Source organism: Lemur catta, chromosome 4 (genome assembly GCF_020740605.2).
Source record: "Lemur catta isolate mLemCat1 chromosome 4, mLemCat1.pri, whole genome shotgun sequence".
Taxonomy (NCBI): Eukaryota; Metazoa; Chordata; class Mammalia; order Primates; family Lemuridae; genus Lemur; species Lemur catta.
This window is the reverse complement of record NC_059131.1, coordinates 46,902,411-47,479,126: the sequence shown is the minus strand read 5'-3', so window position 1 is coordinate 47,479,126 and position 576,716 is coordinate 46,902,411. Positions and strand designations below refer to the sequence as shown.

The window sequence follows — 576,716 nt, the reverse complement described above, 5'->3', positions numbered from 1 at the left end:
CCTAACTTATACTGACTAATGCCCATTCCTCCCATTTCCAAATCATTGGGAAAGGGGAGGATCATCTATGGTGATGGGGATGGAGTCAGCTTCTCCCAAGGTATGGGGCAGGGTGGATACCTGAGCAAGGTTGGGAAGGAGGAAGGTGGGAGTGGATCCTGGGTAGCTGTTTTCTTGTTTGTTTGGTTTTGGTTTTGGTTTTAGAGACAGGGGCTTGCCCTGTCACCCAGGCTCTGGAATGATCATTGCTCACTCAAACCTCAAACTAACTCCTGGGCTCAAACCATCCTTCTGCCTCAGCCTCCCACATACCTGCTGGGACTACAGGTATACACTACTACCAGCTAGTTTTTATACATTTTTTGTAGAGACAAGGCCTCACTATGTTGCTCAGACTGGTGTCAAACTCCTGGCCTCAAGTGATCCTCCTGCCTTGGCCTCCCAAAGTGCTAGGATTACAGGCGTGAGCCACTGCACCTGGCCCTGGGCAAGTATTGTGTCCCCTACAGTCATCATCTATTAATAATAACTGGAAGAACTGGCACTCAAGCCTAGCTCTCCTGAAATCAAATGTAGTGCTTCTGTTGTAAGGGAATGTGCTGTAACAAACAGTTTATTTTAAAGTTTTTAGAGATTAATAAATTTTCCTCAGAGAATAGATCAGCAGTTTTATTCTGGTTGAGAGTTAATTTGTATGTCTTATGTGTTTTGATCCAGTGTAATACATTTCACAAATGAAAAGTTGTGAAAAAAAAATGAAAAGTTGTGGAAGAATGCAAATTATAGAAGTTTGGGTTTGTTTTGTTTTTTAATTTGAAGTTATATTGAATTCCTAGAGTCCTTCTGATAGCATTATTAAAAGTCCCTTTTTAACATTATTCAAGAGACGTAGAACACTATTCTGCAGATGTATCCCAGTGATTTTTGAAGTGGTCTTTAAGATTTCTCTATAGAGGCAAATTGTTTCCCATGAGCTTCTGCCCTACATCCTCCTAAGAAATTCCCAAGGTCAGTAAATATCGGATTTATAATTAGCATGCTGTAGAAACACATTGTGCCAGTGTGGCAGACATTGCAGGTTGCCTGCCTAATAGCAATTCTCCCCATTGTCTTTGCTCACAGAGTTGCATTTGAACTCCCAGCCTCTCTCATGGTCAAGGGTATCCTATAACACGGTTCTGGCCAACTCTCAACTCTAGCAACAATGGCTTGGTGGGGCTTCTGGGAATGTGCCCACTGTCCTTCCTCTCTTCCTCCTACCTGATGCATGGACACTATGCTTGACCACGGAGGAGCCATCTTGTCACCATGAAGATGAAAGCAACAACCTAAGGCTGGTGGAGGGAGCTAGGAAGAACCTGGGTCCCGTACACAGTTGCAGCAGCCTGGCCTGCTCACCTTTGAACTCTTACCATGTGAAAAAAAAAAAGCCTTATTTTGTAAAGATGTTGTAGTTTACATGCATAGACACAATGCTGACTGATACATTCAGTATTTCCATTTGTGTGCATTCCTTAAAGCTCCAGTAGGAAGAGCAAGTAACAGAACCAGTGCTACAAAGAATCCTGCCCTGACTAACTTACTGAACACAGTTCTTTCTTCTATGACGTGTGTTTCCATAACAATAGTCATCTCACACGCAGTTAGTAAATAGGGGAATGAGGACAGCATAACATGGAAACTGTAGTGGTTTCTATGCTATTGTTCATAGCACATTAATATTTTGAATCAAGGTATGAAGATCTTAAGGGGAAAAAAAACAGAATCCTGCAGAAATGCCTTCCATTAGTGCAAGTAGTGGCAATTTAGTGTCTTCAAGAACCACCAATTTTTCCCCAATGTTAAGCTATCTGGCAAAGGCTACTGCAGTGCAGCTGAAGAAGCTGAGTGTGCCTATGATTCATTTAACTCCAAAAGACTTTTTTCTCCCAGCAAAGATGATTACTAATTCCCTCACGTATCTACTATACATCTCAGAGGAGGCAGTGTGAGCCCTGGGATTTGACGCTGCAAAGACTGCCTGACTATGAAGGTGGGTGCAGATGCAAGTGCAGATTGAACATTTTTATCAGAATCATTATTGTTTTTGTTAGTGCTCTGGTTACAACATTGCATAGAATTTGAGCAGTTTGCTCCAAAGTCCAGTTGATTTTAGAGCATGATTTTACAAAATTCAATTTTTTAAAAAAGGCATGCATATATCCATCGAAGTAGAAATGCCTGATTCTTAGAAACAGATATTAACCCTTATCAGGACTGCCATTAATAGCTCAGGCAGATCAAAAAATCATCTAATTGGAACTTTTAAAAAACACACCAAGTTAATGAAAATAATATTATGACATGAATAGCCTATCCACAGAGAAAAATCTTGTGCATATTAGTGTTCTTTATATAAAGAAAATCACTTTTATACTTTCTCAAGTAACCATATGTTTTATTTACAGTGAATTTTGGAAACATTATCCCACAGAGCAAGTATTTTCTAGTTGCTGTCTACATAACAGTCTCTACACAAGTGACCACACCGTGGGCTGAGAAAAGTCATGCACCTTTAATGTGTCATCATCAACAACAATACTGCTTCTTTAAAGGCAATACCACTAATAAGCTTTATAAATCTAATCCCCATTCCCACAAAAAAGACAACCTAAACTCACCATTTATCCATAAAACCAAATAACACTAAAAAAAATTAGAGTCTGGAAGAGGAAGAGCATGAAGAGAAAGGTAGAAATGCGAAACCTTCCTTTTTCTTTTGACTAGACAGAGTTCAGAAAATTTGTGATCACTTATAAATTCTTTGTAGAGAAACTATATGTAATTGTCCCCCTTCTATTTTGGCCAAGTCCTAACTGGAAAGGTCCCTATGATCTAGCCTGGCTCTGCCCACCTCTCTGATCTAATTTCCCATAGTTCAACCACCACATATTCCACTCCCAAGCACACTGGCCCTTTTGCTGTTCCTCTTGTTCCTCCAATACACTAAGCACTTTTCCACCTCAGGACCTTTGCACATGCCTTTCCCAGATAGTCACCAGACTCACTCTCTCACCTCATTTCAATCTCCATTTAAATTTTACCTCCATAGAGATGCTTTTCCTAACTTCCATATCCAAAATGGCACCAACCTGCATTCTGAGTCTCTCCACCACTTACTCTGCTTTTCCTAACTAGTATTTGTCATTATTAGACATGAAATATACTTATTTGCTTATTTGTTGTCTCTCCTGCACTAGAATGTAAGCTCCATAAGTGCAGAGACTTCATCTATTTTGTTCACTACTGTATCCTAGGGCTTAGAACAATGGCTATAACACATCATTCAAAAATACTTACTGAGCATCTGCTATATGCCAGGCATTGTTCTAGGTGCTGAGTATTTAGTAGGTAATAGAACAGAAAAATCTCTGCCCAATGGGGCTTATATTCTAATGGCACATAGTTGGTGTTTGAAAAATATTTTTTGAATGAATTCTCAGCATTATAACTAAAATCCACTAAAACATTTTGCCCCATAAGCTTATTATAGTGGGTGTTGATGTAATCCTAGGTATATTTTAGGTTGGTACAAAAGTAATTGTGGTTTTAGACCATGAACTTTAAATCATTGTAACTAGGCTCAAACACATCTTTATTAATCAAAATATGAACCATTACAATCAACACATTTTTGCCAATGAGAAATAAGTTTATTTATTCCTGTAGTGAAAAAATCTGTGCTTTGAGATTCAACGAACTCTTGGAAAGCATTTTCTGCATCCTGCTGGTTGTGGAAGCATTTTCTCTGCAAAAAGTTGTCTAGATGCTTGAAGAAGTGGTAGTCAGTTAGTGAGAGGTCAGGTGAACATGGCAGATGAGGCAAAACTTCATAGCCCAATTCGTTCAACTTTTGAAGCATTGGTTGTGCGATGTGCAGTCAGGCGTTGTCATAGAGAAGAATTGGGCACTTTCTGTTGACCAATGGAAGCTGCAGGCGCTGCAGTTTTTGGTGCGTCTCCTCGATTTGCTGAGCATACTTCTCAGGTGTAATGGTTTCGCCAGGATTCAGAAAGCTATAGTGGATCGGACCGGCAGCAGATCACCAAAGAGTGACCATGATCTTTTTCGGGGGCAAGTTTGGCTTTGGGAAGTGCTTTGGAGCTTCTTCTCGGTCCAACCACTGAGCTGGTCATTACTGGTTGTTGTATAAAATCCCCTTTTTATCGCGTGTCACAATCCAGTGGTTTGTTGTTGTGTACGAGAAGGGAAGACGACACTTCAAAACGATGATTTTTTTGATTTTCGGTCAGCTCGTGAGGCATCCACTTATCCAGCTTTTTCACATTTCTAATTTGCTTCAAACCTGAACGACTGTAGAATGGCCAATGTTGACTTCTTCAGCAACTTCTCGTGTAGTTGTAAGAGGATCGGCTTTGATGACTGCTCTCAATTGGTCGTTGTCAACTTCCGATGGCCAGCCACTGCGCTCCTCATCTTCAAGGCTCTCGTCTCCTTTGCAAAACTTCTTGGACCACCACTGCACTGCACATACATTAGCAGTTCCTGGGCTAAATGCATTGTTGATGTTGCAAGTTGTCTCTTAGGACCCATTTTGAACTCTAACAAGAAAATCACTTGAATTTGCTTTTTGTCTAACATCATTTCCATAGTCTAAAATAAATATAAAATGAACAGCAAGTAATAAAATCATTAGCAAAAAAACATAAAGTGAGAAATGTGCATTAAAATATGATGTATAATATAACCACATTTATTTAAGAATGTATTCAAATATCAAGTGGCAAATTTCAACAATACTAAAACCACAATTACCTCTGTGCCAACCTAAATATTAGTTTCCTATGGCTGTGTAATAAAACCACAAACTATGTGGCTTAAAACAACAGAGGTTTATTCCCTCACAGTTTTGGAGGCCAGAAGTACAAATTCAGAATCATTAGGCAAAATTAAGGTGTTCACAGGGCTGTACTTCCTCTGGAGGCTCTAGGGGAGAATTCATTCCTTGCCTCTTCCAGCTTCTGATGGCTGCCAGCATTCCTTGGCTTGTGGCAACATCATTCCAGTTTTTGCCTCTGTTTTCACATCACCTTCTCTTATATGTCTTTGTCACGTCTTCCTCTGCCTCTCTCTTATAAGGATGTACTTGATGGCATTTAGGGCTTACATCAATAATCCAGGATAATCTCCTTATCTAAAAGGAAATCTGAAAAAAATTGCATCTTCAAAGAGCCTTTTCCCAAATAAGCTAACAGTTACAGCTTCCAGGGATTAAGACCTGATGTCTTTGGGGATCATCACTAATGTTCTTGTGGCTGGAGGACAGTTCCTACCAGGAGAACACCAGGAAGTATCTTTTGCTTTCTGCGTTTGTCCTTTCCTGTCCTTGGAAAACATGTCTATTTCTGGAAAACTAAGAAAGGTGATGTCTTAGTTCGCTCAGACTGATATAACAAAAATACCATAGACTACGTGGCTTAAAAAACACATTTACTTCTCACAGTTCTGGAGCCTGGGAATTCCAAGATCAAGGCAGAAATGACAAAGACAAATTCAGTGTCTGGAGGGCCCACTTCCCGGTTCATATACAACCATCTTCTTGCTGTGTTTTCACATGGGGAAAGAGGGCAGAGAGCTCTCTGGGACCCCTTTTATAAGGACACTAATCCCAGGCATAAGAGCTCCACCCTCACGACCTAATTTCCTCCCAAAGGTCCCACCTCCTAATTCCATCACACTGGGGTTAGGATTTCAACATTTGAACATATAAATTAGGGTGGGGGGGGACACAAACATCCAGGCTATTGCAGGTGATGGCTGTTTATTTTCTTATATAACAATAAGAATTATATTTTCCAAAGAATCAGTGTAGTAGTATTTGTGACTCATTCATAAAAATGTTTGATTGTCTTCCATCAAGAAACTCCTACCAAGTTAAGTTAATTAGCAGTGGAGGTGGCAAAGTAATACTTGAGAACTCTTACATCTTGTGCCATTAGATCCCATCATGATTTGCAGAAAGAATATAAAATCATTAGCCTTCACTACTTAGAGTCATTATCACCACATCACAAAACCAGGCTGTGACCGCAGGGCCCTTGCCAAATGCCCATGCACACAGTGGTGTCTAGCTTTACAGGGAGAGCTGGAGCCCCAGCAGCCTTCTGTGTGTTTGAGAGCCCCTAGAATGAAGGGACAAATAAGCCTCATTAACAATAAGGTCATTTTGGCACTATTAAGCCTTTCTGGAATCTGGCTTAGAGCCTCAGAATTTAAACTTGCCTTGCTTTTTATTTAGCCCTCTTAAAAAGAAAAAAGTATTCTACAACTTTATTCAAATAAAGTATTTTCACACCTTCTTTAGTGGGAAAGAATATTATGGGTTATTTAAATATGACCAAATGTGATCAGTGTAATTTTTCAGTTCAGTACTTTAGTCTTGTAAAAAATCTCATTCTTAAGTCATACATATTCTATTGAGAAAGTCAAGTCTAAGAAAGGAAAGAGTTGAAACATTCTCATGAGGCTTATGTCAATTATAACAGATTTGGGGGAACTTTTTAAAAGAATTCCCACATTAGTATTTTTTAAAAAATCAAATTGTGAGAGTAAATTGTAAATTTCTCCTTTATCAAAAAAACCAGTTTTACAGAAAGACTTTGATTCTGATTTGGTCTATAAAATTGATGGCATACATATTTTTTCTTGGGAATTAAAAATGCTTCATATATGCTGTGTTATTTCACTTATGCATGCAACATTTATTCTTTGAACACCTCTTACATACCAAGCACACTAGGCACTGCAGATACAGAAGCAAACAAGACCCTGTCCTGCCCTCAGGGAGTCTGCAGTGTACAGGGATGGAGAGAGGACACAGGTTCTCACAGGCTGTGTGACTGTGAGGGTGGAGCACAGCCCCACCAACCTCAGGGAGACCAGGAACCTGGTCTGAAGGGAAGCTGAGGCCTAAAGGATGAGTAAAATCCAGTTCCTACAACAGAGACTGCAGTGTGTGTGTGTGTGTGTGTGTGTGTGTGTGTGTGTGTGTGTGTGACAGCCCAGAAGTGACAGTGCTTTACAAATGGTGTCCAATTAACATGACAAATACCCAGAGTGATAGGGAAGGGTTAAAAGAAGAGGCTGGGCCAGCCCCTAAGTGGCCCCATGAGTTTGGTCTCCAAAAACCATTGAAGGATTTTCAAGTTGGGCAATGTCATGCTCAGATCTGCATTTTATAATCGTTCCAGTGGCCGGATGAGAATAGATCAGAGGTTGGCAAGACCGGAGGCAGAAACTGGCCAGGATGGGGTGAGAGTGTGGTTACCTGAATTAGATCTCAGTAGAGAAGAAAAGAAGGTGACAGATTTGAAAAATAATTTCTCCCAGTAATATTCTTGAAACAAACAATACAGTTCAATACTTTCTTGGAGCCACAAAAAATTTTAGTGGTCTGTGTTGAACAAGTTTTCAAATCGCCTGCTATTTATAAGCCTAATTTTATGCCTACAAGAATAGGCTTGAAAATAGCTTTCTCTAATTTTTATTCCTAAGGCCATATGACATTAGCCTACATCAGCCAACCTAACCTGTCCACACGGTATAGAAACACGTCCAAGCTGCTCCGACCCAAGCAGCCGGTTTGGAGGCCGCCACTATTCCCAGCCGGGCACCTCTCCCCAGCAGGTGACTTCGCCCGCTGTTGCTCCAGCCCCCAGGCTGCCGCCCCCACACCGCCCATCCCCCGGCGTAAAGGCACGGATGCCGGTCGCACGACACACCACAGGAAGGGGAGGGTCGGAGAAGCTCCTGCTCCCGAGGCCACACCACACACCATTCATTCCTGTGTCTTCACCTGGGGCCATAGCGGCGACGCCTCGGAGACCGGGGAGGGTTTCGACGGCCGCGGAGAAGGCGGAACCGGTTTCGCACAGCGGCCGGGGGTGTTCAGCTGCGCCTTTTTCCTTCTCCAGTAGGTGGCAATGAGTAAGTGACAAAACTTCCAAGAGAACTATTCATAGCCAAGACCAGAAGGTCACGAATATTTAAAATTCTTAATTAAATGCCAACTTTAAAAATATTTATCTATTTTTATTTCAGAGTATTAGGGGGATACAAACGCTTTGGTTACATAAATTGGCCTTGCACCGCCCGACTTAAAATATTTAAATTTTGTTTAAACTGGCAAAAAGTGGAAGACCTACAAAAGGTCCCAGGAACTGCAAACAATTACGGCAGAAGCAGACATCTTAAAATTTTAATAAAAATAGGATCCTAAATTTTATGGCTTTTTAAAATATTTTATGTTAAAAGATGATGCCACTGACCAGTGCCAGTGATAAAATAGACAGGACAATCTGCAGATGACCCCAGGAGATAACTCTGGCTTCCAGGACAATAAACCAGCTGTAATCAAGGACCTTCCCATTTCTCCCAAATTCAGCTTCCCAGGATTTCCCCCCTCCCAGCAGGAGGGGCTGCAATTTCCCTTGGACATCCAAGGAGTTCAGATACCAGGGGCTGGCTGGCTTTCTCAGATAACTCCTGACAGTTGGCATCTCAACCCAGACAACTTGATACCAAGTATTCTGCGTGGCCTCCACTGACAAGGACGTTCAAGCTTTACTCTTGAAGAAGAACAAAAGGGAAGTAGATGGCCTTTCACTGGAATGCTCACTTATGTCCACAGAACACCCTGGTCCCAGCACCTGTCTGTGCCTTCTCTTGCAGACCCTTGGCTTGCATGTTTCCCAGTAAAGCCCGCTCCTTTATCTACGATGTTGTGGATTTTCCTGAGCCCTGTTGCACAGCAAGTGTGCTTTGAGTTGTTTTCCAGCTGATCAGTATTCCTTATGTCTTCCATGGGCTCACCACTGTAATGTCTCCGGGAATCAGCAATATATAGAAGGAGACAGCAATCTTTCTAATTGGAAGAAGGCAAATAATACCATGACCTGTTTTCCAGTGGAATGGCTTTAAAGCACTTAAAAAGCATCATTTAGATCTGGTATGAGAAATGAGAAATCTATAATTTTCATTTCTCTCTTCTTAATTTTCTCACTGTCAGTTTAGTTGACATGTAAAATTTACCCTGACAATTTCTACCCCTATCTATGTCTATGGAAACATCAGGTTTGCTGAACACTCTTCTTTTCTACAGATTTGGTGGAGGCCATGAAGAAAGTCCTCCATTGTGACATCCACTTAAAGTCTTCTGTGTTTCAAAATAAAGGAGTAAAGACCTTATCAATCATACAACAATAACAACAAATCATTGTGATTTCACAACTCCTGGTAATATGTTTGTATAAGCAAAATCTTTTGTCTTTGGGCTACTCAACTAATGACTGAAAAATGAAGAGAGAACAGCTCTTTAAATTATGGAAACTTTATTGTACCGACAAGCAAAAATGATTATTCTCTTGAATATGATTAAAATATTGTATTTCTGAGTAAACTTGATGACTCAACTTATTTTTTAGTGACACATGTATGACTGAATTTTATAAGTTGCCACTGATAATTTTCCTAAAATGTAAAATTACACAAAATCTTTATGTGTTATTTTTTTCACTTCTTAAATCCCATCATACTATTAATATAAGTTTAATTAATCACTTTTTCAGAATAAGAAATTAGACTTTCAGACAGAGCAATTATGGAAAGCCCTATATTATTTCTAAAGAAACTCTTGTACTTAAAAAAAGATAAATATAATATTTTATTTTACAAAATCATGTCATCTAATATATAAATTAAAACAACTAAACCTATGAATTTTAGTAACAATTTTAAGAAGCAACATCTATCTACTTGCACATATTTACTTTTATTTATTAACTTATTATTTGACTTAGAAATGGAATCATACTGTTTTGTAACCTGCTTTTCCACTTAACTATCTAGCTTGGACATCTTTCCATCCCATTCTTTTTAAATACCGTGTACTATCCCAATACATGAATATCATTATGCTAACCAATTCCATACTTATGGATATTTGCATTGTTTCAATATTTTGCCACTATGACCAATGCTGCAATAAATATTCTGTACATATATCTTTGTGCTCTTGAATGTTTATTTATATGGGATCAATTGCTAGAGGTAAAATTGGTGAGTAAAACAGTATGAATGTTTAGATTTTTACAGATATTGCCAAATAGTACTCCCAAAAGGCTGATCCATTGTAAAGATCCACTATAAATTGTGGCTGAATTCTGTTCCTTTTGGGTAGTCAAATGATCCCCATCTTTATCTTAATTGTACTAAGTGTATGAGACCTAAACTTGCTATCACTGGTATCAGCACTTCCATTTTTGCTTTCCTTCATTTTAATAAAATAGTGAGAAAACACAACAGAATATTCAAGTAATTGCACAAAGAAGCTCATCAACAAATATAGCAACTGCCAAAACTGAACTGAAATTCTTGGCTGTATCACCCTACTATAGTTCAAAATATCAATTCATTAACTGATATATAAAAGCCTGAACTGAATGAAAGGTCGTTGAAGTGTATAATATATAGTGAATATAATACAATATATTATATATATAATATATACATTATATATAATTATATATATTATATAATATATTATATAATAATATAATATATAATATTACATTGTATTCACTATATCATATAATATATAGTGAATATAATATTGGGTGAATGTATAATATATAGAAGAGCGAGTGGTAAAAATTTGAAGGACTACCTACGTATCATTGCAGTCAGTGACTCTAATAGTTTAAAAGTCTATTTTCAATTTTTTCCTAATAGTTTTATCAGACCTTAATAGGTCTGTTTTTTCCAGGAAAGCAGAAAAAGAAGAGTGCGCCAGGTAAAGAATGCATAAATGTCCACTTAGGCTAGGGAGCCATTTGTACTAGTAATCTTCAAAAACTGGGTGGACCTCTTAGAAACCCTCACTCCAGATCTAAGCTTCTGTGAGAGTCCTCTAAATAGAGGCTTCCACTTCCTTGATTTTCCAGGAGAATTCTAGTCCATTTTTTTGTCTAAACCTTTTCACTTTTATTCTGGTTTTTGTCAGATTGAAATCACCCAAGGTTTATTTCAAGGTTGCTTCACATAGGCATAATTAGGCTTATTATTTTTAGCCAATCAGGTATTGTCCCTCTTTTAATAATTGTTTAGTGCTTCTTAAAAGCATACAGACACCTTGGCTCTTAGAGACAAAAATTGAACACATTTGGCTATCTAAAAGGAGCAGATCTTTAGCCTCAATCAGATGCTTATTGTGAAGGAAGAAGAAAAACACAGTAGGAGAACACACACAAAATGTTAGAATGGTTTTATTCATTGATTCAACAAATATATGAGTCCCTATGAAGCAATGTGATAGCTGCTAAGGGGGTATAAAATGTATAAACCATGGTTACTACCCTGAATTTATGATCTAACTGGAGCAACTAGGCATACACACCAAAAAAATGACATGATACTATGAGGCATCTTATGAATAAATGTGAGATGTATTATACATATTATAGTAGCTGTAGAATTTCCACCCTTTCATATTCTCAGTTCATTACCCGCCTTATAGTTTCATGTACCCTTGTACTCAGCCTAGACTTCATGCTCAACTGCTCTAATTACATCAGCATCTCAGAATCCTCTGCCCACTTGATCTGTCATATCTGCCTTATCAATCCCCAATCCTGAGTAAACTCCACTGTCTGCTTTCTCAGCTTACTCTCCCATGATGCAAAGCACAGCTGGAGAGAATTTTCTTTGCTTTACCCGATTCTTTATGAGATATCTTACAGTAGCTCCTTCAATTTTTCCTGCTTTCTCAGAGCTCCTGATCCCAGAGGCTCTTTCATCTGAGCAGATGACTTGATCTCCTTTGCCAAAGGAATGGAGAACATCTGGCTTGATTTCACCTTTAATTCTTCCAATCTGAAATTTTTTTTATTTCAGTAGATTTAGGGGGTACAGATGTTTTTTGTTACATGGATGAATTATTATATATTAATATACTGCTGAAGTCAGGGCTTTTAGTGTACCCATTACCAGAATAGTGTACATTGTACCTGATGGGTAGATTTTTATCCCTCACTCCCCTCCAGCCCTCCTGCCTTCTTAGTTTTCAATGTGCATTACACCACTTTAGAATAGTATATACCTCTCATTTAGCTCCCACTTATAACTGAGAACATGTGGTATCTGTTTTTCCATTCCTGAGATACTTCACTTAGGATACTGGTCTCCAGTTCCATCCAAGTTGTTGCAAAAGACATCATTTCATTCCTTTTCATGGCTGAGTAGTACTCCGTGGTATATATCTCACATTTTCTTTATCCACTTATCAGCTGATGGGCACTGATGTTGATTCCATATTTTTTCAATTGTGAACTGTGAATTGTGAATCTCCATACTGTTTTCCATAGAGGTTGTACTTATTTACATTCCCACCAACAGAGGATAAGAGTGTTCCCTTTTCACCACATCCATGCTAACATCTATTGTTTTTTGATTTTTTAATAACGGCCATTCTGACAGTGATAAGGTGGTATCTCATTGTGGTTTTGATTTGCATTTCTCTGATGCCAATCTGAAAACTTTTCTGATCCTCACTCTTCTTTTCCAAAAATAACCTCTCCACCCTTTCCTGATGATCCTATCCTCTAGAAACTTCCTCCAGAATTGGACTTAACTGTGATTTCCCCTGTCCTTATAGGATTTTCACTCTGTCTCCATTGGCTCCTTCTCAACACACAAACATGTTTAAGACTCTCTTAGTCCAAACTTCATGCATTAGTTATCTGTAACTGCATTAACAAATTACCACAACATTTAGTAGATCTAACAATAAACACCATTGCACAGTTTCTGTAGGTCAGGAATATATAATCAGCTTAGCAGACGGCTCTGGGTCTCTCATGGGTAGCGGGGGGGGGGGGGTTGCGGGGGGCGGGTGCAGTCAAGATGTCAGCCAGGGCTGTAGCCATCAGAAGGCCTGACTGGGGCTGGAGAATCCACTCCAGGCTGAGTGTCCTTACAACCAGTGGCAGCTGGCTTCCCCCACAGCAAGTGATCCGAGAAAGCAAGCAAGCAAGAAGGAAGCCCCAGTGCCTTTTGTGACCTAGTCTCAGAAGTGGCACGCTGTCACTTCAGCCTTATTCTATTTACTAGAAGTGAGTGGCTACATCTAGCCCACACTCAAAAGAACAGAATTTGTCTCCATCTCTTAAGAAAGTAATTTCAAAAAATTTGTGGAGGTATTTTAAGACCACCATATCTCTCAAACCATTTTTCAAAGCTGCTAGTACTTCAAGCTACTTCTCTGCTTTCTTCCTTCTTTCAGGGCTACTCATGTCAAAATAGTGATCTATTTCCTTGTCTTCTTACCTTCTCATTACTCAACATTCAACTGTTGACAGTCCAGATTATTAGCCCTTAACTGAACACTACTGCTATTGAGCATAATATCTAAATTGGTATGATGCAAGGCCCTGCAAAACCTAGCCACAGCCTACCTTTCCATCTTATCTCCCACAATTTCCTTTACACATCAGCCAATTAATTGGACTTCTTGCTATTCCTTAAACATGCCCTTGGCTTTCCCACCTCTGTGCCTTTGCTCAGACGTTGTCTTTCACCAGGAAAGGCCTGCTCCTCACGTTCTCATTTTCAAGACCCAGTTCAAGTGCCATGTCCTCCTAGATTTCCTTGATCACCCTTCCCTGCTCCACATCACAGAGCACATCGACTGTCAGCTTTACTGCAGTCACCCCATTTTACACAGTTATAGTATTGGTACACAGCTTTGTGTTCCTTCCAGCACCCCAACAATACCTTCTACCTTGCTCAGACTAAGTCTTTAATCTTTTTTGAATGAATAAATTTATTTAAATCATTAAGATTTAATTTTACTCTCATCAAAAGGCAAGTTAAGGTCCCTATAATCTCCGACTCTATTAGATTAATATACTGAGCTAAGGGAAATTACAGAATGGTCTCTGCTAAAGAATACAGTTTTCTTTTCTATTATTTAAACAATTTTAATGGAGTGACTCAAATTAAACCACGATTATTCTCCAAAAAGGTTTGCTTCTGAGATATGTTTCCATATAGTATTTTTACAATTCCTGGTCAACATGAAATTTCCATGGAAACAGATCACACACACTGGAGAATAAAGGAATTGAATTGTGTTTGAGTCACATTTTGTCATCTCCATGGAGCTATTTGTGCTAAATATTTGAGTATTCGGGGAAACAATAATTTAAAATCACCTAAGACATAATATTTAACACTTTTAAAAGTGGCAATATCTGCTATTAATTTTAAAGATTCTTATTAATATGTAGAGATAATATGAAAAGAAGTCTGAATATTTCCTGAATCATACTCTAATATCAGCAAATAACATGCCCTTTTTACCTTATTGCTTGTGCAGAAAAGGGAGAGAAATTAAAAACAGCCTGGAAAGGGTGGTGTTGCTGTTTTTGTTCCATAGATAAAATAATTTGTTCTGGATGTCATTCAACTGTTTGTACAAAAAAAGCCTCTAGTCTACATTCGTTGTCTAGCAATGAGCTATCTAAATTTTGGTTCCAAATATGACTAATCAAATAAGGACAGTTTGTTTAAAATACATGTACAGAAGCTATAAGATGAAAATGTTTTTTACTCACTAAATAGTGCTGTAAACCTTTACAATATGAGTAATCTATTCTTTTCTTAAGCACTATAAAAACTTACCCAGGAACTTAAAATCACTAGAAATACTGTATTTTGAAAATTATCTTTCTCTAATCTTTGTAAATCAAACTTCATAGACTTCTATTCAAACAGCTCAAAATGTTCTAGAGGCATTGGAAACACCACTGGATTTTCTTTAGATTCTCATGTATTGCATCAACTGTTGACTGTTTTTATACATTTTATTTTTATATTTATTGATATATTTTTATTTTTTATATTTATATTTCAATAAATATAATTAGAATAAACATAACATAGAAAAAAGGAAAATAATTACAAAAGTCATACATATTTTTCATTAAAAATGTGCATGCAAGCTATTATTATAAAGAAGTTATATCTCATTTGTATTGCTTGTTCCACAATCGTTTTGGTTTTTTTGTTGTTGTTGTTTTAATTATTTTTCTTCTTTTGCCTTCCCACCCTTCTTGTGGAAATAATTGTTGGTTTTTATTTATTAAATAAATTAATTTAATTAAATAAATTTCTTTTCAGAGACAAGGTCTGGCTCTGTCACCCAGGCTGGAGTGCAGTGGCATGATCATAGCTCACTGTAACCTCAAACTCCTGGACTATCCTCCTGCCTCAGCCTCCCGAGTACCTGAGACTACAGGTGTGCACCACCATGCTTGGCAATTTTTTTTTTTTTGGAGATAGGGTCTTGCTATGTTGCCCAGGCTGGTGTCCAACTCCTCAGCTTAAGCAATTCTTCTGCCTCAGCATCCCGAAGTACTGGAATTACAGGCATGAGCCACTGTACCTGGCCTGTTGGTTTTTAATGTTAAAAAAAGAATGGATTGATTGAAGGCAATTTAAGTATAACATACTTAGCTTGTTCTTTATAGACCAACTCTCTACACCAAAATTTATCTTGCAAAAAAGAAGCACATCTCTTACTCTGCCAGTGGCAAAAACTGTTAAAAAGCAAAAAGGCTAAAGTTAGACAAGCAGCAGAAATCTGCCAATGTAGTATTCCTTTCATTTGGCCCATTTTAATTACTTTCTAGTAGTTATGCTCCAGTGGAAATGGGAATGAAGCCTTTATTTAGCTGGGCAGAGGAAGGCCAGTGATAGTAACCCCCTCAGGTAGGTTTGCCTGGAGCTCGGCCACTCTCTCCAGTTGGGGAGGGCGCAATTGTTTCCTTATAGCACATGGTAGGCCGCCTACACCTTCAACTGAGTAACTGGCAGCTGTACTTAAAGGAATAAGAGCTCCAGTTAGGGGCTTTGTCGCAGTTATTCTTTCTTGTTCCAGCTTTTTTTCCTGTCCTTTTCTGGCTGTGACTGGAATAAACAGCAACTCAGAGGCTCAGAGATGATTAAGCTTTGACCTTCCCAAGGGGTGTGTGAATTTAGTGGACAGACGGCCATAGGCTCAAAAGACAGGTAGGTAAGCCTAAAATCCAAGATGTGATGAGAGAGGCAAAAACAGATGAAAAAGCCAAGCCAAAACACTCAGGCCTGGACATCCTCTTTGATAGAAGTCAGTAAGAATCTACACACCATACATACTCTTCCATTTCTCCCTTCAGATTCACTCTCCAGCATTTTTTTTTTTTTTTTTTTTTTGATATAGGGTCTTGCTCTGTTGCCCCAGCTAGAGTGCAGTGACATCAACATAGCTCACTGCAACCTCAAAATCCTGGGCTCAAGTGCTCTTCCTGCCTCAGCCTCCCAAGTAGCTGGGACTACAGGTGTGTGTCATCATGCCCAGCTAGGCTAATTTTTCCTTTTTTTTTGTGGAGATGGGGTCTTGCTCTTGCTCAGGTTGGTCTCGAACTCCTGGCCTCAAGCAATCCTACCACCTCGGCCTCGGAAAGTGCTGGGGTTACAGGCGTGAGCCACCACACCTGGCCCATTCAGCTGACCCACATACACTGCATCATGGGGCTCCCTTGCCTTCTGGCTTCTAATTGGGTTCAGCAAATGTGGAGGGGCACTGGTACGGGTAGGAAATTGAGCAAGAGAGTAAGGAAGCGGAGTTTACTCCCCTGGCTCCCTCCCTGCCACACGACTGTTTCCCTCTGCCAAAAGCTACGGCTCCTGTCAGGTGGCCCTCACAACATAGTTCTCTCTCAAGGGTTTAGCAACCACCCCTTACCCCTACCCCTTCAAGCATAAGGGTGGGGATAGCTCCCTGCTGCTACTAGCTCTGGGGTACTACAGCATCCCTCTTTATTTTGTCTAAAACTTGCCTTTATAGATAGCCCCTTTATTAAATTCTCCTTACTTACCCAGTTTGAAGATGCCATCTGTTTCTTGGATCCTGATTGATATGGATGGTATTGATTTTCCACAAGGACTCTCAGAAACATGATATTCTACATTATAATTTGGCTATACAATAACATTCATACTATGGAGGCATTTCTTTGTTCATGGCATATTTTACAACTAAAACCTTCCCAATCCCCCCCATTCCTCACCCCCAAGCCAATCCTAGAGGTATAATGCGTTCTCTGTAATAGTGAGAGGTTTTTGGGCTGCACTGACTTCAGACTAAGGATATCGGAGTGAAAAAAATGGTAAGCTCTGCAGCCTCAGTGGTACCTCAAATTCATGTCTTCTTCCCCAACCCTCCTACTTTTATTTACTTTCAGAGTCCTCAAATAACTGAGCCATGCATTCTTTCCAGGTTTTTACATGTAGTGGGAGAAACAGGGTGGGATGTGCTTCCTCCAACTTATTTGGAACTAGAAACTTCCTAAAGTAGTGATGTATGAGAAGATAATTTGAATTATAATTTTTTGGTTTTACAATGTTTTAAAGCTGACTGAATATAAATAATTTTTAAAAGATATTTCCAGGCACAAATATTAATATTATCATTTGAACAACTGGCTCCATAATTGATTCTTATAAAAATTGGAGGGCTTAAGACTCCAATATTCAATGTATTAAAAGAAAAATATATTCATGCTTCTCCCTCCACTTTTTGTGTTTCTGGGCTGTAATGTAACACATTTGCTTTTTTTAATTTTAAATTTTTAATTATTATGGGCACATAATAGTTGTATGTCTTTATAGGGTACATGTGATGTTTTGATACAGGCATACAATGTTAATTAATCAAATCAAGGTAACTGGGGTATCTATTACCTCAGGTATTTATCATTTCTTTGTGTTAGGAACATTCCAATTTCACTCTTTTAGTTATTTTCACATTTGCTATTAACATTCATTTACCCCCTTCAAAAATGTCACATAAAAATTCAAGTAATTCAGAACTTCGGAGTGGGAATAATTTACGATTTATGAGTTACATGGAAGAGTTTTTTTTTTTTTTTTTTTGAGACAGAGTATCACTCTGTTGCCCTGAGTAAAGTGCTGTGGCATCAGTCTAGTTCACAGCAACTTCAAACTCCTGGGCTCAAGCGATCCTCCTGCCTCAGCCTCCAGAGCAGCTGGAACTACAGACGCATGTCACAATGCCTGGCTAATTTTTCTATTTTTAGTAGAGACGGGGTCTCGCTCTTGCTCAGGCTGTTCTCAAACTCCTGAGCTCAAGGTATCCTCCTGCCTCAGCCTTCCAAAGTGCTAGGATTACAGGCATGAGCCACGGCACCTGGCCATATGGTAGAGATTGATTCATTAGGAAGTACACTGTGAAACATATATAAGGTTTAGTGTTAGGATTTGGTTCAGCTATGAATGACCAAAAAAAAAAAAATGAAAGAAAGAAAAACCCCACACAACAGTAGCTTATCTAATATGTGTCTATTTTTCTCACACATAAAGCAGCAAGTAAAAGATCCAACGTTGATTTGGTGCTCCATTGTCTCAGGCACCCAGGCTCCTTCTTTCTTGATGCTTTGTCATGCATGACCTTGATTCCCTCATGATTATCTCATGATCCAAAATGGTTGCAATAGCTCCAGCCATCACAGGAAGAAGGAAAGGTAAAGGAGAGGGCACACATTTCCTCTCTTTTAAGGCCACTTCCTGAAAGTTGCACATAGCACTTCTGCTTACATCTTTTTGGCCATAACATAGTCATAAGGCCAAACCTGGCACAAGAAAGGTTGGGAAATGTCGTTACAGCTTGGGCAGTTATACCCACCTAAAAATTTAAGATTCTGTTACAACTGAAAGGAGAAGAATGATTATTGAGGGTCAACTAGTATTCTCTTCCACAAGACTATATCTTTAAGAAATCTTTATTCTGTAAAGTAACAGAAACTAAATTCAAATTAGCACAAATAATAAGAGAAATACACTGGCTTATTTAGTTGGAAAAACCAGAGGTAGAGGGAGCTTTAGTTTGACTCCGGACATTTTTAATGTCATGACGGACCTTCCCATTTTCCTGGTAGCCTACTGCTCTGTCAACTTCACTGTAAGGCTAGCTTCCTTGTTTATGACAATATGTCTTCAGAAGGCACAAGCTTCACATCCTCACATCACACTGCTCGGAAAGAAAGAAAGGATTGACTTCTGGTGGTTATGGTGACTAGCTATCACAGTTTGCCCAGGGCTGTCCTGGGTTTAGCACTGGAATTTCTATGTCCAGGGAAATCCCATAGTCCCAGGCAAACCAAGATGGGTGGTCAGCCACCTGGTAGCTCTCTCAGAAGGATTCAGGACCTTTTTCAGAGTTCCCCAGCTAATCTCTCATAGGTCATTGACTCAAACTGGGGCATATTCCCCTTTAGCCAGGAGAATACTAGACACTGATTTGCTTAGACCTGGCAATTATTGAGACAAAAAGGATAGAATTGCCTGATTGGGCAAGCAAATCAGAGCTTGCCTCTGAAAATAAATAGAACTCAGTATCCCCTACCCAAAATCACATGGCTGCTACACAGCTGGGAGACGCACCCACAAGGTCCACAACAAGATTCAACTTACATAACACAAGAGACACAGCATTTTTAAAGCTGAAGACTCAGATGAAACCAGATGGCTTTGTATTCCAAAAGTAAAATATAGATGTTCTATTAAGGGAAATTGCTCTAGCTATAGAAAAGTATGTCAATAGATATGATTGTTGAGATAACAGATATTTTCACTGATTTGTCTAAGCAAATCAGCACCTGGTATTTCCCTTGCCAAAGGAGAATAGGCCCCAATTTGAGCAAATGAGATATGAGAGGATATCTCAAGGATAGGTTGGCACAAAACTATACTCTTGTATTCACAGAACAATAGCAGTAATAGCACTTGATACTTTATTTTCTTTAGTCACATGCTGAAGCTGGGGACAGCAAATAATTTGGTCAAAGTAGCTGCGCTGAAATATGGTTAAACGTAATTGAAAATAATCCTGTCTAAGACTGTGTCTTTCTGTAGGTGGTACACTGTTCACTATTGACTCATATTTGCTACCCTTTCTATGAGGCCTCTCCTACATGAGGATTATATATCCCCATCCTGCTAAAATCAGACCGTCATGTGATTTGCTTTGACCAGTGATATGTGAGTGAACAGGACATATGTCTACTTCCTGGCAGAAGTTTTGAGAGCTAAAAGGTCACTATGTTATCTTTTCCCTCTGCCGTGATTACCAGTTGTTCCAATGTAGCATGAGTGAGAAAGAAATCTCTGTTGTTTTAAGTCCCTGCAATTCTGGGGGCATTTCTTACTACAAAATAATTAGCCTACCCTGATATTTCGTGTATATGTTTTGTTTCCTCCACACATTCCTTTCTAGCCTCTTCACCTGCTTCCCTTTTTTTGTGCCTAGTTTCTCCCTTCCTGCACCTTTATATTTCACCACAGTCCTGCCCTTGAGAATTTGAGTCAATGAAGAGCACAGACAGTTAACTAGCTGGAGCCTTGAAGGATTTTCTTGCTGTCCTACAAAGGCCAGATACCCTCTAAAAGAATCTAGAGCACACTACCTCCTAGACAGAAAACTAGAAACCTGAGCATTAAACCAATGCTTACACTTAACTAGCTTTTAATTATTGACTTAGTAGCAAACACTTCATATAAATTTATAAATTTAATTTAAAAAATACATTTATAAATTTAAAACAATTAAAATTTATATAACTCCAGGAATTATATCCCATTCTCTATAACAATAATGCTAATATAAAATTTGAAATGAAGGATTTAAAAATGTTTAACACTCTGCTCACTTTAAGAAAAATAATGTCGGCCAGGTGCGGTGGCTCACGCCTGTAATCCTAGCACTCTGGGAGGCCGAGGCGGGTGGATCGCTCGAGGTCAGGAGTTCGAGACCAGCCTGAGCAAGAGCAAGACCCCGTCTCTACTAAAAATACAAAGAAATTATCTGGACAACTAAAAATATATATAGAAAAAATTAGCCAGGCATGGTGGCGCATGCCTGTAGTCCCAGCTACTCGGGAGGCTGAGGCAGTAGGATCGCTTAAGCCCAGGAGTTTGAGGTTGCTGTGAGCTAGGCTGATGCCATGGCACTCACTCTAGCCCGGGCAACACAGCAAGACTCTGTCTCAAAAAAAAAAAAAAAAAAAAGAAAGAAAGAAAGGAAAATAATGTCAACAAAAAAACCCAACTTCAATTCTCTTCCAAGCTCACACAGAAAGTAAGTCCATCACTTTGTTAGTTTAATTAAAGTAAAAATTTCTAGATACCTGCCCTAGAGATTCTGATTCAGTAGGTATTTTGGAAAACACTATGCTAAATGACTGAATCATTAGTATAACTGGCACAAAGACAGTCATTCCTCAACCCTTAAGCTGTATTTTTCTCTTTCAAGTACTAGTCAGGAAATCTGGGGATGCCTGCCATACCCACAACTGCTCTGGCCACCTTCCAGCCAAGGAAAGTGGGTAGGCTATTCCTTCAGTACCCAAGTTATATTCCATATTACCTTGCAGGAAAGTTTGTGTTTGTTCCTAAATCTGTGTATATCATTCATACTTGTTATTATAAATATGCAATTTTATTCATATCAGAAACATAACTAAAGTGAAAAAGAATTTTCTCTGAAAACAAAAATGAAAGTGAATCACCAAAAATAACCGCTGTGAACTGAATGTTTGTGTCCCCTCCATCCCCACCAAAATTCATATGTTAAATCTTCAACCCTCAATGTGACTATATTTGAAGATATAGCCCTTATAGAGGTAAGTAAGGATAAATGAGGTCATAAGGGTAGTGCCATGACCCAATAGGATTACTGCCTTTATTAAAAGAGACAACAGAAAGCTCAATCCCTCTCTCTGCCCTGTGAGAAAACAAAGACAAGGCAGTGGTTTGCCAGGCAAAAAAGAGCCCTCACCAGAAATTGACCATGCTGGCACTATGATTTGAACTTTCAGCCTCCAGAACTGTGAGAAAATAAACATCTGTTGTTTAAGTCACCCATTCTGTAGTATTGTGTTATGACAGCCTGAACAGATTAATAAAGATGTTGGTACCAAGAAGGGGGGTGCTGCTGTAACAAATACCTAAAAATGTGGAAGTGGCTTTGGAACTGGGTAGAGGCTAAAAGAGTTTGGAGGTACATGCTAGAAAAAGCCTGGACTGCCATGAAGGGGCTATTGGTAGAAATATGGACATCAAAGGCAGCTCTGGTGAGAACTTAAAAAGAAAAAAGGAGAGCTACAGAGAGTGTATACTTTTTCTTAGAGAATACATAAATAATCATGAACAGAATGTTGGTAGAAATATGGACATTAAAGACCATTCTGGTGAGGACTTGGACAGAAATGAGGAGTAAGTTATTGGAAAATGGAGAAAAAATGATCCCTGTTACAAAGTGGCAAAGAATTTGGCTGAACTGTGCTCTAGTATGGTGTGGAAGACAGAACATGTGAATGATGAAATTGGATATTTAGCTAAGATTTCCAAGCAAAATGCTGAAAGTGCAGCCTGGGGCCTTCTGACTGCTTACAGTAAAATCCAAGAGGAGAGAGATGAATTGAAGAAAAAATTATTAAGCAAAAAGGAACAGAACTTAAAGATTTAGAAAATTCTCAGCCTATCCATACTGCAAAAAGTGAGAAAGCTTGTTCTGAAGAGAAGATCAAGAGTGTGTCTTAGTAATCATTTAATAAGGAGATTATTGTGGGTGTGAACCATGAATTTAATCAGCCACAAAAGCAGAAGGCAGGAACAGAGATGGGATTATATGAGCAGAGACTCTGACAGTTTGAACTAAGGGGAGTAAACTGTAAGAGATGGAGGAAGGCTGTCAGACTTCTTAGATTCTACTGATAGAGCTATTTGGCTGTGAACATGCTTTATCCTTCAAGAAAAGGGAAGACTGACCCTAAAGGCTACTCAGCTATCAGTCCTTCCACAGGCCCAGAGGCAAAGTCGCCTCCTACTGGGTTTCAGCGGTTGAGCTCTCACAGAGTGCTATGGAGGTGGCAGAGCATAGATGATGTGGACAGAGTTTACAGACAAAAGATTTTACTGTAAAATGGGGCGGGGTACAGGACTTTGTTGGGGGAACTCCAAAATGTCACCTTGAGGTGTATCATCTGGGGCGTTTTATCTAGAGAAGAATCTCCTGCCTGGGGTATAAACACATGACTCTCAGTGTTCTGAGAGCAAACAGTGGAAGAGGGCAGGGGTTAGTTTTACTATTTAATATACAGACTTTTCATTTAATCTATTTTTTGCTTGGCCTGGTATCCCTGAATATGGGGCCCCTCTGCCTCAAATTCCCTGTCAATTAAACCTTCTTTCTCACAAAATTTAGGGTTAGCTAGTCACCTGGCTACTTGACCCAGGGATAGTGACTTGGACCTGGATGTCACACTGCTTCATACAGATAATCAATCCCCTGGTCTTTCCTTCTGCACTCTTCCACTAATGTGGTATCTCCAATTTATGAGTTTTCTGAGGATCTGAAGTATAAATTGCTTTACTTCTAAGTGACATTCCCCTCTGCATTCAGCTTTCTTAGATCCCCTTTTGTCTTCCAATAAGAACATGCCAATATCTCCCATTTACTATTGTCTTTCTCACTGTCTTAGTCCTTGTGGGTTTTCACATTTCCTTGTTTCTCTGGGCTTTCACAGGGAAACAAGATAAACAAGTTTAATTTCTCATGTTAAATCAAAAGCTACTTTGTAGAATATTCATTTCTAAAATTATGAATTATTTTAAAGTCAATGCTATTATACAATACTTAATGACATAAAATTCATGATATATTCCTTTCTTTTCAATATCTTTGGTTTCTATGATTAGAAAAATAATGTATGTTCATTTCATAATAATCCAAATGATACAGAAATATCTAACAAAGTTAAGTCTCTCATAGTCCTACCCCCCAGATAAAGCCACAGGTTGGTTTGTGTTCCTCTATCAAATATACTGTTTAGTGATTTTATATTTATAAGATACATGATAACAAAAACAACAGATAACACTAAAATGTTAACAGCAGTTCATTCTCTCTGGATTGTGTGATTAGTGAAGATTTTTTCCCCTTCTTTTTGTTTATCTGTATTTTCTAATGTGCCTAAATAATTACTATCTAATTATTTTTGAAGATTTTTTATTTAAAAACTTGTACATTTTAAATTTAAGTGTCTCTTCTTTAAAATATAATATGTAACGATTCAAAGTTGACTTCTTTTGCAATTTTTCATTTCATTTAAAACAAAATTCCCTCGAAGAATAAAGTAGTAAAAGGCTCTCTGATATCTACAATTAAGAAAATTTTTAAACTGTAACAAATAGTGGCCAATAGGTCAATATAGCCTACCATAACATTTCCATCACTTAGTTATGTATTAAGCCAAACAGGTACATAATTCTGAAGAATTTCACAGATGCACATACACTTGATTTTTCCTTTGAACAATATTCACCAGGTGGTCTGGAAATCTTCGACCTAGAAACCTTATCTGGTTTTCAGACCTCCAGTGAAGGTGTTACTCTCCCAAAACTTTGTGATTCTTGTCCACTATCTGGGACTTAATATGTTACACTTTTACAGCAGAGTTACTAATTAATCAGCATAAAGTTAGATAACTAGCAAAAGGGTACAGAATTGTACCATGTTTACCAATTGTTTTTAGTATCCTAAAGTGACAAATCAAGGATCCATTTTCAACAGGTAATTGACAAAGACTGCCTTAAAAGATCTTACATCAATACTTCTATACAAATGGAGCAGGTGCGCTGGCTCACGCCTGTAAGCCTAGCACTCTGGGAGGCTGAGGCAGGAGGATTGCTTGAGGTCGGGATTTCCAGGCTGCAATGAACTATGATGCCACGGCACTCCAGCCCGGGCAAAAGAATGAGACCATCTCTCAAAACAAACACAAACCACAGAAATTCTCTGCAAATGTTCTATTGATACTGCAAACCCAGCAACCATTCATTCTACATGATAATCATTCAAAAACTGGTTATCAACCTCCACTCCAAACACAGCTGTCGGGTCTATCCGGTTTCCAATTAACCAGGGCGGTGACCCTCAAAAAAAAGAGAAGGTGTGGGTCTGTTCATCTCCAAGTCCTCTCCACCTCCTAACAGTCTTCTAGCGGTTTCGGTGTTCTGCTAGGTCTCTACCGCTAAATTCGGGGCAGTCCATCCCTCCCCGCCCTTCGCTACACCGAGCGCGGCCCGCAGCTGACCTGGACTTTCTGCCTGAGCCTCGAAACAAACCCTCGCTTGACACCTGCGGCCCGTTACTTATGAGTACGAGGAAGACCTGCGCGCTCCCTTCCGGAGGCCGTACCTCACTTCCCTTGCTCCGCCCAGTTTAGAAACCCGCGCACCCGCAGGGGCGTATGGGGGACGCGCCGGCGCGCGGCGACGCCTCTACGCACCCGCGCCAGCCCCGCCCCGCTGTCGCGCGGACTGAGGAGCTGGGGCCAATCAGAGAGCGCCTCACCTTTGCGCTCCCGGCTCCGCCGCGTTTCCGGCCTCCGTTTAGGGCGACGTTGGGAACACAATAGACCCCTAGCCGACGTTGCCTTAGCCGCGTTCCCACGAATCGTCACACATAGAAACGGTTTTCCGGAGGCGGCCTCCAAGCCCCGCCTGTGTGGGCGGGAAGCGAGGAGGAGCGGGAAAGGCTGTTTTTCATTTTCAAGGGAAAACCTTCATCCCCATCTCCGACCTCCCCGCCCTTCCCCCCACCTTAGGCTAGAATCGTCCCTAGACCGCGCTCAGAGGAATGGGAGGCGCTCTGTTAAAGGAGAGAGAAATTCGTTCTTGTGAGAGAAGGTGACAGTTTTCCTCCTTGTGAGGTCACGAGGCGTCCGGCGTGTGGTGCTTCCGGTCGCTCCCCGAGGGCGTCAACGACCCCTTAACCTTGCCACCGCCCGATGGAGTCTCCACTCGGGGCCGTTTTCCCTCCACGAGTTAATAGTGCCCTTGTGTTTTCCGATTCTAAGAATACTGCTTTAAAAAATGCCTGCTGCCTGTAATAGGAGCAGTACTTCAACAGTACGTAAACGTACAGAAAAGAAACTTAAACTCACCCACGATCTTCCCACCCAGGGATAACACTACTAACATTTTGGGTTTTTTTGTTTTTCTGTTTTGAAACAGAGTCTCGCTCTTTTGCCCTGGCTAGAGTGCGGTGGCATCAGCCTAGCTCACAGCAACCTCAAACTCCTGGGCTTAAGCGATCCTCCTGCCTCAACCTCCCAAGTAGCTGGGACTATAGGCATGTGCCACTGCACCTGACTAATTTTTTTCTATATATATTTTTAGCTGTCCAAATCATTTCTTTCTATTTTTAGTAGAGATGGGGTCTCGCTCTTGCTCAGGCTGGTCTTGAACTCCTGACCTCGAGCGATCCTCCCGCCTCGGCCTCCCAGAGTGCTAGGATTACAGGCGTGAGCAAGGGCGCCTGGCCCATTTTGTTAAATTTAGGATTTTCATGTATACTCTTAAAAGGTTTTGTTTTGTTTTGCTTTTAATGGAAAACTGTGAGTGTGTGATGATCTCCCCATATGTCTGATATCTTTCCAGGAAAATTGAAATAGGTTACATAATTATTATTATATATTTTTTGCCTATATTTTATTTTATTTTTCATTTTTTTAAATTCTTATTTCAGCATATTGTGGGGGTGCAAAAGTTTAGGTTACGTATAGTGCCCTTGCCCCCCCAACCCAGTCAGAGTTTCAAACGTGTCCATCCCCTAGACAGTGCACATCGCACTCATTATGTATGTATACACCCATCCCCTCTCCCACCCACATCTGCCCGATACCTGATCAGTGTTATTCCTGAATGTGCTCTTAGGTGATGATCAATGAAACCAGTTTGATGGTGAGTACATGTGGTGCTTATTTTTCCATTCTTGGGATGCTTCACTTAGTAGAATGGGTTCCAACTCTATCCAGGAAAATACAAGAGGTGCTATATCACCATTGTTTCTTATAGCTGAGTAGTACTCCATGGTATACATATACCACATTTAATTAATCCACTCGTGTTGATGGGCACTTGGGTTGTTTCCACATCTTTGCAGTTACGATTTGTGCTGCTATAAACATTCGGGTGCAGGTATCTTTGTCATAGAATGTCTTTTGTTCTTTTGGGTAGATGCCCAATAATGGGATTGCTGGATCAAATGGTATGTCTACTTGTATCTGTTTAAGGTATCTCCATATTGCTTTCCACAGAGGTTGCACTAGTTTGCAGTCCCACCAGCAGTGTATGAGTGTTCCTGTCTCTCCACATCCACACAAACATTTATTGTTATGGGACTTTTTGATAAAGGCCATTCTCACTGGAGTTAAGTGATATCTCATTGTGGTTTTGATTTGCATTTCCCTGATGATTAGAGATGTTGAGTATTTTTTCATATGTTTGTTGGCCATTCTTCTGTCTTCTTTTGAAAAATTTCTGTTCATGTCCTTTGCCCACTTTTTTTTTTTTTTTTTTTTTTTTTGAGACAGAGTCTCACTTTGTTGCCCGGGCTAGAGTGAGTGCCGTGGCATCAGCCTAGCTCACAGCAACCTCAGACTCCTGGGCTTAAGCGATCCTACTGCCTCAGCCTCCCGAGTAGCTGGGACTACAGGCATGAGCCACCATGCCCAGCTAATTTTTTTGTATATATATTTTTAGTTGGCCAGATAATTTCTTTCTATTTTTAGTAGAGACGGGGTCTCACTCTTGCTCAGGCTGGTCTCGAACTCCTGACCTCGAGCGATCCACCCGCCTCGGCCTCCCAGAGCTAGGATTACAGGCGTGAGCCACTGCGCCCGGCCTTTTGCCCACTTTTTGATAGGGTTGTTTGATTTTTTCTTGCTGATTTTCCTGAGTTCTAAATAGATTCTAGTTATCAGTCCTTTATCGGATGTGTAGCATGCAAAAATTTTTTCCCATTCTGTAGGTTGTCTGTTTACTCTCATGACAGTTTCTTTGGCTGTGCAGAAGCTTTTTAATTTAATCAGGTTCCATTTATTTATTTTTGTTGTTGCTGTGATTGCCTTTGGGGTCTTCTTCATAAATTCTTTGTGTAGGCCAATGTCTATAAGAGTCTTTCCCACATTTTCTTCTAGAATTCTAATAGTTTCACTCCTAAGGTTTAAGTCTGTTATCCACTGTGACTTGATTTTTGTGAGAGGTGAAATGTATGGGTCCTGTTTCAGTCTTCTAGATGTAGCTATCCAGTTTTCCCAGCACCATTTATTGAATAAGGATTCTTTTCCCCGGAGTATGTTTTTGTTGCTTTGTCAAAGATTAGATGGCTATATGAGGATGGTTTTATATCTGGATTCTCAATTCTGTTCCACTGGTCTGTGTCCCTGTTCTTGTGCCAATACCAAGCTGTTTTAATAACCACAGCCTTATAGTATAATTCGAAGTCTGGTTAATTAATACCTCCTATTTTGTTCTTATTACTTAAAATTGCTTTTGCTAAACGGGGTCTTCTCTGGTTCCATACAAAGTGTAAAATTTTTTTTCCTATATCTGTGAAAAATGATGTTGGTAATTTAATAGGGATTGCATTGAATCTGTAGATCACTTTGGGTAGTATAGACATCTTAACAATGTTGATTTTTCCAATCCAGGTTACATAATTATTTTTAATAGCTGCATGGGTATCATAATTTGTTCAACCAGTCCCTAAATTGTTGGACTTCTCAGGTTTTTCTTGCTTTTCACGTCTACAAGCAATACTAGATGAATATTCTTATACATAAATGTATACATGTCCCTGATTATGTCATTACAGTAAATTAATAGAAATAAAATTACTGGCTCAAAGAGTACACAATGTTTCTAAGATTCTTAATGATGTTACCAGACTCTCCCATAGAAACGTATTTATTTACTGCTTTTCCACCGAAGTATGAGAATGTTTGCATTTCCTTGCTAATCTTGAGTATCGTCACTCTTCATGATCTTAATTATCTCTTTTTAAAAGACTCTTGTTTTAATTTGTGTTTCATTACCTAAGTGTAAAACTGTACATCTTTCATGTATTTATTGGCTCTATTTTTGTGAATTGCTGCTTCATGACTACTGCCTATTTTAAAACTGAAATATTCACATTTTTAAAAGTATAGGTGCTTGTTATATATCATAAATATTAACATTTATCTGATATTTACAAATATTTTTTTAAGTTCATCTTTTAATATAGCCTATGGTTTTTATTTACTGAAGGAAATTTTAAATTTTTATGTAGGCCTATCTAATCAGTCTTTTCCAGGTTTGATGTCATGCTTACCTGTGTGTATTTGTTTCTAGTATTTTTAGGGTGTTTTTTTTTTACTTCAATATTTACTCCATCTGAAGTTTATAAGGAGCAAGGGAAGAATCCAGCTTAAATTTTTTTTTTCTAAATGACTTGCTGGTTGCCCCATACCAATTATTGAATACTCAGTTTTCCCTACTGATTTAAAATGGTGCCTGTATAAAATGCAGTTGGTTCTCCGTGTCTGTGGGGTCCATATCCGTGGATTCAGTCAACCTCGGATTGAAAATATTCAGGAAAAAAAAACAATGATTGCCTCTGTATTATACATATACAGACCTTTTTTTTGTCATTATTGCTTAAATGATACAGTTTCACAACTATTACATCGCATTTACATTGTATTAGGTATTATAAATAATCTAGAGATGATTTAAAGTATGCAGGAGGATGTGTGTAGGCCATATGCAAATGCTATGCCATTTTATGTAAGGGACTTGACCATCCTCAGATTTTAGTATCCAATGGGAGTCCTGGAACCAATACTGCGTGGATATTGAGAGATGACTGTACTGAATTTCCATAGGTATTTTCTTTACTGTTCCATTGACTTACCTATTACTGGGCAGTAGTATAGTTTTAATATGCGTTTAAATTGTTTTTAAATTTGTGGTGGGGTAAATCTATGTTTAATAGTCTTTAAGAATTGTCTTTTTAAAATACATTTGATACATATAAAAGACAATGTTGTAATATATGTGAATTTAAAAGCATAGTATGAAACTGACCCCCACCAATAACTTGCATCAATCTATGTGTTCTTTCCGTTACATCCCAGTGTTTTGTTTTGTTTTGTTTTTTTCTGAGACAGAGTCTCACTCTGTCTGTTGCTCGGGCTAGAGTGCCGTGGCATCAGCCTAGCTCACAGCAACCGCAAACTCTTGGGCTCAAGCAATCCTCCTGCCTCAGTCTCCCGAGTAGCTGGGACTACAGGCATTTGCCACCATGCCCGGCTAATTTTTTCTGTATATATATTTTTAGCTGTCCATATAATTTCTTTCTATTTTTAGTAGAGATGGGGTCTCGCTCTTGCTTAGGCTGGTCTTGAACTCCTGAGCTCAAACAATCCGCCCGCCTCGGCCTCCCAGAGTGCTAGGATTATAGGCGTGAGCCACTGCGCCCGGCCCATTATATCCCTGTTGTCCTCCCCAGAGATGTATTATTTCCTCCACAGTAACGTTAAACTTTTAAAATTAAAAAAGAGTAATTTTGATTGGAATTGCAGTACTTTTATAGATTAATTTAGGGAAACAGACATCTTTATAAAAGTAATAAATACGTAGTTTTTACAAAGTGCTTTATTTGTGTTAATTCATTTAATCCACACAACAACTCTATTATCACCCTCATTTTACAGATGAGGAAACTGAAGCATAAAAAAACTAAATAATTTGTCTAAAGCTAGTAAGTGGCAAAGTCAAAAGTCAAACCCAGGCCCCAGGCCCTGTAGTAGTGTTGTATTGCCTCCACGCAATATGGAATCTGCTCATCTGTAGTGGACATGACAGTCAGTTTGCCCGCCCTACTCCCCAGTGTCTCAGGTGGCATCCTTTGTTAGTGAGCAGATACCTACTTGACCCTCTCCCCGGCTGCTATAGCTGATTAGACTAGGGGTGGGTAGAAAACGGATTCAGGCTGTTCCAATCAGATTCTCTCTGAGATATTTGCAATTATGTAATCTTAGCAGGTCTCTTGACCTAGAAAGTGATGATACAAGGGCAAAGCAGGAAGAGATATTTAATGCACATTCAGGTAATACAGAGAAAGCAAACCTGCAGAGGAAGCAGATGCACAGAGAGAAGCAGAGTGGCTCCAGAGGGAGATGCTGGGTGAGGTGCCAGGGGTTCTGGGACTTCCAGGTTCTGGCTTGCCCCTGCTAAGGCTCTACTGCCCTATCTGCTCTTGGGGATCTCCACAAGGTACCTCTCTTCAAACAGACCACTCTCTCAGTTTAACCTCACCTGGATGACTTTCTTTTTGCTTTGAAACCCAATATGCCATGTGGCCCTCTATTTACCCGTTTTCTTTTAAAGTTTCCCAGTATCATTTTCTTCACATAGATCCTATACCTATACATTTCTTGTTCAGTTCATTCTTAAATATATTTTAGGTGTTATTTTGCTCTTTAAATTATAATATCTGTTTATCATTGTCCCCTTCCCATCTTAATCTACCAAAATTCTACTTTCATCATTTGAGACTGCCAAATGTCAACGGCTTATAAATGTGGCATTAGTATTTCAAACACATTCCAAAATAATGTTATCCACTCGATTTATTTTTTACTTCTGTACTTGGAATTGTCCTGGTGATGATTCATGTGAGGATGACGGTGATTCATCTGATGGAAATGAGCCATGAGGATCCCAAAGAAGTATGGAATTTCCTATAACCTGATCTAAAAAGAAAGTCTCATATATGAATAGTAACATTACATTTCCACCACATTTAACTAATATTAATACAGATAAAATGAAGAAAATGACTTTTAATAAGATCAAATTTCACATATAAAATAATAAAACAATCAAGGGCATAATTTAGATAAATATTTGGAATATAGTAGATGAAAAAACAGAGATTAAGAGAAAATGATAGCTCATACTTAACATAGGCATATAATCTTTTATCCAAATTCTTTCTCACCAGATGTGTTTCAAAACTCAGAATTGTCAGGATTTTAGACAGGAATATAATGCATATACCATGTATTCTCAGCGGGTCTGGAACAGCATCTTGTAGTCAAACATACTCATATTCATGTAAAAATGCATTAGTCTTAACCTAACTAGGATAAATAAAGGCTAGAAATAGTCACACATTTGTTCAGGTCAGATTTTGCTGCCAAATGTGTTTGCTACAAACTTATGAAAAACTTTTTAGATTTCTAGAACTTTTCTTGGTTTTTGAATTTTAGATAATGGTTTGTAGACCTGTGCAAGCAGATATGCTCAGATTTCAACATCTGGTCAGCTCTGGGGGTCAATTAGAGAGTTTTTTGAAGTGCTAGCTGTGTTAGATGGTCCTGTGGTCTGGGGTGTTTAGTCTGAACGCAAAGAGTACACTTTTAGAAGAACAAAATACAGACTTTAAAGTAACTGTTGAAAAAGTAACTGGTAAAGTTCCTTATCAATTTTCATTCCTGACCTTTGTCCTCAGTCATTATTTCAGTGTGATGTTTTGGTTGAAAAGAATTGCAGTAAACACTAAAACTTCCTAGTAAATCTAACATAAAAAAACTTGGCTATATTTTTCCTTAAATCTGTCAATAGAGAGATCCTTGCCTTGATATTTTCATTATTTCTGGCACACAAAAGTACTTCCTTCTAAATATCCCATGACTATACAGTGTTTCAGTTGAGTCTATTCAAGTGTCAAAATTAAGGAGCTTATTCAGTTATCATATAAATTGAGTGCCTACTCTGTGTCAGACTCCGTGCTAGGTGTTGAAGATACAGTCTGGTGAGCAAGAAACATTACAGATAAGACATTACAATACAATGTGAAGGTGATGTGATAAGTAAGTACAGTGAGCCTTGGAACGTGTACTAGGGTGAGAGAAGGACTGAAGGTTAAGTAAGAAATCAGGCAGGTAAAGGGGGGAAGGAAATTAGAAATTGTTCTAAGACAGAGTGATTATCAAAGTGTGATCCAAGGACTAGCAGCATCAACATCACCAGGGAATTAGAAATGCAGATTCTTGGACCCTACACCAGAACTACTGAATCAAAAACTCTAGGGGTGGAGCGCAGCAATCTGTATTTTAATAAGCCCAACCATCCAGGTGATTCTGATGCATACTAAACTTTAAGAACTATGGCTCTAAACAGCAGATGCGTAAAAATCGGAGAGTAGGCAATCTTTCCAAAAATAAGATTTTTATTTGTATCTGAATGACAGAGTACAGGAATGGGAGTACAGAATGGGGTGCCATGAAATTGAAATATGAGTTTGGAAAGGTAAGCATGCTTCATTTAGGGTCTTATAGGTCATGTTAAAGAGTTTGAACTTAATTCATTCAGCAAATATTCATTGCATGTTCACATCATAAGTACAACATACAAAAATAGATTCCCTGCTCCCATGGAACTTAGCCTAATAAGAAAATGAATATATATGCAAGATGGCAAAAAATGCTATGATGCAACAACTTGGATAACAACAAAAGGGAATTGTGCTGAGTGGGGGGAAAAAAGACAACACCAAAAGGTTAATTCTGTGTGATTCCATTTGTATAATATTCTTAAAATAACAAAACTAGAGAAATGGAGAACAGATTAGTGGTTGCCAGGGGTTGAGGGGGTGAGGATTGGAGGGAAGTGGGCATGGCTGTAAAAGCAGCATGAAAGATCCTGTGGTGATGGAACTGTGGAAATGTTCTGTATCTTAACTGTATCAATGTCAATATCTTAGTTGTGATAGTTTACTGTAGTTTTGTAAATGTGACCATTAGGGGAAACTGAGTAAAGAATACATAGGATCACTGTATTATTTCTTATAACTACATGTGAATCTACAATTATTTCAAAATAAAAAGTTTTTAAATAATGCTATGAAGAATAATAAATCAGGATAAGGGGAGAGAGAGAGATGAGGGGATTTGTTTTATATGGAGTAGTTAGGAAAGTTTGGTCATTACCTATGAACAGCTGGAGAATATTAGAAGCACCAAGACCATGAGATGGGGTGTGCTTGGTGTGTCTGAGGAATGGCAAGGACATCATTGTGCATAAAGTAGGCTGAGCAACGGGGAGGACAGTAGGAAATGACATCAGTGCTGGTACAGGTGGTGGTGGTACAGACACATCATAGAGGGGCTTATCGGTCATACTGAAGCACTTTTTATTTCATTCTGGGTAAAAGGGGAAACCATAGGAGAGTTTTAAGCAAACAGCTGACATGATTTTACTTACATTTTAAAAGTATCACTTCAGTGGGTAAAAATTCAAGTGAAGGGGGCATGGGTAGAAGTGGAGTGGCCAATTATGAGGCTATTGCAATAATTCCGGCAAGTGATGACGGTGGTTTGGACTAAGGTGGCAGGGGAGGAGCTAATGAGAAATAGCTTGATTATACGTAAGTTTTGTAGATACAGCTAACTGGATGTTCTAATGGATTACATGTGGGATGTGAGAGAGGGAGTAAGAGTCAGGAGTGATGCCAAGGTTTGAGCCTGAGCACGTGGGCGAATGGAGTGACTACATTTATGAACCAGAGGGATGATGGAACAGCCATATGGAGCAGGTGAGTTTAGTTTTCAGCTTGTTTAGATGCCAGCATATATCCAAATGGAAATGTCAAATAGCCTATTGAATATATAGAGTTTGAGTGAGTTGGGCTAGAGCTATGGTTAGAATATATGTTTCCCTCCAAAATTCATATGTTAGAACTTAAACCCCAAGTTTAAGAAGTGGGGTCTTTGAGAAGTGATTAAACCATGAGTGTTCTGTCCTTGTGAATGGGATTCATGCCCTTATAAAAGAAGCTTCAGAAAGCTGCCTGGCCCTTTTTGTCTTTTCTGCCATGTGTGGACACAGCATCTGTCTCCTCTGGAGGACTCAGCAACAAGGCAGCTTCTTGGAACCAGACACCAGATCTGCTGGTGCCTTGATCTTGTCAAACTTCCCAGTCTCCGGAAATGTGAGAAACAAATTTCTATTATTTAGAAATTACCCAGTCTGTGGTATTTTGTTACAGCAGTAGAAACAGAGTAAGACAGCTATGTCTATAAATCTAGGAGGCAATAGCACATAGATGGTATTTCAAGGTATGAACTGGTTGAGAACACTATGGAGTGAGTATATGTAAATAGAGAAGAGAAACGGACACATGAAATGAGACCCGGGTACACCAATTTTTAAGGGTTGAAAAGATTAAGAGGAACTCAACAAAGAATGCAGAAGAAGAATGACCATTGAGGTAGGAGAAGAAACAAGGAGTTGGGGTGTCTTGGAGACCAAGTGAGGAAAGTACTTCAGGAAGAAGAGACCAGCCAACGGAGTCAAATGATACTGATAGGCAGAACAAGGTAAGAACTGAGGTTTGTCCTTTAGATTAGACTTTGTGGAAATCATTGATGATTTCGCTAAGTGCGCTTTCAGTGAAACAGTGGGAGGAAGACCTTATTGGAGTGGATTCAAGAAAGAGAAAGGCGAGACAATAGAAATTAAGTATAGACAATTCTTTGGAAGAATTTTGATGGGGAGTGGAAGTACAAAGAGAAGAGGCAGTAGCTTTACCCTAAGAACAATGAGAATTCAGTGAAGAACTCTTGGTGTTTTCTCTTTTGAGGTCAGTTTAAAATTCTTGATATGACTATTTTGTTAATGTGTCCTTATCATCTATTATATGCCAATGTGATTATACTAAATAACACATTAATTTTCTGTGCAATGAAACAATGTCATTGAAAGCGAATAACTCACTATTTAAAGAATATTGGATATCAGATTTTGATTGGCTCCTTTAAGTAATAAGAGATTTGTTCTATACCTGTGTGTGTGTGTGTGTGTGTGTGTGTGTGTGTGTTTGCCCCCTCCAAAATCCTAAAAAACTAAATTTGATATGGATTAACATTAAAATACACCTTGGTTCCAGAAAGAAATGCAGAGGTGAAACCAGTTTTAGTAATTGTTTTCCAAATTAGACCACTATATTATTGGCTAGAATTATGCTTTTAATAGACTAGTCTCTTAAAAGGTACAGATATAAAACCTAGAGAAGGGGGGAGGAGAGATCCTGTGAAGCCTGAGTTTTGACCATTTCTGCCACATGGGCTGAATGGTAGACAGAGCCAGTCTGCAGAGAAAACAGTTGCTATGGTCTGAATATTGATGTCCCTCTAAAATTCATATGTTAAAATCTATCACCCAATGTGATAATATTAAGAGGTGGGGCCTTTGCGGAAATTAAGTCATGAGAGATCTGCCCTCATGAATAGGGTTAATGTCCTTATAAAAGAGGTTGGAGGGAGTTGCCTTGCTCCTTTTGCCATTTGAGGATGCAGCGAGAAGACACTGTCTTTGAAGCAAGCAAGCCCTCACCAGACACGGAATCTGCTGGTGCCTTGATTTTGGAATTTCCAGCCTCCAGAACTATGAGCAATAAGTTGTCTATAAATTATCCAGTCTAAAGCATTTTGTTATAGTAGCTGAAAGGGCTAAGACAATAGTAATACATAACATTTGTCAAAAATTTGCTAACAAAACTACTAGGCCCTGTGCAAAGGGGTAAATTGCCTGAAGCCCTTCAATTTATAAGTGGTAGAGTTTGGATTTGAACCCAGGCAATCTGGCTTAGGAACCCAGGAGCTTCACCACCACCCTAAACAGATAAACAGAAAGACACTACAATCAGAAACAGCAACAGTACTGCTTAAAGTTGCTTAAGCAGAAAGGAAAGTTACTATAAGACACAGCAAACCTGGGTGGGTCTCAGAGCCCAGGAGCAGAAGGGCAAGATCTCTGGAAGGACTGGAAATTGATGATCCATTAGGAAGCAGGCTGAATATTCCCATTCAAAAAGGCATGGAGCTTCCATGCCCTCTCTGAAAGCACTGCTCTCCAGACACCTCCACATGTTCAGCAACCTGGAAGTTCTCTGACCCTTGTCCTTTTGGGTTTTTATGGAGACTTCATTACATAGGCATGATTGATTACATCATTGGCTACTGGTGATCCACTCAACCTTCAGTCCCTCTCCCATCCCCTTAGGTTGGGGGTGGGGCTGAAAGTTCCAAACTTCTAATCACGTGGTTGGTTCTCCTGGCAACCAACCCCCAAGTGGAGGCTATCCAGGAGCCCACCAAGAGTCACCTCATTAGAACAAAAGATGCTCTTGTCACCAAAGAAGTTCAAAGGGATTTAGGAACTCTGTGTCAGATGCTCCTGTCACTCAGGAAATTACAAAGATCTTAGGAACTATGTGTCAGAAACCTGAGTCAAAGAGCAAATATTAGAACAAAAGATTCTCCTAGTGCCCTACAGAGAGGCTTAAGGACCTGTATGTGAGCAACGAGGAGAGAGACTAATATACATATTTCTTATTATTTCACAGTCATTTATTTATGCCTTGATAAAACTATTTAAGAAGTTTATGGAGTAACCACAGTGTTGCTAGCACTAGACTGGGTTTCCAGGTCATAAATAGGACATAGGCAGGACCCCGCCCCTCAGAGCTTCTAGTCCAGTGTGGGGACCAGACGCAGAAGCGCACAGCTTACAGCAAAAGAGAGGTCCCTCAGCATAGAGACAACGTGCTGTGGAAACCCAGCTCAGTCGTATCCTGAGGTAGTCCCTGCCCCAGCCCCACTCAGTACCTCAATTTCCTTTTCTGTAATATCTGTGTGCCTACCTCAGGGGATGTGGTAAAGATTCAATGAAAACACTTTGGGACAAATGCTATGCAATATAAAGGGGCTGTTTTCAAAACAAGAAGGTTGCTGTTGAACATCCTATTTAGAGTCCTTGCTGAGCTGTCTAATTTCAAATAATGCTGGTGTAAAGTAATTATTGATGATATATCTATATACAAAGTGATGAAAATTGTCTGACTGGAGTCATTACTATCATAGTGATGTCATTTGTGTGACTTTGGGTAAGTAACTAACCTCTCTAAGATTTCTCTATAAAATGGAAATGTTGGCTGGGCATGGTGGCTCACACCTGTAATCCTGACACTCTGGGAGGCCGAGGCAGGAGGATGGCTTGAGGTCAGGAGTTTGAGACCAGTCTGAGGAAGCGCAAGACCCTATCTCTACAAAAAATGGAAAAAATTAGCTGGGCATCAGGTGGGCGCCTGTAGTCCCAGCTACTCGGGAGGCTGAGGCAGAAGGATTGCTTGAGCCCAGGAGTTTGAGGTTGCTGTAAGCTAGGCTGACACCACGGCACTCTAGCCCAGGAGACAGAGAGAGACTCTGTCTCAAAAAAAAGAAAATAAAGTGTAAATTATTAAATATGTTTATCGAAGATTAAACATAGAAAATGAGTAATCTCTAGCAAAGTGTCTAGCTCATAATAGGTGCTCATCAAAATAGTTTTGAATGTATAAAGAAATTAATAAATTTGAATTTATTTCCATAGGTCCCACATGGGAGATTTATAATGACTGTTGTATCAACCAGTATCCTATCTGATTCTGTCTCATGTAAGGTTAAAAGTCCTGGCCAAGGATCTAGCAAATAATTTCCTTTAAAATACTCAAATTTATCTTCTCTGTATTTTCTTAAAGAATTTCTGTCACATATACTAACAGCTGATCTTATAAGCTCTGCAAAACTACATTGTTATAGAACACTTAAATAAATGTATCCTCCTTTATTTAAATAATATTGAAAAATATTTATATAACTATAAACTTTAGCATTGGGAGGAAATCTATGTTGACTACATATCTACTACATTCCAGACACTTCCCTAAATCATTATCTTTTTTAATCCTCACAGTAATTGAGAGAGGTATTATTATTCTCATTTTACTGCTGCTGTAGGAAGTTATTAATAAGTAAATGGCACCAGGAAAAATAGTACATAGTGAATTGAAAATCCAACCTAAGTCTTCGGATCCCGTGAACAATGTTCTTCTTTCTGTCTCTTTGGGCCTACCTGTGGCCTTCTGATCGTTCTTTTTAAGCAACAAAGGAGGCAAGAAAAGTTTCATCTTTCGCTGCTGCACCCTTTTTAATGAAAAGATTTGTTATGTGAAATTTAGATTCAGTCAAAAAGCTCACTTAAGGACCAGGAAGGCTATGAGTTTCCTGAAGGCTGCAGGTTCCCCATCCCTGGATGCCCTCTAGAAGTTTAGAATCCAGCCAGTCAGTTATAAATGTAAGCAGATAATTGAAGTAAGTTCTAAACTTCTTTGTGTAGTGGAGAGGTAGCCAGTCTCCCTGGAGTAGCTGCTGCTTGAGGTGGACACCACATTCCATATCTCTTCCTCAGTTTAGTATGTTTATTTTATTTTTTCAAATACTTATATAATACTTATTATGTTTTAGATTCCTTGTAAGTATTAGCTCATATAATTCTCATTTAACAACCCTATGAGGTAGTTATTATTATGTCCTCATTTTACAGATGAGAAAATAAGGTACAATAGATTAAGTAGCCTGCCCCAAATCACACAGCTGGTAAGTAGCAGAGCCGGGACTCCAATCCAATCCAAGCAGTTTGGCTCTAGAAGCTATATTTCAAGCACTAGATTAAGTCTTCCTAGGCTCAGAAAAGTCAGTGTTGGCATCCACCAAAATGATCTGATTCTAGGGCATTGACAACTTATTGCTTAACAATGAATAATACAACTACTGAATGACTGGATATTCTTGTTCATTGGTTACTCTGGTTCTTTCAGCCTATGGATACTAGGGGATGGCTAGTCTGTTTCTAGGCAATTCTACCTAGGAAGGCAGTTTATAATCAGAGGCTTCTTGGTGCACTGGGGATTAGATCAAGGGAAATTAGCTGGTTGATCTTAAGGATTCTATTTCCACTATCAGGTTGTGTCTGTGACAACCGTTTCCCTAGACAATACTGAAGGCACACTACTTTTCAGACTCTCTTTTCTAAGCTGACAATGCTGACCAGTCCTCCTCAAGGTTGAAGTACTGTTTCTTTAGACATTGTATTGGTCAAGACTCTTCTGGTTATAAGTGCTAGAGTCCCAACTCAAATAAGCTTAAGCATGAAAGGGAAATGTTTGACCCATGTCCCTAGAAAGTTAAAAAGTAGACTTGACTTCCCATATCTAGTGGCTCAAATGAAATCCTCCTCCAGATTTTTCTTTGTTTAACCAATGTCCCTCACCCTCCACAACTCTTGGCTTGGCTTATCTCTGTGTGTTAGACCTCATGCATTCATTCCTAGAAAAAGATACCTAATGGACCATGCTGGGTTACCTGTTTTGGATCAATAAATGTGTTCAAGATAATAAGATAGTCTTCTTTGGTTGGGCTTGGGGCACCTGTCCATGTATGTGGTCTTGGGGCTTGGTTTTATTTGATAACCTCACCAGAAGTACATGTTGCAGGGAAGCAGGATACATTCTTCAAAGGAGGTAGGAATGATGTGCAGACAAGAACAACAGGAACACACACAACACACATATACATCCATTCTTTGTGAATTCAAAATATACAGTATTTATTGAATACCTACAACATCCCAGGACTGTTTGATATTTCTACATGCTACACACACACACCCCAATTTATAACAGCTTAAAAAACAAGAAAGAGCATTATCAGAAATGTTGAGAAGTTCCTGAGAGAGAGATATCTAACAGGATCAGAGATATAGAGGAACAGAAGTGAAAGAAACCACAGTTCAAAACACTTTCAGAAGAGGGCAATAAAGGTGGAAGCTCAGAGTCATCCCAACTCCAGAATCAATGGGTAAAACCAGCAAGAGACACAGGCACTGGACATTCAATATGGTGCTTCATTGAGAGGCTATATAAGAAGCGAATAGACTGGTTGACCACTAACCTGCCTCTCACTCCTCCACTAAACAGCAATCCACAGTAATGCTTGTGCATAGACTAAAGAAGGAAATATGGGCACTGAAGCCAGAGACAGGGCCATGCTAGCCCAGCTAGCTACTGAACACTAGGAGGGATAGGAAACCCCACTGCAGAAAAAAGTCACTAAACACACTCTTCCCAGTACCATTTCACTTCCCTCTAGTGAAATGCTGTAGTAACACATATGGAGTTTATTGAGCAGGCAACTAAGGATTAGCAGATACAAAGGATCATCAAAATTTTGTGAAAAACCAGCCCATGTAAGGAAAGCACTGAACTCAACAAACAGAAGAACTAAATACTCAAGAGAGTTAATATAGCAAAAAGAAGGACACTTTGGAATAAGCAAAATTGATGTTTTCAGTGTGATGGAAAAGGATACTGCAACCACTTTAAAGAGTTAACTTGAGGTTTTGAAGGTTAAAATTTTGATTTTTGAAATAAAATCAATAGATGATATGTTAGTAGAAGAGAGGTAGCTAAAGAATAAGTTAGTGAGTGGAAGGTAGAGGCTGAATAATTCTCCCTTGATGCATTTCAAAAGACAAAGAAAAATTAAGAAGAACAGAAGATCATCCAGAAGTTTCGATCTCCATGTAATAGAGGCACTGGAAAGAGAGAAAGGAAAAAATGAGGAGAAAATAATTGGAGCAATGATAGAAGTAAATTTCTCTGAGTTTAAGAAAGATACAAGTCTTCGCATTGTAAATGTTAACCAAGATGACTCAAACAGAACAAATAACTAGACGTGTCACAGTGAAATTTTAGAACACTAGGGATAAAGATAAAGTCCTAAAAGCTTCCAAAGAGATAGACAGGTTAAGCTCAAAGGAGTGAGAATCAGTGAGGCATCAGATTTCTCACTGGCAACATTGCTGGAGGAGAGTAATCAGAGGGAGAATGAGACTCAGAAAAACTAGCTTTCAAGTGGGAGTGCAAAATACAGTTATTTTTGTACATTCAAAGATTTAGAAATTTTACCATCCACAGATCTTTATTGAAATAATTATTTGAGGATGAACTCTAGCAATACAAACAATGGATCCAAGAAAAAGGAAGACATGGGATTTAGGAACTAATGTGGGAAATGAGATAGGCTTGTGGTCTTGTATTCTGGGGTACTTCTAATCACCCGGTATCCAGGACTTCCAAGGCCATATCAGACAGGATCCGTTTCAATCCCAGGTGGTACTTAGGATTTTCATCACCAACAAGCTTCTCTTCAGTAAAGATAATCAGAAGTTTTGTTGGCTACAAAGGACTCTTCAACTCAGAACTAAACTCTGGAATACAGCTTTATTGTATTGTTTCTTACAGGATTAAAATTAAGCAGGTCAAGTTTCCTACAAAAATAACTACGTGATATTTTGCTCGTCACTGAATTTTGCCAGTTACAAAACAATTTGAATTAAAAGCTTGTTCTTTTTTATGGAGGCACGTAAAGATTGGAACTGGTATAACAAAGTGGCCTGTGAAGTCAGACCAATGTGGGTTTGAATGATTACTCTGTGATTTGATTTTGAGTAAAACATTTAACCTCTATGAACCTCAGTTTCCCCATATACTGTATATGGATAATAAGGCCTACTTTACAGGTTTATATAAGGATTTAAGACGTTATCATATGTAAAGTAGCATAGTGTGCTAAGCGTTTCAACTCTGGTTGCACATTTGAATCATCTAGGGGGCTCTTAAAAACTACAGATACTCAAGCCCTACCCCTAGAGATTGGTTTCACTTGGGCCCAGTTTGGTGTATTTTATAAGCTTCCCAAGTGATTCTATTGTATTGACAAGGTTGAGAAAAACTGACAAATATATATATGTGACTGGCACAAAGCAAGTACCTAATAAATTATAATTTTTAAACACTGGAAGAAATTATAATAGAAAGAGGCAGATTAACTTGAAACCAATGAGGCATAAGCTTCAGGACCCCTCGCTGGCACAGGCCCCTTCCAAGGCTCAGTGAGTTCTCCTCGGGCATGACAAGAGGACATCAGCTGCTCCCCCACCTGGGGTCACCTGCCTATGGTATCTAATTCTCTCTCGCTTCACTATTTCTCCTTCTTCCAATTGCAAAAGGAACTTTAGATAATGGAAGAGATCAGCCGGATTTCAGAACAAGAAGTAAAATTATTTCCATGAGAAATAGTTACCCACAAAGAGGTAATTCTTGTTATCATTTTACTAGTGTTGAAACCAACACCCAGAGATTATATGATCTGCCTCAAGTCACAAATCAGCAAATAGTAGCAGCAGCACAGTAATAGAATCCGTGTGTCTTGTCTTACGCCCCTGGCCTAAGCACACGAATCCATCTCCTGAGCCATCAGGCAGGTCTGTGTTGGTGATCGTGCATAAACTGCAGAGGATGGTGCCGCTGACCTTTCAAAACTTTCCCCATTCCCTGTGTAATTGATACGGCCTCAGCCCTTACTAGCTTGTGACCTCGGAACAAGGCCACACAGCTTAATGTCCAAACGACAGCTCTGGGCCCCCAGAGGCAGGAAGTCCATACTGCTGCTGGGTCCACACCCTCCTCCGCACACCCTCCAAACCCAAGAAATGGTTAGGAGTTGCTTGTCATCCCCGTCAGTCCCTCACGTGCACAGGCCTCCTCCAAGGCCCTGGGAGAAGCCCCAGCTGTGTATTCAAATTAGCATGTGTGTTGGTAAAATTTGTAAATATTTCAGTCCCAGTCAGTTAAGACTTCAGCTACTTCTACTCCTTTCACTCTCCCCGTCTAGGCTGGTATTAGAGTGACTGTGTGTGGGCCTTTGTATAAGCATCTGGTTAAGAGGAAAGTGAATACTGTATATGTTAGACCTCAAAAAAATTTTAACAAGGAAGTTAAATTGGAAATATGCTATTTTTAATAGTTTTACTCACGTATGAGTGATATATAACAAACAACACATTTAAAGTGTACAATTTGGTATGTTTTGACTTATGTATAGTCTGAGAAACCATCACCAAATCAAGATAATAAACACATTCATCACCTTCAAAAGTTTCCTCATTGGCCAGGCGCGGTGGTTCCCTCCTGTAATCTTAGCACTCTGGGAGGCTGAAGCAGGAGAATAGCTTGAGGTCAGGAGTTCAAGACCTGCCTGAGCAAAAGTGAGACCCCTGTCTCTAGAGCTATGATGCACTGCACTCTAGCCGAGTGACAGAGCAAGACTCTGTCTAAAAAAAAAAAAAAAAAAAGTTTCCTGATACTTCTTTGTAATTCCTCCTCCCTCCTGCCCTCACCCCCATCCCCCAGGCAACCACTGATCTGCTCTCTGTCAATATAGATTAGTTTGTGTTTTCCATAATTTTTTGTAAATGGAATCTCATAGTATGTACTCCTTTTTGTCAGCTTTTTTCATTCAACTTAGTTGTACTGAGATTCATTCATGTTGCTGTGTCTATCAATAGTTTATTCTTTTTCATTGTAATATATAATATTATTCCACTTTATGGATATGCCATGATTTGCTTATCCATTCAACTGTTGAGAGATATTTGGATTGTTTCCAGTTTGGGGCTATTACAAACAAAAGTGCTGTGAACATTCATGTATACCTCTTTATTCAAATGGTTGTGTGCTTTCATTTCTCTTGGGTAAACACCTTGAAGTAGGATAGCTAGGTCATATGGTAGATGTATATTTAATTTTTACAAAATTGTCCAGTTTTCCAAAGCAGTTGTATCATTTTACATTCCCACTAGCAATGTATAAAAGTACCAGTTGATCCACATCCTTGTCAATACTTAGTATGATCAGTTTTTTATTTTAGATATTCTAATAAGTGTAGTAGAATCTTCTTGTAATTTTAATTTACATTTCCCTAATGGCTAATGATGTAAAGTATCTTTTCATGTGTTTATTTGCCATCTCTACATCTTCTTTATGAAATGTTTCTTCAAATCTTTTGCCCATTTTTAGAAAATTTGGGTTGTGTTTTCTTATTATCAGGATTTGAGAGTTCTTTATATATTTAGGATACTCTAAAACATGATCTAGTTCCATGTGGCCAGGATGATATTTCCAAAGCCGATTACTCAGTCTCGAATAATGCCACGTGTGGGACACCCCCACCCCACCATGCAGTGCACTCCATGCAGCACGAGGCCAAATCAGTTTATGTCCTTTTCACAGCTTTTCTTCTAGCGTGGAAGAGTATTTCAGACCTGCACATAATCCTGCCTGCGGTCTAGTCTTACAATCTCCCATGAGCAAATGCTTTAACAAAATATGCTTGTATCTTCTAAGAGCCATCACTTTCAGAGTACACTCCAGCCCACACTGACAATTAGAAAAGCAAAAAAAATTTAAATAATCTCTCTTATTCTAAAAGCTCATAGTCCTGCTAATGATACACCTAATTTATATCCTTGAATCGAAGGCTTAACAGTTTAAACCTTCAGATGCTTTGCAACTGCCTGCAGTTGTCTTCATAGTTGTCTTCAAGAACAATTGATGGATTCCTGCTTGTCGTTTGTATTTTGCAGGTTTTATCTGGCAAATTTTCCCCAAAGCAGAGATGCAAATCTCTGCTTCTAGAAACAGAACATTAATAGTAAATGTCACTTCTTCAGCTTCTCAAAACACTGACTAAAAATTTACTTATCCACTGGACACTGAAATACGAATATTATATGCATTACATATTATAATTAACTAAATAATTAACAAACATAATATATATTTATAATTATGTTAATATATGTACCAATAAGGATCATCTACAACTCTCCCTTTTAAAAAACTTCTAGTCAGAGAGAGCTGTTGGGCCTCATATGTGGACCAATGAGCAAGCATTTGGAGGCCCTAACGCTCCTAGATGTGTAAGTCTAGCATCTGGCCATTTAAAAACACTGGCGAAACTAGAGAAGTGAGGAGGCCGCTCTCCACAGAGACAAGAAGTGGGTGGCAGAATGTTTTTCCCATCCTAAAACTTTCCCTGCTGCTATAACCTTTAGCTATGCAAAAACAAAGAAAGGTTTTACACAAGGACAGTGAATAGGAAAACTCATGGAAATTAGAGCTAACATTATGCAAAGGACTCTAGTTGACACAAGATGGACAGGAAGCCCACAGAGCAGAGAGGGAGCTTAGGGAAGTCACAGCTCTTGGAGTTAATTGTCAGTAGCATGAAAATTAGTTACATCTCTGAGTCCTGGGATATGAAAATGTTTCTTGAAGTTTTGTCATTTTTTTCTGCCTTGACCCCTGTTTAGTTGTGCTACTTCGCTGCACAAATTAGAAAAAAAAAATTTTTTTTTGTTTTAGGTAGAGATAGGGTCTCACTCTGTTGCCCAGACTGGAGTGCAGTGGCATGATCATAGCTCACTGCAGCCTTGAACTCCTGGCCTCAGGTGATTCTCCTGTCTCAGCCTCCCTAGTAGCTGGGACTACAGGCATGCATCATCACACCCAGCCAATTTTTAAATTTTTGCAGAGACAGGGTTTTTCTATGTTGCCCAGGCTGGTCTCAAACTGCTGGCCTCAAGTGATCCTCCCACTTCAGCCTCCCAAAGTGCTTGGATTATAGGCATGAGCCACCACATCGGGCCTACATTAGAAAATTCTTTACGTCATTTTTCAACAGATTTTATTACAGAATCTTGAAAAATTTCGGAAACTAAAACCAAGTCAAAGAAATTCAAAAACATTTGTTTGGGAACACTAATTAGGATCAAAGAGCATTATACCCTTCAATAACCCCTGAGTACTTATATTTAACACAGCACAGTCATCATCATTCTCATCTTCCTCCTCTTCATCTTCTTCACTTAACATAAAGTATTGTTCTTATTTTTATTTTTTTGGGACAGGGTCTCACTGGAGTGCAGTGGAATGATCAGAATTCACTGGAGCCTTAAACTCCTGGGCCCAAGTGATCCTCCCACCTCAGCCTCCCAAGCACTACGGGTGCACACCACCGTGTCCCGATAATTTTTTCTTATTTTTTGGAGAGACAGGGTCTTGCTATGTTGCCCAGCCTGGTCTCAAACTCCTGGCCTCAAGTAATCCTTCCACCTCAGCATCCCAAAGCATTAGGATTACAGGCATGAGCCACCATGCCCAGCCTAAGTATTGCTCATATATTTGACATCAACCATGTGCTAGGCACCAGACTACGTACTTTATACATTATCTCCTTTAGTAACTCAGAACAGCCCTATGTGTTAGATATTATTATCTCCTTTTCCCAGATTAAAAAACTGAGGCACAGAGAAATTAAGCCATTTGCTCACAGCCACAAACTAGTAAATGGTGAAGTTAAAAGCCAAAGATTCTTTTTGAACTCCTGGGCTCAAGCAATTCCTCCCCTCACCCCCACACGCCCCCACTCCAGCCTTGGCCTCCCAAAGTGCTGGGATCACAGGTGTGAGCCACTGTGCCTGGCCTAAAACAGAGATTTGTTTTACCCCAGAGTCATGCTCATAACTGCCTTACCATATTCACTCTTTCATTTAATAATTGAAATTTGTAGGAGCAGATTTACCAGGAAGCCCATAAAACTTAAGCCCCTGGACTTGTCCAAGCCTTTGCCAAAGCTTGGGAGTGGGCTCCCGAATGATGGTTTCCGTGGCTGTGTGTCTCTGCAAAACCCACAGTAGGTTAAGCTGCGCCCTCTGCACCCTGGCTCCTCCTCCCTCACGCATCCCCTCCTGGCGAGTGGCACTGGAGTGGCTGTGGACATTTTTGGGATCATGCTGAATTGAGGATTTGGGAATATATTTAATCTGGGTTTTGTGTGATAATTTATGTAGCTCATAATCATTTTTGTGTAAAGCTAAGCCATTGCCACTTATGTTGGTATAGGAATGGCTTTTAGTAATACTCTTACCACTCACTGTGCCAGCTCATCCGGTGGTGTTACAGTTAAACTGAAAGAGTTAAAAGGTGGTGGGGAAGAAAAGAAAATAGAAGCAATTAGAGCAAAAATTACATTCCAGACATTTTAAATTAAACTTGTATAAGAATTCTTAAAATTTAAATAAAATTAGGCTCCTTACTATTAGAGTTAATTAATTAAACCACTAATGAAATTAGGTATAGTGTAGTCTCTAAACATCTCAGACAGATTTTTGTTAAATGGTTTATATAAATGAATGTAATTTTTCTGGGTAATGTGCTTATATGAAGCAGCTCATTCCCCTATGGTGCCTGATGGATGAATCATGAATTTGGTGGAGAAAGAACTCTGGCATATGGTCACATATAATATGTGATAAATTTATAACATTGCCCCTCCCAGCTTGAACTGTCAGATGAACAGTGAGAACCAGGTCTCTCCCTGGCTGAAGCATTTGTCAAATGAATGAGTGAATGAGTCATCAGATTCATATATCATTCTCTGGATCCAGACTCCTTGGTTCAGAGGGGCTGAGCAATCTACCTCCCCGTGATCAGTGGCAGAATGAGACAAGGACTCAGGTTGCTGACTTCTAATCCTGTGCTCTTTAGTAAGATTTCAAATTGTGACTATTTTCTAGAAGGCTTTAAGCAAATCTCTACCATTTCCGATAGCAATAGTACTGAAAGCACATTTTTCACATCCTAGGGACTGTGGTCGTTTTGTGGGAAAGGATGCTTTCTTAGGAAATCCAGGAAGCAAAGCAGTGCTTCTTTTAGATATGCCTTCATATGTAATGTTATCTGACCTGGTTCTGATAAACAAGATGCCAAAGAGTCTTGGAGAGAGGGAAGGGGTTCTCTAGATCAAGGGTTTTCAAACTGAGGGTCTTTACCCCTTAATGGTTAGTGAAATCAATTTAGTGGCTGAGTCTTCAGAAGTAGAATAAAAAAGAAAATATCAGATTGCATCACCAAATGGTAAGGGACTGAGTATTGTTTAGGGAAAACTTTATATGTACTTTGCCTCGATGTAAAATGTTTTTTTTTTTTTCCACTGTGGATAGTGGTCAAACTTTTTTTTTTCTTTAAAAAGAGGGTTGGTGATCAGTGCAGAATAAGAGCATAACATTCAGTGTAGTATGTATTCAGGAGGAGTAAACCCTGGGGTATACATGCGATTGTTTGGGGTGGAGGGAAACGGAGGAAGGAGGACTACCACAGTGGATGAGCCTTAACTGGGGCACAGATGAGGAAAAACTCAGAGCCCACGTGCTAAGGCTGGAGGTTGAGGCCTGGAGGTCTCCACAGGCGGCGCTGGAGACCCAGGATCCTGAGAAGCCTCTCTAGATGGAGATTCAGCCTGAGCTTGGGCCCGTGATGGAATCCAGCTGGAATTGGTAGGAATGGGCTTGCAAGGGGCCAAGTCAGAGCAGAGATATCACTGGGCATGGGGGAATATTAAGGTGTTGACTCTAAGGTTTATTGAGCCCCAGTTCGAGGTGTAGTTGGTTTTATTCAGTGCTAAATTTTGAAGAAGAGACTTGAGGGGATGTGTCTAGAGTCCCTTGAAAGTGGATATATAAATACTGGGGAAACCGCACTGGGAATGTATTGAGCTGTGGGTGGTCCTATAGGCAATGGGGTGGGGGTAGGCATGGATAATACAGTGAGCTTAGTAAATCATGTCTACTACCTGTTTTTTTTTCCTGATAAGAGTACTTAATCCATAAAACAGCTATGTATGGATAATACTGCAATACTGCTATACTGAAGAATATCCAGGTGGAATAATGAATATAAAACTGCTATATCTGCCCTTTTGTTAGCATTTCTATACTAAATCATTTTATATCCCTTTATTTTTAATTTTTTCCTTGACATTTTGTTTTATGTGTCTCTTTTAAATAGGACAAAAGTATTTTTATTTAATTAAAATATATCAAAATGTTAAAAGTTTTTTATTAGGAAGATGAATAATTGTCAAGGTTCAAATATCTTGAAGAAGCAATCATGGATGGATGCAGTATAATCCCAGCACTTTGGGAGGCTGAGGCAGGACAATCACTTGAGGCCGAGAGTTCAAGACCAGCCTGAGCAACAGAGCAAGACCCCATGTCTAAAAAGAAAAAAAAAAAATTAGCCAGGCATGGTGCCGCAGGCTTATAGCCCCAGCTACTCAGGAGGTTGAGGCAGGAGGATCACTTGAGCCCAGGAGATTGAGGTTGCAGTGAGCTATGATCACACCACTGCACTCTAGCCCCAGTGACAGATCGAGCTCCTTCTCGAAAAAGAAAAAAATGAAAAAGATTGAAAGATGATAGACATGGACCAATCCAAGAGGCCAACAGATACCAACCAAACAGATTCATTTTCAAACACAAGCTAAATCAAAACTTAAAACTCAACAGATATAGTCACCTGTAGTTCCAGCTACTGGGGAGGCTGAAGCAAGAGGCTCACTTGAGCCCAGGAATTCAAGTCCAGCCTGGGTAGCATAGCAAGATCATTCCTGGCTGAAAGAAAGAAAAGAAAAGAAAGGAGAAAGAACCCTTAAAACTCAAAATAGTCATATTCCCAGTTAAAACAGAAATATGTTGTGGGTTATGGTGAGGTAAATTCAACAACAGCATTTAATAGTATATTGAATGTCCCTTACATCAGCCCTGATTAATTAGTGTAAGGCAGTAATTATACCAATGATGTGGAAACATCAAGATATTATCTGAATGAAGTAGTAATTAGATCAGAAAGATTTAAGAAATAGCTCTACCAGAAATCATGTCATCAAACTTACTGGAAAAATGATCATTGTTGAAGGTGGGTGATCTTAGAGGCTCATTATTCTATTCTCTCTACTTTTATGCATGTTTGAAATTTTCCATTAAAAGAAGTGATAAACGAACAAATAAATAAAAGGATGGAAAAAACCTAAGTCACTTTTTTACTTCTCTAGAAGAAAAATTACATTTTTAAAAGACAGATTATAGAAAAATTGAATAATCCAGCAATGAGTGTAACCGGCCTTTACACAAATCGAATTCATATTCAAGAAGATTTTTCATTAATTTTTATGTGTGGGCTAAAGTGCCTATAATATATACGGGAAGTTTGGGTAAAATGTTTGTGGAAGTGTTTATAGCACTATAAATGCAGATAGATACTCTTACTCATTCTGAAAATGCCCAGTGGCCAATGTCACTGACGCTGGTAGAGGGCAGCATGGTCTTGTCATTCTAGCAACAGATCCTGAGAAATGGGCTGGGATCCCAGTTTTGCTAGCTAAAGATCAATTCAGCCACTCTTTAAGTGACGCTCATTAAGAGCTCAACACCTTACTGGGACAGTGGTGTAAGGGCTAGAATCCTGTCTGTGCCATTCATCAGCCATGTGATCTTGGGCAAATTAAGCTTACTGGCTCAGTCTCAGTTTCCTCTTCTGTAAATGGGAATAATAGTACTTAACTCCAAGGGTGGCTGTAAGGATGAAATGAGATACAGTTCATTAGGTATCTAGAACAGCGTTTGGCATGTGGTATGTGAAATTAATGGTAGTGTTACTATTGCTGTCTGCCCCAGTGAGTATGATAATACTCTCTCCAAAATGATAAGTAGAATATAGAAACAGAAATATTTTTCTCTTACACTAGGCATTCTAACATAGATGTAGGCAAGATAACCTAGCTTTTAACATGGGCAGCATTATTTGGACACAATGTCCTTGGGCAGCCTGTCAGATTCCTTTACTTTGGGGGATCTAGCACCTAAGATTCCTTCAGCCTCTTGGGATGGCATTTCGAGGAAACAGCAAAGTAGAAACCCGGCCTGCTGAAACCTGTACCGTCCTCTCAGTTTGAGCCCGCCATCTCCACTGCTAGGTTACTCTTCCAGGCGCCTTTACTTCCAATTAATCTGGCTCCAGGCTCTGGCACCATGACAATTGCCCAGAGCTCCCAAAGTCAGACAGCACTACTCACTTCTTTTTTTCTTTTTTTTTTTTTCTTTTTTGAGACAAGATCTTGCTCTTTTGCCCTGGCTAAAGTGCCATGGCATCATCATGGCTCACTGCAACTTCAAACTCCTGGACTCAAGCGATCTTTCTGCCTCAGCCTTCCCAGTAGCTGGGGCTACAGGTACGTGCCCCCATGCCTGGCTAACTTTTCTATTTTTTGTAGAGATGGGGTCTTTCTCTTGCTCAAACTGGTCTCGAGCTCCTGGCCTCAAGCCTAGGCCTCCCAAAGTGCTAGGATTATAGACATGAGCCACCACGCCTGGCCGCACTTCTTAGCCCTCAGATCAGACCGTCCCTTGCATGCCATTGCCTGAATGGAGTTTAGCCACTCTCCCTAGGACTGGATGTTGAGACTTCTAGTCTTCCCAGCTAAGAAGGGTCCAACTTTTCTAATGATTGCTTTCCCACTGTTGCCTTCTCCCAGGCTCTGTGTCTCAACCACCCCCAACCTATCTAGCATGCTGCATGACTTATTTATTTATTTATTTATTTATTTATTTTGGGAGACAGAGTCTTGCTCTTCTGCCCTGGCTAGAGTGCCATGGCATCAGCCTAGCTCACAGCAACCTCAAACTCCTGGGCTCAAGCAATCCTTCTGCCTCAGCCTCCCAAGTAGCTGAGACTACAGGTATGCCCCACCATGCCCAGCTAATTTTTTCTATATATTTTTAGTTGTCCAGATAATTTCTTTCTATTTTTTTAGTAGAGGTGGGGTCTCGCTCTTGCTCAGGCTGGTCTCGAACTCCTGACCTCAAGTGATCCTCCTGCCTCGGCCTCCCAGAGTGCTAGGATTACAGGCGTGAGCCACCGTGCCCGGCCTCAATACATTTTCTTCAATAAATGATGTTTACGTTAATGATGGGGGTGGGAGGGTATTCAGCTGGAAGGGGCATGGCTGCAGGTATGGAAACCAACTAATCAGAATGCACACTCACCATAATGGGAATGGAGAAGTGTCCTGAAGGCCCCTACAGTGCCAGGTATTAGTGCTTTAGTGTATGTTTCTTGGGGATCCCCAGAGAGGGGCTGGGCAGCTGCAGGGTCCTTAGGAGATCAGGGCAGAAGCTATTTACCAGCCGGTATGAGAAATGGTATTCCAAGACAGTATCTAGGTACTAGGGATGCTCACTGCGTCTAGGATGATCATTGTTTCTAGGCCTTTTCAGTAGAGAGATCTTGAGAATGTATATCTAGTTTTTGTTTTGTTTTGTTTTGTTTTGTTTTTTCACTTGTCAAGCATCTAGGATCTAGTTTTCAATGACAAATTAACGCTGACGCTGCCAACTCAAATTCAGGATTCAGCATTTTTACTTAACCTCTTCTATGTCACATTTGTATCTTCTTTCTTCTACACCAAGAATCCTAGTTCTCAAGGGCACAGGGAATGATAGAATCAGAATAATTCAGAGTTACAGCACTAATGTCAACACTGACAGTACCACCACCAATATGGTTACTGAAAACAGCTGATATTTTTTGCCTATGTTGTATTCATTTCTCCCCATTTAAAAATATCTGTTCTATAACTTCACTGTTAGAGTACATAGCCCTTGCAGGCTATATTCTCTCTCTCCCTCTCTCTCAACTCTCGTTTATCTTAGTTCTATAAGTAATTGTATATTTAATGTTCACCACCAGTCCCTATGTTGATGTCTTTCTAGTATTTTGATTGCCTGAAGCTCATTCTCTAATATATTCTCGGAGAAAGGCACAGGAGAACATTACCTGATAGCAGTTTATTTGTGCCTTTTGTAGTTGAGTCAGTTTTCCAAGATATAAAATCCTTGGAAAAAGAAAAATAAACTAAAAAATAATAATAATAAAATAAATTTTTAAAAAAGCTGAGCATGGTGACTCACACCTATAATCTCAGCTACTTGGGAGGCTGAGGCAGAAGTTTTGCTTGAGCCCAGGAGTTGGAGGCTGCAGTGAGCTATGATGGTGCCACTGCACTCTAGCCTGGGAGACAGAGTGAGACTCTCTCTCATAAAATAAAATAGAATAGAATAGAATAGAATAGAATAGAATAGAATAGAATAGAATAGAATAGAATAGAATAGAATAAAATAAAATAAAATAAAATAAAATAAAATAAAATAAAATAAAATAAAATAAAATAAAATAAAATAAAATAAAATAAAATAAAATAAAATAATAAAATAAAATATAAAAAAATAAAATCCTTGTATTCACTCTCAGGCAGTCTCTCTATAGTTAGAAACAAGGCGTCTATCAGTGGCTCCAGAATTATACCCTTCGTGGCCAGGCGCAGTGGCTTGCACCTGTAATCCTAGCACTTTGGGAGGCCGAGGCAGCAAGATCACTTGAGGCCAGGAGTTCCAAAATTATACCCTTTCGGCTTAATAACCTCAGAAGATAGAGAGTTTTTCTTTCTAAATAATTCCAGCAAGTCTTGGAATTAGCTCTGATTGGACTCTCTTGAGTCCTGTTCTCACGTCTGAGCCAATGGCGGTTGCCAGGTAGATGGAGTGTGGAGAGGGGCCAGTTATGAACTGCACACCTGTCCTGGATCTAAACAGTGAGACAACCCCACCAAAGCCAAATGGACCGAGAGTGGGAAGGGATGGATTCCTGAAGGACTGGGAGCACACTGTCAGAGGCAGCAATCAAGGTTAGAAGGGCAAAAGCAACAGGTAGATGTCAACTATAGTTTCACATGGATGGACAGATTTTCCTCAAATTATTCTCCACTTGTTTCAGGAATATATCCTTCATCTGTCCAGCTAGGAATGGCACTGCCTTAAAGACCTACTTTTGTTACTCTAACAGCACCCAAAAAGAGGCTAGGTATTTACTCAGTGGGGCAAAACTATCACAGCACCCTACTACTTAGATGAAGCTGATCTAATTTGTAATAGTGTGAGTACTGTGGCCAGATTTATGGTCATGATCAGTTGTTAGGATAAAAACTTAACTGAAAAGACATTCAGACTTTTCATTTGACAACCAATGTGTGAAATAAAGAGACTAACAAATAGTAACATTTACTAAGAGAAGCCTCTGCCCTGTTGAAATATAACAGAACTAGAATTTTCTTTTAATGCTGCAAATGAAACCCTCCAATGCTAGAACTGGTTAAAATCGCAAATTAAATCTAGATAAAATTCCATTTCTAGGAGCAGCAGAAGAGAATGTTATATGTCAACATCAAATGCAACAAATAATTTTGGTGAAAGAAGCTTTTGAAGTCAGAGGCTTTAAAAGTCAAGTTTCTTGGACTGGATTCCAACTGGTACTAATATTTTAGGTGGTAGAAATGAAGTAGCAATTGGTGGGGAGTGGCAAGACTTTTGTAGATAAAGCATTTAGAGAACAGAATAAAAATTCATTTAAAAAAATTCTAATGTTTGCAACAAGCATTTTCCCTTCCAATTTTCCATGTTATTAAATACGTGGGCTTGATCAATGTGATGACTGAAACTTACCTTTTTCCAGTGATTTCCTACTTCATCTTCCTTATCAGCAATGGGGAACAGTTACATCAATATTTTAAAATTTTTTTAAAAACTATCTCCCAAATACAATTTAACTATATTGCTATCTACTTTTCTAACTGTTTTGGGTACAAAGAAGTGGACTTATAAAATAATTAATGTAGCACATGAACAAGTGACCTAAGATTACGTTTGAAAAAATAATTAACTAAATAAAACAAGTTTATTACCTTTTATATTCTGTCAGTAAAAGCTAAATACTGATTTGGTTTTTCTCTTTACCCATTTTTATATTCATGCTACTCATTTAAAACAATAAGGTGACTAGATTTCTCAATTTATGAAGCACAGTAGACTTTGTCAAGGGGACATGATAACAGTCCACAAACTCAAATGATGTATCCCCCCATGACTCACTTGAATATTCCTATATTTTTAATTTTAAGGTACTTTCAGGCGTTTCATTTCAAGTTCAGGTCGAATTAGAATTGTTGGAATGTAAGAAGATGCAGTAATTTATATACATGCATACCAATTTAGAAATTCCAGATCTATTCTTGATGGACCCAAAAAAAAAAAACTGACATGATAATTATGGCTTTTTAAAAGTGTTGCAGAATTTATAAGTATTATGATTTTTCTGTATTCCAATTTGTCCTTATATTTGTGTCCTTCTCACACAAATACATACTTCTTGAAGTTTTTTCTCCATTTCTCAGAAATCCAAGGATTCTGTGTGTGTGGTACAGCTAGCTTGCCCTTGGATTGTCTGACTTTTCATTTTTGCATAATACTTTAGTTCCTATGAATACATTCCTCTAGCAATTGAGGGTTACTAAACTTTTCTTCCGTGGTCAGTTTAGAAGAACTCTTTCACTTAACAGGAACATGGAAAATTAGGCTTTCATTAGGCAGAGCATGGAAAATTCATTACATTCAGTAAGTGCTTGATTCCATCAATTAGCTACTTTAAAGATGATTGCCTTTCATGGTAGTCACTGGTCCACTTGGGAAATATGACAATTCATATTATAATATTAGCATCGTAGAAATGTCTCCTGTGAAATTTCTCAGATCACATGACTAATTCCACAACAGCTATTTCAAACTTTAACTTCTCAAATCTCTAACTACCCCCACTTACCTTCTCATTGGCAATAGCTAACCTCACCTCCTACATTATAGAGGAAATAGAAGCCCCATCTCCTCAATATAAAACATATAAGCCTAGCTTTCCTCCTACCTGGTGTTAAAATAGAGAGCTTATCCTGATTGCTCTTTAACGTTAATCCTCCTTTTCTGATTTAGATTCCATTCCCTCCCTCCTTCTAAGGAACATTATGTTATCAATTATCCTTTTTTGCTCTTGTATATTCAATCTCCTCTCACTTGATTCAATCCTTCTCATCAAGCTCTAAATACATTCGAGTCATTTCCAATTTTTAAAAAAGTCACTCAATCATACATCCCCCTCCAACTATCATCTCAATCTCTCTCCTCCCCTTTATGGACACACTTTGTGAATGTGTGATTTGTACTTGCTGTGTGGCTGTTGTAGTTGCCTTCCCCATATCCATCTTCCCTGCTTTCTAACAGAAACTGGTTTGGGGAGGTGGGCTAAGCAACGAGGACAGCTAAAAAAAGCTACATTTCCCAACCTCCCTTGTAGCCATGAGTGGCCATGGTACACAGTTCTGGCCAATGACGTATAAGCTGAAGTCAGCTAGGAATTTACAGCAAATTTTTGCTTTTCCGATGTAGGCACCAGGCATTTCTCCTTGATGTTCTTCCTTCTTCCCTCTTCCTCTCTGAAACACTGATTTGAGAGTGGGTAGCCTTCTTGTATTCACAATGGAAAGCTGCACGGTGAAGATGACAGAGCAGAAAGACAGAAGGATTCTAAGGCATTGATGCCATCATGGAGCCATAGCACCAGCCTGAACTGTCATTCTCATTATGTGAAAAAAATAACTCTATATAGTTAAGCTACTGTCTCCAGATTCCATTACGTGTGGCCAAATGCAACTCCTAATCAATGCTCTTGCTCCCTCTGTTTCTTCACCTTCCACTCACTCTCAAACCATTCCATTCTGGCTTCTGGCCCATCATTCCACTGAGCTCACCAATGACCTACATGTTGTGAAATCCAGGGGACATTTTTCAGTTCTCGTATTACTTAACCTCTCAGCAGCATTTGACTCTGTTGTCCATGTCCTCCTTTCGGAAACCCTATTTCCCCACAGCCTCCACGACCAGTACTCCCTGGGTTTGCTCCTTCACCTTCTGCCACTCCCTCTCTGTCTCCCCCATGGGTTCATCTTCCTCTTCCAGACACACTAACCATCTTGCAGTCTCTAGGACACGCCATGGCCTTTGCCACATGCTGTTCCCTCTGTCTGGAACACTCTCTTCTCCCTCCCTTTGCCTACCTGACTCATCCTCATCCTACAGTTCTCCAGCCATTCTTAACTACCTTAGAGAAGATTCCCTTGACCTTCTTGTGAAATCACATTTCCTTATTATATATTCCTTCATAGCTCTTAGCACAGTTACAACTTTACCTTCTTTAGTGTCACTCTAGAAGTAAGTTGTCTCTCCCTTCAGACAGTAAACTCCATGGAGAGAGGGACTGGGCTGTTTTTGCTCTTCATCGTATTCCCAAACCCAATATACTTCCCAACACTCAATTATTTCTGAAATGAGCAAACGGATGATTGTGTAATTATACAGTAGTTTATTTGTTTACTTGTTTATTACTGTCTTCCTCTAGCTCCATGAGAGTAGGAAATGTTATCTGTTTTGTTCACTACTGTATATGCAGTTCCTAACACATAGTGCATGACACCCAGTAGGAAAAATAATAAATTAGTTTTTAAATGAATAAAATAATAAATGAATGAGTATGGTTCCAAGGGACACATTCCAGTAGTTCTACCCCTAGTTTGTCAATGTTTAGGATTTTTGTTTTACTATCTTTTAATATAGTTTCTGGCTATAACAGAGCACCAAATAACTTTATTGTCTTTAAAGAAGAGTCTTTTGGAAAATGTTACCCACTAGCTTGTTCTCCTCACAATAAGTCATGTCTAAAATAGGCTGTCTATGAGGATCTTGAATCTATACACTTCTCCCTCTTTTCATTGCCACCACCCTAGTTGAAATCACTATCATATTTCTCCTATCCTAAATTAGATCACATACTTTTCCTTAAGGATGATTTATTAAGCTATATATAAACTTGGATGGTTCAGAGTTTTCATGGAATCTTAAGGCCAAGGATCATATTTGTTTATGTTATCCCCAAAGAAAACTAGGCACATATAGGTACGTAAGTAGTTTTTTATTTGGTTATGGCAGATTATTTCTGTTCTGCATTTAACAAAGTATTTAGTTAAAGAAAACAAGTATTTTTAAACTAGCAACAAATTTTTATTTTCAAATGACCAAACTGAAAATATTCAGTGATGGAAAAAAATCAGTCAATGGCTTTTTTTTTTTTTTTTTGAGACAGAGTCTCCCTCTGTTGCCCCAGGTAGAGTGCAGTGGCATCATCATAGCTCACTGTAACCTCAAACTCCTGGGCTCAAGCGATCCAACTGTCTCAGCCTCCTGAGTAGGTGTTACAGCAAGTGTTACAGCGGGTGGTCCCAAGGACAAACCGAGCGGCACACGGAGAGTCGGAGAATCAAGGTTTATTCGTCAGCGGGCTCAGAGGGGTCTCACCACCCAATTCTGAGCCCTGTCTACCCGATTTTTCCCACTTTTATTAAGTTGAGGTGGTCTGAGGGGGGTGGTCTCAGGTGGCTGACGCCCGCCAGGTAGTAGGTTAGTTGATGTGTCAGGTGATAGGTTAGTATTATGTTGATGCGCCAGGTAATAGGTTAGTTGGTGGGCCAGGTAATAGGTTAGTATTATGCTGATGCGGGTCTTCTGTGAGGGGTGGGGGTCTCAGGTGGCTGATGTGCCAAGTAATAGATGGGAGTTTTCCTTATCACAGGGACTACACAGGCTCGAGCCACCACACCTGGCTTAAAGACAGGGTCTTGCTCTTGCTCAAGCTGATCTCGAACTCCTGAGCTCAAGGGATCCTCCCCCTTCGGCCTCCCAGAGTGCTAGGATTACAGGTGTGAGCCACCACACCTGGCCCAGTCAATAGCTTTTTATGTTCATCCCCACCTCCGTGTCCCATAAATTCTTAGCCATTGAGATACCTGAGACATTCAATGAGCTTGACAAGAAGAGTCATTTATGCAGCTATGACAGCCCTGAGAATGCTCTCTGCCTTGTGTTCAGCTTATCTGGCTCCTCCAGGCCAACCTCTTTTCTTTAATCCTTGACAAATCTTCCTTGACTCCTCATTCACTTATACATGTGCCACCTCAACTTATTTTATATATGTCTACCTAAACATGTGTGGCTATATCCTTTCACCTAACCAGCCCCGGAAGGGTGGAACGAGTATCTTATACACTGTTGTATCCTCAAGGCCCACTATAAAATGCTGTAGGCCTAAAGTTCTCCTGCTGCTGCTACTTGTTTTCTTTTTAGCTAATAAGATTTGCCAAGCATTTGTTATGTGCCAGGCACTGTGTTGCACTTAGTAGGTGCTATTATTGTTCTCTTTCCACAGATGAGAGTCTAAGTAACTTGCATAAATCTCCCAATCAGTGAGCAGTGGAGCCTGGACTCAAAACCCAGCTTACCAGATTCCAGAGCTGAGGCTCTTAACCACCACGCTATCCTGCCCCTCATCAATGTTCCAAGGTACCAGACTCCAACTAGGCTGCATTTGCTCCTGACTAACTTTGAAGGCACCAGGTGACAGCTTTGCTCACATCTAGTTGGGGGCATTTTACATTGTTCTCAAATGAAATCCTTAAGTTTGCAAATAATTAAGAAAGAAATCATTTTGGAAACAGCAGGAAGGGGTGATGTGTAGAAACCGACTTTGACGTTGGGATGTGCATTTAAACACACAGCTCAGGGCTATAAAAAGCCACTACACTAAGATTGCAGAAGCATTAAAAATCAAATTGCTTTATAAATTTTTCAGAGAACTGTAATTGACACCCTATCATCTCTGGGGAAATCTTTCCCGAAAACTCAAACCTCTTGCACACCAGGGTGAATAAATTGGCCTCCTTCCTTTCCATCTCTCCATGCTCTGCCCTAGAGGGTCAAAAAGAAAGCATCTCATTTTAAAAGTTAAGCTTTGTTTCCTCAAGTTTCTACCTGGTTAAACTGAAAGCAAGAAAAATCACTTCATGTTGGTATGATAGTAGAAAGCATTTAGCCACAGTTCAGTTTAATGACGGAAGAGTATTATTAAGTAGCCTCCTCATTTAACTAATAAACCCGATTAATATCCTTCCTATCAAAAAAAATGCTTTACAAAGTCTTGACTATTGATATTTTAACCAGCTTATCCTTTTGTGTTTTGAATGAAAGGCACGGATATGAACCACTGAGTTTCCTCGAGAGACTCTAACAGTTGGGGAAAAGTCCAGGGGTAAGATAACTCAGAGACAGGAACCTGCAGCAAAATGGAAATTCTTCAAATTAGGCATCAGGAGAAGCAACAGATAAAAGCAACTGGCAACTGGAGATATCCTTTTTATCCTCTGGGCTAGAAACATACTGGCAGAAGCTTTAACTAACTAAATGTACTTGCAAGTTCTCCGAAGGGAGCGATCATATTGCATCAGGGTCACTTTTCATAACACATTACTTTGCAAACAAGTTCCTAGGACCTCGTAAAATATTGAATTCTGAACTCTCAATATAAGCATATAAATGCCAGCACATCCATTGCATATCCCAACTACAAAAAAAATGAATTTAACTATTCACTGAAATGGAAACTCCAATACTATTTATGATTTATGAGAGCATACAATCTTCATTTTGAAAGACTTAAAGCCTCAAGGAGGTATTTATCCAAAATTAGCATCCAGTAACAGCACGTTGGGATATCCCTGTTTTGGCAGCATCTGTAGCCAGATCTTGTTACAGTTAATAAATCTAATGCTGGAGCCACTGACCTCAGGAAGACAGGTGTCCTCTCCAACGGCAGGTCCACATTCTGAGCAATGAGAAATGTGCTTGATTAAATTGCCTCGAGGCCTAGTCTGTTTGCTCAGGTATCTGGCCAGCATAGTGACCCCTTCACAGAGAATGGAGTTTTCATCTCTTCTCTAAATAAATTACTCTGTAATTAATTGAGCATTACATTTTCCAAAAGAAATGTTTGCTTGGCCAAATACAATATAATACCATTTGTTGACTTGCTTATTAATTAATCCAAAGTTTACTGAATGCCTACTTGGTAGGCCATGGAGATACAAATATTAATTCCCCAAGGAATCTCTTTCATCAATAAGCTAACACAATCACCCAATAATCGTTTGAAAGACCCAGAATAGATCTTCTATCTATATTTTATCCTTCCAGCTCAATCTTCAAAGCCTATTTCAGGTCTCATCAACTCGTTCATTCATTTAGAAAACCTTTATTGGGTTCCCAAAATTGTGCTAGGCACCAGAACTTCAAAGATGTAGACAATACAGTCACCATCACCAGGAGCTTCTAGCATTGTAGGGAGGAGGTAAGCGAGGCAGACAGGACCAGATCATGGAAGACGCTATAAATCAGGCTAACCAAGAAGTATGGGTTTTATCTCACAGCAGGGATGAGCCATTAGACAATCTAAGGAATAGAGAAGAATGATTAAATTTTCATTTTGGGAAGATTAGATGGGAGCTGAAACATGATTATGAATGACATTGCCAATTCTGTAGCCATCCCACACTACTCCCTGGTCCCAAATCATCCAGCATTCATTTTTTATTAATTTAGTATTCATTAATTCATTCCTTCTTTGACCGACTAACACATACAGAACTCATATCATATTCTAGGTAATGTGAAAGGTTCTGGGTGTACATCAATGAATAAGCTTTGATTCCTTACCCTAAAAGCTCTCGTAACCTGGTTGTTTATTACAAACTGACTAATTGTCTAATTCTTTGTGTCAAAGTCTTATGTCCATAAGAAGAGGATAGACTCCCCAAAGTAAAGGACAGTATCTTAAGCTCCTTTTTAAAAATCCCAATAAAGACCTAGCATAAAGTTCTGCTTTTTACAGATGTTCAAGGTAAATCTTGAGTGATAGACTACTTATTTAAAAACAGACCTATTTATTTATTTTAAAATAGTTTTGGGGGAAAGATTCTGACTAGAACAAACAGTCCCTGACTTATGATGATTCTACTTATGATTTTTTCCTTGAAGGGTGTGAAAAAAATCTGCATTCAGTAGCAACCACACTTTGAATGTTGAATTTTGATCTTTCCCCAGGCTAGCAACATGCCTTGCAGTAGTCTCTCATGATGCTGGGCAGTGGCAATCAGTCACAGCCCCCAGTCACCCACGCGATCACGAGGGTAAACGACCAGCATGCTACAGTGTACCGTGTTGCAGATGATTCTGCCTAACTGTAAGTGTTCTGAGCCAGAGGCTAAGCTATGATGTTCAGTAGGTTAGATGTCTTAAATGCATTTTTTACTTATTTTCAACTTAAGATGAGTTTCTTGGGACATAACTCCATTGTAAGTCAAGGAACATCTGTATTAAATTTTCATCACAAAAAGTTTAGTTTGAGAGGCCGAGGTTGAAGGATTGCTTGAGGCCAGAAGTTTGAGACAAGCCTGGGCAATGTAGAGGGACCCCGCCTGTACAAAAAATTTAAAAATGAGCGGGGCATGGTGGCACATGCTTGTAGTCCCAGCTACTCAGGAGGCTGAGGTGGGAGGCTCACTTGAGCCCAGGAGTTCAAGGTTACAGTGAGCTATGATCACACTACTGCACTCCGGCCTGGCAACAGAGCGAGACACTGTCTCTTAAAAAAAAAAATTAGAAACAATATTAAAAAGATAAAACAACAGTCATTTTCTATATACTATCCACTATTCATATTTTATATAAAATATTCAATCTTTTTTCTAACTCTAAAAACATGCTTTCATTACATTTTTTGTAAAATGGGTAATATTAAACATGTTTTCATGCCATTTTCTTTTTATTTATTAATGCTATCTCATGAACATACTCCTATGACATTAAATATAGATTTTCATCATTATTTTTAAACTGTTTCATTGTATTCCATTGTATGGCATAATTTATTCAGCAAGTTCTGTACTAATGGAAACTTAAGATGTTTTCAAATGTTCACTACTATACAAAGTGTAATGATGAACATCTTTGTACTTAAGGCTTTGTAAATTGTGTGATCTTTTCCATATAATAAATTCCTAGAAATTGGTTTCTGTTTCTAAGACTTCCTGGGTATGTTACCAAATTGCTCTTCGAGTATGAGACTGTTTCCACCTAGGGTTTGAGTTTCAAAATCCTAATTAAGTTTCTTTATGAAGGCTATTTAGGAGCCAAAGGCAGAGACCTGTGACTTTTTAAAAATTGAAATAATAGCATACATACATAAAAGGTCACAAATCAAAAGTGACAAATCAAAAATTTTTTGATAAAAATTTATAAAATGAACACACACAAAACCCAGATTAGGGAACAGAATATTACCGATCCCCAGAAGCCCTCTCCTGCCTCCTCCCAGTCACTACACACCATTGCCATTTTCTTCCTACGAAGCTCCCAGCTCCGGTGGCTGAGCACAGCATAGGTTCTAGGGCACGGCCTGCACATTTCTGCCCAACATGGGCCCCTCTAGGATTTTGTCAGAGATACACCTCAGTCTGAGGCTACTCCTACTGTATCCTCCTTCCTTGTCCTCTCTTTTTTTTTTTTTTTTTTGAGACAGAGTCTCGCTCTGTTGCTTGAGCTAGAGTGCCGTATGTGGTGTCAGCCTAGCTCACAGCAACCTCAAACTCCTGGGCTCAAGCGATCCTCCTGCCTCAGCCTCCCAAGTAGCTGGGACTACAGGCATGCGCCACCATGCGCGGCTAATTTTTTCTATACATTTTTAGTTGTCTGGCTAATTTCTTCCTATTTTTAGTAGAGACAGGGTCTCACTCTTGCTCAGGCTGGTCTTGCACTCCTGAGCTTGAGCAATCCTCCTGCCTCGGCCTCCCAGAGTGTTAGGATTACAGGTGTGAGCCACCGCGCCTGGCCCTTGCCCTCTCATTTTATAGGTGTCAGACCTGCACCACGGCCTAAAGACTTTCCCTGACTACTCCTGCTCTTTTTCCCTTTTGTCCATAAACAGGTATAACCTACGACAAATCTCTTGCATTTCTAACGGTGCCTTGATGTCTGCTTTCCAAAGGAGCCAATCAGCACAGTCGGTACTGAAAGTGGTCTGAAACAACAAGCTCAGCTTGGAGACTGGGCCACAAGCCTCTCAGCTGCCAAGGAAAACCCCCACCCAGGTGGTATGCGGGCAGGGACAGTCCCAGTCACAAGGGCTAGCCCAGTTGCTAAAAATATCACCAGTAGTGACTTGACAGTGACATCCTAGTGGAGAATGCACTGGCTTGCGAGATGATTCAAGCCTTTGGAAAGCATGAGGCCCAGGGGATGGGGAGACAACACATACAAAGACAGTGGAATTAGCTGATTGTTAAAAAGTGGCATTGACATCCTACAGAGGAATAATTGAAAACAGAGGGCAGTTAACAAGCAGTTATGGCTAAGTGTGAGAACCAGAGGTGGCTTATAGAGTGGAAGAGCTAGCACAACTGAGGGACAAACTCCTGACAGTTAGGGTCAAAGAGCCCCCAAATGGTTGAATGTTCAGTCAAGGAAGGTCTGTTATGCCCTGGTTGAGAAAACCTGGGGCCCTGAAATGTGGAATGGGAAAATCTGGTTGGATACCTTCAAAGACGACATCACTGCAGATTTCCCTGTACCCCCAGAATCTGCATAGGTGGCCCACCCCTCCCTGTGCAGGAAGACACTGCAGAGGCCTCTCCCTGTCCAGGCAATAGGTGCCCTGCTCAGGAGCTGTGCCCACCTCCTCTCCTGGCTGCCAGGTCAATAATTCAGGTTAAATCCCAGCATAACTTGACTGGTGACCTGACAAGGGCTCTAAAGATCCTCTCTACCTCATACTAGGCCCTAGGGAACATCAATATGACCAGCTGAAAAAGGAAGAAAAAACCCATGCTTACTTTACAGATGGGGCAGCTTGATGTAGGGGTGCCAACTTGTCACTGGAACTAGCTCAATGGGCACATGAATGGAGTGGCCACAGCAGTAGAGACAGAGGCTACATAGGGACCCAAAAGCGTGGACTCCCACTTATCAAACCTGACCTTGCTGTTGCTGCCTTCGAATAGCCAGCCTGTCAGCAACAGAGATCAACACTCAGCCCCTGATACAGCTCTATTCTTTGAGGAGAGCCACTAATAATAAGCTGACCACTGGGCCGCTTCTGTCCTGGAGAAGGCAGAGTTTGATTCCCAAATAAACAGACACTTAGAACCGCAGTCATTACCACTATGCAGGGGTATACAGAGAGTTGGATCTGCAGGCCTGGAATCTCACACAGCATAGCATCTGACCAGGGGACCCAGATGCTGTGGTCTGAATGTTTGTGTTTCCCCAAAATTCATATGTTGAAATCCTAACCCCCAAGGTGATGGTATAGGAGATGGGGCCATGGGAGGTGATTAGGTCATAGGGCAGAGCCCTCATGAGTGGGATTAGTGCCCTTAGAAAAGAGGCCTGAGGGAGATTGTTTTTTTTTTCTGCTTTGTGAAGACATAGCTAGAAGGCACCATCTATGAGGAAACAGGCCCTCACCAGACACTGAGCCTGGTGGAACTCAAGCGCCCCACTTGGGATTTTTTTTTTTAACTATAACTGAGAGGAGAGTCCCTCCCAGGGGAGGAACTGTGACTGGTAATAGACAAGTGCAGCAATCCCAGCCCAAGAAGGATATGGACACCAAAAGCTCACGTCCCTCAGAATGGAGGAACATGGAGGAGCTGCTCCCTGAACCTGTGCAGAGAAGTAGATCTGAGAAGCAAAGGGTGGATCATGGCAACCACTGATAGGTGCACTGTTCAAATTTCCCTTCAAGAAAGAACTTAATTATCAGCTGCAAGGAAAGCAATTAGCTGACAGTCTCCAGTTGCAGCACCTTTGAGACCTGCTGCAATATTTGAGCTGAGGCTATGATTTTTCTCAGCAGTCCCCAGCCAATGACTTGAGTAGGGCAAGGGTCTGGCCAGCACCCTCCCTTATGTTTGGGAACTTGCTACCCAAACCCCCCCACCCCAACCATAGGGTTCCAACAGGATCAATCATGATCTTATATGTCCTGGGTCACGTGGCCAAAGGTGAATTAGTGGAAGGATGGATGCCCGAGCTGGGCGAGGTGGCATGTGCCTATAGTCCCAGCTACTCAGGAGGATCACTTGAGCCCAGGAGTTCAAGGCTGCAGTGAGCTATGATGATGCCACTGCACTCCAGCCTAGGCAACACAGTGAGGCCCTGTCTCTAAAAAAATTAAATTAAATTTAAATTAAAGAATAAAGTAAAATAAATAAAATGAAAAGGATGGATGTCCACTCATATTCCTTCCCCTGGATTTTTTTTTTTTTTAACTGTAACTGAGACTCCCTCCCAGTGGAAGAAGTTGCAAGAGATAGACTTGGGAGTGGCTGGTTTCTGGCCATGTGAGGAAACCTATCTTCAGTGAGCAAGAATGAAGTCACCATACACCGAAGCACAGAGATGGGAGAAGGGAGTGCCTGCCGCGTTCGAGTTCTGAGGTCCAGCTGCACCAGCTCTTCCGGGGTTTGACTGTTCCAGCCTTTCCTTCTATTGGGCAAGACAGTCTGATCTGCTTCCAATAAACATTCTAATTGGAATCAGCAATCTAGCATATGTGACCAAATGAATTCTGACACACATTTAGAAATATCCTTCTTGCCTGATGTCTGTTATTACAATAATAAAAGAAATAGAAATATCCTGCACCTATTTTATATTAATAGTTAACATAGAGTGAGAGAATGGTTTATCGTGGGCTAAGCACTTTACATATATTAGTTCTTTCATTCCTCCCAGCAACAGTGGGTCCACCCTCTCGCTATTATTTTCCCCAATTTACATGTAAAGAGACCAAGGCTACTTTATTTTAGAATCAAGAATAAATAAGATGTTTTGTCACATGACCTTGTATTTATAGGGGCTCCAGAGAGCAGAAACTTTGGAGATGTGCAATCCTTAGTGTTCGAGTCTCAGCCTAGCTCATAGCAACCTTGAACTCCTGGGCTCAAGCGATCCTCCTGCTTCAGCCTCCCAAGTAGCCAGAACTAAGGCACCTGCCACCACATCCAGTTAATTTTTTCTAATTTTAGTAGAGACGAGGTCTCACTCAAGCTGGTCTTGAACTGCTGAGCTCAAGCAATCCTCCCACCTTGGCCTCCCAGAGTGCTAGGATTATAAGCATGAGCCTCTGCACCTACTTTTTTTCATATGTCTTTGAATGCTAGTGCATTTTACACTTACAGCAAATCTCAATTCAGATACTAAATTCTCATCAGAAATACTTGAGCTATATCCAGATTTCATGAAATTGGAAATTGAAAAAGTTGTTCAAAATATACTTAAAAATTTCTAATAATTGAATCAAGTATCCATTTTTAAATTTAAGCTAATTAAAATTAATGAAATTAAAAACTCAGTTCCTTGGTCACAGTAGCCACGTTTCAAGTGCTCAGTGGCCACGCGTGGTACTTGCGTGGGACAGCACTGACAGAGAACATTCCGTCCGTGCAGAAAGTGCTCTGGGACTATGCCATTCTAGATGGTTCCAGCTGTGGCCCCGCAGAGTTGGAAGTGAGTTATGTACACAAAACAGGTTCCCCAGCTTCCTGGAGGCCTTTGGCTGCCTCTCCCCAGACTCCCCCTGCCGGGTCCTCACCCCACGCCCAGCAGGGCGGTTAAGAGCGAGCGCTCTGCAATCTCTGGAGTCTCAGAGATCCCGGTTTTAATCTCAGCTCATCACTTACCAGTCATTTGACTTCCAACAGGTTAATTAACTTCTCTCAGCCTTACTTTTTTCATTAATAAATCAATGATGATATTGTAAGGACAGTGTGAGGAGTACATGAGGTAATGTGCACAAGGCATTTATTTACACGATGCCTGACACACAGAAACTAGTGAATAGTAGTTATTATCAGACAAAAAACCCAAACTCTTCTGTATTTGCTTTTGTATACGCTTCCCCAGCATGCCTCTGCCGCCCCTGCCCGGCTTCTCCCCGCCGTCCGCAGGTGGGAACCGGGGAGGCCCGCGCTCGCCCAGCCGGGCTTGGTCCGTTTGCGGCGCCTTCTCGAATTCTCGCCGGTGCTGACTGCAGCCCTTCCTTCCCCGCTTACCAATTCATACGGCTTTGGCTCGGAACTCCAAGTCCCACACAGCCCCCACCTTTCTTCTCGGACCTAGAACAAATGATTAACCACACAAAACAGCCATCAGCACTCTTTCCAAGGACCTCAGTGACCTCATTGAGTCTGAACCCAGGACACTTTCTCCCCACCCCGACAGCATGTGACGCTGTCCTTCTCCCCCTCCTCAGCCTGGCCTGCCTGTGACACCCCACAGACCGTTCCTGCCCCGCCCTGCTTTTTCACAGGCGAATCTTCCTTTTACTGCCCCCTAGGCCTGAGCCTTCTCCAAGCTGCAGCCTCACCTGGGCGATTTCATTTACCCCCTAGGCCTCACCTTGGCGGCCCTAAACTCACGACTCCCAAACCTGTGCCTCCTGCACAGCCCATCCCTGAGTTCATCCTTGTTCCCCTCAAACCCCACGGGTTCCCCCTTCCTGTGGGGGTGAAGGGAACACACAGCAACTACAAGCTCCCCCGTGTGCTCCTCCTGTGCCAGGGACCTCGTTGAACCTTCACAACGACTCTGGGAGGAAGGAATTTCGATCTCCATTTTACAGCTAGAAAAAACAAGACTCAGAAAGAAACCCAAATCCATGCTCTTTTCAATCCATAGGTCTGCCTCCCATGATTCACTGAACAGACGGCAGCTCTCTGCAGGGATGGATTGCATACGACCTGTCCTTTCAAGGTTTGCAGTTCGGTGACAGACAGAGAAGACACAGGTAAATACAGTAGTGTGGAAAGTGCTGTGATAGGGTCTTGGGGTCAGGAAAAGCTCCGCCAAAGAGAAGACATCTACGCTGAATCAAGGACTAGTAGGAATTACACAGGAAGAGAATGGGGTGGGGAAGGTGACCTCAGGCAGAGGGAGGAGAGAGCAGTGAGTGCAAATGCCTGAAAATAGGGGAGAGAGAGTTGGGAGGCTGCAAGCAGTTCAGTGTGGCAGGAGCCAGAGCAGGAGCCCGAGAAAGAGGTAAGCAGAGGCCAGCTGGAATCCAGGTTGAGGTGCAGGAAACCATTCAATGCTTTCAAGCACAGGAGGGGCAGGTCACAGTTGCATATGAGAAAGAATCACTGTGGCTGTAGTGCAGATAATGGACTCTGGAGGGGCTCAGTTGCGGGCGGGGAGACAATTAGCAAGCCACTGCCTTAGTCCAGATGAGAGACGGTGATGGTGCAGATTAGGGTAGTGGCCCTCTCGATGAAGAGGAGTAGAGAGCTATCCAGGATGCAGACTGCACAGGACTTGGTGGTGGAGTAGATGTACAGGGCAGCTAAGAACTCACATTTGGTGGCTGGGCAACTGTGTGGATAGTGGTAGTCACTGAGAGGGACACAGGAGGAAGGGCAAGTGTGGGGGATGAGGATGCATTTCACTGGGGATGTGTTGAGTTGAGGTGCCAGTGGGCCACCCAGGTCACGATGTCAGGCAGACGGTGGTTAATGGGTGGTGAGGGTAGAGATGTCTGGTTGCAATAAGTTCACTATGAAGATTAAATGAGATGATGAATATGAAGTAATCAGCACAATGCACGGCATATAACAATAATTCAATAAGTGGTAGCTATTACTACTATTATTATATTAAGGAACATATTTCAAGGAAGGAGAGAGATAATGGTAGCCATAAGGAGATGGAAATTTAGAGAGGACTTTTTTAAGGCTTCTCTCCCCATTGTACTAAAAAAGAGAGATAAAAGCTTTAAAAACTCATCAAAGAAATACATGCAAATGGTTCAAAAAAGCAACAATCCTCTGGGTCACCCTTTCCCAGCCAAGAGGCAACCACTTTGAACTGTTTCTGTGTTGTAACCTCCATACTACTAATTAACCTCCTAATATAACTCTCTTGATTTATCAGCCTTAGACACTATCTATATTAGTTTCCTGATATGCTGAATGAGAATTTAGTTCATTTTTTTTTTTTAAATTTTTTTTAGAGACAGCATCTTGCTATGTTGACCAGGCTGGTCATGAACTCCTAGGCTCAAGGGATCCTCTGGCCTCCGCCCCTTAAAGTGCTGGGATTACAGGTGTGAGCCACCTTGCCCAGCCAAGAATTTAGTTTACTTATACCCCTTTTTTACTCTCTCTCCTCCAAAGTAGTTCTATCACCATCCCCAGCTTCTCCACTGGCCACCTTCACAACCTACTTAGGCTCCATGTTTCATTCCATTAATCATAGATAACATCTGTTGACTACCAGCTTTTTTTTTTTTTTTTTTGGAGACAGAGTCTCACTCTGTTGCCCTGGATAGAGTGCTGTGGCGTCAGCCTAGCTCACAGCAACCTCAAACTCCTGGGCTCAAGCGATCCTCCTGCCTCAGCCTCCCGAGTAGCTGGGAGTACAGGCATGTGCCACCAAGCCCAGCTAATTTTTTCTGTATATATTTTTAGTTGTCCAGATAATTTCTTTCTATTTTTTTAGTAGAGATGGGGTCTCGCTCTTGCTCAGGCTGGTCTCGAACTCCTGATCTCGAGCAATCCTCCTGCCTTAGCCTCCCAGAGTGCTAAGATTACAGACGTGAACCACCCCACCCAGACGACCTCGAGCGATCCACCCGCCTCGGCCTCCCAGAGGGCTAGGATTACAGGCATGAGCCACCGCGCCCGGCCAATTTCTTTCTATTTTTTAGTAGAGACGGGGTGTCGCTCTTGGTCAGGCTGGTGTTAACTCCTGAGCTCAGAAGATCCACCCACCTCGGCCTCCCAGAGTACGACTACCTGCTTTTAAGATAAGGACCTTAGTAGTCTACTCTTCTCATCACCTCTCAAGGGAGAAGTTTTGTTTTAGTTTTGTTTTGTTTTTAGAATGTGAAAGATTCCTGAATAGGCCTAAATGGAAAAGAATCAATGGAAGTGAACAGTTGAAGATAGATGACCAAACAGTAGTTGGTGTGAGGTCCCTGGACAGGCAAAGGAGGATGAGTTTAGAGCCCAGTGTGGGACATCTTCTCCATAATGCCACCACCAATTTCCTAGCATAAGTCCTGGAATCTTTTGGGACCTATGAAACACCTTTGCACCCTGGATACAATCAGTTATAAAATTCTGAGCCAGGCACAGTAGCTCAAGCCTCTAATCTAAGTACTTTGGGAGGTCGAGGTGAGAGGATGGCTTAATTAAGACCAAGAGTTCAAGATCAGTCTGAGCAAGAGTGAGACCCCATCTCTATTAAAAAAATAGAAAAATTAGCCAGGCATGGTAGTGTGTGCCTATAGTCCCAGCTACTTAGGTGGCTGAGGCAAGAGGATCCCCTGGGCCCAAGAGTTTAAAGTTGCAGTGAGCTATGAAGATGCTGCTACACTCTAACCTGGGCAATAGAACAAGAACCTGTCTCAATTATCTAAAAAAAAAATTTCATAGATTCACTTCGTCAATTTCCATCTTTCTGTTCTTTTCTCTCTTGCTCATGGCTTTAGTTGAGGTTTTCATCATTTCTGACTTGGACAGTAAACTTCTAGCTGATCTCGCTCTCTCCTCACTTTTCCCACTCAAGTCCATCTTACACCGATGCCGGGTTAATCTTTTTGAAGCAGAGTTCTCGTCATCCTACTCCCTTGCTCCAACTTTGCAGCCTGGCTTTCAAGGCCTTCCACAATGTGGTCCCAGCCCGGCATTATGAAAGGTCCAATCAGGAAATAGTGGGGACAGAGGTCAAGGGTAAGTGGAACATATTTCTCAAGTACAAGTGTAGTTCCTCAGGCCCACCCTTCAACAAGAGCTTTAGGGCCCTTTCAAAGGAAGTAGAGGCTGGTTGGGCACCCCAAATGTGTCCCCCCAAAGTCAAATGACCAAAGCATGGGCTCTGGTTCAGAAATTCTTTTAAGATTTCCTTCGGAAATTCACAAAACAAATACAAACAGCCAATAAAAGTATTTGAAAGTTCAACATCACTAGTCTAGAATGGCAGGTATGAGAAAGATGTGTTCCAGTTTTTAAAGGGCTTCATCTGTATCCATTATTAAATGAAATCAGTAGTCGGACAGTTTAGCTGGCAGCTGCTTTCCCCTCCTTCTCTGATCTGAGTCATTTGGGCAACTGGATATGCCTGGCTCAGGGCACTAACAGCGGAGAGAATGTGAGGTATGTACCTCTGTGTCACAGAAGCTCTGACACTGAGCAAGATTATTTTTAGAGGTGACCTTCTAGGTTCCACGGAAAAGTAAACAGACAGATGCACATGATTTCCTCTGAGAGACCCGTGGTAAACTAATCGGCACACATGCACTCACTGTTATCCTGTGTCAGGTGAAAAGCTTTATCGAAAGCTCGAAACCAGCCAGGATAAAGACAGAGGTAACCAAGTGAAAGTTCACGCCATCTACTCACTCAGAAAACTGCAGGCGGAACAACTCACTCATTCCAAATTCTTGGAAAACATGTTGTTTTCAGTAAAATTTCAATACTTCCCCGTGAAAATACTTCCAAAACTTATTATTTAATTCTTTGTCTTTCATTTTGTATTATTATTTTTATTAACTTTGTTATTTTCCCTGTATACTATATGTTTATTATTTTAAGTGAACATGATAAGAAAAAAAAACATAGAAAGAAAAATCTCCATAATCCTACCCCCCACATATTATATGCGTATCTTTATATCTATATGTCAACAAAAGAAAAACATATGATCTTATAACTTTCTATTATCATCTAGCACTATATCTTGGGCACTTTTCATGTTGGTGTATGTAGGTCTCATTCTATTGATGGATATTCAGGTCATTTCAGGTGTTTTACTTCTACAAGCAATGCAGAAGTAAGCATCTCTGGGCACACGCATGAAAAGGTTCTATTGGACAGCTTCTGAGAAGAAAAATTTCTGGATCAAAACATTTACATATTTAAAAGGTTTAAATGTAGTTATTGCCAAACTGCTCTTCACTTGTCTCCTGCAACATATGAAAATAATTGGAGTCCACTTGCTCAAGGCCTCTTGGGCGTGGCTCCGGGTAAAAAAAAATTTTTTTTAAAAGAAAATAATTTTTTTTTGAGACAGAGTCTCACTCTGGCGCCCAGGCTAGAGTGCTGTGGTGTCAGCCTAACTCACAGCAACCTCAAACTCCTGGGCTCAAGCAATCCTCCTGCCTCAGCCTCCCGAGTAGCTGGGACTGCAGGCACTCACCACCACACCCGGCTACTTTTTTTGTATTTTTAGTAGTGACGGGGTCTCATTCTTGCTTGGACTGGTCTCAAACTCCTAAGCTCAAGAGATCTTCCTGCCTCAGCCTCCCAGAGTGCTAGGATTACAGGCCTGAGCCATAATGCCTGGCCAAAAATAATTTCTCATGAAGACTTAGCATCTAACACAGTACTTGGCACATAGACGTTACTTATTCATTGCTAGTTAGATTAAATCATCATAAATATTAGTTACTGCTCTGATTATGAAAAAGTGATGCCTCTAACACTATTAAAGTGCATTGACCTGTCTGCCTCACTCTTAATTGTCCCAGACACCTGAGGTATTTAAGTGCTGGTAAAGCATTAGATTCATAGCAGTAGTCATAGTGTCAGCAAATATAATATAAAAGGCTAGTATGTACCACAATACACAGAACTTTTGATTGACTCCTTGCCAGCAAGCTATTTGCTGTCACCTGAAATCACAGAATTCTAGAGTACAGAGGAGCCTAGACATCAAATAATCTAAGTGTCTCATTTTTTTGTATGAAGAAGTGAAAGCCCAGAGAGGAAATGATTGGCCAAAGGTTTAAGAATTATTCTTAAAGCACCTCTTCTTATCCATCCTTTTTTGACTTGTATGCACAGATTTAGTACAATTTTATTTCATTTGACTATATCACTTAAATGAAGCACATTATTGACTGAGATATGTTTCCTCAAGTCTTCTTAGTTCTGTCAATTTATCTGCCTAGAGCTTTCCTTCTTGTCTTTCTAATTTTTTATTTCAAGTCAACCAAAGATCAGAAACAAGATACCCAAGCTTATTAGAACTGCATGTCAAGAGTGAAACTATTAGAACTACATGTCAAGTGGTAGGATCTGACTTGAGTCTAAGGTTTTCCTATGAGTTAAACACAAGAGTTTTAATACCTTTTTGTCAGCTATTTTGGCTACTCAGGACAGCTTAGGTGTGTGTGCATGTGCATGTGCTTATGCACTTCCTAAGCTTTAGCAGTATTGCCATGTTCTGGATAGATGAGATTATACATACATATATATATATAAATATTGTTATATATAGTGCACGTATATATATATAGACAGTGAAATCTTAGAAGGTATTCAGAACCCTTTAGACTTAAAAACTTCTCAAATTATGGAAACAAGCAGCCAAAAGGTTTGTTTCAAATGTTGTTAACATTTGGCCAAGGTCTATTTACAGGATGGTGAAATAATTCTTTCTGCATCCCTTTGCTAAGATACAATGCCAACTTTGGTTTCATCATCAGAAATTTTAGGAATAGTGTCTATGAGAGGCAGAATAATGACTGTCCAAAGATGTCCACATCCTAATTTCTGAAATCCATGAATATGTTACCTCATGTGGCAGAAGGGAGTTTGCAGATGGGATTAGGTTAAGGGTCTTGAGATAGGGAGATTAACCTGGATCATCCAGGTGGGCCCAGTGTAATTACAAGGGTCCTTACAAGTGAAAGAGGGAAGCAGGAGAGTCAGAGTCAGAGGAGATATGACAACAGAAGCAGAGGTCAGAGTGATACAATTGTCAGCGGAAGAGACCATGGGCCAAAGAATGCAGACAGCCTCTAGAAGCTAGAGGAGGCAAGGAAATGGATTCACCATTTCCAGAAAAGAATGCACCCCACTACTGACAGCTTAATCTTAGCCCAGTGAGACCATTTTAGATTTCTGACTCCAAAACCATAAAATAATAAATTTGTATTATTTTAAGTCACTAAGTTTATGGCAATTTGTTATAGCAGCAACAGAAAACTAATACAGTGTTTTACCATAAGGCAGTGCAAATCTAAGTTTTGACTGAAGGAGAATTGTCCTCTTGTGTTTTAATCAGGGAAAACAAAGCCAAGTGCAGCGGCTTGCACCTTTAGTTGAGCCCCAGCAACTTGGGAGGCTGACGTAGGAGGATGGCTTGAGGCCAGGAGTTCAAGATCAACCTGAGCCATATAGTGAGACCGCCCCCCTCTACAAACTAAGTAAATAAAAAATAAAATAAATAAATAACAGGGAAAACATCTGTTCAATATAAGTGGTAATTTAGGCTATGATATCTAAACAGTATCCAGTGAGAACTTACTAGAATTCTCTGGTTTTGTTTCCTTTTCAAAGAATTGCTGCTGTCATATCTGATAAGTGCAAATTATGTGTAGAAATACAAGGCAGTGCTTATTATTTTGGAGGACATGATCATGATTAATCAGTATCAATATCTGCTCCCTGAAAGTGATAATAAAGGAATAAAATTTATAATCATACAACTTCTTTTTACCATACAATGCTTCATATTTTAACATACATACATTATGCCAAAAAATATTATTATATATTATTACCATTTCACTGATGAGCTTGATGACAAACCATTTCAAAAGAGCATAACGGGAGAATATTAAGCAATTACCAAAATCACTAAATCTGTGCCATAGTTGAAGCTAGATACAATTTGATAAACTATGTTTTTCAGGATACTCTGCAAAACTGATCTGAACTGAACATAGCAGAGGCCTCATAATGTGCATGGACGTGGGGACAAAGCATTCTGGGGCCCAGATAGGACAGGGATTAGGGTAAGGTGAATGAAGCACTCATTGTGGGCACAAAATCTAAGGGGGCACCAAAAATTTTGTAATCAAGATCAATGTTAATGTTACATTTTCAAAAATCAAATCAGCAAACTATGGCATATGGGCCAGCTGCCTGGCTTTTTTTGTAAATTAAGTTTTACCAACAACCATGGTAAGTGGAGCAGGAGAGAAATAAGGGCTAAGGAAACCAAACCTACAGTGTCGCCTAAAAGACAACCAGGAAAACAAATGCACATGCTGAAAATACACGATAATATTCCAAAAAGAGGCATAAAAAGATAAAGAATGAACAAAATAAACTGGGAAAAATATCTGTCACAAATATATCAAAAGGGTAATATCCTTAATGTGCACATAGTTAACACAATCAATATGAAAAATACTAACATAACTGAGCTAGGAACATAAATGGTTAATTCAGAAAAAAGGAAAAGCAAATTGGCAATAAAAGCACTAAAAATGTTCAACCTCATTAGTAATACTTGCAAATAAAATTAAGATGACATTTTCAACTATCATATTAATTTGCTTTTAAAAGATAGTGCCGGCAGACAATCTCAAGGAAGGTACAAATTGGTATAACTTTTCTTGGAAGGAAATTTGGCACTATATATTAAGAGCCCAAAATATTTTGTACTTTTAGACACAGTAATCTCACCTCTAGGAATCCATTCTGAGATAATATTGTACAATGTTGTAAAAGAGTTTCAAGCAAAGTTGTTCTCCAAAGCATTAAACCTTCATTTATTCATTCAACAAATATTTATTGATTGCTTATTGGTCAATAATAAAAGTAAAAGTAAGTAAGGTCTATTTATTTTGATCAGAAACCAAAGTGGACTTACTTATAGAAACATCTATCTCTGACAAGCAGCAAGTCAAGACACAATTTTCCCTATTGTTAGTGGCCTTGGATGGAGGTTTTTTCAGGTTCTTGGTGATCACTGGGAGAAAAGAATATCAGACACATCACGTAAGCCAAGCAAACAACAGCTCTTTTTTAATTGAAAGCAAAAGTACACTCTCAGGAGAGAGAGTGAGTAGGCTCAAAAAAAGCAGCTGCACTGGGAGGAAGTGGTTTTGGGTTTTTTTGAAGTCTTACTAATTGAGAGGAGGAATATTCAAGACTAAGGGGTTGGCTTTTACTAAGAATTTGGGTAGTAATTCCTAGAACTGGGTTCCCTCCCATTTTCTTGCTTTATATGGTTGTCTCAGAACTGTCATGGTGATTTCAAGGGTGGAGAAATTTTAAAACTGCAATGTAAATGACATTGTAATTAGCCAAAGTTCATGTAAGGTAGCAGAGATAGCTGACAAGCCATTTGAAGCTAGTTCTTGCCTGCGGTTATCAGCCCCTCTAGTTAGCTTCTGCTTGAGGATTGTTTACTTTAACACCTGCACCCAATCTTCCAGTCCCTGCATCTGGTCTCAGCCCTGTCTCCTAGTCTCCTACTCCAACACTGTGGGTCTTTTATCATGCAGTTTTCTTTTAGCAGTCATAATGATTGCTTTTGAATGTGTGATCAAAAGATAGTAAATATATCATACTCATTTGTTGAAAGTCCTACCATTTTTGAAAGAAATGGAATTTGGCATGTTTCCAATTGAGTATAGCTTAATTTCAAACCCACATCAAGGGGAAATATGTACTCTGAGACACTGTAGGCACAAATGTGCGTTGGTAAAACTTTATTAGAAGGATTTTTAATAATATCTACTGAAATTTTTAACATTCTTTCTCTTTAACCTAGCAATTCTTCTAGGAATGCATTCTATAAAAACACAGAAGTATGAAAAAAATATATGCACAAAGATGTTCATTGAAATATGGTTTGTAATAATAATTAAAAAATCAGACATAACTCAATTTTCCAATATAGGGCATTGGATAAATAAATCATGTTACATCCATTCGACAGAATAGTAGTGAGGTGCTGTTAAACTGACTCTCCAAAAACAAACAAAACTTTGATTTGTACTGTTTGCCAATTTTTGTGGGGTATGTTCTCTCATCACGGCACATTTTGAGCTACAAAGGCGAAGTTACCGAACTTGAAGTTGGAAAGAGATGTGCGTATTTGGCTCTCTCAAGCCTGCACAAGCAGGTTCCAGCATACCACTGATTCAGTGGAAGGAAAGGAAGAAGGGAGGAAAGGAGCAGAGGGGAAAGGAAAGGAAAGAAAGAAGGAAGAAGAAAAAGAAAAAAAATGAGATAAATCTAATTATACTGATACAGAAAGATATCCAAGATTTTTTTTCTTTTTTTTTTTTTTTGAGACAGAGTCTCACTCTGTCACCCTAGGTAGAATGCAGTGGCGTCATCATAGCTCACTGCAACCTCAAACTCTTGGGCTCAAGTGATCCTCCTGCCTCAGCCTTCAGAGTAGCTGGGACTACAGGTGTACACCACCATGCCCAGCTAGGCTAATTTTTCTATTTTTTGTAGAGATGGGGTCTTGCTTTTACTCAGACTAGTCTCGAATTCCTGACCTTAAGTGATCCTCCCACCTCAGCCTCCCAGAATGCTATGTGCCACTGTGCCTGGCCTAAGATGTATAGCTAATTGAAAAAAAATTGCAAAGTATTAATGTATAGTTTTGTAAAATAATATGCATAGGCCAGGCACAGTGGATGATGCCTGTAATCCTAGTACGTTAGAGGCTGAGGTGGGAGCATCACTTGAGGCCAGGAGTTCAAGATCAGAGTGGGCAACTTAGCAAGACCCCTTTCTACAAAAAATAAGAAAAATTAGGCAGACATGGTGGTGTGCTTCTGTAGTCCCAGCTATTCAGAGGCTGAAGCAGGAGGGTTGCTTTAGCCCAGAAGTTGGAGGCTGCAATGAGCTGTGATGATGCCCCTGTACTCCAACCTGGGCAACAGAGCAAGACCCTGTCTCAAAACAAACAAACAACAAAATTTAAAAATAATAATAAAAAATAAAAACAGCAAAACCAAAAATTAAAAACTTAATTAAAATAATATGCATAGAGTACGTGTTAGTAAATTTATAGGAAAAAGCTAAAACCCAATATACCTGATAATCAATGTTTATAGGTAAATATTGTTATCTCTGGGGAATTTGGGAACATTCACTTTCTATGTTATATATTTCTTAACATTTGAATTCTTATAATCCATATATGTTATTATAATCAGAAAAAATACAGTGTAAATATTTTATTTAAAAATAAAACCTACAACTAGAGGTCTTAACAAACTGTTAACAGGAGGACCATTTTTAAAGCAATAGCACACTGTGTTTTCAAAGGTGCTTCCTCACATTCCGCTGCTGGGAATATAAGTTGGAGTAATCTTTCTCAAGGGCAATTTGTAATACAAACCAAAGCTCTAAAAATGTGTATATCTGTTGACCTACTGATTCTACTTCTGGGAATTTATCCTAGTAAAATGATTAAGGATGCAAGCAAAGATTTAGCTACGAGGATATTCTTTGTATTGTTGTTTCTGTCAAATAACCTAAATGTTCAATAATAAAGAACAGGTTACATAAATTGTTGTAGACTCATATAATAAAGTATTCTGCAGGCATTAACAATGTAGAAGTCTATTGATGTAAAAAATATGCTTACAACTTGTTTGAAAGTGTAAAAAATAAAAGCAGATCACAAAGCCATATTACAGTGTGATCTTTTATAATTCTAAAGCTACAGATCCTATGACTTCACTAAGTCCCTGGCCCACATTCAGTTACCTGATTTGTAGAGGGGAATAAGGCTAAATGTAAACTGTGATTTTCCCAAAGCAGTTCAGTAACTTGGGCTGTGTGATTCCCACTGCCTGGAGTGGCCTTCTCTGCCTTGTGTGAGGAATTCTATTGAGGAGCCTAATTACCTCTTTATGACACTGTTGATGCTAGTGTAAATTGCTAAATTGGAGTGTTATTTGGCAATATTTATCACTTTTTAAATGTGCATGGCTTTTGACCTGAGTCTGCTTTTAGAAATTTATACTTGTACAAATGCCCAAAGATATATGTACTAGAATGTTTGTTATAATATTGTACTATATTAACATGTATAGCAAAAAAAAAAGAAAAGAAAATTGAAAACATATATGCCAATGAAGAGGGTTTAGGTTAAGTAAATTATGGTACATCCAATAAAATTCTACATGGCCACTAAAATAAAAAAGCTCGTCCTGCTGCAGGTCCTTTTGTGGAGTGACATGCAGTCAGCCATCCAGGGCGAGGGACTTTCTATCCCAGCATCATGCCTCAATTTGTCTGTAACCTGGTGGAGAAGGCCCTGGCATTGGTGAATGCTGCTATGACTTATTCGAAGCCTTGATTGGCCACACTTTGGTACTAAGCCAAGGTCGAGCTTTTCCTCCAACCCCTGCTGAGATTCCCTAGAGCTTTTCAGAGGCTGAAAACAATAGTCCATAGTGCTCAAACTGGTAGCTTTAAACATCTCAGACTTAAGGAAGCCGTGCTGAATGGTTTGGTGGCCACTGAGATGTGGATGTTGTTTTATAGCAGAGAGATCATAAGCAAGCGTGGTGTCTTTGGCTATAATGTTTGAAGATCAATCTTTAACATCTGATTATATTTGACTTATTATTTGAGTGTTTTTGGACCACATGTGATCAGACTGCTATCTGAATAAGATGTGTCAGGAAAAAAAACCTCTATACTATAGTGACATGAAAACCAACCCAAAATGTTTAAAGAAAAAAAAGCTGAACAAAGTGACCATATGATAATAAGAGTAGTACTATTAATAGTTAACATTCATTGAGCATTTATTATATACCAGACATGATTTACAAAATTTCATTTAAGGCTTACCACAATCCTATCTCATTAATCTGTTTATTAGATGGATGAGAAAGTAAAATATAAAGTAGGTGAAGAATTTAATTAACTTTAATAAGCAAAGAGATTAGCTGAACTCTCTAGTGAGAAAGTGTAGAATTCCATCCTCTCAAATCAAACAGGGAAAAACTGAAACCAGTTACCCTAAAAATTAGGTAAAGGTAAAACTTGCAGGATTCCTAAGGCATAGGCAATGCCCCAGGTTGTGAAAATAAATCCCAGTTGAAATGCATGGGCTTTGAGTGCCCACTAAATGGCACACAGATCCCAGCTATTACAAGGGCTCAGCTTGTTAACAGCTGCCCAAGTGAAACTCCCTGGAGGTATGTCCCTCTCCTCTCCCCTCCCTAACCACATCTGGAATCTTTGACCAATAACCCTAAATCCAGAACCCCAATCTCAAATCTTTGATTGACAACCCTAAATGTATAACATTAGATTAACAGATACAAAATAAATCTATTCTCATCCACTAGATAAGGATTGCAACCCCAAATAACCATGATAAAGAAATTAATATAGTTTGGGTTTTTTTTAAGAAATGGGGTCTTGGTCTGTCACCCAGGCTGGAGTGCAGAGGCATGATCATAGCTCACTGCAGCCTCAAACTCCTGGGTTCAGGTAATCCTCCTGCCTCAGCCTCCCAAAGTGCTAGGATAGGCGTGAGCCACCATGCCCCACCAATATAGTTTTAATGATACCTTGTATATGTTATATTTACCAAGGTGTAATTACAATTTTTTACCTCACTGTGCTGCTTGTGTATGCATTTTCTGCATTTAAAATATTCTAGGTGTTTTAAAGAATCTCACAGGTTTGGGAAAAATCTGATGTTTTAGACTAATTTTAAGTTGAAATACTTAGGATTTGACAATTAGAGGTACAGTGAATATTTAATCACTCCCATGAATTTGATTTAAGGTATACATTTGGTTTTTATGGGGCACAGATACCTAAGAGAATTTGATTTACTAAATTTTCACTAACATGTAACATTTACTGAATGTTTACTACCTGCCAGGCATTTTTTAAATATTTTGTATGCACTAATTCAGGTAAGTCTCACAATATCTCTATGAGGTGCATACTATTGGTATTTCCATTTCCAGATGATAAAACAAAGGCACAAACCGTTACTTTCCCCAAGTCACACAGCAGAGCCAGAATTTAAACCTCAGCAGGCTGGCTGGGAGGCCATGCTCCTAACCAATGCCCTTACAATGCTCAGGAAGACTCCTACAGGAATACTCTGTAAGTGCATATGACTGGGCTGAGAATGGGCCAAGGTGATTACCGAGTACAAATCTCTCTTGGTAGGGGCATGAAGTACCTGAGACAATTAGATACTGCAATATGTGAATCTGACATACTTAAGGGAATTTAATAAACAATGTTAAATATATAAGAGAATTTGATTTGTTAGATCTGTATGCTTTTGTGACTTTAATATACAATGCTTAATTATTAATAAGCTCACTGAGTATTAATCAAAGAACAAGTGAAAGTGTTGTAAGATAAAACTGATAGATTTATAAATTTGAGAAATGTTAAATTCTTAATAACAACTAGGCTTAATATTTATAGCTATAACAAGTTAAATATCAATTAAGATGCAAGCAGCATTATGAGTCTCTTCCCATGCACAAAAAGTCCTCAAAGACATTTAAAATCTCAATTGATGATTGGTACAGTTGTAGCACCATTTTACAGAGGGGGAAATTGAGGTCATTCCAGCCCAGGTGACACCAGATGACCCAAACCAGCACACTTGAGTACTTTCCTATACCATCTCCAGTATATGGAGATTACATTTCTATAGAGAATAATGCCAGTTACAAACATATAACCTGGAGGAATATATACTAATATGACAACACTGGTCTTCCCTGGAGTGGGAATTATGGAGGGCTGTTTTTATTTCTGTAATGTTTATGACTGGAATAAAAGGAATTCTCTACCTCTTCACCCCATTTTTCAGTTAATCTCGTTGCTGACAATTTAAAATAAAGAAAATTCTACACCTCTTTATATTTTACTTTTTTTCCTTGTGTTGTCAATTAGCATTCTGTAGTCATTTATTAATATCTACATCATGGGTTTTCTTTTGCTTACACTCATGTTTGTGTTTCAAACACCCTCGCAGATGGGCCTCACTCCTGGAGGCAAGATTTTCTTAGGCTCCATCGCCCACACCTCAGTAGAATTAGTCAGTCCACCTATGTTACCTTTGTGTCTAGTATATGCTTTTATTATCAAACTCATAATATTGAATTATGGTTGTTTTTCTATTCATCCATCTTCCCTAAGAGAGTGCGTCATATTTGTCTGCGTTTTCCCAGGGTCTAGCACAGAAGTTGGCTGGTTAAACCAAACATATTTTACAGTTATGGAAGCTGAAGTACACTCCCACAGGCAATTATATGACATTTTCTTTCCTTGAAAGGCTTACTCTCTGGGGGTCCTTTCACTCTGGTCTAGCCTTGAGGTAGATAACACAATCAAGACTTATTAAGTTGAACTAAAAGTGGAGGGATTCTGTTAAGAAGGTGTCACAAAATTAGAAAATTGGCCTGCGTGGTGGCTCAAGCCTGTAATCCTAGCTCTTCGGGAGGCCAAAGTGGGAGGATCGCTTGAGCCCAGGAGTTCGAGGTTGCAGTGAGCTATGATAGCCCCACTGCACTCCAGCCTAGGCAACAGAGCGAGACCCTGTCTCTGGGAAAAACAAGAACAAAAACGAAAACCAAAATCAGAAAAATTGGATAGCGTCTCTGAAAAAACATTTGCAAGGAGTTGAGAGTGTTGTTTTGTTACAATGTCACATATTAACAATGGGGAGGAAAGAAGAATCCTACGTTGCATCCCAAGGTGTTCCATGTGCTGTTGCGCACAGACCAGCCTAGCCAGCACATCCGGTATGCATTTCTCAGAATCCAGTTTTCTATTTAAAAGAAAGAAGAAAAAAATACAAAAACGGGCAATTAACCTGTTAACCAGAATATTTTTATTACAGATAGTTGGGGCCCATTTACATTTTGGCCTGGACTGCTTCAGTAGTGGAAACTTCGGGTTAGGGTGCCATTGTGGAGGGTGCAGCCCTACAGACCACCTGCCTGCCCCGCCGCCGCGGTGGGGGAGCTGGCCTGAGGGCGGGGGCGGTGGAAACCAGGGTTGGGCCCCAGCACTTTCTCCCCTCTGTCTCGGCGGCCAGGACGGGAAAGTGAGGATGAAAGCAGGACCAACTCTGATGGCCCCTCTCAGGCTGGCGAGCCACGCTGGCCACTTAGGCTGTGCGAGAGGCAGTAGAACAGCTGGAGGCCGGCGGACCTGAAACCCTCTTAAGGGTTCCCCTTTCCCGCTTGGGAGGAAGTTTCCTTTCGTGTGGCCCCGCCCCACCTCCTTTGGGCCCCGCCCCCAGGAGGGTCTTCCCCCCGCAGGCCCCGCCCGGTTCGTGCGCCTCCGCTGCTCTTGCTCACCACTTCCGCCCTCAGGCCCCGCCCCCCGAGCCTGGCCCCACCCCCACCTCCTCCCCTGCGGACCCGCGGGGCTCCGGCCTGCGCGAGGCGGAAACTGCGCCAGGGCACTTCCGCTTCCTTTTCCACCTCCTCCTGTATTTTCGGTCCCTCCTCCTTCTTGGTGGTCGGCGTCGTACAGTGCGGCGGGTCCTCGGAACCCAAGAACGCGGCGGAGAATCGGCCGGGGCAAACCCAGCGTTCCTTCCTATAAGGCCCCGGCCCTGCCCGGGTGTCAGGCGGCGGCGGGTGGCCTGAGGGTTGAGTCACCCTTCAGGTGCATCTCTGCAGTGAGACCTGTTGGGGAGGGTGGACCCCGAAGATCCGTTTCTTCCTCCTGGTTCACCAGCCCGACCCAAGTGATAGGAGGGGGATTAGGGAGATAAATTGTTAAAAGGAAAAGAATGCAGCTGAATTAGGGGAGTGCTTAACCGAAAAAAAAAATGAGGAAGCAAGGACTAGAGTGAATACTAAAATTTTTTGAGGCGAATTCATTGTTAGAAAGTACAAATGACTGGAACCACCATCTAAGTGTCACTAATTTCAAACTGCCTTTTCATTACAATCCACAGGATGCCTGGCAATTACAGTAGATACCTGACCTAATACTTGCAGACCAACTTCAGATGAAAATAGAGAAAGGTAGGCACAAAGCAGGAAAATGGGGTATTGCTGTTTTCAGAATTCTCTTCAGGTATCTCAAAGATATTGGGGAAAAAAAACTTCAACGAGTATGTAACTCAGACATAATAAAAAATGACATGAAGCCTCTGTCACCTGATTTTCTTCATGTCTGACATCAGATTGTACTCACAGCAAGTATTAATCGTCTGGTGTAAGCCCTTGTGATCAAAATGAAGACAGATGGTTTAGCATGTACGCTTGTTTGCCTGTGTTCTCCCAAACTGAAGAACGTTGCCTTCACCCTTGTAGGGAGTTTAAAGGAAAAAAACAAAACAAACCACACCTGCTTCAAGTGCTTAGGGTTGTGCTAGAATAATCATAGAAGCTATCCTTCAGCTTCTGCGAATTTTTGCCTAAGGAAATGTGTAGTGAGACAGATTAAGTTGTGAGACTTACTTTGTAACTACCTATTACTACTAAAACTTTGCCCTTCAGAAATAATTTCAGCAGTACGGCTAGCGGCATAGCCAGTGCCTGTATTCCCAGCTACTTGGGAGACTGAGGCAGGAAGATTCCTCGAGCCCGGGAGTTAGAGTCCAGCCTGAGCAACATAGTGAGACACCGTTTCTAAAAAAATTGTCAAAAGACAAAGAAGAAATAATTTAGCAGTAGTTGGTTAGAGTGAAAAGTGCAAATAACCATGTATGCCTGTCACACTGACAAAGATGTAGTAAAAATTCTGAGTTGTGGGCAAACAAGATATATGTGATCGTACTGTTTCTCCAGTGATCCTTCTGGCTCTGATGTAAAGAATGAGTGAATATGGTTAACAGAATTGAGGAAGAAATGATGAGTAAAGGAAAGAGTTCATAGATTTCTATTTGAAAGACCCCCAGGTGGAAATTTAGAAATATGAAGTTTATTTTTATCTCACTTGGTAATGAAAGGTGAATTGAAAACAGGCTGTTTGCTGGATACTTGCTGTTCATTATTTCATTGAACCTTCACAACTTGTATGAGATTTCTATTATCCTCATTTTACTGAGAGAAAAACCAGGGCTTTGAGAAGTTAAGGTAATTTGCCCAAGGTCACAGGACTAGTAAATTACCAGTTTAGGATTGAACTCAGGTCACCCATCTCTCCAAATTAAAAATCTTTTAGAATGCAGGTGTATATATTTATCTAAGTGCATCAAGCTGTAAAGTTAAAATGGGTACATTTATGTAAATTATACCCCAGTAAAGTTGATTTTTTAAAAATCATGCAGAATGAATGTGATTTTTTTATGAAAAAACTCATCAGAGAAGCAGCATTATGATGATTTCACACATGAAAGCTTGTGAGGAAAAAGAAGTGATATATGTATATCATATACTTTTATATATAACATATAATTAATGATATTATGATACATAATAAAGATATGCCTTTATATATATGTAATTAACATACACAGTGAAAGGTTGGTGACACCACTGACAAGGCTTATTAAGGTAACCTTCCCTAACTTCAGATACAGATGTATAGAAATATCATACAGGAAGCTGCCAGGGATTGGGGGCATGTAAGTCTCGTGGAAATCAACCAAGGAACATAGATTGACAAAGACGTTGGAAGTACGTGATATCATACCTATCTAACAAAAATATCTTCAAAGTATAGGGCATTAAAAGGATCAGACACTTTTGCTATTGGGAATGCATTAAAGTTACATTTTCTTTTTGTCTTTTTTCTAGCAAGTAACTTAAGGATAAAGTTATTTTTTCTATGGATAGTATACCATGTATTATACTAAAGATTGTGGTTATAAGCTGTGCAGCAGAATTTATAGATTTTTATTTTTAATTAAAATTTATTTGGCCAGTGTGTCAGAAACAAGTGATTGAAGGCTGTGTTTGGCTGTTAAAAGACAATGTTTGACAACTGTTTCATTTTATGATGTTCCATTTTGAAGTTTCACCACTTTAGAAGTATTTTGAATTTAAAGCTTTAATGAAAATTCATGAATCCAGTATTTTGTAAACTGGGTATTCTAAACAATCATGTAGAAACAGGACACAAAATAACTCAGTTTTTCCCACAACTGGCAAAACTGGCTTTCTGAGGATGCTTAAACCGATGATAGTTGCTACCGTAACCCAATACAGATGTGTCTGTATTGATCAATTTAACAGCCCCCCAGTAATGACAAACTCTGCAAGGCCTCAGAATAGGATATGACTGATTGGATTTCACTGTTAGGAATTCTGCACAACCTTATGTTTTAAAAAAAAATTTTTCTCCTTCAGCAGTCATGAAGACAGTAACATGTCTTGAATGAAAAAGAAAATAGTTGTGAAGGAAAGTGTTAGTCTTAGGGCAATTTGATCAGAATGCATACTCAGCACCCTGCGTGAGGTCAGGAGACTGACCAGTGCTCTCCATCAGCAGAGTTCTTTTCCAAGATTGAGCTTAGCAACAGAAAGTCACTACTCTTGGCAATTAGATATAACCAGGATAGTTGGGGAACAGCACAGTGCCTGCAATGAGACCTCTGTGTGAACACCTAAACTTCCTGCTGGTGGTTACTGTCTTCACTATTTTACTTCTAACATTTGTTAAATATTAGTGCAACTTACTTGGCAATAAAAGCAGCTGTGTCTCCTCAGACATGCATAAGACTATAATTGAGGGAGTAATATAAATGTTTCCACTCCAACTAATTTCTAGCACAGTTTTTCCTAATTTATTAATAGAATTTATAATGATTCATTCCAGAAATGTACTCATTTACTAGAAACCATTCTGAACAGGTGGAAACAATTTTAATACATGAGTGTGTTATCCAAATAAATGCACATTCTTCTCCTGTCCAGTAGCATATCACCTTGAATTCCTCTATCTGCATGTTAAAAGTTGAGATACAGGCCGGGCATGGTGGCTCACGCCTGTAATCCTAGCACTCTGGGAGACCGAGGCAGGTGGATCCCTCGAGGTCAAGAGTTTGAGACCAGCCTGAGCAAGAGTGAGACCCCGTCTCTACTAAAAATAGAAAGAAATTATCTGGCCAACTAAAATATACATAGAAAAAATTAGCCGGGCATGGTGGCGCATGCCTGTAGTCCCAGCTACTCGGGAGGCTGAGGCAGGAGGATTGCTTGAGCCCAGGAGTTTGAGGTTGCCGTGAGCTAGGCTGACGCCACGGCACTCACTCTAGCCCGGGCAACAAAGCGACACTATGTCTCAAAAAAAAGTTGAGATACAAAAAAAAAGGAAAAAAATTGAGATACTATTTCAAAACTATACATCAGAGTCTTAAGAAACTTTCTAGCAAGATATATTAAGAAGCTTTCTCTTTTTTATTTAATACATTTTTTTGTTTTTATTTTAGAGACAGAGTCTTGCTCTCTTGCCCAGGCTGGAGTACAGTGGCATGATCCCCAAGTAGGTGGGCACCTTGGTAGTTTGTAGAGACAGAGTCTTGCTGTGTTGTCCAAGCTGATCTCAAACTCCTGGCCTCAAGTGATCGTTCCGCTTCAGCCTCTGAAAGTGCTGGGATGATAGGCACAAGCCAAGAAATTTAAAAGAGTTTATGACCTCCTAGAAATCTATCCAGGAAATAGAAATTTGACCAAGATTTCTATATATATAAAAGATGTTCACCTCAGTGGCCTGAGCAAGAGTGAGACCCCTGTCTCTACATGAAAAAATAGAAAAATTAGCTGGCCGTGGTTGTACACACCTCTAGTACCAGTTGCTTGGGAGGCTGAGGCAGAAGGATTGCTTGAGCCCAGGAGTTTGAGGTTCCTGTGAGGTAGGCTAACTGTAGCCAGGGCAACAGAGTGAGACTCTGTCTCAAAAAAAAAAAAAAAAAATTATGGTACTAAATATTCTTCCCCAACTTTCAGCATGTGGAGGAAAAGTTTCAGTTTGAGTACACATCTAATAAAATGAAATAAAGCCATCTGATTGAGGCAACACAATGTATTAAAAAGAGCTTTGAACACAGGAATCTCCTCCTAACATTGTGGTTAACTATCCTGTGACATTGGGCTTCATTTCCTTCCACTGTAAACTAAGGTGATTAAACCGATCATCTCCAACATTTCTTGAGGCTTTAAAAGGCTATGATCTGAAAACAAACAGGAAGATTCTGAAAGACAGATAGAAAGCAGATTGACTGGGGACCACAGGACCCAAGGAAGGGTGGCGAGTCCTCTGGGTTGTCTTTCTGCCTCACATATCCTAGACTGCAGCTGAAGAAGCCGCAGCTGGCATAGATAAACAACAAAATCCTGTTCTCTTTAGCCAAAGGACCCCAAAAAGAACAGCCTAGCAGGAGAGAAGACCTTTAGACTATAACTTCTATACTCAAGCCAAACATGACAGAAAAAATCTGTAGCCCCAACCTACCCTCACGAGTGGAGGCCAAGTGGGGAGCTTAGACTTCCACCTTTGCTCCCACTCTCCCTGCTGCCACCACCAGTGGGTGTTAGAGGAAGCCCAGTGGAGGGTCAGGACTTTGGTGACCACCTAGACGTAATGAGGCCATAGGCCATACACCCCTCCCCTGTGATATCAGTGGAGTCCACATTGGGAGCATGTTGAGGCCCTACCGTCCTTCCCTGCCAGGGAGGGATCAGTGAAGGCCTAGTGAAGACCCAGAACCCCCATCTCCAGCCAGAAGTAATGAAGAGCACCTCCAGCTTGGTTGCCAACAGAGGCCAACTAGAGCCTGAGAGAGTCCATCTGGACTTCCACCCCCAACTGGCAGCAGTGTAGCACCAGCCCTCATCCCCATCCCTCCATGCTGGAGCATTATCAGAAGAAACCAACAAAGACAGAATGTTTAAATAAGATCCATGGGTGTCCTTTGAAGCACAAAAGTTATTTTATTTTGATGTTCGATTTATCTATTTTTTTGTTGCTCATGCTTTTGGTGTTGTATCTAAGAATCCTTTGCCAAATCCAGTATCATGAAGATTTTACCTGCTATGTTTTCTTGTTTTCTTTGAAGAGTTTTATAGTTTTAGCTCTTACATTTAGGTGTTTGGTCCATTTTGAGCTAATTTTTGTATTTGGTGTGAGATAAATGTCCAACTTTACTCTTTTGCCTGTGGCCATCCAGTTGTCCCAGCACCTTTTTTTTTTTTTTTTTAGACAGAGTATCACTCTGTTGCCTGGGCTACAGTGCCATGGCATCAGCCTAGCTCACAGCAACCTCAAACTCCTGGGCTCAAGTGATCCTACTCCCTCAGCCTGCCAAGTAGCTGGGACTACAGGCATGCGCCACCATGCCCAGCTAATTTTTTCTAAATATTTTTAGCTGTCCATATAATTTCTTTCTATTTTTAGTAGAGACAGGGTCTCACTCTTACTCAGGCTGGTCACAAACTCCTGACCTCGAGTGATCCTCCTGCCTCGGCCTCCCAGACTGCTGAGATTATAGGAGTGAGCCACTGTGCCCGGCCTGTGCCATTTATTGAAAAGAATATTCTTTCCCCATTGAATGGTCACAATATCCTTGTCAAAAATCAACTGACGGCCAGGCGCGGTGGCTCACGCCTGTAATCCTAGCACTCTGGGAGGCCAAGGGCGGGCGGATTGTTTGAGCTCAGGAGTTCAATACCAGCCTGAGCAAGAGCAAGACCCCATCTCTACTAAAAATAGAAAGAAATTATATAGACAGCTAAAATATATATATATATAGAAAAAATTAGCCGGGCATAGTGGCACATGCCTGTAGTCCCAGCTACTTGGGAGGCTGAGGCAGGAGGATTGCTCAAGTCCAGGAGTTTGAGGTTGCTGTGAGCTAGGCTGATGCCACAACACTCTAGCCCAGGCAACAGAGTGAGACTCTGTCTCAAAAAAAAAAAAAAATCAATTGACCATAGGTATATGGGTTTATTTTTGGACTGTCAATTCTATTCCTATTAATCTATATGTCTATCCTTGGGCCAGTACCACACTGTCTTGATTACTGTTGTTTTGTAGTAAATTTTGAAATCAGAAAGTGTGAGTTTCCAACTTTGTTCTCCTTTTTCAACATTGATTTGGTTATTCTGGGTCCCTTGAAATTCCACAGGAATTTTAGAATCAGCTTGTCAATTTCCACAAAGAAGTGAGTGGGGATTCCCAAGTAGCGGGAACTACAGGTACTTGGGAGGCTGAGGTGGGAGGATCACTTTTGCCCGGGAGTTTGAATCTAGTACAGGCAAACACAGCTGAGACCCTGTATCTTTAAAAAAAAAAAAAACAAACACGCATACAGATTGGAAGGAAATAAAACTGTCCCTATTTGCAGATGACATGATTATCTACAGAGAAAATCCCAACCACTCTACCTTGGAGATTGCCAAGCAGAAAGATAGAAGTGAGAAGAACATGGAAGAAAAGTCATACGGATATTTGTTGAATGCCTCAGGCTGAGTATTAGAGGTTGTGTTCCTGTTTTGCTGAAGATCAGGTGTTAACATGATATCAGTCGGATGATTTCTTTGCTTATTTTTTGTTTTAAAACTTTTTTTAGAGACAGAGTCTTACTCTGTTTCCCCAGCTGGAGTGCAGTGGTTCACGATCATAGCTCACTGAGGCCTCAAACCCCTGGCCTCAAATGATGCTCCTGCCCCAGCCTCCCAAAGTCCTGGGATTACAGGAGCACACCACCACAACTGGCTAATTTTTAAATTTTTTTGTAGCACAGGATCTCCCCAGGTTGCCCAGGCTGGTCTTGAACTCCCACCCTCAGGCAATCCTCCCAAAGTGCTAGGGCATGCCTGGCCCTGGCTGATGATATCTTTAATAGAAGTAAGACAGTGTACAGAAGTTAGCTAATTTTGTGAAACAATGACAAGTACCAGTGTTCATGTTTTAGTAAGTATTTCTATGGAATTAAAAATGGAGAAGTATGGGGAGAAAGCTCATTTGGGGATTTTGTAATATTTAAGACCATTTGGGTGATGGTTATGGCTATGGTTTTGAGATGAACTTTGGTCACATTTTTCTGAGTAGCTTTGATTCCTTACTAAAGATTATGAAAGCAAGCTTGGCCTGATGTAGCAAAAGTGACGTCAATTTCCTGAGGCGACAGTAAGCTTACCTGCTTCATATAATACCAGCATAATCTACTTTCAGACTAATTTCTAGACAGGTGGATGGTATTCAGGCCCTGTTGCTGGTGATTCTTGGATTTAGGATATTTATGACTGTTTCTGATATGACCTTCTTGCTCAGAACTATTAGACTACCTCCTGGCCTTAAATTCAATGTCTGATCAAACAGTAAATGTCATAGAACCTATGCCCAGCAGATCCAGAGCCAGCCAGTTTAGGAGTGTAGTGATCTAGCTGGTTCAGCAGCATCTCTCTTTGGAAAGAGGATTTTGACCCCCTCTGATTCTGTCATTCTCCTCTTTTAACCTTCAGCAGCCCATTACAGGTAGGGTAAGGTATGAATTCCTGCATCACCAGGCTTGATGGTAACTGTTGGACTTGTATTTGTTAGAATTCAGTGGTGATGCCATCTGGGCCTGGGCCTTTCTTTGTGAGTAGTTTTTTTGATTATTAATTAAATATATTCACTTGTTATAGATCTATTCAAATTGTCTATTTCTTCTTGGGTTTGTCTTTCTTAGTTTGTATCTTCCTAGGAATAAGTTATGTAATTTGTTGGTGTACAGTTGTTCATAGTATTCCTCCTCATCACTATTGCCCAACTGAATTAAACATTCCTAAACATGAACCCGTGCTTTCCTCCCCTTTCACTTTTGTACCTGGAATGCTTTCCATTTAATCCCTACCTACTGAAATGTATTGAATACCTACTGGGACCAAAATATTCTTCAGAGTTCTCTAGGGAGTACATGAACAACTAGATAAGGTCTTGCTTCTCAAAGAGCTTACTGTCTGGTATAATGGTTCCTAGAGTGGCTGGGCGCAGTGGCTACACCTGTACTTCCACCACTTTCGGAGGCTGAAGCAGGAAGATCGCTTCAGGCCAGGAGTTCCAGACTAGTCTGGGCAACATAACAAGACCATTATATTATCTATTTGTTTTTTGTTTGTTTGTTTGTTGAGACAGGGTCTTGCTCTGTTGTCCAACCCAGAGTGCAATGGTGTCATCATAGCTCACTGCAACCTCAAACTTCTGGGCTCAAGCGATCTTCCTGCCTCAGTCTCCCAAGTAGCTGGGACTAGAGGTGTGCACCATCACACCTAGCTAACTTTTCTATTTTTTGTAGAGGTGGGGTCTCATTCTTGCTCAGGCTGGTCTTTTTTTTATTATTCAGGATTTTATGGGGGTACAAACATTTTGGCTACATGTAATATGTTTGCCCCACCCAAGCCAGGGCTACAAGCATGTCCTTCCACCACACAGTGAGTTCCACTTCCCCAGTTGTGGGTTTACCCCCCCGCACCTGACTGGCACCCAGTGAGTGTTACTACCATGTGAACACCTTAATGTTGGTCAGTTAGTACCAATTTGATGGCGAGTACATGTGGTGCATGTTTTTCCATCCTTGTGATACCTCATTTCAAAGGATGGGCTCAATCTCTATCCGGGATAATATAAGAGGTGCTCGATCACCATTGTTTTTTGTAGTTGAGTAGTATTCCACGGTACACATATACCACATTTTATTAATCCACTCATTTATTGATGGGCACTTGGGTTGTTTCCACATCTTTGCAATTACGAATTGTGCTGCTATCAACGTTCGAGTGCAGATGTCTTTATTATAGAATGTATTTTTTTGCTTTGGATAGATGCCTAGTAGTGGGATTGCTGGATCAAACGGTATTTCTATTTTTAGCTCTTTGAGGTATCTCCAAATTACTTTCCACAGGGGTTGTACTAATTTGCAGTCCCAACCAGCAGTGTAAGACTGTTCCAATCTCTCCACATCCATGCCAGCATTTGTTGTTTTGGGACTTGTTTTTTTTGTTTTTTTTTTTTTGAGACAGAGTCTCACTCTGTTGGCCAGGCTAGAATGAGTGCCGTGGCATCATCCTCGCTCACAGCAACCTCAAACTCCTGGGCTCAAGCGATCCTTCTGCCTCAGCCTCCCGAGTAGCTGGGACTACAGGCATGCGCCACCATGCCCGGCTAATTTTTTCTATATATATTTTTAGCTGTCCATATAATTTCTTTCTATTTTTAGTAGAGACGGGGTCTCGCTCTTGCTCAGGCTGGTCTCGAACTCCTGAGCTCCAACAATCCGCCCGCCTCGGCCTCCCAGAGTGCTAGGATTACAGGCGTGAGCCACCGCGTCCGGCCTATTTTGGGACTTTTTGATAAGGGCCATTCTCACTGGAGTTAGGTGATATCTCATTGTAGTTTTGATTTACATTTCCCTAATGATTAGAGATGTTGAGCACTTTTTTATATGTTTGCTGGCCATTAGTCTGTCTTCTTTTCAGGCTGATTTTAAACTCCTCGCCTCAAGCGATCCTCCGGCCTCAACCTCCCAAAGTCCTGAGATTACAAGCATGGGCCATCATGCGTGGCCCATACATTCTCTATTTGTGTGTGTGTGTGTGTATAAAAAGATGAAAAAAGGGGAAAATGTTGGAACATTATCCTAATTGACGCAAGAGGAAATAAGAACAAGGTCACAAACAATAGGATAAGAGGAAGCGGATCTTGTTATGGGTTCCATATTCCTATTAACTATACCAAAATTCACTCAACTGCCCAAACTAGTGTCAAATAAAAATTATAGGAGGCCATTGTTTTGGGCTAAACTTCTGCACTAGGCCCCAACAGACCAGACAAAAAATAAAGAGGGAGTCACCCCTGCTAAAGTGCCGGTTACCAAACCCAAACTAACTTGTTATCTGACCTTCTGGGAAATCAGGAGACAGAGATAATGCCAGTTTTCGCAATAGGCCAGTTTCGTCTCAATCTTAATTGGCATGGTAATAAAGTTCCCTCTGCTTTAATCCTTACACAAAAAAGGCAGCCTGATGTAACCTGATGTCAACTAATCCATTATTTTACTATTTTTTTTTTTGTCTTCCTGTCTTCACCTTAGAAGAAAAGTAGCTTTGAAAGGTTTGTTTTTTACTGCTTCTTTCTTCAGCCCTTCTCTGTCTAGTAAAGCCAGCCTTCAGCTCAGCTCATCAGAACTCCTATTCTATTTTAGGAGATGAAGCGTTGCCCAATTCGAAAATCACAAACAAAGCCAATTGAGATCTTTAAACTAAATTTATTGTAATTTTGTCCATTTCTTGCCTGGGATATTTTAATGACTTTCTGACTATTGTTAAATTCGGTTTAGCCTAAAGCTGCCTCCATACATATTTTCAATTTGGCCTAAAGGTTTCTCTATACAGAGTGAACTGTAACCTAACTGCACGTGTAAACAAACTGTAACCTACTCTCGTAACAAGTAGGAATCAGCCAATCACAGCAGTCACACTTCAACCACTCACAGACGGCCAACTGTTCAGTGTTCACATAAGGCAAACACTGAGCTGTAACCAATCCGGCTCTTTCTGTACCTCCTTTCCATTTTCTGCACATCTCTTTCATTTTTCTGTCCATAAAGTCTTTCTGACCATGGGGCAGTGCTGGAGTTGCTCTGAACCTATTCTAGTAGGGACCGGTAGAGCGGGAACTGACCGATCTGCCAATTGTCCTTAGCTCAATTAAACTCTGTTCAATTTTGTTCGTCTAAAGTTTTTTCTTTTAACACTATACTATGAGTTCAGTGGCTTTCTGCTCTCGGCCCTTTCTCTATACAGTACTGTCATCAGAACTATGGTCCTGAAACAGATGTGACCATTACCTCTTTTCTCTTCAAAACAGCAGCAATAGACCATTTCTATCACATTCTTTCATTAATTAAGTGCCTCATATGCGCTAGCTGTTGGGGATGCACTGGTGAGTTATGTAAAGGGGACATTTCAAATTAGGGGTGAAGAAATCAAATGGTCATAACACAATGAAAAGATGCTCAATGTTATTTTTCTCCTATAAGACTGGCAAAGATTAAAAAGAGTGAAAATATCAGGCTGGGCGAGGTAGTTCACACCTGTAATCCTAGCACTTTCTGAAGCCAAGGTAGGAGGAGGCTTGAGGTTAGGAGTTCGAACCCAGCCTGAACAAGAGCAAGACCCCAGCTCTACAAAAAATAGAAAAATTAGCCCGGTGTGGTTGTGCACACCTGTAGTTCCAGCTGCTCAGGAGGCTGAGGCAGGAGGATGGCTCGAGACCAGAAGTTTGAGGTTTCTGGGAGTTATGATGACACCACTGCACTCTAACCTGGCAACAGAGTAAGACTCTGTGTCAAAAAAGAAAAAAAAATATATCGAAGAGGGAAAGGATAAGTTAAAAAAGAAAGAAAGGCTCGGCACAGTAGCTCAAGCCTGTAATCCTAGCACTCTGGGAGGCCGAGGCGGGAGGATCTCTTGAGGTCAGGAGTTCAAGACCAGCCTGAGCAAGAGTGAGACCCCCGTCTCTACTAAAAATAGAAAGAAATTAGCTGGACAGCTAAAAATACATAGAAAAAATTAGTCGGGCATGGTGGCACATGCTTGTAGTCCCAGCTACTTGGGAGGCTGAGGCAGGAGGATTGCTTGAGCCCAGGAGTTTGAGGTTGCTGTGAGCTAGGCTAACACCATGCCATGGCACTCCAGCCCAGATGACAGAGTGAGACTCTGTCTCAAAGAAAAATATTAATAATAGAAAAAAAAATCTTTCTTTGATGGATTCACACTTTGTAGGTCAACATTCAAGACTCTTCAAAATGAGCCCCTGCCCCAAATTCCACCACCTCCACCATTCTGTCTGCATTTCCCTCACCCAAAACTATCTCAGGTAGTGCTTTTCATTCTCGCAGCCTTTGCTGCCTCTGCTGTTCCTCCAACTGGAATGCCTTCCCCCTCCTCTATTAACCAAAACAATACCCATCCTCCCAGGGACACACAGCAGTCACTTGCCTTTTTCTTTTTTTTTTTATTTCATATTATGGGGGTACAAAAGTTTACATTACATATATTGCCCTTGCCCCCCACCACCCCCTTCCCTTTTTCTATGAAGCTTGTCCTCCCATCTGGATTAAATTGCCCCTCCTTAGTGCTGAGGAGGTAGTTTGCTAAACACCTAGCAGAGCACAGTTTGGCTTGCTTTGTTGTTACTTATGTCTGGTGTCTCCCTTGCCAGTATTTATTCTTTATCTTACTTGCCTTTTCTGTGAAGTAAATGTTCATTTCAAAATATTTATTCAGAGTATTGTATGTTCCATACATAAATCCACACTTAAATTATACCGTTTGTGGAGGTACACAGCTCAGCCATGTGGGCAATTACCTCAAGTCACAAAATGCTATTTTGTATTAATTTGTATTTGAGGAGAGTGCAGGAATTCATTAAACATGTCTATAGCTGCCTGGTGTTTATTCACTGACAATGAGCCGGGATTATTACCTCACTTTAAGCCTTTCTCTGGTGATTTGTTTACAGGGAGTTGTGCTAAATAGCTGAATTGTTGTCATGACCCTTTGCCTAGATCTTTTCAAAACAGTCATTAGATTTGCGTTTTACATAACAAAAACACACAAAATCTCATAACCAGGAGCAAAACTGAGAACAATTTAGAATTTTAAACTTGCACATGAGTTGGAGATTAGGTTTACAGTAATGGGCATAGCCCATGATTTTGTAACTCAACAATAATTACATTTTATCACTTGTAAGTACTGAAGTATCTGTGTGGTTGCCAAAAGTAAACTGCGATAGTGTGTAGAATGAACTAATAACATTACATGAACTTGATCAATAGAGCTCCTTCCAGTAAATCAAAGAATTAACCACTTTTCCCTGTTTTGGTGACTACACAGTTTCAGGTCTCCAAGTGGGAGTAGCTCTTAAAGCAAAAGTGGCAGCCTATTATCATTTGTAAATTTCCACTAACCAGCCCGCCTGGCCGTGCCTGTTGGCAGTGGGGACTGTGACCTTTCTAACAGCCTAGTATTCGTCATTTTTTTTGTTTCTCACCATCTATATAAGCCTTGGAAGTTCTGAGAAGACAGATTCAGAAAAAGAAAACTGAAACTAGAAGGAAATCAAAAATAAAAAGCCAGAAACTACTTATTTAGTCTTTTCTTTATGATCTCAGGACTTCAGGGACCTTGAAAGATTGATTTCCTCTCACTCAAGTTTCTTATAAAATTAGCTTTGGCTCATACATCTGTTACACAGTAGTTAATTTTACAAGATAAGCAGTACGGGGGAAATGTATCTGAGGGGAAAATCGAGTGCTGGAAGCTCAAGAGACACTTAGAAGGTCACAGAACAAAGCTGGTAAGTGAAGTGGTCCTACTATAGACCTGCAAATAGCAAAGGGTCTGCTTCAGGTTAATTTCAGTGTATCTTTCATCACATTTCACTTTTCTTCTCAGCCAGCATTAAACATAAGTGAGCTTTACTCAATCTGTTCTGTGAGAGCCTTTTGAATTGCTCAGCCAAAGAGCAATCATGATTTAAGTTCATGAAACCTGAATTTTGTATTTTAGCATCCACTTGCCTGTAATAGTCTCCGAGTCTGGACTAGCCCCAGCAATGAATGTATTAACCAGTTCTTCATGTTCACAGCTACTTATGCCATTCCTAGACACTAAATATATCCCTATCGGAAGGAATATTAACAGCCTTTTTAATTCAGTCCTCTCACTTAATAGAGTCCCTGAGGCTCAGAAAGTCTCCTAAAGATCAAGCAGGTTGTTTGGGAGCAGAGCTGGAATTAGAACCGGGTGTCTCAACTAATCTAGAGCTTTTTTTTTTTTTTTTTTGAGACAGAGTCTCACTCTGTTGCCTGGGCTAGAATGAGTGCCGTGGCATCAGCCTAGCTCACAGCAACCTAAAACTCCTGAGCTCAAGCGATCCTCCTGCCTCAGCCTCCCAAGTAGCTAGGACTACAGGCATGTGCCACCATGCCTGGCTAATTAATATATATACACATATATATATATATATATATTTTTTTTTTAGTTGGCCAGATAATTTCTTTCTATTTTTAGTAGAGACGGGGGTCTCACTCTTGATCAGGCTGGTCTCGAACTCCTGACCTCGACTGATCCACCTGCCTCGGCTTCCCAGAGTGCTAGGATTACAGGCGTGAGCCACCGTGCCCGGCCTAGAGCTTTTTATACACAGGCTGACTAAATGCCAGAATAATTTCTCACTTATACAGTCAGAGAAAGTCTCTGTGAATTAATTAATCTTTTTATTTGGATATGTTAATCTTTTAAAGTATGCGAAAGACTCATTTAACTTCAATATATGTCAGCATTGGGGAAATGCTCACAGATGAACTTCCCTAAGAAACATTTAGAGTTGTCCTCTAAAACAATTTGATGGGACTGGCCTGTAAAACTGCTCAATAATCTACAAGTCACCAGTTTTCAAGAGAACATTAATGAGGATTATTAAATTTCCACCAAATTATCAAAGTGCTGTGTTGATCAATTTGCTTCAACAAAATTCCCTTCAGGTCAGTCAAATCACTGCAGTTCCTCTCCACTGTGCTCCACTGTTCCTCTCCGCTGTGCTGCACAGTGGGTGCAGCAGCTCAGTGGGCACTTTTTTTTTTAATAGACATGCTGTGTTGCCCAGGTTGGTCTCCACTCCTAGGCTCAAGCGATCCTCCCACCTCAGCCTCCCAGGGAGCAGGGACTCTAGGCGTGCACCACCACTTGTGGCTCTCAAGAGGCAAATTCTGAGGGGTATCCAGTGGGGAACACAGACTGCTAATCCACGCCTTCTCTTGATACTTTTCCATCACGTGTGGACTTTGTGGCTCGTAGAATGTTAACTTGGATTTGAAAAAACAGTTCCATCATCAAGTAAATTTAAGAAACATAGTTAACCTTGTTTATTTTATTATGCTAATTCATTTATGTACTCATTCAAATAAATATTTGTTCAGTGCCTACTATATGTCAGCTACTGTTTTAGGGGCCTAGGACATAGAGTTGAACCCAAAGGACACAAATCTCTGCTCTCCCAGAGCTTATAGACAATATAATGTGCATATAGCTTTTTCTTTCTGTTGAATTAATTGGTAAGTTAATGCCCTCTTAAGAATTAATTCTTAAGTTAAATACCAGAAATGAGACAATGGATTGTGTAATTAATAATTTGCAATAATAATAAGTGCTATGAAGGAAAAATCTAAGGTGCTATGGGAAGATATAATAAGAGGATTTATTCAAAGACCCGTCACCAGAATCTCTTGTGGAGGGGTTACTCACCTTAATGAGATTCTGAATCTGGCAGTGGGTAGGAAGAACTTGGTATTTTGAAACCCCCTCCTGGTGCTGCTGGCCCCCTTCCCAGCCTCTCTTTCCTTTATGAGAACCCTACACCACATCCTGGAGCTCCATTCCTGGGCAGAGCAAAACCCCAGCACAGCCAGCTGCTGTGGCCCCAGGCACTTCTTCCCACTCCCGTGTGTTCTGGATGAGCAACAGCAGGAGTGACTCCAGGACCGAAAGCAGGGCAGGAGGGAGTGACTCAAGGCTCTCAGCTTTAAAGTCTCTGATGGTTCCTCCAAACTTGACATCTAAACAAACTTTTTCCAAAATGTAAAAAATATCCACTTCTTTGTCAAAAAGTTTCATACCCTTTAACTCCAAAATCCTACTTCTGGGAATTTAACTTCAGAATTAATTAGAAGAATAAATCTATGTACACCCAGTTGGTCATTATAGTGTTAAGAATAACAAGGAGAGGAAAAAAGGAAACAGCCTAAATATTCTATGGTTGGGAAGTAGTTAAGTAGGTTATGGTATAGTAACTTGTGGCCACTGTGTTAACTGTGGAAGAATATGAATGAAGTAATAGCAAGTGAGAAAGCAGAATACAAAAGTGTGTGGTAATGAATGCAAGCTATATAAAAATGGATATGCAAAATACAGATGATAAGGCAAAATGGAAAACTGCAATCAATTAGCTAGGGTGGCAGGACAACAGGATAGAAACCCAGGTTGAAGTGAGTTAAGCAAAAAGGAAAGTTCATAGGCTCCAATAACCAAGCCTTCGGTAGGCCCGGGGTGGCACTGGCCTTAGGGATGTCTCAAAAGAGGAACAAAAACTGCTATCAGGACTTCCTATTCCTCCCTCTTGTCACCTCCCTCAGCAGGGAAACTTCTTTCTGTCAACCCAGCTTCTTCCCGAGATGACTACGCTCTAAATGCACATTCTTGTATCTTCCTACCAGGATGAAAGTACCTGCTTACATCTCAGCTCCAGTTTAAGAATAATTCTGGGGAAAGGTTGTGATGACCTGGTTTAGGTAATGTGCCCATCTCTGGACCACTAGTGGCCATGCTCCTAGAATTGGTACCCCCCTCTCAACCAACCCTTGTGGTCAAGGGATCTGGGCCATTTAAGAAAAGAGTAACTTCCACAGATCCTGTGTCTAGAGAAGGAGGGAAGTATTTCCATAAAAGGAGAGAGGTGCTGCTCCTGGGGGAATTAATAAGTCTAACACCCAATTTAACATTTTAGAAAAATATCTTTTTTTTTTAATAGGGAAGGGAGAAAGGGGTAGAAGTCAAGAAGGGAGAGGGAGAGAGCAGTGTTTCTTAGAAAGATACCTTATTCCCTTAATACTACTTCCAACAGCAGATTGAGATCTCCTGATGCAATGTGCTTTATTACAAAGCCACATGGCACAGTGGGAAGAGCACCGCACTGAAAGCCACAAAAGTGGATTCCAGTCCTGACTGTACCGTGAATGAGCTGTGTGACCTTGGGCTAGTCCTTAAACTTCTCTAGGTTTCAGTGTCTTCATCCCAGCCAGAATACTATAACCTCCATGACAGTGGCAGTCAGGTCTGTCTGAAATGGAGATTTGCATTTGGGAACAACTGTAGGGGTTTGGGTTGGGCAAAGGGACAAGTTGAATTGTGATATGATTGCAACAAAAGCCTCAGCTGGTCCAGTGGGGAGCTCTGGGCCCAGGACGGCCTTTCAGAGTTGTCACTAATTTCAGCAAGTAGGTCTGGCCTTTATATCCCTGTTATGTTTTGGATGTTTGTCCCCTCCAAACTTCCTATTGAAATTTGATCCCCAATGTTGGAGGTGGGGCCTAATGGGAGGTGTTTGGGTCAATATACCAGGCTGCTGGGAGAATGAGAATCTTGGTCCTGAAGGAAAATACCTGGGCAGCTCACCACAGCATCCACTACTGTCCATAGATACAGTGCCTGACAAGGTAGGTGCTTGTTAAATATTTGTTAAATTAATAGAATACATAAAATGAAAAGTGTGGATTACATAGTCCTTTTTAGCAACATTACATACATCGGTCTCCTAGAGGATATATGAGAAAGGAAAAATCAAAATCTTCATAGTTTTTGTTTTTTGGGGTTTTGAGTTTTTTAAAATAAAGGAGTGGGAACAGGAATAGGAGAAGAATGTCTACTAAAATGAATGTTGACTGACCTGTTCAGCTAGAAAGAATAAAGCATTCTTTGTCATTAACAGTAGAAAGTATTAAGGAAGCAATTTCTATACATATTACATAGAATCAAACTGTGCTGTCCAAAACAGTAACCGCTAGGCACAGGAGACTATTTAATTTAAAATAATTAAAATTAAATAAAATTAAAAATTCATTTCCCTAATCACACTAGTCACATTTCAAGTCCTCAGTAGCCATATGTAATAAAACTTTTCCATCATCGCAAAATGTTCTGAATAGCACTGGTCTATACTGAACAGTTGTGTTCTTAACTCCATTCAATGAAAATCTAATTTACTCTCATGAATTCTGTTGTTCATTATTGTAAGAGTGCTGGAACCAGAGCCAAAAATTAAAAAGGATTGGGCAAAAAAGATTGCCCTGAATCCAAGTTTCTTCTTGGAAATCCAAGTAGTACAGGACAATAGTAAAATGGAGTAAGTCTTTGTTGTCATTTCATCCTGTTCCTGCTATCTGGATCATCTGGATGCAGCCAGGACAAAAGGCCCTGGGCTTCTGCAGTGTGTGCCGCTCCAGGCTCCCTGCAGTCAGTGAGGAATAACTGCTCCTTCAAGATTCAAACTGTCAAGATTTAGGCATTCAACACCAGATTTGTGTTCTTTTTTAAATACTGCCTAAAAGTTAGGCATTAGTTCTGAGTCTGATATATTAGAGGCCAGAAGAAATGTTGTCCTTTTTTTTTTCTTTTCTGTTAATTTTTAAAATTTTAACATGCTGTATTATTGAAAATTTTGAACATATATAAAAGAAGCAGATTCACATAATGAATTCCCAAGAACCCAACAAGCAGTCTTAACAATCATCGGATCACAAGCTATCTTGTTTCATGTATATCCCCTACCCACACTCTCCACCCAGGATTAACTTGAAGCAAATTCCAGACATCATATCATTTCATTTGTAAATAAATATGTCCTATGTATCTCTAAGAGAGATGCTTTTAAATAATAACATTAAGCACAATACCATTATAATACCGAAAAAATAATAATAATTCCGTAACATCTTCAGATATCCCAGTCATCCAAACAAGGTCCATACAATGCAAATGGTTGATACATTTTAAAGTCTTTAAATCTTTAAATTCTCCTCTTTCTTTTTTTTTAATGTCCCAGAGAGAGGAATGGGTCAGTCTCCACGAAAAGACCTAAATCTTTAAATTTTCTTCGATCTTTCTCTTTATTCCCCACAACATTTTGTAGAAGACATCAGAGCTTTTGTCTTGGAAAGTTTTCCCGAGGCTGCACCTTGTTCATTGCATCCCCGTGTTCCTCTGCCTCATTTATTTCCTGTAAATGGGGAGTTACACCGAGAGTCTTGATCAGATTCAGGTTGGACTTTTCCTTTACTTACTAGACATTTTATACATTGTGTTGTATACTTCTATTCAGTTGAAGTAAGTACCAGATAATGCTGTGATTAGTCACTGATAATCATTGCGTAGATCTGTTAATTTAATTTAGGCTGCAAAACTGTGATATTTTAATTCTATCAGCTTTCTTCATTTATTACCTGGAGTATATTCACAAAAAAGTTACTTTCCCTCATTCACTATTCAGTTACCCACAGGTAAAGTTAATGTAGGAAAGACTGAATAAACACTTGTTTTTTTTTTTCTCTTAAAAGAACAAGCTGATTCTCTACCACCCTGCAAAAGGTTAACTATGAATTTTTATTTGCTTGGTATCATTATAAGAGGTAAACATACTGGATGTGTTTCAATCTATTGTAGTGATTTTTCTCACACACAGATTGTTCCATCTTTGGCCATTGGGAGAATCTTGAGGTTAGCTTTGGAGTCCTTTTGACATGACCTCAGTAGTCTTTGATATTTCCTTACTATCTGGTATCACAATAGGTACCCATTTTCTAATCTGTTTGCTTTGATATCAGCCCATATTTCCCCTGCAAAGACACCTGTGACTCATGATTGTGCAGTCTCAGAACTTGAGATGTTTCTTATATAACACAGCAACACAGTCTCATGTCTTCAGTACATTATGAATAATTTACATTCACTTATATATTTAACAAATAGTTACTGAGAATTGACAGTGTATCAGGCACTAGTACAATTCACAATCCAGCAAGGCAGACGATAAAAATGATATAAATAGTTACGCATAAGTGTGCTATGGTGAAAAAGACTGCGAAAGAAAAGGAGAGGGTACAGTGAGAATATATAGCACCTTGTCTAAGGTGTTAGGGAAGATTTTCCTGAGGAAGTGAGTGAGAAGCTGAAATGTAAAGGGTAAGTAGGATGAGGTTAGCTAAGCAAAAGGGTAAAGACAGAACCTTTGCATGTGCAAAGTCTGGAGGTGGCAGATACTTGTCACATTCAAGGACCTGAAATGCCTTTGTGAGCTAGACTGTGGGAAGCGAGGAAGAGAGGGTTCATGATGAAGCTGGAAATGCTCTTGGGGGTCAAATCAGGCAGGGCCTTGGAATCACATTAAGGATTTTACAGGTTCTCCTAAAAGGAGTGGAAAACCACTGGAATGTTTTAAGAGAGAAACAACATGATCAGATTTTCACTTTTATGAGGCTACTCCAGTTGTTATGTAGAGAATGAATTGGAAGGGGCAAGAATGAAAAGGAAAAGTAGGGAGCCAGTATATTGGTCCAGGTGAAAGATCATGGTGTCTTGAACTAAGGTGACAGCAGTGAAGATAGACATGGACAGATTCGAGAGATTTATGGACAGTCAAAAACCCAGTGTCATGCTTGAGGGGGAAGCAAGAGAAGCATTCTCACTAAACTCCGGAACAAGACAAGGATTCCCACTATCACCACTGTTATTTAACATCATTCTAGCTGTATTAGTCAATGCAGTCATTTCCCATCAAGGGAATTCATGGTCTCAAAACTGGAAAGAATAAGTTATAAAGTATCACTATTTATAAAATATATGATTATAAAGCCTGACAACTCAAGACAACTAAATGGAACATTCGCTATAAACAAAACAAGAATTCAATTAATGTGTATATACCAGTTAACTGTTTGAGCATACAAATAGCAACCAATTAGGTATAGTAGGGGAAAGACACTATTTATAATGGCAACACAAAAGATAAATTCTTTCTGATGCTGAATGAGCTGAAAACAAAAAAAGGAATAAAAAGATAAATTCCCAGGAATAAACTTTCAGAGAAATATATAAGATTTATATGATGAAAACTTTTGAGACGGGAAAATTGCTTGAGGTCAGGAGTTCGAGACCAGCCTGAGCAAGAGCGAGATCCTCATCTCTACTAAAAAAAAAAAATAGAAAGAAATTATCAGCCGGGTGCGGTGGCTCATGCCTGTAATCCTAGCACTCTGAGAGGCCGAGATGGGCGGATCATTTGAGCTCAGGAGTTCGAGACCAGCCTGAGCAAGAGTGAGACCCCATCTCTACTAAAAATAGAAAGAAACTAGCTGGACAACTGAAAATGTACAGAAAAAGAAAAAAATTAGCCAGGCATGGTGGCGCATGCCTGTAGTCCCAGCTACTCGAGAGGCTGAGGCAGGAGGATTGCTTGAACCCAGGAGTTTGAGGTTGCTGTGAGCTAGGCTGATGCCACAGCACTCCAGCCTGGGCAACAGAGTGAGACTCTGTCTCAAGAAAAAAAGAAAAAAAAAAGACATGAAGAAAGAAATTATCTGGACAACTGAAAATATATAGAAAAAGTTAAGTTAGCCAGGCATGGGGGCGCATGCCTGTAGTCTCAGCTACTCAGGAGGCTGACGCAGAAGGATTGCTTTAGCTCAGGAGTTTGAGTTGCTGTGAGCTAGGCTGATGCCACAGCACTCTAGTCTGGGCAGCAGAGTGAGACTCTGTCTCCAAAAAAAAAAAAAATCTATATGATAAAAACTTTAAAATGTTCCTCCTCAGGAGCACAAAGAAAGACTTAAACAAATGGAAAGGTCTACCATATTCTTGAATAGGATAACAATCACAAAGCATCAATTCTTCCTACATTAAGCTACACATTTAGAAACGCATACACCTTTGATTATATTGGCAAATGTAAGTTGGGTTATTTAATAGGTTAAAACAGAAGCCCAGAGGCAGTAGGATAATGTTAGTTGAAAGGAAGTGTCTTTTTTGTGGGGTTAGAGACAAAACAGCACATGCAAACATCTGGGGTTGGAAATACTTGTCACATCCAAGGAACTGAAGGGTAGACTCAGGTAAGTAAGGAAGAGAGGGTATGTCATGAGTTCTGAAAGGTACTGAGTTCAGGGGTAGGGAACAGAAAGTGGGTCAGTGGAGGCTGGGGGTGCAGGCCACGTTTGTCTGGAAGGCTGACTGCTCAGGAGGTGGGGGAAGTTCCTTAGCAAGGGGGGTATTCAGCCCCACCCTGTCTTCCTCCAAGAAGGCAGCACAGAGATTCTTCATTGCTGTGCTCAGGAAGGTGCTGTATACAAATTAGACTTTCGTGCATGTCTCCCAAAGTCACTGGGCTGAGGGACCGTGCTCCTTCCTAGCTCTCAGGGCTCTCACTGGAAGTTGGTGACTCAGCAGTATGTTTTCAAGCCCTTCACAAGGTATATATGGTTCTTTTCACAAACCATCCCCACCCTTACTACTAACAGGAGACGAACTTGGCACTTGGCATTGTCTATCCAGAAGTGGGGAGGGATGAGTGAGGGAAGCTCCACTCTCCCTGGGCCGCCCGCCCTCCCTCCTGCAGTGATCTGCTGCATACAAGTGAGACAGCCAGCTTCTCACAAGGGTGCAGTTTGTGGTTAGGAACGGAAGAGAGCTAACCTGATATTGGAACACGACCATGACCTCATTACCCAGTATCCCACCCAACAGAGCCAACAAATGATATAGTGGTATAGACTTAGGAATCCCCAACTTGATGCACCTGATTAGTGCCTGATTTTCCTGTCCCCAAGAAGCTTGGGCCATGGGAAGGTGACTTAAGGTCCATTTCCTGGAACAAAGGCACACAGCAGTCCAGCTTCATGAGCTGCCAAGTAAAACTGTCAGAATCTATTTAAGAAGATCAGGCCAGTCTGGCTGTGTTTACTGAGAATGGCCATTTGAGACAAAGAGGAAAAGAGTTTTCACTCAATTCATTCACAGATATTTATTGAGTGCCTACCATGTGCCAAATCTTGTTCTAGGTGGTAGGGATACAGAAATGAGCCACATAGACACAACACCTGTCCTCACGAAGCTTACATTCTAGTGGAGGGGGGTAGACAAGTACATATATAGACAAAACAGTAAATATTAATAGTATCAGAAGGTGGAAAGTGTTTAAGTTCCAGTTAGCATAGAAAAATGTCTATAGGGGCCGGGCGCGGTGGCTCACGCCTGTAATCCTAGCACTCTGGGAGGCCGAGGCAGGTGGATCACTTGAGGTCAGGAGTTCGAGACCAGCCTGAGCAACAGCGAGACCCCGTCTGTACTAAAAATAGAAAGAAATTATCTGGCCAACTAAAATATATATCGAAAAAATTAGCTGGGCATGGTGGCACATGCCTGTAGTCCCAGCTACTCGGGAGGCTGAGGCAGGAGGATCGCTTAAGCCCAGGAGTTTGAGGTTGCTGTGAGCTGGGCTGATGCCATGGCACTCACTCTAGCCCGGGCAACAAAGTGAGACTCTGTCTCAAAAAAAAAAAAAAGAAAGAAAGAAAAATGTCTATAGGACATTTTAGGACACAAACAAGGTGTTGGTAGAGAGAATAGATAAGGCGGAGGACCCCATGTTAGGTAGAAGTCTCAGTGAGCTTTCTGAGAAGGTGACATCTAAGCTGAATCCTTGAAGATGAGGAGCCAGTCATGTGAACAGTGAAGGAGAGGGAGAAACACTACAAAGGCCTGAGTTGAGCAAGAACTTGGAGTGTTCAAAAAACAGAAAGAAGGTTGATTTCTGCAGTGTACTGAGTTAGGGGAGAGATCCTAAACACTGGCTGGGCAGGCAGGCATGCTGTGATAAGAATGTGGATCTTTCCTAACTCACTGTGCTCATTATAGCACAATTATCTATTCTACTGTAACACTGCCCACTCGGAACTCACAGGCTAACTCAGCTGCCTGGCCTCAGCTCAGAGAGAGGACATCTTAAGAAAGTTCCAAGAATGGCCAAAACAGAAGTAAAGTTTATGCTCAAAGGCTCATATCCAGCACTCCTCAGGGTCATTTCCCTTCATGTGAAATAGGCTTTCAATACATTTCCTCATCTGGTTTCCAAGCCCACCGAAGATTATAAGCAGATGATTAGAAGGGGAGGGAAAGGCAGGCACTCTGTTCAGTTGACATTTTAATTCAATGAGTCATTTTGCTTGGAAATCACCTTCCTCCATGACTGACGTCATCTGATACTGCAAGGACTCCAGGAATCACCCAAACACCCTTATGACATTTATATTTACTGTACCATGGTATAGGGGGAAGAGCACTGATCCTACATTTGTAGCCCTGGGTGCAAGTCCTGATTCCATCATTCATAATTTTGTGTCCCCATTAGATTGTGAATGATTTAAGGACATGAGTCTTACTCATCCTTCAATTCACCCATAACCCATGCCCCTACTCCAAGCCTAGGATAATGCCAGTCATATAGTAGTGCTTGATGAATGGATCTCAAATGAATAAATGAAAATATGATCTTAGATAATTTACCCTCTCTGCTCTTCAATTGCCTCAACTGTAGAAGGAAATAATATCATCACCGTAAGAGCTTGCATGGAATGTAAAATAACATAAGTAGAAAGCATAATGTTAAGTATAACGTACAATATAAATGCAAGGTATTTTGCTACTTGGGGCTAAATCAGACAGAGGTGTCCTTCAAAGGGTCAAGGGATCCTTTAGGTCTTTGTATCTACCACTTGAGTAGTTGCCACTAGATGGCAATATTTTCTTAAGGCATGTTTAGTCATTTTTGAGTCTACCTTAGTGCCCTAGTGGTCTTCACTCCAGGGGTTCTCATACCTTGGAAGGAGTAGAAAATGCCTTCCAAAAGGTGCTTAATTATGGATAGCTTTGAGGAATCAATTTTCCCATCCTCAACGTCTGTGCATTCTCTTTCCTAAAACTGACCTGCTTGGGAAAGCACCCATGTTCACAATAGCTCTTTTCTCCAACTTTACAAAAAGAAAAGACATACCCATTATTCGTTCTAAATCTCATTTTATGGCAACATCAGGTGATAATATCCACCAAGGCATCAAACAAGCGGGAAATCTCCTTCAACAATTAACAAGAAACCAGTCTTTCCCAATCTTTTACAAGAAATTTGGCTTTAAGTATGGGGTATTTTGGCTGATGTTGTCATGGCCCGAATAAAATACATGGTACAGTGGGGTGACAGCAATAAGCTTTTTCCATCCTCTAAGAATTATCAAAGAATATATTGATCTTAGGAAAGCAAAGCCCAGAGAGCATCTGTTTAAAAAATGCTAGAAAATAGTTTTTTTCACGTTTGTAAATAAAATTATTTTCAGCTATTCTCAATACTCATCTCAAACTCATGTCATTAGCAGGAAAGAAATATGTTGGAATGACCAAAGTAGTTGATTATTTTAAATGTAACTAAAATATTTCCTAGGATCACTAAATTATTATGACACACTAGCTAAAACAAAGCAATAAAGCTTTGACATGATTTCTTGAAAATTTGGTGTGTTTTATTCAATAAGGTAGTTATAAAATATTTGTATCAAACCATATAAAATTTTTATTCTAATATTAGTCAATTCTTATCTTTATTTTATTAATATCTATCTTGTTCTATTTAATATTGTCTATTTCCCACTAACAAAAAACATAATTATATATTACATGCCATATCAATTAATTTTTGCTGTCTATATCTTTCCGTTTAGTTAAATTGTTACAGCAAGGGTTACGGCGGGTGGTCCTGAGGACAAACTGAGTGGCACACGGAGAGTCGGAGAATCAAGGTTTATTCACTGGTGGGCTCACAGGGATCTTGCCACCAAATTCTGAGCCCCGCTACCCAATTTTTCCCACTTTTATTAAGTTGAGATGGTCCAAGGGGTGGGGTCTCAGGTGGCTAAGGTAACAGGTCAGTTGATGTGCCAGGTAATAGATTAGTTGATGGGCCAGGTGATAGGTTAGTATTATGCTGATGCAGGTCTTCCGTGAGGGGAGGAGGTCTCAGGTGGCTGATGCGCCACCAAGTAATAGACGGGGTTTTCCTTATCAAAATCCATGGGAAAACTTTTATTATGATGTCTAATGAAATTAATCCTTCTATTTTTGACTTTTATACCTGAGATGTATTTATTTGTTATTAAAAGGTAAACCTCAGGCTGTGCATGGTGGCTCACACCTGTAATCCTAGCCCTCTGGGAGGCTGAGGCGGGCGGATCGTTTGAGCTCAGGAGTTCGAGACCAGCCTGAGCAAGAGCGAGACTCCCCCCAACCCCGGTCTCTACTAAAAAAAAAAAAAAAGAAGAAAGAAAGAAATTAGCTGGACAACTAAAAATATATTTATGTATAAAAATTAGCCAGGCACGGTGGTGCATGCCTGTAGTCCCAGCCACTTGGGAGGCTGAGGCAGGAGGATTGCTTGAGCCCAGGAGTTTGAGGTTGCTGTGAGCTAGGCTGACGCTACAGCACTCTAGCCCAGGCAACAGAGTGAGACTCTGTCTCAAAATAAATAAATTAAGTAATTAAATAAAATAAAAAATCTGAACTTCAGTGTTTGATTTTTGCACATAGATACATTTTACTTAAGGAATATCATTATTTATATTATATTCTTTGCCCTATAAATAGTTTATAATTTGACTACTCATGACATAGTATTACTATAAATTAGGTAATAAAGAATAGTGTATTGATTTATTAGTTTTCATATAACTTTAAAAATTGATAAATTAAAAAAATAGATAACTGAATTATATTAAATCTACCTCAACTTAATCTTGCCCACTTTAAATCCTTACAACAATCCTTAAAATAGGTACTATTATTTCCCCACAGAGAGTTAGGTAATTTATCCATAGTCACAAAAGAAAAAAAAAAGCCATTGAGTACGTCAATAGAGATGTCACAAAAATCATGTATTAAAACTTATTATAGGCCGGGCGCGGTGGCTCACGCCTGTAATCCTAGCAGTCTAGGAGGCTGAGGTGGGAGGATTGCTTGGTTTGAGACCAACCTGAGCAACAGCAAGACCCTGTTTCTACAAAAAATAGAAAAATTAGCTGGGCGTGGTGGCATGCACCTATAGTTCTAACTACTCAGGAGGCTGAGGCAGGAGGATCACTTGAGCCCAGGAATTTGAGGTTGCAGTGAGCTATGATGATACCATTGTGCTCTAGCCAGGGTAACAGAGTAAGACTGTTTAAAAAAAAAAAGTGTCTTTTGAAGAGCTCAAGTTGTAAATTTTTGATAAATCCACGTAGTAATTTGAATAGTGTCCCCCCAAATTCATGTCCACCAAGAACCTCAGAAAGTGACCTTGTTTGGAAGTAGGGTCTTTGTAGATATAATTAAGGTAAGAATTGAAATGAGATCACACTGGATTAGCCCTAAATCTAATGATACTTTTCTTATAAGAGTCAGCAAAGGACACACAGAGACACAGAGAATAGGGCCATGTGTAAATGGAGATTGCAGTTATGCTGCCACAGCTAAGGAACACCAGGAGCCACCAGAAGCTGGAGGAAGCAAGGACAGACTCTCCCCTAGAGCCTCCAAGGGGAACGTGGCCCTGCCCACACTTTGATTTCAGACCTCTGGCCTCTGGAATCAATGTATCTGTTGTTTTAAGATTACTCCCTGTTTGGAGTAATCTGTTACAGCAGCCCTAGGAAACTAATACAGTCCAGTCTATCTTTTTTTTTTTTCTTTTATAGTTCTTGCTCTTTGCATTTTATTTAAGAACTTTTTGCCTTATACAAGATCACTAAGATTATCCTTTTCTCTAGCAGTTTTATAGTTTTAGCTCTTACATTTAGGTCTATGATCCATTTCACATTAATACTTTATATGCTATAAAGTAAGAATTGGGTTTTTGTTTACATGTGGGTAATTTTTTATTTTTTGAGACAGGGTCTTGCTCTGTCACCCTGGCTAGATTGCAGTGGTATCATCATAGCTCACTGCAATGTCAAATTCTTGTGCCCAAGCAATCCTCCTGCCTCACTCTTCCAAAGTAGCTAGGACTACAGCCATGCCCCACCATACCCGACTGATTTTTCTGTTTTTTGTAGAGATGAGGTGTCACTCTTGCTCAGGCTGGTCTTGAACTCCTGACCTCAAGCAATCCTCCCGCCTCTGGCCTCCTAGAGTTCAAGGATTACAAATGTGAGCCACCACGCCTGACCTGGAAGTTCAATTATTTCAGTGTCATTTGTTGAAAAAAAATTATCCACTCCTCCTTGAATTACTTAGGAAACTTGGTCAAAAAAATTAATTAGCTATAATTCTGTGGACCTATTTCTTTCATTTTATGGGTTGTTTCTTCACTCTTTTGATAGGGTCTTTTTTTTTTTTTTAACACCAAGCCATAGTTATGGATTAATAGTGCCCTTTGATGCATAAAAGTTTTAAATTTTGATGAAGTCCAATTTATTTATTTATTCTTTTATTGCTTGTGGTTTGGTGTCTAAGAAAAACCACTATCGAATCCAGGGTCATGAAGATTTATTCCTATTTTTTTATAAGAGTTTTATGGTTTTAGCTCTTATATTTAGGACTTTGATCCATTTTGAGTTAATTTTTATCTATGGTGTGAAGTAAGGGTCCAACTTCATTCTTTTGCACGTGACTACACAGTTGTTCCAGCACCATGTATCGAAGATACTGTTCTTCCCTCATTGAATGGTATTGATGCCTTCGTTGAAAATCAATTGACCATGAATGTATGAGTTTATTTCTTGACTCTCAATTCTGTTCCGTTGGTCTATGCTTATGCCACTATCACACTGTTCTGATTTCTGTAGCTTTGTAATAAGTTTTGAAATTTTTTTATTTTTCAGAATTATTTTTGCTTTTTGGAGTCCCTTGCAAGTTCATATGAATTTTAGAATTAGCTTTCCATTTTTGCAAGAAAGGCCATTGGGATTTTAATAGGAATTGCATTGAAGCTGTAGATTTCTCTGGGTACGGTTGCCATCTTAACAATCAATATTAAGTCTTCTAGTCCATGAATACAAGATGTTTTTCTAAGTGTGTCTTCTTTACTTTCTCTCAGCAATATATTGTAATTTTCAGTGTACAAGTCTTGAACATTGTATGTTAAATTTATTAGTTAAGGGGTTCAGGTTTTTGACACTATTGTAAATAATTTTTAAATTTAAAATTTTTGAGTTTGTTGCTATAATAGTATGTAGAAATACAATAACTTTTTGTATATTGGCCTTATATCCTATGAACTTGCTAAACTCATTTATTCTAGTACCTTTTTTTCTAGATTCTTCAAGATTTTCTACATAGACAATGATGTCATATGTGAGTAAAAAGAATTTTATTCTTCTCTTTCACTCTATTTTTCTTTAATTTTTTTTTTTTTTTCTGAGACAGAATCTCATTCTGTTGCCCAGGGTAGAGTGCTGTGGCATCAGCCTAGCTCACAGCAACCTTAAATTCCTGGACTCAAGCAATCCTACTGCCCCAGCCTCCCGAGTAGCTGGGACTGCAGGCATGTGCCACCATGCCTGGCTAATCTTATATATATATATATTTTTTTTTTTTTTTTAGTTGTCCAGTTAATTTCTTTCTATATTTTTTTAGTAGAGATGGGATCTCCCTCTTGCTCAGGCTGGTCTCGAACTCCTGAGCTCAATGGTCCTCCTGCCTTGGCCTCCCAGAGTGCTAGGATTACAGGCGTGAGCCACCGTGCCCCACCGGGTAAATGCTCTTTATTAGGTTGGGGAAGCTCCTTTCTATTCCTAGCTTAAATTCATTAGCAAAAATTTGTTTATAATACTACCTTATGATCCTTTTAATGTCTGTAGATCTGTAGTGATGTCTTCTCTCTCATTCCTGATATTGATAACTTGTGTCTTCTTTCTCTCTCTCACCTTATAAATTTGGCTGGAAGTTTATCAGTTTTATTGATTCTGTCAAAGAGCCAGTTTTTGGTTGTATGATTTTCTCTATTGTTTTTCTGTTTTATATTTAATTCATCTCTGCTCTTTATAATTTTTTTCTTCTATGTACTTTAGTTTTTATTTGCTCTTTTCTGATTTCTGAAGGTGGAAGCTAAGGTCATTGGTTTTGAGACCTTTCTTTTTCTCTAATGTAGGTGTTTCATGTTATAAATGTCCCTTTAAATACTGCCTTAGTTGCATACACAAATACTGATTTTTTTTCCCTTTTCATTAAGTTCAAAACATTTTCAAATTTTCCTTTTGCTTTCTTCTTTGACCCACAAGTTATATAAAGTATGTTATTTAGTTTCTAAGTATTTGGGGATTTTCCAAAGATCTTTCTGTTATTTATTTCTAATTTACTTATATTTTGATCAGAGAAAACACTTTGTATGACTTGCTTCTTTTTAAATGTATTGAGACTTGTCTTATGGCCCAGAAGATGGTAAGAAATATAGTCCACCTACTGAGAGAAAATGCAGTCATTATTATGTTAATGCTAGGACTCAGGTCTGAGCAACAATGTGTTTCTCATCATAGATCAGTACATTGGAGTTTGAATTTTGTACATCAGTCTGATGACCTTAGTTAATGTGAGTTCCCTCCTGAGAGAACAAGCTGTCTCTTAATGTTCTCTATGCACAATGGCAAAGATCTTAATTGAAAACTGAACATTCTACTCTTCCAGGTATTTTCAGGTATCCATATGTTTCTATCCATGTATTTGTTTTAGCTTTAGAACATGAGTGAAGACCTTAGGTCTCCGAATAAATTGTCCTTTCTTAGGTTACTTTGCTTCCTTTCTCAGAATTAAAAATTAACTCAAGTACATTTAACTTACTATATCTATACAAGAATGTATTTTGAGGGGACAGGTAGTCCATATTGCTCGGTATCACTGAATTTAACAGTTTAAGTGGCCCCTAACGTGTAGAATTTGAGCCTCCTTGGAATCAGTTCCACAGATGCTGTTGATGAACAAATTTAAATTAAGTATTTTTAGAGCCATAAGATGGTATGAACATACACTGTTGACTCAGAATATTTTTAAATATGCTACTAGGATCATAATTGTAATATGTGAATAAAAATTATTGGCCTATTAGAAATTGTTGCCAGTGTCTAAAAGCAAAACAAAACAAATAAAAAGGTGAGCTCTGCCTCCTCATAAAGCAGAGGGGAGTAGGTGGAGGAAGAAAAGCCCTGTCCTCCCTGTGCTCTCCCCACAGCCAATATTAGTCTCTTTATTGTGCCTAAATCCCTCTGTCCTTACTTGACTGGGGGATGGTAATTATTAACTGTGATAAGGTGGGCACAGTGACAATAGCTTAAGTCATCAGGCCCTTGTGAAAACTGTTTTCTCCCACAAGGCTATCTGGGAATTTCAAGCCCTAATTTTCAATACTGTCTTAATGTATGCGTGCAGGGCAAACATGCCCCAAACTAGGCAAGCGACCTTTCAATTACAAACTCTAAAGGTTGATATAAAACTGAGTGTGGCCAGGCAGCAGTGGGTCCCGCCTATTATCCTGGCACTCTGGGAGGCTGAGGCAGGAGGATCCCTTGAGCTCAGGAGTCCAAGACCAGCCTGAGCAAGAGCAAGACCCTGTCTCTACAAAAAATAGAAAAATAAGCCGGATGTGGTGGCACATGCCTGTAGTCCCAGCTACTCAGGAGACTGAGGCAGGAGGATCACTTGAGCCCAGGAGTTTGAGGTTGCTGTGAGCTAGGTTGATGCCACAGCACTCTAGCCCAGGCAACAGAGTGAGACTCTGTCTCAAAAAAAAAAAAAAGAAGAAGAAGAAGAAAAAAATATATAGAAAACTTAGCCAGGTGTGGTGGAGCATGCCTGTAGTCCCAAGTACTGAAGAAGCTGAAGCAGGAGGATTGCTTGAGCACAGTAGTTTGATGTTGCAGTGAGCTACGATGATGCCACTGCACCCTAGCCTGGGCGACAGAGCAAGGACTGTCTCAAAAACAAACAAAGTGTTACTGCACCAGATCTCAGGAACTAATTCCACTACCAATCACCAATTATTTTTCAGGGAACTTTTTAAAATTTTTGAGACAGAGAGTCACACTGTCGCCTTGGATAGAGTGCAGGTAGCAGTCATCGTAGCTCACTACAACCTCTAACTTCTGGGCTCAAGCAATCCTCCTGCCTCAGCCTCCCCAGTAGCTGGGACTACAGGCATGTACAACCACACCTAGCTAATTTTTTCTATTTTTGGTAGAGACCGGGGTCTCGCTCTTGCTCAGGCTGGTCTCAAACTCATGAGCTCAAGCAATTCTCCCAACTCGGCCTCCCAGAGTGCTAGGATTATAGGCATGAGCCACCTCACCCAGCCAGTTCAGGGAACTTTTGTTCTAAAATAACCACAAGTCTGGAGGCACAAGACTGAATTAACTGTTCCAATTTATAACATCTCAATGATAACTCAACCCTGCTCATCTGGTGTTTTTCAACTAAACATTCTTGGCATACCATAAGTTTTATAAAAAAGAGAAAAGCATTACTAAGTTCAGGCTTATATTTAAAGCAGGGAAATGAAAGAAACATCCCTTGCTTCTGCCACAAATCTATGACAAGGTAGGCAGCCAATCTATTCAAGAGAAAAATTCTTTGTGAAGTTCCTCAAAGGCTCTAAAAAAAAAAAAAATCTATAGATTTGTTAGTAACTCCCTTCTTATTCAAGAATGCCACTTTGTAGACATTATTCTAAGTGCAAGGAAGAACTAATGTAATAATATATTAAATGCAAGAATTTCCTTCCTTCCTTCCTTCCTTTCGGCAGGGTCTTGCTTTGTGCCGTGGCATCATCATAGCTCACTGCAACCTCAAACTCCTGGGCTCAAGCGATCCTCTTGCCTCAGGCTCCCCATTAGCTGGGACTACAGGCACACGCCACCATGCCCAGCTAATTTTTCTATTTTTTTGTAGAGTTGGGGTCTCACTCTTTCTCAGACTGGTCTCTTTTTTTTTTTCTCCAGGTTTTATTTATATATGTGTTATATATGTTATATATTATAGTATTCATATATGTGTATTTATATGTTTGTGCATATCTGTGTATGTACATATAAGTCTGAGAACCATGGATGTACTACTGATTAGGTGCCTTAATTAAGAACTCTACATATGCTATTTTATTTCATTCAAACACAATCCTTTTTTTTTTTTTTTTCATTCAAACACAATCCTTTTTTTTTTTTTTTGGTCTCAAACTCTTGACCTCAAGCGATCCTCGTGGCTGGGCCTCCCAGAGTGCTAGGATTACAGGTATGAGCCACCATGCCTGGCTAAATTCAAGAATTTTTTGTGAGAGGTGATGAAGTTAGAAACCAAACCCCCACAAACAGAACTCTGCAGAGTCTCTCTAATTTCACTTTTCCCTGATCCAAGGGAAATAAGAAAGAGCTCACCTACACACAATGCAAGGGAGAAACAGAGTTAAGAACATTGGTTGAGGAATCAGAAAACCTGAATGCCGGTCTGGGCTTTGTTACAAACTGTTAGGCAAATTTAAATTAAGCCCCTTAGTCTTTCTGCACTGGAGTTTCTCATCTTTAAAGTTAGGAGGTTGGGCTAATGAACTGCAAGCTTCCTGTGGACGCCTCCCACCTGCTTCCTTGGGTCCCGTAGTTCTCTGTTTTCCTTGTCCTCCTATCTCTCTCTGACGTCTCCTTTTCTGACAATTCTTCTTCCTGTTGTCACATAAATGTAGGAGTCTCTCCTGTGAACTGTCCTTGATCCCTTGTTTCTGTAATCCTCTCTTGCAGTTTCAGTTATAATCTCCGAGGTGGATACTGGTGTATCATCCCCCAGAGCCCCCCCTTCGGTACTGCGGCTCTCCTCTCCCCCGCTGAACGCTGGAGGATGACAGTTCTAAGCTGAGTTCTCTCTGGGAATTGCCCCCGTACAAGCAGAGCCACCTCACCCAAGGTCACATCCCCTCCTGGGGACAGCCACATCCCATGCCAGCCCCCTTGCCTCAGGGTGGTACAGGGGCAAAGGGAATTTCTTCCTCCATTTCTGAAAGTTTGAGTCCTCCAGTCTGCTGGGGAAACTGGCAACAGACAGATTGGCAGGAGAGAGGCATACAAATTTATCACGTGCACAGGAGCCACACAAAGTATGAGTGCAAAGAAGGGCCAGATGACTGAAGTTTTTACCCAGTACAGAAAGGAATAAAGGCCTGGAGCACCTGGGGGCAGGTGGCCACAGGTTATAGGGAACTGAGGGGAGGTAACTGTTGGGAGAGCAAAAGCTGTCCTGTTATGCAGATGCATCTTCTCAGGGCACAGCCCTCAGGAAGAATAGGTGGTGACCTGTGGTAAAAGTTTCTCTGTCAGACCCTTAAAAGTGTCAGAGATGTAGTCTTCTTTTTCTGTGAGTTAATCTTTCCTAGATCTGGACAAGAGGACCTCAGAGAAAGCCTCTGTTTGCATCCCCGGTTGACTCTACTGACACTGATTTCCTCTACAGATGCAAATCCCTCCTGCCAAAGGGCAGCTTTTCAGAGCTATTCCTGGGTCTGCAGCCCCTCTGAATAGCCATGTTGACATATGCCAAAGAGATATTTTGCGTTGGCAATGTTTGATTTCAGTGGAATAACTCTGAAGGGTCGTACCTGCTCCAGAATTACCCTGGTTTTTGTTGTGATTACATTACCTCCTGCTGCCCAGTTCTGCTGGTGTTGATCCTGAGAACATCCCTCAACAAACCGCCTGCACAGAAATCTTTCTTCTCAGAATTGTTTCCCAGATAACCCAACCTAAGATCGTTGGTGCCAGGAGTGGTTTGAGGAAGCAGAGTACACAACAGAATTTGGGAATGGGATCACCCATCTGCCCACTGGCAATGAACACCCCCATCCCTGGTGGCAGGAGGAGCTCCACAAGCTCCCAGCATACAGTTCCACTGTGACACTTTCACTGGTGGCGAACTCGGATGGAACACTGCCCGAAGGCAATGCACTAGCCAGTGCAAACCTAAGGTTTTGAGAGATTGGGGAACGTATTCACCATAAAGGACAATGGAATCAAGTGGCTCTTTCTGAGTGTCACTGATACATTGCAGAAAGACATCAAAAGACTGAGAGTGATTAATCGCCAATAGGAGACCAAGTGTGAAAGCAAGAGGGGCTCCTTGGTAGCTTGTACAGAGACTCTCATCTCCTAAAGCCAGAGGCAGGAGAAGCTTGAGATGGGGCCCTGTAACTTACTTCTAAAAGTAGCAGGACTCCAAAGTAATTTGAATTCTTAGCGTTGGCAAGTCTGCTACGTCGAGATCAAGGAAGAAGTGAAATCCTGACATGGGATGAACACGTTTGGATCGATGTACTCAAAAGCCTCGGAACTGTAGATCTCTCTAAACCCTCTGGGCCTGCAGAAATGGCCCACTGTTTCTGCTAAGTGCCAGTGCCCCCCAGTTGCCTTAAAATAACACAGAGGCCTCTCAATCTAAACAGCATATGAATGGTCAGGACCAGCCCTGCCACTGGGCAACATGAACCAGCAAACAGTATGGTGTTACAAGTATCAGTGGTGGGAAAAGATGCCACGTGGAACTTATGGCAAGTTCCAATAGGAGAATCACAGTGGAGACCCCCAGGGTGCTGGAGCAAGGCTAGGCTGCCTTCAGTGAAGAAGTTTCCACCATTTGAAAAAATAGCTCCAGGCTGGGCCGAAGGTAGGGAGTTATCTCACTTGATTGTTCATAGTCAGTTACAGATTGAACTCTTTGTTCTACTATTAATAATTTCCCCCCTTCTCACTACTGCACTTGACTAGTCAAAAAATACAAATAAAAATAAAAAATGAAAAAATAGCTCCAGACATGCTACTGCACTCTGAGAGAGACAGAAGAACTGACTATGAGAAATCAAGTGACCATGTGGCCAAGGCTGCCTGCCATGAGATGGTCCCTGCTAAGCCCTGCAGCCACCCAAGACACAATGGAAGGGGCACGTCTGGGATCCGGCAAGAGCAGGGTCAGAAGGCACAACTAGGTGACCCAGGCCCCATGTCCCCCGTCATTGTTGTGCTGATCTCTTCCCTCGGTGCACACCTGTGCAGGAACCCTTGGTAGTCCTTTGCTGGAGTTTGCAGGTAAGTGGACAAGTGCAGCAGCCACAGTCTGAGAAGGTTCTGGTGACCAGAGACTCAGCCTTCAGGCTGTTATTACACACTTGCGGTGGAAAAAGAAGTGGCCTGAGGTAAGAATACATGGGCAGCCCCTGAATAGCTTGGCAGGTTTTTCAAGGGTCTGAAAGAAGAAAGATTGAAAGACAGGGATGAGGGTCTGGGTTACCCCAGCAAGTAAGCCCCCTGGACCCATAGTGGTGCTGGCCAAGGGTCAGGGGACTCCTGGACAGGTGGTGGAAGCAGGAGACCGGAGAGATCAGCTGCCACCTGGAGACCAGCTTCAGGGGCCTGAGGGCTGAGTCTCTCCCACTATCCTTCTCTTATAAGTTTCCCCCAGGAAGAGACCAGCCAGATCTTTGGAGAAGCTGATCCCAGAAGTTTTATTGTATAAAACAAGAGGTCTGAGTGGCATAAGAGGCAGGTTGTTGTGGATGCTGTGGTACACTACCGGGCTCTCCATTCTGGACTGAAGCCCTCCTTCTGCCAGGTGCTAGAGTGTTAGCCGCCAAAGCCTCTCAGCTGAGTCCTTCTCCGGGAACTGCCTTCAGCTGATGTTCACAGATGGCGGCCATACGGCATTTCCTCTCTTCCTGGGTATAAAGCCCAGGCCCCCCTACCTCAAGATGGGACGCCTCTGAAAGTCCATCTCTGCTCCAGTGCTGCCACCGGGTAGCTGCGGCCTCTGTTGTGACTGCGCCTGCTGCTGCTCAGCTCACCTTCACTCCCACCTATGCAGGTACGGGGGCATGGGAGTTACTGTTTCACGGATACAGATTTTCAGTTTGGGAAGATGAAAAAGTTCCAAAGATGGATGGTAGTGATGGTTGCAAAACAACTTAAAGGCATGTAATTCCAGTGAACTGTACACTTAAAAATCTCCCTCAGAGTTCTTTTTTTTTTTTTTTTTTTTTTTGAGACAGAGTCTCGCTCTGTTGCCTGGCTAGAGGGAGTGCCGTGGCATCAGCCTAGCTCACAGCAACCTCAGACTCCTGGGCTCGAGCAATCCTCCTCCTGCCTCAGCCTCCCGAGTAGCTGGGACTACAGGCATGCGCCACCATGCCCGTTTTTTCTATATATATTTTAGTTGGCCAGATAATTTATTTCTATTTTTAGTAGAGACGGGGTCTTGCTCTTGCTCAGGCTGGTCTCGAACTCCTGAGCTCCAACGATCCACCCGCCTCGGCCTCCCAAGAGTGCTAGGATTACAGCCGTGAGCCACCGCACCCGGCCCAGAGTTCTTTTTTCTAGGGAACTTAACAACCTCCATGAATATGGCAAAGATGGCTAGTTCCCACCAATACTCATCCTGTCTTTCTCTTTTCGTATTGGAATTCAGCCAGAGAGGGCAAGGTCTTTTGCAGCTGGTCATGTGATGTGAGACATGTGACTAAGTTCTGGCCAATGAACATGAGAAGTAATATGGGCCACTCCCCAGTCATGCTCTTAAAGTAATAGGCATGTCCTCTGCCTTCGTTCGTGTTGGCTGCAATGCAAATGCAATGGCAGGAGCTGGAGCCAGAGATGGAAGCCACAGGTAGAGGATGATACAGATCCCCACAGTGGTTCAGAGTCAAAGGATTCTACCTGACAAATCCCACAGTCTTGCTCTCTGGGGGAGCACCCACTAAATCCTTATCTAGTGGTTGGTGCCTTGCCCCAGACAGCCTCTGGAGGTCTCTAGACGCACTGATTGTCTTTAAAACAGTTCTAGCAGATTTCATGATGACAGAACCCTAAACAGTCACACAGTGAATGCTATTCAGGTGTTAAAAAGAAGGAGGAGGGCTGGGCTTGGTGGCTCACGCCTGTAATCCTAGTACTCTGGGAGGCTGAGGCAGGTGGATCGTCTGAGCTCAGGAGTTCAAGACCAGCCTGAGCAAGAACAAGACCACATCTCTACTAAAAATGGAAAGAAATTATATGGACAACTAAAAATATATACAGAAAAAATTAGCCGGGCATGGTGGCACATGCCTGTAGTCCCAGCTACTCGGGAGGCTGAAGCATTTGGATTGCTTGAGCCCAGGAGTTGGAGGTTGCTGTGAGCTAGGCTGACGCCACGGCACTCTAGCCTGGGCAACAGAGTGAGACTCTGTCTCAAAAAAAAAAAGGAGGAGGTAGCCCAAGATATATTGATATGAAAAAACCAAGGGGCAGTTCAGTGTCTATAATACACTACTATTTGTATAATAGTATAGGCTAGTGGTAATTTTAGGAAAAAAATTACTAAAAAAAACCTGTATACATATGTAAATATTTATATGTGCACAGAATATCTTGAGAGGGATACCCAAGACTAATGAGGTGCTGCCCTAGGTGGGACATTAAGGGATAAGGTGGCAAAGAAACTAATTTCTTAATGTATGCTGGTTTGAACCTTTGATTTGTGTACTATCTGCAAAGGGCTGCCACATTGTACAACCCAAGGGTGCATTATTCATATTCTAATCTGTGCAAATGACATCCATGGAGTTGTGCTGTATTCGGCCTGTAGAGAAGTATATATCAGTCCTGGTGTGCATGTTTTACGTACTCAAAAGAAAAAAAGTTTAGGAAACTGTATTTACTGTTTGTTCTGTAGTTTGGACAGAACAGCTATTCTCTGAAACCCTCTCAGTTTCATCTCAGTTAAAATATCCTAGGATTTCACAAATATGTCTGGATTGTTATTTACACCTCTGTTACCAGCCATCAATTTAAAATGAGTTTTATTATCATTTTAAAAGATTGCCCACATTTTTCAGGAAATTCCATCAGTGCTGAAATGACCAGGCAGCCATCCCCACCCCCGACAAAAACCACAGTGAGATTAGGGGAGGAGCAACACTAAAACCAGTCCAAGGGTTTAACCCCCACAGTTGAACTTCCCTGGAAGCTGTCAATTATCAATTACTTCACATGGATCAAGAAGCTGAAAATGTTCTTAACTGTTGACCCTCCAAATTCCGCTGCTGTGAATTCTCCATATTATCCTAAGGGAAACATCAGAGATACACCCCAATATGTATGTGTCAGAATGCTCACTGCGGCTTATTTCTCTCCTCTGAAAACAATGGTCTCAAACTAAAGAGCTATAAATATAGGGCTAGTTAAATCTATACGGTCATCTAGGTAATGGAATTCTGTGCAGCCAGATGTTAGAAAAATAATGAAATGGGGAAATGACTATATTATGCTAATAAATGAAAAAATCGAGTTACGAAACAGCAGGTAAGGCATCATCCCAGTTTGGTGTTTTAAAAACGTGTGTAACTGAATGTGGAAAAGATAGTCATCTAAATGTTAATACTGCTTATGTTTGGGAATTGAGCTTGTTATAGATTATTTTTTATTTTCTTCTTTGCGCTTGCCTGCATTTTCCCAAATTACTACAATTAACATGTTTTCTTTTATACTTAAAAAAATGTTACCATCATCACCCAAAATTCAATTTGGAGGATTCTATGAGCACCTCAGTTTGTTCCTCAATAGTCTTCTGTAGTACTCTGAGGCATATTTATTTATTTATTTTTGAGACAGAGTCTCTGTTGCCCGGACTAGAATGCCATGGCATCAGGCTAGCTCCTAGCTCACAGCAACCTCAAACTCCTGGGCTTAAGGGATTCTCCTGCCTCAGCCTCCCCAGCAGCTGGGACTACAGGAATGTACCACCACACCTGGCTAATTTTTTCTATTTTTAGTAGCGACGAGGGTCTCGCTCTTGCTCAGGCTGGTCTAGAACTCCTGACCTCAAGAGATCCTCCCACTGTGGCCTCCCAGAATGCTAAGATTACAGGTATGAGACACTGCACCTGGCCTCATATTTATGAATTAAAGGTGAAACATCAATCCCAGGTTACTAAAGAATTATTCCAACCTGATTATATACTACAAGGAGGCAGGTAGGGGTACAGGGTGGCATATGGTAAAGGAGGCAAGAAACAGTGGAAATGACATTGTTACCTCTGTCACAGGTTTTCCTACCAGAAAGAGTCATCTAACAATTTTCTAGCTAAATGAGGTATTTTACATTTATAGAGATGACAAACTTCACTATTCATTAGGACCACATGCTTTTTTTGATATTCCTAAGAGGCTTTGAAATCCAAAATATATGCTGTTTAGCAACCTTAGTCTAGACTAAAGAATAATAGCTCTCCCTTAAATTATATATAAATATCTTTTAAAATTAGCGTTAGACAAGGGGAATTTTTAAAAATAGAAACTATGGGTCAGAATCAACTTCTTTAACTCACTACAGTCCTTATAAAACATTTATGGATCTGATTGAAGGATTATTTTAGACACATTTGTGTATAACATAAATATAAGCTAACTGTAAAAAATGTAATAATAAAACAGTGAGTACTAAGAAGCCCAGCAGATAGCATAAATAATTTATTCAATCAAAACTGCCAAGATATATATTGTAAAAGGTAACTTCCCTGACCTTTCCCCCATGAAGAAAAATCTCTTGAATATTTACTTTTTCTTTTTTTAATTTAATTTTTATGTTTTTTATTTTTTATTTCAGCATATTACAGGGATAAAAATGTTTAGGTTACATATATTGCCTTCACCCCACCTAAGTCAGACCTTCAAGCGTGTCTATCCCCCAGATGGTACGCACCACACCCATAAGGCGTGAATATACCCATCCCCTCCTCCCCCCTCCACCTGCCCAACACCCGATGAATGCCACTACTATATGTGCACTCAAGTGTTGATCAGTTAATACCAATTTGATGGTGAGTACATGTGGTGCTTGTTTTTTCATTCTTGTGATATTTCACTTAGTAGAATGGGCTTCAGCTCTATCCAGGATAATACAAGAGGTGTTAGATCACCATTGTTTTTTGTGGCCAAGTAGAACTCCATGGTATACATATAACCACATTTTATTAATCCACTCATGTGTTGATGGGCACTTGGGTTGTTTCCACATCTTTGCAATTGTGAATTGTGCCGCTATAAACATTCTAGTGCAGATGTCTTTTTTATAGAATGTCTTTTGTTCTTTTGGGTAGATGCCCAGTAATGGGATTGCTGGATCAAATGGTAGCTCTACTTGTAACTCTTTGAGGTATCTCCATATTGCTTTCCACAGAGGTTGTACTAGTTTGCAGTTGCAATGTCTTGAATATTTAAGTCAAAATTCACAATTAAAGCATCACTAGCAAAGACTTAACTTAGTAATAATTACAAAAATTAAAATTGCTGGAGAGATTGATGTCATACACATTAACCGGAAGCTAGATTGTAAACTGTGTGTCCACGCATGTCATTAAACTGAAGCAAAAAAGATAAGTAAGGTGTAGTGAGAGGCACCTAATCTCGACACTCCACCCAGCACACTTCTGCAAGCATCTCTGACATGGGAGGAGTGTGCTGACATCAGAGGCTTACGGAAAACAAGGCCTTCAAAGCTATGTGGGTGTGTACCTCCTCCAGTAATTCTCTCTGTAAGAGCAACATGAAACCTCCCCTCCCTCCAAATACAGCTGGAATGTTGGTCTCAACATTCAATCTTCGCTGGGTACTAAGGCTCCAAGACACTAACTGATCAAATACCTGTTGGCTGCCTTGGATCCGAAATAGTATATTTTCCCCCTTCACCAACATCAGATGAAAAGGACAGCAGGAAATGTTTGTCTTCGCTTGCCTTTGTCCCTGCTCCTGTGAAAATGGCTCCCGTCAGGAAGAGGTGTTTGCGCCAGAGAAGTTGACTCTGTAGTCATATTGGCCTTGAATTCAATCAGAATAGACTTTTGTCAAGTGTGGTGCTAAAGGTTCTTGACTATCGGTAGCATGTAGTGCAGAGGCAGAAGTCTGTGAAGCCAAACTTTTCATCGAAGACCTCTAAGGCAGTGGTTCCTGACTTAGGGCCCGTAGTGGGAGGGCCTGCGGCCAGACTTACCACCATGAGTTAGAATCCAGACATGTGCGAAGTCCAGAACAAACTGCACCAGACTATCATTAATGCGTTCTCTGGAAGGTGAGTTTATAGGAGATTATCTGTTTTATGCTCACTGTTATAGCTCTAGTACAGGGTCTTACACAAAGTTAGCGCTTCACAAATAGTTGTTGAATGAATAAATACTCCTCTGTGATGTTTAATTTTTTTAAAAACATGAGCCTGTTATCTTTGAAATCATAAAGAAAAAGATTTGGCTGAACACAGTGACCTGTAATCCTAGCACTCTGGGAGGCCAAGGGGGAAGGATTGCTTGAGGCTAGGAGTTCAAGACCGGCCTGAGCAAGTGTGAGACCCTATCTCTACAAAAAATAGAAAAACTAGCCAGGGCCTGGTTGGCGCACACCTGTAGTCCTAGCACTGAAGCAGGAGGATCGCTTGAGCCCAGGAGTTGGAGGTTGCAGTAAACTATGATGACGCCACTGCACTCTAGCCTGGGCAACAGAGTGAGACTCTGTCTCAAAAAAAATAAATAAATAAAACAAACAAAAAAAACTTTCTAGAGAATTTTCCCTAGATGAAAACCTAATTATTTTTTCTTCCACAGTCTTTATTTAAAAGAATGTAATTTTTGAGTGCAAATATTACTCAATATATACAAGTTTGACAAAACTCACCCAACTTAAAGTGTCTAAATCAGATAACTGATTCACCAACAACCTATTTCAGAGACTTTCCAGGTATCTCCACTACCTGTTTCAGTAAACACACTCCACTATTCCTGCACTGTTTGCTTTCCTGTGTACCTTACACACAGATGCATTTGTCTCTCACACCCTTGGTCCCTTCCCCATCCTGTCCAGAAAGCAATAATGAAACTCAGCAGCTTTTTCTCAAGTGAAATGTACTGTGTTCCTTGCAAGCAATCCTCAGCTTGCACACCAGCTAGGCCAAATGTTAGTTAGAAGGCAATTGGGGTGGAAGGATGCAAAACAAAGTTGTCTTAAAAACCATACTACAAATGATAGTTGGAGTCTAAGCCCACCCCACAAAGTTGGATTCACATATATTTAAAACCATACAAATTTTGGTATATAGATATAGTAGGCACTCTGTGTGTACTTGTTGAATGAATGAATATTACGAGTGCTTCTTAGCCAGAGGAATTTGTAGACTGAGACTCAGTGTCACTCTACCTGTCCAGGAAGGCAGCTTCTCCACTGCTAGCATCTGGCAGCTCTTGGTACCTGAAGGCCTCACAGATGGGTGTTGGTAACTCAGAAGATGCCTGTATTGGTGTCTTAGACAAAGATGTTCTGGTTGTGGCCAGGTGCAGTGGCTCACACCTGTAATCCTCGAAGTGTAGGAAGCAGAGGCAGGAGGATCGCTTGAGATCATGAGTTTGAAACCAGCCTGAGCAAGAAAAGACTCCATCTCTACAAGAAATAGAAAAATTAGCTGGTGCAGTGGTGCGGGCCTGTAGTCCCAGCTGCTTGGGAGGCTGAGGCAGGAGGATTGCTTGAGCCCAGTAGTTTGAGGTTGCAGTGAGCTATCATGATGTCACTGCACTCCAGGCAGAGCAACAAAGTAAGACTCTGTCTCATTAAAAAAAGAAAAAAAGGTTCCCATGTTTCTGAAATGAATAACCAAATGATTGAAGGTAAAGGCTTCCATTTCCAGTAACATAGCAAGTAGTATATCCAACACTGACCCTTTTGGAAACAACTAAGATTGCTGGTTTAAATACCAAAAACATCTTTTAAAGAAACAGCTTGCAATATATAGTAAGGAAAATATTGTGCTAAAATCTAAGAGAAGAATGCCAAAGAGATAAGTAGAGCATTAAAGCTACTTTTTAAAAAATATTTTAATTTTTTTTTTTTTTTGAGACAGAGTCTCACTCTGTTGCCCAAGTTAGAGTGCCGTGGTGTCAGCCTAGCTCACAGCAACCTCAAACTCCTGGGCTCAAGCAATCCTCCTGCCTCAGCCTCAGTCCCGAGTAGCTGGGACTACAGGCATTCGCCACCATGCCCGGCTAATTTTTCTATATATATTTTTAGTTGTCCATATAATTCCTTTCTATTTTTAGTAGAGATGGGGTCTCACTCTTGCTCAGGTTGGTCTCAAACTCCTGAGCTCAAATGATCCTCCCGCCTTGGCCTCCCAGAATGCTAGGATTACAGGTGTGAGCCACCATGCCCTTGAAGCTACTTTTGAGGAAATTTGCCAAACTCAGCCAATTTGAACTTCAGTTTTCATGGAAAACAGGCCAGGACCCATCCAAGATGGGCAAATAGGAGACCCTGGTCTCATAAAATTTGGACTAGAAGTGGACCCATTCCCACTCTACCCCCAGTGGACAGCAGGGAAAGTTACTGAGCAGCGTGGTAGAAGGAACTGTCCCCAAAAGTTGTAACCACAGACCATCCCTAGTATAGATTCCCAGACCACATTTATATTACCTGGGTAGTCCTATAAACCTCAGGCTATGAATTCAGTTTAAATCCATGCAGTACTGACAGAAAGTGGCGAAGTGATGCTGCGTGGCTTCTGATGCTAGGTCAGAAAAGACCATGGAACTTCCACCTGGTTCTTGTGGAATGTTCACTTTCAGGAGACTCTGTCTCAGAACCCAGCTCCCTTGAAGCCCAAACCATATGTGGGCGCACCAGTTATAGACCCAGCTGAGTTCAGCCTTTGAGACCTTCTGGTCCAGGCACCAGATACGTAAATGGAGAAGCCTGTGGATGACTTTACCCCTCAGCCAAATGAGTCACTGTCTGGGTTGAAGTCTTTGCCTTTGAGGACCCAAACATTGTAGAGCAGTGACAAGCCTTCCCTGTTGTACTCTATGCATATAATAAGCAAAATAAAATGGTTATTACTTTATACCACTAAGTTTGAGATGGTTTTTGATGTGCCAGTTGTAATCAGAACAGATTTTATTACCTGGAAATAGGATGCTGCCATAAGAAATGCCTAAAACATGTGGCATTAGCTTTGGGACTGGGTGGCAGACAGAAGCAGAGAGAGCCTTTGAGAAGTTTGCTAACAGAACCCTGAAAGGACTCCAGAAGACTGTCAGTGAGGGCTTAAAGGAAAATAAGAAAATTATTGGAAGCTGGAAGAAAAGAGGGAGGCTTTCTACATAGCAGTGGAAAGTTTAGTAACACTGTTGCCTGCCGCAACGTGGAATTTAGAGTATGTACCTAATGAACTCAATGATGTAGCTAAGGAGGTTTCTGGGAAGAGTGTTGAAAGTTCCAGCTGGTTTCTTTTAGCTAAGATGGTAAGATTGAGAGAGAGAGAGGTGAGCTAAAAAAAAGGAACTATTTTTAGCAGAACTATAAAGGACTTGCTGAGTTTGAAAAATAAAAATGTTCCCAGCTGTCCCAGAGGGCAAAAAATTTTCAAATTTAAAAATGATTTCAGAGCAAAGGTGAAAGCTAGGGTGGGCCTGCAAGATATAATATCTTGATAAGTCCCAGCAAAGATTTAAGATGAGTCTTCATAGAAACTTTCAGCTAGGCAAAAACTTTCTAAGGATCTTAAAGATGTGCCTCATACATGCTCCCTATTAAAAATAGGGCTTCTAGCAATATTATGGGCATTGTCCCTCAGCAGCCTCACAGAGGGTTCAAGAGTTCCCCTTCTGCAGTATAACTCTGCTACCACTCCATCAAGAGGTGGAGTCAAATTCCCCTTCCCTTGAATCTGGAATAGCCTATGTCTCTCTTACAAGCAATAGAATGTGGCAGAAGTGATGTTGCCTGAGTTCAGAGTCTGGGTTAGAAAAAAGCCATGCAGCTTCTATTTAGTTCTCTTGGAATGCTTACTCTCAGATGCTGCCTTTTGGAAGCCAGCCACCGTACTATGAGAAGCCCAAGCACATGGAGAAGCCATAAGTATGTGTCCCGGTCAACAGTCCAGCCGAGGCCAGCCTTTGTGCATATGAGTCATGAAACATTCAGATTATCACAGCTCTCAACCGTTCAAGTCACCCCCAGCATTTGAGTCTTCCCAGCTGTGGCCCCAGACAGCACACCATGAACCACAGGTAAATCATCTCCATCATCCCCTACACAAACTCCTAACCCACAGAGTTTGAGCATAATAAGATAGTTATTTTTTTTTTACACCACTAAATTTGGAGTAGTTTCATATACAGCAGTAGAAACCAGAATAGGAATCATGACACATTCAAAGAACCAAAAGAAGGTAGTATGACAGATAAAAGTTTGATACTCAAAGTAACAACCATCTTTGTTTTCTATCATCAGAAATCAAAATCAAGATGAAGAAAAAAGCAAGATCGTCTGAGACAGGTATGGTTGGGAAAATCATGAATATGCAGCTTATACCTCATATAACCCCTAAACCAAGCAGAGCACATAACTCATTTTCTGTATTTCATATGCATTGCAGAGATAGAGTCTCTAGCCCTACTCGGGTTTGCGTTACATCAGGCTTCCTTACAAAGCAGGGCCTGATGAAGGCAGCTGGCACTTCACCCTGAGCAACAATCCAACAGATGTAGAAACTGGCCCTCCACATGTTCCTGTTCTGCTCCTTGTGAAAGCCAGGCAACTGCTGCAAACCCTGGGACTGAGACTGTTCCATCTCACCTACAGCAAAACAGTCTCTCTTCTAGTGGCCCTAGTTGTTTGATCATTGGAAATGAAGAAGTAGGAAATTTTATACAATTTCTTTTGGCCCAAATGTGATTCCCCTGTCCCCTGAGCCATTCTCCCATGTGGGTATCAATTTCAAGGACAGGCTGCCATGGCCCATTCTACCCAATATTAATTATGTAATTACGAATTCTAAATCAGGAGGCATTAGATCTTTAGGTCATTTATACATGGTTTTCATTTTGGAATGTGCTCAGGGTGCAGGACAAATGCCTGCTGACCCTATGTTTATTTTTTCAGCTGCTGATTGAAGTTCTGGTCCAGTTATAATAGATGGGAATGCCAATGTCTTGTCCATTTTCAGCTTTATTGCAAATCTTGCATTGCATAGAGGTCATATTTCTACTCTCAGCATGTAAAATAAAAGTAATGTTTAAGTCTGTGTTTCCAAAGTAAATATCATTGTGTTTACCCCCCACCTCCACCCCATAGAACTATTTAAAAATAAAAAGACATAAATATGGAAAAATAATATTCCAAGCTTCTTGGGGAATATTAATATGAGACTTTTTAAAAATTATAAAGGCTTTTTAAAAAATATTCAATTCTATTATCTGTGGCCACTATTCTTCCTATAGTATCTTACACCTCCCTAACTAAATAACAGTACTCCTTTTTCTATGTATTTATTCAATCATTTAATAAATATTGATTGAGTGTCTACTGTGAGCCAGATATCAGGGACACAAGAGTGCTCAAGACAGACAAAAGGAGGTTCTTGCCTTCATGGCACCTACACTCGGTTTCAGGGACACAGATAGCAAACAAGTAAATAAAAAGATAAGAAAATGTCACACTGGGAAAAATGTTTTAAAGAAAATAAGCAGAGTAATGAGCAACTAGGAGAGGTCACTTTAGGCAGGGTGTTTGATTTGTGCCTGGGTTTTTTTTTTTGGCAGCATTAGGATTTATTAGAATGCTCGTTGATACAGGCACTGGGCTTGCCCATGGTGCTCTTGATGTATAAAGCCCAGATGTTCTGCCGATTCTTCTTGAGCAATGACACCAAAAAGTTAACAGCCAGGTGAATGCTGTACACCAGCTCACCATCTGTCATCTTCACATGCCCAATGGCCACAGGCAGACATAGAACCTTCTTCATCTGGAACTTCACCTTGTGGACTTCACCTCATCAACTTTGGCTACCCATGTTTTCATTGTATGTCAGCAGGGAAGCCCAGGTCTTAATTTATAAAGGTGACTGAGTGGCAACCCTGGGGGGGAGACTAATGCCACTGAAAGAATTTATTACTCACAGTTCCTGAGAGAAGGGGGCACGCCGCACAGTGCAGGGCCATACCAGGAAGCCCCAGGTTTGTTCGGGAGGGAGAAACAGGAGCGAGGGGAAAGGATGGTCCAGAGCCTTTACTGTGTTTTCCAAAGGCAAGGCAGGCAGGGCAGGGTAAATAGCTGAGCATTGTTTGGGTTGAATAATGCCAGCGAGCTCTGGATTATAGGGATGGTCTTTAGTTGTCCAGTACCTGGCCCTGGGCTGGTTTAGGGGATGGGAAATATTGGCCTGGTATGTGAGAGTTAGATAAAGGAGGAGGTAGGGATATGGATTGGTTGGAGGGTGTGTAATATGATTTTTTGTGCATCTGTGATAGTGGATTACAGAGAGATATAAACAACTTTGGTCCTTAATTTGGCCCTGTGATTGGTGGATGCCGGGTAGACAAATACACAATCTAAGAAAACACAGAACAACATTCAGGGAAGGCCTTTCTGAGGAGCAAGATTTAAGCTGAGACCTAGAATATGTGAAGGAGCCAGCCATGCAAAGAGCCTGAGGAGAGAGCTACAGGTGGAGGGAACAGCAGTTGCAGAAGCCCTAGGGCAGAAAGGGCTGGGAAGAAGCCAGAACGGAGCTAGAGAGGTAGGCAGAGGCCAGGTCATGAAAGGCCTATGGGCTTTCCCACTGCAGAGATTTTTACCAAGGGAGTGAAATGATCAGGTTTATTTCATTTTATTTTTACTTTTTTAGAGACAGGCTCTCACTCTGTCACCCAGGCTGAAGTGCAGTGGCACGATCATAGCTTACTATACCCTTGAACTCCTGGGCTCAGGTGATCCTCCTGCCTCAGTCTCCCAAGTAGCTAGGACACAGGTGCACCCCACAACGCCTAGCTAATATTTCACTTTTTGCAGAGATGGAGTCTGGCTATGTTGCCCGACCTGGTCACGAACTCCTGGCCTCAAGTGATCCTCTGGACTTGGCCTCCCAAATGCTTGGATTACAGGCATGAGCTACTGTGCCTGGCCAGGTTAGTTTTCAATACACTTTGGCCGATGTGAGAAATGGATGGAGGTGGGCTTAGGGAATAAGACAGTAAGCTGAAGACTGATTAGAAGACTACTACAGTTCATGAGAAGAGGTTGCTTCTCTCATGCCATAAACAAAATGCATGTTTTGAATGTTTTTTTCAGGTAATGGTTACAGATTTGCATTGATTAATTCACATCCATTGTAACATAGCTGGCTAATAGGTATTCAACAAATGTTATATCCTTCTCTTAACGTCTTTGTCTCATCAGCTGAATGAATCGCCATGTTCAAACTTTGAAAATTCGTTAAGTGCATCAATTTAATGCAACAAATGTTTGTGAGCACCTGATATGTGTAAGGCACTGTGTTAAAATTTGGATATTCAAAAATAAGTGACATTTGCTTCCAGCTCTTCAAGAAACCCAGAACAAGCAGGTAGCCTCCCAGAGGTGAGCAAATCAGTAACAAGATGTTGCTTTGCCTTGCTTTCCTTGTGCAAGTGGAATGACCCTTCGGAGGCCTGGGAGTAGAATGGTTCTATAGACCTCTGGGGGGGTTGGGGAGAGGAGAAAAATCAGAAAGACTCAAATAATGTCAGATATAGAAAGAGAATTTTTATCTTTAACCTCATTTAATCTATGCAGCCCTCCCTTGGGAGGTGGAGCTCTGGCAACTGGCGAGTGGGACTTTGCCTTTACTTCCTGATACTTGGAATGGTAGAAGCTAGTGAACAAAAGAGGTCCTCTGACTTCAAGGAAGGTTTAGAGTCAGCTCTTTCATGAATAAGTGACTTCTTCAATCAAACAAAGTATTTTCCACAATGCAATACCACATAACCTTCCCTTGCCAAATAAAAACAACTTCCACAAATTATGACATTACTTTAAATGTGGTCACGTCTCAATTATGACCACACGCTGGGATCACCTGGGAAGCTTAAAAAAATACTGATGTCTGTATCTCAGCCTAGAGATTTTTTTTTTTTTTTAGCTTTTTTTTAAGCAGGGGAGAGGGGGGCATTCAATTTCCTTTTTTTTTTTTTTTTTGGAGACAGAGAGTCTCGGAGCTCCCTGCAACCTCAAACTCCTGGGCTCAAGGGATCCTCCTGCCTCAGCCTCCCGAGTAGCTGGGACAACAGGTGCACACCACGACACCCAGCTAATTTTCCTATTTTTAGTAGAGACAGGGTCTCACTCTTGCTCAGGCTGGTTTTGAACTCCTGAGCTCAAGCAATCCTCCCTCCTGAGCCTCTCAGAGTGCTAGGATTACAGGCATGAGCCACTGCACCCTGGGCAGCCCTAGAGATTCTTACTGAATGGGTCTGAGGTATATCCTGGGCATTGGTATTTTTCAAAGTTGCTTTCCAGATGATTTTAATGAGCAGTCAGGTTAGAAACTACTGGTCTGCTATCCCCTTAAAGAGTTGTTCTTGGGGCCAGGGAATAAATTATAGGTTCAAAATATAGCAACCTGTGTCCACAGATTAGATCTGGTTTTCTAACCGTGCACTGCCATAGTTGCCTATACTTTTCCTTCATAAGATTTAAATGGGTTGTAATTGTGTGTGTGAGAGAGAGAGAGAGAAAGAGAGAGGTTGTTTTTCTGTCAGTCTTCCCAGTGGAGTGTGAGCTTCATGAGGGTGAGGCATCTGTGCACCAAGGCAGTCAGTCTGCACTGGGATCCCAGTTCCATCACTTGCTAGCTGGGGGACCTTAGATAAATTCTTTAACAATCTGTATCTCAGTTTCCTCAACTACAAAATGGGATTGTTGCAAAATTAGGGTGGTTCTGAGAATCATATGAGATGTGTGGTAGTTTAAAAATATGTGTGCATATTCTTCTGCACTCTTCCCTCCAAAATATGGACCTGAATTTCTCTTCACCTGAGTATAAGTGGACTTAGCAACTAACAAATAGAATATTACCGAAGTGATAGCATCTTTGAGATTAGGACATAAAAGGCAGAGGTCCAGGTGGCAAGGAACTGAGGCCTCCTGCCAACAGCCCTGTGAGGGAGCCTTCTTGGAATTGGAGCCTCCAGCCCCAGCCAAGCCTTCCGATGACTGCAGTCTTGGATGGCAACCTCCTGAGAGGCCCTGAACCAGAACCAATCGGTTAAACCATTCCAGAATCCCTTACCCGCAGAAGCTGAGATAATAAATGCTTATTATTAAGCCATTACGTTTTAGGGTAATTTGTTACCCAGAAATAGATAACCAATGCAAGATGAAAATGTAAAAGCACTCAAAACATACATAGAAAGCACACAGTAAGTGTTGATCATTGTTGTTACTGCTGTTCTGCTTTGTATCCTTAGCACCTAACACTTGCTACCTAGTAGGAGCTCAATACACGGCATGCAAGCGAAAGAATAAATGAATGTACACACAAAGGAAAAATGAAGGATGGAGGCAATCATCCATGCCAGTTGTTTCTGAAGTTACTTGAGCAAGGTCATTTTCGAACAAAAGCTTACTCCATGTTATCAGTCAGGGTTGAGTCAAGAAAATAGAAATGCAGTATTTCAAACAGAAGGAAGTTGATACTAGGAATTGATTGCGTAGGCAATGGAAGACCTGAGAAACCAAACAGGGAAGAGTAAGGCCCCCTAGAGATTCACTATTGTCTCTAGAGCTGGAGGGACAATGAGAAGAAGTTGAATGATCAGGTTCCAGAAGTTGGGGCCATCCATAGAGGGACCACAGGAGGAGGGTTGTTGGAGCAGAGCCAAGAAAAAGAAGCCATCTGAGACAGAGACAGAGAGACAGAAACATGGTGGCTTCTTCCTTTCTCTTACCCATTTGTTTCCATGGGTGCATCGCATTGGCCAAATCACCCTAGAAGACAGCTAGCAAGAGAGCCTGGGAAATGAATGTAGTTCCCTGTGGAACTGAGCAGAGCAGAAGGGTGAGGAATGGATCTGAGAGGAAAATATATGTCCATAATTAATATATATAATTAATGTATGTGTTTGGGTATATGAATATATAAATATATAGATGCATAGTGAGACAATGATAAAATGCAAATGGAAAAAATGACCAGCACACACCAGTAACAAATAAAAATAAAAGCACTATTTTATTTATTTTATAAGTGTAAATGCAAAGCATGGGCCGGGCATGGTGGCTCACACCTGTAATCCTAGCACTCTGGGAGGCAGGAGGCAGGAGGATTGCGTGAGCTCAGGAGCTCGAGACCAGCCTGAGCAAGAGCCAGACCCTGTCTCTACTAAAAATAGAAACAATTAACCAGGCAACTAAAAATAGAAACAAAAAATTAGCTGGGCATGGTGGCGAGCACCTGTAGTCCCAGCTGCTTGGGTGGCTAAGGCAGGAGGGTCGCTTGAGCTCAGGAGTTTGAGGTTGCTGTGAGCTAGGCTGACGCCAGGGCACTCTAGCCCAGGCAACAGAGCGAGAAAAAAAAAATTATGTTGCTGAAATCTGACTATTCATATTCTTAACCAAGAGATCATACATAAGAAAAAATATCAAAAGATTTTTTAAAAAGATTTGAGTAAAACCAGACTTCAAGTAGCACCTATTTATGGAGACTTCTAAAGGACAGAGGAAAACAACACAGTTCATTTGGGGTCAAAAAACTTCCCTGGACCATTCATTCTCTGCCTGGGTCTCTGAGAGACGCTAACCCCTTAAACCCCAAACGCTTTCCAGAAGTTAGCCCTTCCCAAGGTTCTCAAAGGTAGGACACTGGAGGGCAGAGCCCATCCTAGACACCTTCAGAACTGTAGCCTTAGCACAACACAAACCTCTACCGAGAAAGTGGATTGGTAGAGAAATTTGCATTCCAACATTGATAGAAAAATCTCCATTCATACTGAACTGTAATCAGAAACCAAGGACATTCATACATCTTGGAAGAGACATTTTGGATTTCCCAATGAAATGCTAGAAGGAATTCCTCAAAACTGAAATTGTTACCCTCAAATCTAGGAAATTTAACTTTATGTTTGCAAATGGATATTATGGGCATTGCTTTGTTATGCAGGGCATACATCGCTCTAATTATATGGAAATGGGTCACCAAAGAACCACATGGTAACCATCATGCAATCTGAGAGTAATTATCAGCTACTTTCGGCTAAACCACAGCCACACAATAAAATATTAAAATTGTAAACAATATACTGATTAATCTGTTACCTCTTTAAGCAGTGTTTTACTAGGTGCATATGCCTTGGGAGAAGGAAATGTTTCATCAAAAAATTTTCAATTTCCCCAAACAAAAGGACTTCAAAACAAAAGAAAGAAATGCTGAGAGACCCTAAATAGCATCTAGCCAAAAAAGCTGAACTGCCTGTTTTTGCCTAAAGGAAATTGTAAAATATTAGATAGCCAGCTTTGGGGACAATGGAGCCAGAATGTTAGTCAACCCTGTTAATATTGCTAATTCATTCAAAATAAAAAGAACCCTGCTGGTGGGACTGCAAACTAGTACAACCTCTGTGGAAAGTAATATGGAGATACCTCAAAGAGCTACAAGTAGAATTACCATTTGATCCAGCAATCCCATTACTGGGCATCTACCCAAAGGAACAAAAGACATTCTATAAAAGAGATATCTGCACTAGAATGCTTATAGCGGCACAATTCACAATTGCAAAGATGTGGAAACAACCCAAGTGCCCATCAATATATGAGTGGATTAATAAAATGCAGTCTATGTATACCATGGAGTTCTACTCAGCCACAAAAAACAATGGTGATCTAATACCTCTTGTACTATTACGTACAGAGCTGGAGCCCATTCTACTAAGTGAAATATCTCAAGAATGGAAAAACAAGCACCACATGGACCCACCATTGAATTGGTACTAACTGATCAACACTTGAGTGCACATATAGTAGTAACATTCATTGGGTGTTGGGCAGGTGGAGGGGGGAGGAGGGTCTGGCTATATTCACACCTAATGGATGCAGTGCACACCGTCTGGGGGATGGACATGGTTGAAGCTCTGACTCAGGTAGGCAAAGGCAATATATGTAACCTAAACATTTGTATCCCCATAATTTGCTGAAATAAAAAAAAAAAGAAGCAGCAAAAAAACAAACATTAAAACCAGAAAAACTTCTAAGGTTCAGAGGATCACATCTTTGGGGAATACTTCCTATGAAATGGCACACCTTCAAATTACACATTTGTGGAAGGCAGTTTTATAGTTATCCATTTACCGTTCTTTGTGGCATTTACAAACAAGGCGCCCAGGAAGAAAACATACGTATGCAGCAGAGCTACTATATGAAACACTCATATTTCCTTCTTCAATATTAAAAAGAAAAATTTTCTGGCTGGGTGATTTACAGAAATGTTTTCTCTAAGTAAATCTTCTCTGCCTACTAAACCCCAGTGACACTTTGCTTGTGAGAGCACATCTGATCAGCTAGAGATGCTTCTCTCTCTGAGATGCAGCCAAAAGAAAAAAAAAAAAAGAAAATGGAAAGAAATTCTAACAAAAAACGTTAGTACTCATCCTCAAAATATCATCAGTTGTCAGTAACTAATGGCTGTTGTATTGATTAATAGCTTTAAGTAAATAGTGGGCAGTTAATGCTATAACAAACCACGGGGGTTTGCTGCACCAATAATTCTGTGAAACTACCAACTTTCAAGTACCTATTGCTGAAATAAACCATATCCTTTAGCACCAACAAAAAATTATTTTTATTAAAAGGGTGCAAAAACGAAATAAAAAGAACCCCAACCAATGAAATGGGATCAGTCAAAACTGATTTGACAATTAGTGATTACTGTTTAAGCCTGCCTCAGGAGATTTCTCCCCAAACTACTTTCACATTTTTCCCAACCCTTTAGTATTTGTTAATCAACAAATATTTGTATTAAGGGCTTGCTATGTGTCAGGTAAGTAGATTCCTAGAAAATTTCTTTATCCCTCCAATTGTCTGGTGCAGTGCTGAGCTCAAAATCCACCAGAGTCCCAAAATGGGTCATGACAGAATATTCTAGGATTGCTGCCATAAGTTTCATGCCAGCTGTCTCAACCACTGATTAGATTAAGCGATCAGTTTATATTCTTGTGTGCCTACCTTGGCCAAGCACTGTGGATCAACTGAGTCCAATGAGTTGGCGTTAAGCTGTTTAGAATGTGGAGCTAGGAGAACTTTTTCTCTGACTTGTCTGTGAAAGGCAGCCCCTGATTTGGGGCTGTATGCATTTACAGAGCACCAAAAATTGCAGAAAGTGCCGGGTGCAATGGCTCATGCCTGTAATCCTAGCAGTCTGGGAGGCCGAGGCGGGAGGATCACCTGAGGTCAGGAGCTCGAGACCAACCTGAGCAAGAGCGAGACCCCATCTCTGCTAAAAATAGAAAAAATTAGCTGGGCATGGTGGCACTCGGGAGGCTAAGGCAGGAGGATTGCTTGAGCCCAAGAGTTTGAGGTTGCTGTGAGCTAGGCTGATGCCATGGCACTCTAGCCCGGGCAACAGAGCAAGACTGTGTCTCAGGGGGAAAAAAAAATTGCATGCATTTGCAGTAGAGTCAGGGATTGAAAATCATAATTCCAATGTTTTGGGAGTTTACAGTCAATCTAGAGATTAAAAATTTTGGTACTGGAAAGGGCTTTAGGGAAGAAGAGGTCAAAGTATAGGATTTTGAAGCCTCATACTCTTAGGGCAGTCAGTTGCTATACATATAGAGGGTCTGCCAATCATAGAGGGTCTGTTTACAACAGAAAGACTACATGTTTGTTTGAGGTTTAAATTAATTAGTCCGTGTTTTTACATGTTCTAATTTCAAATGGCACAAAAAGACATAAAGGAAAATATTTCCCTACCACTCCTGGTTCCCAGCTGTCCAGTTCTCCCCTTCAGAAGTAACCCATGTTACAACTGCCTTACATGTAATCATAGAGATGGTGTGTGCATCTATGAGCACGTGTGTGTGTAGAGAGATGGACACAGATATGCATTCACAAAACCTGTTCGTTGATGTTTTTCACTTAATTTGGAGATTATAATTTTGAAGATTATTTCATAAGGCATACATATACCTTCCTTATTTTTTAAATCTAATTTTCTTATAAGAAATTAGTCACATGGTTCAAAATTAATTTAAAAATAAATTAAAAGTTTCTCTCTCACCCCCGTCTCCAAACACTAATTTCTTACTCAAGAATTAATCTTTATTATTTGTACTTATGTAAACTTCTAGCATTTCTTTATGCCTATGCTTATGAGCAAATACATATTCTTTTATTTCCCATATTTTTACACAAAAGGCAGAAATATTACACACACTCTTCTGCTCCCTCCTTTTTTCATTTAACAATATACCTTGCAGAAACTTTACACTTTAGGTTGGTGGGCAGCCTACACAACTCAACTTGCTCTTGCCTAAGTCATCATGTTCGTCCAGGAGTCCCTTCAAGTTCATGGATAAGAGAGTAAAACCAGACTGGGACTTCTTAGTTTGAGGTTCAAAGACCTGTGAAATTATATGTATAATTTTCTGAGCAGGTGCCATAGCAGTCATCAACTTCTCAATGGGATCAGTGTTTCAGAAAAGTTTATTAGCCAGTCAGGGCTCTGCAAGGCCTCCAGGTAACTAGGTTTAGGTTTCTATTTCTATCTGTTAATAACAATAATAGCTAGAATTTATTTGGGAGCTTTCAAAATGCCAGGCACTATCTAAAAACTTTGTGTTTATGATGCCATTTAGTCCCCACCATTATTCTCTGAAGTAGACACTACTATTATCCCCATTTTATAGATGAGTAAACTGAAGCAGAGGCATGAAGGATCTATCTCAGGGTTACACAGCTGGTAAATAGCAATACCAGGAATCAACCCAGGCAATCTGGCATTAGAGTCTATATGCTTAACTACTACACCACACTACCTTTCAAAATGCCTTGATCATTTTAATAGCTAGTAGTATTCCAGTGAGTTCACATTTGGGTAACCGGTCTCCTATTATTTAAATCCCCTTATTTTACACATGAGAAAATTAGCTTTGAGTTATGTTAAATAATTTGTACTTGTAGACTCAGTGGTGAAAGACCCAGCTCATGGTAATAATAGCTAATGGCTATCATGAATTCAGTGCCTACTCTATGTCTGGCCCTTATTCTAGGGTCTAGAATCTAGGCCCTTTGGATCCTTACAACTCTATGAGATTAGGTACTAGATATGAGGAAACTAAACCCAGGGGAAGTAAGTGATGCCCAAGAACACATAACTGGTGATCATCAGATCTAAGATTAGCTTCCAGAAACTGTGCCTGTTCCTTTCTGCTGTCCCACCTCCCAGTTAATCACAGGCACTCAACTTATCAGTACATGAAGGGCCCTCTCTCTTACAATGTTTGTAAAAGTATAAACAGGTGCAATCGCCCTGGAGGGCAATTTGGCAATATTTGTCAAAAGGACATATGTACATTCACAACAATATAAATATACTTAAAAATACTGAACTATACACTTAAAAATAATTAAGATGGTAAATTTTATGATATGTTTTTTACTACAATTTTTTAAAAAGACAATAAAAAAGACTTATATACATACTTTTTGACCCAATAATGTAACTAGAAAACTATCCTAATTTACGCATATGTGGAAAATGATGAAAATGTGTCTTCAAGAATATTCATTGCAATATTATTTGCATTAAGAAAAGATTAGAAAGGCCAGGCGCGGTGGCTCACGCCTCTGTAATCCTAGCACTCTGGGAGGCCGAGGTGGGTGGATCGCTCGAGGTCAGGAGTTCAAGACCAGCCTGAGCAAGAGTGAGACCCCATCTCTACTAAAAATAGAAAGAGATGATCTGGCCAACTAAAAATACATACAGAAAAAATTAGCCGGGCATGGTGGCGCATACCTGTCGTCGCAGCTACACGGAAGGCTGAGGCAGGAGGATCGCTTAAGCCCAGGAGTTTGGGGTTGCTGTGAGCTAGGCTGACACCACGGCACTCACTCTAGCCCGGGCAACAGAGCGAGACTGTCTCAAAAAAAAAAAGAAAAGATTAGGCTGGGCGCGATGGCTCCCGCCTGTAATCCTAGCACTCTGGGAGGCCGAGGTGGGAGGATCATTTGAGCTCAGGAGTTCGAGACCAGCCTGAGCCAGAGCGAGACCCCGTTTCTACTAAAAATAGAAAGAAATTAGCTAGACAACGAAAACTATTTAGAAAAAATTAACCAGGCATGGTGGCACATGCCTGTAGTCCCAGCTACTCAGGAAGCTGAGGCAGGAGGATCATTTGAGCCCAGGAGTTTGAGGTTGCTGTGAGCTAGTCTGATGCCACAGCACTGTAGCCTGGGCAACAGAGCAAGACTCTGTCTCAAAAAAACAAAAAAACAAAAGATTAGATGCAAACGTCTAGCAGGAGACAATGAAATTTTGGTTCACTATACAATGGAATACTATGTAGACTTTTAAAAGGAATGGGGAGATGTTCATACTGATAGGGAAGATCATTGTGATACATTGTAAAGTGAAAAGAACAAGCAATTGTGTAAAAATTGTGTATATTGATAGACATTCTCTGAAAAGACAGGCAAAGATGAAGTACTATCTTGGGTAGATTTAAAAAAAGAAAGAAACACAAGAAACTGGTAACATTGGTTGCCTCTGAGATGGGAGAACTGGTGGCTGGGGGCAGAGGAGGGAGACTTTTATACTTTTTGTATTTTGAACTTTTGTGAACTCAGGAAACTAAATAAAATTTAAAATTTTGCCTTCTATTCTGTAGTCAGAGAATTGATAGGGAACTCAAGAACTCTTCTAACACCGGAAATAGCATCTAAAGCATTTGCTAAGCTCATAAGAATAGGGATTGTATGTGTCTTACTTATTTACTGCTCTATGCCCAAAGATGACAGTTCTGGAACCCTCAATGGTACACATAAAGCACTGTAAGAATGTTTGTTAAGTGAGTAAAGAAATGAGTCAATAGATGGTATTAATTAATTTTTATACCCCTTCATAATGTAGGCTTTATACTCTTACAAGGTCAGAGAGTTTCAGAAGCAATAACATCATTCTTATGTCTAACAAAGGCCCATTTCAATCTTGTTGTATTCTTAGTAGAAATGGTCAACAATTAGTTAGCTGTAGTTCCAGCTCTTGGGAGGCTGAGACAGGAGGATCACTTGAAGCCAAGAGTTTGAGGCCAGCCTGGGCAACAAAACAAGACTCCATCTCTACAAAAAATTTAAAAATTAGCAGGGCATGTTGTCATGGGCCTGTAGTCTCAGCTACTCAGAGGATGAGGCAGGAGGATCAGTTAAGCATAGGAATGCAAAGTTGCAGTGAGCTACGATCGTGCCATGGGACTCCAGCCTGGGCAATAGAGTGAGAGCCTGTCTCTAAAAAATAAAGAAATAAATATTTGTTAGGCACTAAGGATAGAGTAGTGAGCAAAACAAATGAGAGTCCCTACTCTTGTAGAATTTACATGCTAGTGGGAAGGGACCACCAATTAAAGAAATGAATAACTAAAATACATGTCATCTTTAATGGTGATAAGTGCTGTGGAGAAAAGCAAAGAAACAAAGGAGGATAGGGAGTGTCGGGGACAGGGTTTACAACTTTCAATAGCTCCACTAACATCTTTCTTGGCAAGTCCATACTGAGAGGGTGATAATTGAGTGAAAATCCTAAAGATGTGAGGCAGTTAGTCATGTGGATTTCTGGGGTTAGAGAGAACAGCAAGTGCAAAGGCCCTGCGGTGGTAAGTAGGCTTCATGAGAAACAGCAAGAAGCTAGAACTGGAGGAGAGCAGAGGAGTTCAAAAAAGGGAGGGGTTCAGTCAGAGAGGAAGCTGTGAGGTGCTGGACAGTGACCTGCAACTCCATCAGTTCATTTCTGGCTGGGCACAGTGGCTCATGCCTATAATCTCAGCACTTTGGGAGGCCAGTGTGGGAGGATCGCTTGAGGCCAGGAGTTCGAAGCCAGCCTGGGCAACATAGTGAGATCCTGTTTCTACAAAAAATTTAAAAATTAGCTGGGTGTGGTGGTGTGCACCTGTAGTCTCAGCTACTTGGGAGGCTGAGGAAGGAGGATCACTTGAGTCCAGAGTTGGAGGTTGCAGTGAGCTATGGCCACACTACTGCACTCCAGCCTTACAACAGAGTGACACTCTGTCTCAAAAAAAAGAAAAAAATTCATTTCTGACAATTATAACAATACCCTCTTCTTAGGATTGTTGTAAGTTTAAATAAAGTAATATACACAAAATGTGCCTGGCAAAAAGTAGAACCTCAGAAAACAGAAATGAGTTTAATTGTCTGCAAGTCATTGCAGCTATTTTTCAGGTTGGGGAATTGTTTTTACCTAATGATTGGCTCCCTGTGGTTAGAGCGATGTCTCTGTTCTGAACCATCTTCATAGGAAAAAAAAAAATGTGGCTGATGTCAATTAAGGTGTGGCCCACATCTCAGAGTTGATTTTTTTTTAATCTAAGAGAGATCCACAGGTTACAAACCTACCCATCTGTGGCACAGAGAATACTGCCAGGATACCCTCCTTTAACACAAACCAAAGGTGCAGAGGTAAGAGAGGCAGCCCCAGATCACTGGGGAACGACACAGGCCAATATAGTCAATTTAGCAGCATATTCAATCAATGCATATATCTGATAGACTAATTATCTGCAATGCATGTGTCTAAGACCAGAGTTTTCAAACTATGATATTACCTAACCAAAAAGGCTTTTTCTCTGTCAGGCTATTTATTTACTGAGAGCTCACGATTTTAGTTAAAGATAGGGGATAGAGGCAACCTGACCCACCAGCAGCCAATCAAGAGACATTTGTCTGAGAACAAAGGTGAAAGAAAACCAGTGGAGGAGCCTATCCTCAGTTCTAGAGTCTGGAGGTCACAACTGCTTTCAGTTCTTTCTTCCCAGAAGCCCTTGCTTTCTGGCCTCTAGAACAGACTTGCTGTTCTATCAACAGATAGAAACGCAGGTGGATTGACTTAATTTTGCTATCATCAATCCATCAATCACAGACCTGTAAAATATTAATGCATCAGGCCAAGATGACCTCAGGTTCTCCAGGAGGTATCCAGGTAACACAGTTCAACCACATTAGCAACTAGAACTAACCTAAACACACATACACACACACAGAGCTATATTTACCGAGGATTAGTTGCATTAGAGTGGTAAGATTATTTTATTTGTCCTATTTTTCAAAACACTGCTTTTGAAATAAAAAATATATATGAGATTTTAGTAAATATAGATTACCTGTAAGTATTGTGTGATTAATTTGCATCTTAAAAATCCAGGAAGAAGAAACAACCTATTCTATAAAAGGGATTAATTTTTTTAAAAACTCAGTGGATCAATATAATATGTAGCCATTAAGAAATGTCATAGGCCAGGTGCGGTAGCTCATGCCTATAATCCTAGCACTCTGGGAGACCAAGGCAGGAGAATCACTTGAGATTAGGAGTTCAAGATAAGGCTGAGCAAAAGTGAGACCCCATCTCTATCTATTAAAATACACACACACACACACACACACGCATATATATATATATATAATTCAGCTGCCTAATATTTCTAAAAGTACTTCATCTGATCTGCACAGTGACCCCAGGAAGAAGGTCCTGTGAGGGAGCTCATTTTAGAGAGGAGGACACTCAGGAGCAGAGAGGGTAGGTCAATTGCCCGAGACCACAAAGTAAGCAAGAGGCACACACCCGGACAATGGTCACCACTGTTGGATGCCTCACCGCCAGCCACAGGGGCCACAGCATCCCAGCAGCCCTGGTGACCTCCAGGTGACCTCCCAGCTGCTGCCCTCAACAGCTGGGGCAAGCTCCAGCCCTCTCCACACAAGCCCTGCTTCCCACCTCCCTTCTCACTCTTAGCAGCTGATCTGATTTCACAGAAAAAGAGACTCCCTTCAGCTCCCACGTCCTTCACTGACTTCATCTCTTCTCTCCCAAAGGGAGGTAGTCCTGTTCAAGGTTACGTCCTCAGAGACCTAAGTCCCTTCCTTAATCTCTCTCAGCCCCGTGGCCACAACATGTCTTTTTTCCTGAGTCTTTACTGTCGGCATATAAATAAGGATGCCAGATTTAGCAACCCTGTGTCAATATTTGAGACATACGTATACTAAAAAAATCATTATTTATCTGAAATTCAAATATAACTGAGTGTCCTGTATTTTAGGCAGCCCTACATATGTAGATGCTCAGCTGTCTTTCATCCTAAGAAAACACACCAAAACAATCTTAATTCTTCAACCCCCTCCAACTACCAGTCACCCAGCCGGGAGATACCTATCATGCCTGCCACACCCACGCCTCCTCCCCAGGAAATCTGTATGACAACAAAACCACATCGCCTGTTGCCCTTGACAGCCCTGTTTGGGCCTGGCATGAGTGGCCTCCTTTTGTCCCCCGCCTCCACAGCTGCCTGGAGGCTGGCCTAGGGGCTTACGCAAACCCCGCCTCAGAGCTCAGGGCCTAGCCACCCGTCTAGCCGGATTCCGCTGCCCGCCAGGTGCAGCAGTGTCAGTGCACTAGGAGACCCCTGGTCACAGGGGACCCAGCGCCCATCACCCTGGGTTGCCCCCAGAAATGTCAAACACAGCCTCTTCCTGACAGTGTCAGCGCATCTCCCCCCTAACTCCAGGGAGAAGGAGCCTTGTCCTGGGCTTGCTGCCATTGCCAGGGCGTGGGGAATGCTCCCTCAGGAAGAACGGGACGTGGCAGACATTCCTGGAATATTGGGGTTCATCCTGAGTATATATCTGTGCTACACTTGTTTTCCACATCTATCTCTCCTAAAATATATATTCCTGAGAGCAAGCGCTATAACTTATGTCCACGTGCTAAGAATGAGCACAAGGCCTGGGTAGTTTTACCAGGAGTGAATGAACGAATGCGCGAACCAACAGAAAAACAGCCTACGGGAAGGGATACCTAAGCAAACTGTGGTGCCTCAGCTACGTGGGATACTACATATCTACTTAAACTAAACATATTTTATTTTACAAACATATGTGCTACCTATAGAAATGTGTATATGAAACCAATTAAATTCAGAAGATGGAACATCAAATCATTTGTATTCTGACTAAAACTGTGCTAAAATCTACGTACACGCCCCAATCAAGACTGGCAGAAAATTCAGAGTTGTAAATAATTTAGATATTAGTACTCAGTGGAGAATTTTTCTATAAATTTGCTCAATTTCAAAAAATTTTTGTATAGCTGAGGATCCAGAGGGACCCCAGCCTCTGAAGCACTGGAACAAATAAATCTGTGGGCCTCAGAATTTGAGCTCCTATTAAAACTGGCTCAAGTGAAAAGATTTTCCTTTACAGAGGGCACTATTTGCTCTCATGCTCCTCATACTCTAATGTGGCCAAACAAAGTATCTATTCAACACACATTGAAAGGAACATCGAGCTATGCCTTGGTTTGTTTGACCTGTAAAGACCAAAAGTATAGGTTTTCATTCCACCTGATAATCCTTGTTGTCTTTTTGCATTTTATGTTTGAATTCAGATTATATTTGTTAGCCTAGTTCACAGAACCTCTATGTGAATCTCTCCCAAAACTATGTTTTCATCACGATCCTTCCCTAAAACCTTTGGTAGCTCCTGGTTGCCCTATTCAAATTCCTCAACTCAGCAGATTCCCATAGCATCTCATTCAAATCTGCTCTTCCAACCTTATCTTTCGTTAATCTCTTCTGGTTTAACTGTATTTGCCTCTGGTATTTTACTTATATAAACGCCTAATTCAAGCCCCACTTCCCTTGTAAATTCCTCTGGTCTTCCCTATCAGAAGAGAATTTTGGATCTGTCCTTCAAATTTATCTGGAGAGCATTTACTCTTTGCCCGTTACCATTTTTCTGGCTTATGTTGTTAATATCCTTTATGTGTGTTCATTTGGTATTCCCAAGTAGAAAATGTCATCACTGAAGGTGGAACCAACTGGCAAGCTGATCTTTCTTTATACGATGGGTCAACGTACCACCAGGCAGGTTCAGAAATTTAATTACGGACATTCCCATTACCAGAGTTGCAGCTTACAATTTCCAGAAATTACACCACGCTCAGGCTCTAAGGGACTGAATCACGTTAACCAAAAGCTCCCAAGCATGATTTATAAACCAAAATGTGTTCTTATTTTGCAGTGGGAATGGTCATTTGTATAAGATACTGTCATTCTGGTGAAAACCAAATTACAGATAAAGACATTCCTAGTGAGGGGGAAAAAGGCATAGGCTCCATAACCAGCTGTTAGTTTGCTATTGCTGCTATACCAAATTACTACAACTTTAATGGCTAACAACAAATTTGCTATCGTACAGTTGTGTAGGTTAGAAATCTGATTTAGTCTAACTGGGCTAAAAGCAAGACGTTGGCAGGGCCTTGTTCCTTCCTGGAAGCTCCAGGCTTCTTTCTTTTCCCAGGTTCTTCAGGGCCTCTCGTTCCTTCACTCGGGCCAGTCCTCCAACCTCAAAGCTGGCAACGGAGGTTGAGTCCTTCTTATGTCACGTCACTCTGATCTCCTCTTCCACCTCCTCCTCCTACTTTGAAAAAGCCTTGTCATTTAATTGTACTCACTGCAATAATCCCGGATAATCTCTTCCCCACCACAGGATTCTTTTTTAAATACATACATATTTGTTTTATTTATTTATTTTTATTGTATATATTTAAGGTGTACAAGATGTTTTGATATACATATACGTAGTGAAATGATTACTATAGTCAAGCTGATTAACATGGTTATCATCTCTCATACTTAACCTTTTTTTTTTTTGCAGTAAGGGTACTTAATATCTACTCTCATAGCAAATTTTCAGTATACGGTGTTGTTAACTACAATCCTTATGCTGTATATTAAGGATCTAGATTTGTTTATCCCACACAACTGCAACTTTGTACCCTTTGACTCATATCTCCCCATTAAGACCATCAAGGTTCTTAATCACATCTGCAAAGTCTCTTTGCCATGGAAAGTAACATATCTGCAGATTCTAGGGACATCTTTGGGAGGCCGTTATTCTGCCTACCACAATCAAATTTCCAAAAAGATATTCATGTGAAACTAATATATTAGGTATGAATTTTAACACATATGCAAAATATGGAAATATTACTTTTATTCCCAAATTTGGGCTCCCAACAGACTAAGGTGATGGGAAATTATCAATTATTGTTGAGGGCACAGTATACGGGTACTAGGAGAAGAGCTTGAATTTCTAGCATATAATGCCATAAAAATCTTGTCCTCAGGCCACGTAGTCCCCTAAAGTGCAATGACACTCTGCTATGAGAGGTACGGGCATTTTGGCCCAAGCAGAACACCTTGTGGTCCAGTCATCCTAGATGCCCCAATCCACTCTGAAGTCTTTGCCCCTCGCTGGGCCCCCATATAGTAATGAAGTTCCTGTCTTCCCCACCCCCACTCCATTACTTTCCCAGGCAGGTGCCTCTCTCTTTCTTCCCTCCCCTCTTCACTGGGTTTACACTTTTACAAAAGACAGGAAGAGCACTTGGCTTTAAGCCGCTTTTGGCTTTCCCTCTTGCAAAATTCCTAGGAAGGGAATTTCAAAAGACCTTCACACAAAGGACGTGTGTAGAGTGGGGTGGGTGGGGTTGTGTGAAGGCTGAGAAACAATGTTGTGAGCAAAACATATTGCTACAATTAATAAATTAACATCACAAAAAAATCCTGTTGCATAAATATAGCCTACTATTTTATCTTTTTCTACCAGGATCTGTTTCTGTTTAGATGACTTTCATCTTCTTTGCAAATAGTTCTGCAGAGGCACTGGTGAATTCTGACTCTTTTTTGGTCTTTTTTTCTATTTTTATTTTTTATGGTCTTTTATAGGATCTTTATAAACCATGAAACTTCTGTTTATATTTGTTATTTACCTGTGAATGTTTCTGAGTTTTATCTTATATTTGCTGATTTAACTTACCTGCTCCCTTAAGAGATCTGAGGACATACCCTGATATTGAGATATTTATAAAACAATAAGTTAGGTTAGGATGGGTTGCTTCTGTCTGAAGATAACAAACCTTCCTGTGTATGTGTGAATGTACGTGTTTTTCAAATTTATTTTAGAGGTTTTTTCCTATTATGGCAAAATATACGTAACATAGAATTTTTCATTTTAACCATGTTAAAGTGTACAATTCAATGGGTTTAAGTACAATGTTGTACAACCAACATCACTATGTAATTCCAAAACATTTTCACCTCCCCAAATGGAAACTTGGTACTCATTTTTAATAAGTCATTTCTCAATCCCCCCAACCCTTTTTTTTTTTTTTTTTTTTGAGACAGAGTCTGGCTCTGTTGCCACGGCTAGAGTGCAGTGGCGTCAGCCTAGCTCACAGCAACCTCGAACTCCTGGGCTCAAGCAATCCTCCTGCCTCAGCCTCCCAAGTAGCTGGGACTACAGGCATGCGCCACCATGCCCAGCTAATTCTTTCTATATAGATTTTTAGTTGTCCGGCTAATTTCTTTCTATTTTTAATAGAGACGAGGTCCCGCTCTTGCTCAAGTCGGTCTCGAATTCATGACCTCGAGCCATCTTCCTGCCTTCCAGAGGGCTAGGATTACAGGCATGAGCCATCGCACCCGGCTCCCCCAACCCTTTATTTATAGTTTCTATATTAATTTTTTCACCCAAAATAATACTTTTACAATCTAAAATACATAACCAATACAAAAAACGGGTATAGATAAAAATCTCTTTCCCACTCTGCCTTGTTTCTCTGGAGTATGCTTCTACAGTTTCTTTATGCATATATAAGCAAAATTGCCCTCATTTTTGCACAGAATGTACCATCCTAAAAACAGTTCCATATCTTCCTTCTCTCTTCCACATAAAAATATAAATATATCCTCGTAATGTTGTTATAGCGGCTTACATATAGGGAACTATAAATCATCTTTTGCTTGGGATAGACTATTATTCCTGTTTTTTTAAATATTTGGATGACAAATTACATGATCACCCTATTTATATGGAGTTTGTAGCCTACTTTTTATTGAATACAAACTATAAAAAGTTTTGGAGCTGGGCGAGGTGGCTCACAGCTGTAATTCTAGCTCCCAGGGAGGCTGAGGTGGGAGGATTACTTGAGCTCAGGAGTTTGAGACCAGCCTGAGCAAGAGGGAGACTCCGTCTCTACTAAAAATAGAAAAATTAGCCAGGCATTCTGGCATGTGCCTGTAGTTGGGAGGCTGAGGCAAGAAGATCCCTTGAGCCCAGGAGTCTGAGGTTGCTGTGAGCTAGGCTGACGCCACGGCACTGTAGCCCAGGCAACAGAGTGAGACTCTGTCTCAAAACAAAAAAACAAAAAACAAAAAACATTGCTGGTGGGAATGCAAAATAGTATAGCCTCTTTAGAAGACAGTTTGGCAGTTTCTTACAAAACAAACATATTCTAACCATATGATCTAGCAATCATGCTCCTTGGTATTTACTCCAATTAATTGAAAACCTATGTCCACACAAAAACCTGTTTATGTTTAATTGTATTCATAATTGCCAGAACTTGAAAGCAATCAAGATGCCCTGAAGTAGGTGAATGGACAAATAAATTGTGGTACATTAGACAATGGAATGTTATTAAGCACTAAAAAGAAATGAGCTATCAGGCGATGAAGAGCCATGGAGGACTTTAAATGCATTTTACTATATGAAAGATGCAAATTTGAAAAGGCTACATACTGTATGATTCCACCCATATGACATTCTGGAAATGGCAAAACTGTGGAGACAGTAAAAAGATTAGTGGTTGCCAGGGGTTGAGTGAAGGGAGGGATGAATAGGTGGTGCATAGAGGACTTTTAGGGCAGTGAAACTATTCTGTGTGACTCTTCAATGGTGGGCACATATATCATTATACATTTGTCCAAACCCATAGAATATACAACACTGAGAGTGAACCCTAATGTAAAGTATGGATTTGGGGTGATTATGTGTGTCAATGTGGGTTCATCAATTGTAACAAAGGTACCACTGGTAGGGGATATTGATAGTTGGGGAGGCTGTGCATGTTAGGGGAAAAAGGTATAAGGGAACGCTCTGTACTTTCTGTTCAGTTTGTTATGAACCTAAAATTGCTCTAAAAAATAGAGTTTATTTAAAAAAACAAAAAGAATGTGGCACATTGGTAAAAGCCATCCCACCTGAGATATAGCATTGGGTGAATAGAGGAAGTTCAAAACCATGCTTTATATATAATTCCATTTTGTAGAGAGAGAAAGATGGGTGTGGTTATGTGCCTAGAACATTAATGGAAGGACACAAAAGAACTTGCTAACAGGGATTCTTCTGGCAGATGGGTTAAGGAATCAGGAATGGGCAACTTTTACTTCCTTCGCTATATGTATTAAAATGTTAATATGACCTATAGTTCTTCTGGTTTTTCCATCATTATTTAATTTAATTATTTAAGTAATAAGTTGATATGCTTTCTTTGCAAAGTATTCTGACAATTCAGGTAAAATAAAAGTGCCCTTGACCTCCCTCCACACAGTCCCACCCCCTCCCAGGAGACAACCGCTGCTGGAAGTTGATTTGTATCTTTCTTTCAGCATTTAAAAAAAGTATCTGTAAACCCCTTTGAGTGGCTGGAATTGCCGTGTTTATTATTAGTTGTAAAAGTCTTCAGTGACCACGGAAATGCTCCTTATGGGGAAAAGGAAGTTTTAAAATACGGGAGCAACAGTATTTGTCATAAACTAGCCCAGGGGGCAGGGAAAACCCCAGGTCTTTTTTAGATCTCAGAGAGCAGGAGCAGCAGGGCTTAAGATGACTGCCCAGAGGCTGGGAGTGGACAAAGAAAGGAAGCCCAGAACAATAGGGTCGCTCCACTCCTGCCCTTCTGGGGGTGGAGCTGCTGCAGTAAGTGTGGAATTGGCTTCAATCAATATACTTTAGGGATTAAGTTAAATTTAAATCTTTGCTTTAAATTCTAGAATAGGATATATTGAGAAGTCTGAGTGTCAGAGGCTTCTTTATTTAGGTCAAAACCTGACTGCGCTGGAGTTAGAAAGGGGCACTGAAGATGGGGGTACCTAAGTTATTTTGCTGCTTAACAATTGCTATAGGGTGGATGCTATGGAATCTTTTCATTAAGGAAATTGGCTTTCACTCTTGCTCTCTCTGGGCTTCACCTTCTGCCATGGGAATGCAGCAAGGAGGCTCTCCCCAGATGCCAGACCTTGATATTGGACTTCCCAGCCTCCAGAACTGTGAGAAATAAATTTCTTTATAAATTTAGGAAAAAAAAGGAAGAAGGAAAGAAAGAAAATTGGCTTTCTGGCCAGGCACAGTGGCTCGTGCCTATAATCCCAGCACTTTGGGAGGCTGTGGCAGGAGGATTGCTTGAGACCATGAATTGGAGACCAGCCTGGGCAACATAGAGATCCCATCTCTACCAAAAAAAAAAAAAATTAGCCGGGCATGGTGGCGTGTGCCTGTAGTACTAGCTACTCAGGACACTGAGGCTGGAGGATGGCTTGAGCCCAGGAGGTCGAGGTTGCTATGAGCTAGGCTGACGCATGGCACTCCACTCAGGGCAACAGAGTGAGACTCTGTCTCAAAAAAACAAAAAAGAAAGAAAGTTGCTTTCTATGGTGTTTTTGGATTTCTGGGCTATTTTCCCAAAATATTAATTTATCTGCCTAATCATCAAAATTAAAAAGACTGAGTTTTATCTAGATCAGGTCAGAAGATGTAACTGGAGAGCTGGGAAACTCCTAATCTGGGCCTGTGACTTAATGAGAAAAGTCCAAGATTGAGACTCCTGTTCCACCACGAACCACTGTGTGATCGCTCCCTTAATTGCACGATGCTTCCTTTGTCTCATCTATAAAATGAGAGTGTTGGTACAAACGATTTCTATGGTCCTAGGGTTCAAACGTCTATTAGTTGAATTCATCCAGTTAATGTAAGACTGTAGGCCGGGCGCGGTGGCTCACGCCTGTAATCCTAGCACTCTGGGAGGCCGAGGCCGGTGGATCGCTCGAGCTCAGGAGTTCGAGACCAGCCTGAGCAAGAGCAAGACCTCGTCTCTACTAAAAATAGAAAGAAATTATATGGCCAACTAAAATATATATATAGAAAAAATTAGCTGGGCATGGTGGCGCATGCCTGTAGTCCCAGCTACTCGGGAGGCTGAGGCAGAAGGATCGCTTAAGCCAAGGAGTCTGAGGTTGCTGTGAGCTAGGCTGACGCCACGGCACTTTCTCTAGCCCGGGCAACAAAGTGAGACTCTGTCTCAAAAAAAAAAAACAAAACTAAGACTGTTGAAGTGGAGAGTTGTATCAATTGTATATAGGTGATTCTGAAAATAAATAAATGAATAAATAGGACCTCAATTAGATATATTTCAGGCTAAATTGTTTAGGGACCGTCAGAGATTCATGCATTTATACCTAACAGCAACAAATAAAGATGTTCTTTCAACCTCAGTGTTGACCAGATCCTACAGGTGGTGTCTACCACCATTTAGCTAACCAGCCCTTCTCAAATTTTAAAGTGTCAAGCAGCCACCTGGGGACATTTTAAAATGTATGTTCTGATTCAGTAGATCAGGGGTGAGGCAAGAGTCCACATTTCTTTTTTCTTTGAGACAGAGTCTTGCTCTGTTGCCCGGACTAGAGTGCCATGGCATCAGCCTAGCTCACAGCAACCTCAAACTCTTGGGCTCAAGTGATCGTTCTGCCTCAGGCTCCCAAGTAGCCGGGACTACAGGCATGTGCCACCATGCCCAGCTAATTTTTGTATATATATTTTTAGCTGTCCATATAATTTCTTTCTATTTTTAGTAGAGATGGGGTCTCGCTCTTGCTCAGGCTGGTCTCAAACTCCTGAGCTCTCAAACAATCCACCTGCCCTCAGCCTGTCAGAGTACTAGGATTATAGGCATGAGCCACCGACCCGGCCAAGAATCTACATTTCTAACAAGCTCCCAGTCAATGCTGCTGCTCCTGGCCTGTGTTCTACATTTAATGTGGCAAGGGGCTACACTTGCTAGCACCTCACTTTGTAATCTTTCTTTTCAAATGCTAATTTTGATTTACAAACAACTCTTTAACTGATAAAACTAAGGCTGCTTTCAGATAGTATTTGTGAAATAAAGCCAGAATTAAGGTCATTCCTGAAATAATTGTGTTGGCTGTGGATGCATAACACTTTGCTAAAGGTTAGGAAACTTAGAAGTGTGTTTCTTTTCCTTTAACTCTACAGATAGGTATCTTACACAGTAACAAAGATTCATAAACATATATAAATCTCTTGCTCCAAAAAAGGATTCAAGGCAGTAGATTGTGAGGATTCATGAGCAAAACCCTTGCCTAAGTACTTATAAAATGCTTAGCCAAAAGATATGCAACTAAGCAAGGAAAAGATATAAAGAGGCATTTCATAGAAGGGAAACCTCAAGTGGTCAATAAACGTATGAAAAGGTGCAGACAACCTCATTAGTAATCAGAGAACTGAAAATTAAAACCACAATGAGATACCACTTTATAACCTTCCTATGGGGAAAAAGGAAAAACATCACATAATAACACATGCCGGCAAGGATATGTTATACACTGCTGGTGGGATTTAAGTTGGTGCAATTACCTTGGAAAACAATTAAGTATTAGTTGAAAAAGTTGAAGAATGTGAGTATTCCACTACCACTGATAGCTGGATATCCTAGACAAACTCTGGCATAGTGTACCAATAGACATGTATAAGGAAGCTCCACTGTTCATAACAGGAAAAAATGGAAACAACCCAAATGCTCATTAATAGTAGGATGGATAATGTTAAAAAGTATATATGAATTGGGAGTCCATTAGGCTAAGACGGCCCCAGCACCTACTTAAGGAAACTGAAACCCAACTCAATGTAAACAGTAAAATTAAACTTAAATTTATTTTTATTTATTTATTTTTTTTGAGACAGAGTCTCGCTCTGTTGCCCGGGCTAGAGTGCCATGGCATCAGCCTAGCTCACAGCAACCTCAAACTCCTGGGCTAAAGCAATCCTCCTGCCTCAGCCTCCCAAGTAGCTGGGACTACAGGCATGCGCCACCATGCCCGGCTCATTTTTCTCTCTATATATTTAGCTGTACATATAATTTCTTTCTATTTTTTTTTGTTTTAGTAGAGATGGGGCCTCGCTCTTGCTCAGGCTGGTCTCTAACTCCTGAGCTCAAACGATCCGCCCGCCTCGGCCTCCCAGAGTGCTAGGATTACAGGCCTGAGCCACCGCACCCGGCCTAAACTTAAATTTAACCAGTCAGAAACTACCGACTAACCTGTAACGAGAGACTTTCTACTTTAACCAATCAGTATTTTCTTTGTCTTGCTTCTGCAAACACCTTATGAAAGTTTTCTCCTTGCCAGGTGGTCAAATGCCTATAATCCTAACCACTTGGGAGGCTGAGGCCAGAGGATCACTTGAGCCCAAGAGTTTGAGTCCCACTTGGGCAACATGGTAAGACCTGATCCCAAAAAGAAGAAAAGAAAGAAAAGAAAAGTTTCCTCCTTGAACCCTCTTTGGTGGAGCCTTGAACCGCTTACAGTGTGCTACTGCCCAATTCGTGAATTGCTGAATGCTCAAATAAACTTATTGAAAGGCTAATGTGCCTAAGTTTATCTTTTAACAATAGTGGTTTTATATTCACATGATAGAATATTATATAAAAGTGAAAATAAATGTTCCACAGACACACACACATCATAAATGAATCTCAGAAACATGATGGGGGTGGGGAAGGAAACCCAGAGAAGAATACAATATGAAAAACACAATGAAAACATGAATTGTTTAAGAACACATATATGTATTGTAAAATTGGAGGAAATAAGAGAATGATAAGTACAAAATTCATGGTGGTGATTATACTGGGTTAAGGCGGGGACATGACTGAGATTGGGCACCATGAGGAATTTCAAATGTATTGACAAGGATCTACGTTTTAAATGTTGGGTGCTAAGTATATGCATTTTCCTTTTTATTTATTTATTTATTTATTTTGAGACAGTCTTGTTCTGTTGCCCGGGCTAGAGTGCAGTGGCATCATCACAGCTCACAGCAACCTCAAACTCCTGACTCAAGTGATCCTCCTGCCTTGGCCTCCCAGAGTGCTAGGATTACAGGTGTGCCACCACGCCTGAGCACACATTTTCCTTTTATAATTCTTTAAAATATAGGTACTGGCCTCAAACTCCTGGGCTCAAGCAATCTTCCTGCCTCAGCCTCCCGAGTAGCTGGGACTACAGGTTCAAGCCACTGTGCCTGGCTCGTAACACAACTTTTAACATATGTTAAAAGAAATATACGTATAGCTGTATTATAAAAAAAATATGGAAGAAAAAAAGAAAAAATTTAAAAATTGAAACCGCCACAAACTTTGGTATTATTTTAGAATATTTTTATTCATTTGTTTTTTCAAAGCTTTTCCTTCCATTCCTTTTTCATGTGTGTATGTGTGGTCTGTGTGTATGTCTAAATAATTTGTAATCATAGTCTGTGTACACTTTAGTATTTTGCTTTTTTCTCTTAATATTGTATCAAGACCATATTGCCATGGTCTTCATAACCATATTTTAATAGTTACATAATAATCTAGTATATCATATCAGGTAAGTAATATACTTAGCTGTCTTTATGTTATTGACAATGAGATTGTTTCCTTTTTTTATTATTCTGCTTTTCCAGTTTTCTCCTCTTTTGCATAATTTCCATATGAAAAATTCTAACAGAAGAATTATAAGGTCAAAGGGTTTGAACACTCATACTAGTCTTCAGACATGTATATAATAAAATTTCTGCAGCCAAAAATATATCACTATTCAGATGGATTTCCATCACTTCAAATTCAGACTTTCTAAAATAGAATTTATTATCATCCTTTCTAAACTGTCTCCCTTCTCCCATTTCCTATACTACAGGCAATAGAAATATTAAGAAACCAACCTGGCAAAACTCCTATTCCTAATTCCTAGAAATATGTTCCTGGAAGACAAACTGCTCTAGAGGAGATGGGATCTTCATCAAGGGCCTAGAGGTTCTGTGAGGTACTTTTGGAAACTCTACTAATATTTTCAAGAATTTGTACAGCTGTGATGATTGTGCTAAAAGTATATATAATATCATACTGCCTCCCTTAATCAACATCATCATCATTATTATTATTTGGGGGCTATGGTGAGTTTATTTATAAAATATATATTTTTAAAATTATAAAATCAATATACATTCATTATATAGAAAGTCATAAACAAATCCCTCCAAACAAACAAATAAAAAATTTCACAGCCTTATGTCGGGCATGGTGGCGCATGCCTGTAGTCCCAGGTACTCTGAGGATGAGGCAGGAGGATTGCTGGAGCCTAGGAGATTGATGCTGCAGTGAGCTATGATTGCACCACTGTACTCCAGGCTGGGTGACTGGGTGACAGAGCGAGACCCTGTTTCTTTTCTTTTTTTTTTGAGACCAAAAAAAAGTGTCTGTATGCAATTTTTGTCTGCACCTACCCAGGTCTCACTCTTTTCCCATGGGTAGAGTGCAGTGGCGTCATCACAGCTCACCAACCTCAAACTCCTGTGCTCAAGTGATCCTCCTGCCCCAGCATTCCGAGTAGCTGGGATTGATAAGGAAAACCCTATTACTTGGTGGCGCATCAGCCATCTGAGACACCCACCCCCCACGGAAGACCCGCATCAGCATAATACTAACCTATTACCTGGCCCATCAACTAATCTATTACCAGGTGTATCAACATAATACTAACCTATTACCTGACACATCAACTAACTTATTACCTTAGCCATTTGAGACCCCACCCGTCGGGCCACCCCATCGGGTAGACAAGCTCAGACAGAGACCCCTGTGAGCCCGCTGGCAAATAAACCTTGATTCTCCAACTCTCCATGTACCGCTCGGTTTGTCCTCAGGACCACCCGCTGTAATACTTGCTGTACTAGGACTACAGGCGTGTACCACCACACCTGGCTGTTTTTTTCTATTTTTGGTGGAGATGGGGTCTCGCTTTTGCTTAGGCTGGTCTTGAACTCCTGACCTCAAGCAATCCTCCTGCTTTGGCCTCCCAGAGTGCTCGGATTACTGGCGTAAGCCACCATGCCCGGCCGGAGACCCTGGAAAAAAGAAAAAATCCACAGCCTTAAAAATTCTGTGCCCCAGAGAAAACTACTGTAAACACTGGCCCTATAGCCTCTGAACCCTCATCTGTGAATATATGTGTAACTCATTTTAATTTGCTTTTACTAAAATGGGATCATACTATAGAGACTGTTTTATAATTGCTATTCTTACTTGAAAATCTACCCCATCGGTTAATACTTATTAACACTTACACAGCACTCTCGGACTGCCAGGCCCTGTTCTAAAACTTTATGTATATCAGCTCATATAACCCTTTTCACAGCTACCCTACTAGGTGGGTATAATTGTTATCTCCATTTTACAGAGGAGGAGATGAGGCACAGAGAGGATTAATAACTCACCCAGGGCCACATGGCTACCAAAAAGCAGAGCTAGGGTTTGAGCCAGGTAGTTCACCTCCAGTGGCTGGGCTTCTAAGCAACCACTGAACCTGGCCTCTCTGTAGAGCTAAATGATTGACAGCTCCCTCCTTGAAATTCTTCTCCTTTAGCTTCCATACCACCTTCTCCTGGCCCTCTTCCTCCTCTTATTGCTCCTTTTAAGTCTCCTTTCCTTGCCTCTGTTTCTCAGCCCACCCCCGGAAACATTAGTGTTCCTCAAGCCTGTCTTGGCAGATCTCATTCGCCCCATGATTCACATGAGTATATGCCACAATGCCTCCCACATCTCCCACACTAAGCCCCCCTCTCTGTTGAAGTCCAGTCTTGTGTTTGTGTTTTGTTTTGCTTTTTACCTCTCCCTATCTATTTTCACGTTGAAGGCAACATGTACCATATTAAAGACATTAGCCTCACCTACCAATCTACCCAATCTACCTCTCTTTCCTATGTCATGCGCTGGACAATTTGTCATCACTTTTTACTCTAACCTCTGCCCACCTCGTATCTGTTCTTTCATTATCTGTCTCCACTTATGGTACCATTAATGCTATCTCCTGAGCCAGAAACGTGAATGTTTTCTTTGATTCCTCATCGCCACCTCCACCACCGTATCAATTATTAAGTTCTCTCATCTAAACATTTCTCCAATCTCTGCCTTTCATCTCCAGCCCCATCACCACTAACACATATATACATATACATATGTATTATGTTAGGCCCTCAATCTCTAACCATTGGAATCACCTTCTAATTGGTCTTCCCATCTTCAATCTCTCACTCTCTCTACTCTTCCATAGCCAATAATCTTTCTAAAATGAAGTTCAATCTTGTTCCTTCCCTAGAAATCTTAAACGGCTTCCTGCTGTTTTCACAATAAACAGCATATCCTTTCTCATAGAGGAAGGCATTTTAACATTTTAACATTTGACTAAACTAAGATTTAGCACTTACCGTGGCTCAGACAGTATTCAAGATGCTTTACATTTATTCATTTGTCCTCCCAATAACCCTATACAGTGGCATTATAATCATTATGCTTGGCCCCATCTACTATGGTAGGTGCTCAATGAATACCCTTGATTGAGTGCATTCTTCTATTACAGATGGGGAAATGGGAGTTTAGGACATTCAGTTACCCAAGATTTCACACCTAGTGAGTTGTAAAGAAGCTACACAGGACAGTCTGACTTCAAGGCCTACAAATGTTATCCATAGTATCTCAAGACACTTTAAACTCTACTTTTCCAGCCTCATCTCTGGATACTTCTTAATGTCCACTTTCTATCCTTGTGACTGTTCTCTGAATTTACCAGGCTAGCTCACCGTTGTTCATCTTTTTATTCAGGCTTTCGGGCCTATAATTCCTTCCTTTTCTCCCTCCTGGTCAGGTGACCTCTTCTCAATCTTCATTATCCAACTTTCTTATGACACCTCTGGGAAGCCCTTCTTCACCCTGAGGCAGAATTAGTCATTCCCTGTCATTTTGTTCCCATAGCACTTTATTCATGCCTCTAATTACAGACACTCTAACACTATATTATGATTTATTTATGTGTCTGCATCTCGCCAGGTTGTGTTCCCCTTCAGGGCAGAGGCTGAGTTTCATTCATGTTTGTATCCCCACCCTGACATGCAATCAGGATTCAATAAATATTTGTTAGAAGAATGAATAAATGGATGTCTTTGATTTGACATTGCAAAAGATATAGGAAATATTTCTTTGAAAGGACATTTCTTATAATCACCTTTCTATAGAAGCTAAGGGCGTAAGATTAAATCTTAACTTAGCAAAGGCCTTTAGCAGGAAACTAGTTCGATATCAACAAGGTATCTTGCTTTCTGACATTACTTATTACAAAAATGTCAAGAAACAGTTACAAAGACAAATCTTAAGTGCACTTAAATGGAGGAGACAACAAATGAATACGAGTGGTTTGCTGATACTAGCAATCTAGGGAATGAAACCTAGGGAACTGAAAGGCCAAAAAAGCCTTAAATATTTTCATTTGTCTTTTAAATTTTACTCAAAGGAGTTGGGAATAGAGGGAAAAAAATTACCAGGCACCTGTGCTAAGTCTATTTTTATGACTTCTAGTTTGAATGCCTTTTCAAAAACATTAAGGACATCAAGTCTCTTATTGCAGATGATGTGTCATCTCTTCTTTGTCCATGAGATTGTTGATAACAGTTCAGTTTCTGAGACCACTCATTTGGTAGGTTATTAGGATCCTTGGGTCTCAGGAAATTATTAATTCCTGCCAACTTGTCTCACTAACTACTAGCTTTGAGAGAGTTGCATGTGACTCAGCAACAAATCCAGAAAGTTAAGCCATCCTCTTCATTGTTATCCTGGCATAATACTTTACAATTATTCCAATGTTGTTTTCAGTGACTTGGTTAAGTCTCGCCACTTTTCCCCTGCACAACTTTCTTTGCGTAACCAAAAACATCAGTTGAAAAACTTCCAAGAATCTTTTCTTAATTCCTTTCCACAAATATGGCCCAAAGGATCAACTCCATGGTGATTAAAAAAAGCTTGAAAAGAACTATATGCCTAAGGGTTTCTTCTAGCTATTTCTTACCCTTATTCAGCAAACTTAATCTGCTGGCCAAAAAGGAACCAGGATAACAAGAACAGTTGGGTCATGGGTGCAGGAGTGTCACAAAAGTGCCTCCATAGAGGCAGATGGGAGCCTTCATTCTGACCTGATCAGATTGTTGAGGTGTAACTGATTGTTTACGGACTAGCGAGCCAGAGACATTCAAGATTCTGAGAGAAAGGATGATTAATAGTGCAAAGCCCAAGACAATGGGGGGTGAGGAGTGTGATCCACAGCATAGGTGGAAAAAAATAGCCTTAATAGGTGAAAGGAAGGGTGTTATTTGGGAGGCAGGAAGTCGGGGGAGTTCCTTTTAAAAGACTTCTGTTTTCTCTGAAGTTGGGGTGATGTCATTCTTGGAAGGAGGTGGGTGGGTCAGAGGTTTGTGGAGGTTAGAAATGGCTGCTGTGGATAATGGGAGACACTAGCTTAGCCTGGCAGCCCTGAGCGCCCCTTGAAGGTGGAAAGGCAGAGAAACAAGCAAAGTGATGGAACAAGAGCTACAGGCTAGAGAAGACAGAAATGAAGGCAGAAGGAACTTGGTCCAAAGGGGGAAAGGAGAAGGGGTCAAAGAAGCGGAGTATGAGTATGAGGAGCAACTGAGGAAGGGACAGGGGAGGAGAAAAATTTGGTCAGAGAGTGGCACATCCAAATTATTCTTGCCATTTTTAAGTTCAATAAACAGTATCAGCTTGAAACAATATTAAATATACTGCAATTTTGTAACCCTGCATTTGAACATTGGTTCTATTTATAGATTATACTTTTCAAACTTTTTTGTTTTTTGTTTTTTTTTGTTAAAAAAAGAAGTATGCCTTTTATTTTTTATTTTATTTTATTGTAAATTGATGAATTATAATTGTATATGTTTATGGAGTAGAAAGTGATGTGATGATACATGTATATAATTCTGGAGTGATTAAATCAAGCTAATTAATGTATCCATCACTTCAAATACTTTTTTTTTTTTCCAAATACCTACTGTTTGTGGTGAGAATATTTGAAATTTACTTTCCTAGGGATTTTGAAATATATGGTACATTAACATTAATTATAGTCATCTTTTTTAAAAATAAAATTTTATGCAGACCCACATGGTTGAATCCAGTGTAGGTGATCTGGAGCCCCATCTACCCTCAGCCTGCTTTATACCCCACCTCTAGGACCCCCTGGGGCCCTTCCATTGTACCCCAGGACTCCTCAGAGCACAGTTTAAATCTCACTGCCATCCACATTTTGAGAATAAAAAAAAATTTTTTTTAATTATTCTTTTCTTTCTTATTACAGACAGGGTCTCACTATGTTGCCCAGGCTGGTCTCCAACTCGTGGCCTCAAGCAGTCCTCCCATTTCAGCCTCCCAAAATGCTGAATCACTGTGCCCAGCCTGAAAAAGACTTTTATGTCAAATGAACAAAAATGTGTAGTCATGTTCTTGGTAAGATGCTGGGTCACAGATTTACTGTCAAAGTCATATTATCATTTTAAGAGCACATTTCTGTATTTTCCACAGTAGATTTGTATTACATTTATAACACATTCTAACTGGAGCCAGAAATGCAGTTGATTCTGGAGTCCATTCAGTTATGAATAAAGACCCACCAAAAGAGCCAGCACTTGGGAAATCCCATGAATAGGTCTCTACAGGTGTGGGAAAGAAACGAGTTCATTTTTTTGTGTCGTGAGAGCTAAAGTAAAGATTCTGTCTTGTCTGCTTATTTAACATTTAGAAAATAAGACTAGACTCTACCTCCTATATTCCAAATGCTAAAACATGTTCTAGGTAAAGATTTTTTTTAAAGTTACAATATATAATTAGAAGAAAATGTAAACAAAAAAATTATATAAATGTATCATCAGAGAGACCTAAGCAACTGGGGAAACTCAGAAGCCCAAAAAGATTTTCAGGCTCAGTAGCTTGAGTCTGTAGTGCCCGTTACTCAGGAAGCTGAGGCAAGAGGATCCCATAAGTCCAAGAGTTCAAGTCCAGCCTGGGCAACATAGTGAGATCACCACCTCTAAAATAAAGTATACTTGAAAAAAAAAAAAGACAAGAAAAAGACAGATAAATCTGATGACACAGAGGGACAATGACAACAATGAAAAAGGCATAAAAACTGTAATCAAAATCAAAAGACTGGTGAAAATATTTGCAATTCATATGACAGGCAGAGTTAATAATAATATAATACAAATTTATTGCAGCACAATTCACAGTCACAAAGATGTGGAATCAACCTGAGTGCCCATCAGTTCTTGAGTAGATTAACAAAATGTGGTATATATATATATGTCATGCCATAAAAAGAAATGAATTAATGTCTTTTGCAGCAATTTACATGGAACTGGAGACCATTATCCTAAGGGAAGTATCTCAGGAATGGAAAAACAAACACCACATGTACTCTCTAGTAATTTGGAACTAATCAATGCACACATGGGCACAGAGAGAAGTAAAAGTCATTGAAAATCTAGAAGAGAGGAGGTAGAAGGAGGGGAGGGGTAAAAACCTACCGAATAGGTACAATGAACACTATTTGGGTGATGGGTACACTAATAGCCCTGACTTAAGCATTATAAAAGCTATCCATGCAACAAAAATATTTGTACCCCCTTAATATTTTGAAAGACAAAAAAGACAAAAAAAGACATGGGAAAAAAAGAAATTTATTTGACTTTTTTTTCTTTTGGCATTAAAAAATATTATTCCGTTGTCAAAAAAAAAAAAGAGATTACCCATGTTACAACAACAACAAAGACACAGCAGTGGGGCAGGGGAGCAGAGAAGTAAATAGTTAAGATACTCTAATTAATAGATGGTATCATGGACACACAGAGCAGGAGAAACTAAACCAGAAAAGGCTACACAAGAGTAGTGATATTTAAGTCACCCTTTAAGGACTAGCAGGAATTAGGCAGGTGGAACGGCATTTAATCAGAAGAAGCAGCATTCTCTCATTCTGACAGTTACGGTGCTTACTGGGTACCCAGTCAGTGTTCTGGGCTCTGGGGATGTAGCAGGGAACAAGACAGAAAAGTTGGTGCCCTGCTAGGGGGACAGATAATGAATAAGTAAACAGTGAAGCAGGATAAGGAGTGAGAGGGGATCTGGGGCAGTGTGTGACATTTTAGATAAGATGGTCAAGGGAAGGAGTCTGAGGAGATGACAGTTGAGCAGAGTTGAGTGAAGTAAGGGAGGAACTGTGGAAAGAGGAACAGCAAGTGCCAAGGCACTGAGGTGGGCAGTGGGTCTAGAACTGAGTGAGTGAGTGGGGAGCAAGTCAGGAGGTTAAATGGAGAGCTACTCAGAAAGAGGACACGGAAAGCCTGGGACTCACCAGCATGGGACTTGGATGAGATCACCAAGGAAGTGATTGTAGAGCTGGAAGAGGAGTCTCAGAGCTGATATTTAGAGGTCTGGAAAAAGAGAAACATCTAGAAAAAGGAAACCAAAGTAGGAGGAAACTAGGCATGAATGAGGTTCTAGAAGGCTAGTGAGCTATTTGTTTTAAGATAGAGAATGTTATTTACTATGTCAAAATGCAAGGGGTGAGAAAGCCTAGAATGTTCAGGGAGCAGAGTCTGGGTGGGGCAATGAATGGCAGGAGAGAATGTTTGCAAGGCAACTTTTCAGTCACATATCAACAAAAAGGCCTTAAATGTAACATGAGGCAAATGTAGAGGACTTGATCATTTTAAAATTACTTTCGCGGACACTAACTCAGTTGTCCCTCAAGCAATTCTGAGCTTTGAAGAATTTGAGGTTGGGCTGAGGTGGGCAGGGGGAGGGACCCAGATATGACCCTCTGGGCACTGGTGGCTCATGCCTGTAATCCTAGCACTCCCAGCCACTCTGGGAGGCTGAGGCAGAAGGATCATTGAGCTCAGGAGTTCAAGACCAGCCTGAGCAAGAGCAAGACCCTGTCTCTACTAAAAACAGAAAGAAATTAGCCGGACAACTAAAAATCTAGAAAAAATTAGCCAGGCATTGTGGCGTATGCCTGTAGTTCCAGCTTCTCGGGAGGCTGAGGCGAAAGGATTGCTTGAGCCCAGGAGTTTGAGGTTGCTGTGAGCTGGGCTGATGCCACAGCACTCTAGCCCGGGCAACAGAGTGACACTCTGTCTCAAAAAATAAAAAATAAAAAAATAAAGTATTCTAGCTATATAACCATGTTCAAATAAATGATATATTGCTTTCTACTTTTGAATATTTTTTACATCATATCCAATACATGTTTTGTTGCATTGGTCAGAACTCCTAAAACAACATTATAGGGAAGTAGCTGTACCCTACATCACAGGCAAAAGCTAATCTCCCTTACATAGAAAAAGCTCCTACCAAACCCAGAGAAAAAGCCAGACCAACAAGAGAAGAATGTACAAAGGATATGGACAGACAGTTCAGAAAGAAAGAAATATGAAAACATAAGGGAAAAAAATGCTCAACCTCACTTACAGTGAGAAAAATGCCGTGGTGCCATTTCTCACTCATCAGATTGGCAAATAACCAGAAATTTGTTAACACTGTATATTGAGAGGCTGTGGGAAAACAGGTGCTCTCATTCACTGTTGGTAGGAATGTAAATTGACTTAATCCCTATGGAAGGCAATTTGGCAATATCTGTCAAAATTACAAATGCTTATACCCTTTGACCCAGCAATACCACTCCTAGGAATTTATCCCGTGGATATACTTGCACACGTGCTAATTGACCTATGTACAAGGTTATTCACTGCAGCATTGTTTGTAATAGCAAAAAATTGTAAACAATCCAAATGTTCCTCAATAAGGACTTGACTAAATAAATTATAGTATATCCACTAAGTGGAGTACTATGTCACCAAGAAAGAATGATGTGCTGATGAAGAAGGATCTTCAAGATATATTACTAAGTAAAAAAAAAAAAAAAAACCAAAGTGTAGAACATGATATATGCTATGCTACCTCTTGTAGGGAAAAAATGGCGCGAAATAAGAATATATATTTTTACTGTATATTCATAAAGAAATTCTGGAATAATGCATCAGTTACTTATCACAGGGAATACCTTTGGTAATATGGTGTGAACCAATGAGAGAGTAGGGAAATGTTTAACTGAACCTGCTTATTTTTTAAAAATTTTTTGAACTATGAGAATGCGTTGTCTATTAAAAAAAAAAGTGGGGAAAACCATGTTTACATTGGCCATTATGGACCCCTTTGAAATTGTTAACAGGGCATGGTGAAGGGGCCGACACAGAGACTCACGGTGTCAGCTGTATGTGTATATGTGTAGCTTCCTGCTTTGGAGCCAGAAGACCTGGATAAGCTGGATTCAAATACTGACTATGGCCTTGGGCTCCTTCCTTTACCATCTCTAAAAGAATACTAGCCACCAGTGGTGGTCATGAGTATTGAGTAAGGGAGATAATGTTATATAGGTTTTAGTTCAGGGACTGGCATGGAGTAAGTGGAAAGGCTTGTTTGCATGTTTTCTGAGAGTTGGCGCTTGCTCCTCCCTCTTTCCAGGGCACCTGGTACCTACTTCCCTCCCAAGCCCTTGTGCTCTGTGCTAGCAGTTTGCTGGCAACTCTGATCCCTGTGAAGGCAAACACCCTGTCTTACTCCTCTCAGCTCCCTGCCCCCAGTGCCCAGCACAGATGCCTGGCATGCAGTAGGCTGTAGTGTGTTCATTCATTCATAGAGATCTATTGAGCACCTACTATTTGGCCAGGTACTCTGCTTGCTGCTGAGCATTAAAGAGATGTGTGGCCCTTGTTGACAGTCTAGCAGAAGTCACAGACATTGAAGAGATACTTCATTGCAGTGGGACGAGTGAGAAGAATAAATAGTATATCAAGTACAACGAGACGCTGCAGAGGGGCTCATCTGAGAGAGTCTCCCTTAGGAGGTGGCTTTTAAAATGAAAATTAAAAATAAACTGAATTACTGTAGCCAAGATTATGAAGAAAGTGTTGCAGGCAGAGGCAACAGCCTCCCCAAAGAAAGGGGTTTGATGCCTTTGAGGAGCCAAAAGGCCAGCATGGCTGACCCTTAGGGAATGAGGAGGAGAGAAAACTTGTTAACACTGACGGGCTTGATAAAAACAATGGATCTCCACTGGAGGGTTTTAGCAGGAGAAAGTATTGATTAGATTTGGATTCCTTAAAATCCTTCTGGCTGCCCCAGAAAGGTTAGGAGGCTTTTGTAACAGTTGTGGGTATTTTGGTGAATAAGTGTTAAATGATCAAATAAACTATAATACAAATTTACTTGGTTGGCACATTCTTTTATATTTCCCTGAGGCTGTATCTTCTTTACTTTAGCTCTAGGACTTCACAGATCTCTTCAGCTACAGATTATCAACCAATTTTAGGGTAATTACCTCTATGGATAGATCCCATTACCTGCTGATATAAGTTGACTACAGAGGACAGTCAAATCTTGGAACTCTGGGGAGAACTCTCCATCAGCCCACACGTGGGTGGACCACCCAGTCTTCCTTCCACTCCACCCCAACTGCCAAAACACCACTCGCTGCTCAAACATCACATAGTTACTCTACTTAGGTGAGGCCTCAGAGAACTGTACTATCAAAATATGCAAGTGTGTAGCTCTCGCAGAGGAGCAAAAGCAAATACAGAAACTGAGGAATATAGAACAAAGCCAGTGTTTATCTTAATTACTGTGATTCCTACAGTAACTCCTTGGCTGCTTTAAGTATCTAGAAATCAATTTGGGTAATAGTTCAGAAAGTGGTACTCTTGGAATTGTAGTATCATTAAGGAGTTTCCATTCCACTGACAGCTATCTAATATACTTTGTCAAAGTTAATAGAATTAAAATGATAAAACAACAGATTCTGTTTTGCCAAAATAAAACCAACAACAATAAAATTTAATACACAACTTAAAACTCTGGAGTTACTTTTATTCTGTTCTTCATCTTGTAAAGAATTTGACATTATTGCTGTATAGGTGCTGAGTAATAAAGTTTTGAATCTCTGTCTAGAAGATTATGACTTTAGGGGGAAAATACTTATTTTTTCTTCCTGTGACATTCTGAAAAAAGGGAAAGAAACCATTGTTTTATAATATAATTAGTGCTGTAGATATCAAGTGTGGGGCTTTGAGCTGTGTAAATTTGAATGAATAAGAATTCTAATGACAAGGATCAAGATTTTAAATGTCTTCTTAAAACACATTTCCTCACATTTCTCACCAGAGGGAGAAACTGTAAACACCATCTGAAAATGAATCTCAAATTCTGGGATCTCCTTTCAGGGTGACTTGATGCAGCTGATAAGCACCCTCTGTGATAAAATTATTCTTTGACCCTGAGGCATAGCTATTTGGTAATTATATAGAACTTCACTTTTTTGTATTTTAAACCAAAGGAAATACTGTATATTGGTGAAGTGACAAGCATAATATCTCTGTCAAAATCACACTTTCCTCGAAAAGAAAAAAAAATAAAAAAAATAAAAAGCATATCTCACCAAGTGAAAACACTTTGTCATGGTTACTGTTTATCAGTGAACTAAAAGATGAATCGTGAGAGCAGTGTGTCTTTGGAATGCCTGAGAGTGCCTGGTACCATGGACTGTACACAGACATTAGGAAATCACCTGGTGACTAGTAAATAATAAGAAGTATTGGGTGCTTACCAATTAGTAGGCACTTTGATTTAGCTGTATAAGTACTACATGTGTTAACTAGCAATCCTCACAATGACCCTATGAAATAGGTCCTGTTGTTATCCTGATTTTACAGATGGGGAGTCTGGGCCACAAAAAGAGTGGGTAATTTTCACAAGATCTTAGAGTTAGGAGGTAGGGGAGCTGGGATTCAAAATCAGATATTTACCTCCCTAGTTTTTAATCACTATACTGTTTCTTAAATGGGGAATGACTAAAGCTGAGTTTTTCAAGCAGCAAGCCATAGCCCATCACTTTAGTGGGTCTTCTGAAAATAGAACAGAAAATTTCAGAATGCGTTATAGTCAAGGTAAGTAGTGTTTCATAGAACTACTGTCCTGTTTCAGTCATTTATGTGTAGACAAGTACATGTGGATTGAATCACAATGTATAACGAATTTTTTTACTTCTGGTTGAGATAAAAAATCTTTGCAAGCCCACTAACCTCCAGTATGGTTGATGTTATTATTTAATTTTCAAAAGTAATAATATTGAATTGACTAGTCTCTTGTCTTTACTAAATAATTAAATTGTAAAAATTTTGAGAAAGATAAATTCTATCTACTGTTTAAAAAATTGGCCAATTAAGTTTTTCCAAAAAACCCTAGAATGAGAAGTAAACAAAAATTTGAGACCACAAAATTAATAACTTGAGATCTCATATGGTAAAATGTTTATCTTTCAATTAAAATAAAAATTTAGGCCCAGCAATCCCACTACTGGGTATATATTCAAAGGAAAGAAAATCAGTATGTCAAAGAGATATCTGTACTCCCATGTTTATTGCAGCACTTCACAATAGCCAAGATATAGAATCAACCTAAATGTCCATCAGTGAATGGATGGGTAAAGCAATGTGGCATATATACACAATGGAATACTATTCAGCCACGAAAAGAATGAAATCTTGGCTGGGTGTGGTGGCTTATGCCTGTAATCCTAGCACTCTGGGAGGCCGAGGCGGGTGGATCGTTTGAGCTCAGGAGTTCGAGACCAGTCTGAGCAAGAGCGAGACCCCCCCCCCCCCCCCCCGTCTCTACTAAAAATAGACAGAAATTATATGGACAGCTAAAAATATATATAGAAAAATTAGCCAGGCTTGGTGGTGCACCCCTGTAGTCCCAGCTACTTGGGAGGCTGAGGCAGGAGGATTGCTTGAGCCCAGGAGTTTGAGGTTGCTGTGAGCTAAGCTAATGCCACAGCACTCTAGCCCGGGCAACAGACCAAGACTCTGTCTCAAAAAAAAAAAAAAAAAAAAGAATGAAATCTTGTCATTTTTGATAACATGAATGACCTGGAGGAAATTATGTTAGATGAAATAAACTGGACACAGAAAGACAAATACCACATGATCTCACTTATACATGGAATCTGAAAAAATTGATCTCATAGAAGTTGAGAGTAGAATAGTGGTCACCAGAGGCTGGGGAGGGGTGAGGGAGAAGGATTGGGGAGAGGTTGGTTAATCAGTACAAATTACAGTTAGGACGACTAAGTTCTGGTGTTCTATTGCACAGGAGGGTGGTCATGGTTAACAAAGGTGTTTTGAATATTTCAAAATAGCTAGAAGAGAGGATTTTGAATGTTTTCACCACAAAGAAACAATAAATATTTGAGGTGTTAGATGTGCTAATTACTCTGATTTGATCATTATATGATATATATTATACATGTATCGAAACATCACATTGTACCTCATAAGTATGTACAATTATGTGTCAATTAAAATAATATAAAACTTTAAAATAAAATAAAATATGAACATTATAGTTTAAACCATACCCATCTTTGATCATTTTTGTGCTTTTCAATGTTTTCAAGAAAGTAGAATTGGATTGATGCATTTTTAGGCTTAATTTTACAGAAAAATAGATACATGTGATAACTTCCCTTTTTGGAAAACTGATTCTGGTTAAGTTCATATCTGTAACAATTAGGTTTTGTAATATACTTTTTATTTGTTACTCTGTGGTAGATTGTTCTTTTTTTTTTTTTTTGAGACAGGGTCTCACTTTGTCACGTGGGCTGGAGTGCAGTGGCATGATCATAGCTTACTACAACCTCAAACTCCTGGGCTCAAGTGATCTTCTCACCTAAGCCTCCTGAATAGCTAGGACTACAGGTGCTCACCACTATACTGGGCTAATTTTTGAATTTTTTGTCTCACTATGTTGCCCAGGCTCATCTCGAACTCCTGGCCTCAAGCTATCTTCCTGCCTTCACTTCCCAAAGTGCAGGGATTATAGGCATGAGCCACCATGTCCAGCCAGCTTTCATGTTTTTGTTTTTGTTTTTTTGAGACAGAGTCTTGCTCTGTCACCCAGGCTAGAGTGCAGTGGCATCATCATAGCTTACTGCAACTCCTGGGCTCCAGTGATCCTCCTGCCTCAGCCTCCTGAGTAGCTGGGACTACGGGTGAGTACCCCCACACCTATCTTTTGTATGCAGACTTCTTATATTTTGATGTGGTCAAATTTAGCAGGTTTTGATGGCTTTTGCTTTTTATTATTATTATTATTATTTTTTTTTTTTTTGAGACAGAGTCTCACTTTGTTGCCCAGGCTAGAGTGAGTGCTGTGGCATCAGTCTAGCTCACAGCAACCTCAAACTCCTGGGCTCAAGCGATCCTACCGCCTCAGCCTCCCAGGTAGCTGGGACTACAGGCATGTGCCACTATGCCCAGCTAATTTTTTCTATATATGTTTTAGTTGGCCAGATAATTTCTTTCTATTTTTAGTAGAGACTGGGGTCTCGCTCTTGCTCAGGCTGGTCTCGAACTCCTGACCTTGAGCGATCCACCTGCCTCGGCCTCCCAGAGTGCTAGGATTACAGGCGTGAGCCACAGAACCTGGCTTGCTTTTTATTATTATTTTTTACTTTTTAATTTTTTTTGAGACAGAGTCTCACTGTCACCCAGGCTAGAGTGCTGTTTTGTCAGCCTAGCTCACAGCAACCTTAAACTCCTGGACTCAAGTGATCCTCCTGCCTCAGCCTCCCAAGCAGCTGGGACTACAGGTGTGAGCCATGACACCTGGCCAATTTTTCTATTTTTAGTAGAGACAGGGGTCTTGCTCTTGCTCAGGGTGGTCTTGAACTCCTGCCTTGGCCTCCCAGAGTGCTAAGATTACAGGTGTCAGCCACTGCACCCAGCCCAGCCCAGTTTTCATGTTTTAAAAAATAATTTATGCTCCTTTCCCAGTTTACCACTAGGATTTATGCAAATGGAAGACGAATTAGCCTTCATTACTTTGTTTCTTTTTTGTGTGTATGGTTAATTATGACCTTGTTTGAAAATATTTTTGATGGCATATTGAACTTTGAAATTTAAGCTGTTGTCATCACTTCTTTGTGGAAATAATTAAGGTTGAATAATGAATCAAAGCATTCATTATGTAGGATAAATGTGTTTATTATGCTAACTGTTAAGATTATTGCTGATTTCCGAAATGGGTTATTGATTAACTGTAATGACCTCCTCCTCCATACCTGGCACATCGCACATCTTTTTGTGGGGTGGTTTGTCCTATAACTTCAGGAATCATAGTTCAATATTTTATGAGTTTCAAGATTTCCAGAGGGAATCTGAGAGTCTACACGATTTTTCTGTTCAGGAAACATAGAACACTGTTTCTGACATTTCTGACATATCTAAGTGACAAGATTTCTGAAAACATGAGGCACATAATAGCATGCAATATACTTTTACACTGCATTGGACAGGGACCTCTATGTAATGTGATTCTAAGTGGCTGGTTACACAGTCTTTTATCTTTGTACAAATTGTATAAAATAAGATCCTTTTAAGCATTTGCTTTAGAATAAGAGTTTCCTTCCAAAGAGTAATAGGAATTTTAGAAATTGATTTTATTTGCCTTTTTTGACAAGAGGAACACCCCGTAGACTAGCCTTCTATCTTCTTTCAGGGCTAATGTGGCTACTTTAATAAACAATGCTTTTAGTCTTCAATAAATTTAAGTTGCGTGAGTTTTCTGTTTGTGTTGTTTTGTTTTTAAGAGCAAGGATTTGTCAGCTCTGTCTTATGTGTAGATATAAAGTCTCATTCATTTATTTAGTAATTCAACAAACATTTATTGAACACCTTATCTATAGGTAGGCACCATAGGTAACTTCATGAATACAAAGTCATGTACTGCAGTTCTTGCTCTTTAGGAGTTTATCACTCAGCCAGGGAGGGAAGAACTACAGCCAATGAACCACCAACTTCTAACAATTTTGATTCCTTAAAATTTCTTGAATTTTTTTTTCTGTATTTCCTCTTTTTTTTAATTTTTTTTTTTTGACTCTTGAATTTTTTTTTTTTTATTAAAAAAAAAAAAGACAGCATCTCACTTTTGCTCAGGCTAGTGTCAAACTCCTGACCTCAAGTGATCCTCCCACCTCGGCCTCCCAGAGTGCTACAATTGCAGGTGTGAGCCATGGCGCCTGCCCAACATTTCTTGAATCTTTCTACTTCCTGCTATTCTCACTAGTTCAAGCCATCACCAGCTCTCCCTTGGTTTTCCACAAGTCACTGTAACATATCTCCTTGTTCCCAGTCTTGCTTCAAATCTATTCTTCACAATGTTCTTTCTAAAATGCTAATCTAATTCCTCACTTTCCTAAAACTCTTTAATGAATCACCATTGTCCTCAGGATAAAATCCAAATAATCTAATTGGCTGGAAACGTCCTTGTTTCTCTCTTTTGTCATCTCTGTCTTCCAGCAACCCCAGCCATTCTGAATTCCTTTCAGAGTCCCTAATTCACCTTGCTTGTCTTCCCTCATGCTGTTCTCCCTGCTTGGAACGTTATCTGAACATGTATGCTCATTAATTCATTCCCTCAAAATATCTTTTATTAAGGGAGTCTACACATCCAGCCCTGTGTACCGTCCTGGATTTCTTCTTGTGGTCAGGAGATGTGAGTGTCAGTGGGCCATTACCCCACAGTACACAAGTTCCAGGACAGATGTAGGCCTAGGAACTGTAGGAGTCACAGATGAGCCCAAGTCCAGGGAATCAGCAGAGGCTGTGGCGGGAGGAAGGGGGTGAAGAACATGCTGGACTGAGGGAGCAGCATGCATAAAGGCCCAGAGCTGAGAGTATGTTACTCTGGGAAATGGCAGTCAATGTGGCCTGAGTCGACAGTGCACAAGCCTCAGAACGTGAGCAGGACTGGGGAGCCAGTGCCCAGTCACCAAAGGCCTTGCCTGATATACTATGTGTGATTACTTAAAAACTATTATAGATCAAATTACGGGAAAACCATTTTTATCATTTGGTCTCGTTCTGTCTAAAGAAGTAAAAAGTTTTTCTCATCATTGTATCCCTAGTCTTAGCTCAGCACATGATACCTGGCGGGTTTCAAAATATTAGTTAAGTGAATGAATGACTCAATTAATATAGAGAATGCTTCCTTAAGTCTCCATTCACAAAATCCATAATGAAAAAAAAAATTGCTGCACTTCTCTTTGTCTGCTCTAATCTTCAATAAGAAAGGAATACACAGAAGTTAAGGATTGTCATTGAGCCAGAAAGGACTTCAGGAACCTTCTAGTAATTTGATCACTTCACAAATGGCAAAGAGCTCTGTCTATTAAGGGCAGACCTGGGAGGAGAATCCAGATCTCCTGATTCCAAACATTTTTCTCTGTCCTATTTTGCAGCTCCAATTTTTTAAAAAAATGTGGCAACCTTTACAAAAATATTATTTTGTCCTGTGAATTTCACTTGTTTTGGTACAGCTCAAATCTGTCCCTCCACACTGTGGAGTTACTGCAGTGTCATATGTCTCCTGTAGGAGCAGAATTTGAAATATAGATGTGGAATTCATAAATAAAGGTGCTCTTGTCCCTGAGTAAATCTTGTGTGTTTTCTGTATGCCAGTTCTTTCCACAGTATAAGTTGTTTGGTTGCAGCCTTCAACAATGAATGAAGTTATTTTGTGCACAAGACCTTAGGGATTTCATGTTTGCTGGGGCCAATAAAAGCAAATTCTCTCATGCTCTCCTACTAAGAACCTCATTATGACCTGCTGCCAGTTGCCTTCTTAGATCTGAATGGCTTCTACTTCTTCCTCTAGAGTCCAGGACAGGCAGAGTTTGTTTTTGAAGCTCCATTTACTCTGTGCCCCTCACTGGCCCTCTTTCTGTCCCTTTAGGGCTGTTTAGTGGTCCTCTTTGCTTCTCGCAACCATCCTTCCCCAACCCCTACCCTCACCTCGCAAGAAACATGCTTGCAAATCTTTCACTCCCACTAAAGCTTAAGTGCCTGAAAGCAGTCTCCCCACCCCACACCATTTGACTATGAGAAAAACTAGAAGAAAGAAATAACACTGGCCCCATCCTCAGGTCTGCTTCCCTAAAGACAGAGACCAGAAGACAATTCTAAGACCTATCCCTGAGTCCTTTGGGTCCTTCTGGAGAGAACTGTAGTTTGGAGTATAAAAAGACCTTGGTGGAGAGGAAGGAGAAAGCTTGTTTTCTCTTCTTAGTTCTAGTCTGTGGATGTCCACTCACATCTCCCATCTTGGAGATTCAGCCAGAAGGTCCAGGTGGCCCTGCTGAGCTCCTCCACAAGGATAATAGGAGGCTGGGAGCCCAAACAGGCCACACTCTACTTTCTCAATGAGGTATTATTGTTAGAGTAGGAGACTAGGAGACAGGGCTGAGACTGGATACAGGTGTTAAATGACCCTTAAACAAAAGGGGCTAATAACTAACTGCAGGCAAGAACCAGCTTCAACCAGCTTGTCAGCTATCTCTGCCACCTTACATGAACTTTGGCTAATTACAATATCATTTACACTTTGGTTTTAAAATTTCTCTGCCTTTGAAATCACCATGACAGTTCCAAGACAACCATATAAAGTATGAAAATCGGAGGAAAGCCAATTCTAGGAATTACTACTCAACTTCTTAGTAAAAGCCAACTCCTTGGCCTTGAGTATTCCTCCCTCCAATTAGTAAGACTGCAAAAGATCTAAACCACTTCCTCTTAGGGCAGCTGCTCCTTTCAAGCCTGTCTGCTCTCCTCCCCGAGAGTGTACTTTTGCTTCCGGGAAAGCTTTTGCTTGCTTGGCTTCCGTGGTGCATCCTGAAATTCTTTTCTGCAACGGACACCAAGAACTTGGAAAACCCTCCGCTTGGAGGCCGGTAACATTAGGGATAAGTGAACTCTTCTGATGGAAAGATGATGAGGAACTGTTTAAACTTCCAACTGCCTCTTGCTGGTCTATCATAGGCTTACCTACTCCAAGGACTAGGTTTTTTATCTTTGTGTCTTTCTGTAGCATCAGAGCTGATGCTCATGTAAGACTGGACAAATTCTCATGACACAGCTGAGTAAAGAACTTGATTGACCTGTCTCTAGTCTTTTCTAGCCATGGCAGTGGAAACTTTAACTCCTCAGAAAACTGAGGTTGCTGTGGACCACCCTGGATTTTGAAAATGCTAGAATAGGTCGGGGGGGGCTCTCTAAACCCCTGAACTAATCTGTGTATAACATGGGTTTCTTGGCCTCCTGACTCACTCTCGGTTCAACCAGAGAACTGAAACCTTTGCATGTGATAAGGAAGTTAGTATGCTGGTAAGGTAGGAAGAATCTGCAACTTTTCACACCAGTGTCATTCATCAGATTCCCTTCTTTCTTCTCCTTGACTTCTGTGAGTTGAACCCATTGGTCTATCACAAAGATGATGCTTCTGCCTGGAAGAATGCAAATGCCACCTGGGTAATTAAGTCTGTGATCTTCATTGTCTCCCACCTGATTGTCTCTGAAGGCCAACCCAGCACTGTTTTCTATTTCCTCAGTCTGGCGTGTCTGTAGGCTTGTGTTGACTCAGCCTTCTGGATAGCATATGGCTCCTACTGAGCCCGTGCCACCCAGCTGGTGACTGCACATCCCTGCCAGCCGCAGGGGTGGCCCAGTTGTTTCAGTGTTGCCACTCTCCTTCAGCTTCTGCTTCACGCACGCTTGCCCATTTTATTTTCCCAGCCCGTGCTCTCCTCTTCCCAAATTCATTGCCAAACCCTTGTTATGGAATTCTATTATTAATCATGCTTCTCATGGCGTAAACACAATCTGGAAAGAAAAGGTTGTGTAGTGTACTAGTGATGAGCACAGAAATTATATTTAGGTTGTACAGAAAACCTATAGTTGAATTATTAGGCAAATTACTTTCAATGTGTTTTGGTATAATTTATGTAGGAAAGATTTAAGAAATATTTTCAAATAATTCAGCTTTCATTGATTTCAGAGTAGATTAAAAAAATAATTTAAGGTGGGTGTGGTGGCATGTTCCTGTAGTCCCAGCTACTAGGGAGGCTGAGGCAGGAGGATCAGTCCAGCAGTTCGAGGCCAGCCTGGGCAACATAGCCAGAGCCAATTTCTTAATAACAACAATAATAAAAATATATTAAAATATTTTTTTACAGTGTCTAATAGACTATATATCTGCAGGTAAAGAAAAATGTCTTGAAATACTTATCTGGATAAATTAGGAAAACATCATTTTAGTTTGAATTTATAATGTTATACCTTCTCTGTATTCATGATGTTGTGGCACAAGCAAAATTTCATTGTACATAAGGATTTTTTAAATCTTGCATTTTATTTTATTAAACATTTAGAAATTTAAATTTACTTTTTGGCCATATTTTTGACTTATTTATGACTGTCTATATGTACAAAGCAACTGGCAAGTAAAAGATGCTGATGAATGGTAAATTCAGGCAATTTTCTTTTTCTTTTTTTTTTGAGACAGAATCTCACTCTGTCACCCGGGCTACAGTGCCATGCCGTCATCCTAGCTCACAGCAACCTCAAACTCCTGGGCTCCAGTGATCCTCCTACCTCAGCCTTCCAAGTAGCTGGGACTACAGACACGCACTACCACACCCCGATGTTTTTCTATTTTTGGTAAAGGCTAATTTTCTCTATTTTTGGTAGAGATGGGGTCTCGCTCTTGCTCAGGCTGGTCTCCAACTCTTGAGCTAAAGCGATCCTCCTGCCTCGGCCTCTCAGAGTGCTAAGATTACAGGCATGAGCCACTGAGCCTGGCCCAGGCAATTTTCTTATAAACAACTACTACTTGGCCGGCCAGCCAAGTAGTGAGCTAGGCTGACACCAGGGCACTCTAGCCCAGATGACAGAGTCAGACTCTGTCTCAAAAAAAAAAAAAACAAACCCCAAAACAAAAAAGAAACTACTGCTACTTGATTTCCAGGAGATTACTTTATCCATCTAGAGAATGGGTAAGTGTCCAAGATTCAGAGCTTTGTGAAAAAGCCCCTTTGACAACCTTCAAAATGTTTTTTTGGAAAGCACTGAGTGAGAAGAGAATTTTCATTGATTTCTTCATTTTCAAGAGCCCTCCTTTTATTCCCCCCAATTTCCCAAAGTGAGAAGAAAGAAGAAGAATGAATGTATGTGTGTACAAACAAAAAATGTTTACATACTCATGGAATTGAATAATTATTATAAAAGGAGCCTGTAGAGAAACATATTATTAATATAAACTCATGCTTATACAGATGTTCCTGGATTTATGATGGGGTTATGTGTGGATAAACCCATTTCAGCTTAGGAGTTGAAAATATCCTAACTTGAAAATGTATTTTGTACACATAACCTACTGAACATTATAGCTTAGCCTAGCCTACCATAAACGTGCCCAGAACACTTACTGTAGCCTACAGTTTGGCAAAATCATCTAACACAAAGCCTATTTTATAACAAAGTGTTCAATGTGTCATATAATTTATTGAATACTGCACTGAAAGTGAAAAACAGAATGGTTATATGGATACTTGAAGTACGGTTTCTACTGAGTGTGTATCACTTTCCCATCATCCTAGAGGCAAAAAATCGTAAATCCATGGTAAGTCTGGGATTGTACATATATATTGTCTTTCACATTTTTTATTTTATTTTATTTTTTTGTTTTTGTTTTTCACATTTTTTAGATAAATGGCATACACCCTGTCTATAGGGGATTAGAATTGCTGAAATTATGACTATAATGGCCCATACATTTATGTAGTAGTTTTCACTTCACTTTTCATGCTAAAAGTGCTTAAATATTTTTCATTTGAAAATCTTCAGATTTCAGTTACATTACAAATAAAGAGTTGTACTGGTAAATCATGCTATACCTTTCTTAAGAAAATATTCCATGAACTGTGGCGATTTTCAAAAAATGCCTGAGCAAATGTGGTACCTGTTATTAAAATAAATTTCTTGTAGGAGGAGGGGGGTGAATGAGAAATCACTTAATAGGTTCAATGTACTTTATTTAGGTGATGGATACCCTAAAAGCCCAGATTTGACTACTACACAATCTATGCATGTAACAAAAGTGCACATGTACCCCATAAATTTGTATGAATTTTAAAAAAAGAGGAAATCAAGGGCAGAAGCAAGAATTAAGCAGTGGGTAAAAAGTGTAAAGAATCAGAAGCTGGGCTAGGCACGGGGGCTCATGCCTGTAATCCTAGCACTCTGGGAGGCCGAGGCGGGTGGATCATTTGAGCTCAGGAGTTCAAGACCAGCCTGAGCAAGAGCAAGACCCCGTCTCTACTAAAAATAGAAAGAAATTAAATGGACAACTAAAAATATATATAGAAAAAAATAGCTGGGCATGGTGGTGCATGCCTGTAGTCCCAGCTACTCGGGAGGCTGAGGCAGGAGGATTGCTTTAGCCCAGGAGTTTGAGGTTGCTGTGAGCTAGGCTGATGCCATGGCACTCTAGCCTGGGTGACAGAGTCAGACTCTGTCTCAAAAAAAAAAAAGAAAAAAGAAAAACAAAATAAGTTGCTAACTTTTTATTTTTTTAAAGGGATGGGGAGTTGTGACTAGGGGTGCTCAGTTAGTTGCCTTGTTTGTTTTTGCTGAGACAGTTTCATTCCACGCCCTGGGTAGTGCAGTGGCGCTATTGTCACTCACTCCTGGGCCCTGATCCTTCTGTCTCAGCCACCGGGGTAACTGGGACTACAAGTGCATGCTGCAACGCCCGGCTGGTTTTTTTTTTTTTTTTTTTCTCTTCCTTGTCTTTTTGGTAGAGAGGGGTCTCACTCTTGCAATCCTCCCTCCTTGGCCTCCCAGAGTGCAAGGATTATCAGGCAGGAGCCACCTCTCCTGGCCCATAGCTAACTTCCTATGCTAACTCTTTTTCTTTGGAATTTTGACCATAGCTCTGAAATACATTTGAAAAGAACTCAAAAGTTTCCAACTGAGTCAGGCTAGAAAAAACTTTAAAAAAAAAAAACAAAACACCCCATTATATCTACATGTTCCAGTCCTTCTAGGGGAGAGTAGTTCTTTCTTGTCTTTCCCCCAATATTCTGAAATTTATATCCAAATGGAAAGGAAAAAGAATTGAAAGAGTTTATTCTTTTTAGGAAACTACTTCATACTTCATTCATTCATTCAATTAATTAATTATTGTCAGGATATCCTCGTATTCTTTTCGCTTTATTTTCAAATACATTAACTTTTTTGTTCTTTTCCTCATCTTAAAATGGGCAGTAATAACAATTACTACTCATTGGTTTGTTGTGAAAATTAAATTAATAGATATCATAAAATGTTTAGAAAAGTTCCTGGCACATAGTAAGTTCTCAATAAATGTTAGCCATTATTATACTTGCTATTTTTATTATTACCTTCACCTTTTGATCTGTCTGGGCTTATGGTCTATCTGGTGTTTGATTTGACATTCTCAATAAGCACGCAGAAATCAGCTTGAAGTGGTTTAAACATAATACCACCTGAAAGGAAGGTGAAGTTACTGAGATTTTTCTACTAATGCACTTAAGATGCTAATTTGATCTTGTCAGAGGGGAATTTCTTCTGCTCTAGAAATACATTTTAAAACTTCTCCCAGGAGGAAAGAATTACAAAATACAGAGTACCCAAAAATAATGTATTTTTTATGAGCCCAGTATAAACTTGCACATACCATGCCCCAAACATTATTTTTTGGATCTTCTTGGGATAAATTCTTTTTTTTTTTTTTTTACCCCGCCCCCTGGGACAAATTCTTAAGCAATCTCTGTCCCCATCCCACCCCAGCAGACATCACAGTGGCATAATCTAGTTCCTCCCTACTCAAAGAGTGGTCCATGGACCATCAACATCAGCGTCACCTAGGAGTTTTATAGCAATGCAGAATTTCAGGTCCCTCCCCAGCCTGCTGAATCAGATTCTGTATTTCCAGAGGCTCTCCAGGTGATTTGTATTTACAGTAAAGTTTTAGAAGCACTGATCTTGTTGAGGTTCAGCTCTCGTTCTCTCTCTCTCTCTCTCTCTCTCTCTCTCTCTCTCTCTCTCTCTTCTTCCCTCTATGGGGCCAGGATAATTTCAACCATTTTATAAATAGATCAGGGTTTCTCAACCTCAGCACTATTGACATTTTGGGCTGATAATTCTTTGGTGTAGGAGACTGTCCTGTGCATTGCAGGGTGTCCATTCCTGGCCTCTATCTACTAGATGCCTGTAGCATACCCCGTCACCACCACCAGTTGTGACAACCAAAAATGTTTCCATGTTAGCCATTATTATACTTGTTTTCATTATTACTTTCACCTTCTGACCTACCAATAAAATTGCCCTCTGTTGAGAACTACTGAAACAGATTCACTAACTTTGCTAGGTTCTTAATTTTTTTCTAGTCATAGTACCTGATAGAACAGTTTTTATTGTTGTTGTTATTCATAGAATCTATTTTGTTATATGACAATAAAGTTTTGAAACATAATTTTGATGAAGTATCATCAAAATGTGATTATATATTATTATTCTTGTCTGCCTTTTAAGCTTGGTGATAATACTTGCATTTTTCTTGTGATCAGACAACTAGAGCACTCGGCAGACTGTATCATGTAGGGCAGAGAGACAGATAGACCTACTAAGTGGTGAGAATTAAAGAAAGTGTAATGATGGGCCTAGTTTAGAGTGGTATCTAATAGCTTTTCTCTTTTTGTTCAGTCACAGTATTTCACATCTGGTAGCATCTTTCTCATTAACATTAATTTCTAGGACTTCATATGATTGTAAAAGCTAAAAAAGATTAATTCATTAATTCAACAAATATTTATTTATTTTATTTTTGTTTATTATTTATTTTTGTCACCTAGGCTAGAGTGCTGTGGTGTCAGCCTAGCTCACAGCAACCTCAAACTCCTGGGCTCAAGTGCTCCTCCTGCCTCAGCCTCCCAAGTAACTGGGCCTATAGGCACAGGCCACCATGCCCAGCTAATTTTTCTATTTTTAGTAGAGATGGGGTCTCGCTCTTGCTCAGCCTGGTCGCAAACTACTGAGCTCAAGCAATCCTCCAGCCTCAGCCTCCCAGAGTGCTAGGATTACAGGCGTGAGCCACCATGCCCAATCAATTCAACAAATATTTATTAAACACAACTAAGAAGTTGTCACAAAGCCCCCGTCTTTAAGAAAATTGTGGGCTTCTGCAGTAGAGACTGAAATAAAATAAAACTAAAAATAAATAGAAAATAATTAAAAAGAAACAAAGAAATTTGTGGGTGATGGGGAATTGAGATCCTAATTCTAACCCATTCCCCACAATCTGTTCCTCCTGCAGATTTGCCCATCTCAGAATATGGTAACTCCACCTTCCAGTCACTGAGGCCAAAATCCATGGAGTCATCCTTGAGTCCTCTCTTTTTCACACATTCCAACTCAATCCTGTAGGAAGTCCTTTTGACTGTACTTTCAAAAGATATTCAGAATCTGAATACTTCCATGGCTACCTCCCTGGAATCAATCCCTGGATTATTGTAAAGTTTCCTAACAGGTCCCCCTGTTTCTACCCTTACTTCGCAGGCTATCACAGAAGCCAGCACGCTCCTATTAACATTCAAAGTTTGGTCAAGTCATCATGTCTCTGTTCAAACACTGGGATGGCTCCCAATCTCACCGAGACAAAAAAATCAAAGCATTAGGCCGAGACAGGAAGATTGCTTGAGGTCAGAAGTTCGAGACCCTGGGAGGCCAAAGTGGGTGGATTGCTCGAGGTCAGGAGTTTGAGACCAGCCTCGGCAAGAGCGAGACCCCGTCTCTACTAAAAAAAAAAAAGAAAGAAATTATCTGGCCAACTAAAATATATATATAGAAAAAATTAGCCGGGCATGGTGGCACATGCCTGTAGTCCCAGCTACTGGGGAGGCTGAGGCAGTAGGATCGCTTAAGCCCAGGAGTTTGAGGTTGCTGTGAGCTAGGCTGACGCCACAGCACTCACTCTAGCCCGGGCAACAGAGCGAGACTCTGTCTCAAAAAAAAAAGAAAAAAGAAGTTCGAGACCAGCCTCAGCAAGAGCGAGACCCCCGTCTCTACTAAAAATAGAAAAAATTAGCCTGGCAACTAAAAATAGAAACAAAAATTTAGCTGGGTGTGGTGGTGTAAGCCTGTAGTCCCAGCTACTTGGGAGGCTGAGGCAGGAGGATTGGTTGAGCCCAGGAGTCTGAGGTTGCTGTGAGCTAGGATGATGCCACGGCACTCTAGCCCGGGCAACAGAACGAGACTCTGTCAAAAAAAAAAAAAAAAAAAGCCAAAGCATTTATTATGACCTGCAGAAAGGCCTTACATTATCTGATGCCTGACCCAGCCCTCTTACTGCTTTGGCCTCATCTCCCTCCTGTTTAGTCAATTCTGACCACAACTGGCCTCCTTGATAGTCCTTAATGCACAGTGGTGTGATGGTAAATGTTTAACAGCAGGCTCTCAGAAGAAAAAGTCCTGATTTTTAGCTGATGTCCATGGTATAAATACTCCCACCATGGCCACTTTTAGGCTAGCACAACTGTGATGTCACAAACTGTGGAGTTGTGAAGAGATGAACAATAGCACCATTATATAGTATTTCCGTCATACAGATACCAGTGATGTAAATAACCTCAAGAACATAGTAAAGTGCAATAACATAATTAGGAAGGGATAAGTTATGAGTGTTTATTACCTTTGTTTTTAATATAATTTATTTACTAGTAAATTCATATAATTTAATTTTTAATAATGGCTGTGTTTGACAACCAGCTTTCAAAACTTCTGAAAACTTAACAGTTGGTTCCAGACTAGTGGGCTCTAGCACAGCACTTTAAATAACACACCAAACATGCTACTGCCTCAGGACCTTTGTTTCTCCATCTACCTAGAAAGTTCTTCTCCCAAAAACTTTTTTTTTTTTTAATTATTTTTTTCCTTCCTGATACAGATGCTGCAGTCTTCTCCCAAATACTTGCAAGAACTTCCTCCTTCACCTCCTTCAGGTCTATATTTCAACGTTACTCTCTAGGTGGTGCCTTCCCCAGCCACCCTATCTAAAATCACATCCCCTCTACACTCCTATTCTGCTATCATGATTCTTTTTTTTTTTTTTTTGAGACAGAGACTCACTTTGTTGCCCCAGCTGGAGTGTAGTAGCATCATCATAGATCACTGCAACCTTGAACTCCTGGGATCAGGCAATCCTCCTGCCTCAGCCTCCTGAGTAGGTGGGACTACAGGTGCGTACCACCACACCCAGCTAATTTTTTTTTTTAGAGATGGGGGTCTCACTATGTTGACAGGTCTGGTTTCAAACTCCTGGCCTTAAGTGATCTTCCTGCCTTGGCCTCCCAAAGCGCTGGGATTACAGATGTGAGCCACTGCACCTGGCCTGTGATTTATTTTTAATCGTAGCTCTTACCATCATGCAACACACTATTTCTCTGACTTATTTGTGTTCTTTTCGGTGTCCTCCATTAGACTCAAAAGTTCGTTGAAAGCCAGGATTTTTGTTGGATTTGTTCTCCTCAAATCCTGAGCAATTACAACAGTGGCCCGGAAATAGTGGGCCCTCAATACAATATTTATTAGACAAATGAATTAGTCACCTCCTCGTTTCCCTTATTTTATTCCTTTTCTGTTTCTCATTGTCTAACACATAATGAACACTTTTTTTTGATTCTGTAACATGTTTCCTTTTTATTTTTTTAATCATTATTTACTCTAATTCACAACTATCTAGAAATCATCATTTTTTACATTGACTATCATAACATACACTTATTAATGCTATGTAGAAAAAAAGCCAGATAGATAAAACAATTTATTTTAAAAAGGATCATGTTACATATGCTCATAATGAACACTTTTTAAAAATTCAGACAGGGTCTCGCTCTGTTTCCCAGATTAGAGTGCAGTGGCATCATCATAGCTCATTGCAACCTCAGACTCCTGGGCTCAAGTGGTCGTCCTGCCTCAGCCTCCTGAGAAGCTGGGACTATAGGTGCAGGCCACCACACCTGGCTAGTATTTTTAAAATTTTTTGTAGAGATGGGGGTCTCACTATATTGCCCAGGCTGGTCTCAGACTCCTGGCCTCAAGTGATCCTCCTGCCTTGGCCTCCCAAAGTGCTAGGATTACAGCCATGGGGCACTATGCCCAGTCCTATAATGAAATATTTTTATGTGAAAAAGAAATGGCATATCTTTCCAACCTACAGTTACCAACTTTGCCTTCCCTACTTAATTTTGCTTCTTATATATTGCAATGGACTGAATATTTGTGTCCTTGCAGCAAATTCACAGGTTGAAACCCTAACCCTCAATGCGATGGTATTAGGAGGTGAGGCCTTTGAGAGGTGATTAGGTCATGAGGGTGGAGTCCTCATGAATGAGATTAGTGCTTTTATAAAACTGACCCTAGAAAGCTTTCTAGCCCTTTATCCTCCTTTACATGAGAGTATAGGGAGAAGTCAGCAGTCTGCAACCCTGAAGAGAGCCCTCACAAGAAACTCATCATGCTGGCACCCTGACCTCAGACTTCCAGCCTCCAGAACTGTGAGAAATAAATGTTTGTTGTTTAAGCCATCCAGACCATGGCACTTTGTTACAGCAGCCCAAACTGACTGTTATAGCAAACCTACAACCCCAGCTCATTACTTTTATTTTTGGCTTAGAAATACTTCAGCAAAAACAGCTGTAGCTTCCTCTGTTCTGTCTGAGAATGGTCCAAGTTAAATTATACTTCATCTCTCATTTCTCCATGAGTAAGAGAATCTGGGACCATTGTTGAATGTCACCTCAGAGAACTGTATAAATTTCCCAGACTGTCAAACTGTAACTCCCAGATTTAGCAGCCTTGTCAGATGCTTTTTCACTATGTTCTCAAAAAGACAGCAACTCACTTTTGGACAGTTGCTGATTTTGCTCCTGATAAGATTTGAAGTTTCATAGACTTCATGTAGATTATTCATTGAGATCTTGGTGATACATGGAGTTTAACACAACAGACAGAATATTCATTATTTTTCATAAACATTCTCCACATTAAATTGAGCTTGATAGAAACAGGATTGCAACCTGGACTATCCCTTTCCAGGGTAAATTTTTCTGGAAAAGAATATCCCTTCTCTCATGCCCTGCTTCAGCATCATACACAATTATACTTTTGTCTGAGTTAGATTGGTAATGTTTTTGAAATCTAAGGATGTGATATGATATACTGTTTTATGAATTTTTTTTTAATTTTTAGAAAACAGCTATCTATGAAAATTTTTAAAAGCAAGAAGAAAAACAATTCCTTTGTAAGATATTCACAGAGAAATATTTCTCCCAGTGCTTGTTCAGGGCCTTGAAAAGTCACAAAAATGCCTTAGAAATTCATTGGAAGAAAATGCCCATAAGACTGAATTTGTGCTCAATATATGAATACACAGTGAGTCAGACTCCTGATATGTTCAGTCCAAGTACCTGTTTTTTATGGCTGGTAGGAAGAAATGCATGTTGCAAGGTCACTTCTGTATTCCTGAGAGCAAAGTGCTTTTAATTTTCTCAAAAATAGTAAAATGATAAATTCCATTATTAAAATAGATTTATTGCATAACTTTACTTTAAAAATTTTAAACTACATCATGTGCATCTAATCTTATTATTTGTGTATTCCTTGAAGAGGTCACAATCAGTGGAGATCGTCTTCGGAGGCAAAAGGTCAAATTAAAATGCAAAGATTGATCATTTGAATCATCAGACTCAGGTGTGACCTTTAAGAACTTTCTTACAGGTATGTGTTAATGATTTTATCATCTACAGATGAAAATAGCAAATATCTATGGCTTTGATAGGGAATCACCAGGCACTGTTAATTTATTGTGGTGTGTAAGTTGATACAATCTTTTTAGGGGACACTTTGGCAGTACCTATCAAAACAAATATACATGGCTTTTGACACAATAATTATACTATTAGGACTTTAACCTAGATGTATATTTACATGTGTGTTCAAAGATAAATGTATACAAATATTCACTGCAACATTATTTGTAAGAGGGAAAATTGGAAATAGTTTAATTGTCCTTAGTAGGGAAATGGTTGAATCATTTATGATACTGAGAAGATGGGGAAGGCTATGGGGCTGTTAACAAGGATGTAGTGGATTTATATATTCTGATCTGTTAGGTAAAAAGCCAGTCACTGAACAATATGTGTATTATGATATCCTATAATGCTGAACAAAACACAAAGCAAATATGTTTGTAAATGCATAGAAAATATCGCAAAGTATACATACCACACCCTGAATGAAGATTCCCTCTGGGCAGGAAGAAGGTTTGGAGGTGCACATGAAAGGAACTTTCACTTTTTACTGTAGATGCTTCTTCCTTTATTATTTGAATTGTTTACCATGATCATGTATTACTTTTTAAATTAAAAATAACTTAAAAAATAGTAAAGGTGACAAGTATTAAAAAGTAATTTATGGGCTTCTGTTTCTCATATTTTTGATGAATGTTATTGTTTTATGAGACAACATGAACTAGGAGAAAGGACACAGACATGGGTTCTAATATTGATTCAAGAACTGTAGGGGGTTATACCTCTGTGTGTGTTTGTATGTGGGTATACATGAGAAACAGAGAGAAAGAGAAAGAGATATCTGCAAAATAACTCTCATTGGGTTGCTGTGAGAATTCAATGAAATATTGTGCTAAAAGGTCTTGCATACTCTGCTGGACAGCAGGCAGGCACTCAATACTGTTTACTGACATTTCCATATCCATATCTTACTCCAAGGTTTGAAATCTGTTTAATTCCAACAAATGAAGGTAATGAAAAAGTATTAGACACATAATATGTCAGATCTGTGTTCTGAGGTTTTTTTTTTTTTTTTGAGACAAAGTCTCACTCTGTTGCCCTGGGTAGAGTGCAGTGGCATCATCGTAGCTCACTGCAACCTCAAACTCCTGAGCTCAAGCAATCCTCCCATCTTAGTCTCTCAGAGTGCTAGGATTACAGGTGTGAGCACTGTGCCTGGCCCTGTGTTCTGAATTTGATCCTGACAATACAGTGATCAAACGTAATTATCTGCCCCTGTTGCTTCTTTTTGCAGTTGTTAGTAACACATGTATACCGAATACTTTGTTTTGGCTAACTCTAGGCAAAATGGACGCATCAGATATTTGCATATGATTTGCTATAGTCAGACAGATATGACCTCTTGGGGGATATGATTTAAAAATGGCCTGAAAGGAGCCAAAGAAGGGGACAGCAAACTGGGACTATTTGAACTTTACTATCCACATAGTGCTTTGTGGGTTATACCTTCCTTCATATTCATTTGATCTTTAACCTCAGTCTTGTAAAATAGGCATGGATATCAGCCTCATTCAATGGTGAGAAGGAAACTGAGGCCCCAGAGGTGGAGTGACTTACCCAAGGTCACACTCCAAGCAAAGCCAGGTGTTACTCTGAGTTGGTTCTCTGAGTTGGTTTTTATTCCTACTATTCTGCCAAAAAATCAGTGTGGTCTGATTTAAGACCTAAAAGTATGGAGTGAAAAAAATCTTTAAACAAGACAGGTGCAGTTTTTCTGGTAATACCATGTAAGTATTCCAAATGATCAGCATGCAGTCTTCCCTTGGTATCTGCAGGGGATTGGTTCTCAGACATCCTCTCCAACCCCCGCAGATACCAAGTTTCAAGGATGCTCCAGTTCCTTATATAAAATGGCAGTAGTTCAGCACATCCTTGAATAAAGTTGTTTCAACGTCATTTCATTAAACATTGTTTAAAATTGATTCCCAGCTGGGGGCAATTGTCTGTGTGGAGTTTGCACGCTCTCCGCTTGTCTGTGTGGGTTTTCTCTGGGTACTCCAGACACAGGAAAGTGACTCCCAATGCCAGGACCCACTTGCAGTCCAAGTGGGTCCTTGGCTTCACGCAAGAAAGAATTCAGGAGCAAGCTGACAGTATAAAGGGAAATCGAGATTTATTCAGAAAGTATAGAAAATCTACTCCACAGACAGAGCGGAGGATAATTCTACCTCCAGAAGAGAACCAGCCCCATGGCTCCTGTTGTCCCTATATATAAGCAATGGCTTAATTATAGGCTAAACAAGGGGACGAATATTCATGGCAGGGGCTGGTGTTTTCCAGGAATTAGGGTGACATCCTCCTTTTGACTAAATATGGTCAAATAGGAAGTGTCATGGTGTCGGGTGCATGATGGCAGTGGGAGGTTTTCTTAGAAACTTTTATGGTAATGAACTGTATAATGAAGCTGTAAGGTCAAGAGGTGGTCAATTTCTCCACCATCTTGGTTCTAACTGGTTGGAACTTGACCAGCCTCCATCCTGTTTTGATGAAGTAGTTTGAAACTTTGTTTTCAGCCTTCCTGACTCAGTTAGGCAAAGCTGCAGCAATGTCCAAGGCAATACTCAAACAGTGCCCAAAGTAATACCTGCCAGTTCCCTGTCTCATTCCCCCCTCAGAGAGAATACTCCCCTTAATTTTAAGGGGTTGTAGAGGGATGAAGGTCCATCTTCTGTAGCTTCTTCCTGCTGATCTTATGGGTGTAGGCCCTGCCTTTCAAGGGAGGAGTAAAAATCTCTAGAAACCTTCTAGGGGGCCCAGGAGCAGGATGCCTTCATGTTTTGGAACAGCTGGTGAGATGAGTTGGAAGCCTTGCATTAGCATCAACTTGAATTTCAATTACTGTAACCTGGAAGATACAAATTTTACTAGAGGGTTAAACAAACATGGTCCAAAGATTGAGGGAAGAAAGCTAGCTAGTAAGGGCCCTAAGAAGGGAAGGAACCGAATGATACTGGGCATATTTCCCTTAATAGAGTCTCAGATGGTCTGGGCAGTGGGGTTATTGACGTTATGCAGCCATGTAGGCTGTTGAAGGAAAATATTTGCCCTTTGCTCTACCTCCCCTGAAACAGTAATGTAGATGCAATAAGATGTGTTTGCAACATCACTTACCACTCTCTGTTCAGCCAAAATGCAACATAGTCTCGTATATCCCAGGTGGACAGAAAAGATCTTTTCCAGGGGGAGGAGGGAGTACAATGTAAATATGGTGAACAACTAAGGCAAAATACAAGTTTGTTTGATAACTATGCAAGCGACTTGATTCTAGCCACTAGGAAGCAAGCAAAGTAAGGATAACCAGTAGATTATTAGAAAAATACTAACAAAGATTTAGAAGAGGAAAGTAAGCACACTCATTTTAGTCATTTGAATGAGAGTGTTACTTAGCCTTTAAAGATGTGCATGTTAGGTGAACTGGAGTGTCTCCGTGGTCCCAGCCTAAGTGAATGTGGGTATTCATGAGTGTGCCCTGTTCTGCCGCGAAGGCTTCGCCACCCTTGACCTTGAACAGGAATAAGTGGGAAAATCATTATTTTATTTGTTTTTATTCATGTTTTTTAAGTGTATGTATAGCTCACATTTATTTTAATGTTTAATGTTAGAAGTGTTTTGGGTCTTTAGTTGTAAGTTTGGTGATGTTTTTGTGACCAGAAATATGCTGTAGGAACATAACTCTTGTTTAGCCTATGGTAAAACTGGTTTCATTATACATCTTTTCCCTTAAAGTCAGTTTTCAAGCACCTGTCGACGATGTCATGTGAGGACTTACTGTGTTTGCATATAACCTACATATATCCTCCCATATACTTTAAGTCATCTCTAGATTACTTATAAAACCTAGTACATGCTGTGTTGTTATACTATATTGTTTTTTAATTTGTATTTTTTTTTGTTGCATCCCCCCCATATTCTTCATCTGAGGTTGGTTGAAACCAACAATGCAGAACCCGGTGGATACAGAGGGCTGACTGTATACCATACACAGTACATTATATATATTATGGTTTGATATTATTTAGGCAATGGATAAAAATTTAGGCCTGAAAGTCATACAATACCATTTTGGTACATTTTAAGTGAGCATTTATTTTTATCTCATTTTTTTAATGGAGGAAGAGGGAGTTATTCTTAAATAGTGCTTTGGTGTTAGCCATTATGCATTGTGAGTGAAGATTTGCCAAATTGTGTTTATTTAATAAACCATTTATCCACCTCTTGGTGGCACAATGGGCCTAGCAAATTTTGGTGGGCTGTTTACTTTCTTAAGCAAAGAACAATCTGTAAAGCTGATTCAGAGAAAAACTTAGGAACAAACAAGAGAGGCATCTATGTGAAGGGCCACGTGCGTATGACTTTCACAGAAAATACTGTTCGGTGAAGATGGGGTATGTGAAGGGCAGCCAGGGTGAAAGGAAAAACTGAGCGTGTGGCAGACCCAGGGCACCAGGTGGGACACAGTTGGCACGCACGCTTATCCACAAAAATACGTTTTGTTAAACCAATTACAGGAATTATCACAGGGTTTTAGTTTTTAGGAAGGGTTGGTTGTTGAAGCAGCCAAATACCAGCCCGGGAGACACACTTAAAATTTTAAGACTTTCCCAAAAACTATTTAGACATCTTTTTTAGTACTCTGAGGTCACGAGGTGCCATGAATGCACGCTGGCACCTCACCCAAACCTGTTCCCCGTTACTCTCATCTTCAACTCCCTGCTCCAAACCCAGGCCTCTAAAATGGATTAGAAAGATCCGGGGCCTAAACTGGTCTCCGAAGTGTTCTCTTCGCTCCTTTTCCCACCCCTCCCCTATTTAAAAACAACTGGTTGTGCCGTCCCTTTTCCGAGCGCAGCCCCCATCCGAGGGGCGGATACTGATGCCGGCGGGCTCAGGCCCCCGCGTGTTGGCGGGAGCCGGCGGGAACGGGCCGGCCGGGTCCAGGGGAAGCCGAGCGAACGATGCCGCGCGCCCAGCTCAAACTCGCGCCGCCACCAGCTCACTAGCAGCGCCCCACCTTCTCCGTCACCAAAGGCGCCCAGCCAATGAGCGCGGCAGAAAGGCCGGGCCTGCGAACTAAGCACCGGGAGGGGGAGCGGCGGGAGGGGGAAGGGCAGTGGAGGGCGGGAGGCACTTGATTGACAGCTCACTCGAACCAATCCTCCACGCACCTTCTCTTCGCTCTCTTCTCCGCACGGCTTTGCTTTTCGTCCCACCTCCTCCTCCTCCACCCCCCTCCTCTGGCCTTTTCGATCCGCCCCACTTCCCTTCCCCCACTCTGCGGGCAAATCGGGCTGAAAAGAGGCGGGGGCCGAAGCGGCGGGCTCGTGTGGAGCCTTGAGGTGGGATTGACAGGCGCCCGGGCCAATAACAGATAGGCTGATGGCGCGGCTATGGCTGAAACCGACCTATGGGCGGACGGGCTGGGGGCGGAGGCCCAGGTTCCAAACGCTCCGCGGCGCCATGGGCTGAAAACTCAACCGAGATGGAATCTCCCAGTCTGAACCGGTTTCAACCGGTTCCGAGTTTGAGGCACTAGGAGGAGGGGGAGAAGCGGCTGCAGCGGCCGCGGCAGGAGCAGCGGGAGCTACAGCATCAGCAAGAGCAACAGTAGCTACAGCCCCGGCGGCGGTGCCTGTTCCAGTCTTTGCTGCTGCAGTCCGTGCAACCACCCAGAGGGGGAGGGGGGAACCACCAGTCGCTGAGGAGCAAGAGAAGGGGGGAAAGTTTAGGCGAGCCTGGGTGGGGGGGCCCAGCGCCGGAGCCGCGTGAGAGAGGGAGCCGTATTTTGGTAGGGGGGAGTCGGACTGCAACTGGCAGCAGAGCGTTCCCCCGACCGTGTGGACTCTACACCCCTTACTCCTGCTTCTGCTGCTGCCTGTGGCTGGAGGGTCTCCCTGGGGCTGAATCTTTGGGACTTGACCCTATTCCCCTCCCCCTTCCCTCACTCCCCAGACGGGCGGGAGCATTTATTCCACAGATTAAATTCCCCTTTTTTTAGGGGGGGCGGGTGGGTGTGTGTTGGGGGGAGGTGTTTCCTGAAATAGTAAATATTATTGAGCTTTTTTTTGCCCTTTTCGTTTTTTTAATTTCCTTTTTTAAGGTGGGAAAACTGTGAAACCCACCTTGATTCCTCCCCTCTCCCCCTCCCCACCTTCCCTCGTCCTAATCCCCCGACAAGGAAGGAAGGAGCAGTTGTTTCGATCTCTGGGTAAGTCGACTGTGTCTTCCGGGCCGAGGGTCGGGCGGCGGCGCGGCGGGGCGGGAGGAGGCCGGCGTGGGGCGCGGCGGCGGCCGCGGGAAGCGAGCCTGGGACGCGGCGGCGGCGGCGGCGGCGGGCGGGCCGGGGGCGCGCCGTGCCCACAGCGGAGCCTGCGATTGAATGGAGCTGCTTTTGCCGCTGGGGGATGCAGGCGGGGAGGCGGCCGCGGGAGGGGAGCGCTTGCTGGGTCATTCGTGTGTGCGGGTGGCGGTGGAAGAAGGCGAGGAGCGTGATAGTGAAGCGGGGCTCTGCGCAGGGGTGGAAGGGTTTCCCCAGCCCTTTAAGATGGGGAGGAGTTGGGGTGCTTTTAGGAATATCTCTGTAAATTATTAGGAGTGGAAGTTTCCAGAAATATTTAGTGCAGCAGCATTGAAACGTCCGCCTGCATCACGTGGCCCCCTCAGTGGAGAGCTTGGGATGGGGGAGGGAGGGGCTGCTGACTCCCTCCTCCTCCGGCAGGGAAACTCGAAAGCTTTCTGGTTTTTTGCAGAGTGAGATACAAAGTAGGAGAGATTAATTTTTCAGTGGTCTGCAAGTGGGATTCTGTGTTGTAATTTCTTTGCGGTGGCTTGAGTGTGTTAAGTTGGTCGACTCTTTTGCTGCTAGCATTGTACAGTGGATGATGCCCCGATTCTCCTTTATTCCGATGTCTCCGAGTTTGGGGTGGGTGGGAGGAAGTGGTGTAGTAGAGGAAACACTAAATACTTGCCCAGCCCGGACCTCCTCTGATCACGCCGAGGCCATGCTGCATAGAGAATGGGGCGGTGAACTTAAGGCGCCTGGTCTAAATGCCTCCTCCGAGTATGGGCGGGGTGAGTGCGTGCTCCTGTGTGCTATAGTTAGAAGTGCTGCAAATCGGTTCGGGTGGGAAGCGAAGCGAGGGGAGGGCGGGCGCTGTTGAGGTGTGTTTCTCGTGAATGAAGCAGGCGATTGCCCACACACCTAAGTAGCAGTCTTTAGCCTTGTACTGACTTGTTTTTTTTTCACCTACTGTGAAGTTACATTAAGCAGCGGTTATGATTTTCGGGGTTTTGGATAAGTACTGCCAGTGTTTATATTTTGGAAGTCACTTGTAGAGTCACATTATCTATTAAGCTGGATAATCCTTAGTATATGCTATCCAGTGAGTGGATTTTAGGATTGAGGGGCCCAACAGGAAAAGAGCGCTTGTGGTTAACACCTCTCCCACTGTGGCTGTTAGCTGTCTGCCTGATTGTGTATCTTAAGCGTGTGGGACATTGCTGTTAGTGGAAGGAATGTTTTGGAAGCTCTTTGATTTGGGGGGACTAAATGTGCTTGGCATTGACTACAAAGTCGCCATTTCTGTACTACGTGCAGTTCAAGAATAGGTAGGTCATTTCGAAGATAGCCGTTAGTTCTAAGGATGGCAAACTACTGTATTTAAATGCTTCTATTCTGAATCTTGTTTTTCACATGAATCTAGCTCGGAGAACTCTGTGAGGACAATGTACTTAAAAGTGAAACTTTTTACAGTCACTTAACTTAATCTTTTTTGTTTTGGCAATAAATTATGACTGATAGGAGTGAATAGGAGAAAAGTTGGTTCATTTTTAACTCCCCCCCCCAAATCGAAAACTTTTGCTACATAGATCTTGGTACTTTGTGGACATTTCTTTTAAGGCTCAATTTTTAAGATTGTTCTGATCTCTTAAAACTTTATGGTACTTGAAGGTGGGAGAAAGTTTACACATTTATTGATGGAATGTATGTTTCCTCTCATGTTAGTATTTAGGTCTCAGGTTTTTTTGTGGCGTGTGGCAAGTGTTCTGCGGTTTAAAAAGCATTTGTTTAATACCTGCTACAAAATTTTGAAGTCTCATCAGTTTTAATTGTCAGTAATGGATCAAAAGACTTGAGGAATAAAAATTCTTGAATTCTTAATTTCTTGATTTTTTTTTTTTTTTACATTATTTGTTTTTACATTTTACCTAACGTAAGTGACTCATCTTTTGGACTTCTAATTTGTTGTAACAGACATTATCTTTAAATAAGGCATTTGCATTAAAATTGAAATTGCTGCCATTATTAGGTGTATTTTTGAACTTCTATAAAATGGACAGGAATGCCTTTTTTCCCCCAACCAAGCTAGTTTGTCGAAACACAATGTAATTAAATTAGCCACTCATTTTTCTGATCCTGGAAGGGGAGAGGGGAGAAGTGGAGATGACCATCTGACCTTGTTAGTTCTAAATACACTAAACCAGGGGTTTCATGAATAGCCCTCAGGATGTCCTGAATCCTCTGTAATAGTATACAGAATTGTGAGTTTTAAAAATTAGGTTAGAACTATTGTGTTCCTCGTATATTAAGGCATTTTGACCCCCCAAAAGGTTAAGGACTACTGATTTAACCAGTCAGACTGGAGTGGCATTGGCATTGGAAAAAAAAGCAGAGGAAAGATTTTTATAATTCTGGGCAACAAAAACGTGGATGTATGCCAGCATCTTAGAGTAGAATCCTCTTAAAAGGATAGCGTTGCATGTATATGAACCAGTAGGTTTTAGCCAGTACATATTTGAGATGAAATAGCTCATTTTTCTGTTAGAATTTGTTTTTGTTTGGGAGTGGGCATGTGTTTACAGCTTTTACCTTAACAGTGAATATTTGGAAATTTAAAAAAATCTTGTTTGGCATAGTGCCATGAAATTTTTTTTCTGAACCATCTATTCAATCAGTGTGTGTCCTTGTAAATGTAATTTTAATCCCCAAATTCATTGAGAATTGAAAGAAACAAATGGTTTAATTCTGTGCTAAACTAAGTTCTGTAGAGGTTTAGGAAATTGATACCAAGATTTGTGAGACTTGTGATTCCTATTTATCATTGATGTATATAATAGGAAATCTTGTATGTCTACATTTAATTTTTAATATTGTCTTTATGGCATATCTTAAAAAGTAAGATTATGTATGTAAAGAGTAAGATTATGTATGTAAAAAGTAAGATTAAGCTATACAGAAGATCCTGCTAAGGAAAAAAAAATCACATTCACTTGAACTTAATCCATGCTTAAAGTTTTGAGATTGAAGACTTTGAATTGTATCACTTTTTAGGACTGTCAAATCCTCATGGATTCATTTTAGAAATAGGTTAGCATGCTCTGTAAATGTTAATAGAATAGTAAAATTCGTCTGGGGTCTAAAACAGAAAAGTTGAATGGACTCTAATAACTAATGTAGTTATTGTAACTAACTTCAGCTTCAGTATTTTGCTATCTCAGTTTTTTTAATAATTAGGTAAAGTCTCATTAGAATATTTGTAAGAACATAATTGAAGTAAAATAACTTGGGTAGAAAGTTTTTGACTAATATCAAAACTTCATAGACAGCTTCAATTTTTTTCCCTTTATTTTCAGTAATCTATGCCAGCAATTATGACAATGTTAGCAGACCATGCAGCTCGACAGCTGCTCGATTTCAGCCAAAAACTGGATATCAACTTATTAGACAATGTGGTGAATTGCTTATACCATGGAGAAGGAGCCCAGGTAAAGTAGCCAACTAAAACCTTATAACATTACAGTATAACAAAGTTGTTGAGTTTGGAATAAAATTTTAATTTATCACCCTGTAAAAAAGGGTATTCTGTATTTTGCATTAATTTGGAATTATATATTAATGAGATTTTGGAGAAAGAAATTGCATTATGTTTGACATGGTTAGAGTGGGATGTTTTGGATTATTATTCTTAAACTTGTTCTTTTCTTAACTTCACAAACCTTTTTTTCTCCCTCCCTGCCCCATAAACCTTTTTTAATGGAAGATAAGAGCCCAATGTTATTAAATGCTTTGTAGATATTAAAGGTTGTATGTACCTTTATATATACTTGATATATTTGGAGTTGCTGTGATTCTTCTATTTTTGAAACATCTAAATTACAGAAGTACTCTACAGATAATGTTTATTATAAAAGTCCAGTAATAAGTATTTTTATGTTATTTGAATTTTGGGTACTTGTCAAAGTGGTACTGTTAACATAGAGAATTATTTTAAACAGAAGCTGTATTTTGATCAGTTTTTTTTTAATACCCAATTAAAAGATTAAGTGAGACAGGAATGTGTAAAAATATAAATTCTATGTGTCACAAGAAACTAGATATTCTTGGACCCTCGCCCAGTGGGGCTAAACACCTTAGGAATAAGTAAAAATGTCTGCAATTTGGACAAAAATCTTTTAAGGTGACAAACATCTATCAGTACAGTTTTGTTACCAAAACAGTAGTTTCCTGGTTAGGTAATGTTCAGCTAGTAGATACAAAATTAGTTACATTGTCCAGATACTTGTGTTTGTATAGTTAGCCCTGAGTGCCATCACACTTTTTAGAAGCCTGAAGGGTAGATATGATGGTGTCTTTTATAGATAGTGCCAAAAGCATGATGTGTAAGTATGAAGCATGCATAATAAATATTTGCATTCCCTTGTAAAATTCAACGATAGTGCTTTCACTATTACAATGAGAAACTTCAAAAGGTAAAAGGGCCACAGAAGTTCTAAGACTAGAAAAAATTACTCTGCAGTAATTCTGTAAGCTTGTTAGTCCAGGTTTATACTCTTAGGGGCTTTTGATCAGTATATTCTTATCTATCTCTAAACGCATTCTTGCAAAAGTTATCTATTGGTATTTATTAGGTGTGTGATGTAGTAGTTTTCCCATGCTGTACGTTCAACATGGAGCTTTAAGCTTCATTTCTTCTAACATGAATGTGTGAAAAGCAGCTGCCTTTGGAGGAAAGTATGAAGTAAGATTGGATTCAACTTTGAATATATCATTGGAAGCACAGGTCTATATCCATTAGGAAGAAGGGCATTTAATTTTTCATGTAGATTTCAGCTACTAATACTGTTTAATTTTTGCCCTAATAACTTAGTTCACAATATCTAAAGGTATGAATAAACCAACATAGACCAGTGTTGTTCTAAGGCTTGTAACTGGAAACTAGTGATAATTTTTATCAAGAATATATTAAATACTGCTTTTAATAATGTTTCACAGTATTAAGAGACTTAATGGTTTGTTTTAACGTTGACTTGTTAATAAAAAATAGATGTAGAAAAGTATTTCTGAATATTTTTTATTTGTAAGAGCAATAGGTTAACTTTCCCAAAAGTAAAAGGATTTTATGTCTGTAGTACTTACATCTCATGTGATAAATCAGGTACATAAAAGTAACTGGCAAACTTATATTTGTTGTATTATAAATGAGGAAAGTGAGGTTTAGAGCTTAAAGCCAGGTAACAACTCTATTTGTTCTCTAAAAGTCATGTCTTCAGACTTCTAGTTCAGTCTATTACTGTTCATATACCATCTCCATGGGGGTCTTACATCAAAGGAAAAGGTGTAGTGAAAAGCATGTTTTTAGTGTTAAGATGTCTTAGTTTGATTCTAGGAAGTTCTCTAGTCATTGCTCTAGCTACCCTGCAAGAGATTGGAAGGTTAGTAATGAGGTTTGTAAAGCACCTATTACAGTGCCAGATAGATAGAAGCCATTCTGGATACATTTGGAAGTATGACAAAGACTTAACACCATATATGATATAAACCCATTGTTTCAAAATATGTATGTTTTCTTAAATTTTTTTTTTTTTTGCTCTTCACATAAAATACCATGGACTAATAATGGGAATTAAAATTTAATATGCTAATTCAACTTTTAAAGTCAACTGTAGGTAGCCTAACTTTTTTAAAGGACTACATAACTTTGGAGGGGAAGAAATTAGAAGAGTGGCTTTTATTCTGTAGGCAGAACTTTTGCACACTGTAACATCAGGATTGCCTTCTGTTATAAGCATTTTTCTATTTTTAGGCAAGTAGACAGCCAGAAAAAAAGATATGGGGAAGAGTTGGATGTTCTCTCCAATATTGTGTTCTGCTAAGTATCTTGAACTCTTTAATCTATTGCTTAGCAACTAAAATGCTTTCACCATTCATTCAGTAGCACAGGGAGATGCTAGGTTTTCTCTCTTTAGTTTCCTTTTGTGTCTTTGTTCTTTTTTTTTTTTTTAAACCCCTGCTGGAGTTTTAAGTTAATAAGGAATATTATGTAAGGATGGTGGGATTAGAAGATATTAGAATGCAAATAGTAGAAGTAAGAGTAAAATTATAACTAGCAAGAAAGAACATGATTTATGCAGAGATTGAAATGAATGGTGATAGTGTGAGAAGTATTCGATTGTGTGTAGAATGCTCATCACTTCAAAGGATCTGACAAAATAGCAACTTGACCATGTTAACTTTTACTATGCATGGATCTTTGATACACATCACCTCTAGATATTTGTTACTATTTTATGTGTAAGTTCACATCTCTAATTGGATATGGGTATCTACTTAGATATTCTCAGGGGGGAGATCAAAATACTGCTAAAATGTGCTTTGGCCCTAGATAACTCATAGAATAAAATTGTATCTTGAGAGTTTACACTTAATCCCCTAATTTCTAACCCCAGACCCTCATGGAGGAAGCAGGCAACTGATTTTTCTTTCAAGTTCCACAGTGGTTCTGGTGGTTTTTCTGGGTAGAGAACTACCATATAAATTAAGTGTGTATCTCTAAAAGATTTTAAACAATACATAGCATATTGCTAGTTGATGTATAGAAAAATCATGAATGTGATATTGTATTTGCTACTTGAGGAAAAGATCATCGTTAACATCAAAGCCAAAATAAGCATTTGATTTTTTTTAAAAGTTGGGATAAAAGCCAAGCTAAAGATTATGATCTGTGTCAGATAATTGAAGAATGCTTCCCACCCTTTTTTGATGCTTTCTTGTTTATAACCATTGATAAAGTGGAGTCTAAGAGAAGGATGATTGACAAATTTCAAAACCATCAAACTTGGCCAGGTGAGGTGGCTCAGGGCTGTAATCCTAGCACTCTGGGACGCTGAGGCAGGAGGATCACTTGAGGTCAGGAGTTCGAGATCAGCTGCAGCAAGAGTGAGACCCCATCTCTACTAAAAAATAGAAAAATTAGCCTGGCATGGTGGTCTGCACCTGTAATCCCAGTTCCTCCGGAGGCTGAGGCTGGAAGATGGCTTGAGCCCAGCCAGGAGTTTGAGGTTGCTGTGAGATAGGCTGACGCTATATAGTACTCTAGCCCAGGTGAGACAGCAAGACTCCGTCTCAAAAAAAAAAAAAAAATCTGAAAAAAAATTTGCTTATAACTTTTAATAGAAATACGTAAAAGAAACAGGAGGAAGGATCCAATTGAGGTATAAAATAACTGAAAAAGTAAAACAGATTAAGCTGTTGATTCTTGAAAAAAATTGTCAGTAGAATTAAAAGTCTTTGGTGAAATGTGTTAATATATGAAAAACTTAAAATCATTAAAATGAAGAAACTAGGTGTATCTTAAAAACTATGTCAGATGGAAAAAGCAAACTTCAGAAGAAATTCTATAGTATATTAATATATAATTTACGTGGTAATAACAACCCTGCTTATGAAATTCATACACATGCCATGAAAATATGGACAGGGAAAGACACACCAAATTCATGAAAGTGATTACCTCTTAAAGAAGGAACAAACAGGAAATCACACCAGGGAAAGGTACAAAGATAACTTCCATAAGTTTTAGTTTTTTTATGTTATAAAAAAAATTGACACAAGCACAATAAAATGTTAACATTTGTTGATTTTAATTTTAGATGATGAGTACATAGGTTTAATATAATTTCTGGGTTTACATTTTAAAAATCTGAAAACAAAAGGAGATGGTTACAAAATAAGCTAGGATTTAAAATTTCAGAATGGAAAATAGTGGGGTTACAATAAATTTAAGAGACTTTTAAGCAAAAGTACAAGGGTCTTTAGATTTTATGTATATCTATAAGTATTTGGAATTTTTAGTCTTTGGACCTAGTTTTCATCATTCTTCCCGTGAAATGTAGATAAAGTTGGTTAGAGATACCTTGGTAACTCTTGTAAAAAGCAAAGTATACTGCTACATAATTTATCTAAGTTTATATCAATTTTTATTGCTCTTGATTGTGAGTGGATTGGTTAAAATCAAGTTCAGCTTTGAGACTACTAGATAAACCAGATTTATACACAAAAAAGGCTATTCATTTTCAAAGAAATAGTCTCACTGAATTTTTAATGATATTTACGTATTTTTATTAATTTCTGTAAGGTCTTATTTTTTGATGTTTCTGAGTTGATACAGAATTACTGTCTTATTAGGATTTGTGCCTTGCTCAATACGTTTCATCTTAAATGATTGAAAAGAACAAGTTAGCTTAAAATTTTTTTGTATAATATTTTAGCAAAGAATGGCTCAAGAAGTACTGACGCATTTAAAGGAGCATCCTGATGCATGGACAAGAGTCGACACAATTTTGGAATTTTCACAGAATATGAACACGAAAGTAAGCAAGTGGTGGTTTTAAAATCCATTATTTCTTTTCTTCCAGTCATAAACTTTGAGGAAGGTATCTCATTTTTAGTATTAACATTTGTTATCTCAAATCATTTTATATTGTTAACTTATTTCAAAATTTAGTCTTAAACTTAGAATTAATTCTTGCAAATAGTCCTAAGAATTATGAATGAAGTTTTGTCATTGGGACTAGTATGCAAGGTGGCTTTTTTTGGTTGGTTGTTTTTGTTTTTTTCTTTCTAGACTATGTATATAGGTTTAAGTAGCGTAAATTCCCAGTGTTAATTCAGAGATGAAACATAACAGGAATTATTTTGGGCAAGTAATCAATATAACACAGGCTAGGCACCTCCAACACCAAGTTGTGTGGACAGCTTTAAAAAACCCTACTCCATGGTACCAATGCTTTTAATGGGACAGCACTCAGTTTTTATTTACAATTGAAAATGTTATAATTCGGGTCCTTTTTTCTTAAGTTTTGACAGAAGGGTTGATCAAAATGTGTTTTGACTGTTCTAGGCTTGATGATTCAGGCTTCTCTTTAAACTGCCTATAAAGTAATAAAATAAAATACCATGGCATTCTGTTTAATACACAAAAGGTTTCTGCTTGATATACATTGTGTTAAAACAGAAAATAGCCATATTCACATCGGTTTCTGAAATCAGACTGTTAATTAGCAGTTTTAAAATATTAGTTTTGACATCTGTAAATTTTAGGGCAAAAATACAGTCCAGAACTTCCTCAAAGTGCTAACCTTAAGTAACATAACAGTGTTTGCCTGTTTGCTTGCCTGGTAAATTTTGCTTTTTATACTGACAGACATTACTAATGTTTAAGTTGATTTATCAACAGTATTTTTAAAAACTCAAATTTGTCTTGTGAAAAATGAGATGATTAGAGGAACAGAAAGAAAGCAACAGGTAAAGAATTCTTCAATTTACATAAATTACAAATGATTTGGTGCTAAATTTATGCACTATGACATTTGGCTTTTATGCAATCATTTTTTTTTCTTTAAAGATGTTAACACTACCTGATATTAATCATAATGTTCCATTATGTTGATTGCTTGTAATAGGAAGAAAAGGGGTGTCTTCCTGTGCAACTGACACAGCTAGGCTTTGACGGCAGGCCTCCACAAGGTCTACCCTTTTGATTCCCTTTAACTGAATTCTGTTCATCAATTGTTTTTGTTTCATGGGCGGTGGGAGGGGAAAGGGGAATTCAATGAAAATAAGTATTTCTAAGGGCTCAGTAGAAATTTCTACCATAGGGATCATTTCATGCATTTATTTTTTCATTTAGTCTTTGCTGTTATCTGTCCCTCATCTTCATAACTCAGCAGTGGATTTCTCAAGTTCTAAGATGTAAAGCAGAAGTGTAATTCTTTAGAATGTTTGCATTTTTTATGAAGATTTCCAAAGTAGTTGTTTACCATTGGCTTTCAGCTTTGGCTGTCACTGCAGGTTTTTTAATCAAAATACATTTTTACAAAGGAATGTGAATTCTCTTTATTTCAGCTCCATATGCAAAGTCTTTATGTCTAGGAGAGGTTGAGTGTTAAGATATTATGGTGGTAATACATGTATTCCTTTGACCTAACCTGTGCAAAAGTTTTTATTGGGCTCCCTGCCTCAGCCTCCTTGGCAGAAAGATGAAATATGAATTGTATCTTGAGTAAGCTTATGCTACCTTTTTACATTTGGAGAAAGGACTAGAGGTTAGTACATAGGCATTTTAGGTAACAAAATATCAGACAGTAAGGAAGAAGTAAATGTTATAAATGAATGTAACAAGAAGGGGGAACTTTTAAGATTTTTATTTCTACCTGATATATTTATGGTGGGTTTTGTTTCTTAGCTTTTTAAAGGGCTTTTTAATTGATTGAATATTAGCAAGAGGATACATTCTGTGTAGCAAACAGTGCATTGCTTGGATTTATTAAATCTTTTGACAATCTGATTTTGTGCCTGTCAGATTTTTAGGGTAGTATGTTTTTAAAAGCTAATTTAGGATTTAGATCAGAAACTTGTCTTTTTTTGCTTGTTAACATTTTTCTGAGATCTAGATGTATAGAGAAATGTGTTCTTAAAAATGAACAGGTTAGCAAACTTCATTATTTGCTGCTGATTATGAAACATTTTAATGGCACCAAATTTGTAATTTCAGAATTTTGCTTTGGCCTTGTTTTTATTTTGAAAGTCTTTAAGGAATGTTCTGTAAATGTAGGATTTTAGTTGAAATGGCAAAAAATTCCTAAAAAGTATGAAATGTTAAAATGAAAGAAAACAGCAAAAACATTCACTGTTTGAGCACAATGTAGTTTGGGACAGTCTATATTGTGCTTTGGATAAACTGAGCATTCACATGATCCCTTTGGTTGAAATACTAATGCTCCTATTTTATTGTGTAATGACTAACCATTTTAAAGATGAACTCTTATTCTCAGCCAAAACTTGCAATCTGGGGTGATATATTTCTATATGAATGAGTTTACCTTTCAGGTATTAAAGCTGATTCTTCCCTAATTCTTCCAATTGAAACATACCACATTTTTGTCCCTTTTCTTCCTCCTGCCTATCCACACTAATTGGTCATAGTAATAATTTCAGGTAATAAATCCTGGAGCTTTATAAATTATTACAAATGTAGTTGACTATTTAGAGTGAGTAATCAGCAGGAGGGACAAAAAGGCTTGAAAGTGGTATTTCTTTTTTTTTTTCAACTTTCTTACACTTTTAGTTATAACCCTTATATTTAGGAAGGAATACCTGAAAGGTAGATACAGATTGCAACATGCACTTGTGTATTATTTTGACTGTGCACAAAAGTTTATCTTTAAATTAGTAGAAATAGCAACTGTAAGGGTGGGGTTAAAATTTAAAATAAACCCGTGGGTTGTCTTGCTGCTCCTTAAGTAACACACCAGTGATGCTTGTAAACACTTTCTATAGAAAGTATCTGTGACAATAATATTTGGCCAAAAGCTTAAACTCCTAGAGGATGGTAGGAAGCTTCATAGCATCCAAGCTGCTAAATTCTTAGGGGCCTGGTCGTGTTAAAGTACGTGAGCCTATGAGCAGTCATTTATGCTGTGAATTCATATTTGGCTGCTACTTTTCCTTCTACAGATAATCCTATTTGGCTGCTAAAGGGCTTTTTATTTGGTTCTTCCTCCTGGTGTGAGCATGTATAAACAGCAGGACGTTACATAGAGTAGTAAACAGTAAAATGAGGAAAATGCATGAAAACTCAGTATATGGGTGAATAGATCCTTGTTTAATATATGTAATTAAACTTGGTAGCATAATGTTTTTGAAATTTTAGATGTAAATGTGTGAATGTCTGTCCATTTGTGAATCCTGAGAGTTCCCAGTCCTATAGCAATATATTCACATGGTTCTATTCTCCAATTTTCAGTATTATGGACTACAAATTTTGGAAAATGTGATAAAAACAAGGTGGAAGATTCTTCCAAGGAACCAGTGTGAAGGTAGGAAAATATTTCAAAGAATTATAAATTCAGAATTTTGTTATTCTTGGCATTTTTATTATAGTTGAGTATCTGGGGGGGTGTAATGAATCTTCAGTATATTTTACTGTAATGGGGATTACTGCTTTCATATGGCAAGATAGATTCTGTTTGTATTGGGGGTACAGAGAGGGAGCATGTTGTTTTTTTGGGGGAAAGAGGAGACCAGACTGGTCAAACCTTTTATAGTAAATATTGTGGTTAAAAATATGTGTCAGCTCATAGTTAATCTGGAACATTTCTGAAGTGAATGAAATTTGAATATGTGCTCTTGTACATTATTTTAAGTTTACCAGATTGTAACTGACAAGTAATAAGTATTATAACATGTGGAATAAAATATGTAAGTTAGGGGAAAAGAAAAACCAAGTACTAAAAATCACAAGGCTTTTTACCTTTTGATTCTGGGGATGACTTACGAGAGGTTGATTTCTAAAATGAGGAAAAAGATCAGAAAATGAAGATGTGATAACCTGGTATTAATATTTAACTTTTTTCTCTGTACTGTCTTGGGAAAAGTAGTCATAGTATAAGAAACCTGAGGTGAGGTTCCTCTCTTGGAATTCTTTGATGCAGTTACTTCTTTCTAGTTGTCAGAAACTGCCTTTTAAACTACTTTATTTCATTTGTTTATCTCTGAGAAATATAAATAGAAGTCTAGACTTTATAATGAGAGACATGTTTCTTATGGTGGCATTTTCATTTAAAATATGTCCTCTTTCTTTCTTTATTTATTGGCCTTTAAGGTGCTGTCCTTCACCTGCTTTCTCATGTTGTCTTTATGGTGGGATAATGACCACAATTTACTTGGCTATTCTGACTTAAACCTTGATAACTTTTTAGCACATTTAGAGTTTATTAAGACAAAATTTTAATGGCAGTATATTTAATACACCACAAGCCACAGATTAAGAATGATAGTACAGGAGTAAATAGTACATACCACCAGAGCTTCATTTCTTTAAATGTTTTATTGTGGTTTGAAATTATTTTAAATTAATAAGTACAATTTGACTATGTGGCCCAAATAGAGCCTTCATACTTCATCTTCACTCTTCAGGGATCTTGGGTGTAGTCATTCTTGTTCCTTTACTGCCATTGTTTAATACATGTGGTTTGAATCCCAGATTTAACTTTGGCTACAGCATACCATACCAAGAAAAGGTGATTTTTGCTTGTACCATTTTACTCTGTGGTATGATTTAAGTCCTTCCTTTGTTCTTAAATCTGGGTCTCTGCTTTTTATCTCATTTGATTGTACAGGACGATCTTTCTTGTACGATCTTAGAAATTGAAATGATTGTGTTAGTTTATCAATATCATGGTTGTATTTGTTATCAGAAAAATTATAAAGGCCTACCTGATGATATGATATTTTTTGCTTTCTACATTAATGGGAATGGTATGTTTTTGTTTTTATCATAAAGTCTTAATAGTGCCCATATGTTTATTTATAAGTATCAAATATATATTCTGGGGACATAAGACTATACTTTAAAAAACCTATTTTGTTTGCAAAAACTGCAGGGGCAAGGGTGGTGATTAGTCTGACTTAGGGAATTCTGTTTTATTTACGTGTTCCTATTCCGTGTTACTGAGAGACTACTTCATTTCTCTAGAAGCAATATATAGTTATAAAAAATCAGAATCACCTTTCTATCCCCTGGTATTTTAACCACAGTAGTTATAAGATTCAGTGGGGTGTAAACTTTCTGTAAGTACCTCAGGTTATTCTGTCATCCACTTCACCATTGTGAGTGAAGTCATTATATGAAGGAAAAAGTGTGGTATAACTCCTAGGCTGTTTCAGGTGCTCATTAATACAATAGCATGGAAAATGGCTCCCAGAGTATGTTAGTGAACTCTAGATTTAGATATGCAGCTACCAATTTGTATTTAATAATTCATGTTTTTGTTTAAGGTGCTTGGTCTCATTTCTAAAGCAATGGGAAGTAAATTTAATACTATATTAAATTTTTCCCCCCCAAACTGAGAAATTTATTGCTACTTTGAGGCTTGCTTTTTTTTTTTACACTGAAGTAGAATTCACATTGTTTCCACAAATAGCAGATGTCAGTATTTAAAGGAATTTAATAGTGACCTATTCAAATAAGGCAGTCATTTTGGTAGCAGACTTTTATTGGGGATATCTGTAGGATTAATACTATCTTAATTTTATAATTCTTTTATACATATTTATTTTTAACATTATTTAACATTGTCAACTTTTTAATCCTATGTGGGAGGCTTCTCTATCCTTAAGATTTTTGTATTTCACAAAATACAATAACATTTCTGAATGTTAATTTTTACTCATTTTTAAGTAACCTTGGTATGAGAAATACATAAATTAGTATAATTTCCAAAATATTGTATTTCATTTTCTATAATTATAGTACCTTTTAAAGCTGTCTTCTACTTGTTAGCTATAGTTACTTTTGTCGAACTTCCTTAGCATATATATTTGCTTACCTGGGACATATATTGTGCGTCTGCTTTGTATGGAGTACTGTTAGGTATTAAGGTTATATAAATATACCTCTACCTCAAAGTGCCATAGTTGGAAAAATGCAACATGTCATATAATATGTATATAAAAGAAGGATGATGTATCAGCATTAAAGTAGGTATATATAAGCAGAGCTTCGTGAGCCAAAAGAACAGAATGATGCCCAAGTTCGGCTCTTCAGGGAAGCTTCATCCATACAAGTGGAAAGAAATACTTGGTATATTTTAAAGGAAGGATAGGTTTGGCTGCATAAACAGCATGCCAAAATTAGATTTCTGTGATTTTTCCAATGTAGCATTTCTGTTATCTACTTTTAGGTTCTTGTCCATAGCATATGTTAATTTTTCCACATTCCTTTTAAAGTAATGGCATTTTCAATTTGGGCCTTTTGTCAAAAGTAACTTTGCCAAGAAAATGTGATAATTATTGACTGGGTTAGATGTCCCTGGCTGTGTGTTAGTTATTGACTGGGTTAGATGTCTCTTGTTGTGTGTTATACCTTAGTGTATCCTGGACCAGTGGGTCACAAAAGATGAAATTTCCAGGAGTAAAAGATGTACATAGATAATAATTAGCAAGTAAGGACATTTAATTTTTAAAAAGACATTTTACTAACAAAAGAGAAAGGAACATATAAAACATTTAAATAAATTTAGGTTTGTGTTATACAAAATTTGCTACATTGCTCTGATGCTCATTTAGCTTTAGACTAGAAATACTTGTTTATTTGTTATGTTTTTTATGTGTTGTTTTAGGCTCTCCCTTCCCTAAATCATACTTGGCTCTTTTTCTTACTCCTCTTTCCTCCTATCCCTTAACTATAAGCTCCGTGATAATCAGGGATCATAATATGTCTTTGTTCCATTCTTACTACTTGGTTTATAGGTGCTCAATATATAATTATTCAGTTAATGTATTGTTAATACTGAGTTAGTGTTTGTCAGTTTAATTCATTACTTTAAGAGCATTAAGACTTTCTAAATATTTTTGTTCTTATATGTGTAATATATATGTAATTAATATGTCAGGTTAAATTATTACAGGCTAAAGATGGTAAATTTATTTTATTAAAAAAAATTTTTTTTTTGAGACAGTGTCTGGTTCTGTTGCCTGGGGTAGCCTGATGCCATGGCGTTAGCCTAGCTCACAGCAACCTCAAACTCCTGGGCTCAAGGGATCCTCTTGCCTCAGCCTCCTGAATAGCTGGGACTACAGGCACTTGCCACCACGCCCAGCTAAATTTTTGTTTCTATTTTTAGTCGCCTGGCTAATTTCTTTCTATTTTTAGTAGAGAAGGGGTCCCACTCTTGCTCAGGCTGGTCTTGAACTCCTGACCTCAAGCGATCCTCCTGCCTCGGCCTCCCAGATTGCTAGGATTACAGGCGTGAGCCACCACGCCCGGCCAAAAGATGGTAAATATTTTTAATTTAAGGAAGGTGAAGGGGAAATTTTGATAGGTTAAGTGGAAGAATTTCCAAGTAAGTAGGGGTTGTCATTCACTGAAATCTTAAAGGTACTCTAGGATTGTCAGTGGTGTTGATTCTTAGCTACATATCAGAGTAATGATTCAGATAATTCCCATTCCTTTCTAAAAAAAAAATGGCACTTAGAAAATTCAAATGGTAAAAGGGGAAAAGCCTCCTTTGTTCCTCTCTGGAGAAAAAAAATGACTCTCTCTATATACTTTTTATTTAAACCAAGGGGATTATGTTTTAATCTGTTAATTCATATGGTTTATAGATCATTTCATAAATAGATAAAAACTTTCTGACATTGAAGAGAAGTGGTGAATTTCTGAAGAAAAAAAATAGTCCAACATGATAAGGTCATAATTGGAAGTTTGGAACATTTTAGAAATTTGGATATTTAAAAGTAGTTGGGGCCAGGGTGGGGTTTCTCAGGCCAGTAATCCTAGCACTCTGGGAGGCTCAGAAGTCCGAGACCAGCCTGAGCAAGAGCCAGATCTCATCTCTACAAAAAATACAAAATTGATCTGGGCGTGGTGGCACATGCCTATACTCCCAGTTTCCTAGGAGGCTAAGGCAGGGGAATAGCTTCAGCCCAGGAGTTTGAGGTTGCAGTGAATTAGCCACTGCACTCCAGCCAGGGTGACAGAACGAGAGACTGTCTTAAAAAAAAAAGTAGCTGGACCATTGAAATTTCTTAGTCGTACAGGTGCATGTTTTAATTTAGGAAGTTGACAGACCAAAACCGATGACACACAAAGTTTTATTTAGTGCTCTCCATTGAAGTGGGACACACGTGGTACATTAATTAGCAGCTGTTTTACCTCTAAATTTTTGGTTTGTATTGCAAGGTTTTGGAGGTTAAAATTAATGTGTACAAAGCCTTGTGTTTCCTGTGTGCTGAATATGAATAAACAGCATGCGTATTGCCAGCCTTTTTAAATGAAATATCTGCATTTTGCCAAATAACCGTATACCAGTCTCAAATTATCTTGAGTATTCTGTAATAGCTTCCTAACTGGGCTAACACCTACTTATTATGTGTCCTTTACAGTTTATTCACCACAGAGTCTGATATTTTTAAAAACAGAACTAATCTGGTCACTTCTGCTTAAGATCTCCTATTGTACTGAATGAAGATCAGTTATTTAATGTGTTGCCTTTAATTTATACTAGCCTTTTACAATTTTTTGCATTTGACTTTTTAAGCTTTATTGAGGTATAATTGACATACACAATGACTTGCATATGTTTTGGTAAGTTTTGTCTCATGCATGCGTCCCTGAAACAACTACTGTAACTAAAGATCTGCCTCTTTGTGATTACTTTTTCCTTCACTGCTCCTCCCATGTGCTTGCTGTCACTTATTTGATTAGCTAAGTAAGAATGCAGTGGCTGGTTTTGGTTTATGTTTAATTGCCCAACTGTTTTCCAAAATGTTTGTATCATTTTACCATCTCACCAGCAGTGTATGGGTATGCCTCACATCCTGGCCAACACTTGGTATGGTCAGTGTTTTTAATTCTGGCCGTTATAGTGAGTATATAATGGTATCTCAATGTGGTTTTAATTTCTGTTTCCCAAATGAGTAATGTTGTGTATCCTTTCACTTCACCCCTACGTGTTCTTTGCTTTGCCAATATGTTCTTGGTGAAGTGTCTGTTCAACTATTTTCCTCAGTTTTTGGGGGGCCTGTTTCCTTATTGAGATCTAAGTGTTCTTTGTATTGTAGATGTGCGTAGTGTCAAATATATGTTTTGCAGGTGTTTTCTCTCTGTGGCTTTTCTCTCTCTCTCTTTCCTTCCTTCCTTCCTCCCTTCCTCCCTCCCTCCCTCTTTCTTTTTTTCTTTCTTTTTTTTTTTTTTTTAAGAAATAGGGTCTCACTCTGACACTCAGGCTGGAGTGCAGTGACAAGATCAAAGCACACTGCAGCCTTGGACTCCTGAGCTCAAGTGATCATCCTGCCTCAGCCTTGTGAGTTGCTAGGATTACAGTCATGAGCCACCATGCCCAGCTGCTTTTTTATTTTTGTAATGGTGGCTTTTTAAAAGTTTTAAATATTAAGTCCAATTTATTGATTTTTTTTTTCCCCTGGTGTTCATCCTTTTTGTGTTGTATTTAAGAAATCTTTGTCATTCAAAAAGGTCACTAAGATTTTTCTATTGTTTTCTTCTAGAACCTTTATCGTTTTAGCTCTTGCATTAAGATCTATGATTCATTTACTTAATTTTGGCATATGGTGTGAGGTAAGGATCAGGTGTACTTTTTTTCCCCACGTAGACTCTGATGTTTAGCACCATTTACTGGAAAGATTATTTCTTCCCTTGAATTTCTTTCCTGCTGTTGATAAATCAGTTGACCATATATGTTTGAACCCATTTACTCCATCACCTGTCTTTAACCTAGTACCACACTGTCTTAATTATTGGGCTAAGTCTGGAAATCAGTGTCCTCTAACTTTATTTTCAAAATTTTGGCTGTTCCTTGCCTTTCCATAAAAAGTTTAGAATTACCTGGCAAGTGGTGACAAAAATTGCTGAAATTGTGGTTCAGATTGCACTGGATCTATGGATCCAGTTGGAGAGACTTGACATCTCAACAAAAATCTCTCTTCATTTATTTTTAGGTTTTTTTTTTTTAAACTGTAGCAGTTTTGTGGTCTTTGACAATCTTACGTCAGATTTCACTCTTAAGCGTTTGTTTTTTCATGCTATTACAAATGGTATTTTTGCATCAATTTCTGATTATTTATTGTATATAGAACTGCCATTGTTCATTTATCCCCTGAGCATGGAGTTTACTCTAGCTGTTCAAAGCTCACTTCAAACTCACTTTCCTACCCATTGTTAGAAATCATCTCACTTCTGTAAATGCTCTTGGAACTTACTGTGCCATTTACTTAGCTTGTGTTACCCTTCCCCCCACGCATGTTATTTAGTCTTTTCATAGCTCCTTGAGTATTTAGTTCACAGCAGAAACCCTACTTCATAATTTCCTTAAAGTATTTATAAGACTAGGTGATCTCTAAGTCTCCTGACAGGTTGATTATTTCAGTGATAATTATTATAAGTTGATAGTGTTACTCCCTATTGAACAGAGATGATCGTTTCCCTTTTTGGTGATTTTTCAAAAAAAGTGTTAAGTTCTGGGCTCTTAAGCCCTTCTGTCTAAAGAAAATCCATGAGAAATCCCACAGTATACAGTGTTTGAGAAGGGAACAAACACTTTTATCAGTCTAATTTGAGAGACTGACAGGCATTCCTATTCATTTTTTCTCAGTATAATAAAGGAAAAATAATGCTTATTAAATACACATATCTAAAAGAAACCAGACAGTATTTTCAAGCTGTTCTATTACATTTCTTCATCATATATAGTGGATAGGAACAATTTTTCTACCATTTCTACATACTAGCTTCTGGTTAACATAACAATTTGGTCCCTACCAAGTATCTTGATTATGTGAAACTTCCAGAAGAGGCCTATACTTGAGACCTAACAATGCTTAATCCTTAGCTTGCATCCATGTAGCAACAGGAGACAGAAGCCACCTACAGACAGACTTTTAAAAGGGGATGGATTGTGCTAATAGGTCATATAAACTTGATTTTTTGGTAGTCTGTTGGAAAAATTGTTGGATGTTTAATAAAATTATTTTTGCTGTTACAAAGTATATGTAACTATTTATGATTTTAACCTTTTATAAATGTGTAATTTAGTGGCCTTAGGTACATTGCCAATATCTATGTATTACTATTTATCTCCAGAATTTTTTTTATCAGCCCGAATTAAAAGGTTATACCCATTAAACAATAACTCCCCATTACTCTCTCCCTCCAGCGCAAAGTAACCACTGTTCTACTTTCTGTCTCTGAATTTGCCTATTGTGGGTACCTTACGTAAGTGGAATCACACAGTATTTGTCCTGTGTCTGGCTTATTTGACTTAGCATGTGTTTTGAAGGTTCATACATGTTACAGCATGTATCAGAATTTCATTCCCTCTTGAAGGCTGGATAATATTCCATTGTGCATACATACCACATTTTGTTTATGTATTCATCTGTTGATGGACATTTGGGGTTATTTTCCCCTTTGGGTTATTGTGAGTAATGCTGCTATAAATTTTAATGAAATTTTAATTGCTCATACCTTTGAGTTCTTGTTCAATATCTGAGGCCATAGACCTCCATTTAAGAATGACGAATATTGATTTAGATCCATTTCTCTTAAGTTTATCATTTGATTCTAGCCTATCTCTGGGAACCTTAGGTTAAGAACTCTTGATTCTTAAGCTGTTTGTCTTTCTTTTGGCTCTTTGTTCTCATGACGATTTCATTGAAGAGTAGGAACAATATTCTGCAACCTTGGACATGCAGGTAAAGACAATAGATAACTATATTAGTGACCATCTTTCTGAAAAATAATCTTGGTGGTATAAATGGACTGATGTTTGTGATAAACGTTTAAGTTCTCTATGGTGTTGAGGTAAGAATGTACCAGATTTACATTTCTGTAGCTTATAGAGGAAACAAATATTTAAAGTGAAATTGATGCGGTACTTGAAGTATTTCAAAGTGGTTGGTACTGGATTGAACTCTTTTCTCCTTGCCCCATTTGTAGTTTACATTTGTTATAGTTAGTTAAGGCTTTCCATTTTCTGTGGTACAGGTTGGCTGCCCCTTATCCAAAATGCTTGGGACCAGAAGTGTTTCAGATTTTGGGCTTTTTTTGGATTTTGGAATATTTGCATTATATTGGTTGAGCATCCCAAATCCAGACTGCTCCAATGACCATTTTGGGTGTCAGGTTGGTTCTCAAAAAGTTTCACATTTGAGCATTTCAAATTTGGAATGCTCAACCTGTATATGAAAATCTGCTACTGTGAAGGAGAGAAATTGGAATGTGCAACGTTTTAACTCATGCTGTATAAGAACTTATCTGGGGATGCGTTTGTTTCTTGATAGGGTTGAAATCCTGTATTTGGTTAAAAACTTGTCCCTGACTAGATAGGATATTAATTTATACCTAAATGACTTAAATTTTGAAGGGGGTAGAGTTTTGTTTCCATGAGAATGTGGCACAGTTTGTATTGATTTGTTCTCAATATTTTAATGGGTTTTGGTGAATCTTTCATATAAAAATCTGGTTCAGTAATGCATGTCTTTTACCCTGTCATTAAGTATCCATTATGTACAAGACATTTCTGAGGGACAAGATTATTACTACTATTTAAATAACTTGCAATATGTGCATCTTCTAAGACATCATGGGATATATTTAAATTTCATCTTTTTAGCTTACTAAAGTTGATAATACTCAGGTACAAGTTTATATTGACCATTTGACATTGCTGTGTTTTTATTTGAAATTTTTCTTGAGATTGAGAAAATAGTTGGATTATAAAGGCTACATGCATAAAACCCTTGGGTTAAGAAAATTTACATGTCATAACTGCCTTCTAATGACTAGTTAGGCATTTTTACAGTTGTATGTCATCTTTTGAATAAATTTTGTATGGTTGGTTTAAAAAAAAAAAAACTTTCCATAAAAGCAATTAGAAAGTTTAGTCTACCAGCCGGCGCGGTGGCTCATGCCTGTAATCCTTAGCACTCTGGGAGGTCGAGGCGGGAGGATTGCTCGAGGTCAGGAGTTCGAGACCCACCTGAGCAAGAGTGACACCCCGTCTCTACTAAAAATGGAAAGAAATGATCTGGACAGCTAAAAATATATATAGAAAAAAATTAGCCAGGCATGGTGACACATGCCTGTAGTCCCAGCTACTCAGGAGGCTGAGGCAGGCAGAAGGATTGCTTAAGCCCAAGAGTTTGAGGTTGCTGTGAGCTAGGCTGACGCCTTGGCACTCTAGCCCCAGGCAACAGAGTGAGACTCTGTCTCAAAATAAAAAAAGAAAGAAAGAAAGAAGGAAAGTTTAGTCTACCAACTTTGGAGGTGAATTTTTCTCTTTTTCTTTCTTCTCCTTTTTCTTTTTTGGAGATGGTGTCACTCTGTTGCCTGGGCTAGAGTGCAGTGACTAGTTCACTGCGACCTTAAACTCCTGGCTTGTGCCTCAGCCTCCTGAGTAGCCGGGACTACAGGCTTGCGCCACCTTGCCCGGTTGATTTTTCTGTTTTGTGTAGACTCTTGCTCAGACTGGTCTTGGCCTCCTCCTGACTTCAGGTTATCCTCCTGCCTCAGCCTTCCAGAGTGCTAGGATTACAGGCATGAGCCACCATGGCTTGATTTTTTTCTTGATATTAGTAAGAATAGGCTCTTGGAGCACTGTGTGGTTCTAAGAATGCTAAGTCAGTGTATAAATCCATTGAAAATCCTGATGACATAGTAACCATTGGAAGATAATAGCACTTAACAAAGACACACAACTTCAGTGAGAACCTTTCATTGAAATATTTTTAATTTTTATGTCATTGTCCCTACATTTTATATGAAGTGTTCCAAGGAAGAGCTCAGAAAGCTACTGGAAGAAATACCCCAGTTTCACATCAGCTTTATGAATAGTTGACCAAAAGATTAAAATCTCAGATCATTTTCTGTTAAATCTCACAAGCTGAGCTATTTCTGCTACTTATAAACACTTGGACTTTCTACTTTGATATGTATTACATCACTGCTGTTTTATTTTTTTAAAGTGTAGTTTGCAGTTGGAAAATTATTCTTAACTGAGCTGCTTTTATTTTTTTATTTTTGGGTAAATCAGGAAGGGATTTGGAAAATGAGTTATGATAACTTGATCAAATAAGCTTTGTGCTTAACAATAGGAGAATCTACATAGACACTTTATGCAGAGCAGTACTTGATCAAAGAGTTATGGTTTATGTATAGCTTTGGTGGTTTGAAAGGCTATAGCAGTACTGATTGTAGAGTGACATTAAGTTGAGACTTTTTAGTGCAAGAAACTCTTTAGTTTTTGACTGGTTATTTCATTTTTTACCCCAGTTTTCATCTTTTGCCCTTTGCCCCATCTACAAGTAAATTTTATTTATTGATTGACAGGGTCTTGCTTGGTTGCTCAGGCTGGAGTGCAGTGGCACGGTCATAGCTCCTTGTAACCTTGAACTCCTGGGCTCAAGTAGTCCTCCTGAGTAGATGGCATGTGCCACCATCCCAGGCTAAGTTTTTTTTGGGGGGGAGGTTAGAGACATGGTCTCAGCTGTGTTGGCCAGGCTGGTCTTGAACTCCTGGCCTTGAGCAATTCTCCCCTTTGGCCTTTGAAAGTGCTGGGATTATAGGCGTGAGCCCCTATGCCTGGCCAAGCTTTTAATTTTCAAACAAGGGAAGAGTTTCCTAGTCCCCTTTACTCCCTTGAAATAGGAATAGTCCCATTCTGAAAAACAGATTATAAACCATGATCATTAATGAAAATTTTGAAGAGGAAAGAAGGACAAGATCCTGTGGCCACTGTTCCTTGCTACAAGTGAATTTTAGAAGCCTCTGAAAGGAGGGAAAAGGTACTTTAATTCAACAGTCCCCAACCTTTTTTGCACCAGGGTCTGGTTTCATGGAAGACAATTTTTCCATGGATGGGGGTGGGGCTATCATTTTAGGATGATTCAAGTGCATTACATTTATTGTGCAGTCAAAACCATCTGCTCATGATAAATCTATATTTGCAGCCACTCCCCAGTGCTTGCATCAGTGCCTCAGCTCCACCTCAGATCATCAGGCATTAGATTCTCATAAGGAGTGCACAACCTAGATCCCTCACATGCACAGTTTACAGTAGGGTTCGAAGGTCTATGAGAATCTAATGCCTCCACTGATCTGACAGGAGGCAGCTCAGGCTGTAAATACAGATGGAGCTTTGTTTGCTTGCCTGCTGCTCACCCCCTGCTGTATGGCCCTTTTCCTTACAGGCCGAGGACCAATACTGGTCAGCAGCCGGGAGTTGGGGAGGGCAGATTTATTTGATTAAATTGGTAACGAAAGAGTTGAAGGAGATGTTGATCATATTTTCTTTTTCCCAGAGGCTAAGAAAAGCCTCCAAATCATAAATGTTGTGTTTCAGTACTTTTACATCATCTTGTTCCTTATGGAAGATATAGGATAAAGCTACTAAATGTTTTATAATACTGTATTGACAGTTGTTTAATCTGAAAATAGGCTAAATAACTATATTTTTGTTTTTGTATTAAATAATGTGTTATGCATACTTGTATTAAGAGATTTCACGGTGGGATGCTTATTCTACTTTTTAGAATCATCCTTTTATTTCTTTTTTAGGGGCTTTATTGATAGCAATTTACCTGTAAAGAACAGAAGAGTCAACACAACCAGAATTATTTTATTATATTTAGTGGACATTAAGGATACATAGAAAGTAATTTGTAGTAAAGTGTTAACTATAAGAGTGAGATTGTTGTATGAATTCCTCAGAGTAATTGTTACAACTTAGTGTTCAAATTCTCTATTTTTTGTTTAAAAAATTTGTATTAAAAGTAGACCAAACTTTTTTGTATCCACATAGCATCTTTTGTTATTTTGAAATAGAAAATTGCATGAAAGACTACACAGTTTCCTGTACCCTTAAAACAGTTTATCCTAATATTAACGATTTACATAACCATGGTACCATTATAATTCAAAGCCAAAAAAATTAATGTTGGTTCAGTAGTAGTAACTACAGACCTAATTTAAAATTCACAAGTTTTCCCTCTAATGTCTTTCTTCTGTTCTATATTACATATAGTTGTATTTCATTAGTCTCCTAATCTGTGATAGTTCTTAATTGTTCTTTTTCTTGTCTTTGACAATTTTTATGAGTTCTGCTCTGTTGTTGTGTCGAATGTGTGTGTTTGGATTTGTGTGTTTTCTCATGTTTAGATTGAGTGTCCACATTTTTTGGCGAGACTACCACAGAAGTGATTTTATGTCTTTCTCAGTTTACCATATGAAAGGGTCCATGTTGTCAACATATGTCTTATTGCTCATTTATTATTAACTTTTATCACTTCATTATTATGATGGTGCCTGCTTGTTTTTAGTTTACAAGAATTAATGATTTTTCCCTTCATAATTGAGACATATCTTGGGAAGATAATTTGGGACTATGCAGATATTTCATTCCTCTTCAAATGTCTGCCCATTGGTTTTAGCACTCATTGATGCCTCTTTGCAAGTTACTACTTTTTGCCTGACTTTTTACCTGACTTCTTAATATAAACAAGATAGTTTGCATTCACACATTGATTATATATGTTTGTAGCATAAAATTACCATGCACATTGACATTACTTAACATTAGATTTTCATTATATAAATAAATAACTCTTGTTTGGCTTTATTGTATTAATAAAATTTTTCTGCAATTAGGAAAGTGTTTTCATAATTAGTGTTTTTTAAAAATTTGTTTTGTTTTTATTTGGGACATTGGAAAAAATGGCCAGTTTCATCACACACAGTAATAAAAATTGTATTTCCAAGTGCCAATGGAAGGGGAACCATAGTTTAAAAGACTGAATTTAATACTTGAGCTCATGAAGTTAACTATATTAAGGTAGTTTTACAATCACATAACCATTTTTTTGCCTTTGAGTTGGGTATATTTCCTGCTACTCATAATGGGTATACTCCTTTAGCAATTTCCTTCTCAATGAAAATTTGAGTACGACATTCCAAATTTGTTAGATGGGGCTTGGGACAAACTCCAAATCCTTATCTGCATTTCTAAAATTCAGGAAGCTCAAAAAACTAAAAATCTTCATAACTAAACTCATTTGGTTCCAAAGCCTAAATTGAACAGATGTGAGAGTATTGATAGTCCTTAATTCTACATTGTAGAAAATATTAATTTGTTCACTTGTGGATGCTGTCTCAGATCCTTTGGCTGTGTTGATGTAGGTACACCACACTAATTTTCTTCAACGGTTTTTCTAAAAATTGAATATTCTGCGACAGTTTGACTCATCAGATAGTAGATGCTCAACAAATTCTGAATGATGCAGATTAAAATCAAAGGCAAGAGTAGGTTATACCTTTAAGGTATCCTTAAGTGAAGAGCTTTAGGAGCATTAGAAACAAAAGCTTTTTCCTAACTCGATATTTTTCCTACATTATGTGTGTATATGGGGGGATTAAACATATTTTTAGTGTTTGCTTAATGTTACAATTAAAATAAATTGAAAAATGGTAATATAAACTTTTAACCCATAAAAATTATTTGATGTATCTGTTTATTTAAGTGAACAATTCTTATTGGTTCCATGAGGTATATTTTTAAAATCACAGGTTGATGTACTTTACTGGTGTAGAATTGAAGAGTATCTTAGAAGACAGTAGTTAGTAATTGTTAAACCTGTATTCTATTAGAAGTTAATGAATAACCAAAAATTTTTTAAAGTATGAATAGTACACTAAATTTATTGGCATTTTTAAAAAAATGCCAAGATTGGTAATGGGGTTAGAGTGTATTACCTAATTTTACCCTGTCTTCCCCCAGCCTTTGGTTCTGAAGATTTGTTAGCATGCTCTTATAAAAGTGTTAAACTTTTTTTTTATCCATTATGTGCAATTTTTTTTAATAGGAATAAAAAAATATGTTGTTGGCCTCATTATCAAGACGTCATCTGACCCAACTTGTGTGGAGGTAAGAGTTTTTTTTGGAGATTATTGTGAGAGCATAAAATTATTTAAATATTGAGTCTTAACTAGAACCAACTTCTGTCAAAGACCCACAAACATATATGCACAATCATTTACAGTAGAGCTGTAATCATTTGTTTCTTAAGAGGATTGCCTGTGCTTTAGCTATTTGTTGTTATACCCACTTTAGGCCCTTGTTTAATTTAATCTTTTTCCTCCCTTAGAAAGAAAAGGTGTATATTGGGAAATTAAATATGATACTTGTTCAGGTAAGCTTTAACTTAACTCACTGTTTTCCTCAGCAGAATGATATGCTTCAATTGTGCTTGTTATTTGAAGAAACTGGTCAAACTTACTTTATGAAATAAAGTAGACTAATATTTTGCAGTAGTAGTGGTAGTCTAACAATAACTATAATAATAGGTGACCTGCTTTGTAGCATTTGAATTTGTAAATTTGATGTGGTAGGAATCATAATGTTAAACCTATCATTTATTACATGGGTCCAGTGTGGATTAGGCTCTGTTGGATTCTCAAATTTTTTCATCTGCCTGGTTCTGTGCATGTTTCCTTTCTGTGTGATCTCTCTCAATCCTTTGATGTCTGCATCCTTCTAATTGATATCCATACTTAGTCTTCTGCAAACTTTGCATATAGTCTAAAGTGAGAATTTTTATGTTTACCTTTTTTCTGTGGTATCACACAATTTTCTAGAGAACGTTCATTAGTGTATGAGGCAAAAAATCATGCCTTTTTATTTAAATAAGTTTTGGAAACATTGGGTTTCCCAAAACATTTGTGTATTCACTGATTTTACTGGCTGTTATACTTGAGAGCTTTCTTTTGTTAGCCTGGGTCTGAAGTGGGGAGAGGGAGGAGAGTATAAAGAAGGGGGGTCCTGTTAGAGAATATCTAGGAAATCCCTACTATACAACATAAATGTAGAAAGCTAAGGCAGTCCATCAGAGTTTTGGTAAAAGATTATTCAATCCTTGGTTGCAGTGCCTCCTTTTCCTAAACTTATGTGTCCAAAGCCTACTGTATTTCGAGGCACAGATTTCATCCAATAAAAATCTGTCTTTATCACCAATAGTTAGATCTTTGAGTCTCCTAGGATAATTTACATATATCTGTCAGGCAAATATTGATATGAATACACAGTAGAGCGAGAATAGACCTTTAATTAAGATAATTGAAAAAGGGTCATGGGGTATGTATGACAGGATTTTTATCTATGTTTTATTTTCTACCCAGTATGGAACAGCGGGTGGCACATTTCCTGCCTTAATAAGGAGGGGAGCAAATGAAAAGTGATTGGTATTTGCATTTATTAGTACATAATTTCTTTGTAGATTGTTTTATTTGCCTTTGAAACTTGAAATGAAACTAACATTTCATGTCGTTTTTTAGATACTGAAACAAGAATGGCCCAAACACTGGCCAACTTTTATCAGTGACATTGTTGGAGCAAGTAGGACCAGTGAAAGTCTTTGTCAGAATAATATGGTTATTCTTAAACTCTTGAGTGAAGAAGTATTTGATTTTTCTAGTGGACAGATAACCCAAGTGAAAGCTAAACATTTAAAAGACAGGCAAGTGATGATTTTGCTCTAGAATTTTAAAGTAGTATCTCAAACTCTTTCAAGTAATTTGGAAGTAAATTGTAAATATTTAAGGAAGTATGATTAGTAATAATTAAGTTACTTGTATTTTTTGATTACAAATTAAGAAACAGTCGTATAATGGGCCTAATGATCTAAATCTGGAGGGTTGAAATTATGTGAATTGTTTTGAGATGTAATACTTCTGGAGGATTTGTTTTACATGGTGAGATTTTAATATAATAGGTTCTAAGTGAATGATTTGTGTCCAAACTAAATTATTATTATCTCTGTTTCTTGTCAGTTCTCTATATCTAACACTGGGAACAGGACATACTCCCCTTAATAGTAAACAGCCATGATAAACTATAGGTACATGGTACTTCTTCCATTTAATAATAAGCATTTGTCCTAGTCTTTAGGAATACAGCTAAGTTTTGCCTTATGTATTCAGACCAGCTAAAGAATTTACAATTTTTCCTATGGTTTATTACAAATGCACATATAGGAATTTAGATGTATCTACTGCCTTTTATTTTGGAGAGTTTTAAGTATCTCTATTAAAGACACTAGATTGATTGACGTGATAAGAGTAAGGATGACAAAACACCCAACTCCTCAGAAATGAAATTATGTGCTCTTGTAGCCGATTTTATAGGAGAGTTTTAAAAGAGTGATTATAGTTTTAACGGTTTGATAGCTTTGGTGATGTTATTGGTATTTTAAATGTGTTTAATAGAAGTTGCTCGAATCTTTGCTAAGCAGATTGCTGATATTTTAATCATTTTTATTATTAGTATGTAAATAATTGTGATATTTATTTGTATGTGTCCTCAAAATCTGATCTATTTTCTTTTAGCATGTGCAATGAATTCTCACAAATATTTCAACTGTGTCAGTTTGTGATGGTAAGTGCTTTTGATTTCACTTTTTAAAATGACAGTTACAACAAAACAATTATTTACAGTTATATTTTTGTTACAGGAAAATTCTCAAAATGCTCCACTTGTACATGCAACCTTGGAAACATTGCTCAGATTTCTGAACTGGATCCCACTGGGATATATTTTTGAGACCAAGTTAATCAGCACATTAATTTATAAGGTAGAATTAATACATATCAGTTATGTTTATCACTGAATAGCCACATATATTTTCACTTGTAAAGCTCTTCTGCATTTAAAGCCATAATGAAAAAAAGAACATTTCCATATTACAGCTAGTAATTGTTTGAAATGAGTTTTAAAATCTGATGATTGTGCTACTTATGGCAGGTAATTTCATGAATTCAGTTTGAACAACTGTAAAGGATTTAATTAGATTGCCACCTTTTAGTTGAGTATCTAAGTTATAGTGAGGTTAAGTGATTTGTACAGGCTGGGTGCAGTGGCTCACGCCTGTAATCCTAGCACTCTGGGAGGCTAAGGCGGGTGGATCGCTCAAGGTCAGGAGTTCGAGACCAGCCTGAGCAAGAGCGAGACCCCGTCTCTACTAAAAATAGAAAGAAATTATCTGGCCAACTAAAAAAATATATATAGAAAAAATTAGCCAGGCATGGTGGTGCATGCCTGTAGTCCCAGCTACTGGGGAGGCTGAGGCAGGAGGATCGCTTAAGCCCAGGAGTTTGAGGTGGTTGTGAGCTAGGCTGATGCCACGGCATTCACTCTAGCCCAGGCAACAGAGTGAGACCATGTCTCAAAAAAAAAAAAAGTAATTTGTACAGAAACAAAAAGCCTACATTTTTACTTGATGATTTAAATCAGTATCACGTAATGCCTAAATTGTTCTTCCAGAGCTATCCCATTACCAATTGGTTGTATTATCTTTCTAGATGTTTTCTTGTTGGGTGTAATGAATAAACTATGTATTTAATTGGTACCTTACAAAAGTAACCATTACGACTTAACATTTTGAACTTTGTAATTCAGCGTCTCATAACGTGGATTTGTGATATTAGAGCCATTGTTTTATAGGTAGACAATTTATATAAAAACTTTTTTTTTGCTATTGTCAGCAGTACTGCAAGAAACATTCTTGTTTACAAGAAATATTCTTGTAAATATTTATGTAGTTGTCCATATGTTTACTTTATATAAATTTTTGTAAGTATATAATTGTCAGGTCATTAGGTATGTCCATGTTTAAAGTTTTAATGCCTACCGAATTGTCATCCACAAACAGTTTGGCATTTGTATTCCTTCTCAACAATAGAATATAAAAGCCAATTTTCCCACACCCATGTCAATCCTAAGTACATTGGCCATGTCCTAAAATCCTAAGGAATCATAAAATTTGGGTCCTTTTTAAACTACACAGAAACTGTAATGTTCTTAAAAGGCATATAATAGATTCTAGGAAAGTTATTAAGCAGCTTTGGTTTTAGATGTCTGAGGACACATCAGAAGAAAGCACCATTTGCTCCTAAAGCCTTCATTGTATATTGGGTAGATAATGAAATTTCCTCAAAATATATGTGCAAAATGCAACACATTTACCCACTTAACCTGTTTTGGGCTTGTATGCCTGTATTATTGATTGTTAAATCATTTCCTTTTTTTTAAATTCTGAATTTTAACTGTTTTAGGTCATTTAATTTTATGCTCTCCCCCCCCTTTTTCATAGTTCCTGAATGTTCCAATGTTTCGAAATGTCTCTCTGAAGTGCCTCACTGAGATTGCTGGTGTGAGTGTAAGCCAATATGAGGAACAATTTGTAACGCTATTTACACTGACAATGATGCAGCTAAAACAGGTAATATAACACTGTTTTGAAAGAACTTGAACAATTTTAGTGCCTTAGAAAATGTTGGATTCCAGTTGAACTATATTTTAACACAATGTTTATAGATCAGCTATAATGTGATTATATGCTAAAACATGTAGTAAGCTAGAAATTTTTATGAGCACTCTGAAAATTTTCTGAAATTAAGGTTTTGGGAATATCATGGCAATTTATTTCCACAGAATCGAGGAGCTTATAGTCTTTTTGTAGAGATTTGACCAGACAATGGGAAGCTTAGGATCTGTTACAAGATCTACTTATGATAGAGTGTCTGAAGGAATTCTTTCCTGCACTAGTTTGATTAGTTACCCAATAAGTGATGTAGAAGGTTATTCATAATACATCACTGTGTATGTTTGTGATTTGAATGAATTAGCTGAATATTTTTACAGTTTAAATGTCACTGAGGAGGGAAACGTCTGATACACGGGAAAATGCAAAGGAAGTAATAGAGGGCTTACTACCTGCAACATATTTTGAGAAGAAAAACTAGATCACATATATAAGAATAGGTGTACCAGACTCAGGAGTTCTATATGGTTTAATATTAACAAAAGGGTGTTGGAATCTTAAGGCTTTAAATGAATAGTGTCTTTTGTTGTTGGTTTCATAAAATGGAAACTATTAGTGCCCTTTTAACTTGCAGATGCTTCCTTTAAATACCAATATTCGGCTTGCATACTCAAATGGAAAAGATGATGAACAGAACTTCATTCAAAATCTCAGTTTGTTTCTCTGCACCTTTCTTAAGGAACATGGTCAACTTATAGAAAAAAGATTAAATCTCAGGGAAACACTCATGGAGGTAGGCTTTGTGAAGCCTTTGTTCCTGAAATTCTTCTTTACATAATAAAAACAATTCTTTAAAAAGTGTGCTTTCTAAAATGTATGTACCTTTTGAAATTTCTTCTTACCTGTTTACTTGCTTTGTGCATTATAAATAATGTTTGCAATTCTGAATTATAATTATAAGCTGTTTTCTGATTTTGTGTTCTACATATAGCTAGGACTAAAAATTTATAATCAAAGCTAAATTACTAACAGGCATATTACATATGTCATTTATGATGAAGTCCAAAGACCTTTTTATACAAAATTGAGGTGTAATTCATATAACAAATTTATCCATTTAAAAATATACAATTCATTGTCATGTCAGTGTATTCACAATGTTGTACAACCAGTAATATCTAGTTTTGAAATATTTTCATCACTGCAGAGGAGACCCTGTACCCATGAAACACTCCTCCATGTGTTCTCCCCCCAGCTTCTGGTAACCATTAATTTGCTTTCTGTGTCTCTAGATTTACCAATTGTAAATACTTAATATAAATGTAGTCATACAATGTGTGACCTTTTGTGTCTGGCTTCATTCACTTACCGTGTTTTCAAGGTTTCTCAAAGCTGTATCCTATATCAATACTTTGTTCCTTATGTTGCTGAAAAATATTCCGTAGTTATGAATATACCACAATTTCTTTATGCTTTCATCTCTTATGGACATTGGGTTGTTTCTACCTCTTGGCTATTGTTAGCAAAGGCCTTTTAAACTCCATATCTTTTTAGGAGACTTGAGTAAAATATGTATATATGTAATCAGCAACTGTGTAAGAGGTTTGTTTCTGAAGTGTTTTAGGGCACGTCAAAAGAAGCTCATTGTGCTCCCAGAGAGTATACAGTTTATTTGGTGAATATTGAAATCTCAAGAATTTTGATAAGTAACATATGAATTATTTTCCATTAAGGTAACAAGTAAAAGGCAGTTTGAGGTTGGTTAATAATGTTTAAGAATTGATTTAATAGTTTTGGTCTTATATGTAGGCCCTTCATTATATGTTACTGGTGTCAGAAGTAGAAGAAACTGAAATCTTTAAGATTTGTCTTGAATACTGGAATCATTTGGCTGCCGAACTCTATAGAGAGAGCCCATTCTCTACATCTGCCTCTCCATTGCTATCTGGAAGTCAACATTTTGATGTTCCTCCCAGGAGACAGCTGTATTTACCTGTATTATCCAAGGTAACAAAGTGGTTGGTTGAGTGCTCTTTTTGCTTACTGTCATTTTGAGGGCTAAATGCAAATGCTTAACTTTTATATTTTGGCTAGTCTATCTAAATTAATGAGCTACAAAAAGAGAATCCAACAATTTCACTGATGTTGAAAACTAGAATATGAAAGGGATTGGGTTAAGGGTTTTGTTTTTCAAGAGGATGTTCCTTGTCCTAGCAGCATCAGCATCACCTGTGATTCTGTAGGAAGGCAAATTCAGGCCGAGTGTGGTGGTTAATGCCTGTAATCTCATCACTTTGGAGGTGAGGTGAGAGGATTACTTGAATCCAGGAGTTCAAGACCAGCCTCAATACCATAGTGACACCCCCATCTCTACTAAAAATAGGAAAATTAGCCTGATTTATGGTGTGCACCTGTAGTCCCAACTATTTGGGAGGCTGAGGTGAGAGAGGATTGCTTGGGCCTGGTAATTCGAGGTTGCAGCACCACTGTACTCCAACTTGTGTGACGGAACAAGACTATGTCTCTTAAAAAAAGAAAAAAAAAAGAAAATTCATTGATCACTGCCCCCCTCCCTGTCCCATGTGAATCAGAGTCTAGGAAGGAGACACAGGAAACTGTTCGAACAAAAGTTGGTTTTTTTCCATCACATTAAAACATGGGCTAAGCAATTTTTAAAGCTATTGCTGTGTAGAGTTACATTTAACTTTTTTTTTTTTCCCCTGAGGCAGAGTCTCACTCTGGGTCACCCCAGGTAGAGTGCAGTGGCGTCATCATAGCTCACTGCAACCTCAAACTCCTGGGATCAGGCGATTCTCCTGTTTCTGCCTCCCCAGGAGCTGGGACTGTAGGCATGTGCCACCATGCCCAGCTATCCTATTTTCTTGTAGAGATGGGATCTCGCTCTTGCTCAGGCTTGTCTCCTGGCCTCCGGCAATCCTCATGCCTCAACTTCCCAAAGTGCTAGGATTACAGGTGTGAGCCACCACACAAGGCCCAATTTTTTTAAAACATACATTTTATTCTTGAGGGAATCATACTGGCTGATGTAGTAATGTTGGGTACATACCATGAACTTTTATTTTTTTACTAAATTTCTACTTTTGATGTGTTTGATTTCAATGGTCTGAAAGATTTTCCTTGATTGGTTTATTGCTGAATAGGTCCGTCTATTGATGGTTAGTCGAATGGCTAAACCAGAGGAAGTACTAGTTGTAGAAAATGATCAAGGAGAAGTCGTGAGAGAATTCATGAAAGATACAGATTCCATAAATTTGTATAAGAATATGAGAGAAACATTAGGTAAGTTAGTAAATGGTATTAATCTTTACCTTTGTAAACCTATTTTGGGGTGGAAATACTTGTAGGAAATGAGGTACACTTGGTTTCTGAATCCCTTAATAGCTGTCTTTATTAATGTACTCTTTATTCCTTAGTGAAATTATTTTACTCATTAAGTTTTGCATTTAAGGCATCCAGAATTTTTTTTTCTTTGTAGTTTATCTTACTCATCTGGATTATGTAGATACAGAAAGAATAATGACTGAGAAGCTTCACAATCAAGTGAATGGTACAGAGTGGTCCTGGAAAAATTTGAATACATTGTGTTGGGCAATAGGCTCCATTAGTGGAGCAATGCATGAAGAGGATGAAAAACGATTTCTTGTTACTGTTATAAAGGTATGCAGGAGGATATGTATGAACTAGAACCAATAGATTGTATATTTTGTTAGGATAAATGATCTAAATTTGTCTTATTTTCCAGGATCTTTTAGGATTATGTGAACAGAAAAGAGGCAAAGATAATAAAGCTATTATTGCATCAAATATCATGTATATAGTAGGTCAATATCCCAGATTTTTGCGAGCTCACTGGAAATTTTTGAAGACTGTAGTTAACAAGCTGTTCGAATTCATGCATGGTAAATCTCTTCATTTAATACATTTTATTTTGTTTTTATTTTTGTTGGACAGAATAAATGAATATTTTTGTTTTGTTAGAGACCCATGATGGAGTCCAAGACATGGCTTGTGATACTTTCATTAAAATAGCTCAAAAATGCCGCAGGCATTTCGTTCAGGTTCAAGTTGGAGAAGTAATGCCATTTATTGATGAGATTTTGAACAACATTAACACTATAATTTGTGATCTTCAGCCTCAACAGGTATGTAAAGCATTGAGCATATTTTTAGAGAGCAACCACTGTATCAATCAGAATTTATTAAGGACAATAGATTGCCACTATTGGATTTAATACAGGTGTGTCTGGTTATGTTTCCATGGCGAGGTGCAGAAACTTGAAGTTTGTTAGGCTCTTGGGCTGTGTTATATATACTATTCCTAACAAACAAAAGGATTTTCAATACATTGTGAATTGCTTGTGTGTAGTTTTCCTTATTAAGATGTGTAAGGATATAAAAGAAAAACGTCTGCTTTTTAAAATAGGTTCATACATTTTATGAAGCTGTGGGGTACATGATTGGTGCACAAACAGATCAAACAGTACAAGAACACTTGATAGAAAAATACATGCTACTCCCTAATCAAGTGTGGGATAGTATAATCCAGCAAGCAACCAAAGTAAGTTTTGTTTTTTAACCTTCTAAAAGTTCTAATGGGATTGAAGAAAACTGTTCTTAATGAAACTAGTGAATTCAGTATTTGTGGCATATATGCCTGCTTGATAAGTGCTTTTATGTGTGGTTTTGCATATTAAAAATTGTCTTTAGTATATTTTTATTCTGTTTTGATTTTAAAATGAGACTATTTTACTTCATTCTTAGGTACAGACAGGTAATGAAGACTTCTGTGTTCTACTGTTTTGATTTATAAATATGATGGTGGTTTAGGGTAAGGGGGGGTAGTGGTTTTGTTTTTATAATTACATGGATAAATCTCATTCAATAAATGGAATTTGCTTTTTTTCTTAGAATGTGGATATACTGAAAGATCCTGAAACAGTCAAGCAGCTTGGTAGCATATTGAAAACAAATGTGAGAGCCTGCAAAGCTGTTGGACACCCCTTTGTAATTCAGCTTGGAAGGATTTATTTAGATATGCTTAATGTCTACAAGTGCCTCAGTGAAAATATTTCTGCAGCTATCCAAGCTAATGGTAGGTGATTTTGAAGATTTTTTTTGTTGTCATTAAAAAACAATTTGTCTCCATTATTGTTAATAATAACCATGCCCAGTAATCAAGTGGTACAATTCTGAGTTGCTCTATAAATAGCCATTCTAGGAAAGTAGAATTCCCATTTTGTTTTGAGGATAATCCTAATGTCTCCTGGATCCGTTACTAGTTTTGCAGTACAGAAAGGGATTGAGAATGTTTGGGAAGTATTGATAATATCTAACCTCCTCCTTAAAATGATGAACAAGTTAGCCAAGAAAAAAACTTGGCTAAGGTTACAGAGCTAGTTGATAGAATGCAAGTCTTCTATCTGTATATTTTATTTATGTATTTATTTTAGTTGGCTTCATCTTTTAAATTTTCTTTTTCTTTTGTTGTTCTAATAGATGTAGAGGGTACAAGTTGAATTCCTTTACATGTATATATTGTATAGTGTAGAGGGTACAAGTTGAATTCCGTTCCATGTATATATTGTATAGTGGTGAATTCTTAAAGAATGTTGTATATATAACAAATGAGTTTTACTTCACTGCCTTGGGTCAAGCATTCAGCATTTTTCACAGATTGGGATCAACCCTCCCGTGTCCTCAAGATGACTGTAGACATTTTTAAAATGGTCGTATGCCCCCTTTCCCTTTTAAAATTCATCTTAAATATTTTTCCAATAAATTTTGTGTACTTTTGGCTTTTAAGTTTTTTCATGGAAAGTTTGAAATAATTACATCTGAAGCACACCACTGTTGAATTTTAGTTGTCAAGTTAGATTCCACTTGATTCTATTTTTTAGGTGAGATGGTTACAAAGCAACCATTGATTAGAAGTATGCGAACAGTAAAAAGGGAAACTTTGAAGTTAATATCTGGTTGGGTGAGCCGGTCCAATGATCCACAGATGGTAAGTGACAGATGTTTTGCTTACAATTTTTAATGTTGATGCTCCATTTTCTAGACTATGGTATATGTTGTTTATAAATGCATTTTGCTAACTTAAAGGTGATTCAGATCACCAGTTCCCAAACTTTTTGGTACCAGGGACTGGTTTCATGGAAGACAATTTTTCCAATGGGGGGAAGGGGATGATTTCGTGATGATTCAAGTGCTTACATTTATTGTGCAGTCACAACTCTCTGCTAATGCTAACCTGTATTTGCAGCTGCTCCCCAGGGCTAGGATCACTGCCTCCGCTCCACCTCAGATCATCAGGCATTAGGTTCTCATAAGGAGCATGCAACCTAGATCCCTCGCATGGGCAGTTTATACCAGTAGGGTTTGCCCTCCTGTGAGCATCTAATGCCTCCCCTGATCTGATAGGTGGCGGAGCTCAGGCGATGGGGAGCTGCATGAGTGGCTGTAAATACAGATGAAGCTTTCTTTGACTGCTCACTGTTGCTCACCTCTTACTGTGCGGCCTGGTTCCTAACAGGCCAAGGACCAGTACTGGTCCGCGGCCCAGGGGTTAGGAACCACAGATTTAGATGACTATATTTGAGATTATTTTATGCCATTCTATTTGTTGTAGTCCTTGTATGTTAAAATACTTACATATGATAGTTATTCCAACTTCAGAAGAAACTGATGTTAATCAATGGGGGGGGAACATAACAGTATAGCTAAGAAGATTGGGTCATTTTATGTTTCTATGGAGAGGTAGGAAGGCTTTGGTGATGGAGTACAGGTTCAAGTTTTCTGTCCTTCATGATTTTTAGAACAGTGTATAAAGCTACAAAGCTGTCACTGGTTTGCCTCTTTGAGTACTTTCCAGATTGAAGCTTTGAAAGTCTGTTTAGCTCTCATTCCTCTTAGTTTTAAATGATTATCCAGAAAGGGAAAAATGGTTTTTGGAAAATAAAAGCAGCTTGATATGCTTCAACTTGGAAAGATGTGAATGATTTCTCTTGCGTCTTTTCATTCACTTGAGCCTTGGGACATAACAAAAAATCCTATCATGTAATCACTGCGGTTTGGAATAGTGCTTAACAAATAAATGTTACTGTCATTATTTTGAAATTTCAGTATTGTTTGTTGATAAGGAAATAATTTTCAAGAAACTTGCTGAAATTCTTAATGGAATTCTCAAGAGGGGTAACCTAAAACATTGAAATGTTTTTTACGTGTGTATTTGATCCAACTGTATTTAAATTTTGAAAGTAGAAGGGGTAGGATAAATTGAAGGAATTGTGATGTTTATGATTTACAACGAGTAGCTTGGGCAAATATTAGGAGTACAGTGGGAATAATAGGTACTTTACAGGTAAGATTTATGTTGAAATTTGGCACAAGTAAATTCAAAGATTTAAAAAAATTCGATACAATTTGTAGGGAAAGAATGATTTTAGTCAACATTAAAAGTACAAATGAGAATCTCTTCTAGTTTTCAGAGGCCAAGTATGGGTGGTAATTGGAAAAGTAATTTTTTATATATCCCTCAGATCTTTGAAAACTCTTTTGTGTAGAACACTACTACTACTAATCTTCAGTTAAACGAAACATTGACTATTTATTTCATGTGTCTTAATAGAGAACCCGTTAAGAGTAAGAAGTTACACCTTAATATGACTCGGTTTATTTAGAGTCATGAACATTCATCCATGTGCATAAGCACACACTTGTAGTTGTAGCTACTCAGGAGACTGATATGAGAGAATCACTTGAGCCCAGGACTTCAAGTCCAGCATGGTCAACGTAGGAAGACCTGGACTGAAGAAGCAAAATAGAATCGTGGAAATCCACACAGTCTTTTTTAGTTCCAATTCTTTTTCTGAGAATAAATCATTGTCATTAATTCTGTTTGTTAACATACTTAGCAATGAGTATTCATTACAGTAAAAATCATTGAATGTGTGTCTACTAGTGGTTAGGTATGATTCTTGGATCTTTTACAGATATTCTCTGCTTAAGGAACCTCTAATTACAGTGATGGTTAGTAGGAAGACTTTCTTTGCTCTTAGATTACTCATCTCACATGTAGAGTATACACTTAGAATCCTGGTCTTGCCACAGTAAATTGGAGCCAGTCACTTAATTTTGAGGCTCACTTTTCCTTATTGTTCAGAGTGGATTGTAACAACACTGTCTATGACCCTTCCCAGCCTGTTGCGATTTCCTAGTTTCTTTTGTTTAAAAACAGTTTCAATGTAGGAAAACCTAATCAAAGCACAGGATTTTACCATTTTCAGCAGGGTGATCATGCTAAATCTTACAAGAATGACCTAATTGTTTGTAATAGTCAGAAAGTACCTAAATTAAAACTTGAAAGTTTTTTTTCAACAGGTAGCTGAAAATTTTGTTCCTCCTTTGTTGGATGCAGTTCTTATTGATTATCAGAGAAATGTCCCAGCTGCTAGAGAACCAGAAGTGCTTAGTACTATGGCCATTATTGTCAACAAGTTAGGGGGACATATAACAGCTGAAATACCTCAAATATTTGATGCTGTTTTTGAATGCACATTGAATATGATAAATAAGGTATGTAATTTACATTTCAATTATATAATGCAAAATTCTGTAGTATATCTTTAACTCTTAAAAGCATAAATGCTATCTAAATATGGCATAATTTTAAGGGCATGGAGTTTAAATATTTGAACTTATAGAGTAGGGAAATGCTTAGTTTTTAAAAAATTTAATACATGAGGTCTTGACAACTAAAAAGGAGTGAATATGGAAAAGAGATCTTAACATTTAAATAGCACCTAACATTTATTGAAAACTCACAGCATGTCCGATATTAAGAACTTAGATTTTTTTTGAATTAACGAAGAGGCAGTTCTGCATTTTTCAGTTGTAAAAGTGTATGCTTGTAAGACATTGGAAAACATTTACACGTTAGCTTCTGTTTTTTCTAATCTGTTGTTGTGGTCTCAAAGTAACATAAAAGCGGCAGTACCCATGTGTGGTGTCCTTTGCCCATAAGCCTAACTGCTTGGGAGGCTGAGACAGGAGGATTGCTTGTACCCAGGAGTTCAAGACCATCCTGGGCAACAAGGACCTTACTTCTTAAAAAGAAATGGCGTAGTGATAGTTACAGTTACGAGAAAATTTGATGTTCTTTGTGCGGGTTTTGATGAGTTCTCTTTATTAATGAGGTGGCCTTCTGTTCCTTCAGTTCGGTAATTCATGTGTGTGGTAGGATGTAGTTTCATCTTCCAGGAGAGGTGAATAATGTTTTCTTTGGGTTTGCCTTTCAGGAGGCAGTATGTCTTACGGGGTCCATTCAAAACTTCAGACATTTATACTGCGTTAAGGCTTGCTTTCCCCCTCCCAACCAGCATAATTGAGGCATTGAAACATTATTTTGTTTCTACCACTTATTTTTAGGACTTTGAAGAATATCCTGAACACAGAACAAACTTTTTCTTACTACTTCAGGCTGTAAATTCTCATTGTTTCCCAGCATTCCTAGCGATTCCACCTGCACAGTTTAAACTTGTTTTGGATTCCATTATTTGGGCTTTCAAACATACTATGAGGAATGTCGCTGATACAGGTAAATACAAAGAAAATACATCCTTTTATTTATTTGCCTGCCACTCCATAAACTATACAGACATAATTGTTTTGTTTGAATGCATGAATTGCATAAATGGACATCCAAGAAAGTCTTAAAATCAGTTCAATCAATGGTTTACAGTGGGTCCATAAGCAGAATTGAGTTATGGGGGGAAAGGCCTAAAGTTCAAGATAAGGAGAACATCATTTAAGAGACTTAATTTCATGTCCTTACGCCAGTGAGTGTTCTCTTTCCTCACATTCTTTTCATCTATAGCACCAAGGGTCAACTAAGCACAAAAGAACATTTCTGGCAGGAGGGTTTAAATTTGTTTTTATGTAATCGGTTCATGCAATACAAAACTCTACTTATTTGTGTTGTCAGTTTTGGAAATTGAAATCAGCTAAACTTTCAGAGATAGTGAAATGGTATGGTGGTAATTGTCATGACATAGATTATAAACCTGGCATTGATTGTAGTTGTATGGTAACTTAGAGAAGTAATCATTAATTATCAAAAAGGGGGGAACAATAGGCTTTGAATTAGAATAGTTTGATAATAGCTGAAATACTATCAGGAATGCTATCAGTCTGTAATAAACTTTCTGTTGGTGTTCTTTGTCTTTCAGGCTTACAGATACTTTTTACACTTTTACAAAATGTTGCACAAGAAGAAGCTGCAGCTCAGAGTTTTTATCAAACTTACTTTTGTGATATTCTTCAGCATATCTTTTCTGTTGTCACAGACACCTCACATACTGCTGGTAAGAATTTAAAGCCATTAAAATGTAAGTGTCCCAGCTGTTACATTACATCTTGGAGTTAATAATTTTTTTCTTATCGAAACAGGCTTAACAATGCATGCATCTATTCTTGCATATATGTTTAATTTGGTTGAAGAAGGAAAAATAAGTACACCGTTAAATCCTGGAAATCCAGTTAACAACCAAATGTTTATTCAGGAATATGTGGCTAATCTCCTTAAGTCAGCATTCCCTCATCTACAAGAGTAAGTATGCTTTTTAATAAAACAAATTTTTCTGTTAAAAAAGTGATTATTTAATCATTGTGTTTTGATTTGCAGTGCTCAAGTAAAGCTCTTTGTGACAGGGCTTTTCAGCTTGAATCAGGATATTCCTGCTTTCAAGGAACATCTAAGGGATTTCCTAGTACAGATAAAGGTATGTGTTTGCAGTTGCGTAAACATTAAGGCCAATTGTGGTCACTTAAGTGTTGCATCTTAAGAATTTTGATCACTTGATTTATAATGTAAAATGAGTGGGGCTTTAAAATAGTGTAATCTTATTAATCAAAGAACTTGACTGAATACTGAGTGAAAAGTAAATCGGGTCCATGAAGGAGGGTTAGGTTTGGGATATCGTTTTGGGGAACTTGTTATTAATAGAATTCATTTTTTTTTTTTTTTTTGAGACAGAGTCTCACTTTGTTGCCCGGGCTAGAGTGAGTGCCGTGGCATCAGCCTAGCTCACAGCAACCTCAGACTCCTGGGCTTAAGCGATCCTACTGCCTCAGCCTCCCGAGTAGCTGGGACTACAGGCATGAGCCACCATGCCCGGCTAATTTTTTTGTATATATATTTTTAGTTGGCCAGATAATTTCTTTCTATTTTTGGTAGAGACGGGGTCTCACTCTTGCTCAGGCTGGTCTCGAACTCCTGACCTCGAGCGATCCACCCGCCTCGGCCTCCCAGAGCTAGGATTACAGGCGTGAGCCACCGCGCCCGGCCCTATTAATAGAATTCATTTTAGATGGCCTAGATGTATATTGAAATGGTGAATTGAATCCTACAGACATTTTTAAGGCATGGAATTAGTGGGCAAGAAATACTGATAATTCCTTTTAGGATTTTATACCCATTGTTAAACCTATTTTTAATTGAACCATGACAGCAGATAAAACCTCTTTCTGTTGTTGTACAATGTTCTGTTAAAACTTTTGGGAAGGACTTTTCTTGTACATCTTATTTTAAAGAAATGCAAAAGTTACACAAAACCTGTAAGTTGTTGATGAATTACTTTATTCATAACTATTTAAGTATTGGCCTCGTAAGGATCGTTAGAGCCTGGGAATTGGAGATTGCAGTGAGCTGTGATCGTGCCACTGCACTCAGGCTGGACGACAGTGAGACCCTGTCTCAAAAAAAAAAAAAAGTCTGTCTTATAAGATCTTAAATATTTTTTCTTCAAAAAACATTTTTTTAAACTCTAAAAATATTAGCTACAGAGAGAATATAAAGAACAATATGAAAATCACCTGATACCTAGCTATACAATGATAAGTACATATAACTAAACTTGTCTTAATTATTGTCTTTAGCCTTAGGAGAAACACATGAAGAATATTTAATATGTGGGATCACACTATTGTCTCTTTTGTAACCTACGTTTTCCCCTCCAGCCTAATACCTTTGGGTTTTTATTCAGCTACATGGTATTGTATCAACACACCATAGTTTAAATCTCAGCGAATTGATGGATAATTTATATCTATTCTCTTAATGAGGAAACGCTCATCTGTAATTTCAAAGGCAACTTGAAGTTGACTGTTCAATTATCTGTTTTCATAGGAATTTGCAGGTGAAGACACATCTGATTTGTTTTTGGAAGAAAGAGAAACAGCCCTTCGACAGGCTCAGGAAGAGAAACATAAACTTCAGATGTCTGTCCCTGGCATCCTTAATCCACATGAAATTCCAGAAGAAATGTGTGATTAAAATCTGAAGTCATGCTGGTTTTTTCCTCTTGCTACTTTTGGCAGAAGAAAACAGCATGTGGATATTTGTCGACCAAAATGATGCCAATTTGTAAATTAAAATGTCACCTAGTGGCCCTTTTTCTTATGTGTTTTTTGTATAAGAAATTTTCTGTGAAATATCCTTCCATTGTTTAAGCTTTTGTTTTGGTCATCTTTATTTAGTTTGCATGAAGTTGAAAATTAAGGCATTTTTAAAAATTTTACTTCATGCCCATTTTGTGGCTGGGCTGGGGGGAGGAGGCAAATTCAATTTGAACATATACTTGTAAATTCTAATGCAAAATCATACAATTTTTCCTGTAAACAACACCAATTTTTAAATTAGGGAGCATTTTCTTTCTAGTCTGTATTTCAGTCTAGAAGAAGAGGTAATGAGTAAAACAAATTGCGTTGTTAAAAGGATTATAGTGCTGCATCGTCTGAAGTTAGCACCTCTTGGACTCAATTGTTTGTCTAGACTACATGTATTACAAGTCTGTATGGCAAGTTTGCAGCAAGATCATGTGCATATCATCCCATTGTAAAGCGACTTCAAAAAATATGGGAACACAGTTAGTTATTTTTACACAGTTCTTTTTGTTTTTGTGTGTGTGTGCGCTGTCGCTTGTCGACAACAGCTTTTTGTTTTCCTCAATGAGGAGTGTTGCTCATTTGTGAGCCTTCATTAACTCGAAGTGAAATGGTTAAAAATATTTATCCTGTTAGAATAGGCTGCATCTTTTTAACAACTCATTAAAAAAACAAAACAAAACAACTCTGGCTTTTGAGATGACTTATACTAATTTACATTGTTTACCAAGCTGTAGTGCTTTAAGAACACTACTTAAAAAGCAAAATAAACTTGGTTTACATTTATTTTCCCTTTATTGCCTCAAGCTTATTCGTATATTAAAGTGATTGTGTTTAAGCATCAAGTAACATTTTAAATGAAGTTTGATATCTGTTAACTTACAAATAAGATTTCTAAGGCCATTGTTAAAGTAGGCAGCAGTTGTGTAAAATGAACATGCTCCTAAGATTCCTTATATTCCCAAGAAACATTCTTCCTGTGATTTGACTTACATTTATTTGGGATTAGAGAACAGCTTCTCTTGTCTAACTCCCGTTAGGATCTAAGTGTTACAAAGATTAGAGATTAGCCTTAGAATGAGAACACACATGTAAACAGCTACGGATATTGTTGATTGTGTTCCTGTAAAATGTAACCCTTAAATAGCCATGAGCCCTTCAAGAAGGGAGAGAGGAAGGGAAAAAAGTGTGTAGAGGTCTGTCCTATAAAACACAAGAGGGCCAGGTATGGTGGCATAAGCTTTTAGTCCAGGGAGGTTTAGGCAGGGGCAAAGAGGTGGTGGCTTGAGCCCAGTAGTGTGAGGCCACAGTTGCCTGTGAATCGCCACTGCACTCTAACCTCCGCAACATTGACTCTGCCTCTTTTTTTTTTTTTTTAAGATCAGTTGTAAAGTTTTATATGTGTCCTCTGAAGTTTGAAGAAATAGTATCTAATATGTGTTTAAGAAATCTTAATGGCAAGAGGATGGGTTCTCAGGGGGCAGGGTAGAAGAGACCAGACTGCTTTTGGCGGGTATAAGCTGCTGTTTGAAATAAAGGACACACGATTTAAAAAGAAAAACAGAAGAAATAGAACTAAGGGAATGTAAAAAGGAAGTTAGCTTTGGATGATCCTCTTGCCAGAGGAATCAACTCGATTTTTTCCTTGAGACAGAGCCTTGCATTGTTGCCAGGGCTAGTGTCGTGGCTTGTCAGCTTAGCTCACACAGCACCCTCCAACTCCTGGGCTCAAGTGATCCTCCCAAGTAGCTGGGACTACAGGCATGCGTTACCATGTTCAGCTATTTTTTTCTACTTTTAGTAGAGACAGGGGTCTCACTTGTGCTCAGACTGGTCTCAAAAACTCCTGACCTCAAGCTATTCTACCTTGGCCTCCCAGAGTGCCAGGATTATTGGCGTGAGCCACTGTGCCAGGCCTAAACTAGCTTTTTTTTTTTTTCAAACCTAGACTAATACCTAAACATTTTGAGTGTCTCATGTATATGGAGATTGAGCAACTTTAGAATTAATGTACCCTTAACTTTCTAGATCCTTGGCAAAAATCCTATCATGTCAGTGGACTATAATGCCCCATTAAAGCATTTTTCTAGAACAAATGGTTAAGAGCTTAAATGTTGTCAAAGGGAAACACTGAAAAACTTAACTTTGGTAAAAACTTTGCTTAAAAAATGTTTTTATAATTTCAGACCACATTTGGGCCTATTGTTTTATTATTGTTGTGTGCCTAAAAATACCTTGAGTTTTTTTTTTTAATTACCCAGGAATTTAAGTCCAGATCGTTGGCTCTGTTTGAATTAGCTATAAAGCCAATATTGTTAGCTAAGAATAGCTGTCAACATTTACAACCATGGCCAAATGGTAATGTTCTACAGCCCCCTAGACTCTTGAATAACTCTGAGTATTTCAAGAAAACAAACTTTGGCTTAGGAACCAGTGTAGTCCACTTTGAATTAGAAATGATTGGCAGGTGACACCCACTGCCAAAAACAACTTAGACCTTTAAAATGACAAGGGTAGTTGAATAATATATAAATTTAGTACGTTCAAGGAAAACAAACCATAGATTAAACGGGAAACATCAAAAGTTTTTCTTTTTTTTAAGTTAAAATGGTTCTCATCAGGATTTATTATACTTCTATCCATTGCAGGAAGGTTCTTTTGTATTAATAAGATTTGACAACAGTGATAGCAAATTACATCTGGGGTGGGTCAAAGTTGGTCATATTTGGGTCAGCCTCAAGGTACCTGCCAGCAAGCACACTTACAGTAATTGGCTGAGTCAGATGTTTAGGCTGGTACCATTTAACTCTTCTGGAACAAAGAAAGGTCTCTATAAATTGTGAAGAACTGGGATCCTCTTTCATAATAAATGGTTTTAGATACCTGGATGGAGAATCTTAGGCAAGTCATTTGATGAATGCTGCCTTATTTGAAAAAACAGGATCACAAAACTGCATTCCAAGATGGCTGTGAAAAGATCTGTGTACAAAACTTTGCAAGATGCTTGACACCACAGCTCAACAACTTAGGATGCATTTTCCTTCACATTTTAGCAACTATGAAATGGGGTATAGATTACACTCTCAACAGGTGCCCAGAGTCCTTTCCTTGATCCACTCCTAACCTAATGCCCAAACAGTACCACCCCTCACTTTTCTTGTTGGGACACCTATGAAAATTCCTCAAAAAGTTTACTGACCAATATAGGCCTTTTTTTCCCGTGATATGGAAACATTTGTTTCATTGTCAAAATCTTCCATTTGCCCTCTCAAGTCTTCTAAGACCAGAGTTTTGCTGAAACACTTTTTTGTACTCCAGTAGGATATACACAAAGATTCAGCCTGAATATTGATTCTCAGTCCTTGACCCAGAATCTATACTTACAACTGCAACAAGAAGAGACTCCAAGCCTCCCACACTTTGGTCTCAATATACTAAGGAGGCCAGACTTGCTCAAAATGAGGTCAGATTCATTCAATGTTCCCAAATAATTAAGAACTTAAATACTGTTTCACCATTTTATGATTTATCCACCTCATATACACAGAAGTGGTGTGCTTCTCCACCTTGTTTTCCAGATTGTTGGTAATGGTCCACAAGAAATCCTCTTGCTGAGTCCACCTCAAGTCTGAGTCTTCATTTTCACCAGGGACAATTTAACAGGTGGAACCAACATCCTGAGCTTTGAAGTTGGCCGACGACCTGCCCTTTAGGTTACTTCAAACATTACAGATAGTGTGTGTGATTTTGTTTTAAAGACTTTCAGAGCAGAAATAATTAGCCAGCTATTGGTCTGTAACAATGAAATTTTAAAATTAGCAGGGCATAGTGGCACATAATTCCTCTGGAGGCTGTGGCAGGAGGATCACTTGAGCCCAGGAGTTTAAGGTTGCAGTGAGCTACGATGACAACACTGCATTCATGCTCAGGCAACAGAGCAAGACTTGTCTCCAAAAAAAAAAAAATGTTTTTCTTAGCTGTTCAAAGATGCATCAGGGATCCACACTTTATCTTGTATTACCAACTTGAAGGCTGGGTTTTTTTCCCCATTTGTGGTTTATTTCTTAACAAATTACAAAATGGATGTATTACTTTGTGTATCAAGACCATGTTTCAGGCAGAAAGAAGGGCTAAAGGGCATGACAGCTGAATTTGTCCCTTATTTTATTAGGAAAGGATAATTCTTCCCGTAAGACCCACCCTGCAGATTTCTGCTTACACTTCATCAGCAAGAATTCAATTATGTGGCCAGTCCAAGAGAAATCAGAATTACCATAATTGTTGGTTTTACATGAATCACAAATATTCCCTTGGACGTTCCTTCCTGAGATCAGGGTTTCTCCATTGTCATCTGAGAATATTTGGGTTCTGTAGGCAGAGAAGACAAGGAATGAATGGGAACGGATGTTGGATGGACAATGTCTGCCTCAGGATCCAAAGTCAAATCTGCAAAAACCCAAATTCTGTGGGAAAGGCAAAGAAGAAGAAAGATAATGGCAGAACAGCTGTACAGGCCTAAGGATCACCTGCTCATGTGAAACAACTTAAAACAGGTTGGGCAGAATCTTTATAGCATCAACTTTAAGCAGCATCTGGGAAGGAACAACGTGGTCCTGTCATGGAGAGATGGGTGTGATATAACTTCGACAAAATCCATTGAATTACGACAGGTGCTCGATAGGTGGTCCGGTTACAGTTCTGAGAATACTATGTACACTGTCTTAAAGACTGCATTCGCGTCACTACGTAAACATGTTGGACACAACAATCAGTGAGTGAGGAAGGAGTAAGTGCAGGTGTGAGGAAAATTTTCCTAACGCCAAGCAGTTAACGCAATACCAAACTTCGGCTGAGTGTACCCCTTCCCTTCAGCTGTTCTCCATTCCTTGTTCCTCACCTCAATATCCTATCTGCTCTGATGGGCGTATCGTGAGGGGCCCTCTTGCGTAAAAAACGAGGCGATGCCATGCGAATACTCTACCCCGCCATTTCTAGACATATCAAGGTGTCTTACTGCTCCAGGACGGAGGAGCCTCACAGAATTGCAGGGTAGCGATAAGCACCGATGCAAGTTGCGCCGGGCCCTGGGCTGATCCATTCCCACAGAGCCCCCGCGGGGAGAGGCTGCGGCGTAGCCCCCGCCCGGCGCCCCCGCGGATTCTCTCCTTCCTCCACCCCCCAAAGCCTGAGCACCGGAAAGGTGGACACGAAAGAAATCAGCACCAATTCCCCTTTCTGGGCCCCGAGGAAAAATGACGAAGCGCAGGGGTGAGGTACACGGCGGCGCAAGTGACCCGACGCTCGCCGGGGCTCGAAGTCCGTGGAGTGGGCCGCGGTGGGCAACGCCGCGGACCCGCGACCCGCTCGGTGCTTCCGCCATCTTCTACTCACCCGGACTCCCCCCGCGGCCGCGCTGGCTTCGCGTTTCCCTTCCGGCCGCTGACAGAGATCCGGGCTGGGCGGGGTGGGCGAGCGCGCGGAGGGGGTGGACCGAGGGCGGGGAGGCCGGACGGAAGAGGAAAGGGAGGGCGGCGAGCCGGCCACGGCGGGGTGTGGAGCGTGCGGCGTGTGTGCGGAGGGAGAGGCAGGAGGGCGGGAGGACAAGAGAGGGAGGGAGGAGGAGGAATGAGAGCGCGAGGCGCTTCTCGTCGGCTTCTTCGCCCGGGCGGAAAGAGCCGAGCGCAGCCCGAGCGCACTATTAAAATGGCGGCGGCGTCGGCGGTGGCCGCGGCGTCTGGTCGGTGAAGTGACTCTGCTGCTTCTTTCCCCACCCGCCCCCTCCCTCCCTCTCCCCTCCCCCGTCCTTCCCCCCCTTCCCCACAGCCGGCGCCTCCGCGCCCCTCCGGCCTGCGTACCTCCCCTCACCCCCCTCCTCTCCCCCGCCCGCTCCGGGGACCGCCGGCCCCCTCCCCCATTCTCGTGCTCCCCGCCCCGTCCCCGCCGCCTCCCCTCCCGCCGGCCGGCCGGCCCTCTCCTCCGCCTCTCTCCCCTCCCCCCCGCCGGTCGGGATCAGTCAGTGCGATCCGAAGCGGGGGAGGGGGGGGCGGCGGCCGAACAATGTGCGAGAACTGCGCAGACCTGGTGGAGGTGTTAAATGAAAGTAAGTAGCCGCAGCGGCGGCCTGTTCGGGTGCACGGTTTGGGGTCCGCGCGCCGTTCTCCGGCCTCCCTGGGCTGCCGCGGCCTGCGGGAGGCGACGGCCGGGCCAGGCGGCGTGCGGGCCTAGCGTCCCGGGAAGGTGCGCGGTGGCGCGGCCGCCGCCGCCTCGGCGCCTCGGGCCCAGCCCAGCGCGGTTACCTGGGCGCCCGAGAGGCGGCCGCGCCGGAGCTCTGGCCGGGCCCGGCCTGAGCACTGTCGGCTGGCGGAAAGTTTCCTCATTACAGGTGTCAATTAATGAAAGCACTAAATGAGCCCCTCGCCTTCTTCGCCCCCTTTGCCCTGCGGGGAAGGTGAGGGGAGGTGGGGTCGGAGGACGATGCTTTCCGCTGCAGGCCAAGCCCTCCGGCCGCCCTCTTTGATTTTTAGCGTGGTGCCGAGGCCTCTCTTACCTGCTGATTTTCATTAAACTCCCCGGGAGGAGGGTGGTGGTTTTTCCCTCCCTTGGGGGTGTGTGGGTGTATTAAACCCTTCTGCCAGACCTTAAATAGCTGAAAATGAACTGTGATAGTGATGATTGGAACCTTCATACCTATTTTTAAAATAAATTTGATGATGTTTCTTCTTAGTGTACTCTTCATCGTTTTAATGCCAAATTCTGTAAGGAGAGTACTGTACTACTGATACCATCCCGGGATAGTCATGGCCTATCTCCTGGAATGAAAGGCTTTTTTCCTTATACTTTTTATTATTAGAGAGGGTACGTCAGTATCTTTTGGCTATTCTTTTTATTTTATTCCCGACTCTGGCAAGATGATATTTCAGCTTAAAGAAATAAGATATATTGCAAGTCAACTACTTCTGGGCCCAAAGGCCTAGTTGGAAGAGGTGAATTAGATGAAAAGATCAATTTACAAAAACTTGATTGTTGAGAAAATGCTCATTCACTAACAGGTTGTGTGGGTTTGGAATTTGTATTCTATGGGTGATATTTCGACAGACTAATATTTTCGACAAACTACCTATTTTCTAATAGAATTCATTAAAAACAATTGACTTATAAAACGTATCATCCTGTTTGTTTGAATTTTACTTAATGTGTTTGAATTTCACTTTAATGACCAAAGGCAATAATAAAAGTAGAAGGGTTCTAATTTACTTTCAACTCTGTATTTCCTTCCTGACAGGTGGAAGTAGGCTTTTGCAGATATTGTAACTATACTTTCCAGTATTTGTGTCATCCTGAATTTTACTAGAATTTTAAGTCTATTTGTGTTTATTTTGAGATACTTTAATTTTTGGTGCAGGTGGTTTATGATACAAACTTAAGTCCTTAGTACTTATTTCAGTAAACCATATATTGTTTCTTAGATATAAGTTGCGTGATTATGACTTTGTTATTCTCGGATTGGAAAATGAATAGCTTTGCTATCCAGTATATATATTAGGAAAAACTACTTAATTTTGTTGGTGATTTTAAGATGTTTTAAAAATTTTAAAGTATTTTAAAGATTAATTTTAAACATAGTATCTAAAGAAACTAAAGTTAGTCTTTATTATCTTTTGAAAAGAGATGGCACTTGATCTTAATGAAGGGTCCTATTAAATATTACTTGGGAAACCCCTGGAACTTTGGTTAGAAGTGCTAAAAAATGCAATGGATTTATAGAGTGTTAGCAATGTGGAGAACTGAAATAGAATTTAACTTTTATTACTTTTAAGTCAGTGTAGTTAGTTCAACCAGGTTCACAAAATCTGGCGATGCGGACACTCTAAGAAACCTGTTTTAATGAACAAATAAGGATTTTCTATTTGTTTATAAGCCAATGGTCTCTAAAAATACTTAGGTTCTTAACATTTCCTTTAAGGCTCAGTTTAAAAGTTTGCCTTTTAAACACTGATCTTGCAGTGATGCTTCCTTCTTTTTTAAAAAATTACTTGAGCAATTTTATATGTAGTTTATATCACATTACTATGAGTTGCTTTTTTTTTCCCCTGTAGTTTTAAAATTGTTCTCATTTTCCCTATGTGTAGTTCTTGTATCCCAAACATAAGACTCTTAAGTCCCCTGAGAGCAGAGGGTATTACTGGGTCTCACCATAGTAATATTTTTCCATGGCTCCATGATGGATGGAGTGTGATAATGAGTGTGATGGTTGGAGCTTGATAAAACTTGTTAGATCGAAGTAGATTTATGTGTTTCTTGTAATCTCACCTGCAGTAATTATCATCCGTCCTTTTTCCTCCTTTTAAGTTGTGTAAAGATGAGCATCAGTTCAACCTTAATTTACAAATTCAGAGTTAAATTTCCAAAATAATATGCTCTGAATTCATCTCTCAATACAACTAAGCAAAAGAAGAAATAAAATTATGTGTATTTTTGGGTGATGTGTTTCAAATTGATGTTGAAAAAGAATTATTTAAAAAAACCCAAAAACCTATTTCTTGCCAAATTTACAAACACTGATCAAACTTTGAGAAGTCTACCTGGACATGCCAGAAAATGTATAAGCTAAAAATTTTGTGTTTTAAATGAAAGGGTTGACATAATATGGATACTATGGCTTTATATCATAGGCACAGACTTAATAAGGAAAGGACCTCATGTAGAATGTTTCTTTTAAAATCTGGCAGAATGAAGTATAGTTAACAGAATAAAAATTGGTAATTTTATTTATAACAAAGATTATAAGCAGTTTCCTTTTGCCATCAGTTTTTGGTGAGAGTATTAATATTACCAATTTTACCTCCATCTAGTCCTGCTGAGACTCTAAAGCTGTAAACTCTCACCATGGAAACATACAGAGGTATATAGACACACAATTTAGCCTACAGGTTAAGGGCTAGCCCATTGAAGTCAGTCTGTGGATGAAAGCTAAGGACCTATAATAAGGATACCCCACCCCTATCCTTTTTTAATAGAGTTTTGACAGATACCCTATCAGTTGAAGCTACATTTCAAAATACCATTTGGCCTTTTTTTTTGTTTGTTTGTTTGTTTTTGAGACAGTCTCACTCTGTTGCCCAGGTGAGTGCTTTGGTGTCAGCCTAGCTCACAGCAACCTCAAACTCCTGGGCTTAAGTGATCCTCCTGCCTCAGCCTCCCAAGTCACTGGGGTGACAGGCAAGTACCACCACACCCAGCTAATTTTTTCTATTTTTAGTAGAGACGGGGTCTTGCTCTTACTCAGGTTGGTCTTGAATTCCTGACCTCAGGCTATCTTCCTGCTTTGGCCTCCCAGCTTGCTAGGATTACAGGCGTGAGCCATGGAGCCCAGCCTTAACATTTGGCTTTAATGTTGGAATGACCAATCTCAATAATACCAGTATATTTGAGTTTCCTTTTTTTTTTTTTTTTTAAGAGATGAGGTCTCCTTCTGTCACCCAGGCTGTAATACAGTGGCGTGATGGTAGTGCAGCCTCAAACTCCTGGGCTCAAGCAATCCTCCCACCTCAGCCTCCAGGTAGCTAGGACTATGGATGTGCACCACCATGCCTGGCTAGTTTTGTTTTTTTCTTTTGCCTTATTTTTTTAGAGATGGGGTCTACCTATGTCACCCACACTGGTCTCATACTCCTGCCCTCAAGTGATTCTCCCACCACAGTCTCTAAATTGCTGGGATTACAGGCTTGAGCTGCCACACCTGACTGTCCATTTTCCTTTTTTTAATGCTTCATTTTTAATTAGAAATTTAAAAAGCTTGGATGTATTGATTGAATGTTGGTACTGTCAATTTGTGGCATTGCATTCAGTTTAGGATAAAATTTAAACTTACATACTTATGCTGTTCCTTTGAGTTTGTATAATGGCAGCTTTTATAGTTACTTTTGTGAACCAGTTCATTAAGCCCAAAGCATTTCTGAATGTTGGTTAGAAGTTGGAGCCCTAAAATTATGCTTTGGGCCATCACCATAGCAAGCTCACTAATAAATTGAGGTTGTCATTTGCCTTAGTAAGGTAAATTTCCCTGAGAGCAGAGTGAAAATGGCTTTAATTGTCCATCAATCCTTACAGCCATTTATATGTTGTAGATTTTATTCCATGTGTTTGTTTAGTGGATTATAAGTTACCAAATTGTCCAAAGTGGATAAATCATTTGAGATAGGCAGGAACAAGTACTGGTCCTGCAATTTTAAAGGTGAAGAAATTGAACTTCAGAAAGGATGAGTAGTTTTCCAAAGATCTCTTGCCACCTGCTTAGTCAAATCTAAGGTAGAACTCAGCTAATCTGGCGTCAGCATTTGCAGAATAATTCTGTTGTTATATTTTTAAAGTAGAATACTTTAGTGAGCAATTGAGCGTTGGGTACTTTCCTGAGCACTTTATATGTATCTTATTTAATTAGTTCTTGAGGTAGATACTCTATCAGCCTTTTTGTATAAGAGATAACCAAGATTTACAGAGTTTACATGACTTGCTTACGGTCATGTGACTATATTCTATGGGGCCAGGATTGGAACAGGACTTAATCCCAGATCAGGCTAAAAGCCCACACTATTAACAGTCATGCTATGCTGTGTGAATTTTATGATCTATTCCTATGGAAAATGTTATGAGTATATTGTTAGGTTGGTAGAATAAAAAATTTACCAGCAATCCAAATATTTTTATAAAGTTATTTATAAACCACAAAGCACTACAAATGTGCTGTAGATTAGCATGTAGGCTATCTGCATTGTCTCTAATAACTATTGTTAACTAGCTTTAGCACTATATTCATTAAATATGTTAACATTTTTTGTATGTTTGGTAATATCTACATATCTATTTTGTACTTATTTCTTACATGTAGACTGGCATTTTTAAAGATTTTTACATTTTCAGAAAGAGAAAGTAAAAAACTCTACAGTAATGACTTGACCAGTGTGTGACAGACCATAGCCAAATGGGCTGTGCTACTTTTCACTTTTTCACCGATTTTCATTTTTTCCTCTGGATTATAAGGTTGCGTATTCTCATTGTAGATGAATTGAAAACTATCTAAGTTTAATCACCCATAATCTAAACTGCCCAGTGATGACTCCTGTTGATACTTTGTAATATTTTCCATCTTTTTTGTACACATTTGAAATTGAATGAGATGTATGTAGTTTAATATCTAGCTTGTTTCATCTAACATTATGCTTGATCATTTCCTTTAACTTTTTGGAAAACATGTTTTTGTTTGTATAATGTTCCATTTTATATAAAATTGAATTATTTCCCTGTTGTGTGTTTCTACTTCTCCCATATTGTGAATAATGCTGCAAATGAGCATCCTTGTTCATATATCTTTTTATTACATCCCTGGTTCTTTGAGATAAGATGCTTAAAGTGTGTTTACTGTGTCAAAAAATGTAAACAATTTTTAGTCTCTTCATTGTTTCTTTGCTTTCCAGAAGGGATTTCCATTCTCTCAGCCCTGTCTGTACAACTTGGACACTGTCATGTGCTAAATATTATCCTTTAAAAGGTGTTATTGTAGCTGGCATGGTGACATGTGCCTGTAGTCCCAGCTACCCAGGAGACTGAGGCAGGAGGAATCACTTCAGCCCAGGAATTTGGGGCCACCCTGAGCTACATAGCAAGGTCCCATCTCTTTAAAAAAAAAAAAAAAGGTTATTTTGGCAAAAAAATATAATAACCGATTACTAGTAAGTTTAACTATTCATATTTTTATTGGCTATTTGCAATTCTTATTTAATGAATTGTTCTTTTTCCACATCTCAGGTTTTAATGTTTTTTTAAATTAACTCACAAGAACTGTTCATTTACTGAATATATTAACTTTCAGTCATATTCTCCACATAGTTTTTTTCTGGTTTTCTGTTTGCCTTTTTATTTTGGTGTTTTCAATCACAGGTTTAAAAAACTTTTATGTACCTTTTCACAGTTGTCTGTGAGAAACACAGTATAGGATTATCATGTTACCTTGTTACTTAGTTAAATTGTCAAAGCTCTATATTACCTGAAGAATAAAGTCCTAACTCTTTAGCCTGGCATATATACCATAGGGCAGTTGGGCCCAAACTTACCTTCCTACACCTATTTCTCACTTTTTTTGGGAGGCTTTCCCAAATTTCTTCCAACTTCTTTCTTCAAATGGCTTATACCTTTTCTTTCTTTTTTTTTGGAGAGACAAGGTCTCTGTTGCCCAGGCTGGAGTGCAGTGGCCAGATCATAGCTCACTATAACCTTGAACTCCTGGGCTCAAGCGAGCCTCCTTCCTTGATCCTCCTTCCTCGGCCTCTCAGAGTACTGGGATTACAGGCCTGAGCCACCATGCCTGCTGGTTCCACTTACACCCTTTAGTTAGAATGTCTGCTTATGTTACAGCCTTTTTTCTTTTTTTAGATGAATATCAGCCTCTGTTGCTGGATGGCAAGATCCTGGAAGTTAGGGGCCATGTTTTATTCTTGCTTTTCTTGGTCTTACCTAATATAGTGTCTTTTAGAGAGTACGTACTTAGTAAACATTTTAGTTAATGAAAAGTTGTGTCATAGAAGAATGTAATTGCCTATGTAAATCAGTGTTCTTGGGCCTATAGATAGTAGTGATTTAGAAGTGAGTGTTTTGGAATGAAATATGCTACAGGTGCAGATTGTGTCATATATATTGGTTTTTATCATCTTATTCATAAACCAGTAGGTATGTGTTTGTAAAAAAATATCCACCCTGGTCAGTTATGATCTGAATTATACTAGGCAATGCAAAACAGCAAAAGTTAGTTATTTCCCTATAGGTGGTGAGAATTGGGTCTATGGGATGTAATTTGCTTAAGTGACTTTTATTTTGGGCTTTATGTATACCAGGAAAATAATTGGACTTTTTGCCTTTTAATGTGATTAACACCTGTTAATGTTATATTTCTCTGAAATTCCATAGAAATGAAAAATAATCTCCAATGTAGGTTACTCCGTTAATCGAGAATTGATGTAGTATAAACCTGGCCTTCTCTTGTACTTTCCTTACTGTGGCAGAAGACAGATTTCCCTTCTTGGCCTGGCCATAGCTGCTTCTAGAGAACCTATCTTGCTTACATCCCTTGGAAGACCTTACTCCCAGCGGTTGCTTGGTGGGCTGCTGTTGATCAATCAGATTTTTCCTGTTAGAATACTTGAACTAAAGAGCCAGTTAGCTGTGAGCAGCTGATCTAGAGTGAGTTCTTTGACAAGCTGATGTAGGGGAACAGCAACACTGAGCAAGTGAAAGAGACTGTTTGAAGAGAGAATTGGAGCAGATTTGTGGAAACAGTTGATATCAAAGCTCCGTAAAGAGATGGAAGAGAATACATTGATGGTTTCCCATTACTGAAGCTGGTGCTCCTTTTGAGCTGTCCTGTACGTACCATTTGAGTTAGTGTGCAGCCAAAAGAGTTTTGATTCCAAAATTGCTTCTTGATGAGCTCTCTTTATTGCAGGTTTGGTGTAATTTTTATCTATGAGCACTTCCTTATAATCTTGGTTAGGTTCTTGGAATATGTTGGGCTAGTGTCATCTGTAGTGTATGGTGACAGGAGAAAACTTAAGAACCCTTATCATTGACCTCTCTACCAGGGTGATTAGTCTTTTTTCCAAAGAATGAAAGTAGCTTTATAGTTTCTCATTTTAAAAGAGCACCTGCCTTTTTTGTTTTTAGAAAAAAGTCAAGTAGTAAAATAGTAAGAAAATAAGGAGAATCTGAATTCTACATGCTAAAGAGATCATTCATGTTTTGGTAAAACATCTTTTCTGTCATTCTTTTTTCTCTTTCCTCCCACACTTTATTTTCTGTAAATAAACAAATGACTTTGCATGTTACTCTATATTTTTATTAGTAAGATGTAGGCATCTTTCCATGTCAATGCGCACATGCATTATAATTGTTAATAGCTTTCCTTCAATATAATTTTCCGTTATTTGGTCATACTGTAACTTAACCAGTCCTCTATTGGGAGACATTTAGGTTGTAGTCTGATTATCACCTTGAATAAAGTGTGTGAAGTCAGATTGTTGAGTAGCTCATATGGTATATCTGGAAGGAAATATGGCTATAAGATAAAATTTTAAAAATAATGGTGTCTAGCTAAAAAATAAAAAATAAAATTTTAAAAACATGTCCTCAGAACATCAGAGCATCAGTATATAGGCTTTATAGTTTTGTGGGTTTTTTTGTTTGTTTGTTTGTTTTTGAGACAGGATCTTTCTCTGTTACTAGAATACAGTGGTGTCATCTTAGCTCACTGCAACCTCAAACTCCTGGGCTCAAGTGATCCTCCTGCCTCAGCCTCCCGAGTAGCTGGGACTACAGTTGTGCACCACCATGCCTGGCTAATTTTTTAAATTTTTTGTAGACAGTAGGTTTTGCTGTGTTGCTCAGGCTGGTCATGAGCCTCTGGCCTCAAGTGATCCTCCCATGTTGGCCTCCCAATATATGCTTCATGGTTTTAAAGTGTTTATTGTTACTCCTGGGTCTATGGGCTCTAAAAACATAAGAGTACAATGTGCTGGTTTTAAATTACCATAAGACAAAACAGTGAGGTACTTTTTATTTTAGTAACTTTGTTTTAATTTTCTTTTTTCTCCATTTTCTGTCTTGCTCCTTTTTTTTAATTTTTTTTATTTTTAAAGAGAGGGCATCTTGTTCTGTCACCTACGCTGGAGTGCAGTGGTGAGATCATAGCTCACTGTGACCTTGAAATCCTAGGCTCAAGCAATCTTCCTGCCTCAGCCTCCCAAGTAGCTGAACTTCAGGCACATACCACCACACCTGGCTAATTTTTAAACTTTTTTTTTTTTTTTTTTTTTTTTTTTTGAGACAAAGTCTCACTCTGTTGCCCGGGCTAGAGTGCCATGGTGTCAGCCTTGTTCACAGCAACCTCAAACTCCTGGGCTCAAGCAATACTTCTGCCTCAGCCTCCCGAGTAGCTGGGACTACAGGCATGTGCCACCATGCCCAGCTAATTTTATATATATATATATTTTTTTTTTTTTTAGTTGCGTAGCTAATTTCTTTCTATTTTTTTTTAGTAGCGATGGGGTCTCGCTCTTGGCTCAGGCTGGTCTCAAACTCCTGAGCTCAAACAATCCACCCACCTCGGCCTCCCAGAGTGCTAGGATTACAGGTGTGAGCCACCGCACCCGGCCTAATCATTTTTTTATTTTGTGGAAACAGGATCTCTCTGTGTTGTCCAGGCTGGTCTCGAACTCCTGGCCTCAAGTAGTCCTCCTGCCTCGGCCTTCCAGAGTGCTGGGATTGCAGGCATGAGCCTCCATGCCTGGGTCCCATCTTTATTATTTTAAAAACTTTTTTGTTTCTGGTCTTTCATTTATTTTTTATTTGTATATATTCATGGGATGCAAGTGCAATTTGGCTACATTGATATTATTATATTGTGGTGAAGTCAGGGCCTCCTTCAGTGCATCCATCTTTGGAGTAATACACATTCCACCCACCCAGCAACTTCCCATCATCCATTCCCCTCCCACCTCTTCAACCTTCTGATTCTCCATTGTCCATCATTCCACACTCTGCTACTATGTGTACATACATGTTGTTTAGCTCCTACTGCATGTGAGAACATGCAGTATTTGTCTTTCTGTGTCTGAGTTGTCTCACTTAAGATAGCCTTCAGTTCCATCCATGTTGCTGCAAAAGACAGGATTTCATTCTTTTTTATGGCTGAGTAGTATTGCATTGTGTATATATACCACATTTTCTTTATCCAGTCCTTTGTTGAAGGACACTTAGGTTGATTCTATAGCTTTGCTCTTGTGAATAGTGCTTCAATAAACATACAAGTGCAGGTATCTTTTTTATGTCTTGATTTCTTTTCCTTTGTGTAGATACCCAGAAGTGGGATTGCTGGATCATATGGTAGTTCTATTTTTAGTTCTTTGCAAAATCTCCATACTGTTTTCCATAGAGGTTGTGCTAATTTACATTCCCACAAACAGTGTCTAAGAGTTCCCTTTTCTGGGTATTCTCACCAACATCTATTATTTTTTCTTTTTAATAACAGCCATTCTGATTGGTATAATATGATAATTCATTTTAATTTGCATTTCTCTGATTAATGATGTTGAACATTTGTTCATGTGCTTGGTAGCCATTTGTCTTCTTTTGAAAAATATTTATGTCCTTAGTTCTCTTTTTAATGGGGTTATTTGTGGGTTTTTTTGTTGTTTGAGTTGAGTTCCTTGTAAATTCTGGATATTAGTCCTCTGTTGGATGTATAGTTTGCAAATATATTCTCCCATTCTGCAGGTTGTTCACTGTGTTGATTATTTGTTTTGCTGTACAGAAGCCTTGTAGTTTAATTTGGGAGGCTGAGGTGGGAGGCTGAGGTGGGAGGATCACTTGAGGCCAGGAGTTTGAGACCAGCCTGGGCAGCATAGAAAGTTAAGTTCCATTCGTCTAGTTTTGTTTCTGTTGCCTGTGCTTTTGAGGTCTTAGTCATGAATTCTTTGGCTAGATCAATGTCCAGAAGAGTTTTCCCTAGGTTTTCTTCTAGTATTCTTATAGTTTCAGGTCTTCCATTCAAGTCTTTAATCCATCTTGAGTGATTTTATATAGGGTGAGAGATAGAGTCCAGTTTCAGTCTTCTGTAAATGGGGTTGCCTTCTTGTTTGTTTCTGTTCTAGATTATTACTGGTTTGTAGAAATGCTACTGATTTCTGTATGTTGATTTTTGTATCATCAGACATTACTGAATTCATTTATCAAATCTTAGAGTTTTTTGGTGGAGTCTTTAGGGTTTTCTAGATACAAGATCATATCATCAGCAAACAGGGATACTTTGACTTCCTCTTTTCCAATTTGGATGCCTTTTTTTTTTCTCTTATGTGATTGCTCTGGCAAGGACTTCCTCTACTAACTTTAATTTCAGACTCATGAACCATTTTCTGATTGTTAAGAAAGGCTCATTAACCAACTAGGAATGTAGAGGAGTAAGAGCACTAAAGCTTAGAATAAACTGAGACAAGAAAAATGCTTAAGACAACAGGGCTTTTGAAGTAAGAAGATAAATACAGTTATGTGTTGCTTAACAATGGAGATACCACCCGAGAAATGTATCCTTAGGTGATGTCATTGTTGTGTGAACATCGTTACACAAACATAGATGGTATAACCTACTACATACCTAGGCTATATGGTACAGTCTGTCACTCCCAGGCTACAAACCTGTACAGCATGTTACTGTACTGAATACCATAGGCAGTTGCAACACAACGGTAGAGGAATAGTATCTGAACATAGAAAAGGGGCTGGGCATGGTGGCTCATGCCTGTAATCCCAGCACTCTGGGAGACCAAGGCAGGAGGATTGCTTGATTTCAGGAGTTTGAGACCAGCCTGAGCAAGAATGAGGTCTCTACTAAAAATAAAAATAAATCAGATGAGCAACTAAAAATAGAAAAAAAAAATTAGCTGGATGTGGTGGCACTTGCCTGTAGTCCCAGCTCCTTGGGAGACTGAGTCAGGAGGATTGCTTGAGCCCAGGAGTTTGAGGTTGCTGTGAGCTAAGGCTGATGCCACAGCACCGTAGCCCAGGCAACGGAGTGAGACTCTATGTCAAAACAAACAAACAAAAAACAGAAAAGTTACAGTACAAATACCATATTGTAATCTTGTGGTCCCCAACCTCCAGCTGCAGAGCATCCTCTCCCCCAAAATTGTCTTCCATGAAACTTAGGGGGGGATTAGGGAGGGCACAGTGGGAAGTGAGTGGCAGACAAAGTATTTACAACTGCTCCCTATCTTTTGCATCATCACCTGAGCTCTGCACTGCCCCTTCTGCCCCCCACCATTCATGGATAAATTGTCTTCCATGAAACTGGTTCGTGGTGCCAAAAAGGTTGGGGACTGCTGTTCTAAGGGAGTTCTTAAACTAGCAAGATAAACCATATATGAAGGAATTTAACCTTCAGATTGGTGAGGAAATAATGAGGGATTGCAAGTGGTGTTTTATTAATACAATCTCCAAGTCTAGGCAGATTATATCCAGTGAAGGTGATAGAGCATATTGTCATGTATGATTTTGAAGTTTTAGTTAAGTTTTCAGAAGAGCAGAAATTGGCCAATATTGTCTAAGGTTGGTTTTTCCCCCTCATTTTGGGAACTACAAGAAAAATTTGCCACTATTAAATATCACTTAGAAAAGAGTAAAAGGTTAGTAAAGGATCATCATAGAACTAATAAGTAACTTCTCATTACAGCGATCTCATTTTCTTCTTTGATCTAAGAACCAATGTGGCAAAACATTGGATCAAAGAAGAAAATGAGATAGGAACCACCATTGTGTAGATATGACATTTTTATTACGTCAAGGTGCTTAACAGAATCTGATGCTATCCTTGTGGGAAAATGAAATAAAAAAAAAAATCAACCTGGAGGGATATGACTGGTGGCAAGCAAGCCACAGGATCTTGTCCTTCTTTCCTCTTCAAGATTTTCATTAATGGTCGTGGTTTATAAATGGGGTTTTTTTTTTTTTTTGAGACAGTCTCGCTCTCTTGTTCTGGCTAGAGTGTAGTGGTGCCATCACAGCTTACTGAAACCTCGAACTCCTGGGCTCAAGCAGTCCTCCTGCTTCAGCCTCCTACAGGTGTGTGCCACCATGCCCAGCTAATTTTTTCTATTTTTAGTACAGATGGGGTCTTGCTGTTGCTCAGGCTGGTCTCAAACTCCTGACCTCAAACTATCCTCTCACCTTGGCCTCCCAGAGTGTTAAGATTGTAGGCGTGAGCCACCATACTTGGCCTATAAACTGTTTCTTAGAATGGGATTGTCCCTATTTCAAGGGAGTGAGGGGGCTTGGAAACCCCTTCCCTTGTTTTAAAATTAAAAGCTTGGCAGGCGTGGTGACTCATGCCTGTAATCCCAGCACTTTGGGAGGCTAACTCGGAAGGATCGCTTGAGGCCAGGAGTTTGAAACCAGCCTGTACAACATAGAGAAACCCTGTCTCTACAAAAAATTAAAAAAATTAGCTATGCATGTGGTGCTGTGTGCCTGTAGTCCCAGCTACTTGGGAAACTGAGGTGGGAGTATCACTTGAGTCCAGGAATTCGAGGTTACAGCAAGCTGTGACTGTGCCACTATACTCCAGCCCGGGCGACAGAGTAAGACCCTGTCTCTTAAAAAAAAAAAAAACCAAAAATACAAAAAACAGAAGCTCACTTTTGCCTATTTTATAGATTGGATTTCTGTGTAGGGTTATTTTTGAAGAGAAAAGTATATAAGTATATAATGGTAGTTTCCCCTTATCTAAGGGGGATACCTAAAACTGCAGATAGTAGTGAGCTCTATAATACACTATATATTTTTCCTTATTATTTTGAAAACTTCCACCTTTTCATTTAAAGGAAGCTTCTCTTTGGCATATCTGAATCGCTAGCATCACTATGCCTGTGCTTTTGGGACATTATTAAGTAAAATAATGGTTACTTGAACAAAAGCACTGCAATACTTTGGCAGTTGATCTGATAACCAGGATAGGTACTAAGTGGCTGATGGGTGGGCAGCATATACATTGTGGCTATACTGGACAAAGGGATGATTCATGTCCCATGTGAGATGGCACAAAATTTCATTACACTACTCAGAACAGCATGCAATTTAAAACTTATGAATTGTTTTGGACTGTGGTTGACTATAGGTTAATGAAACCACAGAAAGCAAAACTGAGGATGAGGGAAGGGGAAGACTATGGTAGTTGACTTATAAATAAGCTTGAAAACCGTATCGCAAAAAAAAAAAAAAAAAAAAGATCTTGCTCTGTCACCCAGGGTAATATGCAGTGGCACAATCATAGCTCACTCTAACCTTGAACTCCTGGGCTCAGACAATCCTCCTGCCTCAGCCTCCTTAGTAGGGGGGACTACAGTGTGCACCACCATGCCTACCTAATTTGTAAAAATTTTTTGTAGAGATGAGGTCTCTCAGTGTTGCCCTGGCTGGTCTCGAACTCCTGGGCTCACGTGATCCTCCTTCCTCAACCTCCCAAAATGCTGGGATTAAGGGTGTGTGCCACTATGCCTGGCCTCTGGTATCCTTATGTATCTGAGAATAAAATGTAATGGCAGGCTATTTTTAGTCTTTTGAATATGACACATATTTAACTAGTGTTTTTCTGTTAAAAAAAGTTATTCAGATATCCTTGAGTTAGAAATCTGGGTCATGTCCTGGGTCAAGAGATAAAATTTTTTTTGAGTTCAAGAGATAAAAATTTTTTTTGAGTTCTGATTGTCAGTTGCCCTCTAGAAAGGTTGTATTAATTTATATCCCAACAGTAGTATATGAGAGTGCCTGGTTTTTTAAATTTTTTTGGCATTAGATATTATGTTTTTAAAAATCTATATGGCAGGGGGAAAAGAATACATTCATTATCCTAAACTGCAAGGAGTATTTATTGCATTATTTGTATTGATGTATTTGGTTCCTGAATTTTAATAGTGAATAATCTTTGTTATTTAGAAAGATCTTTCCCACTGTGAGATCAGATACTCATTTAAATCTTTTTGTAGCTTTTATGAATTTGGTAAATTCAACTTTTTATCCATCTGGAATTTTTTTTGGTATAAAGTATGAAGTGGGATCTAACATTAATTTTTCTAAACTATGACTCAGTGGTCTTAGCATATCTGAATAATTCCTCTTCTTTCCATTGATTTGAAATGCCACCTCTGTCTTGTATAAAATTTATGAGTATATTCCTGGAGGGCTATTTTTAAGCTTTTTATTTAATTCATCATCTGGTTTTAATTTAGTCACTTTATAATTTTTCTTAGTACCTGCTACTGTTAAACCAAATAGCTGGTGAAAAGTTATTTATTCCTTAAGATGAAACCTTAGAATCCTTTTTTTCTCCACCTCCCCTCCAATTATATTAGAATTTTTATTTTATTGAAATTGCCTTATGTTTACAAATGGAGCAAGAGTTGACATTTTACAGTATTGCTTCTTCCTCTTCAGGAAGCATACTGTATTTTTCCATTTTTGTATAATATCTATGTTTCTTTCTGAAGTTTTGTGGTAGTTTTTTCCTCATATAGGTTCTGCAAATTTCTTCTACATTTTTTTAGGTATTTTTGTTTCTTGTTCCTACTATAAATGAGATCTTCACATTATTATTTATTTTTTTGTAACAGCTATGTTGAACTACAGTTCATATACCTTACACCCCCATTTAAAGTATACAACTTAATGCCTTCCATTATATTCAGAGTTGTGCAGCTATCACCATAGTCAATTCATCACCTCAAAAGGAAACCCCACAGCCTCCCTACTTCCCATCCCCCTGTCCCTAAGCAACTGCCAGTCTGTATATATTTGCCTATTCTGAACCTTTCACATAAATCTGTGGTCCCCAATCCCCAGGCTGCAAACTGGTATTGGTGACTTGTGAGGAACTGGGCTGCACAGAAGGAGGTGAGCAGTGGGCAAGCGAGCTTCATCTGAATTTACAGCTGCTTCCCATCCCCCGCATCACTGCCTGAGCTCCACCTCCCCCAACCCCGTCTGTGGGAAAATTGTCTTCCATGAAACCCGTCCCTGGTGCTAAAAAGGTTGGGGACTGGTGATAAATGAAATGACAATATATGGTCTCCTGTAATTGTCTTCTTTCAGTTAACATAGTGCTTTCAGGGTTCATCTATGTTGTGGCACATGTCAGTACTTCATTCTTTTTTATGGCCAAGTAATATTCCTTGGCCACATTTTATATATGCCCACAGTTGATGGGCGTTTGTTTCTACCTGTGGCTGTATTCAATAATGCTTGTTTGAATATTTGTGTACAAGTTTTTCTGTGGACCTATGTTTTCATTTTTCTAGGGTACATATCTATAATAGTGTAATTACTAGGTCAAATGGTAACTCAGTTTAACACATTGCCACACTAAAAATAATTTTTTTCCCCCCTGGGACTGTGGTGTGTTATTACAAAAATAGAATAAAAACTTTGAAAACAAAAAGATCCTTTCTAATTTAATGAAAAATTTATTTTTTATTGTTTTTTGTTTGTGAGTTGTATGCAACTTGACAAATAGTTCATGTGGCTCCCAAGGTGAAGAAATGTGTGAGTTACATATGCTTCTTGAGGCCCCGGGCTCTAAACTAACATGAGTTAAATACAGCTCACATGACAGTTAATGTGTTTTTTTGAGGAGCTGCTAGACTCTTAAAAATACTGCACTATTTTATATTCCCATCCCTCATACAAGAGTTCTAATTTCTTATCCTCACCAACACCTGTTATTATTTTGCCTTTTACAATTACATCTATCTAGGCCGGGTGTGGTGTCTCATGCCTGTAATCCTAGCACTCTGGGAGGGCGAGGTGGGAGGATAGCTTGAGCTCAGGAGTTTGAGAGTGGCCTAAACAAGAGTGAGACCCCCGTCTCTCCTAAAAATAGAAAAAAATTAGCCGGATGTGGTGGCACGTGCCTTAGTTCTGGCTACTTGGGAGGCTGAAGCAGGAGGATCTCTTGAGCCCAGGAGTTCGAGGTTGCTGTCAGCTAGGCTGACGCCATGGCACTCTAGCCCAGGCAACAGAGTGAGACTCTTGTATAAAAAAAAAAAAAAAACAAAATTACATCATCGTACTATATAGTGGTTTTGATTTTGCATTTCTCTGATGAATCATGATGATGACCATTTTTTCATGTGCTTGTCGTTTGTGTATCATCTTTGGAGAAATACCTCTTTAGATCCTTTGCCCACTATTGGATTGTCTTTTTATTACAGAGTTGTAAGACTTTTTTATATATTCTAGATAAAAATACATTGTCAGATATATGATTTGCAAGTACATTCTCTCATGAATGGGTTGTCTTTTTATTTCTTGATAGTGTCCTTTGAAGCACAAAAGTTAATATTGATGAAGTTCAATTTATCTCTTTTGTTGCTTGTACTTTTGGTGTCACATCTGACAATCTGTTGCCAAATCCAAGGTCATGAAAATTTACCCTGATCTTTTAAGAGTTTTGATAGTTTGACTCTTAAATTTAGGCCTTTGATCCATTTTGAGTTATTTTTATATATTGTATAAGGAAAGGATACAACTTTCTTGTGCATGAGGCTGTTTGTTCATCCCAGCACCATTTTTAGAAAAGACTGCTTTTCCCCATTGAATGGTCTTGGCAGCCTTTTTGAAAATCATATGAGGCTGGCATGGTGGCTCACTCCTGTAATCCCAGCACTTTGGGAGACTGATTCGGGGGATCACTTGAGGCCAGGAGTTTGAGACCAGTGTGGATAATATAGTGAGATCCCCATCTCTACCAAAAAAAAAAAAAATCAATTGGCCATATACATAGGTTTATTTTTGGACTCTCAGTTTTGTTCCATTGATCTATATGTCTATCCTTATGTCAGTACTACACTGTGTTCATCACTGTAGCTTTGTAGTGAAATTGGAAAATGTCAATTTTCTTTGTCCATTTTCAAAATTATTTTGGGTATTCTGGGTCCCTTGAGTTTCCACATGAATTTTAGGATCAGCTTGTCAGTTTCTACAAAGAAGCCAGCTGGAATTCTGACACAGATGGTGGTGAATCTGTATATCAAGTTGAAGAATATTATCATCTTAACAATGTTAAGTTTCCTGATCCATGAATATAGGGTATCTTTCCAATTATTTACGTTGTCTCTAACAGTTTCAACTATATGTTGTATTTTACGGAGTATAAGTTTTGCACTTATTATTAAATATATTCCTAAGAATTCTTTTTTTTCTCCATAATGAAAAAAATTTTTTTGTAGAGATGGGGTCTTGCTTCTTTCTTGGCTTCCCAAAGTGTGGGGATTACAGGTGTGCGCTACCATTCCCAGGCAGAATTTTATTCTTTCTGATGCTATTGTAAATGAAATTGTTTTCTAAATTTGACTTTTGGATTGTTCATTGCTAATGTGTGGAAATGCAGTTGACTTTGTGTATTCATCTTGTATCCTGCAACTTTGTTGAACTCATTCCTTTTTTTTTGGTAGATTCCTTAGCATTTTCTATATACAATATCCTGTCATCTGTGAATAGTAACAGTTTTACTTTCTTCTTCCAATTAGGATGCCTGTTTCTTCATAGACCTCCCTTTTTAATGAAATCTATGTCTTCATTTGGCCCCATAAGTGATTTTTAGGGTATGATCTGTGAAATCCTGGAGGTCCCAGAGAGCTTGTCAAAGGGTCTTCAAGACATTATTTTTAACTATGTTGACATTATCACTGATAATGCAAAGACGTGGTGTATAAAACTGCTGGCCACTTTGCATGAGACAAGACAGTGGCATTAAGTAGTTACTGTATTCTTTGCTGCCAAACACATGCTGCTTAAAAAACGTATATATCGTGTCCTTAATAATGCAGTGAAAATTATTAATTTTATTAAATTTCAGACTTTGTGTACATGTCTTTTTAATACTCTGTGCTATGAAATGAAAAATTCATGTAAAGCATTTCTGGTGCATATTGCAGTAAGATGGTTGCCTTGGAAAAATGGGCATGTGATTGAGTTGTGAGGTAGCTGGTTTTTTCATGAAACATCATTTCTCTTTGAAGGAATGATTGACTCACAAGATTATTCAGATTTTTGATCTTGGACAGGCATTTTCTTAAATAAAGTAAGCATGTTACTTCAAGGAAGTCTGATGTTAGTTGCCAATGTTAAATTTTGAGCTTTCAGCCAAAAATTAGAATTTTGGAAAACTTCTACCTGGCACTGTGAGCTTGACAGCTGCCCAATAGTTAAATTTTTCTGGTGAGATTGATGGGACTATTGATGATGTAACTTTTTGATACTGTGTAATGAAATGTGCTAACATTTGAAAGATCTGCATAACTTAGTCAACCAGTAATTTCCAAATCACCAATGCATGATGTTACAAAATTATGAGTGGGCAAAAGATCTATTCATAGAGTAAGGTAGATCATGGGTTTTATTGTAACAGAATACTGATAATGATTTCAGTTTTCAGATTGCAACTAATTTTAAAAAATTATCATTGACTTGGTGTAATATCAAAGAAGAAAATATCCAGCATTACTTGACAAGGCTATTAAAATATTTCTACTTCCAACATCAGATCTTTTGAGGATGGGTTTTCTTTGTATACTTCAACCAAAATCATATATGGCCACAGAAAGAATCCAGAAGCAGAACTGTTAAGCCAGACCTAGATTTTCAAAACTGTATTAACTATTTTGCTTGTCTCACTGATTTTCTTTTTAGTGGAAAATATCTAATGAATTTATCATTTATAAGCTAACATATAAATATTTCTAAGTGTTAGTTCATAATACAGTAAATGTTGGTAGATATAAACCACCTGCACATAAGCTTTTTGAAGTCTTAAATATTTAAGCGTGTAATAGGGAGTCTGGAAAACAAAAACAAAAAGTTTGACAACTGCTGGGCTGCATAATCTTAAAATTTTCTCCTTCCTTACTCAGGGTTTTGTTACTTCAGTCTTTTAAGTGTGGAGATTACCCAAGGTTTAGTCCTTTGCTCTATATTTTATGAAGAAATGGAAGTAAGGATTCAATTTACTCTCATGACTTCACTTTTCATACAACTTTCAGAGTATATTTCTAGCCTGGACCAATTTTCCAAGCTTCAGTCCTATACCCTTGTTAGTGCTAGACATTTCGATGTAAGTATCCTGCTCTGTCATCAAATTCAACAAAAGGGAAATCAAATCCTTTATATTGTTCTCATGTTTATTCTCTTTCTTGCTTCTTTACCCTGAATCTTGCTTATGTGACTTTCTCACACTTGAATCTATAATATTTTAGTACTTCACTCCTTTGCAGACCTTTGAGTAAGGCCTCTGGAACTTTAATGTGTAGATGAATCACCTGGGATCTTAGAGAACATGAAGATTCTTAGCCTGAGGTTTTGCCTGAGAGTCTTCATTCTAACAAGCTTCCAGATGATGCTGATACTGTTGGTCCTTGGAACACACTTTGAGTAGCAAGGCCTTAGAGTACTTTAATTTGGTTTACTCTATTCCGTGTTTTTGTTGTAGTGTATTTTAATTCTTTTTATTTGTAAGATTATATAAGACATTGATGTTGTTGTTGTTGTTTTTTTTGAGACAGAGTCTTGCTCTGTTGGCCGGGCTAGAGTGCCATGGCGTCAGCCTAGCTCACAGCAACCTCAAACTCCCAGGCTTAAGCAATCCTTCTGCCTCAGCCTCCCGAGTAGCTGTGACTACAGGCATGTGCCACTGTGCCCAGCTCATTTTTTTCTATATATGTATTTAGCTGTCCAGATCATTTCTTTCTATTTTTTTAATAGAGACGGGGTCTTGCTCTTGCTCAGGCCGGTCTCGAACTTCTGACCTCGAGCAATCCTCCCACCTTGGCCTCCCAGAGTGCTAGTATTATAGGTGTGAGCCACCGCGCCCGGCCTGATGTTGTTTTATATAGTTAATTTAGATTTACCCCCGTTTACTCTGTAGCTCTTCCTTCTTTTTTGCTTCTCCGGCCTTTAATCTGGGATCATTTTTCTTTTAACATTTCCTTAGTGTGGTTCTGCTGTTGACACTTTTTCCAGTGTTTGCTTGTTTTCTAAAATGGAGATAAAGTATATTTTCAGACAAGCAAACATTGAAATGGGATATTGACTTACAGTTTGCCTGTTACTAATGTTTCTTCCAGCAAGTCATTCTATTGTCTCTGGCTCTTGTTGTTTCTACTGAGAAGTCTGCCATCAGTTTTACTGTTGCTTCTTTGAAGATAACTTTTTTTCTCATCTGCTTAGTTTTAAGATTTTGCCTTTGTTTTTGGTCTTCAGCAGTTTTACTATGATGGGTCTACATCTGTTTTTGTATTTTTCTTGGGATTCATAGTGCTCCTTGAATCTGGTTTTAGTCTTTTAAAGTTTGTTTTGGAAGTACTTAGCCATTATTTCTACATGTGTAGTTCCTGCCCCATTCTTTCTTTCCTCACTTATGCCTTTTTATCATCTTCTTGTTTCTTTTGCTTTCTTCTATATTTTCCATTCTTTAGTCTTTTGTGTCTCCATACTTGAGTCTGGATATTTTCTTTGACCCATCTTTCTTTCTCTAATCCTCTCTTAATCTGTGTGTAATCTGATATTAAAGCCATCTGTTGATCTCAATTTCAGATATTGTATCTTTTAATTCTTAAGCTTTTGATTCTTTTTTTAATAGTCTTAACAACTTTGCTGAAATTCTCCACCTTATCTATTATCTTTTTTTTTTTTTTTTTTTTGAGACAGAGTCTCGCTCTGTTGCCTGGGCTAGAGTGAGTGCCCTGGCATCAGCCTAGCTCACAGCAACCTCAAACTCCTGGGCTTAAGCAATCCTACTGCCTCAGCCTCCCGAGTAGCTGGGACTACAGGCATGCGCCACCGTGCCCGGCTCATTTTTTCTATATACATTTTTAGTTGGCCAGATAATTTCTTTCTATTTTTTAGTAGAAACGGGGTCTCACTCCTGCTCAGGCTGGTCTCGAACTCCTGACCTCGAGCAATCCACCCGCCTCGGCCTCCCAGAGTGCTAGGATTACAGGCATGAGGCACCGTGCCCAGCCCTTATCTATTATCTTGAATGTCTTATTGTAGAGTTAGGTCTAATAACTAATATCCAATCTTCTGTTTTATTGTCTTCTTGTTTTCCCCCCTCTATGTTTTTGGTTATATGGTATGTGGTCTTGTTTTTTGGTATGCCTGGTCATTTTAAAACTTTATTGTAGAAAAATTTAAACTTAAAGAGTCATGTGTAGAAGTGGGAAGGTTTGTGGGCAGTAAACACTTATGTATCCATCACCCAGACAACATTTACCAACAAGTGGGCAATTTTGTTTCATCTGTACCCTACCCATTTCCTCTCCCTCGCTCACTGAATTATTCTGAAGGTAATCTAGGTATTTTATGTTATCTGTAGCTATTTCAATATAGTTTTCTTGGTTTTTTATTTTTTAGAGACAGAGTCTTGCTCTGTTGCCCAGGCTGGAGTTCAGTGGTGTCAGCACAGCTCACAATAGCCTTGAACTGAAGGCTCAAGTGATCCTCCCATCTTAGCCTCCTGAGTAGCTAGGACTGCAGGTGTGTGCCACCATTGCCAGGCTAAAATTTAAATTTTTTTTAGTAGAGATGTGGTCTTGCTGTGTTGTCCAGGCTGGTCTCGAACTACTGGCCTCAAGCAATCCTCCTGCTTTGGCCTCTCAAAGTGCTGGGATTACAGGCGTCAGTATAGTTCTTTAAAAGACAAATACTTGTAAATATATAATCATAGGATAATGATCACAAGTAAAAAATTAAGAATAATTTCTATTTTTTAACTATTTTTTAAATTTAAATTTTATTTTATTTTTTTAGAGATGGGGCATTCCTGTGTTGCCCAGGCTGGTCTCGAACTCCTGGGCTGAAGCGATTCACCTGCCTGAGCCTCCTGAGTAGCTGGGACTACAGGCATGTGCCACCACACCTGGCTTAGTTTTGATTTGTATAATAAGTTTTGAAATCAGGAAGTTGTGAGTCCTAATTTGTCTTTTCTTTTTTTTTTGAGGCAGAGTCCTGCTCTGTCACCCTGGCTAGAGTGCCATGGCGTCAGCCTAGCTCACAGCAACCTCAAACTCCTGGGCTCAAGCAATCCTACTGCCTCAGCTTCCCGAGTAGCTGGGACTACAGGCATGCGTCACCATGCCTGGCTAATTTTTTCTATATGTTTTTGGTTGTCCAGCTAATTTCTTTATTTTTTTGGTAGAGACGGGGTCTCACTCTTGCTCAGGCTGGTCTCAAACTTCTGAGCTCAAAGGATCCTCCCACCTCGGCCTCCCAGAGTGCTAGGATTACAGGCGTGAGCCACTGCGCCCGGCCCTAATTTGTCTTTTCTAAAGATTGTTTTGGTTCTTCAGGGTCACTTGAGATTCTGTATGAATTTTAGGGTGGATTTTTCTATTTCTGCGAAAAAGTTGTTGGGATTTTGATAGGGACTTTTCACTCTGTAGATCACTTTGGGTAGTGTTGATATTTAGCAATATTAAGTCTTCCAGTCCACGAACATGGGATTTTCCTTCTCTGTTCATTGCTAGGGTATAGAAATGCATCTGATTTTTGTATTTTGATTTGTATCCTACAACTTTGTTGAAATCATTTATTCTAACAGTTCTTTTTGTGGAATCGTTAGGTTTTCCTGTGGGTTCATGTGATCTATGAAGAGAGGTAATTTTACTTCTTTTCTTTCCAGTTTCTTTATCATGCCAAATTGCTGTGACTAGAATTTCAAGTGCTATGTTAATAGAAGTTGTGAAAGTGATCACGTTGTCTTGTTCCTGATCTTAGAGGAAAAGATTTCTTGCAGTGTTTTACTATTGACTATGATGTTAGCTGTGCATCTGGCTCTGATAAGATGTTCTTCCCTTAACTTTCTGGTTCTGGGATGGATGTAATGGAATGAGTTGGAAAGTTTGTGTTGGTTCGGAATTAAGCTGCTGTGGACCTCTGGTGAAGATGAGTATCTTACTACACGTATGCTTTTTTCTGAATGTGTGCCCTTTGTGCTTTGTGTTAGAGAAGGATATGATGGTTGTAGCTTGTTGTGTACTGTGGTCCCTTCTCCTTGCTGAAATCATACAATCGAAGAGCTTATTTTCAGTGGTTACCTCATCTTATCCCCCCACTATGTCTTATTCTGTCCAGGTTGCTAGATTTTGTTGTCAGGGTCTTCTACCTGATGGTAGTGTCTTTGGCTTTCAGACCCTCAGGTGTGATCTAGGTCCCAAAAGCTTGGTCTTCAGAATAGGTGCTAATAACTGTTTGTCATGTACTTCTGCCCTGTGTTTTTTCCTTCTTTCCCTGGTCAAGAGAATTTTTTTTCACTCCTCCTGGGCTAGTCTTTACTATCAGAGAGGAATCTTTCAACCTTTTATTTGGGCTACCAGCATTTCTGGAGCTGAGAGTAGAGGAAGAGTGCCATAAGTCTCAATATTGAGTATATAGTTTGATCAAGCACAAGGCATGTTTTTTTAAAACATGAATTAACTTCATACACAGTTGGTAAATAGGGGAAAGATTTTGGTATAATGGAACATCTTACTGGTTCGTATGGGATTTCCCTCCTTGCATTAATGTTTACAGTGATCCTGACAAGCTTTCTTGGGATTAAAGAGAAGACCCTAGATTGCTATAAAAAACAGTAAAAAAGCTGAAAGTCCTCAGAAATGCCTTCTTGTACATTTAATGATTGGTTTGATGGCTGCAAGGACCCTTAATGTTTTCTCCTTTGTAAAGCTATGTGAAGAAGCTGAAAAAGCTGAAAGGCATTAAAATGATGGATTCATGAGAATGGTTATTTTTAATTTTTAATTCTTTGGGAAGCAGTCTTTTAATTAGAACTGAGTGTTCTCAAGCATCTTCGTATCAAAAAAGGAAGCATGGGCCGGGCGCGGTGGCTCACGCCTGTAATCCTAGCCCTCTGGGAGGCCGAGGTGGGTGGATTGCTCGAGGTCAGGAGTTCGAGACCAGCCTAAGTGAGACCCCGTCTCTACTAAAAATAGAAATAAATTATCTGGACAACTAAAAATATATATAGAAAAAATTAGCCGGGCATGGTGGCGCATGCCTGTAGTCCCAGCTACTCGGGAGGCTGAGGCAGAAGGATCGCTTAAGCCCAGGAGTTTGAGGTTGCTGTGAGCTAGGCTGACGCCACAGCACTCATTCTAGCCTGGGCAACAAAGTGAGACTCTGACTCTGTTTAAAAAAAAAAAAAAAAAGGAAGCATGGACCTCATGATCTAGAGCTGCAGGTTTGATTGACACTGGTTAGGTACAAGTGCCAGTAGAGATTTAACTCTGCTAGCATTTGTTTATTTTAAATCAGATTGGTTATTAATTTTATCAGTACCCTGGGTGTAAAGTTTCATAGGTTTTGAGTAGTCGGCTTCTAACCTTGTTTTACCGTTACCTCATCGTTCATTAGTGTAAAATTTTGCATAACAGGCTTCTAAAGAATGCTTATGTGACATAGTAGGAAATGCCAATTACATAGACATTTACATATTTTCAATATGATACTCCTGGCTTTCAGCTGGAGGATTTTCTGAAGACCAGATATTTGTGGCTCAGCATTTCCAAAGAGAAAACATAATCTTTTGGGAAGAGTGTGTGTGCAGGGGAGAGGGGAGGGGAGGAATGGAAGAGAGGGTCTAACTGCTTCTTAATAAGCTTTAATCTTTTTTGTCTGCACCTGTATTTCTGTACTTAGTGCTTCCAATTCCTGAGCTTTTCTGAGGTTTCATGGGACAAAATTAGCCTGCTTCTCTTCCCTAGTATCAGCCTGTTTTTTCAGCTTGATTTAGTTTACTAAGTCTGGTACAATTTTCTCCCAAAATTTACTTGTTTTTGCCCTTACAGATTTATGTTCTATTTTTCTCCTGTCATTTTAGTGAGGTTTTGGAAGAGAGTGGAGGCAAAAGGGTATGTTGATTTTTGGTATATTTAACTGGAAAAATTTAGTTATGAAAAAGGTCAGACCTATAGAAAAACCCCAAGATACCCATGTATCTGCCAGATTTAATAGATGTTAACATTTTATTTTGGCTTTTTAAAAATAAATAATAATTGGCTGATGTAGCTAAAAGCACATCCTCTATTCTCTTCATCTTTTCCCCCAGATGTAACCATTCTTTTGATGTTGATTTGTATCATCAGTGTATTTGTACTATAATTGTAGGTAAGTCTACAGGAAATACATAGTGTGTGTGTGTGTGTGTGTGTATGTGTAAAAAGTTAAATGATGTCATACTGTCTGTATCCTTTGGCAACTTGCCATTTTTATTCATTTTGAATTTATGCATTAGATTTTTTGATACATAGAGATTCAGTTTATTAACTTAATTATCCATTTATCTTCTAATGGACAGTATTTTTCAGTTCACTCATCTCAGTCTGGGTTCTTTCTCCATCACCCTACTAAAAGTAGTCTTATTTTTTAAAAAATATGTCCCCTTCCAGTTAAATATTTGATTTACATTATATTCTTTTTTTCTTTTTCTTTTTTTTTTTTCCGGTAACAATCTTACAGGTGTATACATTATATTCTTACAAACTACCCAGGTATAAGGGATACAGATGGTTTGTTGTTTTAATCAATCCTTCCTTCCTTCCTCCCTCCCTTCCTCCTTTTCTTCTCTTCTCTCCTTCCTTCTGTTTTCTTTATTTTCTTTCTCCCTCCCCTCCCTTTTCCTCCCCTCCCCTTTTCTCTTTTGATATAGGGTCTCACTCTGTTGCCCAGGCTGGAGTGCCATAGTGCAATCATAGCTCACTGCAGTATTTGAACTCCTGGGCTCAAGCAATCCTCCTACCTCAGCCTCTGGAGTAGCTGAGACTACAGGTGTACACCACCACACCTGGCTATTTTTCTTTACCTTTTTTAGAGAGAGAGTCTCAGTATGTTGTCCATGCTGTTCTTGAACTCCTGGCCTCAAGAAACCCTCCTTCCTCAGCCTCCCGAGTTGCTGGGATTACAAAGGTGAGCCAGTGTGCTCAGCCTTAAACTTTTAACGTCAGACCCCAAGTAGGTATAGTACAAATTTTGTTTGTAAAAAGTAACTTTTGGATAATATACTCTATTCCTTTTGTGTTTTGTTTTAATTTTTATTAAACAATGTGTATTTAAAAAATCAAGTGGTTTTACAAGGCTTCTAACAAAAAACAGCAGTCTCTTGCTGTTGTCCTACCTTTCTGTCTTAGAGGTAATCACTTTCTAATCTATCTGATTTTCCCCTCAGCTTTTCACCTGCCTGTGTCTAAATAATAAGATTATATTGTTGTTTCTTGATATATGTTTTCAATTGTTGACTTCTAGCAAAGGTCTTTTGGTCTCTTGAATTCCTTCTGTGGAAGAGGATTAGTTCTTTTAGCCTTGCCACACCCTTCTGATTTTTTTTTTTGAATCAGTATCGTATATATGTTAGGGTAATGTAAACATTGTTCACTCCTGAGCCAGGTAGTGTACTGTAATTACACATTCCCTGATTTGTACAGTTTTTTTCATTCCTATAATTAGTAGTTGCCATGGTTATGTATGTGTATGTTTATTTTCCAGCCTGCATCCTCTGCAGGCTTGAGGTATTTAAAATTCTTTACTGTAAAAGAGTAAAAACTCTTTTCATTTAAATCAAATGCAAACTACATGTTCAGCCCCCCCACCTTGGAACTGTCTTACTTAGAGCTCTTTATTTTCTTGTTCCTATCTGAACTAGTGTTCTTAGGGTCTATATATAGTAATCATCCAAGGATTTCTCTTCATATCATCCTTGGGTTTTTCTTTAAACATGAACTTCTTTACCTAGAATGCTTTAATCTCTTTTTCTCTTTTTTTAATGCATAATTTCTTAACATTTCAGTCTTTGCTTAAAAATCTCCCCCTCTCTGCCTGGCCTAGCATGGTGATGCACACCTGTAGTCCCAGCTATTTGGGAGGCTAACACAGGAGGATCACTTGAGCTCAGGAGTTTGAGGCTATAGTGTGCCATGGTCTTATTGTGAATCACCGTTATGCTCCACTCGGGCAACATAGTGAAACCCTGTGTCTTAAAAACAAAAAATTTACCCCCTCAGAAAGTCTTCCTGACTCACCATTCTAAGGTGAGTTATCCTGTATTATTTGTTGCGTGACACCCTATTTGGTTTCTTCTTGGCACTCATCACAATATGTATGCATATTTTTGTTCACTTATTTACCTCTTTTTGTCCTTGCTCTTCGTCACTAGACTAAATTCCATGAGGTGAGGACTGTTGTTATTTCATTCACTACTAAATATCTAGTACCTAACATATAAAATGTTCAACAAATATAAATGAATACATAAATGATGACTTTTAGACTTACTGAAGTTAAATGCCATGAATTATGTGTCTTATTGGCCTTTATTTGTCCAGCATGGAGTTGGCAAAATGTGGCTCATGGGCCAAATTGGACCAGCTTCTTGTTTTTTAACTTGGTCATGTTCGTTTGTTTACATATTATCTATGACTGCTTTCATGGTACAAGAGCAGAATTGCATAGTTGTGACAGAGAACATATAAGGCCTTCAAAACCTAAAATATTTACTTTTCTTTACAGAAAAATTTGCCGAGCCGACGTCTGATCTCATATAATCAAACATTTTATATTAGAAAGCTTAGCCAAACTGTGTATTTCTTTATACAGTTTCTCTTCTCAATTTAACTTTAGATTCCTTACATACTGGTACAGGTTGTATATAAAATGTCACCATATCAGTCAGGGTTCAGGAAATTGAAGAGAAAATTTAATCAAGGGAAATAATCGCACAAATCTTTAGTGTTTGAAGAGGGAAACTGGAAGAAACCCAGAGATGATGATCACTGCAGAAAGCAGCCAGTCTTTCCTAAGGCTGGTAAAACAAAGGAAAAGAGGGTTGTCAGAATCTGGTAACTTAAAGGAGGGCACTACAGAGGAAGCTGTGACTTCAAGAAAGATACACTGCCTGGCTATTACTGCTGATATCTCTGAGACGAGTACCGTGAAACTAGTTCTTAGAATGTTAAGCTGGAGGCTGGAATCATTGCTGCTTCGGGGTGATGCTTTCAGATATAGCAAGCTGACAAGGCCTTGGTCTCTTCTGCTCTCCAGTCCTCTTCTAGTGCCCTGGAGGAAGATGATCTTAACAGGAAGCCAGCTGGAAATGAAAAATGTAGCTTGCAGAGTCCCAGCCCCAGCATCACAAAGCATGGAACAGAAGGGCAGATTTGGAGTTGAGAGATAATACCAGAATGACTGGCAAAGTGCCCCCCTCCCAGTTACATCTGTCAAAAATCTATTCTTAAGCTAAAATTACTCATTAATTAAATAAACTAAGATTTATTTTTTTTTTTTTGGTGAAAGCAAAAGAATAATTATGTGAAATGTTTGCATTTGTAAGTGTAGGCTTTATTTTGAAGTATTGGCTCTAATATTAGTTTAGTATTATTTATTCATAATTTTAAAAATTCTTTTTTCTACTTTATTTCAGTATCAGATGTAGAAGGTGGTGATGGACTGCAGCTCAGAAAGGAACATACTCTCAAAATATTTGCTTATATTAATTCCTGGACACAGAGGTATGTATTTTGAAGACTAATTTTGTGAGTTGTATTTGAAATTGCCATTCTTTGTCATGAAATTTTTCTTTTAGGATGTTGGATTGGATACCTTTAGTCGTTAAGTGACAGTTTGTCAATATTTATTAAATTTTCTTACCTTCTCTTTACTCATGAAGTTGATTATGATTCTGTTTTTAAAACAGCATAAAAATCAATTTCTTCCTTTTACTTTCTCCTTCATTATGGGAATGACTGAAATTCTGAAAAAATTATTTTGAAAGATTAAAGAATTTTTATGGCATGGCTGGAGGCTTGTAACAAAGTTAATCAATGAAAAAACGAGTATTGTGCTAGGGGACTCGTTGAAGCCACTTGCTGTTTGTTACTTTTCTATAATAATTATGTTTATTAGACTGATTTCTAAATAATACATATATTGAGAATATAGAGAATAAAACTCCTGGGGGACACCATTGTTAATATAATCAAAGTGTATAACAAGGATTTGCAAATTGCTGTTCCTCAATGTAATTTACCTGGTCATGGCTAATCCTTTTTCCCCCTTGAATAAGCCAATGAAAGTAATAATTTTTTAAATTTGTGTACCTATGCAATTTAAACTTCTTGGTCTTTCTAAAATTTTTATGGATGAGAATGTTTGAAGCATTGTGTGCAGTGATTAATGAACATGTTAAGTGCAGCATTATGTAAATAAATGTTTTGAGGTACACAGTCTAGCTGATCATAGGAGTCTAGCAGAATAGTTTAATTTCAAATAGTATCCCTTTTTCTTTTATCTTTTCCTTCTCTCTTTCAATAAAATTGGTAGATTCTTTTGTTCCAAAAGAATTAGTAGGTTTTTATTGAAAACTTGTGTACCATCATTATTGGTATTTCTTTTCTGAGTTTCAACCAGCTGAATTTTTTTTTTATTAAGCTTAGCAGTGGTGGTTATTTCTTTCATTATGGGTAGAATAGAAGAATGAATATAATACTAACATGTTTATTATTTAAAATTAACATAGTCTAAAGTGATTCGCTGAAAAATGTTGCATCTGAGTCATAAATTTGAATTTATTATAACTACAGCCAGGTGGCAACATGTTACACTAGGAAAAAAGACACACCTCTAATTTCAGGATCTGTGGGTGTGACCCTGAATATAATGAAATCCAGAGAAATAAAATCATTTTCCTAAAGTCTCACCACTAGTTATTAGTAGAGTTGGGGTAGGAGTTATATGTTCCCATTACTAGTCCACTTTTATTCTAGATGCTTATTCTTAATCCCTATATTAGGAAGTTTGAAACTTGAGTCAGTAAATGAGAATGAAATTATAAAGGAATTTTTTTTGTTTGTTTTTTGAGACAGAGTCTCACTCTGTTGCCCGGGCTAGAGTGCCGTGGCGTCAGCCTAGCTCACAGCAACCTCAAACTCCTGGGCTCAAGCAATCCTCCTGCCTCAGCCTCCCGAGTAGCTGGGACTACAGGCACGTGCTACCATGCCCAGCTAATTTTTTCTATATATACTTTTAGTTGTCCAGCTAATTTCTTTCTATTTTTTTTAGTAGAGATGGGGTCTGGCTCTTGCTCAGGCTGGTCTCAAACTCCTGAACTCAAACGATCCGGTGGCCTTGACCTCCCAGAGTGCTAGGATTACAGGCATGAGCCACCACGCCGGGCCAAGGAATTTTTCATATGTACAGTTTTAGGTAGTTATTCATTGGTTTCATCAGAATATGAAAGTGTTTACCCTCAAACTGTTGAGAGCCACTGCTTTACCTCATGCTGCTCAAGAGTATAGTGATTGGCCAGGCGCGGTGGCTCACGCCTGTAATCCTAGCACTCTGGGAGGCCGAGGCCGGGGGATCATTTGAGCTCAGGAGTTCGAGACCAGCCTGAGCAAGAGCGAGACCCCCATCTCTACTAAAAAGAAAGAAATTATGTGGACAACTAAAAATATACATAGAAAAAATTAGCCGGGCATGGTGGTGCATGCCTGTAGTCCCAGCTACTTGGGAGGCTGAGGCAGTAGGATCGCTTGAGCCCAGGAGTTTGAGGTTGCTGTGAGCTAGGCTGACGCCATGGCAATCTAGCGCGGACAACAGAGTGAGACTGTGTCTCAACAAAAATAAATAAATAAAAAATAAAAAAAAAAGTACAGTAATTAAGAGTAGGCCCTTGAAGCCAAATAGACATGGATTCCTGTCCTGCTTTATCGAACTGGATGTTAACTTCCTCATTTGTGAAAATAGAATAATAAAGCTACTAATATCTTCTTGAGATTGTGAGGAAACTAAGTACTTAGCACAATATTTGGTAAAAGAACTTAGTAAACACTTATTTTAATTAAAGTTGAATTTTATTTTGGAAAATAAAATGTAAATTGAAGGGTAGACAAGCTAACATAAAGCATGAAAGGCCAAATTGGAAAACTCAATTTGTAACATTTATAATTCTGTTCACATGTCAATAAGTACGAACAGCTTTTAGCTGGTAGTAGTAAAAGTAGAATGCTATACTTCTAGTTGTTAATGTTGATAAACGGGAGAAGTAAAAATAAAATATTTAAAATGTTTAGTTGGGTCCGTGCTTTATAGTAACAGTCTTTGCTATTTTCTCCTCTCCCCCAACCCCTAAATTGTTAAACATCAGAAAATATTGTTGCCTACATTAAGATTGTGATTCTTACAGGGGATAAATAGCTATTAATAAAACACAGTTAATCTGCAAAAGGAATTCTTAACTTGGGGCCCATGGACCACAGGAGTCCATAAATGATCCTTAGCAAGGTAATGAACCTATAACATTTCACACAAAATTTTGTTTCCTGGGAGAAAAGTGTTAATAGCTTTCATAAGATTATCAGTGGAAGATTACCAATGGTTAAGAATTGTTTTTTGGGCTGGGTGAGGTGGCTCATGCCTGTAATCCCGGCACTTTGGGAGGATGGCTTGAGCCCAGGAGTTCCCAGGTTGCAATGAGCTGTGATTACACCACTGCAGTCTAGCCTGGGCAACAGTGTGAGAACCTGACTCTTTAAAAAAAACTGAAAAAACTGGTGTATTGACTGGAATGTAGACAAAAGGAGAAAATTCACTTAAAAAATAGTATGCTGACAAGAATTTAGTATTTATAAGCATTATAAAGATTTTCATATTATTTTTTCTTATTTAAATGATACATTCATTATTAAAAAAAACCTTTGAGAAAATATAGAGAATCAAAGTTAAAAAAAAAAAAAAAAAAAAGAAAACCCAAATAACATTCCAGCACCCAGAGTAACAACTGGTAACTTTTTGTGTATTCCTTGGTAGGAGATTGTGGATAGTATAGTTTAAGATTTTATGGGTCAGATGCGGTGGCTCACACCTGTAATCCTAGCACTCTGGGAGGCCGATGTGGGTGGATTGCTCGAGGTCAGGAGTTCGAGACCAGCCTGAGCAAGAGCGAGACCATGTCTCTACTAAAAATAAAAAGAAATGATTTGGACAGCTAGAAATATATATAGAAAAAAATTAGCCGGGCATGGTGACACATGGCTGTAGTCCCAGTTACTTGGGAGGCTGAGATCAGAAGGATTGCTTAAGCCCAGGAGTTTGAGGTTGTAGTGAGCTATGATGACATCATGGCACTCTAGCCCAGGCAACAGAACGAGACTCTGTCTCAAAAAAAAAAAAAAGAAAGAAAGAAAAGATTTTACAAAAATGTGGTTTTACTTTTTGTATATTTTATAATCTGATCTTTAACTTACAGGTTACTGTGGTTTCTCCATGTCATCAGATATCATATATGTCTTCATCTGTAATTGCTGTGTAATAGTTCATACAGCTTCAACTCCTTTTGTCTGTAAAATTAGAGAAGTTAGGTACACATGTTTGTTTAACAGATTATCATCACTTTATTAACATTGCCTTAGTGATTAGATCTGGAATAGGAGGGAAACTGATTCAGAGAATGAGGAGAAAAAAGAATTGGAGAATAAATTGAAGAGTATAAATTAGGGGAAGAGCATCGAAGGATCTGAAATGAATATGGTGTGTGACAAAAGCACTGATATCACAAGGCATAGTTCTTCATGTAGGAAGCATTGCTAATTTTTTGTTTTGTGTTTTACTTGTTTTAAGCTTATTACAAAAGGAGCTTAGGTATATATATCTTGTAATTTCCACATTCTTTAGCAGGCATTCAGAGCTCTTTGCTGTCTCCTGCCTATCTACTTTTTACCTTGATTTCAGCATTTCTCCCCTGTATGAACTCTGGTTGCCAGCCCAGGTGAGGTTCTGTCAGATCTTTGTATTTTCAGGCTAAAAATAGTACCTTTTATACTTGTCATTTGTGCTTAATGTTTGAAGCTATTGCTGTTATGTTTTCATTGTTTTTATAAATTTTATTTTTTTAGAACAGTTTTAGAGGCTATTGCTTTTGAATAGGTTAATGTATGTGCTCCACTGTTTAAGGTTCTGCGTTTTATTTTGGCATCAAGAAATTTGTTTGACCAGTGGGATACTGATATTGACCACTATTTAAAGTACTGCTTTTCTACTTTATACATAAAACAATTTTTGGTGAGGTTGAATGCTGCGGAGTAGTAGTCCTTTCATGCTTTCAGCAGTACCAGGCTAGGGAAAATGATGTTAGACCCATTGGAATCTTTGTTGGTAGATGGAATTCTAGAACACAGCTTGGGAATAATTTCATTTTTACATGTAGGTTCCTCATTAATGTTTATTTAATATGAATTTTGTTAATTAAAGCTACATACTTTATGCTAGGCATTTAGAAATTATCACTGCAGTTTTTAAAAAATGTAAGCACATTCCAGTCAGGTCGGCAGTGTATAATTCTACTTGGATAAGGAAATCTTAACAGGCTAGAAATAACAGGATAGGCCTGAGAAGAAAATAGGATAAGCTCAGATCATGGCAGGGTATGAATGATATTGGTGTATAGACAGGTAGTATTTTTAAAAAATCAATTGGTTAGAAAAGGCCTATAATAAGAAAATATGTACGTTATCTCCTTAGCCTCCTGTTTTCAACTCTTTCAGATGTTGGTTTTAGTATTAACCTTTGTAGAGTATTCTGAAATGCTATTATTGTACTGTTGTTTGCGTCATGTATCAATTTTAGGTATAACTCATGAACTTCTTTTTAATGATATATAAGGATTTCATTCTTTTACCTTTCCCCACCCTCTCAGTATAGTTATATCAGTCCTAAGAGTAGTTCTAAAAGTAAAAATATTGCTTAGTGATGAGCCAAAAAAGATTCTGTAGTTCATTTTGTATCTTGTACATTCTGTTTCCTAGGGTTTACTGACTTGTTTTCATTCAGTTAATTTCCTGTGTATGCATCACTAATTCTTCCCAAACTCTCCAACCCTTTTTAGTACTAGTTTTTTTATGCTATATACATCATTAGGTGATCCATTATTTCTGCCCTCCTCCCAGTCTCATTTGGTCTTTATCTTCCTGCTCTAGTCTGTATTGATTGTTCTCTAGGGTTTTTACTAAACTGCTATCTTGCTTTCAGATCTCATCCTTGAACTTTCTTTTGCTTTTCTCTTGTGTTGGATCTCCAGTTTCCTGGGTTCCATTTTGTCATCTTTATTGGCTTACTTCCTTGTTTTGTTAGGAGGACATCTTTTCTGAGGAAGGATACATGGGTCTAAAAATGTTTTTTAGGCCTTCCAGACCTAAAATGTTTCTTCTACCTTTATATTAATACTTATTGATAGCTTTTGTTGGATACAGATTTCTAGGTGGAATATTATTTTCTCTCAGAATTTTGAAGTATTGATCCATTGTATTCTAGATTCCAATATTTCTTTGGAGAAGATTAGCTGTTTTTATTGTGGAGCTTTTCCTTGTTACCCTTATCACCCTTCCTGAAAGCTTTAAGGATCTTTATTCCTCTTCAGCTTCAGAAATTTTATGCTGGTATCTGTTTTGGTGGGCCTTTCAGTTCTGAAAATTTTATTTCATAATTTCCTCAATTCCATATTTTCTCTTCTGCCTTCCTGGAACTATTATGAGTCAGATATTGTACTTTCTTGATTATTTGCTTTTCTTTTTCTCTCCATTATTATTCTTTGTTCTACTTTGTGGGAGATTCCTTCCTTTTTCCCTTCTGGACCTCCTGTTAAATTTTACAAATTGCTATAATTTTAATTGGTTTTTAAATTGTAAATGATGTATATACAGAAAGGTATATATTTGTACACATTAAAGGGGCTCTATAATGTAATCTGAATTTATATTTTTATAACTTTCTGTTCTTTCAGTAATCTAATATATCTTACGTCTCTCAGGATATAATTTATATTTTACACATAAACTTATTTGTTCCTTGTTTCACATCCCACTACAAATATACTAAAGGAAAAAAAAGATGTAGCTCCATAAGGACAGAATAATGGAACAATGTTTACAGTTAAAACTTTTTTTTTAACTTCCTGCATTTTATCTATTTCCTCTGAATTTCTTTTTACCGTTCATTTTTATCTGTCTTTGATGATGCAGGCTTTTCTTGAAAGTCTTATTATCTGAGGCTATCCTTTCGTGGTTAAGAGAGTGGTACTAAAAAGTGAGCTGGAAGGTTAGTGTGGGTGGGGCATCTCAGATGTTGGCCTGTGCTATATGATAGTAAAATGGTGAGTAGGCTTTAGGCTTGCTTTCTGGGAATTTTCTCTTGGACTGTTGATATTCTCCAAGAGAAGTATCTCTCAGTTTTTGGCTTTGAGATATGTTAGTCTGATTATTGGACAGGGACAAGTACTTGAGAAGGTTCACTATTTTTTCAAACATTTCACTTCTCTTGTTTTCAGTTTCTTGATCGTACCTGCCTTCTTCAGTATCTGGTGTTCCTGAGTTTATCTTGTTCACTTTCTGTACAAAAAAAACTTGTTTCGTTGGGTGAAGTAGGAATAGTATTCTGGCTCTCTGCAGGTTTTAATTGTACCTTTCATTTAGTCCTCCTGTTTTCTGCCCCATGCTTTATTGCTGCCTTCAGAGCTACATGATACTCTTAAGTGCTGAGCCTTTTCAGTGTTTTATGGAGTGGATTTTTCTTTTTGATCGTATAAACCTCTGTAGTGCCTTCCAAGCTTATTTCTTCTTTATGTCACTTGAATTATTTCTCCCTTTTCTGTCAACCTTTTGTTATCTGTCATCTTTTGTTCCGTTACTTACAGAGTTGTGTCTTTTTTTCCTTTAGTATATTTGTGGTGAGATGTGGAACAGGGAACAACAAATAAGTTTATGTGTAAAATCAAGCGGAGCTTAACTGAAAGTGATGTTTTTATTTAAAAACACTTTTTCCCCTTGCATGTGGATATGGTATATACATAGAAAAATGCCATATTGAGAATTCACATACCTAGACTTCTCAGAATTGAGTGTAATAGAGTAAAAAGTATAATTTATTTAACATAATTATTTAAAAAATATATTTATGTGTGTGTGTGTGTGTGTGTGTGTGTGTGCGCGCGCGCGCGCGCGCGCGCGCGCGTGAGCCCACATAGACTCATAGCTCTCCGTGAACTTGTATATTTTTAGATCTGCAAGGACCCAGACCCAGTTTTCCCTGTTACTTTGTTCAGGGAATGTTCACATCATTTTTATCTTTGAAAATTAGTTTCGTAGGTCAGTTACCAAGCAGTTTAATGTCTGTTTCCTAACAATTATTTTTAAAGTAAATTTGGCTGAATCTTTGGTTTTCCTCATCCAAATATAACTCCAAGATCTTTTTTCTGGAAACTCAAATTCCATTTTTACTAAACAAAGATACTCAAGTTTGAACTTAATTTTTCCTAAATATTAAAGTAAAATGCTGTTCATCAGAAGAACTTTAGGAACAGTGTGTTTTTTCTTCTTGTGGAAATTGCGGTATTATAAAATTTTAAAGCTGGAGGATACCTTAGAGGTAAAAACCCTTTCATTTTGCCACAGAGAAAACAGGCATGATGTATTATTTATATATTTCTATGTAATGAATTACTCCAAAAATACTGCTGTATTTTAGAACAACAGTAAACATTTATTATCGTCAAAGTTTCAATGGGACAGGAATTTGGGAGTGGTCTAGCTGGTTGGTTCTGGCTTGGGTTTCTTGTAAGGTTTTAGTTAAGATGTTGGCCAGGTTATAGTCATCTAAAGGCTTATGTTGCACTGAAGGATATGCTTCCAAGTTGGCTTGCTTTACATAGTTGTCAAGTTAGTCTTGGTTGTTAATGGGAGGATTCAGTTCTTTTTCATATGGACTCTGTCACAGGCTGTTTGAATGTTGTTACAACATGGTAGCTGGCTTCCCCCAGAGTGAGTGATTCAAAAGAGAGTAAGACAGAAGTGGCAATGTCTTTTATGACCTAGTCTCAGATGTCACATTGTCATTTCTGCCACATTCTATTCATTAGAAGTGAGTCCTGTCCACATTCAAAGGGAGGAAAGTTGAGCTTCATCACTTGTTATACAGAGAGAATATCAAAGATTTTGTGGCCATACTTTAAATTCACCACACCTGGAGAAACGAAATTATTTCTACCTGGTCATACAGGGAGTTGTTGATCTATTTGTACTATAATATAGAAGTTTTGCTTAGATAATATTACTAAGTGCAAATTATAAATAATAGTTGCTTAACTGTCATCCATCATTGAGTACGCATATTATTAGAACCAGGTATTTGTATATTATTTACTTATTAATTCACCCTTTTAGTTATCCACAGTATGTCAAGCATCATGCTACTAACTAAACATATCTAAGAGAAATGGGTTTGTGTTCTGACTTATTCTTTTGTTTTTATTTATTTTTATTTTTTATAGGAGCTGAAGAATGTGTGTGTGGTGGTGGTGGTGTGGGGTTCCCAAATACCTTTGATGTGCCAAATAGTGTTAGAACACCTCTCTGAAGTAGCCTTCAAGCAAATTACTAATTTTAAAATGTAGCTGTTTTATTAGCTGACCAAAAAAACCCTTTGTCAAATAACCCACTAGCTTTACTAATAAAGTATTTTGTTATAGCCACCTTCCTAATACTTACTAAACATATATTGAGTACTCAGTATTGGAGAAGCAAAGAAATATGCCATGATTCTTCTTCTTAAATAGTTCCTCGTGTAGAAGAACAGATAAATACATAAAACCGAGAATGATAGCTATAAACCTAACATGGTGGCTTTATACTAAAATACCAGTTGTTGGTGTGATGCTATCTTTATAAGTTATTATGGTGCTACCTCAGCAGGAAGGAGAAAATAAAAACTAAAGTCTAGAAAGAATTTTAGTATTTGCTTACTTATGTTTTTAAATTGCTTATTAAAAAATCTAACTGCCTCTCTAGGAAGTATTTATTTGTTGAATTTTTTTTTTTTCTCTTATAGGCAATGTCTATGCTGCTTCAAGGAATATAAGCATTTGGAGATTTTTAACCAAGTAGTATGTGCACTTATTAACTTAGTGATTGCCCAAGTTCAAGTGCTCCGGGACCAGCTTTGTAAACATTGTACTACTATTAACATAGATTCCACGTGGCAAGATGAGAGCAATCAAGCAGAAGAACCACTGAATATAGATAGAGAGTGTAATGAAGGAAGTACAGAAAGACAAAAATCAATAGAGAAGAAATCAAACTCTACAAGAATTTGTAATCTGACTGAGGAGGAATCTTCAAAGAGTCCTGATCCTTTTAGTTTATGGAGTACAGATGAGAAGGAAAAACTCTTACTATGTGTGGCAAAAATTTTTCAAATTCAGTTTCCCTTATATACTGCTTACAAGCATAATACTCATCCTACTATAGAGGTATGTAAAAATAGGTACTGTGATTTTTTAAGTAATGCCAAGTCATAATGTGGCAGTCTGTTTCTCACTTATAAATAAATATGAAGACAGTTGTTATTGGTGGGAAAATTTATAAAAGTCATTGTTACCAAAACTATTCTAGTTCTCTCCAGAACACTTCTATATCAATTTGTGCTGAAAATTTGCTCAGCATAATCCTATAAAGGAAAGATTTATAAACTGAACTCAGAAACTAAACTGTTAGTGATCTAAACATTTTGCTGGTGTAGCTCTCTATTCTCTGTTTATTGTGACTCAAAAAAATGGTTGAGGAAAAAGAAACATAGAATTTTAAAAATTTCATTCTTAGATACAGTCTATAGACTTTGATATTCTCCTTCATCAAGAAAAACCCTTAGGCCCGGCATGGTGGCTCACGCCTGTAATCCTAGCACTCTGGGAGGCCGAAGAGGGAGGATTGCTTGAGCTCAGGAGTTGGAGACCAGCCTGGGCAAGGGTGAGACCCTGTCTTTAAAAAAGAGAAGAAAAAAAAAACAAAAAAAGCTTAACAAATTATTTGTGATTAGTAGTTTTGAATAATAGTATTTTCCTTTTGTAAGTCAAGATGCTTGACTCTACTAGTGATATTTTTACAAGCATTCCAAGAGTTTAGTAATCCATGTTAAACTTATTTAGATAATGGGATTTCTTTCTATTTTTTTGTTTTTTTTTATTTTTTTTTTTGAGACAGAGTGTCGCTTTGTTGCCCGGGCTAGAGTGAGTGCCGTGGCGTCAGCCTAGCTCACAGCAACCTCAAACTCCTGGGCTTAAATGATCCTCCTGCCTCAGCCTCCCGAGTAGCTGGGACTACAGGCATGCGCCACCATGCCTGGCTAATTTTTTCTATATATATTTTAGCGCCACCATGCCTGGCTAATTTTTTCTATATATATTTTAGTTGACCAGATAATTTCTTTCTATTTTTAGTAGAGACGGGGGCTCTCACTCTTGCTCAGGCTGGTCTCGAACTCCTGACCTCGAGTGATGCACCTGCCTCGGCCTCCCAGAGTGCTAGGATTACAGGCGTGAGCCACCACGCCTGGCCAGGGATTTCTTTCTATATATAGTAGGAATTCAGACAGTTACGTGGTGATGTATTAGTGGCTTAATACAACAGTGGTTTACTATTTCTCATGATTCTTTGGTATGGCTGGACAATTCCCTTGCTAGTTTTGTGTGGATTTACTTACGCAGCTGCATTTACTTTGAAAGTCAGATGAGTTTAGACGGTCCATGTCTCACTCATGTGTCTGGCAGTTGGTGCTGGCTGTTGTTTGGGGCTTCCTGTATTGCCTCCACATGGCTTCTCATTCTCCAGTAGGGTAGGTTGGCTTCCTTACGTGCCAGTCGTAGTAGTGCTCCAGGAAGGCAAAAGTAGAAGCTTGTAAGGCTTCTTAAGATACAGCTTCAGAAATGGTACAGTATTAATTTTGCTGCATTGTATTTTGCCACATTCTGTTGGTGGAAGCAATTCGCAAGAGCAGCCCAGATTCAAAGGGGTGGTGTAGTAGATTCCATTTCTGGAAGGAGGAGAGGTAAAGTTTCATTTTATATCTTGTACCTTGTTTCCTGTATGTCCTGGGATGGGAAGAGTTGTGGCCTTCCAACCCCTTTGAATCTGGGCTCCCCTAGTGAATTGCTTCTACCAACAGAATGTGGCAAAATAGAATGCAGCACAATTAATACTGTGCCATTTCAGAAGCTGTACCTTAAGCCTTACAAGCTTCTACTTTTGCCTTCCTGGAGCACTACTACGACTGGCACGTAAGGAAGCCAACCTACCCTAGTGGAGAATGAGAAGCCATGTGGAGAAAATACAAGAGAAAATCTACCACATGGCATTGTGGTTTTTTATTTTTTTAAAGTCTGCCTCTTTCTTCAGCTGATTTGTTCTGTAACCTGTACATTTGACTTTGTTAAACTTCTCTTTCTTGTAGAGTATAATAGTCCTTTAGTGGAATATTTTTACATTAAATTGAGACAGTTTAAAAACACAGTTTAGGAGGTGGATCTTTCCCTATTAGAATTCTCCACAAGAATATTTTAAGTCAGATTTTGCTCTAGCTTCTAGAATTCTTAATCTGTTATCTTCCCATTTAGAAACCCCCCCCTTTTTTGGTTTGTATATGTATATTTTAAATTTTATTTTTTATTTTTTTTGTAGAGATAGGGTTTTGCTGTATTGCCCAGGCTGGGCTTGAATTTCTGGTCTCAAGCAATCCTCCTGCCTCAGCCTTCCAAAATGCTGGGATTATAGGTGTGAGCCACCATGCCCAGCCTATATTTTAATTATTAGGTTTTATATGTGGATGTATGTGTTTATATAGGAAACATTTTTAATATACCAAAAATACCTACATTTATGCATTTGCATATATATTTCTAGATATACCTTTACTTATCCCCCTGTGCTTTAGGAAATCTCTGAAAATGTGTTTTTCCTGTGTTCTCCTACCATAACAATCAGCACAGAAGGCTTCTGTGACCAAATGTGGGGTTTTCCCTACACACGATGCAGACGATGCCAGCTGAGTATCTTCTATTTCAATTCTGACACTATCTACCCAGAGATATCATCAGGCCTAACAAGTTGAGGGCTCGTTCCCCAAGACTGACCTCCTCCTTCCTACTAGTCGCAAATCTGGGCCTCTGGAACTTTTGACTAACTGGCTTCAGATTGGGATTCCCTTGACCGCCTCTTTGGTTTGATTAATTTGCTAGAGTGGCTCACAGAACTCAGGGAAACACTTATGTTTATGAGTTTATTATAAAGGTTATTACAAAGGATATAGATGAAGAGGTGCATAGGGCATTGTATGGGGGAGGCGGAGTGCAGAGCTTCCATGCATTCCCTGGGTGTGCCACCCTCCAAGAATCTGCACATGTTCACCTATTCAAAAGCTCCTCATATAAAATGTTTTAAAGACTTTCTTGCGTGATATTTAACATTCTAAAAAACATCATCGCAGAATCCTTTTCAACAAAAAGGGGACCCATTGTGGAAACTTGAAAAATTTAATCTTAACACCACATGGACTGGGCATGGTGGTTTACATCTGTAATCCCAGCACTTTGGGAGGACGAGGCGTGAGGATTGCTTGAGGCCAGGAATTTGAGACCAGTCTGGGCAACATAGTGAGACTCTGTCTCTACGAAAAAATTTTAAAATAATTAGCTGGGCATGGTGGCGCTTGCCTGTCTCAGCTACTTCGGAGGCTGAGGCAGGAGGATTGCTTGAGCTTGGGAGTTTGGGGCTGCAATGAGCTAGGAACATGCCACCGCACTCGAGCCTGGGTGATAGAATGAGACCTGTCTCAAACACGCAAAAAAAAGAATACCACGTAGTGTTTTAATGTCTTAAATTGGTAATTAAGAGATGCTAAATTTAGTTTGGTTAGGTACCTAGATAAGTGAATTTCGGTGCAGAAATAAATGTTCTTCAGTTAAAAATTTCTTAACAGTATAGCACTGTAAGCAATACGAAATCTGCTGTTTTGTTCCTAAACTCAGTTTGCTCATTTCTCATTTTCACAAATGGTGATCTCTAAATTTAAGCCTGGGTACATTCGTCTATACTTTCCCTTATGAAATAAAGTCCCTCATTACTGATCTTTGAGGATCTTTTTATGTGGGTACTTCGTTGAAAGCAATGATTTCATGAAGTCTTTGAGGTAAAATTCTAATGAAAAAACACCTGTTTTTTTCAGGTGTAGATACAGTATAGGAGGAACCTCCTTATACAGAATTCTTTTAGGTTATGTGCTGCTTTAATTTTCTGTTCATTATAGTTCTTTCCTACGTTTCTAATGTCTTAACAATGATTTGTTACAAATACACTAAAATTTCTAGTTTCTGTCCTAGTGGCCATTTAATTAAATCTGTTAAGAGTTAGCTGTTTGAAAGGGACTTAGGTCAAAACCTTGGTAGCAGACCTGTGCATTATGAAATTATTTATGTTTATCAACTGGTGTGTATATACACAATTATTTCAAAGAAAACCAATTATTATGCAATAAAGCTTACTAGAGTTTTTTTTTTTTTTTTTTTTTTTTTGAGGCAGAGTCATGCTCTGTCACCCTGGCTAGAGTGCTGTGGGATCAGCCTAGCTCACAGCAACCTCAAACTCCTGGGCTCAAGCAATCCTCCTGCCTCAGCCTCCCAAGTGGCTGGGACTACAGGCATGCGCCACCATGCCTAGCTAATTTTTTCTGTGTATTTTTAGTTGTCCAGCTAATTTCTTTCTATTTTTTAGTAGAGACGGGGTCTCACTCTTGCTCACGCTGGTTTCGAACTACTGAGCTCAAATGATCCTCCCACCTCAGCCTCCCAGAGTGCTAGGATTACAGGTGTGAGCCACTGCGCCTGGCCGTTACTAGAGATTTTTATCCCACTTTTCTTTGAGGAGATAGTTCATCCAGTCTTCCCTTTGAACTGCTGTGCCATCCTTTCCTGATAAAAGCCTTTGATTTTGATTTTTAGTTCTTTCATATTTTTTTTTTTAGAGGTACAACTTGACTAAAACTTTTAGAGGGAAAAGATTCAAAACTCTTGTGTTAGGATGGTGATAGCTGTGCCTTAAAAACCTAATCAACATCCTTATTTTATAGAAGAGGGAACTGACTTATGGAGGTTAAAAGATTTGATCAGGTTTGCACAACAGATTGCTGAGAAGAGTCCTAGAATCTAGGTCTTATTCTACTCTACTACTTCTCAATCATTTGACCTAATCACTGTATTACTGCATTCATTGCTAATACTAAATAAAATGGGAACTTGGAGCCTCTCTTCTGCCTCCCTTCCTCCCTCTCTCTTTCTTATCTTCCTTGTCAAAGTTGATAATATTTTAAAAGATTTGATAACTGGAAATAGTAACATTAATTCAGGATAAAAATCAGAGGGAGGCTTGTTGCATTCTTTATCCTGAAAATTATGTATAATTCTATGAAATGAGATATTGCCCTGTGTTTTTTTCCTAAGTTTTTTTCCTGAGTGAAAATGAGCATAAAACTTGAGGAAAGGAGAGACCACTCCACTCATGTTACATTATCGCATGATAGGGCAGATTAAATATATATATATATATATATATATATGCGCTGTATTATTTTACATATTTCTAAACCTGGGCTGGTTTTCTCTTGCTACCTTTTACACTGACTGTTTTCATTCACCCTTTTTAAATACAAAAAAAATTTAATTCACCTTTTAAATTGTACAATTTCATGATTTTTATAGTATTTGCAAAGCTGTATAATCATCACTAATTCTAACATCACTGACTTCCTTTTTAAGCAGAAATTTCATTCCCAATCCACTGACCTTCAGTTCTTGTTTTGATCATGGAGCAGCATTTGCTTAATTATATATAGAGTTGCTTTAATCTATAGTTATTCATTTATTTCTCTTTGTTTTCTGTTTTAAAATAATAGGCAGATTTCTGTTTGCTTCTAAAAATAGGATGGCGGTTGGGCGCAGTGGCTCACGCCTGTAATCGTAGCACTCTGGGAGGCCGAGGCAGTGGATCGCTCGAGGTCAGGTGTTCAAGACCAGCCTGAGCAAGAGTGAGACCCCGTCTCTACTAAAAAAAAAATATAGAAAGAAATTAGCTGGACAACTAAAATATATATAGAAAAAATTAACCAGGCATAGTGGCTCATGCCTGTAGTCCCAGCTACTCGGGAGGCTGAGGCAAGAGGATCCCTTGAGTCCAGGAATTTGAGGTTGCTGTGAGCTAGGCTGATGCCAAGGCACTCACTCTAGCCGGGGCAACAGAGTGAGACTCTGTCTCCAAAAAAAAAAAAGGATGGCATTATCTTATTTAGTAAATGTGAGGTTGTGAGGGTAAAACAAAACCTTTGAAATAGCTGATATATTTCTTAAGGCCTATTCAGGGATTACCTAAAATTAGAATTTTTGAAAGAAAAATGTTTATTCAGCTTTAATGAGACTTCCTAGTGTTTTTACCTGCAGATCTGTGTCATTTCTTCATATACTACTTAAAATGAGATTATAAGAACACTTTAGGATACTGTCTTCATGTATTCAGAGTAGAAACATGAACTGATAAAACAGTTCCTCTGAGTCACCAAAATATGTGTAACCAAGTCTGTGAGTAACATGTTGCACCTACAGTCAGTCCTGAGCTTGCATCACAGGAAAACTCACTATGCCCTGGGTTTAAATTATCAACAAAGAAAGCAGACTCTTCATCAGATTATGGTTCAAATCTCAGAATAACCTCAAGCCCATGTACTTAGTCAGAGGAGATTTAGTTGTGTCCATGTTAGCCACTAAGAATCTTGACTTTAATATTATAGCATGGTTCACCTAGTCCATGATTTTCTTTTTTTTTTTAAATGCTGATATCATCTGCGCCTGAATGGTCCATGATTCTGTTTTTAACAATATCATAGTTATTAAATTCTGGACTTTTTAAAGACAGTGGAAAAGTATGTTGAGAATAAATAATTTAAAAACTGAACTGTGGCGCTTGTAGTGGAAGCCCAGGAGCAGATTTAGAAGGTTTAGTGCACTTACTTTGGGAGTGTTTTGACTTTTCTAAGGACATTTTTTGTTTATTTTGAAATCTTCTGAGAGTTTTATGTGATTGCTTTTAGTCAGTCATTATCAAACTTCATTTTAGCAGTGGAGCTTAAATATTTAAAACAGATAATGGCAATGAATGGATGGGATTCTTTGGTAGCTTTTTTCAGATGAAAGTATCTAGTTTTCTGATTATAAAAGCAATATTTTCAGTATGAGAAATTAATACAGAACATACAAAATGCAGACTTTAAAAAGCCTTGAACCTCTTCCTTTTTCTCCGTTCTCTCACCAAAACCATTAACAAATTAATTCAGATATTTCCAAACATGTAAATTATGAACATCACATCATGATCCTAAATTCTGTTCTTTAAAAAATGTAATACAAGGTATTATCTTTCTTTGCTTGTACATATGATTCTACCTTTTTTTAATAGCTTTTTGAAGGTGTGACCTATATACCATAAAAGTCACTTGATTAAAGTATACAATTTATTCTTAATAAATTTATAGAATTGTATAACCATTACCACGTTCCAATTTTAAAGCCACCACCAATTTCCATCATTCCAAAAAGATCCCTTATGCCCATTTCACCATATTGTTATTAAGAGTTGTGAAAGACTGTTTATTTCCCCTTTTTTCATTAATAGCTATATCCGATTGATGGATATCAGCTGTTTGTAATTTTGAGGTATTATACATAATGCCGGTGAGCATCATTATGCATACATTTTCTAGCATTTCTCTGATTAGTTGCTTAGGATAAATACCTAGAAGGTGAATTGCTGGTTCAAAGGAAATGTGCATTTTAAGTATTGATAGATATTGCCAGATTGCCTTTCAGAAAGATCATACCAATTTATACCCTCACCAAAAAATACGATGAGTTTGCTTTTAGGGAGTTTAAATCTTGTGTATGGAAAGCACATTGTGGAACTCTTGGGTATACCTCTAGGGAATTCCAGAGCATAGTTTCCAAACCATTTAAATATGTTATAATGTATACTTGTAAGAATTATCTTGATTTTAAGGCAAGATTAGTTTTTCCTTAAGAAGGCAAAATAATATATAGTACATACTATAGGAAGATTTCATTGAAGAGGAGCTAAAATATATACCTTAGAGCTGAATCTTACTAGCTTCAGTTAGAACTGTCACTGTTTATGAGAAGCAACTGTAAAATGATCTGTTTATTGACTTACAAAATCAGTCTTTTAGAAAATTGTTATGTTTTTTAGATCATCATTCAGTAGTTATGACCTAATTTTATTCACTTTTTTTTTTAATTAGGATATATCAACTCAAGAAAGTAACATATTAGGGGCATTCTGTGATATGAATGTAAGTGTTTTATCTTTTTTCATTCTAAAGTTCATGGAAATTTTAGGTTCTTTTTTCTTTCTGTTACAAAGCCTTTGTGGCAGATATGTTTTGTATTTTTGTTCATGTATATCTTTTGAGTTTATTTTTATATCTGATCAGTATCTTTCCAGTATTCCTGATAAAATGAAAATTACTCCTAGTGGTAAATTTTAAAGTAATGACATATTTTCTTTACTTTTGCAGGATGTAGAAGTACCATTGCATTTGCTTCGTTATGTATGTTTGTTTTGTGGGAAAAATGGCCTTTCTCTCATGAAGGATTGCTTTGAATATGGAACTCCTGAAACTTTGCCATTTCTTATAGCACATGCATTTATTACCGTTGTGTCTAATGTAAGTATTGTTTAGAATTGATCTTCATCTTGGGAGCAATGTCTAGCATTTCAGTGATAGGAATTTTATTCCAGAAAAGGCAGATTTTGAATGATTTGCGTGTACGGAATTTTTTTTTTTCTGGATTATCTTTTGAAAAATTGGGTATGGAAACCTTTTTAAAGGAATTTATATTAAAATTAGAATTTGAACAAATTTGTGAATTTTTAAAGTTAAGATAGGTAATTATAGACTTCAGCTCTTGCTTCTAACATGTAAGTATCTATACACAAAACTCTTCTGTTGATTTGTACCTTTCCTTGCCTAGGAGTTTTTCTTGGGAAATTTTTGTCTTATTAGGGTTTTTGGTTATTTAAGTGATGGTTGCCTAGTTACTGCTACAGTGTGCCTGACTTCATTCTATATTACAAATGGAGATTTCTTTTTGCCTTTGTAAAGAAGTTAGTTCTTTCATACGTTGTTAATGTCAGTTACTGTGAAGCACAGTAAGTAGGGAAGTGAAGATAAGTAATCTTACTATCTGTATTTTAAAATTCAGCCTTTATTCTGGTGATCATTTAAAAAAATTGGTATAGCAAAAGTTAAATGTAACTTTACCAAAGCCTGAATTCTTTTCTAACTGAATTACCTTAAATAACTAATATGAAATATTTAAATAAATATATATAAAATAAAAATATTGGGTGAAAAAGGACCTAACCAGATATTTTGTTGCATTGTTTTCAATGATACCCTCTTTGCAATAAAGGAATACACTAGAAAGAGCACTGGCATTACTCAGATTTATTGAATATATGGACCTGCATGTTTCCATATTTGAAATAAATTATTTCTGTAAAGGTCATTTTTAGTTTCTAAGTTTCATGGTTTTTGATAGGTCGAAAATACTATATTCTGTAGTAGTACAGAATGTAGGTTAATAATGTAGACTTTGGATTCACAATTGCGTTTGGATCTTGAATCTAAGCTTAATTTTTTTTAATCTGTAAATTGAGTATGATGATGGTCTCTACCTTAGAGCAGCGGTCCCCAACCTTTTTGGCACCAGGGACTGGTTTCATGGAAGACAATTTTTCCATGGAGCTCAGGTGTTGATGTGAGCAATGGGGAGCAGCTATAAATACAGATGAATCTTCACTTGGTCACCTGCTGCTCACCTCCTACTATGTGGCTTCTCCCACCCCTGCTTCCTTAGTTTCATGGAGGACAGTTTTCCCGTTGTACCGATGGGGATGGGGATGGGGATGGGGGCGATGGGCGGGGAGTGGAGCTGTGTGGCCCCGGGATTGGGGACGCAGCGGGTATTGGGGACGCAGCATTAGAGGATTGTTGTGAGGTTTAAAATGAGAGGATAGATTTTCAAATTTGTGATATAGCACTTGGTAATTATGTAGTTACTGGTAGCTGTAGTTTCTCATATTAGCTATTAAATACTTAACTGATTCTTTTATTCTGACGAAAAACTGGTTTGATAGGAAGTTTTATTCAGTTTGGCTTCTTCTAGAAGAAAATATAAAATCTAAATTTTGAATGAATCGAAATGCTGTGTTAATGTTTTAATTTTACACTGTGGTAATTTGGAGAAGGCATGTAACTTTGAATTCTAAAACTCTTAAAATAATTTATCAAAGGGTTTCCTTAATCAAGAATATTAATTAGGCCGGGCGCGGTGGCTCACGCCTGTAATCCTAGCACTCTGGGAGGCTGAGGCCGGTGGATTGCTCGAGGTCAGGAGTTTGAGACCAGCCTGAGCAAGAGCGAGACCCTGTCTCTACTAAAAATAGAAAGAAATTATCTGGCCAACTAAAATATATATATAGAAAAAATTAGCTGGGCATGGTGGCGCATGCCTGTAGTCCCAGCTACTTGGGAGGCTGAGGCAGTAGGATCGCTTAAGCCCAGGAGTTTGAGGTTGCTGTGAGCTAGGCTGATGACATGGCACTCACTCTAGCCCGGGCAACAAAGTGAGACTCTGTCTCAAAAAAAAAAAAAAAAAAAGAATATTAATTAAACCTGGATTAAACTGAATTTCTTGATTTTATTTTTACCAGTTCTTAATTAAAAGTGTATTATGAAAGGCTTATTAAAGACTTTAATACTTTATCTTTGAAAGTTATCCTTTACTAAAGAAAAAAGGTTTAGGCTTAGATTGTCTTTCATCTCTCTCTTCAGGCTTTTAATGAGTGCTAATTGGTGGGCTGTTACATTTGCATAGCTTTATCCTGCAACTCAGCTGAGGCCATTAAAGCAAAGTTAGATTTAAAATTAGCCTTATTGCTTAAATTAATAATGTAATTGTTTTGAGTACTGTAATCTGTATTTGTGTTTTTTTCCTGAGAGTATAAGGTGTACTTTTTAACCAAAGGTTTTAATAACTCAATTGAGTATCTCTTTAATTGCCATTTTTTCCTCATTAAAAATATTTTAGATTTAGCCCTCTGCAATCTAATTTCTTTTATATAGTTAATATTTTGGTACAAATTAAGTGCTTAAATTATAGTTCTTTTTGTATTCGAGGTTATTGCAGAACCTGTGCTTTATTATTATTTTTTCCCCACAATCTGGAGTTTTTCTAAAAGGGCTAGTGACATTTAAAGCATTAGGAGTTTTCACTACTCCACCTAAAGTTTATATAAACACTTAGTGGTCTCTTTAAACAATTAGAATAGACATCTCTTAGCTGGGCATGGTCGTGTGTGCCTGTAGTCCCAGCTACTCAGGAGGCTGAGACAGGAGGCTCTCTTGAGCCCAGAAGTTTGAGGTTGCAATAGCTATGATAATGCCACTGCACTCTAGCCTGGGTGACAGAGTGAGACCCTGTCTCAAAACAGGAGACATCTCTTTGCATTTAAGAAACTTCAAGGCCTTTAAATTTCAGAAATTTTTGGGCACATACAAGTTGATCTAGAGCACAGTAGTTTCCTGTCTAGTGGATTATTATATAAACCCTGGTCATTTTTGTATGTCTGTTTCTTTTCTTGAGAAATAGGTAGATTGTTTAGCCATGCTGTTTTGGCTTCAACAAGGCTGAAGTCCCTATTTGGGAATGTCTGAATTTCATAGGAAGTTAAAAATGCCTACATTTAACAAACCCCCAAGATGATTAGATTTAAGGGCAGCCCTTTACTTGAAAAGAAAAAACAGCATGAGTTATAAACTACTTTTAGGGTAATATAGATAAGGACTGACCTTAGTGAGTACCTCTTTGTTCCATAATTTATTAATTATTAACTATAAATTGCACATTCAAAATGTTTATAGCATTTCCTGGGATCCAGACCATTCTGTTTGTTTCCTAAGATGATTTCCTCACTCTTATTGAGGAAAGGTAACTTTATCAGATGGTGAGTGTTATCTCTCAGAAACTGAACCTATAATCCTGAGCTTGCATCGGTAAAATTCACTCTGCTCTGAGTTTAAATTATCGACAAAGAAAGCAGACTCCTGATAATGACCTCAAGCCCTATGCTAATTTTAATCTCAGAAACCTGGCTTCATCAATTCTTAAAGTGACCTGATTTTTAGCAGAGTTTTCACTTTTGCACAAATATTATTTCACTTATTTTATGGATTCATTCTTAACAATGGTTGCAACCACAAGAAAACAACAAAAATCATTACATATTAATAGTTTTCTTATTTTGTGTTGGTCCTTTGGTTTTCACTGAATGCTGCTTACCAGCATTTAACGTAGGTTAGAGAAATACAACACCGTCATACAGGTTGCCCCACTGACACCCAGACGGAAGTTAATTTTTCTTTTATTGTTGTTTGGCTTTAGCTTATAGTGTCCTTCCTTAGACCTCAACTTTTTACTAAGTTTGTTACCTCATATAACACCTTTTATTAATTTATAAAACAACCCAGTGGAGACAAGGGATTTATTTAACATGCACAGAGAGGAAAAAAGTGTAAATAAAGCTTAATAAAGAAACCTCACAAATATATGCTTTAGAAAACAGATATGACAAATTATTAGGGAAGAGATGTAGTCAGAGATGTAAGCTTGTAGGGGTTATAGTGACACATCAGAGAACAGTTTCTCAACTCTCAATGTCCTAAGACTGTTTTTACAAATATACTAACAAGGACTGTTTAATATCAGATAGTAGGCTAGAATTATATATTTTTGGTTATTTCCACACTAGATAGGAGAGTACTTTGACAGTTCTATGAGGTTTTCATTTTGCCACTTTATCAGAACTAGCTCTCATGCAGAACACTGTTTTTCTTCAGTTTTAGAGTAGCAGGGAACTTTTTTCTGCCTATTCCCAAGATTTTTAACCTATAGTTAGGAGGGCTGCTAGAATTCCATTAGCAGCAAGAAGGGGGAAAAAGCAAACCCGAGAAGGTCAAAACCCGAGTAAGGAATGATAAAGGACACACACTGTAGGATTAATAGCATATAGAATTTGGTTCTTACAATGTTTGCATCTATAGTCATGTTAAGGAATGTCAATTTTGTAAAGATAAAATCTTGTATTTGACTTTTAATTCTTTTATATACTACATAATTTTGATTTCATTACTTTAGTAAAACTTTTTGCATTTATTGGAATGGGAATATTAACAGGTTAGTAAATGGTAACTCTATATTAAAATTTTTTCCTTCTAGTGTTGACATTTTCACTTGTCATTTTTTATTTAAATTTTTACTTGTGTCTTTATCTCAAAATAAAGAATACCACTATACCTATTTTCATTTTCATCTCCTCTAATATATCTTGTATATAATAGGATCTCTTAACCATTTTTTAAAATTTGAAAAATAACATTCATACACAGAAGTACACAAAATGATAATGTGGCTCAGTGATTTATCTAAGCAAATATCTGTTTAACCACTACTCAAACCAAGAAACAAAACATTGTCAGCTCCCCAGAAGCCTCCTTTGTGATCCCTCCCAGTCATTAACTGTTCCATCTGTTTTCTCTTAAAGGTAAACGCAATTCATAATTTAATGGTGATCACTTTCCTGCCTTTTTTTTTTTTTTAGTTTTATCACCTAAGCTTATATACCTAAACATCATGGTTTAGTTTTGTTAACTGTGCAAAAGGAGCCACATACTATGCATTCTTTCATGCTTGGCTGTTTTTTTTAAACATTGAGATTTATATTGCATGTAGTTCTACTCTGTTCATTTTCAATGATGTTTAATCTTTTAAACTAAATATACCAGCTGGGCACAGTGACTCAGGCCTGTAATCCTAGCACTTTGGGAGGCTGAGATAGGAGGATCACTTGAGGCCAGGAGTTCGAGACCAGCCTGAGCAAGAGCAATACCCCATCTCTACAAAAAATAGAAAAATTAGCTGGGCGTGGTGGCACACACCTGTAGTCTCAGGTACTCGGGAGGCTGAGGCAGGAGGATTGCTTGAGCCCAGGAGTGAGGTTGCAGTGAGCTGTGATGATGCCACTACACTCTAGCCCGGGTGACAGGGTAAGACCCTTTCTCAAACAAAACAAAACAAAAATAATATACCGATGTTTATTTATTCATATTATTGGTGATGTACATTTGGGCTATTACAATTAATGTGGGTGTCAGCATTCTTTTACATTTCTTTTGGCACATGTGTATGTGCATTTCATTTGGCTATGTATCTAGATGTGGATTCTTGGTCCATGAGGTTATTTATGTGAATATATTTGATCTTAAGTGTTAAAGCTAAAGTTTTCTTAAGTGGTTATATTAATTTACACTCCTACCAAGTCTGTGAGAGCCCCCATTTTTCCACATCCTTGCCAGTACCTGATATTCCTTACTCTTAGAGATTTCTGATGGATGTATAGTAGTATCTCATTGTAGTTTCATTATGTATTTTTAATAACTAATGAGATTGAGCACCATTTCTTTTTTTTTTTCTTTTTGAGACAGCGTCTCACTCTGTTGCCGGGGCTAAGTGAGTGCCGTGGCGTCAGCCTAGCTCACAGCAACCTCAAACTCCTGGGCTCAAGCGATCCTACTGCCTCAGCCTCCCAAGTAGCTGGGTCTACAGGTATGCACCACCATGCCTGGCTAATTTTTTCTATGTATATTTTTAGTTGTCCAGATAATTTATGTCTATTTTTAGTAGAGACCGGGTCTCGCTTAGGCTGGTCTCGAACTCCTGACTTCGAGCGATCCACCCGCCTCGGCCTCCCAGAGGGCTAGGATTACAGGCGTGAGCCACCACGCCCGGCCGTGGATATTTTTTTACAAAGAGCCTGTTTAGGTCTTTTGCTTGTTTTAAAAATCGGATTGTCAGCTGGGACGTGGTGGCTCACACCTGTAATCCTAGTACTCTGGAAACCCGAAGTGGGCCGATCGTTTGAGCTCAGGAGTTCGAGACCAGCCTGAGCAAGAGTGAGACTATGTCTCTACTAAAAAAAATATAGAAAGAAATTAGCTGGACAACTAAAATATATATAGAAAAAATTAGCCAGGCATAGTGGCTCATGCCTGTAGTCCCAGCTACTCCGGAGGCTGAGGCAAGAGGATCCCTTGAGCCCAGGAATTTGAGGTTGCTGTGAGCTAGGCTGACGCCACGGCACTCGAGCCCGGGCAACAGAGTGAGACGCTGTCTCAAAAAAAAAAAAAAGAAATACTTATCAAACTTAATGTGTAATTTGTGAGTGTTTTTTGTTTTACCTTATACATTTTGATCTATAGTTCAACTGCAGTTAGTTTTTAAGTATTGTGTAGGGGAGGGATCAAGATTCATTTTCTTTTTCATAAGATCTCCCCTGTTCCTAATGCTATCATAAAGACTGTCCTTTCTTTTTTGTTCTGTAGTATTACTTTTATCATAAATCAGATGTCCCTTTTTTTTGTTTGTTTTTTTAAGTGATGAGATCTTGGCTGGGCGCGGTGGCTCACGCCTGTAATCCTAGCACTCTGGGAGGCCGAGGCCAGTGGATTGCTCAAGGTCAGGAGTTCGAGACCAGCCTGAGCAAGAGCCAGACTCCATCTCTACTAAAAAAAAATAGAAAGAAATTATCTGGCCAACTAAAAAATATATATAGAAAAAAAAAATTAGCCGGGCATGGTGGCGCGTGTCTGTAGTCCCAGCTACTCGGGAGGCTGAGGCAGTAGGATTGCTTAAGCCCAGGAGTTTGAGGTTGCTGTGAGCTAGGCTGATGCCACGGACCCGGGCAACAGAGCGAGACTGTCTCAAAAACAAAAACAAACACAAACAAACAAACAAAAAAACAAAAAACACATAGTTAAGTGATGAGATCTTGCTATGTTGCCCAGGCTAGATTTGAACTCTTAGGCTCAGGCGATCTTACCGCCACAGCCTCCTGAGTAGCTGGGACTATAGGCACACATCACCATGCTTAGCAATCAGATATCTTTGTGTGCATGAATTTGGGCTCTCTGGGCATAGTCCGTTAATTAAGTTGTTTGTGTAATCTTGTGCTGTTGGCACACCATTTTAACTTCTGGAGCTTTATAAGAAGTCTTGCTATCTGGTAAAGCAACTGTTGCCTCCTTGCTGTTTTTTCTTGAGGAAGGTTTTGACTTTTCTTGGACTTTTGCACTTGGAATCCACTTTGTAAGTTCCACATGTAAACCTCTTTGGACTGCATTGAATCTATATATCAGTTTCGGGAAGACTGTCATCTTTACAGTTTTGAGTCTTCCCTAAATATAGTAATTATCTCCTTATTTATGTACCTTTTACTCTGTCATTTTCTGTTTTTATGTAGAGATGTTATATATCTTTGTTAGATTACTCCTACTCACATGGTATTTTTTGTTGCTGTTGTAAAGAGAATCTTTTAAAACTTTATTTACTCTTTGTTCCTGGTATGTTAGAAAAAAATATATAAAGTGTTTATGTATATGTATGTATTTGTGTATATTTATATTAACTTTCTAAGCTAATATCTATCTTGCTAAACCCTTTAATTTAAAAAAGTTTATCTGAAAATTAGTTTGGATTTTCTATTTACATAATTATATCATCCTAGAGTAATACCAGTTTTAATTCTTTGTTTCTAGTTCTTTGCCTTTTATTTAGTTTCTTCCTGTATTGTACTCTCTGTTATTATTGAACTGTATTATTGACCTTCAGTGCAAGTGGCATTGAAGGTTTCTTGTCTTATTCCTAGTGTCAGAAGGAAAAGTTTTAACATTTCATCATTAGTGTATTATTTGCTATAGAATTTTTTAAATATATGCAGTGGAATACTATGCTACAGAATTTTTATAGATATATTTTATTAGAGTGGAGCCATACATTCTTTATTCCCAAATTTGTCTTTAATTTGTGTCTCTTGCCTATGTCAAGGCTTTCACATCAGAGTTTGTCTTTTGATGGTTTGGTTAGCATTTTTATTTTTATTATATTTAGACTACTATTTATAAGAATAAAACTATTACATAATCACGTTAAATTTAGAAATGTGTTGGAATATTATGTAGAAAAAGAAAGGAAACAGATTATAACTTTTATTTTAACTCAGATGAGGGTTACTTAACAGTAAGAACTTATTTCAGTAAATATTGTTGATATTATAATCTGTGTGACTATAAAATATATTTGCCTCAGATGGATATTGAAGTGACTAGAAATCATAGGTAATTTGATATTTTTTGAAGAATAGATGAGATAATTTATTAAAAACTAAGATAGTTTCTTAAAAAACTAATTTAGTGCTTTGTATTGGATATGCTACCATAAGAAGAGATATAGAGAAGCACATGGTAAGAAGATACTACTTTGATAGATGGTTTTCCCTTTTCAGCAAGAAGCTAATATTCTTCAGATTGATTTTATTTTTATATATACATAGTATATATAAGTTAAATTATTTACCTATGTATAATCCTTTTTTGTAGTTTGTCATTTTCAAAATTGACAATATAATGTATGTAGCTTTAGAGGCAGCAAAATACTAAATGCTCTTCTTTTTAATTAATTATTAATGTATAACATGCTTGTTGCACATTAATGTCATCTTGTGTTTCTTTATAGATTAGAATATGGCTACATATCCCCGCTGTCATGCAGCACATTATACCTTTTAGGACCTATGTTATCAGGTAAGTTTATGAACTCTCTTCCTCAATGTAATACATTTAAATAATTTATAACACAGAATTTTATTGTTTGAAAGTCTCTCGTAGTCACATCCTCTAGAGAAAATTTTGATTGTTTGATGTGTAGTATTTTTTATGCAAATATATGGATTTATATTTAGGAATTTACGTTGGACTTTTTTTACATGAACACATTAAAAGAATTAAATATATTAATGATAATTCTGCTGTGTTTACTGTCAGCAAGTATGTACTAAGTATGTATTATGTTCTAGGCACTGAGGATATAGCAGAGAAGAAAATAGATTTTAAACATCTTTGCTTCTTTGTGTAGTCTATTTAAAAGATAAGTAAATGATATAGTACATCAGAAAGTGGTAAGTATTACAGGATAAATAGCAGCAAAGGTGAATTGAGAGTTCTAGAGAGTTGGTTACAAATTGAAATATGGGAATGGGGAAGGTCTCATTGAAGAGGAGGTGACATTTGAGTTTTGTATATCTCAACCTAAGTGTTTCTTCTTGAGAGGAAACTTAAGATGGAGAAAGGGTTGTATTGATTAGACTTAAGAGTATAAACTATCAGAATTTTCCAAATTGTATTTCTTGATAAAATTTATGAATTTTTTATACTTTTCTCATTCATTTATTTGTAAAAATTTGAATGTCTGCTCAATTTTCCTGGTACTGCTTGAGATGTGGAAAAAAGTATCAGGCAGAGAATCAGATAGTGATGAATGGTATACAAGTAAGTTAGTGTGATACAGAGGGAATACGAGGCCTTCCTGAAAAATGATAACCTGAAGGACATGAATCAGCTATTCAAGTGATGATCACAAGGATGTATTTCAGGTAGAAGCAGCATATGGGTATTGGCTTTGAAGTTGGAAAGATATGACAGAAGAAACTAGGGAAAGACTGGTGTTGAGTATAATATGTAAGGGAGTATAATTATGATATGAGGTTGGAGTAATGTTTGGATTTAATTTTAGCAATGGGAATCTATTGAAGAGTTTTTAGCAGGCGAGTCATGGTGTTTTCCAAAAGATCACTTTGGTCTTATGTGGATCGTAGATTAACACATTAACTGCCATGTGAGTTATATTTAATTCATGCTAATTTTGAGCCTGGGACCTCCTGAAGCATATGTTAATTCATAGTCCCTTCACCTTGGGAGCCACAAGAACTATTTTTCAAGTTGCATATAACTCATACACAAAAAGCAATAAAAAATTTTTTTCATTAAATTAGAAGGATCGTTTCGTTTTTGAATATAAGTGAAAATAAAGTCAACAAGACTGGTGATTATGGGGCATAAGGAAAAGGGTGGCATTGAGGATGACACTCAGCTCCCTCCTACCCCCCTCACCCCAATTTTTCTGTTGTAATATGGGTATCATAACTGAGATGTAATAGACTGGGAGAACTTAAAGACAAAACTTGGGATTTGCCTGTGGGACATTTAAGTAGCACTGGCAAATTGGGAATATGGACCTATAGTTCAGAACAGTTTCGTTAATAGTTGTCAGTATGAAGACTGTACTTAAAATCTACGGGAGTGGGTAAGATTGCCTGGGGAGAGAATGTGGAAAGAAAATTGAGATGAGTCTGGAATGGAGCCTTCTATCGGTTGCTTTTGCTGTGTAGAAAAACAACCCTCAAAACTTAGTGGCTTAAAACAATAGCCATTTATTAATTCTCAACGTTCTCTGGGTAGCTAGCACTTCTACTGATCTGGGCTAACTTGGCTGAAACTGGATGGTCTAGGATAGCCTCATTCACACATTCTGTGATGAGCATGCTGATTGGTCTTAGGGAATGGGGAGCTCCCGTATATGTATTGCAGTTGGCTTGCTGTCAGGTGGGGCATCAGATATTTCTTTTTCATCCAGCAGGCTAACCTCGGTCCCTTGTTTTAGGTGATAAAAGAGTTCCCAGCAAGAGATGGTAAACTCATAGGCTTTTCGGCCTTCTGCTTACATCATATCTATTAATATGTCCCATTAGCCAACACAAGTTACATGGCAAAGCCCAGATTTAAGAGGGTAGAGACAGGTGACACTTCTTTATGGGAGGAATAGCAAAGTCACATTGTAGAGACTTCCACATAGAGTGATGGGAGGGATTTGTGGTCATTTTGCAATCTATTACAAGCCCTGAGGAGCACTTATGTTGAAAGGTTGCATAGCAGAGAAGGAACACGAGAAAGAGATTAGGCAGGACCTAAGAGCAAAATCAGAGTTTATGGTTTTTGGAAGCAGTGTGCACATGTTAATGAATTTTGGCTATGATGTGCGCTTTATATAAAGTTAACTGAAATTTAGTAAAACAGGAACTGTATACATGACAGATAATAGAGAATAATAAATCTTTACTGGAGATGCAGAATCCTATGTTAGATGACTTGGCTCTTTGCAGTTGCTGATTTAAGTTGGACTCTCAGCAGAAGGGCACGCTGCCGAACATCACAAGCCTTTAAGCGTCACTTAGAAATAACTTAATTTGGGAATGTTAAGACTAAGGATGCCAGGTTCTACTGTACTAAACATTATGGAGGCATGGAGCAAAGGAATATTATTTAATGACTGAGTGGTCTTTAGATATGTCTTAAAGAGTTTTTGTGTATATTTTCTATTTCTGAATCTTTTCAGGTATTTATGCAAACTCTCTGATCAGGAGTTACGACAGAGTGCAGCTCGTAACATGGCTGACTTAATGTGGAGCACAGTGAAAGAACCATTGGATACAACATTATGCTTTGATAAAGAAAGCCTAGATCTTGCATTTAAGTACTTTATGTCACCTACTTTGACTATGAGGTTGGCTGGATTGAGTCAGATAACAGTAAGCTATATTTGCTTTATCTTTGGTCATCTTTTATTTGCTTTCTCGTCTGTCAATAATGTAATACCCACTATTTATGGAGCACTTTATGCTAGGCATTGTGCTAAGCATTTCACATGGGTTTTTTTGTATGGTCTTCACAAACAATTTCTGTATTTTCCTTATTTTAGATAAGAGGAGTGTAAGGCTTAGATTTATAAGGATTTATACCATAGCTCTGTTTGATTTTAGGGTCCAGCTCCTTCACCATTCTTTTTTTTTTTTTTTAAACTATTCAGTATTTTACATTTAGAAAACAAAGTTTTGAGAGAGAAAAAGAATTACAGGGGATTACAAGCAGTTAATTAATTTTCCAGGCAGAAGCCATTGATTACTGGGCCATAGGCCAAATTTCACTGAGAGTAATATGTTGTTCCCAGTTTTGTTTTCAAAGAGACGGAGTCTCCCTGTGTTGCTCAGGCTGGTCTCAGATTCCTGATGTCAAGTGATCCTCCCACCTTGGCCTCCCAGAGTGCTGGGATTACAGGCATGAGCTACTGTGCTCTGCACAGTTTTAAATACTGTTTTTAAATAGGGCAAAATCACACAAATATCTGTATTCTTGGTTTTTCTTGGTGAGGCGGCAGGGGAAAGGCCTGTTTTCCTTGAGTCTGTATTCTCCCATAACAACGGTTTGCTAGAGTCAAGTAGTTAGTTGTGTCCTTCAGAATGGATATACTTTCTCTGGTTTGCTACAGTTCCCATAGCTTTACCCCGTTAAATTTCCTGGTTGTTTTGGTAACGTAATTACCTTGAAAATCTGAAATAGCTGCAGTTTACTCACGTATTGGACTTGGTAAATATAGAAAATACCTGCTAACATTTTCCAAGATAAATTAAATCTTAAATGGGTTTATAAATGGAATGTTTCCTGCAATTTTGTCTGTAGTGACTTATTACTGGGTTCCTTGCATTAGATTTTTGTTTTTTCTTTATTCAACCTTGTTTTCTCTAGTGTGCTTAGAGTGATAAAGCATGAATATTACTTGTGGGATGAATTTATTTAGTATTTTAATATGATAACGGAAATAGTCATACTAATTGGGAAGTATGTGTCTCTCTGATTATTTATCTTATGTTTTATAATTTTAATTTGGTTATCAATTATGAGCTACATATATTAAACAATGTTTACCATGTTTCTTGATATTTCCTAACATGTGAGAATAATTTTGGAAAAAAATTTGATTTCTTTTCTCTAATCATAGAATCAACTTCATACCTTCAATGATGTGTGCAATAATGAATCACTGGTATCAGACACAGAAACGTAAGTAGGACCATTAATTTATACATAAGTGTACCATTTTAATATAATTTACAGTTATTGTGACTTTTAGATTTCAAGTGTTTACTAGAAATTCTTTGCCCTGTGGCTCCAATTTATACAGTCTTTAATAAGCTTTCTGAACAATATGTTGAAACATTTTCTTTTTAAATTTTTTTTTCTTAGAGATAGGGTCTAACTCTGTTGCCCAGGCTGGAGTGTAGTGGCATGAATGTAGCTTACTGCAAACTCTAATGCTTGCATACAGGCAGTCCTCCCACCTCAGCCTCCCGAGTAGGTGGGACTACAGGCATGCACTATGTCAGGCTAATTTTTTTTTTTTTAAACATTTGTAGAGACAGAGTCTCACTATTTTGCCAGGCTGGTCTTGAACTCCTGGCCTCAAGGGATCTTCCTGCGTCAGCCTTCCAAAGTGCTGGGATTACAGCATGCTTAGCTCATTTCTCTTTCTTAAAAGGCATGTACCAACATACAGTATTATTTGTCACAAAATAAGAAAAGATACTGTTTATATAGGAGAATTTAGTCGTGAAGAGTATGGTAATAATAGTTTTCAGAAAGCACACTGTCCTAGTTCAGACTACTACAACCAAGTATCATAGATTGGGTAGCTTATAAACAACAGGAATTTATTTCTTTTAGTTATAGAAGCTGGAAGTCCAAGGTCAGGGTGCCAACATAGTCATGTTCTGCTGGAGGCAGCCTTCTGGGTTGCAGACTGCCATTTTCTTTTTGCATTTTCACATGGTAGAAAGAGAGCCAGGAAGGTCTCTGGGATTCCTTTTGTAAGAGCGTGAATCCCATTCATGAATGTTCGTCTCATGACCTAATTGTCTCCCAGAGGCCCTACCACCAATTAATATCACATTGGGGGTCAAGATTTCAGCATAGGAATTTGGAGGGGGACACAAACATTCAGTTCATAGTATGCATTTGATTCAGAATAAGAAAAGACCTCATTCAATACCTTATTCAATACATTTTATGGGGGAAAATCCAAGTTAATGATGCTGATATGTGAAAAGTAGTAGTTTTTATAGCATAGATTTAGTTCTCAGAAATATATTTATTCCATTTAATTGTCCATCTGGTATAGAAATCAGTTTTTTCAGTCTCAAACAGTTGGATAGTATATCTTCTGTTTGAATGGAGTTGGACAAACTTTAAGGTGTTAGAAAATTACTAAGTATATGAGTCATAATTTAGCTTTAGTGTAAATTGATCTTAGTCCTGCCCTGTGCAGTTAATTTCAGATGAACCCAGCTCTTCCTGAATTCGAAAACCAGAGCCTATTTCTGTTTTTCTTCTTCAGACTAAAGAGTTCTTATCTCTCCATTTGTGCCTTATGTAATAACGGTTTTTACATTTATCATCATACCAGTCACTTGGCCCTGGCAACATTCTTTGTCAGTGGTCCCCTCAAAATGTGTTGCCTAGAATTGGTCATGGCTTTATAGATTCTGGATTACACTAGAAGTGTTACTTCACACTGTCAGCTCATTATGTAGACTATATTCACTGTATGTAAAGCTAAAGCTCTGGATTTTTCTGTGGAACCTTCGTGCCTCCCACCCCTCCTTCTACACAAGACTGCTTAAGAGAACCTTATAATTGCGCATGTGATACCCAATCCACCCCCCTCACAGGAAAAAAAATATTTTAGAATCTTAACTGCAGTAATAACATATACAGGCTAGTTAGGTCTTATGGTATGGAAATAGTGGATAGGGGAATAAGAAGGAATTCCATTCAAAAAAACATAAGGAATACATGTCATAAAGACATGGTTAAGAGAACAGAGAGGAGAATAAAGTTTTGAGGACCCGTGGGTAGAGATAGCTCAAGATGGTAAGGGAATGTACAGTGTGAGGAAACTGGAGTAAAGAGAAAAAGTATGGGATAAGTATTATTGGGGGCTGTGAATTGGATCTTTTAAAGCAGTTTTATTAAGGTATAAATACTACCATACCATAAAATTTACCTGTTTTAGATGTACAATTCATTGAATTTTAGTAAATTGATAGCATTGTACAACTATAACCATGGTCCAATTCTAGAATTTCCATCACTTCAAAAAGATCCCTTTTGCCCATTTGTAGTCAGTCCCTAATCTTATTTTCAGCCTTATCAATCTACTTTCTATAGATTTGTCCATTTTTGAACATTTCATAAAAATGGAGTCACATGATAGTCTTTTTCATCTGGTTTCTTTTACTTAGCGTACTGGTTTAATTATTTCATTCAGGTTGTAGTGTGTATCAGTACTTCATTCCTTCATTCAGCAATATGATATACCACACACTTTGTTTATCCATTTACTAGTTGATGGATACTTGGATTGTTTCCACTTTTGAGTTAGTGTGAATAATCCTGCTATAAACATTTGTGTACAGTTCTTTTTGGGGATATGTTTTTATTTCTCATGGTGGATACTTAGGGGTAGGATTGCTAGCTTACATGGTCAGTTTATCTTTTTAAGGAACTATCAAACTGTTTTCCAGCATACAGGTATTCTTTTACATTCTCACTAGCAGTGTATGAGGGTTCCAGTTTCTCCTCATTCTCGCTAGCACTTGTTATTATCTTTTTTGATTAGAGCCATTTAGTGGGTATAAAGTGGTATTTCATGATGGTTTCAATTTGTATTTCACTAATTACTAATAGCATCAAACATGTTTTTATGCGGTTATTTGCATTTTGTTTCTTTGATGAATTGTTTGTTCACTTTTTGCCCATTTTTTCTTTAATTTTTAAAATTTTATTTATTTTTTTAGAGGTGGGGTCTCGCTCTGTTGCCTAGGCTGGAGTGCAGTGGCACAATTGTAGCTCACTGTAGCCTGAAACTCCTGTGCTCAAGAAATCCTCTTGCCTGAGCCTCCTGAATAGCTAGGACTATGTATAGGTGCACACCACCATGCTTGGCTTTTTTTTTTTTTAAAGAGACAGAGTTTTGCCTTACTGCCCAGGCTGGTTTTGAACTCGGTGGTGTCAAGCAATCTTCCTTCCTCAGCCTCCCAGAGTGCTGAGATCACAGGTGTGAGCTACCTTGCCCAGTTTTTAATTGGGTGGTTTGTTGTGTTTTACTCCCTAATGTTGTCTGTACTGTAGAATGGTCCATGTGTGTTTAAGAAGACTGTGTATCCTACTGTTGTTGTGGAGTGTTCTATAGATGTCTGTTAGGTCTAATTGGTTTGTGGTGTTATCTCATATATTCTTGCTGATTTTCTGCGTAGTTCTTTCTCTTATTGAATAGGGGCACTGAAGTGTCTCCAACTGCAGTTGATCCTTTGTGGATTTAATCACGCTATATGAGCTTTGAAACAAGATGCCAGATTGTCACCTTTTTTGACTTAGCTGGAATGTGCATATTGGTAGATTCAAACCTTTTTACTGTTCTGTGTGTGTCCATGAATGACAGTGAAAGTGCCACAGGTATTGATTTTGGGGTCACAAATAAGTTTCAGCAAACAGATAAATTGACAAATACAGAATCCGTATTTGTGAAGATAGAAAAATATTTCTTCCGTGGATTCTGTATTTGTGAATTCATCTGTTTGCTGCAATTTATTTGTAACTCCACATCTCCCGATATGCACATTTCCAGCTAAAGTCAAACAAGGTGACGCTTTGTTATCTTGTTTCAGAGCACGTATAGAGATGACAAGAAGATGGAGATGGGAGTGGGTCGGGTAGTGCAATGTAGTGCAACAAGCTCTGGCTTTGGGGCCAATTGGATGGGATTTGAAACCCAACTCTAGCACTTGTTAGGGGCATGGCCTCAGACAAGTCATCCAAACACTTCTGAACCTCATTTTCTTTTGTAAAATAGAGAAAATAGAATCTACTAGTATGAGTTTTTCAGATTCAAGATTATAATCTGTGTGTGATAAGTATTTATGTGTATATTTCTCCTAGGACTAAGGGTTGAGTGTTAGCTAATTCAGTGTTTGCAGCAACTCTATAGAACATAACTACTGCAAATAAGAATCAAGTGTATTGTTGAATAGTCTGTTTCTTCCTTCAATTTTGTCATTGGTTTTTGCTTCATGTATTTTGGGGCTCTATCGTTATATGTTCCTATTTGATCTTTTTATCATTAGAAAATGTTCTTCATATTTTTAAGACTTTTTTTGCCTTAAAGTCTATTTTATTTATGTCAATGTAACCACTGCAGCTTTCTTATGCTTATTACTATTATATCTTTTCCATCCTTTTATTTTTAATCTGTGTTTTTGATTTTTTTATTACCCCCCTTTCCTCCTCTGTTTGTATTTTTGAATCTGTGTCTCTTGGAGGCAGCATATAATTGGATCTTAAAAAAATCTAGTCCTACAATCTGTCTTAATTGGAGTTTTTAACTCATTCACTTTTAATGTTGTTTATATAACTAGTTTTACATCTGCCATTTTGCTGTTGATTTTCACATATCTCTTTTGTTTCTCTATTCCTGTTACTGCCTTATTTTGCAGTATGTAGGTATATCCTAGTATGCCATTTAAAATTTTTTATCTTAAAAATTATTTTCTTTGTGATTGCTTTATGAGTTAAAGTATGCATTCAACTTCTTTTTTTTTTTTTTAATTTTTATATTTTGGAGAGAGAGTCTCACTCTATTGCCCAGGCATGAGGGCAGTGGCATCATCATAGCTTATTGCAACCTTAAACTCAGGGGCTCAGGTGATTCTCCTGCCTCAGCCCCCCGAGTAGCTGGGAATACAGGCCCGTTACCACTATACCCAGCTAATTTTTACGGTTTTTTTTGTGGCTGAGGCTGTTTTACAGTTAACTTTTTTTTGTAGGTAGGAGTACAATCTAAAATAATGATAAAATGGGCCAGACGTGGTGGCTCATGCCTATAATCCTAGCACTCTGGAAGGCCAAGGTGGGAGGAACGCTTGAGGTCAGGAGTTCGAGACCAGCCTGAACAAGAACGAGACCCCATCTCTACTAAAAATAGAAAAAAATACCCTGGCAACCAAAAATAGAAAGAAAAAATTAGCCAGGCATGGTGGTGAGTGCCTGTAGTCCCACCTACTCTGGAGGCTGAGGCAGGAGGATCACATGAGTCTAGGAGTTTGAGGTTGCTGTGAGCTAGGCTGACACCACAGCACTCTAGCCTGGGCAACAGAGCAAGAGTCTGTCTCAAAAAAGAAAAATAATAAAGTAAAATAAAATAATGATAAAATGGATAGAGTATTGTAAATACATAATCTGGTAACATTTATTATCATTATCAAGTATTATGTACTATATATAATTTGTACGTGCTATACTTTTATATGACTATCAGTACAGTAGATTTGTTTATGCCAGCATCACCACAAATACCTGAATAATGCATCTTGCACCATGGCTTTATGACAGACAGAGATAGCCTCACTAGGTAATAGGGGTTTTTCAGCTTCACTATAATTTATGTGACCACCATCTTATATCTGGTCTGTCATTGCCTGAAACATCATTATGCAGTCTGTAACTATCTACTTAGCATTTACCGTTTTTTTTCATTAGTGGAATCTTTCATAGTATCAGTCAGGAGACTTGCAGTTTAGTTTGGGTTAATTCCTTCTTAGTTCACTCATTTTATAATTTACTTTCCTGATATTATCTCACTATAGAGGGCATGTTGGGAAATCTTTCCTGAATGCTTCAGTGCCTACCAAGGGAATTAAAAAGTGGGAAGGCTCACTATGTTACTCTTTGGAGGTTAAAAAAAAAAAAAGGAAGACAAAGGCCTTGAATGGTTTAATACATCACTATGTAAATGTTACACTTGGTATTCTCACCTGTTTACCTGGTGTTACTTGTTATTCTGACTTTTCAGTTATTTGTTGCTTCTTTATAAACTCAGGGAATTTGAATTTATGAATTCATTTATTTCATTCTAGTTATGCTTTGTAGTACTCTATACAACTAATTGTCTGTAATCACTATAATTTGTATGGGAACAACTCAGTCTGCCTTTTAGACATGAGAAAAGATGATCAAAAAATTGTCTTTTAAATGTACTATTTTTATTACTTGACTGTAGGTCCATTGCAAAAGAACTTGCAGACTGGCTTATTAGCAACAATGTGGTGGAGCACATATTTGGACCAAATTTACATATTGAGGTTTGTGGACTATTATGTGGCTTCTCTGTTCTATCGAGAGAGAAGAGTATTTTAAAAAATTAATGATACTGAGTTTTTCTTTTCCAGATTATTAAACAGTGCCAAGTGATTTTGAATTTTTTGGCAGCAGAAGGGCGACTGAGTACTCAGCATATTGACTGCATTTGGGCTGCAGCACAGGTAATATTAACAGCTCACATTTATTGAATGCTTTCCTTATTATATGTTCTAATTTCTTTACTCCCCCTATGAGGTAAAATTCTATCATTATCCCATTTTATAGCTGAGGAGACCAAGCAAGACATGGACAAGCCAGGACTGGAACATCTGAGGTCTGTCTTCAGAGTCCATGTCTTACTATGTTACTTGGTAGAGTTGAAGGAAATCAGAGTCAGTCAATTGGAGCTTCTTCATGAAGCCATCTCTGTTTAATAGAGACATTTTCCCATTCTCATTTATATAGTGTACCCTTCTATCCTGAATACTGTATTGGTATGTTTCTTCTCCATTGCATTGTTTTTTTTATTAACTTTGTAAAAAGGCATATATCCACATGATTCAAAATCCAAAAAGTAAATATGAAAGGATATATTATACGTTTTCCCATCCTGTCCCTGACTCTCAGGCATGCTGTTCTTATCCTCTCAGGTGTGTCTGAGATTTTCTGTATAAATAACTAACTGTGTACATTTTTCTTTCCTACTGTTTTTCACAAATGTAGCATACCAAACAGACTTGGCTTTTTTTGAGTCACCAATTTATTCTGGAGATTTCGCATTAGTATATCAAGTGTGTTCTTAGTTTTTTGTAAGGTTTGTAAGGTTGTATAGTGTTTCATTAAAGGTATGTACCATAATTTATTTAACCAATTCCCATTCATGGACATGATTTTTTCCCCAGTCTTGTCTTTAATATTATAAAAATTCTATGATAAGTAACTTCTAACATTGTTGTTTCATCTGTATACAAAACTTTTGTGTAGCTATGGTCAATTTCCACTTCTAAGTAGAAAAGCTAGGTAAAGGCATGTGTGTGGCTTAATTGTGGTAAATACTGGTATGACAATTCCACTTTACCCTTAGTCTCCTCAGTGCATTCCGTCATTAAATTTATTGATATTTGCTAATCTGATAGGTGAAAAGTGATATCATTAGTGTTTTAAATTTGTGTTTCTTTTATTACAAATGGGCTTGCAAATTTTATATTTAAGAGCAATTTTGTTTGCTTTTCTGGGATTGTTTATGTTCTTTACCATTTATCAGTTGCTTTTGTTTTTTCTTATTTGTAGGACCTTTTTTTTTTTTTTTGAGACAGTCTTGCTCTGTCGCCCCAGGTAGAGTGCAGTGGTATCATGGTAGCTTACTGCAACCTCAAACTCCTAGGCTTAAGGAATCCTGCTGAGTAACTGGGAGTACAGACAGGTGTGCACCATGACACCTGACTAATTTTTCTATTTTTAGTAGCGGTGGGGTCTCGCTTTTGCCCAGGCTGGTCTCAAACTCCTGAGCTCAAGCAATCCTCCTGCCTTGGCCTTCCTGGAGTGCTAGGATTACAGATGTGAGCCACTGTGCCTGGCCTGTAGGAGTTCTTTATGTGTCAATGAAATTGATCTTTTGTTTGTGATTACAACTCATGACTATATTGTAGTTTAGTGTCTTGGTTTTAGCAAGGTGGTTTTTACTGCTTTAAGTTTGTGGTTATATTTTTTATGGTCTGTGGATTTTGTGTCTTGATTTGAAATCCATTATCTACTCCTGTGATTACAAGGGAATTCCTCTTTAGTTTTCTTTCTGTACATTTTCTGTTGCAATTTATATATTTTAATCTCTGATCCAGCTAGACTTTATCTTGGTTTAAGGTGTTATGTATATGCCCAACTTCCCTCCTCCCCATTTTTTGGTTATGTAATTGTCCCAATTCCGTTTGTTCAGTAAGTCTTTTTTCTTCACTGACTTGAGATACCGATTTTGTCTTGACTTGGTCATTTTCTGAACTTCCTAGACTGACCTATTTGTATGTCTGCTTATAATTTATACCAGGCATTGGTAAACTTATGGCCTGTGGGGTCAGCCATCTGTTTTTGTAGATTTTTGCAAAACAGCCATGTCCATTCTTTTATGTATTATCTATGGCTGCTTCTGCACTACAGTGGCAGAGTTTAATAGTTGTAACAGAGACCATATCATTTTCCATATGGATTTTAGCATTGACTTAAAAAATACTGTTGTTTTTATTGTGATAATGATTAATGTGAGGAGAATCGAAGTTCTGTCTTCTTATCCAAAACATGATATGCCTTTTCGTTTTCTTTTGTATGATTCATAATTTCAAAGTTATTGGTATATAGATTTTTATTTCGTGTTAAGCTTAATGTTAGGAATTTTTATTTTATTTTTTATTGCTGTCAGCGATTTCTTTGATTATACTTAATAACTTCCATTATAGTGCTATTTTTCCATTATATTTAATGATCTTGAGACTTCACTGAATTCTTAGATTGGTTGTGATAATTTTTCAATACATTTCCTTTTACTTCCCATATTTAACATTTGATGCTTACATATAAATATCATTTTAACAAATCAAAGAAGCAGTTCATATTTCACAGTAATGGGAAATTTTTTCATAATTTTTTGAAAATGTTACTCTTTTTAGTAGAGTTTTAGTTTTTATTTGGCTCAGCACAATATGAAAACAATGATATTCAGTAACATATAGCAAATATTATAACTAGGATAGTGAAGGATTATTCTTTATGGAATTTGAAATTCATCGAGTTTATAATTCTTAGTATGGTCTGTTAAAACTTTTAGCAGTATACACTAGTAAAAATTTGGAACTAACCTAACAAAAATGATTAAAGAAATTGTGGCAGTAACCTCTGTGATACAGTTTGCAATAACTTAAAATATCTATAAAAGATGCTCCAATAAGATGTAATAATGAAATGAATGTATTTTAAAAGTTATTTTAATTAGATGTGTCCCTGGTTTGTTAATTGCTTTACTTTTGAATTTACCACAGATTGAGAAAGATTAGAAATTTCTACATTCTGTGTTCTTTTAATTTGAGCACCAAATATAACTGATTTCAAAGTATCCAGAGTTAATTGGTTTGTTTCACATAGTCTTGCCTGAGTCTTTTGTTTTCCCCCGCCCCCTCCCCAACTAACTTCTTTTTTTTTTTTTTTTTTTTTTTTCAGACAGAGTCTCACTTTGTTACCCGGGCTAGAGTGAGTGCCGTGGCATCAGCCTAGCTCACAGCAACCTCAAACTCCTGGGCTTAAGCGATCCTACTGCCTCAGCCTCCCGAGTAGCTGGGACTACAGGCATGAGCCACCATGCCCGGCTAATTTTTTTGTATATATATTTTTAGTTGGCCAGATAATTTCTTTCTATTTTTAGTAGAGACGGGGTCTCACTCTTGCTCAGGCTGGTCTCGAACTCCTGACCTCGACTGATCCACCCGCCTCGGCCTCCCAGAGCTAGGATTACAGGCATGAGCCACCGCGCCCGGCCTCCCAACTAACTTCTTGAGGTCACATTGCTCATCAGAGAGAGAGAGACACCCCCATTCACCATGTCATTGTTCAGTAGGAATTGCATTGGCTACTACTATTTTCATTGTTTGTACCACAACTCTTGTTTTTTTTTTTTTTTCTATTTTTAGTAGAGGTGTGGTCTCGCTCTTGCTCAGGCTAGTCTCGAACTCCTGAGCTCAAGCACGCCCTCCGCCTCAGCCTCCAAGAGTGCTGGGATTACAGGTGTTAGTCACCACACCTGGCCTTGTTATATCATAGCTCTTACAGTGGAATCCAAGGAACAAATAGACAAAGATGACAGAAAAAGAAATACAAAAGGTTTATAAATGAAAAATGATTATCTTTGTTTATAATTAAAGAAATATAAATTCAAATAATAGCATTTTTCACATATTGGGCAAATCCTATTATATTTAATAGTACTTTGTGTTGACCAAGGTGTAGTACATCTTTTAGGGAACAATATAGCGATTCTGTTTCTGGTAATTTATCCTGTATGTACATGTACATGAAGATGTTCACTACAGCATAACATGCTAGCAGCACAAGAATGTCTATTACTGTGAGACTAGTTAAATAAGTTTTGGGAAATCCATAAAATGATACATAGTCACTAGAAAGGGCTGAAGTTGCTCTTTTGTATTCATGTGGGACCATCTCTAAGAAATATTTTTATGAAGCACTGCATAGATAACAGATATTTTTATTACAAGACTATTCTCCCATTGAGTTCTCCCCCCATCCACTAAATTTTAAGATAATTTTAAAAAGAGGGCCAGATGCGGTGGCTCACACCTGTAATCCTAGCCCTCTGGGAGGCCAAGGCGGGTGGATCGCTCGAGGTCAGGAGTTCGAGACCAGCCTGAGCGAGACCCCGTCTCTACTAAAAATAGAAATAAAAATTATTTGGACAACTAAAAATATATATAGAAAAAATTAGCCGGGCATGGTGGCACATGCCTGTAGTCCCAGCTACTCGGGAGGCTGAGGCAATAGGATCGCTTAAGCCCAGGAGTTTGAGGTTGTTGTGAGCTAGGCTGACGCCACGGCACTCACTCTAGCCCGGGCAACAAAGTGAGACTCTGTCTCAAAAAAAAAAAAAAAAAAAGAGAATGCACATATATACATACAAATGTATTTTTTGTACGTGTGAATGCCTGGGACTGTTTTGGAAACATACGCAAGAAATTTTAAATGGCTTGCTTCTGGAGTAGTGGTCTGAGATAGGTGGGAGATTTCTTTTCCATTGTCTGTACTTATGTAAACTTTGAAATTTTTACAGGTATGTATTAGTTTTTCAGTAAATATAGATTGAAAGCTACTATTCTGATTACCTCTCTCCATCTCCCTTTCCCCATCATTCTACTATAAATCTTTCTTCATAGGACTTCAAAAAAATAAGCTTTAAAGCCTTTCAACTCTTTTGGAATTTATTGTTTAATGCTTTCTAAATTTGAACTTCTATATAAATTTATGTAATTGATGGGGATAATACTTAAAATCTTTTTCTGTTTTTTTTTCTTCTTTTTCATACAAGGAATGATCACATGGAATTACTTAAAATCTTAAAATGGATCTAAATAGCTTTTTTGGGATAGATTTCCATGTCTCGATGATAGGAACCAAATTCTCTAGGATTTAGAAGGGGATTTAAGTATTATATGATTCAGATGTACGTTATGCATATTTTGAGGACAAATGGTGTATAATTTTCATCAGATTCTCAAAGGGGTTAATAGTGACTAATTTTAGAAATGCTGATACATACTCTTATAGCTCTTAGTTTCTGTTTGTGTACCTTTATACATATTTAGATTACTGCCTTGTGAGACATTGCATACTGCTGGCATGTGAAGTCATGACTGTACTTCAGTTAGTGTCTGGCCACTGCAGTGTCCCTTTCTATATTATATTTTATGATTTGAATCTTATTCCCTCCTACCTTTTCAGGAACTGTTAATATGAGTGATTATTCCTTCCTCTGTTACATATTCAAATCTCTTATCTGTACTGGATGTTTTTCTTTTATGTTGTGGGTCTCTTCATATACCTTTGCAATCCCTTCATATTTTAAAAAGACAACTAGGATGGCTGGGCATGTTGACTTGTGCCTGTAATCCTAGCACTCTGGGAGGCTGAAGCAGGCCTATTTCTACTAAAAATAGAAAAATTAGCTGGGCATCCTGACTTGGATCTGTAGTGTTAGCTACTTCAGAGGCTGAGGCAAGAGGATTGCTTCAGCCCAGGAGTTTGAGGTTGCAGTGAGCTCTCTACCAGGGTGACAGAGTGAGACTCTGTCTCAAAAAAAAAAAAAAAAAAACGAAAAGAAAAGACAGCTAGGTAAGTGGTATTGACACTGACACTGTGGTGTTGTGAAATTCTTTTCCATTAGAGCAGTCTCTCAAATGGGACTCCTGTCTCCTAACTTTCAGAGTGATAATAGAGGCATAACTACTTGTACTCTTTAATCTTATCAGGCTTTCAGCTTATGGAACTCTCAGTGAGAGAATGTAAAGGGGTACCAATATTTATACTTGAAAGCTAGTGCTTATATAATTTTTTTTCCCCAGGGAAGAGCCCTGGTGGATACTATAGAATGGCTGTTTGTATCTAGCAGCCATCCATTAGTTAGAACAATACAATCATTCATTATGGAAAACTTTACTTAAATCATCTTTCCATCTCTGTGTTTCATTCTTGCTGTCCACCAAATCTATTACTCTGAGTCCAGAATCCCCGTTATACAGGGAAGATTGTCTGACCTGCCTCCTCTGTAGCTTCCTCGCAACCTACTTTAAGCTGCAGCTTTCTCTACCTATTATATTTTTAAAAGGCATTCCCATTCATTTTAGTCTTGAGAAATTTGTTGAAATTTCTTGTCTGTTGGTGACGTGTTTTGTGGATTTGTTTCTTTTTATTATAAAATACAGTAATGATTGATTTTCCTCCCCTCTGAAGGATGAGGAAAATTCTCCTAATCATTTTTTCCAACTTTCTCATTTTCTACCTTCCAATTTTTATTATTTATGTTATTTGTACTTTATCAAATATTATAACATTTAGATTCTATACTATAACCATAATTCCCACAGTTGTTTAGTATGAATTCTGTATTTAAGTATATAGCCACATGTCCTTTTTTCTCATTTCTTGTTTCCTCATTCCAGAGTTAATTTGAATTTATTTTTCTTGTGAATTTCACAGAGTAGCCTTTTGTTCTCCCTGAAGAGAAGTTTGTGGATGTTATATTCTGGGTTTGTGTGCACTTGAAATGTTTTTTTCTTTATGCTTGAAGAAGAACTTTTTTTTTTTTTTTTTTTTTTCCAGCTCATCATGGGGGTACATAAGTTCAGGTCATATACATTGTCCATGTCCCGCCCATCCCCCCGAGTCAGAGTCCCAAGCGCGTCCGTTCTCATTCTCCAGACAGTGCACCTGGCACTCATCATGTAGTCATACCTCCATCCCCCCCCCCCGTCTGCACCTTCAAGCATGACCATTCCCAGAGGGTGTGCAACGCACTCGTCCTGTAGGCATACACCCATCCCCTCCCCCCACCCCCCTTGAAGAAGAACTTAACTCAGTGAAAGATACTAACTAGAACCACTGTTATTTCCCCTCAGAACCTTGTAGTAAGCATGATTAGTAGTAGCAGTCCACTATTTTCTGAACTAAGAATTTAAAAAAGAAAGTTTTAGTAAGAAGTATATCATATCATCTCTTACCAGGATTTTTCTCTCTTGTAGTTTTTTCAAGTATTCATCAATCCCATGAGAGGCTTTGTTTTGTTCTGAGTTTTTGGTTGATGACTTTTAACACACATGTACTTTTTCTTTTCTTTCTTATGGTGGTAAAATATACATAGCATACAATTTACCATTTTTACCATTCATAAGTGTACAATTTAGTGGGATTAAATACATTCATACTATTGCATAACTCTCACTGCTTTCTATACCCCCAAATTTTTCATCATCCCCAATAACAACTCTGTATCTATTAAACAATAACCCTCAATTTTTCCCTCCCTCCAGCCCTTGGTTTCTTCCGTTTTACATTCTGTCTCTGAGTTTGCCTATTCTGAGTACCTCATGTAAGTGAAATCATACAATATTTGTCCATCTCTGTATGGCTTATTTCACTAAATGTCATGTTTTCAGGGTCCGTCCTGGTTGTAGCATATATCAAAATTTGACTCCTTTTTATGACTGAATAATATTCTGTTGCATGTATATATCACATTTTGTTTGTTCATCTGTCAGTGGACAGTTGGTTTGCTTCTACCTTTTGTATGTTACGAGTAATTCTGTAGCAAACATGGGTATACAAATATCTGTTCAATTCCCTGCTTTTAGTTATTTTGTATATATCAGTCATGTGCTGTATAACCATGTTTTGGTCAATGACCGCATATATGATGGTGGTTCTGTAAGATTATAATGGAGCTGAAAAATTTCTGTCCCCTAGTGATGTTGTAGCCATCATAAGGTTATAGTGCATCAAATTACCTCTTCTACATTGAGCTATGTTTAGATACATAAATACTTATCATTGTGTGACAGTTGCCTACAGTATTCAGTACAGTAACTACAGTATTCAGTACAGTAACATGCTATACAGGTTTTAGCCTAGGAGCAATAAGCTGTACTCTGTAGCCTACGTGTGTAATAGCCTATACTGTCTAGGTTTGTGTCGGTACACTCGGTGATGTTTACATGAGGCATTTCTCAGAATGTATACCTGTCATTAAGCCACACATGTCTGTGTACCTAGGAGAATTTCTGGATCACGTGGTAATTCTGTGTTTAACTGTTAGAGAACTACTAAACTGTTTTATACAGCCGCTATGTCATTTTACATTCTCACCAACAATACAGAAGAATTCCAGTTCTCCACATCCTTGCCAACACTTGTTATTTGGCTTTTAAAAAATTTTTTAGCTATACTAGTAGGTGTGAATTAGTATCTCATTGTGGTTTTTATTTGCATTTTTCTAATTACTAATGATGTTGAGCATTCTTTCCTGTGTTTATTGGTTATGTGTATATTTTCTTTGGAGAAATGTCTATTCAAATCCTTTGCCTGTTTTTGATTGGGTTTTTGGTTTTCTGTTGAGTTCTAGGAATTTTTAAATATATTCTGGATGTTAATCATTTATCAAATATATGATTTGCATATAATTTATTTGTTGTCTTCACTTGAGTTATGATAGATATTGAAGTATATGTAATATATGGAGATATATATAGACATATTGAGGTCTAATAGATAAGCATATAAAAATTGTATATATGGTACACCACTTGATGTTTTAATATAGACATTGTGAAATAATCACCACAAGCAAGCTAATTAGCATATCCATTACCTCACGGTTATCATTTTCTTTTCTTTCTTTCTGTTTTCTGGTGAAAGCACTTCAAAATCTATGCTCTTGGCAAATTTTCAAGTATACGATATAGTATTGTTAACTATAGTCACATTGCTGTACCTGAGATCTCCAGAATTTACTTATTTTGCATAACTTAAACCTTGCCCTCTTTGACAAATACCATCTTATTTCCCCCTTCTTCCTAGCCCCCAGCAACTGCTATTTTGCTCTCTGCTTCTTAGAGTTTGATTATGTTAAATTTGACATATAAATGAGATCATGCAGTATTTATGTTTCTGTGTCTGACTTATTTCACTTAGCTTAACTTACTCTAGGGTCATCCATATCAAAAATGGCAGGATTTCCTTTTTAAAGGTTGAATAATGTAGTCATATATACGTACCACATTTTGTTATCCATTCATATGTGGAAAGACATTTAGGTTGTTTGTGTATCTTGTCTATTGTGAATAATGCTGCAGTTAATGTGGGAGTGCAGATATGTCTTTGAGATAGTAATTTCATTTTCTTCGGGTATATATCCAGAAGTGGGATTATGGATCATAAAGTAGTTGTATATCAATTATTTAAGGAACCTCCATACTGTTGTCCATAATGACTGTACCAGTTTACATTCAGGCCAACATTATGTAAAGATTCCCTTTTCTCCATATCCTAACACTTACCTTTTGTCTTTTTGATGATAACCAATCTAATAGATGTAAGGTGATATGTTGTGCTTTTGATTTGCATTTGTGTGCTCAGTAACATAGATTAATGATTTTTCTTTGCATGTTTTAAAAATCATATAGAAAATAAAGTGTACTTACAAATAAAAATTTCAATACTAGCTTTTATAATTGCCTATGTATTTACCTTTATCAGAGACCTTTAGTTCTTCATTGTTGTCTAGCTTCCTTTCATTTCAGTCTGGAGGAGTCCTTTTTTTTTTTTTTAGACTAGTCAAGTGCAGTAGTGAGGGTGGGGGAATGGTAGAACAAGGAGTTCAATCTGTAACTGACTGTGAACAATCAAGTGAGATAACTCACTACCTTCGGACCAGGCTGAAGGAGTCCTTTTAGCATATATTTCCTTTCTTTTCTCTTTGCAAGGTAATTCATATTTATTCATCTTGTACCCTGCTCCAAGACCAAATTAAATTATTTTGTTATTCCCAAGAATTTTGAGAGGGATGAAAAGGGTTAATTCCAACAATTATTAATGCCCTCTTGTGCTGGGCTTTGTGCTGGTTGCTGGGAACATGGGGTTAGGTCAGTGCCATCCTTGCCTCAGGGAGCTTTTGTTCTGTGGGAGACAGACAAATACCTGATGAAGTGGGATGCAGGGTGTATATGCAGCAATGACAGAGGGATGCAGAGCTCTGAGGTTGAGCTGGGTCCAGAAAGCTAGTTTGTGTCTCCTGGAGACATATAGCAGGGGACCAAGGCATGTGCTCCACAAGAGCACCAAGAACTCCATCAGGAGTTGGAGGTAAGTTCAGGGCCAAAGCCTCAAAGTTCACCAGCGACCTGCTAATGACCCTTGGGCTGCCTAAGTGAGCGCCTTTGAGCCCCAGTCCCATGTTTCCTTGGTTCCTGGGCTCCAGCTCCAGGCTTCTGGTTCTCCCACACATCGCCCAGCCCAGCAAACAGTTTTTCCTGAAACACTCCAGGGTTTGTGAGCCCATTGGCTTGCTGGGAAAAAAGAGCTGCACTTACAGCTCACGCTAGCTCAGATAGGCTACAGCCAGCCCTGGCTGCCCCACCACTCACCAGGTTGTCCAACAGCTGGAGCTAGAGTTTGTGACTGCTGCCATCTTGTTGTCCCTCTCCCATTTGGCAGCTGGAAAAGTGCCAGGAAACTACCTTTTAGCAATTCTTGCAGGGCAGGTCTGGTGGTAACCTCCTTCAGCTTCTTTTTTCCCAGGGATATCTTAATTTCTTCCTTGTTTTTTTGAAGGACATTTTTGCTGAATATAGAATTCTTGATTGAAAGTTTTTTTCTTTCAGCCCTTTAATTATATCAACTCACTGCCTTTTGGCCTCCTAGGTTTTAGATGAAAAATGGGCTGTTATTCTTATTCAGGATCTCTTGTATATGACAAGTTGCTTCTCTCTTGCTGCTTTTGAGATTTTTGTTTTGTCTAAGTCTTTGTCTAGTGAGTCTAGCAGGTGGGCTTTGTTGGGTACATTTTATGTGTACTTTATTTTGTTCCTTTGAATGGGCCATACTTTCCCGTTTCTTTGCATATTTTGTGATTTTTTTGTTGTTGTTGAAAATTGGACATTTGAACTAACATGGTAACTCTGGAAATCAGGTCCTCTTATTCCAGGGTTTGCTTGTTTTTTCTCTTGATTGTTGTAGGGTTATCTGTGTTAGGGATCAGCCTTACGTGGAAGTTTATGGTCTGCTAAAGTCTTTTCTGAGTAAAAACTTTCCTTGGTCATGCATGGTAGCTTTCTAAATTTCCCTGCACACAGTTTTTTTTGAAAGTTCCCCCCAAAATAGGTGCAGGTCTTTTAAATCCTCTGGTAAGCACTTCAGATGGTTTGTGTTCAAACAGTGGCAGCCAGCCTCTGTGTGTGTATCACATCAATCAGAGCTAGCAATCAGCTATCAGAACATAGAACCCTGATATTTGGAGGACCTGGACCTATGCCCACCTTGGCTTCAGCAGACTGCACTAGGAAACTGAATTGCTGCCTCTGTAGCTGTCTTGTCATAGCACTGAGGGGGCAGGGGAGTGTCAGGAATACATAGCAGCTGTGGTGTTGGTGATTGAAATTGGCTGATACTAACTACAGTTTACCAGCCAAGCTTTCTCGTGGAAGTGTAAGAGTTCAGATTGAGTCCAGAGTTCCAGAATAGTTACATCTGATAGTTTCTGCCAGTACAATTGTATAGGTGCAGAGATGGATTCCTGGCATTTTCTGTTTTGCCATCTTCCCTGATGTCCTGTTTCTTTTTTTTTCTTTTTGAAAACTAATATAGGAGAGTCTGTGAAACGGCTTCTTAATGCCATCTTTACCAGGACTCAAGCCATGCAATCTCCATAATATTTTTTCTGTACTTTTTGAGTTTGTTTTCATAACATACACATCTAGAAGAGCTTAATATATATTTTTTGGCCTTAGTTACAGGATTCATAATTTTCTCTAAGGGTCTTATTACTTAAAAATAGCCAACAAGGTATTTGATTATCTAAATTAAATATAGAAATCCCATTATTTTAATGATTAAATTGGCAGAAACTCAAATTTATTATATACTATGTTTTTTCACATTCTGATTAGAAAAAGTGTATATTAGTTACTTGTTGGCAAAAAGTAAGTTTAAGCTGTTAATACAGGTTGAGTATCCCTAATAAAAAAATCCAAAATTCAAAATACTCCCAAATCTGAAACTTTCAGATTTTGGATTTTCATATTAGGGATCCTTAACTGATAAGTATATAATACAAATATTCCAAAATCTCAAAAATTTCAAAATCTGAAACACTTTTGGTCCTAAGCTTTCTGGATAGGGGATACTTAACTTGTGTTGTCTAGTTGTAATCTTATTTAATACTATATTAAAATTAACATTCTTAGATGAGACCTATAAAAGTGGTTAGCTTATAATTAATTATTCACTTAAAAATGCTGTTCGTAGTTTTAAAATATTGTCATTTTTTAATGAGTAATTAATGATGTTGAAGTAAATAGTAGTAATCAAAGTTTTGAATAGTGTAGTTTATAAGAAGTCTCTTCACATAGAAGAATTCCCCCAATATTATTACATTTATTTCACCTTGTGCTTCAGAATTAGGTTGTGCATATTTACGCTGATAGGGTGGTAGCAGAAGAGAATTATGGTTTATGCCTATAGAATATGAAAATGAATGTTTTAGAATCAAAAAGTCTATATCTTACGGACTTTTTATGTAACATAAATAGGAAACATCAGCTCTTTACCTTTGAGATCCCTCAAATTGGAAATTTCTCATATTTGTTGCTTTATCTTGATTTAGTAGTTAGCAGTTTTATGGCTATAAAATATTTTTATTTTACACCATGCAGTATTTATTAATAGTAGTCATATCTTCATAAATTTCCCCTCATGTATTGTTGTTTTTTTGTTTATTATAACAAAGGAGTTTTTCTATCTCATGTTTTACTATATAGACCTTGATGATAACAGAGTTTCTATTGTGTACTCTAGTAAAAGTGTTGTATACTTTATAAACATTTAATAGAAAAATAGCACCTGAGATAATATTTTACTTTTCTTTCCTAATTGCAATTTATTATTTGTAAATGCCTGCATTTTAATTTACTATTTAACTTGTATTTTTATTAATGACATGTACATAAATTTCACTAAAATCTTCGTAATACTTGGATTCTGGGAACTATTGTGGGCTTTCCTCTTGTGATCAGGATATTAAGCTTTTAGTTTGGTTAAGATAAATTTCTGTTTCAAGTCGAATTTTATTTTTGCTGTGTTATGTACTGTCATTTATATTTGGTAATCAGCAGTTTACCAACATATTAAAAATATTAGTATACTGACCAGCTTCTTGGCTTTTCAATCTATATAACTTTTTTCATATCAGGTAATTTATTATGTTGGACAATTATTTTTGACTATTCTCTTTATTTTCTAGCTGAAACATTGTAGTCGATATATACATGACTTATTTCCTTCACTTATCAAGAATTTGGATCCTGTACCCCTTAGACATCTACTTAATCTGGTCTCAGCTCTTGAGCCAAGTGTTCATACTGAACAGGTAATACATTCAGAACATAATGGTGGGTGTTTTTTTTTGTTTTTTGTTTTCTCCTATAAAGTAAAAATTTGTGATTTAGAAAATTTAACCTTGCTTGCTCTAGAGGACAAAAAAAAAAAGAAAATTTAACTTGTATTTTATTAGTGCTGGCATTTCAGTTAGACAATAAGGATATTAAATTTGTTATAATGTTGCCTAAAAGCCTACAACTTTAATCTCGCTCTATTTTTTTTAGACATTGTATTTGGCATCCATGTTAATTAAAGCACTGTGGAATAATGCACTAGCAGCTAAGGCTCAGTTATCTAAACAGAGTTCTTTTGCATCTTTATTAAATACTAATATTCCCATTGGAAATAAGAAAGGTTAGTAAACTCTATTTTATAGTAAGTTGTCCAAAGTTTCCGAGTCAAATTTGAAGTATTTTCTGTTAATACATTCAGTCTGATCTCAATTTTAAAATAAGCTTGAGATGGGAAACAGAGTGTGCAAAAGTGTTAAGAAACTGATTAGTTCATGCTTTTGGTTTACCTTTCAAGTAAAGGACAGTATTAAAGTCTTTGTAGTTATTGGATTTTCTCATCTTTGGTTTTCTTTCTTTTAAAAAAAAAAAAACCCAAAAATTTAATTTTATTTGGAGTTTTTATTTAGTAATCAAACAAAAAGCTTTAAGAGTAGAACATAATGATACGGTTATCTTTTTGTGTTTTTCTACTTCAAAGTTTTCTACTATGTCTAGTGCTTTTTTATTATGTATCTTTTACATATATAGCCTTCAAGGGCTTTCTAAAACTTGACTTAAACCCAGTTTTTGCCTGCTGACATACTACTTACTCTTTTGTTAGGCTTTTCTGTGCAGACACCCACAACAACTACAGCAGGTGGTGGGGACTTAACTTATTGCAGGTTTCCCTACGTGTATCTTGTTGATTATATAATGTGAACAACTGATACCCTGTCCCAGAGAAGCTCAGTCACTTAGAATGTTTTCCTCCTGTTTTTTCCTTTTCCTTCAGAGGAAGAAGAGCTCAGAAGAGCAGCTCCATCACCTTGTAAGTTGAATCTTAGAAGTTGATGGTAATGTGACTTAGTTTTCTTTTGGTGATTTTCTAGAGTTAATTGATTTTATGTAGTAGTATATTTGTATCAGGGTCATAAAGCTTATTTTGAGAAGGAGATATAAACCTTTAACTAGTTATCCCTCTTACCCATTTTGCTTAAAACCATTAATATCTTGACTTTTAATTGAAATGATGTATATCCTCTTTAGAAATCATTGGCACATGTTAACATATTTAGAGATTATATTTCTGGATATTTAGCATAAAACTTTGGTAAACAGCTCACATGATCAAACGATAATATCATTCTGTTAGATCCATGTTAATACAAATTAGAAGTAAAAATAAAAAATGTATTTTATATAGGGTCGCCTGCAGCTAGTCCTCAAAGCAGTGATAACAGTGATACACATCAAAGTGGAGGCAGTGACATTGAAATGGATGAACAACTTATTAATAGAACCAAACATGTGCAACAGCGACTTTCAGACACAGAGGTATGAAAATAGGTTTTTCCTATTTTAATGGGATTTTTGGGGTTCTGGCATGTTTTATCATTTGAACTGGGATTATAAATATAATTTATGTTTAGACCTCTTCTTTAAGTAGTATTTTCAATGTCCTTTGAGCTTTTAATTCCATTTTGTATTGCTCAAAGGAATATGACAAGACTGTGGCAGCCTTTTATGTCGGTTTGATGTCAGTTACTTTTTTCTTACTAGTTTAAATATTTATTTAAATCTGTTTGTTTCACAGTGTGGGAATCTATGCAGGGAAGTTTGATGTCAGTTACTTTTTTCTTACTAGTTAAGTATTTAAACCTGTTTGTTTCAAAATGCAGGAATCTATGCAGGGAAGTTCTGATGAAACTGCCAACAGTGGTGAAGATGGAAGTAGTGGTCCTGGTAGCAGTAGTGGGCATAGTGATGGATCTAGCAATGAGGTCAATTCTAGTCATGCAAGCCAATCAGCTGGGAGCCCTGGCAGCGAGGTACAGTCAGAAGACATCGCAGATATTGAAGCCCTTAAAGAAGAAGACGAAGATGACGATCATGGTCATAATCCTCCCAAAAGCAGTTGTGGTACAGATCTTCGGAACAGAAAGTTAGAAAGTCAAGCAGGCATTTGCTTGGGGGATTCCCAGGGCCCACCAGAAAGAAATGGGACAAGCAATGGAACAGGAAAGGACCTGGTTTTTAACACTGAGTCATTACCATCGGTAGATAATCGAATACGAATGCTGGATGCCTGTTCACACTCTGAAGACCCAGAACATGATATTTCAGGAGAAATGAATGCTGCTCATATAGCACAAGGATCTCAGGAGTCTTGTATCACACGAACTGGGGACTTCCTTGGGGAGACTATTGGGAACGAATTATTTAATTGTCGCCAGTTTATTGGTCCACAGCACCACCACCACCACCACCATCACCACCATCATCATCATGATGGGTAAGCCTACTTCACAATAAAGATTCAGCTTATATTTCCTTTAGGGGGAATTATTATAGTCTATCTTTATTCAGTTGCAGTGTATCCTAGATTAGTGTTATTCAGTAGTAATATAATGCAAACTATGAATGCAAACTACAAGTAGGTAATTTTAAGTTTTCTAGCGGGTGCATTTAAAAACACAAAATGAGAAGGTCAGATTAATTTTATTTATATTTATTTAAACCAGTATTATCTATGATATTTCCACATATAATCAGTGTAAGAATTAGTAAGATATTTTTCATTCCTTTTTTTACTAAGTTTTAAATATTCAGTGCATATTTTATACCTACAACACATCTCAATTTAGACTAGCCACTTTTTATGTGTGTAAAGGCCACATATGGCTAGTGGGGATCATGTTGGACAACACAGATTTAGATCCTATACTCCCTGTAATAACTGCCTAAAAGCAGATTAAGATTGCTTGTGGAATCTTCCACTAAATTGTGATGATGAAAAGGGAAATTTTATGCATCTTCTAATTTTAGGGTATAAATAAGGGTAAGCCCCAACATAAAAGTTTTTGATTATCTATGAAATATATCCATAGTATTTAACAATAATTGATTCTGTCACTTACTAGTGGTATTATCTTTAGTATAGTACATAATTTTTCTCATCTAAAAGATAGGAACAATAATACCCATCTCCTGGGTTTGTTGTGAGGATTTCATGGGCTGATGTGATCAGTATAAAATAAGTGCTCATTAAATGTTAGCTGCTATTTATTATTGCCATTACAAGTAGTAGTTTAATAGATGATGAAACACAAATATATAGTTTATCAGAATGAATTTTCTTAGAGTTGGCAATTTGCCAGATCTTCCTGAATTCAATTTAGTTGTTTGGGTGAGTTACATGTCTATACATATTACTACTTTATTTCCTTTGCCTTTTTATTTTACTCTTAATCACTGACAGATCCACATTTAAAGCAGTGTTTTTCAACCTTGGCACTATTGACATTTTGGGCTAGATAATTTCTTATTTTGAATTTGCAGCAATGTGAATGTTGCCATGTGCATTGTAGAATGCTTACCAGCATATATAGCCCCTATCTCTAGATTTCAGTTAGCATCGCTCAGTTCTAACAACCAAAAATGTCTCTCAACATTTCCAAATGTCCTCGCCTAGGGGCCAAACTCACCCCTGATTGAGAACTACTGGCTTAGTCTCTGACATAGATATAAACATTCAGAGTTGTCCCCAGCACAGCTCATGATGAAGACAAAGCAATTAGTGTATTACAAAACTGAGGTGCAATATTATCAGTTTGGCACATTGGAGATTTTTTGTCTTGACACCTGCATCTACCCTTATCCCACAAGACCTAATGATTTAATTTTTCATTTTAGCTCTTTCCATATTCCATGTATCATGGTACTACTTGTGAATCTCTAAATCAACCCTAAACTTCATGTTATTTTTTATCCTTTTGTCTTTGCGTGCTTTAGTGGTGCAGCCCTCAACCCTATGGGCCGTGGACTGGTACCTGATCCACGGCCTGTTAAGAACCAGGCCACACAGCAGGAGGTGAGCAGCAGGAGAGCTAGCTAAGCTTCATCTGTATTTACAGCTGCTCCCCACAGCTCACATGACCACATAAGTTCCGCCTCTTATCAGATCAGCAGCAGCATTAGATTCTCATAGGAGCACCAACCTGATTTTAAGCTGCACATGTGAGGGATCTAGGTTGCATGCTCCTTATGAGAATCGAATGCCTGATGGCCTGAGGTAGAGCTGAGGCAGTGATGGCTAGTGCTGAGGAGTAGCTGCAAATACAGATTATCATTAGCAGAGACGTTTGACTGCACAATAGATGTAATACACTTGAATCATCCTGAAACTATCCACCCTCACCCCCACCCCCACAATCCATGGAAAAATTGTCTTCCATGAAACTGGTCCCTGGTGCCAAAAAGGTTGGGGACCACTGCTTTAGCGTACCTAGAACAGTATGTTTTAGAGGTGAGTGCCTAATACTTATTTGTTGAATCAAAATTCCCCAATTAATATTAACTTTATCTAGATTGCATCCTTAAATTGAATAGTTATCTCATTTGAGTCTGCAGGTGTATGAATAAATGGAAACAAGTGTTATGGTTTCACATTGTGACTTTGAGTTTATAAAATAATATATAACAATGAGTATTATTAGTCTTGCCTAACACTGTTCTTTTTGAAGTTGTTCTAGTGAGATGTGTTCATAGGCCCAGTAATGTGTGTGTATGCTGTAAAATTATTAAATAGTTTTGACATTGTGGGCTTTTCAGTTTTTGTAAAGCTCTCAATATTACATGTTGTTAAAAAACAGATACAGCTTTGTTTGAGTGTGTTGAGTGCCAACTGTTTTGAAGGTATTTTTTGTGATTCACAAAGTATGTTTAAATTTGTAATTATTAACTTCCTGCTTTTCTCTGCATTGTAGGCATATGGTTGATGATATGCTAAGTGCAGATGATGTCAGTTGCAGTAGCTCCCAGGTCAGTGCAAAATCAGAAAAAAATATGGCTGATTTTGATGGTGAAGAATCTGGATGTGAAGAGGAGCTAGTTCAGATTAATTCACATGCAGAGCTAACATCTCATCTCCAACAACATCTTCCCAATTTAGCCTCCATTTACCATGAACATCTTAGTCAAGGTAAGGTTCTATAGTAAGTAAAATATATTACTTTCTTCAAAATGTAAATAATTTATATTATATATAATTTATATTATATTAAAAAGAGTCAACAATTAATGTTATAATACTTAAATGTTTTTGTCAAAATAACTTTCATATAGTAGTTTTCTTTCCAAGGGAATAAAATTATTATAAATACTCCATTAAATATAAATAAGGCCTGCAATTCTATCAAGATATGTTCAGCTGGGAATGGAAATGTGTACTAATAATGTGAAAGAATTATAGTTTTATATTTTAAGAAATATATGGCTGTATTAGATTTTATTTTCAGAAATCTTAGGACTATAAGTAATAGGTCACAAGAGATCATGTTGTTTGATGCCATTTATATGAAATGTCTTGGATAGGCAAATCTGTAGAGACAGAAAATAGATCACTTGGGGCTAGGGAGAGTTAGGGGGGAAAAAGGGAAAGGGGTGACTGCTAAAGAGCAAGATGTTTCTTTCATCTGTAGTGATGAAAATGTTTGACAAAGGATTATTCTAATCAGTCTAAATCAAGAAAAAGTAATAGGGCATGACTGGACTTGGAAGAGTAGAGGATAGATGAGGTTAAAGAGTAGTAGGATACTAAGGAGGAAAGGAAGAAAAAATAAGAATGGGAAAAACAGTTTAGAATTGGCAGTGTAAAGACCTTTATGCAATCTCTTGTTTAGTTAGGTACCATCAGCATATGCTAGCCTAGTAAATGGATTTTGGAATGCCAGTATGTTACAATATAAGTAAACCTGATGGATGTGGTTTATGCTAAAAGGCCATGATCAGTCCTAGAGACATAACTTATGGACCTTAGCAACAACTTACTGATTTTAAATGTTCCTTATATATGATCTGTCTAGATAAGTTACCTTGACCTTTTTATTGTTATTGTAGTTGTTAAGAAATGAATAGGTTAAGATTGAGATTCAGTTTGATGCCATATAGTCACCATTCTTATTTCATATTTTCCTTTTAATTATTTAGTATTTGACATATTTTTTAATCCATAAAGTTAGAAATTGAAGAAAATGATAATATGTATTAATGCTTTCCACATCAACTTGGTATTACAATGTTTTTAGTACTATAAAGAGCTCTTCCAACACAGTAAGACAATCAAATTTAAAAATGAGGCTGGGCGCAGTGGCTCACGCTTGGGAGGCCGAGGCGGGTGGATCATTTGAGCTCAGGAGTTCGAGACCAGCCTGAGCAAGAGCGAGACCCCGTCTCTGCTAAAAATAGAAAGAAATTATATGGACAACTAAACATATATATAGAAAAAATTAGCCGGGCATGGTGGCACATGCCTGTAGTCCCAGCTACTCGGGAGGCTGAGGCAGTAGGATCGCTTGAGCCCAGGAGTTTGAGGTTGCTGTGAGCTAGGCTGATGCCTTGGCACTCTAGCCCAGGTTGCAGAGCAAGATTCTGTTTCAAAAAAACAAAACAAAACAAAACACAACAACAACAACAAAAAAACATTCCAAGCAAAAGAAGTTAGAAACAGAAGAATACATACTATAGCTCAGTGATACGCAGTTCTAGAACAGTCAAAAGTAATTTGTAATGGTGGACATCTGCTCATTGATAGCCTAGCATTTGGGAGTGGAGGTTGATTGTTAAAAGGGTCACCAGGGAAGCCGGGCGTGGTGGCTCATGCCTGTAATCCTAGCACTCTGGGAGGCCGAGGCGGGTGGATCGCTCGAGGTCAGGAGTTCGGGACCAGCCTGAGCAAGAGCGAGACCATGTCTCTACTAAAAATAGAAAGAAATTATCTGGCCAACCAAAAAAATATATATAGAAAAAATGAGCCGGGCATGGTGGCGCATGCTTGTAGTCCCAGCTACTCAGGAGGCTGAGGCATAGGATCACTTAAGCCCAGGAGTTTGAGTTGCTGTGAGCTAGGCTGACACCATGGCACTCATGCTAGCCCGGGCAACAAAGTGAGACTCTGTCTCAAAAAAAAAAAAAAGGTCACCAGGGAATGTTCTGGGGTGATAGAAATGTTCTCTATTTTGATTATTTATGTCCATTATATTTTAATAAAATTAATTTTAAAAGGTAAATACCAAAACAGCCTCCCCTCAAACACAAAGATAAGCCACAGACTGGAAGAAATATTTGAAAATTATATATCTAATAAAGGTCTTGTATCTAGAATATATAGGAAATTTTTCAACTCAATAGTAAGGCAACATAATTAAAAAGTGGCAAGTGATTTATTTCACCAAAGAAGGAATATGAATGGCCAAATAAGTATATGAACATATTCTCAACATCATTAGTCACTAGGAAAATTCAAATTAATAATCACAGTGAGATTCCACTACACACCTATTAGAATGGCTGCAATTAAAAGGAGTGATCATACCAACATGTTCAGGAGGATGTGGAGGAACAGAAACTAACTGGTGCTTCATATACTGCTGATGGAAATGAAAAATGGCACAACCACTTTGGAAAACATTTGGCAATTATTTAAAATGTTAAACATGTATATATTATATGACCCAGCAATTCTACTAGGTATTTACCCAAGAGAAAGGAAAGGAAATCATACAAAGACTTTTTACACAGATGTTCATGGCAGCATTATTCATAATAGCCCAAAACTAGAAACTATCCAAATCTCCTGTAACTGGTGAATGTATAAACAAAATGCACTATTTCTATATCATGGAATATTATCTTTTACGAGGAACCTCAGAAACATACTAAGTAAAAGAAGCCAGGCATAAAAGATTACATACTATGTAATTTTATTTACATGGAATTTTCTAGAAAAGGCTACTTTATGGAGATGATGAAATAAGTTTGGACTGGAGAATGGGATCAGGGATTAACTGTATTTAGGTATAAGGAAATATTTTGGGATGGTGAAAATGTTCTAAAATTGGATTGTGGTGATGGTTGCACAATTCTCAATTTAATGAAATCATTGTGCAGGTACAATTCAATAGGTAAACTTCGTGGTAAAATTGTTTTTCTAAAAAGCATTTTTGCTTAATATACTACTAGTGATTATTTAGCATGGGACTCAGGAAGTCAAATTGTTTTCCTTTTCTTCTTCTTCCTTTTTTTTTTTTTTTAAGACAGTGTTTTGCTCTGTTGCCTGGGCTAGAATGCAGTGGTGTCATAATAGTTTACTGCAACCTCAAATGCCTGCCAGAAGCTGGGGAACTTGTGGCCTCAAGGCCACATGTGGCCCTCCAGATCCCCAAATGTGGCCCCTTGACTAAATCCAAACTTCACAGAAAAAATCCTTGGACTGGAGAATGGGATCAGGGATTAAGTAACTGTAAATACTAACTGTATTTAGAACACAGAACACAGAACAAATCCGTATTCTGTAAGTTTGGATTCATTCAAAAGGCTGCACTCAAGAATCCAGAAGGCCACATGTGGCCCTGAGGCCACAGATTCCCCACCCACAGTGCATCACCATGCCCAGCTAAGTTTTTAATTTTTGTGGAGAGTGGGTCTTGCTGTGTTACTCTGGCTAGTCTCAATCTCCTGGCCTCAAACAATCCTCCTTCCTCGGCCTCCCAAAATGCTAGGGTTATAGGCAGGAGCCACCATGCCCAGCTTGGATTATTATAAGAGAAACTTTTAATTTAATTGAATGTTTTGGGATAAATTATCTTCAGTAAAAATACTGGGATTTTTTAATGTAGGGATTATGAGAAACTACAGAAGGTTATTTAGAGGAATGTCCCTTGGTTAAAGAATTATTTCTAAAAAATTATTTATGCTTAGTTTCAAGTATTTATATACAGTTCTCAACATGGGAAAAATATCAAGTAATCATATTTATTAGAAATAGCAAAGAGACTGTGGAAAGAAAATTTGTTTCATTTTAGCCTTACCAAACTCTAAACAGTATTGTTCATTTCCATTCATATGGTAGGTATTGTACTAGTGTGTTTTTATTTTGTGATCTAAAGAAGAGCATTATTCTTACACTTTTCTTTGGATTTGTTAACTTTATGAATGCTGTAATTTGCAATTTCAGTCGGCTGCATTCCTCTTTAGTGTACTATGTTTTGTCCCTTCAGGACCTGCAGTTCATAAACATCAGTTTACCAGTAATGCTGTGACAGACATTAATTTGGATAACGTTTGCAAGAAAGGAAACACTTTGTTGTGGGATATAGTCCAAGATGATGATGCAGTAAGTTATTTAATAGAGCCTAAAGACTACAAGATTTCAGCAAGATGCAATTAAGATAAATAATAATTTTATGTATGTACATTTTTTGTAGGTTAATCTTTCTGAAGGATTAATAAATGAAGCAGAGAAACTTCTCTGTTCCTTAGTATGTTGGTTTACCGATAGACAGATTCGAATGAGATTCATTGAAGGTTGCCTTGAAAACTTAGGAAACAACAGGTAAAGAGGAAATTTAAAAACTTTTATGCAGTAGTCAAGTTCTTTTTGTGCATTCTGACCAGGTGTAGTGTTTGCATAGTATTTAATGTACCCATATCAGTTTATGTTTTAGTAGTTATGGTTTTTATATTAAATTTAGAGACTTTTCCTTTACAAAGTTAATATTTTGTCACTTAGTGTTGCTTTTTTCGGCACTTACGGGCACTCTTGGTTAGATCTCCAACAGAAACAAAGGAATAATAATAGTTATTCTCTTGATTCTGGGAATACAGTGGTGATTACTCTGTTTTCAAATTGCAGTTAAATGTTTTTAAACTGTCTCATATATAAAGGAAGCTAACTAAGATAAGTGAAATTAAACTTAAGCTAAAATATGAACACTTTGATGGCATTCTTCCATTTGGGTGTATCTTTTGTGTCTTAGCTTCTATAGTACATAAAAAGTTAGGTAAATAACTCATCAAGTTGTATTCGTTAAGTATATGCAACTCTTTGTGTATCAATCATACCTCAATAAAGTGTTTTTTTTTTTTTTTTTTTTTTTGAGACAGAGTCTCGCTCTGTTGTCCAGGCTAGAGTGCCGTGGCGTCTGCCTAGCTCACAGCAACCTCAAACTCCTGGGCTCAAGCGATTCTCCTGCCTCAGCCTCCTGAGTAGCTGGGACTATAGGCATGCGCCACCATGCCCGGCTAATTTTTTCTATATATATTTTTTAGCTGTCCAAATCATTTCTTTCTATTTTTAATAGAGACGAGGTCTTGCTCTTGCTCAGGCTGGTCTCGAACTCCTGACCTTGAGCGATCCTCCTGCCTCGGCCTCCCAGAGCGCTAGGATTACAGGTGTGAGCCACCGTGCCCGGCCAATAAAATGGTTTTAAAAAAAGAATTACTTTAGTGTTTCCTTTCTAGTTTGAGTTTTGCTTCATATTTATGTACTTCTCATCGGGGCTCAGTTGATTACAAGTTTCTTGATTTTTCAGTGCTATTCTATTGGTACAGTTTCAGGTTTCCCTTTACTTATTCTACTCTGATAATGTTCCATTCTCTCATGTAGTAAAAACATGATCCTGGTATATATGTTGACAGTTCAGTTATTAATACATTGTTTTCAGCTCTCACCTGTCCAGGCTTGCTATAAATTTCTGATTTTATGTAATATCTAAATGCCTCAAAATATTTTTCTCTAATTGAATTAGAAAAAGTATATTCAATATTTTATTTTTTATTTTTCTTCTTTAAAGGCTATAATTTGAACAGTCATGAATAGAAAAGTTGCTCATTCTAACCACTAATAGGATTCCTAGTGGATTAGTTGCTTCATTTGGCGTATTTTTTAAAAAGAATGCTTTTAATGGCTAGATGTTGTGTGATCATTTACATAGGTTTTATAGCAGTTAATTGTAAAATGTTAATTTTCTTTTAAAAGTCTTTGTGGAAACACCAGTTTTCTTAAAGTGATTATATTAATTGATGCTGCCTAAATGTGCATTCGCATACCCGATGACCTATTAATTCCTCTTCTAAGTTTGTATCTAACAGATACCGTTCCAGATAATCACCAAAAGACACATTCAAGAATATTCACAGCAGCACTATTCAAAATAACTAAATATTCTTTGTATAGCCATCCAAATGCCAAAAAAAAACCCAAAAAACAGAATGGATAATTGTAGACTGTTCATAGAATGAAACACTATACAGCAATAACAGCAAATGAACTACAGGGAACAATGTGGATGAATCTCACAAACAATGTCACATGAAAGAAACCAGGCACAAAAGAGTATATCTATTATATCAAGTTTCAAAACAAGTAAACTATTATATTCAGCACTCAGGATAATGATTACCCATAGGTTGTTAGTGGTTGGAAAGGGACACAATGGAGACTTCTGGGATGCTGATAATGATTTATTTCTTGATCTTGGTGCTGGTTGCATAGATGTGTTTACCTCAAAATTTTGAGCTGTGCGCTTAGATTTATACACATTTTTGAATTTGTTGGGACATGTTTTGTGGCCTAGGATGTGCTCAGTCTTCGAGAATGTTCTGTGAGCTGATGAAAAGAACATATATTCAGTAGTTTTGGGGTAGAATGATCTGTAAATGTCTGTTAGACCCATTTGTTCTAGAGTCCTATTTAAATCCACTGTTTCTTTGTTTATTTTCTGCTTGGAGAATCTGTTCCATTCTGTCAGTGGGTGTTGAAGTCCCCAGCTATTAAGATGCTGCTGTTTATCATTTTGTTTAGATGAAGTAAGGATTGCTTTATGAATTTGGGTGCAGCTGTGTTAGGTGCATAGATATTTAGGATAGTTATGTCTTTTTGTTGAATTGTTCCCTTCACCATTATATGATGACCATCTTTGTCTTTCTTTACTTTTGTTGACTTTAAGTTTATGTTATCTGTTATGAGAATGGCTAATACTACCTTTCTTTTGGTTTCTATTTGCATGGGCTATTGTTTTTCCATCCCTTCACCTTGAGTCTGAATGAGTCCTTGTGGGTTAAATATGTTTCCTGGAGACAGCAGATACTTGGCTTGTATTTTTTTATCCATTCAGTCAGCCTATGTCTTTTCAGTGGGGAGTTCAAGCCATTCACATTTATTGAAAGACTTGATAAGTGATGTGGGTTTCTCTTCATCCTGTTGCATAGAACTTCATTGCTTTGTTTTACCTCTTGAGCCATTGTGGTATCTGGGTTTTGACCTTCAGTTTTTGGGTGATTTTACACTGGTGGGTGTCTACTGTGCTGATCCATGTATAATGCAGAATTGAGTACTTCCTGCAGGGCAGGTCTAGTTATGACAAATTTTTTCATTGTTTGCTTATCTGGAATAGACTTAATTCTTTCATCAAATGTGAAACTTAGTTTTTGCAGGATACCAAATTCTAGGCAACAGTTGTTCTATTTAAGAAGATTCAAGGCTGGGCGTGGTGGCTCACGCCTGTAATCCTAGCACTCTGGGAGGCTGAGGCGGGTGGATTGCTCAAAGTCAGGAGTTTGAGACCAGCCTGAGCAAGAGCGAGACCCCATCTCTACTAAAATAGAAAGAAATTATCTGGCCAACTAAAAATATATATATAGAAAAAATTAGCCAGGCATGGTGGCGCATGCCTGTAGTCCCAGCCACTCGGGAGGCTGAGGCAGCAGGATCGCTTAAGCCCAGGAGTTTGAGGTTACTATGAGCTAGGTTGACACCACGGCACTCACTCTAGCCTGGGCAACAGAGCAAGACTCTGTCTTAAAAAAAAAAAAGATTCAAGATGGAGGCGCACTCCCTTCTGGCTGGCTTGTAAGGTTTCCACTAAGAAGTCTGCTGTTATCCTGATGGGTTTTCCCTTGTAGGTCAGTTGTTGCTTACATCTAGCTGCTTGTAGAATTTTCTCTTTTCATTTTGGCTTTGGCCAGATTGATTACTACATATCTTGGAGATGTTCTATTTGTTATGAATCTTCCCAGAGTTTGATGACCATCTTGTATCTGGATATCTGGATCTCTGATGATACTAGGAAAGTTTTTCTCAATAATTCCCTCAAATAGATTTTCATGCTTTTAGTGCTTTCTTTTTCTCTTTCAGTGATACCTATAATTCATATGTTTGTTAACTTTGCATAGTCCCATCTCTCTGTGAGTGATTGCTCTGCCTTTGTTGTTCTCTTCTCTGCCTCTTTAAATGATTGGGTTAGCATGAGAGCTTTGTCTTCAAGCTCTGAGATTCTTACTTCTCCTTGGTTTACTCTGTTGCTAAAACTTTCTGCTGTGTTTTTTCTTTTTCTTTTCTTTTTTTTAACGTCTATGTACAGATGGACTGAGTCCAAGAAGGCATTGGCCCCAGCCACTTTATGCTGTGTTTTGTTTTTTTTTTGTTTTTTTTTTTTTGAGACAGAGTCTCACTCTGTTGCCTGGGCTAGAGTGAGTGCCGTGGCATCAGCCTAGCTCACAGCAACCTCAAACTCCTGGACTCAAGTGATCCTTCTGCCTCAGCCTCCCGAGTGGCTGGGACTACAGGCATGTGCCACCATGCCCGGCTAATTTTTTCTATATATATTTTTAGCTGTCCATATAATTTCTTTCTATTTTTAGTAGAGACGGGGTCTCGCTCATGCTCAGGCTGGTCTCGAACTCCTGAGCTCAAACAATCCGCCCGCCTCGGCCTCCCAGAGTGCTAGGATTACAGGTGTGAGCCACCGCGCCCGGCCTATGCTGTGTTTTGAAAAATCTCCGAATGGCTCTTACGTTTCTTTAAGTTCTATTATATCTTTCCTAATTTTGTATAGTTCTTTAGTGACTTTTTCATTGACTTCCTGAAATATTTTTTGGGCTTCTTTTTGTTGGTTTTCAACTTTGTCTTCAATTCCATTCATCCTATTTGCCATCCATATTCTGAATTTCATTTCTGTCATTTTGACAATTTCTTTATAGTTGGAGTTCACTGCTATAGTTCCATTGTGATCCCTTGTGGGTGTTGATCTGTTTTGATTTTTCATGTTGCCAGGGTTCTTTTGTTGTTTTTTTCTCATGTGAGACCTGTTTTCTCAACTCAGGGATTATAGGTTTGCAGGGCTCCTGTTGTTTGCCTGAAACTCTTTTTTCCCCACTATGAATGTCTTACATTGTTTTTCTGTGATTTCACAATGCTGTTTCAGAGAAGGGCGATCCATATGTAGGCACCTTTCACGTCTTTCCTTGGGAGCGGCATGTTGGCAGACTGCTTCTAGTCTGCCATTTTTTTCCTCCTATACACTTCTTTGTATGTATGTTAAACTTCAATGGAAAGTAAAAAAACAGCAATTGAGACTTACATTTTCAAAGATTATATAATGATATGGGCACATGTTTACAGGCCCATCTGTTAATAAGATTGCAAGAAATAAGAGTGTAATGTCTAAAATACAGTTCTTTCTGGGAAGATTGTTATTTTTTCTTTATGCCCCCTTTTTTCAACTTTTCTAAAATGAGCACATATTTCTTTTATAAGTAGGGAAATTCAAAAGAGACAAAAGGAAAAAATCGTTGCATAAAATGAAAAATTATCAACCTGGAACTTTTTTATTAGGTATTAATTTGTCTACCCCCAAATTACTCAAAGATAAAACCTATTTCATTTGTCTGAAGTAATCCTTATACCATAATCAGTTATTTAGTGGTTTATTGAATATCTGGTAAACATAACTATTATTAAGTTAATTTTGCCTTCAAACTTTGCTCCTCAGAGGATTGCTATATCATACAAGTCTTAATGTGAATGCCATTAGTCATATGTGACGATACTTGGAGTATAGTGGCACATTCAGCTTGTTAAGATGTCCAGTGTATAGCAGCTAAAATCAGTAAAGGTTTCATATAAACATCATTAGTCTGGGTTTCCTGATAAACTGGTAGTTCTTAATGGTGTGTTTTTTCTTCCTAGACAATGTCTGGAGACATTTTTGGTTGTCATGATTAGTAAGTGCCATAGAGTGTTACTTCAGGCCAAGGATGCTGCTAACTCTATAATGCAGAAGACAGCACCCCACACAACAAAGAATTTCCAATCCAGAATGTCCCTAGTGCTGGGATTGAAAAACTCTTTTCTAATCACAAGATTACCTTTCTCCAGACCTAGCCCTCTGAGTTTACCTTCACATTAGGAATGTCGCATAAGGATGCTGACATGATTAGATAGTTTTCCCTTATGTTCAAACAAGCAAATGAGCTACTGCAACCTTAACTCCTTCACCGTAATCTTGACATTTGACCAAAAAAAGGGTGTGTTTTTTATGATGTCAATTTTTCATCTACTTAAGGAGGATTTATGTTTTTCTTTATCTTTTCTATGCTAACCTTTTCATTTTCTTTCCTGTTCTTGCTATGCTTTATAGACCTGTCAGTGTTTTGTTTGGTTTTCTTTCTTTCTTTTCTTCCCTTCCCTTCCTTCCCTTCCCTTCCTTTCTTTTCTTTTTTTCTTCCCCCTTCTCCTCCCCCTCCCCTCCTCTCCCCCTCCCCTTCCCCTGCCCTTTCCCTACCCTTCCCCTCCCTTCCTCTCTCCTTCCCTTCCTTTTCTCCTCCCCCCTCTCCCCTCTCCCCTCTTTTCAATTAGAGACAGGGTCCTGCTCCGTTGTCCAGGCTGGAGTACAGTGGCACAATCATTGTTTGCTTTGCTTTTTCTGTGGTCATATTTCAGTTTATTTTATAAAATGAACTTAGCTTTATTTTTTTATTTTTATTTTTTAGCAAACAGAATATGCTGACTAAACTTAGCTTTTTTGGAATGGTAATAAAAGCTCATTACTTCTCAGGAAGTGTAGAGGTCTGAAAAAGGAAACTAAGATCTTTCATAAATCCCTCATAATTCTACCATTCATACAGAACCACTGTAAACACTTTTTAAAGATGTGTGTACAATATAATCTCTTCCTGTGATATGTGACATGTGTACATTTAGCCTTATGCCAATTGTTTTATAAGGCACATAGTAATATTTCAGCAGTGCAGAATGTTGTTACAAAGTGAGAGCATAAGGTAGACAGCTGTTCCCATAATCAAAATTCCATTACTTTTTTTGAGGTTGTGGGGGACCCTCTTAACCCAGCTTTTCCTGTCTTATGGAAGAACCAGGAAGAGAAGGCTGAAGAGTTTATATTGTTTTATTACCAGATTTGAGTGTGATAATACTGCTGCCCTTTGAGTATAAGTAGGCAGGGGGTTGTAATCATTTGTTTTCTATGTTTACTAAAAGGCAGATGCACCTTTTGTGCCTAGGCATACCTGAAATTCTCTGACCTTCCAAGAATTGAGTTGAGACTAGTCTGGGGACCTCTCCATTGTACTATTTTTGGCCTTTCTTGAGCCATTGTTCATAATTTAACCCATGTGTTCAAATTTTTTGCCTTTGTGGACAAACGATTTCTTAAGTAAAATGATTGCAGATGTCAGGGATCTTGTTTACTAATAGAGGTTGATATAATGAAGAAATGGGTGGTGCCATATATATTTGTTTTGTTTTCCCTCCCTAGAGACTATACTACATATGGCATTTCATGTCAACTTTTTATATATATTTTATAATGTATATAATAGAGATATAATTATAAAGATTGAATATTTTGTTGAACACACCTCTTTAAAATATGGAGTCCTGGATTAGACAAAATCATTGGGATGTAACTTCCACTGTGAAGACTACCATCAAATATGTGTGTTCTACTAAGGCAACATAAAGCTGTATTAGTAATTCTTATGAGGAATACCACACTGTTGACCAGTCATAAGTTTTTGGTTACAACAAAAACTTCTGGAATAAAGCAAGCAACTAGTGCAATTTAGGGTATTAGCATTTTTCTTGAGTCTAAAATTAGTGTCTTGCTACTCTAGATCATTGAACCTTTTTATCCTAAACATATTTTTGCCTAGGAATATATGTTTTGGTATTTGAAATTTTCACTCTTTGAAGAATTTGTGAAATGTACTTTTGAATATAATGATTCTGTTTTTTACTGAGTTTTGTAAGCATAGCAGCAGTCAGAATTACTTGGGCAAAAAAGTTCAGGCAATATAACATCTCATAGTCATTATAGGAGAAATTCTGTAACATAATATTAGTTTGAATATTGGTAGATTTGATCTTGTAAAGTTTCGTTTATCATTGAAATATAAATTGTATATATTGTCACGAGGCATATAAATGATCTTCCTTATTCTGTATATGTTGTTAATTTTTCATCTAAATGCAGTACTTTATATGAGCTTTCCTTTCACATATCATTTATCAGTTTATTTTAATTTTTTTAATCTTTTATCAGTTTAAAGAAGTTTTAGTGTTTTGAATCTGGATTTGGTCATTATATTCTTAAATATATAGCAACTTAAAATGTGTCTTTTCTATTCTTTGGAATTTAATTTTTTTTTTTTTTTTTTTGAGACAGAGTCTTGCTTTGTTGCCCAGGCTACAGTGAGTGCTGTGGCGTCAGCCTAGCTCACAGCAACCTCCAACTCCTGGGCTTAAGCGATCCTACTGCCTCAGCCTCCCGGGTAGCTGGGACTACAGGCATGTGCCACCATGCCCAGCTAATTTTTTCTATATATATTTTAGTTGGCCAGATAATTTCTTTCTATTTTTAGTAGAGACGGGGTCTCGCTCTTGCTCAGGCTGGTCTCGAACTCCTGAGCTCCAGCGATCCACCCGCCTTGGCCTCCCAGAGTGCTAGGATTACAGGCTTGAGCCACCGCGCCCGGCCTTAATTTTTTTTTAAATGGAAGAAAAGTTGAAATTTTTCTGATAATAGGAAAAACTCTTAAAGTGTTTTAGTCACATGATGTAATTACTTTTCAGTAATTCAGCATTTTTATTATTATTTATGGAGAAAAGCATTCCGTTAGGGTAGGAGCGTAAGGAAGATGAGTCTTGTTTTTTCTACATTCCTGTTTTTGGTTCTCTTCTTACATGAACCACATCATTATTCACTCAGCTCAACTAATATCTACTTAATGCCTGCCTTCCTGTTTCTCTATGTCACACATCGTATGCTTACCTCCCACATTGCATTCCATAAGATGAAAACAGGTTTATTGAAGAAAATTTAGAAAGTAAATAAAATTTAAACAATTTAGAGTCAACACCATTGACTGCAAGAGAGAGAATTTAATAAGGTTTTCAGAAAACAAAACTATTACACACTGTAAGACTTGCCACACTGTGAAGGAAATAAGATATGGTATCTCTTAGTCTTTTTCTCCCTGTATTTTAAAGACATTGTTGAAATTACACAATGTAAACAATTTTGAAATTTCCTTTTGTGATTTAATATAATATTGTTCCTATATATTTTTTTCTTTGTGATATCTCCTATTGATTTTACAGAATTGTCAAGGTAATTATGTTGAAGGTTGAGGAGACCTGAAGAAAGTGTCTTGCATCTAGATAAATACTTACTTAAAGAGCATTCCAAGTAGAGGCATTAGCAAAGACTCTGAGGCAAGAATGTGCTTGTTTGTGTTGAAGGAATAGCAAAAAGGAAGATGAAGGAAATTAAATTAGACTGATGGGAGGAATAGAGGCAGATCACACAGGACTTCGTAGTCCAACCTAAATACTTTGGATTTTATTCAGAAACAGAAACTTTTCTAATTTCTCCTATTCAGTGTTTACCACTGTTCCCCTTCCACTCGGAAGTACAACTCTGTAGTTTGATATCCCTGATATTTTTCTCAAAAAATAAGCAGTGTTGGGGACTTACTTGTATACCATTATTTGTGGATAGGGTACCAGCTTTCTCTTTTTAAAAATTGTTTCATGAAGCAATATTGGTTCCTAAGCTCAAAAGAAACTTTTTCCTTGTGAAGAGTTTGTCCTTTTAAGGCTCATGCAGCCAACTTCCTTTCCTCCCTTTGGGATTTGTATGTCAGTATCTTCCCTATACTTGTTCCTTTCTGAGAATAAGCACACTGAAATCTTCTTCAGGTTTTAGAGTGATATCTTGTCCCTTTTCTGCTTCGTACTTGAGGTATGTGGTATACTTCTGTTCTTTTTTTTTTTTTTTTGAGACAGAGTTTCGCTTTGTTGCCCAGGCTAGAGTGAGTGCCGTGGCATCAGCCTAGCTCACAGCAACCTCGAACTCCTCAGCTTAAGCGATCCTACTGCCTCAGCCTCCCAAGTAGCTGGGACTACAGGCATGCGCCATTATGCCCGGCTAATTTTTTCTATATAGATTTTTAGTTGGCCATATAATTTCTTTCTATTTTTAGTAGAGACGGGGTCTCGCTCTTGCTCAGGCTGGTCTCGAAATCCTGACCTCGAGCAATCCCCCGCCTCGGCCTCCCAGAGTGCTAGGATTACAGGCGTGAGCCACCGCGCCCGGCCTACTTTTCTGTTCTTTAACCTGGTTCATAAGTCAGTGATTCTCAACTTGATACAAATCATATTAAGTGACAATTAGGGAAAAAGTCATAACAATGACTTAGGAAAGAATATTTTCATGAAATAAAAAGATCTTTAAATGCTCTCAACTTGCTTTTATACCCAGGTACTTATACTTTGTTTTGTCTTAAAAGTCTTATTATTGGAATTTTTAAAAGTTGGCTTTCTTGCCCTAACATACAATGTGTAAAATGAATTTATGCTTCAGAAAAATTTTTTTATGTTTGTGTAAGGAATATATTTATATGTAAAATTCATTAAATGTTTTTGCGTTTAAGGTTTTAAATAGCTGAATTTCTGTAAAAAGCTACAATCACTAGTAGTTAAAATTTATTCTGTAAGTATCTGTTTTTGCTGTTTCAGATCAGTAGTAATTTCACTTCGTCTTCTTCCAAAACTCTTCGGTACTTTTCAGCAGTTTGGGAGCAGTTATGATACACATTGGATTACAATGTAAGTAAATAATAAATGTAATAAAAGTATTTATTTTTAAGATTTATTTCAAATTACAGTTATTAGTCAAGGTTTTGAATAACTTACCATCTTTTACTCTGCACCAGGAAAATTTGAGTTTGATGGAGTTTAAATGTTTCCTTAGGTTTCTCTGCCACTTAGCCCTGTGGTGTTTATATTCCAATCACCAAGAAAATCTGACTTTTGTTTCTTTGTAGTTTGAGAACAATATGATAGCAATTAATGCTCTAATTTTACGGAAACTAGGACTCCTGAAGAAGATCCACACTAAAATAAATACTCTTGGATGCCTTTAGTTTTTCCCATTACTGGAAATTGGTTCTAGACCTACTATTATATTAGGGATAATCTTGACACCATCCTGTTACAGGTTGAGCATTGAAAATCCAAAATGCTCCACAATCCAAAACTTTTTGAGCGCCAACGTGATACTCGAATGCTCATTGGAGCACTTTGGATTTTCAGGTTAGGGATGCTCAACCAGTATATATTCTGCAAATATTCAGAATCTTAAAACAATCCAAAATCTGAAACACTTCTGGTCCTGAGCATTTCAGATAAGGGATACTCAACATCCACTCCTTTATATCTATAGAGAACTTATAATTAATGAATCTCAAAAGAATTCTTTGATATGAAATTGAACCCATCTTCTGGTTGGTTATAAGTCTAGAGAAAGTTGGCTACCACAAACAATTCATTAACCTAAGAAAATATGTTGTATACTTTATTCTAAATAAACTTTTGAAGAGATATCAGAGGCATTTAAATTTCAGGAACAGTTAGACTTTGTTGAAGGATTCATTTGTGAATGAATTAGTTTGTGAATGATACCTGCCTCCTTCTCAAATCTAAGATTAGGTAGTAAAAGTGCTTGTTTGCTTTCAAAATGAATATCATTTTAAAAATTCTTAGAAGTCTACACTATAGTTCCAAATTGGATGAAGTTAGTTCTTCTGAGTCATATCCCTTGCTCATTAGTGTTCTTTTAAAGGGGGTATGTTCAACCTGAAAACCTCTGTTTTCTTAAGAATTATCTTAGAAAGTCTCTTTCTTTGGTAATATTACAAAATGAATGTAGTGAAAGTTCTGTTTGTGTAAGGAAGGTCTTTGAGATGCTTAAAAGAGGGGTGGGAATTTAGCATCACTAAAGTACAAGAATGGTGTGAGTTCTTTTTCATGGGCTTTTCTATAGTTTTTAAGTGGCTGAATTTAAGGCTGGGCATGGTGGCTAACGCCTGTAATCCTAACACTCTGGGAGGCTGAGGCGGGAGGATTGCTCGAGGTCAGGAGTTCGAGACCAGCCTGAGCAAGAGCGAGACCCTGTCTCTATTTAAAAAAAATAGAAAGAAATTAGCACATGCTTGTAGTCCCAGCTACTTGGGAGGCTGAGGCAGAATGGTCACTTGAGCCCCAGGAGTTTGCGGTTGCTGTGAGCTAGGCTGACACCGTGGCACTCTAGCCTGGGCAACAGAGTGAGACTCTTGTCTCAAAAATAGAAAAAAAAGTGGCTGAATTTAAAAATCTAATGCAGTAAAGGCATGCATTTGGAGCTAACTTGGGGGAATTGATGTCATACAGTAGCCAGTTGAGATGGTTCTTTTTTTTCTTTTTTTTTTTTTCCTTTTTCTTTTTGGGTAGAAACGGGGTCTCACTCTTGCTTAGGCTGGTCTCTGAACTCCTGAGCTCAAGCAGCCCTCCCAGAGTGCCTGGCCAAGGTGGTTCATATTAAGGAGTCACATTCTTATATAAAAGTGGTAGTCTCTGAACATTGGGTTACTTACCAAGTACCTGAACCTAATTATATCAAGTTGAAATTCTTTTAGCTTGTTCTTTGAATTAAATGTAAATACGCTCAGTTAAGGGCAGTTCACAGAGTTTCCATTATAATGTGAGACTAGTATCCTAAATCTCATAAAGCACATCACTTTTACAAGAACTCTAAAGTCCTGTGGTTAGTTGGAATCAGTAACAATAGAAACCTTTATTTATTGTTAATCTATTATATATAGCAGCACTCAACATTAGGTATATGTTGTTTCTTAAACCTACTCTAATGACCTATATTTTAGAATTGGAAACTTTTATGCCTGACTCTTTTAGTAAATCTTCAGGCACCAAGCAGATAGACTTCAAGAGGTCAGTTACTTGCCTGAAGCCACACAGCAAGTGTATTGGTTTCAAATCCGAGTTTTACTGAATGTTTACTTCTTTTTACCACTTGACCATCATTAAGTGGAAAGGTGAAAGTAACCTATATTGCTGTAGCAAAGACATGACTTAAATTATGTTGGAAATTTTGGAATTTTAATTCTTCTATGTTTATACATTTTAGCAGATATGTTGCTAATAAGCGTTATCTAAAATACATTATGTTATAGAAGTTCTAGACTTTAGGATCTCTGAATGTGTTTATCACTAGTTCTATTTTTTGTTCTAGTGTTTCTAGGTTATTTTAGAACTCCACATCTGGGTATTTCTTTGCTTATTTTTTAAGAAAAATTTTTTAAAAAATCAAATTATTGTCAATTAAAAAATTCATTTAATATATTTATTTTAAGCCTTCTGTATGCCAGGCATTCTGCTAACTAAAAACCAAGGCACATAGTCCATCATTAATATGGAATGGTATCATGTATATTACTTTTAATATTAACTCATATTAGTCATTTATATTTTTAATGAATATTTATATTTTTAAATGAATGATAGGCAGAACCAGGCTTTGCACCCAAGTATGTCTTACTCTAAAACCTCTCCTCCAAGCCCAAAACTCCGAGGTCCTTCTACAATTTATGACCTTGATAAATGTATTCCTTTGCCTTTGAGAAGTGTTTACAGAACATGTTGATGCTCTAGGAAATATAAAGTTACATGATGAGTTACTATGTTGTCCCAGTCAATAAATTAATAGTTGAGTTTATAGATAAGCTTAAAAACGTTTCATATAACATTTATATTTTATTTAATATGGTGTTTGTAGTCATTGCTAGGGAAATTTCGATATTTGACCCACAGTTATGAATTCAATTCTAAATTTATTATGCCATTATACTTGTGGAAAAACTTGGCTTCTCTTATATAATTTTGACTTCCAGTAGCTTCTCTAGAAGCTTATACACTGGAAGAATGGACTTTCTTGATAGTGTTATTCAAAATCATAATTTATTCCTTGGTAGCTACATAGCCTTTTAAGTTAGCATGAAATATTAATAATAGCACTCTACCAGGCATTTTATCCTTTCATACGATAAAGGATAAACGATTTTCCTATGGATTTTGAGATTTAAAAAAAGAATGATTCTTTAAATTGATAGAAATTAAGGAACATTGCTTTATACTTTTTCACCATTCAAATATAAATAACATTTGAAAATTTTGGATAGTTTAAAAGTTTTACATTTGCAGATTTTTTTAGATAAATATTTTTTTCTGTCCTAGCATAGATTTATTCTCTTACTGTGCCCCTTTAAAATTATTTTTTCCTTTTGATTGGACCAGGTGGGCAGAAAAAGAACTGAACATGATGAAGCTTTTCTTTGATAATCTGGTATATTACATTCAAACCGTAAGAGAAGGAAGACAAAAACATGCACTGTAAGTACCTCTCAGCCCGGTTAAATATGTTTACGTGTGGATTGTCTTTCCTCTGAAAGATAATTTTCTAGTGTTTCTACTTCTGTTCTTTCATATAGTAAATAAATGTGACAGAAAATTTTGTTTGTATAAAATTGTAAAAGAAAGGCTGATAGAATTTTTTAAAGTTGAAAGATTGTTATGAGGTGTTACTCTTATAAGTCTTAGGGAAATGTAGCTTTTGGAGATTGGTTAACCTTCACTACTAAGATTTGTTCAAAGATGTTTCCAGGAATCAAAGATAAATATATTTTTCAGAAATCATAAATATGCTTATCTTAATGTAGAGTATTGATTCTAAAATTTGTAAATGTTTACTTCCAAAAGAATATATTTAACATAATGGTTAATTTAAAACATTTTACTTTGTTATTATCATTGAATACTAGTATTGCAAAGTTTAGGACATGTGTGGAAGGTTTAAAAACTGGTAGTGTAACTGATTAATATTTTATCATATATTTCAAAAGTCTTCTCTGGATATATTCAAGTGACTTGGGACAAGAATTGGTAGAATTGATGGGTAGTGGTATAGCTGTGTTTAAAGCTCCTTATAAGAACATAAACAAAAAATTCAAAAGGTTTCTTCTGGTGAACCAGTTGGTGTGGACTGATGTCAAAGTTGAGGAAACCAGTACAGTGTCAGTACTGACATGCATATCAGTGAATAAGAGAAGGAGTCACAGTGTTGATTCAGAAAATCTCCACATAGCAAACCTCCACGTAAGTGGAAACTGAGCAGACTGTACAAGTATTCAGAAAAGTCATAGGGATACTTACCCACTTCTAAAAATAATTCACTTATCTCCCACAAAACACGTCCTTCTCCAGATTTTACTATGTCCTAGATGGTACCACCATCTTTTGAGCCACCTAAAACTTGGAGACTTGAGGCTTTTTGTACTCCTTTATTTCCAAATATGAATGATGATAATTTTAAAAAGTAGTCAGTATAGGCCAGGCGCGGTGGCTCGCGCCTGTAATCCTAGCACTCTGGGAGGCCGAGGTGGGTGGATCGTTTGAGCCCAGGAGTTCGAGACCAGCCTGAGCAAGAGCGAGACGACATCTCTACTAAAAATAGAAAGAAAGTTAGTGGACAATAAAAAAATATATAGAAAAAATTAGCTGGGCATGGTGGTGCATGCCTGTAGCCCCAGCTACTAGGGAGGCTGAGGCAGCAGGATTACTCGAGCCCAGGAGTTTGAGGTTGCTGTGAGCTAAGCTGATGCCACGGCACTCTGGTCCGGGCAACAGAGTGAGGCTCTGTCTAGGGGGAGGGAGGGAAGGCCAGTTTTCATTGATATTTACTATGTTCCAGATACCATTTAAGTACCAAGTATTAACTTAAGATACACAATAACCCATTTGAGGCAGACAATCTCATTTCACAAGTGAGAACACTGAAGCTGGGAAACGACAAAACTTGCCCAAGGTCACACACACACAGTGGAGCCAGCATTTGTACACAGGCAGTCTGTTTCTAGAACTCATGTTCCTTTTTTTTTTTTTTTTTTTTAATGAAGTCAAATGCATAGAACTCAGATTATTAGATGCTACATTATATTACCATCAATCTCTACCTATCTTAATATTAAAATATACCCCATGTCTTTTAAGAAGTTGACATTTCTACAAATACTGTTTTTGTCCTCATAACTGCCTCTGGGTTAGTCTCCTTGCCTCAGTCCGTCCCTATGCTGGTTCATTCCTTAAACCTGTCAAATTAGGAAGGAAATATAGTATGGGTGGAAAGCAGATGGGCATGAGAATCATATAGACCAGGATTTAGGTTATGAATTTTATTATTTTAAACTTGTTTCAATTATTTACCTCTCTGATGTAAATTCTAATTACCTTGTAAGTTTTTATAAGAATTTAATAAAATAATACCGTAAATTACACCTGGCTCATGGATTGTCTGTAAATTGTAGTTACCTAGCTGAAACAAATAATATATGATAAGAAACAAACACGAACTCAGCCCCTTACCCCCATTTAGATTCTTCACTGCATGAAAAATAAAATATCAATCTCTTCAGCCTGGTATCTTTGGCCCTCTAAGATCTAAACTCAATTAACCTGTCCAGTTTTATTGTTCAGTGATTTTGTTAGGCAGTTTTTTCTATAAGCCTACCAAATTGTTTCTGAGGTATATCTTTAATTATACGCTATTCTATCTTTGCTTAGAAAGTTCCCTCTATATAGGATACATTATTTTAAAATCCTAATAAAATTCTAATAGTCTGTGTCTTTCTTCAATTATTCCTCTTGAAGCAGAGTTTGAGGGTAATGGTGGCTTCCTGAATCTGAGCATCTCCACACATCCTCCATAAAAATCATAAGATTAACAAGGAGCAGAAATAAAACCACACATGACCCACATCTTCAGCATTTTTGGAGACAGAGAATTCAAATTCTTGTTAGTAAAGAAACATCATGCATGGACTTGAAGAGAAGGAATGAGAGGTGTAGAGAGGGAAGTGGAAGACATAAATGAATTGTCCTCATAAAGAGAAGGTTCAGCATTAAGTGCCAAGAAATGAACACAGGTCTGAGACTTGATTGTCCACTGCATTGACTGCAGGGAAGTTACTCAATTTGTTGATGGAATCAGAGGTGGAACCTCACAGAAGGTTCTGTGGTGCTTCTGTGGTGAAAAAGTGAAATAGAGGAGTGTTGCTCCTTGGAGATGATTTCTGTATTTTCCTAGGGTACACCTGGTGTATCCTTCCAACCCTTCAGTCTGCCTTGTTTCCTGGCATCTTAGGAAAATAAAACCCCAGAACAGAGATGTTGTCTGGATTGTTTTGGTACAACTTCCCTGTTCCTTCAGACTGTAAAACAGAGTTGTCCATTTGCTACTCTTTGTTAATGCATACTGATTTCATGAATTTGTGGCACATTTTTTTCAGTGGGGATTATAGTACTTAAGTTCTGAGATTTTCACCTGGGTGGCGGGGAGATTCTGGTGGCATGAAACATACTACTTCATTTCTTAAAATGACATGTTATATATTTCTTGAATCAAAGGGTCTCTAGAGAAGACTCTATCTGTGTCAACATTTAGGCTACAAAGAGAATCTTTTTAAGGCAGTAGTCTATCACTAAAGTTTTATGCCTACAGGGAGACTATTTTTGTCCTGTATCTCCTATAATGTAAGAAGTCATGAACAAGCCCATGAGATTTTGTCAGTATTGATATCATCTTCGCTTGACAACCCCCAAAATTTTCCTGACTGGTGGTTTCAGCAGCCCATGGGACCCTGATGGAGTGGGCAGAGTTCTTTGAAGTATGGAGCCAGAGGCTGTACTATAGAAGCTGAAGAAGGGAGTACAAAGGGACTGGACCCACGTCTTCTAGGGTTACAAGTCTCTTACTCTGGAATGCAAGTATAGGGGAAGTAGTAGTATTTGGGATATAAAGGTACTTTGTAAAAAACAAGACTTCATTCCCTTTTATGTCTAAGATCGATGTCCCCTGGACTCGGGCTCAGAAAAATGCAGTAACTTAAAATCATAGAGCTAATGGATGACAGAACTTGTATCTGAACCTGTACTCTCTAAGGCCTCTGCTACAAAATCTGTCTTTTTAGTTGAAAAGAACATAAGCTGTTAAGAGCTGTTCTTGGATTTTATCCAAATTGCATTGTATTCTGAAAGTCACTCACTACATTTCCTCTCCCCCGCAACCTCACCATATGTATTTTCATCTTCACAAAGGACACTGCAACATTGAGGCAAAAGTTCACCTTATCTTTGCCAACATTAATAAGAGACCCTAAAGAGGAGCAAGGTTATGTTCAGTGAACTCAATCTTTAGAAAACAGTAAACTTCAATTGTGAATTTAGTGTAATTTTGGGAAGCTTTTGAAATTTTGCACCTACTTGAGAATTACAGAAAATTCAATTAATACCCCTTTGACCCTCTGCAAGCTAGGACATAGATCAGGGCTTAGACTGGCTGCTGCCTTATGTTAGCAAAGCAGTTTGGGCAGTTCATTCACAGTCTTTTGATCTATAACATAGAGATAAGAACTCATGATCAATTTAGTTTCGTTGATTGGGTGCTCAGATGCTGAGGGAACTAGATACCGTAGACACCATTCAATATGCAGTTCACCGGGTTGCTAAAGGAATCCTAAAATGCAAAGCCGATTATTACCCTTGCCCCTACGTTGCTCCCCCCAGCACCCTTCAGTGACTTTCTTTTCCATCTAGAACAATTCCAAACTTTGGAAATTTGGGCTGGCTACAATCTGGCCCTTACCTACCTCTTCAGACCCATCTCCTACTCTTCCTCACTGACAGACTAACACTTTCTTCTTGAAATGCTGGCCCCTTGCAAATGCCTCCAAACTAAATTTCCAGAAAACCATGTGGAATCGCTTACTTAATAAATTTCCAGAGCAACTTTTATATTAACCATTGAATTTTGTATACATGAATTATAATTATTTCGATTTGAAATAACTTCCAAAAATGCCAGTTTTGTATCAGCTGTATTCTTTATGGATTAGATTTATGGAAATAGTATTTTATTAGTGTTTTTGTTTAAGGAGTATAGTATTATCACTATAGGGATAATGATACGAAACATGTAGTTTTTAGACAGAGATGTAGATTTTTACTTAACTATTCTATGTGCATATTACATAATTTTATTTTTATTTTTTTAGACAAGTCAAGTGCAGTAGTTGGGGGGAGGAAGTAGTAGAACAAGTAGTTCAATCTGTAACTGACTGTGAACAATCAAGTGAAATAACTTACTACCTTCAGACCAGCCATATTACATAATTTTAAAATGACATTTTTTTGCTCCACTGTTGGGCTTTTATGTACTTTCTCATTATCTAATTTGAAAGTAAATTTTATTGTAGTTTGCAGACTTTTATAATTTATTAAATAGCATAAATTTGGCTTTATATTTTGGCTTTATGAACATATTTTATATAACCAAAATCATGTAATTAAAATAGTTAAGAATTATGAAAATGGAAATTTTCCTTCTTTGGTATAAGTTATGATTAGGACCACTAAATCTTTAATTATAGATATCTAATTATTTTAATGACTTTTAAATTACAGGTACAGCCATAGTGCTGAGGTTCAAGTTCGACTTCAGTTCTTGACTTGTGTATTTTCCACTCTGGGATCACCTGATCATTTCAGTAAGTTTTTAAATCAGTGTATTTTGAAATATGTTTTGACTCTTGGAAAGAGTCTAGTTAAAGTTACTTGTGCCTCTAGATTTCTGCAGTGATTATTCTTAATACATTTGTAAATTATATCAACGTTAGACACTATTAAAATTATTGAGATTGTAATTAAATAAATCTTCCTTTTTTCTGTAAGACCTTGTAATAATTTTCATTGCATAAGCACATTACCATTGATTTTTTTTGCAAGCTTTATGATTGCAATTATAATATTGAAAATAATTTCTCTATTTCACAGCATTGTGTTTCCTAAGCTCCCAAGTACTGAGTATCCTCTCAGTATGTATGGCGATATGAGCATTACTCTGACACATTCTCTTCTTGCTTCAGTCTCTAAAAATGCAAGTTTCTCAGTAGATAAAAGATTCATTTCAGAACATAGTATTTGGGATAGGAGAACATAGCACTTTAGGGTGTGACAGTATCTTTTATTACCTTTGGTTATAGAATTTTGCTATCACTTTGGTTGGAAAGAGCCATTATTTATGTATTATTACCAGGCTAATCCTTTTTTAAATTTTTTAAAATTGAGACAGAATCTCACTTGGTTCCCAGGCTAGAGTGCAGTGGTGTCGTTACAGCTTACTGCAGCTTCTAACTCCTGAGCTCAAGCAATCCTTCTGCCTCAGCCTCTTGAGTTGCTGTGGACTTCAGGCGTGCATCACCACACCTGGCTAATTTTTTTTTATTTTTTGTAGAGATAGGATCTCGCTGTTGCCCAGGCTGGTCTTGAACTCCTAGGCTCAAACAATATTTGGCGCCCTGCCTCCCAAAGTAGTAGGATTATAGGTGTGATCCACTGCTCCCAGCCCAGGGCTAATCTGTTAAAAATTGCTTGGCGTCACAGGTGATAGAGATATTGAGAGGTCCTAGTTTTATTTAGTTTAATTTAAAACTATTTCATTGATGGTTAATTTTGTAAAAAGGAATGATTGGTCTGGTATATTCAGAATATGAACCACATCCAATGCTAGATGTTCTCATAAGAGAAGAGCAAGCTTGAATTCTGTTGGTCAAAACCCCTTTTCTCTTGCCATACTGATAGTGTTATCTTTCACTCTCTGTGCTCTTTTTTTCTGTGTCCATGTCAAACAAACCTCAGTTGTTAGAAGGACACTCTTTCTTCAGCCGTGGATAACATAGTCAAACTGACAGGTGTCTTACCAGCCTGAGAGGTATCTTCATAACTCTTTCAGGTCTCTACCTGTGTTTGAGATACATCATGTTTATCTTACTAAGTCTATAATTTTTTCTTCCTGTTCAGACTATTTGTAATAAATGCCACTAACATTGTGATACCAACAGATTTCAAAAATAAGAGAGTATCAAATTGAAAACTTCACTTTTCCCATTTCATGGTTATATTTCTCTTATTGGCACAGTTCTTGTCATCTGTAATGTGGTTACTCCAGAGTTATAGGTAGTTGCATCCACTATATGACAGTACTGATTTTCAATATACTAATAACTATAGTCTTTTAAAAATTTAGAATAGCAAAAGCTTATATGTTGCCTATTGAATGTGGTAGGTGATTCAGCCAATTATGAATGTACTTCTGTTTTATTATATAGTTGACTATAATTAACTTGGATACTCTTTTTGATGACTCTTACTGTTTTCTCCATTCATCTTGCTCTTCTTGATTACTTAATGTGTTTAAATTTAATATATACTAAAGGTTGTTTCTAGTTTATGTTCACTTCTAGAGGCACAAGTTGTTAGAGCAAATCTACACATTAACTTTCTGTGAGAAACTGATAGGATACTTTTTTCTGGTAAAACTCTTTAGACTGGTGTTACTACTAGATGAATATTTTCAGTGGCATTTTTCTATATTCTAGAATCTCATCTACTTTTCCTAATAAAAGGAGAGGGTTCTTGTGATTATACCATGCCTTCATGTCTCTTCTCAATCTGGGGAACCATGCTAGGCTTTGGAACCCCCCAGGCTTTGGAACCCTTTATGACATACTTCAGAAATCCCTGTGAAGCTTTCGTTCTAACCTTTTGGATTATCTCATTTATCCATGTTCAGACTTGTAAATTTCTATAAAGCATTCTTTTTCATTGTCAATAGTTCTTCATTTGTTTTTTGCCACACTTGAGAATCCTTTAATACTTGGGTCAGAGTACAGTACAGGTTTTATCTCATTGGTCTGTCTCCTCAGCTAATTGTATCCATTGATGTGTTGTTGTCTGTTTTAGGCAGATAGCTCCCTTCTGCTTGTGTTTAGCGTAAGGATTCCTTTTTTCATAGCTTACAGAAATAATGCTTATTTATTATTTATCTCGTTTATACAGAGAATGACCTTGAAAATGGTATCTGCTCTGTTTGTAATCCTCAGACTTCAGAACTGATTCCCCAATTTTTAGGGTTACCTCCAATCATTTTTACTGTAATACAAATATATTAATATTTTAGGGAGAATGATTTTCCATACCAAATGGCTTTTCTAGAATACTTTATAAGTTGTGTCTTTAAGGTGATTTATATATGGGTTATATTTTAACTACATTTTGAAAGCATAAATGATGTGAAATTTCTTATACAGTATTTTTTATAAAATGCAATATTTCTGGAGCTATATTGGTGCTTCTAGTACATTCATCTAGGGCTAAAATGCTATGTGTACCACTATTCAAAGTTTTCGAAACAAGGCATAAAGAATTGTTATTGAGATAGTAAATATGTCTACGTATTTTATGTAAATTAATGAGGTGCAGCAGGTCCTTAAATAACATCATTTTGTTATAACATTGATGAGAAAAAAATTGATTCCTGGCCTGAGCCACTGTGGAGAATGTTTACATATTTTCCCCTTGTTTGCGTGGGTTTTCTCTGGGTGCTCCAGTGCCTTCTACATCCCCAAGATGTGCCTGTTAGGTTCACTGGCATGTCTAAATGGTCTCAGTGTGAGTGAGTGAATGTGGGGGTGTGTTCAAGTATGCCCTACACTGGGGTGGTGTTTGTTCCCTTCTTGTGCGCTGAGCTGCTGGGATAGTCTCCAGCCACTTGAGACCTCGAACTGAAATAAGTGGGCTGGAGAATGAATGAATGAATAGTTATTATAAAATAAAAATTCATAAAGCCTATGATAATTATACAGATACATGGCAATAAATGTGATATGAAAGAGCTCAGTGGTCTGTCATATTTTTTATTGTTTATTTTTGAACTACATGGTGTAGGAGGCTCACTTTATAAACATTTATTCCTTGATTTAACCCACCACCACTACCAGCAACACATCACTCACTAAATTCACCAATTCAAACATTGGGGAAATTATTATCTTTTTTTAATTCATCTTTCTTAAATGTATGTCTAGCTCACATTTCTTTCAATATTTAATTATTAGATGTGTTTTGGGGCTTTATTTAGAAGTTTGATATTTTTGTGACTGGAAATAATGCCATAGGAATTTAACTCTTGTTTATATTAATTAACATATGGTAAAATTGGTTTTGTTATGTGTCGCTTCACTTAGAGTCCCAGTTTCCAAGGACCTATATCAATGAGTTTAAGTGAGGACTTACTGTATATACATGCATGGACATACATACACCTAAAAGAAGATATGTAATTGTTCATAGTTAATAAAGTATAAAATTTGTAATTTTTATCTAGGGTTAAGTTTAGAGCAAGTCGACATTTTATGGCATTGTTTAGTAGAAGATTCTGAGTGTTATGATGATGCACTCCATTGGTTTTTAAATCAAGTTCGAAGTAAAGATCAACATGCTATGGGAATGGAAACCTACAAACATCTTTTCCTGGAGAAGGTAATTTTATTTCCTGACAGTGTTATTGTTATATTGTTTTTCCATATTTTCTTTTTATCTCTTCATATATGATCCTTATAATGCTCTTTATTTTTCATTTTTGACATAGTGTTTTTTAAAATAGACAAATGTACTGATTTTTGGCAGTCCTAACAGTTTTTTGTCATTCAGATTTTACTATAATTTTGTCTTTTACAGTGTGTATATATAAATGAAGACTTAGTTTATATTTATAAAAATGTTCTATTTCTTAGCTAAAGTAATAATTAGAATAACATTTAGGGCAGTACTAATTAGAAATGTGGTAAGTTTTTTTGGTGTTTGCTTTTGGAATTGTTAGTAACATTATGTAGTCTAATAGGGATGGTGCTCACACCTACAAGCGCAGAGCTGTATTCTGTGACTCTTCCTTAGAATGGCTACAGTTCAGTCAAGTATAAGCTAACCTCCAGATCTATGGATCCCTGGAAAGGCATATCAAGAAGCATTACTGGCCGGGTGCAGTGGCTCATGCCTGTAATCCTAGCGCTCTGGGAGGCCGAGGCGGGTGGATTGCTTGAGGTCAGGAGTTCGAGACCTGCAAGAGCGAGACCCTGTCTCTACTAAAAATAGAAAGAAATTATCTGGCCAAATAAAAATATATATAGAAAAAATTAGCCAGGCATGGTGGCACATGCCTGTAGTCCCAGCTACTCGGGAGGCTGAGGCAGAAGTATTGCTTGAGCCCAGGAGTTTGAGGTTGCTGTGAGCTAGGCTGACGCCATGGCAGTCACTCTAGCCCAGGCAACAGAGAGAGACTCTGTCTCAAAAAAAAAAAAAAAAAAAAAAAAAAAAAAAGCATTATTAATAGTAATAAAGGTGTTTCACTATTTGTTCTCCTTTACTTGATGCCACAGTTGGTTTGGATGGTATTCTCATTTGAACTTTTAAACTCAAGGAAAATAAAGTAGTAGATTCTTATTATTTTCATGTTTATTTGTGAGGTTATGAAGCCCCTCTGCAAGCTCTCACTTTAGCTCCATGATGGAATTAAATATATTAATATAAATGAGTTTTAGTACATACAAACTAAATCACTTCATAGATCCAAAACAAAGCTACAAATAGAAGTTCAACTATCTTAAATTTCAAGCCCTGACTTTAACACAAACTATACTTGTAGCTATATATCTCATAAATGTGTATGGTATAGGTATACAATGGATGATAGAATGTTTTTATTTATTTCCTCTGATTTGGGTCTGTGTACATCTTGAAAGTTGAAACACATATGAGGCAGGTTCAGTTTTTGTGTGTGTTTTTTTTTTTTGGAGGAGAAGGAAAGAGGAATTTATTAATTTGCTGGCAAATGAGGAGGTTGGCAGACTCCCACCTCAAAGTACCAATGTCTTCTTCAGTTGTTACCTGAAAAAAATTTTTGTTGAATTGTTATCTATTTTGATTTTTAAGGTATTACTAAAAATCTAAACTGATATTTTTCTTCTGTGTTTTCAGTAATATTAAATTTGTTTATGTAAATCTAAAAAAAATCTGTTAATTATCAGACTAAACTAGCTTTAAATTTTTTTTCCTAGATGCCCCAGCTAAAACCCGAAACAATTAGCATGACTGGTTTAAACCTGTTTCAGCATCTCTGTAACTTGGCTCGATTGGCTACCAGTGCCTATGATGGTGGTTCAAACTCTGAGGTATGGATTTAGACTTATTTTATACCTTATAGAATATTCTTTTTATTCCTCAAATTAGATTACCAGATTATCTTTCTGCAAAGCATAAAATTTACTAACTGTGAAATAGAGTCTTATTCTTTGGTGCTAAAAAGTAATATAAAGCAAATTTGGTGATTTTTTTTCATTACCAAGGATGACTTTGGTTGTGGTTAAGGAAAATCTATTACATGGTTCTTGATTTATAAAGAAGAGGCCATCAGAGTGTTCCTTTAGTCTCCTAGAAGTTCCTAGGTAATACAGTCAAGTGTTTTATGTCACATAGAAGGTTGATTTATCTCAAATCTTATTTTTATGCCATTTGGTGTGGCCAAGGTTTTAGTTGGTCTTGGGCAGTTTAACTCTAGAATTCTTAGTAACCTCTCTTCTGCAAATAGAATCTGCTCTGAACACTCACAAATTGCTATTCTTATATTTGGCTTAGAGTTATATTTGCCTGGGTGGCTGCTAGGTATTGTTGAATGCATTATCCCTGGACTCTCCTAACACAGAGACTGTTACTTGAAAGTCTTCCTCTTTGGACATTTAGTTAATTAATAGTAGCTTTGATTTATGTAGTATCCATTCATATTTTTCATAATTTTCTCGAGAAATTTGTGTTAGGAGGAGAAAGGTAGAGAAAACTGATGTAAATCTCTGTAGTATAGAATACTTTAGGCTGGATGTGGCTGGCTTGTAATCCCAGTGCTTTGGGAAACCAAGGTGTGAGGATCACTTGAGGCCAGGGATTCAAGACCAGCCTAAGCAACATAGTGAGACCATGTCTCTACAAAAAATTTTTAAAAAATCAGCCCAGCATGGTGGTGTGTGCCTGTAGTCCCAGCTACTCAGTAAACTGAGGCAGGAGGATCACTTGAGCCCAGGAGTTGGAGGTTGTAGTGAGCTGTGGTTGCACTCCAGCTTGGGCAACAGAGCAAGACCTTGTCTTTTTAAAAAAAAAAAAAAAAAAAAAAAAAAAAGAATAATTTTAATTATGTCTTTTACATGTCATGAGTTTAAAAATGAATAATTTTAATTGTATCTTGAATGCTTTTATGCTATCTTCCTACTACCATATTTTCTAGTCTAAATAGGTTTTTAAAAAAATTTTTAGTCCTAACTAAGTTTCAATTTGGTAATTTTGGACAACCCAACAGATTTAATTTACCAAAGAAGTAGTCATACTCTAATTATGAGATGATGACACTGCTTTTTAAGTAGATGAGATTAGCACTAATGCTGTTCAGTCACCTATTGGAAGGGTATGTTTCTTCACCCTGCCCAACTTCTGGGAGTTTTCACTCACCACTTTCTCTATAGTTTTTAATGAAAACATTCTCTTTGTCATCTCATAGTTAACATCATAAATTTGAGTAAGAACTTGGGTTAGCATATCTTTTTAATTTTCTGTGAATACACAAAAGCAGTGGCTTTATCAGTGTTAGCTGGGTGGAAGCATTGAAGCATTGTGCTAATTACTATATATGTGTGGGTTTTATTCCTTTGTAATCTATTTTAGGGACTTGAGTTTTTCCTCCTGTGTAGTCACAACTTTTTAGTTAACCATGTATATATTGTTAGCTGCTTTAGCAATAAGTATTTTTTAGACCCAATACAGGTATATTTCATTAACTGAGTAAATTTGCAAAGCTTTTATCATTTTTATTATTTAATAGCTAAATAATAGAAATTGCCTTTTTAATACTTTATCAGACATTAAAACTCTTTGGTATTGTATGATTTTTAAGTTTTGTACTTTAGTCTGATCAGGTACATCGTTTCAGAATACAATTTAGAGATATCATATTTTTCTTCCTTAGCTGTGTGGAATGGACCAATTTTGGGGCATTGCTTTAAGAGCTCAATCTGGTGATGTCAGTCGAGCAGCTATTCAGTATATTAACTCCTACTATATTAATGGTGAGTGATTTGAAATATTGTGTAATAGGTAACGTTTTATGTGAAGATATTTTGTTAAACTACAGTTTATTTGATATATTAAATGCTAAACAAGAATATAAGGCTAATATACATATATAAACATTTGGCTTTCAGGTAAAACGGGTTTGGAGAAGGAACAAGAATTTATTAGTAAGTGCATGGAGAGTCTTATGATAGCTTCTAGCAGTCTTGAACAGGAATCACAAGCGAGTCTCACAGTTATAGAAAGAGGACTCCTTATGCTGAAGACACACCTGGAAGCATTTAGGAGAAGGTAATTTTTTTATATCACACAATTATAATGAATTTCATTCTTTTTATTGCTGACATGTCTAAAAGCATTTTTTAAATTAGACTAAAGTTTTTTTGGGCAGGTAAAAGCATAATTTACCAAAAGTGAAGGGTCAGTAATAGAAGTAATTTTTATTCAGAATACATACCATTTCGCCGTGGATTAGGCAATATAGGTTCCTGATAAACATTGCAGAGCTTTAAAAATCATCGGAGTCTAAGGCAGTAAATATGCATGAATGAGTCTCTAGATATAATTCCATCTCTAAGAAAGTATTAATTATGATTCAGAAGGCATTACACCACTGCTAAAAAAGTTTCACTGAAACTCTTACAAAGAACATCAAATCTCTCATAGTTGAATCAAGTTGAGTCATTTGTTTCATTTGCTGTTTTTTTTTTCTTCCTGGACTAGGAGACAGTATTTTAATTTTGAATTTCCATTTACCATGGAAACATGACCAAAAATTCTGTTAATGAATATCTGTATAATTAATTTAGACATAACCTGTGTAATACAGAAATAAAGCAAATTAACATTTATGAATATATCGACCGAAATGAAAGGTGAGTAGGTAGTTTTAATTAAGAAATTTTGTTTACTAAAAATCACTAACTATAAGCAAATGTAAAAGTACTAAGAACTGTGTTGAAAAAACTGTTAAAATTAATAACTTTCAACCTCAGATCTTAGTTTGGTATTGAAAAGTCATACAATTGCTATTCATTGACATTTTATTTTGAATATCAGGAAATGTTGAATAATAAGGATATTCTACACGTTCCTTATAAAAAACATGGTTTCTTGATTTGAAACATTTGAACAAGCACAAATTCTTTATTTCAATTATGATTGCAATTTGTGGAAATTCTACTTAATTCCTTTGTTTTTAATGAATGTGTAAGGCAACTCTTGAGTTTTTTGCACAGAAACTTCATATCGCCTTGTAACTTTTACCATGTTAAAAAATAAGAATAAAATATAAGCAAGTGTGGTGGTGTGTCTCACTCAAATTAATAAAAAAGTCAATGCATATTCATTATAAAATTCAGATATTACACTAAGATATTATATAGAAAAAAAGTCTCCTGTAATTGTTTTCTTCCTGTCAGAAATAGTTACTATTAATGATAACCTGTTCTTCCAAAATTTTTTCTGTGCTGCAGGGTCTACAAACAACAAACCCAAAAGGGTTTGTTGGTTCAAACCATAGGCCTTGCACAACATTATCAGTGTCTTTTAAAATAAATACTTATTTAAAAGGTCTTTAAAAATATATTAGTTTGTGAGAGTTTGGTAGTGCTTTTTATAAGTTTAATAAATTTAAGTCCAAAGATCCCTCCTCAGGTGTACAAATTTTGTTCTATAATAATTCACTCGTGAAAAAAATTTGTCATGTCCTTTGTATAAATCTTTGCATTTGTTCATGTTTTATGCACAAAGTTGATGTTATGGGATTTATATAAATATGCGTTTTGTGAGCCACTAGAAGAGAAGGGAAATAGATAAAATTGGATATTCAAAACCGAAGCATTAGTTTTAAAAAATTTAGGTATTTTCATGAAGATTTTGTCCGTTATCATTGTATAATACCAAATACTTGGTGTGTTTAGTGCTACTAAATTGTCTTTATGTATTCCTTACATTAAGAGAGCAAATAACGTCTTCAAGGGGTTTTGTTTTTAAAAAGAGATAAAATTATTATGTTAAATAGTAGTTCTCAGACAGTAGGTCATATCTGTAGACATTTTTGGTTGTCATAGGATTGTAGGGCTTAGGGTCCTACTGGCATCTGATGGGATGCTGCTAACATCCTACAGTGCATGAGGTACAGCCTCCTCCAGTCTTACTTCACTACCTCCTGATAACAAATTACTGGACTTAAAATGTCAATAGTGCTGTGGTTGAGAAACCCTGATCTTAAAATACATGATAGAAAATGTTATTGTAACAGTACTCTTTTTTTTTTTTTTGAGACAGAGTCTCACTTTGTTGCCCGGGCTAAAGTGAGTGCCGTGGTGTCAGCCTAGCTCACAGCAACCTCAAACTCCTGGGCTTAAGTGATCCTACTGCCTCAGCCTCCCGAGTAGCTGGGACTACAGGCATGCGCCACCATGCCCGGCTAATTTTTTCTATATATATTTTTAGTTGTCCAGATAATTTTTATTTCTATTTTTAGTAGAGACGGGGTCTCGCTCAGGCTGGTCTCAAACTCCTGACCTCGAGCCATCCACCCGCCTCGGCCTCCCAGAGGGCTAGGATTACAGGCGTGAGCCACCACACCCGGCCAAGATTACTCTTTTGTTCAGTCATAGAAGCTACATACTGAATCACTTCTAGGAAATGAGACAAGTCCCCTTCATTTCCTTGCTTTTCCTCCTTCTATTCCAAAATTGCCGATTAGTTATAGACATTGATAATTGTTTTCTTAACTAGAGTCAGGTATCCTGGATCCTGTCTTCCACAACTGAAAATAAGTTAGAAAATTGACAAGTGTTTAGTTAGTGTTATGCTAGATGCCTGTTTCTTTTGAGACATAATTTTTGTAATTCACTTTATAATTTTAGTAGTGCTGAAATCAACTCTCAAAGTCTGTTAAGCTGGTCAGCATATTTACTAGAATATGTTTCTGTTTTTGGAAAATATTTAATAGGCCTTTTCTTTTTCTCAATGTAGGAATGATAGCTTGTTATTTCATTTACTAGATTAGTTTATTTTTTGAATTTTTCTTCCTTCTCCTATTCCTATCCCCTCCGTTTAGAAAACCATTCTTTATGAGATTTGTTTTTCCCCCAGTAACTTCTCTTCGTGGCTGTTTTGTTAAGAGCTCTTAGCTATATTTATGCATTTAAGTTTGATTCAGTTTGATGAATCTAAGCGTAAATTTATTGTTGCAGAATAAATTGCAATGTGCTAGAACTTCCTGTGGACCTTTTTGGTTTGTAAAATGTTAAAAACTATCGTTAAAATGGTATCCTTTCTGTGTTGTTTTTGTTGTGTTTTAGGTTTGCATATCATCTTAGACAGTGGCAAATTGAAGGCACTGGTATTAGTAGTCATTTGAAAGCACTGAGTGACAAACAGTCTCTACCGCTAAGGGTTGTATGTCAGCCAGCTGGACTTCCTGACAAGGTAGTTGCTTGGTTTTAATTTCCAAATTGATAACATTTCCCAGTTCAAATATCTGTTCTTTTTGTATTTTTAAATTGGTTGCATCTCATATTTCAGATGACTATTGAAATGTATCCTAGTGACCAGGTAGCAGATCTTAGGGCTGAAGTAACTCATTGGTATGAAAATTTACAGAAAGAACAAATAAATCAACAAGCTCAGCTTCAGGAGTTTGGTCAAAGCAGCCGAAAAGGAGAGTTTCCTGGTAAGTTCAACAGTTGAAATTTTTATTTTCTTATAGATTCTATAGTATAGCGTCTATCTTAGTTCATCTTATGCTCCTGAATACCAGAATACCATAGACTGGATAATGTATAAAGAACAGAAGTTTATTTCTCACAGTTTTGAAGTCTGGAAAGTCTAAAATCAAGGCTCTGGCATTTATTGCGGGCTGCTTTCTGTTTTTAACATAGCATGTTGAATGCTGGCTCCTCACATGGCAGAAGGTAGAAGGGCAAAAAGGAACGATCTCCCTCTGTCAAACCCTTTTATAATAGCATTAATTTATTTATAAGAGCAGAGGCAGGCTGCATGACCTAAATGAGCTGTATAAGTCACATTTATCAAATGTGGAAAAGGTTAACAATTATATATTTCTTTGATTTTCTTTTTTCTTTTCCTTCTTCCCTCATCCTTTTTATTTCTTGGCCTATAATTAGATGTTCCTAGTCTGTTAATGTCTCACAGAGTACTGAGGCATTATTCCTTTTCTTTTCTTTCTTTCTTTCCTATTTCTCGTGGGGGTTAGGTGTTGATTTTCTCTTGTGCCAAATCAGTATTAAACAGGTTATAGATTAGGAGTTTGCCTTTGATTGGGATTTACATTTTTTTGAGGCTTGCTAGTCACCACAAATTCATTTGGTTTCCATCTTGCAAACTTTGTTGGTATGATCTCTTCCTTTTTTTCCTTGTCAGTTTATGTCTATAAAATTTTTAAAATTTATTTTATTGCAGCTTCAGAGGGTAAACATTAGATGGGCGATATTCAGTCATATCCCAAGAGCTTTTGAAGTTTTTTATTTTGAAACATTTACTACATTAAGATTTTAATTTTTTAAAAGGTAGTAATTCTTTCTAGAACTGTTAAGGAATGAGTAGTTCTTATGTTAAAAAACATCATCTCAAGGCCTGGCACCATGGCTCATACCTATAAAATCCTAGCACACTCGGAGGCCGAGGCGGAAGGATTGCTTGAGCTCAGAAGTTGGAGACCAGCCTGAGCAAGAGTGAGACCTCTTCTCTACTAAAAATAGAAAAATTAGCCAGCGGGCATTGTCGCGGGTGTGCCTATAGTCCCAGCTACTCAAGAGGCTGAGGCAGGATGATCACCTGAGCCCAGGAGTTTGAGGTTGCAGTGAACTATGATGACACCACTGCACTCTACCCAGGGAAACAGAGCAAGGCAAAAAAAAAAAAAACAAAACCCAAAACAAAAAAGATCTTCTCAAAAGTAGTAAAAGATAGAAAATGGCTCAATTTATTATAAACTCCAGTCCAGTCATTATAATCAATGTTAACATGTTGTCACTGTCTGTCGAAGTTGCTATAACAAAATACCATAAACTGAGTAGCTTATAAATAACAGAAGTTCATTTCTCATAGTCTGGAGGCTCTGAAATCCAAGATTAAGGTGCCAGCAGATTCAGTGTCTAGTGACAGGCTGCTTCCTCATAGATGGCACATTCTTGATGTGTCTTCACCTGGTAGAAAGGGCAAGCAAGCTCTTTTGCTCCTCTTTTATAAGAGTACCAATCCCATTGAGGAAGCTCTGCCTTCATGACCTATTAACCTCCCAAAGGCCCCACTTCCAAATATGATCATCTTGGTGATTAGGATTCAATATACAAATTTTGGGGGACAGAAATATTCAGGCCATAGCACATGTCATATACACAAACTATAGGCCTGTTTCACATAAAATAGGGGCCAAAATCCTAAATAAACTACTGGACATCTCAGTTGTGCTTTGGAATAATCATGTATACTTAATTAAAGTATCTAGCAAACTAGGAAGCAAATCACTCCATATTATCTTAGCAGTCTCTTATGAATAAGGGTGTTTTATCTTAATATTGCAAAGGTTCTAATAACCATATTGTATTTAATTATTGTAGTAAGTAAAAATAAACATTTAATAAAAGTCTACCAATTAAAGCTTAATACAGAGTTTTTGTCTATTCAGTAGCCAGAGCTTTTCTTAACATGAACACTGTCTTACAAGCACTCACATTTCTAGTTTTGTATTGTACAAAACGATTTAAATAAAACAAATAAAATATAGATATAGATACTGGAAGAGATTAATTATAATTAGTGGGTAGTATAAATAGGACACTAAAGAAGTAAAGTGCACAATAGCAATTAAAAAACATAAGGGTAATCTGCATGTGAGGTCTTTGTGAAATATGAGAATAACACTTTTTGAGGTAAATGAACAACTGAATAAATGGAAATACCTAACATGTCTCTACTAAACATTGTAGAGATATCAAGGAGGTTTTTAACCTAAAATCTCAATATATTGATTTTTGTTTAAAAATTTGATGAAATTATTCTGAAGTTATCTGTATGAATAAACTAAGCAGCATTAGAAGTTCTGAAGAGGAAAACCCAAGAGGAGAATAAAGGAATTTCTGTACTAGCTATTAAACATTTAAAACTATAATAAATATGATTTTGGTGAGAGAATTGTTAGGTAAATAATATAGAGTGGGTAACAAATAGTTACATATTAACGTATGACTTGTTCAGTTTGAATGTGTTCAAGAAAAAGTGAGGCTGGGTGGCTAAAGCATAGTTAGTGAGGTAGGGAAAAAGGCGGGAAATGAAGATGAAGGTTTAGACAGCAAAAGGGACATTATGAATTCGAGAATTAAATTGCCTCAATCTGTTGAGTTTGTTGAATTTACCATAGATCTGGGGGGTTATAGTTCATTTTTTTTTACCATGTCAGATTTTTTGTTTGTTTGTTTTCTACTCTATAGCATTGTTTTGTTTTGTTGGATAATAACTAGGGAAAGAGAACTGAGTGATTATAAACACGTGCTAGTTTCTTGTGCAACTGAGGCATAAAAATCTGATTCCTCTGCACACATTGCTGGGGGAAATGCAGTAGGTTCCAAGAAGGCTCCTGTAGCTTTTTTTTTTTGTTTTTTTTTAAGACGGGTCTCTCTCTGTTTAACTCCTGGGCTGAAATGATCCTCCTGCCTCAGCCTTCCAAGTAGCTGGGACTATAGGCACATGCCACAATGCCCAGCTAATTTTTTAATTTTTTATAGAGATAAGGTCTCACTTTGTTGCTCATTCTGGTTTCAACTTCCTGGCCTCAGGTGATCCTCCTGCCTCCGCCTCCCAAAGTGCCTGGCCTCCTGTAGCATTTTTAACTTATGTTTTATATTGCTAAGCAAGTGGGATTTGATCTAGTGAGACTGGTGCTAAGAGAGAACTTTCTTATAATTTTTACTGTCTAAGACAACAGAAAATATGCAGGATGCATACTTAGTACTTTCTTCATTTCTCTCAAGAATTATATTTAAGCTTAACATATAGTGGACTTAATTGCTATACCAGCGTTTTCTTGTCAGCAAATATGTCTTCTTAAAAAAGTGCACTTTCATTTTCTGCTGTTTCCAAGGAGGCCTCATGGGACCTGTCAGGATGATTTCATCTGGACATGAGTTAACAACAGATTATGATGAAAAAGCACTTCATGAGCTTGGTTTTAAGGATATGCAGGTAAGTATATAAAATGTGGTTAGGGTTTTAATTGTCTGTTGGCTATGTAGAAAACAGTTGAATAGTCAAAGGTCTGGTTTAAAAACAACTCCTGTTACTTTTGTTATATTAAAATTGTAGGTCATTTTATACTTCAGATTTATTTTATTAAACCAAAAATTTGATACATGTGAATTTTTTGCTTATTTTTTCCTATTTCTTCTATTTTTATAGATGGTATTTGTATCTTTGGGTGCACCAAGGAGAGAACGGAAAGGGGAAGGTGTTCAGCTGCCAGCATCTTGCCTGCCACCCCCTCAGAAGGACAACATTCCAATGCTTTTGCTTTTACAAGAACCTCATTTAACTACTCTTTTTGATTTATTAGAGATGCTTGCATCATTTAAACCACCCTCAGGAAAAGTGGCAGTGGATGATAGTGAGGTGACTATGTTAGGTTTCATTTTCACAAATCTTGTTTTGTCTTTCTGTTGAGAGGATATAATAATTTTAATAAAATTATAGATTATAAAATATAATAAAATATATTTAATAAAATTAAATTTTCTCAGTAATCTCTTAAGATCAATAAAACTTTTGAACCCATTTATTTATTCATGAACTCTTTAAGTGCCTAATATGATCTAGGCATACTATTTTAATCAAAGTATTGTTTTGCAAGGGTAATCAGAATAGGCATAGTTTTAGCCTTCATTGAATCCAGTGAGAGAGTTGGATAATCAACATGCCTAACACATAGTTTCAAGTAAACTAATATATAAGTACTTTCAGATAGAGATAGGTGCTAAAACTGAAACATTACATCATTATTGATGATCCACCATTTTTTAGGTGGATGGAGACACATTTGTATTTGTATTATTTGGTCTGGAATGGTTTCTCTGAAGGGGAGAGTATTATCTGAGCTGGAAGGATGAAAAGCCAGTTACATGAAGAGCTTATGAAATTGTCTAGATAAAGTAATCTGATTCTGAAGCCCTTGATATAAGAAGTTGTTAGGCAGGCACAGGAATTCTTAGAGAGCTATAAGTGGAATATTGGGGGATGTGGTGAGAGTAGAATGAGGCATGAAATTGAAAAGGTAGGCAGAGCGAAATAATGTAAGCCTTAAGGGTCATTGTGAGTTGTTTCCATTTTACTCAAAGTGGGCAGCATTAAAGGATTTTAAACAGAGGGGTATACACATATGCTGATTTTTGTTTTATACATAATAGGTTTGATTGAGAAAAGTAACAAAGGCAGTAAAGAACTTAATGGCACTAATCCAGGAAGGGTTGATAATGCCCTGGAATAGAATGGTGGCAGTAGAAATAAATTAAGTGGACAGCAGGTTGAAACTACATCACTTGGTGGTGGAGTGGGTTTTAGGAGTGGTGAATGAAGAGGGTTCAAAAAGGAGGAAGACATAGAGATGGCACCAGGTTTTTGGCTTGAGCAACTGGGTGGATTCCATTTGAGATGAAGAAGGATGGATGCCTGAAGGACATCAAGTGGAGATGTCAATTGCTTGGATGTATAAGTTGGAGCTGAGAGAAAAGCTTTGGTCTGGAGAAGTAAGTTTGTGAGTTATCACTAGAAAGATGGTATTTAAAGTCAAGAATGTATACGAGATCTCCTAAAGGAGTCATTTGCAACCTATGGACTTTTTATAAAAAATGCCTTTAAGGCCAGGCGCAGTGGCTGACACCTATAATCCTAGCACTCTGGGAGGCCGAGGCGGGCAGATTCTTTGAGCTCAGGAGTTTGAGACCAGCCTGAGCAAGAGTGAGACCGTCTCTACTAAAAATAGAAATAAATTAGCTGGACAACTAAAAATACATAGAAAAAATTAGCTGGGCATGGTGGCACATGCCTGTAGTCCCAGCTACTCAGGAGGCAGAGGCAGGAGGATTGCTTGATCCCAGGAGTTTGAGGTTGCTGTGAGCTAGGCTGATGCCACACCACTCTAGCCCGGGCAACAGAGTGAGACTCTGTCTCAAAAAAAAAAGGATATATTGTCCTAATGTCTTATCATGTATTTGTATATCTTATCTGGTGAATCACAATTTTGAGATTGAGTGGCAAATAAACTGGTGGTGCTTTGATAGTTTTCCCTATATTAGGCTACTGTTCTTTTCTTTCTTCCCCAAGAATGTTGGGTAACTTCTTCCCATGTTGCCATGGTGTGTTTCATCATGTATGCAGTGGTGGCTGCTATTGAGCCTTCTGTTCCTTGTACCCTAGTTTCTCTTGTGCCACATTTTTAAATTCTCAGGAAATTTCCATTTCGTTCAAGCAGAATAATCAATAATAGGTGCCCATGACCCTCTTTTTCCTCACTTCTTTTATTTCATGCCACAAATATTTACAGACCTTTTGTTTCATGTCAAGACTGCATAGGCAGTTTAAAAAAGAGAAAGATAATAGAATTACTCAGTGCTCCAGGAGTGTGCTAGTATTCTCTGCAGTGTATTATGGAGATATGGAGGGAGGACAAAAATTTGCAGAAGGTTTTTGCAAAGGGGGAGTTGTTAAAATTGAGCCCATCTACTGATAAGAGTGAAGAAAAGCATTAGGTATTTACATATTAGCTTGGAGGATGTATTAGAGAAAACAAAGATCAAAGGTAAGAGGACCAGTTCATAGGCCATCGTAATAGTCTGAGTGATGGCCCTAAACCAGAGGGAAAGCATTGTATTGTTTTAGCAGATATTTTACTGAATCTTGTTTGTAGCAGGTATACTACAGTTGATGTAGGGATGCTTTGAACAGACTGATTTGTTCCTGATGAGGGTTACAAAAAAAGTAAAAATAAAGGACTTTTACTGTGTATGTCCCATGGGCGTTTCAGTCATAACAGAACATAGTCATGCACACTTGAGAAGATTTTTTTCTTCCTTACAATCCTTTGTTGTTCAGAGTTAAGTCTTTTTTTTTTTTTTTTTTTTTTTTTTCAATTTTTTTTCAAAGAAATGAATTATATTTTATTGAGGAGCTCTCAGTGCCCTTTTCTAAAAGAAATTAGAATTTTTGTGAAAGACCAAGTTTACCTTGAAACTTTGTCTGAGATTCCCTTGTCTTCAAAGTATACTAGCTTTATGTAATACCAAAAGAACTAAGTTATTTTTTGTAGGCTTACAAAATATTCCTTTGGCATCCCTTAAACCACATTGTACCAAAGAATCACTGTGACAGCAGCAGTGGTAGTATAATAATACATTAATACTCTGGAAAATACCAAAACTGTCTATTTTAGCCATTGCTGTTTTTACCTCTTAGGGTGGCACTTAAAAGAAAAAACTTGCTTATTTTTTATATACTTTCTGAAACATTATTTAGCTTACTATTGTCTTAGCACCTTACTGAGTTGAAATTCAACAGATGATAATGGAAAAAAAGTAGGTTCTTTAAAATTACTTGCTTTCCTCTTAATTTCTGCTTATCATAGCCTGAAAAATAAGATATGGATTAGCAAAGTAAGAGAAATAGGTATACTCTCTTCCCAAATGGAAGGTCATAGATTTAATTCATCAAGTCTTTGTTGTGCTTAGAATAGTGACCTGCAAAGAGGAAATAGATAGTGATCTTACTGATATTTACTTGGATGGCCTCGTGAAACAGATGTTTTCACTTCTGTTTGATAAGTTTTCTGAGGAAAGTGATCAGCCTTTAGAGGAAAGCTGTTCTAGAAAAGTGTTTATAAGAAGTTGAAAAACAACTACTTTGATATAACTATTTTCTCAAGTAAATTTTATGTATCATGTAACAGATGTTTTACTTACCACTTATAAAAAAATAAGACTGAAGAATATTAGCAAATTTAATTAATTTTTATGCAGAAAAGTTAAAGTTTTTTTTTTTCCTGATCTATCTTGATAAAGCAGTTGTTCTTATTTATGTAGAGCTTAAGATGTGAAGAACTTCATCTTCATGCAGAAAATCTGTCTAGGCGTGTTTGGGAGCTACTGATGCTCCTTCCTACGTGTCCTAACATGTTGATGGCATTCCAGAATATCTCAGATGAACAGGTGAGCCCACAAAATCTTCTTGCTCTCCTGGAGGATGTTACCAGTTTATATTCCTACTGACAAGATACGAGATCGCAACTTAACTGATACCCTCAATAAATCTGAATATATTTTTTGCTCTTATGATAGGTGAAAAGTGCCGATGCCAGTTCATTTTAATGTTCATTTATTTATTTAGTTAGGTTGAATAACATAACACAGACTACATGCAAGACAAGAATATTTTCTAAAATTATCTTGAGAAAATAGGGATTTGCCTTTATACAGTGTTTTCCATTTTATGGTATTTTTTGAATACTGCTTTGTTTTCAGCACCAAAAAGTAATGTTTAGAGAAAGTACCTTACAGTGGAATGACATGCATCATCAGTGCTTGTTTTGGATGCTTATACAAGTCAACTGACAGAATTAGGGAAATACGAGGCAAAGAAATTTAATATGTAGTAATTTTTCCACAGGGGCACTACCTCACACATTTAAGTACTGGATATCTTTGTAAAGTCTTTAAAATTAAAGATTGTTTTTAAAGCTGTATAAAAAAGGGGTTCTTTGTGGAGATCTCCAATAGAACTCCTATAGGATAAATGGAAAAACAAATATCTAATGTTATGCTAATGGTTATCTAGGATTTGGGACACTGTCATGTGATTTCAGGAGGTCCTGATCTCATATGGCTTAGAAGTGAAGATGATGTTCTCTAGCAAATGGTGAATGATGACTCAGAGTAGCTCTAGTAATAGCATTTCAAAGATGCATGTTAAGTGTGAATAAGTATTTAAGTGAAGAATAGCAATATTTCTAAATTCATGTATTTGTGTATGATTTTTAAGTATGTAGCTGTATTAACTAGATATTTAGTTCAACATCCTTAAAAGTTTATGCATTTAATTAGACTACAATGGTTTTTTTTCCCCCCATTGGGAATATATAAATTGCCTTATCTGTTGTGAAGGTTAACAAGTTATAATTTTTTCCCATGCTGCTCTTTGTGTATTAATTTTGTTGGTTTTATAATATTTTAACAAAATTTAAACGAATAATTGGTGTTCTAAGAATACCATTAGTACCAATTATATAATTGGTCTTCCTATGTTTTAATATGTTTCGAAGTAGTAATATTTGAGTTTTTAATATAGTGTCAGTTTCGTTAAGGTTTTTCTTTTTGGAATTCCCTTAGTAAGTTGATGTAAGAAACCTGTTTTTCTTTCTTTAATTTAAGAGTAATGATGGACTTAATTGGAAAGAACTTCTCAAAATTAAGAGTGCCCACAAGCTATTGTATTCTTTGGAAATTATTGAAGCACTGGGAAAACCTAACAGAAGAATAAGGAGAGAATCAACGGTAATTGGATTTCCATTATTATCCTTAAATGTTTGTGTTCTTTCTGGAGCAAAATCCCAGAATGTATTATCTTTTCATTCTGGAATAATACTTTCCTCCACCATCCTCCCTTATTTTTTTTTGCCTTTCCCACAGGGAAGTTACAGTGATCTTTATCCAGATTCAGATGATTCAAGTGAGGATCAAGTGGAAAATAGTAAAAATTCCTGGAGTTGCAAGGTTTGATAATATATATTTTTCAATGTATTTATTTATTTATTTATTTTGAGACAGAGTCTGACTCTGTTGCCCGGGCTAGAGTGCCGTGGCATCAGCCTAGCTCACAGCAACCTCAAACTCCTGGGCTCAAGCGATCCTCCTGCCTCAGCCTCCCAAGTAGCTGGGACTACAGGCGTGCGCCACCATGCCTGGCTAATTTTTCTCTATATATTTTTAGCTGTCCATATAATTTCTTTCTGTTTTTAGTAGATACGGGGTTTCGCTCTTGCTCAGGCTGGTCTCGAACTCCTGAGCTCAAATAATCCGCCCGCCTTGGCCTTCCAGAGTGCTGGGATTACAGGCATGAGCTACCGCGCCCGGCCGTATTTTTCAATGTATTGATAAAAATAATTTATCTATAGTTTCCCAGAAGTGGGTACCATAATTCTTCATTGTTTTAAAGCTAATTTACTATTAAAAATAAAGCATAGTTTAACAAATAAATAAATAAAACATAGTTTACAAAGTATATATAAAAGGTATACATCAGTTTATCCCAGTTTAGCACTGATTTTTTTTTCCCCCCACCATTGAAATACTGTTAGGACATCCTAGTGTCTGTGATTAAATGGCTAACAGAATATGAAGATCTATTGATAAACTTTTAGAAGAATCTTTATAAGAATAAATTCTTTTTTTTTTTTTTTGAGACAGAGTCTCGCTTTGTTACCCGGGCTAGAGTGAGTGCCGTGGCGTGAGCCTAGCTCACAGCAACCTCAAACCCCTGGGCTTCCGCGATCCTACTGCCTCAGCCTCCCGAGTAGCTGGGACTACAGGCATGCGCCACCATGCCTGGCTAATTTTTTTTTTCTATATGTATTTTAGTTGGCCAGATAATTTCTTTCTATTTTTTAGTAGAGACGGGGTCTCGCTCTTGCTGGTCTCGAACTCCTGACCTCGAGCCATCCACCCGCCTTGGCCTCCCAGAGGGCTAGGATTACAGGCGTGAGCCACCGTGCCCGGCAAGAATACATTCTTAAGAGTAGGCTTTATGTTATTTTGTATAACAGTGATCTTGATGATTTAAATGAATAATTTTCTAAATGAAAGATATTTACATATTCAGTTAAACTATCAACAAGCAGGTTATCATTACATTATGTAGCTGCTTTTCTCTTTACAATTACTCTGAAAATTTCTTCACAGTTTGTGGCTGCTGGAGGGCTTCAACAGTTACTAGAAATTTTTAATTCTGGAATTCTAGAGCCTAAAGAACAGGAATCATGGACTGTGGTAAGTGAAAATTCACTGTTTCAACTAATTGCAGTAGTTATTCCCTTTGAAATATACCCATTTCCATCAGCAAATATACTTTTGCTACCTACTTCATTGTGATAAAGGAGAGTATGGAATATCATAGAAATAAATTTAAAAATTTACAGTTTGATAAAATATAATTATATAATAAGAGTTTATGTCAATTATATTAAAAATTCTTAAGTGCTAAAATTAATTACTCTGTACTGTAGCTAATTCATAAACATTTTTCCTTTAGGTTGATAAATTATATATTAACGTTTATATAGTATTTTTTTTTTTTTTTTTTTGGAGTTAGAGTCTTGCTCTGTTGCCCGAGCTAGAGTGCCGTGGTGTCAGCCTAGCTCACAGCAACCTCAAACTCCTGGGCTCAAGCGATCCTTCTGCCTTAGCCTCCCTCCCGAGTAGCTGGGACTACAGGCATGTGCCACCATGCCCAGCTAATTTTTCTATGTATTTTTAGTTGTCCAGCTAATTTATTTCTATTTTTAGTAGAGACGAGGTCTCGCTCTTGCTCAGGCTGGTCTCTAACTCCTGACCTAGAGTAATCCTCCCGCCTTGGCCTCCCAGAGTGCTATGCTAGGATTACAGGTATGAGCCACCATGCCTGGCCTGTTTATATAGTATTAAAAGTTCACTTTTTTAAAAAATTGGTTTATACGTTAAGTTTTTTGGAAACTTTTTTGATGTTTTGTTTTCCTCATTTCTTCCTTTGTGGTAGTAATAGTCAAAAATGTGTTTCTAGACTATTTTGACTGTTGTGCAGTGAGATACAGAAATTGATAGTAAGCCTTTAGAAATTTTTACAGCAAGTAGACATTGCTGCAGTATTTTTTTTTTCCAGTATTTTACAAAGGTATTGGTTCTAAACAAAATGGAAAAAAAATTAAATGGTACTTTACCACTCTGAATTTGAATAAGCACAGCTCTGTAATATTAGGAAAATAAAATTGCTTATAGAATATTAAAAACTTTATAATGATACACAAAACTGCACAGTCCAGTTTTGAACTAAATGAAAAGGACGTTCCATTTCCTGACTTGCAACAAAACAGATTAGCTTTAACAAACAATTTAATTCGAGTATTAGTTTCTTAGAATTACCTTGGAAACTAGGAGTCAGGTATAATGACTGGATATCAAATCCTGCTATGTCCAAACATCTAGAAAACATTACAGTCTGCCATGCTTAACACTTACCAACCACTGGTTTCAATATTACTTTTTCAGTTTTGATTTGACATATTTTACTATCGATACTTCCCTTTTTATAATATCCTCCTCTACCACAATAATTAATTATCATAGTTCTGTGTCTCATATTTCAAATTTCTGTTTGTTGCATTTTACCATTAGTCTTTGTTGTCCTGTTAATATCTCAGAATGAATAGGTGTCTTTTAGTTCTTTGACAGAGTGGGAGAATTTACTAAAATTTTTAACAAGTAGTTATGTGTAATCTGTAGGAGTTTTGTTTATAAGCTGCTCTAAATTGTGAACATGGAATTAATATGGAATCGTGCTAATGGTTTTCTCTTTGTTTCCTTTGACGTTGTGGATACTTTCATGAAGTATTACTAGTAAGAACATTTTACTGCCATATGAGACACATCGTAGCTTTACAGTTCCAGAGATACAAAGCATGCCTGAGACACAGATTGCTTTCAAGTCAACTGATATCCTCTATTTATAATATATTTCTGTATAAGTTCAGGATTACTGTGGTTTCTTAACCAACTTTATTTTTTTCGTTTTAAAATTATTTGAGGAACACTTTTTAAGTAAAATTTTTTGAGACATAATTCATATGCAGTAAATTTACCCTTTTAAAATATACAGTTCATTGTTTTTTTGTATATTCGCAAAGTTGTACAACCATTAACATTGTCTAATTCCAGAATAATTTTATCAACTCAGATACAAACCTCATGCCCATTAGCAGTCACTTCTCATTTCCCCCCAAATACCTGAGCCCTAGGCAGCCACCGTTCTTAACTATTTTCAATCTCTGGGTTTGCCTATTCTAGACATTTAATATAAATGGAACCTATAATATGTGGTTCTTGTGACTGGCATCTTTCACTTGGCACAATGTTTTCAAGATTTATCGTTGTAAGTAGCATGTATTGGTAATTCATTCCTTTGTATGAATATATCATACCACATTTTGTTCATTCACCAATTGTAAGGCATTTGTATCATTTCCACTTTTTGGCTATTGTGAACATTTGTTACAAGGTTTTGTATAGATGTAAGTTTTCAGTTCTTTTGGGCATATACCTAGGAGTGGTATACCTCGCCAGTATCTAAGTTGTATCTCATTGTGATTTCTAAAATGTGCGTTTTCCTAATGCTGACAATCTCGAGCATCTTTTCAGATGTGCTTTATTGACCATTCATAAACATATATATGTACTAATATTTCTTCTTTGGTGAAAAGTCTGTTCAGTCACAGCTGAATCCAAGGAAGGGAAATGGATCAGTTGATGAACATTTGCATCATTTCCGCCTTGGGGCTATAATCGATAATGTTGCTATAAACAGTCATGTCTTGGGTATATACCTGGGAGTCCAATTGCTGGGCTCTATGGTTTAACCTTTTGAGGAACTACCGAACAGTTTTGCAAAGCTGCTGCACCATTTTAAGTTCCTACCAGCAATGTGTGAGGGTTCCAGTTTCTCCGCATCCTTGCTAAGATTTGTTGTTGTCTGTCTTTTTGGTTTTAGCCATCCTAGTGGGTGCAAAGGGGTATCTAATTGTGATTTTGATTTGCATTTCTCTATTGACTAATAGGTTTGGACATCTTTTCATGTGCTTATTGGCCACTTATATATCTTCTTTGGAGAAATCAATTCACATCCATTGCCCGTTTTTAATTGGGTTGTTTGTCTTTTTATCGTTGAGTTATAAGAGTACCGTATATATTTTGGATACTAATTCCTTACTAGGCATGTGATTTACAAATATTTTCTCCCATTATATGGGTTGTCTTTTCCCTTTCTTCAGAAGTATCCTGTAATGTACAAAATTCCTAATTTTGATGAAGTCCAATGTCTTTATTTTCCTTTGTGCTTGTACTTCTGGTGTCATCTAAGAATCCATTTCCTAATCCAAGGTCATGAAGATTGATAACTGTTCTAAGAGTTTTTAGTTTTAGCTTTCATTTAGGTCTTTGATCATTTTAAGTTAATTTTTGTATGTGATGTTAGGTTGCAGTATACTTTTCATGCAATAAATGCATTCATTTTAAAGGTAGAGTTCAAATTTTGAAAAATGTTTATGTAACCCTTCCATTACCCTAGATGTTCCATTCTGTGATTTTGCAGTTAATCTTCCCCTGAATAAACAGCCCTATGCAACTGCTGATTTGCTTTCTGTTACTTATAGATTAGATTTTTATTTTATAGAATTTCATATGGTTGGACCAGTACAGTATGCACTCTTTTGTATTTGGCTTCTTTTACTCACAGTACATTTTGAGATTTATAAATGTGTATCAATAGTTTGTTAGTTTTTATTGTTGAATAATATATTCTTTGTATAGATATACCACAATTTCTCTGTGCATTCACTTATTGATGGACATTTGAGTTTCCAGTTTAAGGGCGGGTTATAAATAAAGCTTCTATAAACATTCACATACAAGTCTTTTTGTGTACATATGTTTTTGTTTCTATTGGGCAAATATCAGGTAATGAAATTGCTACATAATATGGTAAATGTAAGATTAACTTTATAAGAAGCTGCCAACTGTTTTCCAAAGCAGTTGTGTACCATGCAACACATGAGAATTTCATTTACTCCATATCCTTCCGGTAGTCAGTATAGTCAAGTTTTTAAAATTTGAGCCATTCTAGTGAGTGTAGTAATGTTATTTCATGGTATTTTTGCTTTGTCCTTCCCCTAGACTAATGATGTTTAGCATTATTTCATGTTCTTATTGACTATGTGTTCATCTTTTTTTGTGAAGCATCTATTCATATCTTTTGCCTTTTTTTGTTGTTCTCAGTATAGAGTTGAGAGACTTTTTTTCTCTTAAACAATTTGGACAAATCTTTTCTCAGATTTATGTATGGGAGGAATTTGCACAACCTTTGGCTTTTCCATTATATTGACAGTGTCTTTTTGGGGAGAAGTTTTTAATTTTAATGAAATTTGTATCCAGTCTGAGAAATCTTTGTTCCAGGGTCACAAAGATTTTTCTCCTGTGTTTTCTTCTGTAAGTTTTATACTTTTCTTTTATATTTTAGGTCTATAATGCATTGAGTTAACTTTTGTATATGTAATGAATATTGAGGTTTAGTTTTTGCTCTTCATATGGCTGTCCAGTTTTTCTAACACAGTTTATTCAAAAGACTTTCCTTTCCTCTCTGAATTATCTTGGTTCCTTTCTTGAAATTCAGTAATATGATATTGCTACTATTGAGGGAAGAACAGTTTCCTGGTATATTGGTAAAGGTGTACAAGTTGGCAGTGGAATCGGGAGAACAGGAGGCCCACAACTATTGAAACAAAAGCTCTGAAACTCTCATTTTGTACATAAGTGATACTTTTATCTATTTAAGAAAGTGTTTTAACTTCTTAAATTGAGCTTGAAGTCAGCTATAAATTTCATTTTTCATACATTCCAAACACAATATTTTACTAAAGAAATATTTCTTTTATTTTAAATGTGTGTATGGAATGTGCAAGATTTTTGGTTGAATTATTTTGTGGAATTACTAAGAACTGATTTGGTCCCAAAATATTAAGAGTATGTGCCACTTGTGTGGAGAAACAGCATATAATATACTTTCTCAATTCGTTTTATTGGTGAGTAAATTATATCCTTGTAAGCATTTTAATAATTTTTTTTAAATTATACATTCTGAACAGTATATTTTTTCACAAATCTCATAACTGTGTATTACATAATATTTTTATGATGCTTTCATAAAATAAATGAAAGTGTCATTTCCATTTCATTAAATATACCCTCTTAGTGGCTACATATTTTTCCTTCACTTTTGTAGGATTGGATTGTTACCACAATATTTGCCTAGCAAAATTTTTATAGCACATAGATTAAGTACTAGCTATAATATTTTCATTTTTTGGTCTTTTAATGTCAGCATTATATAGTGGTAATACTAAGTTAATGGAGATAGAGAAATGACATTTTCTTTTCGTTTACAGTGGCAGCTAGACTGTCTTGCTTGCTTGCTGAAGTTAATATGCCAGTTTGCAGTAGATCCAGCTGATTTGGATTTAGCTTATCATGATGTCTTTGCCTGGTCTGGTATAGCAGAAAGCCATAGGAAAAGAACCTGGCCTGGCAAATCAAGGAAGGCTGCTGGTGATCATGCCAAGGGTCTTCATATACCACGATTAACCGAGGTAAAGTACAGAAATTAACATTAGATTGTAGCGATGAATTCCAATTATGTTTTAAGAGCACTTGTGTGTTTTTGTTTTTACAAAGTGAAGTACACTAATGCATAAGAAATGTTATCCTATATTACTGCGATTTAACCCAACAGCTGAAGTGATACCATTGTTTTAAAGCAGCAATGATTATGAAGCAGTATTGCTTTTTAATTCATCATCCAAAATGCAGGAATGAATTAGGTGACATTTTAATATCATCTAACTGAGATTGGATTAAATATTTGGACTCAGTAATTTATATACTGAGCGTATGAGGGCTCATTCAGGAAAGCGGAAGCCATAGTAGATATTTCAACATAGGAAATTTAAAATAGGAAATTGATTTTATACATATATGTTGGAGGGCTGAAAAAGCAAAAAGAGAATGGTGAAGTAACCCGGACAAGGAACCATTTACCACTCCTAGATCTTGAGGTATATAGAGAAGTGGTTGGGAGTATCAGGACCTAGATGCCTGCAGGAGGGATCCTGTTGAACTGAGGTTTAGGCTTCTGAGAAAGGGGTTCTGCTCAGCTGCTGTGAGATTGTCAGAATCGACCTGATAGAACTGGGTTCTAGGAGTGCCAAAAAAATCTGAATGCCAAAACCAACTGCCTCTTCTAAGTAATATACTTCTAGAATAACACTGACAGAAAAAGCAAGGAAATAGTCTCTCTAGTGTCCTAGGTTGGCCAAAACTAATAGGAAGCCAGCTGGCAAAGGAGGAATTTGTTTTGTGATGTACTAACCCTACCATCGTAGAACAAGCATATAAATGGGTAAATTTAGAGCTGAAAGTACAGTTGACCCTTGAATAACACAGAGGCTCGGGGTGCTGACCCTCTACACATTTGAAAATCTATGTATAACTTTTGACTCCCCCAAAACTTAACTACTAATAGCCTTCTGTTGACCGGAAGCCTTACCAATAACATAAAAGCTGATTAACACATATTTTGTATGTTATATGTATTATATACTCTATTATTATAATAAAGTTAGTTATAGAAAAGAAAACATTATTAAGAAAATCATAAGGAATAGAAGATAAATTTACTATTCATTAAGTGGAAATGGGTCATCATAAAAGTCTTTTTGGAATTTTGAGAGTTAAATGGAAAAAGTGATCTCTGCGAGTATTATAGATCATTTACATGTAATAAAATTAAAGACATGGGGAGTACAATGCAATCTGAATGTGTCTTACAGTATTGTATATTGTGAACTTCTACTTTAGTAAACTACATTGCTATAATGTTTATTATGTTTTTTTCCAGAATAAACTTTCCAAGTTGTAGTATAAATGCTCTAATTGGTTATGTTTCTTTCCATCAACTCACTAAATAATTTCAATGTTTATTGACCTTTATTAGTGATTTCCTTTTGAGATTTTAATAATATACATAAGTGTATACATAAAACACGTGTATACATTTATGGAGTTTTAAAAGTAATTGGTTTGTGTTTAGAAATACATGCATCTACATGTATTGAAAATAATTCAGAATATACAAGTGAACCTTTCCCCTAGTCATAGATGACAGCCATTATTTTTCTGTTTTAGCTTTTCAAAGCTTCTATGTACATGCACGTGTTTTGTTTTTATAGTTTAGAGAAGGTCCATACTATCTATTCTTTGCATGAGTTGATCAAAATAATTACAGTTTACTTAAGTACATTTGAGATATTTGGAAATAAAATTTTTTGTTGGATTAGTTTTGGAGAAAAAGTCATCTAGTTTTGATACACTGTAGATAGTAAGGAAGAACTCTAATTTATTTAAGAATTTACTGTCATGCATTATTTCATTTGGTCTCCTTAATAGCATTTTAGAAAGTTGCTTTCAGATTCCAGCCTAAACATCAGCTTTTTTGGAAGCTTTCTCCATTCTGTCAGGGACAGGTTTTGCTCCCTTCTTTTGCTCATTTGGCACATCGTGTATACTTGTGTTACAGTGATTTCTGTGGCTGTCTGCTCCAAGGCAGGAACGATGCCTTAAGTATATACCCCAAATGGATTCTAGCCTGCAGAAGGGATTCACTAATTTCTTATTAAATTAGTGAATTATTTTTGTCCCATTCTATGGATAAAGAACTAGAACTTACAAATTAAGTATGTATTAGAATAATGCAGCTTGAAACTAAATGTTGAACCTCAGGATTTAGAATCTAGAATCCATGCTCTTTACCCATAGTATATTATATTGCTTTTTTATATTTATTTCAGGATGACTGAGAAATCTGCTACTGTTTGATTTTTTTTTAATATACTTATTTCAAAAGTAAAAAATGTTTAGTTCTTCACCCACCCCCCAAAAAACCACTGATATGTATAATGTATAATGTTTTTTTCACCCAGTTCAGTGACTTGCGAAAATCTATGTATGAAATGCAAAGAACATTTTTGCCTCTATTTCTAAATATTTTTACTTCTCTAAATTTTTAATATATTTTTTTAAGTTGCTGATCTTAAGTGTGGTTACTAAATTCTGGTTTTCTAATGTTTGGTGTTTTTATAGTATTTTCAAATAATTCTTAGGACATTCTTTATCTTGTTGTAGATAAAAATCAAAATAATTGGAATCTTGAGTTAAAAATTGTTTTTGTTTTGCTATATTTAAAAGTGTTTTAAAAAATGTTTTTGTTTTGAAGGTATTTCTTGTTCTTGTCCAAGGAACCAGTTTGATTCAACGACTTATGTCTGTTGCTTATACGTATGATAATCTGGCTCCTAGGTAGGCATTTTTTTATATATTTTATATATGTATGTGTATATAGTAAGAAGTGTTTCTCAACTTCATTTTGAATAATTTTAACCTTAAAAAAATTATTAGGATAATAATCTCTCATACCTTCCACCCAGATTTACATATGTTATTAACTTTTTGCTAAAATTTATTATTTATGAGCATGTGCTTTCTCTGTGTTTACGTGTTTTCCTGAATCTTGTGAGACTAAGTTGCAGACATCATGACTTTTTACCCATAAATACTTTGATGTGTATCTCCTAAGACCAGGGACATTTTGTTAATAACTAGAGTAAAATTTTCAAATTTACAAAATTTAACATTAACATATTATATATAGTCCATATTCAAATTATCCCATTGATATTCTTTTTTTTTTTTTTTTTTTTTTTGAGACAGAGTGTCACTTTGTTGCCCGGGCTAGAGTGAGTGCCGTGGCATCAGCCTAGCTCACAGCAACCTCAGACTCCTGGGCTTAAGCGATCCTACTGCCTCAGCCTCCCTAGTAGCTGGGACTACAGGCATGAGCCACCATGCCCGGCTAATTTTTTTTGTATATATATTTTTAGTTGGCCAGATAATTTCTTTCTATTTTTAGTAGAGACGGGGTCTCACTCTTGCTCAGGCTGGTCTCGAACTCCTGACCTCGAGCGATCCACCCGCCTCGGCCTCCCAGAGCTAGGATTACAGGCGTGAGCCACCGCGCCCGGCCAATTTGATATTCTTTATAGCAGTATTTTTCCTGGCCCAGGATCATGTGTTGCATCTGATTTCCTTTAATCAGAGATACTTTCTTGCCTTTTTCTCATGGCATTGACATTTTTTAGTAGTATAGGCTGTTTTTTTTTATAGAGCACTTTTCGTTTGGGTTTTCCTGATTGTTCCTCATGATTAGATTCAAATTATACATTTCTAGTAAGAATACTCCATAAGAAATGTCATGTCCTTTCTGGTATATTCTGGTGATGTCAGTTTGTCTCATTTTTGGTGATATTAATTTTGATCAGTTAATCTGGTTTCCTGTAGGTTTCTCTCATGTAAAGTTTTTGATTTTTCCTTTGTTAATTAATAAGCAACCTGTGAGAAGATATTTTGCAAGTGTATAAATTTTCTGCTCTTCATAAAACTTTCATTCATTGGTTTTAGTTGTCACTGATGATTTGATTGATTACATTTAAATATTAATGGGTTTACAACTGATTTTTCTAACTCTTACTATTCCTTTTTATTTATTGACATTGTATTGTGAGAACGAGTTTTCTTTTCCTCCTTTTTATTTAATATTAATTTGGATTCATGGATTTTTTTTTTTCCTTTAGTATGTTTACTTTGCTCAAATTGTACCACAGTTGGCTGATAGAAACCTCTTCAAGCTTGTTTATATGTTCGTTGGCATAGCCCATTATTTAGGGTGAGATGAGGTGGGGGGGGATCCTTTTTATTTTAATGTCACTACAATATCTTCTTAGCTCATCTTGTAGCTTCCCTGCCTTAGTCCTGAAATCAGTTAATTTCTTTAAGTCCCTTTAAGTGCCTCGTGGTGGGGAGCCTCCAAAGGGTGGGAGCTTGGTGTATCCATTGTTACTGGTATGTCATTGCTTCTGGGCTCTCAGTGGTCAGAGCTTAGAGATACATGTGTAAAAATATCCTTTAAACATGTAATATGGTCCCATTTATTTGGACTATAGAGGTTTTAATATTGTAGAAAAATTTAATAATATAGGAATTCAGGTAAGGTAATTGCTGATTAATACATGGGGACTTTGTATGCCTTACATAGTCACATATATTATGTTAGACTATTTGAAATTAATTTCTAAATATTCCATATGTTTGCCATTGTACTCAAATGATTTATAAAGTTATTGTAAAAACCTTTAAAAGAGTTTAACCAGTTTCATTCTTAGAGCTCATTACAGTCTTTGCAATATTAGTTTGCCCTTCTCATCCCTAGCGCTTTCTCTCCTCCTTTTTCTGCACCATAATCTTCCCACAGGCCCTCACCTTCAGTTCATACAGTGCTAGGAGGTCAGTGTCAAGGCAGCTAGAGTGAAATTTTTGCTTGTGTTGTGAAAAATCTTCTAATGCTATAAACGTAAAAGGTAGGGGAGTGGGTTGCTCCTAGTAAAGTTAAACATATTGTACCAAAACAATAAAAACTAAAAGTGAAATACGATCAAATACTTGATTGTTAAGTTTTAATCTTATTAACTTTATATCAGTAAAATTGAGAAATTACTTCTAAAGGTTTTAAGAGATGTTTTGTTAATTTTTATAAAGTTGGGGGGCCCAGATTGCTTTTTTTTAAAAAAAAAAAGTTTATTTGTAAGGGAAATAGTACGTATTTATTGGTTTTGTTAAAAAGAAAAATTTTAATATTTACTTTTCTTTAAATTTGGGTAGTATATTTTCTGTTAATGTTATTAGAAGTATCATGATGAAAAATAGTAATAAAATAATAACTATTCAGTTTTCTCTACTTTCTAATAATTTGCTTTTCACCATTCCTGATAGAAATTGACATTATAAATGCAGAAGGAAGGGCATTTTATGTCAATTTATGATTAAGAGTCTTAAGCTTAGGCCGGGCTCGGTGGCTCATGCCTGTAATCCTAGCACTCTGAGAGGCTGAGGCGGGTGGATCGCTCAAGGTCAGGAGTTCGAGACCAGTCTGAGCAAGAGCGAGACCCCGTCTCTACTAAAAATAGAAAGAAATTATCTGGCCAACTAAAATATATATAGAAAAAATTAGTCGGGCCTGGTGGCGCATGCCTGTAGTCCCAGCTACTCAGGAGGCTGAGACAGGAGGATCACTTAAGCCCAGGAGTTTGAGGTTGCTGTGAGCTAGGCTGATGCCACAGCACTCACTCTAGCCTGGGCAACAAAGCGAGACTCTGTCTCAAAAAAAAAAAAAAAAAAGAGTCTTAAGTTTAGACTCTAAACCATTATAACCTATTTCTTAGTGATACATATCTCTTTAGTAACTAAATCATAAGCCCTTCTGAGGGTTTACACATTTCAGTCAATGTTGTATTCACTCAGATTTTTGTTATTAAATCTAAAGTCATTTGGTTTTTGCTACAGTAAGATTTTACCAGTGATTCTATTTTGGGGGTGGGCTTTGTTTCATTTTGAAATATACAAGACATTTTTATTGGCTATAGTCATCCTGCTGTGCAGTATATCTCAAAATTTATTCCTTCTGTCTACCTGAAACATTGTATCCTTTAACCAACAACTGCCCATTCCCTTCCTTCTTCTCAGCCTCTGGTAACGATCATTCTACTCTTTATTTCAGTGCATTTGACTTGCCAGTGATTCTTCAAATAAATGATAAAGTCCATGGAAGAAATAAATATGAAATATGTAGCTCTCTTAAAATTTAATCTTTTTTAAGAGGGAAGTTATAAACTTTAAAGGATATATGATGATAAATTGAATTATTTTAATCTATTTCTCAATTTAGTGGTGATGGTGCATTTTTACTTTACAGAGTTTTGAAAGCTCAGTCCGATCACAGGTCTAGACATGAAGGTAAGGGTTCTTCAAAGTTAACTTTTAATAAACATTTGAATAATAGATATTTATATATTTTATCTTTAATAGTGATCATTGTGTTTTCTTTTTAGCCCAAACCTTTTATAGTCATACTATTTTCTGATTTTTCTTTAGTTTCACATTATTCAATGTGGCTTTTGGTGAGTTGGGCTCATTGCTGTTCTTTAGTGAAATCCAGCCTTGCTGATAGTGATCATTTACAAGATTGGCTGAAAAAATTGACCCTCCTTATTCCTGAGGTAAGATAAAGATTGAAGATTAGTACTGTTACTTTTTATGTGTTCATATTGTTAACACTGATAATTTTTTAAAAAGCGAGTAAAAACAAATGTATATGATTCCATAAATGTATGACATTATTTATTTAATCTTTCAAGGTCTAGAGTGTTTTGAACTATGTACAAAGAACTGTAAATGTTATGTATTCTGTAGCACTTATATTTGGATTTTTCCCTGAAATGTGTTTTGGATTTTTTTAAAATTTTTGTTTTGCAGGGAATGGGAAGTTACTTGAGAATTTATTTTGGTAATTTATGTTTTAGAAATGTTCTGTTGCTTAAATAGTAGAGGCAAGAGAGACTAAAAGTAAACGATATAGTTTGCTTCCCGTTTTGACAGTGAGCCCAACATCATTTTTATTAGCCATACCTTGATATTGCCCATGTTATATTTTTAACTGAAACATAGAAACACACACTTAGTACTTAGCCACAAAGTTACTTATTTTTTAAATCAGCATTGTCAAATACTAAGCTTTGGATTGAATGCCATATATGTTCTTGTTCTAGCTCTGTCCCAGGTAACCATTTTGACATTTGGGCAATTCCCCTATGATGTATAAAATGTTCTGATTTTAAGTACTTCCTAAGTTACTTATAGTTCTGAAAATATTTTATCCTTTACTGATCTTGTAAATAACTTAAACTTTTGAATATCTTCCCCTCAGTTCTTTTTTGTGTTGGTCTGCTTATTTGGTTTTGTTTGCTTTTATTTACATATATATGAGAATACATATGAATTTCTAAAATACTGTATTTATATATTGTGTATTTTGGAGTACTTTTTTTGATCATGTTATTTACATGCATATGTATGTGATCAGAACATTGTATTTAAAATATTAAAGAAGTTACCTAATGTTATTTCTGGCAACATATTAACATTAGCTTTTTAATACTAACTCAGACTGACTTTGGAACTTGGTTTTTCATTTAGACTGCAGTTCGTCATGAATCTTGCAATGGTCTCTATAAGTTATCTCTGTCAGGGCTAGATGGAGGAGACTCAATCAATCGTTCTTTTCTGCTGTTGGCTGCCTCAACATTGTTGAAATTTCTTCCTGATGCTCAAGCACTCAAACCTGTCAGGGTAAGATTTTACTGTATTTAGAGACAGTTCTATTTCTGTAATTTCTTTTGCCTCAAGTTTACCATTGTACTATATCCTTGCAGTAATTTTGAGTACTTGGTTACTGTCTGTAATTATTACCAAGAAGGTAGTAGGTATACAGTTCTTAAAGTTACAACATTGTGACACATTGTATCCTTGTTCCAACTAGGAAGAAGAATCTGTGTTTTGATTTCAACCCTGTGGGCTCTCTCATGGGTATTCTGTTTTGGAAATAGCATTTGTTCTAGCTAGATTCTGGGCCTTGTGTTAAGTTGAATGATTAAGATATTGTAAATGTAGCTCCCTTCTCCATTTAGTCACACAAGTTTTTTTATTCTTATGATATTCTGAATTTTTAGTTTTCCTTCCTGCCCCAGTGTATATACTAGCCTAGTAAAAGACTTCTACCATATAATAAATTCAGAGCTCATTAATACAAAAAATTTTACTAATCCCAGAAATTTGATGCATTGTAGGATTTACATTATTTTCCTCCTTATTTATATCTTTTCCAAGTATAAGTAGTTTGTGACTGTTTTCCTAAGAGTTCTCATGTTAGTCATTTGTTCTCAGTTATTCTGATTGTACAGAAACTAGGAGTATATTCTCCACTTTTTTAAAATTTGAATACTGTTTAGTTTACATAGGGATTTATAGCATAAATATAAATTATTTCCTAAAGCCTGTAGTTTCTTAAGTGTATTATAATTTTAAGTTATTTTTAAAATGTTTTTTACAAAGTATGAAATTTTTTTAATAGATAGATGATTATGAGGAAGAACCAATGTTAAAACCTGGATGTAAAGAGTATTTTTGGTTGTTGTGCAAATTAGTTGACAACATACATATAAAGGACGCTAGTCAGGTATGTTCAGAAAATTATATATTGCTAATAAATTTGAATTATACACATGTATTTTCATGACTTTATTGGTGTTTGTTATTAAGGACATGTTTATTAATCTGTAACTTGGTGCTACCATAATTTTTCTACTTTATCTGTACTTTTTTGTCCTTTTATAATTTCTATCTTGTTTTTACTTTGACCTTAGTTGAAATGTCTTCATCTGGTGCCTATAAGTAGTTTCTTGTCTATTCTGAATAAGATAGTGGAAGTAAAATCTTACTTGGAGTGTGAAATTTAGATTTTAAATTTAAATGTATACCTCTGTATAATAGCATGTGGATTTAGAGTCCTGAATATGTAAAATAAAGTTGCAATTCAAATAGAAGTTATGTTAAGCTAAAGAAACATAGTCAGTTTTTGCTGATCTACTAATTTTTTAAACTAGACTGAAAGTACATTTCCATCCAAAGAATGTTTAAAACAAGTAAATTTCAAAGAAAAACTTGCCACATGAGGACTTTTGTTTTTTTCACTTCATATAATTTTTTGTGTTTGTTTTTTGAGAGTCTTACTCTGTCACCCAGGCTAGAGTGCATTGGCATCATCATAGCTCACTGCAACCTCAAACTCCTGGGCTCAAGCAGTCCTCCTGCCTTAGCCTCATGAGTAGCTGAGACTACAGGCAGGCATGTGCCATGATGCCCAGCTAATTTTTCTGTTTTTGATAGAGACAGGGTTTTGCTCTTCCTCAGCTGGTCTCGAACTCCTGAGCTCAAGCAATCCTCCTGCCTCGGCCTTTCAGAGTGCTAGGATATTATAGGCATGAGCCACTGCACCTGGCATCATATAAATTTAATATGTTAAAATGCATCTAAGTTGTTAGAAGAAAAGTCAGGCATGGTGGCTCGTGCCTATAACTCTAGCACTTTGGGAGGCCAGGGTGGGAGGATCCCTTGAGGCCAGGAGTTTGAGACCAGCCTGGCCAACATAGCGAGACTGTGTCTCTACAAAATTTTAGAAGTTAGCTGAGCATGGTGCCACATTCCTGTAGTGCCAGCTACTCAGGAGGCTGAGGCAGGAGGATCACATGAGCCCAGGAATTTGAGGTTGCAGTGAGCTGTCACGACACCACTGCACTCTAACCCAGGCAACAGAGCAAGACTCTGTCTCAATAAAAAGAAGAAGAAATGAGAAACATGAAGAAACATATCCATTTAAATATTTAGGAAACATTTTTTCTTAGTTTTTTTCATGTATTTAAATGAAAAATGCAACATATACACTTTATATTAAAAAGTCCTATAGTGTTTGTAATTCCTACTTTTTAGTTTACATCTAAAGTCTTTAAATCTTCTACTTTTTGTTTGAAAATTATGAAAATTAGTAGTGAAGTTTTGATTTACTTAATTATTACTAATTAAAGCACTGATACCAGATGAGCATTTTTTTTTAACTTGGGTTTGCCCATTTAAGCTGAAGTAGGAATCTAATCTTTATTGCTTGCCAAAGTAATTTTCCTTCTTAAAGATCTGAATTTCTTTGAGAGTACTCTTAAATTTAGTTCTATTTTGTGAAATCTATTTTAATATTGTTGGTCAGTTATAATAAGAATTAAAGCTTTTTGAAATTAACTTCAGAGTTTATTGTTAAAGCCTAGCTTAAAAATGGTATAAAAAACAAATCTCACTGGGTGAATTGTATGTGAATTACATCTCAGTAGAGTTGTCAAAAAAATAAAACAACAAACACTAGTGTCTTCTCAACAGATTGTGACTATCACAGTTTATTACCAACAGTCCATTGGTACTGTTTTGTAAGATAATTAATGGTGAGTTTAAACCTATAATTTTATTAATGGACATCATGTATAAGTAAAGTGTTGATGTATTAAGTTTATAATTTACTGAATTTGGGAGAACTAAATTATTGTTACCTATAAGAAAATTATTTTTTTGTTTTAATAATTTGTATACTACTAAACATAAATCTGTATTTGAATTTGTATTTTTCTTTTGTATGAAGACCACACTTCTCGACTTAGATGCTTTGACAAGACATTTGGCTGACTGTATTCGAAGGTAAAATTTGATGTGAAATTGACATTCATGTTGTTGAGGAGAGATAAAAGACATAATTACATCAACTGTCTTGTGTTTTTTTCTTTTCTTTTCTTTTTTGTAGTAGGGAGATCCTTGATCATCAGGATGGTAATATAGAGGATGATGGGCTTACAGGACTCCTAAGGCTTGCAACAAGTGTTATTAAACACAAACCACCCTTTAAATTTTCAAGGGAAGGACAGGTAGGTATTAAGATGTCTATGTGAAATATGAGTGAACATTTTTTTTGTTGCATTATATGTAGATATGTTAAATTTTTTAAACATACAAACGTAAAGCTTTCTAGAACTTAATTCCTGGCAGGAAAAGTGAACTTTAAATAAATTGAACTCTGAGAAATATAAAAGTTTTAGAATGCAAAAACAAGTTTAAATTTCTGTGATTGTATATAGAAAGGTAACTTCTACTGTAATGTTATGCTTTCTGTAGAATTGTATATTTTGAATTGATATGTTAAATCATGAATTAATATCTTAACACAATGGAATTAATAAGTAGTCATCATAGAGTACTTATTGGTTTCATATTTGAAAGGCCTGCAGGACATAAATGTGTTGTTGAATATTTGAAGTACCTAATGGCTGATACCAACAAATGTCTAATTACTCTTTTGATTAAGTTGTTCACCTTGCCATTGGCACATTTGTCATCGCCTGCATTGAAGGAATTAGTTATGGTTTGGCAAGTTGTTATCTTGATATTACTGATTGTGTTAGGAAACAGTAACCAAAAGGATGGAGGAGCATCCACACGGGCATAGACTAAAGGATTTTTAAGATAAACTTAAGATGACATTCTAATCCGTTTGGAATCTGCACTATTTCCTCTAATCCATAAAACTCATTTTTATGCTGTTTCTGCTAGGTTTCTTTTTCCATTACACTCACTAGGAATGATTTGATTAATTTACAGACTTGCTGGTTGAAGTCTTATATGTAAACCCAAATATAACTTTTATCCACAGATATAAACATATTAACCAATTTTTCTAATAACATCATTGTAAGCAAAAAATCATAAAGAGGTCGGGCATGGTGGCTCATGCCTGTAATCCTAGCACTCTAGGAGGCCGAGGCGGGAGGATCACTTGAGGTCAGGAGTTCGAGACCAGCCTGAGCAAGAGCGAGACCCTGTCTCTACTAAAAAATAGAAAGAAATTATCTGGACAACTAAAAATATATACAAAAAAATTAGCCAGGCATGGTGGCTTATGCCTGTAGTCCCAGCTACTTGGGAGGCTGAGGGAGGATTGCTTAACCCCAGGAGTTTGAGGTTGCTGTGAGCTAAGCTGACTCCATGGCACTCTAGCCCGGGCAAAAAAGTGAGACTCTGTTCCCCACCCACGCCCCCCCCCCCCCCAAAAAAAAAAAGAAAATTTTAGAAAGTACAGAGAAAGAGAAGGTTCCTATGTAGTTTGATTTCCCATGATGCTTTGGTGATGGCCTTCCAGGACTTTCTGTGGATATAAAAAAATACACATATATAAAATTTATATTTTATAAAATTTACATTCTGTAAGTACTATTCAGTAATCTCTCTTCACTAAAAAAATGAGTACATTAAAAATATTTTTTAAAATTGAATATATAAAAGGGAATAATTTAAATCTTTATTGACATGTTATTGTAGAAAAACTAACTGTTCAGAGAACATCTTTGCACGCCTGTCTCATTATTTACTCATGAATTTTAAAAAGTAAAATAGATTTATTTTATTTGAGATAAGATCTCTGTCACCCAGGCTAGAGTGCAATTGCATGATCACAGCTCACTGCAGGTGCAAATTCCTGGGCTCAAGGGATCCTCCTGCCTCAGCCTCGCAACTAGCTAAGACTCTAGGTATGGACCACCACACCTGGCTGATTTTTTTTTTTTAATTTTTTGTGGAGATACGGTCTTACTATGTTGCCTAGGCTGGTCTTGAACTTTTGGCTTCGAGTAGATCCTCCCTCCTCAGCTTCCCAAAATGCAAGGATTACAGCCGTGACCCACCACGCCCAGCCAGAATAGTTTGATTTTAATTAATAGTTTATATCATTTTATAAAAGGCAACATCAGTTTACATTTACTGTCACACTATATAAGAATGGCAGTTTCTCAAACATCTACACATTCCTACATGACTCTTAAATCTTTGCCGATCTCACTGTTGCTATAGTTTTATTTCTTTGGTTTTTAGTGAGTGAGTGTCTTTCCACTTATTTATTGTCTGGTTGTATTTGTGATTTTCAGTTTATAAATTGTATTCTTTTCTCATTTTTCTTATTTGTAAAAGTTATTTTGAAAATACCAATTCTGCCTGTCATATGTGCTGGAAATGTTTTTTTACAAAAATCTTACTCTTCTTCATTATTTATGTTTTTTTAACATTGCCCCTTGCCTTTTTCTTCTCTTTTGTTTATTAATTTGTATAAATAATTATCCCAGGCAAAATTTTTGAGCCCTTAAAAAGTAGATACTGTTACTAAACCCATTTTTGACAAGAAGATGAAAATGAGGCATAGGCATATTAAGCAGCTTGAGTATGACTGAGTCATTCAAACCCTTCACAAGGCCAAGCTCCAAGCTTCTAACCACTGTGCAATATTGTCTATACAAATGTGTGCATGTGGTTTTGTGTTTGTTTGTTTTTAAAGAGACAGGGTCTTGTTCTTTCACCTTGGCGGGAGTACAGTGGTGTGATCAGAGCTTACTGACCTTGAACTGCTGGACTCACATGATCCTCCTGCCTCAGTCTCCCAAGTAGTTGGAACTATAAGTGCATACCACCATGTCCAGCTAATTTTTTAAAAAATTTTTGTGGGGATGAGGGATGAGGTCTTTTTTTTTTTGGAGACAGAGTCTCACTCTGTTGCTCAGGCTAGAGTGCCATGGTGTCAGCCTAGCTCACAGCAACCTCAAACTCCTGGACTCAAGTGATTCTCCTGCCTCAGCCTCGCAGATGAGGTCTTGTTATATTGCCCAGGCTGGTCTCAAACTCCTGGCTTCAAGCAACCCTCCCATCTTGGCCTTCCAAAGTGCTGAGATTATAGAAATGAGCCACTGTGCCCAAAGATTCTGTTTTCAATATATCAAAAAAAGATAAAATTTGTAGCAATAAACTTAAATACTTAAAAGCCAAATACTATATGAAGAAAACTTTAAAATGAAAAACACAAAAAGACTAGTCTTGTATAATTATGATAAATCCTGTCCTTGTATAGGCAAATTCAGTATCATAAAGATAGCAGCTGTGTATCAACCTCTAAGTTTAATACAAATCCAACAAAAAAAAGGAACACAATTTTAATTTTTTAAAAGAACCAGATGAATTGATTCTAAAGTTTATGTGGAAAACAAACAGCCAGGAAAATTCTGAAAAGGAATAATAGTGAAGATGGATACCTCTACAGGACAGTACCAACTATAAATCTGCATAATTAAGATGATATTAGTGAATCAATAGACAGGACAATGGAATGAAAAAGTCCAGAAATAAAATATAAATGGCAGTTTAGAATATGATAAAGGAGACATTTCTAATCAGTGATAAAAAATTAGAATAACTGAGTACTTATCTGAAAAAAAAGTATTTCTCTATTTCATTCCTTTCACTTAAATAATTTCCTTATAGAATAACTTAAGTGTAAAATATTAAATTGTGAAATCATGATCATTACATTTTATATGTATATATCAAAATATCACATGCCACATAAGTATGTACAATTATTATTAATAAAAATTTTTAAAAGGAACCTTTGAAGTTTTTGATCAAGTGTCAGGAATATGCTTTAGCAAAATAAGTCTGGTAACTGGTTGAGAGCCAATAGAGTGCACTGATCTTCAAATTTTATTGTTTACATATTTCTTGAAAAACCTATGTGTCTTCTCATGGATTTTTAAATTTTTAAAAATTTCTAAACTTTTCAGATTTAAATATTTGTAAATGACATATATCCAGGGAATTAATTGCCCACACTATTTCCATTTGACTCCCCCACAAAATTTTATTATAATATATTTATGTACATTTTTGGACATTTTTTATTTTACTCACCTATCATACTTATATGCAATAAAAATATATAAGTTAATAAAATATTTCCTATGACCACATGATATTGTCTTAAATTCCTTTGGTATTTCGTTATCATTACAATACATTTAGTATTTTGTTTTGCCATGTTAGCAACATTAAAAGTTAAATTTTATTGAGAATATATGCATTAATAGAAGAATGGAGCTTAATACTTTACATAGTTGTGGGTGCACATTACTTATTAAGCTAGAATGACAGTGTTCATTAATTCTCTTCCTACTTGATGTTTTTATATATGTGAATTCTGAGAAACCTTGTTACATAATGGGAATATAAACCCTGTTCATATAATGTTTATAGTGGGAATGGAAGAAGTTTTTTTGATAATTTTTTAATTTCTTTTAATTTCTTCTGAATTATATGTAACTTTGTCACCAAAAAGTATTTTTAGTAGTTTCTCTGATAGCAGTTTAAGTTCTTCTTTCTGTGATGTATACCAAAATGACTTTAACATGATTTATCAAGTGGAATATGTTCCTGTAAATGTTATTCTTTCACTTAGAAACACCTGTTTCCAGATAAACTCAAAATAAGGAAAATAAAAATATTTTTCATTTTAGTATGCTTTTATCATCCCCATATTTCTGATGAAATGCTTTTATCACAGGCTTTAAATATGTTTTTGGCAAAACCTTGGAGCTATAGGTATTTTAGCTGGTTCAGTTCCTAGATCTGAACTGATTGGCAAAGATAGTTTATTGTTAAGTTATTAGCTAATTCAGACTTTCTCTTTGAAACAGTTTGACTTTTTCAGTTCACATAAGTGTATGTGAACATAGAGGCTTTGTTTCTCTATGACAGTAATTTTATTTCTGAATTCTGAGATAGATGAGATACAATCTCATCATCAATGGGTCAACTGTATGAAATAAGCCCTTCATCACTTTCCCTATTTCCTAGCCAAATTTGCTTTTCTTTGCTAAGTTAGCAGCTATCAATTTTACATTCTTTGACAATAGTGAGATGAAAGAGGTGAGGGCATTAATGGAAAAATATTTCAAATTCTTCTTTTTTGGGTACCTGTGTCATGAATTCCCAAGACACCCCCTAGGTTTGGTGATTGCTCACAGGGCTCAGCATATAGTTGTACTTACGGCTAAGATTTATTACAATGAAATGATACAAAGGAAAATCAAAAGAAAAAGATTTCTGGGGCAAAGTCTAGAAGAAACCAGGTGCAGCCTTCCAAGAATCTTCTCCCAGTGGAGTTGCGCAGGACGTGCTTAATTCCCCCATCAATGAGTATGGCAATGTGTGTGAAGTGTTGTCTACCAGGGCAGCTCTCTTGAGCCTAGGCGTTAGGGTGGGTCCTGCAGGCACATAATGCCTATATAACTGACCATAGGCACTGAAACTCCATTCTCCTGAAAGTTAAACAGGTGTTCAGCATAAACCAGCTACAATTAGGCATAGTGAGCCAGAGACATTTTTATCGCTTAAGAAATGTTTTATATCAGTATAGGGAACTATTGCCAGTACAATTTCAAACCACAGCCAAAGGCCAGCCTTGCAATCCAGCCTTTCTAAGGATATCACAGTCTCAGTCTTACTATGTTACTTTTCTGCGCGGTACTCCAGGAGGTTTTATACTCCAGAGCAATGTACCATAATAATATTTGGGATGCATAAGGGAGGTAACTTGGTAAAACAGCAGTGGGCCAATTAGGAATGAGCCAGAGGAAAAGATAATCCAGCACTCACTTTGTCAGGCAGATTGAATTTAGGAATAAGTACATGTAGAATGAGGATCTTTGTCAAATGGTAAATCTTGTCTAAATTTGAACTTCACTAGTATAGAGATTAAGAGCTTGGTGTTTTGAATCCTGACTCTGCCACCTGTTACTCTGACTGCTAGGAAGATTTTTAATCTTTCTAACCTTTCTTGCCTTTTGTGTTGGGGCTTTTCAACAGTGCCTGGCATTTAATAATTCCTCAGTGTGAGTTAGTTGCTTGTGCTACTCTTACTGTTGCTGTTAACTAGTAGAGTGAAATTAGGAGAAAGTTAAGTAAATGCAGAGGCACAAATAGGACTTGTTGGCAGTGAATGGAGGGTTTAACAGAAATGTTTGATTACTTAATGGAGTGGAAAATAGTAACATTGTACATGGAGAATCTATAAGAATGAGTTATTAGGTGTCAAGAGGGAGAAAAGAGTAAAAGATGATCTCTACTCCATTTTCTGTCAGAGAAAAGAATATCCAGAAGACTTTGAGATGATGGTTTATGATGCTGCTATAAGCTTTTAAATAGTCTTTTATTAAATTGTAGCTTCTCATATAAACCAGTTGGCTATTTGTGCCATTTATTATATTTGGAATGGAATCAATGTTCAAGTTTAGACAATATACTTTTCTCTTTTTACCCCAGGAATTTTTAAGAGATATCTTCAATCTCCTGTTTTTGTTGCCAAGTCTAAAAGATCGACAACAGCCAAAGTGCAAATCACATTCTTCAAGAGCTGCTGCTTATGATTTGTTAGTAGAGATGGTAAAGGGGTCTGTTGAAAACTACAGGTTAATACATAACTGGGTCATGGCACAACACATGCAGTGTAAGCATTATTATTTTCCTTTCATCTTTATAAATTTTGAATGCAGAAATGAGATTTTGGGGGACATTGTTTAAAGAAAGAATCTACTCTTCACATACTTTAACAGTTGTTGTTTAACAGTTAACTGTTGTTGCTAGGATGTTATTAAGGGAAAAAAGTAAACATTGGCATGAAAGACCTTTTTAAATACTTTGGCTTTTTTTGTAAAATAATTTAGTACCAAGTAAAATCAAGTTTTGTTGATAGTCCTTTGAGTTTTTAGAGAATGAATTAGTTTTAGTATGTATTCTTACCTAATTTTGAAAATGATCATGTATAATCTATATTAACTAGATAACTAATGGAGGTAGAGGCTGTCAATAAAAGCACAATATATTATGTTTAATAGTTTGTTTTGGGGGGTGTCTTTTCCTCCCTCTTTCTTAAGCAGCCCATGCACCTTACAAATGGGACTACTGGCCTCATGAGGATGTCCGTGCTGAATGTAGATTTGTTGGCCTGACTAACCTTGGAGCTACTTGTTATTTGGCTTCCACTATTCAGCAGCTTTATATGATACCTGAGGCAAGACAAGCTGTCTTCACTGCTAAGGTAGAATTTTCCTCTCTTTTAAAACTGTAAAATCAAATTTTAAAATTTTGCTTATAAATCTTGATTATCTCAGTGTAGTAAATTATTGTTTGAGAAAATAATTTATGAATAAAAAATGAGAGAAAACTTGATTGCATAACTACCTAACATGTATATTTTAATTTTGTTTTTCATTTTAATAGGTTACTTGTAATGCTATAGTATAATTTATTTCTCAGAGGAAAACACAGTTGTGAAATATATATACTCAGTGTAAACAGTGAATATATTTTCAATAAAAACAAATACAAATTTTAATTACATAGAAAATAAACAAAGTCTAAAACCAAGTAGGGAAATGTTACCAGAACCACTGAGCTTGTTTTTTGTATATTTATCCCAAAGTAAATGAGATCGTGGGCCTTGTTTATTTGGGTAACCTCTGCTTCATGTATTTTTGTTCACTTGTTTTTTCCAGTTTTCATTCTTTTTGACCATGAGCTATTTTTTAGTTTGCCTTTTGCACTGCTTTTATAGTTTTTTGGCAAACTTCCTTTAGGCTTGCACTGGATTTTTGTTTTTCTCCATCATACCATCTTTATGTCTTGGCTTTTTTTTTCCCCTAATAAAGTATTTCAATTCTTCATAAACCTTCAGTGACTTCTTCAGTACGTGTAAGTTACTCTTCAAAGTCTCTAGTTTACATTTACTCAAAAGGGTTTGGGTTTTTTGGCTTTAGTTATACTGGTATTTTTAAGTTTTTCATCTGTGTAGATTGATTATGACTAAAAGTAGTTGAATAATTGATTCATTTAACTTATGGAAATTTTTGTGACTAAATTTGGTAGTCTCGTCTGTATAGTTTTATAAAACTAGTTGTTATCAAAGAAGCATGGTTTCAGTGATTTTTTTTTTTTTTCTAGCTGGCAACTTGACCATAGTTCTTGGTTTCTCTTTTCATATTAATGACTATCTTTAAGCTATTATTAGCACTTTGAGGAATTAGTAGCAACAGAAAGAACAGTCAGATGTGCTAATTGTGAGCAGGTCTCATAAATGCTATTTTTGTTAAAAATTAAGTTTAAACTTACATCTATATAGAAGATGCTTGACAGAATTTGATATAGGAGTTTGGAAAGTAGTCAAATGTGCACCAGATTCTGTAGATGAAAACTTCAGTTATCTATACTGTTCCCTTTTCTGATGTTCATGGAAAGATTAAAGAAAGCTGCATATATTCTAATTGTGGTAAAATACATGCAACATAAAATTAACCATTTCAACCATTTATAAGCATACAGTTCTGTGGCATTAAGTATACTCACATTGTTTTTCAACGATCACCACATCTCCAGAACTTTTTCAGCTTCCCCAACTGAAACTCTGTACCCATTAAACACTTAACTCCCTATTTCCCTTCCCCTTAGCCTCTTGGAACCACCATTTTACTTTCCATCTCTGTGAATTTGACTGTTCTAGGTACCTCATGAAAGTAGAATGATGCAGTGTTAACACTTTTGTGACTGGCTGCAAGTGGCTTATTTTACATAGCATAATGTCTTCAAGGTTCATCTATGTTGTAGCATGTGTAAGAATTTCCTTCCTTTTTAAGGCTGAGTAATATTTCATTTTTTACTTACATACCACATTTTGTTCTTTCATTTGACAGTGGGCACTTGGGTTACTTCTACCTTGTGGCTATTCTAGATAATGCTCTTATGAACATGGGTATACAAATATCTGTTTGAAAACCTACATTAACTTATTTTGCATATATACCCATAAGTGGAATTGTTGGATCATATGGTAATTCTGTGTTTAATTTTTTTGAAGAATCACCATATTTTTTTTTTTTTTTGAGACAGAGTCTCGCTCTGTTGCCCGGGCTAGAGTGAGTGCTGTGGCATCAGCCTAGCTCACAGCAACCTCAAACTCCTGGGCTTAAGCGATCCTACTGCCTCAGCCTCCCGAGTAGCTGGGACTACAGGCATGCGCCACCATGCCCGGCTAATTTTTTGTATGTATATATGTATTGTTTTAGTTGGCCAGATAATTTCTTTCTATTTTTAGTAGAGACGGGGTCTCACTCTTGCTCAGGCTGGTCTCGAACTCCTGACCTCGAGCGATCCACCCGCCTCGGCCTCCCAGAGTGCTAGGATTACAGGCGTGAGCCACCGCGCCCGGCCTCACCATATGTTTTCCAACACCGTTTTACATTCTACCAGCAAGGCATAAGGGTTCAATTTTTCTACAACCTTGCCAACACTTCTTGTTTTGTTTTTTTGATGATAGTCATTCTAATGGGTGTGAATAGGTATTTAAGTAATAAATACACATATATAGGATGTATATTTATTTAGAAATTTCACATGAAGTAAAATTTCCTTGCTTTTGCATGACTTTAAAGAATTTAAGGCCGGGCGCGGTGGCTCACGCCTGTAATCCTAGCACTCTGGGAGGCCGAGGCGGGTGGATTGCTCGAGGTCAGGAGTTTGAGACCAGCCTCAGCAAGAGCAAGACCCCGTCTCTACTAAAAAATAGAAAGAAATTATCTGGCCAACTAAAATATATATACAGAAAAAAATTAGCCGGGCATGGTGGCACATGCCTGTAGTCCCAGCTACTTGGGAGGCTGAGGCAGTAGGATCGCTTAAGCCCAGGAATTTGAGGTTGCTGTGAGCTAGGCTGACGCCACGGCACTCACTCTAGCCCAGGCAACACAACGAGACTCTCTCAAAAAAAAAAGAATTTAGACTTTTTCTTTTTTTTTAAGACAGGATATTTGTTGCCCAGACTAGAGTACAGTGAGTGGTGTTATCATAGCTCACTAAAGTCTCAAACTTCTGGGCTTAAGCAGTCATCTTACCACAGCATCCCAGATGGCTGGGACTACAGTTACATGCTGCCACACCCAGCTTATTTTTCTGTTTTTTGTAAAGATGGGATCTTGCTGTGTTATTCAGGCTGGTCTCAAACTCCTGGCCTCAAGTAGTCCTCCCACTTTAGCCTCCAGAAGTGCTATGATTGATTTTAGGCATCAGCCGCTACACCTGGCCAGGCATTTCTTTTCTTTAGCCAACTAATGTTTTATGCTGCATTAACAAAAGTTTTAATCCAGGTCTTTATTCCTGACCTTTTTTGTATTTTGCAGTAATACTTTGCATATAGCAGATCTGTCATATGTTGGAAAATGTCATTCTGTGTGACCATTTTCATCATCTTATTGATAATAAGTGTCCCATATGCCAGGAATATACTGTAGATATTTTTGTCATTTTTGTTGATTTGCTTTTTTCAATTCATATTACAGTTGATATCGTACAATTTTGTAGTAACTATATGCAAGACAAATCTCTATTTTAGTCCATATTTTTTTACCTCAATTTGGTTATAAGCTCTTAAACAGTAGAGCCATATTACTTGCACTCTCCACAAAATTGGCATAAATAACTAGTGTATACTCCTGGCATGGGAGGCTTATTATTCCACGAGACTATCATAACTTCAAAGTTGTGACAGGTAGTAATTTGTAGTAGAGATAATACCTACTTTATAGATTCATTTTAATACTTGAATGAAGTAGAGGATATCTAATAAGAACCTAGCATTAATATGGATCTCTCTTGTAAGGCTAGTGTTCAGTACTAAGTCTTGAGCCAGTCTGTCAAGATTGCTGAATCTCAGTTATTGATATTTGAATATTTAGATGGTTTTCAAAGATCTTGGCTAGTATTCCTCTTCAATATTAAGAATATACTGTTCCAGAAACACTAGATATGACTAGATGATGATGATGATGTCATTTATTAATATCTTAAATGTATTATTTTATTTTATTTTTATTTTCATCAGAAAGTCCACACTGGAATTAAATGTATTTTTTTAATGTGTAGGTTTACTTGTGGAAAACAACTTGATTGCACACCTGAAGTGTTTTTCATCCTTGCGTTCTTATAAATCAGGATTGTACCAAATGAGTGTTGATTTAGAAAGTGATTTTTTTTTTAAAGACTCTTCCTTTAGGTTCCTGATATAATAGTGATGGCTGTATTTATGTAATAAAAAATGTATTACAATTTTTAAATGATATAACTGCTAAAAAAATAGAGTATGTCAGTTTTTCCTACGTACAGCTAAAAGAATGAAAATAGATATAGTGTTTAGCATATTGCAAGATTTTTCTTTGTTAGAATGCCTCGTTGACTACTATCAGTATGTTTTAACGGAAAATTTTCTCTTGATTTCCAGTACTCAGAAGATATGAAGCATAAGACCACTCTACTTGAGCTTCAGAAAATGTTTACATATTTAATGGTATGTTTGAGAGTCTTGGAGAGAATACTAATTAGATACACCCTGTGACAAAAGCTAAAGCATTAAACAACAGTTCATTTGTACTAGTTCTGTCCTAACTATATGCTGTTAGCATTCAAATTGAATTTGTCAGTTACCTCTGTTCTTTGTCATAATGACTTTTAACAGTCACATCTCTGTTGGCTACATTCTGTTAATTTGTCCTTTAAAGAATCCCTGTATCTGGTCCTTTTCCCAGCGCAGGGTTACTCCCTTTTATGCCTAGAACTTTCTGATTTCCCTTTGTCCCTCTTCATTCCCATTGCTAAAACTATAAAAGTGATCAAACTTTAAAAAAAGATAGCAAGTCTTATAATATTACTCCCCCACTTAAAACTGTTCAGTGATTCTTCATTGTGAAGAGAATGGTATTCAAGTTCATCACCATTGGCATACATCTGATTTTGCCTCTACCCTTCAACCTCCTCTCTTACCCTCTCCATATCCAGCTTCACCCTGTAGCCCACTGTTTGGAGCTGACCCTGTTGCTTTGTCACTTGTGCGGTTATTTATGCGACTCCTGCCTGTGTCATTCTTTTTCATTTTCTTCCTATTGTCATTTTTCACAAGTCTGCTTGGTCTTCACCTCTGTGAGAGACCATAGATTCTACAAACTCACCAGAGTGTCTCTGAGTCACCATGCCTCTCTGTTGTTTCTGCCTCTTGTACTGAAGTTACCTGTCTTGTCTATTGCAATTATGTGGATTGGGATTGTATCCTTTTTATTACTGTATTTTTCACCTTCTCATACTTAGTTAAGGATTCAGTAAATGGTCTTTTAAACAAAATTTAAAGATTACTAGTCATCCTTTGTTTGTATTAATATTTTTAATCATCCTTTAACAGAGTTGGAACATGCCATTTGAACTGACAAACTTTTTTTTTTTAAGTTTTTAAAAGTGAGATACTTTAATCTTAGGCAGAATTAAATCCACTATTGCCATATATATGCCTCAACAGTAATATTTATGAATATCCTCTAAAACATATCTTCAGAATAGTCAAAAGAATGGGATTTAAAAATGACTTTTGTACGTTAAATCACAATTTATAAAGTAGCCTTAGTTGTAAAATAGATCATCTAGTTAGAATTAATATGATCTAAAATTGACCTACTTGCAGAACTAGACTTAGTCATATCTTTGTAGAGTATGTGAAGCAAGATTAAGGACTTGCTCTTTGGTGTTAACACTATAGTTAGTGTTTTAGACCAGGCTAGTAGATAGAAAAACTACTTTAAATAGTGGAATTGAATTCTATAGAAACTCTTTATGGGGCCAACTCAGCTACAGGGCAGACACACAAAATTCTCAGATAAATACACCCTTGCTACTACCCTGAAAGGGGGGAAAAAAAAAGCAAAAGCCTCTATTCTCTATATATCAATGGTTACATATTCAAATACTCCTTATCCACTTGAAAAACTTCACAGATTCTTTGAAGCATCAGACCTTAAGTTCACCAGCATCTTGAACTCCACTGAACCAAGTCATGTGCCGCGGCTGAAAAGCCAGAAAGTTACTACTATTTTAAAAACTATTAAAATTCAATCTCTAGAAAAACTTACTCAGCCTTCATAAGTTTTATATTTTATGCTTTGCAATACAAATGTGAGTCCAAATTCCTTCCTAGAAATTCCTAGACTTAAAAATACAGACTTCTTAAGGTAATTTAAGAACCTCCTGCCACCAAGACCATTAAACTGAAAATGCCATGTAAACCAGATAAAAAGAAATAGAAGAGAGCATTTTAAAACTTTCTTTGTATATTTACTACCTGTTTTGGCGTTGTTTTTGTTAGTCATTCAAGAACCTATAGTAATTTTCATATTTTTATTTGACACTTAGAAACTTCCCTCCCTCCCCCTTTCCTTTACAGGAGAGTGAGTGCAAAGCATATAATCCTAGACCTTTCTGTAAAACATATACCATGGATAAGCAGCCTCTGAATACTGGGGAGCAGAAAGATATGACAGAGTTTTTTACTGATTTAATTACCAAAATCGAAGAAATGTCTCCAGAGCTGGTTAGTACCAGAATACTAAAAAGTGTCTTTGAAATTTGAATAGATTTGTCTACATTTTAATTACTGACTTTTGTTTGTTTTATGTTAAAGAAAAATACCGTCAAAAGTTTATTTGGAGGTGTAATTACAAACAATGTTGTATCCTTGGTAAGTATTACACCTATATTTTGCATTTTGGAGATCTTACTATGTTTTTGTTTATTACAAGTTGCTAATTTTTGACTATTTACTGATCAGGATTGTGAACACGTCAGTCAAACTGCTGAAGAGTTTTATACTGTGAGGTGCCAGGTGGCTGATATGAAGAATATTTATGTGAGTAATAGTGTCTATGATTTTTAAAATATCTTATGCTTTTAACTATATGTATATAGTAGGTTTGTGTTTGTTCCCTTGAAAAGAAATTAACTTTTTTCATGTTTTCATGTATTTTCTTCTTGCTGTGCTATTCAAATAACAATTAAAGGTAGACCATAAAGCTGGTTTTTTGCCTCATTAAAATTTAAATACTTAACCCTTTGAAAAATTTAGTAAGATTCCTAGAGTAATCTTGTTAATATTAGGGAAAATGACTTTCTACTAAAATTAAGAATTCACTTTTTTTTTTTAAATTGATTTTCATCTGTGCATTTTGCCCACATTGTAGTTGCTGCTTTTTGTGTGTTTCTGTGCTGTAAATAATGCAAAACTTTTAAATGTGGCTTTATTCATAGGAATCTCTTGATGAAGTTACTATTAAAGACACATTAGAAGGTGACAACATGTATACTTGTTCTCATTGTGGGAAGAAAGTAAGAGCTGAGAAAAGGTATGCTTTTTGAAATGTAATTTTTATCATTTTGATTAAATCATACGATGGTAGCAAAAGACAAAGTGAGGAAAAACTAAGATTAAACTTTTATGAAGATTATGTGATTAAGGTAAAATCAGTTACTGGGAGATCATTCTAATGCAGCAACTTTTCACTCATTTAGTGAATTATAATTTATTTTGACTTGAACTAGAAAGAAAGTAGTGATCACTGAACTTGCAAAAAGTCTAGATTTGTAGGAGCAGAGACATGGAAGGTAAGGGCAATGATCATTTTCATTATCTATATTGACTCTCAGATATCTGGCTTTAGTGACTTGTTAGTATTTCCCCCTTATCCATGGGAGATGTGTTCCAACACCCACAGTGGATGCCTGAGACTGCAAATAGTACTGAACCCTATATACACTATGTTTTTTTCTGTGTAAACCTACCATAACGTTTAATTTATAAATTAAGCACAGTATTCTTGCACTTTGGTGTCATTATTAAGTAAAATAAGAGTTACTTGAACACAAGCATTGTGATACTGAGACAGTTGACCTGATAACCAGGAGATCTACTAAGTGACCCAAAGAGTAGATAGCATCTACATTGTGGATATTCTGGACAAAGGGATGATTCATGTCCTGAGCTGGATGGTGCTGGATTTTATCACAATACTCAGAACAGCAGACAACTTATGCATTTTTATTTCTGGAATTTTCCATTTAATAATTTTGGACTGCATTTGGCCATGGGTAACTGAAACCATGGGAAGCGGAGCTGTGTCTAAGGAGAGACTACTGTAATAGCTGACCTTTCCATAGAATTTTTTATTTAGTAAGCACTGTTCTCAGAACATTACATGATTTAATTCAGTTAATCCTCATGACATTCCTTTGTAGTAGATGCTATTATTGTCCTCATTTTACAGGTGAAGACATGGAGGCACAGATATATAAAGAAATTTTCCTAATGCCAGTCCCTAAGATAGGGAATACAAATGAGCAAATTTCAGGTAGATAGTTAATCCAGTTGAATTTGAATTCTCATAGCGGCATCTGTGTAGAAAGGTCCTGTAGGCAGCTGGCTATTATGGTTGGAGCTTGGAAAGAGGTCTGGGGTGGAGTCAGATTTAGGAGTTAGTTAACTGTTGAGTTAAAGAGTATTGTGTAAGTTTCTTATGCTATGTTCAAGCCAGTTCTTCTTTCCCTTCCACTCTATGTATTGCTGTTATTTTCGGTTGTTTATGTTTTGGTACATTGATCGAAAGTACTCTTCCTCAGTTTAAGTTTTTTAGAGAATTTCTTGACAAATAATAATTTAGTGATCTTCAAATAAAAATTGCTTTAGTTGCTTTACTACTACATGTCAAACATTTTATAGTCCCTTTTCATTTTCTTTATTCTTTTGTGATTCGCGTTGATTAAATTTTTCCTTTAACCTCTGAAATACTCATCCTTTGTTTAAAGGATATTCTTGTAGATTAAAAAATTATATAGATTGGTACAAAATCAATAGATTGGTTGTTAGAAAAGTTTTCTAGCATACTTTCAAGAACTTTTACAACTTAAGATTTTTTTTTGTGCTCTTAATTCATCTTAATTCATTTACCAAGGTTTTTATTTTTTAACCACTCTGTGTACTTATTGGAGTATGATAATCTACTCCCAAACTGAAGACACCTTCCTCTCAACTTCTATAGCAAGGGGTTCTTAAGAGTCATAAGATGGCAGGTTTGGGCAGAGTAACTGGCTAAGGATTTTAATTCTACATTGAATGACAAGTAAAAATTGAATTTAGAGCATCTTTTGTAGTTATTAGGAACAAAGAAATAGAAATACCCTTGAATGTGTAAGAAATCCAGGACTGGGCCAGCCTGCATAAAGTAGAGGATTTCCACTGACCAGTAATAGAAAGTAAAATTGATCACATATGATGGCATCAAGTGACCGAGATCCAAATTTGGGGATTATTTGCATAATTGATTGATAGAAGTCATCAGAATATCTGCCTGAGAAAGAATATAACTGTTGCAAAGGCCTGAGAGCTAAGCTAATCTAAAAGTGCAAAGGAAAATGTGACAGAAAAGAAGCAAGGAAAGAAAGAAAATCAGAATAAAATGGTAACCCAGAAACTGGGAAGAGAATATCAAGAAGGTATTCAATTGACATAATTCACAGAGATGAAAGAAAATGACAGCTGAATAAAAGCATTTGATTTTTCAAGAAGGCAGCTTAGTATGGTGTGTTTTGTCATGTTGTATGAATAGAAGCAGGGTTGTCAGGGTACATGGCATTAAGCATAAACCATTCATTTAAAAAGTTTGGCAATATAAAACAGCAAGGAAGATCGAGGCTAGAAAGAGCCTTGGGATCAAACAAAGAGTTTTTCTAGATAAAAGATATCTGAGCATGTTTGAAGGCAGAAAATGAAAAGCCATCGTACAGTAAGATACTAAAATTATTTTAAGAGAAGGTTTTTCTAGGCCAGTACACATTTGAAAGAAATGGTATTCTTTTTCTCAGTCCCCAGAAATGTAGTTGGGGCAGGGTGTGGTGGCTCATGCCAGTAATCCTAGCACGCTGAGAGGCTGAGGCGGGAGGATTGCTTGAGACCAGCCTGAGCAAGAGCAAAACCACATCTCTACAAAAAATACGAAAATTAGCCAGTCGTGGGAACATGCACCTGTGGTCCCAGCTACTCGGGAGGCTGAGGCAGGAGGATTGCTTGAGCCCAGGAATTTGAGGTTGCAGTGAGCTATGGTGATGCCACTGCACTTTAGCCCAGGTGACAGAGTGAGACACTGTCTCAAAAACAAACAAACAAACAAAAAAGTAGTTCCTTCCAAGACAGCAGTTGTAGTGGACGTAATCAAATGAAAACATAGCTGTGCAGGCAGTTACAGGAAGAAGACAAACTCATCTGATGAGAATATGTTTAGGGTAAGAATTAGGGACTTACACAAAATGGAGTCAATCAAAAGTTAGCTACTGTAGAGGAATATAATAAATGAGTCACTAAAACAAAATTGAGGGGCTGTCTCAAGTCTTTTGGAGAGTCTCTTCCTAGTTGAAAGCAATAAATTTATTGAGTAAATCTGCCATTCTAGATAACTAACCCCCTATCTCTTGAAACATTCCCTTCTTTTTGCTAGTAAGATTCTGCTGTTCTTCTGAAATATTTGTTTCATCTCTCCCAGGCAAAGTAGTTATTCAGTCATTTGGGCTCTTACCATAATTTTATGTCTGTAATAACATAATAATTAGTGTTAAACAGAAATGGGCCGATTGAAGAAGTAAACAAAATTTTATGATCCTTAACAGGATCATATTCTGCTCTATCTTCAAACCTCTGGTTTTCTCAATCTACTCATTCTTCCTGAGTAATTTTATCTACCACCATAACACCAGTTTCTGCTGACATGCTGTTGATTCCCAAGTCATCTTACTTCAGAATGCTTTGCTGTGTTCCACCTACTGTCCTCCAGTCTTCCCAGATCTGTTCATCTCTTCTATCCTCGGGCACAGTGCATGGTTTTAGTCCAAGCTCTCAGGATGAAGTTCATACTCTTAACTTTACACACACTTGACTCTTTTATACTTTTGTAACCTCATCATTTGTCAGTCTCCCATATAATCCAAAATTTTGAATTTTGGAACTTATTATTCTTTCTGCTTATAATGTCTTTCCCCCATTCCTTATCTCCCTAAATTCGTATTTTTTTTTAAACTGAACTCTTGGTTTAAAAAAATTGTCTTTTGATTCTTATGTACAGGGAAGAATTATTCCCTGAAAATCATATTATTTAAGGAGGAAAAGAAAACTCTGAACCAAAGACCTCCGTGGCTCTAGAGGATAATGTTACACCTTTTTGTGCTTTTATAACAACCTTTATGATTTTCATTATGGTGTTTACCACAGTCTGTTGAAACAACGTTTTATTTTTCTTATCTAGACATAGAAAAGCCCTTTCAGAGTGGAAAGTGTCATGTAAGAGGGAGACAAAAGAATATATATAGTTGTAATAAGAGTGTGATTTAGAATACTGCAGTAGTCCCTCCTATCTGTGATTTTGCTTTTTGTGGAGTGATGATGCTGGCAATAGATATGCCAGAGAAAAGCTATAAAGTGCTTCCTTTAAGTGAAAAGGTGAAAGTTCTAGACTTAATAAGGAAAGAAAAAAAATCTTATGCTGAGGTTGCTAAGATCTATGGTAAGAACAAATCTGTCTATGAAATTGTGAACAGTATATTATTATAATTGTTCTATTTTATTAATTATTTTTAATATCTTACTGTGTCTAATTTATAAACTAAACTTTACCATAGGTATGTATAGAAAAAACATAGTGTATATAGGGTTCCGTACCATCTGCAATTTCAGGCATCCACTGGGGATCTTGGAACAAAAACCCTACGGATACGGGGGGACTACTGTACTTGTTATTTATTCTGAATTGAATATTGAAATAGATATAGCATAAATGTAATGAAACCAGCTGAAGTATTTTCAAAAGACAATTTTTAATAACTTTTTGTTGCCTTTCAGGGCATGTTTTAAGAAATTACCTCGCATTCTAAGTTTTAATACTATGAGATATACATTTAATATGGTCACGATGATGAAAGAAAAAGTGAATACACACTTTTCTTTCCCATTACGTTTGGATATGACGCCCTATACGGAAGATTTTCTTATGGGAAAGAGTGACAGGAAAGAAGGTAATTTTCTATCTCTTTTTCTTATCTATGTTTATTGTAAGTCTCCATAACAAAGTAGTCATAATTTAAAGTTGTAATCAACTACACAGTTAACAAAATTAAATTGAATCTTAGGAGAATGTTTTTAAAGACAATGTGGCACATTCAATCCATTAGCCAATAAATATTCAGTATTTGCAAGGACTATGTTCTAGGCATTCTGGACATTGGAGACACTGTGGTAAACAAGATAAACATGGTCACTTGTGGAGCTTAAATCTAGTTGGGTAAGTCTTATATTGAACAAGAAATTATAAGTGTGATTTGTTGTCAGATAGCACAGTGAATGTATCACAGGTTTGAGGGAATTAGGGCTTTCACCAGAAGGTGACACTTAAGCAGAGATATGAAGCTTGAGTAAGAGATTAAAAGAAGGGATGAGCTCTTAGGTGGAGATGTGGAGGGATGTTGGTTGATGAGATGGGCAAAAGACAGTGGCCAGAACACTTTTCATTTAGTGGCCATGTTAATTAGTAATTTTGATCTTTATTCAGCATGTAACCGTTAGAGTTTTAAACAAGGAGCTGACATAACCAGGTGGGCATTTGAAAAAGTTTATTCTGGCTACAGAATTAGAAATAGATTAGAGGATGATGAGAGGAGTGTGAGGAAGCCATTCTTATAAACCATACACAGAGAAGATGGTGGCTCAAGTGAGAAAAATTGCCAGTAGAAATGGGGAGAAGTATATGAAATTAATAAGACTTAATGACTGAATGAATAAATGAATCCAATAAAAAGTTACTGACCATCTTTCCACTATGTAGCTTATACCATTCGAAATACAATGACAACAAAGAACATGATCTGTGTTCCCTTAAAGCTTACATTTTATTAATAGTTGTTCTGCTACTAGAGAGAGGAAGAAGAATCAAGAATGACTCAGATTTCTGGCTTGAGCAGTTGAGTGAATCAAGAGTAGGGTCAGTATTTCAAGAAAGTCTCAAGAAAGAGTGAGTGTGGTCATACTGGATGTTAAAGAAGGAGCAGTTCCAAAAAGAATGGGATTGAAAATAATCTAACATATAGAACATCTTTGGTTATCTTTATCAGAGCAGTTTCATTTGAGTGTTGTAATAGGAAGGAAGACGGATTGCAGTGAGTTAGATGGCATTTGGTTCATAAGTAAATACCTCCAAATTGTTGTTTCCGTAAGACCACTAGCTTACAAACTTTGGATATGTACCTGAAATACTAGGGGGGTAAGGAATGGAAGTAGTTGAGAGAGTAACATTGAAAGAATTTACCTCTTGCCTCTTCATTCTTCTTTAGCAGTAAGTTCCATTTTACATAAAGATAAGGGTGCTGGCAATGTTTTATTTGTATAAAAAGTTCTACAGATTGAAATTTTAAAGGTTTGAAGAAACCACTATACTATAAGCAAAACTTTAGAAAAGAGAACCATGTTTTAATCTTTAACTCTGGTGCCTGGCACTTAATTAGTATCCAGTAAATCTTTTTACTTTCACTAAATGGGAGATGAGAGGAGTGAACAATGAATGCAAGCTATACTTTCAAGAGAAGAACATACTCTTTCTTTGAAGAGAGGAAAGAAGATGGTGACTGTAGCTATAAATGAGTACAGAGTTAATGGAGGGAATTTTTATACTTAAGCTTTGAGTATGTTTATAAGTTGCAGAAAATGGTGGCCTTGTGGAGATGACAGGTGAAAGTAAGAAGTGGGCATTGAATATAAAGCCTACTTTTCAGACCTCTTATTAAACCATTTGAAAAATTACAGCAGGACTTCCCAACAGCTGTGCTTCATTGTATTTTTTATAGTATTTCCATGTGGAGAGGTAGCAGAAATTTATGGCAAAATAAAGGAATTTTGTTATAGGTCACAAGTGATGCTGGGATTCAGATCCTAACACTGTCTACATACGCATGTCTACGCTCCTTAACCACTGTCAGCCGTTTTCTCCACTTCCCCTAATTGTCACTTCCTTTTCCAGTTAGACTGTACACTCAACGTCAACCAAATCTGCTGTCATTTCCTTGCTCCTGGTTCCACTTTTTCCTTTCTATATGGTGGTAGGAATACAGATCATAAATCTTATATCTTCAAACTTATTAGATCATTCTGTAATTTTTTCCTTAGTATCTTTGGTTATCTTTAGAGTTTAAATCTTCTGGGATGGGAAGTACGTGTTTTATTTATTTTGTTTGTGTCTACACAAAGCTCCTAATACATAAGTGTTTTCTTTTTTTTTTTTTTGAGACAGAGTCTCGCTTTGTTGCCCAGGCTAGAGTGAGTGCTGTGGCATCAGCCTAGCTCACAGCAACCTCAAACTCCTGGGCTTAAGCAATCCTCCTGCCTCAGCCTCCCGAGCAGCTGGGACTACAGGCATGCGCCACCATGCCTGGCTAATTTTTTCTGTATATATATTTTAGTTGGCCAGATCATTTCTTTCTATTTTTAGTAGAGACGGGGTCTCGCACTTGCTCAGGCTGGTCTTGAACTCCTGACCTTGAGTGATCCACCCGTCTTGGCCTCCCAGAGTGATAGGATTATAGGCGTGAGCCACCGCGCCCGGCCCATAAGTGTTTTCTATTAACTGATGTACATTTGGCAACATGCTGCCAGTATAGTGCTCCATTTTCCTTAACATGAGACTAAAAGACAGAAATGTGCTAATGCCTTTTCAGGTCTCGTGTTTGCTTGCTCCTAATAAAGAGAAATTGAATGAAGCATTTTATACTACCTATTTCAAAAGACTAGTCAGATTAAATAAAAAGATATTTTGTATTTATGCATTATATTGAGGTTGTCTATAATTATGCCCTAACATGTTTGTTTTTCTAGTGATTTGTATGATATATTCTTTATAGTATTATAGTAGGCCATGGATGGTAAATGACTAATAGATGAAGTTGTTTTGTACCTACTTAATATATAAAGTATCTGTGCCTAATTCTGTACATAAATTATAAAAAAGTGATCCTAAGATGTCACTGCATGGTTTTCAAAATTATTTCCATTTTATGTAAATTATTTCAGGTTTTAAGGAAGTTGATCATTCAAAAGACACAGAAAGCTATGAGTATGACTTGATAGGAGTGACAGTTCACACAGGAACAGCAGATGGTGGGCACTATTATAGCTTCATCAGAGATATAGTTAACCCACATGCTTATAAAAACAACAAATGGTGAGTTTAAAATATTTTTTTCCTTGGATTTTTAAAAACTTTTTTTGTTTTTAAGGTGTAAGTTTGTGCTAGTTTTCTCTTTAGATGTATTTTTATTTTTATAAAATCTTTCTATAAAAGTAGGAAAAAGGACAGACAAAATTTATAAATGAAGGTGACTTTCAAAGGACAGTATGAATCATTTCTTCAACTTAGATATCTCTGAACTCTTGAGAATTTCAATGCTTTCCTCAGAAAAATGAACACACAAATTTCTGCATACAACTTTAGGAAATTCATAGACAGTATTCCAAATCTTACCTTATTTTTTCATTCATTCAAGAGCTGTGTACTGAATATCTTCTATTGGGTGATCACAAAGTCCTTATATGTGCCAGTTAGAAGTTACCTACATGCTCCACCTTACCTTTTCCCTCCCACACACATTATTATTATTATTTTTTTTTGAGACAGAGTCTCACTCTGTTGCTGGGGCTAGAGTGAGTGCTGTGGCGTCAGCGTAGCTCACAGCAACCTCAAACTCCTGGGCTCAAGCAGTCCTCCTGCCTCAGCCTCCCGAGCAGCTGGGACTACAGGCATGCGCCACCATGCCCGGCTTATTTTTTCTATATATATATTTTTAGCTGTCCGTATAATTTCTTTCTGTTTTTAGTAGAGACGGGGTCTCGCTCTTGCTCAGGCTGGTCTCGAACTCCTGAGCTCAAACAATCCGCCCGCCTCGGCCTCCCAGAGTGCTAGGATTACAGGTGTGAGCCACCGCGCCCGGCCACACACATTATTTTTATCATTTTTTATCAAGTTGGAAGTCATTAGATGAGTCCCCAATAGCTATTTTTTTGGTCTTAAGATGTTAGGTAGGGCCTGGTGTGTAGTAGGGACTGTATTCTAAGGGTTGGGAATATGGCTTTGAGAAAATGTATAATTGTTGATTGATTTGCAGTTAGCAGAATCGTGTTATTGAATTATTTCTCACTGCTTCAGCCATCATGTCTGTGATGTCTTTTACTTTTTTTATCCATTTCAATATATTTTCATAAGCATATTTTTTACACCCCCCCACATAAATATATTTTGTATCTTTTTTTGGTCTTACATTTGAAATAGTACCTTTATGTTTGATAGTTTGCCTGGGCTACAGTGCCGTGGCATCAGCCTAGCTCACAGCAACCTTAAACTCCTGGGCTCAAGCAATCCTCCTGCCTCAGCCTCACAAGTAGCTGGGACTACAGGCATGTGTCACCATGCCCAGCTAATTCTTTTTTCTGTTTTTAGTTGCTTATCTAATTTATTTTTATTTTTAGTAGAGATAGGGTCTTGCTCTTGCTCAGGCTGGTCTCGAACTCCTGACCTCAGCCTCCGGGAGTGCTAAGATTACATCACATTTCTTAATGTTTCCTATCTGGTATCTTTCCATGTTATATTTAAGCAAACTTTTTTTTTTTTTTTTTTTTTGAGACAGAGTGTTGCTTTGTTGCCCTGGCTAGAGTGAGTGCCCTGGCATCAGTCTAGCTCACAGCAACCTCAAACTCCTGGGCTTAAGCAATCCTACTGCCTCAGCCTCCCGAGTAGCTGGGACTATAAGCATGCGCCACCATGCCCAGCTAATTTTTTCTATATATATTTTAGTTGGCTAGCTAATTTGTTTCTATTTTTAGTAGAGACGGGGTCTCGCTCTTGCTCAGGCTGGTCTACGAACTCCTGACCTCGAGCGATCCACCCGCCTCGGCCTCCCAGAGTGCTAGGATTACAGGCGTGAGCCACCGTGCCTGGCCTAAGCAAACTTTTTATTCCTTGTTTTTATGAGTTCTTTTGTAAATCCTGGCTTGTAATGGATCTTTTAGATTTTAAGGTGGTTATAACTATTACTATGTTATAAAGTTATAGTTCCAATTTAAAAATATACACAATACAGAGACATTCAGTACATACATACTTGATCAATACTATATGCTTTATTTTAGGTATCTTTTTAATGACGCTGAGGTAAAACCTTTTGATTCTGCTCAACTTGCCTCTGAATGTTTTGGTGGAGAGATGACAGTAAGTTATATTTAGAAATTGTAAGTGGTTTGTGACTAAGTTCTTTGTTGTATCATAAAATCCAAATAGCAGAGTCACTAACCTAACTTTCTTTTTATTGCTATGATTAATATTTATTGAATTGATATTTATTGGAAGTTTAGTGTGTTCACAGTATACACTAGATACTAGGAAATATTTTAAAAGTATTATTTCTGCCTTCAGCAGTGTGATTAAGAATACAAGACATACAGATAAAAAGCTAAATAATAGTACATCAGTTGTATTACAGTGCTGTGAGAATTATGACTGAATAAATTCTTTACTCTGAATTATATGGGACTAGAGGAAAAAGAAATTACTCTTTACTGACTTAATCTGAAAACTTTTGGCAAGATTGTTGGCTTGAGCTGAACTTTAAAGAATCATTCTTCAATGGTAGTCTGTCTTTTTTAAAAAAGAATTGTTCTTTTAGTGCTTTTTGTAACAGCAGCAAACCTGGTTAACACTAGTTAATAAGGATAGACAAAGAACATCTTCTCTATTACATAATTGACAATAGGACATAAAAGAAGACAATTAGGTTGGACTATTATTGTAATAATTTCATTTCTCCATAGGCAGTTTTTCCTAGTACCAATTATCTGAAAGATATTTTTAAAATACTCTACTGATTCTCACAGCAAGGTATTAGTCTTTTCCATTTCACAGATAAGCCCAAATAGTCATTTTTTAATTTAATAACCATGTTAATTATGAAATAATCATTCACATTCTGGATTTTACACTTGATCTTAGCCAAAAAGCCAAGAAGTAATACACATTCTTGATTTTAATGAAGGGCTTCCTTATTGGTTCTTGGTGCTCTTATCTACTATTCTGAAAGGAAAAGAAAAAGGAATAATAGTCTAAACTGTGAACAATTTGGAAATGAGTAGAATAGGGAAATAAGTATTTAGTTACTGCTCAAGCTATCAGTAAACCAATTGCATCGGTAGATGTTATTCCTAGGACATTTCCTTAAAAAATAAAAGGAAGGAAGAAAAGAAACTTTGCAAAGTTCTTAACTTGAAAGGTTGTTTTTCAAATTACAGGTCCATTTTATTTCTTACTCTTTTACATATTTTATGGTAAAGTACATTGGGGGAAAAATGTTTTGAATCTTTGTTTTAAAAAATTTCTGCCTTGATCCCTTAACGTTGTTGCTCATAATGCTGCTTGTCTGCTTCTCTTCGGTTTGGGGTTGTGGGTTTTTTTGTTTGTTTGTTTTTCTGTCACAACATACTCAGAGTTCTTCAGAATTACCAATAGAATCTTCATCTCCCTGCTTATTAAGAGATAGCCCTCAAGTTCTCAGAAGCCCCACCACTGAACTCTTCATATTCCACATGTCCAGTTGCCTCCACATGATACTTTCTGCAGCTTCCCTTAGTCTTAACACTCTTTCTTTCTTCTTACATGCAAATCTTAGACCTTTACTGATTGTTTCCCATGCCTTCATGGCCTCTTTCTTTTGTTTCCATCATTTTTTCACTCTTTTCCTTCAGTTTTGTTGTGTGATGTCTTTGGTTGACTGTTAACCTTTTTCTAATATTTTCTTTTGCTGTCACCCATCAGCTGCATTGCTTAAAATGTATACTGAAATATCCCCTTAATCTGCTGTAATTTATAACTATGGGGCTCAAAATTTTGATTGTGAAGGATTGGTGGAGGTACATGTGGGTTGTATTTTGAGATTTCAAAATAAATTAGCCTCATACCAAAGAAATGATTTGTTTTTCTCATTTATAATGTTGCTGAGGATGAAGAGTTTAAGTTCAGTTTTCAAATTCCATTTATTTATCACATTTACAAAAATTAGGACCAGGCTAACTATTTTCTTACAATACCTTTATTTTACTTTGTTATAGTAAAATTTTCTGTCTCAATTTTATAGTATTCTGTATCTTAAAAAGTAGTAAAAATTTATAAAGCAAACAAACAAAAATACCAAGTATGCTACTAGGGTATGTTCGCCAAATTTGTGAAGTATATAGGATATTTATGAATACAATGCTATTTGAAAACTATTCACAAAGTTACTATGAAGTATGAAAAGCTGTTTATGAAATAATTTATATATAGATATAGCTGAGTGTACTCACTTTTTAAAGTAATAAAACTTATTTTTTTTTAAACAGACCAAGACCTATGATTCTGTTACAGATAAATTCATGGATTTTTCTTTTGAAAAGGTAATCATTTCTTTCATATACAAAAATTTCATACTGTTTTCTTCTGCATTGTCTACTTTTGGAGTTATATGTTGTCAAAATGAAAATGTACTTTTTTCTTGCCTCTTAAAGACACATAGTGCTTATATGCTGTTTTACAAACGCATGGAACCAGAGGAAGAAAATGGCAGAGAATACAAATTTGATGTTTCGTCAGAGTTACTAGAGGTATGAATTCATTTGAGTTGACCAGCAGTTTAAAAGTATGCTAAGTATTTATGCAAGGAATACTATAATGTAAGAGCAGGCTATATAACATTAAGATCTATAATCCACAGTAGACCTTGAGATTATTTACAGATAATACTGATAATAAGGACTTTTGTGAATCAAAAATGAATGGGAATAAAGGAAGTGGAAAATAATTAGCACTGAAAAATAAGAAAAGTGAAAGTTGATGGAATCAGGCTGAGCTCACAAGTAACTTGTGCTGTTGGTAATATTCTCCTTAGACTGGGTGATGGGATATAAGAATTCTTTCTGTTACTCTTCATGATACAGACTCATACACTCAAGCATACAGTATATTTCAAATGCATTTTAAATGTGTTTTAGGTGGGGTACACTGGCTCCTGCCTGTAATCCCAGCGCTTCAGGAGGCCAGGAGTTCAAGACAAGCCTGGGCAATTTAGTGAACCTAATCTCTACAAAAAAATTTAAAATATAGCTGGGTATGGTGGGATGTACCTGTAGTTGCAGCCTCTCAGGAGGCTGAGGCATGAGGATCTCTTGAGCCCAGGAGTTCAAGGCTGCGATGAGATATGATTGTACCACTGCATTCCAGCCTGGGTGACAGAAAAAGACTCTGTCTCTAAAAATATATAAACAAATATATTTTATTTATTAAAAAGGAGCCAAGCTCAGTGGCTCACACCTATAATCCAAACACTTTGGGAGGCCAAGGCAGGAGCATCACTTGAGCCCAGGAGTTTGAGGCCAGCCTGGGCAACATGGCAAGACCCCATCTTTAAAGATTAGCCAGACATTGTGTGGAGTGCCTGTAGTCCCAGCTACTCAGGAAGCTGAGACAGGAGGATTGCTTGAGCCCAGGAGTTTGAGGTTGCAGTAAGCTATGATGATGCCACTGCGCTCTAGCCCAGATGACAGAACAAGGTCCTGCATCGGGGCAAAAAAAAGTATCTCGTTTGTAGTAATGAAGGTTTCATAATTTAATAAGTGATAATAGTATTAATTAAGTAAACAACACAATGTGTGTTGTGTCAATGTTATGAACTCAGTCATCCAGAAGTATAAAAAGTAAATCTTCTCTACAAAGGGGTACCTGATAAAAATGTATTTTTCCATCAAGACAATTCAGCTTTTACTGTCTGAATAAAAAAAAATTTTTTTTTGTACTGTTGGGATCATGTCTTAAAACTGACTGAATTTTGTTCCCCAATTACTTTTAACTGGTATCTTGCCTACCCATATGTTAATTGTAAAAAGCCAAGAATATTTTCTTTTTTCAATTCCTTAAATTAGATTTATTAGCAGAATTAGATACTACTAATTATAGATGGTTCATTAGATTTGAAGCTGTTAAGCTTACCTGTTTGTACAAAAGTTTATCTCAACGACCATCATAACCGTAATTAAATGGATTATCATTTGTTATATGGAAGACTCCTAAAATATTCAGACAAATCTAGACCTTGCTTTATATGAGAACTCAACAATATATATTATAACAACCAGACCACTTGTGAAGTAAAATGAAATTTTACGTAAAAGCTTAATGATGTATATTGTTTATTTATATCAGTGGTTCTCAAATTTCTTGGTCTCAGGACTCCTTTATATTCTTAAAAGTTATCGAGGACCTTAAAGAGGTGTGTTTTTTTTTTAATGTGGGTTTTAATGTGGTTATCTCTAACAGTATATTGTATGTATTATATAAATTATACAAATTTTAAAAACTTTGTCGTATAGCTATCTGATTTTTCTTTATTTTCAAAATATTAAGTGGGTACGAATGTTTTTGGTTACATGGATTGCTTTTGTAGTGCCTGACATGGCTATAGGTTTGTTCATCACCCAAATAGTGTTCATTGTACCCATTAGGTAGGTTTTTGCCCCTCCCCTCCTCCCCCTCCCCCCTGCTTGATTTCTACTAAGTTTTACTTCCCTTTGTGCATATGTGTGTTCGTTGGTTATGTCCAGTTTAATAATGAGTACATGTGATGTTTGTTTTTCCAGTCTTGAGATACTTCACTTAGGAGAGTGGTCTCCGGTTCCATCCAAATTTTTGCAAAAAACTTTTAATTCATGTAAAAATAAACCCATTATATGCTAACATTATATTTTGTAAATAATATGTATTTGTCTGAACAAAATAATTCAGTGAGAAAAGTAGTTCTATTTTACATTTTTGCACATCTTTTTTTAATATCTAGTTTAAAGGAAAACAGTTGGATTCTCCTAACAGCTTCTGCTTCCAGTTTGTTCTGATCTCATTCATCATGTAGCCTCTGGGAAAACTTCATTGTACACTCATGAAAAATAAGAGTTTAAAAGGGCAGATGACACCATAGTATTACTAAGAAAATTGTTTTGCCCTAACCCCCTAAAATGGTCACAGGAACCCCAAGAGTTCTCCAAACATTCTTTGAAAACCACTGATTCACATTGTAACAAAAGGGAATTCCAGACCTTTGCCCTACTACAAGAAGAAAAACAGACTGAACTAACTATATATAGGCATACCTGGGAAATACGGCATTTTCACTTCCAGCCACTACAATAAAGCAAATGTAGCAATAAAGCAAGTAATTTTTTGGTTTTCCAGTACATATAAAAGTTATGTTTATATTCTACTGTAGTCTGTAAAGTATACAATAGCATTATGTCTAAAAACCAAATATATACATTAATTTTAAGATACTTCACTGCTAAAAAATTGCTGACATTCATCTGAACCTTCGGTGAGTCTTAATCTTTTTGATGGTGGTAGGTCTTGCCTTGGTGACTGATGAGGGTGGTGGTGGTTGAAGGTTGGGGTGGCTGTGGCAATTTCTTAAAATATGACAACAATGAAGTTTGCCACATCGATTGACTCTTCCTTCTACCACAGATTTCTCTGCAGCACGCGATACTGTTTGATAGCATTTGACCCACAGTAGAACTTCTTTCAAAATTGGAGTCAATCCTTTCAAACTCTGCCACTGCTTTATCAACTAGGTTTATGTAATATTCTAAATTCTCTGTTGTCATTTCAACACAGCACCTTCACGAGGAGTAGTTTTCCGTCTCGAGAAACCACTTTCTTTGCTGATGCATAACAAGCAGTTCATCATCCATTCAAGTTTTATCGTGTGTTTGCAGCGATTCAGTCACGTTTTCAGGCTTCACTTCTACTTGGTTCTCTTACTGTTCGTACCACATATGGAGTTACTTCTGCCACTGAAGTCTTGAACTCCTCAAAGTTATCCTTAAGGGTTAGAATCACATTCTTCCAAACTCTTGTTAATGTTGATATTTTGACCACCTCCCATGCATGAATCATAAATGTTCTTAATGGCATCTAGAATAGTGAATCCTTTCCAGAAGAATTTCAATTGACTTTGCCCAGATCCATCAGAGGGATGACTGTCTGTGGCAGCTATAGCCTTACAAAATGTATTTCTTCAGTAATAAGAGTTAAAAGTTGAAATTATGCCATGGCTTAGTCCATGGCCTGCAGAATGGATGTTGTGTTAGCGGACATGGAAACATTACTCTTGTATACCTCTATCAGAGCTCTCAGGTGACCCAGGTGCATTGTCAGTGAGCAGTCGTTTTGAAAGGAATCTTTTTCCTGAGCATTAGGTCTCCACAATGGGCTTAAAATATTCAGTAAACCATGCTATAAACAGATATGCTGTCATCCAGGCTTTGTTGTTCCATTTCTAGAGCACAGGCAGAGTAGATTTAGTATCATTCTTAAGGGTCCTGGGATTTTGGAAAGGTAAATGAGCATTGGCTTTAATTTAAAGTCACCAGCCATATCAGCCCTTAACAAAAGAGCCAGCCTGTCCTTTGAAGCTTTGAAGCCAGGCATTGACTTCTACTCTCTAGCTGTGAAAGTCTTAGATGATGTTTTCTTCTGATGGGAAGGCTGTTTTGTCTATGTTGAAATTCTGTTGTTTAGTGTAGCCACCTTCATTAATGATATTAGCTAGATCTGGATAACTTTCTGCAGTTTCTACATTAACACTTGGTGTTTCACCTTGTACTTTTATGTATGGAGAAGTCATCTTTCCTTAAACTTCATGAACCAACCTCTGCTAACTTCAGAATTTTCTTCTGCAGCTTCCTCACCTCTCTCAGCCTTCGTAGAATTAAAGAGAGGGCCTTGCTCTGCATTGGGTGGCTTAAGAGAATGTTGTGGTTGGTTTGATTTATCCAGACCACTGAAACTTTATCCTTACCAGCAATAAGTCTGTTTGGCTTTCTTACCATATATGCGTTCACTGGAGTAGCATATTTAATTTCCTTCAAGAATATTTTCTTTATATTCACAACTTGGCTAACTGTTTTGCCCAAGAGGCCTAGCTTTTGGCCTACCTCAGCTTCCTCACTAAGAATAATGATTTCTAGCTTTGATTTAAAGTGAGAGGTGTGCAACTCTTCATTTGAGACCACTGTAGGGTTATTAATTGGCCAAATTTCAATATTGCACCTAAAGGAACTAGGGAAGCCTGAGGAGAGGGAGAAAGACAGAAATGGCTAGTGAGTTGGAGCAGTCAGGACACAAATGTCTTGATTAAGTTTGTCATCTCATGCGTGGTGCCCCAGAACAATTACAATAGTAACAACAAAGATCACTGATCACGGATCATCGTAACAGATACAATAATAATGAAAAAGTTTGAAATATTGCAAGAATTACCAAAATGTGACACAGTGACAGGAAGTGAACACATGCTGTTGGAAAAATGATGCTGATAGACTTGCTTAACACAAGGTTGCCACAAACCTTCACCTTGCTTAAAAGAAAAAAAAGAAGTATCTGTGAAGTGTAGTAAAGTGAAGTACAATAAAATAAAGTATGCCTGTACATTAGAGTATTCCTGATTGCAGACCTAAACCAGACAATTTTTCCTAATTGTTTCAGCTTATTATTTCAAAATGAGTATGCCTACTTATATTTTACTAAAAAAGTTAAATAAATTTAAAATATTGTGTAAATTAACATTAATATAGGCTTTAGGTATAAACCAGAATGTGGTCCTTTAGATTTATAAAGCATAGCTGTTGACAGACATTCCCAACAGATAATCAGAAAAATTTAGAACCATAAAAGAAATTAAATAAGTAAACTAATTATAAATTGTAGTAATTGTTATGGATAATAAAAGTAGAGTTCTCAGGAAGAGTAGTTGGTAGGGATTGCTGGGGAAGGCGATCAGGAAATACTTCAAGAGGTTAACCTTAAACTGAAACCTGAAACTTAACAGAAGAGGTAATCATTTGAAGAGTGCTCCAGGCAAAGAGAACATTCTGCACAAATTCTTAGGAAGGACAGAACTCGGCATGTTTTAGGAGCTGAAAGATGACCCGTATGGCTGTGATGTTTAGTAAGTTCAACCAAGAGTGGCCCAAGATGAGGTTGCACCAGTTATATGAAAAATAGCTAGGGAAGTTCTGATCTAAATAGTGCAATAATTTCACACTTAGACATACCTAGTTCGCTTCAAACATACTGTGTTGATTCAGTATAGAAAGGCCATCAAAAAACAGATGAATTGTGTTTGTAGAACAAAATTAAAACTAAAAGCACTGTGTGTGGTGGAAACCACAGAACTACAAGCTTTAGGTCCAGAAGCAGATAACATTGACCAGAATCTAGGCTTTTATGGGGTTAAGGGGACAAAAATTACAACACCATATCTAGAACTGAGCTCATGGCTGGAAGCCAGTCTTGGAATGGGACTCCTTTGTTATGAAAAGGTACTGAATGAGATGAGCAGAATGCTGTCAGACTCTCCTCAGGGCTACAGCTTTATAAAAAGCTCTGTGCCTGGAAATGCTCAGAACTCTGAAGCAGACCATTCAGTTATTATGTCTGGGATTTCTCAAACATTACTGTGGAGTGGGAATCCCAATATGCAATTATAATACCTGGTTCTGAGTTAGTGTAGTGGGCTGGGAAGGCAAGTAGAGGTGAGGTAGTTGAAAATCTTTAATGGAAGATTAAAGATAAGGTTGGAACTTTCATCTCGCAATGAACCTACCATCTAAAATTCCAAAACACAGAAGTGTTTTGCTAAGACAGCCAGTAATATGAATAATCAGAACATCTAGATAAAAATAATGTTGTGGAGCTGACAAAGATATATGTTTAAATTATTCATAGAGATAAAGGAAGATAAAAAACAGTAGTGTTCCTACAGGCCTAATGTCAGAAATAATCATTTTTCATTATTTTTATGGAGTAAACAAAATCACCTCTGATTTAGGTCTGCCAACCTGAACTAAATTTTCTTATTTTGCCAACTTTTGAACAGAAATTTTCTTTCATAACCTATTCTTATCAAAATGCAACATGACTTAGGTTTTATTCATTTATATGCTTGCTCTTCAGACAGATAGGATTTCAGAGTTCTTTCAAAATCATTATAAATTACATTTAAAAGCCCACAATTGCTTGAGATAGCCAGATAAGTAATGATTAAATTAGAGTAGGTTTAGTAACTACTTTTATATTCCATATACCCTGGGGCGGGAAATGAATTTACTGAATGTGTTTTTTGTTTGTTTTATGAGTTTTAAGAGCATACTTTTTTTGTCTAATAAAAATATTGATAAAACAGAGTGAAGTAAACTGCTTTCTGATATCTAATGTTGACATTTTTTTCTTCAGTGGATTTGGCATGATAACATGCAGTTTCTCCAAGACAAAAACATTTTTGAACATACATATTTTGGGTAAGTTTGGTAAATTTAGTAGATTTTTTAATACCTTTTTTAAAAAATCTTATTCTGTAAGAATTTTAAATTATTCATTCTTTTTAAATTCTAGGTTTATGTGGCAGTTGTGTAGTTGTATTCCCAGTACATTACCAGATCCTAAAGCTGTGTCCCTAATGACAGCAAAGGTAATAAATATATAAACTTTATATAATTTTGTAAAAATTTATTACTTTAAAATAATTAAATCTTCTTTGCTTAATTTTATTTTTTCTCATAGTTAAGCACTTCCTTTGTCCTAGAGACATTTATTCATTCAAAAGAAAAGGTATGTGTGTTTTATATTTTAGATTTATATTATTTACAGATATCATTTGGTTTTTGTTCTCTTTGACATAAAAGTCCTTATGCTTTTACTGACTTCTTTTTTTTTTTTTAAAGCCCACAATGCTTCAGTGGATTGAACTATTGACCAAACAATTTAATAATAGTCAAGCAGCTTGTGAGGTGAGGTGACTAATTCAACAAACAATGCATAGATAGTTAAGAATCTTTTTTGTTTTGTTTTTTATTCTTAACGGAAATGGAATCTCAAAATAGTTTTATCTGTTTTAAATGATAGGGAGCCCTGTGTAAGTTGTCTCTAAAAGCATTTGATGATTATAATTTAGGTATCAAATCTGTTACACTGATTAAATAATTGATTATTTTAAAATCTGTGGGTTTTTCCCCTTCATTTAATGGAAGAAAAAAATTACAGAAAATTCAAAAGACTCTTCCAGGTATTTCTTAACTGCTTTCATTTTTGTTTTCCAGCTTTATTGAGGTATAATTGACAAACAAAACCTGTACATATTTAATTAAGGTGTACAATGAGATGATTTGATATATGTGTACATTGTGAAATGATTGCCACAATCAAATTAATTAACACGTCTGTCACCACTTAAGTTATGTGTATATCTGAGTGATGAAGAGCACTTAAGATCAGATTTTAAGTAAACAGTACTACAATACTATTAGTTACAGTAATGATGTACGTAAGATCCTAGAATTCATTTTATAGCTGAAACCCAATTGTACCCTTTGGCCAACATCTCCCCCATTTCCTCCACCTGTCTCTTAACTACTTTTGAATGTTATTGAAAAATATTTAAAAACACCTATCACTTCCTTACCTCCCCCCAAAAATACATCTCATTAGATCAGTTTATTTCTAATTATATATCCCCCCATTTTAAGAGAGATGCATCCATAAGAATAATCTACTCACAGGGGGTCACAACTTAACTGTATTGACATCTTAATGTTTATAATTTTTGATTAGCAATCAAAGATTTGTAAACCTACCTAGGAATGCAAGTCTTGTGAATTTTTCGGAGTGGTGGATAGTACCATACAAGAGATGAAATTATAATTTAAGATATTTTTACTTAGAAGGTCATCTGATTTTACCTTGTAGCAATGGAATAAGAGAATCTGATCACCAGAAATTTCAAATACAAAAGTATAACTTTTTAAAGCTTCATAATGAAAATTTGGAAGCAAGCACAAAAGTAGAAAGGTATAATGAACCCTCATGTTACTGTTACGCAACTTCAACAACTAATAATAATCTTTCATTCTTGTTTCATCAATTGCTATCCTCCCATGCCTTGTTGTCAGCTGAAGTGTTCTAAAGCAAACCTAGATACCATATCATGCATCCATAAACAGTCAATATGTATTTATAACAGGTGAAAACTTTTAAAATATGTATATAACCAGAATTCCACTCACTCATGGTAAAATTAGAAGCAATTTCTTGATGTCATTTAATACATATTCTATATTCAGTTTTCCCTAATTATATCAATTTTTTCCCAGTTGATTTGTTTTAAATAGTGTTCAAGTAAGGTCCACAATTTTGCATTTGTTTGTGTCCTAAATCTCCTTTCATCTATAATGCTTTCTTTTTCTTCATGCCATTTTGTGCATTTGTTCTGCAGGATTTCCCACATGCTGCTTTGAATGATTGCATCTTCCTGGTGTTTAACATGTTTCTCTGTTTCTTTCCCCCCTCATAGCTGTTTAATAGATCCATAGGATTCATTAGATCATAATTTGTTTTTTACATAGAAATAAAATGAATCATGCTCAAATCTTACATTAATAGGAACAAAAGATTCTACAGTGTGATGTTTATTAGGGAAATGGTATTTCATTTTATTACAAGGACCTCAGGTTGCCATCATGCCAGTTGTGTACTGTGATGTAAATGACATCTGTGGAGTTGTGTAATGAGATGACCTTTATTATGATTTTAGATTTTGGACTTTCTAACAATTAGAGAAAGTTTTTTGATAAGAACTTAATTAAAACATCTACTAGAAGTAAAATCCTTATGTGATTTTATCCCATTTAACAAGTATTGGTTAAATGTTAAAGTCACGCTCTGTTTTCTTACAGTGGTTTTTAGATCGTATGGCTGATGATGACTGGTGGCCAATGCAGATACTTATTAAGTGCCCTAATCAAATTGTGAGACAGGTAAGAAAAAAATGTATTCGAAAAAAATTATTTGAGGAAGTGGCTTTCAATTTAATTGTTCTAAATTTGCCTGTGACTATGTCTATCCTAGCTAGCATTGCAAATAGTTTGAAAAGATCTGTCTCCTATCATAAGTCATTTTGGTATTGTGTTTATTAGGTTATTTTAACATCAACTGTCACTCTAATCAAGAGATTAAACTTATGCACATTTCCTGCATACAGGCAGATAGGCTATAACTTTCTATTCTTCCACATCATACTCTGGATGCCTTAAGAATGTACTGATTCTTTTTCACATCCTTAGATATTCTTTTTTTTTTTTTTGAGACAGAGTCTCTCTCTGTTGCCTGGGTTGGAGTGAGTGCCATGGCGTCACCTAGCTCACAGCAACCTCAAACTCCTGGGCTTAAGCGATCCTACTGCCTCAGCCTCCTGAGTAGCTGGGACTACAGGCATGCGCCACCATGCCTGCCTAATTTTTTCTATATATATTTTTAGTTGGCCAGATCATTTCTTTCTATTTTTAGTAGAGACGGGGGTCTCACTCTTGCTCAGGCTGGTCTCGAACTGCTGACCTCGAGCGATCCACCCGCCTCAGCCTCCCAGAGTGCTAGAATTACAGACGTGAGCCACTTTGCCCGGCCTTTTGTTTTGTTTTGTTTTGTTTTGTTTTTTGGTTTTTTTTGAGACAGAGTCTCACTCTGTTGCCTGGGCTAGAGTGCCGTGGTGTCAGCCTAGCTCACAGCAACCTCAAACTCCTGGGCTTAAGCAGTCCTCCTGCCCCAGCCTCCCGAGTAGCTGGGACTACAGGCATGCGCCACCATGCCTGGCTAACTTTTCTATATGTATTTTTAGCTGTCCATATAATTCCTTTCTGTTTGTAGCAGAGACGAGGTCTCGCTCTTGCTCAGGCTGGTCTCAAACTCCTGAGCTCAAACGATCCACCTGCCTTGGCTTCCCAGAGTGCTAGGTTTACAGGCATGAGCCACCGTGCCCAACCCCGGCTGATTTTTTCTATATATTTTTAGTTGTCCAACTAATTTCTTTCTATTTTTCAGTAGAGATGGGGGCTCGCTCTTGCTCAGGCTGGTCTCTGACTCCTGAGCTCAAACAATCCACCCGCCTCGGCCTCTCAGAGTGTTAGGATTATAGGCATGAGCTGCCGCGCCCTGCCACATCCTTAGATATTCTAACTGTAGTAGGGTACTGTGGTGGCTTACAAAATTAAATGAATAGAATATTTCTTTGGGTCTAAGCTGCTACATAAACAAATTTGTTTTCCTTAAGTAATTGTAAAAATTAGACAATGAAAATTTAAATATTACTTTACAGTCAGTCACTTTTGGCACAGAATCAAAAAGTTAATCTAAATTACACCACTGTTTTCCTCTGAAAGGAGAAAAACAGAATTAATAAGTTAATTAATGCCACTTTACAGTTGTTATTGAGATATAATTCTTACACCATAAAATTCATGCAAACCTTTCAAAGTATAAAGTTCAGTGGTTTTTAGTATGTTCACAAAGTTGCACAAACATCACCACTATCTAATTTTAGAACATGTGTCACCCCAAAAAGATCTCAACCCCCCACGGTCACTCCCTATTTTATCTTCTCCCCTCCCCTCAATCCCTGACAGGTGTTAGTCTTTTTCTATCTCTATGGATTTGCCTCATTTGACCATTTCATATAAATGGAATCATACAGTATGTGGTGTTTTATGACTTGCCGCTTTGATTTAACAATCTTTTCAGGATTTATCCATGTTATAGCATTTATGGATACTTCATTTCCTTTTTTTGCCAAATAATAGTCCATTGAATGTATATACCACATTTTGTTTATCTGTTCATCGCTTGATGAACATTTGAGATGTTTTTATTTTTGGCTATTTTGAATAATGCTGCTATGAACATTCAGTACAAAGTTTTGTAGATACATTTTCATGTCTTTTGGGTATATACTTAAAAGCCAAATTGCTGGGTCGTTTTGTCACTCTTATGCTTAACATTTTTAGAACTTACAACTGTTTTTCATGGTGACTATACCATTTTTCCCCTCAGTAATATATGAAAGTTCCAAATTTACCATATCATCTTTAACACTTGCTATTTGTCTTTTTATCTTAGCTATCCTAGTGGGTGTGAAGTTGTATCTTATGTGGTTGCATTTTTCTAATAACTAACAATGTTAAACATATTTTCATATTATCATTGGTCATTTGTATATTTTTAGAGAATCATCAGTCATTTGTAATCCATATTTCTTTTTGTTAAACTTAAATTATATTCTTTCTCCTAGCTGTTGACCCTGTGACGAGTAGCTGTCCTGCTCCACTTCACTCCTCTGTGGGAGATAGATAGTAGTTTTTCTTTTCTTTATATCTCCACTAGCTTAGTGAAGCTTTGTTTTTGGTAATCTGTGTTACTGAAACTTGTAGTTTAAGGTTTTTTCCCATTATCACTAAACCGAATATTGTTTCTTATGCTAACTTTGCCTTATATGTTTAGATTGTAGTTGAGACTCCAGGAAAGCTTTAGAATGTCAAAAGATAATCTTTGGGCAAAATATAAATGAGTGGCAGAGAATTTTGAGTCATGTTAACTTTTCAGTATCTTTCTTATGTGATGTGAATTGGCTCTTGGGTTGTTATCTTTTTCTTTACAGATGTTTCAGCGTTTATGTATCCATGTGATTCAGAGACTGAGACCTGTACATGCTCATCTCTATCTACAGCCAGGAATGGAAGATGGGTAAGAAGTACTTTTTTTTTTTTTTTTTTTTTTTGAGACAGAGTCTCACTTTGTTGCCTGCGCTAGAGTGAGTGCCGTGGCGTCAGCCTAGCTCACAGCAACCTCAAACTCCTGGGCTTAAGCGATCCTACTGCTGCAGCCTCCCAAGTAGCTGGAACTACAGGCATGCGCCACCATGCCCGGCTAATTCTTTTCTCTATATATATTTTTAGTTGTCCAGATAATTTATTTCTATTTTTAGTAGAGACGGGGTCTCACTCAGGCTGGTCTCGAACTCCTGACCTCGAGCGATCCACCCGCCTCGGCCTCCCAGACGGCTAGGATTACAGGCGTGAGCCACCGCGCCCGGCCAAGAAGTACTTTTTGAACATTAAATTTTTAACTTTTTTGATGATCTGCCTACAAAGTATTTTTAAATAGGCACGTTGAAATATTTAGTTTCTTCTTTTTCAAAATAATCTGTACTAGCACAAGTCAAGAAGTGAAAACTATTTTTGTTTTATTTTTAACTAAATGCATCTGCAAAATCCTCCACAAATCTTTAGGTTTGGATTGATTTAGCCAGTCACTATAATTGAAATTCAGCTACTTATATTATTGCAGTTGATATTCATTATCACAAAGATAAAAGAGATATATTCAGGTTTTTAAAAATAATTTTCCTCCCAGACAGTAACTGTCCCCAGGCTTCATATGTTTTCTAAGATATATTTAATTATCTTTTTAGGTCAGATGATATGGATGCCTCAGTAGAAGATATTGGTGGTCGTTCATGTGTCACTCGATTTGTGAGAACTCTGTTATTAATTATGGAACATGGCGTAAAACCTCACAGTAAACACCTTACAGAATATTTTGCCTTCCTTTACGAATTTGCTAAAATGGGTGAAGAAGAGGTGAGGCTGTATCTTGTTTATTTCTTGGATTATGTACCTATTATCAGTATTTAGAACTTAATTATTGTTATTTTCTATTTTTAAATCAATTTTTTAGAGCCAATTTTTGCTTTCATTGCAAGCCATATCTACAATGGTACATTTTTACATGGGAACAAAAGGACCTGAAAATGTAAGTAAAATTCTGTCTTATGGTAGGGATTCAGAAGCCATGTTTTCAGTAGTTTGCATCATACAAAGTCATGAGATATTAGAATCCTTTAAAATCCCTTCCTGCCTGATATTAAATAATGTTGAGAATCTAAGATTGGTTGGTGTTTTTAATGTAATTTTAAAGGATATACCAAGAAAAGAAACAACTGAGTAATAAGTGTCACTGGTAAAGCCCTAGAACAAAGCAAATCAACTTAGGCAAAGTGGTCACCACCTTACTTTGGGGTCTTATCAATGGTATATTGTTTTGGTGGACATTTGATGCTCATATTTTTAAGCCCTTTGCTATTAAGTTTATCATACTCTTTCGAAAATTTAAGTAGCTGATCCATTAATATTAAAATGTTATATGCATTTTATACTGTCTATAACAGCTGCATTGGATTGTATCATCTATTTATACTCGTATTTAATCCTTTTTTAAACTATTAGAGATAGGTACTGTTTTGATCTCCATTTTACAGATGAAGTACTTGAGGCTTAAAGAAGTTAACTTGTTTTAGATCACAATAAGATGGGCTTTGATCTTCAGGCAGACTACTGAGCTAAAATTCTTAACCACTATGCTGCAGTGCTTCACAGAATATACACTGGTGTTATCTAATTCCAGCCTATATGCCTCCCTTTCTCAACTGCTTTTCTTTTGCTTTATTAGATCATAAAATCTTTTGAGTCTCTTGAATTTCAAAGCCCAAGTGAATATCTATTTGAAATACCTAGTATTTGAATTATCTCAAAACTACAAATAAGGATTTCTTCTTCTGTATACTGGCATTTTTATTAAATAGGAAATATTATTATATTAATATTATAATTTTTGATCCTGATTTATCTTCCACTGAGCTTGCTTATAAGAAAAAAGAAATTATTAAGGGATTTATCCCTTTAGGTCAGGTAAATAGTTAGTGCTAAGAATTATTATTCTGTATAGATCTGCCAGTTTAGTCTAAAATTGTCCTGAATGTGGTTGAGACTGTTTTAAGTTAGGGTTAGGCCTTTGGGTGGTTGTTTTTCATGATACATGTTCCTGCCATCATTTACCCTGGATATTATGTAAAACAAGTTATTTGTTCTCAAAATGATGTTAAAATTACTACCATTATTAAAATTGAATTTTGTTCCACTTAGCCTCAAGTTGAAGTATTATCAGAGGAAGAAGGGGAAGAAGAAGAGGAGGAAGAAGATATCCTCTCCCTGGCAGAAGAAAAATACAGGCCAGCTGCCCTTGAAAAGATGATAGCTTTAGTTGCTCTTTTGGTTGAACAGTCTCGCTCAGAAAGGTGAAATGTTTCAACATTCAAAATGCTTAAAGCGTGTTTGGTTTTAATTCTTTTTTACATAATTGTTATACTACTATTAATTCACCAGCTTTTATTGCATAATTCCTTTTAAATAATTAACACCACTGTTAATCGACTCTTGTGTCAAAAGAATTTCAATCTATTCTACCAAACTTCTTTGTCTCTGAGTCATGTTAGGAATAGTCATTGAAGAAATACACAGTAAAATATCTAACAAAATTATATGTGCATTCATTCTTTAACCTAGCAACTCTACTTCTAGGAATTTGTCCCCAAAATACAGAAAGATATATGTGCGAAGCTATTTATTGGAACAGTTTCTAATAGCAAAAGACTAGAAACAGCCAAATATCCATCAAAAGGGAACTAGTTGAAAAAACAGCATTCACTCAAAAAACAGTACTCTGTAGCTGAATAAAGGAAATACAGAATTTACATGTACTACCATGGAGAAATCTTTAGGATATTACTACGTGAAAAAAGTACAGAAAACTATGTATTGTATGCTACTTTTTAAGAAAGGGGAAGCTGTGAGAGAGAGAGAGAGAGAAAGAGAGTATGTGTGTATGTATGTATGTATATATATGTATATATACAATCAATCCTCACTATCCATGGGTTTGCTATTTGCAAATTCACCTACTTGCTAAAATGTATTTGTAATGCCAGAATTGACACTGGGAACATTTGCAGTCGTTCACAGACATGTGCATAAGCAGAATGGCAAAAAGTTTTAGTTGCCTGAGAAATACTTTTCTAGCTGAGGGCAAACAAAGCAAGTTGCTTTCTTGTTTCAGTTTTCATACTGTACACAAATGTACTTTATGTGATGTATGCTGTGAAAATTTTTCAAATTTGTATGCTTTTCACTGGTGATTTCACTGTTTAAAATGGCCCTCAGCCAGGTGTGGTGGCACATGCCTGTAGTTTCAGTTACTCAAGAGGCTGAGGCAGGAGGATCACTTGAGTCTGGGAGTTTGAGGCTAAGTGAGTTATGATCATGCCTGTGAATAACCACTACGCTCCAGCCTAGGCAACACGGACTCCATCTCTAAAAGACAAATTAATTAAATGGCTCTCAAGTGTAGTGCTAAAGTGCGTTTAGTGTTTCGAAGCTCCGGAAGGCCTTAGTGTGCCTTATAGGGAAAAATGTATGTGTTAGATAAGTTTCAGTAATACTGTTGTCTGTGAGTTCAATGTTAATGAGTCTATAATATGTATTAAATATGATGTCTTTAAACAGAAACACCCATGAAACAAGGTAATATATCGATCAGTTGACAAAAATGTTGTGACCAGAACCTCATAGGAACTTAACTTAATCCTAGAAGCAATAATTTGGTATTTGCTAATTCAGTGTTTGTAGCAGTTTATAAAACGCAACTACACAAATATCAAGAATTGACTACAAATCAAAAACTTTTTTAAAAAATGGTTTCCAATGGGTAGAGAAGGAAAAACAGGGTGGAGGGAATGGGAATGGAAGTTTGACAAATTTAACTTTGGAATCATGTAAATGTATCTATAATTATAAGCAAATAAATTAATAAAAAGCAATCTCTAAAAATCAAAAGCATAATGAAATAGATGAACCTAACTATATATTAAGCAGGTGGCATAGCCACCAGAGAGGAGTTAAAGTGACTTTAGAACATGTTAACTATAAATTCCTAATGGGATGTACATGAAAGACAAAGAATTGCAAAATTGTCTTAAAATGTTTCAGTAATTATGTTTTTGTTAATATAACTAGAATTATTCTGAAGGTATTATGTGTATATTATAGAATAAAGCAAATAAATAATTGTTGTCATTAGAAACCAAGATTTTCAGCAAAAGAAGAAAGATATAAAATTGTAGGATTTTTACATAATTTCTTCAAAACTGAATTTGAATTGGAAATATCAGTATGAGTTCATGGTTTCTTTTGTCTTAAGCACACAGGAAATGTATTACCTACCTCTGTTTTCTGAAAAGGTCTAGAAACCCTGTACAAGCCAGAATCAATGAGTATCCCTGTTGTAGTCTCTAGATTTCATTTCCCACTGGAAAAATTTAGGTTCCTTGGGAAAATGTCCTATTCCAGGTCCTGGCAAAGAAATGAATGAAAAGTCTGGAATGTTTTGTCATTTTGGAAAACAAGGAAGCTATCTAAGTCTATTGAGGTCATGTTAAAAGGACTCGAACCAACTTAACTACTGGTCGTAGATTGAACAGCTTGAGCATCAATAATAAGAATAACTGCAGTGGACTGTGGAACACATCAAAGATGTTTAAATCCATGAGTTTCTAATGATACCTAAAAAGAATTTTAAAAACATATTGGCAACCTTTAGAGTGTACTAGGAAACCAAATCATTATTTTGAAAATCAGTGAATACTGGAAACAATATCAAGCATTTATTCTACCTGCAAGAAGTATGCCTCTCGGTAACCAAATGGTGCTTGAGCAAATAAATGAGCAAGGACGACTGGAATTAGAATATCACTATTTTGCAACCCCAAATGAAATAATGGATCTAGACAACGGTCATCATTGGCTGAAAACCTTACAAAAAGACTAACCCTTCGTTGTATGCCTCCTGATGAAAATCCACATCAAAACCTACAAAATATCCTTGATTAAAAAGTCAAAGCTAGATCTGATCAAGTCTCTAAATCTAACTACCAATTTACAGGAAATACAAGGACAGAGAAACATGTTAAAATACCACCACAAGCAAAATATAAATGTGGGAAACTGTACAGGACAAATAACCTGCTTTCTTTAACAGATAAATTGTCAAGATGAAAACAAAGTTGGAGGAGAAACCAATAGATTAAAAGATTTAAGAGACATTTCAGCCAATTGCAACAAAAGACTTTATTTGGGTCCTGATTCAAGCAAAATAACTATAAATTTTTTTTTTTAGAAACTTGAATAAATTTTTACTTTGGATATTGTACGATAGTAAGGAATTGTTGACTTAATTTAGGCATGAATAATGGTACTGTGGTTATGTTTTTGAAATTTATCTGTTAGAGATTTAAGATTTATGGATTAAATGATAAAATACCTGGAGTTTGCCTCAGAATAATCTATATTGAGTGGGTGGGGGTACAAATGAAACAAGTCTGGCTGCTATTTTGGTAAATTTGAAGCTGAGTGATGGGATCTTATACAATTCTATTTTTTATATATCTGAAATTTTCTATCTCAAGTTGAATACTCAGTAATTTTAAACTGGGAGGTAAACTGATTCCATTTGGTTTTGAAGGGTCTCATGTCAAGACAACAGCTCTGTAAGTCAAATCAGGCCCATCCTAGTGTTTTCATATACTAAAATACTGAGTTTATTAAATGACAATAAAGTAGATTTGAGCTTCCATTTACCAATCCTGGGATCTTGGGAAAAATTGCCTAAAAGATGCTTAGCAAACAAGTCTAGCTAGCAAAATACCCAAAAGTTGTTTTATGATGGCAGGTTGGTACAGTTACAATCAATATTATTGCTTATCATGATGCAGATAGCTATGAAGTAATACAGGGAGAAGAAAAACTTATTTCCACTAATATTTTCTTTTAGGCATTTGACATTATCACAGACTGACATGGCAGCATTAACAGGAGGAAAGGTAATACCTTCTCTAATGTTAGACAATTTGAGCATCACAAAAAAAAAGTTGCTAAATGAACAACTTTTGCTTTTAACAGGGATTTCCATTCTTGTTTCAACATATTCGTGATGGCATCAATATAAGACAAACGTGTAATCTGATTTTCAGCCTGTGTCGATACAATAATCGACTTGCAGAACATGTAAGTGCTAAGAAACAGTCTTAAAAGATTTTTGGTAATTTTAAAAAGAATATCCTGAAATCCTCCTTTTTCTGTTTTAGATTGTATCTATGCTTTTCACATCAATAGCAAAGTTGACCCCTGAGGTATGTAAACATTTATTCATGTTTTTAAAGCTGTTGTCAGCACTGGTAGTGCTTTCAAATGAGCCTTTCTAATTGTTCTTGAAAAAAATTACCAAGGTTTCTTCCGTAACACAGTAACCTATTTTTAAATGTATAATGTGAATAAACTGAATTACCTTTTCATGTCTTATCACAAATACAACTTTCCCAACTAAATATCTCTATAAATTGAGTATATCAGAGTGCCTCCAAATGCTGAGCTTAAAAGTTGTTTGATTTGGAGCATATATTATAGTTGTGCCCAAAGAAAAAATAGACTAAATAGGCCTCTGCATACGTGTAGGCATAAGAGGAAAATAGGAATGTTATGGCTACTTTAACAATACATGTCAGACATTAACATGTATTGCTATAGATTGCTACAGGAAATTTTAATCTAAATTTTTTAATAGAACATGATTGTCTCATTAACAAAATTTATTTTGGGGGTTGGGAAGATACTGGTCAAAGGAAACAAAATTTCAGTTAGGAGAAGTAAGTTCAAGAGATGTATTGTACAACATGGTGACTATAGTTAATAACAATGTATATTTGAGAAAACCGCTGAGAATAGATTTTGTGTTCTCACCACAAAAAATAAGTATGTGAGATAATGTATATGTTATTTAGTTTGATTTACCCATTTCTCAATTTGTATATATTTTAAAACATGTTTTATACCATGCATATGATGTTTATTTAGCAATTTATAAAATAATTTTTAAAATTGTCTTCTTCCAAATGCTTTTGACATCCAGAAAAATCTGTTAAATGTGGCTCCCACACATTTGACTTTGTGTCCCGTTATTCTGCTGCTTTATGGGAGTTCAAGTTCACATGCAGAAGCACTGAGGACTGCTAACCTAATGCAGCAGATTTAAATGTGATGTGCAAAAGAGCATATTTTTCTTTTCTGCTGAAAGAGATGGATTCAGATGGATCTAAATACACAATCATTTATGTGTCTTTACAGGCAGCCAATCCTTTCTTTAAACTATTAACTATGCTAATGGAGTTTGCTGGTGGACCTCCAGGAATGCCTCCCTTTGCATCTTATATTCTGCAGAGGATATGGGAGGTAAGTCTTGTAGCAGATGTTTTCAGAATTTGTTGCTGAGGATTTTGTTTTTATAATACAATCACTACCATTTTAAGTATCAGTTTTCTTTTTAGTTGGGTACCCCAAAATGGTTTTAGTAAGTCACACGTCCAGGGAAGAAGAGGAGCTTCAGTCAGAAGGTTTGGCGGGGGAAGAGTTCTTAGCTTGTCTCCCAGGCATTTTAACGATACTGTCGTAGAGTCATAAACAACTTCAGCCAATTGAAAGTTCTTATTCCCCTATTCTCAAAAAAGATTCTATAAAGCAACTGGAAGCCCTAGAAATACAAACCATATGTTTTCAGCAGTTGACAGAAATGGTAGAGGAGGCAGCAACCGCTTCCTTTCCTCCAGAGTTACTGCTGAGGTCAGAAAATTTCTCCTTGGTGAGTTCTGGAAAAGCTTGAGACTGGGGTGAGCAAATGTTTTCTCTGAAGGGCCAGACAGCAAATATTTAAGGCTTTGTGGACCATACTGTCTCTGTTGAAACTACTCAGTTCTGCTATTTTAGCCTTAAAAGCATGCATGGACAATAAATGAGTGGATGTGGCTGTGTTCCAACAAAACAACAAAAACGGGTAGCCACAGAATTTGGCCTGCAGGCCATAGTTTCTAATCCCTGCTCTAGATTCTGAAGATTCCCTTTTCCCTTGAAAAAACTCTCTGGGGCAGTACAATGAGTAGTTTACATTCGCACCTAATAATAGTTTGGGCATGCAATAAAGTGGAAACGGGCATGGCATAAAGTAAAGATAAGAAAGTTGAGAGAATTAAAAGTACTTTTAAATAAATTTACAAAGTCAGCAAGACCAAAAGCTCAGTGAGTTCTCATATTTGTCTTCCGTTATAATACTTGGTTATTTTAAATTTATTTTGTAAACCAGTGACAAATTTTCCTGAATATTCCCTGTTGATAAAAGCAAGTACCTTTAAAAATGGGAAAATATATGGGTGAAACTTCCTTTAAGCTCTAGTTTTTGAAAAACTGCTTTAGCTCTTAAGTGTTGAATAGCACATACAAAAAGTCTAAGTGTAAAAGTAACTGGTTATTCAGTTGGCCTTATACTCTATTCTCGTCATTTTATTTGTAGGTGATTGAATACAATCCTTCTCAGTGTCTGGATTGGTTGGCAGTACAGACACCCCGAAATAAACTGGCACACAGCTGGGTCCTACAGAACATGGAAAACTGGGTTGAGCGGTTTCTTTTGGCTCACAATTATCCTAGAGTCAGGACTTGTAAGTCAAATACTCAGAATTTAACAAACCATTTGTTATTCAAAGTGATGCTTTGTTTTTAGACAACTATGATATGCCCATTATTATACACACAAAGCTCTTTGAGATGTTGTTTTTAAAGGCCAAGTTTATATTAGTATTTGGAAAACTATAACGGTGTTTTTCAAATATCTACAGTGTTTTTATTTTTTAAAAAATAGGTAATCAGCCAGGCACTTTGGTGTGCGCCTATACTCCCAACTACTCGGGAGGCTGAGGCAGGAGGATTACTTGAGCCCAGGAGTTTGAGGCTGCAGTGAGCTGTGATTGCACCACTACATTCCAGCCTGGGTGATAAAGCAAGAACTGGCCTCTTTAAAAAAAAAAAAAAAAAAAAGTAGTTAGGAAACCATCTTATTTCTTGGGTGACACCATCACTGCTGTCATTTTTGTGTCCTTGCTTAATAGAGTGACAAGGTATAATCCGAATTAGTGAAGGGAGGAAGGGTCAGAAAACCGTGTTTTAAAAATAACTCTTGAGAAGGTTAAGAGTAAAATAGTAATAAAGACATAAAATAAGCTGAGAGAAAATAGTGACTGAAATTATGGGAGTTAGATAATAAACACCTTTGTTATTCATAAGCCAGTAAAGAATAAACAAAGATCTTGAAAGACAGATGGGCAAATATAAAAAATATTCACAAAATAGAAAATTGCTTGTAAAGAAACACAGAATATGTTCACTTTTGATAGTTCAAATAAATGAAAAACTAGTTAATTTATCTTTAATTATTAAAAACATTTTGTAGCGGTTCACTGAGAGGACCTAGAATCAGTGATACTCCAATAACAACAAATACATCCAATACCTACCTAGGTGTTGGATTCCGAGCACCATTCTCCAATAAAAGGATTCACAGCTTCTTAGAGAAATGGCTGATTTTTAGGGCTAGGGGCAGGGGTTATCCAAGATGAGCCCGCAGCTTCTTGTATTGCCAGAAAGTGAAGAAGCAGTCAAAAAACAAAATGATGAGGGTATGTCAAAGGGACACAGAGCTAACCTAAAAGAACTCCCAAATTGCCAAAGCTGGAATGATTTTAGTAACAAAATAAGGAACATAGCACTGGTAACAAATAAGTAACATTATAACCCAGAGTGTAAAATAAATGTCCATGAGTCCATGCTAATATAAATAAATGATTGAATAAATAAATAAATGAAGAAACAAGTCTCCCATACAGAAGAATTGCAAATAATTTATGTACACCCCTCACCCGACCCTCACCCCACCCAGGAGATGGAGCTAAACTCCTTATTTCTTAAATATGAGCTTAGTGACTTCCTTCCAAACAGTAGAATGCAGGAGGTGGCATAGTGACTTTACAGTGAAGAAACTTGACAGAGAGTAACTCAGCCAGGGTTAAGGTTAACATCACCACTGATTTAAGTCAGGTTGATAGTGTGTACCTTTGATTGGGTGTGATGTGAAGGATACCTCATCTCTTTGATCTTCCTATCAGAAACTCATAACCTGAGTCTCACCGTGATACACATCAAACTCAATTTGAGAGACATTCTATGAAATACCTCACTGGTATTCCTCAAAAATGTAAAGGTCATCAAAAACAAGGGAAGTCTGAGAAATTGTCACAGCCAAGAGAAACTTAAGGAGACATGACAACTAAACTGTAACGGGATCCTGGAACAAAACAAAGGATATTAGGATAAAATTAGTGAAATTTTAAGTGTGGAGTTTAGTTAATTGTAGTGTTCTGATGTTGGTTCCTTAGTCACAACAAATGTACCCTAGTTATAATAGATGTTAACAACGGGGGAAATTGAGTGAGGGGTATATGGCAATTATCTGTTTTACCTATTTTTTTTTTTTTTTGAGACAGAGTCTCACTTTGTTGCCCGGGCTAGAGTGAGTGCCCTGGCTTCAGCCTAGCTCACAGCAACCTCAAACTCCTGGGCTTAAGCGATCCTCCTGCCTCAGCCTCCCGAATAGCTGGGACTACAGGCATGCGCCACCATGCCCAGCTAATTTTTTCTATATATACTTTTAGTTGTCCAGATAATTTATTTCTATTTTTAGTAGAGACGGGGTCTCGCTCAGGCTGGTCTCAAACTCCTGACCTTGAGCGATCCACCGGCCTCGGCCTCCCAGAGGGCTAGGATTACAGGCGTGAGCCACCGCACCCGGCCTGTTTTACCTATTCTTAAATAAAGAGTTTATATGAGAGAAACACCTTTCAGTGGAAGGGACCCGTGGATTGGCCTTGGCACTCTGCTCATGGGCTTGTTTTTCCTGCCAGTTTAGTTAACCCCACGATAATGTGATATTTGTAATAGCTAATATGTGTGCTGGTTGTCATTCATTTCCTGACCCCCTGAGCATAAAACAATAAAGAAACCTATGCTGGGCACCAGAAAAAGTGTTTTAGCCAGCTGTTACACCCAGTATCAATGACAGTACGGAGGAAATGGCATTCTTACACATTGCAGTAACATTGTAAATTAATACTGCTCAAGATCCTTAAAAATGTTATGCTGTTTTTAACTCATTAATACCATTTTTTAGGGATTCTGGTATAAGTAAGTCATCCAGTATGTGGATGCCCAGTAGCATTACTTACCATTTTGAACAGTTAAAAACTGTTCCATTAGGAAACAAATTATTATAATGCATCATTTTAAAATTACAGTAGTGAAGACTATGTAAAGTGCTTTTGACATCTGTAACTTGAAAAAAGAGCCCAAATATTTGAAAAAATTAGTTATACCTAAAATAAAAATTAAAGTAAAATGTATAAAAGCCACATAGAAATACTTACAAATACAACAAAATATTTTTAAGGAATGACTGAGAATGTTTAATATAGAGAAAAGAAGAAAAATGGAGTCACGAGTGCCTTAAAATAGTCGAAGAGTTGCCATATAGAAATGGAAGTAGATTTGTTCTGAGTTTTCTATAGTAAAAACTATACCCAAGGACTCTTTTAAGTTATAGCAAGGCACTTTTTAACCAGATGGCCTATTCCAAATTAACCTTCCTGCCTGTTCTTAAAGATAAACATAATTGGAAAGTTTTCTTTTTCCCTAGCAGAACTTATTTTTTATTTAAAAGCAAGTAACTTTTAGGCTGGGTATGGTGGCTCATGCCTGTAATCCTAGGACTCCAGGAGGCCGAGAAAGGAGGATTGCTTGAGGGTTAGGAGTTCGAGACCAACCTGAGCAAGAGCAAGACCCCATCTCTACAAAAAATAGAAAAAATTAGCTGAGCATGGTGGCAAACGCCTGTAGTCCCAGCTGCTTGGGGGAGGCTGAGGCAGGAGGATCACTGGAGCCCAGGAGTTTGAGATTACAGTGAGCTATGATTATGCCTCTGCACTGTAGCCGGGGCGACAGGGTGAGACTCTGTCTAAAAAGAAAAGAAAAAAGGTAGCTTTTACAGACACGAGATGGTTAGGTATGTGATAAAGCAAAGCAAAATGTTAATCCATAGGTCTTCAGTACAGTTTTTTCAACTTTTTAGTGTACTCAAATTTTCTTAATAAAATGTTAGGGTAAAAAGTATATAACTTAAACTGAATGACTTTTTTAAATCACAAATTGCTTTTCTCAGTTGCACTTGTATACAAAAACTGATCAGGATGATACCTACATGCCAAATTTTTGCATTTGAGACACATACCAAACTGAGCCTTAAAAAATCAGAATAGTATATAGGTAAAGAATTATGTAGAAAATGGAGTATCATCCACAAATAAAGTTTCATTTGAAAATAAATCTGTGAAAATAAACTACAATTTTAGAAACCCTAACTATTTGGTATGACAATACAGTAGAAGTTATCAAATTATAGATAAATTACTGGGCGACAGAACCAGTGGGTATATTGAAAAGAACCTAAACTCAGGTGTTAGAGAGTTTTAAGGAAGCTAATGTTGTTAGGGGCACTATCTCATGTGTTTGACAGTCCAGATTTGAATCCCAGCTCTGCTACTAGCTATGTAATCATAGGTAGTCTTACTGTTTTAAGCCTGAGTGAAAGTGGGGATAAATAAAAGCAGTGCCTGCCACATAAAATTAGGATGTCAAATAGTATACATTCAGTAAATGGTAGCAATTATTATTATTGTTATTACTGTTATTGTTTTACCATTATCATCTTCATCATCATTTCTCAGGGCCTAATCTAGGCTCCACCTCTTTATCTGTGTGACTTTGGTCTTTGCTTCTCCAAGATTCAGATTTTTCAGTGTAACATCACCCACCTCCAGGATCATTGTGAGGATTAAATGAGATATTTATAAAGCACCTAGCTTAATGTTTGGCTCATAGTACTTTTATAAGTGGACTCAACTAATATGTCATTACCTCTCAGAATTATAATATAGGCTTAATAACAGTTTTCAGGTATTTTGAAAGAGGGATTCTTTCTTTGGGTATAAGTTTAGCCTTAGAAGACTTTTAAAGATTTTCCAAAGTTAATGTTCTATAATTAGCATACATATAATCTTAATAGAATACAAAGGACTTTTATATAGATCCCATTCTATCTTTAGAACTTAAGTATATTTTACCTTTATCTATAAATTATTACAAAATAATTTCTGGTTTTTTGTTTGTTTTTTTTTTTTTTGAGACAGAGTCTCGCTCTGTTGCCCGAGCTAGAGTGCCGTGGCATCAGCCTAGCTCACAGCAACCTCAAACTCCTGGGCTCAAGCAATCCTACTGCCTGAGCCTTCCGAGTAGCTGGGACTACAGGCATGCGCCACCATGCCTGGCTAATTTTTTCCATATATATTTTTAGCTGTCCAGATCATTTCTTTCTATTTTTAGTAGAGATGGGGTCTCGTTCTTGCTCTCAGGCTGGTCTCGAACTCCTGACCTTGAGCGATCCTCCCACCTCAGCCTCCCAGAGTGCTAGGGTTACAGGCATGAGCCACCGTGCCCGGCCATACCATTATTTTTTAAGTTAGAAGAAAACGAAGACCATAAAACGTTAAATGGTTTGATCATGTCAGGCACCTTTTGGTATGTCTTCTGGCTCTAAATGCTGTGTTCCCTCTGTTAAATCATACTACTTCCTGAGAAGAAATAAATGATAAAGTGGGAAAAGTCTATATTTCGGGAATACTAAACAAAAGAGGTTTAAAAAATGTTTCTGCTGATGGCGATTATTGTTGCCACTTAATAGTGGCAGAATGGAAGGTGTCTATTTCTGTCACCCTTAGGGTCTTTCTGTGGAGTCAAGGGTAAAGCAGAAAGATATCAAAAGAGATGTTCATGTCCCTTAATTTTTATGAATTTTAGTTATTAAAGGGAAGAGTGGCTTTGTGTTTAATGACTGCTCTTCAGTCTATTTTATATATTATAAGATCTGACAGTTTTGTTTTACATTTTATAGCTGCAGCTTATCTTCTGGTGTCCCTTATACCAAGCAATTCATTCCGCCAGATGTTCCGGTCAACAAGGTCTTTGCACATCCCAACCCGTGACCTTCCACTCAGTCCAGACACAACAGTAGTCCTACATCAGGTCTACAACGTGCTCCTTGGTTTGCTCTCAAGAGCCAAACTTTACGTTGATGCTGCTGTTCATGGCACTACAAAGCTAGTGCCCTATTTTAGCTTTATGACTTACTGTTTAATTTCCAAAACTGAGAAGCTGATGTTTTCCACATATTTCATGGATTTGTGGAACCTTTTCCAGCCTAAACTTTCTGAGCCAGCAATAGCTACAAATCACAATAAACAGGCTTTGCTTTCATTTTGGTACAATGTGTGTGCTGACTGTCCAGAGAATATCCGCCTTATTGTTCAGAACCCAGTGGTAACCAAGAACATTGCCTTCAATTACATCCTTGCTGACCATGATGATCAGGATGTGGTGCTTTTTAACCGTGGGATGCTGCCTGCCTACTATGGCATTCTGAGGCTCTGCTGTGAGCAGTCTCCTGCATTCACACGACAACTGGCTTCTCACCAGAACATCCAGTGGGCCTTTAAGAATCTTACACCACATGCCAGCCAATACCCTGGAGTGAGTAAAATTGATACTCTTATATCTGTGTCCTCAAATTGATTGGAAATACCTGTTTTTTTCTCGTTAAGGGAAGTGGTGTCAAAATATAGAGTAGTCTAACTCTAACCATTCTTTCTTAAGGACTTAATGTATATTTATTTTCTTGAATACACATATAAAATGCTATATTATTATAAAATTGGTAAGTATTCTTAGGTTGAAGTTAAAATTTTATCTCTAATAGAACTTATCTATTTTAATTTGTGGTTTTGTAAATATGTCTTTCATGTGTGCCTAATGAAGAATCTCAACTTTGTGATACAGTTTTAAGGACATGAGTACTTCACTATTTAAAAATTAGGTACTCATTATTAAGATCTACATGCTGTGCTAAGCTGTGAGCTAGACAGTATTTTATTGTAAACTAGTAGTATTCCCTAGTATTGTTTCTCAAGCTGCATCCAAGAGAATGAAATGGTTAAGAGATCTGTCAAGGTACAAGTATATGCAGTCTAAGTCCCTTTTTCTCTGGAGACTACTTGTAGGTTTCATATTAAATTTTTTCCCCTCTGTATATTACTTTTCTTTTTCTTTTCTTTCTTTTTTTTTTTTTCTTTGTGTGTGTATCTTTTGGAGACAGTGTCTCACTCTGTCACCCAGGCTAGAGTACAGTGGCACAATCATAGCTCACTGGCTCAAGCAATCCTCCCACTTGAGCCTTCCGAGTAGCTAGGACTACAGACTACAGGTATATACTACAACACTCAGCAAAATTTTTTATTTTTATTTTTATTTTTTTAAGAGGCAGGGTCTCACTATGTTGTCCAGGCTGGTTTCAAACTCCTGGCCTCAAGCGATGCTCCTGCCTCAGCTTCTCAGAGTTCTGGGATTACAGGTGTGAGCCACCATACCCAACCCCTTGATACTACTTTTCACTGTTGCCTTTTTTTTTTTTTTTTTTTTTTGAGACAGAGTCTCGCTCTCTTGCCTGGGCTAGAGTGCCATGGTGTCAGCCTAGCTCACAGCAACCTCAAACTCCTGGGCTCAAGAGGTCCTCCTGCCTCAGCCTCCCAGGTAACTGGGACTACAGGCACACGCCACCATGCCTGGCTAATTTTTTCCATTTTTAGTTGTTTGGCTAATTTCTTTCTTTTTTTAGTAGACACGGGGTCTCACTCTTGCTCAGGCTGGTCTCGAACTCCTGAGCTCAAGCAATCCTCCTGCCTCGGCCTCCCAGAGTGCTAGGATTGCAGGCGTGAGCCACCGCGCCCAGCTCTATTGCCTCTTAATCTGTTGTAAACTGTCCTATAGACAGTCTGTCCTTTATAGACTAAACTCTCGTTTGTAGATGATGTGGTGAGTTGTTTAGAATCTCTCACCCAGAAAGAATAATGTTCACTCAAGAAAATTATTTAATGGAATGCCTATAAAGTAGGAAAGAGAGTAAATGTGTTAAGTATCAAGGACTGCAAAACCAAGGCTGTAAAAATACAGTCTTTTTGACTTCACAGGAGTCGGAACAGGATTTATTAAGTTTCAGTGAGTTTATCTCTAACGTATTCACATGAGTAATATTTGACATAGTTACTAAATGTGCTGTCCAGAGTTAGAATACTAGGTGAATTAGAATGCATATCCCCCTATGTTGTTTCTTGCCCTTGACATCACTGAAATGTAATGTCCTTAATTTTAGAACTTATCTGTTGGAAATTTTCATGAAAATGGTGCTTACAACAATTTTTGCTATGAAACATATGAAGCTGGAGGTTTCAGTTCATTGACAAGTGTGTGTAAGAAGAGCAAACCTTTCCTGACACCCACATAAGCAAATGTCTATAAGATCACAGCTAATGATTTTACTAAAATATTAGTTTCTGCATTTCATCCATCAGGAACTTGAACGTCAGCTTAGAAAGGTCTAATGTTGGCACAAAGGATTATCTCAGAAAAAGTATTAACGATTCAAGTATAATGTAGACATCTAAAATCTTTGTAACAAAGTAATGATTTCACGTTTATTAAAGAAAAGGGAGCAGGAGATTTGTGTGGCATGTCTCTGGACACATTTGAAGTTACAGAACTAATGCTTTAAACAGTATTAAAACTAAAAATGAACTATATTTACTTGCAGTTTTTAATCTTTCTGAACTTCTGATATAAGATTTGCTTATTTTTAGTGGCATAATATATTAAATTTTTATTTTTTTTATTTTTTATTTTTTTTCTTTCTTTCTTTTTTTTTTTTTATTTCAGCTCATCATGGGGGTACATAAGTTCAGGTCATATACATTGTCCATGTCCCGCCCATCCCCCCGAGTCAGAGTCCCAAGCATGTCCATTCTCATTCTCCAGACAGTGCGCCAGGCACTCATCATGTAGTCATACCTCCATCCCCTCCCTCCCCCATTAAATTTTTAAAATAGAATTTATTACTAAGTTTATAACTTCACGAATAGTAGTGTAATCTAACTTGTTTGTATAATTTTGAGTTGGCTAATGAGCGTAACATTCAGAAATGAGAAGCAGATGTTCTAAAATGCCCTAGGGTTAAAAGATCATCATATTGCTTATTTGCCTTTTTAGGCAGTGGAAGAACTATTTAACCTGATGCAGCTGTTTATAGCTCAGAGGCCAGATATGAGAGAAGAATTAGAAGATATTAAACAATTTAAGAAAACAACCATAAGTTGTTATTTACGTTGCTTAGATGGCCGCTCCTGCTGGACTACTTTAATAAGGTAAAAAGATGTTTTCTGGTGTTTTTTGTTTTGTGTTTTCAAATGAAGGGATGGGGACCATCATTTTGACATTAAAAGTGAAATAACTGGCTGGGTGTTATGGCTTACACATTTAATCCTAGCACCTTGGGAGGCCAAGGCAGGAGGATTGCTGGAGCCCAGGAATTTGGGATCAGCCTGAGCAACATAGTGAGACCCTGTCTGTAAGAAAAAAAAATGTGAAAGAAAAATTAGCTGGGCATGGTGGCACGTGCCTGTAGTCACAGCCACTCAAGAGGCTGAGGCACAAAGGATCTCTTGAGCCCAGGAGTTCGAGGCTGCAGTGAGCTGTAATCATGGTCACTGCACTCCAGCCTGGGCAACAATTTTACTTATGTTTATTTTTTTCATCACCTAAGTTTTCTGTTCTGATTCAGAGTTCTCAAACTGGACTTTATTCTTTTAGTGCCTTCAGAATACTATTAGAATCTGATGAAGACAGACTTCTTGTTGTATTTAATCGAGGGTTGATCCTAATGACTGAGGTAAATATTACATTTTACTGTGGATTTATTTCATTTCAATGTTCTCACCAAGACTTCTTGTTTCATGGACATTTAGAGTTTATGGTAGAATGTTTTACAGGTGACAGGATTATAATTATATATATCAGTAAATGTGAATTTATATTCCAAGAATAATTAGGTCATAATTTTTAGGGTGCTGTTTATTTTTCCACAGTAATTCCATACCTTTCCCCGCATTTTGTATTTAGAAGCAACCATTAGAAATAGACTAGTTTTAGTCATTTCATTTGTAAGGAAACAAATTTCATATGATTTAATCAAGGGCAGACATAATTTCCCAAGAGTCCACTTATTTGGCAGAGTATGGAAACTGAGATTAGCATCATCAGAGGAAGCCAGTGAGACTTTTAAATTGGTTAAAATCAGCCACTCATTCTTCCCATAATTCTTGAACATCCACAAGTGTGACATGGCTTTAAAGCCACCAGAGGTACATCGTACCCTTTATTCTAATAATGGAAATAAGAAAAGAGTACATGCCAAGAGTACCATTAGAATTAAAAGGTAAGATAGTTTTTTCATTTAATGATAGGCATAGAACATGTTTGAAACTGCACTTTGAAGAATTTGGACTTGCAGAGGTAAGTGGAAGAACATTTAGATTAATGACTTAATAAGCAGTGAGGCAAGAAAGTATTGGTTGTATTGGAGGAATGCCAAGTATTTCTGTTTGGCTAAAAAAAGCCAAACACAAAAAGGTATATAAAGAGGAGTAGTGAGAATTTCATTCAACAGGTGTTTGAATGCCTACTCTGTGCCAGGCACTGGGGATATAGCAGTGAACAAGACATACATGGTTCCTGTCCTCACAGCTTACAGGTTAAATACTGTACAAGTACATTGTTCAGATTAGGTACTGCCACAGATTCTAAGCTAAGAATTTTGACTTTTGAACGGTCAGTAGTGTATCGATGATGGTGCACTGATTCAAGAAGGATTAGAAGGATGCTTAATTGTAAAATGAAATAGTGAAAAAACTAATGGCTCAATTAAGCTAATAGAGTTAAAGGAATTAAGATTTAACAAGCCAATATAATTAAAGGAATTAAATTCCTACCTTTTGGAGCTCTTTTATCTCTTTCAGGCCTACTGTTTTGAGTATGGCTGACAACCATTTCACCGTTGTTTTTATACAGAGGCCCTGAGAAATCAGTTAAAGCTGTTGCCTGTTCTCCTTAATCTTTCCGTTGTTGCCTGATGCTTTGTAATTTCTAAGGCTTGCAGTCTTAGAGCAAATACTGGGGGGGAAAAGTGATTAAACAAATTATTTCTTCAGACTAGGATATATACACAAAATAGCAGAGCTCTGAAGGTGAGGACTTAAAAAGGAGCTGAATGGGGGAATTTGACTTTTGGATAGAAAACAGATACATTTGCTTTGGGCACATACGTAACCACATACAGTCTGAGTCCAAAAACATCTATCGTAGAGGATGAGCACTACCATTTTGTGGCTCAGAGGTAAAAATGAAATTAAGTCTTTAATTTTTTTTAAATCACTTGTAGTCTTTCAACACCTTGCACATGATGTATCATGAAGCTACAGCTTGCCACGTGACTGGAGATTTAGTAGAACTTCTGTCAATATTCCTTTCGGTTTTGAAGTCTACACGCCCATATCTTCAAAGAAAAGGTTTGGTCATTCCTACTTCTTATTTTTGTTTTGTTACTATTCAAGAGAAAGTGGTTTTTAAATCACATACCCCAGAGAAATTGTCATTATCTCTAATTTATACACAGAAAATGGAACCAAAGCTAGCTAACCATGAGGAAATCTTTGTCATGACTTCCTGATGTAATATTGGAATATTCTTGTATATAATAGACAAACATGCTGTAAGTGTCAAGATTTCGGAGATTGGAAAACATTTCCAAGCACAGTGACAAATTAGGTATTTTGTGAAGGTTCTCCAGCAGGAAACTTGATTAGATCATTTGTAGTTTCAAGAGAAATAAATATAAAACGTATCTGTTTTGTGTCTCTATAAGATAGTGTAAACTCGGAACCTCATAAACATTCCTAGAAAATGGGACATACTCATCACAGAAATACGTACTTTAGGAAATCTAGCAAGTTTAACATTAGTAGTCATCATAAAAATGACTTAGCTTTTACCAAAAATATTTATGTAATTAATCTGAATTTCTTAGCATTCTCTAGTTTACAACAGAAAAAAAATTGTGAGAAAGTTTGATCTCAAATAGCATATTTATATACACTTTTATATTTGCAGATGTGAAGCAAGCACTAATCCAATGGCAAGAGCGAATTGAATTTGCTCATAAACTGTTAACTCTTCTTAATTCCTATAGTCCTCCAGAACTTAGAAATGCCTGTATAGGTAAGTTACTTGAAAAATACACCTGTGTAAAAACCTAGTAGAAGGACATTTTTGTGAGTTGTTTTGTTTTGTTTGTTTGTTTGTGTTTGGTAAGATATGAAGGTTAGGTCTGTAGTGTTTGGAAAACATGTGTACTTTTTACATGTGTAATTCACACTGCCTAGCAGGTCCTAAGAAAATGGAGTTCTATTTCTTAACCTGCTGATAATTATCCACATGATCCTGAGCAGGTCATTTGATATATATGGGCTCTTTGACCTTAAGTCATCTCTTGGTTTCTGCAGCTCTGCAGTCCTCTGATCCTATTTAATCAAGGTAGAATCATATAAATGTTTATAAGATAGAACTGACATTGTATGGAGTAGGAGTACTCATTTCACTGTAAGTTCTTTTGCCTGAATACACTTCTCAGTAGCTGTTCTTAGGTTCTGAGTATTTCACGTTTTTATTGATTGCATATTTGTAACAAAGTGACAATCTATAGCTGTTAGAAGAGACTCCCATTTTAAGTTTGTTGAATTTTTTACTGCCTTAAAGTCCTGATGTTTAGAGACCGTAACTGTTTATTTACACTTTCTCATAATAGCATGGATAACTCTGGCTGTCATGTACAAGCAATCAGTCTTGATGTTCTGTGTAATTACTGGCCTACCTTTTTTATACTTCTCCAGAGAAAGGGGAGGGGTATATGGCCGTAACCTCTGATGAGCAGAAATAACCGATCATCAGCAGCTTTACTCTTGTGATTAGAGGATAAGAATCAGTCCAGCCAGCATCATAAACGTTAAACGTAGATTAAGGATTATCCCTCAGATCCAAAGAACTTTGAACCTTAGGTTTCTTCTAAGCTCCTGTGGTTGATTTTATGAAGATACATAATCAATGCGCATTAAGTATTTCCTTCACTGTACTTTTCCATGAAGCATCTGTTGGTTAAATAAAATACCTAGAAATAGTATTTTAAACTTCTGTTTACAAATGATGGCCCTGTTGTGGTTAGTAACTCTGTAGTTCCAGCTTTGACTGAGGATCAGACAGAATTTCTACCAGTGTCAGCGGCTAAAGGTTTTAGACTAATTAAATTGGTTTCAGTAAGGCAACCAGTTACAGGATTTGTGAGTTTGATAGTATCAGGTAGACATAACTCCAATTTTTTAATACCCAAATTGTGTGTTTATTTTCAGATGTCCTCAAGGAACTTGTACTTTTGAGTCCCCATGATTTTCTTCATACTCTGGTTCCCTTTCTACAACACAACCATTGTACTTACCATCACAGTAACATACCAAGTACGTATTCATCTAGCACGATACTTGAATATGGTTCACATTTAATCTTTCTGCAACACTGAAGCATGGAGATTTATTTTTTCCATTTATTCTTATTGTACACTTTTAATGTCTTAGTGTCTCTTGGACCTTATTTCCCTTGTCGAGAAAATATCAAGCTAATAGGAGGGAAAAGCAATATTCGGCCTCCGCGCCCTGAACTCAATATGTGCCTCTTGCCCACAATGGTGGAAACCAGTAAGGTATGTTGGGATGCCAGGAAAATCATGTTTCTGTAGTACAAAGTAATTTAAAATTTCACCCCTGGCAGTTATGAGTAGATTAGACATAAGTGACCATTTTGTGGATCCTAAGAAGATTAGACTCATTTGGTCTTTTTCCTTTTAGTGCTCTGAAATGTTGGTTGAATATTTGCAAAATCAACAATAAGCACAAGTAGTAAGTTTTTTTTCCCCTCAAAATTACCTTAATAGTAAGCTTTAGTATTTGTCACTAGGCTAAATTATAACTGGGTCATATATCTAAATCTGAAAAGTCAAGTTAGGTACTTACTGTTTTTAAATTTGGCCATATAATCAATGACTTCTTATATTGCCCTTAAATTAGATTCCTTTGAACTAAGCATAATATCACTGATTGATAGATTTATCATCATTTTTAGTCTGGTTCCTGTCCTCTAATGCTTATTCTAAAATAATGGCAGTTCTAAATTATAGAGACAAGGTACACCGACACAGGATAATTTATGTTAGTTTCAACATTTTTTTAAAATAGTTTTCCCCTTTATCTTTCTTTACCTACACTTCATTCACACTCTGCCGTGCCCACCACCCATTTATCTTAAGTATACTTGAAAAGTTCTTACAAGATAAAATATTAAAAATAATTAATATTCTAGTAACCATTACAGAAGTAATTTGAAATCTATTTCAAAAATCAAATTAAATTCATTCTTCTTGATGATATGGCTATAGAACTAAAGTGTCAAATTTTAAAATCCTACAGTAATTTTACTTTATTAAAGTATATAGAAATAATGGGTAATTTTAATTTATTGCATTTGCACACTGAAAATAAGATCTTAACATTACTAGAAATTTGGATTTTAAAACTAGGTTCTTATAGAATTTAATCAGCTTTTTAGTTAAACTTATTACATTTGCACAAAATATGCTCTTTATTATACAATTTAAGTGCAACCATTTTATCATCTTTAACCTTCAGGGCAAAGATGACGTTTATGATCGTATGCTGCTAGACTACTTCTTTTCTTATCATCAATTCATCCATCTATTATGCCGAGTTGCAATCAACTGTGAAAAATTTACTGAAACATTAGTTAAGCTGAGTAAGTATAAAAGATGAGCAGTAAATTCCACTGAATTATTTTAAGCCCCTAGCCATTCAGGAAGGGGAGAAAAAATATGAGACAATCCTTTTTTTCTTTTTTAAAGTGAATGTTTAAAAATATTAATTAGTATTCTTGGGAACATTTTAATTTTTATTAAGAAAACACCAACTTACTGGTTTCCATTGAATAGTTCTGCCCAGAGTTTCAGCTGGCCTATAAAGGAGTGTGGAGTAGGGCTGATTGATCACTTTTGTACATAGAAGCCCAAGTCCTCCACCATCTGCCCAGCAGAATTTGAAAACAAAACAAAACAAAAAAACTGCTCTGCTTAGGGAGGCAGGCTTAGAGGTGGACTTCCCAGCCCTGATCTCGAGGGTGAGATGAGATCTATAGTGCCAGCTGTGCTTTGGAGCTGGCAATGCCAAGAGCAAACTGAGTGGGCTTGCCAGTGTGAAGCAGAGGTGCATATGTGAGTAATTAGGAGGTAAGTCTCATGAAATAGATGAGTGAGAAGAATAGAAATTTGTAAAGAGAGAGTATAAGAAATAGAAAACAAAATCAGCAAATTATGTGAGGGAGAAAAAAACTTGAGTATCTTGACAGTAATATTGTCTCTACAAGGATGTGCCTGAGAGCTGTTGGGAATTGCTCCCTTTGGGTGACTTTCCTCTAGCCGATAAGTCTTTAGAAGATATGTAGCTCTCCTGTAGGTGTCCCCTGTCTCAGGACCTCCAGAGTTCCAGGCCTCTGTGTCCTCTTTCTTGACTTCATTAGGAGTGGCCCAGCATTCTCTCCAGTGTTTGTAGTTTTGTTTTAGAGGGTGAGAAGTGAAATACTCAATGAAACCACCACCCAGATCAAGAAATAGAATAGAAGTCCCCCTTGTGCTCCCTCTCAATCATAACCCTCTCCTTCCCATGGAAAAGGTTTTGATCCATTCTAGGTAGGGGGTAGGGCAAAAGATGTGACCCTACCTTAGATTTCATAATCTAAAAAGAAGGAAGTGGTAACAGATGTCAGGGATAATTCCTCTTCAGAAAAACCATCTTATTGGTAAGTGATTAGAGCATCTTCAGATTTGAAGGGTTGTTCCTTCCTTCCACCTGTTATATATGTGTGTGGCTGAAATGCCAAGATGTGGGGGATGAGGATATGCTCAAATTGGCTGTTTTAGAATTATGCATCGGCTTCATGGCACTTGGAAAAAGGCCAGAACCTAGCAGTGACCATGATCAAGTGTAAGAAAATATCCAGGAGTTCTAGTAGTACAGCCTTGCACCCATATAAGGAAGGGGACTTACAAGATGCTGACCTTTTTAAAAGTTCTTGGTAATTTTATTCATATAATTTATACCGAAAGTTATCTAAGGAACTATTCTAGCGACTTGGACAGCTTTGACTAAATAATGAATGTTTTACCCTCTTTTGGATTGTCTTCCTTTGTCAACACAAATGCACACTTTCAGGGAAGTTAAACATAGAGGGGGAGGAAGGGAAAGGATGTTTACCTAGCTGTCACATTAGCTGAATCAGTTTTCATGATATTTTATACTCAGATCACTCTTAGAGCCATGAAGCACTGTCAGTGCTGCCTCATAGTGTTTGGTTCTACATGTTAGCATTGTTACACAGAACTTTCTGCAGGGATGGAAATACTCTTTAACTGCATCACCATCCACAATATGATAGTCACTAGCTATTTGTGAGTGTGGAGAACTTGAAATGTTACTAAGGAACTGAATTTCTAGTTCATTTTAAATTTAACCAAAAAGCCAAATGTGGCTAGTGGCACAGCACTAAATATAAACCAGTATCTTCACAAATTGAGCAGGAAAAGAGATTTTTTTTCTTGGCTATGTCTTAGTATAGAAAATTGGACATTGTCTTGGATATGAGGTTAGACAAAGACCTAAAAAAATTCTGAAAAGGAATAATAATAAGAGGGACTAGCACTACTGATTTGTAAAATACTTACTAAAGGTACAGTAATTTTACTTTTAGACTTTAATACATATATATAGATCACAACTCGATATCAAAAAAGTACACAAGATAACACTCAAAGATCTGTCCCCCACCATTTTTATTCATTTTTTGTTTATGCTTTTTTCTTTTTTGCAAATATAGGTGTATTTTCTCCCCTTTCTTACACAAAAGTAAACTATAATGATTAAAAACCATGTGGTACAGGTACAGAAATACATAAGCGGAACAGTGGACAAACAGCCCCAACAAACATAAGGATACATGAGGATCTGGTAGGTAATAAAGATGACATATCAAATTTGAGAATAGGTGGTATTGAGGTTAGCTCTCTGGGGACAAAAGTCTTTAATATGTACTTTACTCCTTAGACCAAAATTAGTTATAGGAGGATTGAAAATTTTGAAATATTAAACAAAAACATGCAATCTTAGGAAATACCACCTTGGGATTTGAAAGACCACGTTAAGCACAACGCAAAACCCAGTAATAATAAAATAAGAAGTGGAGGCCAGGTGCAGTGGCTCACGCCTGTAATCCCAACACTTTGAGAGGCTGAGGTGGGAGGATTGCTTGTGGCCAGGAATTGGGAGGCCAGCCTGGGCAATAAGCAAAGATCCCGTCTCTAAAAAAAAAAAAAAAAAAAATCCAATTAAAAAAAAGAGAATTTGAACTTTTTTAAAACAAGTTGAACAACTTTTTTTTTTTTTACATTGACTACATAAAGATTTAAAATACTACATGGTGAAGAATGCTATAAATTGAATTAAAACACAAATAGCTAGTGGGAAAAACATTTGCATACTTAACAGGTAAATGGCTGACATTGCCAGTATTCAAAGAGCTTTTAGGATTTGTTAAGATCATGAACACTAAGCAAAATCAGCAAAGGACATCAATAGGTAGTACACACACACAAAAAGCACATGTTTGGTAACCATATGAGAAGTTGCCCAGCCTCACTAATAAAGAAAGCAAACACCAATTTCTTTATCTCTCTTTAAAAAAAAAAAACTATCAGGTAGATAAAGTTTAGATGATACCCATCTTTAAACAGTTTGGGGAAAGAGAATATCTTATAATGGAGTGCTAGTCAGAGTCAATCTGGGGAGGCAGTTTAGGCTTACCAATTAGAATTTAGAATATTTGTGCCTTTGACTCAGCAATACCAGATCTAGGCATCCACCCTGCTCTATTTATATGAGTGTACAGCAATATACAGAGGATATTTACTTTTACTTCGTTTGAAATGGGTAAAAACTGGAAACAACCCAAAAAGGTCTATTAGGAGCTTAGTTAAGTAAACCATGGTTCACCTATATTATATAGACTTTAAAACAAGATAGGAATGTTCCTTGAGTTACATGAAAAGACTTTAATAACAGTATGCAGATTATAACCAAATTCTTATAAACCAGGGGAAAATCACTTTTAGTACATGCACAGAAAAAAAAATAGCAGATTATACTCTAAGAATGAAATTATGGGATGTTTTTATTTTCTTGGTTAAATATATCTGTAAGACTTAAATTATTTATAGTGATCATACATTGATTTTATAATGGGAAAAAAATTTTTAATGTAGAAAACTAGTACTACAAACCCTATAACCATACCTCTTTTTTAGATACCATCCTTCACATGCAAAATCAACAATGGGATGCTCAAATAAACTAAAATAAATCCCTAGATTTCATCACTGTTTAATTAATTTTCATTTTCAGGGATAAAACAAGGATCTATCACCTTTATTATTTAACATTTTAAGAAAATATTATTAATGTGTTAATGAAAATAAATCAATATTTTGCAAGTAACATGTGCCTAGAAAATCTAAAATCTGTTTAAAAATTTTTAGTATAGTTGGCAAAAGAAAGCATAAAAATTCAAACTGTAGAACACACAGCTCTGATTCATGCTTCCTCTTTGCCATATCATAGTAGTATGGGGAAATGACTGGTTAACTTCCTAAAAGCCTTCCTAGGGTGAATATACTTAAGACCAGTGCCAAGCATCCAGTACAGACTGGAAGCTAGCTTTTACCAGCCCACCAAGAGTAAATCCATTTATGCTAGGCTAATACATAGTAATCACATTTAGGAAACACATTTATAATCCTAAAGTCGGTTACCAGTTGGTTGATTTATAAAGAGGAGGAATTGGCCCAGGGATCTGAATATTCCATGGTGGAGCCATCAGATTTTTTCCAGTAACCTATATGGGTAGCCAGAGGAGCAACAGTGGGTTGCTTAGTGGGTGTGAAGTCAGAACAAGGGGAGTTAGACAAATCAAATGTGTGCTATTCTTAGGCTAAAATGTTGTGATGATTCACTCTCAGAGTAAAGCACTAGTCTTGGGCTTTCATCCATTGGCCTGGATAATGCTTGGATGAGATTAAACACTCCTGTAGAAAACTAGATAGTCATAACTCAGTTCAGACAGGAGAAACCATGTTAGTAAATATACATATGAAATAAGTTATCCTTTCAGCAATCATAGAAGTATAAATAATCTGAAATACTGTGTTACCTACAAAAGCAGTTCTTAAAAGTGTTTTTTAAACACACCCAGCAGCATCTACAGTATAAGATGTTACTAATGAGGGAAGGATATATTTGGATCAGTTTTTTATGTTTGTATTATTAGTCCCTTCATGGGTGGGGTCGGGGCAGGGTATGAACCTTGTTGAGAATGCCTAAAGTCACAGGTTGAAGAAAGATAAGCAGTACAGAAGCCAATATATTTTAGATATGCCCATGCTGTTAACAGAGACAAAACTTAGATGTATGCCTGAGAACTTTGGTGATTGCATCTGCCTGTGCTTTGTACCCAGTAAGTGAAATGCCCTAGAAGGTACTGGAGGAGAAGGCATGTGTATAGTATGAGGGCATTGGCCTCTAACTTGAGTCACAGAACCAAAGGGCTCCTCATCCTCTGTGCTTTGTGAAGATGCTAGAAAGAAACAGAAACTTTCTTGCTCTAAAGAGATGGCCTTTCTTCTAAAGGAGGCACAGATCTGGAGAGGTAACAAGTGGGACTGTTAAAGAGGTGTCTTTATCTCACCATGGGTGGCATGGTATTTTCCAGAGTGTACTACACAAGATGGTCCAGGGAAAATAATGGTTATATTAGTAAGTATGCCTGGTTCTTACTGTATTACAAACTAGTATATCAAATTGATGAATTCCTAGATGTTATATTGCCTAAGGTAATGCTTATGTAGTATTAGCCTCCTAAGTGAATCTAACGAAAAGTATTAAGTAAACAATAGTACAGGTGAATGGGCAGGTGTGAAGAAAATAATGAAAGTGATACATGAATGACATGAAGTTGGGGAAGCACTGATTATGGAAAAGATTATGGGCTTTAGAATCAGATAAATCCGGGGTATACTGGACTCTTAACTATATCACTTACTGGCTTCACGATGAACCTGAGCAGATTATGTAATCTCTCAGAGCCTAATTTCTTCATCTTAAAAAAAAAAAAAAAAGTGTAAAAATAATACCTCCTAAAATTGATGAGAAAATTTAATGTGATGATCTGACGTACCTAACACAATGGATGCCAGTAAATACTCTTCACTTGTAAAATAGAGATACTTATATAAGAATACCACTTGGAAGTGACTTTAGATCATAAAAGGTGTCCATGGTATTTTTTGTTGTGGTAGTATTAGCTTTTTGATAGTTGTGGGAAATAGATACAAGGATTGTTTTACATGGGGAAAAAGAGTAAAGACTTGAGAAATGTACAGTATGCAGTCTGCTTTCTCATGAGAGGGTTTATATTAGAGCAGCCTCTACTTCAGGGGTTGGTGGCAGACTCTTCACAAAGACACTGTTTTAGATTTTGCAGGCCACAAGGTCTCTGTCATATTATTCTTTGGCTTTTTGGTTTGGGTTTTTTGTTTGTTTGTTTGTTTTGTTTTTTTGCAATCCTTTAAAAATGTAAAAGCCATTCTTAGCTCACAGGGCTGTATAAAAACAGGGTCAGGTTTGGCCCAAAGGCCATAGTTTGCCAACCCCTCCTCTAGTTTTATGGGTAAATATGACACAGGAGCATGGGTACGTAGGAACTCTCTTCCCTGTACCCACAGATTTGATGACATGTTGTTGTTTGCTTATGTGTACCGTGATGTGGTGGGTAAATGCTTCCGACTCCAGTCAGATTAGGTTAGGATAAAGGACACAGGTGATAGCATTTCCTTGGGTCTTTACAAAGGGATTAATCTTGACAGAAAAATAAATAAATAGGCTTACCCACGAAAGGGGTCCTAGGTATGCTTGATAGGTTGAGTGGCTTATAGGACTTGCCTGTGTATGATTTTCTCAAATCCTTGGTCTACTATAATCTGCATACTGCCTGTTTTTGTATAACCAGCGGCTGGCTACCTGCTAGCTGAGAATAGGTTTCACATTTTTTAAAATTAAAAAAAAAAAAACTAAAGTAGAATAGTATTGAGTGACATGAAAATTATGAGATTCAAATTTCAGTTTTTATAAATAAAGCTTTATTGAAAGAGCCACACCCATTCACTTAGTGTTGTCTGCAACTACTTTCACACTACCTCAGCAGAGTTGACTAGTTGCAACAGAGATCATGTGGCCACAAAACCTAAAATACTGTATGGCCTTTATGGAAAAAATTTGCCAACTCCTGGTCTCATAATTTTTTCTTAACTGGAGGAGAATAGCTTGTATCATATTTCTCCTTCTTCACAATTTTACTTTCTCTAGGGGTTGGAGGGATGTGGAGGTTGGCAAATTTAAGACTATGGTATTACACCTGTACCTTGAGAGGTAGGATGGTAGAGGGCAAATCTCTTAAGAGACATATTTGACATCTGGAATAGCTGAGGAGAGGTTAAAATCATAGAGGTTCCAAATAGGACTCTCTGGCATAGTGCCAAGTGTGATCCACTCAGGAGACTGGGGACAAGGCTGGAAACTGGTAGACGCAGGACAATATTGACTTAAATGTACCACAAAGATAATTTTCCCTATCTTTGGAAAAACAAGGTAAAAGAGGAAGGAACAATATGTTTTCTAATCCTCCACATCTTATTGTTGACCTCTCCCCTCTTCTCCCTGAAGTGTAGCTGTTCCATGACAGTTATCTTAATGTGCAGAGTGGTACCTTAATCTAAGAAAGATTTGGAGCCACTTGCAGTAACTTTTATTTAATTTTGCCAGATAAAGTTATAATACTCAAAAAAGAATTGGTTTAAGTTGGTTTAAGCCTCAGATCCTTTTGGGAATGAGGTGCAGGTTATAAATAAATTCAGTCACATAAGTACCATCTTCTAAATAATTTTACTGATTAAAACATTGGAATCAATTCTTCCCCTTTCCATACTTTATATATTTCTTATGCATAGTTATGACTAGAAATAGCTAATATTGAACCTACAGAGTTTAGTATCTCAACAGTATAATTTGTAATTATAACCTATTCTGATTTCTTTTCAAATATTAGGTGTCCTAGTTGCCTATGAAGGTTTGCCACTTCATCTTGCACTGTTCCCCAAACTTTGGACTGAGCTATGCCAGACTCAGGTAAAGAAAATGAGTTTTAGATGATTTGGTCTTTCATCTCATCTTACCAAGTGGTCAGTAATTTTAGGAACAATGGGTTGAAGACTTGCTGAAAATTTGGGATGTTTTAGAAACTTGGTAGGTAAAAAGGATTAAGGGAAATATTAGCTATTAAACATTGAGCACGTAGTTTCCCTTTGAGGTTTTTTTTACTTCAATGAATTTGTATCACAGAGACTATTTCAAATACACTAGTTATAACTGAATTTCTCAGTTATAGGTCAGTGTCAGTAGTTGTGGGAAAAATTCAAAACAGGGAGGTACTAGGGGAATGCACATGCTGCTTCTAGGTCTCCATCCTCCCCTGTCCGTCTCTTCTTCTTCTCTGCCATTCCAGAAGCTATAGCAGGAACCCTGTTGTTGGTAGTGTGTCCTGTAGCTCTTCCTGGTTTGTAGATTGTCAAGAGTCTGATGCACTTGTTCTTAACAATCTCCTTGAAAACAGGAAAGACTACCCTTCATACCTTAAGTATCTAAGAGCCTACTCCTTAAAATGAAGTGGGCACATAAATAATGCTTCATAAATTGTAGAGAGAGAACTGGGAAGAGAGGAGGAGAAACCAGATCAGTCCTAAGGTTTGGCTCATTCCTCTGCTCAGGTAGAAAGGATTCCCATTCCCTTTAAACCCTGAAATAACTGTTGTTTTGCTGCCTGGTTGTATTTGTCCTACCCCAGAGGAAGAATGAGCTAACTTTCCCTGGGCACAAACCTTTACCACCCACATTATAGTTTCTGAAGTACTTTGAGTCTGGTGCAGCCTCCTATCTGCAGTAGCTCTCTGTATCCTACTAGATAGATGTTCATCATACTGCATTGTAGTGGTTATGTTTATTTCCTTTTCCGAAAAGGTGAGTTTATCAAGTATAGAGACCTTATCTTAGTAATCTCTGTTCCCTGAAGAAATGTTAAAGTGTTTTCTACAGTAGTAATCTTTAAAAGGCTAGTATATGTTGATCTTAGCTCACATGACTTAATACATAATAGGCTTTCAGAAAGTGACTTGTGCTAGTTGATTTTTGAGCCAAGTGGTCTGTCCAGTAAATTGGAGATCTTTCTTTTTCCCTCTCTGTTGCTTTTTTCATTCTTCCTGATTTGAGTCCTTTTTTCGTTTCTGTGCTCTACTACCACCTGTTAATTCCCTATTGCATTATCTAGTTCTCCCTTGGCTGCTTTTCACAGCACTCACCATCCCTGCAAATTTCCCTTAAAGCCAAATCATGTAAGGCTTCCAAAGCTTCCAGGCCTATAGAAGCAGCCATCCTGTGCAAGCAGCAGGGGCTGTGCCTGGCAGACTAAGGCAGATTTTCCCAGGACTAAGGATCTGAAGACCTGGGTCCATCCTGGTCCTGCTCGATTCCTAATTTCTGTAACCTTGAACAATTTACTCACTACAGTTGCTTAAAGTATGTACATATAATCTAAAATCTGTCCTATTTTTTAAAAAGGTCCTTTCTGTCATCCCTGTAAACAACCTATGATTAAAACACACATAAATAATCTAGGGAGATTATTTGCTTAAAGACATACTACTTGTGTTTAAGAGCCATGACCATTTGAAAACAGGAAAACCAAAGTTTAGTAAAATTGCCATATATTGGGACCACTAATTCTGTGTGAGATACTTAGCCAAAGAGGTTTGTTTACCTTTGCAATGTTTGTGGGGAAAAAAGGCATTTACCAAATTACTATTGCTAATGTGATTATAAAGTTTAAGCCATTTTAGAGAGTAAATTTATTTTCTTAATATTTATCTTTTCTCTACATGTGGTTTACCTATTAATTATACATTAATTGGTCCCCTGAAAACATATTCTCATCCTATTCTTTATTGGCTTATCTTTCCAGTCCTTGTTAATTCCCTCAATACTGGATAATAAATCTGCATTTCTTTTAAGACATAGTTGTTCAGTTTTGCCATCAGTGTCTTACCTACTTACCCCTATAGTCCAAATTAGTAATATTTTAATGTATTGGAAGAACGGTTGCTGTAACTAAAAGTTAGTTAGTAGTAGCTTTTAAAGTGGGATTTTTAGTGACTTCTGATGTCCAGCATATGCAATGTGCGAGTCCCCAGTCATTTCAGTGCTCAACCATCAGTGCTTCTTCTTCCCACTTTAGTCCGCTATGTCAAAAAATTGCATCAAGCTTTTGTGTGAAGATCCCGTTTTCGCAGAATATATTAAATGTATCCTAATGGATGAAAGAACTTTTTTAAACAACAACATTGTCTACACATTCATGACACATTTCCTTCTGAAGGTATGTAGTACTTTGGAAACTCAATGTGTCACTTCTAATTAGTTGATGCTTGTGTTTTCATTATGTTGGTCTTTTGGAGATTTTTTTTTTTTAATGTTTTTTTTTTCAGGTTCAAAGTCAAGTGTTTTCTGAAGCAAACTGTGCCAATCTGATCAGCACCCTTATTACAAACTTGATAAATCAGTATCAGAACCTACAATCTGATTTCACCAACCGAGTTGAAATTTCCAAAGCAAGTGCTTCTTTAAATGGGGTAAGAACTACACAAAAGAGGCGGCTTGTACTTCAAAACTTTAACTTACTATTCAAACCCTAAAAGTCACATATGAAAAAAAATTTTAAAAAGTGTGTTCACCATGATGCCTTGTATGTAGCACACACTTTGTCAGCTTAGAAGAGACAAGCTAATGTCATCAAATGCTAAGAGCAGTAAGACCACTAAGAGACATTCCCTTTATCTGTTTTTTGGAAACATTACTTGTGATGTTTCTACCTCCTAAGTAACTGAAATAATCAGATTAATGATCTAGTGATTATAAAGGCAGTTGGAGTTACTTGTTTTGTGTAGACTCCCATGGCAGCCATGTCACAAAATGATGGAACACTCTGGAAATGTGCTGTTCAGCAACAGTCTCCCAAATAACAAGGTGCTTACTAGCCAGAACAGATTACAAAGCTGAGTGAGGAAGACCTATTTATGACTTCTACCAGAATTTAGCTTCAGAAACTATTTCTATTAACATACTAATGAGGGCCAGGCGCGGTGGCTCACGCCTGTAATCCTAGCCCTCTGGGAGGCCGAGGCGGGTGGATCGCTCGAGGTCAGGAGTTCGAGACCAGCCTGAGTGAGACCCCGTCTCTATTAAAAATAGAAATAAATTATCTGGACAACTAAAAATATATATAGAAAAAATTAGCCGGGCATGGTGGCGCATGCCTGTAGTCCCAGCTACTCGGGAGGCTGAGGCAGTGGGATCGCTTAAGCCCAGGAGTTTGAGGTTGCTGTGAGCTAGGCTGACGCCACCGCACTCACTTTAGCCCGGGCAACAAAGTGAGACTCTGTCTCAAAAAAACAAACAAAACAAAAAAAAAAAAAAAATATATATATATATATATATATATATATACTGATGAGACCTAAATTTCTCATGGTTCAAAGTTTGTTTTTAAGATTCCTATGTAATTCTAAGTTCTATTACTGATACGTATATTTTTTCCTTTTCCATTTTCAGAAAACACTATTTGAGTCTTTGGTCTTACTTGTGGGTATAAAATAATGGTGTTAGTGACTTAGAACTGATGAAATACAGTAGTATAACACTGGTTTTCTGGTTTTAGCATTCTTCTAAAAATGCTGGAGAAAACAGGGAATTTCTGGAGGAGAAAACATCTGCATTTAACTGTAAACAATTGTGTCAAAATGTTGGCTTTAGGATTTGAAATGTTCCTCTCTGGGTTTTTGTAGGACCTGAGGGCCCTTGCTTTGCTCCTGTCAGTACACACTCCCAAACAGGTAAGCCCAGCTCTAATTCCAACTCTGCAAGAGCTTTTAAGCAAATGCAGGACGTGTCTGCAACAGAGAAACTCACTCCAAGAGCAAGAAGCCAAAGAAAGAAAAACTAAAGGTTAGCTTTATGGACTAATACCATTACCTTTAGCGTGGGGGAAGGTAAGAATACACTTGGTATAACTGACTTTTTAACAGCTCCATGTTCAATTGAACCTCCTAAATACAAATGCTAAAAACACAATTGACTTCCCACAATCTTAATGGCCCCCTTCCAAGAAGTTTCAGTTTTGGTGTTTGTTTTCACAGATGATGAAGGGGCAACTCCTGTTAAAAGAAGGCGTGTTAGCAGTGATGAGGAACACACTGTAGATAGCTGCATCAGCGACATGAAAACAGAAACCAGGGAGGTCCTGACCCCGACCAGCACATCAGACAATGAGACAAGAGACTCCTCAATTATTGATCCAGGAACTGAGCAAGATCTTCCTTCCCCTGAAAATAGTTCTGTTAAAGAATACCGAATGGAAGTTCCATCTTCGTTTTCAGAAGACATGTCAAGTATCAGGTCACAGCATGCAGAAGAACAGTCCAACAATGGTAGATTTGAAGACTGTAAAGAATTTAAAGACCTCCACTGTTCCAAGGATTCTACCCTAGCTGAGGAAGAATCCGAGTTCCCTTCTACTTCTATCTCTGCAGTTCTGTCTGACTTAGCTGACTTGAGAAGCTGTGATGGTCAAGCTTTGCCCTCCCAGGACCCTGAGGCTGCTTTATCACTCAGTTGTGGCCATTCCAGAGGACTCTTTAGTCACATGCAGCAACACGACATTTTAGATACCCTGTGTAGGACCATTGAGTCTACAATCCATGTGGTCACAAGGATATCTAGCAAAGGAAACCAAGCTGCTTCTTGACATTAGGTGTAGCATGTCTACTTTTAAGTCCCCTCTTCCCCCATGCTGTTTGTATAAGTTTTGCTTATTTGTTTTTGTGCTTCAGTTTGTCCAGTGCTCTCTGCTTGAATGGCAAGATAGATTTATAGGCTTAATTCTTGGTCAGGCAGAACTCCAGATGAAAAACTTGCATCTTCAGTATACTTTCTAAAGGGCAATCAGATAATGGATGTTTTATGTAATTAAGAGTTCACTGTAGTGGCTTTCATTTAATATGGCTGTCTGGAGGAACAGGGTTCCCTGGCCCTGTACAATGTAATTTAAACTTACAGCATTTTTACTGTGTATAATATGGTGTCCTCTGTGCCAGTTTTGTACCTTATAATAGAGGCAGATTGCCTCCGATCGCTGTGGTTCTTATTATCAAAATTAAGTTTACTTGTATACGGAACAACCACAAGAAATTTGATTCTGTAAAGAATCCTCTTTAGCTGTGGCCTGGCAGTATATAAATGGTGCTTTATTTAACAGAATACCTGTGGAGGAAATAAAGCACACTTGATGTAAAAATAATTGTTTTATTTTTATTGACATGACTGATTGCTATTCTGTGCACTTAATTAAACTGATTGTGATGACTTTTCATTGGTTTACATACGTTGCTTCGGTCTAATGAGAAAGCCGTGAATGGGGGCAGCACTTACCCATTATATTCAACTTCATTAGAAGTCTTAATGGCAGTCCACAACAGTAACTTAGCCCCACAGACGTCGCTGTCCTCTCCACCCTAAAGTGCATAATACCTCCAGGGCCAACCACAGACGGCAGGGAGAGGTGGAACAGAACGCAGCCAACATGCCCTCACTCGAGCATGCTTTTGAATGCAACATGCCACTGTTTTACTACCTAAGCGATACACACATACCTTAAAAACCCTAAAGTAAAATGGACTAGTACCAACATGCCATTTATTTTTTGTTCTCTTGAACCTAAAACTATAGTTGAAAGCTTGGGAAATACCAACTATCTGCACTCAGGGACTTGACCTATTTTCAGAGGAACATCTATGAAAGGTGAGGTTATTAATACTGAATTTCAGGTTGCTTGCTACTTTTAATTCAATGCAGAGTCCAGTTATAGTGAAAAGTCAAACAGTGCTTTAAATTCTGAATAGGTTCATGGATTTCATCCAATAGAAAATAAGAGATTTTCTTTCTTAAAAGGAAGGCTAGGGAAGAGATAAAAATTAACACTTTTTCTGCTTACAAAAAGTAATGCCCTTATGAAATCTTAACCGTTTAGGGTCGTCAGCTGCAGTAAACCTTTTATTTCTTCAAAATGCTGCTTCTGCCAACAATTTCATGTTCTCTTCTTTACAGACAGGAACTCCTTTACAGTCCAGTTGTAATTCCGTTTGCCCTACAGTAGGCACAGAATTCAGTACAACTATTGCATGGTGTTCTAGAAGAAAAATAGAAACCTTATTACTGCATTATGAAGAAAATTTACCCAGGAAGAAAAACCCAGCTTTAGTGTTTTGGGACTTTTGTACTGATACCATACCTTCTGGCCAGATACTACATCTCCATTTCATGACTACATCTCCATTTCATGACGATCTTTTTATTTGTTAACTGAAAATAAAAAAATTCCACTGAAAATATCTTTTAAAATTTGGCCGGGCACGGTGGCTCATGTGTGTAATCCTAGCCCTTTGGGAGGCCAAGGTGGGTGGATCGCTTGAGGTCAGGAGTTCGAGACCAGCCTGAGTGAGACCCCGTCTCTATTAAAAATAAAAATAAATTATCTGGACAACTAAAAATATATATAGAAAAAATTAGCCGGGCATGGTGGCGCATGCCTGTAGTCCCAACTACTCGGGAGGCTGAGGCAGTAGGATCGCTTAAGCCCAGGAGTTTGAGGTTGCTGTGACCTAGGCTGATGCCACAGCACTCACTCTGGCCCGGGCAACAAAGTGAGACTCTGTCTCAAAAAAAAAAAAAAAATTCTCACAATACAACATACAAAAAAACCAAATCCTTTTATTAAAACTCCTAAGTACTAGAAAAATCACTGAACAACATATATATTCCCACCTTCCAGTTTACATGCCAGCACCAATGACAACTGTCTTTATTGCCAAACTAGCCCAGTAATACTGGTATGAAGAACAGAGAAATGATGTCAAGGGTGATGCAACACAGACCCTAGTGACTTAGTGCTAAACAGCACGGACAAAAAGCAAGAGTAACCAAGGGAAGAGTTAGCCCCAGCTTACTTCTGTAACCCTGAGGTTACTTATCAACTCCATGTATTCACTAGTGATGTTCCCATCAAACATCTGGAATTTCCCTCTTTTCAACATCTAATACAGCAGGAGATTCAGAAAATTTTTGCACCAACTAACCAAAACGTAAAACAGACATGTTATTCCACTACATGTTATCACTTTTTTAATCTAAATATAACTACTATGATTTAGGTTTTTTAAAAGCTTGAACATACAGCTTTTACTTACAGAAAATAAAACACAAAAGCTTTCTCTTACCAGAGAAAGAAAACTCAATATATCCCCTGTATACTGACATAGTCCAAAAAAATGCCCATCTTGCCCCCCTCAATATTCAGAAGCCATCCTTACAAGTGTTCCCATCCCCACCATCCCAGACCCCTTCAATCTAAAACGAGCTCCTGTTGTTTGTAGCCTATTTTCCAATGTCAGCATTTAAGCTGATAGTTTAAGGAGTTACTTACGTCCTTCACAGTGAAGACACTGTACAGCCGCTCTACAGTTGTATCAAACCGTTCCATCATGTGCAGAGCTACAGTGGGAGTCTTTACACCCAGTGCTACTGGAGATGAGGCCTGAACCTCGAGGAGAGGAGAGGTTCCCAAGGGTAATTAGCATACCAAGAGATAAAGCTGCTTGGATTTAAAAACTCAGTCTTCTCAATAAAACACCAAATGTCCCAAGTTCCATACTACCCATTTGAGACACATTGAAAGCCTTTTTAGTACCACCAATCCTGGTCTTTACTTGAGAAACAGAGCTCATTCCCATGAGCTCCTTAGCTCTGTTCCATTCCCAGGCTATGAGGAACATCCCTAACCCTAGTTCGACATGTAAATATGGCCCTGAGGACATAAGGGTGAGCAGATGATAGACAACTGCCCTTAGGACTAAAGGGTATCAATTATACACAAACACCTGTTTCTCAATTCCAAACACAGGATCTAAAATCTCCCACTATAAAAGTCAGGAAAAGAAGGTTCTTCCATTTTGGCATGTGAACCTCAAAGTCACCTGATTTTGTAATCTGTTGCCTACCAAAGAACAGTGCCTTTCAAACAGTCTTGAATTAAATGTTTTTCCCACAAAAAGGCCTATTCATACATTGTCTTCCATCAAGAATGAAAGTCTCATTTTATCATTTCCACAACAAAATGGTTGATCTTAAAACACTCCCAGGGGACCCAAAGGTGGATTAATGCCCTCCTCACTACCCTTCACTGTTCTCCATCATCAAAAAACTATTTGGAGCTCTGACTCAGTGATTAAGCACTTCCTTTTCCTCCTTCCTACAATTTTGGCCACCAAAGGTCATACCTGCAAGGTATTCTCACTCAGTTTCCTTTTAACAGTCAATTCTTGGGTTGCCATAGCTTTCGTTGGTAAAATCATTCCCATTGTAAATTCTATAAAGAAATGTGGGAAATGGTTTTAATAAAGACCTTTTTCCTTTTAAGCACAAAGAGTAAGGTAGAAAACCCGAAACAGCATATAAGAAAATAAAAGAACAGACTTTTATAAAAAGAATTCCTAGAGCATTTTGAAAATTTCAAGATCATTTCATGTTTGTAACATATAAAACTACTGATTAACATGAGTTCCACAAATGCCTTTTTATTTTTTCAAATGCCTCACTTTTATCAAGTTCTTGATAAAACAGCAAAATCTGCAAAAGTTCTCTTCCAAATAGCTAAGTTTCATATGATTAACTACTAATAAGTTTTGTGGCTCTCACCTACTGTCAAAACAGACACTCTCTCATGCCTTCACTACCATCTCACAAAGCTTGTCCTCACAGCATTCAAGCTTGTGAGCCAGCCACATGTGGGTCTTGTGGGAAGAGTGACAACCTCAGCCTATCTATGCCAATAACCAGATACTCAGATAGCAGGGTCCAAAGCATGAGGTGCAGAGATACACGCCCTGCTGGCCATTTGCCTGGCTGATAACTTCTAATTGAAAAGGGAAGACGACAATATCCTCACTTCCATGCAGTGTAGAGATTATCTAGGTAATCTCAACTACACCTATAATACCTGCAGTCACTTTCATTCATCCATTCATTCATTCAACAAAGACTTATTAGGCACCTACTATGTGCCAGGCATTGTGCTAGATGCTGGAGATACAGCAGTGAACCAGACAGATACCTTCCATGCCCTCATGGAGTTTATAGTGTGGCAGGGAAACAGACATTAAACAAGTAATTACACAAATAACTGATTAAATAATTTTCACTCCAGAAAACTACTATTAATAACAGTTCTGTAGGCAAAATGGTTCATGCTGTGTACAATACTGATAATCACTAATTATGTATGGTCTTACCTGTGACTAGCTCTCAACTTCCAGACTACAAATTATTCTGCACTATAAAGAGTTGCTTCTGGAAACTCAGACATCAGACATCCCTAATCTGGGAATTCAGACCACAGGGCAGAGGATAACTTGGGTAAAGAGAAAAGGGACCCTCTGGTTCACAAGGGATGCCTTCTTTACCTGTCTTGAGTGCCTTCAGGTAATCTCCAAGGGCCTCCCTGACCTTGGCGGTGCCTGCAGTTTTCATAAGATCCTTCAGTATATCCCCATCTCCTTTCTTTTTACTCACGTTCACCTACAAATCAGAAAAATACAAACCTAAGAAAACTCTGGTTTGCTTGTATTCTTACAACGCTGGGCCATATGGATGAGAGAACTGTGATGAGAGGGGAGGGGAAGAAGTGGAGATGAGAGAGGTGACAGGTTTCCTCGCACAGCTGGGGGGGATGTCACCCAGGGTACATGGAGGGGGCGGTCGCCACATCTTGAATGGACGTCACAGAGTGTGAACCCTTTCATTTGTGCACAAAACTGTGTGTGGATGTTAAATATATTGCTGATGTGGTCCATGGCTTTTATCAGGGTCTAGAAACACGCCGTCCAGCACAGTAGCCACTACCACACATCTGAGCCTTCAAATGTCACTGGTCTGAACCGAGATGTGCTGTAAGTGTAAAATTTGATACACACCAGACTCTGAAAACTCAGTACAAAAAAATGTAAAATACCTCATTAATTTTTATATTACATGCTATTTTTATATACACAGTTAAATAAAATGTTAAAGTTAATTTCATCTGTTTAACTTTTTCCCCCCAAAGACGGGGTCTTGCTATGTTGCCAAGGCTGGACCCGAACCCCTCAGCTCAAGCAATCCTCCTACCCCAGCCTCCAGAGTGGCTGTGACTAGAGGCACACACCACCACACTGATTTTAACTTTTATGATACGGCTACTAGAAAAATTAAAGTTGCACACGTGGCTTGCACTACATTTATATGTAACAGCGCTGGTCTAGAGCCCTGAAGCCACTGTAATTAGGTAAATAAGCTCCCAAATAACCTGGCCTCAAGCTATATTTTTTGGCAGGGAGAATTGGGAACGGGAGAGGAAGAGAAGACAACAGAGCGAGGCAGAGGGAAGGAGGAAGAGAGGGGAGAAGGGGAAGATGAGAGAGGGCAGTACCAGAGGGACCTGGGAATGTCTCTAGACCAGTCTCGGAAGAAAAAGAGGTATTGATTTGAAATCATTTAGTGTCCGGATGATTCAATCGAGCTGGACCTCACCCCAGGCCCCAGTTCGAATCCAAGGAGTTTGTTCTGTGTAACGTGCTGTGCAAAGCTGCTCAGCTGACGGATGTGACGACAGCAAAGTGAAATCCCAGTCCCTGAGAACAGCACTACACAGCCGGAGATCCGTCCACGAGTCCCCACAGTCCTGGCATTTTATAACCTTCAATAAAGGCGTGTCACAAGACATGCTGCTCAGCAGGATTTAGTTCTATCACCGAAAAGCCTTCTTCACATTGAATACATTCACAAATCAAAAAAGACCCTTTGTCAGACTATCTTAGTTTGGAAAATGCAGCTGCTGTGCAAACGATCCCGCCTTCAGAACCGGCTTCGGCTTGGTCAGAGGGTGCTAACTGCAAGCCTGGCATGGGAGCTACTCCAGGATCCATCCCTCGAGAGAACGAGGAGAGCTGGCCCAAAGCCACACATACTAACATAGTTCACAAAAAACCCTGGAGACATAACCGAGGGCGATCCCGGCTAAAGGCTGAGAATTTTCACTATTAAGGGGAAACAGCAAAGGTGCAGGAGAAGAGAAATAAACTCACATTCACCGAGCCGTGCAAGCTGCTCAGCGCTTTACTGTCACACATCGTCACGTTTAGCCTGGTAACACCCTGAAAGGCGAGGCGGCTCTGGAGGGTGCGGGCCTTACCCTTTGTCGTCCACCATTCCACCTCCACACGCCATGCTGCCCCACAGAAAAGCGATCTCGGCACACAAGCCCCCCGCAACTCACCAGAGCTACCACACTGGAATCACGCAGGCTGATAAACATTTTTTCAAATGTACAATGTCTACTGCAGAAGCTTGAATGCAAAAAAAAAAAAAGGAAACTCCAGCAGATGCCTCAGTGTCATCTACTTCATTTTCCTCAGAAAGACTGGGTATTTCAATCAATCCCTTGTGCTTCAGGCCAGCTTCTTTAATGACACCTAAATGAACACAACGAGTTCTTCAATTAAAAAGTCACGACTGGTTTTATGCAAAACTGCCCCACCTGACAGCCCACCCGCCTCCCTCACCAGGTGCCACTGCTCGACCCTGCCCCACACCCCCATGGGAGGTGAGCGGGCAAGGAGGCCAGGTGGGCCCTGGCTGCTGAGAGCCCGTGTGAACCCAGGGCCAGTGTCCCGAGGGAGGCGTGGGGTCTGTAACCCATGTTCCTCTTCCTGTCCCGCAGTTTTCTCCACCTGGTCAAAGCAGGACAAAGGGCTGTCTTGAGGGAGAGAAGAAATCACAAAAGGGCGGGGAGAACAGAAGGGACAGTGAGTTCAGGTCACGGAGACCGAGGGGAGGGAGGCTGCGGCTGCAGAGGTCCCACGTGGACTTCATGCAGCTGGATTTCCTTCAGGACTAGAGCATTGGCTCCTCGCTGATGGGGCCCACCTGCCACCTCTGGGACCCGATGCTGGAAGAACCCTGCAGTCTGCCTGGCAGTGGCTCTTATCTTGCAAAGGGGCTGGTTGCTGCTTTGGGCCAAAGAAGACAGAAGAGACACAGGCCACAAGGTTCCCCAGGGCCCGAGAGCACTGTCTTGGGGAAGGGCGGGGAACCAGCCCCCCGGCTGCCACTGAGGGTGAACTCCCAGCCGGAGGGCCCTGTTCTAGGGGGAGAAGGACTGCTTTCCCCGCTTGCTCAGCACCTCCCTGGGCTCTGGCTCGGCTCACGCCAGCAAGGGAGCCACGAGGGCAGAGGCTCAAGGACAGGACAGCTAACTGGACTGTTCTCTAACACAAACTCTCAAGAAAGGACCTGAACTCTGGGCTGAGGCCCAAACCTTTACACAGCACGACCCTGCGGGACCAGATCTCTCCCTCTGCTGCTCCTCCTCTCCACATCTCCACGTCCTCGCTTACGCAGCAAGTATTTACTGAGCACGTACTGTCTGCCCAGCCAGGAACTAGGCACCACTGGAGAATTTAACCAAAATACCCAAGAAGCGGAAACAACCAAAATGTCCATGGAAAAGCAAAATGTGGTATACCCGTACGATGGAACATCAGTCGGCTATAAAAAGGAACGAAGCACCGAAACATGCTGTACGATTCCATTTACACAAAACGTCCAGAGGCAAATCCACACAGTCAGAAAGTAGATTAATGGGTGCCAGGGGCCTGCGGAAGAGGGAAATGCGGAGTGACTGCTAACGGGTACGGGATTTCTTTCTGGAGTGATGGTTATACAACTTTGTGAATATACTGCACAACACTGAATTACACACAGTAAACAGATGAACTGCAGGATGTGTGAATTATATCTCAACAGACCTGTTCTTTTTTAATCCCTGCCCTGGTAACAGCAGGGATGAGGAGGGAGCAGGACAGTCAGTGAAATGTTTACGTAAGCACATACAGCATACCCAGTGTCAGTGATTTCAGGGGGAAAAAGCAAGGAAGGGGGACAGTACGGGGTCCGCAACATTTCTAGGATGGAGAACGACAACAGACCTGAAGAGGCGGGCAGCTGTCTGGGGAAGAGCACACCAGGCGGCCACTCAGGCCCAGCTGACAGCAATGAGCTCTCCACAGCTGAGTGCAGGGAGGAAGGAGCGCTAAGTGTGGCGAGAGCCAGAGCGTCAGGAACTACTAACACCAATTCAGGGGCAAGTCAGCTCCGGGCCCACAGCAGGAGTTCTAAAAATAGTCACTGAATGAATGCAAAAACTGCCTCTGCCCCAAGGCTGCCTCCAGCCCCACTGGTCCCCCAGGCCCCTGTTACCTTTCCAGCTCAGTCTGATGTTCCACTCAGAGAAAACCAGCTTTCCCTCGCGCGGCTGCTGCAGGAAGCCTCGCCTTCCACCTGCTTCCGCTCACTGATCTCGCAGCGGCCGGGCTTGTTCTCCACAGCAATGCCCACCAGGAGCTCCCGGGGCTTCCCTTTGGACCAGCTGGTGGCATCTCGCTCTGTCCTGCCAGGACAGAAGGGTACAGTGAGGCCCCAGCTGGTATCCACCTGCCAGCCTGGGTATCAGGGTGATGTCCAAACCGAGCCCAGCCCAGACCAACCCGGGGAGACCAGTCACTCTCCAACTTACAAATGCGCTTCTCATACTTGCTTTCTACCAAATATCTTGTAATCCTTCTGCTCCGTTCCTTAAAATAGTAGTATCTACTATGTAAAGTAGTATTTTGTCTTTAAAACACTGCCTTATCCTGGGGAGGAGGGTCTAGCAATCTCACTGTTACAGTGCGGAGTGTGAGAAATGACCACCTGGAGACTGAATTGAGCCAAATTGGGAGTCTTTATTAGCTGGCCAGTGCCCACCCCCTGCCCGGTTCGGGTACAGGTACAGAGAATGGTACTGAGCCGAAAAGGCAGGGAGGTTTCATACTATCCTAAGTTAGAGCTACCTGACTTTAGGCACGGTGGTAGAAACAACATTGTATCATCTTTTCCACAGCTGTGGGGTCTGGGGCCAGCCTCGGACCCCCGTTTCGGTTACAATCTTTAAGCGAGCAGGTTTACAGAAACAGCACCAATTAAGAAGCATTCTCTCAGGTGTTAAGCAAGCTCAACAAATTTGATGACAGGCAGCTGGAAAGTTTAAACAATCAGTTGCTAGTTAATTGTTTTGATTTATCTCTGCAGGGTACTTTTTCCCAATTACAGACATAGGTCAAGCAAACCTAGATCACCTAGCCAGTGGGCCTTTACACTCACCCACTGGAAATTAACCGGCAAAGCCTGAACCAGATGAAAAGGTACTAGTAGCTGAAATAATTAGAATCACAACACTATCAGGTGTTTTCACACGTGCATTATCTCATGCAATCTTCCTAATAAGCCCATTTTAAGGAAAAGAAAATAGCTGAGAGCAGGGAGTAGCGGGTCCGTGGTGCCAGAGCTAGGAAACCAGAGCTTGGCTCCTGGGAGGCCCCCCCAGGCCAGCCCAGTCAGGTCCCTCACGCCTCCCAGGCTACCGCTCTGGGGACCCGACTCCGCATCGCCTCTAAGGCCTGGAGGTGCCAGAGCCCTGGGGGCCAAAGCGGCAGGGCAGAGGGCTTCCCTTAGCCCTGCCAGAGCCCGACCACCCCACTCCGGATGAGGAAGAGGACGCGTACCTTGTTCAAACTCACAAAAGGGCCAGCTCCCGGGAGGCCCATCGAGCTAGATGCAAAGTTGAGATCCAAATTCCCGCTCTTTCCACTACATACCAAGACACCCCCCCCCCGTCTCTCTTTGAGGATGGGAGGGGGAGGGAAGACCCTAAGGCCACACACACTGTCAAAGTTGCAAAGGCCAGCTAGGAGTCATTCGTGGGGACCCGCTCCACTTCCCAAAGACCAAACGGAAGCCTCGAGAGCCCGGGCAGGGGCGCAGAGAGGCTACGGACGAGCCCCTCCAGCCGCCGGGGGAGGCGCGCGGAGTCCCCCGCCCGCCCGGGGAGCGCCCCCCTGCCCCGGCCGCACCAGTGCCCGCGGTTCACGCTGGCGCCGTCCTCCCGCTCCTCCACGATCCAGCGCGGGTCCCCCCGGCACCACTTGGCCGTGGCTGCGCGGGCGGAGAACAAGGAAGAGCCGCGGCCACGGCGTCTGCGACTCCGGAGCCGGCCCTTCCGGCCTGCGAGCCCGGGAGCGGCGCGTTCCCGGCGCCCAGAAAATGCCAGAAGCCCCCGCCCCCGGCTCCGCCCCGCTCCCTCGGCCGCGCAGCGCCAGGGGGGCCGCGGCCGGGCCCGAGACGCGGGGCGGGCGGGGCCGGCAGGGAGCGGAGGGGGAGGAGGAGGGAGAAGATCGGGATGAGGAGGAGGAGGAGGGGAGGGAGGACGGGAGGGGGCGGGGAGGAGAAGGATGGGGGCCCCGATGCGCGCCGCTCAAATACAGCGGGGGATGGGGAGCCTGCAGAAGGCCCGGACACCCCCAAGGATTCATGACTGTCACTGCAATTGCTGTTTTGGATGCTGGGAAGCAGGGCGGCAAGTACGGGCCGCCGGAGGGCTGCGCTGGCGATGCACACGGGAAGCGGCCTGGCCTCTGGCGGCGCAGACCGTCCCCAGGGAGTCCGGCGCGCGAGGATGCGACCTGGAACGTCCAGGCCTGTGAGGCCGGGCGCGCCCCCTGCACGCCGCTGTGGGGTTTTGTCCGGGAGATCAGGCCGAGCTGGTGCAGTGCGGCCCTCCCCTGGACGCCAGGCCTCTCGCCTTTCCAGCACATGGCCGGGTAGCATGAGCTGCCAAGGGCCCCGGACAGTTCAGGAATATTTACGTTTTATTCATGCAATAATCCTGTAGAGATAACAAAAGAATGTGATTGCAAGCTTCATGCACTTCACAGTAATTAAGTGGGCATTGATGATTCCTTCCATGAATTTTCAGCTTCTAGGAAATCTTTGCATCAACCATTTGAAAAATGGTACTGATGTGCCCATGGATATTTATTCAGTAGAAGAAATGGGTTGGAGTCGGACCTTGGCAGGGTGGAAATACCTGGCTCTTCTCCTCCCCGGGGCTGACCTGTCCTGTGCCTGTGGTCTGTGCTCATCTATGAAATAAACTAACGGGTGGCGGACATTTTTTTTCCATTTGCCTGCTCGAGCTACCCTCCAACATTATCTTCCAAAAACCTGCAAGAGTTTAGGTAAACAGATGGCTTCAAATTGTTTTGACCCCAAAATAAAATGACATTTTAATTTCACCTTTCACACTTTGCTTCACCAAAGAGCAACTAATACCAGTATCCGAGAACTGGAATCGCAACTAGTGGGCACCATTTTCTTCTGGATTGGCTGTTCACCTTTTATCCAATTCATAAAGAATATTACTGATAGAACATTACATGGCAAGATTTAGATATGTATAATTTAAACCTGGCAGAAAATAAGATTTGCCAGAAAACGTACAAAGGCAGAAGCTGTAGTCACTAAAATGTTATGTGAACAAAAAAATAATTTGTAATATTTACACAAAAAGAACTGATCCCAATGGAAACAGTTCATTAAAATGTAAATGGAAAAGTACTCTATGTAGATAATTGATCATAAATTGGCCTAAAAGAATTTGAGCCAGAGAGTAATTTCACAATGGAACTCTTCAGAATTAATATAATGCTTATTAAAATATTTGTCTTTTGCGGGACACAGTGGCTCATGGCCGTAGTCTAAGCAATTCAGGAGGCTGAGGCAGGAGGATCGCTTGAGCCCAGGAGCTCCAGGCCGCAGTGAGCTGTGATCGCACCACTGTACTCCAGCCTGGCCAACAGAGTGAGACCCTATGTCAAAAAAAAAAAAAAAAAAGAAGTCTTTAAAACTGAGGCAATGGGTAAAAGATTGTTGGGGAAGAAGATATTCACACAATATCCTCAGTTTAATTATTAATTACAAAAGCAAAAAGTTATCTTTACAGTGGAGAAATCTATCACCTTAACCAAATGCTCAAACTCAGCATTACCAATAAGGGAGGAAACTGAAGATACACCATCACCTATGTAGTATTCCTGCCAAAAATGCTTAATCTGAATCTAATCATGAGAAAGGGACAGTTTGCAAAATGGGCTTGGCCTGGACTCTTTAAACATAAACATGTCATGAATGCCAAAAGAAGACTAAGATGTGACAACTATAATAATCAATGCATGATCCTAGATTAGCTCCTGGATCCAACACAGTTTAAAAAGACATAATTGGGGGACTTTAAATTGCGTTTCAGACTGCATATTAGAAAATATTTTATCAATGTTAAATTTTTCTAATGATTGTATTCTTCTTTGGAGATACATGCTGAAATGTGTATGAGTAAAGCATCATGATGTCTGCAATTAACTCAGCTAGTTCAGGGGGAAAAAATAGAAAAAGCCAAGTGTGGCAAAATGTTGACAACTGGTGACTCTTGGTGAAGAGTATCTGAGAGTTCATTGCACTATTTTTGCAACTCTTGTAAGTTTGAAACTTTTTTCAAAATAAAAGTTTTGGGGGGGGAGGTAGAATTCAATCTGACTCTAAATCCTTAGAGTCAGAGCAGTGGGCTCTACCCCTCTGTAAACTTACAGCACATTTATTGAACATCTACGGACTGTCCCACTCCGCTCTATGTTGGAGTGACTATAAAAATGAGTTAGACACAGGGCTCAGGGGCTAGCGAGGGGCCTGTGTGAATTCATCTTCCTGACATGCGCAGAGCACCCTGGGGATACATACGGAGGAGTCCTAGTCAAGTTACGTTTGCTCTGCCCCGCCACCTGGGGCAGTACCCACCTGAGTGTCTGTGGTAAGCAGCCTCTAAGGTGACCCGCACCTGTCACTGCCTCTTGGGATTCATGCCCTTGTGTAATCCCTCCCTTTGAATGTAGGCTGGACCTGGTGACTTGCTGCCAATGAACGGAAGACAGCAAAAGAGATGGGATGTCAACTTGTAGGGTTAGGTTACCAGAAGAAGACTTGCCCATTTCCTTACTAGTGTCTCTTTCTTTCTCTCTCTCTCTCTCTGTCTCTGTTCCTCCCTCTCTCTGAACCTCGCGTGGAGGAAGCAAGCAAGTTTACACACCGGGAAGCTGCACTAGTGTATCATAGAGTAAATTCCAGGCAGTGGGACTGTTGGGCCGACAGGTGCATAAACTTACGGTTTTGACAGAAATAAAGACTCACCAATTTATACAGTTGGCCCTTGAACAATGTAGGGAGGAGGTTTTTCAAGGGTCAAGTGTACTTCCATGTAATGAGAATGCTTTCCCACCTCTTCGTCCCCTGACCAGTATCATCCCTTTCTAATCTTCAATGGCCTGATAGAGAAAAAAATCATATCTTATTGATTTGATTTAGATTTCTTTCTTTCTTTCTTTCTTTTTTTTTGAGACAGAGTCTCACTTTGTTGCCCGGGCTAGAGTGAGTGCCGTGGCATCAGCCCAACTCACAGCAACCTCAAACTCCTGGGCTTAAGCGATCCCACTGCCTCAGCCTCCCGAGTAGCTGGGACTACAGGCATGTGCCACCATGCCCGGCTAATTTTTTCTATATATATTTTTAGTTGTCCAAATAATTTTTATTTCTATTTTTAGTAGAGACGGGGTCTCGCTCAGGCTGGTCTCGAACTCCTGACCTCGAGCGATCCACCCGCCTCGGCCTCCCAGAGGGCTAGGATTACAGGCATGAGCCACCGCGCCCGGCCTAGATTTCTTTTTATGAAGTCAGGATGAGCATCTAAAATTTTTTGGCTATTTATTTTTCCACCTATACATATTATCTTTGCCAATTTAAAACTAGGAAATTCATATTTTTCTTATGGCTATGGTTGAAATAATTTCTTTTGCATCTAAATGTTCTTAATCATTGCTCTATAAAATAAGGAAATCATCCTTTTGTCATAAATTTTGGTTTGTTTGTTTTTAGAGACAGGGTCTCACTTGGTCACCCAGGCTAGAGTGCAGTAGCACAATCATGGCTCACTGTAACCTCAAACTCCTGGGCTCAAGTAAGCCTCCCACCTCAGCCTCCTAAGTAGCTGGGACTACAAGTGCGCACCATCATGCCCAGCTAAATTTTTTATTTTTTGTAGAGACAGGGTCTTGCTATGTTGCCTAAGCTGGTCTCAAACTCCTGGCCTCAAACAATCCTCATGCCTTGGCCTCCCAAATTGCTGGGATGACAGGCATGAGCCACAATGCCCAGCCTGCCATAAATGTTATTTTTAAAGGGCTTTCCCAACACAACAATTACCAAAGTCAATACTGCTGGGACTGGGGATCCTTGGCCCTATGTTTGGTGCAACAGTGACAAACAGGGAGATTGGGCAAATAGGTAAATAAGGTGCACATGATGGAAGCCAGGCTTCTCGTTATTGGAGAAGGGAGTTACAAATATCAAGAGGGTAAAACTAGAATAAACTCTACTGGGTTGGAATTGGAAGTACCAGTATGAGCTCATGGTCTTTCAGTTAATATAAGGATAGAGGCAGGGCACGGTGGCTCACGCCTGTAATCCTAGCACTCTGGGAGGCTAAGGCAGGCGGATTGTTTGAGCTCAGGAGTTCGAGACCAGCCTGAGCAAGAGCGAGACCCTGTCTCTACTAAAAATAGAAAGAAATTATATGGACAGCTAAAAATATATATAGAAAAATTAGCTGAGCATGGTGGCGCATGTCTGTAGTCCCAGCTACTTGGGAGGCTGAGGCAGGAGGATTGCTTGAGCCCAAGAGTTTGAGGTTGCTGTGAACTAGGCTGATGCCACGGCACTCTAGCCTGGGCAACACAGTGAGGCTCTGTCTCAAAAAAAAAAAAAAAAAAAGGATAGATAGCTATAGAAATGGATATTGTGGCCCACAGTTGTGTTTTTTTTGACACTTTTCAAAAGGTGTCATCTCCTTGCCCTTGAATGTGGGCTGGACTTAGTGACTTGCTTCTAACCAATAGAATCTGGTAGAAGTGATGCCAGGTGACTTCCGAGACTAGGTCCATAAAAAGGATACAGCATTCACCTTGTTCTGTCTCTGTCTCTGTCTCTGTGCTTGACCTGGGAACCCAGCCACCAATTAGTGAGGAAGCCCCAGTCTCATGGACAGGCCCATGTGTAGGTGTTCTGGCCACAGTGCCTGAGCTGACAGCCAACAGTGACTGTCCCATGTGTGGAGGAACAAGCCCTAGCCTTCAAGTCTTCCAGACTCAAGGACCCAAATCATGAGGCAAAAACAAGCCCTCTCCACTGTGCCCAGTTTGAATTCCTGGCCCATATAAGCCATAAGAGATAATACATAATTATTAATTACCTAAGTCACTAAGTTATGAAGTAATTGGTTACACAGCAATAGATAACACATCCATATGTCTGTGTATATGTGTCTGTATGGTTCATACGTATATTTCCCACCTCTGTCCCCTGAGACAGTCTAGAAACAATGATAACCCAGGAGCAATCAGCACACCTAGTGCACAGATCTTGGATTCTGAATGCCGTTCTCCACTAAACAAATGTCTCATTCCAGGTCTGGGGCAGAGAAAGAACAAGATGAGCCTGGAACATCATCACAGCACATGCCTCCTGATGTGATGCACTCAGAACACAAGATTGCTTCTGGAATATTCCTGCCAGGACACATGACCTGCATCTAACCATGGAGAAATATCAGGCAGACCCAACAGTGAGGGACCTTCTACAAAGCAACTGGCCTGTAATCTTCAAAAGTCTCAAGGACAGAAAAGTCAAAGAAAGACTGAGGAACTGGTCCAAATCCAAGGAGCCTAAAGAGACGTGACAACTAAATGGAAAGTGTCCTGAATTGGATCCTGGACCTATAAAGATTAGTAACTGGGACACTGGCAAATTTTGAATGGGAATCACAGATTAGACAGTAATAGTGGCTCAATGTTAATTGATGGTTGACCTGCGGTTATCTGGGAGAATATCCCAGATTTTCAGAAATATGTGCTGAAGTACTAAGGGCAAATGATACATAATGTTTGCATCTCACTCTCAAATGCTTAAAAAATATGACTGGGCATTTATGGAGAGAGAAAATGACAAGACAAATGTGGCAAACTGTTAACTGAGGAGTATGAGGAACACATAGGGGTTCTTTGTACCATTCTTGCAACTCTTCTATAAATTTGAAATTATTTCAGTATAAAAGTTTTTTAAAAATAGGCATTCCCAGTTTGTTGTTGGTGTTTTAACTTTGTTATTTTTTGCTAAATGAAAGTTTTTGAAAAAATAGTCTAATTTGTCAAGCTTTTCCCTTTTGGCTTTGGGTAATGTGTCCTGCTTGGGGTAGTCATTTGAAGAAAGTCCCCGGGTCAACAGCTAATTAAAGAGGTAAGGGGCAAGTTTCATCCCACCTTTGCAAGAGAAATACCAATGGGTGTGGAGAAAAAACTGCTCAACTTTTCTCTGGAGCCATAGCTTAGGAGATGGAAGCAGGGAGTCCTACAGCTTCACTGCTCACTGGGCATCTTCGGCTGAATCTCTGGCCAACACTTCAAATTCAACAGAGCTATAACCCACCTACTCTTTTTGCCCAAACTAGTCACTTCTCTGACTTTTCTATTTCTGACAGTCTCTCAGGTGTCCAAACTCAGGAGCCATCTTTGCATTCTCCTGTTCTTCCCACATCTAACCAGGAACTGATGTTCTTCAGTCTTCATATTCTCATTATGTTGTCACCTCCTCTTCCTGAACTACATCCTCTAAATCTGAATTGTCACTACAGCCACCTCCATTTGCCTCCTAGTTGCTACTTTCCAATAACCTACTCCTAGAGGGACATTCGCATGGATTTCCTCCATCGCTCCCTTAGCATGTTTATTATAGTGTTACTTAAAAATATGTAGAAACATAAAGTTGGATATCAACTCCTTCTCCTCGGAGCTTTCATTCAACTCTAAAACAAAAATAAATTTACAAATCCAATACAAACAAAAGCACGGAACCAATAAAATCCAAATTAACATTTAATCTCAGATGCTGTTCTGGTGACTGTACTGCTATTCACATTATAGTAGTGATACGGATGGCTTTCTGATATTCCATGTGCCTGTACTGTTGTAGGTACTGATGGCCACTTTCCTCACCATTTTCTTCTATTGGAATTTCTACAAAGCCTTGGTTAGTACAGTCACCAGGAAATTGGCCTCCACTTGGACATAGATAGACCATTTAGGCATTAATTCCTCTTCTATTCTTGTCTCATCAGCTTGTGACAAAGCAACTTGGTTCCATAAACACAGATGCAGATAGGAGCAATGGAACCATGAAATCATATGGAAAGACACAACTATAAGTGGTTACTTAGATAAGTCTGAACTTTCTTAAACTAATACCTTAAATATTCACAGTGGCATTATTCACAAAAACCAAAAGGTGGAAGCAACCTAAGTGTCCATCAGTGGATGAAGGGATAAACAAAATGTGGTGTAAACATACAAATGGAATATTATTCAGACTTAAAAAGGAAGGAAAATTCTAACACATGGGTGAACCTTGAGGACGTTACGCTAAATGAAACAAGCCAGCCACAAAAGGACACGTAAGTAAGATTCCACTTATATGAGGTATCTAAAGTAGTCAAATTCATAGAGACAAAGTAGAATGTGGTTGCCCAGGACTTGGGGAGGAGGGATAGGGGAATTAGAGTTAGGATAGTTTCAGTTTTATAAGATGAAAAGGGTTCTGTGGATGGATAGTGGTGATGGTTGTACAACAATGTGAATGTACTTAACACTATTGAACTGTATAATTAAAAATTGTTACAATGGTAAGTTTTATGTTGTGTGTTTTACCACAATTAAAAGTTTAAAAATGTCATATCAAGTGTTAAGACCAAAATTTTTAAATGCTTGTGGAGAACTCATGGACTCTGAATCAATATTCCTGCAGGCACCTTTCCCACAGTCCACACGGCTTTGATCCATTCTCCAGCCTACACCCGCAGCCTGGGATTCTAAAAGAACCCCACTCTGATTTCTCATACACATCACTATTACCTCTCAACTCTCCTCCACACCAGTCTTCAACTTCAGCTAACTGGTGTCCACCAAACTTGACACATGTCCTCATCTCTTTGCCTTGGCTCATGTCTCTCCTCATTTGCTTTTATCATCTAATCTTTCCATTTGACTAAGTCATCCTTTCCTCCTCACAGTAGGATGGTCCCAGCCCACAGGGACTTCCCCCATGTCAGAAGGTATCAATTCACCCCACTTGGCATTAGTCACACATTCTAAATTATTTCACCACTCATCTTCCCAATCATTCAACAAACATGCATAGAACATATGCCACATACAACAACATGCTAGGCCCTTGAATCAAACGCTACATTTTCTTTTTGTCTCTTTCATAGCCCCTTGCACATTTCATCAATGTTTATTATAGTCATGAGGAAGATGTCATACCAGTCTGTACTGTCATATTCCACATATGGACACCAAATTTTAAACTACTGAAATCAAGAACAGTATAATATCAGGACTTGCCTAAAGTAACAAGATATTTTGTTGTTGGGAGTAGTGTGTTTTTTGTATCAAACTTCAAATGCAGTTGTCAGTACAAGAAAGGTTTTAAGACTGACTTTAATGGGGATTATGTAGTAGAAGACCCTAGCCCTGGTTACTGGAAGGTTCCATGACAATAGCTGTAATGTTATTTGGTCATGAATGCCTGTGATCAGAGAAAGCATCCAGAACACATACTGTTTAATTAGCCTATCCCCCTTTAAGATAGACAAATGGCCAATAAACATATGAAAAACTGCTTGACATCACTAATCATCAGGGAAATGCAAATTAAAACCCAATGCAGTTATCATCTTACTCCTGTTAGAATGGCTTTGATTAAAAACTTCAAAAACAATAGATGCTGGTGCGGATGCAGAGACAAAGAAACGCTTATACACTGTTGGTGGGACTGCAAATTAGTGCAACCTCTATGGAAAACAGTATGGAGATTTCTCAAAGATCTAAAAGTAGATGTACCATTTGATCCAACAATCCCACTACTGGGTATCTACCCAAGGGAAAAGAAGTCATTTTATCAAAAAGACACTTGCACTCGAATGTTTATTGCAGCACAAGTCACAATTACAAAGATCTGGAATCAACCCCAGTGCCCATCAATTTATGAGCGGATTAACAAAATGGGGTGTATGTATACCATGGAGTACCACTCAGCCATAAAAAAGGATGAATTAATGCCTTTTGCAGCAATTTGGAAGGAATTGGAGACCATTATACTAAGCGAAGTATTTCAAGAATGGAAAAACAAACACCGCATTTGCTCTCTAATAAATTGGAACTGATAGGCACATGTACACAAAGGGAAGTAAAAGTCATTGAAAATCAAGCGGGGGGGGGGGGTGGGGGGATAGGAGGAGAGGGACAAAAACCTACCTCATTGGTACAATGAACACTATTTGGGTGATGGGAACACTTATAGCCTTGATTCAAGCCATGTAACAAAAACATTTGTATATCCTTAATATTCTGGGAAAAAAATTATCCAGAGAGGGCAATGAGGAATAATTTATTTTTTCCAATTTTAAATGTACTAAAATATTGATAGGCCGGGCACGGTGGCTCACGCCTGTAATCCTAGCACTCTGGGAGGCCAAGGCGGGTGGATTGCTCGAGGTCAGGAGTTCAAGACCAGCCTGAGTGAGACTCCATCTCTACTAAAAATAGAAATAAAAATTATCTGGACAACTAAAAATATATATAGAAAAAATTAGCCGGGCATGGTGGCACATGCCTGTAGTCCCAGCTACTTGGGAGGCTGAGGCAGTAGGATCGCTTAAGCCCAGGAGTTTGAGGTTGCTGTGAGCTAGGCTGACGCCATGGCACTCACTGTAGCCCGGGCAACAAAGTGAGACTCTGTCTCAAAAAAAAAAAAAAAAAAGAAATATTGATAGAATACATTAAAAATCCCCCTTGAATATGATTTACCTGATAGACATGTGCACAAACACAAATAACTTTATTCACATGTTAGAACAGTGTTTGAGTAGACAGAGTTTTAAGCACACTTAATACAATCAATTTCTTGAACTCATTTGATTTTTAAAAAACTATATTCAAGCTCTGAGTATTTTACTTATAGAATTTTGCATGTGACTCATTTCTTTCTACACAAAGGTAAAATACTACCTGTATTTGCTTAATTCCCCATTATTTTGCTGTTTCAACATGATTTTGTACCCTCAGTCATTTCAATGTTAGTCAAAGGTTACACTTTCTTTCATTCTTAGCCTTTTTTGAGCTTCATTTTCTCTCTTTATGTTCTCTGGTATAGCTTCGAGGCGTAGGGTATTCATTCCCAAGATCCACAACAATTACCTCCCTAGAAAACGTCACTCCTTTTAAAGGTCTTTTTGGGTTTTCAGAAACTGAATGAGTTCTACTGAGAGGTACAGTTGTTTTCCGCAAATTGTCATTCTGCAAGAGAATGGGACAAACACTATAAATGATCATGTCATGAACGTAACAAGCTCTGCTTTTAAAAATATAGGCTATAATATTATCAGAGTGGTCCTGGGGCATTAAAAGAAATATATATATATAGACTTCTGTTAATGAGAAACAGAAAAAGTATTTCTAAAGGATTTAGGAAAGTGGCGATAATCCACCATGATCACATTTTCATTTTCCTCTGCTTATAAAAGCACGCGCTGACATATTCAAATAACGTTTAGTGATATGTTATTTTCCCTGCGAAGTGGTCAAACCTAAAAGCCACCTGGACCTCTGTCGTGGACTGGGCATTGTCATGTGGTGGGAGGGCATGTGCACTGTTCTTATCAGGGAGCTCGAGAAGGCCTGGCCACGTTGTGCTTATGCAGAGGGAGCCTGGAACTAGCACAGGGACGTGCGGTCTGGTCCTGACTCGGCCACAGTGGAGAAGTAAACAATTCATCTCATTTTCTCATCAGTAATAGGTTGGACCCCTATATAATCTCTTGCAGCTCTAAGATCCTAGGATTCTGAGAAAAATAAACTGAAGGGGAATTAATAAGAAAAGCACAAATGGAACAATGAAGATAAGCAAGTTTCTAGGCTTGGCATACGTAAATGGTTTAATGACATGAATCAACAGGCTAAGAAGAATGGTTTAAATGACTGTGGACACTGGACTCATTCTAGGAACAAACCTAAGTTACAGGCAACTCCATCCTTTGTTATTACACCTAGCTGAGCAATTCACCTCCTTTGCAATCACTCTAACCTGCCCCTTCAGAGTGGAAAAACACATCACCTCTTGACCGGTTTCTTCAGCATTTTCATCCTCCTCTTTTACTTGGTCCTCTTCTTCATCCACGTCCCGTCCAGGTGAAGAGGGTATGGTCATCATTTCCTTACTGTGTCTCTGGACAAGAATGCCAGGCCTCACTGGCATGATTTGTATTATGTCCCTGGAAAATCAGTCAGCAGGGTTTTAAAAATGCATGCATCTTGGTCACCAGTACTACACACAAAAATGGCTTTCTGCCACATCCTAAGAAAGAGACTTACTTTCCCTGGTCTCCTGGATTATTCGTCTCCGCACTGGCAGCTACACAGTCTACACCTCTGTTAGCATCTGTACAAGGAAGTTTTTCTACCTCTTCGTTTCTCTTGCTTTGGAAACTGAAAGCAAACAAGCAAAATGAAAAAAAAAAAAAAATCAGAAAAGGAACAATGGCCCTGATTTTAAGGTATGGCATAGAAACTATACCTTTTTTAAATTTTATTTTAGTTTTTATGTTACTTTATTTTTTACATTTGCCTTTTAATTACATTACTTTTATTTTTTTATTTCAGAATATTATGGGGGTACACATGCTTTGGTCACATAAATTGCCTTTGCACCACCTGAGTCAAAGCTACAAGTGTGCCCATCCCCCAGACAGTGCACACAGCACCCAGCCCCACCCCACCCCTCCCAGCTGCCCAACACCCGATGAATGTCACTTTTAAAGAGGAAATTAGCATTTCTAAAACCGTGAAATGGAAAGAGTAGATAGCTATGGCATTATTAATTGTTCTATTTTAAATTGTTTAATATTATATTATTTCTAGATACATTTGTTAGTGTGACTTGAAATCTGACCCCAATTTATCAGCATGGATTATTACCATTTATATAAAAAAACCATCAATAAAAGGAGGATGCAAATGAGGCAAATTAGAAGGATGATGAAGAAAGTGACTGCTGTGGTTTCAAAGGTCATACGGTTAGCTAGCAGACTCATCTACTCTCACAATCACAGATTGTCCAAATATTCTTTTCCAGCTCAGTTTGAATGTAGTTCTCTTGTTAAGTTTTCTAGAATAAAAGGCTGTTGTCCTTGTTCTTTTGATCAGTTCAGCTTCATAAAAGATGTTCTGCTTGTTTCAATGCAGTTGACTCACACTGGCTAATTTCTCTCCATAAATTTGGTGGGGGCTGAGGTGGCCGGAGGGGAGACTGAGCTGGGACACGTGTGATCACTCAGTTCACCTCCCCTCACCCCAAAAACTATCAGAATCCAGAAGAGAGAAGAATCCGAGCAGCCGGAGCTGAGCCCAGCTCCCCATTCTTTTCTCTTCAGTGACATCACAGAATCACAGAGCCCTGGAGTTAGAGAGCCCAGAGCGCCAGCCCAGCCCAGCCTACCACCCAGGGGCAGGAGAACCACTGAACTCTCCTCTGGCTGTCACCTGTCTGTCCTCTCCTCTGAGAGGTTCAGCAAGGAGGCCACATGGTATTGTCTGTATCATTCTTTAGGCAAGGACTTTCTTCCTACTCTCCAAACACCATCATTCCTTTCCTAACCCAAGCCTGTTTCTTTTATTGCTTCTTTCACAGACCATGATCAATTGGTCTACTTCCTTCTTATAAAATCCCTCTCAATAGCCCCAAGGACAAGAATCAACTTACTTCTTAATGGTGCTCTTTCCAGGCTAAATAGCCCATGTCCTTCTAACCCGGCCTCACTGGGCCTACTTCCTGGACACACAATAGAACAGACAGCTCTAAAGGCCATGGCTGAGGAGGCCAGAGTGGGACAAGACGGTCAGAGTGAAGATGGCCCTGGCCCAACCTGACTTCAGGTAAAAATGACTGACGCCCATAACAAGGAGGGAGAAGGTGGAGCTAGGATTTTCTGAGAAGAAAAGGAGAGTACAAAACAACATGGCAGCTGCTGGCAACCACATCTAGAAAAGTCAGAGGTGAGCCTTGGGGGGCGGGGCAGGGATCTTGGTCTGTTTTGTGATGCTCTAACAGAATACCACAGACTGGGTAATTGATAACAGAAATTTATTTCTCACAGTTCTGGGGCCTGGGAAGTCCAAGATCAAGGCACTTGCAGATTAGGGCCTGGTCTCTCTGTTTCCGAGATGGTGCTCTGAATGCTGGTCCTCTGGAGAGGAGGCACAGTATGCCCTTACATGGCAGAAGAGCAAAGGCTGTGGACCCACTCCCATGAGCCCTTTTTCATAATGGCAATGATCCATTCTGAGGGCAGAACTCTCAGGAACTAAATACCTCCCAAGGCCCCATCTCTCAACACTGTTGCACTGGAGATTCCAACACATGAATTTTGGAGGGGACTCAGTCAAGCCATAGCAGGGGGTCTTAGGACTGCAGTGACACTGGCTCCCCTCCAGAAGGGCAGGGACTGTGGCTTCTTTATCTTTGGATGCTCCACCAAGTAAGAACCTGCACATTCCATAAATGTTGAATGAACAGGAAGGTGGGATGTGGGGTGTGATGTGTGTAAACATAAGTAGAATTTGTTGGAGGGCTCAGGTCTAGGCTGATTTTGCAGAATATGTGAATATCTGAGCCACTCCTGGCAGAGTCAGCAGAATTCCTGGACAGTTTCTCCAGCCAAGGCTCCCAGAAGAAGATTCAAAACCCCTCTCGCACTCTTTATTATTATTATTATTATTATACATTGCTGCCAGACAAGACTTGAAGAACCCAAATCTGCTCATATGTCATGTACACATAAAAGCTTTTTTCTGGGGAGATGGAAATGTATCAATCTACCGGTGGTTACACAGGTAGAAATGGTCCCTGACTAACAACAGTTCTTACAATTTTTCAACTTTATGATAGTGTGAAAGCAATACACATTCAGTAGAAACTGTACTTCAAATTTTGAATTTTGATCTTTTCCCGGGTTTAGTGGTATGCTGTACAATATTGTCTTGTGATGCTGAGCTGCGGCAGTGAGCTGCGGCTCCCAGTCAGCCATGCGATCCCATGGGTAAACAGCCGATACTTTACAGTGCACTGTATTCAATAAATTACGTGAACTTTTCAACACTTTATTATAAAATAGGCTTTGTGTCAGATGTTTGCCCAGCTGTGGCCTAATGTAAGCGTTCTGAGCTGTTTAATGTAGGATAGGCTAAGCTATGATGTTTGACAGGTTAGGTGTATTAAATGCATTTTGACTTAGGATATTTTCAATTTAGAATGGGATTATCAGATATAATCCCATTGTAAGTCAAGAAGCATCTATGTATATAGTCATGTGCCCCATAATGATGCTTCAGTCAACAACAGACTGCATATGCAGGAATGGTTCCATAAGATTATAATGCCATATTTTTACTGTACCTTTTCTATGTTTAGATACACAAACACTTACCATTGTGTTACAATTGCCTACAGTATTCAGTATAGTGATATCCTACACAGGTGTATAGCCTAGGAGCAACAGGCTATACTATATAGCCTAGGTGAGCGGTAGGTTACATCATCTAGGTTTGTGTAAATACATTCTATGATATTTGCACAATGACAAAATTGCCTAATGACACATTTCTCAGGATGTGTCCCTGTCATTAATCGATGTATGACATATGTATAGCTATACCCATCAAACTGTGTATTTAGTATCAGTGCACTTACACCCTCTGCTGTTTGGATATTTATTATACCTGAAAAAGAGGGAAAAAGGGCCCCATCCCCATGCCTGACTTTGAGTGGGTAGTAAGAGTACTGCTGGATTAGAGGTCACTGATGCTAGCTGGCCCTGTCTCTAAGATTGTTTACCATACACATTCTAAGACTGGAGACCTATAACAAGGATATAGTAGTAGCAACACATGAGGGTTGATAAGACAGCATCATAAGGGCTTTCACTGAATGTAGCTTGGAGAATCAATACCTTAAATTTATATGTATAGTTAATATAATTCTGGAAAGTGGAGACTTATCCAACTTTTGTCTCTAAATCACACTTTAAATGCTCTGTACTATAAGCTCTGTCAGATTATGAGGCTGGCACTGTCCTGTATCAAAGCCACTATAAGAAAGGGAAACTAAAGACCAATATCCTTTATGAATATTGATGTAAAAATCCTCAAAAAAGTACTAGCAAACTAAATTCAGCAGCATATTAAAAGGATTATATACCATGACCAAGTGGGACTTATTACTGGAATGCAAGGACAGTTTAACATACAAAAATCAACCAATGGAATAAACCAAATAAACAGAGTGAAGGCAAAAAAACCACATGATCATCTCAACTGTTGCAGAAAAAGCATTTGGAAAAAGGTATCACTCTTTCATGATAAAACGATTCAACAAATGAGGAACAGAAGTAAACTACCTCAACATAATAAAGGCCATAAATGAAAACCCCACAACTAACATCATATGCAATGTTGAGAAAATATTTGTAAATCACATATCTGATAGTAGACTGATATACAGAATACATAAATAACTACAACTCAACAACAAAAAAAACCCAATTAAAAAATGGGCAAAGGGTTTCAATAGGTATTTCTCCAAAGAAGATATATAAATGACGAATAAATACCTGAGAAAAATGTTCATTATCACTAATCATTGGGGAAGGGAAGTACAAATCAAAACTATAATGTGATACTACTTCATATCCATTAGGAGGGGATATTATTTAAAAAAAGAAAGAAAGAAAAACAAAAACAAGTGTTGGTGAGGACGTGGAAAAACAGGAACCCCTGAGCATTGCCAGTGGGAATGTAAAATAGTGCAGTCGTTGTAGAAAACAGTATGGCATTTCCTAAAAAAATTAAATATAGAATTGCCACATGATGCAGCAATTCCACTTCTGGGTATATACACAAAAGAATTGAAAGCAGGGATTCACACAGATATTTGTATACCCATGTTCATAGCAGGATTACTCACAATAGCCAAAAGGTAGAAAAATCCAAATGTCCATTGGTGGATGAATAGCTAAAATGTGGTATATACATAAAATAGAATACTATTCAGCCTTAACAAGGAATGAAATTTGGTTCATGTTACAACACAGATGAACCTTGAAGACATTATGCTAAGCAAAGTACGCCAAACACAAAAGGACACGTATTATAGAATTCCACTTATATGACATACCTGGAACAGTCACATTCATAGACACAGAAAGTAGAATCACGGTTACCAGGGGCTCAGGTGAGGAGGAAATGGGAGTTAGTTTTTAATGGCTATAGCATTTCAGTTTAGGATGATGAAAAAATTCTGACGATGGATAGTGGTAATTAATGGTTGTACAGTAATGTGAATATACTTAATACTATGAACTACATGCTTAAAAATGGCTAAAATGGTAAATTTTTGTTATATATATTTTACCACAATTTTGAAAAATTATTTTTGGAACAAAGGAAAGAGAACTGATGTGTAAAGTGGTCCGGTCTGTGGCAGGCACTGGAAAAGTAAAACTACCAGCATATACAGATCTTGTTTCAATCTCCATCCATTTGTTCGATATGTTTGGCTTAAGCTGGTTTGAGTGGAGTTTATGGATCTTGCAAGCCAAGATTCCTGACCAACACAGTGTTGCAGCCAATATCACACTGCCTCCCTTTCTGAGCCCTTGACACAAGAGGCGTAGCACCCATTCATCATTTCCTGATCCTACTTTTTAGGAATTAAATAGGTTCCCTCCAACCCACGATGACAATCGAAATGAAATGGGTGCCCTTTCTCTTCCATAAAATGAGTGCAGCCTTTTCCGTACCTTGGCTAGTGAGGGTGCTTAGAGGTCCTATTTCAGGTTTTAGAAAGCTGAATGGAAGTTACTGAGAAACTCATCAACGGACTGTGATATTTAACAGGGCACTTGGATGGAAACTTTTTTTTCTTTTGCTTTAATGGTCCAAATCTGTCAGTTTTTACCTGAGGAAGAAAAGAAGAAAATGATATTAAACACCATGATAAATGGCTCATATTTCAGTACTATTTCCACAGAAGACAAAGGTTTTGTTGAAAAGCCTTTTATGATTTACAGTTAACCTTTTCATGAGGAAGGCATATATAAACCTCAGAAAGTCTACAGCTTGACAGGGTTTTTAATGTCACGGCATTAAACAATCCATTCATCAGCCTATTGTTTCTACAACAGAAAACACCACCATTTTCAAGGGTGTGTGTGCTAAGACAGCATGTCTCCCCGTAAGGAGGCACTAATCCCCAAATGCCACCATTCAGCAGAATAGCCTGCAAGCTGACTGCAAAAGATTTGGCAAATCTTTACACCTAGTATCTATTCATCTGGGATTGAAATGTCTTTGACAGAAAAAGTGTCAGAAACAGAGTACTGTTAATAATATTATGACCACCCAGAATTGGGTAAATACATTGCTGGCTTCAACCACACTAGCCACAATACCTATGTGCACACCCATTTCAGGGCACATTTTAAAGTACCTTGGCCCAGTGCTCTGCTACAGGCTTCATGAGGACAAGATGCAGAGTGGAGGATTCAGCCGCCATCGAGCCATCATTCCAGTGGTCCCATTCCATGCTTCTGATTTGAGGAGGGCCTATCTGGGCTGCAGGCAAAGGAGAATGCTCTTGCCATGTACTTGGGCATATTCTTCCTTGATCCCATGCTACAAGGTTAGTGAAGATCAAATTTCAAAGACTATGAAAACCAGATCAGCCTCTGATTCCACCTTCCTGAGATGTCTGGGAAACATACTAAAGCTGACCCAGCTCATCCATTCCAGGAGGCTTCCCAACCTTGCAATTCCATCCCAACGAAGAGGTGATGGGCCATTCCAGCTCACTTCAAAGGAGAAAGTTCTCCCCAGGATGTGTACAAGCTGAGCCTTTTGCACATTACCGGGTTCCCAAGCTCCCTCCCCATTCCCCATCCCTCTAGCAACTCACATCCCATAATAAGCAGTGAGACCATGACCAAGAGGTAGATGGGGACTGCCTTTGGTGTTTTATATTGGAAGCTCAAGCCTTAGAGACTGGGAGCACTGTCTCTGCCTGGGGGTGCTGCTGTGCGACGTGAAGCTGGCTCCACCTCTGCCGTCCACTCAACCTTAACAAGTTGGTGGCAGTGGGGTTTGTTCCTTTTTAATTGTCTTGTTCAATCCGCAAACTTTTTATTTCCTTTCAAACATAATTTCTAATCATTTGTACTGTTACAGTGTGTGTGTGTGTGTGTGTGTGTGTGTGTGTGTGCGCGTGCGCGCGCATGTATATATACATATATATATATATATATTATTCTTTTTCTTTCTTTTGAGAGATAGGGTCTTGCTCTGTCACACAGGCTAGAGTGCTGTGGCCATATTATAACTCACTATAACCTTAAACTCCTGGGTTCAAATGAGGACCTCAGGTGCATGCCACCATGCCTGGCTAATTTTTGTATTTTTTTGCTGCGTGTATGGGGTGTCTCACTATGTTGCTCAGGCTGGTCTCAAACTCCTGGCCTCTGGCCAGGTGCGGTGGCTCACGCCTGTAATCCTAGCACTCTGGGAGGCCAAGGCGGGTGGATTGCTCGAGGTCAGGAGTTTGAGACCAGCCTCAGCAAGAGCGAGACCCCGTCTCTACTAAAAATAGAAAGAAATTATCTGGTCAAACTCCTGGCCTCAAGCAATCCTCCCACTTCAGCCTCCCAAAGTGCTAGGATTACAGGTGTGAGCCACCGTGCCTGGCCGTATATATCTTATTTTAATCTGTTTGTTTTTATTCTTTTTCCTCAACCCCTCTACTCATAGCCTTTAATCTTAATATTTTCTGAAAAGAATACCAGCAATTATCTAGCACAGGGCTTCTCTGACTACGGTGAAGGATCAGGTTTTTTCTTCTCCCAATCCACCGAGGACCAATACTTTAGTAAAATACAATAAAAATGGTCATACATTTAGATGCACAGCAATATAAAATTGTTATTAAAAAGGTTCTGGGTATTTACTCTCAATTTTTGTATTTTGTTGCAGACCCGTGACAATTTAGGGACTAGCATCAATCCACAGGTCATACTTAAGAGTAGCATTGATTGACCAAATCCCTCATTAATTTGTTTTAAATAACATTTGTTTTTATCATAGAAAATTTGGAAAAATGCAGAACAAAGAAAATAAAATCTCTCATAATTCCATCACCCAGAGATAAAAATTGTTAAAATATCAGTATATGTCCTTTAAGGCTCTTTTCTATGTATATATGTTTTTTAGTGGCTTTATTAAGATATAATTCACATACCATTACAATTCACCCATTTAAAGTATGAACTTGAATAGCTTTTTTGTACATTCACAGGGTTGGGCAGTAATTACCACAATCTAACTCTAGAACATTTTTACGCCACTCCCCACCCCCCGAAAAAAACCTCTTATCCACTGGTGGTCACTTCCTCTCTCTGCCCACTCCCCAGCCCCTGGCAATCATTAATTTATATTCTGTCTCTATAGATTTGCCTATTGTCAACATTTCATATAAATGGAATCATACAATATTAATATGTAGTGTTTTGTGTCTGGCTTCTATTCATGTTATAGCATGTAACAGTATTTCCTTCCTTTTTATTGCTAAATAATATTACATTTTATGAATATATCAAATTTTGTTCATCCATCCATCCATCAGCTTATGGACATTTGGGTTGTTCCCACTTTTTGGCTATTATGAATAATACTGCTATGAATGTTCACATACATGTTTTTGCATGCTTTCATTTCTCTTTGTATGTATCTAGAAGTGGAATTTCTCAGTTATATGGTAACTTTACAGTTTAGCATTTTGAGGAAACACATGTATTTTTATAATTTTTAAAAACTGAAACCACTGTGTACATTTTGTTAAATTTAACATTTTTATTATGAACGTTTCTTATGTCATTCAATAATCTTCAAAAAGATGATTTTTAATACCTATACATTTTTTCATTTTATAGAAGCATTGTAAATATTTTCTTGTTGCTGGTCAACTTGCTACTTTTATAAATAGCATTAATGGATGTATTTGTACATAAATATATGAGCACAACTCTGATATTAAAATATTAATCTTTTATTTTCAAAAGCTCATTGGCTTTTGGTTCTTTATCTTTTATTTTAAATCTCATCCATTTTATATCATTGTTTTTTGGCTCCAAATATCTTATGTTTTGATTATTTTTATCTTCTATTCATTCTCTCTCTTTTTTTTTTTTTTGAGACAGAGTCTCACTCTGTTGCCCGGCCTAGAGTGAGTGCCGTGGTGTCAGCCTAGTTCACAGCAACCTCAAACTCCTGGGCTTAAGCGATCCTCCTGCCTCAGCCTCCCCAGTAGCTGGGACTACAGGCATGCGCCACCATGCCCGGCTAATTTTTTCTCTCTATATATGTTTTTAGCTGTCCGTATAATTTCTTTTCTATTTTTAGTAGAGACGGGGTCTCGCTCTTGCTCAGCTGGTCTCGAACTCCTGAGCTCAAACAATCCGCCCGCCCCGGCCTCACAGAGTGCTAGGATTACTGGCATGAGCCACCACGCCCGGCCCATTCTCTTTTTTTAAATTTTTTTTACTTTATTTCTGATTTCTTAGATTCAGTCTCTTCCTAACCTTCATTAAGGCAAAAGCAATGTTCTGCTTTAGGTTTATAAACTGTTAAAAACACTTTGATTTCTTTATAATCTATCTCATTAACTTGTAAAAAGGAAATAATAAATCCCATTCATCTGAAAAGCATAACAGCTATTCTGGATTTAGGGGGGGTTGGTAAGGAGGAAAAAAATCCGAAAATAAAAACCATTCATTGGTGATATAACTTAAATTGTAAGTGAAAATAGTAGAAACATATTTCATAAACAAACAATATTTCCCATTAAAACATGTTTTCTGACTCCAATTTTCTCAACCTTAGATGTTAAAGTTTCTGTTGCAGATGTCAAAGTCTTTCTTAATAACTAGAATCTTTATTACTCTTTATTGAATTAAAAGAAACCTCAGAATGACAAATTTGACATTTGAGTAAGTCAGTTTTATTGGAAACTTGTTTAAACTTGATTAATCAAACACTTTCAACTTTTCTGCTACCTTTCAAGGTCACAGTAAAAACATTCAATGGCACATCACTGGTAACCTAATGCACAAGGAAGTGTTTTCCTCTCTGTGTAAAATTTTGGTTAACTGTTTGGTAACTAAAAAGCAGACTTTAAAAAAAATTTTAGAACATTTTTAGATTTACAGCAAAACTGAGAAGACAGTACAGAGAGTACTCGTATACCTCAGATCCAGTTTCCCCTATTATTAATATCTTACATTAGTATGGTACATTTGTTATGATAGGCGAACCAATGCTGATAAATTATTATTAACTAGAGTTCACAGTTTATTCAAATTCCCTTTATTTTCACCTAATCTCCTTTTTGTTCCGGGATCCCATCCAGGATCCCATACTACATTCAGTTGTCATGCCTCCTTAGGCTCCTCTTGGCTGTGACAGTTTCTCAAACTTTCCTTGTTTTTTGATGACCTTGACAGCTTTGTGGAGTACTGATCAAGTATACTGAAGGATGACCCACTACTGGAATCTGAACTTTTTATTCCAAATTTTCTCTGAAGTAAAGACATAAATTTCACACCCTTATCCCTCCATTACTGATTTACTCAAACCTTTAAAATTGTTTTCCTCCTCTTTGTCCTCACTTATATCTATCTTTCCTTTATTTATAATGATGCTTATGAATGTTTAGTAAACAGCATTGTCAGGCTACAGGGTAGCTTTAAAGACAGAGACCACTCTACAAATGCCAGGTTGGCAGGATCGTCCTATCCTGTGCATTCTAAACCACTCTTTGCTCTACTCCTACCCTTTAAAGCACAGACTTCTGAAAACCTCACTCTGGGAGACCTGGGACCCTCCACTTCACGCAGACTCCAAACCAGATTCACCAGAAATCTCACCCCTCTAATCCACAAAAGGGAGAAGCTTCAAGGTTTAAAATCCATGGTCTTCAAGAGAATGAATCACTGGATCTGGGCAAACTAGAACAGTGTGGCTTTTGCTATAATGCCCCTGGACTGACTTTGTGGGGATCAAGTTGGTGTTAGACTTTGTGATGGTTTTAATTCTTTAATATTCCTCCCTTCCCTTGAGTGTGGACTGGATTTAGTGAATTGCTTCTGATGGCTAAAACGCAACAGAAGTAAGGACATGCGAGTTCTGAGAGCAGGTCACAAAACACATTGTGGCTTTCTCCTTCCCTTTTTCTTAGGTCACTTGCTCTGGGAGAAGCCAGCTGTCATGTTGAGAGGACACTCAAGCAGCCGATGGAACGGCCCACATGGTGAAGAATTAAGGCCTCCCTCCTTCCAATAGCCAGGGACGAACTAAGGCTTCTTGCCTGTGACCATGTGAGTAAGCCTGGAAGTGGATTCCTCGCCTCTGAGTCTTCAGATTATTGTAGACTACAACATCTTGACTGCAACCTCGAGAGAGACCTGGAGCCAGAATCAGCAAGCTAAGCCATTGGTGAAATCCTGACCCACAGAAACTATGACATCATAAATGCTTACATGAAGCTGTTAAGTTCTGGAGTCATTTGTTATGCAGCAACAGATACCTACTGTAGCCTATATTGCATATATTTTTATTTTCTATATATTATGATGTTTGGATATCTTAAAATCCTTTCTGCCTGGGGAGACTGCCCATTCTGGAACTAGCCAATTCTTAGCAATAGCAAAAGGCTCAGCCTATCCCTGTGTCTACGAACAAACCAATCCAGAGCCAAGTCCCCCCTATCTGGCCAGTACACTCCAGGAGACAATACTCCTCTGCCTCAAGCATCCTAGGGCCAAGTAGAACCCCAAATTATTCAAATTAGCTAATCCTAAAATGCTTATCCTGCCCTGCCATTGCCTTTTCCATGGAAATTCCAACAAAGGCCATGATCTAGCTTCTGCCCTAGTTTCTACCCCTTCTGCCTCCTAACCGACTTGGCTCGAGGAAGCATGCACTGCCTCCTGCTTCTAGGACCTGTAAGTACAGTAAACTTTGTTCCCCTGAACCTTTCCTGTGTCTCATGTGGCTGCATCTGACTGACAGCCACATAAAGGAACACAGCCTTTGTGATAGAATATGTGGAGCGAGGACCGGCACGGCTCTATAGCAGGTCCTAACCTGTCTTGATGTGTTTCTGTCCAGGTAGGTCCATTTTCCTTTTCAACATTACAGTATGATCCTCTTAGTGCAGGACTCACCATGGCTCTCACTGCTCTTATTATAAAAGTTAAGAAGGTAACTTCAAGATCCAGGGTTCTTGTGAATGGGCATTTATGTATTGAAGTCAGCTAAGTTCTTCCTGGAGGTGCTCTGAATATGTTGGGAGCCATATTGGATAACCAAGATCCCTCCAGAATCTAAAAGAGCAAGGAAGGCTGGTGCACCTTCATCTCAAGAGTCCTGGATCACTGGGACACAGAACTTGGATCAGAGGAACGTAGCCAAGTTTTAGTTTATTGACTCATGACCATCTCCTGAAGGAGAACCAAGAGCTATCCCCAAAGGACAACTTTCTCAACCCTCAGCATCTGCCCTTAAGAATATCCATGACTTGCTATCCTGGGATCCTTGGTAGAGCACAGTATTATGCAACCTGACCATATCACCTGACCAGTTCTAGAAAAGGACATCTCCAGCTCTGGTCAAGGGGACTAGTCTCTAAAGATACTTCATCTATTAACTTCATCTGCCTTCATGAAAATTATCCTTAAGATCCCTCTTTTGGGCGCCCCATTGGAAAGTCCCTCAGCTGGACAGGGGTTTGGCCCAGAAAGTCCACAGGCTCCCTATTTCCAGGAAGGGAAATTCTCTACCTTGGACCAGGTCAGTCTCAAAGGTGCTGAGATACATAGAATGACCAAAGGTTTTTTTGACCTTAGCTTTGGAGGAAACCCAGGAGTTGTGCTTATGATCATAGATGTCCTGGAAGCTATGGAATTGAGCTATGTCACATGCAGTGGTCTATGAGAGGCATTATTATAGTATTCAGGACTGTGATACTATGACACAATGCACCTATGGCCCTGAGACACTCACCATCCTACATATTGGCTAAGTTGCTTCCTACCCTCCAAGAACTTTGTCTTTGCTTAATACAGATACACGTGCCATGCTTGAAGTTGGAGGGGAGATATTTTTGCTCTACACAGGGGTGTCCAATAAAACAAGGTCTCCATGGTTAGACTTTGTATGTAAGCAGTGTTTGCAAGTTACACCTTGCCCTTAAAGCCCATGTGTGCTTATGTTTGTACAGGGAGGTTAGAAACACTGTGGAGGACTTTTTTTTTTTTAAGATATATTTTTTAGAGCAGTTTTAGGTTCACAGAAAAATTAAACAGAAGGTACAGAGATTGCCCATATACTCCCTGCCCCTACACATGCACAGCCTCCCCCATTATTAACATCCCCCACCAGAGTGGTACATTTGTTACAATTGATGAACCCACACTGACACACATAATCACCCAAAGTCCATAGTTTACATTAGGGCTCACTCTTACTGTGCACATCCTATGGATTTGGACAAATTTATAATGACCTATATCCACCATAATAGTATCATACAGAGTATTTCACTGCCTTAAAAATCCTGTGCTGGGGACTTTTTTTTTTTTTTTTTTTTGAGACTGGGTCTTGCTCTGTCTCCTGGGCTAGAGTACAGTGGCATCATCATAGCTCACTGCAACTTTAAATTCCTGGGCTCAAATGATTCTCCTGTCTCAGCCTCCTGAGTAGCTGGGATTGCAGGCGCGAACCACAACACCTAGCTAATTTTTCTATTTTTTTGTAGAGACTGGGTCTCGCTCTTGTTTATGCTGGTCTTGAACTCCTGGCCTCAAGCAATCCTCTCACCTTAGCCTCCCCAAGCGCTAGGATTACAGGCATGAGCTACTGTGCCTGGCCCTGAAACTAGTTTAAAACAATAAAAATGATTTTATTAGAATATTCCTTTCCAGCGTTAAAAACAAACAGAAAGAATGTGAAAAGGCAACCCACAGATTCACAGAAAAATATTTGCCACCCCAAATATTCTATAAAAAAACCAGCATACAGAGTATAGTTTAAAAACTCCTATAAAAATAAAAGGGAAAGGCAAAATAGAAAAGAGGTATTTCTCAGAAGACAAAATATGAATAGGCAATAAATATAAGAAAAGAGGCTCACCTCACTAATAATCACAGAAATGCAAAGTGAAAACACAATGAGATATGATATTTATACCCACAGGACTGGCAATAATGAGAAGTCTATCAGTTCTAAGTACTGGTGAGAACATGCAGCAAAGGAAACTCTTCTACACTGCAGGCGGGATTGTAAATTGCTCTTAACACTTTAGAAAAATTCTTGTCATTCCAAGAAAACTGTCGTATATGTAATAACATGTAAGAGAATACTCTTTGTAGTTCATAAAATAGTGTTTTAATCATAAAACAAATTTTTAACCCAAAAAACAGCAACCTGGAAATAAACCACATGTTCATCAAGACAGGAATAGGCAAATAAATTCTGGTATAATCACACAATGGAACACCATGTAGCCATGAAAATGAATAAATTACAGCTACATGCATTAAGCTGGATGAATTATAGAAACAGAGTTAAGAGGAAAAAAAGCAGGAAAATAGATATACATAATAACATTTTTTATCAAGTTCAACTGAACATAAACAGTAATACTTGGGTGGTGAAATGATAAAAGGCAATGATTTAAAAAAATTCAGAATAATGGCTACTTCTGCGGGGAAAAAAATTGGAGACTGTAAGAGAAGCCATTGGGAGTTTCACTCATATTAGTTATGCTATGTTTCTTAAATTCAGCTGTGGATTCAAAGAGATAAACTTTATTATGTCTCTTAACTTGCATAAATATATTCTTTTTTGTGAATAACATACCTAATTAAATTTTTAAAAATACTTTTAACTAAAGCAAGTAAGATGTTGGAAGAACATACACTTGTTAATAGTAGTTACCATCAGAAGGTGAAATTATGGGAGATTTTTCACTGTTTATATTATACATTTCTAAATTGTTAAAAAAAAGTTACTGTAATTTTTATTTATTTATTTTTGAGACAGGGTCTCACTCTGTCACCCAAACAGATCATAGCTCACTGTAACCTTGAACTCCTGGGCTCAAGCGATCCTCCTACCTCAGCCTCCGCATAGCACCTGGCTGATTTTTTATTTTTTGTGGAGGGAGAGTTGGGGGGGGGATGGTCTCCCTATGTTGCTCAGGTGGTCTTGAACTTCTGGCTTCAAGCACTCCTCCTGCCTCAGCCTCCAAAAGTGCTGAAATTTCAGGAATGAGCCACCTTCCCCAGCCTGTATATTTTTTCTTTTTTGAGACAGTCTTACTTGGTCTCCCCGGCTAGAGTGCAATGGCGTCATCATAGCTCACTGCAACCTCAAACCCCTAGGCTCAAGGGATCCTCCCACCTTGGCCTCCTGAGTAGTTGGGACTATAGGCACACAACACCACACCCAGCTAATTTTTTAAAATTTTTTTGTAGAGACAGGAGGCTCACTATGTTGCCCAGGCTGGTCTTGAACTCCTGTGCTCAAGTGATCCTCCCGCCTCAGCCTTGCAAAGCGCTAGGATTACAGGTGTGAGCCACTGTGCCTCATCTATTTATTTTTGTTTTTAATGGAAAACATTCACATGATTCTAAAAGCAATACATTATAATAAAGCATACATTAAGAAGGTTCTCCTCTCATCTCTGTCCTCCCTTCCAAACCATAGGAAACCATGATTATTATTTTCTTTCTTTCTTTTTTTTTTTTTTTCCTGAGACAGAGTCTCGCTCTGTTGCCGGGGCTAGAGTGAGTACCGTGGCGTCAGCCTAGCTCACAGCAACCTCAGACTCCTGGGCTTAAGCGATCCTCCTGCCTCAGCCTCCCGAGTAGCTGGGACTACAGGCATGCGCCACCATGCCCGGCTAATTTTTTCTATATATATTTTTAGTTGTCCAGATAATTTTTATTTCTATTTTTAGTAGAGACGGGGTCTCGCTCTTGCTCAGGCTGATCTCGAACTCCTGACCTCGAGCGATCCACCTGCCTCGGCCTCCCAGAGTGCTAGGATTACAGGCGTGAGCCACCACGCCCGGCTTATCCACCTTTTTTCACTTAGTAAGATACCCTGGAGATCTTACTAAGGTAGGTAATTTCCTCATTATTTTTCATAGCTGCATAATGCTCCATTGTGCATATGTATTAATACCATTTTTTTTTTTAATTTTTCTTTTTTTTAGGCTAGTCAAGTGAAGCAGTGGGAGTGGAGAAGGAACAAAGGAATCTGTAACTGGTTGTGATCAATTAGTTGTAAACACCATTGTACTCGGACCAGCACCACTGTTTTTAATATCAGTCCTCATAGTTTCCAATCTTTTGCTCTTATATAATCAATGACCCCATGCACACATTTCATACATAAGCACGTATATCCGTAGGAAAGATTTCCAGAAGTGGGATTTTTTGGATCAAAATGGAAATGCAATGCGGTTTTTACAACCACTGAGAATTGCTACATTCTGCTCTCCCACCAGCACTGCAACACGCCTGTTTCCCTTCCATCCTCCTGCACAGAGTATACTGCCCAACGTTCCAATATTTGCCAATGTGGTGATGATCTGCATTTTTCTTTTCAAAACTGAAGCGAAGCATCTTTTCATATGTTTAAGGTCTATTTGTAATTATTTTTCTGTGAACTCTCTGTTCACAGAAAATAGTCTTTGCCTATTTTTCTACTGGATTGCGGGTTGTTAACTGTTAGATATTTTATAACGACTATTTAACATATTTATATTTGGAAAAAATTATCCAAAGAAAAAAGAAGATGATAAAAACTGTTAGGAAAACGAATGTACTAGCCTTTCTCCCAGGAGTGTGGTACCCAACCAAAGAGGGACCCAAACAGGTCCAGAACGACTTCAGCAGGCGTCCAGCCGCCATAGCGGCCGCCCGGAAGAGCTGGGCCCGCCGCCTCCCAGCGCGCTCAGGCTCGCCTGAGTCCGAGCGGAAACTCGGTGTGCGCATGCTCCAAAAGCCCGCGCCAGTCCTGATTCCCAACGGCAAATCTGTTACGCATGCTCAGAAACTGCCCTTCGCGGAGACTTCCCGCAAAGGACTGAAGGTGGCTTCGCCTTGGCAGAGGTGGCTGTGCAGGCTCCGACAACCCAGGCTTGTGTTGCCAGAAAAGCCCACGGGCCCCATACATTCTATGAAGAGGGAATTCCAGGTCAATAGCGACAAGGCATCTTCATGTGGCCCTCAAAACACCGCGTTACAGCAGCGGGTGTTTGTCACCCAGCCCTCTCCAGACGGTGTCTAAAGCGAGTTTTGTTTTTTTTTAAAATAATGTTTTATATTGAAGAGGAAATTGATTTAAAAAGGGTTTTCAAGCATGTCAGGAATTTAGTAATAAACTACATATTTTGAAATATTCCATAGGGTGCACTAGAGAGAAAGGCCTCTGTAGCCTAAGAAAAAACACCTGTCATTTGCAGAGAAAAAGGTGCTCTGACTTTCCCAACTTATTTGATGCGGAGTGGAGAATTAGACCTCACAGGAAGATATCCCCGATTCCAAAAAGAATGCTGCACCAGTCACGTTACTGCATTTTGTGAGACTTTTTGAAAGCTCCAGAAACAGTGCCCAGGGTTTTCAAGCTGAATGCTGGAAAGGTGGCCCTGGATCCCTGAGGACTGTTTTCCCCAACAAAGAGCCATAGTGTTGGCTCCACCACCCTTTCCGCCAGACGTCGCTTGTGTCCGAGATCTGGCTATAGTGTGGCCTGAAGAGAGGTTTCTTTAGGGGCCAATGAATTTTTTTAAGTGGGTCCTACCAACATATTATTTTAATATTTTAAATGTCCCACTTTATAATAGGTTGAAATGTTAGGTAGTTCCTGTTAAGAAGAGGGTGTGATAGAGATAACTGAGTCAAATGTTTCTTTAAAATCCGCAGTATTTCCCACCATTTCAGAAGCTGCCCATAACCTGGTGAGATGCTTCATAAAAGCTCTAGCACGCTGGCTATTTCAGAAAACCGACCAGCCATATTTGCCTAAATGCAGCCCTGCACAATGTCTCACTCCTGCTTGGAGCCAGCTGGATCAGGAGACCTTTCCCTAAACTAATGTACTCCATGTCTTAGTCTTTATTACTAATGTTGATTATAAAATGGGTGCACTGTGTTTGACAACTGTTAAGAGCAAATTCTTTAATAACTTTGAGCCAGATTTCTGCATTAGAATTTCTTTTTATCCCTGTCCTGAGCTTGTAACTAGTTACTTATGATGTTTGTGTTTAGCAATGTTGATGTTATTGATGGCCTCTGTAAAAGTTTTTTTTTTTTTTTTTTTGAGACAGAGTCTCGCTGTGTTGCCGGGGCTAGAGTGAGTGCCGTGGCGTCAGGCTAGCTCACAGCAACCTCAAACTCCTGGGTTTAAGTGATCCTACTGCCTCAGCCTCCCCAGTAGCTGGGACTACAGGCATGCGCCACCATGCCCGGCTTTTTTCTATATATATATATATATATATATATATATTTTAGTTGACCAGATAATTTCTTTCTATTTTTTTTGTAGAGATGGGGTCTCGCTCTTGCTGAGGCTGGTCTCGAACTCCTGAGCTCTAGCAATCCACCCGCCTTGGCCTCCCAGAGTGCTAGGATTATAGGCGTGAGCCACCGCGCCCGGCCTGTAAAAGTATTTTCAATGGAGTTGTGGGGACAGAGGTGTGCTTAGGGTAGATTGTAAGAGTGAATAGGAGTCAGCAGAAGAAGCATGTGTATGCCAGTGGCCTTCAAAGGGTACAGGGACTTTTCTTTGCAAGGGATCAATTTCCACATCCTGTTTCTTATAAACTCTTACCTAAAATTGCTTCACCTGAAAGCATGCTAGTGTTGTGGGCACAGCTTTTCTTTTCCCACTTCTGCTTTCATAGTCATCCTATTTACAAAAGGAAGGCATACCTCTCCTCCTCCTCGTCTAACAATGAATGGCACATTGCCCCGGGTATAAAAAAGTCCAGAGGCTGGGCTGTGGCTCACATCTTGTAATTCTAGCACTCTGGGAGGCCAAAGTGGGAAGATCGCTGAGGTCAGGAGTTTGAGACCAGCCTGAGCAAGAGCAGGACTCCCCCCGTCTGTGTGAAAAAATAGAAAAATTAGCAGGGCATGGTGGTATGCACCTGTAGTCCCAGCTACTCGGGAGGCTGAGGAAGGAGGATTGCTTGAGCCCAGGAATTTTAGGTTGTTGTGAGCTAGGCTGATGCCACAGCACTCTAACCAGGGTGATGGAACAAGATTCTGTCTCAAAAAAATAAAATAAAATTTAAAAAATAATAATTAAAAAAATAAAATAGCTACAAATAAAGTAAAATACCCAGGAATAAACTTAACCAAAGAAGTGAAAGATCTCTATAATGAAAACTATAAAACACTGATGAAAGAAAAAGAGGACACAAAAAAATGGAATGACATTCCATGCTCATGGATTGGAAGAATAAATATTATTAAAATGTCCATACTACATAAAGCAATCTACAGATTCATGCAATCCTCATCAAAATGTAAATTAGTGAAACCACACTATGGAGAAGAGTATGGAGGTTCCTCAAAAAACTAAAAATAGAACTACCATATGACCCATCAATCCCACTGCTGGGTATATATCCAAAAGAAGGGAATTTAGTATATGGAAAAGATATCTGTACTCCTATGTTTATTGCAGCACTATTCACAATAGCCAAGATTTGGAATCAACCTAAGTGTCTATCAATGGATGAATGGATAAAATTTGTGGTGAATATACACAATGGAATATTATATAGCAGTAAAAAAGAATGAAATCCTGCCATTTGCAACAACATGGATGGAACTGGAGAATATTATGTTAATGGAAATAAACCAAGCACAGAAAGACAAATCTTGCATGTCTCATGCATAGATGGGAGCTAAATATTAATAATTGATCTCATGGAGATAGAGAGTAGAATGATAGTTACCACAGGCTGAGAAGGGTAGCAGTTGGGGGGGGACAGAGGGAGGATGATTAATGGGTGCAAAAATATAGTTAGATAGTTAGAATGAACGATACTTGACAGCACAACAAAGTAACTATAATCAATAAGTCAGAGTGTACTTTAAAATAACTAACAGTGGTACTGGAATGTTCCTAATACAAAGAAATGAGAAATGCCTGAGGTGATATGCACCCCAATTACACTGATTTGATTAATTCATATTGTATGCCTGTAGCAAGACATCACGTGTACCCAATAATTAAAAATAAAAGTTTTAAAAAAAGTAATTTGCAAAATACAACATTTCTCTAAATAAAGAAAAGAAGAAAGTCTTTCAGCATGATGGTTAGCTGAACTTTGACAAATATCTTTTGTAAATAGCTTGGTTTGCAAGTTTGGGACAATGTATGTATTTACAAATTAACTACTATATACCTTTGCCAGCAGGGCTTTTAAAAAATGCCCTTTGGGCTGAATTTAAGGAATTTTCATGAGCTAGTAATGAGAAAAATATCTTATGTCAGTAAAAGTGGTTTGCAAGGTACAAAACAATGTACATGTTTGCTTTTGTGTTAAAAGGGGAAAAAATCTATATATTTGATTGTATATGCATAAAGAAATGCTAGAAGGATACATAAAAAAATAAGAACAGTGGGTGGAGCTGGGGTTGGGAATTGGGCAGATGGAAATAAGAATGAGAGGGAGACTGCTTACAGTGTTTGTCCCTGCCGTTTATGAAGTGACTGCCTGTCAGTCTCCAATTCACCCTTTTGTATTCTGCTTTGTGACGCTGGGACTGGGAAACTGCATTTCTCCTTTCCAATTGGTTCCCTTTAGGGGGTCTAAGTAGGAGATTGGTGGGTAGCAGGAGAGGAGAAGTGCCACACTTCTGTCCGTTTGCTCACTATTTCTGTCAGTGTCACCCAGCAATGGATCTTCACTCTAGCAGCAGCAGCTGGTTTCAGGCTCCAGCTTTTCTCAGCTCTCCCACAATAGCCTAGTTACGCTCCCTTAGAGAGCACCAACTAGGTAGAGCCCCTTCCGGAGAGGCTCCCAGCTCCACAGCTGCTTCCTCCAGGCTCCAGCAGCACTGACACCGGCCAGGGAGTGCCCCTTCCTCAATGATGTGGGTTCCACTCTGCAAGGCTCTCCTCTGAGCTTCTAGGTTGTAATAATTTCAACTTCCTCACTTTGTTCCCTCAGCCCCAATGGTGGTAGCTGCTTCCTAAAATTATTGTATTACCTTAATATCCTCTGTGTACTTTTTAAATTCCCCAATGCCTGTTTAACCAATTCTTTATATTAAAATCTTTCTCTTGAAAAACCTAGTATAGTTTCTGTTTCCTTGACTGATACAATCTTTTAATAGTCTTTATTATGATACATCCTCTAAATGTGTAAATTAAGGTACTGGCCTGCTAAATTCTGCGTACTGTCCTTACTGCAGTTATCTGAAGATCTGCCATCGTTTTTCCTACAAAGTGGGGCAGAGACACAAAGATATGGAAAAATATTGTACAGATTTACACCAATATGTTAATAGAGGTGATTTCAGAGATAGAGCAGGGGAGGTAGAATTATAGAAGTTTTTTCTTTTCATTTTTGCTTGCCTGTATTTTCTTTTTAATTATTATTAAATATTTAATGTTGACAGAAAAGTACAGATGATAATAAAACAAACATCCAGGTATCCACCACCCAGCATTTCAGCATAATAGCATGGGATTTTTTAAAAGAAGAAATAAAACATTCCAAATACCCACATCCTATCCCAGACCATCCTGCACCCTCCTCTTTCTTTACTGGAAGTAAACATTTCTCTGAATTTGATGTTTATTATGTCCATGCATGTTGTTATGCTTTTACTGCATATTTGATGGATCCACAACATGATATACTATGTAAACTTTATATAATGGCATCATATTGCACATATCCTCATGTAGTTTTCTTAGACTTTTAGTTTTTGAGATTTATATATTTTGATACATGTACCTTAAGGGTTTTTTTTTTTTTTTTGCTACTCTATAGTAATCTATTCCATGAATCTACCAAAATAGATTTATCCATTTCTTGCCAATGGATGTTGAGGTTATTTTTAGATTTTTTTTCTTAAAATAACATTTCAGTAAAAACTTTTGCTCATTTTCCTTGTGCATACATGGATTGAAGGTTATGCACAACATCAACTTGACTAAACATTTCCAAACTATTCTCCAGAGTTGTTCCAGCTTAGGCTCCTACTAGCAGTACGTGAGAGTCCCTGTTGTTCTGCTTCCTCACCAGCAATTGGGGTTATTTATATCAGTCAGGATAGCTAAATTATACTGTGATAACAAACACCACAAAATCTCAGTGACTTAATTCAAAGGTTTATTTCTTGCTCATTAAGTTGTGTTCATTATAATCGCTCAGGGACCTGGGCTGATGGAGGTTCCATCCTGACACATGCTTCTGTGAGGTAGGGAAAAAGACCTAAAGGGCTTGAACTCTGGCTTTTAAAAGTTTCTGCACAGAAGTGACACACATCTCTTCTGCTCACATTTAACTGGCCAGAACAAATCATGTGACCACATCGAACTTCAAGGAGTTCCCGTTCCTACCTTTAGGATCTGAATGTGAATGATTACCACAGGTACTGATAGACTATAATTTTTCTAGTCCAGTGAGTATGAAATATGCTCATTATTTTTATTTCTATTTTATTTGTATTATATTTATTATTTTATTTATATTTTATATGTATTATTTATATTTTATTTTTAGTATATTATTATTAGTGAGGTTGAGCATATATTTATGTTTTTTGGTCACTTGTGTTTCCTCTTTTGAAAATTGCCTGCTTATATCGTTTGCCCAATTTAGCCCATTTGTGCTGCCGTTACAGAATACCACAGACTGGGTAATTTATTAATATATAAAGAACAGAAATTTATTTCTCACAGTTCTGGAGGCTGGGAAGTCCAAGATCAAGTCACCAGCATTTGGTCTGGTGAAGGCCTTCTTGCTGTGTCCTCACATGGCGTAAGACAGAAGGACAAGCTAGCCCAATGCTGGAAGCCTCTTTTAAAAGGGCCTCAACCCACTCACAAGGGAGCAGCCCTCATGGCCTACTCACTTCTTGAAGGCCTCACCTCTTAATACTATCATATTGGCAACACCTGAATTTTGGAGAGGATGAAAATATTTGAATCATTATTTTTCTATTGGGCTTTATAAAATTGATTTTGTAGGATTTCTTCATACTCTGGATGCTAATCTTTTATTGGTTATATGCATTATAAATATCTTCCTCCAGACTATGACATTTCTTTCTACTTTAAGCTCCCTTTATTCATGGAAGTTAGTTTTAATGTAATTGTATTTGCCATTTTTTTCCTTTATGGTTAGTACTTTCTGTGTCTTCTTTAAGAAATCTTTTCCTATCCTGATATTTACTCCAATATTTACTTTTAGAAGTTTTAAAATTTACCTTTTCACACTTAGATCTTTAATCCACCTGGTATTATGTATGGTGTGAAGTAGGGACCTGATTCTTATTTCTCTCTATTCAGATATGAAATTATTGCAGCTCCATTCATGACTCCCTTCTGCACTGATTACAATGCTGCCTGTCATATATCATGTGTCCATGTACGTATAGGCTGTTTCTGGGCTTCTTATTTTGTTCCATTGGTCTTTTGTCTAGTTCTATGCTAGAACCACACTGTCATAATTATTGTGGCTTTATAAAAGGCATTTATATCTGGTAGCGTAAGTCCAGCCATGTTGTTCTTTTTTTTTCTCATTTCTTTTTCTTAATAATTTAAATATAGTTTAAATATAATAGTTTTGCTAAGCTAAAAGTATTTACTAAAAGGAGAAACATTTTTTGGTTTTTTTTGAGACAGAGTCTTGCTCTGTTGCCTGGGCTAGAGTGCCATGGCATCAGCCTAGCTCACAGCAACCTCAAACTCCTGGGCTCAAGTGATCCTCCTGTGTCAGCCTCCCAGGAAGCTGGGACTACAGGCGTGCACCACCATACCCAGCTAATTTTTCTATTTTTAGTAGAGACAGGGGTTTCGATCTTGCTCAGGCTGTCTCAAACTCCTGACCTCAGGCGATCTTCCTGCCTGGGTCTCCCAGAGTGCTAGGATTACAGGTGTGAGCCACCGTGCCCGGCACCATTTCATTATTTTTTATTTAAGAGTTTACAATGATTTACTTGACAACACTTACATTGATTTGTTCAGCCTATTTAAACATTTTTCCCTTCTAAGTTTTTTAGAACTATTAGAGTCTTCTAAATGCTTATAGAACTTCCGAATAAAGATATGAAAACATGGCTCTGAAAACAGGCAATTCAGCATTGAAGAGCATCAAATTTAAACTTCATCTTGTAAGTGGTCTTCCTTGTTCTTTTTCTGATTTCCTCCATTTTTCTTATTTGCCTTTTTTAATTCCCTCTGTGCTTTAGCTATAAATTCTCTTATTAGCTCTTTGTCCAGTATTTTGTTTCCTTTTACAAATAACATGTATTTGAGCACTTGGTAAGGAAGGCTAGGCTTAAAGCTTCAGGTGGTTTCCTTGTACTTTTAGCGCCACCTCGTGGTAGTGCTCTGGTTTCAGAATCTATGCTTTCCTGATTTTTTTAATGCTCCCGAATACCTTTCTGGCTGTTGTTTACAATATGGGTCATTTAAATATTATCAGGTCACACAGCAGTACAGTTTTCAACCCATTTGCACAATAGAGTCACCTTGTGACCTTTAAAAAATACCGACACTAGGCCCAGCTCCTGAGCCACTGTCAGAGAGGCAGTAATAGTGATTTGTTGGACAAAGCTAGATGTCATTTAAAAATATTAGTTCCATTGCTTACTGGAAAGAGTCAGCTTTCTTCCCTGAGTATGTGACTACATACACTCATGCTATCATATGACTATTTATAGCTAAAAATGGATACATTTGGGAGATTCCTTTAAGTAACTGTTTCTGATGTAAAATAATTCTGACAGTTGCCTACATTTCTTTCTTTTATTTTTTTTTAATTTGGGAAAACATATTAACCACAGAAAAGTGTAGCATCTAAAACAACCAACAGCTGAACCTATCACTCAGAATTAACTAATGTGAGCATTGTCATGTGTGCTTCAGATTATTTTTATATATGTGAGGAATAAAATATTTCTAATAGAGCATAAGTGCTGGTCAGGGAGACCAACAGACAAAGCAATGAGAACATTAGACTGCTAAACTGTGGCAATGTTGTGAGTACAATACAACTCAAAGAGGAAAGAGATCAAAGGATTCATGAAGGAGGTAAGATCTGAGAAGGGACTTGAGCAAGGGAAAAATGTCACTAGGCAGCAACATGAAAGGACAACAGTCTAGGTGGGGGAATAACATGAGCCAAGGTCAAAAATAGGAATGAGCACAATAGAGTTATTTCTAAAAGTCTTTCATGTGGTCTAATAATAATAGCTAACATTTTTGAGCACTTACTATATGTCAGACACTATTCCAAATGCTTTACATGCATGTGTTGACCCATTTAATACAGCAATACTGTCATCAAGAACATGCTGCTCAAATCACTTTTTTCTGTTGCCCTTAGACAAGTTGCCATCTCTGAGTCTCAATCTCTCCTTCTGTAAAAAAAGCAGGTAATAATACTGTCCTGTGCACAATGGGTATATGCATATGGGCAAACCAAGAAGAGACTAAACAAAACTGATGTAGCTGTTAGGATAAATTGGTGAGATTATGGGTTATATTTCTATTACTCAAATGCATTTTAATATAATATTGGCTCTTTTGAAAGTTTTGTTGAGATATAATCCACATACAATTCACCTATTTATAAAGATGGTACAAGCCAATGGTCTTAAGTATATTTCCAGAATTGTATAACAATCACCACAATCAGTTTTGAATATTTTCATCACCTCAAAGTTTCCATATGAATTTTAGGGTCAGCTTGTTAATTTTCTACAAGGAATCCAGATGGTGTTCTAGCAGAGATTGTGGTGAATCTGTAGAAGGAATATTATCATTTCAACAATATTACATCTGAACCATGAACATAGGATGTTCTTCCATTTATTTAGATCTTTAAAAACTTTTTTCAATAATATTTTGTTTGAATATATTTTTAGAATATGTTTTCCATTTCTTTTGTTAAATTATTCTTAAGTATGTTATTTTTTGATGTTACTGTAAATGGGATTGTTCTTTAAATTACACTTTTAGATTTTTCTTTTTTTCAATAGATTTTATCTTTATTTTTCTATTTTTATTTTTTGTAGAGGCAGGGTACTCCCTATGTCTCCCAGGTTGGTCTCGAACTCCTGGTCTCAAGCAATCCTCCCATCTTGGCCTCCCAAAGTGCTAGGATTACAGGTGTGAGCCACCACACCTGGCCTTAGATTTTTGTTAGTGTATAGAAATAAATTGCTTTTTATATATTGATCTTATATCCTGACGGTCACATCATCTCTAAATAAATATAATTTTACTTTTTTTCCATCTAGATGCATTATATGTCATTTTCTGGCCAATTGCCCTGGCTAGAACCTCCAGTACAATGTTGAATAGAGATAGTGAGAATGGACATATTTGTCCTGTTCCTAATCTTAGTGGGAAAGCATCCAGCCCTTCACCATTAATTGCTAGCTGCAGGTTTTTCATAGATGCTCTTTATCAGATTGAGAAAGTTCCTTTCTACTCCTACTTTGTTGAGTGTTTTTATTATGAAAGGATGTTGGGTTTTGTCAATTGCTTTTTCTGCATCTATTGAGATAACTGTGAAGCTTTTTAAAAATATTGATTAATTGATTTTCATGTGTTAAATCAACTTTCTATTCCTGGAATGTATCTCTCTAGGTCATGGTGTATAATTATTTTTGTATGTTGCTGGATTCTGTTTGCTAGTGTATGTTGAGGATTTTTGCATTTATATTCATAAAAGATAATGGTCTGTAGTTTTTTCTTGTGATGTCTTTGTCTAGTTTGGCATTAGGGTAATACTGACTTCATAGAATGAGTTAGAAAGTATTCTCTCCTCTTCTAAATTTTGCAAGAGTTTGTGAAGAATTAGTATTAATTTTTCTTTACAGATTTGGCAAAATTCACTTGTGAAGCTATCTGGGCCTGGGCTTTCCTTTGTGGATAGTTTTTGATGATTAATTTAATGTCTTTATTTGTTATAGATGTATTCAAATTTTCTCTTTTGAGTCAATTTCAGTAGTGTGTCTTTCTAAGAATTTGTTCATTTAATCTGTTATTTCATTTATTGGCATAAAATTGTTCATAGTACTCCTTGATAAGCCTTTTTATTTTCTGTAATGTTCTTTCTTTCATTTATGATTCTAGTAATTTGAGTCTTTTTTTCTTAGTCCAGCTAAAATGTCCATTTGTTTTTATTCTTCAAAAAAACACCTTTTGATTTTGTTTTCTCTGTTCTTCGATTCTCTGGTTCATTCGCATTCATTCTAATCTTTATCATTTTCTTCCTTTTGGGCGTTTTTAATTGCTATTCTTTTTCCATTGTCTGAAGGTCGAAGGTTAGAGTGTTGATTTGAAATCATTTTTTTTTAAAGTAAATTTTATTATGTATACTTAAGGTATACAACATAAGATGAATATATAGAAAAGTGGTTACTATAGTGGAACAAATAAACATATCCATCATCTCACAGTTACCCCATCCTGATCCCCCCCAACCCCATGGCAAGAGCAACTATAATCTACTTATTTAGAAAAAAATCTTTTTTTATTTTTTGAGACAGAGTCTCACTCTGTTGCCCGGGCTAGAGTGCTGTGGCATCAGCCTAGCTCACAGCAACCTCAAACTCCTGGGCTCAAGCAATCCTTCTGCCTCAGCCTCCCGAGTAGCTGGGACTACAGGCATGCGCCATCATGCCTGGCTAATTTTTTCTATATATATTTTCAGTTGTCCAGCTAATTTCTTTCTATTTTTAGTAGAGATGGGGTCTCATTCTTGCTCAGGCTGGTCTCGAACTCCTGACCTCCAGCCATCCTCCCGCCTTGGCCTCCCAGAGTGCTAGGATTACAGGCATGAGCCACTGTGCCCACCCTAGAAAAAATCTTGAATACATTAACTGTAGTCCTCATGTTGTACATTAGACCTTTCAACTTGTTCATCCTACATTCTTTTTTTTTATATAGGCATTTACAGTCATAAATTTCTTTCTAGGCATTGCTTTAGCTACATTCCATTGGTTTTGGTATGTTGTGTCTTTATTCTCATTCATCTCAAAGTATTTTCTAATTTCCCTTGTGATTTCTTCCTTGTTGCATTAGTTGCTTAGTAGTGTTTGAATTTCCACATATCTGTGGATTTCCCAAATTCCATTATTTATTTCTAATTTATATTGTGGTTATTATGTATTATTATTTCTAATTCCACTGTGGTTGGAGAATATACTTTGTATTACTTTTATCTTTTTAAATGTATTGAGGCCTGTTTTACACCTTAGCATATGGTCTATCCTGGAGAATGTTCCATATGCACTGGAGAACGTATATTCTGCTGTCATTGAGTGGAGTGTTCTATAGATTTCTGTTAGGTCTAGTTGGTTTATAATGTTGTTCACTCAAGTCATCTATTTCCTTATTGATCTTCTGCCTTGTTGGTCTATCAATTATTGAAAGTTCAGTATTGAAGTCTCCATTTATTTTCTTTCTCTCTTTCTTTTCTCTCTCTCCTTCCTTTCTCTCTTTCCTTCCTCCTTTCCCTTCTTTCTCTTTCTCTCTCTCTTTTTCCTTCCTTCCTTCCCTCCTTCCTTCCTTTATTTTCCTTTCTCTCTCTTTCTTTCGAGTATTACGGGAGCTTTGGTTACATAAATTGCCTCTGCACCGCCTGAGCCAGAGCTACAAGGGTGCCTCTTCCCCAGACAGCATACACCGTACCCATTAGGTGTGAATTTACCCATTCCCCACCTCCCCCTCCCACCTGCCCAACACCCTATGAATAAGTGTTGATCAATTACTACCAATTTAATGGTGAGTACATGTGGTGTTTGCTTTTCCATTCTTGTGATACTTCTCTCAGAATGGGCTCCGGCTCCACCCAGGATAATACAATAGGTAGTTCACCATTATTTTTATGGCTGAGTAGTACTCCATGGTATACATATACCACATTTTATTAATCTACTCCTGTATTGACGGGAGTCTCCAACCATTATTGTTGAATTATGTATTTCGTATTTCTCCTTTCATTTCTGTCACTTTATACTCTATGAATTTTGGTGCTCTGTTGTTAGATTCATATATAGATTTATTATTGATATATCTTCCTGATGAATTAACCATTTTATCATTATAAAACATCCATCTTTAGTAGATTTTCATTTTGAAGCCTATCTTGTCTGATATTAGTATAGCCACTTCAGCTTTCTTATGGTTGCTGTTTGTATTTTATATATTTTTTCTACCCTTCCACTTTTTTTTTTTTTTGAGGCAGAGTCTCACTCTGTGGCCCTGGCTAGAGTGCCGTGGCATCATCATAGCTCACAGCAACCTCAAACTCCTGGGCTCAAGCGATCCTCCTGCCTCAGCCTCCCGAGTAGCTGGGACTACAGGCATGCGCCACCATGCCTGCCTAATTTTTTCTATATATATTTTTAGTTGGCCAGATAATTTCTGTCTATTTTTAGTAGAGACGGGGTCTCACTCTTCCTCAGGCTGGTCTCGAACTCCTGACCTCCAGCGATCCACCCGCCTCAGCCTCCCAGAGTGCTAGGATTACAGGCGTGAGCCACCGCGCCCGGCCCACCCTTCCACTTTTAATTCATTTATATCTTTGAATCTTAAGTGTGTCTCCTATACACTGCATTTATTTGGGATCTTGTTTTCTTATCTAGTCTAATAATCTCTGCATTTTGATTGGATAATACACTCACAGTTAATATTATTTATATAGTTGGATTTACTTCTGCCAGTTTACCTTACAGTTTCTGTGTATCTCCTCTTTTTTTGTTTATTCCTCCTTTACTTTCTTTTGCATTGAATAAATATTTTCTGATATAATATTAATTTTTAAATTATTTTTTTACTACAGGCAGTCCCTAGATTATGGACAAGATACATTCCTGAAAATGTCTTTAGGTTAGATTTGCATGTAACTTAGATCCCTGATGAATCCGAGTAAATGCAAATTACATATATGGTAATAATAATACTACTACTATAATGGTTCATATGTGGTAATAAGAGAGTGTAATACTGTAATAATAATAATAATACCCCATACTGTAATAAGAAGTTACAGAAACTACTGTGCTCTTTCAATTCAAAGAAACAGAACATCAAAACAAACTCATACAAAAAGTTTAGATAGGAGACAGGAGAAATTTCAAAAAAGAATATTAAAAGTTAACACTCACCTAATGTTGCATCAATGGTAGGCTAATAGGAATGTTATGCTTATTTTGATCTTTTAACCAAATCAATAATAAAATTTCCATTTCCATTTCAACATTTAATCTACTACCCTGCTTAGTAATACTTCATGCTTTCATTGGAACACTGCCTTTCACACGTTCCATTATTCTTACTTTATCCTTTATAATTGTTCTGATAGTCGAGCAACTGAAGCCTAATGCTTTCCCAATGAATAATGGCGCCAGGCCTTTCTCTGCACTCTTAATTATTTCTACTTTTGTTTCCATTGTAATCACCTTTTTCTTTGCTTTAGGCTCACCTGAACTTGCAGTGTACTTTTGTGTTGGAGGCATGGTCATAAGGGTAAATATAGACTCACAAAATCAAATAAAAAGTTAAGACAAAAGTGATGCTGTGCGTGAGCAACCATATAAACAATGAAACTAGCTGCTAGTTTAAAGATGCTGCACCAACGGACTGCTTATGCCAGGCGGGTTTGTTTACATGTGTGGAAGAAACTAGTTCCTGAATTATTAACTTATTATTTAATTGTAAATTATCCTTATGGGGAACCTTCGGAGCTGGTTCATAAGTACTGAACCCCGTAAGTTGGGTTGTCCATAACCCAGGAACTGCCTGTATATATTTTTTGAATTGTTTCCTCAGTTGCTCTAGGGCTTACCATATACCTCTTAACATCTGAATCTGCTTTAAATGTATACTAACTTAATCCCAATTAGATACAGAGGCATTAGTCTTATATAGCTCCATTCCCTGTTCCCTCTTTTGAGGTATTGCTATACATTTTTTATATGTATGTTACAAACCCAGTAATACACTATTATAACTATTGCTTGAAATACTTTTATGCCTTTTTAAAAGGCTGGGAGAAGAAAATAGAGAAAATATACACTTACAGCTTTTGTTACATTAGTCTTCTTATTTCCCATTTCTGGTTCTCTTCATTTGTTCCTGTGAATTTAAGTTACCATTGGGAGTCATTTCCTTAGTCCAATACAGCTTTGTCCCCACCAACCTCCTTTGTGCTGTTATTGTTAAATACATTACATTTCTATGTTATAGGCCTAACAATAAAATTATATACATATTGTTTTTATTCAATTGCCTTTTAAACCAGTTAAGAGAAGAAAGGAAAATAAATATGTACGGCATCTTTATCAATGCCCTCCCTTTTCTTTTGGGTTTATAGTATTGTCTGGAGTTGCTTGTTTCAGCCTGAAGAGCCTTTTTTAGTACATCTTATAAGGTGGGTCTGTTAGCAATAAATTTTCTCAATTTTTGTTTATCTGGGAATTTCTTCATTTTGCCTTCATTTTTGAAAGACAATTTTATTGAAGATAGGATTCTTAGCTGACAAATCTTTTTTTTTCTTTGAGTGCTTTGAATATGTTATCCCACTGCCTTCTGCCCTCCATTGCTTCTGATGAGAAGTCAGCTATTAATCTTATTGGGATTCTCTTGTTAAGTGATGATTTGTTTTTCTCTTGCTCCTTCAAGACTTTCATCTTGTTTTTGGAGTTCAGAATTTTTACTGTAATGTGTGTTTGTCATCTCTTTGCATTTATCCTCTTAGAATTTGTTGAGCTGATTGGATATATAAAGTTTTTCAGCAAACTTGGGAAGTTTTCAGCCACTATTTCTTTAAATATTTTTTTCTTTTCTTTTCTCTCTCTCCTCTCCTTTTGGAACTCCTATTAAATGTATTTTAGTTAACTTAATGGTATCTCTTATTTCTCTGAGGCTCTGTTCATTTTTCTCTATAATATTTTTAGACAAAGAAAAAAGGAGAAAATGTGAGAGAGATAGGAATGGAAAATAATTACATTAAGAATCACTTTGGTGAGCTTTTGAGATGTTCATAGTGTCATGGCACCTTCCCGGTAAAGTGCTATAGTGGTTGCTCATTATCCAAGTGTTCACATTCAATACATTGTAGAGAGAAAGGGGTGGCCATCAGATGAGCTTATTTAAATTTCTATTCTACTGAGAACTTGAAGCTGCCCAGATTTCAGCAGAACTCACCCAGGTTCATATTTCATGTCCACAACAAACTGATATATCTTTCTATAGGGTGACAGACAGACTAGTTTTGAGAACCCATGACAAGATATTTGTGCCAAGGCCTCCATCTCTTGAGGCTCTAACAGGTGCAGATTAAAATCACCCATGGCTAGGGACAGTCTAGATCTTGGGAGGTACCACCCACAGTGTGAACTCCCAGAGGAAAAGTTTCTTGGTGCCAGCTGCTCTACTCACTGTTCTAGGCACTGGAGACACAGCAATAGTGAAGAAGACCAGGTCTCTGCTCTTGTGACGCTCACATTCTAGCATGGGAGACAGATTGCAAACCAACACATAAAAGAAGAAAAATATCAGAGTAATAATGTCAGATATGCACAGAAATAAATGATGATGATGTGATGAGAGTGACTTGGGTGATATTTTATATTGCGCACACAGGAAAGGCCTCCTGTAAGGAGGTGACATCTAAACTAAACTTTGAATTATAAGATTCTTCTAGACAGTAGGAATAGCTAACATGAAGGAACTGAAGGGTGGGAATGAGATTACTTATTGGAGAAACAGACAAGCTATGACTAGAATGTAGTAAGAAAGATGGAAAAAGAAGTCTGAGAGGCAGCCAGGGGCTAGGCCATGTAGGACTTTGCTAACCCAAGTTATAGAGTTTGGAGTTTAGTCTAGGTTTGATGGGATGCTATTAGAGTGTTAAGCAGAAGAGTGATGTGATCTGACTCACATTTTAAAACCACTATAGTTTCTTTGTGTGTAACAAATTATACAGAGGTAAGAGTGGAAGCTGGAGAATTGTGTAGAAGGCATTTGTAGCACGTCATGTAAAAGATGCTAATGACTGGAGCTGGTGATAATGCAGATGGAGAGAAGCAAATGGATGCAGGGTATGTATGGGATTTGCTGACAAACTGAGTGTAGAAAGTGAAGGAAATAGAGGAATAAGGAGTAATTTCTAGATATTTGCCATGTGCAGTTGGGTAGGTAGTAGTGCCATTTATTGAACTGGGAAAGAATAGGCTTGAATAAGCAGGGAGTTTAGGGGGGAATGGAGAGGTATATCACAAGATCTGTTTTGATTATGTTAAGTTGGAGATACCTACCGGTATTTCAAGGACAAATGGTTAAGTAGGCAGCTGAGTAAACAAGTCTAAACTACAGGAAGTGAGCTGGGGTCACTTGCTTTCAGCCTGAAGGAGCTGCCAGTGAGGCAGGAGGCACTCTTAGAGAATGCTTTAGGCAATCTAAGGGAAAATTGTTTCAAGAAGGTGCTGGAATGTGCTGACAGGCCCAGATTCCAATCCCAGTGTGTGGTTTACTTCACCTCTCTGAACTTTCTTCTCCACCTGTAAAATGGGGATAATACCTGATTTGAGGGGAGGATTGGTGCTGCTAAAGGAAATAAGGAAATAGCACCATCTTTAGCATATACAAAGCATTCAACAAGTAGCAACTACTAGAACCATCCTCACCTCTAATTTGATAACAATTGGTCTTGTCATAGACAAATAGAGCCAAACTAGCTATATTTTCTCAAGGAAAGATATAACTTAGAAGGACAGTGCTATGACTATGCTATGGCCTCCATTCACTGTCCTTCAGTAAGCCCCCTATGAAAACAGCATAGGTTACTGCCACATATCAGGAAACAGTATTCTCTACCTAGCTCTTTCTTACAAATGCTGTTTATTCTGCCTAAATAAGGCAAGACATTTAATAGAATTTTTAAAAGTTTCAAATGACGTCATAGTAACCACCGAAGTATTAAGTGCCTTCTTTCTTGTGCTAAACACACACACACATACACATACACGTGTGTGTGCGCGCGTGCGCTTTATCAGTCTTAGCAACTCAAGTTACAGGAAGAGAGATAGCAAACTCAAAGAATTTAGGCTACCTTCCAAATATTAAAATAATAATGCAACAATAATAGTTAACATTCATGGAGGGCTTATTCTAAGCCAGAAAGTACTTTGCTAATTCTTAGTTGTATTAACTCATTTAATCCCCCAACTATCCTGTAAGAGTTGGAATACTCTTATCCCTTTATCATCTTTTGCAATAGATCAGCTTTAAATGAGAGTTAGCCTATTAGAATTGCACTGGCTAGGTATCCCAGTGCCTTTTTCCTGGGAGGTGTGAAATAGTTGCTCAATGAACAGCTGAAGGCTGGCTGAAGAATTAATCCCAGGTATTGAAGGTAAAAGGCATTTTTCTTTGTTTTTGTATTATAATGTGCCTTTAGCAGATGACCATGACAGAGCTTCAGCTTCAGCTTCCAAAGCTATTGGCATATCTTACAATACCTGGCTGAGGTATTATGAAGAAGGAAAATAACAAGCAAAATAATACAATTGTGTGCAATCAGCACTGTTACCGGATCACCTTATCATCTTTTCTGCAGTATTTTATCACTTAAACATCTTGCTAAGTCTTTGCCAGCATAACTTCATTTAAAACAATCTTAAAACTTAAAAATTTTGCCATGAAACAGAGCTTATTTTCCAAGAAAACATGTGAAATCTAGAGCCAATCTAGACTTTTTCTGAGAAGATGGAATGATTCAGATAGAGGGACTTTCCAAACAACTTTTGTCATTAATGTTTATTTCAATTAAAGAAATGTGAATTCAGAATCAATGTAAGGTAAAACCTCAAAGTATCTGGCAAAAGAAATGTTATTAAGAGTTTGAGTAAAATGTCTGTGGTACCTGTTCTATGTATTACAGACATTAATAAAATAAAAACCACATTCTGAAGACAACCAAATTCTGATAAATTCTAGTTTGTAAAAATCAATTCAGTGGTAAAGTCCCCCCAGGGGAGAAGCAATTTGCCTTTTTACCAAGTTAAAAATCAAAAGGGCATATTTTCCTCTTCTAGTGTCATCACAGCACCATTTACATGTACAAACCCAAATCCTTTTATCAGAGAATACAGTAAACTCTAACAAGACCCTGGTATTTAACAGGGCTTACATATAATGTACTACAAAACATTGTCTTTTGAAAATAAAAATGCATAATCTATTTATCTATAATCTATCAAACAATCAAAGCAAATATAAAGTGGAACAAAATTTCTAAACAGAAGTTCAAAAACCTTGGCAAAACTATACATTAACATCAAATAACATCTAGCTTCATTTATCAACTAAAACACTCACTAAAAATATGTGATTTTTATATGTGTAAACTGAGTGTAACACTTCAATATTTCAATGGAAATTGCTGCTTTGTCACAAATTATCAAAGTCTATTCTCTGAGTAATTTGAATAAATTTCAATTATAGGTAAATGAAGACTAAAAAATAGACACAGTGCATCAAAGTTTTTCAGAGACCTACATATAAGTAATTTCCAAACACATAAATTATTATATGCCTGTGGTTTAGAACAAATTTTCCCTGAGCACTCTTTCTGCCTGGTTAGAAAAATTCAAACATGATCTATAAAATAGAATTTTATTTTGATTTTTCTTGGACATATGTAATTTTTCACCCATCTAATCTATTTGGAAATTTCTCAGACATCTCTAAAGTAACTAGCAATTTTAACTGTTTAAAAAGGGGCTATTTGAATGGCTACAGAAATATGGTTAGGTCTTAGAGCCCTGAGAACTGTACAGTGGGTGTCTCATACAGCTGAAATGATTTACTCTCCTAAAACTATCAATGGTTATTTTAACAAATTCAGAATGGCACTAGTTTCACAGAAGAAAGAGGTAATAATCAGTAACTCCAGCTCAGATGACCAAAAGATAAGCACTGAAAACTGAAAGAAAAAAAAAGTTGGATTAACATTGTATTTTCCATGGAATAATGCTGAAAAAAATTAACCTTTCTGCCCAACACAGTATTGAAATACCTCACCTTGAAACTTTATTTAATGCAGTCTTGAGATCTGTCACTCCTTAATGTTCATGCAAACTTAAAATTAGCATCATTGGGAATTTCATCATACAAACTGTAATTCTCAATGCTATCCCAACACTTAGAACCCAAACAACATCCTACGGTCAGTGCACATGCAGGATAACACTACCATTTGTGTTCCTCTAATTTTTTAAAGTCTTTAAAAAAACTTAATTATATGACAGTTTAAGTCTCTTCTTTTTCAAATAAATAAAGGAAAACAAATATTGGGAGTCTTAACTGTGCAAATTTGTAAATAATTGTTTTTTACATAGCCTAGAATCATAACTAAAAGAAAATTAGATTTAAGAAGTTTCATATTTACAACTAGATTTTCATAAAACCTAACTATATATTTCTCGTAGCATTATGATTTATGTGGCTTACAAGAATAATGAATAACTTAAAAAATTAAAACTTCCAAAGTCATCGTTCTGAAGATCTTCAAGAAGTGAGCGATTTCAGATATCCAGGAGTGTGCCTTCTGTCTTTTTAGTTTTATTTAAAGGTGCTCTATGCAGGACGCCCTTGACCAAAACGACTTTTAGACCTAGATTTTTTAAACAGAAAAGAAGGTCAGAGTTGCTTCTAAAACAAAAGGAAGTTGCTGCTGCTTTAGATTATGTTTGCTTGGCAATATCAAAGCTTATGAGTCTTCACGTAACTCCAAAATCCATTTTCTAAAACCCTTGGAGTAGATGTATTTTGGAATTCAGATTTTTTTTAATTTTTGAGAAATAATATGGTTGTATATTATAAATCTGGGGCAGTGCTCCATAATCAAGCATATTAATGTTCAGCAAATGAACATGTACATTAAGTGGGATAAATAAAAACTATGAATATCATCATAGCAGCTCAGTTCAAGTTTGAATTGCTATAAATGTAGGAAGAAAAATTTTTGGCTTTCTGAGCCTTCTGGATTTCAGAATTATATATAAAGCTTTAGGATCTGTAATATTAATGTTCAAATCTTAGTAACTGATTTCTAACAGAAAATTTGTGATGTAAAATGGCACAAGACTCACCAGCTAGATTTTATGAAGAGAAAGAAAATAATAAAACAAGGAATGGTAAAGACTTCAGTGACTTATATAAAGTAACAATATATAATCTACAAACAGTACAAAAATGCCATTAACTCACAGTAACACTATACATTTTTATCAGGAGATAGGTCAGAATGAAGCTGGCCCAATAAACAGAAAACTTAAAAAAAAGAACACCTATACTTTCATTAGATTTTGTCTTCATGACCTTTTTATTTTTTAATTTTTTTTTTTTTTTGTAGAGACAAGGTCTCACTATGTTGTCCAGGCTGGTCTTGAACTCCTGGATTCAAGTGATCCTCCTGCCTCCACCTCCCAAAGTGGTGGGATTACAGGTGTGAGCCACCACACCCAGCCTTTTTTGAATCTTAACTTTTAAGTTAAAATCTGGTTCTGATTAATGCCTTGATAATCTAATCCTTGAAACAAAACATAAAACCAAACTCAAATTATGTGCTTCTAGTGTTCATATGATTTATCTTAAAAAAAAAATTCACTTCAAAGCCAGTGGCATTCTGATTTATTTTATGTTGATTTACCTTGTGTTTTTCTCTGAGCTGCTTTGCCGTGCACTAACTGGCACTGAGGCCTTGATTTGTGCTTCAAGCCGGGAATAAATACCTCCTGCAAACTACAGAATAAAGAGAATTAACTTATCTTCACAGAATCAACAGAGGGACTGCTTTATTAAAATGAGATTACTTTTTAATTCAGAAGTAATTGTATTTTGATTTTTAAAATCCAGCCTTTTTGAGGTATCATTTACATACAGTAAAATTCACCATTTTAGTGTACAGCTCTGGATTTTGACAAATACATACAGCTGTGTAACCACTGTCACAATGAAGACATAGGTCTATCATCCCCAAGAAAATTTCCTTGTGCCCATTTTAAGTCAATCCACCTACCACTAACAATTCCTGGCAACCACTGGTCTTTTTTCTGTCCCTGCAGTTTTACATTTTCCAGAACATTATAGAAATGGAATCATACAGTATATAGCCATTTGAATTTGGCTTCTTTCTTTCACTTAACATAATGTATAGGAGATTAATCCATGTTGATGCATAAATCAGGATTTTGTTCTTTGTTCTACTTACAGTTGGTTTATCCAGTTACCAAGTAAAGGACATCATTTGGGGTGTTTCTAGCTTTTAGCAATTATGAATAAAGCCATAAAGCCACTATAAAAATGTGTGAATTGATTTGTATGGTGAATGTTAATAAGAAACTGCCAAACTATTTACCAAAGTGGCCATTCTTTTCTGTAATCCTACTAGCTATCTATGAGAGTTCCTGTTGCTCCTTATCCTCATGAACATTCCTTTTTTTTTTTTTGAGACAAGATCTTACTCTTTTGCTCAGGGTAGAGTACAGTGGTGTCATCATAGCTCACTGCAACCTTGAACTCCTGGGCTCAAGCGATCCTCCTGCCTCAGCCTTCTGAGTGGCTGGGACTACCAGGGCATGCCACCACACTGGACTAATTTTTCTATTTTTTGTAGAGACAGGGTCTTGTTGCCCAGGCTGGTCTTGAACTCCTGGGCTCAAGCGATCCTCCTTCTTTGGCCCCCCAAAGTGCTAGGATTACAGGCATGAGCCACTGTACCTGGCTGGTTTTTTTTTTTTTTTAATTGTAGACATTCTAGTTGGTATATGGTGGTATGAGGTTTTAATTTACATTTCCCTAATGTTGCATCTTTTTGTGTGCTTATTTGTCATCTGAATCCCTTCTTTCATGGTGTCTGGTTAATTTTTTGTCCATTTATTTTTGTTGGGTTTTTAAATTTTATTATTGAGTTTTGAGAGTTCTTTATATATTCTGGATACACATTTCTTTTCATGTCAGTGTTTTACACATATTTTCTCATAGTTTATAGCTTGTCTTTTCATTCTCTTAATAGTGTTTTTGAAAAGGAGAACTTTAAATTTTGATGAAGTCCAGTTTTCCCATTTTTCATTTATGGATGACGCTTTTGGTGTTGTAGCTAAGATTTGCTACAGTAGTTGCCTAGCCTAAGGTCACAAACATTTTTTCCTATGTTTCCTTTTACAAGCTTTATAAGGAAGTAAATTTTTAAATAAAAGAATTAGGGCAAGAGTTATGATGCATACATAACACCAATAGTAACAATATATAATGTTATGTATGACTAATATGTAATTCTAGTAAGAATATAGGTACTTCTAAGTCATTATTTGCAGCATAAGATCTTATCTTAGAGATGACATCTAAGTACCACATGCAGAGTTGATCCAAATCAGTACTTTCAGAAATTAGCATTTCATCAACAATGTATGGTTAATCTATTCTTGGTGTGATACCATAATTTCAGCAATGATATACCTTTTTACATGTTTTATAGAGGACCCATGGACCATGGATAATAAGAGGTGATGGAAAACTTATGTGAATGAACTGGCTAACTGGTATAGAATATAAAAATATCTAAATTACTCTTTTAAAATTCTGCCTAAAATATCTTTATACTCCTTGATGAAAATAAAAGTAGGAAGGCATGTCTTATGCAAGTATAGTACACTATTAATAGTATGAAGTTCTTACTTCTTTTGCTTCCTTTGATTTGACTCGGTCCAGATCACCCAATCTCATTTTTATTAGGTGCCCTATAATTTCAGACATCCGCCGCTGATCTGAAGGTAAAAAATAATAAACTTTGCTTTTCATGAGGATGATTTATAACTTTTTTTCCTTAAAAAAGTCTGTAATCACCAAGGGTATGAAAATATCTTTTGATAATATTTTATAGACACATACATCTATATATCTGTGAAGAATTTAAGGTAGCAAGTGGCAAAATGACTTGCACATAGATAATTGTCCTGCTTTTTAGATCACTATAAAACATCCTAAAACATATTCAGTCACCTTTACAGTGAAAATGACAGGCAAAAGTCTATCTGAGAGATCTCAAAACCACAGATGCATAAAACATTATTCACTGGGATTGTCTAGTAGTTAAACTCTGGTTATTGCCTAGGGAATGTGCAAATTTGGGGCCTTACTTTAGCTGGAACCTTTAAAGCTATTCATCATACTTCATAAAATGAAAGATACTCCAATCACTGTTGTTTATATCCAATGTGTATATTACTCCAATAAAATTTACCATCTTCTCTTTGTGCATCCTGGTTGAATCTCAAGGATCTTGTGGCATCCCACTTATTCTTCTGCATACTCACACTATTGAAAAAATTGAACAAAATCAGCATTGATGCTGCTTTAAGAGTGGACATCCAATTGGATTAAGACGCAATACTCACACGAAAGGAGACACATCTCTAGAAGCTGACTAAAAAAGAGTAGACAACATTGAGGCCCAGTTAGAACATATTTACTGATTAGTGTTATAGTTAATAACAAAAAGTTCACATATATTGAGTGCAAGACACTGTACCAAGAGCATTACAAGTGCTATTTCATTTAAACCTTGCAATGACCATGTAAGACAGGCACTATTATTATCTCCATAATATTAATAAAATGGTTCAGAGAAGTTTCTTAACTTCTCTGAAGAGGTACAGACCTAGAATTTGAATTCAGCTTTATTTGCCCACCTTGGAGTCCCAGCTTATGCAATCTTTTAGAATGAACCCTGTGGTACTTAACACGAAGTGAATGTACAACCTGTCAATTTAACTGTGTGGATCTTTTCTCAGCCCCAACCTTCCACGCATTTTTGAGATTCATGGTTTCTTTTTTAGCCAACTGTGGTTATTATTATCTTTTTATTGCTACCTGGCTTTTTACCCCTTCTTTCAAAGGCATATGGAAATAAGAATTATTTTAAAAGGTCATAAAATATAATTTATTTTTGATTTAAAAGTCTATTTATTTTTTGAATAATATTGGTTCAAAATTCAAAAGGTATAAATAGCACATATAATAAAAAGCCTCTCACCTCTGTCTCCCACACATTCAGTTCCCTTCTTTAAAGGCAACCAATCTTACCAATTTCTTATGTAGCCTTCCAGAGATAATTTATGTATATGCAAGGAAGCTCATATATATATTTCCCGCATCTATTTTACATAAAGGGTACTGTATCATGCCACTATATACTGTTCTGTACCTTCCTCTTTTCATTTATCAATATATCTTAGAGATCTTTAATCTCCGTCTATAAAGAACGTCTTCATTCATTTTTACACTGCTGGCATTCCACTGTGTATTCATTACTCTTTTCTTTTGGATTTTTCCTGGCTATACTCACTTCCTTATTTTTCCATATGAACTTTAGAATAATAATAGATAATTTAGAGTTACCTTCTCGAATGCCTTTTCTTTCTTCTGAGCACAGGGTGAAGAAATCTGCTTTTTTGGCTGTTTAGTGAACTTCTTTGGCTTCTCCTTTTTCCCTGATAATGTAAGGTCAATGTTAAAAGCTTAAGTACCATATTCCTCTCCAATATACTTGCTACTTCTAGACAATAAAACCAATTTTTAAAAAAACATTGTTTTAAAAAAATAGCAAATTACTTCTGGATAAAAAGCAAATACATGGGGAAGTAAAGTTGAAATTGCTTTACAAAGGTTCATTTTAACTACTTTCTACTTGGTGAAAACCTTTGGCGGAAAAGTGAGGGCAATGAATTCAAAGTCTCAATGAAATGAAATACAGAAAAATGATGAGAAAAACCAAATATTTATTTCTCTGACTCTATTTCTACAGTGGAGTAATCTGATTCCAAAATTTTTGTTTACAAATAACTATAACTTGGAAAAACACAATTTGAGAATGGGAGAGAGAAAAATTCACAAAAAATCTATAAAATGTCTTTTGCTCAGGTAGGAGGCAGGACAGTAATGATCTTGGAAAAAAAGCAAATTTGGGACAAATTATATTCTTGACTAGAGAATTCACTGCTAGTAGACCACTATGGGAAATAATGAAGGAAGTCCTACAGAATGAGAGAAAATGACAGCAGATGGTAACTCAGATATACAGGAAAAATGGTAAATATGTGGGTCAATATAAAAGACTAAATGTACATATTTTTCTTTTGTTCTCTTATGTTCTTTAAGTGACATACAAATATTTAAAGCAAGAATCATAATACTGTTGGGTTTATAATGTATATAGCTATAACATATATGACAATAATAGCAGAAAAGGAGAGCAGGCAAATAGAACTATATTATTTTAAGGTTCTTATATTTTACCTGAAGTAATTCATATTACTTTATACTACTTAGATTTAAGTAGATTGTAATAGGTTAAAGATGCATATTATAAACCTTAGAAAAACCAAAAGCAAAGGAATATAACTAAGAAGCCAATAAAATAGTTAAAATGATGTAGTAAACTTATTTTCTTAGCACAAAAAAAGTAGGAAAGAAGAAACGGAAACAGTAACATTTGAGACAAATAGAAAACAAATAGCAAAATGGCAGAACATAACCTTATCAACAAATACATTAAGTATAAATGGAATAAATGCTCCAATCAAAGGCTGAGATTGTGAAACTGGATAAAAAAGCAACCCCCAACAGCATGCTATTTACAAGATATCCAACTTTCATAAAACACAAAGAGATTAAAAATAAAAGGATAGAAAAAGATATGCCATTCAAAAAGTAAATAAAATGAATATAGAATGACCGTATTAATATTAGACAAAATAGATTTCAAGACAAGCACTTTTACTACAAAGAGGGATACATCTTAATGATAAGAGTCAATACACTATAAATGTAGATGTGCTTAATTACAAAGCACTAAAATATACAAGGCAAAAATTGACGAACCTGAAAGGAAAAATACACAAATTACCACTTACAGCTGGAGATTTCAACACTCCTTTCTTACTAATTGATATAATAAGTAGTGAGAAAATGAGCACGATTATAAAAGACTTGGACTGGACAACCAAACAAAACCTGACCTAACTGACATTTATGACTATTCTACCACCAACAGCAGAATTCACCTTCTTTTTGTGCACATCTGGCACATATCTCAATAAAATTTAAAGGATAAAACCACATAGAGTATGCTTTCTGATCACAATGAAATTAAGTTAGAAACCTATAACTGAAAAGTATCTGGAAAATCTGCAAATATTTGGATATTAAACAACACCCTTCTAAAGAACACATAGGTGAAAGAAAAAAATCATAAAAGAAATTAGAAAACATTTTGATTACTTACAAATGTAAAAATATATCAAAATCTGTGGTTGTGCTTAGAGTAAAACTTATCTATAGCTTTAAATGCTTATACAGACCCCCTTATCTGCATTCCAGTTTCAGTTACCTGTGGTAAACTGTGGCCCAAAAATACTAAGATATTTTGAGAGAGACTACATTCACATAATTTTTGTTACAATATATTGTCATAATAGTTCTATTTTATTATCAATTATTGTTGTTAATCTCTTACTGTGACTAATTATGAATTAAACTTTATCATAGTATGTATGTATAGGAAAAAACAGTACATGTTGAACATCCCTAATCTGAAGATCTGAAATCCAGAATGCTCCAAAATCCAAAACATTTTCAGCACCGACACAATGACATAAATAGAAAATTCCACATCTGGCTTCATGCAGTGAGTCACAGTCAAAATGCAGGTACACAACATAGTTATTCAGCAGCCCCAAGGGAAAAAAGAACTTCTCAGCCCCCCTCAGCTTCAATATACTTTTTTGTTTTTTGAGACAGAGTCTCACTCTGTTGCCCGGGCTAGAGTGCCATGATGTCAGCCTAGCTCACAGCAACCTCAAACTCCTAGGCTCAAGAAATCCTCCTGCCTCAACCTCCTGAGTAGCTGGGACTACAGGCATGTGCCACCATGCTCGGCTAACTTTTTTCTATATATTTTTAGTTGTCTGGTTAATTTCTTTCTATTTTTTAGTAGAGACGGGGTCTCGCTCTTGCTCAGGCTGTTCTCGAACTCCTGACCTCGAGCGATCCTCCCACCTCGGCCTCCCAGAGTGCTAGGATCACAGGCGTGAGCCACCGCACCCAGCCTCAATATACCTTTTCTGAACACACCCAGATTCCCCCTGCAATACACCCATGGCGAGTAATAGAATGGCAAGTGTGCAGGCTGGACATGCCAACAGCAGTTTCCCTATGATGCCCCACATAGGGCCAAGACCTATGTGCATTACTCACTGAGTTTTTTTGCTTATTCTCTGCTCTGTGGTGTAAAGATATTGTTAAAAATGTCAAAAAGGTCTGCAGATACTCCTATAGGTAACAGTGATGAGAAAAAGAGGAAGCATTTATGTTTATCTATAGCACAGAAAGTCGAGTTGTTGGAGAAACTGGACAGCGGTGTAAGTGTGAAACATCTTACAGAAGACTATGGTGTGAGGATGACCACCTGAAGAAACAGAAGGATAAGCTATTGAAGTTCTATGCTGAAAAGTGTTGAAAAGAAGTTAATAAAACATAGAAAAACATTGCATAAAACTAAAAATGAAGATCCTGATTGTGTATCGGCAAAGTGAATGTGTCAGTGTCACAGTGAACAAATGCCACTTAATGGTATGCTGACCATGAAACAAGCAAAGATCACAATGAACTGAAAATTAAAGGGAACTGTGCATATTCAACAGGCTGGTTGCAGGATTTTAAGGAAAACACACGGCATTAACTTTTTAAAGATTTGTGGTGATAAAGCATCTTATCATGAGGCAGCAAAGAAATTCATTGACGAATTAGCCAAAGTCATTGCTGAAGAAAATCTACTGCCAGAACAAGTCTATAATGCTGATAAAACATCACTGTTTTGGTGTTACTGCCCCAGAAAGACAATGGCTACAGCTGATGAGATGGCCCCTGTATGAACTAAGGATGCCAAGGACAGAATAACTGTGTTACTGGGTAGGATGTGCTAATGCAGCAGGCATGCATAAGAATAAACTTGCTGTGACAGGCAAAAACTTGCATCCTTGCTGTGAGGGGTGAATTCCTTACCAGTCCACTATTATGCTAACAAAAAGGCATGGATTACCAGGGAAATTGGTTTCACAAATATTTTCTACCAGTGGCTGGTGCTCAGTGCAGGGAAGCTGGATTGGATGAGGACTACAAGATTTTGTTATTCTTTAAAAACTGTTCTGCTCATCTTCCAGCTGATATTCTTATCAAAAATGTTTATGCCATGTACTTTCCCCTGAATGTGACTTCATTAATTTATCCCTGTGACCTAGGTAACCTTAGATCAAGGGAGAGTAAATATAAAAACACTTTCTTGAAAAGCATGTTAGCAGCAGTGAACAGAGGCATGGCTGTGGAAAGTTTTCAAAAGGAGTTTAGAATGAAGGAGGCCGTATGTGCTGTTGCCAACACTTGGAGCACAGTAACTAAAGACATGGCTGTGCATGGCTGGCATAACCTCTGGCCTGTGATTATGTTCAGTGATGATGATGATGATGAATAAAGTGGTGACTCTGAAGGATTCCATATGTCAAGTGAGACAAAAGTGATGCCTGATCTCCTTACATATGCAAAGACTGTATCTTCAGAGTCCATCAGTAAACTGGAAGAAGTTGGTATCAAAGAAGTTTTTAACATCAGCAATTAGGCTCCAATTGTTCATTCACTGACAGGGAAACAACTGAAATGATTCTGAATCAAGGTGATTGTGATAATAGTGATGATGAAGATGACGTTGTTAACACTGCAAAAAAAGTGCCTATAGATGACATGGTGAAAATGTGTGAAGGGCTTATCAAAGGACTAGAGCAGTATCCTTCATAACAGAACAAGAAATCATGTCAATTTATAAACTCAAAGAGAGACTTCTAGACAAAAAACATTGTTAAGGAGGCATCTGCCTCTGAAGGAAACATGTTAAAAAGCCATCCAGCAGAATGCTTGCTCATTCCTAGAGGACCCACCTCCTGGTCACTCAACTGCTTCTGATGTTTCTTCTCACTTAAAAAGAATAATACCGAATGACCAAGTAGAGTTTACACTAGAAACATGTAACATATGAAAATGTTGTAACATTTTCATTACATTTTCATTACAATGTAACATTGTACATCAAATGATGTAACATATGAAAATTCAATCAATGTAATTTATTGATATAATAAAGGAAAAAATCTATGTGATATTCTCAACAGATAGGGAAAAAGCATTTGACAAAATACAACACCCCATTCACTGTAAAAACTCAGCAAACTAGAAATAGAAAGGAACTCCCTCAACTGAGAAAGGGCTTTTATGAGAAACCAACAACTAACATTACATACTTAATGGTTAAAGACTGAATGCTTTTCCCATAGGATAAGCAAACAAGGCAAGGATGTCTGTTCTCACCATTTCTATTCAACATCAGGTCCTAATCAGCACAAAAGGCAAGAGAAAGAAATAAAAGGCATACAGTTGGAATAGTATCTAATAAATGAAGAACAAATAAGTGAATTTAGTAATGCTACAGGATACAGGTCACTATACAAAGATCAATTGTGTTTCAATATTACCATCAATCAGCAATTGGAAAAACAATTCCATTTATAATGGCATAAAATACTTAGGAATAAATTTAACATAAGATGCTCAACACCTGCATATTGAAACTACAAAACATTGTTGAAGGACATTAAACAAGACTTAAATAAATGGAGAGATAGTCCATGTTCATAGATTGGAAGACTTGCCATTGCAAAAAAAAAAAAAAGGAATTTGCCCCAAATTGATATATGGGTTCAACATAATCCCAATAAAAATCCCAGGAAGATATCTGTAGAAATATGCACACTGACTAAAATTTTTAAGAAATGCAAAACACTTTGAAAGATCAAAATAATTTAAAACAAGAGAACAATTATGGAGGACTCATACCATCAGATTTCAAGACTCACTAAAAACTTCAAAAATTAAGACAGTGTGATATTACTATACTGCTGTAAAGACATATAACAATCAATGGATGAGAACAAAGAGTTCAGAAACAGTACCATATGTAAATGGTCAACTGATTTTTAACAAAGGTGCCAAGGTTATCCGATATATTAGGAAAGAACAGTTTTTTCAATAAATAGTGCTGGAACAATTGGCTATGTCTGGGGAAAAAAGGAAGCTTGATCCTTAACTCAAATAATACGCAAACCTGGATGGGATCATGGACTTAAATATAAAAGCTAAAGTCATATAACTTCTAAAAGAAAACACAGCAGAAAATCTTTGTGACCTTGGGGTAGGCAAAGATTTCTTAACTATTAAAGCATGAAACATAGAAGGAAAACCTAAAAAATTGGACTTCACAAAATTAAAGACTTTTGCTCTTCAAAAGATACCATTAAGAAAATTAAAAGGCAAGGCACAAACTGGGGGAAAAACATATGACTGACAAAGGACTTATATCTAAAGTATATATAAAGAAATCTTACAAGTCAATAATAAAGCAAATGATCCAATAAAAAATGGGCAAAATATTTAAACATTTCACAAAAAAAGATATACAAATGGCCAATAAGCACATGAAAACATGCTTAGCACTATACACCCACTAGAATGGTTACAATTAAAAAGACCGATAATACCAAATATTGATTTGAATATGCAGCAACTGGAACTCTCATACATTGTTGGTGGGGATACAAATGATCACTTTGCAAAAACACTCTGGCAGTTTCTTACAAAGTTAAACATACACTTACCATATGACCCAGCAATTCCACTCCTAGGTATCTACCCAAGAAAAATGAAAACATATGTCCACACAGACTAATATGCAAAAGTTCATAGCAGCATTATTCATTAACAGCCAACAACTGGAAATAACCCAAATGTCCATGAAATTGTGAATGGATAAACAAATCATGGTATATCCATACAATGGAACACTACTCTGCAATAAAAAGGAACAAACTACTGATACATACAACAATATGGATGAATCTCAAAAACATACTAAGTGAAAGAAGGTAGAGACAAAAGACCACTCATGACTCCATTTATCAGAAATCCTAGAAAAAGTAGACTATAGTATGTTGCCATACATAGGGAAAATGGGAAATTGTAGCTAACTATAACTTTATTTACAAAATATTCATTACAAAATTTTATAAAATTTTTCCTTTGTGAGACTACAAACAGTGACAAAACACAGATTAATGGTTGCCTCAAGGTAGAAGAGGGGAAAGGTAACTGGGTATAAAGGGACATGAGGGAACTTTTTGCAATGATGTTTTAGATCTTAATTTTGGTGGTGGTTATACAAATGTGTGCTAAAACTCATTGGTGTGTACATTTATAAAGGGGTGAATTTTATTACATGTAAATTATAGCTCAATCAAACTTTTAGAAAAAAACAACATAGTAGTATTTTCTCCTTGACTAATTAAGACTGAAAAATAATTGCTAGAGAACTAGTTTTTCCATTAGGAGATTCAACATGTTGAGAAAAATTGTGTAAAAGTTGGAGGATTGTTTAACAGGCCCACCCAAGAATTATTTAATTTTCTAAGAGAATGTCCCCATGTCTGTCTGCTGTTTACTATTGATTGCAGCTAAGATGCCATGAAGTTACATATTAAATAGATTTTTGTGTTTAATAGAAATGCAAATGATTTGTCTAGTAGAAAATATAACCCCAGAAGTTATGGATTTATTGCCTGTAGGATATTAATTAGTTTTGTATCTAACTTGATATCTTCTTTTAACATTCTTTTTTCAAATGCCTATAAATACCTGAGTCTTCAAAGGCTCTTTGAATCAATTTACCCCACTGTTCCTCAGAACTAATAAGTTGAAAAATTTTGACACAAGTTAATTTCATAGTTGTATAATAATCATGCTTTTAATTTCTTAAAAATCATACCTTGATATTATTTAATGATTCATTTGAGTGTCACTCCAAATAACCTCAGGTACACATCTCAGATCACATTTCATCTGATGTGAATCACACATTTTGAGAAACACATTAATTTACATTTCAAGTGAAAATTTAGAGGATTATTTCTCAGTACACTGCATTTTCTTTATAACTTAATGAGTGTTCTGTGTTGGTGTTAGGGTTAGGGAATCTTAGTAGCACTTCCTTTCTTTTCTTTTTTTTTTTAAAGACAGAGTCTAACTCTGTTGCCCAGCTGGCATAAAGTGGTGTCATCATAGTTTGCTGCAACCTCCAACTCCTGGGATCAAGTGATCCTCCTGCCTCAACCTACTGAGTAGCTGGGACTAAAGGCGTGTGCCACCAATGCCTGGCTAATTTTTCTATTTTTTGTAGAGACACGATATTGCTCTTGCTCAGGCTGGTCTCAAACTCCTGGCCTCAAGCAATCCTCCTGTCTCGGCCTCCCAAGTGCTAGGATTATAGGCATGAGCCACTGTGCCTGCCTACCTCCTTTATTTTCTTTATACCATGTAGATATATAAAGCCAATTCCCTATCATTAAAGCATTAAATCATTAAAGGCATCAGAATGCAACCCCTTCATAAACAGTGAGATTTGATTTTAACTTAAAATCCAATACTTTGTTTCTTGGATACTTCTTCTTCATCTCCAACTTCATCTTCAGTGACCTCAGATCCAGTGGTATATTCTTCTTCTTCTGAAAATAGTGACTGTTGTTTCTAAATTTAACAAAACAAAACACATCTATTACAAATGTAATGTTATCACATCTCTAATGAATTCTTTCAAACACATTTATCTAAATTTATGTTGAATGAATGAGTCAAGCAAGAGCAAATAAAAGGACCACTGCCTATAAGGCACAACATCTAGGAAATGGGTATAAGACTCTCTACATTCAAGACAGGATTACATTACATCAAATATTTTTGATTTATTTCCTTCATAGAACCTAGTAGAGTGATAGGCATTATAATAGGTACTCAGTATTTATTGAATTGTGCACCTCTATCACTCAACTGAATGTATGTTCCTTGATATTAAGATTAAAGTATAATATAATAATTGCCAATATTAAAGTAGTCTCATAGATAAGCACATGTGCACATTCTCCCATTCCAGTACTAACTAGGCCCGACCCTGCTTAACTTCCAAGATCAGATGAGACTGGGCACATTCAGGGTGGTATGGCCATAATAGACACGTGCACATTCTCTGGGTGAATGTGGAGTCACCCTAGATTACTTAAAGCCCTGGATTACTTAACCATATATGCATTAGTTTTCTGTATCTATCTACCCTACTGTCTGTCATCATTAATCCAAATTCCTATTCCATTCTTATGAATACTGATGGCAGATACTGTAGTACTGGCAAACAGGTAAAAAATGAACCAATCAGCCAAATAATTGGCACTTTATAGATTTTTTTACTTTGTTCAATATCCTAAATGTGACTTATAAGTGACTTTAAAAAGTCTTTTAACCATACCTGTGGATTATGCAGCCAGATAATGGGATATATGTCTCTTCTAAACAATCTCACACAGTCTTAAACAATCTTAATGACATTATTAGTAAGTGTAAAATTGAAAAACTTGAAAACGAAGACATACATTTAACTAAAATTTGTAAAATGGCATACTAGTAAGATTCCATTAAACTAAACTTTAATTTAGGAAGAAAAAACCCATGAAAGCTGAATACAATTGCTTGCTTACCAGCTGCAGAGTCCAGTTTTTCAGTGACAAGAACTATAAACAGAGGAATAAGAGATTAATAAATTGGCATCTACCTAGATTGCAGCTCCTGATTTTCATATGGATATTGTAGAAGAGTAAAAAAAAAAGTTACAAATATAGCTCCATTCCAGGTTGAAAACATAACTTAAAACTCAGGTGAAAAATGATATATTATAGTTTTTAATATTCTCTGCTAGAGGAGTATGTGGATGTTCAAAAAAAAGAAAAAAAAGGACACTTTTCCAGTATTATTTCCAAAGGACAAGTAAATCACATGTAGAGATAATAGTTATTTTTAAAACTACTTCAATCACTTTTTAATGTTTATATTTTATTATAAATTAAGCAAGCATATTACAAATGGACATTTAAGAAATTTAATTTGCTATTTGATGTATAATTTATAGATAAATATTAATGCCTGAATACTTATATAGCTATCTGGAATTGATAAAGTACTTAAAATAGACTATTTTACTTTCTTAAGTAAATGCTACCTCAACCAACACAAAGACAGAAGTTCACAGGCAAACAGATTCCCTGCTCATTAGTAACAAAGTAAAAAGGAATAAAAAATAATCAAAGGAATCAAAGTTTCTGGTCACCTTAAAAATATTTCAGTTTTGAAACTTTGAAAAAACAAAATATATTCCTGATTACAATAAAAACATAATTTCATACTGAAAAAAGTTTACAGAGCAAGGAGGGGACAAAATATTCATTCAGACTATCTTCATTCCTCAAATCATTATTTGTCCATAATAAAACTGCTAAAGACCAGTTATTTTTCCCCCAAATTTAAATCTATTAGTTATTAATTCTTTGAGGGCAAGGAATGTATCCTATTACCCTTATAGTCCTATTAACTCAAATTAATTCAGCATAATGCCTTGTTATGATTAGGGAGTCAGCTCAATTTCAATCTAAACTGATCAGGTTTCTGTCAAAGGTTAATGTCATTAATTGTTTATATAAATAAAGAACAAGTGAAACAAGCTACTCACAGCATTGAGCTCCCCAGTTTTGGGGCCCCATGGTGTATTTGGCTCCAGTAAAACATCACATTCTAGACCCTTTTCATCACAGGGACCAACCCCAAGATCACTGGAAAGAAAAAGACATTTTTATGGATAAGTGATCACTTTCCTAAAAATGTAAATGTGAATGATATCTTTTTATTGCAAATATTTAGTAAATCACTATTTAGGAATATAGTTCCTGAACATAAGGATGCCATTTCAACATTTACATTTCTTAATTCATCTAGTGATTCCCCAAGCCAAAGTCACATCACACAGGGAGCACCACTGCACTAGATGCTAAGTGGTGCAATAGGCTGCCACGATTGGTACTGAGTTGAGAACAGCCTCTTTTAAAGGGTCCTCCAGCCCCCAACATAACAGCTTGCTGAAATTGAAAAATGGTGTAAGTGACTCCAGAAATTACTGAATCCAAGGAGTTGAAACTTAGGGAAAGATGAACTCAACCATCAACTTTTCTTCTAGTTTTATCAATCAAGCATTTAAGAAGGGCTTAGGCAATTTGCGGGAAAAAATCCTACAACCTCCCCACCAACCAACTAGATTTAAGGTCCCAACCTTTTTGATCACCAAGGACTCTTCATTAGTTTTTACTCCCCTTTGACCTCCAATATTTTTAAGTGTTTTGCCTATCAAATAAATATCTGCTTGCTTTCTGAAATAATGTAAACTATTTGAGTACTGATATTGCTGATTTGGGGAAGCACTACGGGATAGGGAGTTCTGAAATAAGAACCATTGAATAAAGCTACTATATAGTGTTTATTTTTTTCCTCTCACCTAACTGTATCTTTTGAAAAGGGCACAGAAATGACATCTTTGTGCTTGTGCAGATCATCCAGTATTCTAGTAGTCGGACAGGACAGCAAATCTCCAACTTCACCTTCATCATGAAGTGCAACCATGTGGTCTCTCACTTTACAGCCCTGTTATATAAGAGACACTAAATTAGAGGTTGGTTCATTATAGAAACACCCTTTTATTTTTTTTTAATTTTTATTTTATTTTTAGAGACAGAGTCCTGCTTTGTTACCCAGGCTGGAGTGCTGTGGCATGATCATAGCTCATCGTAACCTCTGGGTTCAAGTGATTCTCCCACTTCAGCCTCCCAAGTAGCTAGGACTACAAGTGTGTGGCACCATGTCAGGCTAATTTTTTAATTTTTTTTGTAGAGATAAGGTCTTGCTATGTTGCCCAGGCTGGTCTCGAACTCCTGGCCTCAAGAGTTCCTTCTGCCTCGGCCTCCCAAAGTGCTGGGATTATAGGTTTGAGCCAACATGTCTGGCCCATTACAGAGATACTCCTTTAAAGATCACTGTATATTTTTCTTCTTCTTTGCCTAGTCATATCATCATATAAACATTTTACTTTTTCTCCAGAAAAAATACTCATACAGAAAAGAGATCAAAACATAAACATACAGCTTAACAAATACCCAAGAATATCCATATAACCACCATCCACACTAAGATTTAGAATATTGCCAACAATCCAGGAGTCCCCACAGGCCCATTCCCAATCATCCTCCATCCTCCCAAAAGATACCATCTACCCTGACTTTTATGGTAATTGCTTGCTTGCTTTTCTTTATCCTTTTGCCACTTAGGATGCATCTCTGAACACTACAGTTTAGTTTTACCTAACTTGTTTTGTTCAACATTATATTTTTAGGATTCAACCATGTTACTGCATGTAATGATAATATTTGCTTTAACGTAGAGTGTTCCATTGTATGAATATACACCATTTGTTTACCTCTTTTATAGCTGAAGGATGGATTGTTTCTGGTTTAGGGCTATTACAAATACTATTGCTGTGAACATTCTTTTACCTTTCCCAGTGTACAAGTGCTTATGTGTACCACATTATATTACCATCAGCAGTATATGAGAATTCCCATTACTCCACATACTCACTAACACTTGGTCAGACATTTTAACTTTAGTCATTCTGTTATGTATTGGTATTCACTATCATTTTAATTTGTATTTCACCAGTTACAAATGAAGTTGTCCTTTACATGTTTACAGGACAAATCAATGTTTTCTTACGTGAAGTACCTATTATCTATCTTTTCCTATTGATTTGTAGGAGTTTTTAAAAAATATATTGATCAAATGAATTTTTTATGGATATATGTGTTGCTAATATCCCATCCCACTTGTAAGTTTGTCTCTTCAGTTTCAATTTATTTGATGCAGTTGATGTACTTGAACTTATCAGTCTTTTCCTTTATCATGTTATCTTTTAATATTAATAGCTTCATTAGTTTTCCTTTCACATATAGGCCTTTTTTGGGAAATAGTTTGGGATAGAGTATGATTTGATTTTTTTCCCATATGGTACCATAATGTCCCAGTACCTCTTATTGGAAAGCCCATCCTTTGCTCACTGCTTTGTAAAGCCACCTTTGTCATAACCAAATATCTAAGTCACTCTATTTCTGAGTATTCTATTCTCCTTCTATTGGCCCATTTTTCTACTCTTTGAAAGTATCACTCTGTCTTAAGTAGCATAGCTTTATTATAAATCCTGATATCTGGCAAGCCAAGTCCTTCTAACTTTGTTTTCTTTGAGAGTATCTTGGCTATTTTTGGCCCTCTGAGTTCCATATAAATTTTTAGAATCAGCTTAGCACAGTTCCCAATAAAAACCTGATAGGCTTTTTATTGAGAGTACATTGATCTATATAGGTCAGTTTGGGGAGCATTTACGTCTTTACAATATCAAGTCTTCCAATCTATGAATATGGTACAACTATCTAGTTTTTAGTTTCTTTATTTTCTCTCAATAGTGTTTTATACCTTCTGTGTAGAGTTCTCATACATATTTTGTTAGGTTTATTATTAGGTACTTGATATTTTCGAAGCTACTACGTTTCTTTTCATAAATTTCATTTTCTTACCTTGCTGGTCTATAAAAATACCACTGATTTTTGTTAATTATTTTTAATAGGTCAACCTTCCTAAATTCTTATTAATTCTAATAATTTACCTGTAGATTCTTGGAGTTCTCTATGTATACAGTATTATCTGCAAATTATGACAGTTTTATTCTTCCTTTTTACTTTTTATATCTTTTATTTCTTTTTCATGCATTAATCTAGGACTAGAATCTCCAGTTTAATTTGAATAGAAGTGTTCCCAATTTCAAAGAAAAAGCCTTCTACATTTTATTATTATGTGTGATATTTATTGTAAGTTTTGAATTAGCTCTCTTTTATTGGATTATAGCATTTTTCTTTTATTCCTAAATTTGGCAAGAGTTTTTTTTTTTGTTTTCATTTTTAGCCCCCAAAGAATGTTGAAATTTAAAAAAAATTCTTTTTCTGAATCTATGGAAATGATTTTTCCTGTTTAATATGTTAATATGGCAAATTACATTGTCTAACGTTAAGCCACCTTTGAATCCTGGATATGAACCCAACTTAGGGGTGATAAATATCTTTTTTATGTATTACTAGATTTAGATGGCTAATATTTTACTTAGAATTTTTATATCCATGTTCATGAGTGACAATGGCTTTTAATTTTCCTTTCTCATATTTCCCATGACATGTTTTCATATTAAAGTAGCTTCATAAAATGACTTAAATGTACTTTTTTCATTCCCTAGAAGAGTCTAAGTTTCACATTATTTCTTTTTTAAATAGTTGGTAGTATTTGCTGGTATGGGCAAATGGACCTAGAGTTTTCTTTCTTTCTTCTTTTTTTTTTTTAGGCAGAGTCTCACTGTCATCCTGGCTAGTGTGCAGTGAGTGGCACTGCCGTGCAACCTCAAACTCCTGGGCTCAAGTGATCCTCCTGCCTCACCCTCCCAAGTAGCTGGGACTACAAGGTATGCACCACCACACCTGTCTAATGTTTTTCTATTTTTGGTAGAGAAGGGGTCTCACAGACCTAGAGTTTTCTTAGTGGAAAAATATTTTTCACTAATTCAATTTCATTAAGAATTAGAGGGCTATTTAGATTTCTTCTTGTGTCAGTTTTCGTAAGATTTTTTGTTCTCAAAAATGGCCAGTTTGTCTATACTTTCAAACATATTGGCATAAAGTTTCTCATAATATCCTCTTATCATTGTAGTGTATGCATGATCTGCAAAAATTTTTCTGTTCACATTCCTGATACTGGTAATTGTGTCTTCTTTTTTCTTAGATTTATTGAAATAGGAGGTTTATCAATTTAGTGGGTTTTTAATTTATTTTTATTTCAGCATAGTACAGGGGTATAAATGTTTAGGTTACATATATTGTCTTTGCCCCAACTAAGTCAGACCTTCAAGTGTGTCCATCCCCCACATGGTACACACTGCACCCATGAGATGTGTATATACTCATCCGCTCCTCCCCTTTCCCACCTGCCCGACATCTAATGAATGTTACTACTATATGTGCACTTAAGTGTTGGTCAGTTAAGTCAATTTATACCAAGTTAATGGTGAGTACATGTGGTGCTTGTTTTTCCATTCTTGCGATACTTCACTTAGTAGAGTGGGCTCGGGCTCTAGCTCTATCAGGATAATACAAGAGGTGCTAGATCCCCATTGTTTTTTGTGGCTGAGTAGAACTCCATGATATACAAATACCACATTTTATTAATCCACTCATGTATTGATGTGCACTTGGGTTGTTTCCACATCCTTGCAATTGTGAATTGTGCTGCTATAAACATTCTAGTGCAGATGTCTTTTTTATAGCACATCTTTTGTTCCTTTGGGTAGATCCCCACTAATGGGATTGCTGGATCAAATGGTAGCTCTACTTGTAGCTCTTAGTGTTTTTAAAAAATCTTTTGGCGTTTTGATTCTCTCTATTGAATGTCCATTTTTCTATTTTATTAATTTATACTCCTTTTCCCCTTCCATTTTCTTTTATTGTTTTCCTTGTTTCTTGAGATAGATACACAGCTCACTAATTATCAATCTTTCTTCTTTTTTAATATATATGTTTACATTTAAGCATTTAATGCTATAAAGTTAGCTTTATTTCTAAATTTTTTGATATGTGGCTTCTTAAAAATTATTTTTGAATTCCCCTTGTGATTTCTTCTTTGATCCATTGGTTTTAAAAAACATTTCTTAATTTTAAAACATATGGGTATTTTCTAGTTATTTTTATTATTTATTTCCAGCATAAATGCATTATAGACATAAAACATATTCAATATGATCTCAATCTTTTGAAAGTTGTTGAGACTTTTGAAAAAAAGTTATTGAGACTTTTGAAAAAAAGTTGTTGAGACTTTTGAAAGTTGTTGAGACTTACTTTATGGCCTAGTCTTCTTCTGGATTTTTTTTATCATTCCATTCCCTACCTTCACATACATTAACTTAGAAGTTACACATTCCTCTATCCTTTTAGTAGTTACCCTAGAACTTATAGTGTGTATCCTTCACTTATCAAAGTTTAATATCCTCCCTCTCACTTATCAAATGTTAATATCCTGAATGCAAGACATTTTCAATTCCATTTCACCACTCTCCCAACTTATTTTTTGTTATTTTTTAGGGACAGGTTCTCACTATATTGCCTAGGCTGGACTCGAACTCTTGGGCTCAGCCTCAGCCTCACACCTCAGCCTCCTGAGTCACGGGAACTACAGGTTGACAACACTGTGCCTGCCCTACCCTCCCAACTTACAGGCTATTGTACAGGTTTTAAAATTATACTTTAAAATGTATGGTACATATCAGTTATTTTTAAATTTTCTATATTATTAATATAATTAGTATATACTTATATATTTATTACACACATATCCGCAAAGCATTACCATCATTATTTTACACAATGTTCACTTAGATTTGCCAATATATTATTATAATTTCTTTCTTTGATATTTGTTCCTTCCAGTATCTCAAGAATGTCCTTTATCATTTTCTTTAAGGTAGTTTGCTGATTGCAAATTCCCTTAAATTTTGTTGTGTTTTTTTTCCTCAAATTTTGTTGCAGAAAGTTATCTTTATGTTGTCTTCATTTTTAAAGGATATTTAAGGAAGGCACAGATTGTTAGATTAATTACTTCTTTTGGCACACTGAACACCTTGTAGACTATACTCTGGCTTCCACTGCTACTGCTAGGATGGGAACTCTGTCTAATTATTGATGTTTTGAAGGGATTCTGGCTCCTTTGTAAAATGTCCTTTGTTTTTTGTTTTCTGTACTTTCGGTATAATATATGAAGGTATGGATTTCGTATCATCTTACTGGGAATCACTGAAATTTTTTTTTAAGACACAGAGTCTTGTTCTGTCATCCAGGCTGGAGTGTAGTGGTATGATCATAGCTCACTGTGGCCTCAAACTCTTGGGCTCAAGGGATCCTCCTACTTCAGCCTTCTGAGTAGCTGAGATTACAGGCATGTACCACCATGCCTGGCTAGTTTTAAAAATTTTTTTTAGAGAGAGGGTCTCACTATGTTGCCCAGCCTGGTCTTGAACTCCTGGCCTCAAGTGATCCTCCTGCCTCAGCTTCTTGAGTAGCTGGGGATTACAGGAATGAGCCACAGCACGTGGCTTTGTCACTGGAATTCTTGAATCTATAAACTAATATCTTTTGATAATTCTGAAAAGTCTCAACTATATCTCTTTAAATTTTGCCTCTGATCTATTTTCTTTCTTTTCTATTGGAAATCCAATTAAAAAATCAGACCTTGCAACACGAAAAGACAAATAGTATATGATTCTACTATATGAGGTACTTAGAGTATTCAAATTCATAGAGATAAAAAGTAGAAAGGTAGGTGCCAGGGGCTGGGGGAAGGGAACATGGAGAGTTGTGTTTCAGTTTTCCAAGATGAAGACTGGGTACACAACAATGTGAATATACTTAACAACCATACACTTAAAAATGGTTTTATTTATTTATCTATTTCTCGTCATTTTGTTTCTCTATGCTTCTTTCTGGAAAGTTTCTTCTCACTTTTATCTTTCACTTTGCTAATTTCTCAGCTGCATCTAATCTGTCAAATTTTCCACTGAGATTTTTTTGAGTTTTTCAGTTCTAGCATTCCTACTTGTTTTTATTTAAACCCACTTTTCAGTTTGTAGAGTTTATAATTCCCTAACGAAAATTTCTGAGCTTAGTCTCTAGAAACTTAAACTAGTAATCCTATTTATTTTATAGGCTGGATCAATAATTGTAATATTTGTAGTTCCTGCAGTCTGTTTTTGTTGCCTAAATTATGCCGTTCCCATTCTTGGTAACTTATTTCTATCTATGCACATTATTTTTGTGTGCTAAATATTGTGTTAAAAAATTGTTTGTAGAAATAATTTGAGGGCTAGAATAATGTTATCATTCTCCAAAGAAGATTTGTATTACTTTTGCCAGGTATATGGGTGGGAATGGTGGCAATCTAGGCAATTCAAAGGAATCAAAACTAGGCTGCAATCTAGGAAAGGATGGCTTACTTCTGATTTACTCTTATTTTCTCTGAGATCTCAACTCAAATGGTGAAGGTGGGAATGTTACTCATTAATGTCCCTACTCTTGGCAGACCTTGAACCCTGACTATTTCCAAAAATCCTAATAGGACACCAAAAGCTCACCTCCACCTCTCAGCCACCTTTTTCAGATTAGTGATCACACCCAGGACAAAAATGCCCCTGGAGGTTGGCTCACTTCTTTGGGTTCCTATCATCTCCTGTATTAACACTAAGAATTAACACTAATTCTTCATTATCTTATTATCTCTTTGATATGTTTAGTATGGTTTTTATATTTATATTTCAGCCACCTTTTTCTAGTTGCCTTTTGATGGGAAGATTGCTCTGAATTAGTCTGCCATTGCTGGAAATATAAATCATGATATAAGCTATTTAGGTTTTCAGTTAGCCCAAGCTATCATCTCAATCAATGTACATGAAGTCACATACAAGACTTATCATACAGTTTAATTATGATTTATTCTTTGAATGCTCTCACAATAAATGGAATATTTGTAGTTAATGCAAGTAAAAAGATAATATACCAAAGAATCCCAACTTTTAGAAGAAGTATATTTTGCTCAAAACAACATGGAAACATGATAGTAAAAATGGAAAATAACCTGACCACAAAGAAATGCAAAGACTAAAAAAACCAAGTTACTGAAAAAACATAACAGTAATGATGAATTAATGAAGTATCTTGGTCCTAGCAAAGCTAATCTCATTTTGCTTAAATTCTCACACCCAACTTAAATATGTATACCAAGCATATAACTAACACTTGAAATAAGATTGCAAATCTGACAAAACTAATCCAGCTTAAATTTTATGATCCATTATTCAGTAACATGCATGCCATACCCCAAATTCCTTGTTCCTAAATTTTGTCACTCCTATCTGACAAAACCCCAATTCCGGATGAACTAAACTACCCATTTTCTCCATGCCTGTATTCATGCAGCCAAGGGCTACTGGAAAGAGTGACATGAAAAGGCATATGTTATATTCTACTCTAAATTTCTGATTACCAATCACCAATGAGCTCTCAAACTGCCTGGCAACATACAACATTTCTCTAGAAAATTGACTCTCTTGTTTTCCAAAAAGACCATTTCAAACCTTCAATACTCTTCCCCCTCATTCTTAGCAGATGGTTTTACCTTCTACTTGACAGAGAACAGAAAAAACATTAGATTGTAACAGGTTATCATTCAAATGACAAAAACACATTTTTACTAATGTTTGCAACCATCCTTCGTTTCCTTCCTATTACAATAGAGGAGCTGTCCTTCCTCCTGTCTAAACTAATACTGCCACATGTGCTTAAGAAACCAACCTACCCTGCCTTCTCATAAACCTTGTACTATCAACCTCTCCTTCTCAATTGGATCCTTCCCACTGACTTTTAAAAAGGTTTCTCCTATCAAAACAGAAACAATGAACAAATATCCATAACCTAGTTACAGACTTATCTGCTCCCTTTCTCAAATTTCCCAGAAGAGCTGTCATTTACACTGTCTCCATATGTTCATCTCCCACTCACTTTTCAACCAATACCAACCTGGCTGCAGGAGCTAGCACTCCACTCAAACAATTCTTCATACCTGTGAATTCCAGGTCACTAAGGCCAAAGGATACATTTCTCTCATTGTTTTATTTGACCTCTTAGCAGTATTAGGCACCATGGACCACTCTCTCTTTATTTATATACCACTTCTTTAACTTTCCTGACAACATCTTTGGTTTTCCTCCCATTATTCTGGCTGCTCCTGATCATTCTCCTTTGCAGGCTCGTGCTTCTTTATCCGGCCATTAGATGTTGGAGTTTCTCTAGGCTCCAACTGAAGCCCTCTGCTTCTTATGCTCACCTATTCCTGCTGACTTTAATGATCATTCATTTGCAAGAAAACTTATAAATTATTATCTCCAGCCTAGCCATTTCTCTGAGCCCCCAAACTCATATATCTAACAGCCTCTACCTGGTATTCTCAGAAAGCACCTCAAACTCAATAATGTACAAAACAGAACTCATGGACCTCTCTCCAAACCTGATTCCCACCTGCTGTTTCCTCCTCAGTGAACAGCACCACCATCTATCCAGTGGCACTGGCAAGAAACTCAGTCATCTTTGACTTCCCCCTCCCCCTCTCCCTCCCTCTCCCTCAAGTCATTTCAATTTTACCTCTTAAATATTGAATTCATCCACTTCTCTTCATCTCCACTACTCTAGTCCAAGCTACCATCATCTCTCTCTAAGACGACTGTGATACCTTCCCTTTGTACCTGACTCCACTGACTACTCTCCAAGCCATTCTCCACACTGCAAGTGATATTTTCAAAACCTGAAATAAAAGAAAAACTCTAACATGGCCTACAAGGTACTGACCCTGCATGGCCTGACATCTACTTACCTCTCCATCCTTGTCTTGTGTTCTATGCATGTGTTCTGTAACAGCCTCAGTTTCTTCCAGACTCTCTTACTTTGTTCCTTTTGGCCTTGCTGTTCTGAATGGAATGCCCTTTACCATCCTCTTCACCTCTCTTACTCCTACGAATCCTTCAAACTCGATCAAATGGCAACTCCTTTGAGGCTTTCCTTGATTTCAATGGCTGGATCACGTCAGCCTATTATAGACATTTATGGCCCTGTATACTTCTTCAAACATTTGTGTGCTTTTTTTTTCCTTTTGGTATTACTGCCTGAGCTGTAAGTTCCGTGAAGGCAGAAACTATCTAATTTTATATGCTACCTGCTGCCTTGCACAGTGTGTGGCACATCTTTGTAAGTATTTTTTGTATGGATGATGATGAAGAGTTTTATGTTCCTTTCATCCACTTATGAAATTTAATTACATGACATTTTCAAAGGTGTTAGTGACTGAGGAATCTAACCTATAGCAATACTCACAAAGTAATACCATCAATCCGGAAACAACCTAAATGTTCATCAATAGGAGAATGGTTAAATAAATTGTGATATATGCACAGCCTGGAATAGTATACAGCAGTTAAACGAAATGATACAAAAAGATAACCTAGGTAAATTGTTGAGTGAAAAAGGCAAATTACAGAATATGAATAGTACTATCTCATTTCCAACACAAAAAACTACATATAATTTGTACCTCAAGTGTACAAAATAAAGTCTCAAAGGAAACTATTAACTGTGGTTACCTCGAAGAAGAGATGGAAAATGGGGGAGTGGTGTAAAGGGGAACTTCTTTTTCCTATACTTATTTTTGTACTGTTTGAAGTCCTTTCTATGTGAATGTATTACTTTTTTTTTTTTTTTTGAGACAGAGTCTCACTCTTGCCCAGGCTAGAGTGCCCTGGCATCAGCCTGGCTCATAGCAACCTCCAACTCCTGGGCTCAAGCAATCCTTCTGCCTCAGCCTCCCGAGTAGCTGGGACTACAGGCATGTGCCACCATGCCCGGCTAATTTTTTCTATATATTTTTAGTTGTCCAGCTAGTTTCTTTCTATTTTTAGTAGAGATGGGGTCTCGCTTTTGCTCAGGCTTGTTTTGAATTCCTGAGCTCAAACAATCCTCCCACCTTGGCCTCCCAGAGTGCTAGGATTACAGGCGTGAGCCACTGCGCCTGGCCAATGTATTACTTTTACATACTTTAAGGACTCTAACAACAAAAGGGCAAGATTCAAAACTTACCTTTGTAAGCTGAGTGGGATCAAACCGAAGAACCTTTTGGTTACAGCAGGGATAAATTCCAGTGCCAACAGTACTCAATAAACTTGCCGCAGCAGGATAAACCACTGTTTCTGAATGGTATTGACAATGTGAAAATTCAATACAGAGAAATGCCTGAATAAAAGAAATATATAAAATCAATTATTATTTCTACAATGAAACTATACATATCAAAACTACTTAAGCCCACATACTGTATGTTCCATTTGTATGAAATGTACAGAAAAGACACAAAGTAGATTAGTGGTTTCCAGGGGTTGGAGGTTAAATGTGAGATAGCAGCAAATGGGCATGAGGGATCTTTTTGGGGAGATGGAAATGTGCTAAAATTGGATGGTGGTGATGGTTGCACAACTCTGTAAATTTACTAAAAAAATCAGTGAATCATATACTCAAAATGAATAAATTTTATGGTGTGTAATTCCACCTCAATAAAGCTATTACACAGCAAAAAACAAAATCACTTTACTCAAAATTCAGGTGAATTAAACTGATTTTGTTATACATTCTATTTTACAATTGGCCAATCACTTCAAAAGTTTTCCAAAGAAAAATAAAATTTTGCACCACCTAGTTATTCTTTGATTTTTCTTTTTCTTTCTTTTTTTTTTTAAGAGACAGGGTCTCCCTCTGTTGCCCAGGCTAGAGTGCAGTGGTGCGATCATAGCTCATTGCAGCATCAAACTCCTGGGCTCAAGGGATCTTCCTGCTTCAGTCTCCAGAGTAGCTGGGACTACAGACCACCATGCCTGGCTAATTTTTAGCTTTTTGTAGAGACAATATCTCACTTTGTTGCCCAGGTTGGTCTTGAACTCTCGGCCTCAAGCGATCCCCTGCCTTGGCCTTTCAAAGTACTAGGATTACAGGCATGAGGTAAATATTTACCTTAAAAAATACATAACCTTTGATGTATTTTTTAAGGTAAATATTTAGCATCTGTATTAATAACAACTGTGAAGTAACTTTGAATCATTGTCTTTGAAAACTTTGAAAAAAACTTATCAAGGCTTAACTATAAAATTGACAGGTTTCAGATATTTATAAGTTGGTAAAATAATTCAAAGAAAAAAACAAAACGAACAATTCTAAGCACTGATCTTGAACACAAAAGCATTTATGGATAGTCTATAATTCAGAATTTTTAGTTGTTAGTTTCAATTATGAGTTTCAAATAATAGTTTTTAGTTAAAAATTTGAGTCTGATAAAAACTATAAGGTGCATATTCTCATACACACAATATTTTGTAAACAAACTATTTTATGAGTTTATCATCTCTCCATAATATTAAATATTATAAATCAATATTCAATTTGCTAGAAAGAAGAAAAAAAAAACCCTCGAAATTCCTGTTAAACAAGTCAGGTTTTAGGAGCTTGATATCCCTGATTATAAATGATGCTCCCATTGTGAGGCGGACCACTACTTACCTATTAGATTGGCAAAAAAACTCCAAACCTGACAATATCAATTGCTGCTAAGATGTGGAGGAACTAGAGCTCTTATACATAGCTGGTGGAAATGCAAAATGGTTCAGAGACTTTAGAAAACTGTTAGGCATAGTAAATGTTAAACTTCACCATACAACCCAGCAATCCTACTCCTAGGTAATTACTCAAGAGAAATAAAATCTCAAATTCACAAGAATACCTGTATGGAAATGTTTACGGTAGCTTTCTTCATAATAGCCCAAACCAGAAACACTACAAATGTCCTTCAGCTGGTGAATGGTGAAACATACCATGATATACTCATAAAACACCCTGCTACTTAGCAATGAAAAAGAACAAACTGATTCATGGAACAACATGCATAAATTTCACACCCATTTTGCTAAGTGAAAGAAGCTAGACTCAAACTGCTAAATACTATGTAATTTTATTTATATGACATTCTGGAAAAGGCAAAACTATAGCGACAGAAAACAGATCAGTGGTTGCCAGAGGCTGGGGTAGAAGAAGGAATTGACTAAAAAGGGGCACAAGGGAATTTTTTTAGGGTAATTGAAGTGTTTTACACTTTGATTGTAGAGGTAGTTACACAATTGTATGCATGCGTCAAACCTCACAAAAAAGGATGAATTTTACTGTATGTAAATTATACTTCAATAGACCTGATTTAAAAAATTGTAGGAACATAGGTAATCCACTGGGTGGGACCTTATACAGTTTGAAATCCCACTCTGATAATTTTGATAAGCTGTTCTTCCTTCCTTCTACTGAAAATCTCTCACCCAAGTGAGAGAAGAAAATTACTGGAAGGAGGAAGACTTTAGGGATTCCTAAGAAACTACATATAGAAAACTCTAGATTTACACAAAAGATTAATTAGGAATTAGGAATTAATTAGCCCCCCCATGACGTACAAAGACCTATTTATTCCATAAAACGGTTTATTATATTATAGGTTCCTTCAAATAGTAAGCTTTCTTATGCTTTTGTTATTGACTTCATTTATAAAAGATGAATAAGAACTTTTTAAGAACAAAGTTGTTATAACAAGGGCACATAGCAATCGTATCCTAACTGCAAAGGTGTTTCTGAATTTCTATAGAAATGTATGGGCCAACAAAGACAGTTTGGCTAAAAATAAATGACAGCAATAAGGATTCTGTATTTTTTTTTTTCCATTGAAAAAACTGACTTGGTTACTGAAAACTGTTGCTTTTCTAAAAATTCAACAAGGCACTGATTATTTCAGGAATGAAAATAAGAAAGAGAAAGAAGAAACATGGCAAGAGAAATGAAGCCATGTAAGCAATGTTTAACAGCACCATTGCTTTTGCCTCTAGTTTTTTAAAAAAGATGTTGAATATTGTCTAAATACATCCAAATTCTAATAAAACAGCAGATATCAAAAGAACTCTGTTCTCAATGTTTGCAGAACAGGAAATTAGAAAAAAAATTACCTGATAACATCTTGAACAAGTCAGCCAGTTGATTGTTCCCCACAAGCGCCAATATACATCTCTCCAAGATTTTAATTCTTCAAAAAGACTATTCAAATACTCATGAACATCCCAAGTCTTATCTCTGGGGAAAGAGCCTCAATTTTATAAGCAAGTAATATAAACAATTTGTTTTAAAAAGATGTTTTAAAATTTGTGTTTCATTTCTAAGAACATTCCCCAAATGCTGGGTGTAATTTGTACTACAGTGAAAGTTAGATACAATTTCACGTGGGAGTTTGTCTTATTCTGTGGATAATGGGGTCTAGCTCCTTTGCCTGGGCTAGAGTGCAGTGGCATGATCACAGCTCACTGTAACCTCAAAGTCCTGGGCTCCTCCTACCTTAGCAATCCTCCTACCTCAGCCTCCCAAGTAGCTAGGACTATAGGCATGTATCAACACGCCTGGCTAATTTTTCTATTTTTTTGTAGATCCAGGGTCTCACTACTTTACTCAGGCTTGTCTTGAACTCCCGGGTTCAAGCAATCTTTCTGCCTCAGCCTCCCAAAGTGCTAGGATTATAGGCATGAGTCACCATACCCAGCCTTTAAAGACAATTTTAAAAATGTACATCAACTACTGACTTGTAGAAAAATACTTTGAATAAAGCAACAAAAATGGATGTTGAAATTAATATAAATTACTTTTTCACATGCTACTAATAATTATTGCTGTCAGAATGGAAGTAATTTTCAAAAGGTGAATCAAGTCTCAAGACAAAAAAAGTATAAAATTCTAGGTTCTTACAATAACTAATGAAGAATTCCTGATTATTGTACTAAGAGAAGAATGAAACATTTTAAAGTTGACTGTGCTATAAATACTAGGGTCTAATTAAGTGCTTTTCTGTATTTCTGTTTTACTGTATAAAATATAACATAGGTTTTTTTCTTTAATAAAACTGCTATCAATTTTTAATATAGAAAAAAAGACAAGCAAAAAGAAAATTAAAACCATCCGTAATACTATCACTCTAAGGTAACATCACAGTTAACATTTTAGTGAACATGTTTCTAGTTTTTTTTTTTTGAGACAGAGTCTCACTGTGTTGCCTGGGCTAGAGTGCCGTGGCATCAGCCTAGCTCACAGCAACCTCAAACTCCTGCCTCAGCCTCTCGAGTAGCTGGGACTACAGGCATGCACCACCATGCCCGGCCAATTTTTTCTGTATATATTTTCAGTTGTCCAGCTAATTTCTTTCTATTTTTAGTAGAGACGGGGGTCTCGCTCTTGCTCAGGCTGGTCTCGAACTCCTGACCTTAAGCGATCCTCCCGCCTCGGCCTCCCACAGTGCTAGGATTACAGGCGTGAACCACTGAGCCTGGCCTTTCTATTTGTTTTATATCCTATTTTTTTCACTTCATTTACTACTAACGACTTTCTATATAAGTATATATTCTTTTACAACATTATTCTTAAAGGCTGCACATTAAGAATTGATTAGATGTGTTTTATATAAATATACTACTATATGGGTATATTTTAGTCTGCTTATCATTTGTTTCCCCTTTTTTTTGCTATTTAAACAATATAGCAATAAATGTTCTTGTTAAATGCTTTCACAAACTCAACATTACTCCTTTGGATAAATTCCTAGCAGTAGGATGTTGTCAAAGAATACATACATTTTTAAGTTTCTGCTTTTCTGAGATATACCAATTTACAACACCCTCCCCCAACTCAGAATGAGAACTTGCTTTGAACATAAAGAGGAATATATATTAAGTATTCATAGAATATGTATTAATGGAATACTGACAAAGTATGAAACAAATAGATCACAGAAAATTCAATGTTAAAGACAATTTTCTTCACTAACCAAAAGTCACATGAAAGAAAATTTGGTTCTCTTACAAAATTCAATATATTCATAATATTATATAGATAACTAAAATCTGTTAGTAAAATCATTTTAATAGTACTGACCAAATATCTTTCAAGATTAGTATATAATAAATTTTATCATTTTAAATGTTTAAAATTAAACATTATGTTTTATTAAAAAAATTATAAAATGTACCCAGTAAACAAAATGTAACTTTTATAACTTTGCTTTGAAAGTAGCATCTTTCTAAATCAAAGTTGGATCACATTCAGAAAAGATGTTATCCTGTTTCTTTCACAAATACACTAGAAATTCACATTTATTTTATTTTTATTTGCTTTGATAGTTCTTGTTTTAGATAGAAATTCCCATTTAAAAAGCTTTATTTTATCTTCACTACACCTTATGTGAATATAGACAATATTTCCATGTCGATCCACATTGATTTTTCCAGGAATACAAGGAATTCTTCTTTCTGTTTCTTTTGTTAAAAGTTTCTTACACAAACAGCATCTATAACATAAAGAAGACACAAAAAAATCCAAGAAGAAAATTTTAAATGTAGTAAATTAAAGAATATAGCTGCATTATAAAGTATACCAAAGCAAAAACACAGTACCGTACCTATACAATGTTGCTGCATTACTCCGAGAATCTGGATTCAAGTACTCAGGATCAAACAGTCTCTCAATCTTCTTACAAAAAAGTTTACTATTAACAACAAATGACCAAAATATTAATTTTCTGTATTTACTTTACTAAAATTTCTTTATAGTTTTATTTTATAGTAATAAAAATAAACAGACCTATCTGTGCATGTATAAAATAAGATTAGTAAAACCTCAGAGAGGCTCTCTTTGGAAGTTCATAATTTTTTTTTTTTGAGACAGAGTCTCGTTCTGTGGCCCCAGCTAGAACGCAGTGGCCTCATCATAGTTCACTGCAACTTCATATTCCTGGGCTCAAGTGATTCTCCTGCCTCAGCCTCCTGAGTAGCTGGGACTACAGGCGTATGCAGCCCTGCCTGGCTAATTTTTCTATTTTTTGTATAGACAGGGTTTTGCTCTTGCTCGGGCTGGTCTCAAATTCTTGGCAATTCTCCTGCCTCAGCCTCCCAAAGTGCGAGGATTACAGGCATGAGCCACCACACCCAGCCTTACAATACATTTTTGATGTTCCAAGTAAATAAACCTACAAATGAGAACTGCTTGATCAAGAATCTATTTTCACAAGAAAAATAAGATTGATGGATATCTACCTTTCTTTCAATCTTTTGGTACTGTAATATTCAAGATTAAAGATTTTAAGAATTTAATAATCCAGGACCACCAATAACTAGGTATATGATCTTTAGCAACTTAACCTTTCTGAACCTTGTTTTCTCATCTATAAAATGTGGTTGATAATTTCAGCCTCATAAGGTTTTATGAAAATTAAAGGATGCTTCAATTTTTTAATTTTTAATTTTATTTATTTATCTTTTGAGACAGGGTCTCGGTCTGTTACCCAGACTGGAGTGCAGTGGCACAATCATAGCTCACTGCAGTGATCATAGCTCACTGCAGCCTCAAACTCCTAGGCTCCAGTGATCCTTCTACTTCAGCCTTCCAAGTAGCTAGGATTACAGGTACACATCAACACAACCTAGCTAATTAAAAAAATTTTTTTTTGGTACAGACAGGTCTTGCTATGTTGCCCAGGCTGCAAACTCCTGGCCTCCAGTGATCCTTCTTTCTCAGACTCCCAAAGTGCTGGGATTACAGGTGAGAGCTACTATGTCCAGCCTATAAACAATGTTTTTTAAGAGTGCCAGACATAATATTAAGCATTCAATAAATGCTTAATAATATTCAAGCATTAATAAGAATAAGCTTTCAATAAATGCTCAATAATATTAAGCATTCAATAATATACTTTATTATTATGCATAATATAATTGAACTTAAAGTCTTCTAAGTGTGTCTTTAATTCCAAATGTATGTCCTACCTGTCTCCATTTTTCCTTGCGTAATGTCTGCTGCTATTAAAAGCCAAATCTGGATTTAGGATTCCATTCCTCTTTTCAGTTATTTAGCTCTTGGATAATTCCTCTCTGGCTCATCCCCCTTAAGAACTAAATTCTTAGATAATTCAATGCATTATCAATTTCTTCCTCTCTCATGGATGAGTCTGATCAGCATATAAACATATCTAGTATCTCTCTTCTTTAAAAAATCCTCTTTAGAGCCTACCTATCCCTGATAGCTTCTGCTAACTTTTTAAGTAATCATTCAGAGTAAAACAACTGGAAAAAAGTTTTCTAAATTCAGCTGGTAACATTTCCATCTCCATCATACTCTACATGATAACAGCATTCCACATATTTGGTCACTTAAATCATTTCCTCCTTTTGAAACCTTCTTTCCTTTTGCCTTCCCTTCTACTTCACTGGCTCCTCATTCTCAGGATCCTCAATGGCTACTTCTCCTCTGCTGAACCTTTAAATATTGGGTAGCATTTATCAATACTATCTTGCTAACTATTAGAAAATAAAATAAATACCATTTACAATAGCACCAAAGTTTAAATACCTAGGAATAAACTTAAAAATGAAAAATATCTCTACACCAAAACTATCAGACATTGCTGAAATAAATTAAGGAAGGCTCAAATAAATGGAGGGTTATACCATATTCATGGACTGAAAGACTCAATATTATTAAGATGCTCAGTCTTCCTAAATTGATCTACAGGTTCCATATTAACCCCAAATTCCAGCAGGTTTGTGTGTGTGTGTGAAAGAGAAAATGGACAACTTGATTATAAAATTTATATGGAAATGCAAAGGACCTAAAATAGCTAAGAAAGCAATCTTGAAAAAAGGCAAAACTTGAGAATTTAGATTACTAGATACCAAAAATTATTACAAGGGAACTGTAATTAAGACAATATGCTGACACAAGGATAGACAAATCAACAAAACAAAACAGACCACTCAGAAACAGACCTCACATAGAGTATCTTGATTTATAGTAAAGCTGCCATTGCAATTCAGTGGGGAAAGGATGGTCTTTTCAATATAGGGTGCTGTGTTGACTACTTATCTATTTGAAAAAACAAATGAACCTTAATCCCTATGTCATACCACACACAAAAAAATTAATTCAAGATGAATAATAGAAAAATATAGGAGAATGTCTTTGCCACTTTTAGGTAGGCAAAGATTTCTTGAACAGGACACACAAAAGACCCCACTAATTAGAGTCTCTTGCTAGGAAACCTCATCCAGTTCCATGGTTTCAAACCTCATCTACTCTTAAGTTGCTATTTTAAACCCTGATCTCTGACCTAAAAATGAAAGTAATAATCCAACTATTTACCTGCCATCCCACCTGGATGTCTAAGAAGTATATTAAATAAGCTTAACAAGACCCAAATCTATCTCTTGATTTCCCTCACCCCAGTTCTTCCCCTCCCAATCTTTCCTTTCTCCATTAATGGTACTACCATACACTTAGTTGCTCAAGCTGAAAACATAATGATTATCCTGGAATCCTCTCTCTCTTCCTACATCATTCTATTCACAAATCTATCAAATCTTTCTAACAACACATCCTGAATCCATCTATTTCTTTCCAGCTCCTCTGCTTCTACCGTAGTTCAAACCCTTTCATTTCTCAACAGACTACTGCACTAGCCTCCTAAGAGGTCTCCTTGCTTCTTATATCCTTGAAGTATATTCTCCACATAGCAACCAGAACGAGCTCTTGAAAACAAATCAGGTTATGTCACTCCCCTGCTTCCATTCATACCTAGAATAAAGTATACCCTACTTGCTATTACCTAAACAGCCCCTAAATGATATAACTACTGCTGACCTCCTCTCATACTACTCTTCCCCTTTATACCAAGGCCAATTTTTTTTTTCTTTAGAGATGGGGGTCTCACTATGTTGCCCAGACTAGAGTACAGTACCTATTCACAAGCACAATCATCACTCACTATAGCCTCCAATTCCTGGTCTCAAGTAATCTTCCCACCTCAGTTTCCTGAGTAGTGTCTTAATAATTTTTAACATAATTCACTATCACTATATGCTCGTATGTTCATTATACAAAATAACTAATTACTATTAATAATTTTTATCTTGAGCCATTAGCTCTGCATAAATTTTACTTCACTTAAAATAAAATACAAATATATCTCTAAGTATATTCTAAAAGTAAAATATTTCACTAACATTAAATAGAAATATATTTCTTTTAATAGGAACATTAAGTTTAAAATTCAATTTTAAAAATTACCTTCTAAATTTATCTTTTTTGTCCTTTAAATCATCAACTTCATTGTGTGTGAACAGATCAGCTATACGTGTAAGAAGATTTGCATTAATACAGTTCATGTTGCATGGGGTAGCTACTATGGCATTCATATTTTTGTGGCAATACTGAACACATTGTTCAACCTAAAAAAACACAGAACAGAAAATGAATGTTGAAAACAGTAGTGTGAAGGATAATGTCATAGCAATAGCTTTCAAAGATAAAATACATTAAAAGCCTAATCCATGTTTTGCTAGGCACTAGCTGGGTTTTGCCTATTTGAGTTAATCTACACTATTCCAAAGTGGTCCTGAAGATCAAATCTGCAATGACATATATACATACCTAAAAAAAAATTATTTTCAACTTTTCTTTAGAACGTTTAAAACAATAATACATCTTTTATGGTTGTGGCAAGTATAAATCTTAGCCTATAAAGTCAAATGTACAGGATATGTAACTTTTTTTTTTTATTTCAGCTCATTATGGGGGTACAAAAGTTCAGGTTATATACATTGCCCATATCTCCCCATCCCCCCGAGCCTGAGCTTCAAGTGTGTCTATTCCCTAGACAGTGCTCATCGCACTCATCACATAGGTATGCACCCATCCCCTCCCCCCATGCCCCCGAGTCAGAACTTCAAGCGTGTCCATTCCCCAGACAGTGCGCATCGCACTCATCAAGTAGGTAATTCACAATGGCAAAGATGTGGAAACAACCCAAATGCCCATCAATTCATGAATGGATTAGCAAAATGTGGTATATGTATACCATGGAATATTACTCAGCTATAAGAAATAACAGTGATATGGCATCTCTTTGGTTCTCCTAGAGAGAGTTGGAACCCATTCTATTAAGTGAAGTATCCCAAAAATGGAAAAATAAGCACCACATGTACTCACCAGCAAACTGGTTTCCCTGATCATGACCTAAGTGCACATTTGGGAATAACACCAATTGGGTATCGGACAGAGGTGGGGGCTGGGGGGAAGAGATGGGTGGATATGTAACTTTTGATAATTAAACTTAGTTATAATTTTAAGCCTCTTTTTCTCTGGGTGGCAGAAACAAAATTTCAGTTAATTCAGGGTTTTCTCAGTTGTGTTGTGTTTGCTTTTTTTCTTCCTCTTTCTCCAACCTGAGGTACATTTATCTGCTTTAAAAGTAAAGAGAGGCTAGCCATGTATTCCTCAAAATATTTTGCTTAGGGCAAAAAAATTATCCTTTAGGGCTTAGATTTCAAAATTCAAAGTTGTAAAAATTTCAAAACTCAAAGACTCTTTTAGTCTCTGCTTTTTTTCTGTAACCCTTTCCTGAAGCAATTAATACCAGCTGGCTAAATAGGGAGGGGCTAAGGATCAGAAAGAAACAGGGAACTAGTCAGACCCTAAACAATTAAATAAACAAATTTCACATCTGTTAACATAGCAAAGGAATTGTCTGGCCTGTGTAATACAGTTTCACCAGGCATTATAAAGCAAATATTTATTTAAATATGAACCACAAAATATCAATAACAAAAACATATAAAATCATTTTAATGATAAAGAAATTTATCAAATAAAAAAGGGAAAATAAATATATTCAGTGTTAGAACTTGAAATCTGTATGTATATATTGTGCTTTTATGTTTCCTCAACTGCTCTTAAGCAATAGACATGAACTTCTGTGATACATACACAAAATTATATTGTTTAATTGTTGGATATTCATTCTTCATTCACTGAACATAAGTGAAAGACACAAATAAGCAAAACATGCTTAAAGAAATTACTTAAATAACAAAAATAAGTATTAATATATTCTAATCAATTTTAATTTAATTTGGTTGTAGGGTAAAATCCCCTTTGGGATAAAGTTAATTTTGTTTAGTTTCATCTCATATAACAGTGAGCTACTCCTTGAGGATTAATTGCTTGCTTTATCGGCATACCATACAAATGATATATAATAGGCTTAACCCCTTTCCAACAGAACAAAGTACTTCCAAACAAGAAGTTTATTCTAATGAAATCACACTCTTGAATTAGCAACTATTTTAGTAAGATGTCTTAGAATTTTCTAGATACTTGAAGGGAAAAAAAGCATAAGTGAAGAGAGAACTTTAATTTCTTTTTATTAATACTTACTAATGAATCCATTTTCAAAAACTCTGATGAAATAAGAATTGAAATGACATTTCCTGGCTCTAAAAAAAAAAAAAAAACAACAAAAAAATTAGGTTTTCTTTCTGATTTGCACCTCAATATCCATATCCTGTGAACAGGCTCCTTCTCACCTTAAAAGAAAATGTTACTTTAGCAGAAAAATTTAATACAGTCTTATTATATCATATGGGTTAGATATACAAAAGAAAGAAAATTCCATTTTAAAAGAAAATGCACACAGTAAATTTTCCCTGGAGTTAGATTCATACAAGTAAAAAGACTCCAGCTAAAATATGACATATGCAAACTTCTCCTTCACTAAACCAGAGAAAAAGATAATCAAAATTGAGACTATAATGCAACACATACAAAAGTCATAGTGAGAAAATTCTGAAAATGATTAATGAGAACACTTATTAATGAAGTTATTTCAAAAGGAATTCAATGCTTATTATGAACAAATATTTAATTTAAAAAGATTCTGAAAGATAATAAAAAATTTACTACTGTAGAAGTTATTTCCTGAGGGCATACTGAGTGAGCTTTCAGGCATACAGATAGAAAAAGGGGGATGCCACCTGACACTACAGTTTCAGTAAACCTGTCATCTCCCACAAGGTATATATATATGTATTTTTGAGACAGAGTCTCACTTTGTTGCCCCGCCTAGAGTGCCATGGCATCAGCCTAGCTCACAGCAACCTCAAACTCCTGGGCTCAAGCAATCCAACTGCCTCAGCCTCCCGAGTAGCTGGGACTACAGGCATGCGCCACCATGCCCGGCTAATTTTTCTATATATATTTTTAGCTGTCCACATAATTTGTTTCTATTTTTAGTAGAGACGGGGTCTCGCTCTTGCTCAGACTGGTCTTGAACTCCTGAGCTCAAACAATCCGCCCGCCTCGGCCTCCCAGAGTGCTAGGATTACAGGCATGAGCCACCACACCCGGCCCCATGAGGTATATTTAAGACAAACAAAAAAAATTGTTATTTTGTACCATTACAGTACTAAGACAATTCTTCTAAATAAAGGACTAAGCAGACAATGGTTAGAGTAAGTAATCCTAATCTTTCTTTAAATAATAAGTCTAGATTAAAGGGTCTCAAATAGAAATGGTGAAGGGAGGAAGATGCTTGTGAAAAAGCTCCTCAGGAAATGGTAATATACCCAAGCCCAGTTAAGAACCAGTGGGTGGATTATTAGAGATTTAATTAAGCATTTTGGTAGTTTCCTGATTAGAATAAAGATTGCTTTTGTAAAAGCTTACATTTGTAGCCAATGACTTAAGGGCAAAGATACCAGAAAGACTAGTTTTGCTCCATTTCTTTTATCTTTACTATACACATAAATATACTGGATCAAACAATACTTTTTTCCTCGCTATATATTTTTATTTTTATTTTACACACACATTTCATAGCTGGGTAGTCTGGAATCTCTGGACTCCAACTGGCTGAAAATTTTGATTTAGCAATCTTGTAATTTTTATTTAAGGACCACTGAAAACCTTTCCTATTAATTTGGTCACTAGAATACAGTTAAGTTATAAACTTCTTTAGAAAACTTTTACAGTCAATGTAGATTTATTTACTCTGAATAAGAGTTCAGAAATATTTTGATACTGCTGTAAATAGCAGTTTTGGTAACACAGTCAGACTTTATTAAACCACAAGTGTGATTTTCTATACAAGTCTATGCCCACTGAAAATTTACTTGGTAATCTAGATTAATTCTACGAGTAATACTAATAGTATGCTATCATTCAAAACACTAGTTCTTAAGCTTTCAATCTCAGGACCACTTTATAATCTTAAAAGCTGAGAATCCTAAAGAGCTTTTGTTTATGTGGGTTATATCTATTAGTATTTACCATGTTAGAAATTAAAAAATATATTTATTAATTCATTTAAAAATAACAATAAAAGATTTATTGTATGTTAACATATTTTTATTAAAAATAAATATATTTTCAAAAATAAAAAAAATTAGTAGGAAAAGTAGTACTGTTTGACATTTTTTGCAAATCTCTTCAATGTCTGACTTAATAGAAGACAGCTGGATTCTCCTATCTATTCAATTTGTGGGTAGCATTCTTTGATGTTGCACAAAATTTGACAAATGGTAGTTTCTTTTCTTTTCTTTTCTTTTTTGAAACAGGGTCTCACCCAGTCTGGAGTGCAGTGGTGCAATCAAAGCTGACTAACCTCAAATTCCTAGGCTCAAGTGATCCTCTGTCTCAGCTTCCCAAAGCACTGGGTTTACAGGGCTGAGCTACTGCATCCAACCCAAATGGGAGTTTCTTAAAATTTAGTTGCAATGGAATCTGAAACTGTATCAGTGAACTTTTCATACTCTGTTAACATCAAAATCCACTGATTTATCTCGTATACTTTGAATGGATCTTTAACCCATGCATGATTTTTTTTTTTTTTTTTTTTTTTTGAGACAGAGTCTCGCTTTGTTGCCCGGGCTAGAGTGAGTGCCGTGGCGTCAGCCTAGCTCACAGCAACCTCAAACTCCTGGGCTTAAGCAATCCTTCTGCCTCAGCCTCTCGAGTAGCTGGGACTACAGGCATACACCACCATGCCCGGCTAATTTTTTCTATATATTTTTAGTTGGCCAGATAATTTGTTTCTATTTTTTAGTAGAGACAGGGTCTCGCTCTTGCTCAGGCTGGTCTCGAACTCCTGACCTTGAGCGATCCACCCGCCTCGGCCTCCCAGAGTGCTAGGATTACAGGCGTGAGCCACTGCGCCCGGCCTCCATGCATGATTTTTAAAAACATAATGTATTGGTTGTTCGGAAAATACTGTGGCTCATTGAGTTATGTAGATCTTCCAAATGTTGAAACATTTTATTTCATTGTACAATATATTAAAAAATTACATTCATCAATATAACCACCAATCTCATCAGAAATCTTTAAGTATTGAGACGCTGTCAAGCACATGAAAGCAGGGAAGTTTTCCGAAACTGTAATTCTCACTTGAAAGCTTGAATTTTATCACTGATAACAAATACTTTGTTTCCTTTAAGTGACCAGCTCATTTTCAAGAAAATGTCTGCCAATATCTAAGTCTGAATAACCATAATTTCTCTGTCAGTCATTCTCTCAAGTAAAAATAGTTTTCTATTTTTAAAAAAGCAGCTAGTTTACCTCACGACTCAAACAATCACACAATTGCTTTTCCTTAAGAAAACCATCATATGTTTATGTGCAGTAGAAGTGTACTTCCCAGTTCATTAGAGTATTAAAAAGATATACATTCAAGGGTCACCAAGATTTAATAAGATTAGTAACTTTTACTGCTTCATCAAAGACATTCTTAAGTGAAAATGGATTTTTTTATTCTTTTTTTCCTTTTTAACTATGTAACTAGGTACTACTAGTACAGTTTGGTGCCCCTGTCTACATGTGGGCTAAAGCTCTAACAGTTTTACCCACCATTGCTTTTGCATTATCTGAGCAAATGTTAACACAGTGAGAAAGAAATATAACATCTTTGTTTATTATGCAATTGTTTCAACCTTGTCGACCCTCTAAAAGGGTCTCCAGTACCCCAGTGGTTCATATACCATATGTTGAGAACTGCTGATCTAGAGACCTGTCCATTTGTCATAAATTTACTATTATATAATTTACTAAAAAAGATGAGGTATCAGTTTTCTAAAAGGTATTACTAATATGAGCATAAATACTAACATCCAAAACATTTTCCACATTTACTTTTGGCCTGAAGAAACTACCAGGTGACACACAAATTTCACTACAAAATAAGCAATAGATTATTTTTTTACCTAAAGTGGGCATCTCACAATCTTTATTCTCCTTAGTGTTCCTTTTAACATATTTTATCAACCAGTTGAAAATGTGAACGTCACAATGAACTGAAATGTCCACCTCTTCCCAGCGCTGGGCATCCATAGATAAATATTCAGCAAAGTACTTCATTTCTGATATCAAAAGATCTCGTGGGCAAATAAAATCTTCTTTCAAGTTTTTTGCTTCATCACATACATGGATCACCATGTTTGGCCTTCATAAAAAATGTTACACAAAAATGAAATTATTAGAGTTTTAGAGAGGAGCCAAGAATACTGACATTTAGTGGAGGTAAGAGAACAAGATGTTTTTGAAGATTTTGACCACAATTCAGTTTTATGGGGTTTTGACATTCAGAATTTTTCAAGTAAATGTCTTGCTAAGCTGATCGTATCTTAGATAATGACTAATTTTAGTAAGCTACTGGCTTAATAAAACAAAAATATTGTTCCTAAGGGACTAATAATTTACATGCTTTAAAATTTATTTTTCAATAATACCAATTCACAAAGAAAGATTAAATAAGACATTCTAATTCTTATGAGGAACGTAAAACAGTACTTTTACGTGGTTATAGTATGAGAGGAAGATAAAAATCCTAAAATTTTAATATTTGAAAAAACCCAGCTAAAATTATTCATTAAAGAGTGAAATGAAAAATTAGCATGGCTTACTTAGCTATTTTTAACAGCAAGAAAGTTTGCTTTTAGGCATTTATTAAATATAAATTAATAAATGTAGTTAAAAGGATTCTTAGGACTATAATGTGCTTATTTACATATTTAAAAATAATTTAAGAATAAGTTTAGATGATACATCAGAAAGTTTGCTTCAAAAATTATATTCCCCTTGAATTCACTTTCTTTGGAAATTATATCACCTCAAAAAGAAACATTGGTATGATCCATATCTACCTTCATGTCATTACAAAACGAAGAGTATAAATAGAAAGAGACACACTATCCTATAATATGGATTTATTTTGTTTAATTCACAAAATTTCTAATGCAAAATAATTACACTTGAACTAAAATTGGGCTACCAGAAAAAAGATTATAATCACTGTCTATCAAAGTCAAAAGAATTTAAATAACTTTTCACAAATTGTTCTTCCAAAGAAATCATGGTCAAAATATAAACAGGTAATAACTAATATAATGAAACGTCAAGTTTCTGTGGTTTTTGGCCTATAATATGAAATATTAGATAATTTCAGTTAAAAAATTACTTGGAAAATTTTTGTGTCACACAAACAAACCTTTCAGTTAAAAATCTATGTGAGGCCAGGCGTGGTGGCTCATGCCTGTAATCCTAGCACTCTGGGAAGCCGAGGTGGGAGGATCGCTCGAGGTCAGGAGTTCGAGACCAGCCCGAGCAAGAGCGAGACTCCGTCTCTACTGAAAAATAGAAAGAAATTATCTGGACAACTAAAAATATATAGAAAAAATTAGCCGGGCATGGTGGCGCATGCCTGTAGTCCCAGCTACTCAGGAGGCTGAGGCAGTTGGATTGCTTGAGCCCAGGAGTTTGAGGTTGCTGTGAGCTAGGCAGATGCCACAGCACTCTAGCCAGGGCAAAAGAGTGAGACTGTCTCCAAAGAAAAAAAAAAAATCTATGTGAATAAGACCACTGAACTATATGCTTTAAAAGGGTGAATTCTTTTATTGTATAAAATACACATAACAAAATTCACCCTTTTAACCACTTTTCAGCTTAGAGTTCAGTAGCATTAAGTACATTCACCATCATCTACCTCCAGAACTTTTTCAAAAGGGTGAATTTTATGATATATAAATTATATATTAATAAAGCTGTTATTTAAAAATCTACTGAAAGTAAAGGTGCACAAAAGAACTTTCAGGAATGATATTGATTTCGGTGATGGTTATATGGTGTACCCATTTGTCAAAAATCATCTACGTGAACACTTAAAATATGTACAGTTTATTGTATATAAAACAGACAAAACAATATAAAACTATCAAAACTTGCAATACATTGAAAGACACAGCCTAATTTGTAAACCTTTCTGTAAAGAGTAATTATATTCAAATAGTTCTAAAATATACATCCACTTTCTTTAATAAAGTTGGAGAACTAATGGCATAGAGATTTTTCTTTGGGTACTAAAATGTACTTTTCAAAGTTTTATGTTAATAGATATTATTTCTAATATTTACAAATATAAAAATAAAAATTTTAAAATAGGAAAATGTAGTCCAATTTATAAATAATAACATGAGCAAGCCATATGTTTAGGTATAGTCATAGTTCAACACATGAACCAAGCTGACTCCAATTGTTTCAGCAATTGTGTAATGTGATATTCCTAAATTATGGTAACTGATGCATATAATCACCAATCATATATTTTATAATTTAATGTTGATATTAATATTAAATCTTATCTAGCAAACAACCAGCCTCCTACCCTTCAGATTCTTCAGTCTTTTCTCCACCATTACGAGTAGTACAATTTTCACTTTCTGAAGAACAATTCCTTGTGGAAGCTATACTATGTCTTCCTTAAATACAGAAACAAACACATACAAAAAAAAGGGGGGGAGTTAGCATTTCTAGCTGAGAATGGGTTTTTACTTATTGAATGGTTATACTGTAAATGCATGGTTTCTAAGGCTAGTTAAAGATGGTACTTGTAAGGTGGCATTTTCCCTTAATATTTCTGAAGGTATAAGGAATAAACTGTACAAAAAATATGAATCACAAATTGATAATGTTACAGTGAAGATTTCAAAAAATACTGATGCAGTGTGTACAAATATGGGTCAAATGTTCAAAAGCCAACAGCATAGTTTTCTCTTCCTGAAGCGAATTTTTATATCAATACTCTTCTGAGATTAAAATAACTCACTCCACCCTGAGGATTTCTAAAACCAGTTATTATTTACAATGGAATTGCAGAAAACATCTCTCTTGCTCTGCTACTGTGTTATTTGAGCACTTGTTGACTGCAATAAAGAGTGGCTGTAGGCTTGGCACAATAGTGCTTGCCTGTATTCCCACCTATGTGGGAAGATTGCTTGAGCCCAGGAGTTCAAGATCAGCCTGAGCACCACAGTAAGACCCCTGCCTCTTTAAAAAAAAAAAAAAAAAAAAAAGCAGGTATAAAAAAATTGAGAGACAAGCAAGATGCTCTCAGGGAAAAAAGAAATTAGTGAAACAGAGGTCCCCAACCTTTTTGGTACCAGGGACTGGTTTCATGGAAGACAATTTTTCCATGGACAGGGGCAGTAGGGATGGTTTCGGGATGATTCAAATGCATTACATTTATTGAGCACTTTATTTCTGTTATTATTACATTGTAATATATAATGAAATAATTATACAACTCACCATAATGCAGAATCTAATGCTGCCACTGATCTGACAGGAGGTGGAGCTCAGTTGGTGATGTGAGCAATGGGGAGTGGCTGTAAATACAGATGGAGCTTTGCTCACTTACCCACTGCTCACCTCCTGCTGTGTGGCCTGGTTCTCAACAGGCCACAGACCGGTACCAGTCCATGACCTGGGGGTTAGGAACCACAGAAGTAAAGGGCATAGTGCTGGCTGGGCGAGGTGGTTCATGGCTGTAATCCTAGCATTCTGAGACACTGAGGAGGGAGGATCGCTTGAGGTTAGGAGTTCTAGACCAGCCTGAGCAAGAGCAAGACCCCCTCTCTACTAAAAATAGAAAATTTAGCTGGGCATGGTGGTGCGTGCCTATTGTCCCAGCTACCCTGGAGGCTGAGGCAGGAGGATCACTTGAGCCCAGGAATTTGAAGTTGCAGTGAGCTATGATGAAGCTACTGTACTCTAGCTGGGGCAACAGAGTGACACTCTGTCTCAAAAACAAAAAAACAAAAAAGGTATAATGCAAATCCCTTTAAAGTAAAGTAATATTCATAATAAATAATAAATATGAAATAACTAGGCCAATAGATTAGAAAATTTTGATTTTTTTTCGGTGATAGTGTTTGACCTATATATTAACACTTAAAAATTTTTAAACACAGCAAAGATAAATATAATTTTTAAAATTCAGGAAGATACAAACACTAATAAATTTTTCTTTTAATATTTATACTAACCTTTAAACAAACAAAGAAAAGTTGATTGGAATACATAATATTTTGTAGAATCATCATAAGGACAAGTGCTGTACTTTTAAGTCTTACCTGTTTTGGAAACTGCATCCTGACCAACTGGAGTCTCCTGAAATTCTCCCTGTGTGTCAAGAAGTGATGATTTGATATATGTGGCTAAAGTTTCAACAGGACTCTCTCCAGCAGCCATTAGGGGATTATACTGGTTGTCAACAGGTGAGCTTCCACTGCTCCTCAGCTCATCAAACCTTTTTGCACACTGTCATGATATAAAATGAAAGAAATAGAGGTTTGGAGGCTGGGCGCAATGCTCACACCTGTAATCCTACTATTCTGGGAGGCCAAGGTGGAAGGATCGCTTGAGCTCAGGAGTTCCAGACAGGCCTGAGTAAGAGAGACACCCTGTCTTTACTAAAAATAGAAAAATTAGCTGGGCATCCTGACATGCGCCTGTAGTCCTGGCTACCTGGGAGGCTGAGGCAGGAGAACTGCATGAGCTCAGGGGTTTGAGGTTGCAGTGAGCTATGATGACGCCACTGCATTCTAGCCCAGGTGACAGAGTGAGACTGTCTCAAAAAAAAAAAAAAGAAGTTTGAGAATGTTTTAAATAAAAAGATGAGAAGATATTTTCTTTTCTTGCCTTCTATTTGAAGGTACATTTCTATAATTATTTTTGTAAGTTAATATTAATCTGTTGAATAACATCTAAAAAATCTGTACACGTTTCACTACACAAAAGAATCTGGCTTATTTTTTTCTCTTTTAAAATTCAAGGTAGAATTTTATATTAACATGCTTTAACTCAAAACAATATTTGTTTATGCTCTTGTACAAAGATGAAGACTGCTTTCATCAACCATATATTCCTTTGCTCTGCATCTATTAACACCTGATACTTTTAATAATTTAGTTAAAAACTTGGCTTTTATTTTTATATTAACTGAGATCCTACCAGGAATAAGACCAAACCCTAACCTTCAGTGGAAAGCAAACCAAAGCATATCTAATTGGTGACACTAGATTTTCTTTATTAAAATAATGAAGACTCAGTGACATGTGGTACCATGGCTCACACCTGTAATCCCAGCACTTTGGGAGGCGAGGCGGTAGTATTGCTTGAGGCCAGGAGTTCAAGACCAGCCTGGGCAACACAGCGAAACCCTGTCTCTATAAAAAATATAAAAATTAGCTGGGTGTGGTATTATGTGCTTGTAGTCCCAGCTACCCGGGAGGCTGAGGTGCGAGGACTGCTTCAGCCCAGGAATTTGAGGTTGCGATGATCGCATGACTGTACTCCACCCTGGGTGACAAAGCGAGACCTTGTCTCTTAAAAAAAAAAAAATACTTTTGAGAGAAAAGTGGCAATAGAAGGCTCTGAAAGGCACGTGGCAATGGAAAAGAATGCCACAACACACTATACATATAATATTTGTGTTAAAATTAGCAATTTAATTTTAGCAAAACCACTATTACTCAACATATTAAGTTAGCATTATTAGTTTGAATTGTGTTGGTTTTAGTGTTCATTTATGTCTGTAGTGTATAAATTTGGTTTACAGCTGTATGAAGTGTGTTTATACCTAGTATTATTAGTGCCTATTTAATTTATATCATAATAAAAATAATTAAAGTCATCATTGGGAGTTTCCAAGTTTTTTCCTTTAAAAAGGTTTCAATATTACTTAAGTTTGAGAAACACAGCATTAGGGATTTAATAACATATAATCTGATTTATAAAAATTTTATCTACCCATAATTTTACAAGAACACTTATTTTGCTTAAATTAAGATATTATTAGTGACTTTTCAGTTATAAACATATACGATGAGGTCGAATTTAAACATAGCAGGTGGTTCGTGGCTCATGCCTATAATCCTAGCACTCTGGGAGGCTGAGGCGGGTGGATCATTTGAGGTTAGGAGTTCGAGACCAGTCTGAGCAAGAGTGAGACCCCATCTCTACTAAAAATAGAAGGAAATTAGCTGGACAACTAAAAATATATAGAAAAAATTAGCCGGGCACGGTGGCACATGCCTGTAGTCCCAGCTGCTCCGGAGACTGAGAGACAGGGGGATCACTTGAGCCCAGGAGTTTGAGGTTGCTGTGAGCTAGGTTGATGCCACGGCACTCTAGCCCGGGCAACAGAGTGAGACTCTGTCTCAAAATAAATAAATAAATAAATAAATAAAAACATAAAATAAACATAGCAGGTGGGTTAACACATTAACTGTCATGTGAGTTGTATTTAACTCATGCTAGGTTTGAGCCTGGGGCCCTGTGAAACAATATATAACTCACATGTCTCTTTACCTTGGGAGCCACATGGTGCACAAGTAACTCATGCTGCCATGCTATAACATACATGGTACATGATGGGTGGCCCCTGGGCAAAACCCTGTAGTTAGTTCATGAAAATCTTACTTGTTGATGTCCTTATTGTTACAATTAATATTGACAATTTAATTCTAAAAATGTGGATTAAATGAATGGAAGTCAATAAATTTCATTTTTCTATTTGTTTACCTTTAAATTACACTTAAGTCTGACAACACAAGAAAAATGTTTTATCCTATGAACTGTTTCTCAAGTTTTAGATTACTTTTTACATTACTAATTTTTAAGTTTTTACATTATATTTTTATCGAAGAAAACACAGGAAACAATAAAAAAAAATTTTTCATTAAATTAGAAAGGACTGTTTTGCTTTCAAAGTTTTTATTCTGTTTTTGTAATAAAATATCATGGCCCCAAGGAAAAAATTTTTTTTTACAGTGTGGCAGTCAATGTGTTAATATATAATTAATGTAACTTGCATCTAGTCAAATAATACAGATATGTACATACAGTATTAATACATGCACATGATATGTAAACCTCAAATAGTTTTTTTCCTTAGTTGTTTCTTTAAATTGATCAACTTTTCTGATTTTTTTCAGGGGATATCTGGGGGACTGTTATTTACCTCTTTGGGTGTTAATCCTGGCACGAGCCTTGCTACTGTTTCCCAGTTGATGGTCTGAGGGATTCCAATTAATGGATAAAGGATCATGTCCAACACCATTTGGTTATTATTGTTCACGAAATTGTTGTTTTCTGAATATCCACGACTCATCTTTTGGAACCAGAAACAGGAAAGACAAACAACTTTATTTAAATCTGAAATCCAAATGTTCTCAGAACATTATCAATAAGTTATAATTCATTCCTAAGAATTATCTGCTATTATATACAGGAAAAATAAAACTGATCTAAAATAAACAAATAACATATAGCCCAAATCTCTTCAAATATAAAAGCATTTGAATGGGTTGATGAATTTATAAAAAAGATGGACAGATGGATAAATATATGATAAAAACATAATAAAATATTAATGGTAGAATCTAGGTGCTAGACATATAGGTGTTCATTATAAAACTCTTTTTGACTCTGTTGTAAGTTCAAAAATTGTCATAATAAAACATTGGGAAAAAAGTTGAATATAATTTATCTTCCTAAAAAAATCCTTAAATGTACCTGATTTATATTCTGATTAGCAATTCATAGGATGGTGGAATTAAGCTATAAAACATAAGAAACATAGCTGATTAAGAAGATTCTATTCCTAAGCAAGATTCCATTTTTCTGTGAATGAATGTCCATGTTATAAACAATGAAGGCTGAGCATACTGAATTTTTACTGATATAATAAAATGAAATTTAAAACCAAGTTATTCTGATATTTTAGGCTAAGCATAATAATTATTGTGTCCTGTGATAATTAGTTATAAATGATGGGAAGATTACAGCAACACCTCTAGTGTTATTTCTACATGTTCGAAACAATTCCACTTTGGAAAGTTCTTCTCTTCTTCCTTGTATTTAGAAGTAATGTGACAACTGGCCTGAGAAGGTTTACTACTTACACACACACACACACACACACACACACACACACACTCCTGCAGAGTAGAGGCTTCCCAAGCTTTTTCACCTGGCTCCCCACCCATCTCTCCTCTCATCACAACCTCTAGTTCAATCCAGGAGACCTTGAATAACAATATCCGGTGCCCTCCATCTTAGTCAAGGGTGTGCAAGACTTTCAGACCATAGGATTACCAAGAAAAAAGGCTCCAGATGGCTTTCCAAACTGAATGTGGTTCAACAAACATTTAGTGAACCCTAACTACATGCCATACATTAGGGATACAAAAATCCCTATTATGACCTGTCCTCAAGCAGTCTGGTGAAGAACACTGGCAGACAAACAGACAATTGTTAATAATATCATTTTGGTGAAGAGCCACAGCAGAGGGGAGCCATGGAGGGGCAGAGGAGTGACACATAATGGCTGTTATTTACTGAGTATCTTCCGGGATCTTAGAACTGTGCTAAGTCTTTTATATGTTATTTCCATAAATTCTTACCTCACCCCTATACAATAGGTGCTCTCCCCAATTTTACAAGATGAGGGAACAGGTTCAGAGAAATTAAGTAATTTGTACTTACTTAGCTAATAAGAGGGAGAGCAAGGATTCAAACCCAGGTAAAACTGACTCTTAAATCCATGCTCTTTCTGTTCTATACAAGATGTATGTAGGAATAGTATGATGGAGACCGTGGATTGGGAGTAATGGCTGAGGGTGGGGAGGAACAGAACCTAATACATTTTTAATTTAGTTAAGAGTCAATGAAACAATTTTGAAAGCTCCTGGTTGTGACGTGGTGGTGAGGGGAAGGTTGTGGTATCAAAGAGAAAAAGAAACTACCCATTCCATTTTAGGAACCTTTTTATATCAATGTATATGAGACACTTCTTATTTTATTCAAACATTACTGAGCCCCCTAGCACTATATGCCAGGCACTGTATCTAAAGTTGGAACATAAATTTACAGATGAAAATAATGACAGAGGTTTATGGCTAGTCATATCCATGATTCGACTAATGCTAATTCTAGGTTGGGAACACGATCTCCAAATATAAGCTGTTCCTGTTGAAAAATGTGGTCTATTTTAGTACAAGAAGTACAAAGCAAAGATCCACTGACAGACCAGTACAATGGAAAAAGCAGTGTACAGGGGAGTCTGGAGCTCTGGTTTGAGTTTGAGCTCTATCACATGCCAGTCAAGGTAAGTCATCTACCCTTGCTGAACTGTAGCAATAAAATTTGGTGATGGTAATACTTCTCACTGACAGTGTAGAGGGAATCAAAGGGATTATTTTGTGAAAGCACTTTGAACACAACAAAAGTATCTCACAAATGAGATGCAGCATAAAATAACAGTATCCACTTCCTAGGATTGTGTTGAGGATTATGTGAGATATTTAAAACACAGCACAGGGGTTGGAATGTAGTAAGTACTCAATAAATGTTAACTGTGATTAATACTATGTAATTATTTACATAAGAAGCTGGTATAGGATGTCAGGTGGTAAACATCATAAAGTTATCCTACATGTGTTTCCATGAACATTAAAAACAAATTAAAAAAGAAAAACATGAAGCACTCTAACATTGTAGCTTCCTACCAACCAGGGATGTACCTTGTTGAAGGGCCAATATGGTGCAGTGGTTACGAGTGTAGACTCTGGAGCCAGACTGTCCAAATTTGTAACCGTTTTTACCACTTAAGGTATTATCTAATTCAGATTAATCTCTGTGCCTCAATTTCCTCATCTGTAAAACAAAAATAATAGTAGTTAGCTCACAGAGTTTTTTTTTTGAGACAGAGTCTCACTGCTGCCCTAGCTTGAGTACAGTGGCGTCATCATAGCTCACTGCAACCTCAAGCTCCTGGGCTCAACCGATTCTCCTGCTTCAGCCTCCCAAGTAGCTGGGACTACAGGTGCACATCACCATGCCTAGCTAATTTTTTCTATTTTTTTGTAGAGACGGGTCTCGCTCTTGCTCAGGCTGGAACTCACATACTTTTGAGGATATGTGAAAAGTGTTACCTGGCACAGAACGAGGACTATATAATGCTTGTAGTAGTAGCACTACCACTCCAGAGATCCTTGGATTAAACAGATTCATAAAATGAGTAGAAAGAGGCAGCTATAGATTCTTATCTAGCTTTACCACTTCTAGCAGTGCAACCTAAGGCCTCATTTGTCTCAGCTATAATATCAGGAAAATTATACCTACTTTTGAGGTTATGGTGATGATTAAATAATACTGGCCGGGTGCAGTGGCTCACGCCTGTAATCCTAGCACTCTGGGAGGCCGAGGCGGGTGGATTGCTCGAGGTCAGGAGTTCAAGACCAGCCTGAGCAAGAGCGAGACCCTGTCTCTACTAAAAATAGAAAGAAATTATCTGGCCAACTAAAATATATATAGAAAAAAAAAATTAGCTGGGCATGGTGGCGCATCACCTGTACTCCCACCTACTCGGGAGGCTGAGGCAGTAGGATTGCTTAAGTCCAGGAGTTTGAGGTTGCTGTGAGCTAGGCTGACGCCACGGCACTCACTCTAGCCCGGGCAACAAAACGAGACTCTGTCTCAATAATAATAATAATAATACTATATATAAAGCACTCAGCACACTGGCATGCAAAAGGTGAATTAAAATTTTAAATTTGCTTAAGGTAAAATGTGTTATTTACCAAAAATAAAAATTCAATTTGTTTAATAGACTACGCTTTTTAGAAACACACCACACAATTTGGGAGGCAAATCCCTTCCCCCATTCCTTTATCTTTGTTTATGTGTATATATTAATAAGACTAACCTAAATCACTCCCACACCAGGTAGAGGTCCAGACAGGCATCTGATGTCTTTTTTTCCCCAACGAGAAAAAGGCTGTTGTAGACAAGAGACTTTTTTCCTAGGCAGTGGCAAGACGGGGGCCAGTGGGGCAGGTCAGTGACTTTTGGCATAACTGAGGGTGGCGGTAACACTGAGTCATCCTGGACCAGGGAGAAGCCTTGTGCCCAGGCTTCCTGACCCTTGGCCACAGATGAGATCCGAGGCAGTTGGCCTTTATGGTGAAGGAAAAAGTAAAATCACATCCCAAACCCAGGATGCATACATCCAAGCCCTTCAAGCCTTAGGCTCTGAGGCTCACTGTGCGGCGTGTCCTCGGGGAACCCCAAGACCTTCGTGGCCCCCCTCCCGCCTAGGCGCAGCTCTCCGGGAGCGGAGCGGATTAGGGGCGGACAAAGGCGTCGGGCGGGCGGGGACGAGGCGGAGGCAGATGCGGGGCAGAGGACCCGGGCGCGGCCGGGCCGGCGAGGCTGGAGTTCCCTCATCTGGTGCGTGGGCGGGACGGGCTGCGGACGTGTGGAGCTGGCGGGCTGCGGGACACGGGCAGGGGGGCTGCCAGGGTGCTGCGGGCTGTGCGTGGGCGCGTTTGGGCGAGCAGGACCCCGGCCCAGCCCGCCCCGCCGTGGGTGAGGGGCCGCGGCGGGAACAGGCTGGCTGCAAGCGGTACCGCCCGTCGCCGCCCTTCCCGCTACGCTGCGGACACCCGAACCCCTCGGCATTTAGCTCACCTCTACCGGGCCGCGGTGGCCCCTGTTGCGCCTCTGTCACCTGTAGCGGCCGCCACCGCCCGCGCTCCCGCCATGAAGCAGCCGCGACCCAGTCCGCTACCCCGACCGTGACGCCCTCAAACGCCGACCCCGCCCGCTCCCAGGCGGCAGCCGGGAACGAGCGCCCAGCGGCGGGCGAGCGCTGGTGCCGACGCCGCCCGACCAATCGCAGGCCAGCGCCACAGCAGCGGAGCCAATGAGCCAGGAGCTCCCGCCGGGCGGGAGGGAGCGGGACTAGCGGCAGCAGAGGACTGCGGCCTTGCGGGGCGGGCTCC

General features: G+C 37.7%; 6 protein-coding genes and 1 long non-coding RNA gene across 16 annotated transcripts; 4 read left to right on the top strand and 3 right to left on the bottom strand.

Moving 5' to 3' along the window:
* The first annotated feature begins 80,550 nt into the window (after nucleotides 1-80,550).
* LOC123636952 (ATP synthase subunit g, mitochondrial-like) lies at nucleotides 80,551-80,913 on the top strand. The gene is given in 1 exon segment (XM_045549690.1): nucleotides 80,551-80,913. A coding segment is annotated over 1 exon segment (312 nt). The 3' UTR covers nucleotides 80,863-80,913.
* A 39,722-nt stretch (nucleotides 80,914-120,635) lies between these two features.
* Nucleotides 120,636-131,406, top strand: LOC123636951. Its single transcript, XR_006734710.1, has 4 exons — nucleotides 120,636-121,714; nucleotides 130,714-130,928; nucleotides 131,152-131,196; nucleotides 131,297-131,406. It is a non-coding gene; the product is annotated as an uncharacterized LOC123636951 (long non-coding RNA).
* A 62,812-nt stretch (nucleotides 131,407-194,218) lies between these two features.
* XPO1 (exportin 1) lies at nucleotides 194,219-239,205 on the top strand. Of its 4 annotated transcripts, none has more exons than XM_045549684.1 (25): nucleotides 194,219-195,003; nucleotides 198,429-198,560; nucleotides 203,343-203,444; nucleotides 206,879-206,951; nucleotides 221,506-221,567; nucleotides 221,788-221,832; nucleotides 222,974-223,155; nucleotides 224,024-224,072; nucleotides 224,149-224,268; nucleotides 225,787-225,915; nucleotides 226,592-226,750; nucleotides 227,767-227,964; nucleotides 229,119-229,257; nucleotides 229,454-229,635; nucleotides 229,721-229,877; nucleotides 229,957-230,120; nucleotides 230,402-230,536; nucleotides 230,887-231,070; nucleotides 231,876-231,982; nucleotides 234,358-234,552; nucleotides 235,405-235,573; nucleotides 236,205-236,339; nucleotides 236,425-236,584; nucleotides 236,660-236,756; nucleotides 238,163-239,205. In XM_045549684.1, the coding sequence occupies exons 2-25, from the start codon at nucleotides 198,435-198,437 to the stop codon at nucleotides 238,307-238,309; spliced, it is 3,216 nt and encodes a 1,071-aa protein (XP_045405640.1). In that variant the 5' UTR covers nucleotides 194,219-195,003; nucleotides 198,429-198,434; the 3' UTR covers nucleotides 238,310-239,205. The 4 variants fall into 4 exon arrangements, with proteins under 4 accessions (XP_045405640.1, XP_045405641.1, XP_045405642.1 ...); XM_045549685.1 differs by lacking the exon at nucleotides 194,219-195,003 and adding an exon at nucleotides 195,460-195,866; XM_045549686.1 differs by lacking the exon at nucleotides 194,219-195,003 and adding an exon at nucleotides 196,986-197,008.
* Nucleotides 239,206-243,991: 4,786 nt separating this feature from the next.
* USP34 (ubiquitin specific peptidase 34) lies at nucleotides 243,992-465,660 on the top strand. Of its 3 annotated transcripts, XM_045549681.1 has the most exons (80): nucleotides 243,992-244,519; nucleotides 273,470-273,557; nucleotides 282,922-283,342; nucleotides 291,220-291,270; nucleotides 291,496-291,645; nucleotides 300,611-300,678; nucleotides 303,326-303,518; nucleotides 304,766-304,827; nucleotides 310,877-310,958; nucleotides 311,046-311,138; nucleotides 324,515-324,640; nucleotides 324,876-325,005; nucleotides 325,657-325,692; nucleotides 326,068-326,198; nucleotides 326,543-327,156; nucleotides 329,630-329,844; nucleotides 333,920-334,035; nucleotides 334,127-334,254; nucleotides 344,518-344,607; nucleotides 348,130-348,225; nucleotides 353,350-353,432; nucleotides 357,110-357,264; nucleotides 358,839-358,952; nucleotides 360,791-360,890; nucleotides 361,026-361,185; nucleotides 364,209-364,335; nucleotides 364,432-364,579; nucleotides 368,009-368,109; nucleotides 368,323-368,532; nucleotides 371,991-372,116; nucleotides 373,335-373,457; nucleotides 373,593-373,676; nucleotides 374,862-374,948; nucleotides 380,147-380,347; nucleotides 383,029-383,111; nucleotides 386,617-386,657; nucleotides 386,796-386,920; nucleotides 387,897-388,049; nucleotides 388,831-388,935; nucleotides 390,940-390,995; nucleotides 391,099-391,219; nucleotides 397,485-397,668; nucleotides 398,099-398,259; nucleotides 402,487-402,552; nucleotides 404,470-404,616; nucleotides 404,707-404,763; nucleotides 404,854-404,931; nucleotides 405,330-405,424; nucleotides 409,960-410,132; nucleotides 413,173-413,323; nucleotides 415,285-415,363; nucleotides 417,523-417,576; nucleotides 417,688-417,783; nucleotides 424,457-424,521; nucleotides 424,616-424,691; nucleotides 424,784-424,831; nucleotides 424,945-425,010; nucleotides 426,952-427,032; nucleotides 429,702-429,787; nucleotides 430,515-430,683; nucleotides 430,781-430,855; nucleotides 432,025-432,176; nucleotides 435,764-435,812; nucleotides 435,892-435,996; nucleotides 436,077-436,121; nucleotides 437,113-437,217; nucleotides 438,329-438,476; nucleotides 443,870-444,504; nucleotides 447,070-447,224; nucleotides 447,670-447,748; nucleotides 449,297-449,423; nucleotides 450,025-450,132; nucleotides 451,317-451,421; nucleotides 451,539-451,663; nucleotides 452,646-452,769; nucleotides 460,234-460,313; nucleotides 462,472-462,612; nucleotides 462,722-462,865; nucleotides 464,078-464,237; nucleotides 464,429-465,660. In XM_045549681.1, exons 1-80 carry the CDS (start codon nucleotides 244,477-244,479, stop codon nucleotides 465,034-465,036), a joined length of 10,638 nt encoding a protein of 3,545 aa, XP_045405637.1. In that variant the 5' UTR covers nucleotides 243,992-244,476; the 3' UTR covers nucleotides 465,037-465,660. The 3 variants fall into 3 exon arrangements, with proteins under 3 accessions (XP_045405637.1, XP_045405638.1, XP_045405639.1); XM_045549682.1 differs by lacking the exon at nucleotides 424,945-425,010 and having other exon boundaries at nucleotides 244,414-244,519; XM_045549683.1 differs by lacking the exons at nucleotides 451,539-451,663; nucleotides 452,646-452,769 and having other exon boundaries at nucleotides 244,414-244,519.
* Nucleotides 465,580-475,319, bottom strand: LOC123636950 (putative activator of 90 kDa heat shock protein ATPase homolog 2). Its single transcript, XM_045549688.1, is given in 12 exon segments — nucleotides 465,580-466,372; nucleotides 466,374-466,476; nucleotides 466,579-466,606; nucleotides 466,608-466,649; nucleotides 467,770-467,886; nucleotides 468,623-468,711; nucleotides 469,805-469,919; nucleotides 471,464-471,532; nucleotides 471,655-472,108; nucleotides 472,909-473,032; nucleotides 473,366-473,551; nucleotides 473,637-475,319. Coding segments are annotated over 9 exon segments (669 nt in total). The 5' UTR covers nucleotides 471,694-472,108; nucleotides 472,909-473,032; nucleotides 473,366-473,551; nucleotides 473,637-475,319; the 3' UTR covers nucleotides 465,580-466,305.
* Nucleotides 475,320-485,236: 9,917 nt separating this feature from the next.
* On the bottom strand, nucleotides 485,237-487,574 carry C4H2orf74 (chromosome 4 C2orf74 homolog). Its single transcript, XM_045549680.1, has 4 exons — nucleotides 487,439-487,574; nucleotides 486,836-486,949; nucleotides 486,579-486,735; nucleotides 485,237-485,761 (listed from the first exon to the last, which is right to left on the bottom strand). The coding sequence occupies exons 1-4, from the start codon at nucleotides 487,552-487,554 to the stop codon at nucleotides 485,588-485,590; spliced, it is 561 nt and encodes a 186-aa protein (XP_045405636.1). The 5' UTR covers nucleotides 487,555-487,574; the 3' UTR covers nucleotides 485,237-485,587.
* Nucleotides 487,575-521,651: 34,077 nt separating this feature from the next.
* On the bottom strand, nucleotides 521,652-576,509 carry SANBR (SANT and BTB domain regulator of CSR). Of its 5 annotated transcripts, none has more exons than XM_045549677.1 (22): nucleotides 576,403-576,509; nucleotides 574,455-574,587; nucleotides 571,892-572,041; nucleotides 569,001-569,187; nucleotides 567,254-567,347; nucleotides 564,798-565,036; nucleotides 560,980-561,038; nucleotides 558,832-558,992; nucleotides 555,173-555,259; nucleotides 554,951-555,061; nucleotides 552,684-552,807; nucleotides 549,739-549,891; nucleotides 539,424-539,569; nucleotides 538,608-538,707; nucleotides 537,583-537,615; nucleotides 536,482-536,581; nucleotides 528,302-528,393; nucleotides 527,299-527,327; nucleotides 527,145-527,218; nucleotides 526,580-526,668; nucleotides 524,553-524,644; nucleotides 521,652-523,514 (listed from the first exon to the last, which is right to left on the bottom strand). In XM_045549677.1, the coding sequence occupies exons 3-22, from the start codon at nucleotides 572,039-572,041 to the stop codon at nucleotides 523,478-523,480; spliced, it is 2,157 nt and encodes a 718-aa protein (XP_045405633.1). In that variant the 5' UTR covers nucleotides 574,455-574,587; nucleotides 576,403-576,509; the 3' UTR covers nucleotides 521,652-523,477. The 5 variants fall into 5 exon arrangements, 4 of the variants coding, with proteins under 4 accessions (XP_045405633.1, XP_045405632.1, XP_045405634.1 ...); XM_045549676.1 differs by lacking the exon at nucleotides 576,403-576,509 and adding an exon at nucleotides 575,639-575,912; XM_045549678.1 differs by lacking the exons at nucleotides 564,798-565,036; nucleotides 567,254-567,347; nucleotides 576,403-576,509 and adding an exon at nucleotides 575,639-575,912.
* Between the last annotated feature and the right edge of the window lie 207 nt (nucleotides 576,510-576,716).

What these genes read in the sequence shown, in the direction of transcription:
- SANBR (XM_045549677.1), bottom strand. Translation starts at nt 572,041, where the DNA reads ATGAGTCGTGGATATTCAGAAAACAACAATTTCGTGAACAATAATAAC. An exon ending in AAGACTGAAGAATCTGAAGG is followed by an intron (nt 565,037 to 567,253) that starts GTAGGAGGCTGG and finishes TTTTTTATGAAG; the next exon opens with GCCAAACATGGTGATCCATG. An exon ending in TTTTGAAAATGGATTCATTA is followed by an intron (nt 558,993 to 560,979) that starts GTAAGTATTAAT and finishes GTGTTTTTTTAG; the next exon opens with GTTGAACAATGTGTTCAGTA.
- XPO1 (XM_045549684.1), top strand. Translation starts at nt 198,435, where the DNA reads ATGCCAGCAATTATGACAATGTTAGCAGACCATGCAGCTCGACAGCTG. An exon ending in TCAGGGAAACACTCATGGAG is followed by an intron (nt 226,751 to 227,766) that starts GTAGGCTTTGTG and finishes TCTTATATGTAG; the next exon opens with GCCCTTCATTATATGTTACT. An exon ending in CATTGAATATGATAAATAAG is followed by an intron (nt 234,553 to 235,404) that starts GTATGTAATTTA and finishes ACTTATTTTTAG; the next exon opens with GACTTTGAAGAATATCCTGA.
- USP34 (XM_045549681.1), top strand. Translation starts at nt 244,477, where the DNA reads ATGTGCGAGAACTGCGCAGACCTGGTGGAGGTGTTAAATGAAA. An exon ending in TCCCATTGGAAATAAGAAAG is followed by an intron (nt 325,006 to 325,656) that starts GTTAGTAAACTC and finishes CTTTTCCTTCAG; the next exon opens with AGGAAGAAGAGCTCAGAAGA. An exon ending in TTTCGTCAGAGTTACTAGAG is followed by an intron (nt 417,784 to 424,456) that starts GTATGAATTCAT and finishes TTTTTTCTTCAG; the next exon opens with TGGATTTGGCATGATAACAT.
- C4H2orf74 (XM_045549680.1), bottom strand. Translation starts at nt 487,554, where the DNA reads ATGAGTCTGCTAGCTAACCGTATGACCTTTGAAACCACAGCAGTCACT. An exon ending in ATGGTTTTTTTATATAAATG is followed by an intron (nt 486,950 to 487,438) that starts GTAATAATCCAT and finishes GTTTGCTTTCAG; the next exon opens with TTTCCAAAGCAAGAGAAACG. An exon ending in CTGAAGAAACCGGTCAAGAG is followed by an intron (nt 485,762 to 486,578) that starts GTGATGTGTTTT and finishes ATTCTCTTGCAG; the next exon opens with AATGACAATTTGCGGAAAAC.